At 38.6% G+C, this 576,716-nt stretch overlaps 1 protein-coding gene across 1 annotated transcript; it reads left to right on the top strand.

Annotated features, from left to right (window-relative positions):
• The first annotated feature begins 236,872 nt into the window (after positions 1 to 236,872).
• On the top strand, positions 236,873 to 526,540 carry LOC128663164 (protein ERGIC-53-like). Its single transcript, XM_053717359.1, has 8 exons — positions 236,873 to 236,902; positions 245,010 to 245,065; positions 250,137 to 250,254; positions 288,074 to 288,261; positions 305,483 to 305,550; positions 454,490 to 454,643; positions 455,666 to 455,787; positions 526,275 to 526,540. The coding sequence occupies exons 2-8, from the start codon at positions 245,033 to 245,035 to the stop codon at positions 526,309 to 526,311; spliced, it is 720 nt and encodes a 239-aa protein (XP_053573334.1). The 5' UTR covers positions 236,873 to 236,902; positions 245,010 to 245,032; the 3' UTR covers positions 526,312 to 526,540.
• Positions 526,541 to 576,716: the final 50,176 nt, after the last annotated feature.

Below are 576,716 nucleotides of genomic sequence, written 5' to 3'. Positions count from 1 at the left end.
ATTGTTAGCCATTTCTGTTGTTATGGTTTGAGATTAACTCAAGTTTTAAGGGAGGTGATATTCTTTCAAGTTATTTCTTCCTATAAATGTCTTACACCTTAGGGCAGTGTTCTTGACATGCTAAATATGTTTTGTATCCATCTTATGTTCGTAGTTAATCAGACATAGCATTGTTCACTTCAAGCTTACTAAGAAGCTGCAGTTATCACACAGAAGATTCATCCTTTGGAGTGGTTCTTTTACAGTGACTACTGTTGTTTTTTGTTGTTTGTTTTTAGAAATTCCAGAAATGGTGGTTTCCAGAAACACAATGTTGATTTCTGTTAATATTGTCATTAAGATTAGTTCCTTCAGTCATTTTGTGTGTCAAAAGTTCATTTCAAATAGATCTGTCCTCCTGATAACTTTAATTTTATATCTGATTCTGCAGTAGGACATACTTTTAATGGCTTCTTCCTCCGTTTTCTAAGTTCTTGTTTTGGGGTTCATTCTATTACCTGATAGTGCTTGGTTGGCTATTGATTGCCAAAGGAAAAATGTTAACTTTTTTATTTTTCTGAAACGTCGGGTTTATGCACTTCTAGTTGTATTCCAGTGGGATACACATTCCTACCAGGAGGAGGCAACGTTTCCCAAACCTCAAATGCCTATAAATACACTTCCCACCTCACTCATACTTCAGTTTAATGTATAGACAAGTAGGTGAGGTGAAATGAGTAAAAGCATAAAAAAAGAGGAACAGGATAAAAGATGTGCTTTATACAAAAAAATCAAAACCACACAAAAATGGGTGGGCCTTGTGTACTCTCGCCACCATGAAAGAAATGAATTTATCTGGTAAGTTCTTACATAAATAGTTTTTTCATATAGGTGGCGAGAGTCCACTAACTTGTTACTGATTGGGATGTAATACCCAAGATGTGGAAATCCACGAGTAACAATAAAGGGAAGGATAAAATAAAAACAGCTATTTCTGCTGAGAAATTAAATCCAAAAAATAATTTTCTTTCATGTAATTAGCAAGAGTCCATGAGCTAGTGACGTATGGAGGTGGTGAACTAAGTTTGTGCTAGTTTCTACGTTGATATGCGCTCCGCAGCAGGTTGGAGCCCGGTTTTCCTCTCAGCGTGCAGTGAATGTCAGAGGGATGTGAGGAGAGTATTGCCTATTTGAATTCAATGATCTCCTTCTACGGGGTCTATTTCATAGGTTCTCTGTTATCGGTCGTAGAGATTCATCTCTTACCTCCCTTTTCAGATCGACGATATACTCTTATTTATATACCATTACCTCTGCTGATTTTCGTTTCAGTACTGGTTTGGCTTTCTACAACATGTAGATGAGTGTCCTGGGGTAAGTAAGTCTTATTTTCTGTGACACTCTAAGCTATGGTTGGGCACTTTTTTTATAAAGTTCTAAATATATGTATTCAAACATTTATTTGCCTTGACTCAGGATGTTCAACATTCCTTATTTCAGACAGTCAGTTTCATATTTGGGATAATGCATATGAATAAATCAATTTTTTTCTTACCTTAAAATTTGACTTTTTCCCTGTGGGCTGTTAGGCTCGCGGGGGCTGAAAATGCTTCATTTTATTGCGTCATTCTTGGCGCTGACTTTTTTGGCGCAAAATTTATTTTCTGTTTCCGGCGTCATACGTGTCGCCGGAAGTTGCGTCATTTTTGACGTTCTTTTGCGCCAAAAGTGTCGGCGTTCCGGATGTGGCGTCATTTTTGGCGCCAAAAGCATTTAGGCGCCAAATAATGTGGGCGTCATTTTTGGCGCTAAAAAAATATGGGCGTCACTATTGTCTCCACATTATTTAAGTCTCATTATTTATTGCTTCTGGTTGCTAGAAGCTTGTTCACTGGCATTTTTTTCCCATTCCTGAAACTGTCATTTAAGGAATTTGATCAATTTTGCTTTATATGTTGTTTTTTTCTATTACATATTGCAAGATGTCCCACGTTGAAACTGAGTCAGAAGATACTTCTGGAAAATCGCTGCCTGGTGCTGGAGCTACCAAAGCTAAGTGTATCTGCTGTAAACTTATGGTATCTGTTCCTCCAGCTGTTGTTTGTACTGTTTGTCATGACAAACTTGTTAATGCAGATAATATTTCCTTTAGTACTGTTACATTACCTGTTGCTGTTCCATCAACATCTAATACTCAGAGTGTTCCTGATAACATAAGAGATTTTGTTTCTAAATCCATTAAGAAGGCTATGTCTGTTATTCCTCCTTCTAGTAAACGTAAAAAGTCTTTTAAAACTTCTCATTTTTCAGATGAATTTTTAAATGAACATCATCATTCTGATAATGGTTCTTCTGGTTCAGAGGATTCTGTCTCAGAGGTTGATGCTGATAAATCTTCATATTTATTTGAAATGGAATTTATTCGTTCTTTACTTAAAGAAGTCCTAATTGCATTTGAAATTGAGGATTCTGGTCCTCTTAATACTAAATCTAAACGTTTAGATAAGGTTTTTAAATCTCCTGTAGTTATTCCAGAAGTTTTTCCTGTCCCTGGTGCTATTTCTGAAGTAATTTCCAGGGAATGGAATAATTTGGGTAATTCATTTACTCCTTCTAAATGTTTTAAGCAATTATATCCTGTGCCATCTGACAGATTAGAGTTTTGGGACAAAATCCCTAAGGTTGATGGGGCTGTCTCTACTCTTGCTAAGCGTACTACTATTCCTACGGCAGATGGTACTTCCTTTAAGGATCCTTTAGATAGGAAAATTGAATCCTTTCTAAGAAAAGCTTACTTGTGTTCAGGTAATCTTCTTAGACCTGCTATATCTTTAGCGGATGTTGCTGCAGCTTCAACTTTTTTGGTTAGAAGCTTTAGCACAACAAGTAACAGATCATAATTCTCATAGCATTATTCTTCTTCTTCAACATGCTAATTATTTTATTTGTGATGCCATCTTTGATATCATTAGAGTTGATGTCAGGTATATGTCTCTAGCGATTTTAGCTAGAAGAGCTTTATGGCTTAAAACTTGGAATGCTGATATGTCTTCTAAGTCTACTCTGCTTTCCCTTTCTTTCCAGGGTAATAAATTGTTTGGTTCTCAGTTGGATTCTATTATCTCAACTGTTACTGGAGGGAAAGGAACTTTTTTACCACAGGATAAAAAATCTAAAGGTAAATTTAGGTCTAATAATCGTTTTCGTTGCTTTCGTCACAACAAGGAACAAAAACCTGATCCTTCATCCTCAGGAGCGGTATCAGTTTGGAAACCATCTCCAGTCTGGAATAAATCCAAGCCTTTTAGAAAATCTAAGCCAGCTCCTAAGTCCACATGAAGGTGCGGCCCTCATTCCAGCTCAGCTGGTAGGGGGCAGATTACGTTTTTTCAAAGAAATTTGGATCAATTCCGTTCACAATCTTTGGATTCAGAACATTGTTTCAGAAGGGTACAGAATTGGCTTCAAAATAAGGCCTCCTGCAAAGAGATTTTTTCTTTCCCGTGTCCCAGTAAACCCAGCGAAGGCTCAAGCATTTCTGAAATGTGTTTCAGATCTAGAGTTGGCTGGAGTAATTATGCCAGTTCCAGTTCTGGAACAGGGACTGGGGTTTTATTCAAATCTCTTCATTGTACCAAAGAAGGAGAATTCCTTCAGACCAGTTCTGGATCTAAAAATATTGAATCGTTATGTAAGGATACCAACATTCAAAATGGTAACTGTAAGGACTATCCTGCCTTTTGTTCAGCAAGGGCATTATATGTCTACAATAGATTTACAGGATGCATATCTGCATATTCCGATTCATCCAGATCACTATCAGTTTCTGAGATTCTCTTTCCTAGACAAGCATTACCAGTTTGTGGCTCTGCCGTTTGGCCTAGCTACAGCTCCAAGAATTTTTACAAAGGTTCTCGGTGCCCTTCTGTCTGTAATCAGAGAACAGGGTATTGTGGTATTTCCTTATTTGGACGATATCTTGGTACTTGCTCAGTCTTCACATTTAGCAGAATCTCATACGAATCGACTTGTGTTGTTTCTTCAACATCATGGTTGGAGGATCAATTTACCAAAAAGTTAATTGATTCCTCAGACACAGGTAACCTTTTTAGGTTTCCAGATAGATTCAGTGTCCATGTGTCTATCTTTGACAGACAAGAGACGTCTAAAATTGATTTCAGCTTGTCGAAACCTTCAGTCACAATCATTCCCTTCGGTAGCCTTATGCATGGAAATTATAGGTCTTATGACTGCTGCATCGGACGCGATCCCCTTTGCTCGTTTTCACATGCGGCCTCTTCAGCTCTGTATGCTGAAACAGTGGTGCAGGGATTACACAAAGATATCTCAATTAATATCTTTAAAACCGATTGTACGATACTCTCTGACGTGGTGGACAGATCACCATCGTTTAGTTCAGGGGGCTTCTTTTGTTCTTCCGACCTGGACTGTAATTTCAACAGATTCAAGACTTACAGTTTGGGGAGCTGTGTGGGGATCTCTGACAGCACAAGGGGTTTGGGAATCTCAGGAGGTGAGCTTACCGGTCAATATTTTGGAACTCCGTGCAATTTTCAGAGCTCTTCAGTCTTGGCCTCTTCTAAAGAGAGAATCGTTCATTTGTTTTCAGACAGACAATGTCACAACTGTGGCATACATCAATCATCAAGGAGGGACTCACAGTCCTCTGGCTATGAAAGAAGTATCTCGAATTCCGGTATGGGCGGAATCCAGCTCCTGTCTAGTTTCTGCGGTTCATATCCCAGGTATAGACAATTGGGAAGCGGATTATCTCAGTCGCCAAACGTTACATCCGGGCGAATGGTCTCTTCACCCAGAGGTATTTCTTCAGATTGTTCAAATGTGGGGACTTCCAGAAATAGATTTGATGGCCTCTCATCTAAACAAGAAACTTCCCAGGTATCTGTCCAGATCCAGGGATCCTCAAGCGGTAGCAGTGGATGCATTGTCACTTCCTTGGAAGTATCATCCTGCCTATATCTTTCCGCCTCTAGTTCTTCTTCCAAGAGTAATCTCCAAGATTCTGAAGGAATGCTCGTTTGTTCTGCTGGTAGCTCCAGCATGGCCTCACAGGTTTTGGTATGCGGATCTTGTCCGGGTGGCCTCTTGCCAACCGTGGACTCTTCAGTTAAGGCCAGACCTTCTGCCGCAAGGTCCTTTTTTCCATCAGGATCTCAAATCCTTAAATTTAAAGGTATAGAGATTGAACGCTTGATTCTTAGTCAAAGAGGTTTCTCTGACCCTGTGATTAATACTATGTTACAGGCTCGTAAATCTGTATCTAGGGAGATATATTATAGAGTCTGGAAGACTTATATTTCTTGGTGTCTTTCTCGTCATTTTTCCTGGCATTCTTTTAGAATTCCGAGAATTTTACAGTTTCTTCAGGATGGTTTGGATAAAGGTTTGTCTGCAAGTTCCTTGAAAGGAAAAATCTCTGCTCTTTCTGTTCTTTTTCACAGAAAGATTGCTAATCTTCCTGATATTCATTGTTTTGTACAAGCTTTGGTTCGTATAAAACCTGTCATTAAGTCAATTTCTCCTCCTTGGAGTTTGAATTTTGTTCTAAGGGCTCTTCAAGCTCCTCAGTTTGAACCTATGCATTCATTGGACATTAAATTACTTTCTTGGAAAGTTTTGTTCCTTTTGGCTATCTCTTCTGCCAGAAGAGTTTCTGAATTATCTGCTCTTTCTTGTGAGTCTCCTTTTCTGATTTTTCACCAGGATAAGGCGGTGTTGCGAACTTCTTTTAAATTTTTACCTAAGGTTGTGAATTCCAACAACATTAGTAGAGAAATTGTGGTTCCTTCATTATGTCCTAATCCTAAGAATTCTAAGGAGAAATCATTGCATTCTTTGGATGTAGTTAGAGCTTTGAAATATTATGTTGAAGCTACTAAGAATTTCCAAAAGACTTCTAGTCTATTTGTTATCTTTTCCGGTTCTAGGAAAGGTCAGAAGGCCTCTGCCATTTCTTTGGCATCTTGGTTGAAATCTTTAATTCATCATGCTTATGTCGAGTCGGGTAAAACTCCGCCTCAAAGGATTACAGCTCATTCTACTAGGTCAGTTTCTACTTCCTGGGCATTTAGGAATGAAGCTTCGGTTGATCAGATTTGCAAAGCAGCAACTTGGTCTTCTTTGCATACTTTTACTAAATTCTACCATTTTGATGTGTTTTCTTCTTCCGAAGCAGTTTTTGGTAGAAAAGTACTTCAGGCAGCTGTTTCAGTTTGAATCTTCTGCTTATATTTTCAGTTTTTTTCTTTATAAGATTTAAACTTTATTTTTGGGTGTGGATTTTTTTCAGCGGAATTGGCTGTCTTTATTTTATCCCTCCCTCTCTAGTGACTCGCGTGGAAGATCCACATCTTGGGTAGTCATTATCCCATACGTCACTAGCTCATGGACTCTTGCTAATTACATGAAAGAAAACATAATTTATGTAAGAACTTACCTGATAAATTCATTTCTTTCTTTTTGTGGTGGTTATGATTTTTTTTTGTATAAAGCACAATTATTCCAATTCCTTATATTTATGCTTCGCACTTTTTTCTTATCACCCCACTTCTTGGCTATTCGTTAAACTGATTTGTGGGTGTGGTGAGGGGTGTATTTATAGGCATTTTGAGGTTTGGGAAACTTTGCTCCTCCTGGTAGGAATGTATATCCCATACGTCACTAGCTCATGGACTCTTGCTAATATGAAAGAAATGAATTTATCAGGTAAGTTCTTACATAAATTATGTTGTTTCTTTAAAATTCAAAAAACTTGAATCACAGGCACTAGAATCAAACTGAGACAGCTGCATGAAGAACCTTTCTACCAAAAGCTGCTTCCAAAGAAGCAAAAACATCAAAATGGTAAAATTTAGTAAAGGTATGCAAAGAAGACCAAGTGGCCGCTTTGCAGATTTGATCAACTGAAGCTTCATTCTTAAAAGCCCTAGATGTGGCAACTGATCTTGTAGAGTGAGCTGTAATTTTCTGAGGTGGAGACTGACCCACCTCCAAATACGCTTTGTGAATCAAACGTTTCAACCAAGGTGCTAAAGAAACGGCAGGAGCTGTGTGACCTTTTCGAGAACTGGAGAAAATAACAAATAGACAAGAAGTCTGTCTGAAATCCTTAGTAGTATCTACATGTTATTTCAAAGCTCTAACGACATCCAAAGATTGTAAAGATTTTTCAATAGTAGCCATAGGATTAGGACATAAGGAAGGAACAATAATTTCCCTATTAATGTTGTTAGAATTCACAACTTAAGCAAAAATGTGAAAGAAGTCTGCAAAACAGCTTTATCTTGATGGAAAATCAGATAAGGAGATTCACAAGAGAGCAGACAATTCAGAAACTCTTCTAGCAGAAGAGATGGCAAATAGAAACAATACTTTCCAAGAAAGTAGTTTACTGTGTAAAGAATGCATAGGCTCAAAAGGAGGAGCCTGCAAAATCTTTAATACCAAATTAACATAAAAGATAGCATCGCAAAGAAAATGATTTGCGTGTTGAAGTAAAAGAATGTTAGATAATTCAGGATCTGAAGACAACTGCTGAGCTAAGCTGTCCAACGAAAAGGTAGAAGCAGCAGCAACATCAGCCATGGATATAACAGGTCTAAGACTATAACCAGTATGTAAGTATGCCCTTCTAAGATAAGATTCCTATCTTAAGGGTCTTTAAAAGAAGTGTTGTCTTCAATATGAATGGTAGTACGTGGAAATAGCCCCATCAACTTTAGGGACTGTTTCTCAAAGTTCCAAATTAGCAACAGGCAAAGGATACGATTTTTTATCCTAGAAGAAGGGTTAAAAGAAGTACCAGGGTTAGACCATTCTTTATCAATCACATTAGTGATAGCATCTGGAATAGGAAAAACTTCAGGATTAATAACAGTAGTAGTTAAATACAGAATTTAAACTATTACAAGATTTATCAGTAGACGGTAAATACTTCTTTCAAAAGAGATCGGATATGTTAAATTTTAATTAAAAAAGATTTGTCAATTTCTGTCTCAGATGTGGGATCCTCTGAATCAGAGGAACCCCCATCTGCCTTCAAATAAACGTAAAAGGACTGTACAAAATTCACTAGATTTAGGAACATTTTGTAAAGTCCTTTTACGTTTATTTGAAGGCAGAATAGCAGTCATAGCTTTCTCTGTGGCTGCAGCAATAAAATCTTTCATTTCTGCAGGAATGCCTTTTACAGTAGACTGAGATGGAATAACAATGGATGCATTTGTACTTTTGAGTTTGTTTGTTTTTTAACTTTTTTAAATATATTTATTTTTAACTTTTTATACTTTTTTCCAGATCCCAAAGACTTATACCATTGGGAAGGTTAGGCGATTACCTTTCCAACGGTGGGTCTTGGGGGTCTGTAGCTGCGTAGATGCCTGAGATACAGGCTTCTAAGCTGCATGCCCCAATTTCCCTATATTGTTCATTTTTAAATAAAGTTGCCTCTCACTATTCAGGCCAGATCACCGGGGTGGGAGCCCCCAGATTGCCCTCAAGTTGGGTAAGTGCTAGCGACGTCACATGACTGGGTCAATTTGCAATGGCTTAGAGCCATCGTTGGCACTCAAAGGGTTAATGCATCAGTACTTTTAAGAGGAAATGGGAAACAATGCTATTAAAATAACGTTATAATAAAACAACGATGAAGATGTAAAATCAAAGTTGATATATAGCTCTCTAAAAACTGAGAGAGCACAGAGTGAAGTTGGAGCGGGTCTTTTAAGCTGAAAAAAAGTGCAACAATTTTGGCACGAATTGATGAAGCGTCACAAATGACATAAATAGCGTATGAGTATGCAGTGATAATGAAGGCCTAAGGTAAGCTAAAAAATAAATAAACATTAACTAGCCCCCAAAACACTAAAAAGCAATGTTTCACAAACTCATACTACATTTATGATGCTTAAGGAAAAATAAACAACCAGTCTCGCAAATACATATATTCATACAAATTTACTATGCCTTCCATAGCTGAGAGTGTTTTAAAGAAAAAAAAAACAGATTTTACTTACCATAAGACACCCATCCACATATAGCAGACAGCCAAACAAGTACTGAAATATATCAGCAGAACTTATGGTAGAGGAGTATAATGTCGATCTGTAAAGGGAAGCAGCAGATGAATCCCTGCGACCAAATTTACAGAGAGCCTTATGAATAGATTTCCCATAGGTGAAAACATGGTGTCATCAGGCAATACTCCTTTCACATCCCTTAGATAAACACTGTACTTGGAGAGAAACTGGGCTTTAATATGCTTAGAAGCGCCTTTCGCTGAAAAAAATCAAGCACATCATGCTTCACCCCCTCCTAAGGAGGCAACGTTTTAAAACGGAGGTATGAGTGAGGAGGGAGGTGTATTTATAGGCATTTGAGGTTTGGGAAATTTTGCCGCCTCCTAGTAGGAATGTGTATCCCATCAGTAACAAGCTCATGGACTCTCACCACCTATATAAAAGAAATAGGGCTTTCTTTCATACAGGTGGGGAGAGTCCATGATGCATTACTCTTCGGAAATTACACTTCCCTGCCACTAGGAGGAGGCAAAGATTCCCAAACACCAGAAGCTATATAAAACTACTCCCATCTCACTGGTAAATCAGTCTTGTCTTTTATTCTGCTGGAGGAAGGTAAAGAATGATGATGTGCTTGTTCTTCAGTAAGATCGGTTCTCAGACTGAGTTGGGACCCATTTCTCCTCAGAGTGCAGTGCTTGTCAGAGGGTTGTATAGGGTTGTTTTTGTTTTGTTTTTTTCATTTTATGGGAAATTAGTTGTAAGCCTTCCACAGGTGTTGCAGGAACCTGCCCTTTGCCTCCTATTGCATGGTCTTTAGTATACTCCTATATCCTCTGCTGATATGTTTCAGCACTGGTTTTGCTTTCTACTAGTTTTATCAGTAGATGAGTGTCTTCTGGTAAGTGGTATTTCTTTCTAATGACACGGTGAGTCCACAGATTATCATAATTACTGTTGGGGAATATCACTCCTGAACAGCAGGAGGAGGCAAAGAGCACCACAGCAAAGCTGATAAATACCACTCCCTTACCCACAACACCCAGTCATTCTCTTTGCTTGTATCAGTTGCATGGAGGGGTAAAGTTAGGTGTCTGATTCTTCAATCAAGAGGTTTTTTTTTTAGGCAGAGCAGGTTTGCTCTGGTCTTTTCGGGTTTAGCCGTAGACCATGGCAGTGGTGACTTTTAAGCATTTGTGAACTTGTGGGGTATAATCCACACTGTGCCTTTCAAGTAGTTTGTGCTGCACTTCTTTAAAAGCCTAAATAGGTTTACTTAGTCTTTTTTGTTTTCACAGGTCCATGTGAGGGATGAAGCCTTTCAAACCTTGTGAGCTGCCCTGCTGCCGGGCTGACTGTTATGGAGGTAAGTGCGATTTTTATTTTTCTGTTTTGGAAGCAGAAAAGTTTGACACTTATTGGGTTAATTTTTTTTGGGATAATGTTCCTGCTTGTCTGCAGGTGTTTTCTTTGTGGCAACTTTTGTGGGGCATTGTAAGGTTTTAGTTTTCTGGCTCTGTTTAAGAGTGCTATTTGTCTCTTCTTGTTATGGATCTTTGTGGGTTATTTAAGGTCAGTGTGGTTTTGTGTATACGTTAGCTGCGCAAAATGATTCACACGGTTTCTTTTACTCCCGGTGGCTGTTTGCTGTGACAGTGTAATGCCGGCCGGGAGGTGCTTGTGTACGCCCACGATGGGCGGGGTTTGGTTGGGTTGGTTTGGTTTTCCTTCAGTAGTTTCTGAGTTACGGAAGTAAGAGGTTGTCGGCTTCTGCTCTGGTGTTGTTGAGAGCGGTTGCTGACACTGTGGAGTCCGGATTGTTTGTTTTGGCTACGTTTTATCCTCTGGTCCGTAGGAGGTCAGGTAAGCACCTCAGCAAGACTTGTTGAGGTGTAGAGACGCTTAGTAAGGGCTCAGGGTTCATTTTTATTTTTGGCATTTTATGTTAACGTTATTTTCTTAAAGAGATGACACGATGAGTCCACGGAATCATCAATTATTGTTGGCAAAGAGCACCACAGCAAAGCTGATAAATATCACTTCCTACCCACAATCCCCCAGTCATTCTTTTTGCCTCTAGTGCAAGGAGGAGGTCTAGCGTGGGTCTTCTGTGTCGGTCATTGAGACCATGTTTCGGGCTTGTAAGCCTGTTACGAGAAAGATTTTATCTTTTATATCTTTTTTGGTGTGAGTCTAAAGGAGATTCTTGGAGTAAGGTTAGGATCCCAAGGATCTTATCTTTTCCCCTTGAGATGAGCTCATCTGTCATTTCCTTCACGGTCAGATTTCTGCCTTTTCTTTTTTGTTGCTCAAGTGTCTGGCAGACGTGCCAGATGTCCAATCCTTTTGTCAGGCTCTGGTCAGAATCAGGCCTGTTTTTAAATTAGTTGCTCCACCTTGGAGTTTTATTCTTTTTCTTAGAGTTTTACAACAGGCTCCGTTTGAGCCTATGCATTCCATAGATATTATCTTAGAAGGTTTTGTTTCTGTTTTTTCTTCTGCTAGGAGAGTTTCTGAACCCTCAGCTTTGCAGTGTGATCCCCTTTATCTCATATTTCTTTAGGATAAGGCAGTTCTCCGTGCAAAGTTTGTTTTTCTTCCTAAGGTTGTTTCGGACAGGAAATGATTGTTCCTTCTCTCTGTCCTAATCCTTCTTTTCATAAAGGATGTCTTCTACACAACTTAGACGTTGTGCATGCTCTTAAGTTTTCTTGGCAGGCTCTAAGGACTTTCATCAGTCTTTTGCCTTGTTTGTATGTTTTTCTGGGAAACATAAGGGACAGAAAGCTTCTTCCACTTCTCTTTCTCTCGGGTTGAGAAGTATTATTTGTTGGACATATGAGACTGCTGGACAGCAGCCTCTGAGAGAATTTCAGTTATTTTCACCAGGGTGGTGTCTTCCTCTTGGGCCTTCAAGAATGAGGCCTCTGTTGAACAGATCTGTAAGGCTGTGGCTTGGTCTCTTTGCACACTTTTTCTAAATTTTATAGTTTTTACACTTTTGCCTCAGCTGAGGTTTCTTTTGGGAGAAAGGTTCTTCAAGCAGTGGTGCCTTCTGTTTAGGTTACCTGTCTTGTCCCTCCCTTATCATCTGTGTCCTCTAGCTTGATTCCCAACAGTAATTGATGATTCCGTGGACTCACCGCGTAATTAGGAAGAAAACAAAATGTATGCTTACCTGATAAATTTCTTCCTTTCTTGACACGTGAGTCCACGGCCCGCCCTGTATTATTTGGACAGTTTTTTTGTCGTATAAACCTCAGGCACCTCTGCACCTTGTGTTGCTTCCTTTCTCTCCTTTGGTCGAATGGCTGGGGGATTGTGGGTAGGAAGTGATATTTATCAGCTTTGATGTGGTGCTCTTTGCCTCCTCCTGCTGGCCAGGAGTGATATTTCCAACAGTAATTGATGATTCCGTGGACTAACGTGTCAAGAAAGATATTTATCAGGTAAGCATAAATTTTGTTTTTGCTGCTGCATTTATTTGAATTTTTTTCATTTTTTGTTTGTTAGAGATGGACCAAGAGGACCTGCAAGCTTTTACTTGCTCTTTATGTTTGAATGCAAATGTGGAGCCACCTATCTCTTTTTATTCATCATGTATTGAGAGAACATTGCATTACAGGGATAGGCTTTTTGATTCAGAGCCTTAATTGTCTAAGGCGGATGTAGTTCAGGGGTCTCCTGTTCAAGCTATACCGCAGCTTTCTCCCCAATCATCCCAATTGTTATCCTCTTCTCATGCAGTGCCTTGCGTTTGGTTTCAGGTTGTTTTTTCTTTGCAGGATATGGCTACCCATATATCTTCGGCAGTATGTGAGGCTTTGTCCGCTTTTCCTGTGTTGCAGGGGAAGTGTAAAAGGAAATATAGGGTATCTGACTCTGTTGCAGTTATGTCAAATGTTTCTTCCCATAGGTCTGAGGAGGAAGATACTTCGGTAATGTCTGAGGGTGAGATTTTAGATTCTGATAGTGTAATTCCTTCTTCTGATTCTGAGGTTGTTTCATTCAGGTTTAAGCTTGAGCACCTCCGTTTGTTACTCAGAGGTTTTGGCTACCTTGGATGACTCTGACACGACGGTCATAGTTACTCCTAAGAAGTCTAGTAAGCTTAATAAGTTTTTTGAAGTTCCTTTCATGAGGGTAGTCTTTCCTGTTCCAGATCGTGTTTCAGAGATTATTACATGGAAATGGGAGAAGCCTGGAATTCCTTTTTCCCCTTCTCCAATTTTTAGGAAGATGTTTCCTATTGCTGATTCTAGCAAGGAATCTTGGCAGACGGTTCCCAAGGTGGAGGGAGCAATTTCTACCTTGGCTAAGAGAACCACTATTCCTATTGAGGATAGTTGTTCTTTTAAGGATCCTATGGATAAGAAGTTGGAGGCTTTGCTTAACAGGATGTATGTTCACAAGGGGTTTCAATGGCAGCCTGCTGTGTGTATTGCTACCGTTACTAGTGTGGCAGCATATTGGTTTGATGCGTTATCTGATTCTATTCAGCAGGATACTCCTCTTGAGGAGATTCAGGATAGAATCAAGGCTTTGAAGTTGGCCAATTTCTTTATTGCTGATGCTTCTTTACAGGTCATTAAATTGGGAACATAGATTTCTGGCTTTGCTGTTCTGGCGCGCAGGGCCTTATGGTTGAAGTCCTGGTCTGCGTATGTGTCCTCTAAATCTAAGCTTTTATCTATTCCTTACAAGGTTAAGACCTTGTTTGGGCTGGGTTTGGCTGATATTATTTCTGATATTACAGAGGTAAGGGACATTCTCTCCCTCAGGATAGGAGAAATAAGCAGAAAGGTCGCCAGAGTAATTTTCGTTCCTTTCGTAACTTCTCTGGTAAGTCTTCCTCTTCCTCCTCTAAGCAGGAACAGTGCAAGTCCTCTTGGAAGTCCAATCAGTCCTGAAGCAAGGGGAAGCAATCTAAGAGGCCTGTTGCTGACTCAAAGGAAGCAAGAAGGGTCTGCCCCCGATCCGGGAATGGATCTTGTGGGGGGCAGACTTTCTTTTTTCACTCAAGCTTAGGTTTCGGATGTTCCAGATCCTTGGGCGGTAGATATTGTGTCCCAGGGATACAGACTAGAGTTAGACTTTTCCTCCCAGGGGCAGGTTTCTTCTCTCCAGGTTATCTGTACACCAGATAAAAAGAGAGGCATTCTTTTGTTGTGTTCAGGATATTTCCGACATGGGAGTGATTGTTCCGGTTCAGGAGCAGGGTCTGGAATTCTATTCCAATCTGTTCATCGTTCCCAAAAAGGAATCTTTCAGACCTATTTTAGATCTCAAGAGTGTAAACAAGTTGTTGTCTTTACTGCGCTCCCACGGTTGGAAGGTGAATTTAGGAAAAAGTTAATTGATTCTGGCTACAAGGGTGGTATTCTTGGGAACCATTATAGATTCTCTAGAGATGAAGATTTTTCTGACAGAAGCAAGAAGGTCAAAGATGTTAAATTTGTGTCTTGCTCTTTAGTCCTCTCCTCGGCCATCAGTGGCCTAGTGTATGGAGGTGATTGGTCTGATGGTTTCAGTCATGGACATCATTCTGTTTGCTCGGTTCCATCTCAGACCTTTGCAGTTATGTATGCTCAGTCAATTGAAAGGGGATTATGCGGATCTGTCTCCAAGGATTGTTCAGGCGACAAGAGATTCTTTTCTGTGGTTGTCTCAGGATCTTCTCTCTCGGGGAACCTGTTTTCGCAGACCTTCCTGGGTGATTGTGACCACCGATGCCAGTCTGCTGGGATGGGGAGCTGTCTGGGGTTCTTTAAAGGCTTAGGGTCTATGGACTTGGGAGGAGTTGATTCTTCCTATAAATATCTTAGAGCTGAGAGCAATCTTCAATGCTTTTCTGGCCTGGACTCAGCTTGCTTCAGCCTATCAGGTTTCAGTCGGACAACATAACGTCTGTGGCTTACATCAATCATCAGGGAGGAACTCTGAGTTCCTTGGCCTTGACAGAGGTAGCCAGGATTATTCAGTGGGTGGAGGCTCACAACTGCTGTCTGTCTGCGATCCACATTCCAGGGGTGGACAATTGGGAAGTAGATTTTATGAGCAGACACACTTTTCATCCGGGGGTGTTTTCCAGCTTGATTCTCAGATGGGGGCAGCCGGAGTTGGATCTCATGGCATCTCGTCAGAATGCTAAGCTCCCGAGGAACGGATCAAGGTCAAGGGATCCGTGTCAGGAATCAGACTGAGACGAGAAGTGCAAAAATAATCACACCTTTATTAATAGCAAAAAAATAATAAAAAGTACACAAGTCAAATAACAAGCCAGGAGTCAAAACCAGAGCTGGTAGTCAGACGAGCCGAGTCAGGAGCCAAAGCGAATAAGCAGACGAGCCGGAATCAGGAACAAGGAAAACAGCAGAGTCAGGAACAAGCCAGGGATCAGGAACCATGAAGGACGTCAGGCAGCCAGGTAATACACAGGAACACTCACAAACAGGTCTGAGACAACGCAAAGGCAAAGCATACTGAACAGAGGCCCTTTAAATAATAAGTGATGACATCACAATTCTGAGACTGCATCCTGTCTCACATGGATGATGCACACCAGTCTGGCCATAAAAGGAAGTGTAGGAAATGAGCAGCATCCCCCACAATGCACCATAGTCAGGAAGATAGGTGAGTAAAATGGCTGCCAGCAACAAATGGCAAACAGGGAAAAAAACCTGACAGTACCCTCCCCTCAACGACCTCTCCCCCGTGGAAGGACAAAAGGCTTATTGGGAAAACGGGCATGGAAGGCACGGAGGAGGGCGGGAGCATGAACATCAGAGGAGGGAACCCAAGAACGCTCCTCCGGACCGTAGCCCCTCCTGTGAACCAAATATTGTACACAGCTCCTGGACATACGAGAGTCAATAATGCTGCTGACCTCATACTCCTCATGGTTGTCAACAAAGATAGGACGGGGACGAGGCAACACAGTGGTAAACCGATTACAAACCAATGGTTTCAAGAGGGAGACATGAAAAACATTGGATATGCGCATAGCAGGAGGAAGGTCAAGAGCGTAGGCCACAGGATTAACCCGTCGGAGTATTCGAAAAGGACCAACATAACGGGGAGCCAATTTATTGGAAGGCACATGAAGGTTCAAGTTGCGGGAGGACAGCCAAACTCTCTCACCAACCTGGTAGGAAGGTGCGGGCAGACGCCTACAATCAGCCTGGAACCTTTAGTGCTGCATAGAACGATGAAGGCAATCCTGAATCTGCACCCACATGGAACGGAGTTGCCGGAGATGCTCCTCCAAAGCCGGAATACCCTGAGACATGAATGAATCGGGCAACAAGGATGGTTGAAATGCCTTCTACTAGTAGCAATATGCCTGTGCCTCATGAGGCTATGAAGCTTCTGAGGGTTAGTTTTTTTTCTGATGATCAGGGGCCGGCCTCTTATCCTGAGCCTGCTTCTTACTCTTTTTTTTAATTTAAAATTTATCACATTTGTTCTTTATTAAAGGATGCTTTTGCTTATTTTAGACATTAAGGATGTTTCTGGGGAGGGGTCTACCAGTTGTTTAGAATCTTATTATAAACGTACTAAGGATTCTTCTGTGATTTTTCAAGTGGTTGATGCTGTGGATGGGATTATTTCTAAAGAATGGTCTAATCCTGTTAGTTCATTTAATCCTTCTGCAAGGTTTAAAAATATATATTCTCTTCCAACTTCTAATATCAAGCTTTAGGAAGCTGTCTATAAGGTGGATGGTATAATTTCTACTTTGGCTAAACGTGCTACTATCTCTCTGGAGGGATAGCACTTTTTTAATTACCCCTTGGATAGAAAACTTGAATCCTTTCATATTTGCAGGCAGGTTATCTTTTCAGACCACCTATTGCTGATGTTTCTACTGCTGCTGCTTCCATTTGGTTGAATAGTCTTTCTAATCAGATTTCTTAGGATTCTGACAGTGAACATTTTCTTAGCCTTTTAGGTTTGCTTAAATGTGCTAATTCCTTTATTGGAGATGCTAGTTCTTTCATATAGGTAGTAAGAGTCCACGAGCGGTTATATACATTCCTACCAGGAGGAGACAAAATTTTCCAAAATCTCAAAAGCCTATAAATACCCCTCCCCCCTTAACACATACCTCAGTTTTAAAACTTTGCCTCCTTAGGAGGTGGTTGAAGCATGATGTGCTTGATTCTGCAGTAAAAGGTGCTTCAGACAATACTAAAGCCCAGTTCCTCTCAGAGAACAGTGTTTGGGGGGAGGGATGTGAAGGGAGTACTGCCTCATGTCACCATGTTTTCACCTCACAGAAAATATTTTCATGAGCTCTGTAAATTCGGTTGCAGGGATTCATCTTCTGCCTCCCTTTACAGATCGCTATACTCCTATTCCATTACAGAAGAAAAAAGGCCAAAACAGACCACCTCTTACAGGAAAAAATAAAAGCAAGGCTTTATTGTACAAATAGTAAGAAGTGAATACAGCGCCAACAAGAGGCCAAGGGATAAATATACTCACAGAGAGATAAAAGATTATTATTTAATGAACCATGTTAAAAAGCATCAGTTAAAAAATGTAAAAAACACATATAGATCAAATTACAAAAACAGGAATATCTTGCAGGAGCGGCTAAAGCTGATAATTACAATAAAAACAGAGATAATCACAGGTGATCAGTGTGAGTGGTACACCAGATTAAGAGTGTAAACTAGTGAAACAGAATAAGCCTAAGTACAACTATAACAAGTGCATCAAGCAAGAAATTAATAAACAATAGTATAACCAATAATGTTCAAAAAATAGTGTGTCAAAAAAATAGAAAAATGCACTGCAGTGCAAAAAGAGGGTCAAATAGTGAGTGCAAATGGATATAACAAATGCTAGCTACTAATCCAGTGAGGTAAAGATATAATTAAATAAAATACACAATATGCAATAACATAAAAAATATATTCCAAAAAAGTGTTCCAAAAAGTTGATCAACAAATGTTAGTGAAGAACAAAAATAAGTCCATCAAAACAAAAAAAAAAAAAAAAATGGGTGATGAAAAATAAGGTGAAAGTGAGGAAATTGGTTCCTTCAATATTAGTTACTTTAACAGATCCAAATTCCTGAGTGTGGTAGCTGAAGTAGCTGATTGGATCCTAGCACCTGTCAGCTGCTCCTATGGTATCCTAAAAAGTGTCCCTGAAAAAAAGAAATTCACAACATAGTGTATCCAATATGAGAATGAAGTAAAGATTAAAATAATGCTTACCAATATGTCAACGCGTTTCTGCCCTCAAAAAAGGGCCTTTCTCAAGACTAAAATATTGGTAATGGCAGCTAGCCTTATATAAAGTTTAGAAGTAGCCTATATGTTAGTTTAATTGATTAATTGTATTGTTTGGGCGCCAAATCCCTCCACTACACTCTTAATCTGGTGTACCACTCACACTGATCACCTGTGATTATCTCTGTTTTTATTGTAATTATCAGCTTTAGCCGCTCCTGCAAGATATTCCTGTTTTTTACATTTTTTAACTGATGCTTTTTAACATGGTTCATTAAATAATCTTCTTTTCTTTCATGTAATTAGCAAGAGTCCATGAGCTAGTGATGTATGGGATATACATTCCTACCAGGAGGGGGAAAAAGTTTCCCAAACCTCAAAATGCCTATAAATACACCCCTCACCACACCCACAAATCAGTTTTTACAAACTTTGCCTCCTATGGAGGTGGTGAAGTAAGTTTGTGCTAGATTCTACGTTGATATGCGCTCCGCAGCAGGTTGGAGCCTGGTTTTCCTCTCAGCGTGCAGTGAATGTCAGAGGGATGTGAGGAGAGTATTGCCTATTTGAATTCAATGATCTCCTTCTACGGGGTCTATTTCATAGGTTCTCTGTTATCGGTCGTAGAGATTCATCTCTTACCTCCCTTTTCAGATCGACGATATACTCTTATTTATATACCATTACCTCTGCTGATTTTCGTTTCAGTACTGGTTTGGCTTTCTACAACATGTAGATGAGTGTCCTGGGGTAAGTAAGTCTTATTTTCTGTGACACTCTAAGCTATGGTTGGGCACTTTTTTTATAAAGTTCTAAATATATGTATTCAAACATTTATTTGCCTTGACTCAGGATGTTCAACATTCCTTATTTCAGACAGTCAGTTTCATATTTGGGATAATGCATATGAATAAATCATTTTTTTCTTACCTTAAAATTTGACTTTTTCCCTGTGGGCTGTTAGGCTCGCGGGGGCTGAAAATGCTTCATTTTATTGCGTCATTCTTGGCGCTGACTTTTTTGGCGCAATTTTTTTTTTCTGTTTCCGGCGTCATATGTGTCGCCGGAAGTTGCGTCATTTTTTACGTTCTTTTCCGCCAAAAGTGTCGGCGTTCCGGATGTGGCGTCATTTTTGGTGCCAAAAGCATTTAGGCGCCAAATAATGTGGGCGTCATTTTTGGCGCTAAAAAAATATGGGCGTCACTATTGTCTCCTCATTATTTAAGTCTCATTATTTATTGCTTCTGGTTGCTAGAAGCTTGTCCACTGGCATTTTTTCCCATTCCTGAAACTGTCATTTATGGAATTTGATCAATTTTGCTTTATATGTTGTTTTTTCTATTACATATTGCAAGATGTCCCACGTTGAAACTGAGTCAGAAGATACTTCTGAAAAATCGCTGCCTGGTGCTGGAGCTACCAAAGCTAAGTGTATCTGCTGTAAACTTATAGTATCTGTTCCTCCAGCTGTTGTTTGTACTGTTTGTCATGACAAACTTGTTAATGCAGATAATATTTCTTTTAGTACTGTTACATTACCTGTTGCTGTTCCGTCAACATCTAATACTCAGAGTGTTCCTGATAACATAAGAGATTTTGTTTCTAAATCCATTAAGAAGGCTATGTCTGTTATTCCTCCTTCTAGTAAACGTAAAAAGTCTTTTAAAACTTCTAATTTTTCAGATGAATTTTTAAATGAACATCATCATTCTGATTCTGATAATGGTTCTTCTGGTTCAGAGGATTCTGTCTCAGAGGTTGATGCTGATAAATCTTCATATTTATTTAAAATGGAATTTATTCATTCTTTACTTAAAGAAGTCCTAATTGCATTAGAAATTGAGGATTCTGGTCCTCTTGATACTAAATCTAAACGTTTAGATAAGGTTTTTAAATCTCCTGTAGTTATTCCAGAAGTTTTTCCTGTCCCTAGTGCTATTTCTGAAGTAATTTCCAGGGAATGGAATAATTTGGGTAATTTATTTACTCCTTCTAAACGTTTTAAGCAATTATATCCTGTGACATCTGACAGATTAGAGTTTTGGGACAAAATCCCTAAGGTTGATGGGGCTGTCTCTACTCTTGCTAAGCGTACTACTATTCCTACGGCAGATGGTACTTCCTTTAAGGATCCTTTAGATAGGAAAATTGAATCCTTTCTAAGAAAAGCTTACTTGTGTTCAGGTAATCTTCTTAGACCTGCTATATCTTTAGCGGATGTTGCTGCAGCTTCAACTTTTTGGTTAGAAGCTTTAGCGCAACAAGTAACAGATCATAATTCTCATAGCATTATTATTCTTCTTCAACATGCTAATAATTTTATTTGTGATGCCATCTTTGATATCATTAGAGTTGATGTCAGGTATATGTCTCTAGCTATTTTAGCTAGAAGAGCTTTATGGCTTAAAACTTGGAATGCTGATATGTCTTCTAAGTCTACTCTGCTTTCCCTTTCTTTCCAGGGTAATAAATTGTTTGGTTCTCAGTTGGATTCTATTATCTCAACTGTTACTGGAGGGAAAGGAACTTTTTTACCACAGGATAAAAAATCTAAAGGTAAATTTAAGTCTAATAATCGTTTTCGTTCCTTTTGTCACAACAAGGAACAAAAACCTGATCCTTCATCCTGAGGAGCGGTATCAGTTTGGAAACCATCTCCAGTCTGGAATAAATCCAAGCCTTTTAGAAAATCTAAGCCAGCTCCTAAGTCCACATGAAGGTGCGGCCCTCATTCCAGCTCAGCTGGTAGGGGGCAGATTACGTTTTTTCAAAGAAATTTGGATCAATTCCGTTCACAATCTTTGGATTCAGAACATTATTTCAGAAGGGTACAGAATTGGCTTCAAGATAAGGCCTCCTGCAAAGAGATTTTTTCTTTCCCGTGTCCCAGTAAACCCAGCGAAGGCTCAAGCATTTCTGAAATGTGTTTCAGATCTAGAGTTGGCTGGAGTAATTATGCCAGTTCCAGTTCTGGAACAGGGACTGGGGTTTTATTCAAATCTCTTCATTGTACCAAAGAAGGAGAATTCCTTCAGACCAGTTCTGGATCTAAAAATATTGAATCGTTATGTAAGGATACCAACATTCAAAATGGTAACTGTAAGGACTATCCTGCCTTTTGTTCAGCAAGGGCATTATATGTCTACAATAGATTTACAGGATGCATATCTGCATATTCCGATTCATCCAGATCACTATCAGTTTCTGAGATTCTCTTTCCTAGACAAGCATTACCAGTTTGTGGCTCTGCCGTTTGGCCTAGCTACAGCTCCAAGAATTTTTACGAAGGTTCTCGGTGCCCTTCTGTCTGTAATCAGAGAACAGGGTATTGTGGTATTTCCTTATTTGGACGATATCTTGGTACTTGCTCAGTCTTCACATTTAGCAGAATCTCATACGAATCGACTTGTGTTGTTTCTTCAACATCATGGTTGGAGGATCAATTTACCAAAAAGTTCATTGATTCCTCAGACACAGGCAACCTTTTTAGGTTTCCAGATAGATTCAGTGTCCATGACTCTATCTTTGACAGACAAGAGACGTCTAAAATTGATATCAGCTTGTCGAAACCTTCAGTCACAATCATTCCCTTCGGTAGCCTTATGCATGGAAATTCTAGGTCTTATGACTTTGCTCGTTTTCACATGCGGCCTCTTCAGCTCTGTATGCTGAACCAGTGGTGCAGGGATTACACAAAGATATCTCAATTAATATCTTTAAAACCGATTGTACGACACTCTCTGACGTGGTGGACAGATCACCATCGTTTAGTTCAGGGGGCTTCTTTTGTTCTTCCGACCTGGACTGTAATTTCAACAGATGCAAGTCTTACAGGTTGGGGAGCTGTGTGGGGGTCTCTGACAGCACAAGGGGTTTGGGAATCTCAGGAGGTGAGATTACCGATCAATATTTTGGAACTCCGTGCAATTTTCAGAGCTCTTCAGTCTTGCAGGCCCATTTATCAAAGGGCTTGCGGACCTGATCCGATACTGCGGATCAGGTCTGCAAGACCTCGCTAAATGCGGAGAGCAATACGCTCTCCGCATTTAACATTGCATTAGCAGCTCACAAGAGCTGCTGGTGCAACGCCGCCCCCTGCTGACTCACGGCCAATCGGCCGCCAGCAGGGAGCTGTCAATCAACCCGATCGTATTCGATCGGGTTGATGTCCGGCGATTCCTGTCCGCCTGTTCAGAGCAGGCGGATAGGGTTATGGAGCAGCGGTCTTTAGACCGCTGCTTCATAAGTTGTGTTTCTGGCGAGTCTGAAGACTCGCCAGAAACACGGCCCTTCAAGCTCCGTACGGAGCTTGATAAATGGGCCTGTTGGCCTCTTCTAAAGAGAGAATCGTTCATTTGTTTTCAGAAAGACAATGTCACAACTGTGGCATACATCAATCATCAAGGAGGGACTCACAGTCCTCTGGCTATGAAAGAAGTATCTAAAATTCTGGTATGGGCGGAATCCAGCTCCTGTCTAGTTTCTGCGGTTCATATCCCAGGTATAGACAATTGGGAAGCGGATTATCTCAGTCGCCAAACGTTACATCCGGGCGAATGGTCTCTTCACCCAGAGGTATTTCTTCAGATTGTTCAAATGTGGGGTCTTCCAGAAATAGATCTGATGGCTTCTCATCTAAACAAGAAACTTCCCAGGTATCTGTCCAGATCCAGGGATCCTCAAGCGGAAGCAGTGGATGCGTTGTCACTTCCTTGGAAGTATCATCCTGCCTATATCTTTCCACCTCTAGTTCTTCTTCCAAGAGTAATCTCCAAGATTCTGCAGGAATGCTCGTTTGTTCTGCTGGTGGCTCCAGCATGGCCTCACAGGTTTTGGTATGCGGATCTTGTCCGGATGGCCTCTTGCCAACCGTGGACTCTTCCGTTAAGACCAGACCTTCTGTCACAAGGTCCTTTTTTCCATCAGGATCTCAAATCCTTAAATTTAAAGGTATGGAGATTGAACGCTTGATTCTTAGTCAAAGAGGTTTCTCTGACTCTGTGATTAATACTATGTTACAGGCTTGTAAATCCATATCTAGGGAGATATATTATAGAGTCTGGAAGACTTATATTTCTTGGTGTCTTTCTCATCATTTTTCCTGGCATTCTTTTAGAATTCCGAGAATTTTACAGTTTCTTCAGGATGGTTTGGATAAAGGTTTGTCTGCAAGTTCCTTGAAAGGACAAATCTCTGCTCTTTCTGTTCTTTCTCCAACATTGGTGTGTCCGGTCCACGGCGTCATCCTTACTTGTGGGAATATCTCTTCCCCAACAGGAAATGGCAAAGAGTCCCAGCAAAGCTGGCCATATAGTCCCTCCTAGGCTCCGCCCACCCCAGTCATTCTCTTTGCCGTTGCACAGGCAACATCTCCACGGAGATGGTTAAGAGTTTTTTGGTGTTTAAATGTAGTTTTTTATTCTTCTATCAAGTGTTTGTTATTTTAAAATAGTGCTGGTATGTACTATTTACTCTGAAACAGAAAAGGATGAAGATTTCTGTTTGTGAGAGGAAGATGATTTTAGCAGACAGTAACTAAAATCGATTGCTGTTTCCACATAGGACTGTTGAGATGAAGTAACTTCAGTTGGGGGAAACAGTTAGCAGACATTTCTGCTTAAGGTATGACTAGCCATATTTCTAACAAGACCATGTAATGCTGGAAGGCTGTCATTTCCCCTCATGGGGACCGGTAAGCCATTTTCTTAGTCAAGCAAACAGAATAAAGGGCTTAATATGGGCTATAAAACTGGTAGACACTTTTATGGGCTAAATCGATTGCTTTATTTGGGCATTTTATACATGTTTATGCTGATAATTCTCATTTATAAACTTGGGGAACGTTTTTTAACGGCAGGCACTATGTTAGACACCTTTTCCAGTCAGGGAGGGCCTTCCCAGTTGTAGGCTGAGCCTCATTTTCGCGCCATTACTGCGCAGTTGTTTTTTGAGAGCAAGACATGCAGATGCATGTGTGAGGATCTGAAAGTAGCTGGAAAAGTTTCTAGAAGGCGTCACTTGGTATCGTATTCCCCTCTGGGCTTGGTTAGGTCACAGCAAAGGCTATAGCTGGGACTGTATAGGGGTTAAATTTGTAAACGGCTCCGGTTCCGTTATTTTAAGGGTTAAAGCTCTGAAAATTGGTGTGCAATACTCTTAATGCTTTAAGACACTGTGGTGAAATTTTGGTAATTTTTGAACAATTCCTTCATACTTTTTCACATATTCAGTAATAAAGTGTTTTCTGTTTAAAATTTAAAGAGACAGTAACGGTTTTGTTTTAAAACGTTTTTTGTGCTTTATTGACTAGTTTAAGCCTGTTTAACATGTCTGTGCCTTCGGATAAGCTATGTTCTATATGTATGAAAGCCAATGTGTCTCCCCATTTAAATTTGTGTGATAATTGTGCCATAGCGTCCAAACAAAGTAAGGACAGTACTGCCACAGATAATGAAATTGCCCAAGATGATTCCTCAGATGAGGGGAGTAAACATGATACTACATCATCTCCTACTGTGTCTACACCAGTTTTGCCCACGCAGGAGGCCCCTAGTACATCTAGCGCGCCAATGCTTATTACCATGCAACAATTGACGGCTGTAATGGATAACTCCATAGCAAATATTTTATCCAAAATGCCTACATATCAGAGAAAGCGTGATTGCTCTGTTTTAAACACAGAAGAGCAGGAGGGCGCTGATGATAATTGTTCTGTCATACCCTCACACCAATCTGAAGTGGCCATGAGGGAGGTTTTGTCAGATGGGGAAATTTCAGATTCAGGAAAAATTTCTCAACAAGCTGAACCTGATGTTGTGACATTTAAATTTAAATTAGAACATCTCCGTGCACTGCTTAAGGAGGTGTTATCTACTCTGGATGATTGTGACAACTTGGTCATTCCAGAGAAATTATGCAAGATGGACAAGTTCCTAGAGGTTCCGGTGCACCCGACGCTTTTCCTATACCCAAGCGGGTGGCGGACATAGTGAATAAGGAGTGGGAAAAGCCCGGCATACCTTTTGTTCCCCCTCCTATATTTAAGAAATTATTTCCTATGGTCGACCCCAGAAAGGACTTATGGCAGACAGTCCCTAAGGTCGAGGGGGCAGTTTCTACTCTAAACAAGCGCACTACTATTCCTATAGAGGATAGTTGTGCTTTCAAAGATCCTATGGATAAAAAATTGGAGGGTTTGCTTAAAAAGATTTTTGTACAGCAAGGTTACCTTCTACAACCCATTTCGTGCATTGTTCCTGTCACTACAGCAGCGTGGTTCTGGTTCGAGGAACTAGAAAAGTCGCTCAGTAGAGAGACTCCATATGAGGAGGTTATGGACAGAGTTCACGCACTTAAGTTGGCTAACTCTTTTATTTTAGATGCCGCTTTGCAATTAGCTAGATTAGCGGCGAAAAATTCAGGTTTTGCAATCGTGGCGCGCAGAGCGCTTTGGCTAAAGTCTTGGTCAGCGGATGTGTCATCCAAGACAAAATTGCTTAACATCCCTTTCAAAGGTAAAACTCTATTTGGACCAGAATTGAAAGAGATTATTTCAGACATCACTGGGGGAAAGGGCCACGCCCTTCCACAAGATAGGTCTTTCAAGGCCAAGAATAAGTCTAATTTTCGTTCCTTTCGCAATTTCAGGAACGGACCGGCCTCTAATTCTGCATCCTCTAAGCAAGAGGGTAATGCCTCACAACCCAAACCAGCCTGGAAACCGATGCAAGGCTGGAACAAGGGTAAGCAGGCCAAGAAGCCTGCTGCTACTAACAAAACAGCATGAAGGAGTAGCCCCCGATCCGGGACCGGATCTAGTAGGGGGCAGACTCTCTCTCTTTGCTCAGGCTTGGGCAAGAGATGTTCAGGATCCCTGGGCACTAGAAATAGTTCCTCAGGGTTATCTTCTGGAATTCAGGGAACTACCCCCAAGGGGAAGGTTCCACATGTCTCACTTATCCTTAAACCAAATAAAGAGACAGGCGTTCTTACATTGTGTAGAAGACCTGTTAAAGATGGGAGTGATACACCCAGTTCCACTAAAGGAACAAGGAATGGGATTTTATTCAAATTTGTTCGTAGTTCCCAAAAAAGAGGGAACTTTCAGACCAATTTTGGACTTGAAGATCCTAAACAAATTTCTCAGGGTATCCATCGTTCAAGATGGAAACCATTCGAACGATTCTACCCACTATCCAGGAAGGTCAATTTATGACTACCGTGGATCTAAAGGATGCGTACCTACATATTCCTATCCACAAAGAACATCATCAGTTCCTAAGGTTCGCCTTGCTGGACAAACATTACCAGTTTGTGGCCCTCCCATTCGGGTTAGCCACTGCTCCAAGGATTTTCACAAAGGTACTAGGGTCCCTTCTAGCGGTTCTAAGACCGAGGGGCATTGCAGTAGTACCTTACTTGGACGACATTCTAATTCAAGCGTCGTCCCTGTCAAAAGCAAAGTCTCATACAGACATCGTTCTGGCCTTTCTCAGATCACACGGATGGAAGGTGAACATAGAAAAAAGTTCTCTGTCTCCGTCAACAAGAGTTCCCTTCTTGGGAACAATAATAGATTCCTTAGAAATGAGGATTTTTCTGACAGAGGTCAGAAAGTCAAAACTTCTAAGCGCTTGTCAAGTTCTTCATTCTGTTCCACGTCCTTCCATAGCGCAGTGCATGGAAGTAGTAGGGTTGATGGTTGCAGCAATGGACATAGTTCCTTTTGCACGAACGGGAAGAGTCTCTTCTCCCGATAAACATTCTGGAACTAAGAGCGATCTTCAATGCTCTCAGGGCTTGGCCTCAGCTAGCGAAGGCCAGATTCATAAGATTCCAATCAGACAACATGACGACTGTTGCGTATATCAATCATCAGGGGGGAACAAGGAGTTCCCTGGCGATGAAAGAAGTGACCAAAATAATTCAATGGGCGGAGGATCACTCCTGCCACCTATCTGCGATCCACATACCAGGTGTGGAAAACTGGGAAGCGGATTATCTGAGTCGTCAGACATTCCATCCGGGGGAGTGGGAACTCCACCCGGAGATCTTTGCCCAACTAACTCAATTATGGGGCATTCCAGACATGGATCTGATGGCGTCTCGTCAGAACTTCAAGGTTCCTTGCTACGGGTCCAGATCCAGGGATCCCAAGGCGACTCTAGTAGATGCACTAGTAGCACCTTGGACCTTCAACCTAGCTTATGTATTTCCACCGTTTCCTCTCATTCCCAGGCTGGTAGCCAGGATCAAACAGGAGAGGGCCTCTGTGATCGTGATAGCTCCTGCGTGGCCACGCAGGACTTGGTATGCAGACCTGGTGAATATGTCATCGGTTCCACCATGGAAGCTACCTTTGAGACAGGACCTTCTTGTTCAGGGTCCATTCGAACATCCAAATCTGGTCTCCCTCCAGCTGACGGCTTGGAGATTGAACGCTTGATTCTATCAAAGCGTGGGTTTTCAGATTCTGTGATAGATACTCTGGTTCAGGCCAGAAAACCGGTAACTAGAAAGATTTACCATAAAATATGGAAAAGATATATCTGTTGGTGTGAATCCAAAGGATTCCCATGGAATAAGATAAAAATTCCTAAGATTCTCTCCTTTCTACAAGAAGGTTTGGAGAAAGGATTATCTGCAAGTTCTCTAAAGGGACAGATCTCTGCTTTATCTGTCTTACTACACAAAAGACTGGCAGCTGTGCCAGATGTTCAAGCATTTGTTCAGGCTCTGGTTAGGATCAAGCCTGTTTACAGACCTTTGACTCCTCCCTGGAGTCTAAATCTAGTTCTTTCAGTTCTTCAAGGGGTTCCGTTTGAACCTTTACATTCCATAGATATTAAGTTACTATCTTGGAAAGTTTTGTTTTTGGTTGCTATTTCTTCTGCTAGAAGAGTTTCAGAGTTATCTGCTCTGCAGTGTTCTCCGCCCTATCTGGTGTTCCATGCAGATAAGGTGGTTTTGCGTACTAAGCCTGGTTTTCTTCCAAAGGTTGTTTCTAACAAGAATATTAACCAGGAGATAGTTGTACCTTCTTTATGTCCGAATTCAGTTTCAAAGAAGGAACGTTTGTTACACAATTTGGACGTAGTCCGTGCTCTAAAATTCTATTTAGAGGCTACAAAAGATTTCAGACAAACATCTTCTTTGTTTGTTGTCTATTCTGGTAAAAGGAGAGGTCAAAAAGCGACTTCTACCTCTCTTTCCTTTTGGCTTAAAAGCATCATCCGATTGGCTTATGAGACTGCCGGACGGCAGCCTCCTGAAAGAATCACAGCTCACTCCACTAGGGCTGTGGCTTCCACATGGGCCTTCAAGAACGAGGCTTCTGTTGACCAGATATGTAAGGCAGCGACTTGGTCTTCACTGCACACTTTTGCCAAATTTTACAAATTTGATACTTTTGCTTCTTCGGAGGCTATTTTTGGGAGAAAGGTTTTGCAAGCCGTGGTGCCTTCCGTTTAGGTAACCTGATTTGCTCCCTCCCTTCATCCGTGTCCTAAAGCTTTGGTATTGGTTCCCACAAGTAAGGATGACGCCGTGGACCGGACACACCAATGTTGGAGAAAACAGAATTTATGCTTACCTGATAAATTACTTTCTCCAATGGTGTGTCCGGTCCACGGCCCGCCCTGGTTTTTTAATCAGGTCTGATTAATTATTTTCTCTAACTACAGTCACCACGGTACCATATGGTTTCTCCTATATATTTCCTCCTGTCCGTCGGTCGAATGACTGGGGTGGGCGGAGCCTAGGAGGGACTATATGGCCAGCTTTGCTGGGACTCTTTGCCATTTCCTGTTGGGGAAGAGATATTCCCACAAGTAAGGATGACGCTGTGGACCGGACACACCGTTGGAGAAAGTAATTTATCAGGTAAGCATAAATTCTGTTTTTTCACAGAAAGATTGCTAATGTTCCTGATATTCATTGTTTTGTACAAGCTTTGGTTCGTATAAAACCTGTCATTAAGTCAATTTCTCCTCCTTGGAGTTTGAATTTGGTTCTGGGGGCTCTTCAAGCTCCTCCGTTTGAACCTATGCATTCTTTGGACATTAAATTACTTTCTTGGAAAGTTTTGTTCCTTTTGGCCATCTCTTCTGCCAGAAGAGTTTCTAAATTATCTGCTCTTTCTTGTGAGTCTCCTTTTCTGATTTTTCATCAGGATAAGGCGGTGTTGCGAACTTCTTTTAAATTTTTACCTAAGGTTGTGAATTCTAACAACATTAGTAGAGAAATTGTGGTTCCTTCATTATGTCCTAATCCTAAGAATTCTAAGGAGAAATCATTGCATTCTTTGGATGTAGTTAGAGCTTTGAAATATTATGTTGAAGCTACTAAGAATTTCCGAAAGACTTCTAGTCTATTTGTTATCTTTTCCGGTTCTAGGAAAGGTCAGAAGGCTTCTGCCATTTCTTTGGCATCTTGGTTGAAATCTTTAATTCATCATGCTTATGTCGAGTCGGGTAAAACTCCGCCTCAAAGGATTACAGCTCATTCTACTAGGTCAGTTTCTACTTCCTGGGCGTTTAGGAATGAAGCTTCGGTTGATCAGATTTGCAAAGCAGCAACTTGGTCTTCTTTGCATACTTTTACTAAATTCTACCATTTTGATGTGTTTTCTTCTTCTGAAGCAGTTTTTGGTAGAAAAGTACTTCAGGCAGCTGTTTCAGTTTGATTCTTCTGCTTATAATTTCAGTTTTTTTCATTATAAGTTTTAAACTTTGTTTTGGTTGTGGATTATGTTCAGCGGAATTGGCTGTCTTTATTTTATCCCTCCCTCTCTAGTGACTCTTGCGTGGAAGATCCACATCTTGGGTAGTCATTATCCCATACGTCACTAGCTCATGGACTCTTGCTAATTACATGAAAGAAAACATAATTTATGTAAGAACTTACCTGATAAATTCATTTCTTTCATATTAGCAAGAGTCCATGAGGCCAAGCCCTTTTTTTGTGGTGGTTATGATTTTTTTGTATAAAGCACAATTATTCCAATTCCTTATATTTATGCTTCGCACTTTTTTCTTATCACCCCACTTCTTGGCTATTCGTTAAACTGATTTGTGGGTGTGGTGAGGGGTGTATTTATAGGCATTTTGAGGTTTGGGAAACTTTGCCCCTCCTGGTAGGAATGTATATCCCATACTTCACTAGCTCATGGACTCTTGCTAATATGAAAGAAATGAATTTATCAGGTAAGTTCTTACATAAATTATGTTTTATCTCTCTGTGAGTATATTTATCCCTTGGCCACTTCTTACTATTTGTGCATATTTTTTGGAGGTTGGTTAGGATCTCTGTTTGGATACAGCTTTGGGATTACCTTAGCGCTTGTACACTACCCCCTTTTTCACAAGGCTTTATTGTAGTCAATTTAAAAAACACATGGATTGAGCTGTTTAATAGAACAGCCAATAGAATGCAAGCTCAATCCTATTGGCTGATTGGATCAGCCAATAGAATTTTTTCACCTTTAATTCCGATTGGCTGATAGAATTCTATCAGCCAATCGGAATTCAAGGGACGCCATCTTGGATAACGTCATTTAAAGGAAACTTCATTCTTGAAGAGCCATCGAAAGCAGAGGATGCTCCGCGCCGGATGTCTTGAAGATGGAGCCGCTCCGTGTCGGAAGGATGAAGATAGAAGATGCCGTCTGGATGAAGACTTCTGCCCGCCTGGAGGACAACTTCTTGCCGCTTGGATGAAGACTTTTCTCCCGGCTTCATTGAGGACTTCTGCCCGCTTGGATGAAGACTTCTCCCGGCTTCATTGAGGATGGATGTCCGGTCTTCAAAAACTGTAAGTGGATCTTCGGGGTTAGTGTTAGGTTTTATTAAGGGTTTATTGGGTGAGTTTTATTTTTAGATTAGGGGTTTGGGCAGCGAAAAAGAGCTAAATGCCCTTTTAAGGGCAATGCCCATCCAAATGTCATTTTCAGGGCAATGGGGAGCTTAGGTTTTTTTAGATAGGATTTTATTTGGGGGGTTTGGATGTGTGGGTGGCGGGTTTGGATGTGTGGGTGGCGGGTTTTACTGTTGGGGGGTTGTTTGTATATTTTCTTTACAGATAAAACAGCTGACTTCTTTGGGGCAATGCCCCGCAAATGGCCCTTTTAAGGGCTATTGTCAGTTTAGTGTAGGCTAGGGTTTTTTTATTTTGGGGGGTGCTTTTTTATTTTGATAGGGCTATTAGATTAGATGTAATTAGTTTAAATATTTAAACATTTCTTTTTTATTTTGTATTATTTAGTGTTTATTTTTTTTAGTTAACTGTATTTAATTAATGTAATTTATTTAATGTTAGGTGTTAGTGTAAGACAGGTTAGGTTTTATTTTACAGGTAAATTTGTATTTATTTTAACTAGGTAGCTAGTAAATAGTTAATAACTATTTACTAACTAGTCTACCTAGTTAAAATAAATGCAAGCTTGCCTGTGAAATAAAAAAAAAAACCTAAGATAGCTACAATGTTACTATTCGTTATATTGTAGCTACCTTAGGGTTTATTTTATAGGTAAGTATTTAGTTTTAAATAGGAATTATTTAGTTAATGATTGTATTTTTTATTTAGATTTAGTAAATTATATTAAAGTTAGGGGTGTTAGGGTTAGACTTAGGGTTAGGTTTAGGGGTTAATAACTTTAGTATAGTGGCGGCGGTGACGTTGGGGCAGCAGATTAGGGGTTAATAATATTTAACTAGTGTTTGTGATGCTGGAGTGCCATGGTTTAGGGGTTAATATGTTTATTATAGTGGTGGCGATGTCCGGAGCGGCAGATTTGGGGTTAATATTTTTATTATAGTGTTTGCGATAGTGACAGATACACACATGAGGAGGCCTTGTCTTCTTTCTCCCCCTGCACAGATTGGATATCGAAGTCTGGAACCTCTCTAATTTCCTGCGGATAGCAAGTGGACATAGCCTCCTCAACTTTTGCCAATTCAGAGGGGGAATCTGGGGAGAATCAACAGATAGGAAATTCTTGCAAGATTCGGAAGTGAATCCACTTGAGTATCTGATTGACTTTTGTTTTATTTTTGTATTGTTCTTCATATTTCTGCATTGTTTGGATAATTCTCACTAATGGCATTTTGTTATAAGCATGGTTGTGCAGGGGTTAATGATAAGATCAACAGTTCTAGGTCACCATTAACTTAAAAGTTTGTAGTCAATTTCAAACTAGATAATTAAGGTGTAGAAGCAACAGATAGGAAAATCCTTGCAAGATTCGGAAGTGAATTCACTTGAATATCTGATTGACTCTTGTTTTTATTTTTTCTCGTCTCCCTCTTTGTATTGTTCTTCATATTTCTGCATTGTTTGGATATTTTTCACTAATGGCATTTTGTTACAAGAATTGTTGAGAAGGAGATAATGATAAGATCAATAGTTTTAGGTCACCACTAATGCAAAAGCCTTTAGTCAAATTCAAACTAGTTAATTAAGGTGAGGTCTCTCAACTAGGAGTAAATAGGGGTAAATAGAAAGTTTTAAGTCTCTCATAACCATTCTTTATGGATAAATTCCTTCTTCCTTCAGTTAACAATAAAACAACAAGCATGGCGAGTAGAAGGCAGCAGGAAAAAAAGCTAATAAGACGCAGCACTGAAAACAGTCAGGAGATAGCACAAGAAAATGTGGTCGAAACAGTTAATAACTCTGATTTATTGAAACAAATAAGTGAATTATTTCTTCCTAAATTTGAGGCAATCCAAATAAGCATAGACTCAGTGTCACAGGATATCAAGCAGATGGTTACCAGAATTGGTCTAGCAGAACAGCGAATATCAGATCTGGAAGATAGAGACATAGAGAAAGATAAGGACTTAACATATATTCAGAAACAAGTCAAATATCTTAGTGACAAAGTTGAGGATCTAGAAAATAGATCCAGGAGGAATAATGTAAGAGTGATTGGAGTCTCTGAAACAGTATCTGAACGAGAGTTAATTCACTTTGCCTCAAACCAACTGCCCTCCTTATTAAACATCAATGAGCCAACATGTACTTTCACAGTAGAAAGAGCCCATAGGTTAGGCAGGTTAAGAGATCAAGAGGATGATAAGAGTAGACCTAGACCAATTATTATCAAATACCTGAACTTTCAAGAAAAGGTCAAGATTATGCAAGCTTATAGGGCACAAAAAACAGTCCTCTTCCAAAATAAGAAAATATGAATTTTCCAAGATTTTGCATTTGAAACAGCAAGTAAAAGGAAGCTATGTGCCCCCATCTGCTCACGCCTGATCCAGGAAGGTAGGGTAGTTAGGCTACTATATCCAGCCAGAATCAGTATACAGACTAAAGAAGGTTTTAGGATTTTTGATAATCCTCAGGACCTAGAGGACTTCTTGAGAACAGAGCAAAGGTAAAAGTGATCAGGTGGGGGATACAAGCTCTGTATCATGGGTAGTCATGCTGAGTAAAAAGTGGAATAGGAGAAGGGAAGAGGAAGGAAATATATCTCTAGGTGTAGAAATGCGGTCAAGTAAGAAGCTAAATATTATAAGTAGGGGTCAATATAGGAAGGTCAGGTGTACGTGTGAATGGGACTCTCCTTTTTTTTCTTTTCTTTTTTTTTTTTTTTTATCTTCTTTCTTTCTTCCTTTCCCCCCCACCCCCCCCCCCCCTCTCTTAGTTCTCTTATGTCTCTTCCTAGAAGCAGGAAAGAAGCATAAGATATGACGGAATCATGTAAATTAGGATCGTGGAATGTGGGAGGGTTTACCTCCCCGGTCAAAAGGAAAGCAATACTACAACACTTTAATAAACTTAAAATTGATATTGGCTTCTTACAAGAGACCCATCTAAACGAGTTAGAAAGTCAAAAACTTAAATGGGGATGGGTGGGCGAAGTTATCTATTCGGCAGGAGTGCAGAGAAAAAGAGGGGTAGCTATAATTTTTAGGAAATCATTAAAATATAAAATTCTGAAACAAGAAATTGATCAACAAGGGAGATTTATTATACTAGAGGTAGAACTAGGCTCAAAAAGATTCGTGTTATGCAATGTTTATGGTCCAAATGCAAAAAAAAACCGAGTTCTGGGAACCTCTTCAAAACAAATTATTGGAATATAACCAAAACATAATTCTAGGAGGAGACCTGAACCTGGTAGCATCTAGTATTCTAGATAGAAATCGGAGGGGGAAAGAGGCTATATCAGGCTGTAAGGATACAAAAAAATTTAAAAAATTCTGCTTCAATCTAGGCTTATTAGATATCTGGAGGAATATCTATCCAGACAGTAAAGAATTTACGTGTCTATCTAAAGTGTATAAATCCCTTTCACGAATTGATATGTTCCTAATTAGTGACAAATTGTTTTCTCTGGCAAAAAAAGTCGAAATCTTGCCTATCACAATTTCGGATCACGCCCCTATTACTATTTCTATGTCAATCTTGAATCCTAAACTAGGAAACCACAGATTATATTTTCCAACATATTTTTATAACAATTTAAAATTTCAAGGCTTTTTGCTAGAGAAATGGAACCTTTATTATAATGAGAATAGAGGATCAGTACTGAATATAGAATCTTTATGGCAAGCTTTCAAAGCCGTGATAAGGGGAGAAATTCTGGCTTATATGATAAAAGTCAAAAGGAAAAATGACGCTTACTGGATCCAACTCTCTAAGCAGATTATTAATAAATTTCAAAAATATGTTGCAGATAACAGTCAAGATAACTGGCGAAACTATCTGGAAGCCAAAAAACAAAGAGACAATTGGCATATATCAAAAGAAATTCAGCACGAGCTGAAAAGAAATAGTAATTACATGCAATTCGGTAATAAGATAGGGAAATTCTTAGCCAGATTGGTAAGTACTAGGAAAACTAATAGTATCATATCAATAATAAAAACTAAACACAAAACTTGCACTCTCCCTCATGATATCTTAGAGGAATTTACGCACTACTTTAAACAACTATATCAGGCTCAACCTATAGATAAAATAAAAAAAGATCTCTTTTGGAATAGGATTAAAATACCTCAAATAGCCAAAGATGACCTGGATCTCCTTAACTCTCCAATTAAGGAAGAGGAGATTAAAAACTCTATTGTGAAACTGAAGCTAAACAAAGCGCCAGGTCCGGATGATCTCCCTGGAGAATTATATAAAATTCTTGCAGATTCGATCACTCCTACTCTATGTGAGCTTTTTAATGGTTTCCTACAAGATAATCAAATACCTTTTAAATACTTCACAGAATCTAGAATAATCTTAATCTATAAACAAGGTAAAAATAAAGAATTAATGGAGTCTTATAGACCCATCTCTTTGCTAAATGTGGATTACAAAATCCTAACCCACATTTTAGCAGACAGATTTCAAAAAGTGATTATCATATGCTGACAACTATTAATAATTTTGGTATCCAGGGTAAATTCTCCCAAATTATTGCCTTACTTTACTCTAATCCAGGGGCGATTCTAAGTGTTAACTCCTTAACCTCAGAACAATTCAGGCTTCAGCGAGGAACGAGACAAGGATGTCTGTTATCCCCGCTGCTTTTTAATCTGGCGTTAGAGCCTCTGGCAATATTGTTTAGACAAGAACTGTTAGGGATAAACATCGAAGGACACAGAATAACTCAAGCTATATATGCTGATGATCTTCTTATCTTTGCTCAAAATCTCCAATATAATTTGCCTATAATTGTGGAAGCCTTAGAAACTTTCCAGGCCTTTTCCGGCTTTGCAATTAATAAAGAAAAATCGGAACTTATGTGGCTTATCAAACTAAAAAGTTCTCCAGAAATCCCTTTTAAAGTGACCAAAGATCATATTACATATCTAGGGATAAAATTCGCATCTAACTCCAAGAGATGGTATAATTTAAATTTTGCACCAGCTATTGCATCACTCCAGGCAGATTTAGAAAGATGGAAGAACCTGCCCCTATCTCTTATGGGTCGAATACATTTAATAAAAATGATCTCTCTCCCCAAATTTTTATATATTTTTCAGGCCCTCCCACTCTTATTACTGAGGAAAGACTGTCAGTTAATCAATAAACTAATAACACAATTCATTTGGTGCAAAAAAAAAGCCTAGGATAGCGTTGAAACGTTTGTGTGCCAGGAAAGAGGCTGCAGGCATGGCTCTTCCCGATTTTGAGATGTATAATATAGCCTCCAATTTAAAATTTGTTTGGGACTGGTTTTCTGAGAAAGGACATTTCTCCTTGCTTGAAATTGAAGGAGCCCTAGTAGCACCTTATGCCCTTAAAGCATTAACACACATGCCCTTAAAACGAATTCCTATAGAAACCAGGGGGATGCTAATCATAGACCAACCAATACGGGCCTGGCGTCAATTCTGTGCTAAAATTGGGATCAGCCATAGAGGATCATCTTTTCTATCAATTAAAGGTAACCCTGAATTCGAGGTAGGCTATGACTCAGCTAGATTTAATGCCTGGTCAGATTTAGGGATTAACTACATCGCACAGTTACTCAAAAAAGAAGATAACTCGATTAAAACTTTTAATGAATGTAAATCTGAATTCAATATACCAAATCGCCTTTTCGTTTCTTATTTACAAATACGCCACTATGCTGATCAGTGTAGGAAAATAAAGGCAATAGAATGGGACAATGATATATTAAGGCAGATAACTAGTATGTTTCAAGCAGGAAATTTTTCTATCACGCACTCTTATTATGCCCTACTCACCTCTCAAGAACAAAGCAATAAAAGATATTTGGAACTTAAATGGGATTTAGTAGGTGAAAACTCACAAGATTCAGACTTATTTAAGAACTCTGGAGATAGGGTAGCAAAGGCAATGAGAGGGGAATATTTTAAAGAACAACAGTTAAAGATTTGGTATCAATGTTATTATACACCCAGCTGGCAGGCTCGGTGGGATAAAAAACATGAGAAGATAGTTTGTAGTAAATGCAAGTACTTTGCAGCAGATATGTTCCATCTTTTCTGGTCCTGCCCTGTAATTCAAAGATTCTGGGGGAAAATTTCATTCTGGGTCACTAAAATCTTAAATCAACACTTTCAAGTAAGTAAACATGTAGTCTTTTTCCTAGTAAACCAGGAAGAAGCAGGTCCTAGCCATTTATTAATAAATACAATGATATTGCTTGGTAGGAAACTGGTACTAAAATACTGGCAGTCTAATAAAGAACCCAGATTTTCTGAATTTAAAAATGGGATAACATATCAAATGTTTCTAGAACAAGCCTCAGTACAGGCACAGATAGATAATAATATAAGGTTCTTCTTAAATAAATGGGGGATTTTTATCAAATCTTTAGATCAGGAAACTCAAAAATTGATCCTGCAGCCGTTTAAGAACTCTCTTTTCCTATTGGAAGCTAACCTTAGAGGTGAGTGGCTGCTTGCTTGAAAGATTGTGGTGGAAACTGGTAGGGGAGAGGGTTGTGTGTTTTTTTTTTTTTTTCTTCTTTTCTCTCTCTTCTCTGTGTGTGTGTCGGATAGGATCTAGAGAATATAGCATTAATGGAGATTATAGTTTTGGTAAGGGTTTTTATGTATTAAGAAAAAATGCCATGTCAGAACCGTCTTTTTCTTTTTTTTTTTTTTTTTCGAGTGGTTAGGTGAACATTTCTACCCGCTGAAGGTGTCTATTAATTTCTAAGTGAGATTGTACTCTGTTTTGTATTAACGTTTATTTTTGGAAGCATTTTGTTATCTGCTTTTATGTTGGAAACACCTATTGTTAATTGTTCTTTCTTTTTGGCAAAATAAAAAGATATAATAAAAAAAAATAGTGTTTGCGATGCGGGTGGGCCTCGGTTTAGGGGTTAATGGGTGTTAGTGTACTTTGTAACACTTTAGTTATGAGTTTTATGCTACAGATTTGTAACGTAAAACCCATAACTACTGACGGTATAGGCTGTACTGCTCACTTTTTGGCCTCACCGCAAAACTCGTAATACCGGCACTATGGGAAACCCATGAAAAAACGTAATTTTTAAGAATGCGGTACCGACGTTGCGTTACAGGCTAAAAGGCTTGCGGAACACCTATACCGACAAGACTTGTAATGGCTGTGGTGCTGTTTTAATGCTGAAAATACCATATTTTCAGCGTTAAAAGACGAATGCACAAACTTGTAATATAGGTGTATGTCTTTAGCTATTCATACTAGAAAAACGTTAAGCTTAATCATGGAATGCTGATTTGATATCTAAAACAAGATTACTATCTCTTTCTTTTCAAGGAAAAAATCTATTTGGTTCGCAACTAGATTACATTATTTCCACTATCACTGGAGGTAAAGGAGTATTCCTTCCCCAAGACAAAAAATCTATGGGGAAATGTAAGCTCCCAATTGTTTTCGTTACTTTCGTCAAAACAGAGACCAAAAATCTTCTCCCTCCCCTAAAGACCCTGGCTCTAATTGGAGACCATCTTTAAATTGGAATAAATCCAAGCAATTTAAGAAAGCTAATACAGCCCCTAAGACTGCATGGAGGTGCGGCCCTCATTCCATTTCTTCTGGTAAGGGGCAGGCTGAATTTTTTTCAAGAAATTTGGTCCGATTCTGTCCAAAATACTTGGATTCACAATATAATTTCTTAGGGATATCGAATTGGATTCAGAAAAAGACCACCTATGGGAAGATTTTTTTTCTCACTCATATTCCAAAACATCCGTTAAAGTCTCAGGCCTTTCTAAAATGTGTTTTAAATCCGGAAAATATGGAAGTGACTGTTCCAAATCTTTTCATTGTACCAAAACAGGAAAATTCCTTCAAAGTCTGGATCTGTAAACTCTAAACAAATTTTTTAGAATTCTAACTTTCAAGATGGAAACTATAAGGACTATTTTGCCTTTTGTTCAGCAAGGTCACTTTATGTCCACAATAGACTTACAGGATGCTTACCTTCACATCCCTATCCATCCAGAACATTATACATTTCTGAGATTCTCTTTTCTGGAAAAGCATTACCAGTTTGTGACTCTTCCTTTTGGCCTAGAACATCTCCAATAACATTTACAAAGGTTCTTGGTACTCTTCTATCTGTAGTATTGAATGATATCTTACAGCGCTCAAAATATCCCAATAAGCTTTATAATAATGGGGTGCCTAGCTGCCCCTGAGGTTGATGTATATTGTAGTTGAATATAAAAAAGCGCCTAACTAGAGGCTATGGGAGGTGGGTTAGATGATTGGAATGTGCCTTTCTATCAAGGGTAGATAGTATTGGTACAATTCAAGGTTGTATAGAGTTAAATGTTTAAGCAGTGTAACAATTTAACAAGTTTATTATCTACATACAATCAAATAAAATTAAACATATAATTGAAAGCATTCAGTTAAAAACATGGATCCATGTACATCAATACGTAACATTTGTTAAAACAAAGACTTATTTCAAAAAGACTTATTTCAAAACTTAAAACCAAGACTTATTTTAAAGTTACTTTAAAATAATGGGTTGACATAAAATTGTTGTTCAATTTTTAAAAAAGATCCTTAAAATGTGGTTTGGGTATATTGCACCAGTTGGATGATCAATCTGATTGTCTCTAGTCCCTTAGTGGAAATGTCCTCCTTTGTGAAAAATGTGAAAAATGTGAAAAAAATATTTAAAAATAAAAATACAAAAGTGAAAAAATGAAAAGAACTTAAATTGTGTAGTAAAATTTAGAATTGTTAGTGTAGGTATTAAATTAAATGCTTAAACATTTAACTTTATACAACCTTGAATTGTACCAATACCATCTACCCTTGATAGAAAGGCACATTCCAATCATCTAACCCACCTCCCATAGCCTCTAGTTAGGCGCTTTTTGATATTCAACTACAATATACTCTTCTATCTGTAATCAGAATGCAGGGTATTGTAGTTTCCTTACCTGGATCTTGGTTCTAGCTCCATATTTTCGTGTAGCAGAATCTCACACGACACAACTATTGTCATTTCTTCAAATCATGGTTGGAGGATCAATTTACTAAAGAGTTTCTTGATTCCTCAGACAAAGGTCACTTTCTTAGGTTTTATAGAATAGATTCAGTGTTGATGACTCTTTCTATGACAGGAAAGTGACAAATACAATTGGTTTCAGCTTGTCTAAACCTTCAGTCTCTATCTTTCCCTTCAGTGGCCATGTGTATGGAAGTTCTAGGTTTCATGAATGCAGCATCAAACACAATTCATTTTGCTTGTTTTCATATAAGACCTCTTCAACTTTGCATGCTGCGCCAATGGTGCAGGTGCTATACTCTAATATCACAACTGACATTCTTAGATGCCAAGACACAACTTTCTCTGACTTGGTGGTTGAACTTTCTGCTCTCTCTTGTGACTCTCCTTATCTGATTTTCCATCAAGATAAAACTGTTTTGCGGACGCCATTACATTTTTTACCTAAGGTTGTTAATTCTAACAGCATAATAAGGGAATTATTAAAACTGAAACGGATAGACTGCAAAGGGAAATATACATAGACCTGACTCATGGCAAATATAAGCAAACACATATATTTAAAACTTTACAATATAATATAAAGTGCCAAACATAGCTGAGTGTGTCTTAAAAAATGATATACTTACCAGAAGACACCCATCCACACATAGCAGACAGGCAAACAAGTACTGAATAATATCAGGTAATGGTATAGGAGTATAACGTTGTTCTGAAAAGCGAGGCAGGGGATGAATCCCTTCAACCCATTACAGAGAGCCTCTGAATAGATTTCCCATAGGTGAAATCATGAAATCAACAGGCAACACTCCCTTTACATCCCTCTGACAATCACTGTACTCTGAGAGGAACTGGGCTTCAAAATGCTTAGAAGCACCTATCATATAAGAAATCAAGCACATCTTACTTCACCACCTCCATAGGAGGCAAAGTTTGCAAAGACTAAGGTATGAGTGTGGTGAAAGGTGGATTTATAGGCATTTTGAGGTTTGGGAAACTTTGCCCCCTCCTGTTAGGAATGTATATCCCATACGTCACTAGCTCATGGACTTTTGCCCCTTACATGAAATAAATTATTATTCCCTCCTTGTGTCCTAATCTGAAGAAATATTCTAAAAGAATCCTATATTCTTTGGAATTTGTTAGAGCATTGAAATATTATGTTGAAGCTACTAAAGATTTCAGGCAGACTTATAGTCGGTTTATTCTTTTTCTTTCATGTAATTGGCAAGAGTCCATAAGCTAGTGACGTATGGGATATACATTCCTACCAGGAGGGGCAAAGTTTCCCAAACCTCAAAATGCCTATACATACACCCCCACCACACCCACAATTCAGTTTTTACAAACTTTGCCTCCTATGGAGGTGGTGAAGTAAGTTTGTGCTAGATTTCTACGTTGATATGCACTTTTCAGCATGCTGAAGCCCGGTTCCTTTCAGAGTGCAGTGAATGACAGAGGGATGTGAAGGGAGTATTACCGATTAAATACAATGGTCATCCTAAGGGGATCTATTTCATAGGTTCTCTGTTATCGGTCGTAGAGATTTTTCTCCTACCTCCCTTTTCAGATCGATGATATACTCTTATATACCATTACCTCTACTGATTCTCGTTTCAGTACTGGTTTGGCTATCTACTTTATCTAGATGAGTGTCTTTTGGTAAGTATGTTTTCTTTTATTTATGACACTCTCAGCTATGGTTTGGCACTTTATATTTAAAGTTCTAAATATATGTTTTATACTTATATTTTCCATGATTCAGGTTAATCAGTATATTTCCTTCTTACAGACTGTCAGTTTCATTTTGGGAAATGCATATGAAAAAATTATTTCCTATCTGAAAATTTTTCAAATTGACTTTCTTTTCTAAATTGCAGGCTGTTAGACTCGCAGGAGCGTAAAATGCTATAATTTATTGCGTCATTTTTGGCTCGAGAATTACGTTTGTTGACGTAATATCGTCATTTCCGGTGTCTTAGTTGGCGCCAAGAGTTTTCACGTAGTTGCGTCATCTATGACGCTCGTGTTTGTTGCAGACGTTTTTGGCGCCAAAAAATATTTTGGCAGTTGTGGGTGTCATACTTGGCACCAGATTTTCGACATTGATTAAGTCCTTATTTCATTTTGCTTCTGGTTTACAGAGGCTTATTCTCTTTGCATTTTTTCCCATTCCTGAAACTGTCATATAAGGAAATTGATCATTTTGCTTTATATGTTGTTTTTCTATTACATATTGCAAGATGTCTCAATCTGACCCTGTCTCAGAATCTACTTCTGGAATGCTGCTGCCTGATGTCGGTTCTACCAAAGCTAAGTGCATTTGTTGTAAACTTGTGGTAACTGTTCCTCCGGCTGTAGTTTGTGTTAGTTGTCATGATAAACTTTCAAACGCAGATAATATTTCCATTAGTAGTAATCCATTACCTGTTGTTGTTCCTTCAACATCTAATGTTCAGGATATTCCTGTTAATGTGAGAGAATTTGTTTCTAATTCTATTCAGAAGGCCCTGTCTGTTATACCACCTTCTAATAAACGTAAAAGGTCTTTTAAAACTTCTCATAAATTCAATGAATTTTTAAATGACTGACAGCATTTTGATTTATCTATCTCTGATGAGGATCTATCTGGTTCAGAAGATTCTGCCTCAGATATTGACACTGACAAATCTTCATATTTATTTAAAATGGAGTATATTCATTCTTTATTAAAAGAGGTGTTGATTGCATTAGATATGGAGGAGACTAGTTCTCTTGATATTAAAACCAGTAAACGTTTAAATTCGGTTTTTAAACCTCATGTAGTTATTCCAGAGGTTTTTCCAGTTCCTGATGCTATTTCAGATGTAATTTCTAGGGAATGGAATAGTCTGGGTACTTCATTTACTCCTTCTTCAAGGTTTAAGAAACTGTACCCTTTGCTGACTGATAGATTGGAGTTTTGGGAAAAGATCCCCAAAGTTGATGGGGCTATCTCTACTCTTGCAAAGCGTACTACTATTCCTACGGCAGATAGTACTTCTTTTAAAGATCCTTTAGATAGGAAGCTTGAATCATTTCTAAGGAAGGCTTATTTTATTAGGCCTGCTATTTCTTTGGCTGATGTTGCTGCGGTTTCAACTTTTTGGTTGGAAACTTTAGCGCAACAAGTACCAGATCCTAATGTGTATACAGGGAGTGCAGAATTATTAGGCAAATGAGTATTTTGACCACATCATCCTCTTTATGCATGTTGTCTTACTCCAGGCTGTATAGGCTCGAAAGCCTACTACCAATTAAGCATATTAGGTGATGTGCATCTCTGTAATGAGAAGGGGTGTGGTCTAATGACATCAACACCCTATATCAGGTGTGCATAATTATTAGGCAACTTCCTTTCCTTTGGCAAAATGGGTCAAAAGAAGGACTTGACAGGCTCAGAAAAGTCAAAAATAGTGAGATATCTTGCAGAGGGATGCAGCACTCTTAAAATTGCAAAGCTTCTGAAGCGTGATCATCGAACAATCAAGCGTTTCATTCAAAATAGTCAACAGGGTCGCAAGAAGCGTGTGGAAAAACCAAGGCGCAAAATAACTGCCCATGAACTGAGAAAAGTCAAGCGTGCAGCTGCCAAGATGCCACTTGCCACCAGTTTGGCCATATTTCAGAGCTGCAACATCACTGGAGTGCCCAAAAGCACAAGGTGTGCAATACTCAGAGACATGGCCAAGGTAAGAAAGGCTGAAAGATGACCACCACTGAACAAGACACACAAGCTGAAACGTCAAGACTGGGCCAAGAAATATCTCAAGACTGATTTTTCTAAGGTTTTATGGACTGATGAAATGAGAGTGAGTCTTGATGGGCCCGTGGCTGGATTGGTAAAGGGCAGAGAGCTCCAGTCAGACTCAGACACCAGCGAGGTGGAGTACTGGTTTGGGCTGGTATCATCAAAGATGAGCTTGTGGGGCCTTTTCGGGTTGAGGATGGAGTCAAGCTCAACTCCCAGTCCTACTGCCAGTTTCTGGAAGACACCTTCTTCAAGCAGTGGTACAGGAAGAAGTCTGCATCCTTCAAGAAAAACATGATTTTCATGCAGGACAATGCTCCATCACACGCGTCCAAGTACTCCACAGCGTGGCTGGCAAGAAAGGGTATAAAAGAAAAAAATCTAATGACATGGCCTCCTTGTTCACCTGATCTGAACCCCATTGAGAACCTGTGGTCCATCATCAAATGTGAGATTTACAAGGAGGGAAAACAGTACACCTCTCTGAACAGTGTCTGGGAGGCTGTGGTTGCTGCTGCACGCAATGTTGATGGTGAACAGATCAAAACACTGACAGAATCCATGGATGGCAGGCTTTTGAGTGTCCTTGCAAAGAAAGGTGGCTATATTGGTCACTGATTTGTTTTTGTTTTGTTTTTGAATGTCAGAAATGTATATTTGTGAATGTTGAGATGTTATATTGGTTTCACTGGTAAAAATAAATAATTGAAATGGGTATATATTTGTTTTTTGTTAAGTTGCCTAATAATTATGCACAGTAATAGTCACCTGCACACACAGATATCCCCCTAAAATAGCTATAACTAAAAACAAACTAAAAACTACTTCCAAAACTATTCAGCTTTGATATTAATGAGTTTTTTGGGTTCATTGAGAACATGGTTGTTGTTCAATAATAAAATTAATCCTCAAAAATACAACTTGCCTAATAATTCTGCACTCCCTGTAGCATTGTTAAGCTAATTCAACATGCTAATAATTTCATTTGTGATGCCATTTTTTGATATCATTAGAATTGATGTCAGGTATATGTCTTTAGCTATTTTAGCTAAAAGAGCTTTATGGCTTAAATCTTGGAATGCGGATATGACTTCTAAGTCAACGTTGCTATCTCTTTCTTTCCAAGGTAATAAATTATTTGGTTCTCAGTTGGATTCTATTATTTCAACTGTCACTGGGGGGAAGGGAGCCTTTTTGCCTCAGGATAAAAAATCTAAGGGTAAATTTAGGGCTGCTAACCATTTTCGTTCCTTTCGTCAGAATAAGGAACAGAAACCTGACCCTTCCCCTAATGGAACGGTTTCCAATTGGAAGCCTTCAAAAGTCTGGAATAAATCCAAGCCTTTTAGAAAATCAAAATCAGCCCCCAAGTCCGCATGAAGGTGCGGCCCTCATTCCAGTACAGCTGGTAGGGGACAGACTAAGATTTTACAAAGATGTTTGGATCAATTCAATCCAAAATCATTGAATCCAGAACATTGTCTTTCAAGGGTACAGAATAGGTTTCAAGGTAAGACCGCCTGTGAGAAGTTTCTTTCTCTCACACATTCCAGTGAACCCAGTAAAGGCTCAGGCTTTCCTGAACTGTGTTTCGGACCTGGAGTTATCCGGGGTAATTGTGCCAGTTCCCTTTCCGGAACGGGGTCTGGGGTTTTATTCAAATCTGTTCATTGTTCCAAAGAAAGAGAATTCTTTCAGACCAGTTCTGGATCTAAAAATTTTGAATCATTATGTAAGAAAGAATACCAATATTCAAGATGGTGACTAGATGGACTATTCTGCCTTTTGTTCAACAAGGGCATTATATGTCCACAATAGACTTACAGGATGCATATCTTCATATTCCGATTCATCCAGATCACTATCAGTTTCTGAGATTCTCTTTTCTAGACAAGCATTACCAATTTGTTGCTCTTCCTTTTGGCCTAGCAACAGCTCCAAGGATCTTTTCAAAAGTTCTCGGTGCCCTACTCTCTGTAATCAGAGAGCGAGGTATTGCGGTGTTTCCTTATTTGGACGATATCTTGGTACTTGCTCAGTCTTTACATTCTGCAGAATCTCACACGAATCAACTAGTGTTGTTTCTTCAAAGACAAAGTTGGAGGATAAATTTACCAAAAAGTTCCTTGATTCCTCAGACAAGGATAACCTTTTTAGGATTCCAAATAGATTCAGTATCCATGACTTTGTCTATAACAGACAAAAGACATCTGAAATTGGTTTCAGCTTGTCGGAACCTTCAGTCTCAGTCATTCCCTTCAGTAGCTATGTGCATGGAGGTTTCAGGTCTCCTGACTGCAGCATCGGATGCGATCCCCTTTGCTTGTTTTCACATGAGACCTCTTCAGCTTTGTATGCTGAGCCAATGGTGCAGGGATTATACAAAGATATCACAATTAATATCCTTAAATCCCAATGTTCGACTATCTCTGACTTGGTGGTTAGATCACCATCGTATAGTTCAGGGGGCCTCTTTTGTTTGTCCAACCTGGACTGTGATTACAACAGATGCAAGTCTTAAAGGTTGGGGAGCTGTCTGGGGATCTCTGACAGCGCAGGGGGTTTGGAAATCTCAAGAGGTGAAATTACCAATCAATATTTTGAAACTCTGTGCGATTCTCAGAGCTCTTCAGTGTTGGCCTCTTCTGAAGAGAGAACCGTTTATTTGTTTTACAGACAATGTCACAACCGTGGCGTATGTCAATCATCAAGGTGGGACTCACAGTCCTCAAGCTATGAAAGAAGTATCTCGGATACTTGCATGGGCGGAATCCAGCTCCTGTCTAATCTCTGCAGTCCATATCCCAGGTATAGACAATTGGGAAGCGGATTAGCTCAGTCGCCAGACTTTACATCCGGGAGAATCGTCTCTTCACCCAGATGTGTTTCTTCAGATTGTTCAGATGTGGGGGCTTCCAGAAATAGATCTGATGGCTTCTCATCTAAACAGGAAACTTCCCAGGTAACTGTCCAGGTCCAGGGATCCTCAGGCGGAAGCAGTGGATGCGTTGTCACTTCCTTGGAATTATCAACCTGCTTATGTCTTTCCGCCTCTAGTTCTTCTTCCAAGAGTGATTTCCAAAATCATAATGGAGTGTTCATTTGTACTGCTGGTGGCTCCAGCATGGCCACACAGGTTTTGGTATGCGGATCTTGTTCGGATGTCCAGTTGCCAACCTTGGCCACTTCAGTTAAGGCCAGATCTTCTATCTCAGGATCTCAAATGATTAAATTTGAAGGTATGGAGATTGAATGCCTAGTGCTTAGTCATAGAGGTTTCTCTGACTCAGTGATTAATACTATGTTGCAGGCTCGCAAATCTGTGTCTAGAAAGATTTATTACCGAGTTTGGAAGACTCACATTTCATGGTGTCCTTCTCATAAATTCTCTTGGCATTCTTTTATAATTCCTAGAATTTTACAGTTTCTTCAGGATTGTTTGGATAAGGGGTTGTCTGCAAGTACCTTGAAAGGACACATCTCTTTCTACAACCAGATATACTTAACTTTAAAGGAATGAACTCATTATGAGCTTTTGATTTGTGAAGCTTACTTGAAGGCAGGTCAGGTCCCTCTTAATCAGATTACTGCTCATTCTGCTAGATCAGTAGCTACTTCTTGGGCATTCAAGAATGAAGTTTCTGTTGACTAAATTTGCAAGGCAGCTACTTGGTCTTAATTGCATACTTTCACTAAATTCTACCATTTTGATGTTTTCGCTTCTTCTGAGGCAGCTTTTGGTTGAAATTTCCTTCAGGCTGTTGTTTCTGTGTAATTTGCCTGTTGGATGTTTTTAAGTGCATAATAAAAAAAAATCCCACCATCTTTTTATTACTTGGAGACTCTCCACAGCTTTGTTATTAGTTCCCAGGAGTAATGGATCGTGTACTCTTACCACATTTATGAATGAAAACTTACCTGATAAATTATTTTCTTTCATGGTGATAAGAGTCCACAAGACTCCTTGTTTTTGGTAATGTTTTTTATGTTATATCACATCTTTTTTCCTGGTTCCTATGTTTCTTGCTCTTATTTCTTTTCATACCTTTTTTGCTTGGCTATACATCAGATTAACTACCATAGAGGTGAGAGGGGTTATATATTGCTTTTGGCGTTTGGGAATTTTGCCGCCTCCTAGTGGCAGGGAATGGAATTTCCATGAGTAATGGATTGTGGACTTTTACCACCATGAAATAAATGTATTTATCGAGTAAGCATAAATTAAGTTGCCTGGTTGCATTCAGTCAAGGACCCTTGGATTCAAAATGTCATATCCCAGGGTTATAGGATAGGTTTTCGTGATAACAATTCCATCTTTTTAATGTCACCAAAAATCCTGTAAAAGTGGTTGGCTTCATTCAGTGTGCTCAGGATCTAGAAGATATGGGAGTAGTTGCTCCAGTTCTTGTCTCTCAACAGGGAAAAGGATGTTACTCCAACCTATTAATTGTTCCAAAGAAGGAAGGGACTTTCAGACCCATGTTAGACTTGAAAACTGTAAACAAGATTGTGAGGGTCGCTACTTTCAAGAAGGAAACAATTTGTACAATTTTACCCTAATCCAACAGGGTCAAGTTATGTCTACCATAGACCTCAAGGACGCATACTTTCATATCTCTATTCACAGAGATTTCAATTTCTAAGGTTTGCCTTCTTCAACAAACAATCAGTTTGTTGCCCTTCTTTTTGGTCTGGCTACAGCTCCACGTATCTTTATGAACGTACTGGGATCATTATTGGCTGTAATCAGAGCCCATCTAAATTATCTGGATGACATCCTAGTTCAGGCTCCTTCCTTGTTACTAGTTATTGCTCAAACTCAAGCTTCTATCATTTCTTCAGGATCACGGTTGGAAAATTAATGCTCCAAAGAGCTTCTATTTAAGAATACTGTAAGTACTGACTGAAAGCATGCACTGAAAAGCACATCTGTTTCCCAAATTTGAATATCACTTATTCCCTTGGTGCAAAAGTAAGCCACAGATAAAACATTACTTTTATTAAAAGCAATTAAAAACTACAAAATTGCTCTGTGAAAGTATCCAAAAATCAGTCTTATGGGCCTTTAAATGATTGGTTAAGGTATAACTGGGCCTATAGGCATGGATAGCTAGTAAGTATATCAAATTAAATACACTGTTGATGATTTCATATACTAGAATATACACTTTTAAACTTTCCAATTTACTTCTATTACCAAAATTGCTTCATTATCTTTTTATCCTTTACTGAAGAAACAGCATTGCACTTCTGCCAGCTAGTTGAACACATCTAGTTAGCCAATCCATAAAAGACAAATGTATGCAGGCACCAATTAGCAACTAGCTCCAACTAGTGTAGGATCTGTGTGTATTCTTTTTCAACAAGGGATACCAAGAGAACGAAGCACATTTGAAATTAGAAGTGAATTTAAAAGTGTCTTAAAATGGCTTGCTCTATCAAAATCATGCAAGTTTAATTTTGACTTTCCTATCCCTTTAACGACCAAGGACGTGCCAGGTACGTCCTGCAAAAACTATCAGTTAGTGACAATGGACGTACCTGGCACGTCCTGGGGTTTGAAGTTCTGGAAGCGATCCTGATCGCTTCCAGCTGCTTCGAGGGTATTGCAGTAATGCCTCGATATTCAGGCATCACTGCAATATCCTTTTTACCCCACCGATGCAGAGAGAGATCAATGCTTTGGGTTGTCTACTACACTAAAGCTAAAATTAACCCTACAAGCTCCCTAATTAACCCCTTCACAGCTGGGCATAATACACGTGTGGTGCGCAGTGTCATTTAGCGGCCTTCTAATTACCAAAAAGTAACACCAAAGCTATATATGTCTGCTATTTCTGAACAAAGGGAATCCCAGAGAAGCATTTACAACCATTTGTGCCATAATTGCACAAGCTGTTTGTAAATAATTTCAGTGAGAAACCTAAAGTTTGTGAAAAAATTTGTGAAAAAGTGAACAATTTTTTTTATTTGATCACATTTGGCGGTGAAATGGTGGCATGAAATATACCAAAATGGGCCTAGATCAATACTTTGGGATGTCTTCTAAAAACAAATATATACATGTCAAGGGATATTCAGGGATTCCTGAAAGATATCAATGTTCCAATGTAACTATCCCTAATTTTGAAAAAAAAAAATGGTTTGGAAATATCAAAGTGCTACTTAACAGATTTTGGGGGTCAAAGTTAGAAAAAGTGTGTTTTGCTTCCATTTTTCCTCATATTTTATATATTTTGTATAGTAAATTATAAGATATGATGAAAATAATGGTATCTTTAGAAAGTCCACTTAATGGTGAGAAAAGTGGTATATAATATGTGTGGGTACAGTAAATGAGTAAGAGGAAAATTACAGCTAAACACAAACACTAGTGATGTCGCGAATAGTTCGCCGGCGAATAGTTCCCGGCGAACATAGCTTGTTCGCGTTCGCAACGGCGGGCGAACATATGCGATGTTCGATCCGCCCCCTATTCGTCATCATTGAGTAAACTTTGACCCTGTATCTCAGTCTGCAGACACATTCCAGCCAATCAGCAGCAGACCCTCCCTCCCAGACCCTCCCAGCTCCTGGACAGCAGCCATTTTAGATTCATTCGGAAGCTGCATTCTTAGTGAGAGGAGGGACAGTGTAGCTGCTGGTGATTTAATAGGGAAATTGATAGCTAGGCTAGTGTATTCAGTGTCCACTACAGTCCTGAAGGACTTATCTGATCTCTGCTGTAAGGACAGCAACCCAAAAAGCCCTTTTTAGGGCTAGAACATCAGTCTGTTTTTTTTTTTTCCCCTGTGTAATCTAATTGCAGTTGCCTGCCTGCCAAGCCACTTGCCCAGTGCCACCACTCATATCTGATGTAACAGTAGTGTAAATTAAAAAAAAAAAAAACTTTTTCGACTGTGAAACATCAGTCTGCTTGTGTAATCTAATTGCAGTTGCCTGCCTGCCTGCCAGCGTGTGTGCCAGGCTCACAGCGTATACTGTGCCCACTTGCCCAGTGCCACCACTCATATCTGGTGTAACAGTAGTGTAAATTTAAAAAACTAAAACTTTTTTGACTGTGAAACATCAGTCTGCTTGTGTAATCTAATTGCAGTTGCCTGCCTGCCAGCGTGTGTGCCAGGCCCACTTGCCCAGTGCCACCACTCATATCTGGTGTAACAGTAGTGTAAATTAAAAAAAACAACCTTTTTTAACTGTGAAACATCAGTCTGCTTGTGTAATCTAATTGCAGTTGCCTGCCTGCCAGCGTGTATGCCAGGCCCACTTGCCCAGTGCCACCACTCATATCTGGTGTAACAGTAGTGTAAATTTTAAAAAAAAAACTTTTTCGACTGTGAAACATCAGTCTGCTAGCGTAATCTAATTGCAGTTGCCTGCCTGCCAGCGTGTATGCCAGACCCACTTGTCCAGTGCCACCACTCATATCTGGTGTAACAGTAGTGTAAATTTAAAAAAAAAAAACTTTTTCGACTGTGAAACATTAGTCTGCTAGTGTAATCTAATTCCAGTTGCCTGCCTGCCAGCGTGTGTGCCAGGCTCACAGCGTATACTGGGCCCAGTTGCCCAGTGCCACCACTCATATCTGGTGTAACAGTAGTGTAAATTTAAAAAAAAAAATCAGTCTGCTTTTTTGTGTCAGGCTCACAGCGTATACTGTGCCCACTTGCACCACTCATATGTTTAATAGTAGTGTAAGTGTACATTTAAAAAAAACAAAAAACTTTTTGGACTGTGAAACATCAGTCTGCTTTTTTGTGTCAGGCTCACAGCGTATACTGGGCCCACTTGCCCAGTGCTACCACTCATATCTTGTTTAATGGTAGTGTAAGTGTACATTTAAAAAATAAAAACTTTTTGGACTGTGAAACATCAGTCTGCTTTTTTGTGTCAGGCTCACAGCGTATTCTGTGCCCACTTGCCCAGTGCCACCACTCATATATTGTTTAATAGTAGTGTAAGTGTACATTTAAAAAAATAAAAACTTTTTGGACTGTGAAACATCAGTCTGCTTTTTTGTGTCAGGCTCACAGCGTATACTGTGCCCACTTGCCCAGTGGCACCACTCATATCTTGTTTAATAGTAGTGTAAGTGTACATTTAAAAAAAGTGACAGGCAGAGGCAGGCCACCCCGCAGGTGCCGTCGTGGTGCTGTGATTCCCTTTGGCCCTAGAATAATGCCCAGTGTTCAGAGGCCACGTCCCATGAACTCAAAAAGTTCTGAGGACATAGTTGACTTTTTAACAGGACACCCAATCTTCTATAGCTTCCGCTCCGAACCTTGATGCACCATCCTCCTCCAGCTTATCTTTGGGCACCTCTCAAGTTACCACTCGCCCGCCTACCACCACCACCAACACTAGCACCACAGCCGCTTCACTTGATCTGTCAGAGGAGTTATTTACACATCAGTTGGAAGAAATGAGTGATGCGCAACCATCATTGACAGAGGATGTAGATAACATTGATATGTCTCAGTCAGGCAGCATTACAGACATGGATGTACGGTGTGATGATGATGATGTTGTACCCGCTGCTGCTTCTTTTGTTGATTTGTCAGATACAAGTGAAGCGGTTGATGATGACGATGCATCCGTGGATGTCATGTGGGTGCCCGCTAGAAGAAAAGAAGAACAGGGGGAAAGTTCAGATGGGGAGACAGAGAGGAAGAGGAGGAGACGAGTTGGAAGCAGGGGGAGGTTGTCGCAAGGAGCTAGTGGCACAGTCAGACAGCATGCATCGGCACCCGGGGTCAGCTAGACAGCACGCCAATCAACGCATGCTGTTGCTACAAGCTGGTGGAGTCTGAGGCATCTGAGGCGTTCAAAAAAATTGTAGCTATTGGGACACCGCAGTGGAAGGTACCCGGCCGAAATTTCTTTGCACAAAAGGCAATCCCCAACCTGTACTCGATTGTGCGAAAGGAAGTAATGGCATGTCTGGCACACAGTGTTGGGGCAAGGGTCCATCTGACCACTGATAGCTGGTCTGCAAAGCATGGTCAGGGCAGGTATATCACCTACACTGCGCATTGGGTAAACCTGCTGACGGCTGCCAAGCATGGAATGCGTGGCTCTGCAGAGGAGTTGGTGACACCGCCACGACTTGCAGGCAGGCCTGCTGCCACCTCCTCTACTCCTCCTACTCCATCCTCTTCCATAACCTTCTTGGCTGAGTCCTCTTCTGCTGCTGCGTCTTGCTCCACATCAACGGCACCCTCCCAGCTCCCCATGTACTATTCCACATCCCGGATACAGCAGTATCATGCTGTCTTGGGGTTGACTTGCCTGAAAGCAGAGAGTCACACCGGACCAGCACTCCTGTCCACCCTGAACGCACAGGTGGATCAGTGGCTGACTCCACACCAACTGGAGATCGGCAAAATGGTTTCTGACAATAGAAGTAATTTGGTGGCGGCATTGAAATTGGGCAAGTTGACACATGTGCCGTGCATGGCACATGTGTGTAATCTGATCGTACAACGCTTTGTGCATAAGTACCCAGGCTTACAGGATGTCCTGAAGCAGGCCAGGAAGGTGTGTGGCCATTTGAGGCGTTCCTACACGGCCATGGCCACTTTTCCTATATCCAGCGGCGAAACAACATGCCAGTGAGGTGCTTGATTTGGGACAGCCCGACACGTTGGAATTCAACACTCCTAATGTTCGACCGCCTGCTCCAACAAGAAAAAGCCGTTAACGAGTATTTGTATGACCGGGGTGCTAGGACAGCCTCTGCGGAGCTGGGAATTTTTTTGCCACGTTACTGGACGCTCATGGGCAATGCCTGTAGGCTCATGCGTCCTTTTGAGGAGGTGACAAACCTAGTCAGTCACACCGAAGGCACCATCAGCGACATCATAACATTTGTTTTCTTCCTGGAGTGTGCCCTGCGAAGAGTGCTGGATCAGGCCATAGATGAGCGTGAAGAGGAAGAGTTGTGGTCACCATCAACACCAGAAACAGCCTTATCAGCATTGCTTGCTGGACCAGAGGATTGTGAGGAAGAGGAGTCAGAAGAGGAATGTGGCTTTGAGGAGGAGGAGGAAGACCAACCACAACAGGCATCCCAGGGTGCTCGTTGTCACCTATCTGGTACCCGTGGTGTTGTATGTGGCTGGGGGGGAGAAGATACGTTCAGTGAGATCACTGAGGACGAGGAACGGGACATGAGTAGCTCGGCATCCAACCTTGTGAAATGGGGTCTTTCATGCTGTCGTGCCTGTTGAGGGACCCTTGTATAAAAAAGCTGAAGGAGAACAACCTGTACTGGGTGTCCACGCTACTAGATCCCCGGTATAAGCATAAAGTGCCTGAAATGTTACCGAATTACCGCAAGTCGGAAAGGATGCAGCAGTTCCAAAATAAATTAAAAAGTATGCTTTACACAGCGTATAAGGGTGATGTCACAGCACAACGGGAATCTAACAGGGGAAGAGGTGAAAGTAATCCTCCGACTCCCACGCCGGCAAGGACAGGACGCTTTACAGACGTGTTGTCGATGGAGGACATGCAGAGCTTTTTAAGTCCTATGCATCGCCACAGCCCTTCGGGGTCCACCCTCAGAGAACGACTCGACCGACAGGTAGCAGACTACCTCGCCTTAACTGCAGATCTCGACACTCTGAGGAGCGATGAACCCCTTGACTGCTGGGTGTGCAGGCTTGACCTGTGGCCTGAGCTATCCCAATTTGCGATAGAACTTCTGGCCTGCCCCGCTTCAAGTGTCCTGTCAGAAAGGACCTTCAGTGCAGCAGGAGGTATTGTCACTGAGAAGAGAAGTCGCCTAGGTCAAAAAAGTCTAGATTACCTCACCTTATTAAGATGAATGAGGGATGGATCCCGAAGGGACTGACATTGGGCGATACATTCGAGTAAAAAAGGCCTGATGAGATGAGCTGCCTTGGGCTAAAAATGGTCCACACGCTGCTATATTTTATCTTCAAATGCCGGATGACTTTCGTGACTTATCCGCCACCAACTAGGGTTCAAGCCGCAATGTTTTAGGGCACTTTCTGCCTGGGAAACAAACATCAATTTTTCTGGCCGCTGCTACAGCACCTAATTTTTCAGGCATGTGTACATGACAAATGTTTCTGGCCTCTCGTGCTGCACTGTGGTTTCAAAAACCAAACAAAAAAAAAGGCACGTAACAGGGATTAAACTGATAGGAATAGTACTACTTAACACAACACTCCTATCTGGTGGCACATTAGATTGCATGTGCAGTGCCCCAAATTTGAAGTAGGAGGACCGACCAAGCATCTTTTTCCAACTCCCAGTTCCTAAAATCCATGCCATATACACGTACCCTGGCGCCGCAACTGCCTCTGGGAACCTTACCATGGGTCCCAGACCGCACGTCTTGTAATTCTCTGTCTGGGAAATTATCTATCAAATCTATCTATCTATCGTATCTATCAAATGTATCTATTGCATCTATTGATCTATCTAATCTATGTATCTATCTATCTATCAAATCTATCTATCTTGTGGCCGGACTGTTATCTGACAGCCACTTGTGTTTCGGCCAAATGTCCGTCGGCCAAATGTCCGTCGGCTAAAAGTCCGGCCACGATTGCATGCGCAGTGCCCCAAATTTGAAGTAGGAGGACCGACCAAGCATCTTTTTCCATCTCCCGGTTCCTAAAATCCATGCCATATACACGTCCCCTGATAGGGGACGTAACTGGGATTAAACTGATAAAAATAGTACTACTTAACACACCACTCAAATCTGGTGGCACAGTAGATTGCACGCGCAGTGTCCCAAATTTTAAGTAGGAGGACCGACCAAGCATCTTTTTCCATCTCCCGGTTCCTAAAATCCATGCCATATACACGTCCCCTGGTGCCGCAACTGCCTCTGGGAACCTTACCATGGGTCTCAGACCACACGTCTTGTAATTCTCTGTCTGGGAAATTATCTATCAAATCTATCTATTTATCAATCAAATCTATCTATCAAATGTATCTATTGATCTATCTATCAAATCTATCTATCTCATGGCCGGACTGTTATCTGACAGCCACTTGTGTTTTGGCCAAATGTCCGTCGGCCAAATGTCCATCGGCTAAAAGTCCGGCCACGATTGCACACGCAGTGCCCCAAATTTGAAGGAGGACCGACCAAGCATTTTTTTCCATCTCCCGGTTCCTAAAATCCATGCCATATACACGTCCCCTGATAGGGGACGTAACAGGGATTAAACTGATAGGAATAGTACTACTTAACACACCTTATAATAACGCAGAGAGAGACAATGCAGAGAGAGGAGTCTGAAGAAGAGGAGTCAGAGGAGGAAGGTGGCTTTGTGGAGGTGGAAGACCAAACACAGCAGGCGTCCCAGGGGGCTTGTTGTCACCTTTCGGGCACCCTTGGTGTTATACGTGGCTGGGTGGAGGAAGAGACCTTCAATGACATCAGTGAGGACAAGGAACGGGACATGGCTAGCTTGGTATCCAACCTTGTACAAATGGGGAGTTTGCGGTTGTGCAAATGGACTGTTTGCGGTTGTTTGCGGTGCGGAGAGTTTGGTCTGTCACTGTGAAGCGGGCGTAACCCTTATACTACCTGATTGATACAACATCATACCTGATGTTTTAAAGCACGTTATTCCAAACATTTTAGGAATGTTAGTTGATTTATGCCCTTTATGGATTAAAACCAGACTCTGCATCAACTATGTAATTTTACGTGGGAGTTTTGCCATGGATCCCCCTCCGGCATGCCACAGTCCAGGTGTTAGTACCCTTGAAACAACTTTTCCATCACTATTGTGGCCAGAAAGAGTCCCTGTGGGTTTTAAAATTCACCTGCCTATTGAAGTCAATGGCGGTTCGCCCGGTTCGCCCGTTTTAAGTTCGCGACATCACTAACAAACACTGCAGAAATGCAAAAATAGCCTTGGTCCCAGACAGTCAACAAATGGAAAAGTTCTCTGGTCACTAAGGGGTTAAAGCAGCATGTAAGTTGCTAAACATTTTTCTATAAACTGTGGGTTGTATTTAAAAAAAAAAAGCCAGTTAGGATTTTAATAGTGTGAAAAGTTTAAGAAAAGCAATTTTAAGATATAAAAGTGAGGATCCTATTTAAAAGACAGCGAGATGGTCTTTGCTTACCCTCCAACATTTTTGCTACCCCTATATAGAAAACCAGGGTTGGTTACTCTGTTTTTTCTTTATCTACAGGTCTATGGCCTTGATGATTGAAAGTTCGTAATTGGCGGCGAGAAATGTGTATTTCTGACTCGCAACTCTCGCAAATTTCACGCCTTGCGTAATGATCGTATAAAGTGGGCAGTCCATTGTTAACAATACGTTACGCGATAAGCTGTCCATAGTAAACTATAGACTTCGCCTCCTTATATCATTTCACGAACCTCGAAATGGGTTTCCATATATAATTGCGTCGCTTCGTAATTTTAATGATTCACTTTATTTCAGTTTGTGTTTGCATATTTCAAAATGTAAAACTACAGTTATAGTATATTGTCTAAATACGTTATATCGTATTATTTTTAAAATGAAATAAATATTGTAAATAATGTTATTCATGTTATTTCGCCAAAGGATGGCTGGCGAGATATGTATGTGAGTTGAATGTGTGATTCGTATGGCGTATGTTTTTTATATCATCGTAACATATCTGTGAAACTTGCTATATTTACTCAAGTTACGCCCATCCTACGCCCTCTCTTTCGCAATGAAACTCTCCTTCGCAATGAATTCTGCTTTTACTGTTCTGGTTATATTTTGTTATTCTTTTTATTGAAATCGTACAATAAATATTTTTACGCTCTTTATTTAGATATTTTCACTCATTTGTATTATTACGAAATTGCGTATATGTTTTAAACAATGTTCAATGTGCAATATTTGTTAACCAATCATATTTATTGTTATATTATTTCTGTTACCATAATACCTTGCAATACATTTATGTACGCATATTTATGAGTACTTCCTTAATAGTCTCCAATCACAGCATATTTTACATTTTACTCTGGTTACATGTATATTTATATAGATATCATATTTTATTCTGTGAGGCAGTTGATGAGATATTTGAAAATGGTTGCTGAGAGGTTTACAGTTGTGGAGAATAAAATCCTTGTATCTGCTTTGGAACCAAACTATGACATGCTTTTTGGACCACAGAGGCGTGACACTAGTTTAAAGACAAGGGATGCAATCTGGGAAGATATTGCTGAAATTGTTAATTTAAATGCCACACATATAAAGACACTGGCTCAATGTCGCAAAAGGGTTGCAGACATTAAAAGGAAAGTTCAAAGAAAGAATAAGAGGAGGAGGCGATTTTTAAAATATGAAAGAATATTTATTAAACTTTTAATGTCTGTAAACCCTAATGTGGACATTGAGCAACAGTCGACTTCAGCATCATCTTCCCAGACTTCTCCCTTGTGTGAAGAACATGTAGATGTCTCTGTTGGCCCAGAAAGTGATGTTTCACAGCAAAATAATTCTGAGGATGTGGATGAAGGTAATTTATTTTTTCTTTTAATTTATTTAGTTAACATATCATGTTCCTTATAAAAAATTACATCAAGTTTATTTTAATTTAGTGCAAGAAGTTACTACATCACCAGCATTACTTGCTGAAAGCACTGAGGCAGCGCGTGGAAGTGACCAATTTGAAATTCCAGCAATTCAAAATATTGAATTCATCATTACCGGTATATATGTGGATATTTTTATTTTATAATCATTTAGCATGTAAATTTAAACATCAATTTAAAGTGACAATGAACCCACATTCTTTAATTTGTGAATAAGATACAGCATGCAATTAAAATCAACTTTCTAGTTTACTCCTATTATCAAATGTTATACATTCTCTTGCTATCTTTATTCGAAAAGCTATAATGTAGGTTTAGTTGTTAGCACATTTTTGGCAATCAACCTGGGTTGTTCTTCTTGATTGTTGGATAAGTTCACGCACAATAAACAACTGCTGACCAAAATAATTGCTGGCTCCTTAGCTTACATGCCTTCTTTTTCAAATCAAGATAGCAAGAATATTATTAAAATTTGATAATCGGAGTAAATTAGATATTTTCTTAAAATTGCATGTTCTATGAGTGTGTTCACTGTCCCTTTAAGCGTTGTATTTTTAGAATATATATTAATTTTTTTATATGACAAAGTTCCCTATAGACCAATATGTAAATCCCCTGATCTATAACATGTTAGGATATCTCCTTACATCTGCTAAGTTTAACCCCAAAAACCTGCTTCAGATTTGTAAATAATGTTAAAATCACTTGTAATGGATGTTTATTAATTATGCCTCCATAAAAGGGATTTGTTATACATTAATGGATGCACAATATTTTATTTTCACTACTTGTAATATAGAAATTAATATATAAATATGTTTCTAAATAATTTAATTTTCTTTTTTTTTAAGATGATGAAAATGCAATTAGTACAAATGTGGTTGATGCTGCCAATGGAGAAGATTCTCAACCACATGAACAAGGTATGTATTAATTTACACCTTACCATGTTAATTTGTATGTTAATAAAGAATGTCACTTATATGTGTGTGCATTTTTAATTTAAATGTAAAAATAAAATTACATTGTTGTCACAGTTTTTATTTTTAACACATGAACTATCAATTCCTTTTTTCTTTTTTTCTTTATCATAACAATATTTTAAATATGTGCTTAGTGCAATTAAATTTTAATGTAGTTTAATATGATATTTGTTTTATGTCTAACAGGAAAAATGGAAGAGAATAAATGGGATAAAATGTGTGTTTTGATAGAGAATATAAACAACAATCTCACCATTTTAAAAGACTCTATGCTTCACAATTTAAAAAAAAAAGACTTCACAATCAAAAAGTAAGAAGACTTTTAACCAGAGTGATTGAAAATCAAAAAGAACAGCGTGCTCTAATGTTCCGAGAAAGAAGGTGGGAGGGAAGGGCATTTTATTCTGGGGTTAAAACATGTGGTGGACCATTTTATTATCCACATTAATATCTTATGTTTGTTTTTTCGTTTGTTATTTAGAAAGTTAATAAAAAGAATGTTTACAATTGGTCTTTTTATTTTTTAGATTTATACACCATACAACACATTACATATTTTCACACATGTATTAAAGGGACGTGTACATTTGATTTATGATTTCAGTGTGGGGTGTTCACAAGTATGAATATATAATTAATGAACATGGATGTATATATCATTATCAAATCATGTTCTTACTTATATTAGTTTATAATACACATGTGTCTGCATATTTGTGTGCACTGTCCCTTTAATATTTTACAAAAATAAACCTTACAAATATTTTACAAGTTTTTTATCTTCATTTATTTTAAATTACTATGTTTAACTCAAAGAATTATAATATACACATATTAAATTTATTTTCTTTTTCTATATTTTCTTATTGGTTTTTTACTAGCTTGAAGATTACCATCAGAATTCTGATGTCCTTTTCTTTTTCCATCAGAAATTATAACATCAGAATGTATTCCATCAATATCTGAATTACCTAAATTGGTTGATTTGGTTACAAATGAATTTAAATTTTCAGGATTTTCTGAAGAACTAACATTTAAATTTAAAGGAGTATTAGTACAATCATTTTTTTGGCATAAAAAAATCATTGACTGAGCTATTGATTTTAAGGACTCACTAATGTGTTCCAAATGTGTATTACTTTTTTCAACAGAATCATTTAAATTTTTAATAGCATGATTTTGTTTAACTATTTCTTCCTTAAATTCAAGCATTGTGTTATTCATAATCTCAAGTCTGTCGCGTAATAAATCATTATGTTGTATTAATTTATAACTAAATTCACCAACATCCTTATAAAATTCATTGTCCTCAGGATTGTTCTCATTTTCTGATGGTAATGAATTATTTTCATTTTGTAAAAAAATAATTGTATGTTCAGCTTCATTGCTATTGTTGTTTTCCTCCTCCTGTTCTATGTTACTATTTGAAAATGTGGCTTGTGATAAATCCAACACTACATTAATTGGTATTTTATTTTGAGATGATATATTGTTGGGTGGTAGTTCACTTTCAATACTTATTTCTTTATTAGTTATATCACATTCTAAATTATCCAACATTTCGTTTTCATTAATATTACATTCATTAAGATCCAATGATGGTGTCTCAAGATTTTCTTGTGAGCTTTCATTTTGTTCTTCTGCCACTAAAAAAAAATGTTTTTGGTTTATTTTATATTTATTATTTCACATACATATTTAAAATTACATTATCCTGTTCTTACACCAATATTAGTAAGTCCAGGAACTCCAGAAACCATTGCAGCTGGGATTAATTCTCTAATTATTTTTTCAGAATCAGAGTATGTGATTGGTACATATGTTCCACCACCTGTTTTCATTCTTTCAGTTTTTTCTTTTCCCATTTTTGCTTTAACTTTAATTTTTAAATCAGAGTATCTTTTTTTGCATTTGGTCACTGATCTGGGCCTAACACCTACAGCTGATACAGATTTTGAAATTTTTTCCCATATTGAATTCTTTTCAAAATTAGAAGTTTTTGCAGCCATGGATCCAAACAGTTTATCATAATACATTTGCATTTGCTGTGCTAATACCAGATTTTCCTCTTCTGTGAATGCAGGGTTTCTACCAGACTCACTATTTTGTGATGATACTCCAGTTGGTAGAACCTATGAATACATTTTAAATGTCTTTTTAATAAAATAACATTATCATTAAATGTCATATTTCTTTAAATAAATAAAAGTAAATGTAAAATAACATATACAATAAATATATATAATATGGTGGATTATATGTACTTACCATTGTTAATATTTTCGTAATTTAAATACACTTGTTTTTCTTTTGGAAATGAAAATCGAATTTTAAGTTTACTCCTGAAAGTAGCATAGAGAATTTCGCGCCATAAAAAGTGGACTTTTATAATGTCAAATTACGTAACGATTGCAGTTACGAATATTCACAAACACATTTACGAAGTTTATATTGAAATAGCGAAGGATGATTGCGTATGTTTTCACTACAAAACTTTATTACAAAATGTGCAATGATCAAAAATGACGTGATCAAAGAGCGTCGTAATAAGCAATTATGGAGACTATAAATATTTTGACGTAATTTTCAAAAAAGTGCGTGAAATTCTATTTACGAGGGTAAGTTTACGAAAATTATTTCGAAATATATGATTTTAAATTTAATAAAATATTTAATTTACAATTCTATTTAATATTTATTATTACAGATGGCAGAATATATATATTATACATTATTTCAACATAGAAGATTTCAAAGGAGAAGGAGGTTGATAACACATCATACAAATAGGATAGAAATCTTGAATGAAAATGATGTTGAACAATCTCAAGGATTAATTTCAGAAACAACAACCATGAGGACACACAGGGTATACAGGCCCAGAACATACAGAGAAAGACAATTTTTAAATGACATGCCTGATGATATTGTATTTCAAAGATTTCGATTTAACAAATCAGTTATAATTACCCTTTATGAATTATTTAAAGATGATTTGGATCCTAGAACAAGGAGAAATAGAGCAATACCAGGAATTGTTAAATTATTGACCACACTTCATTTTTTGGGAACGGGTTCTTTCCAACATACCACCAGTTCTATTACAGATGTGTCACAAAGTGCTTTTTCCAGGTTTCTTAACCAGGTAATTAATGTTTTCAAGAAAAATATTGACAGATTTATAAAATTTCCAATGACTGAAAATGAAAAAAATATAATTAAGGAATATTTCTATGAACATTATGGAATACCAAATACTCTAGGATGTATTGACTGCACACACATACAAAATTGTGCACCAATTGATCATCCAGAAACATATTTTAACAGAAAGGGGTGGCACTCTCTAAACACTCAAGTTGTATGTGACCACAAATACAAAATTATTTCTCTGTTGTCAGCTTTTCCAGGGAGTGCACATGACTCGTATATTCTAAAGCAATCACTCCTTTATGAAGATATGAATGCAGGAATTTGTGGAAATGGTTTGATACTTGGTAAGTTATGTACTAAGATGTTTAATTGCCTAATACATAAAATTAATTTTCTTTCATGTAATTAGCAAGAGTCCATGAGCTAGTGACATATGGGATATACATTCCTACCAGGAGGGGCAAAGTTTCCCAAACCTCAAAATGCCTATAAATACACAAATCAGTTTTACAAACTTTGCCACCTATGGAGGTGGTGAAGTAAGTTTGTGCTAGATTCTACGCTGATATGCGCTCTGCAGCAGGTTGGAGCCCGGTTTTCCTCTCAGCGTGCAGTGAATGTCAGAGGGATGTGAGGAGAGTATTGCCTATTTGAATGCAATGATCTCCTTCTACGGGGTCTATTTCATAGGTTCTCTGTTATCGGTCGTAGAGATTAATCTCTTACCTCCCTTTTCAGATCGACGATATACTCTTATATATATATATATATACCATTACCTCTGCTGATTTTCGTTTCAGTACTGGTTTGGCTTTCTACAACATGTAGACGAGTGTCCTGGGGTAAGTAAGTCTTATTTTCTGTGACACTCTAAGCTATGGTTGGGCGCTTTTATATAAAGTTCTAAATATATGTATTCAAACATTTATTTGCCTTGACTCAGGATGTTCAACATTCCTTATTTTCAGACAGTCAGTTTCATATTTGGGATAATGCATTTGAATCAATCATTTTTTCTTACCTTAAAAAATTTGACTTTTTCCCTGTGGGCTGTTAGGCTCGCGGGGGCTGAAAATGCTTAATTTTATTGCGTCATTTTATGGCGCAGACTTTTTTGGCGCAAAAAATCTTTTCTGTTTCCGGCGTCATACGTGTCGCCGGAAGTTGCGTCATTTTTTGACGTTCTTTTGCGCCAAAAATGTCGGCGTTCCGGATGTGGCGTCATTTTTGGCGCCAAAAGCATTTAGGCGCCAAATAATGTGGGCGTCTTATTTGGCGCTAAAAAAATATGGGCGTCTCTTTTGTCTCCACATTATTTAAGTCTCATTTTTCATTGCTTCTGGTTGCTAGAAGCTTGTTCTTTGGCATTTTTTCCCATTCCTGAAACTGTCATTTAAGGAATTTGATCAATTTTGCTTTATATGTTGTTTTTTCTCTTACATATTGCAAGATGTCTCATGTTGCATCTGAGTCAGAAGATACTTCAGGAAAATCGCTGCCTGGTGCTGGAACTACCAAAGCTAAGTGTATCTGCTGTAAACTTTTGGTAGCTGTTCCTCCAGCTGTTGTTTGTATTAAATGTCATGACAAACTTGTTAATGCAGAAAATATTTCCTTTAGTAAAATACCATTACCTGTTGCAGTTCCATCAACATCTAATGTTCAGAGTGTTCCTGATAACATAAGAGATTTTGTTTCTGAATCCATTAAGAAGGCTATGTCTGTTATTCCTCCTTCTAGTAAACATAAAAAGTCTTTTAAAACTTCTCTTTATCCAGATGAATTTTTAAATGAACATCATCATTCTGATTCTAATGATTCTTCTGGTTCAGATGATTCTGTTTCAGAGGTTGATGCTGATAAATCTTCATATTTATTTAAAATGGAATTTATTCGTTCTTTACTTAAAGAAGTCCTAATTGCATTAGAAATTGAGGATTCTGGTCCTCTTGATACTAAATCTAAACGTTTAGACAAGGTCTTTAAATCTCCTGTAGTTATTCCAGAAGTTTTTCCTGTTCCTGCTGCTATTTCTGAAGTAATTTCCAGGGAATGGAATAATTTGGGTAATTCATTTACTCCTTCTAAACGTTTTAAGCAATTATATCCTGTGCCGTCTGACAGATTAGAGTTTTGGGACAAAATCCCTAAAGTTGATGGGGCTATCTCTACCCTTGCTAAACGTACTACTATTCCTACGGCAGATGGTACTTCCTTTAAGGATCCTTTAGATAGGAAAATTGAATCCTTTCTAAGAAAAGCTTATTTGTGTTCAGGTAATCTTCTTAGACCTGCTATATCTTTGGCGGATGTTGCTGCAGCTTCAACTTTTTGGTTGGAAACTTTAGCGCAACAAGTAACAGATCATGATTCTCATAACATTATTATTCTTCTTCAACATGCTAATAATTTTATCTGTGATGCCATTTTTTTTTTAAAATAATTTTTATTGAGGTAAATGCATAGACATTGCTACAATCATGAGAGAGAGTATGCTTCAAGCAAAAATTGCATATTTTCCAGAGTCATACATTTTCAATATACATCAGACAAGAAATCAGAGTGTCAAAGTATCAACATTCCAGTATAGACTCCTTGGAATCTCAAACACAATATACAGCATTCAATACCAGGCTTAAATAAACCTAACAAGTGAGATATGCTATAATATACCAAGTTTCAGCAGAACCCTCTAGAAAACAATGCAGGGCTGGAGCCCTTGAAATATAAGTAGTAATGCCTATCATACACACAGGAAAACATATAAAATATTACCCCAGTTTTTTCTATTTCAACCATTTTAATCTGACGTGCATCCTCCACAAAGTACGAAGTCACTTATGGACTTCCATTCACTTTAATAGTATTCAGTCGGAGGAAGACTCTATAGGCCCTTACATGACCTTCAATGAAATAGGTCGCAAACATATACACTCCACAGGTAGGCAGCGCCAGAGAGAGAGTAATAAGTATGAGCTTCAGGGGGAGGCGCCTTTTAACAGGCTGGAAAGCTCTGTAGGAAATCTTGTGCTCGCCCCCTGTGGAACATTTACAGGTCTATGGTAAAAAACTACATAAGTGGGCCATTTATAAACATAGTAACAATAAGGATGGGCAGAGACTTCCCAGATCTGCCTGAGATTGTGGAGGGTGACAAGTCACCTCCATCCCCTACAAGTAAAATTAGTAGGTGGGGGCGGAATCTAATATAGTATGTGGCCTGCTCCGTCTATATAGATATATTCTCTGTGTATACTATAACACATGTAAAACGTTATACATAAAATCAAATACAAGGAGTATAAATAACCAGGTATAAGTCAACCATAGGGTGCAAAAAGTCTGAATGTCAGAGTTAGGTACATACACAAGTAGAGCGAAATACACTGACACCTCCACACAGGCCCCACTAACCTCACTATTAACAATAGATATTAGCTTACAGGGACCCAAGCATTGCTCACATTTAATGCCTAATATAACTTTATACTTCTTGAAACCCCTACACCCTGGTTAAGGCAAACATAGGAGGCAGTGCCCAAAGTTTAGTAGTCACTTGCTCTAGAGAAGTTTATTATGTAATTCACCTCATTAACCCAGAAGGCAAACATTAAATTACAAGCTACTTATAGATACAGCACATGCCATCTGCAATATATTATCAAAAGGGTTAGACTAGGCATCCTCTGCAACTCCATCATCCCGGCCGCAGATGACAGAGAGGCAATTGTATATACAAGATATTGTAAGAAAATAGCTACTGCTTATTACCTTAGCCCTATGAAGTACATAAGTTAGCAGAGAATATGTATTTAACAGGGTAGACCCCATAATTTATGACAGGCTAATCCTGAAAATATATCTGTCTAAAACCCACCCTGATGCTGCAAAACAATTGGTCAGATAAATGGCAAGTGTAAAAAAAATAAAAATAAAAATATGTAAGTATACACAATGCATTTCTTAAGGGAAAAGCAGGCCACTTTCATAAGTCACAAAACAGATATATCAAGCTTGGAGGCCGTCACTAAGTTAAAACATTTCGTGCTCTCAATGATAAGTCACATCAATGGGGGGATGTTTACCCTATGCAATATCTATAGGTGCAGACCCACTGTAGATTGAGGGCAAGCAGTGCTCATTCGTAATAGTCCCCGTCCTGTGTTTCATGCACACCAATTTATCATATTAGCCCAGTGGACACTACATGTGGGGATAGGGGAAAAACATGAATGAGTCTCTAAGAATAAAAAAATATTGATAGGAGCAGGGCCCATGTTCAGTCCTCACAAAAGTTATCGGTTGTTTAGTACAGCACCATGGGATAGTCCTGAAGAGCCTCCTGCTCCACTAGAGTATGGCCCAGGTTTCAGCCGACACCAACTTTGCATGTCTGCACCGGCCTCAGCGCAACACATCCAGCTGATAAGACCCCCATAGAGGTCCGTGGGGACCCCATCCAGAGAAATGAGTACAGCCAGGGCTTTAAAGGATCAATCACTCTCCTCCAACTCTCGGTCGCATCTCTGCAAGACGTTATATTATCCATGTTCGCCCAGGGAGAGGGCATCCTCCACAGTTCTGACTCAGAGATGATGGGAAAATAACCACACTCCCCTGTTTCCCCCTCGGCTTTCAAAACAAGTAGAGGCCAAATCGGCATCCGCACTGGGGAGCACCCGGGGTAAGCAGTGTCGTCAGTTTGATCCCTTGGCACACCGCCCACCTGTGTGCTGCTCTCGGAAGTTACCGCTTGGCCATGTGGAGAGGGAGTCAGGTCGCCATATTTAATAGCCGGAGAGATGAGGAAGTTATCAATGCGGCGATCTACCCATACATTCAGAGCGGTAAAGTGTTCCTCCAGAAGTGCAAGCACCCTCTCCTCTGAAATATATTCCATATCTGCCGTAGAAGTAGATATTACCGTGAGGGACTTATGTTGTTAGAATTGTGATGCTCCACTTGAGCATAAAGATGGTCGCTTCCCAGCAGCTTTAGGTTGTTGAGTTCCACTTGAAAGGGGGTTAATTCAATTTCAGAGGTGGCCCCTGGATGCAACTTTCAATCCCCAAGGATTTCGCCTCACTTTTGCAATAAAGTTTGGTCAGCCCAGCAGTCACTTAGTTATAAAATCAAAAATATATGCGGAGCTATGATAGTGTGCGACCGCTCGGTTCCAAGGCTTGCTCCGCCCTGTGATGCCATTTTTGATATTATCAGAGTTGATGTCAGGTTTATGTCTCTAGCTATTTTAGCTAGAAGAGCTTTATGGCTTAAAACTTGGAATGCTGATATGTCTTCTAAATCGACTCTACTTTCCCTTTCTTTCCAGGGTAATAAATTATTTGGTTCTCAGTTGGATTCTATTATCTCAACTGTTACTGGTGGGAAAGGAACTTTTTTACCACAGGATAAAAAATCTAAGGGTAAAAACAGGGCTAATAATCATTTACGTTCCTTTCGTTTCAACAAAGAACAAAAGCCTGATCCTTCATCCTCAGGAGCAGTTTCAGTTTGGAAACCATCTCCAGTCTGGAATAAATCCAAGCCTTCTAGAAAAGCAAAGCCAGCTTCTAAGTCCACATGAAGGTGCGGCCCTCATTCCAGCTCAGCTGGTAGGGGGCAGATTACGTTTTTTCAAAGAAATTTGGATCAATTCTGTTCACAATCTTTGGATTCAGAACATTATTTCAGAAGGGTACAGAATTGGTTTCAAGATAAGACCTCCTGCAAAGAAATTTTTTCTTTCCCGTGTCCCAGTAAACCCAGCGAAAGCTCAAGCATTTCTGAAATGTGTTTCAGATCTAGAGTTGGCCGGAGTAATTATGCCAGTTCCAGTTCTGGAACAGGGGCTGGGGTTTTATTCGAATCTCTTCATTGTACCAAAGAAGGAGAATTCCTTCAGACCAGTTCTGGATCTAAAAATATTGAATTGTTATGTAAGGATACCAACATTCAAAATGGTAACTGTAAGGACTATCCTGCCTTTTGTTCAGTAAGGGCATTATATGTCTACAATAGATTTACAGGATGCATATCTGCATATTCCGATTCATCCAGCTAACTATCAGTTTCTGAGATTCTCTTTCCTGGACAAGCATTACCAGTTTGTGGCTCTGCCGTTTGGCCTAGCAACAGCTCCAAGAATTTTTACAAAGGTTCTCGGTGCCCTTCTGTCTGTAATCAGAGAACAGGGTATTGTGGTATTTCCTTATTTGGACGATATCTTGGTACTTGCTCAGTCTTCACATTTAGCAGAATTTCATACGAATCGACTTTTGTTGTTTCTTCAAGATCATGGTTGGAGGATCAATTCACTAAAAAGTTCATTGATTCCTCAGACAAGGGTAACCTTTTTGGGTTTCCAGATAGATTCAGTGTCCATGACTCTGTCTTTGACAGACAAGAGACGTCTAAAATTGATTTCAGCTTGTCGAAACCTTCAGTCACAATCATTCCCTTCGGTAGCCTTATGCATGGAAATTCTAGGTCTTATGACTGCTGCATCGGACGCGATCCCCTTTGCTCGTTTTCACATGCGACCTCTTCAGCTCTGTATGCTGAACCAATGGTGCAGGGATTACACAAAGATATCTCAATTAATATCTTTAAAACCGATTGTATGACACTCTCTGACGTGGTGGACAGATCACCATCGTTTAGTTCAGGGGGCTTCTTTTGTTCTTCCGACCTGGACTGTAATTTCAACAGATGCAAGTCTTACAGGTTGGGGAGCTGTGTGGGGGTCTCTGACGGCACAAGGGGTTTGGGAATCTCAGGAGGTGAGATTACCGATCAATATTTTGGAACTCTGTGCAATTTTCAGAGCTCTTCAGTCTTGGCCTCTTCTGAAGAGAGAATCGTTCATTTGTTTTCAAACAGACAATGTCACAACTGTGGCATACATCAATCATCAAGGAGGGACTCAGTCCTCTGGCTATGAAAGAAGTATCTCGAATTCTGGTTTGGGCGGAATCCAGCTCCTGTCTAATCTCTGCGGTTCATATTCCAGGTATAGACAACTGGGAAGCGGATTATCTCAGTCGCCAAACGTTGCATCCGGGCGAATGGTCTCTTCACCCAGAGGTATTTCTTCAGATTGTTCAAATGTGGGAACTTCCAGAAATAGATCTGATGGCTTCTCATCTAAACAAGAAACTTCCCAGGTATCTGTCCAGATTACGGGATCCTCAGGCGGAGGCAGTGGATGCATTATCACTTCCTTGGAAGTATCATCCTGCCTATATCTTTCCGCCTCTAGTTCTTCTTCCAAGAGTAATCTCCAAGATTCTGAAGGAATGCTCGTTTGTTCTGCTGGTAGCTCCAGCATGGCCTCACAGGTTTTGGTATGCGGATCTTGTCCGGATGGCCTCTTGCCAACCGTGGACTCTTCCGTTAAGACCAGACCTTCTGTCGCAAGGTCCTTTTTTCCATCAGGATCTCAAATCCTTAAATTTAAAGGTATGGAGATTGAACGCTTGATTCTTGGTCAAAGAGGTTTCTCTGACTCTGTGATTAATACTATGTTACAGGCTCGTAAATCTGTATCTAGAGAGATATATTATAGAGTCTGGAAGACATATTTCTTGGTGTCTTTCTCATCATTTTTCCTGGCATTCTTTTAGAATTCCGAGAATTTTACAGTTTCTTCAGGATGGTTTAGATAAAGGTTTGTCCGCAAGTTCCTTGAAAGGTCAAATCTCTGCTCTTTCTGTTCTTTTTCACAGAAAGATTGCTAATCTTCCTGATATTCATTGTTTTGTACAAGCCTTGGTTCGTATAAAACCTGTCATTAAGTCAATTTCTCCTCCTTGGAGTTTGAATTTGGTTCTGGGGGCTCTTCAAGCTCCTCCGTTTGAACCTATGCATTCATTGGACATTAAATTACTTTCTTGGAAAGTTTTGTTCCTTTTGGCCATCTCTTCTGCCAGAAGAGTCTCTGAATTGTCTGCTCTTTCTTGTGAGTCTCCTTTTCTGATTTTTCATCAGGATAAGGCGGTGTTGCGAACTTCTTTTAAATTTTTACCTAAGGTTGTGAATTCCAACAACATTAGTAGAGAAATTGTGGTTCCTTCATTATGCCCTAATCCTAAGAATTCTAAGGAGAAATCATTGCATTCTTTGGATGTTGTTAGAGCTTTGAAATATTATGTTGAAGCTACTAAGACTTTCCGAAAGACTTCTAGTCTATTTGTCATCTTTTCCGGTTCTAGAAAAGGCCAGAAAGCTTCTGCCATTTCTTTGGCATCTTGGTTGAAATCTTTAATTCATCATGCCTATGTTGAGTCGGGTAAAACTCCGCCTCAGAGGATTACAGCTCATTCTACTAGGTCAGTTTCTACTTCCTGGGCGTTTAGGAATGAAGCTTCGGTTGATCAGATTTGCAAAGCTGCAACTTGGTCTTCTTTGCATACTTTTACTAAATTCTACCATTTTGATGTGTTTTCTTCTTCTGAAGCAGTTTTTGGTAGAAAAGTACTTCAGGCAGCTGTTTCAGTTTGAATCTTCTGCTTATATTTTTAATATTAAACTTTATTTTGGGTGTGGATTATTTTCAGCGGAATTGGCTGTCTTTATTTTATCCCTCCCTCTCTAGTGACTCTTGCGTGGAAGATCCACATCTTGGGTAGTCACTATCCCATACGTCACTAGCTCATGGACTCTTGCTAATTACATGAAAGAAAACATAATTTATGTAAGAACTTACCTGATAAATTCATTTCTTTCATATTAGCAAGAGTCCATGAGGCCCGCCCTTTTTTGTGGTGGTTATGATTTTTTTGTATAAAGCACAATTATTCCAATTCCTTATTTTTTATGCTTTCGCACTTTTTCTTATCACCCCACTTCTTGGCTATTCGTTAAACTGATTTGTGGGTGTGGTGAGGGGTGTATTTATAGGCATTTTGAGGTTTGGGAAACTTTGCCCCTCCTGGTAGGAATGTATATCCCATACGTCACTAGCTCATGGACTCTTGCTAATATGAAAGAAATGAATTTATCAGGTAAGTTCTTACATAAATTATGTTATTTGTAATACTAACCATAAATCATACATCCAACAGGAGATGCAGGATACCCATGTTACAAATGGTTAATCACACCTGTCTCCAAACCAGCAAACAGAAAAGAAATGAAGTTCAATGACGCACACTCAAAAGCAAGATCAGCTATTGAACGTACATTTGGACATCTTAAGAGTAGGTTCCGTTGTATTGATAAAACTGGAGGAGCATTAAAATATCAACTGACAAAGGCTGCAGACACAATAACTTTGTGTTGTATGCTTCATAATTTAGCCATTGAAAATAATCTAGATATTGATGTGGATTATGATGATGAACATGGAATAATTCAAAATGAATTTTCTTCACAGGACCCTGCTGTAAACACCAGTGTGAGGGAACACATGATTAATAATTATTTTTGATTTAAAACTGTATAATTACATTGCATTGCATTGCTTTACTTATAAATGCAATTGTATTAATTTTCTTTTTATTTCAAAATAAATAGAAGTCAGAAATAATACATAAGTTTTGGGCATTAAGGCCTAGATTTGGAGTTCGGCGGTAGCCGTCAAAACCAGCGTTAGAGGCTCCTAACGCTGGTTTTGGCCGCCCGCTGGTATTTGGAGTCAGTGATTAAAGGGTCTAACGCTCACTTTTCAGCCGCGACTTTTCCATACCGCAGATCCCCCTACGCCATTTGCGTAGCCTATCTTTTCAATGGGATCTTTCTAACTCCGGTATTTAGAGTCGTTTCTGAAGTGAGCGTCAGACATCTAACGACAAAATTCCAGCCGCCTGAAAATAGCAGGAGTTAAGAGCTTTATGGCTAACGCCGGTTCATAAAGCTCTTAACTACTGTACCCTAAAGTACACTAACACCCATAAACTACCTATGTACCCCTAAACCGAGCTCCCCCCACATCGCCGCCACTCGATTAAAATTTTTAACCCCTAATCTGCCGACCGCCACCTACGTTATACTTATGTACCCCTAATCTGCTGCCCCTAACCCCGCCGACCCCTGTATTACATTTATTAACCCCTAACCTGCCCCCCACAACGTCGCTGCCAGCTACTTAAAATAATTAACCCCTAATCTTCCGACCGCAAAGCGCCGCCACCTACGTTATCCCTATGTACCCCTAATCTGCTACCCCTAACACCGCCGACCCCTATATTATATTTATTAACCCCTAATCTGCCCCCCTCAACGTCGCCGACACCTGCCTACACTTATTAACCCCTAATCTGCCGAGCGGACCTGAGCGCTACTATAATAAAGTTATTAACCCCTAACCCGCCTCACTAACCCTATCATAAATAGTATTAACCCCTAATCTGCCCTCCCTTACATCGCCAACACCTAACTTCAATTATTAACCCCTAATCTGACGACCGGAGCTCACCGCTATTCTAATAAATTGATTAACCCCTAAAGCTAAGTCTAACCCTAACACTAACACCCCCCTAAGTTAAATATAATTTAAATCTAACGAAATTAATTAACTCTTATTAAATAAATGATTCCTATTTAAAGCTAAATACTTACCTGTAAAATAAATCCTAATATAGCTACAATATAAATTATAATTATATTATAGCTATTTTAGGATTAATATTTATTTTACAGGCAACTTGGTATTTATTTTAACCAGGTACAATAGCTATTAAATAGTTAAGAACTATTTAATAGCTACCTAGTTAAAATAATAACAAATTTACCTGTAAAATAAATCCTAACCTAAGATATAATTAAACCTAACACTACCCTATCAATAAAATAATTAAATAAACTACCTACAATTACCTACAATTAACCTAACACTACACTATCAATAAATTAATTAAACACAATTGCTACAAATAAATACAATTAAATAAACTAGCTAAAGTACAAAAAATAAAAAAGAACTAAGTTACAAAAAATAATAAAATATTTACAAACATAAGAAAAATATTACAACAATTTTAAACTAATTACACCTACTCTAAGCCCCCTAATAAAATAACAAAGCCCCCCAAAATAAAAAATTCCCTACCCTATTCTAAATTAAAAAAGTTACAAGCTCTTTTACCTTACCAGCCCTGAACAGGGCCCTTTGCGGGGCATGCCCCAAGGATTTCAGCTCTTTTGCCTGTAAAAAAAAACATACCATACCCCCCCCAACATTACAACCCACCACCCACATACCCCTAATCTAACCCAAACCCCCCTTAAATAAACCTAACACTAAGCCCCTGAAGATCTTCCTACCTTGTCTTCACCATACCAGGTTCACCGATCCGTCCTGGCTCCAACATCTTCATCCAACCCAAGCGGGGGTTGGCGATCCATCATCCGGTGCTGAAGAGGTCCAGAAGAGGCTCCAAAGTCTTCCTCCTATCCGGCAAGAAGAGGACATCCGGACCGGCAAACATCTTCTCCAAGCGGCATCTTCAATCTTCTTCCATCCGGTGCGGAGCGGGTCCATCTTGAAGCAGGCGACGCGGATCCATCCTCTTCTTCCGTTGTCTCCCGACGAATGACGGTTCCTTTAAGGGACGTCATCCAAGATGGCGTCCCTCGAATTCCGATTGGCTGATAGGATTCTATCAGCCAATCGGAATTAAGGTAGGAATTTTCTGATTGGCTGATGGAATCAGCCAATCAGAATCAAGTTCAATCCGATTGGCTGATCCAATCAGCCAATCAGATTGAGCTCGCATTCTATTGGCTGATCGGAACTGATATCAGCCAATCGGAATTCGAGGGACGCCATCTTGGATGACGTCCCTTAAAGGAACCGTCATTCGTCGGGAGACAACGGAAGAAGAGGATGGATCCGCGTCGCCTGCTTCAAGATGGACCCGCTCCGCACCGGATGGAAGAAGATTGAAGATGCCGCTTGGAGAAGATGTTTGCCGGTCCGGATGTCCTCTTCTTGCCGGATAGGAGGAAGACTTTGGAGCCTCTTCTGGACCTCTTCAGCACCGGATGATGGATCGCCAACCCCCGCTTGGGTTGGATGAAGATGTTGGAGCCAGGACGGATCGGTGAACCTGGTATGGTGAAGACAAGGTAGGAAGATCTTCAGGGGCTTAGTGTTAGGTTTATTTAAGGGGGGTTTGGGTTAGATTAGGGGTATGTGGGTGGTGGGTTGTAATGTTGGGGGGGGGTATTGTATTTATTTTTTTACAGGCAAAAGAGCTGAAATCCTTGGGGCATGCCCCGCAAAGGGCCCTGTTCAGGGCTGGTAAGGTAAAAGAGCTTGTAACTTTTTTAATTTAGAATAGGGTAGGGAATTTTTTATTTTGGGGGGCTTTGTTATTTTATTAGGGGGCTTAGAGTAGGTGTAATTAGTTTAAAATTGTTGTAATATTTTTCTTATGTTTGTAAATATTTTATTATTTTTTGTAACTTAGTTCTTTTTTATTTTTTGTACTTTAGCTAGTTTATTTAATTGTATTTATTTGTAGGAATTGTGTTTAATTAATTTATTGATAGTGTAGTGTTAGGTTAATTGTAGGTAATTGTAGGTAGTTTATTTAATTAATTTATTGATAGTGTAGTGTTAGGTTTAATTGTAACTTAGGTTAGGATTTATTTTACAGGTAATTTTGTTATTATTTTAACTAGGTAGCTATTAAATAGTTATTAACTATTTAATAGCTATTGTACCTGGTTAAAATAAACACAAAGTTGCCTGTAAAATAAATATTAAACCTAAAATAGCTATAATATAATTATAATTTATATTGTAGCTATATTAGGATTTATTTTACAGGTAAGTATTTAGCTTTAAATAGGAATAAGTTATTTAATAAGAGTTAATTTATTTTGTTAGATGTAAATTATATTTAACTTAGGGGGGTGTTAGTATTAGGGTTAGACTTAGCTTTAGGGGTTAATACATTTATTATAGTAGCATTGAGGTCCGCTCGGCAGATTAGGGGTTAATAATTGAAGGTAGGTGTCGGCGATGTTAGGGAGGGCAGATTAGGGGTTAATACTATTTATGATAGGGTTAGTGAGGCGGATTAGGGGTTAATAACTTTATTATAGTAGCGCTCAGGTCCGCTCGGCAGATTAGGGGTTAATAAGTGTAGGCAGGTGTCGGCGACGTTGAGGGGGGCAGATTAGGGGTTAATAAATATAATATAGGGGTCGGCGATGTTAGGGCAGCAGATTAGGGGTACATAGGGATAACGTAGGTTGCGGCGGTTTACGGAGCGGCAGATTAGGGGTTAAAAAAATATGCAGGGGTCAGCGATAGCGGGGGCGGAAGATTAGGGGTTAATAAGTGTAAGGCTAGGGGTGTTTAGACTCGGGGTACATGTTAGAGTGTTAGGTGCAGACGTAGGAAGTGTTTCCGCATAGCAAACAATGGGGCTGCGTTAGGAGCTGAACGCTGCTTTTTTGCAGGTGTTAGGTTTTTTTTTCAGCTCAAACAGCCCCATTGTTTCCTATGGGAGAATCGTGCACGAGCACGTTTTTGAGGCCGGCCGCGTCCGTAAGCAACTCTGGTATCGAGAGTTGCATTTGCGGTAAAAATGCTCTACGCTCCTTTTTTGGAGCCTAACGCAGCATTTGTTTAAACTCTCGATACCAGAGTTAAATTTATGGTGCGGCCAGAAAAAAGCCTGCGGAGCGTTAACAGCCCTTTTACCGCCGAACTCCAAATCTAGGCCTTAATATTTATAATATGCAAATCTGAATTTCTAAGTTCAAAGTTGATAATACAATTGATCAATAGACACTTTTTAAAAAAATTACGAATACAGAATTACACATACGAAGTGGGTATTTAACATTACGCAAACCAAAAAAACCATTCGCAGCTTATGTCGAATGATGAAAAAACGCCCATTTCGAATACATACACACAATCAATTTCGAACACTTTCATTCATTCCGATATTATATTCGCACTCCAGTGCGAACATCTTTACATCATATCATTTTAAAAACGAGCTTTCAATCATCGAGGCCTATGTCAGTTAGGATTCTGTCACACCTGTTTGCTGTACCTGCCCAACAGCGGATCCACAGGTAAGTGCTTTTACCTTCTAGGTGAGAAAGATGCAGCACTTAGGGATTTCCTTGTTTGTTTGTTTTTAAAAAAAGGATACTTGGAGAACAAGGTGGATCCTTATGGGACTGAATATCCCTTTTAAAGATTGGGGATTTATTGGGCAGCAGTTCAGGGCATGTTCTGTCATATGAAGGCTTTTTTGATTTTGGCTATGGGGATTTGTTTGCACAAGTTTACATTTTTATTTTGTTTGGGTAATATCTCTTTAAGGAAGTTATTGGCGCTTCTTTTTACCGCATCTCACTCTTTGAATTTGCAATTATGTGACCGCTTAGTTACTTCCTGAGTGCTGAATGGTTTGTTTCTAGCCGGCTGTTTGGAAGCGAGATTTTCATGGGGACAGACCGGATTTTCTGTCATTAGATTGTTTTTTCTGCCTGTCGCTTCTCTCTGATGTTTGCAGCTTTCTAGTAGACATGTGCAATGCTAAAAAATGTGTTTAGTTTTTATTAGTTAAAATAAATAAATCATTTTGTTTCGGCAAATTAGTTTAGTTAAGTTTAAAAAAAAAATTTGTTTCAGAAAATTTGTTATGTTAAGTTAAATGTTTTTATCGGATCCGTTCGTTTTTTCGGATCCATTCTTTATTCATATGCATTATTCTATTCTGAAGTTTAGAATAGAATAATGCATATGAATAAAGAATGGATCCGAAAAAATTATTTAACTAAACATAACTAATATGCCGGCAATTGCCAAAACAAAATTATCTAAAACTGCTGCCGCCGACACTAAATAAAGCTATTAACCCCTAAACCGCTGTCCCCCCACATCACCAACACAACCTAAACCTATTTACCCCTAAACCGCAGTTCCCTGACATTGCCGACACTAACCTAAACCTATTAACCCCAAACATCTCTGACACTAAGTAACCTATTAACCCCTAAACCACAGTTCCCCAACACTAACTAAAACACTAAATAAACCTATTAACCCCTAAACTGCTGTTCCCAAACATCGCTGACACTAACTAAATCTATTAACCCCTAAACCGCCACCACCACATCATCGTAACAACCTAAATTAAACTATATTAACCCCTAAACCCAATACCCCAACTTTAAATAATTAAAATAGACCTAAATTAAAGTTACAATTATTAACTAACTACCAATTTAAAAAAAAACAACTTACCTTTACTAACTACCTAGTTAAAATAAATACAAACTTACCTGTGAAATAAAAATAAAACCTAACATTACTAAAAATAAAAAACCTAAGATTACTAAAAATAAAAAAACCTAAGATTACTAAATGATCAAAACTACAATTACAAAAAATAATAAACACTAAATTTACAAAAAATAAAAAACTACCATTACAAAAAATAACAAACAAAATTATCCAAAAAAATTAAAATTATTCCTATTCTAATACCCCCTCCCTTTTTACCCCCAAAATAAAAAAACCCCTAATCTATAATAAACTACAAAGGGCCCTTAAAATTGCCTTTTGTAGGGCATTGTCCTAAAGTTAACAGCTCTTTTGCAAAAAAATAAAAACAAACACCCCCTGACATTACAAACCCACAAAATAAAAATAAACCTAATCTACCTATTCCCCCGAAAAGGGCATTTGTATGGGCATTGCCCTTAAAAGGGCATTCAGCTCTTTTTTGGCGTATTAAAAATAAAAAATGCCTAATCTAAAAAAAAAAAGAAAACACCCATTACAAAAAATAACAAACAAAATTATCCAAAATAATAAAAATTATTCCTATTCTAATATCCCGTTTTAAAAAAAAAAACACCCCAAAATAAAAAAAAACCTAATCTATAATAAACTACCAATAGCCCTTAAAAGGGCCTTTAGTAGAACATTGCCCTAAAGTTAACAGCTATTTTGCCAATAAATGAAACAAATACCCCCTAACATTACAAACCCCCACCCCCAAACCCACAAAATAAAAAAACACCTAACTAAAAAAACCTAATCTAACCATTGCCCTGAAAAGGGCATTAGTATGGGCATTGCCCTTAAATGGCCATTCAGATCTTTTACTGCCCTTAAAAGGGTAATTAGCTCTTTTTCGGCCCAATAAAATAAAAAAAGCAATAATCTTTAAAAAAAAAAAAAAAAAAAACACTCCAAAAAAACAAAACAAAAAAACTTAACACTAACCCCAAAATTGGTACTCACAGTTGCTGAAGTCTGGCGAATGATTTTCATCCCAGCGGCGAAGCATCTTCATCCAGGCGGCTCCATCTTGATCCATCGTGGGACCAGCATCTTCTTCATCCCTGTGGAGGCAGAGCAGTCGATGCACGGATCGGAGGTCCATTGGTTTGACATGGAGGTCCTCTTTATGCGATTGTCCGCCGCACACTGAGGATTCAATGCAAGATACCCCTTTTATATTGGGGTACCGTTGCATTCTTATTGGCTGAAAAATTAAAATCAGCCAATAGGAATTAGAGCTACTTAAATCCTTTTGGCTGATTTGAACAACCAATATGATTTAAGCAGCTCTCATTCCTATTGGCTTATTCAAATCAGCCAATAGGAATGAGAGCTGATTAAATCCTATTGGCTGTTTAAATCAGCCAATAGAATTTTAACAGCTCTCATTTCTATTGGCTGATTTAAATTTTTCAGCCAATAGAAATGCAACGGTACCCCAATATAAAAGGGGTACCTTGCATTGAATCCTCAGTGTGCGGCGGACGATCACATGAAGAGGACCTCCACGTCGGACCGATGGACCTCAGCCTCCGCCCTCCTTGCATCCGCCAACTGCTCCTCCGCTGGGATGAAGATAAGAAGATGCCGGTCCCACGATGGATAAAGATGGAGCCGCCTGGATGAAGATGCTTGCCGCTGGGATGAAGATCTTTCGCCGGAGTTCAGCAACTGTGATTACTGATTTTGGGGTTAGTGTTATGTATTTTTTTGGGGAGTTTTTTTTTTTAGATTAGGGCTTTTTATTTTAATGGCCGAAAAAGAGCTGAATGCCCTTTTAAGGGCAATGCCCATACATATGCCCTTTCCAGGGCAATGGGTAGATTAGGTTTTTTTAGCTAGGTTTTTTTTATTTTGTGGGTTTGGGGGGTGGGGTTTGTAATGTTAGTTTAAGCTTAGGTTTTATTTCTATTTCACAGGTAAGATTGTATTTATTTTTAAATAGGTAGTTAGTTAATATTTTTAACTTAATTTAGGTCTATTTTAATTGTTAAAGTTAGGGGGTGTTAGGTGTGGGGGCCGGCGGTTTAGGGGTCAATAGGTTTAGTTTGTGTTGGCGATGTTGGGAACGGCAGTTTAGGGGTTAATAGGTTTATTTAGTGTTTCAGTTAGTATTGGGGAACTAAGGTTTAGGGATTAATAGGTTTAGTTAGTGTTGGCGATGTCGGGGAACGGTGGTTTAGGGATTAATAGTTGATTTAGTGATTTAATTAGCGTTGGCAATGTCGGGGAACTGAGGTTAAGATTAGAACAATGAAAATTTAAGAATATGAATAATGAATCTGAAAATTCTGAAAGTTTCTAGAACAGTAGATTCTGAGGAGGTTAATTTTAGATTTAAACTAGAGCATCTCCGTTTACTTTTGAAGGAGGTTTTAGCTACTTTGGATTACTCTTAAACAATTACAGAGGCTCCTAAAAAAGCTAATAAACTGGATAGAGTTTTTGATGTCAAACCTAAATCTGTGGAGGTTTTTCCTGTTCCAGATCGCATGTCACACATTATATCTCAGGAATAGGAGAAGCCAGGTGTTCCTTTTAACCCATCTCCTGTGTTTAAAAAGATGTTTCCTGTGGCTGATTCAGTGCAAGATCTGTGGCACACTGTTCCAAGTGTAGAGTATATCTACCTTAGCCAAGAGAACTACTATTTCTCTTGAGGATAGTTCCTTTTTTTATAGACCCTATGGATAAGAAACTGGAGGGTTATTTAAGAAAGATGTTTCTTCATCAGGGTTTGCAGTGGCAACCAGTTGCTAGTATTGCGACAGTTGCTGGTGCAGCCTCTTATTGGTGTGACTCATTGTCTGATCTAATTTCAGAGGAGAATACTATAGAGGAGATCCAGGATAGGATCAAAGCTCTAAAGCTGTCTAATACTTTTATCTGGGATGCCAGTAAGCAAGTTGTTAGGCTGGGAGCCAAGATTTCTAGTTTTGTGATACTAGCCCGCAGAGCCCTTTGGTTAAAGTCTTGGTCTGTGGATGTGACTTCCAAATCCAAGCTTCTGTCTCTACCTTTTAAAGGTAAGACTTTATTTGGTCCTGGTCTGGCAGAGATAATGTCCACGGTTACTGGTGGAAAATAAGTTTTTTTTACCACAGGATAAGAAGAATAGACCCAAGGGTCATCAGACTTCTATTTTCGTAACTTCAAGGGACAGAAAAGGAAATTTATGCTTAAATGATAAATTTATTTCTTTTACGATATGACGAGTCCGCGGATTTCATCCTTACTTGTGGGATATCGCCTCCTGGTCAGCAGGAAGTGGCAGAGAGCTCCACAGCAGAGCTGCATAAATAGCCCCTCCCTTCCCTCCCCCTCCAGTCATTCAACCGAAGTTTAGAAAGAGAAAGGAAAGGCCAAGGAGCAGAGGTGACTGAAGTTTAAAAATTAAAACCTGTTTCTTTATAAAAATAACAGGGTGGGCTGTGGACTCGTCATTTTGTAAAAGAAATAAATTTATCAGGTAAGCATAAATTTCTTTTTCTTTTACAAGATATGACAAGTTCACAGATTTCATCCTTACTTGTGGGATACAATACCAAAGCTATAGGACACGGATGAAAGGGAGGGACAAGATAGGGACCTAAACGGAAGGCACCACTGCTTGATGAACCTTTCTCCCAAAAACAGCCTCAGAAGAAGCAAAAGTATAAAATTTGGAAAATTTGGAAAAAGTATGAAGAGATGACCAAGTTGCAGCCTTGCAAATCTGTTCAACAGAAGCATAGTTTTTAAATGCCCATGAGGAAGCCACAGCCCTAGTAGAATGAGCCATAATTCTTTCAGGAGGCTGCTGTCCAGCAGTCTCATATGCAAGACGGATGATACTGTTCAGCCAAAAAGAAAGAGAGGTAGCCGTAGCTTTCTGACCTCTACGCTTTCCAGTAAAAAACACAAACAAAGAAGATGTTTGATGAAAATCCTTAGTCGCCTGTAAATAAAATTTTAAGGCACGAACTATATCTAAGTCATGTAGCAGACGCTCCTTCTTAGAAGAAGGGTTAGGACATAATGAAGGAACAACAATTTCCTGATTAATATTCTTGTTAGAAACAACTTTAGGAAGAAAACCAAGTTTGGTACATAACACCACTTTATCAGCATGGAAAATAAGATAAGGTGAATCACATTGTAAAGCTGAAAGTTCATAAACTCTGCGAGCCAAAGAAATAGCAACCAAAAATAATACTTTCCAAGATAATAACTTTATATCTATGGAATGCATAGGTTCAAACGGAACCCCTTGAAGAACATTAAGAAATAAATTCAAACTCCAAGGAGGAGCAATTGGTCTGAATACAGGCCTGATTCTAGTCAGAGCCTGACAAAAAGATTGAACATCTGGAACATCTGCCAGACATTTGTGAAATGGACAAAGCAGAAATCTGTCCCTTTAAGGAACTTGCTGACAACCCTTTCTCCAATCCTTCTTGTAGAGAAGATAAAATCCTGGGAATCCTAACTCTACTCCATGAGTAGCCCTTGGAGTCGCACCAATAGAGATATTTAAGCCATATCTTAGGGTAAATCTTTCTAGTAACAGGCTTACATGCCTGAATTAAAGTATCAATAACCGAATCAGAGAACCCTCGCTTAGATAAAATCAAGCGTTCAATCTCCAAGCAGTCAGCTGCAGAGAAACTAAATTGGGATGATGGAAGGGTCCATGAATGAGAAGGTCCTGCCTCAATGGAAGCTTCCATGGCGGCAGAGATGACATGTCTACCAGATCGGCATAACAAATCCTGCGAGGTCACGCAGGGGCGATGAGAATCACTGATGCCTTCTCCTGTTTGATCCGAGCAATCACCCGAGGAAGGAGGGCAAACAAAGGAAACACATAAGCCAGGTTGAACGACCAAGGTACTGCCAAGGCATCTATCAGTTCGGCCTGAGGATCCCTGGACCTGGACCCGTATCTTGGAAGCTTGGCATTCTGACGAGATGCCATCAGGTCCAATTCCGGTCTGCCCCACCTTAGAATCGGGGAAGCAAAGACCTTCGGATGAAACGTCTGTCTTCTCAAAAAATCCGCTTCCCAGTTGTCCACTCCTGGGATGTAAATTGCTGACAGATAACAAGAGTGAGTCTCCGCCCACTGAAATATCTTGGATACTTCTGTCATTGCTAAGGAACTCCTTGTTCCTCCCTGATGATTGATGTAAGCCACAGTCAGGATGTTGTCCAGCTGAAATCGGATGAATTTGGCCGAAGTCAACTGAGGCCAAGCCTGAAGTGCATGGAATATTGCTCTCAACTCCAGAATATTTATGGGAAGTATAGATTCTGATCGAGTCCACACTCCCTGAGCCTTCAGGGAATTCCAGACTGCCCCCCATCCCAGTAGACTGGCATCCATTGTCACTATCACCCATGAGGGTCTGCGGAAGCACGTCCCCCGGGACAGATGATCCGGCAACAACCACCAAAGAAGAGAGTCTCTTGTCAACTGATCTAAATCTATCTGAGGAGACAACTTTGCATAATCTCCATTCCACTGCCTGAGCATGCTCAGTTGTAGCGGTCTGAGAGGAAAACGTGCAAACGGAATGACGTCCATTGCCTCCACCATCAATCCAATTACCAATCCAATTCTCCATGCACTGAGCCACTGATGGCCGCGGAGTGGACTGAAGGGTTCGGCATGTCTCCAGAATCGTTAACATTCTGACTTCCGTCAAAAAGATTTTCATGGATACAGATTCTATTAGAGTTCCCAGAAAAGGAACATTTGACTGTGGAAATAGGGAACTCTTTTCCAGATTCATCTTCCACACATGAGTTCTTAGAAAGGACAGAACTATGTCGGTATGGGACTTTGTCAGTTGAAAGGAGGACGCCTGGATTAGAATATCGTCTAGATAAGGCGCCATTGCAATGCCCGTAGTCTGAGAACAGCTAACAAAGCTCCTAGGACCTTCGTGAAGATCCTGGGTGCCGTGGCCAACCCGAAGGGAAGGGCCACAAACTGAAAATGTCTGTCCAGGAAGGCAAACCTTAGGAACTGGTGATGATCTCTTTGGATAGGAATGTGAAGATACGCATCCTTTAAGTTCACGGTAGTCATATATTGACCCTCCTGGATTAATGGAAGAATTGTCCGAATTGTCTCCATCTTGAAGGATGGGACTCTGAGAAACTTTTTTAGACTCTTGAGATCTAAAATGGGTCTGAACGTCCCCTCTTTTTTGGGAACCACAAAAAGTTTTGAGTAAAACCCCTGTCCCTGTTCCTGAATTGGAACGGGACAAATTACTCCCATAGAGGAGAGGTCTTCTACACAACTTAAGAACGCCTCTCTTTTTGTCTGGTCTACAGACAATCGTGAAAGCAGAAACCTTCCCCTTGGAAGGGAATTTTTGAACTCCAGTTGATACCCCTGGGACAAAATCTCTAATGCCCAGGGATCCTGAACATCTCTTGTCCAAGCCTGAACGAAGAAAGAAAGTCTGCCCCCTACTAGATACGGTCCTGGATCGGGGGCCGCCCCTTCATGCTGTCTTGGGAGCAGCGGTAGGCTTCTTGGGTTGCTTACCCTTGTTCCAAGCCTGATTGGTTCCCTTCCTTTTTAGTGGAAGAGGAAGAAGGGACTCCTCTGAATTTTCAAAAGGAACGAAAAGTACTCTGTCTTCTCTGCTTAGACGTCTTATCCTGAGGGAGGAGATGACCCTTACCTCCCATAATATCAGAGATGATCTCTTTTAATTCAGGCCCGAATAAAGTCTTTCCTTTAAAAGGGATAGCCAAAAGTTTGGATTTAGAGGATACATCCTCAGACCAGCATTTCAACCATAAGGCTCTGCGTGCCACAATGGCTAAACCTGCATTCTTAGCCGCCAACTTGGCAATTTGAAAAGCGGCGTCTGTAAGAAAGGAATTGGCCAGCTTAAGGGCCTTAATCCTATCCAATATCTCTTCCAAAGGAGTCTCAGTCTTAAGAGACTCTTCTAGAGCATCAAACCAAAAAGCATCTGCAGTTGTAACCGGTACAATGCAGGCCGTTGGTTGCAATAGAAACCCTTGATGAAAAAACAGTTTCTTTAGAAGACCCTCCAATTTTTTATCCATAGGGTCTTTGAAAACACAACTGTCCTCAATAGGAATAGTCGTACGTTTCGCGAGAGTAGAAATGGCTCCCTCCACCTTAGGATTTGTTTGCCAGCCAAACATCCCTAATGGTATCAGGTAAAGGATACATTTCTTTTACAAAGATATGACGAGTCCACGAATTTCATCCTTACTTGTGGGATATTAACCTCCTGCTAACAGGAAGTGGCAAGGAGCACCACAGCAGAGCTGTATATATAGCCCCTCCCCTTCCCCTCCACCCCCAGTCATTCTCTTTGCCTTTGTTATATTAGGAAGAGGTAAAGTGAGGTGTTAGTTTTAGTTTCTTCAATCAAGAAGTTTTTTTATTTTAAATGGTACCGGTGCGTACTATTTTCCTCAGGGGGATATAGAAGAAGATTTCTGCCCTGAGGTTTGATGATCTTAGCATTTGTAACTAAGATCCACGCTGGTTCCCACAAGACTTCTGAAGGTAACCATTAGACATCTTCAGTGTGGAGACCGGTTTAATGCTACAAGCTGCATTAAGGTATGTGCAGCCTTTTTCTCTTGTAAGATGTATCAAGTCCACGGATTTATCCTTACTTGTGGGATATTCTCCTTCCCTACAGGAAGTGGCAGAGAGAGCACCCACAGCAGAGCCGTCTATATAGCTCCTCCCCCCAGTCATTCTCTCTGCCTGCTTAACTGCTAGGAAGGGCAAAGAGCTGTGTGTGGTGACAAATATGTTAGTTTATTTCTCAAGCAAAAGTTTATTTTTTTAAATGGTACCGGTGTGTACTATTTACTCTGTGGCAGAATAGGGATGAAGATTTCTGCAAGGAGGATGATGATCTTAGCACTTTGTAACTAAGATCCACTGCTGTTCTCACAAGGGCTGAAGAGTACTGGAAAACTTCAGTTGGGAGAACGTTTTGCAGGCTAAGCTGCATATGAGGTATGTTCAGTCTATATTTTTCTAGACAGACTGTGTTAATTCTAGAAAAGGCTGGCAATATCCCCATGAGGGAAGGGTAAGCTGTATTCAGACACTTTGATAGGAATTTCAGCTTGCTTGAAGTGCTCATTAGTTACTGTGACACTGTTAGGAAAAAACGTTTTTTTTTTTTATTCAGTGAATGATGCAATTATAACGTTTTTTGAAGGGACTAAAGGGGTCATTGTGGCTTGTTTTTGAGTTTTGTAACTCACATGGTTAATTAAGAGACACTCTGGTGTTTCTCTGATAGGCCTCAAAACATTGAGTGAGATGGAAGGGGCCTATTTTCACGCCTCAGTTGCGCAGTTTCTTTTCCTCTGAGACATCTAACTGCTTCTCCTGAGGTTCCTGCTGTGTTTGAGGGCTGTAAAAGAAGTTTTTTCCCCCATAAATCTTCTGAAGGGCAGGTAGGAGCCACAGCAGAGCTGTGGCAAGGTGCTGAAAGTCTTTTTTCAATCCGGTTTTGCCATTAAGGGGTTAATTGTTTATTTGCATAGCTGTGCAAAGTCACTAAGTCTTTATGATGCTACTGTAAAAAATTCGTTGTTTACTTCTTTTTTACACTGTTTTGCAGAATTTGTGCTATTTACTTTGGTTACAGTGTTTTCCAAGCTTGCTTGTTACATTACTAGCCTGTTTAACATGTCTGACACAAAGGAAAATCCTTGTTCAATATGTTTGGAAGCCATTGTGGAAACCCCTCTTAGAATGTGTCCCAATTGTACTGATATGTCTATAAACTATAAAGAACACATATTAACACTTAAAAATAGAGCAATAGATGATTCTCAATCAGAAGTAAATGAGGGTTCGCCATCTAGCTCTACCCAAGTGTCACAACCAGTAACGCCCACACAAGTGACGCCAAGTACCTCTAGTGCGTCAAATTCTTTTACTTTACAAGACATGGCCACAGTTATGAATACAACCCTCAGAGGTTTTATCTAAACTGCCTGGTTTACAAGGAAAGCGGGACAGCTCTGGGTTAAGAACAAATGCTGAGCCGTCTGACGCTTTAGTAGCCGTATCTGATATACCCTCACAATGCTCTGAAGTAGGGGTGAGGGATTTGTTATCTGAGGGAGAAATTTCTGATTCAGGAAAGATGCTTCCTCAGACAGATTCTGATATGACGGCCTTTAAATTTAAGCTTGAAAACCTCCGCTTATTGCTCAGGGAGGTATTAGCGACTCTAGATGAATGTGACCCTATAGTGGTTCTAGAGAAATTGTGTAAAATGGATAAATACTTAGAGGTTCCTGTTTACACTGATGTTTTTCCAGTCCCTAAGAGGATTGTGAATATTATTACTAAGGATTGGGATAGACCAGGTATTCCGTTCTCTCCCCCTCCTGTTTTTAAGAAAATGTTTGCCATATCTGACACCATGCGGGACTCGTGGCAGACAGTTCCTAAGGTGGAGGGAGCTATTTCTACTCTGTCTAAGCATACAACTATACCTATCGAGGACAGTTGTGCTTTCAAAGATCCTATGGATAAAAAATTAGAGGGTCTCCTGAAGAAAATTTTTGTTCATCAGGGTTTTTCTCTCCAACCTATTGCGTGCATTGTTCCTGTAACTACTGCAGCTGCTTTCTGGTTTGAGGCTCTAGAAGAGGCTCTTCAGATGGAGACTCCATTAGAGGAGATTATGGACAGAATCAAGGCCCTTAAGTTGGCTAATTCTTTTATTACAGATGCCACATTTCAAGTGGCTAAATTAGCGGCAAAGAATTCAGGTTTTGCCATTTTAGCACGCAGGGCGTTATGGCTTAAGTCCTGGTCTGCTGATGTGTCATCTAAATCTAAACTTTTGAACATCCCTTTCAAAGGAAAGACCCTATTCAGGCCTGAACTGAAAGAGATTATTTCAGACATCACTGGAGGGAAAGGTCATGCCCTTCCTCAGGATAGATCAAATAAGATGAGGACCAAACAAAATAATTTTCGTTCCTTTCGGAACTTTAAGAGTGGTTCCATTTCAGCTTCCTCTGCTGCAAAGCAAGAGGGGAATTTTGCCCAATCCAAGTCAGTCTGGAGACCTAACCAGGCTTGGAACAAGGGTAAACAGGCCAAGAAGTCTGCAGCTGCCACTAAGACAGCATGAAGGGGTAGCCCCCAATCCAGGACCGGATCTAGTAGGTGGCAGACTCTCTCTCTTCGCTCAAGCTTGGGCAAGAGATGTTCACGATCCCTGGGCTTTAGAAATTGTGTCCCAGGGATATCTTCTGGAATTCAAAGACTCCCTTCCAAGGGGGAGATTTCATATTTCTCGATTGTCTGTAAACCAGACAAAGAGAGAGGCGTTCTTACGCTGTGTAGAAGATCTACATACCATGGGGGTGATCCGCTCAGTCCCAAAAGAGGAGCAGGGGCTAGGGTTCTACTCAAACCTGTTTGTGGTTCCCAAAAAAGAGGGAACTTTCAGACCAATCTTGGATCTCAAAACTCTAAACAAGTTCCTCAAAGTTCCATCATTCAAGATGGAGACCATTCAGACTATTCTGCCTCTGATCCAGGAGGGTCAATATATGACTACCGTGGACATAAAGGATGCGTATCTACACATCCCTATTCACAGAAATCATCATCAATTTCTCTGATTTGCCTTTCTAAACAGGCATTACCAGTTTGTGGCTCTTCCCTTCTGGTTGGCCACGGCTCCAAGAATTTTCACAAAGGTGCTAGGGTCCCTTCTGGCGGCTCTACAACCTCGGGGCATAGCAGTGGTGCCTTATCTAGACAACATCTTAATTCAGGCGTCGACTTTTCAGCTAGCCAAGTCTCACACGGACATTGTGTTGGCTTTTCTGAGATCTCACGGGTGGAAGGTGAACATAAAAAAGAGTTCTCTCTTCCCTCTTACAAGAGTTTCCTTTCTAGGGACTCTGATAGATTCAGTAGAATTGAAAATATTTCTGACGGAGGTCAGAAAATCAAAACTCTTAACCACTTGCCGAACTCTTCATTCCATTCCTCAGCCATCAGTGGCTCAGTGTATGGAGGTAATCGGACTCATGGTAGCCGCAATGGACATAGTTCCTTTTGCCAGCCTACACCTCAGACCACTGCAACTATGCATGCTCAAACAGTGGAATGGGGATGATGCAGATTTATCTCCTCAACTGCATCTGGACCAGGAGACCAGAGATTCTCTTCTCTGGTGGTTGTCTCAGGACCACCTGTCTCAGGGAATGTACTTCCACAGGCCAGAGTGGCTCATTGTAATGACAGATGCCAGCCTGCTAGGCTGGGGTGCAGTCTGAAACTCCCTGAAAGCACAGGGCTTATGGTCTCGGGAGGAATCTATTCTTCCAATAAACATTCTAGAACTGAGAGCGATATTCAATGCGCTTCAGGCATGGCCTCAGCTTGCTGCAGCCAAATTCATCAGGTTTCAGTCGGACAACATCACGACTGTAGCTTATATCAATCATCAAGGAGGAACAAGGAGTTCCCTAGCGATGATGGAGGTAACCAAAATAATCTGATGGGCAGAGGATCACTCTTGCCATCTCTCAGCAATCCACATCCCAGGAGTAGAGAACTGGGAGGCGGATTTTCTAAGTCGTCAGACTTTTCATCCGGGGGAATGGGAACTCCATCCGGAGGTATTTGCTCAGCTGATACAGCTATGGGGCACACCAGAATTGGATCTGATGGCGTCTTGTCAGAATGCTAAACTTACTTGTTACGGGTCCAGGTCCCGGGATCCCAAGGCGGTACTGATAGATGCTCTAGCAGTGCCTTGGTCCTTCAATCTGGCCTACGTATTTCCATCGTTTCCTCTCCTCCCATGTCTGGTTGCCAGAATCAAGCAAGAGAGAGCTTCAGTGATTCTGATAGCACCTGCGGGGCCACGCAGGACTTGGTATGCAGACCTAGTGGGCATGTCCTCGGTTCCACTGTGGACCCTGCCAATGAGGCGGGACCTTCTAATCCAAGGTCCGTTCACGCATCCAAATCTAGTTTCTCTACGTCTGACTGCTTGGAGATTGAACGCCTGATTCTATCAAAGCGTGGGTTCTCTGAGTCGGTCATTGATACCCTGATTCAGGCTAGAAAACCTGTCACCAGGAAGATTTATCATAAGATTTGGCGCAAATATCTTTATTGGTGTGAATCCAAAGGTTACTCGTGGAGTAAGATTAGGATTCCTAGAATATTGTCTTTTCTCCAAAAAGGTTTGGAGAAGGGATTACCAGCTAGTTCTCTAAAAGGGCAAATATCTGCTTTGTCTATTCTACTACGCAAACGTCTGGCAGATGTCCCAGACGTTCAAGCATTTAGTCAGGCTTTGGTCAGAATTAAGCCTGTATTTACGCCTGTTGCTCTGCCTTGGAGCCTAAACTTAGTCCTTAGAGTTCTTCAAGGGGTTCCGTTTGAACCTATGCATTCCATAGATATTAAGCTTCTATCTTGGAAAGTTTTGTTTTTAGTTGCTATCTCTTCGGCTCGAAGAGTTTCTGAGCTATCTGCTTTACAGTGTGATTCCCCTTATCTTATTTTCCATGCAGATAAGGTGGTTTTGCGTACCAAACATGGGTTTCTTCCTAAGGTTGTTTCTAATAAGAATATCAATCAAGAGATTGTTGTTCCTTCACTGTGTCCTAATCCTTCATCAAAGAAGGAACGTCTGTTGCACAATCTTGATGTGGTTCGTGCTTTAAAGTTCTACTTACAAGCAACCAAAGATTTCCGTCAAACATCTTCATTGTTTGTTGTTTATTCTGGTAAGCGGAGAGGTCAAAAGGCTACGGCTACCTCTCTTTCCTTTTGGCTGAAAAGCATCATCCTTTTGGCCTATGAGACTGCTGGACAGCAGCCTCCTGAAAGAATTTCTGCTCATCTACTAGAGCTGTGGCTTCCACATGGGCTTTTAAAAATTAGGCTTCTGTTGAACAGATTTGTAAAGCGGCGACTTGGTCTTCGCTTCATACTTTTTCCAAATTTTCCAAATTTGATACTTTTTGCTTTTTCGAAGGCTATTTTTGGGAGAAAGGTTCTACAAGCAGTGGTGCCTTCCGTTTAAGGTCCCTGTCTTTTCCCTCCCTTCATCCGTGTCCTAAAGCTTTGGTATTGGTATCCCATAAGTAAGGATGAATCCGTGGACTCAATACATCTCACAAGAGAAAACATAATTTATGCTTACCTGATAAATTTATTTCTCTTGTGATGTATCGAGTCCACGGCCCGCCCTGTTTATTGAGACAGGCATATATATATTTTTATTTTTAAACTTTCAGTCACCACTGCACCCTATAGTTTCTCCTTTTTCTTCCTAGCCTTGGGTCGAATGACGTTTTTTGTGCATTTTTGAAAAATTGTTCACTTTCTTTTCTTAAAGGCACAGTACACGTTTTTTCTGTTTATTTTATGCTATAAATAAGTGTTTAAACGACTTTTGTGGTATTACTAGTCTGTTCAACATGTCTGACATTGAGGTTTCTCATTGTTCTATGTGTTTAGAAGATATTGTGCAACCCCCTCTTACATTGTGTAACTTTTGTACTGAAAGGGCTTTACAATGTAAAAAGCATATTTTAAATAAAGTAAGTGTGCCTAGGGATGATTCTCAGTTTGAAGAGAATCAGGATATGCCATCCAATTCTCCCCAAGTGTCACAACCTTTTATGCCCACACAAGCGACGCCTAGTACTTCTAGTGCGTCTAATTCCTTTACTCTGCAGGAGATAGCTGCAGTTATGTTAACTACCCTTACAGAGGTATTGTCTAAATTACCAGTGTTGCAGGGTGAACGCAGTAGGTCAAGTATTAATGTAAATACTGAATCCTCTGATGCTTTATTAGCTATTTCCGATGTTCCCTCACAGTGCTCTGAGTTGGGGATTAGGGAATTACTGTCTAAGGGTGAAATTTCTGATTCAGGGAATGTTTTGCCTCAGACAGATTCGGATGCTATGTCATTTAAATTTAAGCTTGATCACCTCTGCCTGTTGCTTAGGGAGGTTTTAGCGACTCTGGATGATTGTGATCCTATTGTGATTCCTCCAGAGAAATTGTGTAAAATGGATAAATATTTGGAAGTTCCTACTTATACTGATGTTTTTCCGGTTCCTAAGAGAATTTCGGAAATTATTAGTAAGAAATGGGATAGACCAGGTATACCGTTTTTCTCCCTCTCCTAATTTTAAGAAAATGTTTCCTATATCAGATACCATTCGGGACTCATGGCAAGCGGTCCCTAAGGTAGAGGGAGCTGTATCTTCCCTAGCTAAGCGTACTACTATACCCATTGAGGATAGTTGTGCTTTCAAGGATCCTATGGATAAGAAATTAGAGGGTCTACTAAAGAAATTATTTGTTAATCAGGGATTTCTTTTACAACCTACGGCTTGCATTGTTCCAGTAACTACTGCAGCAGCTTTTTGGTTTGAGGCTCTAGAAGAGTCTCTTAAGGTTGAGACTCCATTAGATGACATTCTAGATAGAATTAAGGCTCTTAAGCTAGCTAATTCTTTTATTACTGATACCGCTTTTCAAATTGCTAAATTAGTGGCAAAAAATGTAGAATTTGCTATTTTAGCACGTAGAGCATTGTGTCTCAAATCTTGGTCTGCTGATCTGTCAACAAAACATAATCTTTTAGCTATTTCCTTTAAAGGTAAGACCCTTTTTGGGCCAGAATTGAAGGAGATCATTTCTGATATTACAGGAGGTAAGGGCCATGCCCTACCTCAGGGATAGGTTGGTTAAAATGAGGGGTAAACAGAATAATTTTTGTTCCTTTCGGGAACTTTAAAGGAGGACCCCCCGCTTCTTCTTCTTCCACAAAGCAGCATGAAGGGGTGGCCCCCGATCCGGGACCAGATCTAGTCGGGGGCAGACTTTCTTTCTTTGCTCAGGCTTGGGCAAGTGATGTTCAGGATTCCTGGGCACTAGAAATAGTGAACCACAGTTATCAATTGGAATTCAAGGATTTCTCCCAAGAGGGAGATTTCATCTTTCAAAATTATCTGCAAACCAGATAAAGAGAGAGGCGTTCTTACGCTGTGTAAAAGACCTTTTTACTATGGGAGTAATCTGTCCTGTTCCAAAATTGGAACAGGGACAGGGGTTTTACTCAAACCTATTTGTGGTCCCCAAAAAAGAGGGAACGTTCAGACCCATTTTTGACCTCAAGTGTCTAAAAAATTTCTAAGAGTTCCATCATTCAAGATGGAGACAATTAGAATGATTTTGCCAATTATTCAGGAGGGTCAATATATGACTACCGTGGATTTGAAGGATGCTTACCTTCATATTCCAATCAACAAAGATCATCATCGGTTTCTAAGGTTTGCCTTCTTGGACAAACATTATCAGTTTGTGGCTCTTCCTTTCGGGTTGGCCATAGCACCCAGAATCTTCAGACAGGTTCTAGGGTCTCTTTGGCGGTTCTCAAACCGCAAGGGATAGCGGTGGCGCCTTATCTGGACGATATTCTGATTCAGGAGTTAACTGACAAAATCTTACACGGACACAGTGTTGTCTTTTCTGAGAACTCACGGCTGGAAGGGGAACATAGAGAAGAGTTCACTTGTTACACAGACAAGGGTTCCTTTTCTGGGAACTCTGATAGACTCGGTAGCCATGAAAGTATTTCTGACGGAGGTCAGAAAATCAAAGATTTTGAATACTTGCCGAGCACTTCTGTCTATTCCTCGGCCATCAGTGGCTCAGTGTATGGAGGTAATCGGATTAATGGTAGCGGCAATGGACATCGTTCCGTTTGCTCGCTTTCATCTCAGACCACTGCAACTGTGCATGCTCGGTCAGTGGAATGGGGATTGTGCAGATTTATCTCCAAAGATAATTCTGGATTAAGAGACCAGAAACTCTTTTCTTTGGTGGTTGTCGCCAGATCATCTGTCCCAGGGGACTTGTTTCCGCAGACCCTTGTGGGTGATAGTGACAACAGATGCCAGCCTTCTGGGCTGGGGTGAAGTTTGGAACTCCCTGAAGGCTCAGGGTGTTTGGACTCAGGTGGAGTCTCTACTTCCAATCAATATTCTGGAACTGAGAGCAATATTCAATGCGGTTCAGGCGTGGCCTCAGTTGGCTTCGGCCAAATTCATCAGATTCCAGTCGGACAACATAACGACTGTGGCATATGTCAATCATCAGGGGGGAACAAGGAGTTCCTTAGCGATGATAGAAGTATCCAAGATAATCAGTTGGGCAGAGGCCCACTCTTGTCATCTGTCAGCGATCTACATCCCAGGGGTAGAGGACTGGGAAGCAGATTTTCTAAGTCGACAGACTTTTCATCCGGGGGAGTGGGAACTTCACCCGGAGGTATTTGCATCATTGATTCTCAGATGGGGCAGACCGGAATTGGTTTTGATGGCATCTCGTCAGAACGCCAAGCTTCTAAGATACGGATCCCGGTCAAGGGATCCTCAGGCCGAACTGATAGATGCCTTGGCAGTGCCTTGGTTGTTCAGCCTAGCTTATGCGTTTCCGCCGTTTCCTCTCCTCCCACCCGTGATTGCTCGAATCAAACAGGAGAGAGCTTCAGTGATCCTGATAGCGCCTGCATGGCCACGCAGGACATGGTATGCGGATCTAGTGGACATGTCCTCTCTGCCACCGTGGAAACTTCCATTGAGACAGGACCTTTTCATGCAAGGTCTTTTCCAACATCTAAATCTAATTTCTCTGCAACTGACTGCATGGAGATTGAATGCTTGATTTTATCGAAGCAAGGATTCTCTGGTTCAGTTATCAATACTTTGATACAGGCTAGAAATCCTGACACTAGAAAAATCTATCATAAGATATGGCATAAATATCTTTTTGGTGTGAATCCAAGGGTTACTCATGGAGTAAAGTTAGGATTCCTAGGATGTTGTCTTTTCTCCAAGAAGGATTGGAGAAAGGGTTATCAGCAAGTTCCTTAAGGGACAAATTTCAGCTATGTCAATTCTGTTTCACAAACGTTTGGCAAATGTATCAGATGTTCAGTCTTTTTGTCAGGCTCTATCTAGAATTAAGCCTGTATTTAGACCTATTACTCCTCCCTGGAGTTTGAATTTAGTTCTTCGAGTTCTGCAAGGGGTTCCGTTTGAACCTATGCATTCCATAGATATTAAACTTTTATCTTGGAAAGTTCTGTTTTCTTTCATGTAATTTGCAAGAGTCCATGAGCTAGTGACGTATGGGATATACATTCCTACCAGGAGGGGCAAAGTTTCCCAAACCTCAAAATGCCTATAAATACACCCCTCACCACACCCACAAATCAGTTTTACAAACTTTGCCTCCTGTGGAGGTGGTGAAGTAAGTTTGTGCTAGATTCTACGTTGATATGCGCTCCGCAGCAGGTTGGAGCCCGGTTTTCCTCTCAGCGTGCAGTGAATGTCAGAGGGATGTGAAGAGAGTATTGCCTGTTTGAATTCAATGATCTCCTTCTACGGGGTCTATTTCATAGGTTCTATGTTATCGGTCGTAGAGATTCATCTCTTACCTCCCTTTTCAGATCGACAATATACTCTTATATATACCATTACCTCTACTGATTCTCGTTTCAGTACTGGTTTGGCTTTCTACTACATGTAGTTGAGTGTCCTGGGGTAAGTAAGTCTTATTTTCTGTGACACTCTAAGCTATGGTTGGGCACTTTTATATAAAGTTCTAAATATATTTGTTTAAACATTTATTTGCCTTGATTCAGGATGTTCAACGTTCCTTATTTTCAGACAGTCAGTTTCATATTTGGGATAATGCATATGAATAATTCAATTTTTTCTTACCTTAAAATTTGACTTTTTTTCCTGTGGGCTGTTAGGCTCGCGGGGGCTGAAAATGCTTCATTTTATTGCGTCATTCTTGGCGCGGACTTTCTAGGCGCAAAAATTTTCTTGTCATTTCCGGCGTCATACGTGTCGCCGGAAGTTGCGTCATTTTTTTTACGTTTTTGCGCCAAAAAATGTCGGCGTTACCGGATGTGGCTCCATTCTTGGCGCCAAAAGCATTTAGGCGCCAAATAATGTGGGTGGCTTTTTTGGCGCTAAAAATTTGAGCGTCATTGTTGTCTCCACAATATTTAAGTCTCATTATTTATTGCTTCTGGTTGCTAGAAGCTTGTTCATTGGCATTTTTTTCCCATTCCTGAAACTGTCATTTAAGGAATTTGATCAATTTTGCTTTATATGTTGTTTTTTCTATTACATATTGCAAGATGTCTCAGATGGACTCTGAATCAGAAGCCACTTCTGGAAAAACGCTTAACTGAGTTTCAGTTCTACCAAAGCTAAGTTCATTTATTTTAAATGTTATAAATGGTTATCTTTAGCTATGGTTTGTAATAAGTTATTATGTTATACTTTTACACGCAAATTCCATTAGTATTTATGCTTTATATATTTTCTTTTCTTACAAGAAATATTTAGAAGACTTATAAGAAATATTTTTCTGATTCTATGTTAAAGGCTTTGTCTGACTTTGTGCCTTCTAATAACATTTTTAGGTCTTTTTCACTTCTTTTTTTAATTATTGAAGTTTCAAATGACCAACAACATACTGATTTATCCTTCTCTGATGATGTTTTTTTCGCTTTCAGAAATTATCTTCATCAGATATTGACACTAACAAATCTACTTTTTTATTATTTTTCTATTATTAAAGTACATTTGTTCTTTGTTGAAAAGGTGTTGATTATTTTGGATATTAAGGTAACTAGTTCTTTAAGACTAGCTGACATTATTTCTGCCTATTTATTTCTTCTGTGTTTTCAGAGGTTTTCTTTCCAATTCCCTATACTAGGGAATGGAATAGGCTGAGAATTTTCTTTTATTCCTTCTTCAAAGGTTTTAAACTATATTCTTTGCCATCAGTTAAACTCAATTTGGAGGGTTCTCCAATTTATTGGGGCTATCTCTAATTCTGCTTATTATGCTATTGTTTCTATAGCAAAATAGTATTTATTTTCCTTTAGATAGTTGTATCTTATTTATGGAAAATTATTTAGTTTCAGGTACTTTCTTGGTCCTGTGATTTATTTGGATATTGCAATTGCTTCATTTTCTCTGTTTACTTTAAGATCAAGTATCAGATTATGATTTATTTTAGCATTGTTAAAGGGACAACATTTACTAGGTGCTGTTGCATTTGTCTTGTTGTTTTGCATTTATTGATTATGCAAGTCCACTGTATTGGCTGGTCCTTTAATCTGGACTATCATGCTAATAATTTCATTTGTGTCTTCATTTTATTGAATATTTTCGCAAATGAGGGTTAATCTATGTCTTTAGCTTTTTTAGCTAGAAGAATGTTGTGATTTTTAAAAAAAAAATAAAAAAAAAAATCCATATTTCTTTTGTTCTAAGATAATCAATTATTTGTTTTATAATTGGATTCAATTCTTAACGGTTACTCTGGGCTTCAAGGTTGAGTTCTAAGACTAAAACTTTAAGCTTATACTGGTTTGGTTGTTCTTATTAAGGAACGAATTCCTGAGTTCTTTCCCAAGTAACATGTCTATATTTGGAGTTCGAAATTAGCTCCCTAATTTTGCGATGTACGTGCCGTATTCCAGCTTGGCTGGTAAGGGGCAGGTTAAGGCTTCTTTGAAATTTCTTTGTCTTTATTCCAGTAAGGCTAACACTTTCTTTAACTGTGTTTCTGTCCTATATATTTTGGGTACTGTTGAAGCATGGCTGGGCACCCATGGGGTTCAAGCGCTGCTCAGACCTGGAATCTTCTAGGGTATTTCTTCCAGTTCCTTTTGAGGAACCGGGTTTTGGAGTTTTATTCAAACTATTTTGCCTTTTTATGGTCGTTGATAGCATTATTTGTTTTCATTAGATACAATAAATGCATATTTTCATTTTTCTGTTTTCATTCAGATTATTTTCTGAGGATGCGGAATCTCATATGATTCACTTACTCTTCAGGACATAGTTAGAGGATCTTCTTTTCAAAAGCTCTTGATTCCTCACACAAGGGTCACCTTTTTTAGGTTTCCAGATAGTTTGTGTCACTGTCCTTGTCTCTATCAGACAAGGGATAATGTTATGGGTTCCGTCTATTGGTACCTTTAGTCTCTATTATTTCCTTCAATTGCTATATATGCATAGAAGTTTTAGGTCTTATGGCCACAGCATTGGATTCAATTCCCTTTGCTCATTTTCACTAGAAAGATCCTTTCCAGTCTTTTATAAGTGTTGTTTCTTCAAGAACATGGTTGGAGGATCAATTTACCAAAAAGTTTGTTTGATTCCTCAGACAAGGGTAACCTTTTTAGGTTTCCTGATAGATTCAGTGTTCTTGATTCTGTCTATGACGGACAAGAGGCGTCTGAAATTGGTTTCAGCTTATCGAAACCTTCAGTCTCAATCTTTCCCTTCGGTAGCCTTATGCATGGAAATTCTAGGTCTTATGACTGCTGCATTGGACGCGATCCCCTTTGCTCGTTTTCACATGCGACCTCTTCAGCTCTGTATGCTGAACCAGTGGTGCAGGGATTATACAAAGATATCTCAATTAATATCTTTAAAACCGATTGTTCGACACTCTCTGACGTGGTGGACAGACCACCATCGTTTAGTTCAGGGGGCTTTTTTTGTTCTTCCAACCTAGACTGTGATCTCAACAGATGCAAGTCTGACAGGATGGGGAGCTGTATGGGGGTTTCTGACAGCACAAGGGGTTTGGGAATCTCAGGAGGTGAGATTACCAATCAACATTTTTGGAACTCCGTGCAATTTTCAGAGCTCTTCAGTCGTGGCCTCTTCTAAAGAGAGAGTCGTTCATTTGTTTCTAGACGGACGATGTCACAACCGTGGCATATGTCAATCATCAAGGAGGAACTCACAGTCCTCTGGCTATGAAAGAAGTCTCTCGAATACTTGTATGGGCGGAATCCAGCTGCTGTCTAATTTCTGCGGTTCATATCCCAGGTTTAGACAAATTGGGAAGCGGATTATCTCAGTCGCCAAACGCTACATCCGGGCGAATGGTTTCTTCACTTAGAGGTATTTCTTCAGATTGTTCAAATATGGGGACTTCCAGAAATAGATCTGATGGCTTCTCATCTAAACAAGAAACTTCCCAGTAGAGCTGTGCATCTTCACCTGTCTCACGATTCGATTCGATTACGATTATCATCGTAACGATTCGATACGATTCGATTCTACGATGCATCGCGATGCATCACGATTACTGCACTATTTCTGCCCAATTTTTTAAATTTTCAGAAAAAAAAATTCAAGCAGTCAAAGTATTGAAATAAACTCTTTTCTTTCATGTAATTAACAAGAGTCCATGAGCTAGTGACGTATGGGATATACATTCCTACCAGGAGGGGCAAAGTTTCCCAAACCTTAAAATGCCTATAAATACACCCCTCACCACACCCACAAATCAGTTTTACAAACTTTGCCTCCAAGGGAGGTGGTGAAGTAAGTTTGTGCTAGATTCTACGTTGATATGCGCTCCGCAGCAAGTTGGAGCCCGGTTTTCCTCTCAGCGTGCAGTGAATGTCAGAGGGATGTGAGGAGAGTATTGCCTATTGAATGCAGTGATCTCCTTCTACGGGGTCTATTTCATAAGGTTCTCTGTTATCGGTCGTAGAGATTCATCTCTTACCTCCCTTTTCAGATCGACGATATACTCTTATATTTACCATTTCCTCTACTGATTCTCGTTTCAGTACTGGTTTGGCTTTCTACAAACATGTAGATGAGTGTCCTGGGGTAAGTAAGTCTTATTTTCTGTGACACTCTAAGCTATGGTTGGGCACTTTATTTATAAAGTTCTAAATATATGTATTCAAACATTTATTTGCCTTGACTCAGAATGTTCAACTTTCCTTATTTCCAGACAGTCAGTTTCATATTTGGGATTATGCTTTAAATTATCATATTTTTTCTTACCTCAAAAATTTGACTTTTTTCCCTGTGGGCTGTTAGGCTCGCGGGGGCTGAAAATGCTTCATTTTATTGCGTCATTCTTGGCGCGGACTTTTTTGGCGCAAAAATTCTTTTCCGTTTCCGGCGTCATACGTGTCGCCGGAAGTTGCGTCATTTTTGACGTTATTTTGCGCCGAAAATGTCGGCGTTCCGGATGTGGAGTCATTTTTGGCGCCAAAAGCATTTAGGCGCCAAATATTGTGGGCGTCTTATTTGGCGCCAAAAAATATGGGCGTCGCTTTTGTCTCCACATTATTTCAGTCTCATTTTTCATTTGCTTCTGGTTGCTAGAAGCTTGATGTTTGGCATTTTTTTCCCATTCCTGAAACTGTCTTATAAGGAATTTGATCTATTTTGCTTTATATGTTGTTTTTTCTCTTACATATTGCAAGATGTCTCACGTTGCATCTGAGCCAGAAGATACTACAGGAAAACCACTGCCTGCTGGATCTACCAAAGCTAAGTGTATCTGCTGTAAACTTTTGGTAGCTATTCCTCCAGCTGTTGTTTGTAATAATTGTCATGACAAACTTGTTAAAGCAGATAATATTTCCTTTAGTGATGTACCATTGCCTGTTGCAGTTCCCTCAACATCTAAGGTGCAGAATGTTCCTGATAACATAAGAGATTTTGTTTCTGAATCCATAAAGAAGGCTTTGTCTGTTATTTCTCCTTCTAGTAAACGTAAAAAGTCTTTTAAATCTTCTCTCTCTACAGATGAATTTTTAAATGAACACCATCATTCTGATTCTTTGGACTCTTCTGGTTCAGAGGATTCTGTCTCAGAGATTGATGCTGATAAATCTTCATATTTATTTAAGATGGAATTTATTCGCTCTTTACTTAAAGAAGTATTAATTGCTTTAGAAATAGAGGATTCTAGTCCTCTTGATACTAATTCTATACGTTTGGATAAGGTTTTTAAAGCTCCTGCGGTTATTCCAGAAGTCTTTCCTGTTCCTAATGCTATTTCTGCAGTAATTGCTAAGGAATGGGATAAATTGGGTAATTCATTTACTCCTTCTAAACGTTTTAAGCAATTATATCCTGTTCCGCCTGACAGGTTAGAATTTTGGGACAAAATCCCTAAAGTTGATGGGGCTATTTCTACCCTTGCTAAACGTACTACCATTCCTACGTCAGATGGTACCTCGTTTAAGGATCCTTTAGATAGAAAAATTGAATCTTTTCTAAGAAAAGCTTATCTATGTTCAGGTAATCTTCTTAGACCTGCTATATCATTGGCTGATGTTGCTGCAGCTTCAACTTTTTGGTTGGAAACTCTAGCGCAACAAGTAACAAATCGTGATTCTCATGATATTATTATTCTTCTCCAGCATGCTAATAATTTCATCTGTGATGCCATTTTTGATATTATTAGAGTTGATGTTAGATTTATGTCTCTGGCTATCTTAGCCAGAAGAGCTTTATGGCTTAAGACTTGGAATGCTGATATGGCTTCTAAATCAACTCTACTTTCCATTTCTTTCCAGGGAAACAAATTATTTGGTTCTCAGTTGGATTCTATTATTTCAACTGTTACTGGTGGGAAAGGAACTTTTTTACCACAGGATAAAAAGTCTAAAGGTAAAAACAGGGCTAACAATCGTTTTCGTTCCTTTCGTTTCAACAAAGAACAAAAGCCTGATCCTTCGTCCTCAGGAGCAGTTTCAGTTTGGAAACCATCTCCAGTCTGGAATAAATCCAAGCCTGCTAGAAAGGCAAAGCCTGCTTCTAAGTTCACATGAAGGTACGGCCCTCATTCCAGTTCAGCTGGTAGGGGGCAGGATACGTTTTTTCAAAGAAATTTGGATCAATTCTGTTCACAATCTTTGGATTCAGAACATTGTTTCAGAAGGGTACAGAATTGGTTTCAAGATGAGACCTCCTGCAAAGAGATTTTTTCTTTCCCATGTCCCAGTAAATCCAGTGAAAGCTCAAGCATTTCTGAATTGTGTTTCAGATCTAGAGTTGGCTGGAGTAATTATGCCAGTTCCAGTTCCGGAACAGGGGATGGGGTTTTATTCAAATCTCTTCATTGTACCAAAGAAGGAGAATTCCTTCAGACCAGTTCTGGATCTAAAATTATTGAATCGTTATGTAAGGATACCAACGTTCAAGATGGTAACTGTAAGGACTATATTGCCTTTTGTTCAGCAAGGGAATTATATGTCCACAATAGATTTACAGGATGCATATCTGCATATTCCGATTCATCCAGATCATTATCAGTTCCTGAGATTCTCTTTTCTAGACAAGCATTACCAATTTGTGGCTCTACCGTTTGGCCTTGCTACAGCTCCAAGAATTTTCACAAAGATTCTCGGTGCCCTTCTGTCTGTAATCAGAGAACAGGGTATTGTGGTATTTCCTTATTTGGACGATATCTTGGTACTTGCTCCGTCTTTACATTTAGCAGAGTCTCATACGAATCGACTTGTGTTGTTTCTTCAAGATCATGGTTGGAGGATCAATTTACCAAAAAGTTCTTTGATTCCTCAAACAAGGGTAAACTTTCTGGGTTTCCAGATAGATTCAGTGTCCATGACTTTGTCTTTAACAGACAAGAGACGTCTAAAATTGATTACAGCCTGTCGAAACCTTCAGTCTCAATCATTCCCTTCGGTAGCCTTATGCATGGAAATTCTAGGTCTTATGACTGCTGCATCGGACGCGATCCCCTTTGCTCGTTTTCACATGCGACCTCTTCAGCTCTGTATGCTGAACCAATGGTGCAGGGATTACACGAAGATATATCAATTAATATCTTTAAAACCGATTGTTCGGCACTCTCTAACGTGGTGGACAGATCACCATCGTTTAATTCAGGGGGCTTCTTTTGTTCTTCCGACCTGGACTGTAATTTCAACAGATGCAAGTCTCACAGGTTGGGGAGCTGTGTGGGGATCTCTGACGGCACAAGGAGTTTGGGAATCTCAGGAGGTGAGATTACCGATCAATATCTTGGAACTCCGTGCAGTTCTCAGAGCTCTTCAGTTTTGGCCTCTTCTGAAGAGAGAATCGTTCATTTGTTTTCAGACAGACAATGTCACAACTGTGGCATACATCAATCATCAAGGAGGGACTCACAGTCCTCTGGCTATGAAAGAAGTATCTCGAATTTTGGTTTGGGCGGAATCCAGCTCCTGTCTAATCTCTGCGGTTCATATCCCAGGTGTAGACAATTGGGAAGCGGATTATCTCAGTCGCCAAACGTTGCATCCGGGCGAATGGTCTCTTCACCCAGAGGTATTTCTTCAGATTGTTCAATTGTGGGGGCTCCCAGAGATAGATCTGATGGCCTCTCATCTAAACAAGAAACTTCCCAGGTATCTGTCCAGATCCCGGGATCCTCAGGCGGAGGCAGTGGATGCATTATCACTTCCTTGGAAGTATCATCCTGCCTATATCTTTCCGCCTCTAGTTCTTCTTCCAAGAGTAATCTCCAAGATTCTGAGGGAATGCTCGTTTGTTCTGCTAATAGCTCCGGCATGGCCTCACAGGTTTTGGTATGCGGATCTTGTCCGGATGGCATCTTGCCAGCCATGGACTCTTCCGTTAAGACCAGACCTTCTGTCACAAGGTCCTTTTTTCCATCCGGATCTGAAATCCTTAAATTTAAAGGTATGGAGATTGAACGCTTGATTCTTGGTCATAGAGGTTTCTCTGACTCCGTGATTAATACTATGTTACAGGCTCGTAAATCTGTATCTCGAGAGATATATTATAGAGTCTGGAAGACTTATATTTCTTGGTGTCTTTCTCATCATTTTTTCTTGGCATTCTTTTAGAATACCGAGAATTTTACAGTTTCTTCAGGATGGTTTAGATAAGGGTTTGTCCGCAAGTTCTTTGAAAGGACAAATCTCCGCTCTTTCTGTTCTTTTTCACAGAAAGATTGCTATTCTTCCTGATATTCATTGTTTTGTACAAGCTTTGGTTCGTATAAAACCTGTCATTAAGTCAATTTCTCCTCCTTGGAGTTTGAATTTGGTTCTGGGAGCTCTTCAAGCTCCTCCGTTTGAACCTATGCATTCATTGGACATTAAATTACTTTCTTGGAAAGTTTTGTTCCTTTTGGCCATCTCTTCTGCTAGAAGAGTTTCTGAATTATCTGCTCTTTCGTGTGAGTCTCCTTTTCTGATTTTTCATCAGGATAAGGCGGTGTTGCGAACTTCTTTTGAATTTTTACCTAAAGTTGTGAATTCCAACAACATTAGTAGAGAAATTGTGGTTCCTTCATTATGTCCTAATCCTAAGAATTCTAAGGAGAAATCATTGCATTCTTTGGATGTTGTTAGAGCTTTGAAATATTATGTTGAAGCTACGAAATCTTTCCGTAAGACTTCTAGTCTATTTGTTATCTTTTCCGGTTCTAGGAAAGGCCAGAAAGCTTCTGCCATTTCTTTGGCATCTTGGTTGAAATCTTTAATTCATCTTGCCTATGTTGAGTCGGGTAAAATTCCGCCTCAAAGAATTACAGCTCATTCTACTAGGTCAGTATCTACTTCCTGGGCGTTTAGGAATGAAGCTTCGGTTGACCAGATCTGCAAAGCAGCAACTTGGTCCTCTTTGCATACTTTTACTAAATTCTACCATTTTGATGTATTTTCTTCTTCTGAAGCAGTTTTTGGTAGAAAAGTTCTTCAGGCAGCGGTTTCAGTTTGAATCTTCTGCTTATGTTTTTTGTTAAACTTTATTTTGGGTGTGGATTATTTTCAGCAGGAATTGGCTGTCTTTATTTTATCCCTCCCTCTCTAGTGACTCTTGTGTGGAAAGATCCACATCTTGGGTAGTCATTATCCCATACGTCACTAGCTCATGGACTCTTGTTAATTACATGAAAGAAAACATAATTTATGTAAGAACTTACCTGATAAATTCATTTCTTTCATATTAACAAGAGTCCATGAGGCCCACCCTTTTTTGTGGTGGTTATGATTTTTTTGTATAAAGCACAATTATTCCAATTCCTTATTTTATATGCTTCGCACTTTTTTCTTATCACCCCACTTCTTGGCTATTCGTTAAACTGATTTGTGGGTGTGGTGAGGGGTGTATTTATAGGCATTTTAAGGTTTGGGAAACTTTGCCCCTCCTGGTAGGAATGTATATCCCATACGTCACTAGCTCATGGACTCTTGTTAATATGAAAGAAATGAATTTATCAGGTAAGTTCTTACATAAATTATGTTTTTTTATTTTATTAGCTCAAAAAAGGACACTCTTCCTGTGGCAAAGTCTGAACACAGCAGACAACAACAGTTTATAGAACAGTAAATACTAAATGGCAATTGTTGTATTGGTTTGGAAACAATATTATGGCATCAAACTGTAGTTACAGAGTACGAACGTAGTGTAAAAAGTGCAGTGCTCACAGTGTACTTCTTCAATAAAAGAAAATATTTAAATGTATATATTATATATAGTAAAGTAAGTACACTATACACTTGTAAAGAAACATGAACAACAAATAAATGTCTAACCTATCTATGTTGGTTTTAATTTAATTTCTTTACTTACTTAGTACTAATAATAATATAATAATAGACATTAAATTAAAACCAAAATAGATAGGTTAAGCTTAAGTTACCACCATAATACTTTATTTGTGTGAAAATTGTCCTCAGAAAACAAAACATAAATCCCTTATAGGTACAAAATTACAGGTGCAGTCCACTGTGCCTTCATGACTGTCAATTTGTGGCAAACAAACATCACGTGAAGAATCTGGAACACAACACACAGCACAGAGTGTGCACACAACACACGTGATTGTGACATATACAATTAGTTTACACAGTTACAGACTTACAATAGTACTAGAGAGAGAGACATTTAAAACAAGTAGCATTGAACTGAACTACTATAACTAACTAGTAGTTTCTTCTTGATGATTATATTATCTTTATGGGATCACAAATATAATTAGTTAGTTATTAGTTACTGTTAAAGCAGTACTACACACAACTGAACAGTGACTGAGTCTGTCACTGAACAGTACACAGCAGTCACACACAAACAAACAATACATAAAAAAGGACACAGACATCAAGGAGTAAATCATGGTGAAGAAAGGGTGGCACGCCACTCACCTGAGGTGTGTGTGCTTTATTTTTGTATTGTGCTGTTGTGTGTGGCACTGTGTGCTGTGTGTGCTGTACTGTCTGTAGTGTACAGTATATTTGTGATCCAATAAAGATTTACTCAAGGTTTACTCAAGGTTTTTCCTTCCCCTATAGTGGTTTGGCTTCAGTCTCACTCTCTGCATAGTGCACTCATAGACACTGACAGTTAGACACTGACAGTCACACTCACTAGACACTCAGACACTAGAGACACAGTGGGACACACACACAAACAAAAACATTCAAAGGCACCACAGCCAGTCAGCCACAGTCACACTCACACTCATAGACACTTAGACACTGGGACAGACACACAATCACATACAAACAAAAACATTCAAAGGCAGTTAATACACTCATCTCACACACACTCATAGATAGATACATACAAACTTTTCAAACTGGCACTCACTCAGTCACAGTCACACTCACACACTCATAAAGACAGTTAGACAGTACACAGTACACATTGTTATTGTTAACTTAACTGGTTGGTTATATTAGGTTAACCCCTACAGATCTGCCTGGGAGTGGGATGGCATTTGGGATTGGGATCATAAACAAAAACATATGATATCTTTCTTAAAGGGTCTATTTAAAATAGACAATTTTTAGTGTGAATAATATTAATAATCCCTTATGCACTATGCACTCACTGCATTGCAAACAATACAGGGGTGTGCTGTAAACAATAGCACAACATCTACAAAACAGAGCACTTCCTGATTGGCAAACATCACAGTAACACTAGAAGTAGTAATAGACATTATACAACAAGTAGCATTGAACTACTAGATTTACTAACTTTGATTATCTTTATGGGATCACAAATATATTGTTACACAACACACACACAGTCACAGTCACACACAGTCAAACAATACCAAAAAAACCACACATCATAAAAAGAGTGAATCATGGTGAAGGGTGACACTGACACGCACACATGAGGTGTGTGCAGTTGTGTGTTGTTTCTTTTGTATTGTTTGTGTGTGTGTGTGACTGTGACAGAGTGACGTGGTCGGTCGTGTCGTGTAGTGTACTAGTATATTTTGTGATCCAACAAAGATTTACTCAAGGTTTTAAGCTTCATTTTTCAAAAAGCTATAAGCTATATAACAGTAACAAATATAAAATAACTTAACAGTAGTCTGCACTGGGCAGTGGGGCACACAGCACATTCTTCTGGATGTGCCAAAAACATTAAATATTAATATTATAAACCTGAATCACTACTCAGAATTATGGAATATGTAGGTTTTTCTGTAAGAACACTAGTTGATCCACATGCTCTGGTTTGAGGGTGCTTCTTTTTGCCGTTACCACATCTCCTGCAGTGGAGAAAACCCGCTCTGCAGACACGCTTGTACCTGGGATACACAAGTATCGCTTTGACAAATGAGAGAGGAGGGGAAATATGACCTCATGTACATGCCACCATTTCAAAGGGTCTTCAGTGAGAGGCAGAGATGGGGCTTTACAATATTTCTCTATTTCCTCTTCAGCCTTGGCATAGGGGGTCTTGGGTTCTATTGTACCTTCAGTGTCAGTGAAAGACTGTCCCAGCAAAGTCATGAGCAGCGATGTGGACTTTCTTTTGGGAGGAGAAGGGTTATCCTCCTCGATGGGTGATTCTTCTTCCAGAGTTTCTTTTCCCTCAGGCAGTGGCACTTCATCCACGTTTGTCCTCCTAGATGTAACTGTACTACTACACTCAATCTGTGTTTGAACAAAAGAATAGAAAAAATAGCATTCATTATTACCTCGAGCAGCCAGCCAGCTAATGCTATGTGTGTGCTCAGAGAGACAGTAATGCATAAATAAATGCATGCAACAGCTCACATCTATTAGGAAGGACTCGGGAGTGGACGGAGGAGGAGGAAAGTTGACTGACTGTGGCGTTTTCAAACTGACTTATATAATAAACCTTGTACTCATTAAACTAGCTACTAATCAAGCTACTGCTAGCTAAGTCTATTTTGTATGGATGGATGGTATGTTTTATGTTTGTTTTCAATTTATACATTTTTCAAGAAACATGATGCAATTAAAATTACCTCCAAGGATGCAGCCTCCTCAGTCACTCCTCTGTATATCTCCAATCTCTCCTCCTCTGTGAGAATAAAAGGCAGTCCCTTAAAACGAGGATCCAGGGCAGAGGCTGTATAAAGTATCTTCTTCTCTGCCTCACTGCTGTACCTCTTCAGGAGATCTGTTTTGATGGCATTCTTGATCTCATGGATCATGGGTGTGTCTCCCATGGTGTCTGTCATGTTCTGGAGCAGTTGTGCATTTAGAGGGGCAATGAGAGAAACAGTTGGATTGCGCTCTTCTGACATCAGTGTGGTTGCATCTTTCATTGGCTTTAATGCACTCACAGCATCCTCTGCATTTGACACATCTGTTTCGTTGAGAGTGCAGAGATCTGACTCACTTTTTCTGACTTCTGGAGACAACAATGTGGCACAGATTGCAGGTTGCTGTTCTAGGAACCTCTCGACCATGTTATATGAGCTGTTCCACCTTTTTGTCACATCAGTTATCAGCTTATGATTCTTCAGGCCAAGACATTTCTGTTTTTCTTTCAGACAGTGGTTTGCTGTAGTGCTGCGGTGAAAAAATGTTGATATTCGTCGCACTCTGCCTAAAAGCCTGGAGAGTGTGGCCACTTTCAGCGCCCGCTGGGATGCGAGATTCAGTGTATGGGCGAAGCATTTTACATGAGGGAATTTTCCAACTTGAGCAGCAACAATCATGTTCGACGCATTGTCGGTCACAAGCACTACAGATTTATCGGACAGCTGCCATTCTTCCATGACACGAGACAGTAGCTCTGCCAGATGAGAACCCGTGTGAGACTCATAAACTGCTCTCGTTTGCAGCACATGCGACAAGATCTTCCAGTCCTTGCTAACGTAATGTGCAGTTACTGTTACATAAGACTCCGTCGTGACTGAAGTCCATGAATCACACGTTATTGCGACTCGACTGGCTTGGCTCATTGATGCAATTACCTGAGCTTTTGTTTCGTGGTAGAGTGCAGGTATAACGTTTTCTGTTAAGTGATTGCGTGACGGGATCTTATAACGTGGCTTTAGTGTCTTCAACAGGTTGCGAAACCCAAGGTTTTCCACAACAGAGTAAGGCCGTAGGTCCTTCGCTATGAAAGTTGCCAAAGCTTTGGTTATTCTCTTCCCTTTTTCAGAGTTGGGTGGCAAAGTTGACAGCATTGCATCAATTCTTGGCTGATGAGCTTCAGCTAGTCTTGTTATTTCCTTGGCAGTGGCACTGGCGGCAGCGGCAGGGGTTAGCATCTCAGAGTGAAAACGTCTAACGTGATTTCTCAAGTTAGTAGTATTCCCTAGGTATTTAATTTTTGTGTGACAGGCTTTACAAACCGCGTGTGTCTTGTCCAATTCGTGCTTTCCAGTATGTTCATAAAATCCAAAATGTGCCCAGATGCTTGCTTTTAAAATGCTAGGTGCATTTTTTATCTCTCTATCTTTTTTGTCTCCCTCTGTCATTTTAGCATGACATGTACATATGTGACGGATGATGTTGTTGTCAACGTCGAACTCTGTCAGTGTTAAAAAAAAAGAAAAAACACTAAGTTCCAGTTGTCAAAATTTCAAGCCGCAAATGTAAAATCAACAAGTACTAGTAACTTCAACTACTTTGCCAATGCCATACATTTTGCGAACATAAATTTTAAAACAAATTGCATTGCAGGGGACATCACTCACTCACTGACACTGTAAGTTACTGTAATATTACACACTTAAAGGTGCAATGAAACCCAAACATTTACTTTCATGATTCAGATAGAGAATACAATTTTAAAAAACATCATTACTAACTTCTATTATTTAATTTGCTTCATACTTCTCAGATATCGTTTGTTGATGACATATTAGCAATGCATTGCACAGCACACACATTACTTACTATATAATACTTAGTGCACAAGGAGGAGGCTAATAGGCTATGCATTTCAACAAAGGATAAGCAAATTATATAATAGGGAAAGTTGTTTAAAATTGCATGCACTTTCTTGAATCACAAAATGGGTTTTATGGCCTTTAGTTTAGTATGTTTAAAAAATGCAGCTTTTAGCCTTGTTAAGTTTTGTTAACTTATAAAATAAAAACAAGGATTGGGTTCTTCGGATTGGCATCTTTTAAGAGAGCACTCAGAGTCAGCACATGCATGCAAATTGCATTGCATATTAAATTGCATATATAAAATGTATTATATTAAAAAAATAAATACTATTATTATATATAAAAAGTGTATATTATTAAAATATTAGAACTTCAGACCAGGCCATCCATCCATGTGAAAAACATGTAGATATAGATAGATACAGATTAGACTAATAGAGACACACATTAGACAATAATAGTATACTATATTTATTTATAATGCAATATTATTCAATAATGCAGCAATTAATTATGCATCAGCCTGAGCCTCAGTCAGCTCAGCAGTAGTAGTAGTACATAGTACGTTAAGTAAACAAGGCAAGTATTTAATTGTACCCCTTATTGTGTAATAAATGTGTACCCCTTATTGATTTGCTCTTTAAGTAAGTTAATAATTAGTTTACCTATGGCAAGTAGGCAGTTGAGGCAATAGGCATGGCAATGGCAATTATGGCATGGCATTGGCAAAATGTACGACGTTTTGGTAACTAAGCAGTTAGTTAGTCTAATTCTCACCATAGGTCTCCTCCTCTGTCTCCCACAAAATAAAAATGAGCCCGCCGTGTAGCTGTATACCGCCGTGTATACTCGGAGTCGGAATCGTCATCACATTCACCATCATCAATCTCAGGCAACACACTCCTGCTTTGCTCCTACTGCGTAACTTCGGCACTTCCAGAGACCGCCCATGGAGCGCCCATGTTGCTTTATTGGGTGACGTGACGTCAGTGACGTCAAAACGATGTACCGCGCACTTTCTGTTACTTGTCCTGGAGGCTGGTCACGTGGGTAACGTTAATCGATTATCGCGTCTCAGCGCATCGATGCAGAATCGTTTCATGCCGCATCGCGATGCATCGTCAAAACGATTATTTTTGACAGGCCTACTTCCCAGGTATCTGTCCAGATCCAGGGATCCTCAGGCGGAAGCAGTGGATGCATTGTCACTTCCTTGGAAGTATCATCCTGCTTATATCTTTCCGACTATAGTTCTTTTTCCAAGATTTTAAAGGAACGTTTGTTTATTCTGCTGGTGGCTCCAGCATGGCCTCACAGGTTTTGGTATGCGGATCTTGTCCGGATGGCCACTTGCCAACTGTGGACGCTTCCGTTAAGACCAGACCTTCTATCGCAAGGTCCTTTTTTCCATCAGGTTCTCAAATCCTTAAATTTGAAGGTATGGAGATTGAACGCTTGATTCTCAGTCATAGAGGTTTCTCTGACTCTGTGATACATACTATGTTACAGGCTCGTAAAACTGTATCTAGGAAGATATATTATCGAGTCTAGAAGATTTACATTTCTTGGTGTTTTTCTCATCATTTTTCTTGGCATTCTTTTAGAATTCCTAGAATTTTACAGTTTCTTCAGGTTGGTTTGGATAAGGTTTGTCTGCAAGTTTCTTGAAAGGTCAAATCTCTGCTCTTTCTGTTCTTTTTCACAGAAAGATCGCTAGTCTTCCTGATATTCATTGTTTTGTACAAGCTTTGGCTCGTATAAAACCTGTTATTAAGTCAATCTCTCCTCCTTGGAGTTTGAATTTGGTTCTGGGGGCTCTTCAAGCTCCTCCGTTTGAACCTATGCATTCACTGGACATTAATTACTTTCTTGGAAAGTTTTGTTTCTTTTGGCCATCTCTTCTGCTAGAAGAGTTTCTGAATTATCTGCTCTTTCTTGTGAGTCTCCTTTTCTGATTTTTCATCAGGATAAGGCGGTGTTGCGAACTTCTTTTCAATTTTTACCTAAGGTTGTGAATTCTAACAACATTAGTAGAGAAATTGTGGTTCCTTCATTGTGTCCTAATCCTAAGAATTCTAAGGAAAAGTCGTTGCATTCTTTAGATGTAGTTAGAGCTTTGAAATATTATGTTGAAGCTACTAAGGATTTCTGAAAGACTTCTAGTCTATTTGTTATCTTTTCCGGTTCTAGGAAAGGTCAGAAGGCTTCTGCCATTTCTTTGGCATCTTGGTTAAAATCTTTGTTTCATCATGCCTATGTCGAGTCGGGTAAAACTTCGCCTCAAAGGATTATAGCTCATTCTACTAGGTCAGTTTCTACTTCCTGGGCCTATAGGAATGAAGCTTCAGTTGATCAGATTTGCAAAGCAGCCACTTGGTCTTCTTTGCATACTTTTACTAAATTCTACCAATTTGATGTGCTTTCTTCTTCTGAAGCATTTTTTGGTAGAAAAGTACTTCAGACAGCTGTTTCAGTTTGATTCTTCTGCTTATAATTTCAGTTTTTTTCATTATAAGATTTAAACTTTATTTTGGGTGTGGATTTTTTTCAGCGGAATTGGCTGTCTTTATTTTATCCCTCCCTCTCTAGAGACTCTTGCGTGGAAGATCCACATCTTGGGTAGTCATTATCCCATACGTCACTAGCTCATGGACTCTTGCTAATTACATGAAAGAAAACATAATTTATGTAAGAACTTACCTGATAAATTCATTTCTTTCATATTAGCAAGAGTCCATGAGGCCCACCCTTTTTTGTGGTGATTATGATTTTTTTGTATAAAGCACAATTATTCCAATTCCTTATTTTTTATGCTTTCGCACTTTTTTCTTATCACCCCACTTCTTGGCTATACGTTAAACTGGTTTGTGGGTGTGGTGAGGGGTGTATTTATAGGCATTTTGAGGTTTGGGAAACTTTGCCCCTCCTGGTAGGAATGTATATCCCATACGTCACTAGCTCATGGACTCTTGCTAATATGAAAGAAATGAATTTATCAGGTAAGTTCTTACATAAATTATGTTTTTGATTGCTATTTCTTCTGCTCGAAGAGTTTCTGAAATTTTCAGCATTACAGTGTGATTCAGCTTATATCATATTTCATTCTGATAAGGTGGTTTTTACGTATCAAACCTGGGTTCCTAATTCCTAAGGTTGTTTCGAATAAGAATATTAATCAGGAAATTGTTGTTCCTTCCTTGTGTCCTAATCCTTCTTCTAAGAAGGAGCGTCTGTTATATAACTTGGATGTGGTCCATGCCTTAAAGTTTTACTTACAGGCAACTAAGGATTTCCATCAATCATCTTTATTATTCATTGTTTATTCTGGAAAGCGTAGGGGTCAGAAAGCTATGGCTAACTCTCTTTCTTTTTGGTTGAGAAGTATCATCCGCCTGGCATATGAGACTGCTGAACAGCAGCCTCCTGAAAGAATTACGGCTCATTCTTCTAGGGCTGTGGCTTCCACATGGGCTTTTAAAAACGATGCATCTGTGGAACAGATTTGTAAGGCTGCGACTTGGTCATCCCTTCACACTTTTTCCAAATTTTCCAAATTTGATTCTTTTGCTTCTTCTGAGGCTATCTTTGGGAGAAAGGTTCTTCAAGCAGTGGTGCCTTCCATTTAGGTTCCTGTCTTGTCCCTCGATTTCATCCGTGTCCTATTGCTTTGGTATTGGTTTCCCACAAGTAAGGATGAAATCCGTGGACTCGTTATATCTTTGTAAAAGAAAACTAAATTTATGCTTACCTGATAAATTACTTTCTTTTACGATATGAGTCCACGGCCCACCCTGTTCTTTTTTTTTTTTTTTTTTTATTTTTTTTTATTTTTAAAACCAGCTTTATTAAACAGGAAAAAGAATCAGAAATACAACAATGGAATAGCATAACATAACATTATCCGTTGTAGGATTATTACTCCACATAACAAGAGATAGCATAAGACCTACACACAATGAAGTACATATGTTCGTCTACAGTGTCTGACTTGCCCGACTCAAAGGAGCGAACAAGATCGTACAGTTGCATTTCTGAGTGATAATGAGAACGGAGGGGGGGGAAAACTAGACACCCCTCCGAAACAGTAAAGCATGGTACCAATAAATTTTTTTAATTTTACAGAGATAAAAGGAGATATAAAGACTCATAGTAAATAGAAGGGAATAGTCAGAGAAGGAATAGAGGGAAGAAGAGAAGGGTACATACATTGGGGAAAGGAGGAGGGGGAGAAAGGAGAAGAAAGGAAAAAAAAAAAAAAAAAAAAAAAAAAAAAAAAAAAAGGGGGGAGGGGAAAGGTGGAATGCCCGAGCATGGGGTAATATGTAGCAATTGAAGCAATAATTGAAGCGGGTATGGGCTCAGATTGGGGTGTCCTTCCATACCGCCAGCATCATCTCATGGGTTGCCAGCTGATTGATTTTAAAGTAATGCAGTCTCTCTAAGTTTAGCAGGTCGTCAACCGAGGCACACCACTCATCCAGGGAGGGGGTTTGTTTGGACTTCCATTTACGAGGGATCAGTCTCTTGGCTCCCGTAATCATTATTAGAAGCAGCGCTCTAGCAAAGTCATTTTTTAATTTAGGAATTTGCAACAGGAGTATGGTCTCAGGGGCATCAGGTATCGGAGTCTGCACCTTGTGTGACATTGTCTGAAGAACTGTCGACCAGAAATCTCTCAACAAAGGGCAGGACCACCAGATATGCATAAGAGAGCCAAGCTCTCCGCATCCCCTCCAGCAGTATGGACTTGCCGAGGGAAAGTACTTATGCAGTCTCACCGGGGTGTGATACCACCTGGTTAATAATTTCAGGTGTATTTCTTGTACTGTCGCCGATACTGACGACTGCCGCGCAAGGGCAAATGACTTTAGCCAAACGTCTTCGTCAATAGTTCTGTCAAGGTCTCTGCACCAAGCTAATGTAAAGGAGGGGAGTTGAACATCTGGGGGAGTGAGTAAGAGTTTATAAACTTTTGATATCAACCGTTTGGGGGGGGTGGTATTTGTGCACAGCTGTTCAAATGAAGTGAGGTCCCTATTAAACCTATCTTTGTGTTTATGATGCATGAGAAAGTGCACTAGCTGATGATATCGCAGCCATGAGGAAAAAAGAGTACCGTAATGTGTCGACATATCAAGTTGTGTACGCAGCCTGCCCTCATGTATGGCAAAGTGTAGAATACCGTCTCGCAAATGGTAAAACGTACTCAATCGAGTACCCAAAACGTGATATGGAATATCAGGGTTTTCAATTATTGGGATCATGGGGGAGTGGACTGAGGAAACGTGGGTGGAGGTAGCCAATAACCTATCCCACTCCTGGAGGGTCGCTTGTGTTAAGTGATATTTCCGCACGAGGGCAGGACGCCTCAGCGGCGGAAGCCACGCAAGGGCTCCAATGTTATGCCGTTTAAAAATGTAGCCATCAAGGCGAACCCATTGCTTTTGTGTGTCATTTCGCGACCACTCAACCACTCTCTGCAAAAGAATTGCTCTTCTATACAGTGATAGATCAGGGAATCCCAGCCCTCCTTTCTCGCGAGGAAGATATAATGTCTTCCGGGGCACTCTTGGTTTAACTCCTGACCAAATAAATTGCTCAAGAGATCGTTGCAGCTGTGATAAATAATCACCAGGCAAGGCAATAGGCACAGTCTGTAGGATGTACAAGATTCGCGGCAGAACATTCATTTTAATCAAGCTTATTTTCCCTAGCCATGTTAACATCTTGTTCCTCCAGGAGGATAAGTCAGTGATAATATCCTGGCGTAGGGGTAAATAGTTGTGTTTGTATAGGTCAGAGGGGTTTGCGGACAGGTATACACCCAGATATTTTAATCTGGAGGCGGCTACAGGTATATGAAATTTTTGGGCTATTTCTTGGACAAGTTCTGGGGGAGAATTAATGTTCAGTAGCACTGACTTGGATAGATTGAGATGAAAATCAGAAAGCTCACCATATTTTTGCAATTCACCAAGCAACTCTGGGATCGATGTATCAATTTTGGTGAGGGTGTAGAGGATATCATCCGCATATAGTGCTTGTTTAAATTCATTGTCACCTACTTGCATCCCACAGATCTTTGGATTTTCCCTAATTTTTTGTGCCAATGCTTCAATAGAGAGAGCAAAGAGGAGCGGAGATAAAGGGCAGCCCTGCCTAGTGCCATTCGTAATATGAAAGGTCTCAGATAAGGTGTTATTTATCCGGATCCTAGCGTTCGGCGCAGAGTATAATGCAAAAGCCATGTTGATAAAGGGGTTGCCAAAATTCATTGCCTTCATGACCCTTCGGAGAAAAAGCCAGTTCACCCGGTCAAAGGCTTTTTCCGCGTCAGTCGAGAGCAGGACCATTGGCCTACCCTCGACCCGCGCGTGGGATATCAACTGTAGCACTTTATTAGTGTTATCCCGTGCCTCTCTGCCAGGGACAAAACCCACCTGATCCGACGATATCAGGGAAGGGAGAAATCTATTTAGCCTCTTTGCAAGCACTTTCGCATAGGCTTTCATGTCCGTATTCAGGAGAGAAATCGGGCGAAAATTGGCTGGGGAAGTAGGGGGTTTGCCCTGTTTAGGGATGACAGTGATATGTGCCTCTAGGGACGTAGTGGGGAGTGTGGGATATTTGATCAGATTGTTAAATAGTAGGAGCATGGAGGGACCCAGAGTGTCAAAGAAAGCACGATAGTATTTGGGAGTGAATCCATCGGGGCCGGGGCACTTCCCACCCGGGAGATCTGTCAGGGCTTGGGCTAGTTCCTCAAGAGTGATGGGAGCGTCAAGAGATTCCCTGTCACTAGTAGAAAGCTGGGGGATAGACAAGGAGGACAGGTATTTGTCTATAGCGTCCTGTTTTTCTAACTCAGTCAAATCTTGGTGTCCGACCTCGCGTGACTGCGAGATGTTATAGAGTTTAGTGTAATATGTATGGAAAGAGTCTGCTATTTGTCTAGTTCCTTTCACTGCTGTACCGTCTTCCTTTTGTATCATATAGATATGGGATTTAATTTGCTGTCTACGGATGTTTCTGGCCAAGAGTTTACCAGGCCTATTGCCCCCTTCATAGTATTGTTGTTTTGTCCTGAACAGCTTATGATGTAGCGTCTCAAATTGGTGTTGGGTAAGGAGTGATCTAGCCTCAGTCAACAACCTGCCTATAGCCCCATTCGAGGGATCTTGTTTATGTGTGGTTTCTAGTTCAGACACTTTTTGTAGGAGTTGTGTATGTTTTATTCTCTGCTGTTTCAACAATTGGGCCTTATGTTTAAGGAATTCGCCTCGAATGACACACTTGTGTGCTTCCCAAAAGCTAGTGATAGAAGTATGTGCAGGGTCGTTATGTGTCATGTAGTCCGTTAGTGATTTTTGGATCGCAGATTTAATGTCCTGTCTCTCTAATAGGTGATCGTCTAATTTCCAAATGTAAGACGTAGGAGGAAGGTCAGGCCATAGGATATTACAAATTATAGGAGCATGGTCTGACCATGTAATAGAGTCTATTTTAGAACTAACGGTCATGTCCAGTCCAGTCGAGTTAAAAAGAAAATAATCAATACGGGAGTATTTATTGTGTGGGGGGGAGTAGTAAGTATAGTCTCTCCCAGATGGGTGAAGTGTTCTCCACACATCATGTAGTTGGAGATTCGAGATGGCTGTCCTAACAGATTTAATTATTTTAGAGGGAATACTCGCTGATCCATTGGATGTGTCTACACACACATCCAAAGGTATGTTAAGGTCCCCTGCCAAAAACAGAGGGCCCCTAGAGTGGTCAAGAATTAACTTTGAGACTTTAGACATGAAACGATGCTGGTCGGCATTTGGGAAATAGACAGTGGCCAGCGTAATCGGGTGATCATACAATGTGCCAGTAATCAGCAAAAACCTACCCTCAGGGTCTCTTTCAACATGCATAATTTGCAAAGGGACTGAGTGGTGAATCATAATGCCAACCCCACATTTCTTGGAAGGGCCTGAGGCGAACAAGGCAACAGGGTACTGTTTATTCTGCCATTTTGGTTCGCGTCCCCTACGAAAATGAGTTTCTTGAAAAAAGATGACATGACTATGGTGTTTTTGCAGATCGCGGAGAGCAATTGACCTCTTTCCTGGGTCATTCAGACCTTTGGCATTAACAGAGACAAAAGTAAGCCCGTGAGAGCCAAACTTACTACTCGAGCAGGCCATGGGAGGGAAAGGAAAAAAAAAAAAAAAAAAAAAAAAAAAAAAAAAAAAAAAAGGGAAAGAGAGAGGAAAATGTATACAGAAGAAGAAAGATAAGGGAAACACTAGAGGGGTGTGATAATCAAGATGGAGAGGGAAAAGTAAGAATGTAACGGTGAAGGAATAAAGCTAACAGCAGAAGGAGAAGAAAACAAAGAAGTATGAGAATCAAGGGAAGTAATCCCTAGGACAGAGCATTTTAAACATATAATATAAAATTTCAGGAGAGTAGCACTGCAGCAGACTCTCCCGAAGCAGTAAAGAAGATGGCTTGGGAAAAGAGAAAGAGGGGGGGGAGAAGTAGTGGGGGGGAGGAGGGAGAAAGAAGGAGGATAGGTGAGGAGGTTAGAGGGGGGAGGGAGGAAGAAAAGGGGAGGGGGGAAGGAGGAAGGGGAAGGGAAGAAAGCATTCAAAGGTTCATTACAGCTGAACACATTTAACTATATTTAAACTAAAGTAATAACATCCCTTATATACTTATACGAAGCTTAATTATAGACATTGAATCAAGAGTGTAGATGCAATTGAGAGAATCAGGTAATTAGTAAAATTTTCAACAACTTCGTGATCGTATCAGTGATAACTCAAGGTGCAATTAAGCTAAGGGGAGGAGGGAAGGAAAAGGGGTAAGGGAGGGGGGGGGGGGAGGGGAGGGTTGAGGAGAGGGGGAGGAGAAAAGGGGATGTAAAGAGGAGTACAATTCAGTATAACAATTCCTCAGTAAGTTGGTATTTGCTAATCTTGCTTTACTAAATTTAAACTAAAACAACATCACTGCTACTGCAAGTGTACAAAACTCATCTATATGCATTAAATTAGGAGAGCAGTTGCAGAAGAAAGGTTCAGGTAAATTTAAAAATTTACGGCAGCAATGTGGTAGATTCAGTGATAACTCAGGGTGCAGTTAAGCTAGATGAGGGGGGGAAGGGGGAAGGGCAATGAGGGGGGGGGGGAAAAGGAGGGGGAAAAGGTAGAGGAGGAAGGGAGGTGGAGAGGCAGGGAAAGAAAAAAGGGGGGGGGGGAGGGGCAAGGGGGAGGGAGGGGGGGGGAGGAAAAGGGAGGGGGAGGGAGAGGAGGGGGGGGGGGGAGGGGGGTATAGGGATGAGAACATATCAATATAACAAAACCCCAGATAAATGGTATTCCTGGCACTAGGCTAGAAGACCCTATGTCAACAGTATAAGGCAAATAAACCAACAGGGTAAATACAAGGTAAATAACAGTTCCATAGAATGCCAATGTAACATATAGGACCCCTGATAAATAAAATTTACATGAAATGATAGGGAAAGGGAGAGGGGGGAGAACAGAATATGAGAAGACTAGTGTCCTCCCAGACTCATGTAAGACAGTTATACCCGGCTTCAGTGCAATAAATGATACCTTATCTGGAGATTAAGAGCCAGAGGATGAAGAGTCACTTAAGGAATACGAATGTCCATGTAAATAAAAGTCAGGAAAGGCCCCTTAAGCATTTGAGCATAAGGAGGATGTTATTTCTTCAAGAGGCAAAAAGCAAAGAGCTGTGGCATTGAAAAGTTAATGTGGGGCATCATCATCAATGGATAGAGTGGCAAAAAAGGCTTGAGCCTCGGATCCTGGGCGGTAGATAGCTGTCTTGTTCTGCCAGGAGGCAATAATGGAGACAGGGAATCCCCACCTATATGGGATCTTGTGAGCCCTCAGTCTCTCTGTGATATGCGATAAATCTCTCCTCTTAGAGAGAGTGGTTGGAGAGAGGTCAGAAAAAACCTGAAGTGTTTCGCCTGCATGTTGTACCGGTTGTTTGCTGCGTGCACAACGGAGAATTTCTTCCTTTTCTTTAAAATTCAAAAAACGGACAATTATATCCCTAGGGGGCGCCTTAGGGGGTGGCTTTGCCCTGAGCGCTCTGTGTGCCCGCTCCAATGCTATCTCAGGAGAGGACGGGGTGTCTTTAAGAGTGCGAAACAGGCTCTGCAGATAGCCTTCAATCGCCGGGGGATGAATGGTTTCGGATACTCCCCTGATTCTTAAATTGTTGCGGCGGCCTCTATTATCAAGATCTTCTATCTTGTCAGACATGAGCTGAATAGTGTCAGATTGACGCTGCATCTCAGTTTGCATTTGTAGTATGGAGCTTGATGTTTCCTTATGTTTTGCCTCAGATTGTGTAACTCTATTGTCAAGAGAGCCAATGTCTTTTTTCAATTCATGAAATAGATTTCTCATTTCTTTGACAGCATTTTTGATGTCCTCTTTGGAGGAAAGAAGCTGTAAGTCCTCTTTTGTGATAGGCTGTGAGGCAGGCAAATCAGGATTCTGCAGGGTGGGAGGAGAAGCATTTTGGCTGTCCTCCATGCTGCTAGACAACTCCATATTAGGATGGTCAAGATGTTTCAGATAGCCACTAAGTGTGCGCACAGGGAGATCTTTTTCTGATTTAGATTGTCTTTTACAAGGCATATCTACCCTATGTGCTTAAGTGCAGGAGAGAGCAAAGTTGAACAAAGCTGTAGTAGAGTTCAAAAATTTCCCACAGAGGAGTTAGACTGAGGCCCAGGTGACAGGCACTAGCAAAGGAAATGTCACAGAAACAGTTAGGCTACAGAGCTGGGTAGTAATAAATTAGGTGTTGCTTGTGAGCTCTGCGAGGTGTCTAAGGAAAGCAATCTCACTGACCGTTATAGATGTATCCCCTTGAACAAGGTTGTTGCAGTGTGTCAAAATAAAAGTTTTAATTAGGCCTCCCAACACACATCAAGCACGCACACAAAAAAGAAAGAGGGGAAGTGGGCCAATTCACCAGGGCCCCTGTTTTGAATCAATTGCCTCCGGTCTCTGCCAACAACTGTCACTAGCAGATAGGGAGCGGGCACCGCTAGAAAACACTGATCGCGGTGTTAGGAAAAGAGTGTATGGTCTGTTAGGGCCGGCGTATTAGTCGGGTGTGTGCGCGGCTAAAATTACCCAATAAGTTGCGGCCCCTTGACTACGATCAGTAAGTTGGCTCCTCTGCACACAGCACACAGTCAATGCCCAAGCGCTCCAGCGTTATACACAGGGCCGCAGGTCTCACCGGGAGCTCCGGTCTGGTGCGTCACTCCTACAGCTCCTGTTCAAAACGTCTGAGAGAGATCCGGTAACCGCGCAAAAAGCCTCTTGCTATTTAGAGTGAGTGTTCCCATCAATGAACAGGGGAGAAAGGGAAGGGAAAAGCCATCATATTATAGATGCACTGCCTTGGGATTTAGGAGCTCACTCAGAAGTCAGCCATCCGCCTGCGTGGCTTAGCTCCGCCCCCACCCTGTTCTTTTTAAGACAGTTTTTCTTTATATTTTTTGTAAACTTCAGTCACCTCTGCACCTTTTTAGCCTTTCCTTTTTCTCTTCCTATACCTTCGGCTGAATGACTGAGGGTGGAGGGGAAGGGGAGGGGCTATATATATACAGCTCTGCTGTGGTGCTCTTTGCCGCTTCCTGTTAGCAGGAGGTTAATATCCCACAAGTAAGGATGAAATCCGTGGACTCGTCATATCGTAAAAGAAAGTAATTTATCAGGTAAGCATAAATTTTTTTCTTAAATATAGGGGAAGGAGAGAACGGTATACCCTGTCTCTCCCATTCCTTGGTAATAATTTCTGAAATTCTTTTAGGAATCAGAAAAACATCAGCATAAGTAGGGACCTCCAAATACCTGTCCATCTTACACAATTTCTCTGGAGGGACTACAATAGAATCACAGTGGTCCAGGGTTGACAAGACCTCCCGCAACAACAAGAGAAGGTGTTCAAGCTTAAATCTGAAGGATAGCACATCCGAATCTGTCTTAGGTAATGCACTACCTGAGTCAGACAGTTCTCCTTCTGATAAAACCTCCCTGCCCCCCCCCCCCCCTTCAGAGTCTTAGGAGGGAAGATCAGAGATCGCCATCAAGGAATCAGAAGTCACATGGACTACCTGGGTCTCTATTCTACATTTACCCTGTAGTACTGGCAACTTAGATAATACCTCTGTAAGGGTTGAGGACATAACAGTAGCCATATCTTGCAGAGTGAATGATGCAGACACCGAAAAACATGGTGTCGCCTGTGTGGGCATTATGGGCTGAGACGCTTGGGTTTGAACTTGACCCTGAACTTCATCATTCTGAGTACAATCATTATTATCATCAGACAAGAAAATTTGTTCTTTACACTGTAATGCCCTAGTTATACATGAGGGACAAAGTGTAACAGGGGGTTCCACAATGGCATTTAAACACATAAGGCATTCACTGTGTTCATCCATGTTAATAAAGTGAATCAAATAACACAAATGACCCACTCACAAAAAACTCTATTGTAAAATAAATTGAATACTGTCTCTTTAAGGACTTAAGACACATAAATCCGCTTCATTTTTTTATTTTTTATTAACAATCACACAAAAACTGAGTACTGTATTGCAAAGGAGAAAAATTTATCACCTTCCCCCTATATTCCATGTGTATAATTTGGCAGCAACCCACAATATACAAAAAACAGTTTGCCTTTAAACTTTTCAAAAAGGCTCGTCACCCTGCCGCAGCTCTGCTGCGGCTCCTACCTGCACCTGAGACCGGAACAAGAAAATATTAAATGCGCAATCCGGGAAGCAAGCTAGTAGCTGAGATCAACCAAGCTAAGACACTGACTGCGCTATGAAAGCGCGCAAAGTCTAGCCCCGCCCCTCGAGGGCGTAATCATCAAGCTCTATTGAAACAGACAATGTCCGCCATTAACCGGAACAAAAAACATCCGGTGCACACAAAACACAGATTTCATATACCCTTGCGTCAGCCAGCCCCATGAAAAAAGTGCCCACACAGTTTCCCAGCATTATAAGTCACACGCCTGAATGTCTAGTAGGGACATATAATACAGCAATCCTCAGCTTTCTTAAATAAACATCGTTAGAAAACTAGGTACATTATGTCATCCTGTACATGTATACCAGTGCTTCTAGGAAAAAACCTGCTAGAGTGTCTGGTTCTGTCACTCCTTTACAAGTATATACATACCAAGCATAGTAAAAATACAGTCTGTTCTTTGCCCCAGAATAAAGAACTGCACTTACCTTCATAATAACTTCACAGTGTCAAGAGGTGTCATCTATCCTCCTGAGGTCCTGTGAAACATAAAAGTCTTAGACTCTTAGTTAAGAATTTCTAAGACTATGGCCCCTATTTATCAAGGTCTGGCGGACCTGATAAGACAGTGTGGATCAGGTCCGCCAGATCTCGCTGAATACGGCGAGCAATACACTCGCCATATTCAGCATTGCACCAGCAGCTCACAAGAGCTGCTGGTGCAACGCCGCCCCCTTCTGACTCGCGGCCATTTGGCCGCCAGCAGGGGGGTGTCAATCAACCCGATCATACTCGATCGGGTTGATTTCTGGCGATGTCTGTCCGTCTGCTCAGAGCAGGCGGACAGGTTATGGAGCAGCAGTCTTTGTGACTCGCCAGAAACACGGGACATCAAGCTCCATTTGGAGCTTGATACATATGCCCCATTGTATATTCATGCAGCACAATCCTGGGAGGCACAGTGGAGACAATAATCCACCAGTTCCTATAGTCTAAAAAGACTACTTGAAGCTGCTCTGAAATAAAAATAGTACACTTTGGCACCATTTAAAAATAAAAAACTCTTGATTGAAGAATCTAAACTAATCACCTCACTTTACCTCTTCCTATCACTAACACAGGCAAAGAGAATGACTGGAGGGGGAGGGAAGGGAGGGGCTATTTATGCAGCTCTGCTGTTGAGCTCTTTGCCACTTCCTGCTGACCAGGAGGCGATATCCCACAAGTAAGGATGAAATCCGTGGACTCGTCATATCTTGTAAAATAAATCTTCCTCGTCTTCTAAATCTGAGCAAGTCAAGACTTCTTGGAGAGCTAGCCAGCCCTGGAATAAGGGTAAGCAATCCAGAAAGCCCTCCGCTGATGCTAAGTCAGCATGAAGGGGCTGTCCCGATCCAGTTCCGGATCAGGTAGGGGGCAGGCTTTCTTTCATGTAATTAGCAAGAGTCCATGAGCTAGTGACGTATGGGATATACATTCCTACCAGGAGGGGCAAAGTTTACAAAACCTTAAAATGCCTATAAATACACCCCTCACCACACCCACAATTCAGTTTTACAAACTTTGCCTCCCATGGAGGTGGTGAAGTAAGTTTGTGCTAGATTCTACGTTGATATGCGCTTCGCAGCAGGCTGGAGCCCGGTTTTCCTCTCAGAGTGCAGTGAATGTCAGAGGGATGTGAAGAGAGTATTGCCTATTTGAATTCAATGGTCTCCTTCTACGGGATCTATTTCATAGGTTCTCTGTTATCGGTCGTAGAGATTCATCTCTTACTTCCCTTTTCAGATCGACGATATACTCTTATATACCATTACCTCTGCTGATTCTCGTTTCAGTACTGGTTTGGCTGTCTACTATATGTAGATGAGTGTCTTAGGGTAAGTAAGTCTTATTTTATTATGACACTCTAAGCTATGGTTGGGCACTTTCTATGTAAAGTTCTAAATATATGTCTTTAAACTTATATTTGCCATGATACAGGATAATCAGTATTCCTTTAAAATTCAGACTGTCAGTTTCATTATTTGGGATAATGCATTTTAATTCAATTTATTTTTCTTTACCTTGAAATTTTCAATTGATCATTTTTCCCTGTGTGCTGTTAGGCTCAAGGGGGCAGAAAATGTTTCTTTTTATTGCGTCATTCTTGGCGCAGACTTTTTTGGCGCAAAAATTTCGTCATTTCCGGCTTTCCTTCTTTCAGCAGGCTTGGATTTGCAACATTCCTTGGGCAGTGGATGTAGTCTCCCAGGGATACAGGATATGATTCAGGTCTTGTCCCCCCAGGGACAGATTTCTATTATCAAGATTATCTGTAAACCAGGTAAAGAGAGAGGCCTTCTTAAACTTCATTAGGGTTCTGTCCTCTCTGGGAGTAGTTGTCCCAGTTCCTCTAGTAGAACAGGGTCAGGGATTTTATTCAAATATTTTTGTGGTTCCCAAAAAGGAGTGAACTTTTCGACCCATTCTAGACCTCGTCCCTCAACAAGTTTCTCAAGGTCCTGTCCTTCAAAATGGAGACTATTCGTTCTATTCTCCCTCTAGTGCAGGAGGGTCAATTTATGACCACCATAAACCTAAAGGATGTGTATCTTCATGTGCCTATCCACAGGGAACATTTCAAGTTCCTGAGGTTCACTTTTTTAGATCAACATTTCCAATTTGTAGCCCTTCCTTTCAGCCTCATCATTGCTGCTCTAATCTTTACAAAGGTTCTATGGGCTCTTTTGGCTGTGGCCAGATCTCTAGGGATTGCGGTGGCTCCTTACCTGGATGATATCTTGGTTCAGGCACCATTTTTTCAGTTAGCAAGATCCCATACAGATTCTCTGTTAGCCATTCTCCTGGCAGGAGCCTTACCTAGAGCAGTGTTTTTCAACCAGTGTGCCGTGGCACACTAGTGTGCCATGAGAGATCCTCAGGTGTGCCAACGGCAGACTGACAACAGTGGGACATATTTTTTAAACTTTGCTTGTTTTTTACTCCCAGCGCAGGGGTAGTTTGTAGGAGGCATGGCATAACGGCACAATACATACAGTATGTGTATATATATATATGCTGTATTAGGCTACAATGTGTGATTTTTTAAAAATTTTGGGATGGTGGTGTGCCACAGGATTTTTTTTTTGTAAATCAAAGTTTTTTATTGAGGTTATTAGCAATACATCATTCATTACATGACAACATATATATTAATTCTGTAGGCATATGACATCATGGATGCTCTCTGTAACATACAATGCACAGAGAACATCATGCCATTTCTAGAAATAGTTAAGTCTACATAAAAAATAAAAACACGAGAGAATATATACATAATAATAAAACCTCTTTTTCTTTAGCTATGTTCCTCATCTGCTTGAAATAATGCTCTTGAACCTGTCAAGGCTAATGATAAAGGAAAGAGGAATGATAGTGATGACCATAGCTGTGAATAAAAATATATTGGACATTCTTGTAACATATACATCCTATAGTATGGTAAACTAAATATAACATACAGATGTAAGAAAAACTTATAACAATATATCAGCAATTGCGGATAAATACAGCTGATTTGTTCACTTGCAATAAGGGTGAACCCTGATGGGGGGGGGGGGGCGGAGCCATGTGGGATACCTGGATAGTGGCATGTTACAGGCAAGACCATTAATATACTAGTTTCTGGTCATAGGTTTTCAGGTTATAGGTGAGAAAAATGGCGTAGCTGGCTGACTAGTTAACAGTTCTCTAATAAGTCCATTAGTTTCATGGAAATGGGATAGCACTAGGTAGTCAGTTCTGTGGCCTCTACTGGGCCAAACAGTAGCATAGAATGCAGATGTGCAATATATAGTAGTTAAGACTGTCTAGTCTTTCTCGGCCGCAGAAAGCCAGACAGTTACTCCACATGCTAACTTAGTTGCACAATTAGTTACACTGAAATAATACTCCTGAACCTAAGCTGTTTTTGTATATGGTTAAAGAAGGAATGAGCATTAGCAGTACCATAATTATGCATGGGGACCACAGTATAATATACCTATTTAGGACAGCAATGATACAGGGCATGTTAGCCTATTGCAGGCAGGAAGACCATACCTTCCTATATCTGAATATAATTGCATTTTAGCCCATTAAGAAGGAAGCTATTTATGATAGGTAACACTCCTTATCTAGACCATGCAGTTAAAGCTCACATTAGTGAGCAAAAATATTGTAATATAAAGCACTCAGGTATTTAGTACATTAAAGAGTATGTGCACTAAAGAAACTGATCATACATCGGTATTGGAGGGGGTATGAGCAATTCCAATCTTTTCTAAAGTCAGTGGGAACTTAAGCCCAGGACCCCAGCAAGTACAGCTACTCATTTGGATGAGTAAAATCTTATGTTAACATGATATGTGGGGGCAACTATATATTAATATTTAAGTACGTCTATAGTATACCTGTTACTCAGCCACAAAGTGTGGCAGTGCTGCATATGAGCTATAGGGTTCCAAATGAGAGAAAATATGCTGATGTTCGGCAGATATTTATAAAACAGTTTATATATCTAATCTAGCAAGCATGTTAAACTTTACACACTAATAATTGTATTAACTTTAATTTAAACTGGAAGTGCGTGAAGTGTAGTTTTAAAGCTCTACCAGAATAGTACACCCAGATAAGGGATGTAAAATAGCAAGTGACATAATATCCAATGTGAAACTGCATATAGCTGCTTTAAGATAGATTTAACCAGTATGTAACAGCTTGTAGATTAAACAGACCATAAGTTAGGAATACATATACGTTTGTTAAGCCACACAGTGTTATGCGTGAGGAATAGTTAGGCCACATATTGTAATATTTAGTCTAGAGTGAGGGGTCTAATTATAGCTTAGTCAGAGAAGAATGGCATGGGGAGACATATTTTCTGTATATCTAAGTGTAACTCTCAAACAGGAATCCACATGTAAAATATATTATGTGAGTAGGTTTACTGCATTTGCTGCAGTATATATAATAACTGATGTCATATAACTTATGAAAGATTAACCCCCAGAACCATATTTTACGTATACATTATGACAGACCACTCAATAACACACAGGGCCAAGGTAGCACTGTTACCCAAACAGATAAATAGCGAACATACAATATAGATAAACTTCAAGTACAGTCCTGAATGATTAAATAGGGAGGCACAAAACATTATTAATCTTAAACATACACATTAACTATATAGTGTAGAGGTATATTATGAGGTATGATACAGTAATAACCTAGGTGAAGTATAGTATAGATGTAGTAGGAACTGTTCTGCAAAGTATTAGAACAAATGAGTAAGTAAACATCATGCTGACTTAAAGTAAATATTAAATGCTAGTAAATGATAAGCAGTTAGCAGTATGTCACTAGGGTTTAGTGTAGTTAGTATTAGACAGCCATATATTGAGATGGATGTGGACACGTTTAACTGAACTTTTGTACCTGATATAAGACTAACACAGCGTCTAAGTAATTATAAACTATGAAACTAGCCTGCACAACTTCTATAAAATGCACCATAGTATAGGAGCCTATAAACGGCATGGTCTCTACAAGTAATGCGAAGCTGAACAGGCTGTGGGCAATCTATCTGAGTCTGTGGATCAAGCACATATAGGGAGACTTTCCCGGATCCCATGTCGACCTTCTTAGAACAAATGGGTAAAAATAAGACCACTCAGCTATCTTTATGTCTGTGTTTGCCAGCATGGTGTAAAAGCGTTCATTGTGTGCCGGGTGAGGCTCTGGAAACAAGAGATTAACGCTGTCAGGCTGACCGCTTATGTGCAGCCGCTCCTCCCAACAGATTACTGCAGACGGGCTATTCAGCATGGGCCCAATTAACCAAAGATAGGTTATGTTAATGCTGCTAACGGGAGAAAATAAATTATCCTCGATGCCCGGCTCCTGATCTCTCAGGATAAAGGTGGGTTTAGGGATGCTGTTACCGCACTTAGGTGATTTTGTATCAGGCATCTGGTCACTTGTCCCTTCCTCCGGGTGAGCAGCTTCCCCCTCTCTGAGCTGTATGGGAATCACCTGGGTCTGTTGCGATGAAGTCGCTGAGTTGCACTGAGGCTCAGGGTCTAGAGCCATAGGTATCTGAGCACGGGACCGGAGCTCCATCTGCTCCACTGTTTCTGTCTCTGATATCCCATTATGGTCGGAGCTGCCTCTAATGACGCCACTCAGACAAGTGAAGTGGTAATCCATGCGAAGTTCCAGTTTCTTTAAGAAAGCTCTTATTTCAAAGTAGCTGTCCTCCATTGTCTATAAGTGAGCCGATGGTCCTTTATATGTTGAGCTGGCTTGTGAATATAAGAGGAGTACAATCACCAAGATGGCGGGGCAACCCACATGGCTGCACTACACTTAGAAGTAAATGGAGTCTCTAAGTCCACAAATATGGTTTGTTTTCAGATTGTCCATACCATGGTGCATCTACCTGAAATCTTCAGAATGTAAATTAAAGAAAGTTTCAGGGATTATATCGATCTAATACGCCATATAGGAGCCCAAAGGCCAGGAGCTACATAAAAACACGTCTGATCCTCATAAAGGTTGGCTCCGCCCCCCGCCACAGGATTTTTTAATGTAAAAAAGTGTGCCACGGCAAAAAAAGGTTAAAAATCACTGACCTAGAGGACCCCTTCTTAGCTTTCCTTGTGGAGTGAGTTCAGTGTGAAACTGTTCCTGCAGCTCCCTAGGCGCGCGTGGCTGCTCCTTCCTAGGATTTAAAAAGACATCCTGTTGATTGCAGGAGCTCCCACCTGGAGGACTCAGGTGTGGGAGTCCCTATAAAGTGCAATTAGCTCTTCACTCCCTGATGAATTATTGCCTATGCAGAACATTCATTGCTGGCTCCTGTTCCTGAGTCTTGGCTGGCTTCCTGTGTTTCCTGTATGCTTATCCTGTTCCTGAGAACAAGCAACTCTGTTGTGAGGCCTGTCTACTTGCCTGAACCACCAAGGCTTGTGTTTTACCTTTGCCTGCCTGAACTGCCTTGGAAGGTGCTTTCCTGGTTCCTGCTCCTCTGTTGAGACCAAAGACCCCTGTTGTATGCTTCTACTACTGCTGAGACCAAAGACCTCTGCTGACATACTTGGGTATGCTATACTACTGCTGAGACCAAAGACCTCTGCTGACATACCTGGGTATGTTATACTACTGCTGAGACCAAACACCCCTGTTGTATGCTTCTACTACTGCTGAGACCAAAGACCTCTGCTGACAAACCTGGGTATGCTATACTACTGCTGAGACCAAATACCTCTGCTGACATACCTGGGTATGCTATACTTCTGCTGAGACCAAACACCCCTGTTGTATGCTTCTACTTTTGCTGAGACCAAAGACCTCTGCTGACATACTTGGGTATGCTTATACTGCCGCTGGGACCAAAGACCCCTATTGTAATACTGATGTATGCTTCTACTACTGCTGAGACCAAAGACCTCTGCTGACATACTTGGGTATGCTTATACTGCCACTTGGAACAAAGACCCTTGTTGTAATACATAAATATGCTTCTATTTCTGCTGGGACCAAAGACCCCTGTTGTAATACTGATGAATGCTTCTACTACTGCTGAGAACAAAGACCTCTGCTGACATACTTAGGTATGCTATATTACTGCTGAAACCAAAGTCCCCTGTTGTATGCTTCTACCTCTGCTGAGACCATAGACCTTTGTTATATGTTTAATCTTCAAATGAAACTTGTACCTACTTGCATATGCTACCTTGTTTCAGGACATTTCACAAAATATCTTGCCAACAGTACCCGCTGAGTTCTGTGCTTGTTGAGAGACTTATGTTTCAAAATTGCATTGTAAGATTTGTTCTGGTACAGTTCTGTTCTCTTATTTGATTCATCTGCTTCTACATATCATTTCTTCATTCTTCAATAAAAGTTTCTCTAGAAAGACTTTCTTGTTTGTGGTTGTTATTCCTGCATACTGAGTTCCAGACACCTCCTCCCACCTTACATCTCTGCTCTCACGGGTGGAAGGTGAATCTAGAGAAAAGTTTCTTGGTGCTAAGTACCAGGGTATGTTTTCTGGGGGCAATCATAGACTCAGTATCTAAAGTTTTATTGACGGAGGTCAGAAAATTCAAGCTTCTGGAGGTCTGTCGTTCTCTTCAGTCATCTGTTCATCCATCAGTGGCAGTATGCATGGAAGTAATTGGCCTCATGGTGGCATCCATGGACATTATTCCATTTTACTCGCTTCCATCTGAGATCTCTACAGTTATGTATGCTCAGTCAATGGAACGGAGACCACTCAGATCTCTCTCAGAGGATTCTGTTGATATTAAGTTATTGTCCTGGAAGGTTTTGTTTCTGCTAGCAATTTTCTCTGCCCGTACAGTTTCAGAGCTTTCAACTCTACAGTGTGATTCTCCTTATCTTATTCTTCTCCGTACTAAATTAGGATTCCTACCTAATTGGTTTCGGAACACAATATTAACCAAGAAATTGCTGTTCCTTTATTTTTTCCTAATCCTTCCTCTAAGAAGGAGCGGTTGTTGCACAATCTGGATGTTGTGCATGCTTTGAAGTTCTATTTACAGGCTACATCAGTCTTCTGCTCTTTTTGTTGTCTTTTCTGTAAATGGAGGGGGTCCTTCTGGTTGAGAAGTGTTATTTGATTGGCTTACGAGACAGCTGGACAGCAGCCTCCAGAGAAAATTATGGCTCACTCCACTAGGGCTGTCGCTTCCTCTTGGGCCTTTAAAAATGATGCTTCTATGGAACAGATTTGCAAGGTGGCCACTTGGTCATCATTGCATACTTTTTCCAAATTTTCCAAATTTGATGTTTTTGTCTCAGCTGAGGCTTCTTTTGGGAGGAAGGTTCTTCGGTGCCTTCTGTTTAGGTTCCCCTGTCTTGAGTGTCCCTCCCTTCTATTCTGTGGACTCTATCTTTGGTATTGGGTCCCACTAGTAATTGGATGGAATCCATGCCATTAGAATGAAGACATAATTTATGCTTACCTGATAAATTCTTTTCTTTCCTGGCATGAAGAGTACACGACCCTCCCTTATTTTAAGACGGCTTTTTGTCATTTTCTAAACCTCAGGCACCTCTATACCCTTTGGGTTTTCTTCTCTTTCCATAATTCCTCAGCTGAATGACTGGGGATTGTGGGTAGTGGGAGGATTCTTGAAGCTTTGCTGGGGTGTTCTTTGCCTCCACCTGGTTGCCAGGAGTTGAATTCCCACTAGTAATTGAATGGATTCATGGACTCTCCATGCCAGGAAAGAAAATAATTTATCAGGTAAGCATAAATTATGTCGTTCTTCACATAGTGCATGCAATTTTAAATAACTTTCTAATTTACTTCTATTATCAATTTTTCTTTGGTTGAAAAGCAGGGATGTAAGCTCAGGAGCCTGCCCATTTCTGGAGCACTATATGGCAGCAACTTTGCAAGAATGTTATTCTTTTGCAATAGCACAAGATGGCAGCACTATTTCCTGCCATGTAGTGCTCCAGACACCTACCTAGGTATCTCTTCAACAAAGAACAACATGAAACAAAAGCAAATTTGATCATAGAAGTAAATGTGAAACTTTTTTGAAATTGTTTGCTCTGGTTGACTCACAAAAGAAATTGTTTGGGTTTCATATCCAGAGTTAGTAAAATGTTGGACAAATTTAAATAAACCTTTATATGTCTCTTCAGCCACCTAAAAGTATTAAGGTAGCTTTAATATAGGTTTATTCTTAGGACTGTAATACTTTCAGATGTTGGCATATGTTCTATAAGTATAGAATAAAGCTAAAGTGCATGTATCCAGTAAGTGTATTCTCAAAAGTGCGTGGGAATAACCAGCTGTTAAGAAGTGACTTATCTACCCCACATCCAATCAGCAGTTGCCTGGTCTGCTTCTTCCGTTGAACCTTGTGGCTTCATTCTGACTGATTTCTCTGGCTCTGTTCTGCATTGCTGTCATAACTATGTATGTCCATGGATATTTGTTTCTGTTCTCCCTCTTCCCTTTTTTCCTTCATGCACAGGATCAGCCTGCACATCGTAGGTTTGAGTACAAGTTTAGTTTCAAAGAGCCCCACATCACCATGCCTGATGGGACAATACCTTTCTGGGAACCCTATGGAGGTAATTTAATCTGACTGTTTCCTATAATGCATAATTGTATGCTTTTGTTTTCTTGTGTAAGACAGGTATGAATGTGTAATTTAAACAGTTTATTTTCTTACTGATCAAGGAGAGTTTCTAACTTTTTTTTAAAAAATAATTTCAAAATAGTCTTCAGCCCCCAGGGACCACTTACTCTTAAATATGTTTACACTATCTCTCAGCAGTGAAAGTCCATAAATACTGTATGATGGTTTTAGTAAATAAATCTGATTAAAATATATAGTGAGCATGTTAATGATAAAAGGCATAGGGCCCAATATTTAAAGGGACAGTCAAGTCCCAAAAAACTTTCATGATTTAAATAGGGAATGTAATTTAAACTACTTTCCAATTTACTTTTATCACCAATTTTGCTTTGTTCTCTTGAGATTCTTAGTTGAAAGCTAATTCTAGGAGGTTCATATGCTAATTTCTTAGACCTTGAAGACTGCCTCTAATTTGAATGCATTTTTACCCCTAGAGGGCATTAGTTCATGAGTTTCATATAGATAACATTGAGCTCATGCACGTAAAGTTACCCTGGAGAGAGCACTGATTGGCTAAAATGCATGTCTGTCAAAAGAACCCAAATAAGGGGGCAGTCTGCAGAGACTTAGATACAAGATAATCACAGATTTTGTCTTTAAAGTGTGTTTACACAAAATACACTGTGCGTTTGCGAAAATAAAAAATGTTTTCGTTGTAGTAACATTTCAAATGAAGCATATGTAAATCAGTTCCACTGTACATTCACTAGATTCAGACTGATATACTTCTGAAAAGTTTTCCTCTGTGAAAATCACAATTGGGATAAAATAAGCTACTCCAAGGTGGTAACAGGGCCATAGAACAAGCCATTGAGCTACTGTTCGTTCCTGGTAGATGGCTTCTCTTGCTGTACATTCACTAGACTTGTCACACTGTGAAATATTGCCGCTGAAAATGTATAGCTAAAATGGAGGACAGTGTTTTGAATATTAGAAAACCACGACAATGGTTCACCATTAAAATACAGGTTACTCCCATGGAACGCCCTTGAAACTCCCATGGAACACCTATATATTCGTCATGTCTGCAATATTTGCTAATAAACACACACACAAAACATTCCTGTTAAAACTATAGAAGCTGGGGTGTGGTATATAAAATATGTATATACATGGTTTAATATATATGTATTGTATTGTATAGTGTTAGAATATGTATGTAAATATGTATGTAGGCGTGATTGTAAAAAACTTGTATTGCGTCCTCATTTTAAAAATGCGCATTTGCAATATTCAACTTTCATAATATTGAGAACTCGATTGAGCATTTGCAATATTCATATTTGATAATATCGCAATTGCGACTGTGCATTTGTGTTTTACTTATAATATTGCGATTGCACTGTAGCAAACATGTTCTATATTAATATATAGCTATCTACAGTTGCGGACCTGGTAGGCAGTGGGCCCTGGTGCAAACTTTTTTGCCCCCCAAAGGTAACTCATTAGTAAGCAATACTAATAATATACATGCAGCTCTGGGTTAAACCTTGAGGATAGATGGGCCTGCAACCTGCAGTAATAAAAGACTCCCCTGCATTAGGATTGTACACATTCTGCATACTATGTATAGACTGGCTGCTATTGCCCCTCCAAGCAATTGGGCCCTGGTGCCGCTGCACCAATGGTAGTTCCGCCTCTGGATATCTATATATTAATATAGAAAACGTTTGCTACAGTGAAAAGTATGGTAAAATGCCTCTTAGTGATGAATCCTCTAAAAAGTACTGTCGGCCCTTTTAAATACTTTGCAAACTTTCTCAGCATTGCAACGGATCCCTTTTGAATTTCTGGAGAATTTTATATTGACATTTTCCAAATAAAATTTGTTAGCCTGTTGGGCAAAAGTGCTGGGAAATATACTCAAATACAAATAACAGTGAAATAACTACTTGCACAGTTATTATTGCAAACTAACAGCTAGATTACAAGTTTGTGCGTTCGTCTTTTAACTCTGAAAATATAGTATTTTCAGCATTAAAACAGCAATGCAGCCATTACGAGTATTGTCAGTATAGGTGTACCACAAGCCTTTTAGCTTGTAACGCTACGTCATGGGATTTCTATAGCGCCGGTATTACGAGTTTTGTGGTACAGCTAAAAAGCAAGCATTACCCTTTAAAACGTCAAGATCCGTAATGCCATCTAAAGTCAGTAGTTATGAGTTTTACGCTACAAAGTAACATAAAACTCATAATTAATGTGTTAAAAAGTACACTAACACCCATAAACTACCTATTAACCCCTAAACCGAGGCCCTCCCACATCGTAAACACTAAATTAAATTTATTATTTGCCGCTCCCGATATCGCCGCCACTAATAAAATGTATTAACCCCTATTCCACCGCTCCCCGACAACGTCACCACTATACTAAAGTTATTAACCCCTAAACTGCTGCCGCCCTCCTGCATCGCAAACACCGCCCATATCGCCCCCACTATACTAAAGTTATTAAGCCCTACACCGCCGCCACTATAATAAACCTATTAACCCCTAAACCGAAAGCCCCCCACAAAGAAATATAAAAAATTAAACTATTAACCCCTAAACCGAAAGCCCCCCACATCGCAATAAACTAATTTAAACTAGTAACCCCTAAACCTAACCCTAACGTAACCTTAACACCCCTAACTTTAAAATAATTAAAGTATAGCTAAATTAAACTTTCAATTATTAACTAAATAAACCTATTAACCCCTACACCGCCAGCCCCCCACATCACAACAACCTAAATTAAACTATTAACCCCTAACCCTAACGTAACCCTAACATAAATAATACATATTTAAAACTAAATACATACTTACCTGTGAAATAAAACCTAAGCTAGCTACAATATAAATAATAGTTATATTGTATCTAGCTTAGGTTTTATTTTTATTTCACAGGTAAGTTTGTATTTAGTTTAACTAGGTAGACTAGCTAGTAAATAATAATTAACTATTTAATAATTACCTAGTTAAAATAAATACAAAATTACCTGTCAAATAAAACCTAAGCTACCTTACACTAAAACCTAAAATTACAAAAAATAAAAAAACTACCATTACAAAAAATAAAAAACCTACGTTTACAAAAAATAAAAAAACGAAATTATCCAAAAAAATAAAAATTATTCCTATTCTAATACCCTTTAAAAAAAAAAAACAACACCCCAAAATAAAAAAGCCTAATCTAAAATAAACTACCAAGGGCCCTTAAAATGGCCTTTTGTAGGTCAATGCCCTAAATTAAACAGCTCTTTTGCTACAAAAAAACAAACACCCCCTAACAGTATACAAAGCCCCACCCCCCAAACTAACAAGGGCCTTTTATAGGGCATTGCTCTGAGACAAACAGCTCTTTTGCTACAAAAGAAAAACAAACACCCCCTAAAATACATTACACAAAAAAACAAACATATTATCAAAAATAATAAAAATTATTCCTATTATGATACCCATTAAAAAGAAAAAAACACTCCAAAATAAAAAACCTAATCTAGAATAAACTACCAATGGCCTTCAAATGGTCTTTTGTAGGGCATTGCCCTAAAGAAATCAGCTCTGTTTATGAAATAAAAATTAAAATACCCACTAACATTACAAACCCCCAACCTACAAAATAATAAAAACTATGCCCTAAAAAGGGCATTTGGATAGCCATTGCCCTTAAAAGGGCATTTAGCTCTTTTACTGCCCAAACCCTAATCTAAAAATAAAACCCACCCGAAAAAACCTTAAAAAAACCTAACACTAACCCCAAGACGATCCACTTACAGTTTTTGAAGTCCCGCTTGAACAATCTTCATCCCAGCCGAGAAGTATTTATCCGGGCGGCCTCTTCAATCTTCATCCCGGCGGCAAAGTCCTATTGGCTGTTTATTTTGTGGTTTTGGGGGGTGGGGGATTGTAATGTTAGCGGGTATTTGTATTTTTATTTCATAAACAGAGCTGATTTCTTTAGCGCAATGCCCTACAAAAGGCTCTTTTAAGGGCCATTGGTAGTTTATTCTAGATTAGTTTTTTCATTTTGAGGTGTTTTTTTTTTAATGGGTATTAGAATAGGAATAATTTGTATTATTTTTTGATAATTTGTTTGTTATTTTGTGTAATGTATTTTTTTAGGGGGTGTTTGTTTTTCTTTTGTAGCAAAACAGCTGTTTAACTTAGGGCAATGCCCTACAAAAGACCCTTATAAGGGCCCACCTAAAAGGCCCTTTTAAGGGCCCTTGTTAGTTTGGGGGGGTGGAAGTTTGTATACTGTTAGGGGGTGTTTGTTTGTTTTTGTAGCTGTTTAACTTAGGGCAATGCCCTACAAAAGGCCCTACAAAGGGCCCTTGGTAGTTTACTTTAGATTAGGCTTTTTTTTTTAATTTTTTTTTTTTTAAAGGGTATTAGAATAGGAATAATTTTTATTTTTTGGATAATTTTTTTTGGGGGGGGAGGGCAGTTGTAATGGTAGGGTTTTTTTATTTTTTGTAATGGTAGATTTTCTTATTTTGTGTAATTTTAGGTTTTAGTGTGAGATAGCTAAGGTTTTATTTGACATGTAATTTTGTATTAATTTTAACTAGGTAGTTAGTAAATAGTTAATAACTATTTACTAACTAGTCTACCTAGTTAAAATAAATACAAACTTACCTGTGAAATAAAAATAAAACCTAAGCTAGCTACAATTTAACTATTAGTTATATTGTAGCTAGCTTGGGTTTTATTTTACAGGTAAGTATGTATTAAGTTTTAACTAGGCATTATTTAGTTAATAATTGTAAGTTTAATTTAGCTCTATTCTAATTATGTCAAAGTTAGGGGGTGTTAGGGTAGGGTTAGGTTTTGGAGTTAATATAGTTTAATTTAGGTTGTTGCAATGTGGGGGACTGGTGGTTTAGGGGTTTCTAGGTTTATTTAGTTAATAATTGTAAGTTTAATTTAGCTCTATTTTAATTATGTTAAAGTTAGGGGGTGTTAGAGTTAGTGTTACATTATGGTTAGGGTTAGAAGTTAATAGTTTAATTTAGGTTGTTACGATGTGGGGGGCTGGCAGTTTAGGGGTTAATATGTTTATTTAGTGGTAGTGATGTGAGAGGTCAGAGGTTTAGGGGTTAATAGCTTTATTTAGTTGCAGCAATGTCGGGGAGCGGCGGAATAGGGGTTAATACATTTATTATAGTGTGGGCGATGTTGGGCTGTGGTGGTATAGGGGTTAATAACTTTAGTATAGTGGCGGCGATATTGGGAGCGGCAGAATAGGGGTTAATAGCTTTATTTAGGTGGCGGCAATATCGGGAGCGGCAGATTAGGGGTTAATAACTGTCAGCAGGCGTCAGCGATGTTGGGGCAGCAGATTAGGGGTGTTTAGACTCTGGGTTTATGTTAGGATTAAACTGTATTTTCTTTTTCCCCATAAACATAAATGGGGCTGCGTTACGGAGCTTTTCTTTCCGCGATTGCAGATGTTAGGTTTTTTTCTGACCTGCTCTCCCTATTGATGTCTATGGGGAAAGCGTGCATGAGCACGTCAAATCAGCACTTGTTTTTGGTGTGGTATGAAGCTTAAAAACCCCATATCGCCTGCAGAAGCCGGGTTTTTTTAAACTTGTAATGGCAGCGCTATAGGGGATTAAATAACGCCACTTTTTTGTGTTCTTTAATTTCCCTATAGCGCTCAAAACTCGTAATCTAGCTGAGAGTCAATTAGCTCATTTATTTTTTACAGTCCAGGGACACAACCCTTGAAAAGTCTTTTGAGTGCTGTTTATCTTCTCTGCTATAGCCCAATATGGGCAGATATAACTGAGCACTTAAACCTATCAAGGAATCATTTGCAGCATGTAGGAGGGTCACAGTTCTAAAGTCCACAGAATACAGAATAAAACATGCAAAAGTGTTTTCACTATGTATAATTAATTGTTTTAAGAAAAATTATATATTGCTTTTAATGTCCCTTTAAGTATCTTTAGTTATAGCAGACTTGGGACTGATTTAATGAACCAGCAACTTTTAAGTCGGAAAATAATTATCCAGATCTGAAATAAATCACATAGTGTAAAGTTACATGTGGCATATATGGATGTGATATTTTTGCAGTGCAAACTCATCTGACTTCAAACGGGAACAGATGACCTAAAGGTATTATTACACGTTTTGCCATTATCCCTCTTTGTCACCAGACGTTAATATACATTGATCCTGAGGATGTAGTCTATGTTCGTCTATGTATATGGTATAGTGTCACTAGGTCCTGTAACAGTATTAGCAATTGTTTAGTGCAGCATTGTCATAGATATCTTGCCTATGGCCCGGTAGATTCCTAATCATCTGGATCACACATTTCATTAAAGGGACAGTCAACACCAGACTTTTTGTTGTTTTAAAAGATAGATAAACCCTTAATTACCCATTCCCCAGTTTTGCATAACCAACACAGTTATAATAATACACATTTTACCTCTGTAATTACCTTGTATCTAAGCCTCTGCAGACTGTCCCCTTATTTCAGTTCTTTTGACAGACTTACATTTAAGCCAATCATTGTTCATTTCTCTGTAAATTATCGTGCGTGAGCTCAATGATATCTATATGAAACACATGAACTAAAGCCCACTAGTGGTGAAAAACTGTCAAAATGCATTCAGATTAGAGGCGGCCTTAAAGGTCTAAGAAATTAGCATATGAACCTCCTAGGTTTAGCTTTGAACTAAGAATACCAAGAAAACAAAGCAAAATTGGTGATAAAAGTAAAATCGAAAGTTGTTAAAAATTACATGCGCTATTTGAATAATTAAAGGTTTTTTTTGGACTTGACTGTCCCTTTAAATGACTTTCTTCTCGGGCACTAGTTTCTGCTTCTGCACAAAAACAATCAAGTATAAGAAATAATAGTAAGAAGAGTGTGGTACACTCCACTGTGTGCCCACACCCTTAGGGAGCGCCTCCTTAGCTAAAACCAATTATAGTAAATACACAACAAAAAGAAGCTAGAAAACACAAATTGGTAAAGCCAACATATAAACCAAAAAATACCAGATAATGTCCAAAAATGAATGATGGAAAAAAGTCCCAAAGCAGATACTTCCAAAAACAACGTGGCAGCTCTAGGTCATAGGATGGTCATCCTGGGGGGTTGGTAACTGGAAAGAGAAGAAACAGAGGCGCCAATCATGGCCTAGTACAGCCACAAACAGAAACTTCAATTAGAACAGGTACAGATGGATACTCACAAATGGAGCGCACCCTCTGGTGCTAATGGTGCAGACTGGAGCCTCCCAGTGGTCCAGCTCACTGATAATCAGGCGATCAATCAGGATCCTTAGAAGAACTGGTAGAAAGATTCCTGAGTGGACACAAAACATACAAACATAGCCCAGTAATGTTTCAACAGGACAGAGAGTTGGTAAGCAATAACACTTACAAGATCCAATGCACCTGCAGGTGCACTCACAGCAGACTGGGACCTATCAGTCGCCCGGTAGACAGAATCCTCCAGGAAAAAACAGGAATTTTTCCCTGATGGCCAGTTTCGACCGAACCAGCAAAAATACACATAAAAATACACCAAAAAGATAGCAAGTGTATGTAGATAAAAACTTTCTTAAAATGCGACGCGTTTCTCAGCTATCTCAGAGCTGTTTCATCAGGCTAAAAAATGTATTCTATCAGCCATTCGGAATTAAGGTAGGAAAAATCCTATTGGCTGATGCAATCAGCCAATCGGATTGACCTTGCATTCTATTGGCTGTTCCAATCAGCCAATAGAATGCAAGCTCAATCCTATTGGCTGATTGGATCAGCCAATAGGATTTTTCCTACCTTAATTCCGACTGGCTGATAGAATCCTATCAGCCAATCGGAATTCAAGGGACGCCATCTTGGATGACGTCATTTAAAGGAACCTTCATTCATCGTTAGTTTGTCGGCCAGGAAGGATGCTCCGAGTCGGATGTCTTCAAGATGGAGCCGCTCCTCGTCGGATGGAAGAAGATAGAAGATGTCGCTTGGATGAAGACTTCTGCCCGGATGGAGGACCTCTTCTGCCCGGATCGGATGAAGACTTCTGCCCGGCTGGAGGACCACTTGTGCCTGGATCGGATGAAGGCTTCTGCCCGGCTGGGTGAAGACGGCTCAAGGTAGGGTGATCTTCAATGGGGTAGTGTTAGGGTTTTTTTAAGGGGGGATTGGGTGGGTTTTAGAGTAAGGTTGGGTGTGGGTGGTGGGTTTTAATGTTGGGGGTTGTATTTCTTTTTTTACAGGTAAAAGAGCTGATTACTTTGGGGCAATGCCCCACAAAAAGCCCTTTTAACGGCTATTTGTAATTTAGTATAGGGAATTTTATTATTTTGGGGGCTTTTTTATTTTATTAGGAGCTTAGATTAGGTGTAATTAGTTTAAACTTCTTGTAATTTTTTTATTTAGTGTTTTTTTTGTACTATAGTTTATTTTATTTTATTGTATTTAATTTTAGGTAATTGTAGTTAATTTATTTAATGATAGTGTAGTGTTAGGTGTAATTGTAACTTAGGTTAGTTTTTATTTTACAGGTAAATTTGTACTTATTTTAACTAGGTAGCTATTAAATAGTTATTAACTATTTAATAGCTATTGTACCTAGTTAAAATAAATACAAAGTTGCCTGTAAAATAAAAATAAATCCTAAAATAGCTATAATGTAATTATTAATTATATTGTAGCTATCTTAGGGTTTATTTTATAGGTAAGTATTTAGTTTTAAACAGGAATAATTTACTTAATAATATTAATTTTATTTAGATTTATTTAAATTATATTTAAGTTAGACTTAGGTTTAGGGGTTAATAACATTATTATAGTGGCAGCGACGTTGGCGTCGGCAGATTAGGGGTTAATACATTTAATAGGCTATGTGGGCTATGGCGGTTTAGGGGTTAATACTAGAATAGGTTTATTGCAGTGTGGGCTATGGCAGTTTAGGGGTTAATAGAGTGTATTAGTTATTGCGGTGGGGGATTGCGGTTGACAGGTAGATAGACATTGCGCATGGGTTATTATCGGTTATTTTATTATCGGTTATTTGTAGAGCGCCAACAGATTCTGCAGCGCTATAAACAAAGGGTGAGTACAACAAAACAATTATAGGGTAGAAGGCCCTGCCAAGAGTTGCACTGTTGTAGTCAGCTCGTAAGAAGATGATCTACAAACAGCTGGACTCTTAGGCTTACATGCTAAGGGGGTTCAGGGGATTGCAGTGGAGGAGAGGAACTGGTATTAGGAAAGGTTAACGTAGGTTGTATGCGTCCCTGAACAGTAGAGTCTTTAGGGAGCACTTGAAGCTTTTAAAACTAGAAGAGAGTCTTGTGGAGCGAGGCAGAGAGTTCCACAAGATGGGAGCCAGTCTGGAGAAGTCCTGTAGACGGGAGTGTGATGAGGTGACAAGAGAGGAGGAGAGTAGGAGGTCATGAGTAGAGTGAAGGGGACGGGAGGGAGAGTATCTGGAGACAAGGTCTGAGATGTAGGGGGAGCAGTGCATTTGAGGGCTTTGTACGTAAGAGTGAGAGTTTTGTGTTTGATCCTAGAGGTAAGAGGAAGCCAGTGAAGGGATTGGCAGAGAGGCGCAGCAGATGAAGAGCGATGTGTAAGGAAGATGAGTCTGGCAGAGGCATTCATTATGGATTGTAAAGGAGCTAGACAGCAGGTGGGGAGACCAGAGAGGACAGAGTTTCAGTAATCAAGGCGGGAAAGAATGAGAGAGTGGATTAAAATCTTAGTTGTGTCTTGTGTAAGGAAGTGTCTAATTTTAGAGATGTTTTTAAGGTGGAAGCAGCAGGCTGTAGCCAAGGACTGAATGTGAGGAGTGAAGGAAAGATCTGAGTCAAATGTGACCCGAGACATCGGGCATGCGGGGTAGGGGTAATGATGGAGTTGTCGACAGTTATAGAGATATTGGGGGTGGAGATTTTGGAAGAAGGGGGGAAAATGAGGAATTCAGTTTTGGAGAGATTTAGCTTGAGGTAGTGAGAGGACATCCAGGAAGAGATGTGAGAAAGACAGTTAGTGACACGGATTAGCAAGGAAGGAGATAGTTCTGGTGCAGAGAAGTAGATTTGGGTGTCATCGGCATACAAATGATATTGGAAACCGTGGGACTTAATTAGGGAACCTAGTGATGACGTATAGATTGAGAAGAGAAGGGGACCGAGGACAGAGCCTCAGAGAAGGCTACACTGAAGGTACGGTTTGACAGGTAGGAAGAGAGCCACGAAAGGGCTTTGTCACAGATGCCGAAGGATTGGAGGGTTTGGAGCAAAAGAGGGTGGTCGACAGTGTCAAAGGCTGCGGACAGATCAAGGAGGATAAGCAGAGAGAAGTGGCCTTTTGATTTAGCTGTAAGTAGGTCGTTGGTGACCTTAACAATAGCTGTCTCTGTGGAGTGATAGGGACGAAATCCAGATTGCAGCGGGTCAAGAAGGGAGTTTAACGTAAGGAAATGGGATAGGCGTGCATATACTAGTTTTTCGAGAAGCTTTGAAGCAAGAGGGAGGAGGGAAATAGGGCGATAGTTGGATGGGGAGGTAGGATCAAGGGAAGGTTTTTTGAGGATAGGTGTGACCAGTGCATGTTTCATCGATGAGGGAAATGTACCAGTGCTGAGGGAGAGGTTGAAAATGTGTGTTAGTATAGGGGTAAGGGTAGCAGAGAGAGAGGGGAGCAGCTGTGAGGGGATAGGGTCAAGGGGACAGGTAATGAGGTGAGATTGCGGTATAAGTGCTGAAACTTCTTCCTCAGTAACAGGGGAGAATGAACTAAGTTTCAGGTTATGAGGGTTGTGGTTGAGTGAGAGTATTTGAGGAGGGGGGGGGAGAATGGAATTATGTTGAGAGCTGATTTCATGTCTGATGGAATCAATTTTGTTAATGAAGTGACTGGCAAAGTCTTGAGCTGACAGAGAAGTTGTATTAGGAAGTGGGGGAGGGCGGAGGAGAGTATTGAAAGTGGCGAACAGACGTTTTGGGTTTGAAGAAAGATTAGAGATAAGAGTAGAGAAGTAGTGTTGCTTGTGGAGATTAAGGGCAGAGTAGTAGGAGTTCAATATTAATTTGTAATGAAGAAAATCAGCTGAACTCCGTGATTTTCTCCAATGTCGTTCAGCAGTACGGGAACATCTGCGTAGGTACCGTGTCAGAGGAGTATGCCAGGGCTGGGGATGAGTGTGTGATTTCCGAGCAGTAGTAAGAGGGGCGAGATTGTCAAGGACGGATATAAGGGTGGAATTATAGTGGCAGATAGATTGTTCAGGGCAGGAAAAGGAGGAGAAGGATGAGAGGAGCGGTTTAAGGGAATTAGCAAGTTGTTGCTGATCTAAAGACCTAATGCTTCTGTGAAGTTTGGTGTGAGGAGCAGAAGGTGGGAGAGTTGTAGGAAGGGATGATATGTTGCAGGTAAGGAGATGGTGGTCAGAAAGAGGAAAAGGGGAGTTTGAGAAGTTTGAGAGAGTGCATCGATAGCTAAAGATCAGGTCAAGAGAGTGACCGTCTTTGTGAGTGGGAGAATTAGTCCATTGTGACAGACCGAAAGAGGAAGTGAGTTGCAGAAGTTGTTTAGCAGATGAGGCAGTGGGATTGTTAAGGGGGATGTTGAAGTCGCCAAGAATGAGGGCAGGGGTGTCTGAGGAAAGGAAATAGGGTAGCCAGGCAGCCAAGTGATCTAAAAATTGAGTTGCAGAGCCAGGTGGTCGGTATATGACTGCAACACGTACAGAGAGAGGGGAGAATAAGTGAATCATGTGGGTTTCGAATGAGGGAAAAGTGAGGGAAGAGATAGGGTGTATTTGTTGAAAGGTGCAACGAGAGGAAAGTAAAATACCTACACCACCTATTTGTCTATTACCAGACCTAGGAGTGTGGCTGAAGTGGAGACCCCTAGGTGTCAGTTTATTTTTTCAGGCATTTTCGGGAGTTACGGTGCTCCCATACTCAGCGCATGGCCTGCTACAGCTGTTTTTTATGGCGAGGTGAAAATGGAGTAAGATTTCTCCATTTTCGCCACGTAAGGCCTTGCGCTGGATATTGGATATCGATTTACGACGCGGTCCCATGTTAGCCTATGGGAGTAAAAATTGCGAGTGACGGGTGAAATATATGGCCATAACTTGTATGCTACGCCGTATATGTAATACCAAAATCGCGCAAAATCTGACTTCGCCGGGTTTTGCGGGCAACGCTCTATATGTAATGGAGGCCCATAGCTGTGGATTAGACCAATTATCAACTGAGTACCTGCTCAAACTGACAATAAAGGAAACGCCAATCATTCACTGGGCTAAGGGCATTCTGAAGACAAGATATGTTATTAATATTCTAGGAAGAGAGAACTGAGAGGCACAGTTTATGAGCTGTCAGACCATTCACTTATATGTTAAACTGAGAATTTCAGTTAAGTACTTCAGAAAGGGATGTAGTGTACAAACTTTTTACTTTGGTGTTATTACCTTACTAGGATGTGCACTCAGCCTATGGATGAACTCTAATTTGTCTAGATCTATGTTAATTTGGCAGTTCTTCCACTATACAAGCAGACAAATACATTTGTTCGTTCGTTCGTTCCTATTGTATGCCAACAAAGAAAAGGTGCATGAATGGTCAGGAAAGTGGGAAAAGAGCTGTATAAATTTGGCTAATCAGCTCCTTAGCTTGTAAAGATGTACAGGAGGTCTGATCTTTCATGTGTCCATGTCCCCTGTTTAATTCTGCCACAATAATTCATAGTAATACTAACGATTGATGTATAGGGCAGCCAGTCAGGCAATAAATGTTTTTAGTCATACAGGCTTGTCCAATCAAGCCTTAACCTGTCATGGGGAGGTGGGAGACTAGGGGACGATCAGCCATTTTTAATCATAGATTCAAATCCCAAAGTCAGGAGGTGTAGAGTGGTCAAGATAGAGTGCAACAAATCAATAAGTTATAGGGTAGATAAAAATCTTTTAGAAAAGCTTATCAAATGATTAAACTACAAAAATATCCATAGATTTTAATGGTGAATGTTGTATAAAAAAAAATTATGTAAAAATTGTGTTAAAATTAGTTTTTGCTCCCACTGGAAATAACTTTAATCTGAAACCATACCTGGAATGTTTTGAAAAAACACTAAATTAGACAAAATAATTTACAGTCTACTGCTTACTACATACCAATGGGTGCACTTTCACACTAAACTTGATTTATTTTAAAAATATAAATATTTTTCCCCACAGATGCAATTCCTGGCCCAGATGACGTTCGTCTAGTCCCATCTCTTAGAAATCATCAGGGATCAGTTTGGAGCAAACATAATGCTTCTTTCCCACACTGGGAGATTGACCTGTCTATAAAGATTTCAGGACATGGCCATCTTGGAGCTGAAGGACTGGTAAGACCTGGGACACTTTAAACAAGGAACTGCAATATTATGATTTGTTTAAATTTCCAACTAGCTTGTTTTCTTTTTCCATTTATTTATAGCATTGTGCATTCAATGAGAGTGACTTAGCCTTTATACAGTTTCTATTTCATCTAGTTGATATCCTAGCACATAGGCTACATATGGACAGATATGATCTTTTAATAAATAATAATAATCTCAGTTAATCTGTTTTATGGCTACAACATATGAGGGCTATTCCATAATATTATAACTTATTTTTAACATCAGCACACCTGTTGAGCACCATTTTTTTTGTATTTTCTTAACCAGCTCCTTTTTCTCAATAAGCATTATGTTTTTTTAAATTGTTTCCTTGGATTCTTCTAACTAGCTGATTCCTATTAGTCTCAGACATCTTCTTCCACATTCTTTTGTAATTTTTTCAAAGTGGGGGAGCAAGGTTACTGGCTTGTGTTTTATGCACAACAGGTAAACAAATATTTAAAGTGGTCCTTTTAACAGTAGACATTAAGAAGGAACTAAAGCAAAAATCATTTACATATTCCATCTGATTTCAATTAATATATGATTTCAGTAACCCTGTTTTATTTATCAATCTTTTATTGAGGTCTTGTGAGGATTACATTGCATTAAGATAGTCCTGCAACAATTATGACAATAATTCAATTGTATTATAAGAACTGATACAAATGGGTAAAACAGAGAATAACAATACATATACCGCTGAAACCTCCATTTTACATTACGACTATCATATGAAAATGACTGGGCCACTTAGTTATGTAAAATAAAGCGTATATGGTAGTCACACCTGTGGCCGCTTTTGGGCCCTATGACACTCAAGGGTTATATAGATAGTATGCAAAATATAAAATATATAAATTGTACTTAGATTATATTGGACACATGAAAATACACTTGCAGCAGCATAAACTCACTCCTTTTATGATAGGAGCCACTCTTGGTCTCAAGAACAGTCGTGTGAAACAATGCAGGTGAATTATTATTGTATAAAGCCACTTATGGGCTGACAATTAGTAGTTGCAAGAATAATAATAACATAGAGGCTTATTTATCAAGCCGTCAACGGTGTATATGCTGGAATTCCGTAGCGTAATTGGGGCGAGGCGGATTCCCCTTAGTTATCAAAGCCTACAGACCGGCAAAAGTTGAAATCTGTGATGTAACATAGGATCTGCCGGTCTCAGTCCGACACAGATCGATGCTTACGTCACTACAGATGTTCCGAATGCAAATTCGGTACTATCTGACTACTTTTGCTAGTTAACAAATATCTACCAGGTACGCTCGCCACTATTCCGGCCCAGCGTACCTGGTTTTCAATCCACCGCCCTGGAGGCGGCGGATGCCATAGAAATCAATGGGAGTCTGAAAGCAGCGAAAACTCATGTTCGCTGCTGCCCGATATCCCATTGATTCCTATGGGAGAATAAAAGTTACATTTACACCTAACACCCTAACATATACCCTGAGTTTAAACACCCCTAATCTGCCGCCCCCTATACCGCCGTCACCTACATTATGTTATTAACCCCTAATCTGCTGCCCCCCCAACACCGCCGCCACCTACATTATACTTATTAACCCCTAATCTTCCGCTCCTACACCGCCACCACCTACAATATACCTATTAACCCCTAATCTGCCACTCCCAACACTGCCGCCACCTACATAAAGTTATTAACCCCTATCCCACCGCTCCCGGCGCCCACCGCAACTAAATAAATGTATTAACCCCTAAACCCCTGGTCTCCCATATCACTACCACTTACTAAACCTATTAACCCCTAAACCGCCAGTCCCCCACATCACCATAAACTAAATTAACCTATTAACCCCTAAACCTAACAACCCTCTAACTTTATATTAAATATTAACTCATCCCTATCTTATAATAAATTTAAACTTACCTTTAGATTTAAATTAAACTATATTAAACTAATAATTAATCTACCCTGTTATACTAAAATTAAATTAAACTATATTAAACTATTAATTAATCTACCCTAACTATTATACTAAAATTACAATAAACTACAAATTAAATTAACTATATTATATAGTTAAAAACCTAACCCTACTCAAATAATTTAATTCTACAATAAAAAATTACAAAGTTCAAAAAAAACTAACAACTAAGTTACAAAAAATAACAAAAACTAAGTTACAAAAAAATAAACACTGTTGCACAAAATAAAAAAGAAATTATCAAAGATTTAAACTAATTACACCTAATCTAAGAGCCCTATGAAAAAAAAAACCAAAATAAAAAAAACCCTAACCTACAATAAACTACAAATAGCCCTTAAAAGGGCCTTTTGCGGGGCATTGCCCCAAAGAAATCAGCTCTTTTACCTGTAAATAAAAAATACAAATACCTCCCCAACAGTAAAACCCACCACCCACATAACCAACCCCCCCAAATAAAAACCTAACTAAAAAACCTAAGCTCCCCATTGCCCTGAAAAGGGCATTTGGATGGGCATTGCCCTTAAAAGGGCATTTAGCTCTATTGCAGCCCAAACCCTAATCTAAAACTAAAACCCACCCAATAAACCCTTAAAAAAATCCTAACACTAACCCCTGAAGATAGACTTACAATTTTGAAGATGCGACATCCATCCTCCAAGAAGCCGGCAGAGGTCTTCATCCAAGCGGCAGAGGTCTTCATCCAAGCGGCAGAAGTCTTCATCCAAGCGGCCGAAGTCTTCATCCAAGCGGCCGAAGTCTACATCCAAGCCTGCAGAAGTCTTCACCCAGACAGCATCTTCTATCTTCATCCATGCGGCGCAGAGCGGCTCCATCTTCCAGACATCTGACGTGGAGCATCCTCTTTATATGACGTCTTCTTCCCGAATGAAGGTTCTTTTAAATGACGTCATCCAAGATGGTGTCCCTTAGATTCTGATTGGCTGATAGAATTCTATCAGCCAATCGGAATTAAGGTTGAAAAAATCCTATTGGCTGTTGCAATCAGCCAATCGGATTGAGCTATCATCCTATTGGCTGATTGGAATAGCCAATAGAATGCGAGCTCAATCCTAAGGGATTGAGAATCTAAGGGACGCCATCTTGGATGACGTAATTTAAAGGAGCCTTCATTCGGGAAGAAGACGTCGTAAGAAGAGGATGCTCTGCGTCGGATGTCTGGAAGATAGAGCCGCTCCGCGCCGGATGGATGAAGATAGAAGATGCCGTCTGGGTGAAGACTTCTGCGGACTTGGATGAAGACTTCGGCTGATTGGATGAAGACTTCTGCCGTCTTCTTGGAGGATGGATGTCGCATCTTCAAAACTGTAAGTGGATCTTCAGGGGTTAGTGTTAGGATTTTTTAAGGGTTTATTGGGTGGGTTTTAGTTTTAGATTAGGGTTTGGGCTGCAATAGAGCTAAATGCCCTTTTAAGGGCAATGCCCATCCAAATACCCTTTACAGAGCAATGGGGAGCTTAGGTTTTTTTAGTTAGGTTTTTATTTGGGGGGTTGATTGTGTTGGTGGTGGGTTTTACTGTTGGGGGGGGTATTTGTATTTTTTTATTTACACGTGAAAGAGCTGATTTATTTTGGGCAATGCTCCGCAAAAGGCCATTTTAAGGGCTAGTTGTAGTTTATTGTAGGTTAGGGTTTTTTTTTATTTATGGGGGGCTTTTTTTTCATAGGGCTCTTAGATTAGGTGTAATTAATTTAAATCCTTGATAATTTATTTTTTATTTTGTGTAACTTAGTGTTTATTTTTTTTGTAACTTAGTGTTTATTTTTTTTGTAACTTAGTGTTTGTTATTTTTTGTAACTTAGTTTTTAGTTTTTTGAAACTTTGTCATTTTTAATTGTAGAATTAAATTATTTGAGTAGGGTTAGGTTTTTAACTATATAATATAGTTAATTTAATTTGTAGTTTATTGTAATTTTAGTATAATAGTTTGGGTAGATTACTTAATAGTTTAATATAGTTTAATTTAATTTTAGTATAACAGTTAGGGTAGATTAATTATTAAATGTTGCAAAGCTGCTCTCCCCTTAAACCCACTGCGTGTTATGTCAGTTGAAAATGCAGGAATCAATGTCCAAGCACTGTATTATAACAGACTCAATCTATAACAATCTATAGTATGTCAGGTTGTGTAGTAATTGGCAAAACTCGAATATCAAATGTCAAATGTTGGACTAATAGTAAATAGAGCCCATATCAAATACCGGACAAAGTGACAAAGCCATTAGCGTGGCGAAATGCGCATCAGGCGCTCTCTATGAATGCTTAATTATTTGCCTTTTGTGGGTTATTTTGTGAATTGGTACCTTATAGGGAATGGTGTACGTAGCTATTACTGAATCAAGTGTATACTAGTCCGATATTTGATATGGGCTCTATTTACTATTAGTCCAACATTTGACATTTGATATTCGAGTTTTGCCAATTACTACACAACCTGACATACTATAGATTGGGACTCTGACAGGCTTAGGCACTGCTCCAGCATTGCACTAGATAGATATATTATTGTGTGAGGTCAATCCTCTTTATAGCTTAGCTTATTGTGCAATCCGTGAGCATTTTGTGGTGCCTCCCTGCCAGACTCTCTCATTTAACTCACATTATAGGTGGTTACCTGGGCATCTCAGCATTCAGTTTTCAATTTTAATTGTTTTTAACCTTGCACTGTACATGTGTGAATGTTTTTCACCAACTTTATTTTAATATGTAATATTAAAAGTTATATTTTATTACACTTGGCTCGCAACCAGCCAACTCACTTACACATCACTTTAATTTGTGGCTACTGTGTGCTCTGATATATCCATTTTCTCTTCATATTTATCTATGTTTATGCTAGGATATAGAGCACCCCCCTGCCTATTAATTAGTTAAGAGACTGACTCTCTTTACACAGGGTTGATATACTTTGCTTCCCTGTATAATATACAATATAATTAAGTTGGGGACTTTAATTAAACTATAATGTGCATTCTCTCCTTACGTCTATATAACTAAATGCAGTGTTGTGCTAGAACTATGGCATATATGACTCCTCTCATTCCAGAGCAATTATAAAGCAGGTTTAAGATGATAAAACTGCTTAGTATGTCTACAAGGGCATACACCATTGGAAAATGTCAGTTTCCTAGAGTGTACTATTATATGAACCTGCTAGTTTATATGTGCAACAACCCATATGAGTGATGAGTTAATAACAGTATCTTAATCTGATAAAATTCTATATACTTTTTCCTCTGCACTGTATAACAAATTGCTATGGGGATGGACCCTAAACAATATAATATAACATAAAGACCTGGTTACCTATAATATATATAAAAAAAGAATTAAAAAATGAATGCCCTGTCATAGGCTGAGAGCAAATAATAATGAAGTTAAAGTGATAGTTCTCTAATGTAGTGGGTTTAAACATTTAGCGTCCTTGAGCCATAATGCTTGGAAGCTCTCTCCGGTCTAGATTAGTGAGATAGGGTAGTAATAAGTAGACCTTAAAGGGACATAATACTCATATGCCAATTCACTTGAAACTGATGCAGTATAACTATAAAAAGCTGACAGGAAAATATCACCTGAGCATCTCTATGTAAAAAAGGAAGATATTTTACCTCACAATTTCCTCAGCTCAGCAGAGTAAGTTCTGTGTAAAAAGTTATACTCAGCTGCTGTCCAGCTGCAGGTAAAAAAAAAAATGAAGAAATGAACAGCAGCCAATCAGCATCAGCAGTGCTGAGTTCATGAACTCTTTTACTTTGATCTCATGAGATTTCACTTAACTCTCATGAGATTTCATAGTAAACTTCCTTAAACTGAATAGGGAGATATCACAAGTGTGCATGAAGCTCATATGTCTGTCCTTTTTTACATTTAAATAGTAAGTCAAATGTCCCCCTTGACATTTCTTCATTCTCCAGTGTTTCTATATAAGAGAAGTTAAAAGGACATTAAAACCTAAATGCATTTAATAAACCTCTCTCTAATTATGGATGCAGCCATTTTGGAACATAGGTTACACTGCGGGTATCGTATGGAAAGTTACTGCACATGTGCAAACGGGAATGCAGTGAAAGATTTCAACATGGCTGCACCCTTGACTAGAAGAAGGCAGGAATAACCTCAATACTATGCTAATAAAATGTATTTAGTTTTTAAGTCCCCTTTAACATTCAACTATCAAATGTAATATTTAAATATGGAAAGAAAAAGGTATAAACTATGGGTGGATAGAGGGAAAAAAATAAACCCTCCTTTCTAATGTTGGTATATTTGTCCAAAGGAAAGGAAAAAAGGTGTGCTAGAAAAAAAAGGCAACAACATACATGTGTTCCAGTTGGCTATTAATAATGGTGTGTGCAAAAAAAAACACTGCTTAGGATGATATCAAAGTCATATTTTTGTGGCCAAACCTTTTAAGTTATGTTTAAGGATCCTAAGTCCTTTATAATTTAATTTTATAATTGTAGAGGCTTTCTTCCTAACTGTGTGTGGGGTTTGCATTCTAGTTATTAAGTCTCTTTAGTCTTGAATCAGTAATATTTAAGTATTGTGGACTTGTTACAAGAACTTATATACATATAAGGGATACTTGCTGAAGGGATTGAGAAACGCTCAACTAAGCAATAAGTAGCTCTAACGTGTACTGTTTGATATACAAAATTTGGTTAAACCAGCAAGTGGCAGGAAACGGTTATACTGTAGTCCTTTCCAACAGACACAATTTACTAAGAGTTGCATGGCCATACACAGGCATTCAGGCAGTAAGAGGTAAAATTGCAGCAATTTCCAATAGGCATAAAGCAGTGAGACAAGCAGGGTCATACACAGATAATCAGACAGTAAGTTAGGGTAAAGCAGTTATTACTAATCAGGCTGGAGCAAGCATGGTTTTACATGGGTATTCAGACAGTTATAATTCATAACAGTTCAAGAGGCGGTAGAAGGTCATACACATAAGTCAACAAACAATTTATTCACACACAGACTGACCTAATACATGGGGCCATAGCAGGGAGTGAAGGAATTTTAAACACTAAGGGCCAGATTACAAGTGGAGCGCCAAATTATTGTGCACCCCACAAACGGGCAAATAAGCCCTTTTGCAGGCTGGTGATAATTAACCAGCCATTATAAGTGGCTGGCTATTGCTACCTCGAGCTCCGAAAATTCGATCTTTGGTTAATTTTCTAAAAGTGAAAAACAACTGCACTAGGCAGTTTTCTGAGGTCTAAAGTTGTTGGGAGTGGGGTTTTAAAAAACATACGGCACTGAAAAGTGCCTTTACATTGTGGTCTATGGGAACTGTGTGTTCCCAGGAAATATACAAAGTAGGAGCGCCGTCTTCATAAGAAGAGAGGCTTAAGTGCGGTGTAGAAATGTATTATATATGCAAGTGTAACTTTATATAGAACATGCATACAGTACCTGGCAATATGTCTGACTATGTGCAGTTACAGGATGCGCAAACTTTATCAGTTATATTCAATTATAAGCAAGAGCAGGTGCTTGAGAAACTTATTAAACAAAAAGTTCTACACAAATCAACAGAAGGTGCAAAATCAAAAACATTTAAAAATTAAACAATAGAGAAATAAATCATAAAGGCTCCACTGTGTGCAATCGTACACAGTGTGCTAGAAATAATAAGTGGTTTGTGAAATAAAAGTGACTAATCTAGAAGTCAAAACATTATAGCTACTTGTATATAAAAAAAGGAACATATATAAAAGGGAAAGAAAAAAGAGTGCCTTAGGGCTACTTTGTAGCAATGTGAAAAATGCAACACTGTCTTTTGTAGATCACTACATGTGCTAACAAACATATAATGTTATAAGAAATATAATGTTATAAGAAACAGTGGCTAATAAGAGCTAAGATGAGAATAGAAAGTCGAAAAATAATAAGGTGTGATGTCTAAAAGAGTGTAATGTCTCTTGATCTAATATTGAATAATTGAGAATTTCAGTCTTGGCAGATATCTGATAAACATACAACTAGTGATACAATAGTTTACTCTTAACCCTTTATTGGATAAAATGCAGAATGAGTATGATATATCTCATATGTCTTATATAAACATATTGATATGAGACATATGAGATATATCATACTCATTCTGCATTTTATCCAATAAAGGGTTAAGAGTAAACTATTGTATTACTAGTTGTGGAGCCTTTACAATTTATTTCTCTATTGTTTAATTTTTTTAATTTTTTGATTTGGCACCTTCTGTTGATTTGTGTAGAACTTTTTGTTTAATAAGTTTCTCAAGCACGTGCTTTTGCTTATAATTGAATATAACTGATATAATTTGTGCATCCTGTAACTGCACATGGTCAGACATATTGCCAGATACTGTATGCATGTTCTATATAAAGTTACACTTGCATATATAATACATTTCTACACCGCACTTAAGCCACTCTTCTTATGAAGACGGCGCTCCTACTTTGCACTTTGTATATTTATATTAGGAACGATTGTGTTAGGCTATCGTTCACCTCCAGTGAGCCTGTGCGGTCTTGTCACGAGGCGCAGAACACTATAATTCTTTGTCTAGATTTGCTCCCAGGAAATATATATGTATATGAATATATACATATATATATATTAATGTTTTAATATGTGTATCTACACATATTAACACATAAATATATATGTATATAATTATATACATATATATTTTATAATATGCCATCACTGTGCTTACTTACCTTACTAGATTTAAACTTTGCGGCACTCATGACAACAGAGAGGCAGAGGATAACCTCAATACTATGATTATAAAGTGTATTTAGTGTTTAATGTCCATTTAAAAGCCGTGGTCAGTTGTTAAATCACCGCACAAGGTAAAATCCTTGCACAAACTGCACATTCAGAGACAATGCTAGAAATCGGGAAAATACAGTCTGTGTGTTTATATTAAATTTTACTTTTTGATAAAGGTGAAAAAGAAATATGTGTAAAACCATTTGCATAATGTTGTTTTTCCTGTATGTTACAGGCTGTGTGGTATACAAAGGAAGCAGGAAAATCTGGTTTAGTTTATGGTTCTGCAGATCTCTGGGACGGCGTGGGAATTATATTTGATACATACGATAATGACGTAAAGGTGAGGTTGCACAAAGCCTAAACTATTCACTACAGTAATACATGTGCATCACAAGAGCTGCTGGTGCAATGCTGAATACGGAGAGCATAATGCTCTCCGCATTCAGCTGGGTCTGGCGGACCTGATCCGCACTGTCGAATCAGGTCCACCAGACCTTTGATAAATATCCCCCACAGAGTCTGTCTGTAATTAAAACACCAAAGATACCAGCTCACTGGCAATGTACAAATTAAAATACAAAACCCTTATAACTAGGTTTAAAGCCTATTGTGGTCTCAGTTAAAGGGACATGAAACCCATAAAATTATTCCGATAGAAAATACAATTTTTAAAAAGTTTCCAATTTACTTTTGGAAATTTGTGAAAAATTGTATGTTCTTTTTGAATCATGAAAGAAAAAATGTGGGTTTTATGCTTCTTTAAATAAGCTATAAAATAACCAACCCTTTCTGACTTGTGAAGTGCAATGTGTTTCCTTATCATGATTGCTATAGATATGGCTGTTCCCCTATTTTCCCTTGTTACGTTATCTTTCTAGCATATTAACTTGTATGTGTAGAGGTCAGAAATGTTTTAATAACAAGAACTACTTTATGGAACATAAAAGTAAAAAAAAAATCTTCTGAATCACAAGAACAGTCATTTGGGATTTCTGTTAGGATTATGAAATAATAAAATAGAAGCTAAAATTATCCCACACAGGGAATATATTACAATAATTATCCAACCAGCTGCTGCATACAGGGCCTACTGTTCTCATGCTATTGAACAGGACATATAGATACTAGTTTATATAATAAACTGTAAAGGGCTGGATTATGAGTGGAGCGCAATATTGCGCATATGCAAGTGCAATATTTGCGCTCTACTCAGTAATACCAGTTGCCTGGAAGCCAAGCGCTCACATAGGCTCCGATGTATATACAGCATAATTCCATTGCGGCACACATAAATAGCTTGTACACCCAGTAACATATACACAGCATAATACCATTGTAGCACACACATATAGCTTGTACACCCAGTAACATATACACAGCATAATACCATTGTAGCACACACATATAGCTTGTACACCCAGTAACATATACACAGCATAATACCATTGTAGCACACACATAAATAGCTTGTACACCCAGTAACATATACACAGCATAATACCATTGTAGCACACACATATAGCTTGCACACCCAGTAACTTATACACAGCATAATACCATTGTAGCACACACATATAGCTTGCACACCCAGTAACTTATACACAGCATAATACCATTGTAGCACACACATATAGCTTGCACACCCAGTAACATATACACAGCATAATACCATTGTAGCACACACATATAGCTTGTACACCCAGTAACATATACACAGCATAATACCATTGTAGCACACACATATAGCTTGTACACCCAGTAACATATACACAGCATAATACCATTGTAGCACACACATATAGCTTGTACACCCAGTAACTTATACACAGCATGATACCATTGTAGCACACACACATATAGCTTGTACACCTGGTAACATATACACAGCATAATACCATTGTAACACACATATATAGCTTGCACACCCAGTAACATATACACAGCATAATACCATTGTAGCACACACATATAGCTTGTACACCCAGTAACTATACACAGCATAATACCATTGTAGCACACACATATAGCTTGTACACCCAGTAACTATACACAGCATAATACCATTGTAACACACATATATAGCTTGCACACCCAGTAACATATACACAGCAAAATACCATTGTAGCACACACATATAGCTTGCACACCCAGTAACATATACACAGCATAATACCATTGTAGTACACACATATAGCTTGCACACCCAGTAACATATACACAGCATAATACTATTGTAGTACACACATATAGCTTGCACACCCAGTAACATATACACAGCATAATACCATTGTAGCACACACATATAGCTTGCACACTCAGTAACTTATACACAGCATAATACCATTGTAGCACACACATATAGCTTGCACACCCAGTAACTTATACACAGCATAATACCATTGTAGCACACACATATAGCTTGCACACCCAGTAACATATACACAGCATAATACCATTGTAGCACACATATAGCTTGCACACCCAGCAACATATACACAGCATAATTCCATTGTAGCACACACATATAGCTTGCACACCCAGTAACATATACACAGCATAATACCATTGTAGCACACACATATAGCTTGTACACCCAGTAACATATACACAGCATAATACCATTGTAGCACACACATATAGCTTGCACACCCAGTAACATATACACAGCATAATTCCATTGTAGCACACATAATACCAGCACTTGCTGTTTTTTTATTGGATGCCTTACATGGTTCTATCATTCTGTAAACAGATGTGTTATACATCTCTCTCTATCTTTTCAGGAAAATAACCCAGCAATATTAATTGTGGGAAACAATGGTAAACTTCAGTATGATTTTCTACGGTAGGTAGATTTTACTTATTTATTTTTTATAATAATTCATCTTCATCACATGTTTTGTGTGCATCATCCCATAAAATGGATTTCTTTCATGTAATTGGCAAGAGTCCATGAGCTAGTGACATATGGGATATACAATCCTATCAGGAGGGGCAAAGTTTCCCAAACCTCAAAATGCCTATAAATACACCCCTCGCCACACCCCCAATTCAGTTTTTCAAACTTTGCCTCCTATGGAGGTGGTGAAGTAAGTTTGTGCTAAGATTTCTATGTTGACATGCGCTTCTCAGCTTTTTTTGAAGCCCGATTCCTCTCAGAGTACAGCGAATGTCAGAGGGACGTGAAGAGAGTATCACCTATTGAATGCAATGATTTCCCTAACGGGGGTCTATTTCATAGGTTCTCTGTTATCGGTCGTAGAGATTCATCTCCTACCTTCCTTTTCACATCGACGATATACTCTCATATACCATTACCTCTACTGATAACTGTTTCAGTACTGGTTTGGGTATCTGCTATATGTGGATGGGTGTCTTTTTTGGTAAGTATGTTTTTTATTACTTAAGACACCACAGCTATGGTCTGGCACTTTATGCATTTATATAAAGTTCTAAATATATGTATTGTACTTATATTTGCCATGAGTCAGGTTCATGTATTTACTTGTGCAGACTGTTTCATGTTTGGGAAATAAACATATTAAGAAATATTTTTTTTTCTTACCTGGGGTTTAGTCTTTTTTTCAAATTGACTACTTTTTTCTTACAAATTGCGGGCAGCATTAGGCCCGCGGGTGCGCCAAATGCTAGACTTTATTGCGTCAATCTTGGCGCGATAATTTTTTGGCGCGAGAAGTACATCCGTTGACGCAAGTACATCATTTCAGGCTCATAGTTGACGCAGAAGCCTTACACGCGGTTGTGTCATTTCCGGATATTGTTGGCGCCAAAAAATTTCTCTTACGTTGTGCGTCATACTTGGCGCCGAATTTTTCATTAATTTTATACCCCATTGCTGTTTACCTCTTGCCTTTCTCTATGTCAGAGGGCTATGTTGTTTGCATTTCTTTCATGTAATTAGCAAGAGTCCATGAGCTAGTGACGTATGGGATATACATTCCTACCAGGAGGGGCAAAGTTTCCCAAACCTCAAAATGCCTATAAATACACCCCTCACCACACCCACAATTCAGTTTTTACAAACTTTGCCTCCGATGGAGGTGGTGAAGTAAGTTTGTGCTAGATTCTACGTTGATATGCGCTCCGCAGCAAGTTGGAGCCCGGTTTTCCTCTCAGCGTGCAGTGAATGTCAGAGGGATGTGAGGAGAGTATTGCCTATTTGAATGCAGTGATCTCCTTCTACGGGGTCTATTTCATAGGTTCTCTGTTATCGGTCGTAGAGATTCATCTCTTACCTCCCTTTTCAGATCGACGATATACTCTTATATATACCATTACCTCTACTGATTCTCGTTTCAGTACTGGTTTGGCTATCTGCTATATGTAGATGAGTGTCCTGGGGTAAGTAAGTCTTATTTTCTGTGACACTCCAAGCTATGGTTGGGCACTTTGTTTATAAAGTTCTAAATATATGTATTCAAACATTTATTTGCCTTGACTCAGAATGTTCAACTTTCCTTATTTTCAGACAGTCAGTTTCATATTTGGGATAATGCATTTGATTTAATAAATTTTTTCTTACCTTCAAAAAATTTGACTCTTCCCTGTGGGCTGTTAGGCTCGCGGGGGCTGAAAATGCTTCATTTTATTGCGTCATTCTTGGCGCGGATTTTTTTGGCGCAAAAATTCTATTTCCGTTTCCGGCGTCATACGTGTCGCCGGAAGTTGCGTCATTTTTTTGACGTTATTTTGCGCCAAAAATGTCGGCGTTCCGGATGTGGCGTCATTTTTGGCGCCAAAAGCATTTAGGCGCCAAATAATGTGGGCGTCTTATTTGGCGCGAAAAAATATGGGCGTCACTTTTGTCTCCACATTATTTTAGTCTCATTTTTTATTGCTTCTGGTTGCTAGAAGCTTGTTCTTTGGCATTTTTTCCCATTCCTGAAACTGTCTTTTAAGGAATTTGATCAATTTTGCTTTATATATGTTGTTTTTTCTCTTACATATTGCAAGATGTCCCACGTTGCATCTGAGTCAGAAGATACTACAGGAAAATCGCTGTCAAGTGCTGAATCTACCAAAGCTAAGTGCATCTGCTGTAAACTTTTGGTAGCTATTCCTCCAGCTGTTGTTTGTATTGATTGTCATGACAAACTTGTTAAAGCAGATAATATTTCCTTTAGTAAAGTACCATTGCCTGTTGCAGTTCCTTCAACATCTAAGGTGCAGAATGTTCCTGATAATATAAGAGATTTTGTTTCAGAATCCATTAAGAAGGCTATGTCTGTTATTTCTCCTTCTAGTAAACGTAAAAAATCTTTTAAAACTTCTCTCCCTACAGATGAATTTTTAAATGAAGATCATCATTCTGATTCTGATGATTCCTCTGGTTCAGAGGATTCTGTCTCAGAGGTTGATGCTGATAAATCTTCATATTTATTTAAAATGGAATTTATTCGTTCTTTACTTAAAGAAGTACTAATTGCTTTAGAAATAGAGGATTCTGGTCCTCTTGATGTTAATTCTAAACGTTTGGATAAGGTTTTTAAAGCTCCTGTGGTTTTTCCAGAAGTTTTTCCTGTTCCTAATGCTATTTCTGCAGTAATTTCCAAGGAATGGGATAAATTGGGTAATTAATTTACTCCTTCTAAACGTTTTAAGCATTTATATCCTGTGCCGTCTGACAGATTAGAATTTTGGGACAAGATCCCTAAAGTTGATGGGGCTATTTCTACCCTTGCTAAACGTACTACTATTCCTACGTCAGATGGTACTTCGTTTAAAGATCTTCTAGATAGGAAAATTGAATCCTTTCTAAGAAAAGCTTATCTGTGTTCAGGTAATCTTCTTAGACCTGCTATATCTTTGGCTGATGTTGCTGCAGCTTCAACTTTTTGGTTGGAAACTTTAGCGCAACAAGTAACACATCGTGATTCTCATGATATTATTATTCTTCTTCAGCATGCTAATAATTTTATATGTGATGCTATTTTTGATATTATCAGAGTTGATGTCAGGTTTATGTCTCTAGCTATCTTAGCTAGAAGAGCTTTATGGCTTAAAACTTGGAATGCTGATATGGCTTCTAAATCAACTTTGCTTTCCATTTCTTTCCAGGGTAACAAATTATTTGGTTCTCAGTTGGATTCCATTATTTCAACTGTTACTGGTGGGAAAGGAACTTTTTTACCACAGGATAAAAAATCTAAAGGTAAAAACAGGGCTAATAATCGTTTTCGTTCCTTTCGTTTCAACAAAGAACAAAAACCTGATCCTTCATCCTCAGGAGCAGTTTCGGTTTGGAAACCATCTCCAGTCTGGAATAAATCCAAGCCAGCTAGAAAGGCAAAGCCTGCTTCTAAGTCCACATGAAGGTGCGGCCCTCGTTCCAGCTCAGCTGGTAGGGGGCAGGTTACGTTTTTTCAAGGAAATTTGGATCAATTCTGTTCACAATCTTTGGATTCAGAGCATTGTTTTAGAAGGGTACAGAATTGGTTTCAAGATGAGACCTCCTGCAAAGAGATTTTTTCTTTCCCGTGTCCCAGTAAATCCAGTAAAAGCTCAAGCATTTCTGAAATGTGTTTCAGATCTAGAGTTGTCTGGAGTAATTATGCCAGTTCCAGTTCCGGAACAGGGGATGGGGTTTTATTCAAATCTCTTCATTGTACCAAAGAAGGAGAATTCCTTCAGACCAGTTCTGGATCTAAAAATATTGAATCGTTATGTAAGGATACCAACGTTCAAGATGGTAACTGTAAGGACTATATTGCCTTTTGTTCAGCAAGGGAATTATATGTCCACAATAGATTTACAGGATGCATATCTGCATATTCCGATTCATCCAGATCATTATCAGTTCCTGAGATTCTCTTTTCTGGACAAGCATTACCAGTTTGTGGCTCTGCCGTTTGGCCTAGCTACAGCTCCAAGAATTTTTACAAAGGTTCTCGGTGCCCTTCTGTCTGTAATCAGAGAACAGGGTATTGTGGTATTTCCTTATTTGGACGATATCTTGGTACTTGCTCAGTCTTTACATTTAGCAGAATCTCATACGAATCGACTTGTGTTGTTTCTTCAAGATCATGGTTGGAGGATCAATTTACCAAAAAGTTCTTTGATTCCTCAGACAAGAGTAACTTTTCTGGGTTTCCAGATGGATTCAGTGTCCATGACTCTGTCTTTAACAGACAAGAGACGTCTAAAATTGATTGCAGCTTGTCGAAACCTTCAGTCACAATCATTCCCTTCGGTAGCCTTATGCATGGAAATTCTAGGTCTTATGACTGCTGCATCGGACGCGATCCCCTTTGCTCGTTTTCACATGCGACCTCTTCAGCTCTGTATGCTGAAGCAATGGTGCAAGGATTACACGAAGATTTCTCAAATAATATCTTTAAAACCGATTGTTCGACACTCTCTAACATGGTGGACAGACCACCATCGTTTAATTCAGGGGGCTTCTTTTGTGCTTCCGACCTGGACTGTAATTTCAACAGATGCAAGTCTTTCAGGTTGGGGAGCTGTGTGGGGATCTCTGACAGCACAAGGAGTTTGGGAATCTCAGGAGGTGAGATTACCGATCAATATTTTGGAACTCCGTGCAATTTTCAGAGCTCTTCAGTCTTGGCCTCTTCTGAAGAGAGAATCGTTCATTTGTTTTCAGACAGACAATGTCACTACTGTGGCATACATCAATCATCAAGGAGGGACTCACAGTCCTCTGGCTATGAAAGAAGTATCTCGAATTTTGGTTTGGGCGGAATCCAGCTCCTGTCTAATCTCTGCGGTTCATATCCCAGGTATAGACAATTGGGAAGCGGATTATCTCAGTCGCCAAACGTTACATCCGGGCGAATGGTCTCTTCACCCAGAGGTATTTCTTCAGATTGTTCAAATGTGGGAACTTCCAGAAATAGATCTGATGGCGTCCCATCTAAACAAGAAACTTCCCAGGTATCTGTCCAGATCCCGGGATCCTCAGGCGGAGGCAGTGGATGCATTATCACTTCCTTGGAAGTATCATCCTGCCTATATCTTTCCGCCTCTAGTTCTTCTTCCAAGAGTAATATCCAAGATTCTGAAGGAATGCTCGTTTGTTCTGCTGGTAGCTCCGGCATGGCCTCACAGATTTTGGTATGCGGATCTTGTCCGGATGGCCTCTTGCCAACCGTGGACTCTTCCGTTAAGACCAGACCTTCTGTCACAAGGTCCTTTTTTCCATCAGGATCTGAAATCTTTAAATTTAAAGGTATGGAGATTGAACGCTTGATTCTTGGTCAAAGAGGTTTCTCTGACTCTGTCATTAATACTATGTTACAGGCTCGTAAGTCTGTATCTCGAGAGATATATTATAGAGTCTGGAAGACTTATATTTCTTGGTGTCTTTCTCATCATTTTTCTTGGCATTCTTTTAGAATACCGAGAATTTTACAGTTTCTTCAGGATGGTTTAGATAAGGGTTTGTCCGCAAGTTCTTTGAAAGGACAAATCTCTGCTCTTTCTGTTCTTTTTCACAGAAAGATTGCTATTCTTCCTGATATTCATTGTTTTGTACAAGCTTTGGTTCGTATAAAACCTGTCATTAAGTCAATCTCTCCTCCTTGGAGTTTGAATCTGGTTCTGGGAGCTCTTCAAGCTCCTCCGTTTGAACCTATGCATTCATTGGACATTAAATTGCTTTCTTGGAAAGTTTTGTTCCTTTTGGCCATCTCTTCTGCTAGAAGAGTTTCTGAATTATCTGCTCTTTCTTGTGAGTCTCCTTTTCTGATTTTTCACCAGGATAAGGCGGTGTTGCGAACTTCTTTTGAATTTTTACCTAAAGTTGTGAATTCCAACAACATTAGTAGAGAAATTGTGGTTCCTTCATTATGTCCTAATCCTAAGAATTCTAAGGAGAAATCGTTGCATTCTTTGGATGTTGTTAGAGCTTTGAAATATTATGTTGAAGCTACGAAATCTTTCCGTAAGACTTCTAGTCTATTTGTTATCTTTTCCGGTTCTAGAAAAGGCCAGAAAGCTTCTGCCATTTCTTTGGCATCTTGGTTGAAATCTTTAATTCATCTTGCTTATGTTGAGTCGGGTAAAACTCCGCCTCAGAGAATTACAGCTCATTCTACTAGGTCAGTTTCTACTTCCTGGGCGTTTAGGAATGAAGCTTCGGTTGACCAGATTTGCAAAGCAGCAACTTGGTCCTCTTTGCATACTTTTACTAAATTCTACCATTTTGATGTATTTTCTTCTTCTGAAGCAGTTTTTGGTAGAAAAGTACTTCAGGCAGCGGTTTCAGTTTGAATCTTCTGCTTATGTTTTTCGTTAAACTTTTATTTTGGGTGTGGATTATTTTCAGCAGGAATTGGCTGTCTTTATTTTATCCCTCCCTCTCTAGTGACTCTTGCGTGGAAAGATCCACATCTTGGGTAGTCATTATCCCATACGTCACTAGCTCATGGACTCTTGCTAATTACATGAAAGAAAACATAATTTATGTAAGAACTTACCTGATAAATTCATTTCTTTCATATTAGCAAGAGTCCATGAGGCCCACCCTTTTTTGTGGTGGTTATGATTTTGTATAAAGCACAATTTATTCCAATTCCTTATTTTATATGCTTTCGCACTTTTTTATCACCCCACTTCTTGGCTATTCGTTAAACTGAATTGTGGGTGTGGTGAGGGGTGTATTTATAGGCATTTTGAGGTTTGGGAAACTTTGCCCCTCCTGGTAGGAATGTATATCCCATACGTCACTAGCTCATGGACTCTTGCTAATATGAAAGAAATGAATTTATCAGGTAAGTTCTTACATAAATTATGTTTTTTTCCCATTCCTCAAACTGTCATATAAGGAAATTGTTAATTTTACTTTATACGTTGTTTTTTCTTTTACATTTTGCAAGATGTCTTAATCTGATCCTGCCTCAGAAGTATCTGTTGGAACTTTGCTGCCTGACATCGGTTCTACCAAAGCTAAGTGCATTTGTTGTAAGATTGTGGAAATTATATCTCCGAATGTCATTTGTAATAGTTGTCATGATAAACTTTTACATGCAGAGAATGTATCCATCAGTAATAGTACATTGCCAGTTGCAGTTCCTTCAACTTCTAATGTACACGATATACCTATGAATTTAAAGAATTTGTTACTGATTCTATTCAGAAGGCTTTGTCTGCATTTCCGCCTTCTAATAAACGTAAAAGGTCTTTTAAAACTTCTCATAAAGTTGATGAAATTTCAAATGACCTACAACATAATGATTTATCCTCCTCTGATGAGGATCTATCTGATTCAGAAGATCCCTCCTCATATATTGACACCGACAAATCTACTTATTTTATTTGTTTAAAATAGAGTAGAAAAAATAACTCATTGTGTAGTTCATTAACAAATCTAGACAGACCCAGAGGCTTGTTTTCCCACAGAAAACCTCTGAATTACATTGTTTCCAATGCAGCAAAGGATTCTGGGTAATATATGCAAATTAAGTACACAATGACACACCTTTTTACTTCAGTCTGCTTTTCAGCAGGTTCCCTTTACGCCAAAGTATCGCTGTTCACACAGCTTATAAACTTAGCTAGGCTTAGTGCAGTGATTCATAACCATCCCAGTATATTCGTTCTTGGTTAAAAGAAGTGTTAATTACTTTGGATATTGAGGAAGCTAGTCCTCTTGACATTAAGACTAGTAAACATTTAAATGCTGTTTTTAATCCTCCTGTGGTTACTCCAGAGGTTTTTCCTATTCCTGATGCTATTTCTGATATGATTTCTAAGGAATGGAATAAGCCAGGTACTCCTTTTATTCCTTTTTCAAGGTTTAAAAAATTGTATCCTTTACCAGCAATTTCTATAGAGTTTTGGGAAAAGATCCCCAAAGTTGATGGGGCTATTTCTACTCTTGCTAAACGTACCACTATTCCTATGGAAGATAGTACTTCTTTTAAAGATCCTTTAGATAGGAAACTTGAATCCTATCTAAGGAAAGCCTATTTATATTCACATCATCTTCTCAAGCCTGCAATTTCTTTGGCTGATGTTGCGGCTGCATCAACTTTTTGGTTAGAGAATTTAGTGCAACAAGAATTGGATTCTGACATATCTAGCATTGTTCGCTTACTGCAACATGCTAATCATTTTATTTGTGATGCCATTTTTGATATTATCAAAATTAATGTTTGATCCATGTCTTTAGCTATTTTAACTAGAAGAGCTTTATGGCTTAAATCTTGGAATGCTGATATGACATCTAAGTCTAGATTATTATCTCTTTCTTTCCAAGGTAATAATTTATTTGGTTCTCAGTTGGATTCTATTATTTCAACTGTTACTGGAGGAAAGGGGTTTTTTCTGCCTCAGGATAAAAAGCCTAAGGGTAAATCTTAGGCTTCTAACCGTTTTCGTTCCTTTCATCAAAATAAGGAACAAAAATCTAATCCTTCCCCCAAGGAATCTGTTTCAAATTGGAAGCCTTCTTCAAATTGGAATAAATCCAAGCCTTTTAAAAAACCAAAGTCAGCATGAAGGTGCAGCCCTCATTCCAGCTCAGCTGGTAGGGGGCAGATTAAGGTTTTTTAAGGATTTTTGGATAAATTGTGTCCAAAATCAATGGATTCAGAGCATTGTCTCTCAAGGGTATCGAATAGGATTCAGAGTAAGATCTCCTGTGAGAAGATTGTTTCTCTCACGTATCCCAGCAAATCCAGTAAAAGCTCAGGCTTTCCTGAAGTGTGTTTCAGATCTGGAGTCTTCAGGGGTAATCATGCCGGTTCCTTTTCAGGAACAAGGTCTGGGGTTTTATTCAAATCTATTCATTGTCCCAAAAAAGGAAAATTCATTCAGACCAGTTCTGGATCTGAAAATTTTGAATCGTTATGTAAGAGTACCAACTTTCAAGATGGTGACTATAAGGACTATTCTGCCTTTTGTTCAGCAAGGACATTATATGTCTACAATAGACTTGCAGGATGCATACCTTCATATTCCGATTCATCCAGAACATTATCAGTTCTTGAGATTCTCTTTTCTAGACAAGCATTAACAATTTGTTGCTCTTCCATTTGGCCTAGCAACAGCTCCAAGAATCTTTTCAAAGGTTCTAGGTGCCCTACTCTCTGTAATCAGAGAGCAGGGTATTGCAGTGTTTCCTTATTTGGACGATATCTTGGTACTAGCTCAGCCTTACGTTCTGCAGAATCTCACACAAATCAACTAGTGTTGTTTCTTCAAAAACATGGTTTGAGGATCAATTTACCAAAAAGTTTCTTGATTCCTCAGACAAGGGTCACCTTTTTAGGTTTCCAGATAGATTCAGTGTCCATGACTCTGTCTCTAACAGACAAGAGACGTTTGAAATTGGTTGCAGCCTGTCTGCACCTTCAGTCTCAGTCATTCCCTTCAGTGGCTATGTTCATGGAAGTTTTAGGCCTTATGACTGCAGCATCGGATGCGATTCCTTTTGCTCGTTTTCACATGAGACCTCTCCAGCTTTGTATGCTGAATCAATGGTGCAGGGATTATACAAAGATATCACAGTTAATATCCTTAAATCCCAATGTTCGACACTCTCTGACGTGGTGGTTAAATCACCAGCGTTTAGTTCAAGGGGCTTCCTTTGTTCGGCCAACCTGGACTGTGATCACTACAGACGCAAGTCTTTCAGGTTGGGGAGATTTTTGGGGATCTCTGACAGCACAAGGGGTTTGGAAATCTCAAGAGGCGAGATTACCAATCAATATTTTAGAACTCCGTGCAATTCTCAGAGCTCTTCAGTTTTGGCCTCTGTTGAAGAGAGAACCGTTCTTGCTTGGGCGGAATCCAGCTCCTGTCTAATCTCTGCGGTGCATATCCAGGTGTAGACAATTGGGAGGCGGATTATCTCAGCCGTCAGACTTTACATCCAGGGAAGTGGTCTCTCCATCCAGATGTGTTTTCTCAGATTGTTCAGATGTGGGGTCTTCTAGAGATAGATCTCATGGTTTCTCATCTAAACAAGAAACTTCCCAGATACCTGTCCAGGTCCAGGGATGTTCAGGCGGAAGCAGTGGATGTGCTGACACTTCCTTGGTGTTATCATCCTGCTTACATTTTCCCGCCTCTAGTTCTTCTTCCAAGAGTGATATCCAAAATCATCATGGAACAATCATTTGTGTTGCTGGTGGCTCCAGCATGGCCACACAGGTTTTGGTATGCAGATCTTGTTTGGATGTCCAGTTGCCACCCTTGGCCACTTCCGTTAAGACTGGACCTACTGTCTCAAGGTCCGTTTTTCCATCAGGATCTCAAATCATTAAATTTGAAGGTATGGAAATTGAACACTTAGTACTAAGTCATAGAGGTTTCTCTGACTCAGTGATTACTACTATGTTACAAGCTCGTGTCTATAGAAAGATTTATTATCGAGTTTGGAAGACCTACATTTCCTGGTGTTCTTCTTGTAAATTCTCTTGGCATTCTTTTAGAATTCATAGAATTCTACAGTTTCTTCAGGATGGTTTGGATAAGGGTTTGTCTGCAAGTTCCTTGATGGGACAAATCTCTGCTCTTTCAGTTTTATTTCACAGAAAGATTGCTAAACTTCCTGATATTCACTGTTTTGTACAGGCTTTAGTTCGTATTAAGCCCATCATTAAATCAATTTCTCCTCCTTGGGGTCTTAATTTGGTTTTGAAGGCGTTACAGGCCCCACCGTTTGAGCCTATGCATTCTTTGGACATTAAACTACTTTCTTGGAAAGTGTTGTTCCTTTTGGCCATCTCTTCTGCTAGAAGAGTTTCTGAGCAATCTGCTCTTTCTTGGGAATCTCCTTTTCTGATTTTTCATCAGGATAATGGGGTTTTGTGGACTTCATTTAAATTTTTGCCTAAAGTTGTGAATTCTAACAACATTAGTAGAGAAATTGTTGTCCCTTCCTTGTGTCCTAATCCTAAGAATTCTTTGGAAAAATCCTTACATTCTTTGGATGTTGTGAGAGCTTTGAAATATTATGTTGAAGCTACTAAAGATTTCAGGAAGAATTCTAGTCTTTTTATTATATTTTCTGGTCCTAGGAAAGGTCAGAAGGCCTCTGCTATTTCCTTGGCTTCTTGGTTAAAGTTTTTGATTCATCAAGCTTATTTGAAGTCGGGTCAGGCCCCGCCTCAGAGAATTACAGCTCATTCTACTAGATCAGTCTCCACTTTGTGGGCTTTTAAGAATGAAGCTTCAGTTGATCAGATTTGCAAAGCAGCAACTTGGTCTTCTTTGCATACATTTACTAAATTCTACCATTTTGATGTATTTGCTTCTTCAGAAGCAGTTTTTGGTAGAAAAGTTCTTCAGGCAGCTGTTTCAGTTTGATTCTTCTGCTGATGTTTTAAGTTTTTCTTTTCATTATGAGAATAATTTATATTTTGGGTTGTGGATTATTTTTTCAACGAGAAATGGCTGTTGTTTATTTTTATCACTCCCTCTCTAGTGACTCTTGAGTGGAGTTCCACATCTTGGGTATTGATATCCCATACGTCACTAGCTCATGGACTCTTGCCAATTACATGAAAGAAAACATAATTTATGTAAGAATTTACCTGATAAATTCATTTCTTTCATATTGGCAAGAGTCCATGAGGCCCATCCCCTTTTTTATGGTGGTTATGATTTGTTTTGTATAAAGCACAATTATTTCCAAATTCCTTTTTTGATGCTTTTTTACTCCTTTCTTTATCACCCCACTTCTTGGCTATTTGTTAAACTGAATTATGGGTGTGGTGAGGGGTGTATTTATAGGCATTTTGAGGTTTGGGAAACTTTGCCCCTCCTGGTAGGATTGTATATCCCATACGTCACTAGGTCATGGACTCTTGCCAATATGAAATAAATTAATTTATCAGGTAAATTCTTACATAAATTATGTTTTTCATGTTTAATGTTTCATTTTTAATTATTGTTTATGTTTTATGTGGTTAAGAAACAAATGTACCCAATCTATTTGTTATATGACTTTCTATTTTATTTCATGTTGCTTCATAATTTGGTAGAATTATTCCATCCCTTTAAACACTTTTTGCACTTTAAACCCCTTTTTGGCCTGTTATGAATGGAATTTCTGTTTATTTTCTTCCTCATTCTTAGTTTACATATTAATAAACATCATAGTGTCCTGGTTTAGTAAAACACTAAAACTATAATAACACTTTTTAAACCAGGAAGCTTGTGCACAGCTAACACATGATCCTCAGAATGTGCATTTATAATTGCAATTACATGTTTTAAAGTTTTAGAAATTTTAAGGGGACATAAAATTGCTCTTATTCATTTAACCCATGCCAAGTGGTTAAGCACATATTCAGTTAGCTCCAGTGCAGCAATGCATACTGGGAAATAGCTGAACCCATCTGGTGAGTAGGGTTCCCATCTGTCCTCCACAAAAATATGAGACGACCTATAGTTGACTGATCACAGGCTGGTCACTTAATGGCAATATATATTGTTCACAGTTCAGCATAGTTTCTATCCCCTGTGGCTGCCAACAACAAAACAAATAAATTATTTTACTCTCTGGCAGTCAGGATCACCCACAGCAGTGATCTGCCCCCTTTTGGCTGCCAGTTACACAGATAACTGAGTTTTTAGACCCTCACGGTTCCCCATAAAAAATTGAATGATTTTAAACCTGAGGCCACGTGTATTTTAATTACCCACAGACTGTCAAAAACACACTAGACAAGGGTTTGTTTTCATCATCATTGCCTGCCAGTAACACACAGAACAGTACATGTACAATGTCTCTTCTTCCTGGACCATATCTGTAATGCATAAAGCCAAATCAGTCCAACAGAATGTAGCTGCCACTCAGGGAATATTTAAGTGTCCAGTGTTTTTGTATATATTTTACAGGACAACTTGCCGAAATACTGGACTGTCCAGCTAAATACTGGGCACCTATTAACTGTACTGGTGAGCCAATGATGTTTTATATATATATATGTAGTCACCAATCACCAGCTAGCTCCCAGTAGTGCATTTCTGCTTCAGAGCCTATCTAGGCATACTCTTCAACAAAGAATACCAAAAAGAACAAAGAAAATATAATAATATACGTAATGCGAAAAGTCTCTTAAAAGAACCTGATGTATCTGATACATGAATGTGTAATTATGACTTTCATGTCTCCTCAAATGTAATTGACATGAAATTGTTAATTGCATATATGAATATATATAATTTGTTATTTGTGAGAACCTTCATTAAAATATTTCAGCCAGTCATCTTCATCATCAATACTAAATCAATTACCCACAATGTTTCACTTTGGCTTTGAAGACATACAGTATATTTTGCAACCCTGAAAGTGAGCGATATCTTCTGAAAAAAATCCAAAAAAAGCTGGCATGTGCACAAAAGCAGTACATGCGCAGCACACCTGCAATCACACACAGGTTATAATGGCTAGCATAATGCAAATGCTCACCACTGACTGACATAAAAGATTTAGGGGTCCATTTATCATTGTGCGGACGGACATGATCAGTGTTCCCTATAAAGGCCAGTTTTGTGAGCGGTCCAGCAGTGAAACTGTTAAAAAGAGAATCATACTTTGCAGTCTGTATTGCGCAGTGTTTGCTAATTAAAACAACAGGGTAGGTATAAGATACAACGCTCAAATCTAAATATGTAAAAAAACAGCATATGACAGGTAAAGAACTATATAAGGAATGTGGATTACACAAGAGTATAATAAAAAAGTTTATAATTGTATTACAATAAGCGATTCCGGCACCTGATACAAAGTAAAATAGTACAATTAAAATAGGATAAGAATCAACATAAATTGTAAAACATCAGTGTGTAGTGCTGTAAGTAACTGAAAATCAAAATCTTGATAAAGGCCTGACTAGGCTGAAACGCGTAGAAATTTGCTCAGAACTTGTGAAATTAAGTAGTAGGTAAGGTTGAGACCAACTCTAATGCACAGAGTTGTTTTTTCTTGGAAATACCATCATACCCATGATCTACTTTCTTCTGTCCAGCACTGGAATCTGAATAATATGGACGCTGTTACAAACTTTACTTGCAATACAACTGCTTGACTTACATATGCGGTAGGTGCGGTGCATTGAGCCTCTTTAATATATGAATTGACTCTATATGCGTAATTCCCACCCATGACCCACATTTGTTAAAAGCAGTCTGATTCATTTTAACTTCAAAGAAACGAAGTCTGTCGTTGCTTATCATTACTCCTGCACTTTGACCTCCTGACCGGAACCGGCCCACAGCACGGGACATCCCGCAAATACGGCTGTGAATGTGTCTTTGAAATTTAACTCACAGTCATTGGATACAAGCCAAAAGATTCTGCAAGCTTTTCGCTGTTTTATAAACAACCCAGAGGGAATCACCCAAGTTATACCTGCATTCATATAAACAGCTGGATCAGACACTCTAATCACTGGCCTGATTGTGAAAGGACGGTAACATTGACTCTGTTTCAATTTTAACATTGTGGTATTTTGCAACATATTATCATTATTTCTTTCATGTAATTAGCAAGAGTCCATGAGCTAGTGACGTATGGGATATACATTCCTACCAGGAGGGGCAAAGTTTCCCAAACCTCAAAATGCCTATAAATACACCCCTCACCACACCCACAATTCAGTTTTACAAACTTTGCCTCCGATGGAGGTGGTGAAGTAAGTTTGTGCTAGATTCTACGTTGATATGCGCTCCGCAGCAAGTTGGAGCCCGGTTTTCCTCTCAGCGTGCAGTGAATGTCAGAGGGATGTGAAGAGAGTATTGCCTATTTGAATGCAGTGATCTCCTTCTACGGGGTCTATTTCATAGGTTCTCTGTTATCGGTCGTAGAGATTCATCTCTTACCTCCCTTTTCAGATCGACGATATACTCTTATATATACCATTACCTCTGCTGATTCTCGTTTCAGTACTGGTTTGGCTTTCTACAAACATGTAGATGAGTGTCCTGGGGTAAGTAAATCTTATTTTCTGTGACACTCTAAGCTATGGTTGGGCACTTTGTTTATAAAGTTCTAAATATATGTATTCAAACATTTATTTGCCTTGACTCAGAATGTTCAACTTTCCTTATTTTTCAGACAGTCAGTTTCATATTTGGGATAATGCATTTGAATTAATCATTTTTTTCTTACCTTCAAAAAATTTGACTCTTTTTTCCCTGTGGGCTGTTAGGCTCGCGGGGGCTGAAAATGCTTCATTTTATTGCGTCATTCTTGGCGCGGACTATTTTGGTGCAAAAATTCTTTTCCGTTTCCGGCGTCATACGTGTCGCCGGAAGTTGCGTCATTTTTTTGACGTTATTTTGCGCCAAAGATGTCGGCGTTCCGGATGTGGAGTCATTTTGGCGCCAAAAGCATTTAGGCGCCAAATAATGTGGGCGTCTGATTTGGCGCTAAAAAATATGGGCGTCGCTTTTATCTCCACATTATTTAAGTCTCCTTTTTTATTGTTTCTGGTTGCTAGAAGCTTGTTCTTTGGCATTCTTTCCCATTCCTGAAACTGTCATTTAAGGAATTCGATCAATTTTGCTTTATATGTTGTTTTTTCTCTTACATATTGCAAGATGTCTCACGTTGCATCTGAGTCAGAAGATACTACAGGAAAATCGCTGTCTAGTGCTGGATCTACCAAAGCTAAGTGTATCTGCTGTAAACTTTTGGTAGCTATTCCTCCGGCTGTTGTTTGTATTGATTGTCATGACAATCTTGTTAAAGCAGATAATATTTCCTTTAGTAATGTACCATTGCCTGTTGCAGTTCCCTCAACATCTAAGGTGCAGAATGTTCCTGATAACATAAGAGATTTTGTTTCTGAATCCATCAAGAAGGCTATGTCTGTTATTTCTCCTTCTAGTAAACATAAAAAATCTTTTAAAACTTCTCTCCCTACAGATGAATTTTTAAATGAACATCATCATTCTGATTCTGATGACTCTTCTGGTTCAGAGGATTCTGTCTCAGAGGTTGATGCTGATAAATCTTCATATTTATTTAAAATGGAATTTATTCGTTCTTTACTTAAAGAAGTACTAATTGCTTTAGAAATAGAGGATTCTGGTCCTCTTGATACTAATTCTAAACCTTTGGATAAGGTATTTAAAGCTCCTGTGGTTATTCCAGAAGTTTTTCCTGTTCCTAATGCTATTTCTGCAGTAATTTCCAAAGAATGGGATAAATTGGGTAATTCATTTACTCCTTCTAAACGTTTCAAGCAATTATATCCTGTGCCGTCTGACAGATTAGAATTTTGGGACAAAATCCCTAAGGTTGATGGGGCTATTTCTACCCTTGCTAAACGTACTACTATTCCTACGTCAGATGGTACTTCGTTTAAGGATCCTTTAGATAGGAAAATTGAATCCTTTCTAAGAAAAGCTTATCTGTGTTCAGGTAATCTTCTTAGACCTGCTATATCTTTGGCTGATGTTGCTGCAGCTTCAACTTTTTGGTTGGAAACTTTAGCGCAACAAGTAACACATCATGATTCTCATGATATTATTATTCTTCTTCAGCATGCTAATAATTTTATCTGTGATGCCATTTTTGATATTATCAGAGTTGATGTCAGGTTTATGTCTCTAGCGATTTTAGCTAGAAGAGCTTTATGGCTTAAAACTTGGAATGCTGATATGGCTTCTAAATCAACTCTACTTTCTATTTCTTTCCAGGGTAACAAATTATTTGGTTCTCAGTTGGATTCTATTATTTAAACTGTTACTGGTGGGAAAGGAACTTTTTTACCACAGGATAAAAAATCTAAAGGTAAAAACAGGGCTAATAATCGTTTTCGTTCCTTTCGTTTCAACAAAGAACAAAAGCCTGATCCTTCATCCTCAGGAGCAGTTTCAGTTTGGAAACCATCTCCAGTCTGGAATAAATCCAAGCCAGCTAGAAAGGCAAAGCCTGCTTCTAAGTCCACATGAAGGTGCGGCCCTCATTCCAGCTCAGCTGGTAGGGGGCAGGTTACGTTTTTTCAAGGAAATTTGGATAAATTCTGTTCACAATCTTTGGATTCAGAACATTGTTTCAGAAGGGTACAGAATTGGTTTCAAGATGAGACCTCCTGCAAAGAGATTTTTTTCTTTCCCGTGTCCCAGTAAATCCAGTGAAAGCTCAAGCATTTCTGAATTGTGTTTCAGATCTAGAGTTGACTGGAGTAATTATGCCAGTTCCAGTTCCGGAACAGGGGATGGGGTTTTATTCAAATCTCTTCATTGTACCAAAGAAGGAGAATTCCTTCAGACCAGTTCTGGATCTAAAAATATTGAATCGTTATGTAAGGATACCAACGTTCAAGATGGTAACTGTAAGGACTATCTTGCCTTTTGTTCAGCAAGGGAATTATATGTCCACAATAGATTTACAGGATGCATAGCTGCATATTCCGATTCATCCAGATCATTATCAGTTCCTGAGATTCTCTTTTCTGGACAAGCATTACCAGTTTGTGGCTCTGCCGTTTGGCCTAGCTACAGCTCCAAGAATTTTTACAAAGGTTCTCGGTGCCCTTCTGTCTGTAATCAGAGAACAGGGTATTGTGGTATTTCCTTATTTGGACGATATCTTGGTACTTGCTCAGTCTTTACATTTAGCAGAATCTCATACGAATCGACTTGTGTTGTTTCTTCAAGATCATGGTTGGAGGATCAATTTACCAAAAAGTTCATTGATTCCTCAGACAAGGGTAACCTTTCTGGGTTTCCAGATGGATTCAGTGTCCATGACTCTGTCTTTAACAGACAAGAGACGTCTAAAATTAATTACAGCTTGTCGAAACCTTCAGTCACAATCATTCCCTTCGGTAGCCTTATGCATGGAAATTCTAGGTCTTATGACTGCTGCATCGGACGCGATCCCCTTTGCTCGTTTTCACATGCGACCTCTTCAGCTCTGTATGCTGAATCAATGGTGCAAGGATTACACAAAGATATCTCAATTAATATCTTTAAAACCGATTGTTCGACACTCTCTAACGTGGTGGACAGATCACCATCGTTTAATTCAGGGGGCTTCTTTTGTGCTTCCGACCTGGACTGTAATTTCAACAGATGCAAGTCTCACAGGTTGGGGAGCTGTGTGGGGATCTCTGACGGCACAAGGAGTTTGGGAATCTCAGGAGGTGAGATTACCGATCAATATTTTAGAACTCCGTGCAATTTTCAGAGCTCTTCAGTTTTGGCCTCTTCTGAAGAGAGAATCGTTCATTTGTTTTCAGACAGACAATGTCATAACTGTGGCATACATCAATCATCAAGGAGGGACTTACAGTCCTCTGGCTATGAAAGAAGTATCTCGAATTTTGGTTTGGGCGGAATCCAGCTCCTGTCTAATCTCTGCGGTTCATATCCCAGGTATAGACAATTGGGAAGCGGATTATCTCAGTCGCCAAACGTTGCATCCGGGCGAATGGTCTCTTCACCCAGAGGTATTTCTTCAGATTGTTCAAATGTGGGAACTTCCAGAAATAGATCTGATGGCGTCTCATCTAAACAAGAAACTTCCCAGGTATCTGTCCAGATCCCGGGATCCTCAGGCGGAGGCAGTGGATGCATTATCACTTCCTTGGAAGTATCATCCTGCCTATATCTTTCCGCCTCTAGTTCTTCTTCCAAGAGTAATCTCCAAGATTCTGAAGGAATGCTCGTTTGTTCTGCTGGTAGCTCCGGCATGGTCTCACAGGTTTTGGTATGCGGATCTTGTCCGGATGGCCTCTTGCCAACCGTGGACTCTTCCGTTAAGACCAGACCTTCTGTCTCAAGGTCCTTTTTTCCATCAGGATCTGAAATCCTTAAATTTAAAGGTATGGAGATTGAACGCTTGATTCTTGGTCACAGAGGTTTCTCTGACTCTGTGATTAATACTATGTTACAGGCTCATAAATCTGTATCTAGAGAGATATATTATAGAGTCTGGAAGACTTATATTTCTTGGTGTCTTTCTCATCATTTTTCCTGGCATTCTTTTAGAATACCGAGAATATTACAGTTTCTTCAGGATGGTTTAGATAAGGGTTTGTCTGCAAGTTCCTTGAAAGGACAAATCTCTGCTCTTTCTGTTATTTTTCACAGAAAGATTGCTATTCTTCCTGATATTCATTGTTTTGTACAAGCTTTGGTTCGTATAAAGCCTGTCATTAAGTCAATTTCTCCTCCTTGGAGTTTGAATTTGGTTCTGGGGGCTCTTCAAGCTCCTCCATTTGAACCTATGCATTCATTGGACATTAAATTACTTTCTTGGAAAGTTTTGTTCCTTTTGGCCATCTCTTCTGCCAGAAGAGTTTCTGAATTATCTGCTCTTTCTTGTGAGTCTCCTTTTCTGATTTTTCATCAGGATAAGGCGGTGTTGCGAACTTCTTTTGAATTTTTACCTAAAGTTGTGAATTCCAACAACATTAGTAGAGAAATTGTGGTTCCTTCATTATGTCCTAATCCTAAGAATTCTAAGGAGAAATCGTTGCATTCTTTGGATGTTGTTAGAGCTTTGAAATATTATGTTGAAGCTACTAAATCTTTCCGAAAGACTTCTAGTCTATTTGTTATCTTTTCCGGTTCTAGAAAAGGCCAGAAAGCTTCTGCCATTTCTTTGGCATCTTGGTTGAAATCTTTAATTCATCTTGCCTATGTTGAGTCGGGTAAAACTCCGCCTCAGAAAATTACAGCTCATTCTACTAGGTCAGTTTCTACTTCCTGGGCGTTTAGGAATGAAGCTTCGGTTGATCAGATTTGCAAAGCAGCAACTTGGTCCTCTTTGCATACTTTTACTAAGTTCTACCATTTTTATGTATTTTCTTCTTCTGAAGCAGTTTTTGGTAGAAAAGTACTTCAGGCAGCGGTTTCAGTTTGAATCTTCTGCTTATGTTTTTTCATTAAACTTTATTTTGGGTGTGGATTATTTTCAGCAGGAATTGGCTGTCTTTATTTTTGTCCCTCCCTCTCTAGTGACTCTTGTGTGGAAAGATCCACATCTTGGGTAGTCATTATCCCATACGTCACTAGCTCATGGACTCTTGCTAATTACATGAAAGAAAACATAATTTATGTAAGAACTTACCTGATAAATTCATTTCTTTCATATTAGCAAGAGTCCATGAGGCCCGCCCTTTTTTGTGGTGGTTATGTTTTTGTATAAAGCACAATTATTCCAATTCCTTATTTTATATGCTTTCGCACTTTTTTATCACCCCACTTCTTGGCTATTCGTTAAACTGAATTGTGGGTGTGGTGAGGGGTGTATTTATAGGCATTTTGAGGTTTGGGAAACTTTGCCCCTCCTGGTAGGAATGTATATCCCATACGTCACTAGCTCATGGACTCTTGCTAATATGAAAGAAATGAATTTATCAGGTAAGTTCTTACATAAATTATGTTTTTTTTTTCAGTTACTTACAGCACTACACACTGATGTTTTACAATTTATGTTGATTCTTATCCTATTTTAATTGTACTATTTTACTTTGTATCAGATGCCGGCATCGCTTATTGTAATACAATTATAAACTTTTTTATTATACTCTTGTGTAATCCACATTCCTTATATAGTCAGTGTTTGCTAATTGCAGGGTGCGGTTCCTTAATTAACTGTTTCACTGCTGGGCTGCTTACAAAACTGACCTTAGAGGGAATACTGGACATGATCCGCTATAGCGAACCATGTCTGCCGCACATCGATAAATTCTGACAGCATATGCTTTCTGCATTTCTCATTGTCAGCATTTATCATTGCACCAGCAGTTCTTGTGAACTGCTGGTGCAATACCGCCCCCTGCAGATTCAGGGGGTGTCAGGGGGTGTCAATCAGCCCGATCGTAAGAGGAGGCGTATGAGTTAAGGAGCAGCAATCTTAAGACCGCTGCTTCTTAACTCCTGTTTCCGGCGAGCCGGAAGGCTCGCGCGGGAACAAGGGGAACAGGGGCCATTCAGCCCTTGTTAAATAGACCCCTTACTGTCTATCTGAGCAGACACAGAATTTGTATGCGGGTGCACAGGGCAGTTAGAATGGCATAGACAAATATCACCTGCACTGCATGCAAAGGTTATGCATGAAAAAAAAGTATTGGAGAGATTGGTGGGCAATACTGGGTAAATACATCAATAATATGAGAAAATAAGCAATGTAGAGACAATGGGAAAACAAAAAGAAATGCTCATTTAGTAATGGTTCATTCTCATTTTCCTGCATTCCTATATGATTTCCTTTCATTTGTCTCTAGAGAAAGTAACATACACCATATGGCAGTTCCCACTGCACACCCACCCATTCTGTCCCCACGCGCATATGTACAGAGCACTCTCTGCTTCCCTCTTGCCTGTATTTAGTGCTGAGATATAAGCGCCTTTCCTTAACCCTTGCAGAACTCTCATCAGTCAAGCAGACAATATAAGTCATCAGAGCTGTAGTTCTCTGTAGAATGTGATCCAGTTTAACAAATTCTTGGTACAAAGAGAGAAAGGTTTATTAAACAAATGAATTCCCATAAAACGCTGACCCATTAAAAAGCTTTATTATGCTGTACAACTGTGAAGTAAAGACAGCTTTTTTTAAATAAAGCAGTTGCTATTGTTAGTCTGATTGCTATTCTGGTAGATGTTTTGTTCTCTGATTCAGGTTTAAAAACCTTTTTAATTTAACTTTAGATATTTAATTTGAAATTGTTGAGACCATATTCTTCATTTTATTAAGAACATGCAATGGGTCAGAATCTCTCTACCTTCTTTTATGGTAAAGAGTTTTCTTTGAACAACAACTCAGAAAACCAAAACCCAGAATTTGGACAAAGTAAACCCGTACGTCAGCTACATAACCACACATCAGATTTTTCAGTAACACCTAGATGCTATGTATATAGAAATTAAACTAAATGTAAGACCTCAGACCAGCTACACATCCCAAGGAACACCTGTGTGTCACCTGTGAGTCCAAATAGTAACCCTCATTTCTGTTGTGTCCCCCCAGTAACCCCATATGCCAGCTGAAAAATCCCACCTCAGACAAGATTAATTGAATCAGCCGCCTCTATTTTTTAGTTACATGTTTAATCAGACTTCAGAGCAGACGCATATGCCCACAAGATAAATCCAAATATCACTCTTTATACTAGGTGAAGGGTGCATGAACCCAGCAGTCCATATATGCCAGATGCTGACCAAAATATCAGCTGTAGATCCATATATCACGTGTTTCCCTAGCAACCTCTGTATGCCAGCTCTATGTTCAAAACTTGAAAAGTAGATGCCCCAGTAACTCCTATATGCCAGGTCTGTGCCCAGATATCAGACACAAGACCATTAGCATGTTCCTAGCTACTCCTATATATTAGCATTTGCTTTTCCCAATTACCAGGCTTTATTCCTTATATTTGCCCCCCCCCCTCAGCATATATATGTCAGCTGTGAGAAAAAACATAAAACCAGTTGCATGTTTCCAGGAAACCCAATGTATCAATTTAAAAATGTTTGCATGCCCAAAGATTGCATTACCTAGTAGATGTTTTTTTTTTCTAGTAAACAAACAGCAGCAGTTGGTGAGTTGTATAGAATTAAATGTTTTTATTTTGATATATTTTGGGTATACTGTACCTAGTAAACGGTAAAAAATCCCAGAGAAGCTCATTTTCTGAGGTAAATAAATTGTCAGATTATCACAATCAACAAGAGATCTTATTGAGAAAGTTTAGTCTTAAGAGAAAGGACAGTCAGGGCTCTGTATAAAGCCTTTAAATGAGTCAGCGTTATATGGGAATTCATTTTGGTTTTACCTTTCTGATTGTTTAATAAACCTTTCTCTCTTTTGTATATTTTACTTTACCTTTCTCTTCAGTGATGGGTCCAGTCAGGCCCTAGGATCCTGTGTGAAGAATTTCCGAAACACTCGGCGCCCATTTAGAGTAAGGATCTCATACTTCAAGAAGACCTTACGGGTGAGTGTCCAGTGAACGCAATGTATAGGATGCAATAATAGCATCATAATTCATGGTTAAAATGTATGTTTTTTTACATTATACTTTTAAAAGCAGTTTGGCGGTTTTTTTAAAATTTGTTTTGAAAATAGACACAGGCATTTTACATTTTGATATTGTAAATATTTCCTCTCTGTAGTTGAAGCTTGTCTACACCTCTGTATATTGTCTTTCTTCTGTCTTTCTCACATTATGTGTGTTCTGAGTGTTAGTCATGAGCATTTGGATGAATTTCTCCATGTTTCTAATGAAACCATTATGTTGTTATGCATCAGCTAGATTACAAGTGATGCAGTATGGCTTTTAACGCTGAAAAAATGGCAATTCCAGCGTAATGGCCAGGAACGCATATTACGAGTCCTGTCGGTATAGCTTTAAGGCAAGCATTTTAGCCTGTAATGCAACGTCCATTCTGTACTCAAAAAAAATCATGTTTTTGTGTGGGATCTTCTTAGCTCCGGTATTTCAGGTTGTGCAGTCTGGCTAAAATGCTTGCATTACAGCCTATACTGACACGATCCATACCGCCATCTGAGAGCAGAAGTTATGGATTTTGCGAAACAAAAATGTTTCACAAAACTCATAACTAAAATGTTACAAAGTACACTTACACCTATAAACTACCTATTAACCCCTAAACTGCTGCCCTCCTGCATCGCAAACACTATAATAAAGCTAATAACCCCTAATCCGCCGCTCCCCGACATCGCCAACACTATAATAAAGCTATTAACCCCTAAACCTCCGGCCTCCCACATCGCCACCACTAAATAAACCTATTAACCCCTAACCCTCCGACCCCCACATCACCGCTACTAAATAAACCTATTAACCCCTAAACCTCCAGCCCCCCACATTGCCGATACTAAATAAACCTATTAACCCCTAAACCGCCTGCCCCCCACCGCAAAACACTAAATTAAACTATTAACCCCTAAACCTAACACCCCCTAACTTAAAATTAAAATTTCAATATACCTATCTTAAAATAAATAAAAACTTACCTGTGAAATAAAAATAAACCTAACATTAAACTATAAATCAACCTAACATTACTATTCTAATAAAATAAAAAAATACTACCAATTAAAAAAACCTAAATTAGAAATTTAAAAAAACCTAACACTACAAAAAAATTAAAAATTTAAAATTACAAAAAAATAATAAACACTAAATTACGAAAAATAAAAAACACTAACGGCTAGATTTAGAGTTTTGTCGGTAATGACCCGCGTAGCTAACGCTGGCTTTTTTCTGGCCGCACCTTTAAAATAACTCTGGTATTGAGAGTCCACAGAATGGCTGCGTTAGGCTCCAAAAAAGGAGCGTATAGCATATTTAACGCAACTTCAACTCTCGATACCAGAGTTGCTTACGGACGCGGCCAGCCTCAAAAACGTGCTCGTGCACGATTCCCCCATAGAAAACAATGGGGCTGTTTGAGCTGAAAAAAAACCTAACACCTGCAAAAAAGCTGCGTTCTGCTCCTAACGCAGCCCCATTGTTGTCTATGGGGAAACACTTCCTACGTCTGCACCTAACACCCTAACATGTACCCCGAGTCTAAACACCCCTAACCTTACACTTATTAACCCCTATTCTGCCGCCCCCCGCTATCGCTGACCCCTGCATATTATTATTAACCCCTAATCTGCCGCTCCGTAAACCGCCGCTACTTACATTATCCCTATGTACCCCTAATCTGCTGCCCCTAACACCGCCGACCCCTATATTATATTTATTAACCCCTAATCTGCCCCCCACAACGTCGCCTCCACCTGCCTACACTTATTAGCCCCTAATCTGCCGACCGGACCGCACCGCTATTATAATAAAGTTATTAACCCCTAATCCGCCTCACTAACCCTATAATAAATAGTATTAACCCCTAATCTGCCCTCCCTAACATCGCCGACACCTAACTTCAAACATTAACCCCTAATCTGCCGACTGGAGCTCACCGCTATTCTAATAAATTTATTAACCCCTAAAGCTAAGTCTAACCCTAACACTAACACCCCCCTAACTTAAATATAATTTAAATCTAACGAAATTAATTAACTCTTATTAAATAAATTATTCCTATTTAAAGCTAAATACTTACCTGTAAAATAAATCCTAATATAGCTACAATATAAATTATAATTATATTATAGCTATTTTAGGATTTATATTTATATTACAGGCAACTTTGTATTTATTTTAACCAGGTACAATAGCTATTAAATAGTTAAGAACTATTTAATAGCTAAAATAGTTAAAATAATTACAAAATTACCTGTGAAATAAATCCTAACCTAAGTTGCAATTAAACCTAACACTACACTATCAATAAATTAATTAAATAAAATACCTACAATTACCTACAATTAAACCTAACACTACACTATCAATAAATTAATTAAATAAAATACCTACAATTACCTACAATTAAACCTAACACTACACTATCAATACATTAATTAAATACAATATCTACAAATAAATACAATTAAATAAACTAACTAAAGTACAAAAAATAAAAAAGAACTAAGTTACAAAAAATAAAAAAATATTTACAAACATCAGAAAAATATTACAACAATTTTAAACTAATTACACCTACTCTAAGCCCCCTAATAAAATAACAAAGACCCCAAAATAAAAAAATACCCTACCCTATTCTAAATTGCTAAAGTTCAAAGCTCTTTTACCTTACCAGTCCTGAACAGGGCCCTTTGCGGGGCATGCCCCAAAGAATTCAGCTCTTTTGCCTGTAAAAAAAACACATACAATACCCCCCCAACATTACAACCCACCACCCACATACCCCTAATCTAACCCAAACCCCCCTTAAATAAACCTAACACTAAGCCCCTGAAGATCTTCCTACCTTATCTTCACCATACCAGGTTCACCGATCGATCCAGAAGAGCTCCTCCGATGTCCTGATCCAAGCCCAAGCGGGGGGCTGAAGAGGTCCATGATCCGGCTGAAGTCATCATCCAAGCGGGAGCTGAAGAGGTCCATGATCCGGCTGAAGTCTTCATCCAAGCGGGAGCTGAAGAGGTCCATGATCCGGCTGAAGTCTTCTATCAACGGCATCGTCAATCTTCTTTCTTCGGGAGCCATCATCTTCCATCCGACGCGGAACATCCTCTTCTCCCGATGCCTACTCGCCGAATGACGGTTCCTTTAAATGACGTCATCCAAGATAGCGTCCCTCGAATTCCGATTGGCTGATAGGATTCTATCAGCCAATCGGAATTAAGGTAGGAAAAATCTGATTGGCTTATTGAATCAGCCAATCAGATTGAGCTCGCATTCTATTGGCTGATCGGAACAGCCAATAGAATGTGAGCTCAATCTGATTGGCTGATTGGATCAGCCAATCGGATTGAACTTGATTCTGATTGGCTGATTCCATCAGCCAATCAGAATATTCCTACCTTAATTCCGATTGGCTGATAGAATCCTATCAGCCAATCGGAATTCGAGGAACGCCATCTTGGATGACGTCATTTAAAGGAACCGTCATTCGGCGAGTAGGCGTCGGGAGAAGAGGATGTTTCGCGTCGGATGGAAGATGATGGCTCCCGAAGAAAGAAGATTGAAGATGCCGTTGATAGAAGACTTCAGCCGGATCATGGACCTCTTCAGCTCTCGCTTGGATGAAGACTTCAGCCAGATCATGGACCTCTTTAGCTCCCGCTTAGATGATGACTTCAGCCGGATCATGGACCTCTTCAGCCCCCCGCTTGGGCTTGGATCAAGACATCGGAGGAGCTCTTCTGGATCGATCGGTGAACCTGGTATGGTGAAGATAAGGTAGGAAGATCTTCAGGGGCTTAGTGTTAGGTTTATTTAAGGGGGTTTGGGTTAGATTAGGGGTATGTGGGTGGTGGGTTGTAATGTTGGGGGGGGTATTGTATGTGTTTTTTTTACAGGCAAAAGAGCTGAATTCTTTGGGGCATGCCCCGCAAAGGGCCCTGTTCAGGGCTGGTAAGGTAAAAGAGCTTTGAACTTTAGTAATTTAGAATAGGGTAGGGCATTTTTTTATTTTGGGGGTCTTTGTTATTTTATTAGGGGGCTTAGAGTAGGTGTAATTAGTTTAAAATTGTTGTAATATTTTTCTGATGTTTGTAAATATTTTTTTATTTTTTGTAACTTAGTTCTTTTTTATTTTTTGTACTTTAGTTAGTTTATTTAATTGTATTTATTTGTAGATATTGTATTTAATTAATGTATTGATAGTGTAGTGTTAGGTTTAATTGTAGGTAATTGTAGGTATTTTATTTAATTAATTTATTGATAGTGTAGTGTTAGGTTTAATTGTAACTTAGGTTAGGATTTATTTTACAGGTAATTTTGTAATTATTTTAACTATTTTAGCTATTGTACCTGGTTAAAATAAATACAAAGTTACCTGTAAAATAAATATAAATCCTAAAATAGCTATAATATAATTATAATTTATATTGTAGCTATATTAGGGTTTATTTTACAGGTAAGTATTTAGCTTTAAATAGGAATAATTTATTTAATAAGAGTTAATTAATTTCGTTAGATTTAAATTATATTTAATTTAGGGGGGTGTTAGTGTTAGGGTTAGACTTAGCTTTAGGGGTTAATAAATTTATTAGAATTGCGGTGAGCTCCAGTCGGCAGATTAGGGGTTAATATTTGAAGTTAGGTGTCGGCGATGTTAGTGAGGGCAGATTAGGGTTTAATACTATTTATTATAGGGTTAGTGAGGCGGATTAGGGGTTAATAACTTTATTATAATAGCGGTGCGGTCCGCTCGGCAGATTAGGGGTTAATAAGTGTAGTTAGGTGGAGGCGACGTTGAGGGGGGCAGATTAGGGGTTAATATATATAATATAGGGGTCGGCGGTGTTAGGGGCAGCAGATTAGGGGTACATAGCTATAATGTAGCTGGCGGCGGCGTGTGGACGGCAGATTAGGGGTTAATAAGTGTAGGTAGCTGGCGGCGACGTTGTGGGGGGCAGATTAGGGGTTAATAAATATAATATAGGGGTCGGCGGTGTTAGGGGCAGCAGATTAGGGGTACATAAGGATAACGTAGGTGGCGGTCGGCAGATTAGGGGTTAAAAAAATTTAATCGAGTGTCGGCGATGTGGGGGGGGGGGGCTCGGTTTAGGGGTACATAGGTAGTTTATGGGTGTTAGTGTACTTTAGAGCACAGTAGTTAAGAGCTTTATGAACCGGCGTTAGCCCAGAAAGCTCTTAACTACTGACTTTTTTCTGCGGCTGGAGTTTTGTCGTTAGAATTCTAATGCTCACTTCAGACACGCACTAAATACCGGAGTTAGGAAGATCCCATTGAAAAGATAGGATACGCAATTGACGTAAGGGGATCTGCGGTATGGAAAAGTCGCGGCTGAAAAGTGAGCGTTAGACCCTTTCCTGACTGACTCCAAATACCGGCGGTAGCCTAAAACCAGCGTTAGGAGCCTCTAACGCTGGTTTTCACGGCTACCGCCAAACTCCAAATCTAGGCCTAAGATTGCAAAAAATAATAAACGAAATTATAGAAATATTTGATATATTTTGGGTATACTGTACGTAGTAAAAGGTAAAAAATCCCAGAGAAGTTCATTTTTTGAGGTAAATAAATTGTCAGATTATCACAAATAACAAGAGATCTTTTGGAGAAAGAGAAAGGACAGTCAGGGCTCTGTATAAAGCCTTTTAATGAGACAGCGTTATATGGGAATTAATTTTGGTTTTACCTAAACCTAACAACCCCCTAACTTAAAATTAAAATTTCAATATACCTATCTTAAAATAAATAAAAACTTACCTTTTTTATTTTTATAGGGCTATTATATTAGGTTTAATTGTTTTTATTTTTGATAATTTTGTTTACTATTTCTTGTAAGCTTAGTATTTTTCATAATTTAGTGTTTATTATTTTTTGCATTTTTAGATTTTTTTTATTTTTTTGTAGTTTTAGGTTTTTGAATTTGTAATTTATATATTTTTATTGGTAGTATTTTTTTTATTTTATTAGAATAGATAGGTTAGTTTATAGTTTTATGTTAGGTTTATTTTTATTTCACAGGTAAGTTTTTATTTTTTTAAGATAGTTATATTGTAATTTTAATTTTTAAGTTAGGGGGATGTTAGGTTTAGGGGTTAATAGTTTAATTTAGTGTTTTGCGATGTGGGGGGGGGGCTTGCAGTTTAGGGGTTAATAGGTTTATTTAATAGTGCCGATGTGGGAGGCCGGAGGTTTAGGGGTTAGTAGGTTTATTTAGTGACGGCGCTGTCGGGGAGAGGCGGAATAGGGGTTAATAACTTTATTTAGGTGTCGGGGAACGGAGGAATAGAGATTAATAACTTTTATTAGTGTCGGCAATGTCGGGGGCAGCAGATTAGGGGTGTTTAGACTTGGGGTTTATGTTAGGGTGTTAGGTTTAAACGTAGCTTTTTTTCCCCATAGACATCAATGGGGTTGCGTTACAGAGATTTTTCATTCCACACTTTAGGTGTTAGGTTTTTTTCTAACACTCTCTCCCCATTGATGTCTATGGGGGAAAGCGTGTAAGAGCACGTCAAAGCAGCCCTTGGCTTTTGTGCGGTATGGAGCTTTACGCCACCATATCGCTCGCACAAGGAGGCTTTTCAGTAAATTGTAATGATAGCGCTATGGGGAGTGAAATGACGCAACTTTTTTGGCGTTAGTTTTGCACCCTGTTTAGCGCAAAACTCGTAATCTAGGTGCATGTGAGTTATGAATAACACACACAAATACAGTTTAAAAGCACTAACTGCATTTTAGTAATAGGTTCACTGCTTTCGTATACTGTACATATTTATTTTAATGGGTTTGTGCTTATGAGGTGTTTTTGGAGCTAGCATAAGCACCGCCAATACATATTTAGTTTGATACTTAGAAGAGTATAGAGTGTGGAACTTCCTGCGCGTCATTCTTTTCCTGATCAGTTTCTCTTTATCACAAAAACTCTTAATTGGATTTACCCCTTGATTCTACATTTATCTTTTACATATGATGTTAAAGGGACAGTCTACATTTGTATTTTTTATTGTGTTAAAATATAGATAATCCCTTTATTATCCATTCCCCAGTTTTGCATAACCAACACTGTTATATTATACTTTTTACCTCTGTGATTACCTTGTATCTAAGCATCTTCTGTCAGCCCCCTGATCACATGACTTTTATTTATTATCTATTGACTTGCATTTAGTACTGTGTTGTGCTAAATCTTAAATAATTCCTCATGCGTGAACACAATGTTATCTATATGGCCCACATGAACTAGCAGTCTCCTGTTATGAAAAGGAAATACAAAAGCATGTGATAAGAGGCTGTCTATAAGTGGCTTAGAAACAGGCAGTTTCTAAGGTTTAGTGTAGACTGTCCCTTTAACCTGCTTAATCACTGTGATAATCAGGGAATATTGTTTTCTATTTCAATATTCTTCACTATTGTATATTCTGTCGGTATTGTGCGGGACAGAAATTTTACATATGTATTTAATATGTGATCTCGTACAGCTTAAAAGTTCTGTAGGAAACACAAGAAAGTGGAAAATACGCTGTAACACCTACAAATGGCGTCTAGCGATCTCTTTCTTAACTTTTTTTAATTCATATTCACATTTTTGTGATTGCAATTTACAATACTCTTGTCTCTTTAAATGGGATTTCTATCTGCAATCATGTAATTGTGATTTAACTGTTTATTTGTTCTTGTTTGTTGACATCCAAAATATTTTGCATGGGTTTTTAAAAAAAAAAAAAGAGAAGTCTCAAAAATCATTTGAAATGATAACGATTTACAATATCTAATACATTGTGTCACCTTCTTTTTACAGTAATAGAAATATTATGAGGGTCTTAACAAATGTTTTTAAAATTGTTGTTACTTTTTATTCATTGTAAGATTACTCTTCATGTTGATGTTTTCACATGTTTTAGGTTCTTGAAAAAAACGTTTAGTATTGTCAGAACTCAGTCCCCATGAAACCTGAATGTTGTATTTCAAGTTATGCACCATCACTCTTTTGACCTTTACATGAATTGCCTTTAACCGTTATTATTATGATGGTTTTAATGAAACTTCTAAAAGTGGTGTATTACCAGACTATTAATTTTGAGATTATAGCTTTGTTATCCTGTACTAATTCTTGAATTGACAAAGAATGCTTTGTTTCATAGTCTTAATGTAGTGAGAACTCTAAAATATTATTTGGAAGCTACTAAGGCTATAAGGACATATATTGTTCATAATTATGGTTCAAAAGGTAGATTCCAAAAAATGCAATGCTGATGTCCTGTGAGCTCTGGAATAATGATCCAATTTTTATGGTGAAAGCTCAGTGCACTAAGGCTCCAGACTTGCTCTCCAGACGTGCTCTCCTCGAATGCCAGCCTTTGGATCCTCAGCGACAGGGGGATCTTGGACCCCTCAGGTGGATTCATTACACATCAACTGCTTGGAGCTTCTTGTGGGCTCGTTTGCCATCCACTCCTTTTCCGAGCACTTTACCTATTGCTGTAACCTTACTCCTTACTGCTGCTGGCAGCCATTTTACTCACCTCTCTTCCTGACTATGGTGCATTGTGGGGGATGCTGCTCATTTCCTGCACTTCCTTTTATGGCCAGACTGGTGTGCATCATCCATGTGAGATAGGATGCAGTCTCAGAATTGTGATGTCATCACTTATTATTTAAAGGGCCTCTGTTCAGTATGCTTTGCCTTTGAATTGTCTCAGACCTGTTTGTGAGAGTTCCTGTGTATTACCTGGCTGCCTGACATCCTTCCTGGTTCCTGATCCCTGGCTTGTTCCTGACTCTGCTGTTTTCCTTGTTCCTGATTCCGGCTTGTCTGACTATTCGCTTTGGCTCCTGACTCAGCTCGTCTGACTACCAGCTCTGGTTTTGACTCCTGGTTTGTTATTTGACTTGTGGACTTTTTATTATTTTTTGCTATTAATAAAGGTGTGATTATTTTTGCAGTTCTCGCACTTCTCGTCTCAGTCTGATTCCTGGCACCCTGACACCGCGGTTCAATACATCAACCGGCTGGGAGGTATGAAATCCAAGATGTTATCAGATATTGCCTCAGAGCTTTCCAGGTTCTGTTCCCCCCCACAACATCTCTCCAAGCCCAGTATATTCCTGGAATTTCCAATACTGTCGCAGATTGGTTCTCTCAGTTTTGGAATTCAGAAGTTCTTCAGTCCTTTCTCAGTAGACCCTTTTTGCCTCCCTCACCAACTACCAGTTGCCTTGCTCTTTCAGCTGGCTTCTGGACCCCGGGAGTGAAGCAACAGATGCTTTCTGCCCTTCGCGCTCATCACAAGGACTCTCTGGATGGTCAGAAGGTTCAAATGGTCCCTGACAGCGATTACCCGCTTTTGGCCAATGCAACCTTGGTTTCCTCTCCTTCTAGAGATGGTAGTGTCCCAGCCTCTCCTTCTCCCTCAATGGCCCGATCTCCTCTAAGACTCAAGGGGCGACACTCATTCTCCAGAACCACCTTCCCCTGCTTGATTGGCAAATTTCAGGGGATCCTGGTCCTCCGCTGGCCTTTCTAGAGATGCTCAATTACTCCTTTGAGACTCTTGGGCCCCTGGCACCAGGAATTGTTACGCTGCAGCCTGAAAAACTTTGGGCCGGAGCTTTGCCTTTATGAAGGGCTGGGCAGAATTGGGCCTTCCAATGGTTTACGTGAAGCAGAAGGTTCAGAATCTGAGGAGGATGATTCACATAAATGGTAAGGGCGTGATTGAGTGAGTTCAGAAACCACCTCAGTAGAGGGGGAGGGCTGATTCTGTTTTAGCACCATGGGTATGGTGGAATTAATGTATGCAAAAATCTCATCTTTAGATTGGGAATTGGACGGGGAAGGGTCATTGAAAGGGACGGCAGATTCCATAATAAACAGTAGTTTAATAAAAGAAGACACTCAGTCTGAAAAAGAAGAAAAGACAAAAGCAAAATAAATGAAAAAATAAATGAAATTTTTTTTAATAAAAAGTGAAAATATAAATAAAAAATAGACCCAACTATATAAAAATTAAAACATTAAAATGATACCTGTGAGCCATCTTGGCTTATAAAATACAAGGAACAAAAGTATATATATATAAATATGAAAACCCTATGATATCATAAAGCCCTGAAGCCCAAATGAGGGCTTATAATACGTTCTATGAAAAGAAGAACCCAAACAAATATATGAATAAAATAAAGGGGAATAAACAAAATGGCCAGAGATGTAATAGCTATGCGAAGCCAACCTGCAGAGAGGCCTAACCGAAGGCCGTAAGCGGCAAATTTTTTTCTTAGGCCGCAATCGCCAAAATCTTTTCCTAGGCCGCAAGAGCCAAAATAAATACTACTGCTGCACTACGAATCTGGTATCATTCTGAGCAGCGGCTCACACATCTGACCGGATGGAAATTGCTGGTCAGATGCGTGTCCACGGGCGTTCAGAACGGCACCGGATTAGGGACAAAGGCCTAGATGAGGTCACCTGATGTCCGTGATGCGGTCACGTGGCGACTGTTATGCGGTCAGGAGAATGGCCGCAATCTGCTTCACTGGAGAATTTAGGAGATCGGAGCAGCAGTCATAAGCAAAAAATTACAAGCCTACAACCTACGATATAAAAGGCAATCCTAATACTGATTACCAATGAAATAAACCAAAGATAAATCAAAAGGAAAAAAGCAGTATTAAGATAAAAATAAAACAGAAATAATGCTAGTAAAATATATATATATAAATACATAAGGATGAACAAAATAAAAGGCTAAAGAGTAGAATAAACAAAAATATCTCATACAATAGAATAATTGAAATAAAATATATAGAGATAAACAATACATGACCTGCTGTCTGGAAGCAGCAAAGAGGAAGTGTTAATATTGTGTTAATATTGTTCTGTACAGTTTATTGAGCAGCTGTATTCTGATTGGTTCTACATTGTTACTATGTTATTTTTCTTTTCTGTTCAGTTTTTCTTTGCTGCTGTTTGGAATCTGTACAGATTTGATGCAAAATATGAAGCCTCCTGTCTTGCTATAAAATCTTCTTTCTCCTTTCAAACAAGGCATTGGTAGGTTATACATGAATTGAATGGGACAAAAACAGGGGGCTTATGTATTGCCAGGTGGTGTACCTTAAAGATGTATTTAAGCTTATAGATACACCATGGGGTCTATTTATATATGTGCGGACAGACATAATCCGCTATAGCGAACATTGTATTGTATTGTATTGGGTACTTGTAAAGCACGACTAATCACCCGTAAGGGTCTCAAGGCGCTGCTCATTTTATCGACCTTAGAAGGATGAAAGGCTGAGTGGACCTCGCTGGGGATCAAACCTGCAACCCTTGGGCTGCTACAGAGCTCAGCCACAGTGCCTGAGCCACAGTGCCTTAGCATGTCTGGCAAACGCTGTCAGCATTTATCATTGCACCATCAGTTCTTGTGAACTGCTGGTGCAATACCGCCCCCTGCAGATTTGCGCCCAATCGGCCACTAGGGGTGTCAATCAGCCCGATCAGGCTCACCGGAAACAGGAGTTAAGAAGCAGTGGTCTTAAGACCTCTCCTCCTAAACTCATACGCCACCTCTGAGATGGAGTAGAGCAATCCGCTCAATCATGTACTATCGGGCGGATTGCTACATTCCGCCTCAGAGGCGGCATATGAGTTTAGGAGCAGCAGTCTTAAGACCGCTGCTTCTTAACTCCTGTTTCGGCGAGCCTGAAGGATCGCTCGGAAACAAGGGAAACAGGGGCCATTCGGCCCTTGTTAAATAGACCCCCAAGACTGCACTAGGGATATACTTAACAAATACCTAAATATGACATTTTTTAAAGCATAAAGAAATGTATGTATTATTACATTGCACTGCTATGTCTCTGTCGCAACATAGGAGCAATATATAAGTATACACACAATATGGATTACAATTATTTATAATTTAAAAAGGCTAGATCCTAATGAAACCCATGCTACCATTTTTAGTTATAGATAACAATATTGGGATCACTTAATAGCAACTCCTGGTAGTATTGGCCAGCAAGGAGATTTTGATTCCAGCCAAGATATAAAATACCTAGGTAAATACATAGGTACCAGGACATTAACTATAACCGCTGCTGACTTGAAACCCCTCTAATACAAATAACCCTAAGTTTTGCTTATTTAATTCCTGTGGTGTTGACCCTACCAATTGCTGGCCCTATCCCCTGGCTACTTTTAACCCTATCTGTAACCTCTTATAACTGCAAATAACATACCAACTGACTTGCGTCCCTGAAGCTACTATAATAAACATGATCTCCCTTTGCTAACCCCACATAACTTTAAACAACCTACATAACCGTCTCTCCTCTTGATATCCATTACACAATCCTAAAAATCCCCCCAGAACTAAATATATTCATTTTTGCTTTTTGATTCTCATATATAAAAATGATTCTTTACACATAACTCCTACCAACACTTAAGTCTCAAATTGCAAATAATTTAAAGTTAAAAATAATAAATAATTGATCCGACGGGGAAGAACCTTCCCGCCACAAGTCCCCAACAAAAAGGGCCTCAATACCCAATGACTATACCTGCCACGTTGCAGACATCATCACAAGATATAATACAACCGGAGAAATGGTGCAACTCTTGTGTAAAAGATCTGAAGGAAAACATATATCTGGATATCCAGCTGCAGATGGATAATACTGCCAGACCCAATGATCGAGTTACTACGGATGAGAAGAAACAATTCACAAAGCAGGTCCAAAAGGAGGTCGAAGGGGAACTTCCATGCGGATATAGTTAGCTTTTAAAAAATCGCCCACCCGTAGTGACAACCGGATCAGATAATATCAAACTGCGGATATTGGCCAGAAGCTACAAGCGAAAAGGTAATACTCCAATTACGAACAATCTCATATGGGTAGTGAGGAACATTGATCCGGGACCTCCATTAAAAATGACTCCTGCTATTGACCAACTAAAAAGGGGTCCCACGCACCGCAAAGGCTAATTATCTTTATATAAGGATAACAGATCCAAGTTTAGCATTCAGGATTTTTCCAGTTTGTATATCGTAGTTAAATCTGTTTCTCATTATGTTTTATTTCTCACTGTTATACAGAAGCACTAGTTCTCATATTAAATACATGATGGCACAGTATGCACAGAGATGTTATTGATAATACACTTTTTACAGTGGTGTTGAATGGGATTCCCTAATCCTGTTTGGGGGGGCCCCAGAGGGATATTTATCAAAAGTGCTGCGGAAAAGGTGCCATCACTATAAACCTATGGTCACTGTCACAGAATACAAAGGCAACCCTTGTGGCTGAAGCCGCGAGAGTTATAAATACAAAAGATGACCATAACTGGTGAATGCCATAATACACTGCGTTGCAGGACTTCCACACAATTTTGTTATACAGCCTTTTGTGCAAATATAATACTTGCACACAACTCGTCTATATACTGAATGAGATACCGCATATCTATCACTTAAATGTTACTGTTTGTATTAACAAGGCTTCCATTGTTTGTGAGATATTTTTTTTAACCCCTTAATATGACATAGAGGCCTATTTATCAAGCCGTCAACCGCAAATACGCTGGAATTCCGCAGTGTAATTGTGGCAAGCCTGATTTGCCTCATTTATCAAAGCCTACAGACCAGTAAAAGTTTAAATTTGTGACGTAACATACGATCCGCCGGTCTCAATCTGACACAGATCGATGTTTACGTCATTACAGATGTTCCGAATACAAATTCGGCACTATCTGACAACTTTTGCTAGTTATCAAACTCCTAACAGGTATGCTCGCCACTATTCCGGCCCAGCGTACCTGATTTTCAATCCGCCACCCTGGAGGCCGTGGATACCATAGGAATCAATGGGAGTCTGAAAGCAGCGAAAGCTTATGTTCGATGCTGCCAGATATCCCATTGATTTCTATGGTATAATAAAAGTTATGTTTACACCTAACACCCTAACATGTACCCCGAGTCTAAACTCCCCTAATCTGCCGCCCCTGACACCGCCACCACCTACATAATGTTATTAACCCCTATTCTGCCGCTCCCGGACCCCACCGCAACTAAATAAATATATTAACCCCTATCCCGCCGCTCCCCGACACCGCCGCAAAGAAATAAATGAATTAACCCCTATCCCGCCGCTCCCGGACCCCGCCGCCACCTACATAATGTTAATAACCCCTATCCCGCCACTTCCGGACCCCCACCGCAACTAAATAAATGTATTAACCCCTAAACCCATGGCCTCCCACATCACTACCATCTACTAAAACTATTAACCCCTAAACAACCAGCCCTCCACATCGCCATAAACTAAATTAAGCTATTAACCCCTAAAGCTAACCCGCTAACTTTACATTAAATATTAACTCATCCCTATCTTATAATAAATTTAAACTTACCTTTAGAATTAAAATAAACTATATTAAACTATTAATCTACCCTAACTATTATACTAAAATTACATTAAACTATATTAAACTATTAATTAATCTACCCTAACTATTATACTAAAATTACATTAAACTATATTAAACTATTCATTATTCTACCCTAACTATTATACTAAAATTACATTAAACTATATTAAACTATTCATTAACCTACCCTATTATACTAAAATTACATTAAACTAACAATTAAATTAACTATATTACATATTTAAAAACCTAACCCTACTCAAGTTATTTAAATCTACTCTAAAAAACTACTAAGTTACAAAGAAATAACAACTAAGTTACAAAAAATAAAAAAGACTGTTACACAAAATAAAAAATAAATTATTAAATATTTAAACTAATTACACCTAATCTAATAGCCCTATCAAAATAAAAAAGCCCCCCCCCAAAATAAAAAAAAAACCTAGCCTACACTAAACTGCCAATGGCCCTTAAAAGGGCCTTTCTCTTGTAAAGGTGTATCCAGTCCACGGGTTCATCCATTACTTGTGGGATATTCTCCTTCCCAACAGGAAGCTGCAAGAGGACACCCACAGCAGAGCTGTCTATATAGCTCCTCCCTTAACTGCCACCCCCAGTCATTCTTTTGCAGCTCTCGACAAGAAAGGAAGTATCAAGAGAGATGTGGTGACTTAGTGTAGTTTTTACCTTCAATCAAAAGTTTGTTATTTTTAAACGGTACTGTTTTTACTCTCAGGCAGAAATTGGAAGAAGAATTCTGCCTGGAGGTTTTGATGATCTTAGCGGTTTGTAACTAAGGTCCATTGCTGTTCTCACACATAACTGAAGAGTATGGAAAGAAAACTTCTGCCTGATACAGTGATTTAACAACAACGGGGATCATGCTTGCAAATAAGGGTAATATTCATGTTAATACTTATATTACTTAGTGTAAAAACGTTTGCATGATTTATAAAAATAAAAATGTTTTTTCTCTGAGGGTGATAAATCTTTATTTGGGGCCTAGTTTTCCACATGGCTTGTTAGATTACTCCTAGGAGTACTTTTTTAAGACCCTCTGACTTTGAGTGCATGGTAGGGAGGGGCCTATTTTCAAGCTCTAAATGTGCAGTTGATTTTCAGTCTGAGACATCCAGCTTCCCTGAAGGAGTCCTCTGGCTTATAGGACCTCTATAGAGGTCAAAAATCGTTTTAAGGGCAGGTAGGAGCCACAGCACAGCTGTGGCAGTGTGTTTGACTGTTTGTTAGCAGTTTTAATGTTTTTCTAATTCATTTTTGGGCCTGAGGGGTTATCCATTTGCAGGTGGGTGCAATGCTGCTTTAGTCCCTTATACACACTGTAAAAATTTCGTAGAGTTTACTACTTTTTATCACTGTTTTGCAGTTTATGTGGTAGTTTTTTTCTCTTAAAGGCACAATACCGTTTTTATATTATTGCTTTTTTCACATTTATTAAAGTGTTTTCCAAGCTTGCTGGTCTAATTACTAGTCTGTTAAACATGTCTGACATAGAGGAAACTCCTTGTTCTTTATGTTTAGAAGCCATTGTGGAACCCCCTCTTAGAATGTGTACCAAATGCACTGACCTTTCTATAAGTTATAAAGATCATATTATGGCTTTTAAAGATTTATCACCTGAGGTTTCTGAGACTGACAAAAGGGAGGTTATGCCATCTAGCTCTCCCCACATGTCAGAACCTATAACTCCCGCTCAAGGGACGGCAAGTACATCTAGCGCGTCCAATGCGTTTACCTTATAAGACAGGGCGGCAGTTATGAATCATACCCTCACAGAGGTATTGTCCAAACTGCCAGGGTTACAAGGAAAGCAAGACAGCTCTGGGGCTAGAACAAATACAGAGCTCTCTGACGCTTTAGTAGCTATGTCTGATATACCCTCACAATGTGCAGAAGTTGAAGCAGGAGAGCTTCTATCTGTGGGTGACTTCTCTGATTCAGGGAAGGCGTTACTTCAGTCTGACTCTGAAATGACAGCATTTAAATTTAAGCTTGAACACCTCCACGTGTTGCTCAGGGAGGTTTTAGCGACTCTGGATGACTGTGACACCATTGTAGTCCCAGAGAAATTGTGTAAAATTGACAAATACTTTGCAGTGCCTGTTTACACTAACGTTTTTCCAATCCCTAAGAAGTTTCAGAAATTATTACTAAGGAATGGGATAGACCAGGTGTACCGTTTTCGTTCCTTTCGAAATTTCAAGAGTGGCGCAGCTTCATCTTCCTCTTCTACAAAACAAGAGGGAAATTTTGCCCTGTCCAAGCCAGTCTGGAGACCTAACGAGGCTTGGAACAAGGGGAAACAGGCCAAAAAGCCTGCTGCTGCCTCTAAGACAGCATGAAGGAGTAGCCCCCGATCCGGGACCGGATCTAGTGGGGAGGCAGACTTTCTCTCTTCGCCCAGGCTTGGGCAAGAGATGTCTAGGATCCCTGGGCTCTGGAGATTGTTTCCCAGGGATATCTTCTGGATTTCAAAGCTTCATCTCTCACAATTATCTGCAAACCAGATAAAGAGAGAGGCATTCTTACATTACGTTCAAGACCTACTAGTTATGGGAGTGATCCACCCAGTTCCAAAGGAGGAACAGGGGCAGGGCTTCTATTCAAATCTGTTTATAGTTCCCAAGAAAGAGGGAACTTTCAGACCCATCTTGGATCTCAAGATCCTAAACAAATTTCTCAGGGTCCCATCCTTCAAGATGGAGACTATTCAAACCATCCTACCTATGGAGGAGGGTCAATATATGACTACCATGGATTTAAAGGATGCTTGTCTACACATTCCGATACACAGGGATCATCATCAATTTCTCAGGTTCGCCTTCCTAGACAGGCATTACCAGTTTGTGGCTCTTCCCTTCGGGTTAGCCACGGCACCAAGAATCTTTACGAAGATTCTAGGGTCCCTTCTGGCGGTTCTAAGGCCGCAGGGTATAGCAGTGGCCCCTTACCTAGACAACATCCTAATACAGGCGTCGACTTTTCAAATCTCCAGGTCCCATACGGACATTGTTCTGGCATTCCTGAGGTCTCACGCATGGAAGGTGAACAAAGGAAAGAGTTCTCTCTCCCCTCTCACAAGAGTTTCCTTCCTAGGAACTCTGATAGACTCAATAGAAATGAAGATTTATCTGACAGAGGTCAGGTTTTCAAAACTTCTAACTTCCTGCTTATTCCACTTCCCATCCATCAGTTGCTCAGTGTATGGAGGTAATCGGATTAATGGTAGCGGCAATGGACATAGTTCTGTTTGCCCGCCTACATCTCAGACCACTGCAAGTTTGCATGCTCAATCAGTGGAATGGGGATTACACATATTTGTCCCCTCTACTAAATCTCGATCAAGAGACCAGGGATTCTCTTCTCTGGTGGCTATCTTGGTTCCATCTGTCCAAGGGAATGAGTTTCCGCAGGCCAGAATGGACTATAGTAACGACAGATGCCAGCCTTCTGGGCTGGGGTGCAGTCTGGAACTCCCTGAAGGCTCAGGGCTCGTGGAATCAGGAGGAGGCCCTCCTTCCGATAAACATTCTGGAACTAAGAGCGATATTCAATGCTCTTTAGGCTTGGCCTCAGCTAGCTGCGGTCAGGTTCATCAGATTTCAGTCGGACAACATCACGACTATAGCCTATATCAACCATCAGGGGGGAACAAGGAGCCCCCTGGCAATGTTGGAGGTTTCAAAGATAATTCTATGGGCAGAGGTTCACTCTTGCCATCTCTCAGCTATCCATATCCCAGGAGTAGAGAACTGGGAGGCGGATTTTCTAAGTCGGCAGACTTTTCATCTGGGGGAGTGGGAGCTCCATCTGGAGGTATTTGCCCAGTTGATTCAACTATGGGGCAAACCAGAACTGGATCTCATGGCATCTCGTCAGAACGCCAAGCTTCCTTGTTACGGGTCCAGGTCCAGGGGTCCTTCAGCCTGGCTTATGTGTTTCCACCGTTTCCTCTGCTCCCTCATCTGATTGCCAAAATCAAGCAGGAGAGAGCTTCGGTGATCTTGATAGCCCCTGCGTGGCCATGCAGGACTTGGTATGCAGATCTGGTGGACATGTCATCTTTCCCACCATGGACTCTGCCGTTAAGGCAGGACCTTCTACTTCAAGGTCCCTTCAAACATCCAAATCTAATTTCTCTACATCTGACTGCTTGGAGATTGAACGCTTGATTCTATCAAAGCATGGTTTTTCTGAATTGGTTATTGATGCCTTAATTCAGGCTCGAAAGCCTGTCACCAGGAAGATCTATCATAAGATATGGTGTAAATATCTTCACTGGTGTGAATCCAAGGGTTACTCATGGAGTAAGGTCAGGATTCCTAGGATATTATCTTTTCTCCAAGAAGGATTGGAGAAGGGATTGTCAGCTAGTTCCTTAAAGCTCTGTCTATTCTTTTGCACAAATGTCTGGCTGAGGTTCCAGACGTTCAGGCGTTTTGTCAGGCTTTAGTTAGAATCAAGCCTGTGTTTAAACCTGTTGCTCCGCCATGGAGTTTAAATTTAGTTCTTAAAGTTCTTCAAGGGGTTTCGTTTGAACCTTTGCATTCCATAGATATTAAGCTTTTATCTTGGAAAGCTCTGTTTTTAGTAGCTATCTCCTCGGCTTGAAGAGTTTCGGAGTTATCTGTTTTACAATGTAATTCCCCTTATCTGATTTTCCATGCAGATAAGATAGTGTTACGTACCAAACCTGGGTTTCTTCCTAAGGTGGTATCTAATAAGAATATCAATCAGGAGATTGTTGTTCCTTCACTATGTCCTAATCCTTCTTCAAAGAAGGAACGTCTATTATACAATCTTGATGTGGTTTGTGCTTTAAAGTTTTATTTACAAGCTACGAAGGATTTGCGTCAAACATCTGCTTTGTTTGATGTCTACTCTGGACAGAGGAGAGGCCAAAAGGCTTTGGCAACTTCTCTTTCTTTTTGGCTAAGAAGTATAATACGCTTAGCTTATGAGACTGCTGGCCAGCAGCCTCCTGAAAGAATTACAGCTCATTCTACTAGAGCAGTAGCTTCCTCATGGGCTTTTAAACATGAGGCCTCTGTTGAACAGATTTGTAAGGCGGCGACTTGGTCTTCGCTTCATACCTTTTCGAAATTCTATAAATTTGATACTTTTGCTTCTTCGGAGGCTATTTTTGGGAGAAAGGTCTTACAGGCAGTGGTGCCTTCCGTTTAAGTTCCTGCCTTGTCCCTCCCTTCATCTGTGTCCTAAAGCTTTGGTATTGGTATCCCACAAGTAATGGATGAACCCGTGGACTGGATACATCTTTACAAGAGAAAACAAAATTTATGCTTACCTGATAAATTTATTTCTCATGTGGTATATCCAGTCCACGGCCCGCCCTGTCATTTTAAGGCAGGTGTTTTTTATTTTTAAACTACAGTCACCACTGCACCCTATAGTTTCTCCTTTTTTTCTTGCTTGTCTTCGGTCGAATGACTGGGGGTGGCAGTTAGGGGAGGAGCTATATAGACAGCTCTGCTGTGGGTGTCCTCTTGCAGCTTCCTGTTGGGAAGGAGAATATCCCACAAGTAATGGATGAACCCGTGGACTGGATACACCACAAGAGAAATAAATTTATCAGGTAAGCATAAATTTTGTTTTTGCAGGGCATTGCCCCAAAGAAATCAACTCTTTTACCTGTAAATAAAAAACAACCCCCCAACAGTAAAACCCACCACCCACACAACCAAACCCCCCAAATAAAAACCTATCTAAAAAAACCTAAGCTCCCCATTGCCCTGAAAAGGGCATTTGGATCGGCATTGCCCTTAAAAGGGCATTTAGTTCTTTTTCCGCGTAATCCCTAACCTAAAAATAAAACCCACCCAATAAACCCTTAAAAAAACCTAACACTAACCCCCGAAGATCCACTTACAGTTTTTGAAGACCGGACATCCATCCTTAAAGCAGCAGAAGTCCTCAGCGAAGCCGGCAGAAGTCTTCATCCTGACGGCATCTTCTATCTTCATTCATCCTGCGCGGAGCAGCTCCATCTTCAAGACATCCGGCGCGGAGCATCCTCTTCTTACGACGTCTTCTGAAGAATGAAGTTTCCCTTTAAATGACGTCATCCAAGATGGCGTCCCTTACATTCCGATTGGCTGATAGAATTCTATCAGCCAATCAGAAGTAAGGTGAAAAAAATCTTATTGGCTGATCCATTATATAAAACATAAATAAGGATCCAAGAGTGGTCCATATTACTTGTATTAGAAAAATGAGCACAATTAACAACATGCTCAACAATGAATCTTGTATAATATATATAATCTCACGGTTATAACACAAGTATTTTGTTTGTAACTACTTCAAACGTATAACCTTGTGTATGCTTGTCTTTTGTAATTTGCAGTTCCTCATTAAAAAAAATAAAAAAAATAATAATAAATAATAAAAAATGTAAAACTAAATATGCTTAATTATAATTATATATAATAATAATAATAATAATAATAATAATAAAGGCACAATAAAATCTCCATTACCAGAACTTTAATAAGCTGACCTTAACCATCAAGTCCCTCACAATGGTCTGGACCTCCTCGTGGGTTTCATCATCTTTAAAATCTCTTTAGGTATAATTGTAATTTGCTAATTTTATTAACTATTATTATTTTATTGGTGAAACTAATCTTCCCCATTCTTGTAACTGGTTAATTTTATCTTTTATGAGCAATAAGAAGAGGGTTTAGGAAGGTTAAGATGAGGGATCATCTGCCTGGGTGTACTTGCAATGAAGCATCATGGTTAAAGGGACATGAAACCCAATTTTTGTCTTTCATGATTCAGATAGAGAATACAATTTTAAACAACTTTCTAATTTACTTCTATTATCTAATTTGTTTAATTCTCTTGGTATCATTTGTTAAAGGTGCAGCAATGCACTAATGGTTTCTAACTGAACACATGGGTGAGCCAATAACAATTGATATATATTATATATATACATATATATAATATATGCAACCACCAATCAACAGCTAGAACCTAGGTTCTCTGCTGCTCCTGAGCTTGCCTAGATAAACCTTTCAGCAAAGGATGACAAGAGAAGGAAGCAAATTAAATAATAGATGTAAATTGGAAAGTTGTTTAAAATTGTATCCTCTACCCGAATCATGAAAGAAAAAAATTGGGTTTCATGTCCCTTTAAGATGGCAGTCATTTTGTATATGTTAGACATTAGGTTTATGTGCTATTTTGTGAGGCTACAGTTACGATAAATGCAGTGGTGGAATCTGTTCAGTGACCAAATTAGGAGGATTGGTTCTTTGTCAGTAGTTAAGTCAGCTGCAGATAGGATTAGGATAGGTGTTTGATTGAGTCAGTAGTAGTTACTGTTAAATTCAGGTGGAAGACCAAGTAGTTTTTGAGGATTAAACTCAGAGATCTGGCGGTGATGTGTAATGTGGCTGAGAATGTTATTTGCCTCAGAATGCTGACTTTCTGAGAAGGTGCAGAATTTGAATATGCACGTTCCCTCACAGCCTATGCTGTATGCTGCTGAAAAAACAGTTAATTAATTGTTAATGGAAGTATATGGCACAAATGCCTCTATTTAAAATTTAAATATTTCTATGCATATGTCACTTTTTGAATATTCAAAATGCAAGAAGAAGAAAAGATACCTTAAAACAGCACTCATAGTCAAAAAACATTCGGCTAGATTTAGAGTTTTGTCGGTAAAAAGCCGCGTAGCTAACGCTGCTTTTATTCCCAACGCACCCTTCCAACAACGCTGGTATTTAGAGTTGTCTGAGGGGCATGTGTTAGGCTCAAAAAAAGGTGCGTTGAGCCTAATTTAGCTCCACTTCAACCCTTAATACCAGCGTTGCTTACGGTAGCGGTAAGCTGGGAAAACGTGCTCGTGTACGATATCCCCATAGGAAACAATGGGGCAGTTTGGGCTGAAAAAAAAACCTAACACCTGCAAAAAAGCAGCGTTCAGCTCCTAACGCAGCCCCATTGTTTCCTATGGGGAAACACTCTCTAAGTCTGCACCTAACACCCTAACATGAACCCTGAGTCTAAACACCCCTAACCTTACACTTATTAACCCCTAATCTGCCACCCCCGCTATCGCTGACACATGCATTATACTATTAACCCCTAATCTGCCGCTCCGGACACCGCTGCCACCTACATTATACCTATAAACCCCTAATCTGCTGCCCCTAACATCGCTGACCCCTATATTATATTTATTAACCCCTAATCTGCCCCCCCCAACGTCGCCGCTTCCTAACCACACTTATTAACCCCTAATCTGTCGACCGGACCTTGCCGCCACTATAATAAATGTATTAACCCCTAAACCGCCGCACTCCCGCCTCGCAAACACTAGAATAAATTGTATTAACCCGTAAACTGCCCTCCCTAACAGCGCCGCCACCTACCTACAATTATTAACCCCTAATCTCCCGCCCGCACCGTCGCCGCTACTATAATAAAGTTATTAACCCCTAAACCTAACTCTAACCGTAACCCTAACCCTAACACCCCCCTAACATAAATATAATTTAAATTAAACAAAATAATATTCCTAAAATTATCTAAATTAATCCTATTTAAAACTTAATACTTACCTATCAAATAAACCCTAATATAGCTACAATATAAACTAATAATTACATTGTAGCTATTTTAGGATTTATATTTATTTTACAAGCAACTTTGTATTTATTTTAACTAGGTACAATAGCTATTAAATAGTTAATAACTATTTAATAGCTACCTAGTTAAAATAAATACAAAATTACCTGTAAAATAAATCCTAACCTAAGTTACAAATACATCTAACACTACACTATCATTAAATTAATTAAATAAATTACCTACAATTACCTAAAATAAAATACAATAAAATAAACTATTATATAATACAAAAAAACAAACACTAAATTACAAAAAATAAAAAAGAATTACAAGCAGTTTAAACTAATTACACCTAATCTAAGCCCCCTAATAAAATAAAAAAGCCCCCCAAAATAAAAAAATCCCTATTCTAAAATACAAAAGTAATCAGCTCTTTTTCCAGCCCTTAAAAGGGCTTTTTGCGGGGCATTGCCCCAAAGTAATCAGCTCTTTTACCTGAAAATAAAAATACAATACCCCCCCAACATTACAACCCACCACCCACATACCCCTACTCTAACCCACCCAAACCCCCCTTAAAACCCTAACCCCCTGAAAATCATCCTACCTTGAGTCGTCTTCACTCAGCCGAGCCAAATTCTTCATCCAAGGTGCGTAGAGGAGGTCCTTGATCCGGTAGAAGTCTTCATCCAAGCGGGGCAAGAAGAGGTCATCCATCCGGTAGAAGTGTTCATCCAGACGGCGTCTTCAATCTTCGGACTAACGACGAATGAACCGACGGACTAACGACGAATGAAGGTTCCTTTAAGGGACGTTATCCAAGATGGCGTCCCTTCAATTCCGATTGGCTGATAGAATTCTATCAGCCAATCGGAATTAAGGTAGAAAAAATCTGATTAGCTGATGCAATCAGCCAATCAGATTGAAGTTCAATCCAATTGGCTGATCCAATCAGCCAATCAGATTTTTTCTACCTTAATTACGATTGGCTGATAGAATTCTATCAGCCAATCGGAATTGAAGGGACGCCATCTTGGATGACGTCCCTTAAAGGAACCTTCATTCGTCGTTAGTCCGTTGGTTAAAGAGGATGGCTCCGCGTCGGCTCCTTTGAAGATGGCTCCGCTCCGGATGGATGAAGATTGAAGACGCCGCCTGGATGAACACTTCTACCGGATGGATGACCTCTTCTTGCCCCAGTTGGATGAAGACTTCTACCGGATGAAGGACCTCCTCTGCGCACCTTGGATGAAGAATTCGGCTCGGCTGAATGAAGACGACTCAAGGTAGGATGATCTTCAGGGGGTTAGCAATAGGTTTTTTTAAGGGGGGTTTGGGTGGGTTAGAGTAGGGGTATGTGGGTGGTGGGTTGTAAATGTTGGGGGGGTATTGTATTTTTATTTTCAGGTAAAAGAGCTGATTACTTTGGGGTAATGCCCGCAAAAAGACCTTTTAAGGGCTGGTAAAAGAGCTGATTACTTTTGTATTTTAAAATAGGGTAGGGATTTTTTTATTTTGGGAGGCTTTTTTATTTTATTAGGGGGCTTAGATTAGGTGTAATTAGTTTAAACTGCTTGTAATTCTTTTTTATTTTTTGTAATTTAGTGTTTGTTCTTTTTGTATTATAGAATAGTTTATTTTATTTTAGATAATTGTAGGTAATTTATTTAATTAATTGAATGATAGTGTAGGGTTAGGTGTATTTGTAACTTAGGTTAGGATTTATTTTACAGGTAATTTTGTATTTATTTTAACTAGGTAGCTATTAAATAGTTATGAACTATTTAATAGCTATTGTACCTAGTTAAAATAAATACAAAGTTGCCTGTAAAATAAATATAAATCCTAAAATAGCTACAATGTAATTATTAGTTATATTGTAGCTATATTAGGGTTTATTTGATAGGTAAGTATTTAGGTTTAAATAGGATTAATTTAGTTAATTTTAGGAATATTATTTCGTTTAATTTAAATTATATTTATGTTAGGGGGGTGTTAGGGTTAGGTTTAGGGGTTAATAACTTTATTATAGTAGCGGCAACGGTGTGGGCGGGAGATTAGGGGTTAATAATTGTAGGTAGGTGGCGGCAATGTTAGGGAGGGCAGATTAGGGGTTAATACTATTTATTATAGTGTTTTCGAGGCGGGAGTGCGGCAGTTTGGGGTTAATACATTTATTATCGTGGCGGTGAGGTCCGGTCGGCAGATTAGGGGTTAATAAGTGTAGTTAGGTAGCGGCGACGTTGGGGGGGCAGATTAGGGAATAATAAATATAATATAGGGGTCGGCGATGTTAGGGGCAGCAGATTAGGGGTTACATTTTTTTTATAGTGTGCGCTATGTGGGGGGGCCTCGGTTTAGGGGTACATGGGTAGTTTATGGGTGTTAGTGTACTTTAGAGCACAGTAGTTAAGAGCTTTATATTCACGCGTTAGCCCATAAAGCTCTTAACTACTGACTTTTTTTGTCGGTAGGAGTCTTGTCGGTAGAGGGTCTACCGCTCACTTGGTCCAAGACTCCAAATACCGGCGTTAGGCAGATCCCATTGAAAAGATAGGATACGCAATTGACGTAAGGGGATCTGCGGTAGCCTGGAATCGTAGTAGGGAAGTGAGCGGTAGACCCTTTCCTGCCTGACTCTAAATACCAGCGGGCGGTAAAAAGCAGCGTTAGGACCCCTTAACACTGCTTTTGACGGCTAACGCAGAACTCTAAATCTAGGTGATTGTATTTTAATGATACAGTACTATAATCTATACCATTACTACTGTACACAGTTTACACTGAACTAGTATATCACCATTAGTACATTGATAATATAGACGCAACTACATATAAACAAATGAGGAGAGCTAACAACAAAAAATAAATGCACAATAACATCCAAAATTGGCAGCTGGCCAGTCCTCTATTGTAAGCTAAAAGTACTTATCGTAAGGTGTCCGTGGTGGCAGTGTCCAAAGGCCTCCAGACTGTGAAATCCACAATAGACAAGTGGAATCCCGTTAAGAGTCACATATCAGATGTTACCAGGTCAAAGAAAAACCTCTGGGTAGCTGTATCTACTTGACATTTGGCAGGACAGTCAAAGCAATCTGTAGTAGCCTCCGCTATTATAATGCGCGTAGTGTAAAGTGATTATGGAAGGAGCGCTGCAGTCTCCCACACGACCGGAAGTAAGGTGAGTCTATGGTCGTGGAGAATAGGTGTATTTCTTTCATGTAATTAGCAAGAGTCCATGAGCTAGTGACGTATGGGATATACATTCCTACCAGGAGGAGCAAAGTTTCCCAAACCTTAAAATGCCTATAAATACACCCCTCACCACACCCACAATTCAGTTTTACAAACTTTGCCTCCGATGGAGGTGGTGAAGTAAGTTTGTGCTAGATTCTACGTTGATATGCGCTCCGCAGCAAGTTGGAGCCCGGTTTTCCTCTCAGCATGCAGTGAATGTCAGAGGGATGTGAGGAGAGTATTGCCTATTTGAATGCAGTGATCTCCTTCTAAGGAGTCTATTTCATAGGTTCTCTGTTATCGGTCGTAGAGATTCATCTCTTACCTCCCTTTTCAGATCGACGATATACTCTTATATATACCATTACCTCTGCTGATTCTCGTTTCAGTACTGGTTTGGCTTTCTACAAACATGTAGATGAGTGTCCTGGGGTAAGTAAATCTTATTTTCTGTGACACTCTAAGCTATGGTTGGGCACTTTGTTTATAAAGTTCTAAATATATGTATTCAAACATTTATTTGCCTTGACTCAGAATGTTCAACATTCCTTATTTTTCAGACAGTCAGTTTCATATTTGGGATAAATGCATTTGTTTCAATCATTTTTTCTTACCTTAAAAAATTTGACTTTTTCCCTGTGGGCTGTTAGGCTCGCGGGGGCAGAAAATGCTTCATTTTATTGCGTCATTCTTGGCGCGGACTTTTTTGGCGCAAATTTTTTTTTCTGTTTCCGGCGTCATACGTGTCGCCGGAAGTTGCGTCATTTTTTGACGTTTTTTTTTGCGTCAAAGATGTCGGCGTTCCGGATGTGGCGTCATTTTTGGCGCCATAAGCATTTAGGCGCCAAATAATGTGGGCGTCTTTTTTGGCGCTAAAAAATATGGGCGTCATTTTTGTCTCCACATTATTTAAGTCTCATTATTTATTGCTTCTGGTTGCTAGAAGCTTGGTCACTGGCATTTTTTTCCCATTCCTGAAACTGTCATTTAAGGAATTTGATCAATTTTGCTTTATATGTTGTTTTTTTCTTTTACATATTGCAAGATGTTCCACGTTGCAACTGAGTCAGAAGATACTTCAGGAAAATCACTGCCCAGTGCTGGAGCTACCAAGCTAAGTGTATCTGCTATAAACTTTTGGTATCTGTTTCTCCAGCTGTTGTTTGTATTGCATGTCATGTCAAACTTATTAATGCAGATAAAATTTCCTTTAGTACTGTTACATTACCTGTTGCTGTTCCGTCAACATCTAATTTTCAGAGTGTTCCTGATAACATAAGAGATTTTTTTTTTTTTTTTTTTTTAAATCCATTAAGAAGGCTATGTCTGTTATTTCTCCTTCTAATATACATAAAAGTCTTTTAAAACTTCTCTTTTTTCAGATGAATTTTTAAATGAACATCATCATTCTGATACTGAAAATGGTTCTTCTGGTTCAGAGGTTTCTGTCTCAGAGGTTGATGCTGATAAATCTTTGTATTTGTTCAAGATGGAATTTATTCGTTCTTTACTTAAAGAAGTATTATTTGCATTAGAAATAGAGGATTCTGGTCCTCTTGATACTAAATGTAAACGTTTAAATAAGGTTTTAAATCTCCTGTAGTTATTCCAGAAGTGTTTAATCTCCCTGATGCTATTTCTGAAGTAATTTCCAGGGAATGGAATAATTTGGGTAATTTATTTACTCCTTCTAGACGTTTAAGCAATTATATCCTGTGCCATCTGACAGATTAGAGTTTTTGGGGACAAAAATCCCTAAGGTTATGGGGCTGTCTCTATTCCTGCTAATGTACTACTATTCCTACGGCAGATAGTACTTCATTTAAGGATCCTTTAGATAGGAAATTGAATCTTTTCTAAGAAAAGCTTACTTATGTTCAGGTAATCTTCTTAGACCTGCTATATTTTTAGCGGATGTTGCTGCAGCTTCAACTTTTTGGTTAGAAGCTTTAGCGCAACAAGTAACAGATCATAATTTTATAGCATTATTTTTATTCTATAACATGCTAATAATTTTATTGGTAATACCATCTTTTGATATCATTAGAGTTGATATCAGGTATATGTCTCTAGCTATTTTAGCTAGAAAAGCTTTATGGATTAAACTTGGAATGCTGATATGTCTTCTAAGTTAACTTTGCTTTCCCTTTCTTTCCAGGGTAAATAATCATTTTCGTTCCTTTCCTCGCAACAAGGAACAAAAGCCTGATCCTTCATCCTCAGGAGCGGTATCAGTTTGGAAACTTTTTCCAGTTTGGAATATATCCAAGCCTTATAGAAACCTATAGCCAGCTCCTAAGTACCTATGAAGGTGCGGCCTTTATTCCAGCTCAGCTGGTATGGGGCAGATTACGTTTTCTTCAAAGAAATTTGGATCAATTCCGTTCTCAATCTCTGGTTTCAGAACATTGTTTCAGAAAGGTACAGAATTGGCTTCAAGTTAAGGCCTCCTGCTAAGAGATTTTTTTCTTTCCCGTGTCCCAGGTAACACAGCAAAGGCTCAGCATTTCTGAAATGTGTTTCAGATCTAGAGTTGGCTGGAGTGATTATGCCAGTTCCAGTTCTGGAACAGGGGCTGGGGTTTTATTTTATCTCTTCATTGTACCAAAGAAGGTCAATTCCTTCAGACCAGTTCCTGATCTATCATTTTTGAATCGTTATGTTAGGATACCAACATTCAAGATGGTTACTGTAGGACTATCCTGCCTTTTGTTTAGCAAGGGCATTATATGTCTACAATAGATTTACAGGATGTGTATCTGCATATTCCGATTCATCCAGATCATTTTTAGTGTCTGAGATTCTCTTTTTAGACAAGCATTACCAGTTTTGTGGCTCTACTGTTTGGCCTAGCCTCAGTTCCAAGAATTTTTTTCAAAGGTTCTCGGTGCCCTTCTTTCTGTAATCAGAGAACAGGGTTTTGGTATTTCCTTATTTGGACGATATCTTGGTACTTGCTCAGTCTTCTCATTTTCGAAGAATCTCATACGAATCGACTTGTGTTGTTTCTTCAAGTTCATGGTTGGAGGATCAATTTACCATTCAGTTCATTGATTCCTCAGACAAGGGTAACCTTTTTAGGTTTCTAGATAGATTCAGTGTCTATGACTCTGTCCTTGTCAGACAAGGGAAGTTTTAACATTGATATCAGCTTGTCAAAACCTTCAGTCACAATCATTCCCTTTGGTAGCCTTATGCATGGAAATGTTAGGTCTTAGGACTGCCGCATCAGATGCGATCTCCTTTGCTCGTTTTCACATGCGACCTCTTCAGCTCTGTATGCTGAACCAATGGTGCAGGGATTACTCAAAGATATCTCAATTAATATCTTTAAACCGATTTTACGACACTCTCTGACATGGTGGACAGATCACCATCGTTTAGTTCAGGGGGCTTCTTTGTTCTTCCGACCTGGACTATAATCTCAACAGATGCAAGTCTTACAGGTTGGGGAGCTGTGTGGGGGTATCTGACGGCACAAGGGGTTTGGGAATCTCAGGAGGTGAGATTTCCGATCAATATTTTGGAACTCCGTGCAATTTTCAGAGCTCTTCAGTCTTGGCCTCTTCTGAAGAGAGAGTTGTTCATTTGTTTTCAGATAGACAATGTCACAACTGTGGCATACATCAATCATCAAGGAGGGACTCACAGTCCTCTGGCTATGAAAGAAGTATCTCGAATTTTGGTTTGGGCAGAATCCAGCTCCTGTCTAATCTCTGCGGTTCATATCCCAGGTATGGACAATTGGAAAGCGGATTATCTCAGTCGCCAAACGTTGCACCTGGGCGAATGGTCTTTTCACCCAGAGGTATTTCCTCAGATTGTTCAAATGTGGGAACTCCCAGAAATAGATCTGATGGCTTCTCATCTAAACAAGAAACTTCCCAGGTATCTGTCCGGATCCCGGGATCCTCGGGCGGAGGCAGTGGATGCATTATCACTTCCTTGGAAGTATCATCCTGCCTATATCTTTCCGCCTCTAGTTTTTCTTCCAAGAGTAATCTCCAAGATTCTGAAGGAATGCTCGTTTGTTCTGCTGGTAGCTCCGGCATGGCCTCACAGGTTTTGGTATGCAGATCTGGTCCGGATGGCCTCTTGCCAACCGTGGACTCTTCCGTTAAGACCAGACCTTCTGTCGCAAGGTCCTTTTTTCCATTAGGATCTGAAATCCTTAAATTTAAAGGTATGGAGATTGAACGCTTGATTCTTGGTCAAAGAGGTTTCTCTGACTCTGTGATTAATACTATGTTACAGGCGCGTAAATCTGTATCTAGAGAGATATATTATAGAGTCTGGAAGACTTATATTTCTTGGTGTCTTTCTCATCATTTTTTGGCATTCTTTTAGAATACCGAGAATTTTACAGTTTCTTCAGGATGGTTTAGATAAGGGTTTGTCCGCAAGTTCCTTGAAAGGTCAAATCTCTGCTCTTTCTGTTCTTTTTCATAGAAAGATTGCTATTCTTCCTGATATTCATTGTTTTGTACAAGCTTTGGTTCGTATAAAACCTGTCATTAAGTCAATTTCTCCTCTTTGGAGTTTGAATTTGGTTCTGGGGGCTCTTCAAGCTCCTCCGTTTGAACCTATGCATTCATTGGACATTAAATTACTTTCTTGGAAAGTTTTGTTCCTTTTGGCAATCTCTTCTTCCAGAAGAGTTTCTGAATTATCTGCTCTTTCTTGTGAGTCTCCTTTTCTGATTTTTCATCAGGATAAGGCGGTGTTGCGAACTTCTTTTGATTTTTTACCTAAAGTTGTGAATTCCAACAACATTAGTAGAGAAATTGTGGTTCCTTCATTATGTCCTAATCCCAAGAATTCTAAGGAGAAATCGTTGCATTCTTTGGATGTTGTTAGAGCTTTGAAATATTATGTTGAAGCTACTAAGTCTTTCCGTAAGACTTCTAGTTTATTTGTTATCTTTTCCGGTTCTAGAAAAGGCCAGAAAGCTTCTGCCATTTCTTTGGCATCTTGGTTGAAATCTTTATTTCATCATGCTTATGTCGAGTCGGGTAAAACTCCGCCTCTAAGGATTACAGTTCATTCTACTAGTTCAGTTTCTACTTCCTGGGTGTTTAGGAATGAAGCTTCGATTGATCAGATTTGCAAAGCAGCAACTTGGTCCTCTTTGCATACTTTTACTAAATTCTACCATTTTGATGTATTTTCTTCTTCTGAAGCAGTTTTTGGTAGAAAAGTACTTCTGGCAGTGGTTTCAGTTTGAATCTTCTGCTTATGTTTTTCATTAAACTTTATTTTGGGTGTGGATAATTTTCAGCAGGAATTGGCTGTCTTTATTTTATCCCTCCCTCTCTAGTGACTCTTGTGTGGAAAGATCCACATCTTGGGTAGTCATTATCCCATACGTCACTAGCTCATGGACTCTTGCTAATTACATGAAAGAAAACATAATTTATGTAAGAACTTACCTGATAAATTCATTTCTTTCATATTAGCAAGAGTCCATGAGGCCCGCCCTTTTTTGTGGTGGTTATGATTTTTTTGTATAAAGCACAATTATTCCAATTCCTTATTTTTATATGCTTTCGCACTTTTTCCTTATCACCCCACTTCTTGGCTATTCGTTAAACTGAATTGTGGGTGTGGTGAGGGGTGTATTTATAGGCATTTTAAGGTTTGGGAAACTTTGCCCCTCCTGGTAGGAATGTATATCCCATACGTCACTAGCTCATGGACTCTTGCTAATATGAAAGAAATGAATTTATCAGGTAAGTTCTTACATAAATTATGTTTTTGTAAGTGTCAAAAACTCCCGACACTGTCTCCTTCTACACTTAAGGTTAGCTCTTCATCGAGATGTCACAGACGATATGGGACAATGCTCAATGCTGCTCTTTAGACAAAGAGTTACATCCTCAAAGAACTCAGACTAAAGCTGAGTGCATTGCCAACGTACGTTTCACCAAAAGTTTGGCTTCATCCGGGCTGTATGTCACTTTTGACCTTTCTAGCCCTTTAAATAGCTATATATATATAGCTGGTTATAATAAATAATGATCATTTATTACATATGTTTTTATCATACTTAAAGGGATATTAGGCACCAAAAATGCTGTTTAAAAAGGTAGATAATCCCTTTATTTACCATTCCCCAGTTTTGCATAACCAACACTGTTATAGAAATATACTTGTTACCTCTGTAATTAGTTTATATAGGTATAAGGAGAGAGTTAACAGTGTAATGTCAATTAAATTCCCAATAAATTTGTACCATATCTTGCAGGGAAGAAGAGTGTATCAACCCTGTGTAGAGAGAATCAATCTCTTATATATTATAAAGGCAGGGGGGTGCTCAATATCCTGATATAAATATAGGAAAAAATTGAGAGAAAAATGGATATATCAGAGCACACAATGTAGCCACAAATTAAAGTGATGTGTAGTGTATAAGTGAGCTGGCTGGGAGCGAGCCAGGTATGATAAAATATAACTTTTAATAATATATGTTAAAATAAAGATGGTGGAAAGTTCCACATATAAAGTGCAGGGTTAAAACCAATTAAAATGAAGGTTGAATGCTGAAATGCCCAGGTAACCACCTATAATGTGAGTTAACTGATAGAGTCTGGCAAGGAGGCACTACAAAATGCTCGCGGATTGTAATTACCCTGTATTTAAGCTTCTGCAGACTGCCTCCTTATTTCAGATCTTTTGGCAGACTTGCATTTCAGGCATATAGCTGTGAAAACTGTCAAATGCTTTCAGATAAGAGGCGGCCTTCAAGGGTTTAGAAATTAGCATATGAGCCTAAGTAGGTTTAGCTTTTAACTAAGAATACAAAGAGAACAAAGCAAAATTGATGATAAAAGTAAATTAGAAAGTTGTTTAAAATTACAAGCCCTATCTGAATCATGAACGTTTAATTTGGACTTTACTATCCCTTTAATAAATAAAAGGAAAATTATGGTTGTTTTATTTTTTTTAATCCCATGCTATGATACATTGCAAATGTGTGGTGAGTAAGGTACCTTATCAAAGAGCAAGGGTTTTCAAATATTATACAATGTTAAGTGGCATCTTAGAGTCTCTCTTTCTCTGGCCAGATATGAGATATGATGTCTGCAGGGCTTTTCTTATGAATGATCTGACCAGAAGTCATACAAGTCTATTATGTGAGGGATTGCAGATATTATAAAATACAATAAAAAATACTTCTTCACTTCAAAATATTATTGACCCAAAACAAGAAGGTAACGTATTAGATACCAGAGCCAGCACCCAGGAGGAAACTGATAAAATGATATTGGCTATCTCTATAATCCAATTTCAGGCTTTGTTTCCTCTCCAAGTTCTGCCAATAACGTGAACCTCAGGACATGCTTCTTTTTATAGCGGTTTGCTTGCTCTGAATGAGAAGAGCAGTCACTTTATGTATTAGAGTGTTTTAATAACCTCCCCAATCTTCGTATCTATTCAATGAGGCCCATTTATCAAGCTCCGAATGGAGCTTGAGGGCCCGTGTTTCTGGCGAGTCTTCAGACTCGCCAGAAACAGCAGTTATGAAGCATTCCGCCTGCTCTGAGCAGGTGGACAGGAATCTCCACCATTCAACCTGATCGAGTACAATCGGGTTGATTGACACCTCCCTGTTGGCGGCCCATTGGACGCGAGTCTGCAGGGGGCGGCATTGCACCAGCAGCTCTTGTGAGCTGCTGGTGCAATGCTGAATACGGAGAGCGTATTGCTCTCCGCATTCAGCAATGTCTGGTCCGACAGACATTTGATAATTCAGCCTCAATGTCTGAACATGTTCTGAATTCAGATTTCAGTGCTAGGAAACATGGGAAATGCCCCCTCTTTTATTGCATTTTGATTATTACAATGTGCTTCTCCCACCCTTTTAGGTCTCTATTTTCACTGGCATGATCCCAAGCAATGAGGTGTATGAAGTATGTGCAGAAGTAAAGAATATGGTTATCCCATCCTCTGGATACTTTGGAATTTCAGCCTCCACAGGTTTTCTAGCTGGTAAGCTCTCTGCAGAACCTAGTTTTTCAACCTAGTATCCTTGTATGCTGGGGGAGGTGGTACTCATCCCATATACCAGACAATTAGATGGTTGGATAATGAAATACAATCTATAGTTGTTTTAGTGATAAGTAAGCAGATTACATAACAGTAGATCAGCACTTACTGAAGGCAAGCAGACTCCTATATCTGGCCTTGAAACTCAAAAATGCTGACATTTCCCAAACAAGTACCCTTGTGCATAAAGATCACCTTGAATAAATATTTAGAAGTTTTATGTGTCAAAAATTAACAAGCATGCACAATACACACATTTTTTGATAACAAATAATTTTAGAACAATTACTTGTGGAAGGTGCATGTTTATGAATGTTGCTATATCAGCTTTACATGTACTCTAATATCAACAGCCTCTTAAATGTTAAAGGGCCATTCTACTTTAAAGGTTGCATGTGCTAATTCATTCATACGTGCATTTGCATTTAGAGAGATGCACCAAAATCACCACTTTTCCCATTTTCTTTGCATTTATTTTGAAATGTAAAATTAGTTGTCTCAAACAAATAAACAAATGACTGATTGTGCAGCAAAAAAATTCATTCATTCGTTTACTCGTTATCCAGATTTCCTATTTCCTGCCAACAGAAAAAGCACACTATCCAACCAAGTATGTTTTGGTTGATTGACCCCTCTGTCAGCCAACTAGCAGGTAACTCACTCTTGCTATTATAAATTCACTCTAGCACAAAATTTTACCAGGGGTCAAAATCTTCCTGGAAGAATCAACCCAAGGTGAAATTTACATTGGCAGTCGGGGAAGGCATTTTTTCCACTCTTGTGTGGACTACTACAGAATAGCAGCAGGTGCTGTTTACAAACTTTTTAAATCTGCTTGGCAATTTGCCAGCTATAATGGGAGAGTGGTTTCGCTTGTTGGGGTGTGGGCTGGATTTTACCCAGCTTCTCCACTGCTTAGATTGGCAGAGGTTTGCTTTCACTTGGTCAGCTTGATAACCCGGCTGCTTCCACTGAAATTGCCTGCACAGTGCATTACCTGGAAGTGCTAAAAGGGGAAAAGTGAAGGAAGAAAAAAAAAATATTTGGATCCTTATTTTATTCTGCTGCATATTTAGAGATCTAAAATTTTTTATTTTTTTTTATAATTTTTATTGAGGTTCTTAAGTTAGGCATACAAACAGTATAAACACAAATGAAATTGCCATTCAGTACAGAAGGTAACATGTACAGTCCAGCTTAGTTCCATATCGGTATAGTTAACATTCTGCACAGCTCACCAATGACATAAAAAAAAACAGTTATAGATTGCAAAATTAGATACATAACGCCTATTCGTAAGGTAACCTTCCATAACAATGCTAATAGGCCGCTATTGGGCCTTAACTAAGGAAACATATCTAGTAGTAAGGGAAGGCATAATGGAATGGAGAGACCACTCTTGGATCTCACTATACTAACCTCATGTTTTATTTTTCTAAATGATAGCACGGGATACACCCTTAGTTATAGCCATCTTATTTTGCAAAACTATAATCCCCAAAAAAGAAAAACAATGGCCTCTCTTGGACCTTAACCTATAGTATTTGTTGATAGGGGAGCTTGATAAGGGGTATGAAATAATAATGAAACACATAGGGTTACTTTTGAACCCTTAAAACAATAGTATATGTTAGACAACCTTGCAGAACTAATAGGAGAGATGAGCTAGGTGTATTGATATACTGCAAGATTTTGCTAGAGATAAAGGTAAATAAGGTGCGGTATATGCAAGATAAACCACGTATTTAGGCCTTCTACTAAGGAAGGATTATTATGAGGGGTGGGGGGGGGTAGGAGGTGGTAATTTGCGTATGGTAAATAGATAAAACATCTGATTATCTTACAAGTGTGCCGAATAATTGTACCTGTAGGGAATTGCAGTTGAGATAACGTGTGTAACATCAGAATTCTCCTGTAGCTGTCCAACATGCCCATCTGTGCTCATTTTACAAAGTGAATTAAACTACGTGAGACATGCTAGTCATCCAACTATATAAATACTAATTTTTAAAAGTATCATGCTGATAGTATAGTGCTCTATTTGTTAAACCTGGATGTATAATAACCATAGTGCTCCTCCAGAAGGCAAGTAGGGTGAGTAAAATACCGATAACAGTACCCAATGTAGTTAACCACTATTTGTTGCTAAAGGGTAGGGCATTGACCAGGCCATATGAGTTTAGAACAAAAGAGAAATAGGTGGGTATAAAAGTAGTTAAACCATTGAATAACTCCTCCCTAAGGACATTACTACACTAACTCCCGGATGTGGGCCCACCATCCAGGACCAGAGTATCAGATATGATTAACACCTAGGGAAAGGGAATTATAACAGCCTGTGTTGTGCTGTAGCTTAATTTTAATGCTAAAAAATGACACCCTGCCTGGCATGTCTAAAATTGTAGTTTAGGGACTTCCTCACATTATAATTCAACCATCAGGGCTATACAAGAAAACCAACAGTGTATTACAGAAATTATCTCAGAGTACATGCCCTGAAAACTAACAGTTATAAAGATTAGGCACTGTGTGAACTCTATAAGTAACTACATATGTCAATTACCTTATTAAGCGAGATATTAAGATGTTCACTTAAACAGCTACATTGGGGGTCAAAATTAAGTCTAGACTAATATATGAGCACCAGGGGATCCCATGTCTAAAGGGAGAAAAAAGGAAAATGAGTGGTTGCAAACATAGGGAATTGTGTAACGTCCAGTTAGCTTATGTCTAATAATAAAAAATAGAAGAAAAAAAAAACAAAACAAAAAAACCCAACTAGGTACCCTAAAACACAAAACTCTAATTAACGGGCATAACACAAACAATGACCTTAATATGAGATATAGAGATAAAAGAGCTGACTATATCAAGAACAATGTCTATTATCTCCTGAGGCGGCATCTGCGGTCAGCTCAGCCCACTTCATGGTAAGACAGATACACCTTTAACATCATGGCTTCTTCCCCACACAGACACGGTCTCATGGAATGTGGAGGATCATGCATAGTCCATGGGGTCTCTTTAGTGACAGTAAGTTCTGGGAGTTTAAGCACTGACAGTCCTGTAGCCTGGGCAGGGGTCTCTGTTCGACCAAGTCCATGCAAGGAGGCCTGCCGGCAAATGATGAACACACATGGTGCTAATTCTCTCTGCAGCAGAGATCTTCTCAACTTTGACAACCAGTCATCCCTTTGGACCGTCGCCGGGCCCCCTCCAGAAGAACTCACCTCAGCAGTATTTTTCACTGAACCAGAGCTTAGGGATTTTGTTAGCGAGCAGCCTATATCAGGTTCGAGTTTCTCCCGGGGTGAGCATGTAATTGTAGTTGAAGCGCTAGCCACATCGCGCTCTCGAGAATGCGAGGTGCCTGTAGCCAGACCCGGTCGTATCATCACGGTTGTGATCAGGTAGGTGAGGTCCGTCTCTAGGTTCTGGAAATGCACATCTATCAATTGTAGCATAGCCTGCTCCCAGGCCTCCATGTTAGAACCGTGCTCTGGGCTTAGCAGACAGATTGCCCGCAAACCGCCTGCCGTTGTCCCTAGAGAAGATGATGGTAAGTGGCTACTTAGGCTCAGTCGCTTAGGAGGTGGAAGTTTATGGAACTCTGGTTCCTCAGTCGATTTCAGAGTCCACTAAGAAAGGGCCCAGCAACTAAGATGGCAGAGTTCATTGGGTGACGGAGCAGAAAGTCTAAAAGTTGGTGTGCACTTTCAGCATGGATTTCTGTCAGCTCTGCGTTTCTGCATGGGTGTCAGAGGGCATTTTGATGATAAATCAGGGAAAGTGAGGCAAATAATATTGCAATATATTGCGTATTTTAAATTAGAAATCAGGAGCTCTGTCTAGACACGTCTAGCCTCTTCGGCCGTTGGCTCCTCCCCCCAGAGATCTAAAATTTTAATTATCTATCCAGTTAACTACAATACTATACTACACAGCTATCCATTGGGTGTCTGCCCAATGTCACTGCCTAAAGCTTCTCAGTAACTTCTGCAGGAACTAGTTAGTGTCAACTAAAAAGGAACAGGCTCGATTAAAAATATATATATTTGGGGAGCGGAGCCTACAGCTGTTGTGGTGGGAGGCATTTGAGAAGAGCTCCAGATAATATTTGTTTTTTAAGGAGTTAAATCCTAATATCACTTCATTTCCAAGTATCTCTAACCCTGAGAGGTGAATCTGGAGCATCGACTTAATCCGTGGATCTACCTATGCTCTTCAGCTAGATGCACAGCATTTAATTCCAACTTCCCTGTGGATTTGAGTGTATAAGTGTCGGGCCAGAATAATAATCCCCACCCCCCAGGATTCTGGGTTAGTGCGCAGTGTAAAGTGCTGCATCCATTCTAGTTAAATACTAGATACATACTTATAAGATGGAACCCTCTAAAGATAACCTAATGGCAGAGATCAGAGACATTCTGATGGTACATGTGACAAGGCTTGAGCGTCATTTACTTGCAGCGTGGTGTAATGACGATTAACGTAAGCAGCAGAGGAATACGATCACAGTTGAAAGTGGTAAAGACAGTACAGAGGAAGCAGATTTTATGGGAAACGTCTGTGCCTCTTTGGTGATATCAAATGATCAGAGGTCTGAGGAGCCAGAGACTAAAGGGATTTGCTATGAGCAACCAGTAAAATCTAAATTCAAACCAGCAACCTGTCTGTGGCATACCGGAGCTGGTTGCACCACGGGACTGTAGGCCTGATCCAAGAAAGGAACCGGTGGCTACAGAGAATTTGGAAATTAATTTTGAGTTGACGGGGAAGACAGAGTTGCAGGCTAAGTTCAATATCTGCCCTTTCAGTTAAACCCCTTTGTTTCTAATTCAATATACTGTATGCATACCCTAATGAGAACTACTCAGTTTGGTGTTGGGACTTTTTGCATTGTTCAAAGCACATGCCTACATTTTGCTCACTGCCTAATACCACTTACTGTTATTACAGAGGTGAGGAAATATTTGGTTGCTAATATGGGACATCATGCCATTAAAATGTATATGTAGACAATACTATGTTAGCCAAAAAATCATGCATCATTTACTAATATACTCCAACATATGCCCTACAGTTGCAGATGTTTGGATGGAAGTTAGATTGAAGCTACATACATTGCTATTTATATATTCTACATATGTGATATTTAATTTTTGCTAGCCTCTATATTTCTATTAGGGGTAGCATCTGTTTCCACTATCTATGACATAAGAGGACGAGCCAGAAGTTCAGGGATGTGTCTCACTTTCACCCATTTTACATTTAATATCCCTAATACCAAGACCCATATCAGCCACAACTCTGTTTACAATTCATGACTAGGAGGGACATCTACTTTTAAGTACTATTATTTGATGTCCCCTGCAGGAAAACCTCTAGATTTTAACATGTTGAGCCTCACCCTTCTGGATGCTTGAGAGGTGTTGGGGGTTTTTCTGTTTTTTTATTTTTTATTTATTTTTCCTTTGTATGCCTACTGCCTCTATATGAGGTATAGATCTCCTTTCTTTAACATATTAAGTTCATATTTACCTTATGATAATAGCTTATTGCATAATAAATATAACTGCAAACTAAGCCTCAGTTTCCTACCTCTGGAATGGGTCAAATAGTGTTTATTAACATAGACAAATCTCAGCAGATTATATATTGGTCTGTGCCTAATATTTAAAATGAGACCAAAGTTATACTTGTTACTCTCTCCCCTAACCCTGACAACTTATCATATCGGCTGGGACATATAGTTTTAGTTTTCATGTGCTTATTCATCATTGTATTTCCAAAAAACAATTGGTGGTAAGGGGTCCACCAATTGAAACAGAATACACTAATAGCACTCTTAATTCCTTTTGCTTGAGAGTAACTTTGTGTTGGGGTAGTGTTTGTTGTGATTTATTTCACAGACATAAATTAAAACATAATGACATTTATTAGTAAATTTAAATCTTGGGTGAAAAATTATAAACATCAATCTAAGACTGTGTCACCTATAATATTCCAATAATTGGCCGCTATTGGGGAATATAAAGTTGGCTGTCTTATTGCCTAAGCTATTGCATTATTACTATGATCCAATATCCCTAAAGGCACTATGGTATATTAAATCAACTCTTAATCGGCTAGATTATGAGTTTTGCGTTATGAGGGGTGCGGTGCTAACTTGCACGTTATTGTCACTACTCACTTTCCTACAGCGCTGGTATTACAGGTTTTCATAAACCCAGCGTTAACAGGCAAGAAGTGAGCGTAGAGCAAAATTGAGCTCCATCCCGCACTCCAATACCAGCGCTGCTGAAAGCCGCAGTGAGCTGGTTTTACGTGCTCGTGCACAATTTCCCCATGGACATCAATTGGGAGAGCCGACTGAAAAAAAGCCTAACACCTGCAAAAAAGCAGCGTAAAGCTCCGTAACGCAGCCCCATTGATTCCTATGGGGAAACAAATTTTATGTTTACACTTAACACCCTAACATGAACCCCGAGTCTAAACACTACTAATCTTACACTTATTAGCCCCTAATCTGCCGCCCCCGACATCGCCGACACCTACTTTATACATATTTAACCCTAATCTGCCGCTCCGGACATCGCCGCCACTAACCCATGAACCGCGGCACTCCCGCCTCGCAAACACTAGTTAAATATTATTAACCCCTAATCTGACATCCTTAACATCACCACCACCTACCTACATTTATTAACCCCTAATCTGCTGCCCCCAACGTCGCCACCACTATAATAAAATTTATTAACCCCTAAACCTAAGTCTAACCCTGACCCTAACACCCCCTAACTTAAATATAATTAAAATAAATCTAAATAAAACCTACTATTATCTAAATAATTCCTATTTAAAACTAAATACTTACCTGTAAAATAAACCCTAAGATAGCTACAATATAACTAATAGTTACTATCGGCTAGATTATGAGTTTTGCGGTATGAGGGGTGCGGTGATAACTTGCACGTTATTGTCACTGCTCACTTACCTACAGCGCTGGTATTACATGTTTTCAGAAACCCGGCGTTAACAGGCAAAAAGTGAGCGTAGAGCAAAATTGAGCTCCATACCGCACTCCAATACCAGTGCTGCTTAAGTCAGCGGTGAGCTGGTTGTAGTGCTCGTGCACGATTTCCCCATAGACATCAATGGGGAGAGCCGGCTGAAAAAAAGCCTAACACCTGCAAAAAAGCAGCGTAAAGCTCCGTAACGCAGCTCCATTGATTCCTATGGGCAAACAAAAGTTATGTTTACACCTAACACCCTAACATGAACCCCGAGTCTAAACACCCCTAATCTTACACTTATTAACCCCTAATCTGCTGCCCCTGACATTGCCGACACCTACATTATATTTATTAACCCCTAATCTGCCGCCACTATAATAGACATATTAACCCCTAAACAGCCGCACTCCCGCCTTGCAAACACTAGTTAAATATTATTAACCCCTAATCTGCTGCCCCTAACATCGCCACCACCTACCTACATTTATTAACCCCTAAATCTAAGTCTAACCCTAACACCCCCTAACTGAAATATAATTAAAATAAATCTAAATTAAACCTACTATTAATAACTAAATAATTCCTATTTAAAACCAAATACCTGTAAAATAAACCCTAAGCTAGCTACAATATAACTAATAGTTACATTGTAGCTAGTTTAGGTTTTATTTTTATTTTACAGGCAAGTTTGTATTTATTTTAACTAAGTAGAATAGTTACTAAATAGTTATTAACTATTTTATAACTACCTAGTTAAAATAAATACAAATTTACCTGTAAAATAAAACCTAACCTGTATTACACTAACACTTAAACTTACACTACAATTAAATAAATTACCTAAATTAAATACAATTAACTAAATTAAATACAAATACCTAAATTACAAAAAACAAACACTAAATTACACAAAATAAAAAAACAAATTACAAGATATTAAAACTAATTACACCTAATCTAATAGCCCTATCAAAATAAAAAAGACCCCCCAAAATAGAAAAAAACACCTAGCCTAAACTAAACTACCAATAGCCCTTAAAAGGGCCTTTTGCTGGGCATTGCCCCAAATAAATCAGCTCTTTTACCTGTAAAAAAAATACAAACAACCCCCCCCAACAGTAAAACCCACCACCCACACAACCAACTCCCCAAATAAAACCCTAAATAAAAAAAACCTAAGCTCCCCATTGCCCTGAAAAGGGCATTTGGATGGGCATTGCCCTTAAAAGGGCATTTAGCTCTATTGCTGCCCAAACCCTAATCTAAAACTAAAACCCACCCAATAAACCCTTAAAAAAACCTAACACTAACCCCTGAAGATCCACTTACGTTTTTGAAGAGCCGACATTCATCCTCAATGAAGCGGCAAGAAGTCCTCAACCAAGCCGGGAGAAGTGGTCCTCCAGACGGGCAGAAGTCTTCATCCAGACGGCATCTTCTATCTTCATCCATCCAGCGTGGGGCGGGTCCATCTTCAAGACATCCGGTGGGGAGCATCCTCTTCTTCTGACGACTCCCGACGAAGGAAGGTTCCTTTAAGGGACGTCATCCAAGATGGCGTCCCTTGAATTTCCTATTGGCTGATAGAATTTTATCAGCCAATCGGAATTAAAGGTAAAAAAATCCTATTGGCTGATGCAATCAGCCAATAGGATTGAGCTTGCATTCTATTGGCTGTTCCAACAAGCCAATAAATATATAAGTGCTCATGCCCCATGTACCCTGACTGCTATCCCAAAGGGAGAATTTACTACAGGGAGTGCAGAATTATTAGGCAAATGAGTATTTTGACCACATCATCCTCTTTATGCATGTTGTCTTACTCCAAGCTGTATAGGCTCGAAAGCCTACTACCAATTAAGCATATTAGGTGATGTGCATCTCTGTAATGAGAAGGGATGTGGTCTAATGACATCAACACCCTATATCAGGTGTGCATAATTATTAGGCAACTTCCTTTCCTTTGGCAAAATGGGTCAAAAGAAGGACTTGACAGGCTCAGAAAAGTCAAAAATAGTGAGATATCTTGCAGAGGGATGCAGCACTCTTAAAATTGCAAAGCTTCTGAAGCGTGATCATCAAACAATCAAGCGTTTCCTTCAAAATAGTCAACAGGGTCGCAAGAAGGGTGTGGAAAAACCAAGGCGCAAAATAACTGCCCATGAACTGAGAAAAGTCAAGCGTGCAGCTGCCAAGATGCCACTTGCCACCAGTTTGGCCATATTTCAGAGCTGCAACATCACTGGAGTGCCCAAAAGCACAAGGTGTGCAATACTCAGAGACATGGCCAAGGTAAGAAAGGCTGAAAGACGACCACCACTGAACAAGACACACAAGCTGAAACGTCAAGACTGGGCCAAGAAATATCTCAAGACTTATTTTTCTAAGGTTTTATGGACTGATGAAATGAGAGTGAGTCTTGATGGGCCAGATGGATGGGCCCGTGGCTGCATTGGTAAAGGGCAGAGAGCTCCAGTCCGACTCAGACGCCAGCAAGGTGGAGGTGGAGTACTGGTTTGGGCTGGTATCATCAAAGATGAGCTTGTGGGGCCTTTTCGGGTTGAGGATGGAGTCAAGCTCAACTCCCAGTCCTACTGCCAGTTTCTGGAAGACGCCTTCTTCAAGCAGTGGTACAGGAAGAAGTCTGCATCCTTCAAGAAAAACATGATTTTCATGCAGGACAATGCTCCATCACACGTGTCCAAGTACTCCACAGCGTGGCTGGCAAGAAAGGGTATAAAAGAAGAAAATCTAATGACATGGCCTCCTTGTTCACCTAATCTGAACCCCATTGAGAACCTGTGGTCCATCATCAAATGTGAGATTTACAAGGAGGGAAAACAGTACACCTCTCTGAACAGTGTCTGGGAGGCTGTGGTTGCTGCTGCACGCAATGTTGATGGTGAACAGATCAAAACACTGACAGAATCCATGGATGGCAGGCTTTTGAATGTCCTTGCAAAGAAAGGTGGCTATATTGGTCACTGATTTGTTTTTGTTTTGTTTTTGAATGTCAGAAATGTATATTTGTGAAAGTTGAGATGTTATATTGGTTTCACTGGTAAAAATAAATAATTGAAATGGGTATATATTTGTTTTTTGTTAAGTTGCCTAATAATTATGCACAGTAATAGTCACCTGCACACACAGATATCCCCCTAAAATAGCTAAAACTAAAAACAAACTAAAAACTACTTCCAAAAATATTCAGCTTTGATATTAATGAGTTTTTTGGGTTCATTGAGAACATGGTTGTTGTTCAATAATAAAATGAATCCTCAAAAATACAACTTGCCTAATAATTCTGCACTCCCTGTAGACTGAGAAGAAATTGCTCCAATCTAAGTATAAACAAACAAGAAGCGATAAAATTATCCAGTAGACTCCAAGCAAACGTTCAATCAAAAAAGCAAATATACATGTTATCAAAAGGGATCGCCAAACCTTATTACAACCACGTTCAAAAATTATGGACAATAAACCAAGACTAATTACATCACACAATCCACAAATAAAACAAATTACCAATATACTGAATGAAAACTGGCACATTTTACTAAATGATCCCCTACTAGCAAGTCAGATTGGGGACAGGGTATCCATAGGATATAAAAGACCAAGAAATTTGAAAGATACTTTGGTCAAAAGTCATATCAATAAGCCTAAAAAAGAGAGTCAATCAAAAGGTATGTTCCCATGTGGAACATGCAGTACATGTCCCAGAGTATGGAAAATTAAAGACATTTGTGATAAATATGAAAGAAAACATTTACTATCAGCTCACTTCTCCTGTACTACAGTAGGAGTTGTCTATGCACTACAGTGTCCATGTAAACTGTTCTATGTCGGAATGACGACACGTCAAGTAAGAACAAGAATCATGGAACACAGTAGAAACATCAAAAATGCCAAGAAGGACTTGGAAAAAAACAGAGTTATAACCAGTGTGGCAATTTTTTTTTTACCACAAACATAATAGCAATGAATCTCTGCTAAAATTCACAGTCTTACAACAGGCAACCCTAGGTATAAGAGGGGGAGACGTTGAGCAAACATTGTTAAGAATGGAGTGCAGATGGATACACTTACTGAACAGTGTAAAACCACAGGGATTAAATGATTATAACAATTACAATGTATATTTATAAATCTATTTCTTAATACACATAATAATAACAGTAATTAATATTCAATAAATAAGCCAATATGGCTAAAATCGGTGAAGGATGTAACGTATAGTCACCTCTGCACACTTATTCACCAAGATTAGCATTTTTCCTTTTCCCTCACTTCTTTAAGATACATAATAATAGTCTTGTATATTAACAAGACATGAATACACTCACACATTCATACTTAGCCACACTTATATTGACTATTACACTATCACTCAGTAATTTTGAAATAGCACCTGTACATTCCCTACATTTATTTTTATACTTTATTCTATATAATTATCACATTTTATATGAATATATGTTGCCCTTTTAGGATAAACAGAGGAATGATCCAGCACATAAGCACTTTTTATTTTATTTTTATTTTCACAAGCACTTTGGTCACCGTTCAACAAACTTTTTTTAAAACACCAATAACACTATTTGAACAGATTAACCAACACTAAAAAATATTATTTATAAGATGGATATTAATATCCGATAATTTATTTATTGCTAACGACATTGTACAATTCAATAATCGGTTATAAGGTATATCATCATCTTTGACACAAAGTAATTCTTATAATAATTTTCTTCCAATAAAATAGCAACATTACTCTTATGAAACACTATTAGTAAAGTGTCCCATATAAGTTAGTTCCATATAATATGTAATGAATTCAAACAAATACTAACACATCATATCAAGCAAGTTTCAATAGTAACAGTGTTTCAATGCCAGTGTCCATGTCGAGCGTAATACAAAACAACACGTAATTTGATTGACACTCTGTTATCCAACCAACACAATACCCTAGAACCAATCCTATAAGGGAGGTGTGTACATACAAGCCAATAAAAGATTGTACATTTGCCGGCCCGCGTAACCCCTCTGAGGAAGCGTTAGTGAAACGCCGCGTCAGGGGTATTTTGTTTTAATTTAGCCTCTCCTGAATCATGTATTGTTGTAGTTTAAATATGGTATCCGGTATTCTAACAATAGCTTAATTCAAAAACAGCTAGCAGTTTATGCTCCGGTGGTTTGCTTATCACTAACGGCTATTTCTCTATAAGACATAGAAGTAACAATCTAGTATTTGGGATGGTAGCATAATATAACTGTATTTAAGTATACATTATGATTTTCAGCAAAGTAATATGCTAACCTAGTAATAACATGTCCTACATGCTTTAAAGTATGCTTCACTTTATGAGTATAAGAATCGCTAGTACGTCAAGATAATTACCACAAACACTATTTGAGACGTGACACTCAGCAGCGTTACCAATGGACACACGCTGCCTACTTGACACAGCTAATAGTTTTGTCTCTTATGCCCCCCCCCCCCAGCTGTTTAACTATAAAGCAGTTTAAGTAATAATGGTTTATGGCAATAAAAACAAATCAAATTATACTAACTATCCGATTGCCTTAAGAAAAAGGAGCAAATCTTTTTATAAGATACCTGAATGAACGCAATCAACTTATAATATAAGAAATAAACCATCTATTTACTTTTTGCTGTAATTTCTTTTCAGCTTATAAGATTAGACATCACACATTAGCTGTCTCTAAATATTTTGAGCATCACTATTGTTGCAGTATAGAACTTACAGAGTTATATCATATTAAACTCAATAAATATAAATAAAAACTTTAGCATAAGGCTGACAAATTCTAATCAGAAATTTAAAGGCATATTACCCTTCAAATATGATACTACCAATTTTTAAGGTGCACATTAATAGTAATACACTCTAAGTATGAACAAATCTTTGCAGATATCTTGATGATAACTTCATATATCTGGCAACTTAGAGAACAAATCTCTGGAGAGTATTGATAAATAACATTACAAGGATATATAAAATCTTCAAATATATCTGAGGGTGTTTGTCACGTTGGTATTAACCTATCAAATACTAGATCTAGTGCTACCTTCCTCACCAACAGTTAATATACTGTGTACATCAATAATATCACTACTAAGATACTAAATATATAGCTACCACATTGCTAAGTAATTTTTACAATGATATTATTAGCAAACGCTAGAATTCAGCCATATAACAATTTATAATCCAGCATATTATTAAAAGTGGCAGAGTATTATCTCTGTAAACTTTAGTACATAATCTCAGAGTTGTACTTATAATACAAGCCAATAAATAAGGCCAAATATACTTATAAAGTACAACATAATTATAAACTGAACTGGAATATTACCTGTCTTTTCAGGATACCCTAATTCCAAACATACAGGGAGTGCAGAATTATTAGGCAAATTAGTATTTTGACCACATCATCCTCTTTATGCATGTTGTCTTACTCCAAGCTGTATAGGCTCGAAAGCCTACTTCCAATTAAGCATATTAGGTGATGTGCATCTCTGTAATGAGAAGTGGTGTGGTCTAATGACATCAACACCCTATATCAGGTATGCATAATTATTAGGCAACTTCCTTTCCTTTGGCAAAATGGGTCAAAAGAAGGACTTGACAGGCTCAGAAAAGTCAAAAATAGTGAGATATCTTGCAGAGGGATGCAGCACTCTTAAAATTGCAAAGCTTCTGAAGCGTGATCAATCGAACAATCAAGCGTTTCATTCAAAATAGTCAACAGGGTCGCAAGAAGCGTGTGGAAAAACCAAGGCGCAAAATAACTGCCCATGAACTGAGAAAAGTCAAGCGTGCAGCTGCCAAGATGCCACTTTCACCAGTTTGGCCATATTTCAGAGCTGCAACATCACTGGAGTGCCCAAAAGCACAAGGTGTGCAATACTCAGAGACATGGCCAAGGTAAGAAAGGCTGAAAGACGACCACCACTGAACAAGACACACAAGCTGAAACGTCAAGACTGGGCCAAGAAATATCTCAAGACTGATTTTTCTAAGGTTTTATGGACTGATGAAATGAGAGTGAGTCTTGATGGGCCAGATGGATGGGCCCGTGGCTGGATTGGTAAAGGGCAGAGAGCTCCAGTCCGACTCAGACGCCAGCAAGGTGGAGGTGGAGTACTGGTTTGGGGCTGGTATCATCAAAGATGAGCTTGTGGGGCCTTTTCGGGTTGGAGGATGGAGTCAAGCTCAACTCCCAGTCCTACTGCCAGTTTCTGGAAGACACCTTCTTCAAGCAGTGGTACAGGAAGAAGTCTGCATCCTTCAAGAAAAACATGATTTTCATGCAGGACAATGCTCCATCACACGCGTCCAAGTACTCCACAGCGTGGCTGGCAAGAAAGGGTATAAAAGAAGAAAATCTAATGACATGGCCTCCTTGTTCACATGATCTGAACCCCATTGAGAACCTGTGGTCCATCATCAAATGTGAGATTTAAAAGGAGGGAAAACAGTACACCTCTCTGAACAGTGTCTGGGAGGCTGTGGTTGCTGCTGCACGCAATGTTGATGGTGAACAGATCAAAACACTGACAGAATCCATGGATGGCAGGCTTTTGAGTGTCCTTGCAAAGAAAGGTGGCTATATTGGTCACTGATTTGTTTTTGTTTTGTTTTTGAATGTCAGAAATGTATATTTGTGAATGTTGAGATGTTATATTGGTTTCACTGGTAAAAATAAATAATTGAAAATGGGTATATATTTGTTTTTTGTTAAGTTGCCTAATAATTATGCACAGTAATAGTCACCTGCACACACAGATATCCCCCTAAAATAGCTAAAACTAAAAACAAACTAAAAACTACTTCCAAAAATATTCAGCTTTGATATTAATGAGTTTTTTGGGTTCATTGAGAACATGGTTGTTGTTCAATAATAAAATGAATCCTCAAAAATACAACTTGCCTAATAATTCTGCACTCCCTGTAGACTGAGAAGAAATTGCTCCAATCTAAGTATAAACAAACAAGAAGCGATAAAAATTATCCAGTAGACTCCAAGCAAACGTTCAATCAAAAAAAGCAAATATACATGTTATCAAAAGGGATCGCCAAACCTTATTACAACCACGTTCAAAAATTATGGACAATAAACCAAGACTAATTACATCACACAATCCACAAATAAAACAAATTACCAATATACTGAATGAAAACTGGCACATTTTACTAAATGATCCCCTACTAGCAAGTCAGATTGGGGACAGGGTATCCATAGGATATAAAAGACCAAGAAATTTGAAAGATACTTTGGTCAAAAGTCATATCAATAAGCCTAAAAAAGAGAGTCAATCAAAAGGTATGTTCCCATGTGGAACATGCAGTACATGTCCCAGAGTATGGAAAATTAAAGACATTTGTGATAAATATGAAAGAAAACATTTACTATCAGCTCACTTCTCCTGTACTACAGTAGGAGTTGTCTATGCACTACAGTGTCCATGTAAACTGTTCTATGTCGGAATGACGACACGTCAAGTAAGAACAAGAATCATGGAACACAGTAGAAACATCAAAAATGCCAAGAAGGACTTGGAAAAAAAACAGAGTTATAACCAGTGTGGCAAATTTTTTTTTACCACAAACATAATAGCAATGAATCTCTGCTAAAATTCACAGTCTTACAACAGGCAACCCTAGGTATAAGAGGGGGAGACGTTGAGCAAACATTGTTAAGAATGGAGTGCAGATGGATACACTTACTGAACAGTGTAAAACCACAGGGATTAAATGATTATAACAATTACAATGTATATTTATAAATCTATTTCTTAATACACATAATAATAACAGTAATTAATATTCAATAAATAAGCCAATATGGCTAAAATCGGTGAAGGATGTAACGTATAGTCACCTCTGCACACTTATTCACCAAGATTAGCATTTTTCCTTTTCCCTCACTTCTTTAAGATACATAATAATAGTCTTGTATATTAACAAGACATGAATACACTCACACATTCATACTTAGCCACACTTATATTGACTATTACACTATCACTCAGTAATTTTGAAATAGCACCTGTACATTCCCTACATTTATTTTTATACTTTATTCTATATAATTATCACATTTTATATGAATATATGTTGCCCTTTTAGGATAAACAGAGGAATGATCCAGCACATAAGCACTTTTTATTTTATTTTTATTTTCACAAGCACTTTGGTCACCGTTCAACAAACTTTTTTTAAAACACCAATAACACTATTTGAACAGATTAACCAACACTAAAAAATATTATTTATAAGATGGATATTAATATCCGATAATTTATTTATTGCTAACGACATTGTACAATTCAATAATCGGTTATAAGGTATATCATCATCTTTGACACAAAGTAATTCTTATAATAATTTCTTCCAATAAAATAGCAACATTACTCTTATGAAACACTATTAGTAAAGTGTCCATATAAGTTAGTTCCATATAATATGTAATGAATTCAAACAAATACTAACACATCATATCAAGCAAGTTTCAATAGTAACAGTGTTTCAATGCCAGTGTCATGTCGAGCGTAATACAAAACAACACGTAATTTGATTGACACTCTGTTATCCAACCAACACAATACCCTAGAACCAATCCTATAAGGGAGGTGTGTACATACAAGCCAATAAAAGATTGTACATTTGCCGGCCCGCGTAACCCCTCTGAGGAAGCGTTAGTGAAACGCCACGTCAGGGGTATTTTGTTTTAATTTAGCCTCTCCTGAATCATGTATTGTTGTAGTTTAAATATGGTATCCGGTATTCTAACAATAGCTTAATTCAAAAACAGCTAGCAGTTTATGCTCCGGTGGTTGCTTATCACTAACGGCTATTTCTCTATAAGACATAGAAGTAACAATCTAGTATTTGGGATGGTAGCATAATATAACTGTATTTAAGTATACATTATGATTTTCAGCAAAGTAATATGCTAACCTAGTAATAACATGTCCTACATGCTTTAAAGTATGCTTCACTTTATGAGTATAAGAATCGCTAGTACGTCAAGATAATTACCACAAACACTATTTGAGACGTGACACTCAGCAGCGTTACCAATGGACCACGCTGCTACTTGACACAGCTAATAGTTTTGTCTCTTATGCCCCCCCCCCCAGCTGTTTAACTATAAAGCAGTTTAAGTAATAATGGTTTATGGCAATAAAAACAAATCAAATTATACTAACTATCCGATTGCCTTAAGAAAAAGGAGCAAATCTTTTTATAAGATACCTGAATGAAACGCAATCAACTTATAATATAAAGAAATAAACCATCTATTTACTTTTTGCTGTAATTTCTTTTCAGCTTATAAGATTAGACATCACACATTAGCTGTCTCTAAATATTTGAGCATCACTATTGTTGCAGTATAGAACTTACAGAGTTATATCATAATTAAACTCAATAAATATAAATAAAAACTTTAGCATAAGGCTGACAAATTCTAATCAGAAATTTAAAGGCATATTACCCTTCAAATATGATACTACCAATTTTTAAGGTGCACATTAATAGTAATACACTCTAAGTATGAACAAATCTTTGCAGATATCTTGATGATAACTTCATATATCTGGCAACTTAGAGAACAAATCTCTGGAGAGTATTGATAAATAACATTACAAGGATATATAAAATCTTCAAATATATCTGAGGGTGTTTGTCACGTTGGTATTAACCTATCAAATACTAGATCTAGTGCTACCTTCCTCACCAACAGTTAATATACTGTGTACATCAATAATATCACTACTAAGATACTAAATATATAGCTACCACATTGCTAAGTAATTTTTACAATGATATTATTAGCAAACGCTAGAATTCAGGCCATATAACAATTATAATCCAGCATATTATTAAAAGTGGCAGAGTATTATCTCTGTAAAACTTTAGTACATAATCTCAGAGTTGTACTTATAATACAAGCCAATAAATAAGGCCAAATATACTTATAAAGTACAACATAATTATAAACTGAACTGGAATATTACCTGTCTTTTCAGGATACCCTAATTCCAAACATACAGGGAGTGCAGAATTATTAGGCAAATTAGTATTTTGACCACATCATCCTCTTTATGCATGTTGTCTTACTCCAAGCTGTATAGGCTCGAAAGCCTACTTCCAATTAAGCATATTAGGTGATGTGCATCTCTGTAATGAGAAGTGGTGTGGTCTAATGACATCAACACCCTATATCAGGTATGCATAATTATTAGGCAACTTCCTTTCCTTTGGCAAAATGGGTCAAAAGAAGGACTTGACAGGCTCAGAAAAGTCAAAAATAGTGAGATATCTTGCAGAGGGATGCAGCACTCTTAAAATTGCAAAGCTTCTGAAGCGTGATCATCGAACAATCAAGCGTTTCATTCAAAATAGTCAACAGGGGTCGCAAGAAGCGGTGTGGAAAAACCAAGGCGCAAAATAACTGCCCATGAACTGAGAAAAGTCAAGCGTGCAGCTGCCAAGATGCCACTTTCCACCAGTTTGGCCATATTTCAGAGCTGCAACATCACTGGAGTGCCCAAAAGCACAAGGTGTGCAATACTCAGAGACATGGCCAAGGTAAGAAAGGCTGAAAGACGACCACCACTGAACAAGACACCACAAGCTGAAACGTCAAGACTGGGCCAAGAAATATCTCAAGACTGATTTTCTAAGGTTTTATGGACTGATGAAATGAGAGTGAGTCTTGATGGGCCAGATGGATGGGCCCGTGGCTGGATTGGTAAAGGGCAGAGAGCTCCAGTCCGACTCAGACGCCAGCAAGGTGGAGGTGGAGTACTGGTTTGGGCTGGTATCATCAAAGATGAGCTTGTGGGGCCTTTTCGGGTTGAGGATGGAGTCAAGCTCAACTCCCAGTCCTACTGCCAGTTTCTGGAAGACACCTTCTTCAAGCAGTGGTACAGGAAGAAGTCTGCATCCTTCAAGAAAAACATGATTTTCATGCAGGACAATGCTCCATCACACGCGTCCAAGTACTCCACAGCGTGGCTGGCAAGAAAGGGTATAAAAGAAGAAAATCTAATGACATGGCCTCCTTGTTCACATGATCTGAACCCCATTGAGAACCTGTGGTCCATCATCAAATGTGAGATTTAAAAGGAGGGAAAACAGTACACCTCTCTGAACAGTGTCTGGGAGGCTGTGGTTGCTGCTGCACGCAATGTTGATGGTGAACAGATCAAAACACTGACAGAATCCATGGATGGCAGGCTTTTGAGTGTCCTTGCAAAGAAAGGTGGCTATATTGGTCACTGATTTGTTTTTTGTTTTGTTTTTTGAATGTCAGAAATGTATATTTGTGAATGTTGAGATGTTATATTGGTTTCACTGGTAAAAATAAATAATTGAAATGGGTATATATTTGTTTTTTGTTAAGTTGCCTAATAATTATGCACAGTAATAGTCACCTGCACACACAGATATCCCCCTAAAATAGCTAAAACTAAAAACAAACTAAAAACTACTTCCAAAAATATTCAGCTTTGATATTAATGAGTTTTTTGGGTTCATTGAGAACATGGTTGTTGTTCAATAATAAAATGAATCCTCAAAAATACAACTTGCCTAATAATTCTGCACTCCCTGTAGACTGAGAAGAAATTGCTCCAATCTAAGTATAAACAACAAGAAGCGATAAAATTATCCAGTAGACTCCAAGCAAACGTTCAATCAAAAAAGCAAATATACTGTTATCAAAAGGGATCGCCAAACCTTATTACAACCACGTTCAAAAATTATGGACAATAAACCAAGACTAATTACATCACACAATCCACAAATAAAACAAATTAACAATATACTGAATGAAAACTGGCACATTTTACTAAATGATCCCCTACTAGCAAGTCAGATTGGGGACAGGGTATCCATAGGATATAAAAGACCAAGAAATTTGAAAGATACTTTGGTCAAAAGTCATATCAATAAGCCTAAAAAAGAGAGTCAATCAAAAGGTATGTTCCCATGTGGAACATGCAGTACATGTCCCAGAGTATGGAAAATTAAAGACATTTGTGATAAATATGAAAGAAAACATTTACTATCAGCTCACTTCTCCTGTACTACAGTAGGAGTTGTCTATGCACTACAGTGTCCATGTAAACTGTTCTATGTCGGAATGACGACACGTCAAGTAAGAACAAGAATCATGGAACACAGTAGAAACATCAAAAATGCCAAGAAGGACTTGGAAAAAAACAGAGTTATAACCAGTGTGGCAAATTTTTTTTTACCACAAACATAATAGCAATGAATCTCTGCTAAAATTCACAGTCTTACAACAGGCAACCCTAGGTATAAGAGGGGGAGACGTTGAGCAAACATTGTTAAGAATGGAGTGCAGATGGATACACTTACTGAACAGTGTAAAACCACAGGATTAAATGATTATAACAATTACAATGTATATTTATAAATCTATTTCTTAATACACATAATAATAACAGTAATTAATATTCAATAAATAAGCCAATATGGCTAAAATCGGTGAAGGATGTAACGTATAGTCACCTCTGCACACTTATTCACCAAGATTAGCATTTTTCCTTTTCCCACTCACTTCTTTAAGATACATAATAATAGTCTTGTATATTAACAAGACATGAATACACTCACACATTCATACTTAGCCACACTTATATTGACTATTACACTATCACTCAGTAATTTTGAAATAGCACCTGTACATTCCCTACATTTATTTTTATACTTTATTCTATATAATTATCACATTTTATATGAATATATGTTGCCCTTTTTAGGATAAACAGAGGAATGATCCAGCACATAAGCACTTTTTATTTTATTTTTATTTTCACAAGCACTTTGGTCACCGTTCAACAAACTTTTTTTAAAACACCAATAACACTATTTGAACAGATTAAACCAACACTAAAAAATATTATTTATAAGATGGATATTAATATCGATAATTTATTTATTGCTAACGACATTGTACAATTCAATAATCGGTTATAAGGTATATCATCATCCTTTGACACAAAGTAATTCTTATAATAATTTCTTCAATAAAATAGCAACATTACTCTTATGAAACACTATTAGTAAAGTGTCCATATAAGTTAGTTCCATATAATTATGTAATGAATTCAAACAAATACTAACACATCATATCAAGCAAGTTTCAATAGTAACAGTGTTTCAATGCAGTGTCATGTCGAGCGTAATACAAAACAACACGTAATTTGATTGACACTCTGTTATCCAACCAACACAATACCCTAGAACCAATCCTATAAGGGAGGTGTGTACATACAAGCCAATAAAAGATTGTACATTTGCCGGCCCGCGTAACCCCTCTGAGGAAGCGTTAGTGAAACGCCACGTCAGGGGTATTTTGTTTTAATTTAGCCTCTCCTGAATCATGTATTGTTGTAGTTTAAATATGGTATCCGGTATTCTAACAATAGCTTAATTCAAAAACAGCTAGCAGTTTATGCTCCGGTGGTTGCTTATCACTAACGGCTATTTCTCTATAAGACATAGAAGTAACAATCTAGTATTTGGGATGGGTAGCATAATATAACTGTATTTAAGTATACATTATGATTTTCAGCAAAGTAATATGCTAACCTAGTAATAACATGTCCTACATGCTTTAAAGTATGCTTCACTTTATGAGTATAAGAATCGCTAGTACGTCAAGATAATTACCACAAACACTATTTGAGACGTGACACTCAGCAGCGTTACCAATGGACCACGCTGCTACTTGACACAGCTAATAGTTTTGTCTCTTATTGCCCCCCCCCCCAGCTGTTTACACTATAAAGCAGTTTAAGTAATAATGGTTTATGGCAATAAAAACAAATCAAATTATACTAACTATCCGATTTGCCTTAAGAAAAAGGAGCAAATCTTTTTATAAGATACCTGAATGAACGCAATCAACTTATAATATAAGAAATAAACCATCTATTTACTTTTTGCTGTAATTTCTTTTCAGCTTATAAGATTAGACATCACACATTAGCTGTCTCTAAATATTTGAGCATCACTATTGTTGCAGTATAGAACTTACAGAGTTATATCATATTAAACTCAATAAATATAAATAAAAACTTTAGCATAAGGCTGACAAATTCTAATCAGAAATTTAAAGGCATATTACCCTTCAAATATGATACTACCAATTTTTAAGGTGCACATTAATAGTAATACACTCTAAGTATGAACAAATCTTTGCAGATATCTTGATGATAACTTCATATATCTGGCAACTTAGAGAACAAATCTCTGGAGAGTATTGATAAATAACATTACAAGGATATATAAAATCTTCAAATATATCTGAGGGTGTTTGTCACGTTGGTATTAACCTATCAAATACTAGATCTAGTGCTACCTTCCTCACCAACAGTTAATATACTGTGTACATCAATAATATCACTACTAAGATACTAAATATATAGCTACCACATTGCTAAGTAATTTTTACAATGATATTATTAGCAAAACGCTAGAAATTCAGCCATATAACAAGTTATAATCCAGCATATTATTAAAAGTGGCAGAGTATTATCTCTGTAAACTTTAGTACATAATCTCAGAGTTGTACTTATAATACAAGCCAATAAATAAGGCCAAATATACTTATAAAGTACAACATAATTATAAACTGAACTGGAATATTTACCTGTCTTTTCAGGATACCCTAATTCCAAACATACAGGGAGTGCAGAATTATTAGGCAAATTAGTATTTTGACCACATCATCCTCTTTATGCATGTTGTCTTACTCCAAGCTGTATAGGCTCGAAAGCCTACTTCCAATTAAGCATATTAGGTGATGTGCATCTCTGTAATGAGAAGTGGTGTGGTCTAATGACATCAACACCCTATATCAGGTATGCATAATTATTAGGCAACTTCCTTTCCTTTGGCAAAATGGGTCAAAAGAAGGACTTGACAGGCTCAGAAAAGTCAAAAATAGTGAGATATCTTGCAGAGGGATGCAGCACTCTTAAAATTGCAAAGCTTCTGAAGCGTGATCATCGAACAATCAAGCGTTTCATTCAAAAATAGTCAACAGGGTCGCAAGAAGCGTGTGGAAAAACCAAGGCGCAAAATAACTGCCCATGAACTGAGGAAAAGTCAAGCGTGCAGCTGCCAAGATGCCACTTTCCACCAGTTTGGCCATATTTCAGAGCTGCAACATCACTGGAGTGCCCAAAAGCACAAGGTGTGCAATACTCAGAGACATGGCCAAGGTAAGAAAGGCTGAAAGACGACCACCACTGAACAAGACACACAAGCTGAAACGTCAAGACTGGGCCAAGAAATATCTCAAGACTGATTTTTCTAAGGTTTTATGGACTGATGAAATGAGAGTGAGTCTTGATGGGCCAGATGGATGGGCCCGTGGCTGGATTGGTAAAGGGCAGAGAGCTCCAGTCCGACTCAGACGCCAGCAAGGTGGAGGTGGAGTACTGGTTTGGGCTGGTATCATCAAAGATGAGCTTGTGGGGCCTTTTCGGGTTGAGGATGGAGTCAAGCTCAACTCCCAGTCCTACTGCCAGTTTCTGGAAGACACCTTCTTCAAGCAGTGGTACAGGAAGAAGTCCTGCATGAAAAACATGATTTTCATGCAGGACAATGCTCCATCACACGCGTCCAAGTACTCCACAGCGTGGCTGGCAAGAAAGGGTATAAAAGAAGAAAATCTAATGACATGGCCTCCTTGTTCACATGATCTGAACCCCATTGAGAACCTGTGGTCCATCATCAAATGTGAGATTTAAAAGGAGGGAAAACAGTACACCTCTCTGAACAGTGTCTGGGAGGCTGTGGTTGCTGCTGCACGCAATGTTGATGGTGAACAGATCAAAACACTGACAGAATCCATGGATGGCAGGCTTTTGAGTGTCCTTGCAAAGAAAGGTGGCTATATTGGTCACTGATTTGTTTTTGTTTTGTTTTTGAATGTCAGAAATGTATATTTGTGAATGTTGAGATGTTATATTGGTTTCACTGGTAAAAATAAATAATTGAAATGGGTATATATTTGTTTTTTGTTAAGTTGCCTAATAATTATGCACAGTAATGGTCACCTGCACACACGGATATCCCCCTAAAATAGCTAAAACTAAAAACAAACTAAAAACTACTTCCAAAAATATTCAGCTTTGATATTAATGAGTTTTTTGGGTTCATTGAGAACATGGTTGTTGTTCAATAATAAAATTAATCCTCAAAAATACAACTTGCCTAATAATTCTGCACTCCCTGTATACATGTAGTAATACAAGTCAACAAACAGGAGAAGTGTTTTTAATTATTGTGGGCAGCCAAACTACACCAATTAGTTGCTGTCTTTTTAAGTTACTTTAAATAAAAGCAATTTTTTATACGCATTGTTTCACAAATATATTTCTGAAATTATCTTCCCATTAACAGTGTATAGAAGCATACTTTTTCGACACACTCACCCAGTAGTGAGTAATGTCCTTCCAGTAAATATTGCATTTTTATGCTTATGCACTGCTCTTTAAGTGAACTATTACACATACATACATATTAATTGATACTTATGATGACAAGACACTTAAAGAGAGATTACATATTTATAATAAATATAAGGTTCCACATTTTTTGCTAAACAAAGTGTGTGTGTGTGTCTTTGTGCATTGTCTGTGGATGTCTCTGTGTAAGGGTATGTGTGTGTGTGTGTATGTCTTTGTGTATTTTCTGTGGATGCCTCTGTGAGGGTGGGTGTGTATGTCTTTGTGTGTTTTCTGTGGATGTCACTGTGAGCTTGTACGTGTGTATATGTATGTCTGTGGGTGTCTCTTTGAGGGTGTGTGTATGTCTTTGTGTGTTTTCTGTGAATGTCTCAGTGAGGGTGTGTGTGTATATATGTCTTTGTGTGTTTTCTGTGGGTGTCTCTCTGTGTGTGTATGTCTTTGTGTGTTTTCTGTGGCTGTCTCTGTGAGCTTGTACGTGTGTGTATATGTATGTCTGTGTGTGTCTCTTTGAGGGTGTGTGTATGTCTTTGTGTGTTTTCTGTGGATGTCTCAGTGAGGGTGTGTGTGTATATATGTCTTTGTGTGTTTTCTGTGGGTGTCTCTCTGTGTGTGTGTCTTTGTGTGCTTTCTGTGGGTGTCTCTCTGTGTGCTTTCTGTGGGTGTCTCTCTGTGTATGTGTGTATGTCTTTGTGTGTTTTCTGTGGGTGTTTCTCTGTGTGTATGTGTGTGTGTGTCTCTTTTTTTGTTTTCTGAGGCTGTCTCTGTGGGTGTTTCCTTGGGTTTATGTGCAAGTTTGTGTTTGTGTGTGTGTGTACATTGTCTGTTCCTTTTTAGGACATTTTGACCTTACTACTGATTATTCACATCTTTCTACAGATTTTGAGACTAATGAGACATTTCCGGGAAGTCACCAATCCACCATTTAACCTTGAAATTATTGTTTATGCAGTTCAGGGCCCTTCCTTTCAGCCACTTCATGCTGTTGTCATCATTTAGTTGGCATTTTCCTTGACAAGAAGATAATCAGAACTCCATGTTTTGTTTTGTAAATCTCCTTTTTTGACAAGACTGTAGTCTACCTCATTACTTGTCCGGTCAATGTAAACAAGTGCTGAGTGTCTGTGTGGGTATCTGTGTCTGAGTGTGTTTGTGTGTTACTACCTTTACAACATTTCCAAGTTTGACTACACTTAAGAATAAAGTGCATATATGTTTTAGTCACTTGGTCAAAAATTGCACGTGTCAAAGGGGGCGGGGAAGGGTCTGTTCTTTTTTTCTTCTTATTTATAATTTTTATATAGGTTTCATATTGATACAGATTTATTTCAAATATAAATCAATTGTGTATGCTATTATAAATAACATTTGATTATTTTTAACAATAAAAAAAAGAAAGTAAGCAAACAGTGCGAACCTATTATAACCTTAGATATTACTCCAATTATCACTATAGGTGTTCTTATCACATCTATATATTGAATTCAATAGGTAACTCTCTGAGCAAACAGTGACCTGTATAAACAATTTTGTATTCCTGTAATGCCTCTAACCTAGACCAGTCTTTAAGACAAAACTTACAAGGGGAGGGAGGGTACAAAAAAAAATAATATATAAATTAATTAATAAAGATTTTGTCTCCAATGTGCAGGATATTTATCTGTTAATATCAATTGCAAGAAGATTGGTGACTTACAAAAATAACCTAAAAGCTGTAATTGGACTTCTCTTGGCTGGTCAAGAATTACTTTGTCCCATTTTGCCATGAACATTTTTAACTTATTTTCTTCAGAGATCAGGGGATCATGTTGATCCAATATCATTTGATATCTTATATTATGCACAAAAGAGGCGATACTAGGAGCCTGCTTATCTCTTTCTAGTGGCGGCCCTGACACCAAGCAAACGCATTGGCCAACAATTCCTATTAACTTAAACTGCTGCCCTGAAATTTGATCATTTCACATAGACTCGAGCTATATTTAAGGCTTAAGCTAAACACTTCTTAAATTCTGCCAAGCAAATATCCGCATTGGCCAACAATAATCAATAGCTATAGCGGGTGACCTTAGTCACAAATAAGGTTAGATTATTTTTAAAACAAATTGAGACCCCCACAACTCTCCCTTGTTGGCCAATGCGGATATTTGCTTGGCAGAATTTAAGAAGTGTTTAGCTTAAGCCTTAAATATAGCTTGAGTCTATGTGGAATGATCATATTTCAGGGCAGCAGTTTAAGTTAATAGTTGACCAATGCGTGGCGTACCATATACACACTGCTTAACCCTGTGTTATGCTATATATTGCAATCGCTTGGTTCTACTATAGTTATATTGCAGAATAGAAGCAATACAGCTTCCTGACACACATTAGAACTATATTCCTGCGGTGAGCACACAGCAGCTGCAGTATAACTTATTGAAATCACAGTCATAGAGGCCCATTTATCAAGCTCCGAATGAAGCTTGAGGGCCCGTGTTTCTGGCAAGTCTTCAGACTCGCCAGAAACGCAAGTTTTGGAGCAGAGGTCTAAAGGCCGCTGCTCCATAACCTGTCTGTCTGCTCTGATGAGGCGGACAGAGATCGCCACAATTCATCCCGATCGAGTATGATTGGGTTGATTGACACTCCCCTGCTGGCGGCCGATTGGCCGCGAGTCTGCAGGGGGCGGCGTTGCACCAGCAGCTCTTGTGAGCTGCTGGTGCAATGCTGAATATGGAGAGCGTATCAGGTCCTCAGGACCTTTGATACATAGGCCTCAAATAATTATATATCGCTTTATACAAATGTTGCTACTTGATTTTTAAGTGTTTAGATATCGTTGCTTAGTTCAACACGTTTTCAAGCAATCGCTTACAATTAAACAGTTTATTTTCTGACTGTTGACAATGTTACAATTCTTGAGCTGAGCCAACCTTATATAGACATACAGATTGCCGAGACTTTTACATGACATAGCAGCTATATACTTCAATTATTATACCGTACCAAATCATGTCAGCACAGGTGTACAAACATTAAGAGTTGATTTAATATACCATAGTGCCTTTAGGGATATTGGGTCATAGTAATAATGAAATATCTTAGGCAATAAGATAGCCAACTTTATATTCCCCAATAGCGGCCAATTATTGGAATATTATAGGTGACACAGTCTTGGATTGATGTTTTTAATTTTTCACCCAAGATTTTAATGTAACTAATAAATGTCATTATGTTTAATTTATGCCTGTGAAATAAATCACAACAAACACTACACCAACACAAAGTTACTCTCAAGCAAAAATAATTAAGAGTGCTATTAGTGTATTCTGTTGCAACTGGTGGACCCCTTACCACCAATTGTTTTTTGTAAATACTTCATATAATACACAGCACCTATCAGCGATACAAAAATACATATTTAATTGGATTTGATCATCTGAATAAGATTTATTTCAGCTGACTAATATTCCTATGGTGGTGCCATTGGTTTATTTTTTCTTATTCATCATTGTGTCTTTATTAAATTTGACACAGATACATATTTTTGTATTCTCCATATAGGACTTATGTATTATGGAAAACAACGATTTACCGGCCTAAACCAAGATATGGGAAAATGAACTCATGTTAAAGGGACATGAAACCCAAAACTTTTCTTTCATGATTTAGGTAGAACATACAATTTTAAACAACATTCCATTACTTCTATTATCAAATTTGCTTCATTCTCTTGGTATCATTTGTTAAAGGAGCAGCAATGCACTACTGGATTCTAACTGAACACATGAGTGAGCCAATGACAATCGGTGTATATATATATATATATATATATATATATATATATGCAGCCACCAATCAGCCTAAAAACCTAGGTTTTTTGCTGTTCTTGAGCTTACCTAGATAAACATTTAGCAAAGTATAACAAGAGAAGGAAACAAATTAAATAATAGAAGTTAATTGAAAAGTTGTTTAAAATTGCATGCTCTTTCTAAATCATGAAATACAATATTTGGGTTTCATGTCCCTTTAAAGATAACAAATAAGGAGTGGCAAGTAATATTCAAACATATGGGCAAATCTTTATCCTCAATTAGTATTACTAAGACAAACATGAAAATATAATGCAGATGGTACCTAACCCCGAATAGATTATCTAAAATATTCCCCCAAACAAATAATATCTGTTCTAGAGGATGTGGAGAGATTGGCACGTTATCCCATATCTGGTGGTATTGTCCAGAAATAGTCTCATATTAGCAGAGTCGCACAAGTTCCAGTTAGATCTGTTTGTAATATAGACCTAACCATATTGCCTGCATATGTAATAGCGATATTTGAGATTAATATATATATTATCAAAGTGTACCTGATGTATGTTTTGGGTTTTTCTTTTTTGTTTGTTTGATGGAAAGCTTTATAAAAATAAAAAATAAAAATATTTGATAATCTACAAATAATTCATATTTAGGGGTTAATCCCAATCTATTGTTTGTTTTATGCAAATATTGATATTGACATTGTATTTTTCCAACAGTCACGAAATGCCTCTGCCGCATATACCCCTTAAGAACGAAATACCAAGAGTAGCAAATTAGATAATAGAAGTAAAATTGGAAAGTTGTTTAAAATTGTATGTTCTATATGAGTTATGAACAAAAAATTATGATTGCAAATGTTTTTTAAAGATGTTAATTATAAAATGATATTAAATTGTTATTTACACACTTCATGGAATTATAAGTTATGTGAAAAAAGCGCAATTAAATCATCAACATTTAGCTTTGACTACAAGTCTGTTCCTTATAGTTCTCTAATCCAGTTATAAGAAAACAAATGTTCTTGTTATTGTATTTGTAATTCAGGCAGCATAACCCAGCCACCCTAACATACATGAAAGGGAAAGTCAGAGCAAACAATAATTTAATAAAGAAATTCATGAAGCAGGTGAACCATCTAACCCTCATTTTTCTTGCAGATGACCATGACGTGCTGTCCTTCATGACTTATAGCCTGAGTGAGACCTGGGAAGAGGTGAATAGTCTTTGTGTATTACTGGGTTTATGGTTGTTTTATTGTTTGGCTATTTTACATGTATTCTATGTCCTGTATATTGTCTATCTATATATCCTCTATATCTTTCTGTCTATCTTCATATGATGAGAGAATCTAAATCATCCTTATAAACACTTGCACATAGGCTTTTAAAAGATGGTTAACATGTTAGTGCATTATGAATATTGCAGTATTTAATAACTATTAATATTGCCCTATGTGTGCTATAATAACATGTCCAAAAGTATATTTTGCACCCCTGTGGGTGTCTGTCTCCATCTCCCTGCGCCTCTCACAGTAAGCAGTTTTTATTGTACATAATGACAGATGGTACAGAGAGTCATCAGTTATACTGTCTGTCTGTCTGTCCCATTCACTGTTAGCAAAACATGTTCTTGAAGTTCTGCTGTAGAATATAAAGCAACTCCATGGTGGGCCACATATGTGCTGTCGTGCTGTTAGACCTATCATTTTGCACACATATTTCCAAGGACAAGGGCATTTTTTGTTCTTCTAAAGCCAATGAACATACCTGAAAACCATGTTAACAACACATATTAATAATCATTCCTCCACAGTTGTAAACACTGATACCTATAAAATTCTTATATACTCTGGGCACCCTATCATTCCCATAGACACTTCTGGATGCTAGAGTAAATATATATGGGTTAAATTAAAACACCATATCCACTAAAAAAATAATTTTCAGTGGTTTAATAATGTGCGTGAGTTTCTTTTGTGGAATCAGATGAAATTGTCCAAAAATCTATGCATGAGGAAAAAGTATAAAATAAAATAAATAAATAAAATAGCTATTTTATCCAATCAGAATGAAGCTCCCTGTCCCTTTTTATGCCTGTATGGGAATTTGTTTTAATTCTGATCCAATCACAATTGTTCCTTTCAATGTATGATTAAAAAATTTAAAACATGGAAACTCACATACATTCACAATATTATTCCTATTATTTTCAAAGATATATTAAGTTAAGTCTATAATTCATATATGACATCAACATTATTAGAAAAATGTAGGAAGAAGAAATGGATATACCTGAGCACTCAAAATGAGCTAATACGAATTAATTAACAATATGAGTAGATGTGCATGACTGGGGTATTTATAAATAAAACATAACTTTTAATAATATCAGGGTAAAAGAATAGTAAATAATAGTGATAAACATTCACTCCGTGTAGTGTATATTAAAATCAATTAAAAAGATGAATGCTGCAGTGCCAAACATTTGGCCATACTAAGTATGTCAAGTGGGTGATTTACAATCTCCAGCACTATAGAGTGCTTAACAATAGCAAAAATACTAATTCAATAAGAAAAGGAAGTTACACTTCCACAAAATCTGATGCTGAGTACAGTGCTCAGCCGATGTTAGCTTCAATTAAAGTCACACACTCTGTATACAATTACCAAGTAGGGTTGATCTATCCATGTATAAACCTGTGTTATGAGTCAAAAAGAAACCCAATTCGCAGGAGAGAGGTGTAAGTGCAAAGGCTAAACCGCTAACATGTATATGTCGCTATGAGCAATTATACCCACAAGAAGTGTGTGCGTGGTGGGTAAGTCTGGCAAGGGTGTACCACAATATGCTCACGGATTGCACAATAAACTAATCTAAAAAGAGGATTGACCTCGCACAAATTATCTAGCTAGTGCAATACTGGAGCGGTACTACGCCTTGTCAGAATCCCATACTATATATTGTATATTGATACGAGGTATTGGTGACCTGAGTAAAGTCAGATACATAAGCCAAGGAAATGGCTAATAGGTTTGGAAGGGATACTTCGTAGTAAGCATATGACAACGCGACCTAGTGTTCCACAGATAAACACACACACTATATCACTGTCAGCATTCATAAAGAGCGCCTTTATTATTATCCTTAAAGGGACACAATACCCAAATTGTTTCATTCATGATTCAAATAGAGCCTGCAATTTTAAGCAGCTTTCTAATTTACTCCTATTATACATTTTCTTTGTTCTCTTGCTATCTTTATTTAAAAAAAAAGTAATGTAAGCATAGGGGCGTTCCATTTTTGGTTTAATGTAGCCACTAATCAGCAAGTGCTACCCAGGTGCGGAACCAAAAATGGGCTGGCTCCTATGCTTACATTCCTGCTTTTTCAAATAAAGATAGCAATAGAAAGAATTTATTTTTTATAATAGGAGTAAATTAGAAAGTTGCTTAAAATTGCATGCTCTATCTGAATCACAAAATAAAATGTTATGATTCGTAAAGAGCATGTAGTTTTAAGACACTTTCCAATTTACTTCCATTATCAAATTTTGCACAGTCTTTTTATACAAGATTACATTTGTCTAAGGAAATAAGGAACTCCTGAAAGAGGCTTAATCTACCCCTACCAGAACTTCTGGATCGGGGCCACAAGGTAACTTTCTTAGGTTTCCAAATAGATTCAGTATCCATGAGTCTTTGTCTAACAGAGGGGAGAAGGTTAAAATTGGTGTCAGCTTTACTTTACCTTCAGTCTCTCTCAATTCCTTCAGTGGCTCTGTGTATGGAAGTGCTAGGTCTCATGATTGCAGCCTCAGATGCAATTCCATTAGCTCAATTTCACATGATGAGGCCTCTTCTGATTTGTTTGCTGTGTCAATGGTGCAGGGTTTATACTCAGCTGTCTCAAAGGATATTTTTGGATTCCAGTAAAAGTCAGTCTCTAACCTGGTGGCAGGATAATCAGTTTACTATTCAGGGGGCTTCTTTTGCTCATCCTATCTGGACTGTGATCCCTACATATGCAAGTCTTTCAGGTTAGGGAGATGTTTAGGGTTCCCTGACAGCACAGGGAGTTTTGGAGGTGAGGTTACCAATCAATGTTCTAGAACTTTGTGCAAATTTTCAGGGCCATTCAAGTCTGGCCTCTGTTGAAAAGGAAGTCTCATCTCCATTTCCAGACAGACAATGTCACAGCAGTAGCTTAAATCAACCATCAGTGGGGAACTCGCAGTTCCCTGGTGATGATGGAGGTGTCTCGGATTCTCTCCTGGGCAGAAGTCAATGCTTGCCTGGTCTCTGCAATTCATATTTCAGGAGTGAACAACTGGGAGGCAGACGTTCCCAGTTGTCAATCTCTACATCCAGTGGAGTGATCTCTTCACCAGGATGTGTTTAATTAGATTGCTTATCTTTGGGGTCTCCCAGAAATAGATCTGATGGCCTCTTGTTTGAAAAACAACTTCCCAGGTTCTTTGTGAGGTCCAGGGATCCTCAGGCAGAGTTAGTGGATGCTCTACTAGTTTCTTGGTCTTTTCGGCCTGCTTATATCTTTCCACCTCTGGTTCTTCTTTCCAGAGTGATTTCCATGATAAGGCAAGAGAAGTAATCTGTCATCCTGATTGCCCCAGCTTGGTCTCACAGGATTTGGTATGAGGATCTGGTTCAGATGTCCAGTTGCCTCCTTGGCCTCTTGCTCTGTGGTCAGACCTTCTGTCCCAAGGTCTTTTCTTCCATCCGGATCTCAAGCCTCTGAAATTGATTTCATGGAAAATGAATGCTTAGTCCTTAGACATAGGGGTTTCTCTGATTCTGTGACTGAAACCCTGATTCAAGCTTGTAAGCCTGTAACTATGAAAATCTTTCACAAGCCCTTCCTGATGCTCATAGTTTTTTGTTCAGGCTCTGCTTCATATTAAACCTGTAATTAAGCCCTTTTCTCCTCCATGGAATCTTAAAGTGATGGAAAAGTTAGCTTCAAATCGATGAAGTATAGCATTATGTGTGACAAATAAATATAAGGTTCATTCATCATTTTCTATATATTGTAATAATAATAAAGTTATTACCTTTATCAAGTTATTTCATAAAGTTACTAAATTCAACCCTTATATATATTTTTTTTTCTCCCTTGATCTTGTTTTTTTTTTAAGCCAATTGATTTTCTGGCCATTAGGCGGCCGTCACTCAACATCATCTGCCCCTATATTTATCTGCGCATGCGCTAGTTACTTATTCTAAACCTAGCTAACCAGGCTCGCTCTCGTTTCGCGCATGAGTATTAATTCTAGCTTGGAAACCATTTAGATGTCGTCTGCATAATATACGGATCAGCGATTATCGCATGCGCAGTGAAAAAAGCTTCGGTGAATAGCGCATGCGCATTGGAAGTTTGATTTGTGAAGCACATTTTACAGGGGTGGAGAGTGGGTGGGACCGCTAAAGACATCAATACTTGAAGAAGACGGAAGTATGGTTTGGGTGGAGTCGGGAGACAAAAGGTAGGAAATTTCAAATAAAGTTTTTTGGCAGAAAAAAATCGATAATAGCAAAAAAAAACTTAGCGACTATATTAAGGAAAGATTGATAAATGCTAGATTGTCTTCATAACAGCATAACCTTACCTTCACTTTAACCTGGTGTTAAGGGTTTTTGCAGGCTTCTTCTATTGAGCCTATGCATAAATTGGACATTAAAATACTTTCTTGGAAATTATTTATTTTGGCTATTTCTTCTTCTAGAATAATTTCTGAGTTATCTTCTCTTTCTTGTGAACCTCCTTATCTGATTTTTCTTGAGGATAAGGCTATTTTATAGACGTCATTTAATTTTGTACCTAAGGTTGTTTCTTCAGATAACAGGGGGTTTTATAGAATGCTTTGGGTTTGGGTATCTATGCCTCCTCCTAGTGGTAGAGAAGAGTAGTTCCCAAGAGTAAAGTATCGTGGGCTCTCACCACCATGAAAGAAATGGATTTATCACTAAAGCATAAATTATGTTTCTATGGTGAATTTATGTAGATAAGTTGTGCATAAAGTTTTTATCTGGAGTAGAATGGCATGCTAAGTGTGTTGTACACTTTTCTTTTAAACTGCATTATACTGTGCCTACATCATACTTTACATTATTATTGAATGTTGTTTTAATTAACATTTGGTTGTTTTCAATGGCTCCAAGAAATACATTTAAATTTTAATACATAAAAACTCAGAAATTAGTATTTATGTTGTTTTATTCTATCAATCAATTTCTCTATTTTTCTTCAATTGTTTGTCTCCAAAACAGTCTCCAGCAATGCAGGTCCCAAATGATGAGAAGAAAAAGTTTGATAAAGATTTTGACAAGTTCCAAAAAGAATTAGAGAAACAGATTAAAGACTTCCAGAAAACACACCCAAAACCAAGTCAGTATAAAAAATTGGTTGTTTCATTACTGTTACCTGTAGCTTAAAGGGACAGTACACTGTAAAATTGTTTTTATATGAATATATTTTAAATGACTTGTTATACCAGCTACAGAGTATACAATTTCTTTCATGTAATTAGCAAGAGTCCATGAGCTAGTGACGTATGGGATATACATTCCTACCAGGAGGGGCAAAGTTTCCCAAACCTCAAAATGCCTATAAATACACCCCTCACCACACCCACAAATCAGTTTTACAAACTTTGCCTCCCATGGAGGTGGTGAAGTAAGTTTGTGCTAGATTCTACGTTGATATGCGCTTCACAGCAGGCTGAAGCCCGGTTTTCCTCTCAGAGTGCAGTGAATGTCAGAGGGATGAGAAGAGAGTTTTGCCTATTTGAATACAATGGTCTTCCTCTAGGGGATCTATTTCATAGGTTCTCTGTTATCGGTCGTAGAGATTTCTTCTCCTACCTCCCTTTTCAGATCGACGATATACTCTTATATACCATTACCTCTACTGATTCTCGTTTCAGTACTGGTTTGGCTATCTACTATATGTAGATGAGTGTCCTGGGGTAAGTAAGTCTTATTTTTTGTGACACTCTAAGCTATGGTTGGGCACTTTATATGTAAAGTTCTAAATATATGTGTTTAAACTTATATTTGCCATGATTCAGGATAATCAGTATTCCTTCATTCAGACTGTCAGTTTCATTATTTGGGATAATGCATATGAATACATTTTTTTTTCTTACCTTGAAATTTTCAATTGACTTTTTTCCCTGCGGGCTGTTAGGCTCGCGGGGGCAGAAAATGCTTAAATTTATTGCGTCATTTTTGGCGCAAACTTTTTTTGGCGCAAAATTTTGTCATTTCCGGCACCGTTGTTGACGCCGGAAGTTTGTTCGTAGTTACGTCATTTTTTGACGCATTTGTGTTCAGACTTTTTTTGCGCTAAAAAATGTGGGCGTCGTTTTCAGCGTCAGAGGATGTGGCGTCATACTTGGCGCCAAAAAATATGGGCGTTGTACTTGGCGCCAATAATGTGGGCGTCATACTTGTTCCACTTTTTTTTTCACATTATTTAAGTCTCACTTTTTTGTTGCTTCTGGTTGCTAGAGGCTTGTTTATTTTACTTTTTTTCCCATTCCTGAAACTGTCATTTAAGGAATTTGATAATTTTGCTTAATATGTTGTTTTTTCCTATTACATATTGCAAGATATTCAAACACTGTTCCTGAATCAAGAAATGCTGAGGGATTCCTGTTGACTGATATCAGTCCTACCAAAGCTAAGTTCATTTATTTTAATGTTATGAATGTTTATCTTTAGCTATGGTTTGTAATAAGTTATGATAAACTTTTACATGCAGAATCCATTAGTATTTATGCTTTATATATTGCTATTCTTTTTATATCTTATGTGCAAGATATACTTAGAAATTTATAAGAATATTTTTCTGATTCTATTTTAAAGGCTTTGTCTGACATCCTGCCTTCTAATAAAAATTTTAGGTCTTTTTCAAACTTCTTTTTAGTTGATGAAGTTTCAAATGACCAACAACATAATGAATTATCCTTCTCTGATGGTGTTTTTTCTCATTCAGAATTTTTATTCATCAGATATTGACACTAACAAATCTACTTTTTTATTTTTTAATAGAGTACATTTGTTCTTTGTTCAAAAGGTGTTGATTATTTTGGATATTGAAGTAACTAGTTCTTTTGATTTTAAAAACTAGCTAACATTTCAATTCTGCTTATTTATCTTCTGTGGTTTCTTCAGAGGTTTTTTTTCCAGTTCCTGATACTAGGGAATGGAATAGGCTGAGAATTTTCTTTTAGTCCTTCTTTAAGGTTTTTAAATTGTATTCTTTGCCGGCAGTTAGTTTTCAGTTTTGAGGAAAGATTCCCCAAGCTAATGGGGCTATCTCTACTCCTGCTAAATATACTATTATTCTTATAGCAAATAGTATTTATTTTTTTCCTTCAGATGGTCGTATCTTATTTAAGGAAAATTATTTTCAGGTACTTTTCTTAGACCTGTAATTTATTTTCTTTCATGTAATTAGCAAGAGTCCATGAGCTAGTGACGTATGGGATATACATTCCTACCAGGAGGGGCAAAGTTTCCCAAACCTCAAAATGCCTATAAATACACCCCTCACCACACCCACAATTCAGTTTTACAAACTTTGCCTCCGATGGAGGTGGTGAAGTAAGTTTGTGCTAGATTCTACGTTGATATGCGCTCCGCAGCAAGTTGGAGCCCGGTTTTCCTCTCAGCGTGCAGTGAATGTCAGAGGGATGTGAGGAGAGTATTGCCTATTTGAATGCAGTGATCTCCTTCTACGGGGTCTATTTCATAGGTTCTCTGTTATCGGTCGTAGAGATTCATCTCTTACCTCCCTTTTCAGATCGACGATATACTCTTATATATACCATTACCTCTACTGATTCTCGTTTCAGTACTGGTTTGGCTATCTACTATATGTAGATGAGTGTCCTGGGGTAAGTAAGTCTTATTTTCTGTGACACTCCTAGCTATGGTTGGGCACTTTGTTTATAAAGTTCTAAATATATGTATTCAAACATTTATTTGCCTTGACTCAGAATGTTCAACTTTCCTTATTTTCAGACAGTCAGTTTCATATTTGGGATAATGCATTTTAATTTAATATTTTTTTCTTACCTTAAAATTTGACTTTTTCCCTGTGGGCTGTTAGGCTCGCGGGGGCTGAAAATGCTTCATTTTATTGCGTCATTTTTGGCGCGGACTTTTTTGGCGCAAAAATTCTATTTCCGTTTCCGGCGTCATACGTGTCGCCGGCAGTTGCGTCATTTTTTGACGTTATTTTGCGCCAAAAATGTCGGCGTTCCGGATGTGGCGTCATTTTTGGCGCCAAAAAGCATTTAGGCGCCAAATAATGTGGGCGTCTTATTTGGCGCAAAAAAATATGGGCGTCACTTTTGTCTCCACATTATTTAAGTCTCATTTTTTATTGCTTCTGGTTGCTAGAAGCTTGTTCTTTGGCATTTTTTCCCATTCCTGAAACTGTCATTTAAGGAATTTGATCAATTTTGCTTTATATATATGTTGTTTTTTCTCTTACATATTGCAAGATGTCTCACGTTGCATCTGAGTCAGAAGATACTACAGGAAAATCGCTGTCAAGTGCTGAATCTACCAAAGCTAAGTGTATCTGCTGTAAACTTTTGGTAGCTATTCCTCCAGCTGTTGTTTGTATTGATTGTCATGACAAACTTGTTAAAGCAGATAATATTTCCTTTAGTAAAGTACCACTGCCTGTTGCAGTTCCTTCAACATCTAAGGTGCAGAATGTTCCTGATAATATAAGAGATTTTGTTTCTGAATCCATAAAGAAGGCTATGTCTGTTATTTCTCCTTCTAGTAAACATAAAAAATCTTTTAAAACTTCTCTCCCTACAGATGAATTTTTAACTGAACATCATCATTCTGATTCTGATGATTCCTCTGGTTCAGAGGATTCTGTCTCAGAGGTTGATGCTGATAAATCTTCATATTTATTTAAAATGGAATTTATTCGTTCTTTACTTAAAGAAGTCCCAATTGCTTTAGAAATAGAGGATTCTGGTCCTCTTGATACTAAATCTAAACGTTTAAATAAGGTTTTTAAAACTCCTGTAGTTATTCCAGAAGTTTTTCCTGTCCCTGATGCTATTTCTGCAGTAATTTCCAAAGAATGGGATAATTTGGGTAATTCATTTACTCCTTCTAAACGTTTTAAGCATTTATATCCTGTGCCGTCTGACAGATTAGAATTTTGGGACAAGATCCCTAAAGTTGATGGGGCTATTTCTACCCTTGCTAAACGTACTACTATTCCTACGTCAGATGGTACTTCGTTTAAGGATCCTCTAGATAGGAAAATTGAGTCCTTTCTAAGAAAAGCTTATCTGTGTTCAGGTAATCTTCTTAGACCTGCTATATCTTTGGCTGATGTTGCTGCAGCTTCAACTTTTTGGTTGGAAACTTTAGCGCAACAAGTAACACATCGTGATTCTCATGATATTATTATTCTTCTTCAACATGCTAATAATTTTATCTGTGATGCCATTTTTGATATTATCAGAGTTGATGTCAGGTTTATGTCTCTAGCTATTTTAGCTAGAAGAGCTTTATGGCTTAAAACTTGGAATGCTGATATGGCTTCTAAATCAACTTTACTTTCCATTTCTTTCCAGGGTAACAAATTATTTGGTTCTCAGTTGGATTCCATTATTTCAACTGTTACTGGTGGGAAAGGAACTTTTTTTCCACAGGATAAAAAATCTAAAGGTAAAAACAGGGCTAATAATCGTTTTCGTTCCTTTCGTTTCAACAAAGAACAAAAGCCTGATCCTTCATCCTCAGGAGCAGTTTCAGTTTGGAGACCATCTCCAGTCTGGAATAAATCCCAAGCCAGCTAGAAAGGCAAAGCCTGCTTCTAAGTCCACATGAAGGTGCGGCCCTCATTCCAGCTCAGCTGGTAGGGGGCAGGTTACGTTTTTTCAAGGAAATTTGGGTCAATTCTGTTCACAATCTTTGGATTCAGAGCATTGTTTCAGAAGGGTACAGAATTTGTTTCAAGTTGAGACCTCCTGCAAAGAGATTTTTTCTTTCCCGTGTCCCAGTAAATCCAGTAAAAGCTCAAGCATTTCTGAAATGTGTTTCAGATCTAGAGTTGACTGGAGTAATTATGCCAGTTCCAGTTCCGGAACAGGGGATGGGGTTTTATTCAAATCTCTTCATTGTACCAAAGAAGGAGAATTCTTTCAGACCAGTTCTGGATATAAAAATATTGAATCGTTATGTAAGGATACCAACGTTCAAGATGGTAACTGTAAGGACTATCTTACCTTTTGTTCAGCAAGGGAATTATATGTCCACAATAGATTTACAGGATGCATATCTGCATATTCCGATTCATCCAGATCATTATCAGTTCCGGAGATTCTCGTTTCTGGACAAGCATTACCAGTTTGTGGCTCTGCCGTTTGGCCTAGCTACAGCTCCAAGAATTTTTACAAAGGTTCTCGGTGCCCTGCTGTCTGTAATCAGAGAACAGGGTATTGTGGTATTTCCTTATTTGGACGATATCTTGGTACTTGCTCAGTCTTTACATTTAGCAGAATCTCATACGAATCGACTTGTGTTGTTTCTTCAAGATCATGGTTGGAGGATCAATTTACCAAAAAGTTCTTTGATTCCTCAGACAAGGGTAACCTTTCTGGGTTTCCAGATGGATTCAGTGTCCATGACTCTGTCTTTAACAGACAAGAGACGTCTAAAGTTGATTACAGCTTGTCGAAACCTTCAGTCACAATCATTCCCTTCGGTAGCCTTATGCATGGAAATTCTAGGTCTTATGACTGCTGCATCGGACGCGATCCCCTTTGCTCGTTTTCACATGCGACCTCTTCAGCTCTGTATGCTGAAGCAATGATGCAAGGATTACACGAAGATATCTCAATTAATATCTTTAAAACCGATTGTTCGACACTCTCTAACATGGTGGACAGATCACCATCGTTTAATTCAGGGGGCTTCTTTTGTGCTTCCGACCTGGACTGTAATTTCAACAGATGCAAGTCTCACAGGTTGGGGAGCTGTGTGGGGATCTCTGACGGCACAAGGAGTTTGGGAATCTCAGGAGGTGAGATTACCGATCAATATTTTGGAACTCCGTGCAATTTTCAGAGCTCTTCAGTTTTGGCCTCTTCTGAAGAGAGAATCGTTCATTTGTTTTCAGACAGACAATGTCACAACTGTGGCATACATCAATCATCAAGGAGGGACTCACAGTCCTCTGGCTATGAAAGAAGTATCTCGAATTTTGGTTTGGGCGGAATCCAGCTCCTGTCTAATCTCTGCGGTTCATATCCCAGGTATAGACAATTGGGAAGCGGATTATCTCAGTCGCCAAACGTTGCATCCGGGCGAATGGTCTCTTCACCCAGATGTATTTCTTCAGATTGTTCAAATGTGGGAACTTCCAGAAATAGATCTGATGGCGTCCCATCTAAACAAGAAACTTCCCAGGTATCTGTCCAGATCCCGGGATCCTCAGGCGGAGGCAGTGGATGCATTATCACTTCCTTGGAAGTATCATCCTGCCTATATCTTTCCGCCTCTAGTTCTTCTTCCAAGAGTAATCTCCAAGATTCTGAAGGAATGCTCGTTTGCTCTGCTGGTAGCTCCGGCATGGCCTCACAGGTTTTGGTATGCGGATCTTGTCCGGATGGCCTCTTGCCAACCGTGGACTCTTCCGTTAAGACCAGACCTTCTGTCACAAGGTCCTTTTTTCCATCAGGATCTGAAATCCTTAAATTTAAAGGTATGGAGATTGAACGCTTGATTCTTGGTCAAAGAGGTTTCTCTGACTCTGTGATTAATACTATGTTACAGGCTCGTAAATCTGTATCTCGAGAGATATATTATAGAGTCTGGAAGACTTATATTTCTTGGTGTCTTTCTCATCATTTTTCCTGGCATTCTTTTAGAATACCGAGAATTTTACAGTTCCTTCAGGATGGTTTAGATAAGGGTTTGTCCGCAAGTTCTTTGAAAGGACAAATCTCTGCTCTTTCTGTTCTTTTTCACAGAAAGATTGCTATTCTTCCTGATATTCATTGTTTTGTACAAGCTTTGGTTCGTATAAAACCTGTCATTAAGTCAATTTCTCCTCCTTGGAGTTTGAATTTGGTTCTGGGAGCTCTTCAAGCTCATCCGTTTGAACCTATGCATTCACTGGACATTAAATTACTTTCTTGGAAAGTTTTGTTCCTTTTGGCCATCTCTTCTGCCAGAAGAGTTTCTGAATTATCTGCTCTTTCTTGTGAGTCTCCTTTTCTGATTTTTCATCAGGATAAGGCTGTGTTGCGAACTTCTTTTGAATTTTTACCTAAAGTTGTGAATTCCAACAACATTAGTAGAGAAATTGTGGTTCCTTCATTATGTCCTAATCCTAAGAATTCTAAGGAGAAATCGTTGCATTCTTTGGATGTTGTTAGAGCTTTGAAATATTATGTTGAAGCTACGAAATCTTTTCGTAAGACTTCTAGTCTATTTGTTATCTTTTCCGGTTCTAGAAAAGGCCAGAAAGCTTCTGCCATTTCTTTGGCATCTTGGTTGAAATCTTTAATTCATCTTGCCTATGTTGAGTCGAGTAAAACTCCGCCTCAGAGAATTACAGCTCATTCTACTAGGTCAGTTTCTACTTCCTGGGCGTTTAGGAATGAAGCTTCGGTTGACCAGATCTGCAAAGCAGCAACTTGGTCCTCTTTGCATACTTTTACTAAATTCTACCATTTTGATGTATTTTCTTCTTCTGAAGCAGTTTTTGGTAGAAAAGTACTTCAGGCAGCGGTTTCAGTTTGAATCTTCTGCTTATGTTTTTCGTTAAACTTTATTTTGGGTGTGGATTATTTTCAGCAGGAATTGGCTGTCTTTATTTTATCCCTCCCTCTCTAGTGACTCTTGTGTGGAAAGATCCACTTCTTGGGTAGTCATTATCCCATACGTCACTAGCTCATGGACTCTTGCTAATTACATGAAAGAAAACATAATTTATGTAAGAACTTACCTGATAAATTCATTTCTTTCATATTAGCAAGAGTCCATGAGGCCCGCCCTTTTTTTGTGGTGGTTATGATTTTGTATAAAGCACAATTATTCCAATTCCTTATTTTATATGCTTTCGCACTTTTTTATCACCCCACTTCTTGGCTATTCGTTAAACTGAATTGTGGGTGTGGTGAGGGGTGTATTTATAGGCATTTTGAGGTTTGGGAAACTTTGCCCCTCCTGGTAGGAATGTATATCCCATACGTCACTAGCTCATGGACTCTTGCTAATATGAAAGAAATGAATTTATCAGGTAAGTTCTTACATAAATTATGTTTTTCTGATGTTGCAATTGCTTCATCTTTCTGGTTGGATACTTTAAGATCAAGTATCGGTTTATGATTTGTTTAGCATTGTTAAAAGGACAAAATCTACTACTTATTTGAAGTTCAGACTAAGTGCTATTGCATTGTCTTGTTATCTTGCATTTGTTGATTGTGCAAGTCCAGTGTGTTGACTGGTCCTTTAACTTGTTTAACCTGCTAATAATTTCATTTGTGTTGTCATTTTATTAAATATTTTCGCAAATGAGGTTTAATCCATATTTCTTTTTTTCCAAGATAATCAATTATTTGGTTCATAATTGGATTCAATTCTTTAACTGTTACTCTGGGCTTCAAGATTGAGTTCTAAGACTAAAACTTTAAGCTTATATTAGTTTTCTGTTCTTACTAAGGAACGGAATCCTGAATTCTTCCCCAAGTAACATGTTTATAATTGGAAGTTTTTTTCCTCATTCAATTAAGTCTTTTAAAAGTTCAAAGTCAGCTCCCCAAATTTGCATTTAGGTGCAGTTCTTATTCCAGCTTGGCTGGTAAGGGGCAGGTTAAGACTTTTTTGAAATTTATTTGGTTCTATTCGGTCCAAACTTCTTAGACTTTGGGTACAGAATAGGTTTCAGAGTAAAACCGTCTGTGAGAAGTCTTTTTCTCTATCATATTCCAGCTATTCCAGTCAAACTAACACTTTCCTGAAGTGTGTTTCAGACCTATATGTTTTGGGTACTGGTGAAGTGCGGCTGGTCACCTGTTGGGGCTCAAGCGCTGCTCAGACCTGGAGTTTTCTGGGGTATTTATTCCAGTTTCATTTTAGGAACTGGGTCTTTTTGAACTGTCATATAAGTGTACCATCTTTTAGAATGGTGTTTATATGGTCTATTCTGCCTTTTTGGTCAGTGATGGCATTATTTGTTTACAATAGATACAATAGATGCATATCTTCATTTTCTGTTTTCATTCAGATTATTTTTTATTTTTTGAGATTCTCTTTTTTTGACAAGCATTACCAATTTGTTGCTTTTCCTTCTGGTCTAGCGACAGCTCTAAGAATCTTTTCAAGGTTCTCAGTGTTTCTTATTTGGACTGTATCGTGGTATTGGCTCAGTCTTTTCATTCTGCAGAATCTCATACGATTCAACTTTGTTGTTTCTTCAAGACATGGTTAGAGGATCTTTTTATCAAAAGCTCCTTGATTCCTCACACAAGGGTCACCTTTTTTAGGTTTCCAGATAGATTGTGTCAATGTTTTTGTCTCTAACAGACAAGTAACAAGTTTATTGGGTTCCGTTTGTCGGAACCTTCAGTCTCTATTATTTCCTTCAAGTTGCTATATATGCATGGAAGTTTTAGGTTTCATGGCTGCAGTATTGGATTCGATTCCCTTTGCTCATTTCATAGGAAACCTTTCCAGTTTTTTATGCTGAATAATGGTGCAGGGATTCTAGGATATCACTTTTTATATCTTTGAATCCTAATGTTTAACTATCTTTGATTCGGTGGTTAAGATCACCATCATTTAGTTCTACAGGTCTCTTCGGTTCTTTCAACCTGGACCATGATCTCTACAGATGCGAGTCTTTTAGGTTGGGAGGCTGTCTGAGGATCTCTGTCAGCACAAGGAGTTTGGAAATCTCAGGAGGCGAGATTACCATTTGATATTTTGGAACTCTGTGCATTCTCAGAGTTCTTCAGTTTGGTTTCTTTTTGAAGAAGAGACGTTTTTTCAGACAGACAATGTCACAACTGTGGCATATGTCAATCATCAGGGTGGGACTATCAGTCTTTAGGCTGTGACAGAAGTATCTCGGATATTTGCTTGGGCTAAATCCAGCTCCTATCTAATTTCTCTGGTCTTTTTCCCAGGTATAGACAATTGGGAAGCGGATTATCTCTGTTAATCAAGCTTTACATCCGGGAGAATGGTCTCTTTACCCAGTTATGTTTTTCAATTTTTCAGATGTGAGGGCTTCCAGAAATAGATCTGATGGCATCTCATCTAAATAAGGAACTTCCCAGGGGCCTATTCAGGTCCTGGGATCCTCAGGCCGAAGTAGTGTATGCATTAACACTTCCTTGGAATTATCAATCTGCCTATATATTTTCATCTCTGGTTCTTCTTTTTAGAGTGATTTTCTAAATCCTCAGAGAGCAATCTTTGGTGTGGCTGGTGGCTCCAGCATGGCCCCACAGGTTTTGGTATATGGTTCTTGTTCGGATGTCCAGTTGCCAATCTTGGTTACTTCCATTAAGGCCAGACCTTATATCTTAACATTCGTTTTTTTCATCAGGAATTCAAATTATTAAATTGATGGTATGAAAATTTAACGCTTAGTACTTAGTCATAGAAGTTTCTCTGACTCAGTGATTAATGCTATGTTGCAGGCTCGTAAATCTGTGTCTAGTAGGATTTATTATTGAGTTTGGAAGATTTACATCTCATGATGCTCTTCTTATGAATTCTCTTGGCATTCTTTTAGAATTCCTAGGATTTTATACTTTCTTCATAAGATTTTTGTCTGCATGTTCCTTGAAAGGACAAATCTCTGCTTTTTGCTGTGCTGTTTCACAGTAAGAATTGCTAAATCTTTCTGATAATCATTGTTTTGTTCAGGCTTTGGTTCGTATCAAGCCTGTCATTAAGCCAATTTCTCCTCCTTGGAGTCTTATTTTGGTTCTGAAGGCTTTACAGGCTCTTCTGTTTGAGCATATGCTTTCTTTGGACATTAATTACTTTCATGGAAAGTATTGTTCTTTTTAGACATCTCTTCAGCTAGAAAAGTTTTTGAATTATCTGTTTTTTCTTGTGAATCTCCTTTTTCTGATTTTTCATCAGGATAAGGTGGTTTTTGTGGTCCTCATTTCAATTTTTACCTAAAGTTGTGAATTCTAACAACATTAGTGGAGGAATTATTGTCCCTTCCTTGTGTCGTAATCCTAAGAATACTTTGGTAAGATTCTTACATTTTTTGGATGTGGTAAGAGTTTTGAAATATTATGTTGAAGCTACTCAGATTTCAGACAGACTTCTAGTCTATTTGTTATCTTTTCTGGTTTTAGGAAAGGTCAGAAGGCTTCTGCCTTTTCTTTGGCATCTTGGTTAAAGCTTTTGATTCATCATGCTTATTTGGAGTCGGGTTAATCCCCGCCTCTGAGGATTACGGCTCATTCTACTAGGTCAATTTCTACTTCCTGGACTTTTAAGAATGAAGCTTCTGTTGATCAGATTTGCAAAGCAATGACTTGGTCTTCTTTGCATACTTTTACTAAATTCTACCATTTTGATGTTTTCTCTTCTTCAGAACCAGTTTTTGGTAGAATAGTACTTCAGGCAGCTGTTTCAGTTTGATTCTTCTGCTTAGATTTCAGTTTTTTTCATTATAAAAATTGAAACTTTTGATTTGGGTAGTGGATTAATTTTTTCAGCGGAATTGGCTGTCTTTATTTTATCCCTCCCTCTCTAGTGACTCTTGCGTGGAAGTTCCACATCTTGGGTATCTGCTATCCCATACGTCACTAGCTCATGGACTCATGGACTTGCTAATTACATGAAAGAAAACATAATTTATGTAAGAACTTACCTGATAAATTCATTTCTTTCATATTAGCAAGAGTCCATGAGGCCCACCCTTTTTGTGGTGGTTATGATTTTTTGTATAAAGCACAATTATTCCAATTCCTTATTTTTGATGCTTTCGCTCCTTTCTTATCACTCCACTTCTTGGCTATTCATTAAACTGAATTGTGGGTGTGGTGAGGGGTGTATTTATAGGCATTTTAAGGTTTGGGAAACTTTGCCCCTCCTGGTAGGAATGTATATCCCATACGTCAATAGCTCATGGACTCTTGAAATGAATTTATCAGGTAAGTTCTTACATAAATTATGTTTTATGAGAAATAGCATTTTCAGGTTTATTTTTTGACTGTGAAACATCAGTCTGCTAGTGTAATCTAATTGCAGTTGCCTGCCTGCTAGCGTGTGTGCCAGGCCCACCTGCCCAGTGCCACCACTCATATCTGGTGTAACAGTAGTGTAAATAATTAAAAAAAAAAAAAAAACTTTTTTGACTGTGAAACATCAGTCTGCTAGTGTAATCTAATTGCAGTTGCCTGCCGGCCAGCGTGTTAACCAGGCCCACTTACCCAGTGCCACCACTCATATCTGGTGTAACAGTAGTGTAAATAATTTAAAAAAAACAAAAACTTTTTTGACTGTGAAACATCAGTCTGCTAGTGTAATCTAATTGCAGTTGCCTGCCTGCTAGCGTGTGTGCCAGGCCCACTTGCCCAGTGCCACCACTCATATCTGGTGTAACAGTAGTGTAAATAATTTAAAAAAAAAAACTTTTTTGACTGTGAAACATTAGTCTGCTAGTGTAATCTAATTGCAGTTGCCTGCCTGCCAGCGTGTGTGCCAGGCCCACTTGCTCATTGCCACCACTCATATCTGGTGTAACAGTAGTGTAAATAATTTAAAAAAAACAAAAACTTTTTTGACTGTGAAACATCAGTCTGCTAGTGTAATCTAATTGCAGTTGCCTGCCTGCCTGCCTGCCTGCCAGCGTGTGTGCCAGGCCCACTTGCTCATTGCCACCACTCATATCTGGTGTAACAGTAGTGTAAATAATTTAAAAAAAAACAAAAACTTTTTTGACTGTGAAACATCAGTCTGCTAGTGTAATCTAATTGCAGTTGCCTGCCTGCTAGCGTGTGTGCCAGGCACACTTGCCCAGTGCCACCACTCATATCTGGTGTAACAGTAGTGTAAATAATTTAAATAAAAAAACTTTTTTGACTGTGAAACATCAGTCTGCTAGTGTAATCTAATTGCAGTTGCCTGCCTGCCTGACAGCCTGTGTGCCAGGCCCACTTGTCCAGTGCCACCACTCATTTCTGGTGTAACAGTAGTGTAAATAATTAAAAAAAACAAAAAACTTTTTGGACTGTGAAACATCAGTCTGCTAGTTTAATCTAATTGCAGTTGCCTGCCTGCTAGCGTGTGTGCCAGGCCCACTTGCCCAGTGCCACCACTCATATCTGGTGTAACAGTAGTGTAAATAATTTTTTTTAAAAAAAAAACTTTTTTGACTGTGAAACATCAGTCTGCTAGTGTAATCTAATTGCAGTTCCCTGCCTGCCAGCGTGTGTGCCAGGCCCACTTGCCCAGTGCCACCACTCATATCTGGTGTATTAGTAGTGTAAATAATTGAAAAAAAAACTTTTTTGACTGTGAAACATCAGTCTGCTAGTGTAATCTAATTGCAGTTGCCTGCCTGCCAGCGTGTGTGCCAGGCCCACTTGCCCAGTGCCACCACTCATATCTGGTGTAACAGTAGTGTAAATAATTTTTAAAAAAAACTTTTTTGACTGTGAAACATCAGTCTGCTAGTGTAATCTAATTGCAGTTGCCTGCCAGAGTGTGTGCCAGGCCCATTTGCCCAGTGCCACCACTCATATCTGGTGTAACAGTAGTGTAAATAATTTAAAACAAAAAAACTTTTTTGACTGTGAAACATCAGTCTGCTAGTGTAATCTAATTGCAGTTGCCTGCCAGCGTGTGTGCCAGGCCCACTTGCCCAGTGCCACCACTCATATCTGGTGTAACAGTAGTGTAAATAATTTAAAACAAAAAAACTTTTTTGACTGTGAAACATCAGTCTGCTAGTGTAATCTAATTGCAGTTGCCTGCCTGCCAGCGTGTGTGCCAGGCCCACTTGCCCAGTGCCACCACTCATATCTGGTGTAACAGTAGTGTAAATAATTTTAAAAAAAAAACTTTTTTGACTGTGAAACATCAGTCTGCTAGTGTAATCTAATTGCAGTTGCCTGCCTGCTAGCGTGTGTGCCAGGCCCACTTGCCCAGTGCCACCACTCATATCTGGTGTAACAGTAGTGTAAATAATTAAAAAAAAATATATTTTTTAACTGTGAAACATCAGTCTGCTTGTGTAATCTAATTGCAGTTGCCTGCCAGCGTGTGTGCCAGGCTCACAGCGTATGCTGTGCCCACTTGCCCAGTGCCACCACTCATCATATCTTGTTTAATAGTAGTGTAAGTGTACATTTAAAAACTAAAAAACACTTTTTGGACTGTGAAACATCAGTCTGCTTTTTTTGTGTCAGGCTCACAGCTTATACTGGGCCCACGTGCCCAGTGCCACCACTCATATCTTGTTTAATAGTAGTGTAAGTGTATATTTAAAAAAATAAAAACTTTTTGGACTGTGAAACATCAGTCTGCCTTTTTGTGTCAGGCTCACAGCATATACTGTGCCCACTTGCCCAGTGCCACCACTCATATCTTGTTTAATAGTAGTGTAAGTGTACATTTAAAAAAAAAAAACTTTTTGGACTGTGAAACATCAGTCTGCTTTTTTGTTTCAGGCTCACAGCTTATTCTGGGCCCACTTGCCCAGTGCCACCACTCATATCTTGTTTAATAGTAGTGTAAGTGTACATTTAAAAAAATAAAAACTTTTTGGACTGCGAAACATCAGTCTGCTTTTTTGTGTCAGGCTCACAGCGTATGCTGTGCCCACTTGCCCAGTGCCACCACTCATATCTTGTTTAATAGTAGTGTAAGTGTACATTTAAATAAATAAAAACTTTTCGGACTGTGAAACATCAGTCTGCTTTTTTGTGTCAGGCTCACAGCGTATACTGTGCCCACTTGCCCAGTGCCACCACTCATATCTTGTTTAATAGTAGTGTAAGTGTACATTTTAAAAAAAATGACAGGCAGAGGCAGGCCACCCCGCAGGTGCCGTCGTGGTCATGGTGCTGTGATTCCCTTTGGCCCTAGAATAATGCCCAGTGTTCAGAGGCCACGTCCCATGAACTCGAAAAATCCTGAGGAAATAGTTGACTTTTTAACACAGGACACCCAATCTTCTATAGCTTCCGCTCCGAACCTTGACGCACCATCCTCCTCCAGCTTATCTTCGGGCACCTCTCAAGTTACCACTCGCCCGCCTGCCGCCACCACCAACACTAGCACCACAGCCGCTTCACTTGATCTGTCAGAGGAGTTATTTACACAGCAATTGGAAGAAATGAGTGATGCGCAACCATCATTGACAGAGGATGTAGATAACAGTGATATGTCTCAGTCAGGCAGCATTACATGGACGTACGGTGTGATGATGATGATGTTGTACCCGCTGCTGCTTCCTTTGTTGATTTGTCAGATACAAGTGAAGCGGTTTATGATGATGATGCGTCCGTGGATGTCACGTGGGTGCCCGCTAGAAGAGAAGAAGAACAGGGGGAAATTTCAGATGGGGAGACAGAGAGGAGGAGGAGGACGAGTTGGAAGCAGGGGGAGGTCATCGCAAGGAGCTAGTGGCACAGTCAGACAGCATGCATCGGCACCCGGGGTCAGTCAGACAGCACGCCAATCTACGCATGCTGTTGCCACCACCAGAATGCCGTCATCGCAGAGCTCAGCAGTGTGGCATTTTTTTTGTGTGTCTGCCTCTGACAACAGCAATGCCATTTGCAACCTATGCCAAAAGAAACTGAGTCGTGGGAAGTCCAACACCCACCTAGGTACAACTGCTTTGCGAAGGCACATGATGGCACATCACAAACGCCTATGGGATCAACACATGAGTAGAAGCAGCACACAAACTCAAAGCCGCCATCCTCCTCCTGGTCCAGCATCTTCAGCAACATCAACCACTGCTGTCCTCCTTGCCCCCTCTCAACCATCTGCCACTCTGTCTCTCTTCCGGAGCAGTTCCTGCTCATCTGCCCACAGTCAGGTGTCTGTCAAGGACATGTTTGAGCGTAAGAAGCCAATGTCACAAAGTCACCCCCTTGTCCGGCGTCTGACAGCTGGCTTGTCTGAACTCTTAGCCTACCAGCTTTTACCATACAAGCTGGTGGAGTCTGAGGCATTCAAAAAATTTGTAGCTATTGGGACACCGCAGTGGAAGGTACCCGGCCGAAATTTCTTTGCACAAAAGGCAATCCCCAACCTGTACTCGATTGTGCGAAAGGAAGTAATGGCATGTCTGGCACACAGTGTTGGGGCAAGGGTCCATATGACCACTGATAGCTGGTCTAAAAAGCATGGTCAGGGCAGGTATATTACCTATACTGCGCATTGGGTAAACCTGCTGACAGCTGACAACGATGGAATGCGTGGCTCTGCAGAGGAGGAGTAGGTGACACCGCCACGACTTGCAGGCAGGCCTGCTGCCACCTCCTCTACTCCTCCTACTCCATCCTCTTCCATAACCTCCTCGGCTGAGTCCTCTTCTGCTGCTGCATCTTGTTCCACATCAACGGCACCCCCCCAGCTCCGCAGGTACTATTCCACATCCCGGATACGGCAGTGTCACGCCGTCTTGGGGTTGACTTGCCTGAAAGCAGAGAGTCACACCGGACCAGCACTCCTGAACGCACAGGTTGATCAGTGGCTGACTCCGCACCAACCGGAGATCGGCGAAGTGGTCTCTGACAACGGAAGTAATTTGGTGGTGGCATTGAAATTGCGCAAGTTGACACATGTGCCGTGCATGGCACATGTGTGTAATCTGATCGTACAACGCTTTGTGCATAAGTACCCAGGCTCACAGGACGTCCTGAAGCAGGCCAGGAAGGTGTGTGGCCATTTCAGGCGTTCCTACACGGCCATGGCGCACTTTTCCGATATCCAGCGGCGAAACAACATGCCAGTGAGGCGCTTGATTTGCGACAGCCCGACACATTGGAATTCAACACTCCTAATGTTCGACCGCCTGCTCCAACAAGAAAAAGCCGTTAACGAGTATTTGTATGACTGGGGTGCTATGACAGCCTCTGCGGAGCTGGGAATTTTTTTGCCACGTTACTGGACGCTCATGCGCAATGCCTGTAGGCTCATGCGTCCTTTTGAGGAGGTGACAAACCTAGTCAGTTGCACCGAAGGCACCATCAGCGACATCATACCATTTGTTTTCTTCCTGGAGCGTGCCCTGAGAAGAGTGCTGGATCAGGCCGTAGATGAGCGTGAAGAGGAAGAGTTGTGGTCACCATCACCACCAGAAACAGCCTTATCAGCATCGCTTGCTGGACCAGCGGCAACGCTGGAAGAGGATTGTGAGGAAGAGGAGTCAGAGGAGGAATGTGGCTTTGAGGAGGAGGAGGAGGAAGACCACAACAGGCATCCCAGGGTGCTCGTTGTTACCTATCTGGTACCCGTGGTGTTGTACGTGGCTGGGGGGGAAGAAGATACCTTCAGTGACATCACTGAGGATGAGGAACGGGACATGAGTAGCTCTGCATCCAACCTTGTGCAAATGGGGTCTTTCATGCTGTCGTTCCTGTTGAGGGACACTTGTATAAAAAAGCTGAAGGAGAACGACCTGTACTGGGTGTCCACGCTACTAGACCCCCGGCATAAGCATAAAGTGCCAGAAATGTTACCGAATTGCCACAAGTCGGAAAGGATGCAGCATTTCCAAAATAAATTAAAAAGTATGCTTTACACAGCGTATAAGGGTGATGTCACAGCACAACGTGAATCTAACAGGGGAAGAGCTGAAAGTAATCCTCCGTCTCCCACAACCACGCCGGCAAGGACAGGACGCTTTCCAGACGTGTTGCTGATGGAGGACATGCAGAGCTTTTTAACTCCTATGCATCGCCACAGCCCTTCGGGGTCCACCTTCAGAGAACGACTCGACCGACAGGTAGCAGACTACCTCGCCTTAACTGCGGATCTCGATACTCTGAGGAGCGATGAACCCCTTGACTACTGGGTGTGCAGTCTTGACCTGTGGCCTGAGCTATCCCAATTTGCAATAGAACTTCTGGCCTGCCCCGCTTCAAGTGTCCTGTCAGAAAGGACCTTCAGTGCAGCAGGAGGTTTTTTCACTGAGAAGAGAAGTCGCCTAGGTAAAAAAAGTCTAGATTACCTCACCTTTATTAAGATGAATAAGGGATGGATCCCGAAGGGACTGACATTGGGCGATACATTCGAGTAAAAAAGGCCTGATGAGATGAGCTGCCTTGGGCTAAAAATGGTCCACACGCTGCTGTATTTTATCTTCGAATGCCGGATGACTTGCGTGACTTATCCGCCACCAACTAGGGTTCAAGCTGCAATGTTTTAGGGCACTTTCTGTCTGGGAAACAAACATTAATTTTTCTGGCTGCTGCTACAGCAGCGGCTGCAACAATACCTAATTTTTCAGGCATGTGTACATGCCAAATTTTTCTGGCCCCTGGTGCTGCACTGTAGCTTCAAAAACAAAAACAAAACCAAAAAAAGACACTTAACAGGTATTAAACTGATAGGAATAGTACTACTTAACACACCACTCCTATCTGGTGGCACATTAGATTGCATGTGCCCCAAATTTGAAGTAGGAGGACCGACCAAGCATCTTTTTCCATCTCCCGGTTCCTAAAATCCATGCCATATACACATCCCCTGATAGGGGACACCGCAGTGGAAGGTACCCGGCCGAAATTTCTTTGCACAAAAGGCAATCCCCAACCTGTACTCGATTGTGCAAAAGGAAGTAACCTTACCATGGGTCCCAGAATGCACGTCTTGTAATTCTCTGTCTGGGAAATTATCTATCAAATCTATTTATCTATCAAATCTATCTATCGTATCTATCAAATGTATATTGCATCTATTGATCTATCTATCTAATCTATGTATCTATGTATCCATCTATCTATCTATCTATCAAATCTATCTATCTCGTGGCCGGACTGACCAAGCATCTTTTTCCATCTCCCGGTTCCTAAAATCCATGCCATATACACGTACCCTGATAGGCGACGTAACAGGTATTAAACTGATAATAATAGTACTACTGAACACACCACTTATATCTGGTGGCACAGTAGATTGCACGCGCAGTGCCCCAAATTTGAAGTAGGAGGACCGACCAAGCATCTTTTTCCATCTCCCGGTTCCTAAAATCCATGCCATATACACGTCCCCTGGTGCCGCAACTGCCTCTGGGAACCTTACCATGGATCCCAGACCGCACGTCTTGTAATTCTCTGTCTGGGAAATTATCTATCTATCAAATCTATCTATTTATCTATCAAATCTATCTATCTATCTATCTATCTATCTATCTATCGTATCTATCAAATGTATATAGCATCTATTGATCTATCTATCTAATCTATGTATCTATCTATCTATCAAATCTATCTATCTCGTGGACGGACTGTTTTGTGACAGCCACTTGTGTTTCGGCCAAATGTCCGTCGGCCAAATGTCCGTCGGCTAAAAGTCCGGCCACGTTTGCACGCGCAGTGCCCCAAATTTGAAGTAGGAGAACCGACCAAGCATCTTTTTCCATCTCCCGGTTCCTAAAATCCATGCCATATACACGTCCCCTGATAGGGGGCGTAACAGGGATTAAACTGATCAGAATAGTACTACTTAACACACCACTCATATCTGGTGGCACAGTAGATTGCACGCGCAGTGCCCCAAATTTGAAGTAGGAGGACCAACCAAGCATCTTTTTCCATCTCCCGGTTCCTAAAATCCATGCCATATACACCTCCCCTGGCGCCGCAACTGCCTCTGGGAACCTTACCATGGGTCTCAGATTGCACGTCTTGTAATTCTCTGTCTGGGAAATTATATATCTATCAAATCTATCTATTTATCTATCAAATCTATCTATCGTATCTATCAAATGTATAATGCATCTATTGATCTATATATCCAATCTATGTATCTATCTATCAAATCTATCTCGTGGTTGTGCAAATGGACTGTTTGCAGTTGTTTGCGGTGCGTTAAACGGGGAGTTTGGTCTGTCACTGTGAAGCGTGCGTAACCCTTACACTACCTGATCGATACAACATCATACCTGATGTTTTAAAGCTCGTTATTCCAAACAATTTAGGAATGTTGGGTGATTTATGCCCTTTATGGATTAAAACCAGACTCATCAACTATGCAATTTTACGTGGGAGTTTTGCCATGGATCCCCCTCCGGCATGCCACAGTCCAGGTGTTAGTACCCTTGAAACAACTTTTCCATCACTATTGTGGCCAGAAAGAGTCCCTGTGGGTTTTAAAATTTGCCTGCCTATTAAAGTCAATGGCGGTTCGCCCGGTTCGCCCGTTCGCGAACAGTTGTGGATGTTCACATTCGCCGTTCGCGAACGGAAAATTTTCAGTTTGCGACATCACTAGAGCTTATTACAATAATGTAAAGCAGTAATAGCACAGTGATGATCAAACTACAAACGTTACTTATCTTTGGATGTCGAATAAGGCATATGTTAGACCTCTCTTCCAGATGTTACCAGAAACTTCTCCTTTGATCACTGGCTCCAAGCTAAATAGTCCCCCTTTAGGAAGTCTAATAATTAAAACTGTTAGTGTAGCAGGCGTGTCTAATATTATATCAATCATATTTCGTAGCAAAATATTCAAATCAGCCAATAGGAATGCAAGGTACCCCAAATATAAAAGGGGTAGCTTGCATTCAATCTTCAGTGTGCAGCGGAGATCGCATGATGTGGATCCTCCACGCTGAATGTCGTCATCGCGGCCAGTCCTGCTCAGCTCTTCGCCGCCACAGCTCTGTGCCACTGTGATGAAGATAGAAGATGCCCCTGCGATGGATGAAAATGTCGCCACCTGGATGAAGACTTGTTGCAGCCTGGATGAAGATGGATGTCCGGACTTCAGGAACTGTGAGTACATTTCTTTGGGGTTTTGTTTTTTTGGGGTGTTTCTTTTGTTTTTAGATTAGGGCTTTTTTAAATGTTTTATGTGCAGCAAAAGAGCTAATTTTTTTTTTTTAGACTTTTTTTTATTTTGGGAGGTTGGTTGGGTGGGAGGGTTTTACTGTTGGGGGTACTTTGTAATTTTTTTATGTAAAAGATTGCTTCAGGGCAATGCCCTACAAAAGGCACTTTTATGGGCTATTGGTAGTTTATTGTTACATTAGGGGGTGTTTTTCTTTTGGGGTGGCTTTTTGTTTTAATAGGGGTATTAGATTAGGTTTAATTTTTATTATTTTGGATCATTTAGTTTATTATTTTTTGTAATTTTAGATTTTTTTTTTTTTTTTTTTTTAAATATTTATAGTCTAAGTTTAGGTGGGGGGTTTTCACAGGTAAATTTTTATTTATTTTAAGATAGTTGTATTGTGACTTTAATTTAAAGTTAGGGGGTGTTAGGTTTAAATGTTAATAGTTTAATTTGCTGTGTCGTGATGTGGGGGGGGTGGCGGTTTAGGGGTTTACAGGTTTAGTTTAGAAGTTGCGATATGGGGGGCCGGCGGTTTAGGGGTTAATAGTTTTATTTAGGTGTTACTAATGCGAGGGCTGGCAGGTTTAGGGGTTAATCACTTTATTTTGTTTTAGGCGATGTTGGGGGGTGGCGGATTAGGGGTTAATATTTTTATTTAGTATTGGCGATGTCGGGGGGCAGCAGATTAGAGGTATTTAGACTAGGGGTTTTTGTTAGGGTGTTAGGTTTTTATATAACCTTCTTGTCCCCATATACAGTACATCACTGGGGATTGCGTTATAGAGATCGCCATTTCTCAAACGCAGGTGTTCGTTTTTTTCTTATACTTTCTCTCCATTGATGTCTATGGGGAAAAAATGCACAAGCATGTCAAATCAGGCCTTGACTTTTGTGCAGTATGGAGCGTTACTCACCATAATGCGCAATAAAAGAAGGTTGCTTTGTAACTTATAATACAGCTCTTTGGAAAGTGCGATACCACTAAATATTTAGCGTTATTTATGCACCGGTTTAGGGCATAACTTGTAATTTAGGTGAGAGAGTTTCTCACACCAGTACCCCTCATTCATTGGAATATGACTCCCCCTCTTCTTCAAGATAAGCTCTGTCTTTGAACAGTAAAATACATGTGAAACTTTCATTAAAGGCATTTCTCTTATAGGCAAATATGTGCAAAATATGAATATATACTAAATATATGTATGCATACTGTATATATATATATGTCTTCTCTAATAAGCAAAGGTGTAATATAAACTGCTAATGCATTGACTGATTATTTGTGTATGGGGTCATGAAAACGTTCCCATCCCTTAGACTACATTATCACACACAGCACTATCAGCTACTGCCAAGCAAGTGTTTATTTTGTCATCTGAATGGTGGAATTAGTTTTCCCTTTGGTATTTGTTCTACTCCCCTCTCAACCAATATAGATAAGAAAATGTTTATTTTGACAACTGAATGGTGGAATTAGTGTTCCTTTTGACATTTGCTCAACTCTCCTCTCAACCAATAAAGATATTTTTACATTTGAAAAGTAGAATTAATGACGCCTTGATATTTCTCTCAGCTATTTTGATGTTTTTAGAATGAATGTTAGAAAAAGACATGAAATTCAAAAATGTTTCCTTCATGACTCAGACTAAACATTTTTAAAATAATTTTCCAATTTACTTCTATTATCAAATGTACTTTGTTCTATTAGTATGCTTTGTTAGAAAGCAGGTAGGTATGCTCAGGAACATGCACATATCTGGAGAACTATATGATTGCAGTTTTGCAAGAAAACTTTCAGCGATATTATACTTTTGCTAGAGCACTAAATAGCAGCAGTGTTTGCTACCATGTAGTGCTCCAGATACGTGCACACTCTATTTATCTAGATGTACTCTTCAACAAAGAACACTATAAGAACAAAGCAAATTTGTATAGTAAATTGGAAACTATTTAAAAACTGTATGCTTTGTTTAACTCATGAAATACATTTTTTTGGCTTCATGCTGCTTTAACTTATGAATATTGAATGTTAACATTCATATATGTAAATGTAACATTAAAATATTAAATTGATTCTCATAAAAATGTTAAGTCTATGAGATAAATATTTTGACGTTACAGGTTCTATGAACATTCAACAGTATAACATTAGTTTTAAAACAATATCACCTAGATTACGAGTCTTGCGTTAGCCTTAAAAAGCAGCGTTGAGGGGTCCCAACGCTGCTTTTTAACGCCCACTGGTATTACGAGTCAGACAGGAAAGGGTCTACCGCTCACTTTTTTCTGCGATTTTAGCTTACCGCAAATCCCCTTACGTCAATTGCGTATCCTATATTTTTAATGGGATTTGCCTAACGCCGGTATTACGATCGCCTGAAAAAGTGAGCGGTAGACCCTCTCCTGTCCAGACTCCTACCGTATATAAAAGTCAGTAGTTAAGAGTTTTATGGGCTAACGCCGTAACATAAAGCTCTTAACTAAAGTGCTACAAAGTACACTAACACCCATAAACTACCTATTAACCCCTAAACCGAGGCCCCCCCCACATCACAAACACTATACTAAAATGATTTAACCCCTAATCTGCCGACCGGACATCGCCGCCACTTTAATAAATGTATTAACCCCTAAACCGCTGCACTCCCGCCTTGCAAACACTGGTTACATTTTATTAACCCATAATCTGCCGTCCCTAACATCGCCGACACCTACCTACATTTATTAACCCCTAATCTGCCCCCCCAACGTTGCCGCTACTATATTAAATTTATTAACCCCTAAATCTAAATCTAACCCCCCCTAACTTAAATATAATTTAAATAAAATTAAATTAAATTACTACTATTAAATAAATTAATCCTATTTAAAACTAAATACTTACCTATAAAATAAACTCTAAGATAGCTACAATATAAATAATAATTACATTGTAGCCATCTTAGGGTTTATTTTTATTTTACAGGCAACTTTGTATTTATTTTAACTAGGTACAATAGTTTTTAAATAGTTATTAACTATTTAATAACTACCTAGCTAAAATAAGTACAAAAATACCTGTAAAATAAACCCTAACCTAAGTTACAATTACACCTAACACTACACTATAATTAAACTAATTACCTAAACTACCTACAATTAATTACAATTAAATTAAATAAACTAAATTACGAAAAAAAGAATTTTAAACTAATTACACCTAATCTAATCCCCTAACTAATAAAATAAAAAAAGCCCCCCAAAATAATAAAATTCCCTACCCTATACTAAATTACAAATAGCCCTTAAAAGGGCCTTTCTTTCATGTAATTAGCAAGAGTCCATGAGCTAGTGACGTATGGGATATACATTCCTACCAGGAGGGGCAAAGTTTCCCAAACCTCAAAATGCCTATAAATACACCCCTCACCACACCCACAATTCAGTTTTACAAACTTTGCCTCCTATGGAGGTGGTGCAGTAAGTTTGTGCTAGATTCTACGTTGATATGCGCTCCGCAGCAAGTTGGAGCCCGGTTTTCCTCTCAGCGTGCAGTGAATGTCAGAGGGATGTGAGGAGAGTATTGCCTATTTGAATGCAGTGATCTCCTTCTACGGGGTCTATTTCATAGGTTCTCTGTTATCGGTCGTAGAGATTCATCTCTTACCTCCCTTTTCAGATCGACGATATACTCTTATTTATATACCATTACCTCTGCTGATTTTCGTTTCAGTACTGGTTTGGCTTTCTACAAACGTGTAGATGAGTGTCCTGGGGTAAGTAAATCTTATTTTCTGTGACACTCTAAGCTATGGTTGGGCACTTTATTTATAAAGTTCTAAATATATGTATTCAAACATTTATTTGCCTTGACTCAGAATGTTCAACATTCCTTATTTTCAGACAGTCAGTTTCATATTTGGGATAATGCGTTTGAATCAATCATTTTTTCTTACCTTGAAAATTTGACTTTTTTTCCCTGTGGGCTGTTAGGCTCGCGGGGGCTGAAAATGCTTCATTTTATTGCGTCATTCTTGGCGCAGACTTTTTTGGCGCAAAAAATCTTTTCTGTTTCCGGCGTCATACGTGTCGCCGGAAGTTGCGTCATTTTTTGACGTCCTTTTGCGCCAAAAATGTCGGCGTTCCGGATGTGGCGTCATTTTTGGCGCCAAAAAGCATTTAGGCGCCAAACAATGTGGGCGTATTATTTGGCGCCAAAAAATATGGGCGTCGCTTTTGTCTCCACATTATTTCAGTCTGATTTTTTCTTTGCTTCTGGTTACTAGAAGCTTGTTTATTGGCATTTTTTCCCATTCCTGAAACTGTCATTTAAGGAATTTGATCAATTTTGCTTTATATGTTGTTTTTTCTCTTACATATTGCAAGATGTCTCACGTTGCATCTGAGTCAGAAGATAGTTCAGGAAAATCGCTGTCTAGTGCTGGAACTACCAAAGCTAAGTGTATCTGCTGTAAACTTTTGGTAGCTATTCCTCCGGCTGTTGTTTGTATTAATTGTCATGACAAACTTGTTAAAGCAGATAATATTTCCTTTAGTAATGTACCATTGCCTGTTGCAGTTCCCTCATCATCTAAGGTGCAGAATGTTCCTGATAACATAAGAGATTTTGTTTCTGAATCCATCAAGAAGGCTATGTCTGTTATTTCTCCTTCTAGTAAACATAAAAAATCTTTTAAAACTTCTCTCTCTACAGATGAATTTTTAAATGAACATCATCATTCTGATTCTGATGACTCTTCTGGTTCAGAGGATTCTGTCTCAGAGATTGATGCTGATAAATCTTCATATTTATTTAAAATGGAATTTATTCGTTCTTTACTTAAAGAAGTACTAATTGCTTTAGAAATAGAGGATTCTGGTCCTCTTGATACTAATTCTAAACGTTTAGATAAGGTGTTTAAATCTCCTGTGGTTATTCCAGAAGTTTTTCCTGTTCCTAATGCTATTTCTGAAGTAATTTCCAGAGAATGGGATACATTGGGTAATTCATTTACTCCTTCTAAACGTTTTAAGCGATTATATCCTGTGCCGTCTGACAGATTAGAATTTTGGGACAAAATCCCTAAAGTTGATGGGGCTATTTCTACCCTTGCTAAACGTACTACTATTCCTACGTCAGATGGTACTTCGTTTAAAGATCCTTTAGATAGGAAAATTGAATCCTTTCTAAGAAAAGCTTATCTGTGTTCAGGTAATCTTCTTAGACCTGCTTTATCTTTGGCTGATGTTGCTGCAGCTTCAACTTTTTGGTTGGAGACTTTAGCGCAACAAGTAACAGATCATGATTCTCATAATATTATTATTCTTCTTCAGCATGCTAATAATTTTATCTGTGATGCCATTTTTGATATTATCAGAGTTGATGTCAGGTTTATGTCTCTAGCTATTTTAGCTAGAAGAGCTTTATGGCTTAAAACTTGGAATGCTGATATGGCTTCTAAATCAACTCTACTTTCCATTTCTTTCCAGGGTAACAAATTATTTGGTTCTCAGTTGGATTCCATTATCTCAACTGTTACTGGTGGGAAAGGAACTTTTTTACCACAGGATAAAAAATCTAAGGGTAAAAACAGGGCTAATAATCGTTTTCGTTCCTTTCGTTTCAACAAAGAACAAAAGCCTGATCCTTCATCCTCAGGAGCAGTTTCAGTTTGGAAACCATCTCCAGTCTGGAATAAATCCAAGCCTTCTAGAAAGGCAAAGCCTGCTTCTAAGTCCACATGAAGGTGCGGCCCTCATTCCAGCTCAGCTGGTAGGGGGCAGGTTACGTTTTTTCAAAGAAATTTGGATCAATTCTGTTCACAATCTTTGGATTCAGAACATTGTTTCAGAAGGGTACAGAATTGGTTTCAAGATGAGACCTCCTGCAAAGAGATTTTTTCTTTCCTGTGTCCCAGTAAATCCAGTGAAAGCTCAAGCATTTCTGAATTGTGTTTCAGATCTAGAGTTGGCTGGAGTAATTATGCCAGTTCCAGTTCTGGAACAGGGGATGGGGTTTTATTCAAATCTCTTCATTGTACCAAAGAAGGAGAATTCCTTCAGACCAGTTCTGGATCTAAAAATATTGAATCGTTATGTAAGGATACCAACGTTCAAAATGGTAACTGTAAGGACTATCTTGCCTTTTGTTCAGCAAGGGCATTATATGTCCACAATAGATTTACAGGATGCTTATCTGCATATTCCGATTCATCCAGATCATTATCAGTTCCTGAGATTCTCTTTTCTGGACAAGCATTACCAGTTTGTGGCTCTGCCGTTTGGCCTAGCTACAGCTCCAAGAATTTTTACAAAAGTTCTCGGTGCCCTTCTGTCTGTAATCAGAGAACAGGGTATTGTGGTATTTCCTTATTTGGACGATATCTTGGTACTTGCTCAGTCTTTACATTTAGCAGAATCTCATACGAATCGACTTGTGTTGTTTCTTCAAGATCATGGTTGGAGGATCAATTTACCAAAAAGTTCATTGATTCCTCAGACAAGGGTAACTTTTCTGGGTTTCCAGATAGATTCAGTGTCCATGACTCTGTCTTTAACAGACAAGAGACGTCTAAAATTGATTTCAGCTTGTCGAAACCTTCAGTCACAATCATTCCCTTCGGTAGCCTTATGCATGGAAATTCTAGGTCTTATGACTGCTGCATCGGACGCGATCCCCTTTGCTCGTTTTCACATGCGACCTCTTCAGCTCTGTATGCTGAATCAATGGTGCAGGGATTACACAAAGATATCTCAATTAATATCTTTAAAACCGATTGTACGACACTCTCTAACGTGGTGGACAGATCACCATCGTTTAATTCAGGGGGCTTCTTTTGTGCTTCCGACCTGGACTGTAATTTCAACAGATGCAAGTCTCACAGGTTGGGGAGCTGTGTGGGGATCTCTGACGGCACAAGGAGTTTGGGAATCTCAGGAGGTGAGATTACCGATCAATATTTTGGAACTCCGTGCAATTTTCAGAGCTCTTCAGTCTTGGCCTCTTCTGAAGAGAGAATCGTTCATTTGTTTTCAGACAGACAATGTCACAACTGTGGCATACATCAATCATCAAGGAGGGACTCACAGTCCTCTGGCTATGAAAGAAGTATCTCGAATTCTGGTTTGGGCAGAATCCAGCTCCTGTCTAATCTCTGCAGTTCATATCCCAGGTATAGACAATTGGGAAGCGGATTATCTCAGTCGCCAAACGTTACATCCGGGCGAATGGTCTCTTCACCCAGAGGTATTTCTTCAGATTGTTCAAATGTGGGGACTTCCAGAAATAGATCTGATGGCCTCTCATCTAAACAAGAAACTTCCCAGGTATCTGTCCAGATCCAGGGATCCTCAAGCGGAAGCAGTGGATGCATTGTCACTTCCTTGGAAGTATCATCCTGCCTATATCTTTCCGCCTCTAGTTCTTCTTCCAAGAGTAATCTCCAAGATTCTGAAGGAATGCTCGTTTGTTCTGCTGGTAGCTCCGGCATGGCCTCATAGGTTTTGGTATGCGGATCTTGTCCGGATGGCCTCTTGCCATCCGTGGACTCTTCCGCTACGATCAGACCTTCTGTCGCAAGGTCCTTTTTTCCATCAGGATCTCAAATCCTTAAATTTAAAGGTATGGAGATTGAACGCTTGATTCTTAGTCAGAGGTTTCTCTGACTCTGTGATTAATACTATGTTACAGGCTCGTAAATCTGTATCCAGAGAGATATATTATAGAGTCTGGAAGACTTATATTTCTTGGTGTCTTTCTCATCATTTTTCTTGGCATTCTTTTAGAATTCCAAGAATTTTACAGTTTCTTCAGGATGGTTTAGTTAAAGGTTTGTCCGCAAGTTCCTTGAAAGGACAAATCTCTGCTCTTTCTGTTCTTTTTCACAGAAAGATTGCTAATCTTCCTGATATTCATTGTTTTGTACAAGCTTTGGTTCGTATAAAACCTGTCATTAAGTCAATTTCTCCTCCTTGGAGTTTGAATTTGGTTCTAGGGGCTCTTCAAGCTCCTCCGTTTGAACCTATGCATTCATTGGACATTAAATTACTTTCTTGGAAAGTTTTGTTCCTTTTGGCAATCTCTTCTGCCAGAAGAGTTTCTGAATTATCTGCTCTTTCTTGTGAGTCTCCTTTTCTGATTTTTCATCAGGATAAGGCAGTGTTGCGAACTTCTTTTGAATTTTTACCTAAAGTTGTGAATTCCAACAACATTAGTAGAGAAATTGTGGTTCCTTCATTATGTCCTGATCCTAAGAATTCTAAGGAGAAATCGTTACATTCTTTGGATGTTGTTAGAGCTTTGAAATATTATGTTGAAGCTACTAAGTCTTTCCGAAAGACTTCTAGTTTATTTGTTATCTTTTCCGGTTCTAGAAAAGGCCAGAAAGCTTCTGCCATTTCTTTGGCATCTTGGTTGAAATCTTTAATTCATCTTGCCTATGTTGAGTCGGGTAAAACTCCGCCTCAAAGGATTACAGCTCATTCTACTAGGTCAGTTTCTACTTCCTGGGCGTTTAGGAATGAAGCTTCGATTGATCAGATTTGCAAAGCAGCAACTTGGTCCTCTTTGCATACTTTTACTAAATTCTACCATTTTGATGTATTTTCTTCTTCTGAAGCAGTTTTTGGTAGAAAAGTACTTCAGGCAGCGGTTTCAGTTTGAATCTTCTGCTTATGTTTTTCATTAAACTTTATTTTGGGTGTGGATTATTTTCAGCAGGAATTAGCTGTCTTTATTTTATCCCTCCCTCTCTAGTGACTCTTGCGTGGAAAGATCCACATCTTGGGTAATCATTATCCCATACGTCACTAGCTCATGGACTCTTGCTAATTACATGAAAGAAAACATAATTTATGTAAGAACTTACCTGATAAATTCATTTCTTTCATATTAGCAAGAGTCCATGAGGCCCACCCTTTTTTGTGGTGGTTATGATTTTTGTATAAAGCACAATTATTCCAATTCCTTATTTTATATGCTTTCGCACTTTTTTATCACCCCACTTCTTGGCTATTCGTTAAACTGAATTGTGGGTGTGGTGAGGGGTGTATTTATAGGCATTTTGAGGTTTGGGAAACTTTGCCCCTCCTGGTAGGAATGTATATCCCATACGTCACTAGCTCATGGACTCTTGCTAATATGAAAGAAATGAATTTATCAGGTAAGTTCTTACATAAATTATGTTTTTGCGGGGCATTGCCCCAAAGTAATCAGCTCTTTCACCTGTAAAAAAAAATACAATACCCCCCAACATTAAAACCCACCACCCACACACCCAACCCTACTCTAAAACCCACCCAATCCCCCCTTAAAAAAACTAACACTACCCCCTTGAAGATCACCCTACCTTGAGCCGTCTTCACCCAGCCGGGCACAAGTGGTCCTCCAGAGGGTCCGAAGTCTTCATCCTATCCGGCCAGAAGAGGACATCCAGCCCGGCAGAAGGCTTTATCCAGGCGGTATCTTCTATCTTCATACTTCCGGAGCGGAGCGGGTCCATCTTCAAGACATCCAACGCGGAGCATCCTCTTCATCCGACGGCCGACGACTGAATGACTGTACCTTTAAGTGACGTTATCCAAGATGGCGTCCCTTGAATTTCGATTGGCTGATACAATCCTATCAGCCAATCGGAATTAAGGTAGGGAAAATCCTATTGGCTGATTCAATCAGCCAATAGGATTGAAGTTCAATCCGATTGGCTGATCCAATCAGCCAATAGGATTGAACTCGCATTCTATTGGCTGTTCCAATCAGCCAATAGAATGCGAGGTTAATCCTATTGGCTGATTGCATCAGCCAATAGGATTTTTCCTACCTTAATTCTGATTGGCTGATAGGATTCTATCAGCCAATCAGAATTCAAGGGACGCCATCTTGGATGACGTCACTTAAAGGACCAGTCATTCAGTCGTCGGATGAAGAGGATGCTCCGCTTTGGATGTCTTGAAGATGGACCCGCTCCGCTCCGGAAGGATGAAGATAGAAGATGCCGCCTGGATGAAGCCTTCTGCCGGTCTGGATGTCCTCTTCTGGCCGGATAGGATGAAGACTTCGGACCCTCTGGGTGAAGACGGCTCAAGGTAGGGTGACCTTCAAGGGGGTAGTGTTGGTTTTTTTTAAGGGGGGATTGGTTGGGTTTTAGAGTAGGGTTGGGTGGGTGGGTGTTAGGTTTTAATGTTGGTGGGGTATTGTATTTTTTTTTTTTACAGGTGAAAGAGCTAATTACTTTGGGGCAATGCCCCGCAAAAGGCCCTATTAAGGGCTATTTGTAATTTAGTATAGGGTAGAGAATTTTATTATTTTGGGGGGCTTTTTATTTTATTAGGGGGATTAAATTAGGTGTAATTAGTTTAAAATTCTTGTAATTCTTTTTTTTCCGTAATTTAGTTTATTTAATTGTAATTAATTGTATGTAGTTTAGGTAATTAGTGTAGGGTTTATTTTACAGGTACTTTTGTACTTATTTTAGCTAGGTAGTTATTAAATAGTTAATAACTATTTAATAACTATTGTACCTAGTTAAAATAAATACAAAGTTGCCTGTAAAATAAAAATAAACCCTAAGATGGCTACAATGTAATTATTATTTATATTGTAGCTATCTTAGGGTTTATTTTATAGGTAAGTATTTAGTTTTAAGTAGCATTCATTTATTTAATAATAGTAAATTTATTTAGATGTATTTAAATTATTTAAATAAATTATATTTAAGTTAGGGGGGTGTTAGGGTTAGACTTAGGTTTAGGGGTTAATACATTTAATATAGTTGCGGTGACGTTGGGGGCAGATTAGGGGTTAATAACTATAATGTAGGTGTCAGCGATGTTGGGGGCAGTAGATTAGGGGTTCATAAGTATAATGTAGGTGGCGGCGGTGTCCGGAGCGGCAGATTAGGGGTTAATAATTATAATGTAGGTGTCAGTGATAGCAGGGGCGGCAGATTAGGGTTTAATAAGTGTAAGATTAGGGGTGTTTAGACTCGGGGTTCATGTTAGGGTGTTAGGTGCAGACATAAATTTCATTTTCCCATAGGAAACAATGGGGCTGCTTTAGGAGCTGAACGCTGCTTTTTTGCAGGTGTTAGGTTTTTTTTCAGCCAACTCAGCCCCATTGTAAATATATATTTATATATATATATATATATATATATATATATATATATATATATATATATAAAAGTCAATGAGAAAGGCACTCCATATACAATGTAGCAACTTCCAGGGTGCACTTCAAAAGATCATCAAATATATATGTAGGAAAAAAGGCACTCACTGGTTCAGAGTAAAAAATAACATTTAATAGTTTAAGTTAAGAATGCATGACGTTTCGGAGGCATTCCACCCCCTTTATCAAATGCATAATACAAACAGTTTGAATGTACAAAAAAAACGACTAACACATACATTACCCCTTCACCTTAAATAACCCTGTGGCATCTGATGGCGCCAAGCCGCAATCGCGGCTTGCATGGTGCTAAACCGGAAGTCATGTGACCGGAAATCGCGTCATCCACGTGAACCACGTGGTGACGCCGGTTGTCATGGTGACAACTGTTTGTTGTCTGACGATATTCTCAGACAATAAGGAAATGTCTATCCAATAGGGTACAAGTATTCAATTTAAACATTAACAAGGGAATCTAATTGTCAGCATTAAAGGGAGCTAAAGAATACCACGGTTTAGCCATAGGTCAGAATGCCAGTGTATTAAAAACAACAAAGGTAGTCGATCATAGATGATCGAATGTAACAACATAAAGGCATGAATATGGTGAACATGCAGCAACCTAAGCCAACAGCAGACATATATGCAATACCACATTACCATCTATAAACAATTATATGAGAAAAATTATGGAAAATGGGTAAAAACTCATCACTTACCATCTCAAATCTTGGATAATGACTGGTATATACATATATGTCTGCAGTTAGTCAAATCGTGTGTTCTTGGTGTCTCCTGGAGTATGGCAGAAAATACCTGAGGACTTATAAATTGAGAGTGATAAAAAGTCATATTTAAAAGTCATTGATAGTGGATATGTTTAATGGTAGAATAAACAGTTATAGTCCATATAGAGAAGTTAAATCAACTCGCAGTATAGAATGGCGAGAAATCCAGCATAGTATTCAATCCCCTAGGTGCTATGGTATCCAAAGTGTAGATCCATCTTGTCTCTATTTGTAGGAGTCGATTGCCCCTGTCACCTCCCCTTGTCAGCGGTGGTACTTGATCGATCAACATGGTTTTTAAACTCGATACACCATGCTTATGTTTGGCGAAATGGCGTGCTACTGGCTGATCAGAGTCGCCATTTTTGATGGCTTCCCTGATCGCACAGCGATGATTGGCCATACGCTCCCGAAATGTAGTGACCGTTTTCCCTATATAGACAAGGGAACAGGGGCAAATCAACATATAAATCACATAGGTACTCATGCATGAGAGTCTGTGTTTGATTTTGTAGCGCTTGTTCGTATGTGGATGCTGGAAAGTGTCACCTTTAAGCATGCTGTCACACGTGACACAGTCGCCACATTTAAAGCAGCCTTTTTTGTTGGATTTTAGCCATGTAGTATTCTCATAGCACCTAGTTGGATCCGTTTTTACTAGCAGGTCCCGCAAGTTTCTCGCTCTTCGATAAACCATTCTAGGGTGTTGTTGTTTCACGAATGGTAAAGACTTGTCCGAGTGTACCAAGTCCCAATGTTTAGAGATTGCTCCAGCAACTTTTTGGTGCATTGGATCAAATGTAGTTATGAAGTTGATTTTCTCCTCTGAGTTATTAGTTTCCTTTGTTCTAGTTGCATTGCCCTCAAAACGTTTTGTGGCTTCTTCTTTAATGTCCATAACCATCAATCCCACTGCCACATTTAAAAAACAAATTGATCAGTCCCTGAGATCTGCAAGGGAGGCATGTGTCTTAAGTGATAAAGAATATGATTTTTTAACTGTAGCCTTTCCTATAGTCCCAGTACTTTACTTGTTACCCAAAGTGCACAAGACACTTGATCAACCCCCCGGCAGACCGATTGTGTCTGCCAGGGGTTCATTGTTCTCCAATATAGCCAAATTTATTGATCATCACCTTCAACCAGTTGTTAAGGACACATTCGCTTATCTACAGGATTCCCCTAGTCTGATCAGAGTTTTGAGAGCTTTTGATTCCCTGCAGGCTGGTGACATCCTGGTCACCATGGACGTTGACAGCCTGTACACTTCCATCCCTCATGTGGGAGGTGTGCAGGCTGTCAGGTCCATGGTGGTGGGATCTCATCTGTATAAGGGACCTCCCATTGAGTTTCTGTTGGACCTTCTGCAGATTTGTCTAGAAAAGAATTATTTCAAGTTTGAGAGGGACTTCTACTTGCAGATCTCAGGGACTGCCATGGGGTCAAATATGGCCCCCACGTATGCCAACCTCTACATGTCCTGGTATGAGCATGTTTTAATGCGTCCTCAGGACATAGTAGAGGTGGTATATTACACGAGATATATTGATGACATCCTTTTGATTTGGCGTGGGACCCCGGAAACTCTGATATCCTGGGTAAATGGCCTAAATAGTTTATCTAGCCCTATCAAATTTAAACTTGAATATGACATTAATAAAGTACATTTTTTGGACCTTAATATTTTTAAGGTAATTGACAAAGAGGTATGTAGGTTTGGTACATCCCTTTACACCAAGCCCACTGACCGTAATTCTCTATTAGATGCACGGAGCTATCATCCCACACACCAGAAAAAAGGGATAGTAGCCTCACAACTCACTCGGGTTCTGCGCAACAACACTGAGGCACACAATAGAACAACACAACTTAATGAGATGTCAGAAAAATTGATCACACGTGGATATGATAGAAAGATGGTTATGGACATTAAAGAAGAAGCCACAAAACGTTTTGAGGGCAATGCAACTAGAACAAAGGAAACTAATAACTCAGAGGAGAAAATCAACTTCATAACTACATTTGATCCAATGCACCAAAAAGTTGCTGGAGCAATCTCTAAACATTGGGACTTGGTACACTCGGACAAGTCTTTACCATTCGTGAAACAACAACACCCTAGAATGGTTTATCGAAGAGCGAGAAACTTGCGGGACCTGCTAGTAAAAACGGATCCAACTAGGTGCTATGAGAATACTACATGGCTAAAATCCAACAAAAAAGGCTGCTTTAAATGTGGCGACTGTGTCACGTGTGACAGCATGCTTAAAGGTGACACTTTCCAGCATCCACATACGAACAAGCGCTACAAAATCAAACACAGACTCTCATGCATGAGTACCTATGTGATTTATATGTTGATTTGCCCCTGTTCCCTTGGCTATATAGGGAAAAACGGTCACTACATTTCGGGAGCGTATGGCCAATCATCGCTGTGCGATCAGGGAAGCCATCAAAAATGGCGACTCTGATCAGCCAGTAGCACGCCATTTCGCCAAACATAAACATGGTGTATCGAGTTTAAAAACCATGTTGATTGATCAAGTACCACCGCTGACAAAGGGAGGTGACAGGGGCAATCGACTCCTACAAATAGAGACAAGATGGATCTACACTTTGGATACCATAGCACCTAGGGGATTGAATACTATGCTGGATTTCTCGCCATTCTATACTGCGAGTTGATTTAACTTCTCTATATGGACTATAACTGTTTATTCTACCATTAAACATATCCACTATCAATGACTTTTAAATATGACTTTTTATCACTCTCAATTTATAAGTCCTCAGGTATTTTCTGCCATACTCCAGGAGACACCAAGAACACACGATTTGACTAACTGCAGACATATATGTATATACCAGTAACATTATCCAAGATTTTAGATGGTTAGTGATGAGTTTTTACCCATTTTCCATAATTTTTCTCATATAATTGTTTATAGATGGTAATGTGGTATTGCATATATGTCTGCTGTTGGCTTAGGTTGCTGCATGTTCACCATATTCATGCCTTTATGTTGTTACATTCGATCATCTATGATCGACTACCTTTGTTGTTTTTAATACACTGGCATTCTGACCTATGGCTAAACCGTGGTATTCTTTAGCTCCCTTTAATGCTGACAATTAGATTCCCTTGTTAATGTTTAAATTGAATACTTGTACCCTATTGGATAGACATTTCCTTATTGTCTGAGAATATCGTCAGACAACAAACAGTTGTCACCATGACAACCGGCGTCACCACGTGGTTCACGTGGATGACGCGATTTCCGGTCACATGACTTCCGGTTTAGCACCATGCAAGCCGCGATTGCGGCTTGGCGCCATCAGATGCCACAGGGTTATTTAAGGTGAAGGGGTAATGTATGTGTTAGTCGTTTTTTTTGTACATTCAAACTGTTTGTATTATGCATTTGATAAAGGGGGTGGAATGCCTCCGAAACGTCATGCATTCTTAACTTAAACTATTAAATGTTATTTTTTACTCTGAACCAGTGAGTGCCTTTTTTCCTACATATATATATATATATATATATATATATATATATATATATATATATATATATATAAAATGGTATTTTGGTATATATCTATACCTATATATTTCCACCATTAGGGCAATAATTTAGACGTTCCAGTCAACTGGAAATGTTATGAATCAACCTGGAAGAGGGAGTGTGTCTATATTGTCTTAACGCACTGTAAAGAGGATGGTTTGAGTTGTCAAAATATCTCCAAGGATCACAGCTGGAGTACTGCAGATGTTAGTTGCGTCTTGGGGTCAGAAAGTCTCCAAAACTACAATCTGACATCACCTATATCACCACAAGTTGTTTGGAAGTGTTTCAAGAAAAAAGCCTCTACTCTCATCCAAAAACAAACTCAAGCGTCTTCAATTTGCCAGATACTACTGGAACTTTTAATGGGATTGGGTTCTATGGTCACTTGAAACCAAAACAGAGCTTTTTGGCAATAAACACCAGAGATGGGTTTGGCGCCCACAGAGAGGTAGCCATATGGAAAAGTACCTCATACCCACGGTTAAATATGGTGGTGGCTCTTTAATGTTTTGGGGCTGTTTTTCTGTCAGAGGACCTGGTAATTTGATAGGATACATGGACATCATGGACTCTATCAAATATCAACAGATATTAAATGAACACCTGACTGCCTCTGCCAGAAAGCTTAAAATAGGCTGTCGTTTGATCTTCCAGCAGAACAATGATCCAAAACATACATCAAAATCAACACAAAAATGGTTTACTGACCACAAAATCAAGGTGCTGCCATGACCATCCCAGTCCCGTGACTTGTACCTCATAGAAAACCTATGAAGTGAACTGAAGAGGGGAGTCCACCAGCATCAACCTCAAAGTTTGAAGGATCTGGAGAGATTCTGTATGGAGGAATGGTCTCAAATCCCTTGCCATGTTTTCTCCAACCTCATAAGGCATTATGGGAGAAGACTCACAGCTGTTATCTTGGCAAAGGGAGGTAGCACAAAGTATTGACTAAAAGGGTGCCAATAATTGTGCCACACATACAGTATATTTAACAAAGATTTTTTTTTTTAACTTGTGTTGTGTTTGAAATTGTTTGATATCCATGAGAGCAGAGTATTTTTGTGTATTTATTGAACAAAAGTTCAGAAGTTTAAACAATTAAGACAATTTTTCACAGCCGTCTTTGCTCGTATTTACTAAAGGTGCCAATATTAGTGGAGGGCACTGTATAAGCAAAAAAATGTAAGTCAGGAGGAGGAACAAAAGCAAAGGAACTGTCTGGAAATGGAAGGACATCAAATTTGTACTGCAGAAGATGTTCTATTTGATGTCCAGGAAACAGCTACTTGGGGTTTCAGGCCTTTGTCTTTAGTATGTTATTTCCATAAATGTAATAGTCACTTTCATAATGTTTTTACTGTTTGGGGTGATGGTGGTTACAAAGGAGATCCTATACCCTAAAGGCAGCATGCAATACACACAATGCCCTGTTTCCTTTATTGACTTATTCATTCAAATAGTAGCATTTACCATAGAATGTTTTATTTATTATGTGTTTAATATTTCTATATAAGTATTTGTGGCTTCATATAATGAAGGATAAAAATAATTTTCTGGTTAATGCTATGGTTGGTTAATACTCGTAGGTTAATAAACTAAAAAGATTGTCAAGTAAGATAAACTTTCCCTATTTTTCTTCTCTGCCCTATTCAGATGAGGATGTATTTGAATCAGAAAATCAGCGGGAGCTGGAGATGGTTCTTGGTGGGCAGGCTCGAGTATTGGAGGACCTGAGTGTTTTAAAAGAGAGACTAGAGATGGCACTAGAAGAGCAGAAGAGATACAGAGGCTTCCTCATCAACTCTAAAACCAATGAAACAACAACTGTGAAGGAGGAGCATGTGAGTTTGCAACATGTAGAGAGAGTGATCGCATTGTCTACTATTAAACATTCTGGGGCCTATTTATGAAAGGCCTGCCGGACATGATCCGACATTGCGAATCATGTCTGACAGACCTCGCTGAATGCGGAGAGCAATGACCTCTCCACATTCAGCATTGCAGCAGCAGCTGCTGGTGCAACGCCGCCCCCTGTAGATTGCCCACTAGCAGGGGGGTGTCAATCAAACCGATCGTATTCTATCCGGTTGAATTGCGGCGATATCTGTCCGCCTCCTTAGAGAAGGTGGACAGGTTTGCGAGCAGCAGTCTTTGGGAGCAGCAGTGTTTCTGGCGAGCCTGAACAGCCAATAGAATGCAAGCTCAATCCTATTGGCTGATTGGATCAGCCAATAGGATTGAACTTCAATCCTATTGGCTGATCCAATCAGTCAATAGGATTTTTTCTACCTTAATTCCGATTGGCTGATCGGAATCTAAGGGACGCCATCTTGGATGACGTCACTTAAAGGTACCTTCATTCAGCTTTAGTCGTCGGATGAAGAGGATGCTCCGCGTCGGATGTCTTGCAGATGGACCCGCTACGCGGCAGATGGATGAAGATAGAAGATGCCGTCTGGATGAAGACTTCTGCCCGTCTGGAGGACCACTTCGCCCGGCTTGGATGAAGACTTCTCCCGGCTTCGTTGAGGACTTTGGCCCGGCTTGGATGAAGACTTCTCCTGGTAAGTCGATTTTCAGGGGGTTAGTGTTAGGTTTTTTTAAGGGTGTATTGGGTGGGTTTTATTTTTAGGTTAAGGACTTTGGGCTGCAATAGAGCTAACTGCCCTTTTCAGGGCAATGGGGAGCTTAGTTTTTTTAGATAGTATTTTATTTGGGGGGTTGGTTGTGTGGATGGTGGGTTTTGCTGTTGGGGGGGTTGTTTGTATTTTTTCTTTCATGTAATTAGCAAGAGTCCATGAGCTAGTGACGTATGGGATATACATTCCTACCAGGAGGGGCAAAGTTTCCCAAACCTTAAAATGCCTATAAATACACCCCTCACCACACCCACAATTCAGTTTTACAAACTTTGCCTCCGATGGAGGTGGTGAAGTAAGTTTGTGCTAGATTCTACGTTGATATACGCTCCGCAGCAAGTTGGAGCCCGGTTTTCCTCTCAGCGTGCAGTGAATGTCAGAGGGATGTGAGGAGAGTATTGCCTATTTGAATGCAGTGATCTCCTTCTACGGGGTCTATTTCATAGGTTCTCTGTTATCGGTCGTAGAGATTCATCTCTTACCTCCCTTTTCAGATCGACGATATACTCTTATATATACCATTACCTCTGCTGATTCTCGTTTCAGTACTGGTTTGGCTTTCTACAAACATGTAGATGAGTGTCCTGGGGTAAGTAAATCTTATTTTCTGTGACACTCTATGCTATGGTTGGGCACTTTGTTTATAAAGTTCTAAATATATGTATTCAAACATTTATTTGCCTTGACTCAGAATGCTCAACATTCCTTATTTTTCAGACAGTCAGTTTCATATTTGGGATAAATGCATTTGTTTCAATTCATTTTTTCTTACCTTTAAAAATTTAGATTTTTTCCCTGTGGGCTGTTAGGCTCGCGGGGGCAGAAAATGCTTCATTTTATTGCGTCATTCTTGGCGCGGACTTTTTTGGCGCAAAATTTTTTTTCTGTTTCCGGCGTCATACGTGTCGCCGGAAGTTGTGTCATTTTTTGACGTTTTTTTGCGTCAAAAATGTCGGCGTTCCGGATGTGGCGTCATTTTTGGCGCCAAAAGCATTTAGGCGCCAAATAATGTGGGCGTCTTTTTTTGGCGCTAAAAAATATGGGCGTCATTTTTGTCTCCACATTATTTAAGTCTCATTATTTATTGCTTCTGGTTGCTAGAAGCTTGTTCACTGGCATTTTTTTCCCATTCCTGAAACTGTCATTTAAGGAATTTGATCAATTTTGCTTTATATGTTGTTTTTTTCTTTTACATATTGCAAGATGTTCCACGTTGCAACTGAGTCAGAAGATACTTCAGGAAAATCACTGCCCAGTGCTGGAGCTACCAAGCTAAGTGTATCTGCTATAAACTTTTGGTATCTGTTTCTCCAGCTGTTGTTTGTATTGCATGTCATGTCAAACTTATTAATGCAGATAAAATTTCCTTTAGTACTGTTACATTACCTGTTGCTGTTCCGTCAACATCTAATTTTCAGAGTGATCCTGATAACATAAGAGATTTTATTTTTTAAATCCATTAAGAAGGCTATGTCTGTTATTTCTCCTTCTAGTATACATAAAAGTCTTTTAAAACTTTCAGATGAATTTTTAAATGAACATCATCATTCTGATACTGATAATGGTTCTTCTGGTTCAGAGGTTTCTGTCTCAGAGGTTGATGCTGATAAATCTTTGTATTTGTTCAAGATGGAATTTATTCGTTCTTTACTTTAAGACGTATTATTTGCATTAGAAATAGAGGATTCTGGTCCTCTTGATACTAAATGTAAACGTTTAAATAAGGTTTTTAAATCTCCTGTAGTTATTCCAGAAGTGTTTAATCTCCCTGATGCTATTTCTGAAGTAATTTCCAGGGAATGGAATAATTTGGGTAATTTATTTACTCCTTCTAGACGTTTAAGCAATTATATCCTGTGCCATCTGACAGATTAGAGTTTTTTGGGACAAAAATCCCTAAGGTTATGGGGCTGTCTCTACTCCTGCTAATGTACTACTATTCCTACGGCAGATAGTACTTCATTTAAGGATCCTTTAGATAGGAAAATTGAATCCTTTCTAAGAAAAGCTTACTTATGTTCAGGTAATCTTCTTAGACCTGCTATATTTTTAGCGGATGTTGCTGCAGCTTCAACTTTTTGGTTAGAAGCTTTAGCGCAACAAGTAACAGATCATAATTTTATAGCATTATTATTATTCTATAACATGCTAATAATTTTATTGGTGATACCATCTTTTGATATCATTAGAGTTGATGTCAGGTATATGTCTCTAGCTATTTTAGCTAGAAAAGCTTTATAGATTAAACTTGGAATGCTGATATGTCTTCTAAGTCAACTTTGCTTTCCCTTTCTTTCCAGGGTAAATAATCATTTTCGTTCCTTTCCTCACAACAAGGAACAAAAGCTTGATCCTTCATCCTCAGGAGCGGTATCAGTTTTGAAACTATTTCCAGTTTGGAATATATCCAAGCCTTATAGAAACCTATAGCCAGCTCCTAAGTACCTATGAAGGTGCGGCCCTTATTCCAGCTCAGCTGGTATGGGGCAGATTACATTTTCTTCAAAGAAATTTGGATCAATTCCGTTCTCAATCTCTGGTTTCAGAACATTGTTTCAGAAAGGTACAGAATTGGCTTCAAGTTAAGGCCTCCTGCTAAGAGATTTTTTTCTTTCCCGTGTCCCAGTTAACACAGCAAGGCTCAGCATTTCTGAAATGTGTTTCAGATCTAGAGTTGGCTGGAGTAATTATGCCAGTTCCAGTTCTGGAACAGGGGCTGGGGTTTTATTTTATCTCTTCATTGTACCAAAGAAGGTCAATTCCTTCAGACCAGTTCCGGATCTATCATTATTGAATCGTTATGTTAGGATACCAACATTCAAGATGGTTTCTGTAGGACTATCCTGCCTTTTGTTTAGCAAGGGCATTATATGTCTACAATAGATTTACAGGATGTGCATCTGCATATTCCGATTCATCCAGATCACTTTTAATGTCTGAGATTCTCTTTTTAGACAAGCATTACCAGTTTTGTGGCTCTACCGTTTGGCCTAGCCTCAGTTCCAAGAATTTTTTTCAAAGGTTCTCGGTGCCCTTCTTTCTGTAATCAGAGAACAGGGTTTTGGTATTTCCTTATTTGGACGATATCTTGGTACTTGCTCAGTCTTCTCATTTTCGAAGAATCTCATACGAATCGACTTGTGTTGTTTCTTCAAGTTCATGGTTGGAGGATCAATTTACCAATTCAGTTAATTGATTCCTCAGACAAGGGTAACCTTTTTAGGTTTCTAGATAGATTCAGTGTCTATGACTCTGTCCTTGTTAGACAAGAGAAGTTTAACATTGATATCAGCTTGTCAAAACCTTCAGTCACAATCATTCCCTTTGGTAGCCTTATGCATGGAAATGTTAGGTCTTAGGACTGCCGCATCAGATGCGATCTCCTTTGCTCATTTTCACATGCGACCTCTTCAGCTCTGTATGCTGAACCAATGGTGCAGGGATTACTCAAAGATATCTCAATTAATATCTTTAAACCGATTTTACGACACTCTCTGACATGGTGGACAGATCACCATCGTTTTGTTCAGGGGGCTTCTTTGTTCTTCCGACCTGGACTATAATCTCAACAGATACAAGTCTTACAGGTTGGGGAGCTGTGTGGGGGTATCTGACGGCACAAGGGGTTTGGGAATCTCAGGAGGTGAGATTTCCGATCAATATTTTGGAACTCCGTGCAATTTTCAGAGCTCTTCAGTCTTGGCCTCTTCTGAAGAGAGAGTTGTTCATTTGTTTTCAGATAGACAATGTCACAACTGTGGCATACATCAATCATCAAGGAGGGACTCACAGTCCTCTGGCTATGAAAGAAGTATCTCGAATTTTGGTTTGGGCGGAATCCAGCTCCTGTCTAATCTCTGCGGTTCATATCCCAGGTATGGACAATTGGAAAGCGGATTATCTCAGTCGCCAAACGTTGCACTTGGGCGAATGGTCTCTTCACCCAGAGGTATTTCCTCAGATTGTTCAAATGTGGGAACTCCCAGAAATAGATCTGATGGCTTCTCATCTAAACAAGAAACTTCCCTGGTATCTGTCCGGATCCCGGGATCCTCGGGCGGAGGCAGTGGATGCATTTTTTACTTCCTTGGAAGTATCATCCTGCCTATATATTTCCGCCTCTAGTTTTACTTCCAAGAGTAATCTCCAAGATTCTGAAGGAATGCTCGTTTGTTCTGCTGGTAGCTCCGGCATGGCCTCACAGGTTTTGGTATGCGGATCTGGTCCGGATGGCCTCTTGCCAACCGTGGACTCTTCCGTTAAGACCAGACCTTCTGTCGCAAGGTCCTTTTTTCCATCAGGATCTGAAATCCTTAAATTTAAATGTATGGAGATTGAACGCTTGATTCTGGGTCAAAGAGGTTTCTCTGACTCTGTGATTAATACTATGTTACAGGCGCGTAAATTTGTATCTAGAGAGATATATTATAGAGTCTGGAAGACTTATATTTCTTGGTGTCTTTCTCATCATTTTTTGGCATTCTTTTAGAATACTGAGAATTTTACAGTTTCTTCAGGATGGTTTAGATAAGGGTTTGTCCGCAAGTTCCTTGAAAGGTCAAATCTCTGCTCTTTCTGTTTTTTTTTCATAGAAAGATTGCTATTCTTCCTGATATTCATTGTTTTGTACAAGCTTTGGTTCGTATAAAACCTGTCATTAAGTCAATTTCTCCTCTTTGGAGTTTGAATTTGGTTCTGGGGGCTCTTCAAGTTCCTCCGTTTGAACCTATGCATTCATTGGACATTAAATTACTTTCTTGGAAAGTTTTGTTCCTTTTGGCAATCTCTTCTGCCAGAAGAGTTTCTGAATTATCTGCTCTTTCTTGTGAGTCTCCTTTTCTGATTTTTCATCAGGATAAGGCGGTGTTGCGAACTTCTTTTGATTTTTTACCTAAAGTTGTGAATTCCAACAACATTAGTAGAGAATTTGTGGTTCCTTCATTATGTCCTAATCCTAAGAATTCTAGGGAGAAATCGTTGCATTCTTTGGATGTTGTTAGAGCTTTGAAATATTATGTTGAAGCTACTAAGTCTTTCCGTAAGACTTCTAGTTTATTTGTTATCTTTTCCGGTTCTAGAAAAGGCCAGGAAGCTTCTGCCATTTCTTTGGCATCTTGGTTGAAATCTTTATTTCATCATGCTTATGTCGAGTCGGGTAAAACTCCGCCTCTAAGCATTACAGTTCATTCTACTAGTTCAGTTTCTACTTCCTGTGCGTTTAGGAATGAAGCTTCGATTGATCAGATTTGCAAAGCAGCAACTTGGTCCTCTTTGCATACTTTTTCTAAATTCTACCATTTTGATGTGTTTTCTTCTTCTGAAGCAGTTTTTGGTAGAAAAGTACTTCTGGCAGTGGTTTCAGTTTGAATCTTCTGCTTATGTTTTTCATTAAACTTTATTTTGGGTGTGGATTATTTTCAGCAGGAATTGGCTGTCTTTATTTTATCCCTCCCTCTCTAGTGACTCTTGTGTGGAAAGATCCACATCTTGGGTAGTCATTATCCCATACGTCACTAGCTCATGGACTCTTGCTAATTACATGAAAGAAAACATAATTTATGTAAGAACTTACCTGATAAATTCATTTCTTTCATATTAGCAAGAGTCCATGAGGCCCGCCCTTTTTTGTGGTGGTTATGATTTTTTTTGTATAAAGCACAATTATTCCAATTCCTTATTTTATATGCTTTCGCACTTTTTTCTTATCACCCCACTTCTTGGCTATTCGTTAAACTGAATTGTGGGTGTGGTGAGGGGTGTATTTATAGGCATTTTAAGGTTTGGGAAACTTTGCCCCTCCTGGTAGGAATGTATATCCCATACGTCACTAGCTCATGGACTCTTGCTAATATGAAAGAAATGAATTTATCAGGTAAGTTCTTACATAAATTATGTTTTTTTTTACAGGTAAAAGAGCTGATTACTTTGGGGCAATGCCCCGCAAAAGGCCCTTTTAAGGGCTATTGGTAGTTTAGTTTAGGCTAGGGTTTTTTTTTATTTTGGGGGGCTTTTTATTTTAATAGGGCTATTAGATTAGGTGTAATTAGTTTAAATATCTGTCATTTGTTTATTTTCAGTAATTTAGTGTTTGTTTGTTTTGTACTTTAGCTAATTTAATTTAATTTAGGTACAGTAATTGTATTTAATTTAGTTAATTTATTTAATTATAGTTTAGTGTTAGGTGTTATTGTAACTTAGGTTAGGTTTTATTTTACAGGTACTTTTGTATTTATTTTAGCTAGGTAGTTATTAAATAGTTAATAACTATTTAATAACTATTCTACCTAGTTAAAATAAATACAAACTTGCCTATTGTAGCTATCTTAGGGTTTATTTTACAGGTAAGTATTTAGTTTTAAATAGGAATAATTTAGTTAATGATAGTAATTTTTATTTAGATTTATTGTAATTATATTTAAGTTAGGGGGTGTTAGGGTCAGGGTTAGACTTAGGTTTAGGGGTTAATAACGTTAATATAGTGGCAGCGACATCGGGGCGGCAGATTAGGGGTTAATAAATAGTATGTAGGTGTCGGCGATGTTGGGGGCAGCAGATTAGAAGTTAATACATATAATGTAGGTGGCGACGGTGTCTGGAGCGGCAGATTAGGGGTTAATAATTATAATGTAGGTGTAGGAGATGTTGGGGTGGCAGATTAGGGTTAATAAGTGTAAGATTAGGGGTGTTTAGACTCAGGGTTCATGTTAAGGTGTTAGGTGTAGACATAACTTTTATTTCCCCATAGGAATCAATGGGGCTGCGTTAAGGAGTTTTACGCTGCTTTATTGCAGGTGTTAGACTTTTTCTCAGCCGGCTCTCCCCGTTGATTCCTATGGGGAAATCATGCACGAGCATGTACGACCAGCTCACCACTGACTTAAGCAGCGCTGGTATTGGAGTGCGGTAATGAGCAAAATTTTGCTTAACGCTCACTTCTTGTCTTTTAACAACGGGTTTCTGAAAACTCATAATACCAGCGCTGCATTTAAGTGAGCGGTGAGACAAAACTGCTCATTAGCACCGCACAGCCTCTAACGCAAAACTCGTAATCTAGGCCATTGACTTTAGATCAACTGATTTTTCTTACATTGGCAGATACCTAGATGAATCCCTAAAAGGGATGGCACAGATTACAGGAGTACAAGAACAGTTGGAATATTTTTGTTTGCTTGTTTGTAAAAGTAAAAGAAAATGAAAACCAATATGGTTTTCAAGAGAAGTAGCACATGCAGTTAAGACAAAAAAGACAGTCTATACAAAGAGGAGAGGATAAAGAAAAATGGAGAACCCATCAAAAGATGACAAAGCGGTTAATCAGAAAGTCTAAAGCTGATGCAGAAGAGAAAATAGCACAATCTGTAAAAAACTGTGACAAAACCTTCTTTAGATATATCAGTGAAAAGAGAAAAACTAACGGCTAGATTTAGAGTTTTGTCGGTAAGGACCCACGTAGCTAACGCCGGCTTTTTTCTGGCTGCACCATAAAAATAACTGGTATTGAGAGTCCACATAAAGGCTGCGTTAGGCTCCAAAAAAGGAGCGTAGAGCATATTTAACGCAGCTTCAACTCTCGATACCAGAGTTGCTTACGGACGCGGCCAGCCTAAAAAACGTGCTCGTGCACGATTCCCCCATAGGAAACAATGGGGCTGTTTGAGCTGAAAAAAAACCTAACACCTGCAAAAAAGCCGCGTTCAGCTCCTAACGCAGCCCCATTGTTTGCTATGGGGAAACACTTCCTACGTCTGCACCTAACACTCTAACATGTACCCCGAGTCTAAACACCCCTAACCTTACACTTATTAACCCCTAATCTGCCGCCCCCGCTATCGCTGACCCCTACATATTATTTTTAACCCCTAATCTGCCGCTCCGTAAACCGCCGCTACTTACATTATCCCTATGTACCCCTAATCTGCTGCCCCTAACACCGCCGACCCCTATATTATATTTATTAACCCCTAATCTGCCTCCCACAACGTCGCCTCCACCTGCCTACACTTATTAACCCCTAATCTGCCGAGCGGACCGCACCGCTACTATAATAAAGTTATTAACCCCTAATCCGCCTCACTAACCCTATAATAAATAGTATTAACCCCTAATCTGCCCTCCCTAACATCGCTGACACCTAACTTCAAACATTAACCCCTAATCTGCCGACCGGAGCTCACCGCTATTCTAATAAATGTATTAACCCCTAAAGCTAAGTCTAACCCTAACACTAACACCCCCCTAAGTTAAATATCATTTTAATCTAATGAAATAAATTAACTCTTATTAAATAAATTATTCCTATTTAAAGCTAAATACTTACCTGTAAAATAAACCCTTATATAGCTACAATATAAATTATAATTACATTGTAGCTATTTTAGGATTAATATTTATTTTACAGGCAACTTTGTAATTATTTTAACCAGGTACAATAGCTATTAAATAGTTAAGAACTATTTAATAGTTACCTAGTTAAAATAATTACAAAATTACCTGTAAAATAAATCCTAACCTAAGTTACAATTAAACCTAACACTATACTATCATTAAATTAATTAAATAAAATACCTACAATTACCTACAATTAAACCTAACACTACACTATCAATACATTAATTAAATACAATATCTACAAATAACTACAATGAAATAAACTAACTAAAGTACAAAAAATAAAAAAGAACTAAGTTACAAAAAATAAAAAAATATTTACAAACATAAGAAAAATATTACAACAATTTTAAACTAATTACACCTACTCTAAGCCCCCTAATAAAATAACAAAGCCCCCCAAAATAAAAAATGCCCTACCCTATTCTAAATTACTAAAGCTAAAAGCTCTTTTACCTTACCAGCCCTGAACAGGGCCCTTTGCGGGGCATGCCCCAAGAAGTTCAGCTCTTTTGCCTGTAAAAAAAAACATACAATACCCCCCCCAACATTACAACCCACCACCCACATACCCCTAATCTAACCCAAACCCCCCTTAAATAAACCTAACACTATGCCCCTGAAGATCTTCCTACCTTGTCTTCACCATACCAGGTTCACCGATCGGTCCAGAAGAGCTCCTCCGATGTCCTGATCCAAGCCCAAGCGGGGGGCTGAAGATGTCCATGATCCGGTAGAAGTCTTCATCCAAGCGGGGCAGAAGAGGTCTTCCATCCGATTGAAGTCTTCATCCAAGCGGGGCAGAAGAGGTCTTCCATCCGATTGAAGTCTTCATCCAGGCGGCATCTTCTATCGACATCCATCTGGAGCAGAGCGGCAGCATCCTGAAGACCTCCGACGCGGAACATCCATCCTGGCCGACGACTGAACGACGAATGACGGTTCCTTTAAATGACGTCATCCAAGATGGCATCCCTCGAATTCCGATTGGCTGATAGGATTCTATCAGCCAATCGGAATTAAGGTAGGAATATTCTGATTGGCTGATCGGAACAGCCAATAGAATGCGAGCTCAATCTGATTGGCTGATTGGATCAGCCAATCGGATTGAACTTGACACGACTCTAAATACCGGAGTTAGAAAAATCCCATTGAAAAGATAGGATACGCAATTTACGTAAGGGGATCTGCGGTATGGAAAAGTTGCGGCTGAAAAGTGAGCGTTAGACCCTTTTTTGAGTGACTCCAAATACCGGAGTTAGCCTAAAACCAGCGTTAGGAGCCTCTAACGCTGATTTTCACGGCTAACGCCAAACTCCAAATCTAGGCCTAACAGAGGGATAGTTAGACTCAAGAATGATGATAGAGTAGTGGAAGAAGATAAACAAATACCAAACTGTTTAAATTATTACTTTTGTTCAGTCTTTACAACATACAGTAAAGATAGTGAGATTCTATTAAGGGATGTTACTGTAAATAATAATGTGAGTGGTACTTATCTTTTTTACAGAGGAAGAGGTTTCAAGGGCTTTATAAAAAATAAGAGTAAATAAGTCTGTGGGTCCAGATAATATTCATAGATCACAGGTGAATTAATCCACTGATGGATGAGAGCAGGTTGGTGACTGATCAGCTGATTACTTCACCTGCGCACTGGTTCAGCTATAATGAAAACCAGGCCTGTTGGGGGTATTCGAGGACCGCGGTTGGGAAACACTGGTCTATATTCTTAGCCCATTGATCAATGCTATAATTACATCACATGAAGTCCATTACTTGTTATTCCAAGGGCTGCATGCAAACGCAGTTAGTAAAATTACTGCATTAAGTTACCCAGCAGTGTGTTGAAGCCAAAATGGTTAAGGTTGCTTCAGAATTTTTTTTATATATACTTTATTTATTAAAGTAGTTACCATAAATGGCTCTCAGTATGTTTTGGTAATTTCTCCTCTAATACATGACTAGTAAAAAAAAAGTTATATTTCTTCTGAGCAATCTGGATACTTGGTATGTCTATTAATAAGTTAACATTTTATAAGGACACACAGAAGTAAACTTTCAATCAATCATAGACACAGGTTAAATGTGTTTCCAAGCAAACGGTGCAAATCATCTTCACTGTAAATTTTATCTTAAGTCATACACTAAAAGGTGCTGTGATTTTTTTTGCATAGTTGGTATATTAGTCCGTGCTCTGACGCATGACTATTTCAATTAAACAAATGACCTTAAGTGGAACTTGAACTAACGGAGTTCAGCGCATCAGCAAGACTCTCGATCCCTATTGGATACATGGCAATATCTTTTACAGTTTTCTACTTTCTTGACAACATAAAAAATAATTTCAATAGAAATCTGCACTTCAACCATGTGCATAAAATTTATTTTCACTCTTTATTTAGGTTTTCTGATTTTTCACATTTTTACATTCTCTTTTTAAAAAAAGAGTTACTGCTGACTCTCTGAGAAGGTGTAATGTTTAAATACTGGTGCACGGCCCTCACAGCATATGTGCGTATGCCGCAGCCAGACAGTAATAACTTTTACTAGAAGCATTTTTACTATAGGAAGTATATTGCAAAAATCTGTTTCAAAATGAAATTCACCCATGCACATGCCAGTTATATCCCTTTAATAATACCTCTTTCTAGGGGACCAGGGCTGGAACTGCCATTGGTGCACAAAGTACTGGGGGGCATAGCAGCCAATCTATTCTCAAAATCATTCTACAGAGCACCATGTATATTATTACTATTGCTTACTACTAAGCTTTAGGGGCCCGAAAAACATTTTTGCACCAGGACCCTGTTGAATAGGTTTGCTACTGTAGGGGATAATTTTTTTTTTTCAGAAAAAAAAACAAGAATATTTACATTTTAGGATACAATGAGAAGCATTATTGGCTTCTCTGATATACTTTGGAATTCTGAAGTTGCTGTGCATTATGTGTGGTTTCAGAAATGTGAGCTCTCAACTTGGGCAAGGCTAAAAATCAAACAATGGATTCAAAGTGGTTACAATTTTATTTTTGTCTCCTAACGTTTCTTCTTGTTATCCTGCAGAGATCCCCTTTCTTCACTAGTAAAAATAACGCCTGACTCGTCTCTCTTTCTGCTAAATATGATTTATTTTGCAAAGCAAACACTTAACTTGCTTCCTCACTGTACTGCCAGTTCTATAATAGTGGTAAACTAAGGTAGCAAAAATATCTGTGTCAATTATATATATGCCCATATTTGTCAATACTAGGCTATTAGTGATTAAAGAAGTTATTAAAAATGTATACAAAATAAAAATGTATGTGTCCTATGATATAAAATTTAGTTTGTGGGTTGGAGTACTGCTGTGTTTAAAGGGACATTATACAGGGAGTGCAGAATTATTAGGCAAGTTGTATTTTTGAGGATTAATTTTATTATTGAACAACAACCATGTTCTCAATGAACCCAAAAAACTCATTAATATCAAAGCTGAATAGTTTTGGAAGTAGTTTTTAGTTTGTTTTTAGTTATAGATATTTTAGGGGGATATCTGTGTGTGCAGGTGACTATTACTGTGCATAATTATTAGGCAACTTAACAAAAAAACAAATATATACCCATTTCAATTATTTATTTTTACCAGTGAAACCAATATAACATCTCAACATTCACAAATATACATTTCTGACATTCAAAAACAAAACAAAAACAAATCAGTGACCAATATAGCCACCTTTCTTTGCAAGGACACTCAAAAGCCTGCCATCCATGGATTCTGTCAGTGTTTTGATCTGTTCACCATCAACATTGCGTGCAGCAGCAACCACTGCCTCCCAGACACTGTTCAGAGAGGTGTACTGTTTTCCCTCCTTGTAAATCTCACATTTGATGATGTACCACAGGTTCTCAATGGGGTTCAGATCAGGTGAACAAGGAGGCCATGCATTAGATTTTCTTCTTTTATACCCTTTCTTGCCAGCCACGCTGTCGAGTACTTGGACGCGTGTGATGGAGCATTGTCCTGCATGAATATCATGTTTTTCTTGAAGGATGCAGACTTCTTCCTTTACCACTGCTTGAAGAAGGTGTCTTCCAGAAACTGGCAGTAGGACTGGGAGTTGAGCTTGACTCCATCCTCAACCCGAAAAGGCCCCACAAGGTCATCTTTGATGATACCAGCCCAAACCAGTACTCCACCTCCACCTTGCTGGCGTCTGAGTTGGACTGGAGCTCTCTGCCCTTTACCAATCCAGCCACGGGCCCATCCATCTGGCCCATCAAGACTCACTCTCATTTCATCAGTCCATAAAACCTTCGAAAAATCAGTCTTGAGATATTTCTTGGCCCAGTCTTGACGTTTCAGCTTGTGTGTCTTGTTCAGTGGTGGTCGTCTTTCAGCCTTTCTTACCTTGGCCATGTCTCTGAGTATTGCACACCTTGTGCTTTTGGGCACTCCAGTGATGTTGCAGCTCTGAAATATGGCCAAACTGGTGGCAAGTGGCATCTTGGCAGCTGCACGCTTGACTTTTCTCAGTTCATGGGCAGTTATTTTGCACCTTGGTTTTTCCACACGCTTCTTGCGACCCTGTTGACTATTTTGAATGAAACGCTTGATTGTTCGATGATCACGCTTCAGAAGCTTTGCAATTTTAAGAGTGCTGCATCCCTCTGCAAGATATCTCACTATTTTTGACTTTTCTGAGCCTGTCAAGTCCTTCTTTTGACCCATTTTGCCAAAGGAAAGGAAGTTGCCTAATAATTATGCACACCTGATATAGGGTGTTGATGTCATTAGACCACACCCCTTCTCATTACAGAGATGCACATCACCTAATATGCTTAATTGGTAGTAGGCTTTCGAGCCTATACAGCTTGGAGTAAGACAACATGCATAAAGAGGATGATGTGGTCAAAATACTCATTTGCCTAATTATTCTGCACTCCCTGTAGGAGCAAACTTGTATATGCTCTAATTCATTACAACATGTAATTGTATCACTAGCAACCTTGCATTCCTATGTGTTTAACATCTGCAAAGCAAAGGGGTTAAACACATAAATATAGTACCACTTGAGTTCCAAGCAGAAACTAATGCTGATCTAATCAGCTGTGTTAGTTACACAGCTGGGTTGTGTGATGAACGCTGCTGATTGGATCAGCGCCAGTTTCCCCTTGGAACCAGCAATGCTCTGTAGCTCAGGAGGTGTATTTTAACTTTATGTTTAACCCCTTTTTGTGGATTAAAATCATTGCATTGCAGCTTTACTAGTGATAAAATAACACATTGGGGCATGTTATTAAGAAGCTTTTAAAGAGGTACCCAACATATACAGTAACTATATGCGGATCAGAACACAGAATATATATATGCACATGCGGCATTATACATGCAAGTTACTATATATACAAGTGTTGATTCCCCCCCTAACATCAATGAAAAATCATCCAAATAGCTCTTATGATAAGAATATATCCTATTACTGTTTAAATAAATACAATAAATAGTAGTGATGCAGAAAAAGGTAAAAACATTTTACTGGAACATATTGAAAACTTAGCTAATGCCAAAGCTATTAACTACCAGAAAGGCTTAGAATCGTACAGGGCACAAGTGAAAGGTCAACCTAAGATGGCAAAATGACTTTTTCTTACATTTCATATCATATTCATATGTTGCATGTGTAGGGTCAGACTATGACAGTTTGCATTTTACACGTCTTAAATGTTTGTTTATACAAAATATGGCCCATATATTGTACAAATGATGTTTATTGCAACTGTTTCCAGCCTAGCTTGATCTCATGCATTTCCTCCTATCATTACTTCATTCATTACTTAGTCTGCTGTGGTCGTAAACCGCTTACGATTTGAAGGATTAAGAGATTAAAGGGTTTTATTGTTTTCCTGTTTTTATATTCTAGTACGAACTAAAATATTTCATAAAATGCAATCCTTTTGATTGTTTGAAAAACAATAGGTTTCAAGTGAAATTGACCTAAATTCATGATGGTCCCTAGTTTAAATTTTTTTTTATATTTTCCAATTTAAGGTAATTTTACAGTTAACCGTACAGGGATGTGCGTCTTCTGACGATTTGTAGAATCAAATGTGCCTTGTTGATGATGTCACAGAATGGCAAGTTTCAAGAATAGCAATTATTACAAGGACCCCATTCAGGGGCGGAACAATTAGCGGTTCAGCAGGAGCAGAGGCACCAGAGCCCAAGTGTTGGGGGCTCATAGCAGCTTTACATAGGCATGGGCAGAATATGTACAATCCTAGTGCAGGAGAGTCTCTTATTAGTGCAGGATGCTAGTGATGTATTCAAGTATTTGTCTCCCAAGTCAAGTCTCAAGTCAAGTCTCACCCAGGTTGCTTTATGAGGAATACATGTTGTATATGAAATCTGAACTCCTGTATAATAATTTCTAATCCTGAAATAACAAGTTACTCAAGTACTTACATGAGCTATTTTAGACAACAAACATGTCTAGCTTTGTGCAGTTTGTGAAGAGATGTGGCAACAAATAATAAATCACAGATAATGTAACTTGAATGCACCAGTTAACCAACCGGTTGACTCCGCTGAGTGAATGTTTCCCCAGAATTCTGTTTGCATTGCCCCATGATCTAACTAAAGTTTTTGCTTAGTCCTTAAAGAACCATTAAATACAGTAGAATTGCCCAATCAACACATTTATAATAAATAAACAATGCAATAAAACTTACTTTCAAACGAGCAGTGTATTTTTGTTTGGACAAATTTATAATTTTCAATTAATTTCCCTGTATCACGTGATAGCCATCTGCCAATCACATTCTCATATAGATATATAGGATGAACTCTTGCACATGCCCCGGAGGAACTTGTGCCTCAGAAAGTGTGCACATAGAAAGACTGTACAATTTGATAATGGAAGTAATATGGATTTTTTTAATTGCATGCTCTAACTGAATCATGAAAGTTTAATTTTGACTATAATGTCGCTTTAAGGTGTTGGCAACCTATGCATTATCACTATTTGTCTCTACAAAGTACCATATTTTAATTTTCAAATACCCAATCTTCATCTTCTACAGAGGAAAATTGCAAGAACTTTAATTGTATGCACATTATTCAAAATAAAACCAGGTTTAACCAGGAGAAGTGAATTTATTCTGAACTCAGTTTAATAGCTCAGGAATTACTCTGCATAGTGAACCTTATAATTAAAGGGACAGTCGAGCCAAAAATAAAATGTTATTAATGTTTAGGGTTTAGGATGTTTTGTAGCTTAAGAAAAAGTTAAAAACAAAAATAGCATAAACTAAATACAATTTTAAGTAATGGACATTAAACCATATTAATTATAAGAATATGCAAAATGATATTAAATTGTTAATTAAACGCAATATGAATTGATATGAATAGTTAAAGGGGAATTGTACTAAAATGTTGAGTTATCAGTATGAAAGAACTGTTAAAATGTTTTATTTTTCTTACGAAATTAATTAAAAATGTTTAATTTAAATTAAAACTAATACTGCAGTATTGGTTGGGTTCTTCTTACTAATGCTCTTTGGCTATATTAGGTACTTCCTACTAATGCCTCATTGGCTGAAAGCTATTGTCCACTAATGTTCATTGGCTGAAAACATTTGTCCACTAATGCTCATTGGCTGAAAGCTATTCTCCGCTAATGCTCATTGGCTGATAGACACTTTCTGCTAACAATAATGTTTGCATTAGTAGAAGGTACAAAAGAGACACTGAGCATTAGTAGTAAATGTACTTGTAAACGTAAATGTAAACGTAAATGTAAACAGCTTGAACATCACATTATCATGCAAAAATAAAATGTCAATCTTTATAAACAATGATATTTCATATGTACGGTAAAATAATTTTCACTACAGTGTGTCTATTATGGGGTATGAAACTGCAAAAAGAAAATGCTCTGATGTGTAACAGTCCATTAGTATGGCCCTGTTGCTTGCATATAACTTTGAGTGGTAAAGCCTGATGGATTGTAATTGGGGGCTTGGTGTTCATCATTTTCTGTTGTGTTGTGTAGGTTCATGATGCCCTAGAGACTGTGATGAATGGGATGCCAGATCTTCTCTCCATGCTGAAGGAGCTAAAGTAAGTGAGGCATAGACATGAGGTAATATTCACTAAGTTTCAGCAGACACAGTAAGCAGATTAACCAAGAGAAATGAATAGGGCTCCATTTATTAGGCTGCAGACCTTGTTCTTTATGAATCATGAACATTTCATTTTGACTTTACTTTCCCTATAATTTGGCCAGAACTTATCCGACGAGGATGAGCTTCTGGCTCACCATTGGTTGTATAAAATAGAGGGCAGTGCAGCACAAGGAAAATGTCTCCCTCGCACGGATAGACAAGGTCCCCAGTAGCTAGTTATTAAATGGGGCTCTTTGTTCATTTTCTCACAATGACATGCCAAGAATTAATTAAATATCCATGATGTTTAAGATGGTGCAACACAATGCCTTTATCCTACTGCAAACCTCCCAACAACAAGGGGATCCTCATTCCATCTTGCTCTTTGGAGAAAATAGAAAATAATTTTTTTGAAGAAAAAAATGGTACATAAAATATTCACATATGGATTTATATATAAAGCTAAACCTCTTATAAGAAAAAATGGGAGATAAAAAAATGCAATTTGAGTATAGCTGGTGATTCATAATTGTACTGGCACTTGTAGTATGCCCAGGCGAGAAATGTATCTTCATGGGACCTGTCGCCATTTTAAAGAGACACGAAAGCCAAGATGTTTTTTTTTTTCATAATTCAAATAGAGCATGCAATTTTAAACAACTTTACATTTTACTTTTTTTTTCATCTTTCTTTCATATAGGTGGTGAGAGTCCACAAGCTAGTTACTGATGGGATATACATTCCTACCAGGAGGGGGCAAAGTGTCACAAACCTCAAATGCCTATAAATCCCAACTCACTCATACCTCAGTTTTAAAAACTTTGCCTGTTTAGGAGGTGGTGAAGCATGATGTGCTTGATTTCTTCAGTGAAAGGCGCTTCTTAGCATATTGAAGCCCAGTTCCTCTCTAAGTGCAGTGTTTGTCTGAGGGATGTGAAGGGAGTATTGCCTGATGATACCATGTTTTTGCCTATGGGAAAGCTTTTCATAAGGCTCTCTGTAAATTGGTCGCAGGGATACTTCTGCTGCCTCCTTTTATAGACCAACAATATACTCTTGTACCATTACCTCTGCTGATATGTTTCATTACTGGTTTGGCTGTCTGCTATATGTGGATGGGTGGCGTACACAGTAAGTATTTACTTTTATTATATAAGACACTCTCTGCTATGGAATGGGCACTTTTTAACTAAAGTTGTTATATATTGTTTGTATTCATGCCTTGAGTCAGTAATTCAGTGCTCTTTTTTAGCGACTTTATTTGTCGCTAAATATTTGTCAAGGTTGGTGGAGTTTGTGAAACGTACAGGTTTTTTTTGAGCTAGTAATTTATTTATAAATTAGGATGCAATTTATTATGTTAGTCTCATGGAATGTTGATAATCACATTTTATGCAGCTATATTAGAAGTATCCATTAGGCTTTATTTCGGTACATTTTGTTTTTTTGTTCTTACCTGTTTTTTAAAATGAGATGTGTATTAGAAATTCACTACAGCTTTGCATGTCGCGCATGTTATGATGCTATTTATGTTAGAGCGTGACGTGTCATCATTTTGTGCCATTTTTTTGCGCCAAACATTTCCCGCCAAAAAAATTACATTTCCCACCAAAATGTTCCCGACAAAATTGTTGTTATAAGATCCACCCCCAGCTCATTCAGTGTTCTCAGAAAACACTTACGGCTAGATTTAGAGTTTTGTCGGTAACGACCCGCGTATCTAACGCTGGCTTTTTTCTGGCCGCACCTTTAAAATAACTCTGGTATTGAGAGTCCACAGAATGGCTGCGTTAGGCTCCAAAAAAGGAGCGTAGAGCATATTTAACGCAACTTCAACTCTCGATACCAGAGTTGCTTACGGACGCGGCCAGCCTCAAAAACGTGCTCGTGCACGATTCCCCCATAGGAAACAATGGGGCTGTTTGAGCTGAAAAAAAACCTAACACCTGCAAAAAAGCCGCGTTCAGCTCCTAACGCAGCCCCATTGTTTCCTATGGGGAAACACTTCCTACGTCTGCACCTAACACTCTAACATGTACCCCGAGTCTAAACACCCCTAACCTTACACTTATTAACCCCTATTCTGCCGCCCCCGCTATTGCTGACCCCTGTATATTATTTTTAACCCCTAATCTGCTGCTCAGTAAACCGCCGCTACTTACATTATCCCTATGTACCCCTAATCTGCTGCCCCTAACACTGCTGACCCCTATATTATATTTATTAACCCCTAATCTGCCCCCCACAACGTCGCCTCCACCTGCCTACACTTATTAACCACTAATCTGCCGAGCGGACCGCACCGCTATTATAATAAAGTTATTAACCCCTAATCCGCCTCACTAACCCTATAATAAATAGTATTAACCCCTAATCTGACCTCCCTAACATCGCCGACACCTAACTTCAAACATTAACCCCTAATCTGCCGACTGGAGCTCACCGCTATTCTAATAAATGTATTAACCCCTAAAGCTAAGTCTAACCCTAACACTAACACCCCCCTAAGTTAAATATAATTTTAATCTAACGAAATTAATTAACTCTTATTAAATAAATTATTCCTATTTAAAGCTAAATACTTACCTGTAAAATAAATCCTAATATAGCTACAATATAAATTATAATTATATTATAGCTATTTTAGGATTTATATTTATTTTACAGGTAACTTTGTATTTATTTTAACCAGGTACAATAGCTATTAAATAGTTAAGAACTATTTAATAGCTAAAATAGTTAAAATAATTACAAATTTACCTGTAAAATAAATCCTAACCTAAGTTATAATTAAACCTAACACTACACTATCAATAAATAAATTAAATAAAATACTTACAATTACCTACAATTAAACCTAACACTACACTATCAATAAATGAATTAAATACAATATCTACAAATAAATACCATTAAATAAACTAACTAAAGTACAAAAAATAAAAAAGAACTAAATTACAAAAAATAAAAAAATATCTACAAACATTAGAAAAATATTACAACAATTTTAAACTAATTACACCTACTCTAAGCCCCCTAATAAAATAACAAAGCCCCCCAACATAAAAAAATGCCCTACCCTATTCTAAATTACAAAAGTTCAAAGCTCTTTTACCTTACCAGCCCTGAACAGGGCCCTTTGCGGGGCATGCCCCAAGAAATTCAGCTCTTTTGTCTGTAAAAAAACACATACAATACCCCCCCCAACATTACAACCCACCACCCACATACCCCTAATCTTACCCAAACCCCCCTTAAATAAACCTAACACTAAGCCCCTGAAGATCTTCCTACCTTATCTTCACCTCACCAGGTATCACCGATCCGTCCTGGCTCCAAAATCTTCATCCAAGCCCAAGCGGGGGCTAGACATCCATCATCCGATGCCTGAAGAAGTCCAGAAGAGGGTCCAAAGTCTTCATCCTATCTGGGAAGAAGAGTAGATCCGGACCGGCAACCATCATCTTCCAAGCGGCATCTTCTATCTTCATCCGATGAGGACCGGCTCCATCTTGAAGACCTCCATCGCGGATCCATCCTTCTTCTCCGACGGCTAGACGACGAATGACGGTTCCTTTAAATGACGTCATCCAAGATGGCGTCCCTCGAATTCCGATTAGCTGATAGGATTCTATCAGCCAATCGGAATTAAAGTAGGAATATTCTGATTGGCTGATGGAATCAGCCAATCAGAATCAAGTTCAATCCGATTGGCTGATCCGATCAGCCAATCAGATTGAGCTCGCATTCTATTGGCTGATCGGAACAGCCAATAGAATGCGAGCTCAATCTGATTGGCTGATCGGATCAGCCAATCGGATTGAACTTGATTCTAATTGGCTGATTCCATCAGCCAATCAGAATATTCCTACCTTAATTCCGATTGGCTGATAGAATCCTATCAGCCAATCGGAATTCGAGGGACGCCATCTTGGATGACGTCATTTAAAGGAACCGTCATTCGTCGTCTAGTCGTCGGAGAAGAAGGATGGATCCGCGATGGAGGTCTTCAAGATGGAGCCGGTCCTCATCGGATGAAGATAGAAGATGCCGCTTGGAAGATGATGGTTGCCGGTCCGGATCTACTCTTCTTCCCGGATAGGATGAAGACTTTGGACCCTCTTCTGGACTTCTTCAGCCGTCGGATGATGGATGTCTAGCCCCAGCTTGGGCTTGGATGAAGATTTTGGAGCCAGGACGGATCGGTGATACCTGGTGAGGTGAAGATAAGGTAGGAAGATCTTCAGGGGCTTAGTGTTAGGTTTATTTAAGGGGGGTATGTGGGTGGTGGGTTGTAATGTTGGGGGGGTATTGTATGTGTTTTTTTACAGGCAAAAGAGCTGAATTTCTTGGGGCATGCCCCGCATAGGGCCCTGTTCAGGGCTGGTAAGGTAAAAGAGCTTTGAACTTTTGTAATTTAGAATAGGGTAGGGCATTTTTTTATTTTGGGGGGCTTTGTTATTTTATTAGGGGGCTTAGAGTAGGTGTAATTAGTTTAAAATTGTTGTAATATTTTTCTAATGTTTGTAGATATTTTTTTATTTTTTGTAACTTAGTTCTTTTTTATTTTTTGTACTTTAGTTAGTTTATTTAATTGTATTTATTTGTAGATATTGTATTTAATTCATTTATTGATAGTGTAGTGTTAGGTTTAATTGTAGGTAATTGTAGGTATTGTATTTAATTCATTTATTGATAGTGTAGTGTTAGGTTTAATTGTAACTTAGGTTAGGATTTATTTTACAGGTAATTTTGAAATTATTTTAACTATTTTAGCTATTAAATAGTTCTTAACTATTTAATAGCTATTGTACCTGGTTAAAATAAATACAAAGTTACCTGTAAAATAAATATAAATCCTAAAATAGCTATAATATAATTATGATTTATATTGTAGCTATATTAGGGTTTATTTTACAGGTATTTAGTTTTAAATAGGAATAATTTATTTAATAAGAGTTAATTCATTTCGTTAGATTTAAATTATATTTAAATTAGGGGGGTGTTAGTGTTAGGGTTAGACTTAGCTTTAGGGGTTAATACATTTATTAGAATAGCGGCGAGATTCGGTCGGCAGATTAGGGGTTAATAATTGAAGTTAGGTGTCGGCGATGTTAGGGAGGGCAGATTAGGGGTTAATAAATATAATATAGGGGTCGGCGGTGTTAGGGGCAGCAGATTAGGGGTACATAGCTATAATGTAGATGGCGGCTCTTTGCGGTCGGCAGATTAGGGGTTAATTATTGTAGGTAGGTGGCGGCGACGTTGTGGGGGGCAGGTTAGGGATTAATAAATATAATATAGGGGTCGGCGATGTTAGGGCAGCAGATTAGGGGTACATAGCTATAATGTAGCTGGCGGCGGCGTGCGGACGGCAGATTAGGGGTTAATAAGTGTAGGTAGCTGGCGGCGACGTTGTGGGGGGCAGATTAGGGGTTAATAAATATAATATAGGGGTCAGCGGTGTGAGGGGCAGCAGATTAGGGGTACATAAGGATAACGTAGGTGGCGGTCGGCAGATTAGGGGTTAAAAAAAATTAATCGAGTGTCGGCGATGTGGGGGGGCCTCGGTTTAGGGGTACATAGGTAGTTTATGGGTGTTAGTGTACAGTAGTTAAGAGCTTTATGAACCAGCGTTAGCCCAGAAAGCTCTTAACTACTGACTTTTTTCTGCGGCTGGAGTTTTGTCGTTAGATTTCTAACGCTCACTTCAGCCACGACTCTAAATAACGGAGTTAGAAAGATCCCATTGAAAAGATAGGATACGCAATTGACGTAAGGGGATCTGCGGTATGGAAAAGTCGCGGCTGAAAAGTGAGCGTTAGACCCTTTTTTGAATGACTCCAAATACCGGCGGTAGCCTAAAACCAGCGTTAGGAGCCTCTAACGCTGGTTTTCACGGCTACCGCCAAACTCCAAATCTAGGCTTTAGAGAGCTTTCATGCAGCATTTTATTAATCAGTTTTCTTTCTTTTTTTTTTTTTAATAAATTTTCGCTCTGTTTCCCATTCTCTCAAGCCTGTTATACAGTATATCTCATATACAGTATAGGAGCATGGATATAAATTTGCAGAATTAATTTTTTTAAATTTTTTTTTTGCAATTATGTCTCAAACTTAAACTGCCTCTGATGTTACCATAGGATTTGAGCTGCCTGAACACATATCTACCAAAGCTAAGTGTGTTTGTTGTAATAAAGCTGATCTAAATTCTTCATCTCAATTATGTAGCTCTTGTTTTCACAAATTGTTAAATGCCGATAATATATCTATGAGTACAAATACACCCACTGTTATTCTATCTCAATTTAATGTACATAGCATTACTGCAGAAATGAAAGATTTAATGCTGCAGCTATAAAGAAGGCAAGGACTGCTATTCCACCATCAAATAAACATAAAAGGGTTCTGCAACATTTTGCTAAACCTGGTAAATTAAGTTCTGACCTTAAGCATACTGATGTATCCTCTACTGATGGGTTTTCCTCTGATTCAGAGGATGCCACGTCAGAGACAGAAATAGACAAATCTTCTTTTTAATTTAAGATAGAATATATTTGTTCTCTCCTAAAGAAAGTTTTGTTTACTTTGGGTATTGAGGAGTCTAAACCTCCTGATGATAAAGCTAATAATAGTCTAAATTATGTATTTAAGACTACTGTTATTACTCCTGAAGTATTTCCTCTTCCTGACACTATCGCTAATTTGATTGCTAAAGAATGGTCTAAGCCTGGTACCTCTTTTAACCCTTCTTATAGGTTTAAGAAATTGTATCCTTTGCCTGTAGCCAATTTAGAACTTTGGGAAACAGTTCCTAAAGCTGATGGGGCAATTTCCACTCTTGCCAAACGTACTACTATTCCTATGGAAGACAGTACTTCTTTTAAGAATCCTTTAGATAGGAAGCTGCTTGAAACTTATCAAAGAAGTGCATATTTACATACTGGCTATATTCTTAGACATGTTATATCTATAGTTGATGTTGCTGCTGCTTCTACTTTTTGGTTGGACAGTTTAGCAGTTGTCTTCAGATTCTGAATTATCTAACATTATTGTTTTACTTCAACATACAAATTATTTTATTTGTGATGCTATATTTGATGTTATGAAGATCAATGTAAAATCCATGTCTTTAGCCATTCTTACTAGAAGAACTTTATGGCCTAAATCTTGGAATGCTGACATGGTGTCTAAAACTAGACTATTATCTCTCTCTTTTCAAGGTAAAAATCTTTTTGGTTCAGAATTGGATTCTATTATCTCATACTGTTACTGGGAGTAAGGGAGTTTTTTTGCCCCAAGACAAGAAATCTAAGGGTAAATTTAAAGCTCCCAATAAATTTAAAGTTCCCAATCATTATCGTTCCTTTCGTCAGAATAGAGAACAGAAAACCACTCCATCCCCTAAGGCCTCTGGCTCTAATTGGAGACCATCTCCGATTTGGAATAAATCAAAGCCTTATTATAAGAAACCAAATCCTGCCCCTAAACCTACATGAAGGTGCGACCCACAAGCCAGTTCTTCTGGTAGGAGGCAGAAGTAAAAGCTCAAGTTTTTCTGAAATCTAAAATCAGATCTAGAACTTTCAGGGCTAATTATCCCAGTTCTACAGCAGGAACAAGGATTGGGGTTTTTATTCAAATCTATGCCTTTTGTTCATCAAGGTCACGTCATGTCCACAATAGACTTACAGGGCACTTACCTTCACAATCAGATTCATCCAGATCACTATCGATTTCTAAAATTCTCTTTTCTAAACAAGCATTACCAATTTCTTGCTCTTCCATTTGGCCTTGCAACAGCACCAAGAATATTCTCAATAGTTCTTGGTGCTCCTCTATCTGTAATCAGAGAGCAGGGTATTGCGGTGTTTCCTTATTTGGACGATATCTTGGTACTAGCTTGTTAGGTTAGTTTAATAATTTATGAATATCAATAAATAAATAAATTAATATGCAACCGAATTACAACATTAATATTTTTTAGTTCTTGGTTTTATGGTCGAATATGTGGAAGAAAAACACACAAAACAGTATAATATCAATTGACAATTTACTTGGCAATCCATATTAAAAGTTAATACAATAAAACAATACTAGTACAAAAGACAGAAACAATACTCAACACAGTGATAACATATTACAATACAATAAAAACAAACAAGAATCAAAACAATACTCACAACAGTACAAATTCTAACCTACAGGGCCCAGCCTGCCAGCTGGGCCCAGCATCAACTCCAGTCTTTACTCCTTGCTGGCTCATGGTGGAAAGAGACAAACATTTTCAAAGTTCCCCAATTTATGCTAAACATGGGAGGTACTATATCAGGTAGGCTGGTATATGATGTCACTGCCTGGAAATGAATTCTACACACTGCCCCCAGTGGACCCTCTAGCAAATTGCATAATTATGCTTAATTTATGACATAAATCATTAGTGAATAATCAATGCAAACCACCCTTTGACTTATGTCATAAACAAGCATTTATAAAACATTTACCTCTCAACTCTCCCCAGCTTTCACCATTACCTGCCCCACAACAAAACCCATTATTCCATAGAACAATAGATATTTACCCTTAATAGCTGTTTCTTTTACATACGCTTATTGAGATACACCAGAAAGTTATTACATATTATCTGCCCTTTCAAACTTACACAATTGTGCACATGCCTCACCAGTTGGAAACCTTAACGCCTAAAATAGGCACGTGCCCACCCTTACAATCATGAACAACTGAAACCCATTTTTTTTTTTTTTTTTAATTGTTATAAGCCAAATGATATTGTATTCATGTGAGGATGTGAGGTGGAGCTTAATATAATAGACACAACAACCCAATAGCACCTCTAAATCATGACACTGTTGGACAATCACTAGAACTGGACTCCTGTAGCCTATGGTTGGTCTGTGTGCCTGATATTTCCTAAACTTTAAATCCCGGGAAACTGGATCTGGAACAGTTTTTAAAGTCTCCAAGAACTTGACAAACGGAGACAGATGATAGAAATCATTTGTACCAACAAAGAAGAAGGATGTTGGATAACAGTTCGTGTGTGCAGGGACTATTCTGTGTTTTGTGGTCATAGATTTTTGTTTATTTCCTTTACCACCTTCACGTAACACAGGCTCCTGCTCCTTTTTTTTGTTACCTACTCCCATTACTCTCAGCTGCAGTTCTTCTCACAATAAAAGATGAGCTTGGTGTCCAGAGGCGTGGCCTCTTCTTATGGCTCCCGAGTGGCAATAAAATTCCCATTGCTGAAAAGTTCTTAAATGAAATAACACAGGCATTGACGTGCACAGATAGAAACAGCAGATAAAACGTGCACAGACAGAAACAGCAGATAAAATCCTCTTGCTGGAAAGTTCTTGAACACAGGCAATGATGGTCGACTGATCACTTTGTGCCAATTATCACGTTACTATTTGATTGTGGTGTCTTAAGTATATTTTACCCTATGGAGATAGATAAAATACCTACACATATCTCCTGAAAATTGTCTCTATACATCCACGCCACTCCCAATTCACCGATAAACACAATATCAGCAGAGTCGTCACAGATTAAACTGGAAATCAAACTTATCTTGTTGGGACTGTTAACTAAACCCCAAATAATACAAAAAAATGAATCACCCTTACTATTAACACATATGTTATTTAACCAAAATGCCTACTCTCTCTTATTCCTCTTAACTCCAAGTTGCTGTCTCCATGCTGACATTCTAATACCTTGCAATGATAGTGGTATGCATTGCAATCCTTCCTACTTAGTTCTAAATGCAAACCCAAAAGGGATAAATGCAACCAATTAATAGCCCAACCAGAATAAAAAGGTAACAAAGCCTCACCCATTCACCTACTAAATAACTTTGTATAAGTCACCTTAATTAAAGAAGCATTGTGCAACTGTCATTAACTTATAAGAGGTATGCATGAGATCATAGTATACACATGTTAAATGCAATGCAATAATATAAAACACATTAGATCAAAATTTAAACAATAGTCTTCTTCTTGGATTGGATCGTAACCATGTTCCCGTTTTCACCTCTGTTATATCTAAAAGGAAAGAGCACAGGTCATAATTACCTTCCCGGTCATTTATAGCATACAAGATCCAACACTAGCAAGTATGTATATATAATTATATAATTATTCTGGCAACTTAAACTACCAGCTTGTAGCTACTTTCTCCTCCCTATTTAACATACAGAGTTATAAATATCTCTCCACCCCTCAGGATTTGGGCATTATCCACTATTCTTACACAGGGACTTATGGTTTCCTCTACTTCTGCCCTCCCGCTAGGCCACAAATGTGTTTATCCTGAGGTGACCGCCCCATAAACTAAACCACAAATTTTCCTACATCATCGGGTTGAAGGCTGTAGGCACTACCCTTGCACAGGGACTAATGGGGTCATTTCCTACCTTTTGCCTTCCCCACATTAATTTTTATAGAGGAGCAAACATGCAGCTTACCTCTTCCAGCTCGTTTAAGGGCTATGGACCAATATGTCTTCAATTCCAAAAAGAAATCACATAACAGCTATTGGCATGCTTTCCATCTCCACCCTTACCTGGACACGTCAAATTTTTATAGAGGAGCAAACATGCAGCTTACCTCTTCCAGCTCGTTTAAGGGCTATGGACCAATATGTCTTCAATTCCAAAAAGAAATCACATAACAGCTATGGGCATGCTTTCCATCTCCACCCTTACCTGGACACGTCAAATTTAGAAATGCAGAACATACAGCATTTCTTTCCGGATCAGTAAAGGATTATGGGCCAATATGTCTCAATGACAGCTATGGGTATGCTTCCCATCTTTTAATCCTACCGGACATATAAAGTTAGTGAAGTAAACTACAAATCCTCTTCCAACTCTGTTAAAGGTTATAGGCCATTATGCCTGCAATTCAAACAACCCCACCACAACCATTGGATAAGTTCCTCATCTTTCAGACTTTCTCCTGGACATGTATCCGCAACTCTTAGAGCGCTTCATACTAAACCTCACGGCAAAGGGCCTGCACAGCTGCACATTGTAGTGACAGTGGCATTCTGCTACTTAAAATGGACAGTCTAGTCAAAATAAAATTTTCATGATTTCAATAGGGCATGCAATTTTAAACAACTTTCCAACTGACTTTTATCATTATATTTGCTTTGTTCACTTGGTGGTATTTTTCAAAAGCTAAACCTAGGTAGGCTCAAACTGGTTTCTAAACCGTTGAAAACCGCCTCTTAGCTCAGAGCATTTTGAAAGTTTTTCACAGTTGGAACATTGTGCTTGCTCCCGCTGAGTTATTTAGGAGTCTGCACTGATTGGCTAAACTGCATGTCTGTCCAAAGCACTGAGATAAGGGGGCAGTATTGCAGAGATTTAGATACAAAGTAATCACAGAGGTAAAACATATATTTATATAACTGTGTTGGTTATATAATACAGAGGAATGGGTAATAAAGGGATTATCTAACTTTTTAAACAATAAAAATTCTGGTGTAGACTGTCCCTTTAACTTATGTTACCATTTCCACTGTAACTCCTTGGTCCTGGATGTTAAAACTGAAAGACATACTCCATACAATAGTTACCTTAGGCATATACAGATAAGACCACTCACACAATGTAACAAAAGAAAAGCTCCTCCCCCTGGCTGCAGCTGCTAGGTGAGGTGTACACTATATCTTAACACAATGGCTTTGCACATATCCTCTGTTAAAAGGATGGTCTTTATCTCACTAGTCATCATTATATATTTTATATAAACATACTACACTGCATATTATTAAATGTTAACTCTACTAAACTTTCCTTTTTTCTTCCTGTAAAAAACAGAGAAAAGAATTAATAAGAACACAAACCAAAAAAAAAAAAAAATGGTGATTCTAGCTAAATAACACAGATTTAAACCAAATCTGTGTTTTTCATTATGGAGGCAGGAAAAACAAAAACAAAAACTAGTGTAACCAGTTTCAATGTGAACTGTTAAAGGTCTTTTCATATGTAAATTACACTAGGCCTCAACACACACTATGTGACTACCAAATGGTCAGTCAGTGGCACAAAATAAAAGGCTTCTAAAAAACATCAACAATTTAAATAGAAAATCACAATAATTAATTTCTATCTTCTACACAAATAAACATAATAATATTAAACTTTCTGTATACAGGTTTTGCACATTGATTCACACATTTGATATATCTTTGCACAGGCAGAAATAATAAAAACTGGGTACAATGCATCATCTATTCTTTCATTCATTCATCTACAAAGACAAACAAGTTACTGTAACTTTTAAAGCCAGACATTTGTATTTTCTCCAATATTCAAGCATAATCCCATCCTCGTCCCAAATGTTAGGTTAGGCATCAATAATTTATGAATATCAATAAATAAATTAATATGCAACCGAATTACAACATTAATATTTTTTAGTTCTTGGTTTTATGGTCGAATATGTGGAAGAAAAACACACAAAACAGTATAATATCAATTGACAATTTACTTGGCAATCCATATTAAAAGTTAATACAATAAAACAATACTAGTACAAAAGACAGAAACAATACTCAACACAGTGATAACATATTACAATACAATAAAAACAAACAAGAATCAAAACAATACTCACAACAGTACAAATTCTAACCTACAGGGCCCAGCCTGCCAGCTGGGCCCAGCATCAACTCCAGTCTTTACTCCTTGCTGGCTCATGGTGGAAAGAGACAAACCTTTTCAAAGTTCCCCAATTTACGCTAAACATGGGAGGTACTATATCAGGTAGGCTGGTATATGATGTCACTGCCTGGAAATGAATTCTACACACTGCCCCCAGTGGACCCTCTAGCAAATTGCATAACTATGCTTAATTTATGACATAAATCATAAGTGAATAATCAATACATAGCTCAATCTTTTCATTTAGCAGAATCTCACACAAAACAATTTCTGTTGTTTCTACAAAGACATGTTTGGAGGATAAATTTACCAAAGAGTTTCTTGATTCCTCAGACAAAGGTCACCTTTTTAGGTTTCCAGATAGATTCAGTGTCCATGACTCTATCCCTAACAGAAAAGAGACGTTTGAGATTGCTTTCAGCTTGTCTAAACCTTGAGTCTCTTATTATTTCCTTCAATGGCTATGTGCATGGAAGTTTTAAGTCTCATGTTTGCAGCTTTGGACGCGATCCCTTTTGCTTGTTTTTATATGAGACCTCTACAGCTTTGCATGTTGCACCAAGGGTGCAGGGATTATACTCAGATATCACAACTGGTATACTTAAATCCCCAAAATTACCTTATTGTTCAAGGGGCCTCCTTTGTTCATCCTACCTGGACTTTTGATCACAATAGATGCTAGTCTCACAGGTTGGGGAGCTGTCTGGGGGTCTCTGACAGCACAAGGAGTTTGGAATCCTTGAGAGGTGAGGTTATCAATCAATATTAGAGCTCTGAGCTTTTTTCAGAGCTCTTCAGAAATCGTATATTCAGTTTCAAACAGACAATGTCACAACAGTGGCATATGTCAATCATCAAGGGGGGACTCAAAGTCCCCTAGCAATGAAAGAAGTATCTCTAATACTTTCTTGGGCGGAATCCAACTCTTGTCTAATCACTGCGATTCATATATCAGGTGTAGACAATTGGGAAGTGTATTATCTCAGCCAGCAATCTCTGCATCCGGGTGGAGTGGTCTCTCCATCCAGATGTGTTCTATCAGATTGTGCAGATGTGGGGTCTTCCAGACATAGATCTGATCGCCTCTCGACTAAACAAGAAACTTCCCAGATACCTCTCCAGGTCCAGGGATCCTCAGGCGGAATTGATGGATGCTCTAGCAGTTCCATGGTTTTACCAACCTGCTTACATTTTTCCACCTCTGGTTCTTCTTCCAAGAGTGATCTCAAAGATCATAATGGAACAATCTTATGTGTTTCTGATAGCACCAGCATGGCCTCACAGTTTCCAACGTTGGTCACTTTCTCTAAGACTAGACCTTCTGTCTCAAAGGCCTGTTTTTCCATCCGGATCTCAAATCTCTAAATTTGAAGGCATGGAAATTGAAAGCTTAGTCCTTAGTCATAGAGATTTCTCTGACTCTGTGATTCACACTGTGATACAGGCTCCTAAGCCTGTTTCAAGGAAAATATATCAAAAGGTTTGGAAAACCTATATTTCATGGTGTCCCACTCATAATTATTCTTGGCATTCTTTTAGAATTCCTAGGATTCATCAGGATGGTTTGGATAAAGTTTTGTCTGCCAATACTTTGAAAGGACAAATCTCTGCTCTTTCTGTTTCATTTCTCAGAAAGATTGCTAATCTTCCTGATCAATGTTTCATACAGGTTTTGACTCGTATAAAACCTGTTATCAATCTATCTCTCCTGCTTGGAGTCTAAATTTAGTATTAAAGACTTTGCAGGCTCCTCCTTTTGAGCCTATGAATTTTTTTGGTCATTAAACTACTTTCTTGGAAAGTGTTATTAATCTTGGCTATCTCTTCTGCTAGAAGAGTTTCTGAATTGTCTGCTCTCTCTTGCGAGTCCCCTTATCTTCCATCAAGATAAAGCTGTTTTGTGTACTTCATTTACATTTTTGCCTGCTAAAGTTGTTAATTCTAACAACATTAATAGGGAAATTATTGTTCCTTTCTTGTGTCATAATCCTAAGAATATCACAAGAAATAGCAATGGCACTACTTGAGATCACAAATGTTCCCCTTTATGTATTTATTTGTAATAATGGTTTACTAGGGAATGGTGCTTGTACTGATCATAAATTTAACAACAAATCAGTAAAGAACTGATGAAAGAGTACAAATGTAGCACTCATGAACATTATGAAAAATATTTTTAATATTTAAGGGAAGAAGAAATATAAAACATAACTTTTACTATTATAGTTAAAAACTAAGGGTATGCAAATAACTTTAAAATATGCACATGGCCACTAAAATAGGGCTCTATCAATATATAGACCCTATCACAATGGAAAACCCTGTTGGGGTCTCAAAATTATCTCATAGGTAGACAACTGAAAATAATAATGACCACTGTTGTAATATCCACCAGATCAGAATTAGATGAATTATATGCAAATGGCACCTATGTGAATGCTACATATATTTGGAATCCAGTATCATTCACACATGTAATTCACCTAATTCTGATCTGGTGGATATTACAACAGTGGTCATTATTATTTTCAGTTGTCTACCTATGAGATAATTTTGAGACCCCAACAGGGTTTTTCATTGTGATAGGGTCTATATATTGATACATTCTTTGGATGTGGTAAGAGCTTTGAGATATTATGTTGATGCTACTAAAGATTTCAGAAAGACTTCTAGTCTATGAGTTATTTTTTCTGGTTCCAGAAAAGGTCAGAAAGTCTCTGCCATTTCTTTGGCATCTTGGTTAAAACTTCTGATTCACAAAGCTTATTTGGAGACAGGGCAGCTCTGCCTAAGAGAATAACAGCTCATCAAGATAAGTTGCCACATCTTGGGCTTTCAAGAATGAAGCTTCAGTTGATCAAATCTGCAAAGCAGCCATTTGGTCTTCTTTGCATACCTTTACTAAATTTGACCATGTTGACGTTTTTGCTTCTTCGTAAGCAGCTTTTGGTAGAAAGGTTCTTCAGGCAGCTATTTCAGTTTGATTGTAGTGCCTATGATTCAAGTTTTTTGAATTTTTAAGATAACTTTAATTATTTTTTGGGATCAGGTAAGTTATTATTAGTAAATTATGTTATTTCGATTTGTTCTCTTGGTATTATATCTAGGTAGACTCAAAAACAGTAATGCACTATTTGGAGCCAGCTGCGGATTGGTGGTTACATATATATGCCTCTTTTCTTTGGCTCACTCGAGTTATGTTCCATTACTTTCCATGGAAAGTGTCTAACATCTCATCTGCTCTTACTGGAATGAGGACATATCTCAGAAGTCAGAGAGAGATTGGTAGAATTCAAGGCTAGGAAATGCATATTGTTGCACCTCCAGTCTAATAGGCTTCTCTTGAATACCTGGCAAACAATGGCGATTTTGAAAGATCATCATCTTATTAGTCAAAACTTTTTATTTTATTTTATAAAAAATAAATATATGTTTTTAGTCACATTGTATTACCATAGCAATGCAGCATATTAAAATGATATGAAACAGTGCTCCTTAAGTAAAGAAAACAATATTACATCAACTAAACAAAAAAACAAACAGATTGTGTTAAAAAAAAAAACAGAAAACAACCTACATGCTTTTCTCCAAAATGAGTGGTGTATCTGACTGTAGCCACTGCCCTCAATGAGATGAGGGAAATGACATGTCGACAACTTAAGTTTTCAAGTTGAATTCTGTCCTCTACTGAGTGTGGGCAATACACTGACTTCCTGTTATTGTTCAGTGAAAGCCAGCACAAGATGCTCTAGTAGATTTATGACATCAAGCTATAATTGCCTCCCTGGAGAGAGCACAGTACACTTGTGGGGCTGTAACAGGATGTAATGGACAAATTAATTAAAAAAATAAAATAAAATAATTTTAAATTGATGAATAATACATATTGCAATGATGTATTTTAAGTATAACTCCCTGCTTAGTGCTTTTTTATTACATCAATGAAACACTGTTTATATCCCTTTCAAGAGTTTTATCACAGGATAGCATTATTTCATACAGATTCTCATCTACGTTATACATTTCAGAGGTACAAATACTGTAATAGTGATATATTTAACTATTAATGGAAATTAAACTTATAAGGGAAATTAAACTTATAAGTTTACAATCAATCAACACTCATTTTTTAGCATAAATTGCAAAATTTTGCAAATTAATAGTAGTTCAGGAAAACACTTCTTGAATAGCCTAGAAGAATCATTGCCCCTGGTCCTTTGCTTTGGCCAGTTAGGAACAGATGTAAATGAATTTGTGGTCTGATCTATCCATCAAACATACAGAATATTGCCGGACTAGTTAAAGTAAACCATATTTAAATCTGGGGCGCGATCCGATATAGATCGTAGTTTGCGGCGCAAGCGAGGGAACCCGCGTCGCCCGCAGTTTCAGCTCGCAACTCGAGCTATCCCATCTATGTCGCCGTCAGATGCTAACGTGCCGTAAGTCTGACAAACCAGCGATGTCCAGAAATCTGCGCAAGTACAAATTTCTGGCGTCGCCAGTGACTTGTGGCACGTTAGAAACTGCCGGCGCCTACAAATCCTGACTAAAGTCTAAATCACCCGCACTGTCTAACACGCCTCCCTAACATAGCCCGACACGTCTAACACGCCTCCCTAACATAGCCCGACACGTCTAACACGCCTCCCTAACATAGCCCGACACGTCTAACACGCCTCCCTAACATAGCCCGACACGTCTAACACGCCTCCCTAACATAGCCCGACACGTCTAACCCTCTATCCGCTATACCCCCTCACTATCCTAACAATAAAATATGTATTAACCCCTAAACCGCCGCTCCCGGAGCCTGCCGCTACCTAATAAAGTTATTAACCCCTGAACCGCCGCCAGCTATATTAAATCTATAACCCCCTAAAGTGAGCCCCTAACACCGCCGCCATCTACCTTACCTACCCCCTAAAGTGAGCCCCTACCCCGCCACTATTTTAAAATTATTAACCCCTAATCTAATCCCCCTACCCCGCCGCCATCTATATTAAATTATTTAACCCCTAAAATACTAAACTATCCCTACCACTAAACCTAAGTCTAACCCTACAAATAGCCCTGAAAAGGGCTTTTTGCGTGGCATTGCCCCAAAGTAACAGCTCTTTCTTTCATGTAATTAGCAAGAGTCCATGAGCTAGTGACGTATGGGATATACATTCCTACCAGGAGGGGCAAAGTTTCCCAAACCTCAAAATGCCTATAAATACACCCCTCACCACACCCACAATTCAGTTTTACAAACTTTGCCTCCGATGGAGGTGGTGAAGTAAGTTTGTGCTAGATTCTACGTTGATATGCGCTCCGCAGCAAGTTGGAGCCCGGTTTTCCTCTCAGCGTGCAGTGAATGTCAGAGGGATGTGAGGAGAGTATTGCCTATTTGAATGCAGTGATCTCCTTCTACGGGGTCTATTTCATAGGTTCTCTGTTATCAGTCGTAGAGATTCATCTCTTACCTCCCTTTTCAGATCGACGATATACTCTTATATATACCATTACCTCTGCTGATTCTCGTTTCAGTACTGGTTTGGCTTTCTACAAACATGTAGATGAGTGTCCTGGGGTAAGTAAATCTTATTTTCTGTGACACTCTAAGCTATGGTTGGGCACTTTGTTTATAAAGTTCTAAATATATGTATTCAAACATTTATTTGCCTTGACTCAGAATGTTCAACTTTCCTTATTTTTCAGACAGTCAGTTTCATATTTGGGATTATGCATTTGAATTATTCATTTTTTCTTACCTTCAAAAATTTGACTCTTTTTTCCCTGTGGGCTGTTAGGCTCGCGGGGGCTGAAAATGCTTCATTTTATTGCGTCATTCTTGGCGCGGACTTTTTTGGCGTAAAAAATTATTTTCCGTTTCCGGCGTCATACGTGTCGCCGGAAGTTGCGTCATTTTTTGACGTTATTTTGCGCCAAAAATGTCGGCGTTCCGGATGTGGCGTCATTTTTGGCGCCAAAAGCATTTAGGCGCCAAATAATGTGGGCGTCTTATTTGGCGCTAAAAAATATGGGCGTCGCTTTTGTCTCCACATTATTTAAGTCTCATTTTTCATTGCTTCTGGTTGCTAGAAGCTTGTTCTTTGGCATTTTTTCCCATTCCTGAAACTGTCATTTAAGGAATTTGATCAATTTTGCTTTATATGTTGTTTTTTCTCTTACATATTGCAAGATGTCTCACGTTGCATCTGAGTCAGAAGATACTACAGGAAAATCGCTGTCTAGTGCTGGATCTACCAAAGCTAAGTGTATCTGCTGTAAACTTTTGGTAGCTATTCCTCCGGCTGTTTGTATTAATTGTCATGACAAACTTGTTAATCCAGATAATATTTCCTTTAGTAAAGTACCATTGTCTGTTGCAGTTCCTTCAACATCTAAGGTGCAGAATGTTCCTGATAACATAAGAGATTTTGTTTCTGAATCCATCAAGAAGGCTATGTCTGTTATTTCTCCTTCTAGTAAACGTAAAAAATCTTTTAAAACTTCTCTCCTTACAGATGAATTTTTAAATGAACATCATCATTCTGATTCTGATGACTCTTCTGGTTCAGAGGATTCTGTTTCAGAGATTGATGCTGATAAATCTTCATATTTATTTAAAATGGAATTTATTCGTTCTTTACTTAAAGAAGTATTAATTGCTTTAGAAATAGAGGATTCTGGTCCTCTTGATACTAATTCTAAACGTTTAGATAAGGTATTTAAATCTCCTGTGGTTATTCCAGAAGTTTTTCCTGTTCCTAATGCTATTTCTGCAGTAATTTCCAAAGAATGGGATAAATTGGGTAATTCATTTACTCCTTCTAAACGTTTTAAGCAATTATATCCTGTACCGTCTGACAGGTTAGAATTTTGGGACAAAATCCCTAAAGTTGATGGGGCTATTTCTACCCTTGCTAAACGTACTACCATTCCTACGTCAGATGGTACTTCGTTTAAAGATCCTTTAGATAGGAAAATTGAATCCTTTCTAAGAAAAGCTTATCTGTGTTCAGGTAATCTTCTTTGACCTGCTATATCATTGGCTGATGTTGCTGCAGCTTCAACTTTTTGGTTGGAAACTTTAGCGCAACAAGTAACAAATCATGATTCTCATGATATTATTATTCTTCTTCAGCATGCTAATAATTTTATCTGTGATGCCATTTTTGATATTATCAGAGTTGATGTCAGGTTTATGTCTCTAGCTATTTTAGCTAGAAGAGCTTTATGGCTTAAGACTTGGAATGCTGATATGGCTTCTAAATCAACTCTACTTTCTATTTCTTTCCAGGGTAACAAATTATTTGGTTCTCAGTTGGATTCTATTATCTCAACTGTTACTGGTGGGAAAGGAACTTTTTTACCACAGGATAAAAAATCTAAAGGTAAAAACAGGGCTAATAATCGTTTTCGTTCCTTTCGTTTCAACAAAGAACAAAAGCCTGATCCTTCATCCTCAGGAGCAGTTTCAGTTTGGAAACCATCTCCAGTCTGGAATAAATCCAAGCCTGCTAGAAAGGCAAAGCCTGCTTCTAAGTCCACATGAAGGTGCGGCCCTCATTCCAGCTCAGCTGGTAGGGGGCAGGTTACGTTTTTTCAAAGGAATTTGGATCAATTCTGTTCACAATCTTTGGATTCAGAACATTGTTTCAGAAGGGTAAAGAATTGGTTTCAAGATGAGACCTCCTGCAAAGAGATTTTTTCTTCCCGTGTCCCAGTAAATCCAGTGAAAGCTCAAGCATTTCTCAATTGTGTTTCAGATCTAGAGTTGGCTGGAGTAATTATGCCAGTTCCAGTTCCGGAACAGGGGATGGGGTTTTATTCAAATCTCTTCATTGTACCAAAGAAGGAGAATTCCTTCAGACCAGTTCTGGATCTAAAAATATTGAATCGTTATGTAAGGATACCAACGTTCAAGATGGTAACTGTAAGGACAATCTTGCCTTTTGTTCAGCAAGGGAATTATATGTCCACAATAGATTTACAGGATGCATATCTGCATATTCCGATTCATCCAGATCATTATCAGTTCCTGAGATTCTCTTTTCTGGACAAGCATTACCAGTTTGTGGCTCTGCCGTTTGGCCTAGCTACAGCTCCAAGAATTTTTTCAAAGGTTCTCGGTGCCCTTCTGTCTGTAATCAGAGAACAGGGTATTGTGGTATTTCCTTATTTGGACGATATCTTGGTACTTGCTCAGTCTTTACATTTAGCAGAATCTCATACGAATCGACTTGTGTTGTTTCTTCAAGATCATGGTTGGAGGATCAATTTACCAAAAGTCCTCTGGCTATGAAAGAAGTATCTCGAATTTTGGTTTGGGCGGAATCCAGCAAACTTTGCATCCGGGCGAATGGTCTCTTCACCCAGAGGTATTTCTTCAGATTGTTCAAATGTGGGAACTTCCAGAAATAGATCTGATGGCGTCTCATCTAAACAAGAAACTTCCCAGGTATCTGTCCAGATCCCGGGATCCTCAGGCGGAGGCAGTGGATGCATTATCACTTCCTTGGAAGTATCATCCTGCCTATATCTTTCCGCCTCTAGTTCTTCTTCCAAGAGTAATCTCCAAGATTCTGAAGGAATGCTCGTTTGTTCTGCTGGTAGCTCCGGCATGGCCTCACAGGTTTTGGTATGCAGATCTTGTCCGGATGGCCTCTTGCCAACCGTGGACTCTTCCGTTAAGACCAGACCTTCTGTCTCAAGGTCCTTTTTTCCATCAGGATCTGAAATCCTTAAATTTAAAGGTATGGAGATTGAATGCTTGATTCTTGGTCAAAGAGGTTTCTCTGACTCTGTGATTAATACTATGTTACAGGCTCGTAAATCTGTATCTAGAGAGATATATTATAGAGTCTGGAAGACTTATATTTCTTGGTGTCTTTCTCATCATTTTTCTTGGCATTCTTTTAGAATACCGAGAATTTTACAGTTTCTTCAGGATGGTTTAGATAAGGGTTTGTCCGCAAGTTCCTTGAAAGGACAAATCTCTGCTCTTTCTGTTCTTTTTCACAGAAAGATTGCTATTCTTCCTGATATTCATTGTTTTGTACAAGCTTTGGTTCGTATAAAGCCTGTCATTAAGTCAATTTCTCCTCCTTGGAGTTTGAATTTGGTTCTGGGGGCTCTTCAAGCTCCTCCATTTGAACCTATGCATTCATTGGACATTAAATTACTTTCTTGGAAAGTTTTGTTCCTTTTGGCCATCTCTTCTGCCAGAAGAGTTTCTGAATTATCTGCTCTTTCTTGTGAGTCTCCTTTTCTGATTTTTCATCAGGATAAGGCGGTGTTGCGGACTTCTTTTGAATTTTTACCTAAAGTTGTGAATTCCAACAACATTAGTAGAGAAATTGTGGTTCCTTCATTATGTCCTAATCCTAAGAATTCTAAGGAGAAATCGTTGCATTCTTTGGATGTTGTTAGAGCTTTGAAATATTATGTTGAAGCTACTAAATCTTTCCGAAAGACTTCTAGTCTATTTGTTATCTTTTCCGGTTCTAGAAAAGGCCAGAAAGCTTCTGCCATTTCTTTGGCATCTTGGTTGAAATCTTTAATTCATCTTGCCTATGTTGAGTCGGGTAAAACTCCGCCTCAGAGGATTACAGCTCATTCTACTAGGTCAGTTTCTACTTCCTGGGCGTTTAGGAATGAAGCTTCGGTTGATCAGATTTGCAAAGCAGCAACTTGGTCCTCTTTGCATACTTTTACTAAATTCTACCATTTTGATGTATTTTCTTCTTCTGAAGCAGTTTTTGGTAGAAAAGTACTTCAGGCAGTGGTTTCAGTCTGAATCTTCTGCTTATGTTTTTCATTAAACTTTATTTTGGGTGTGGATTATTTTCAGCAGGAATTGGCTGTCTTTATTTTATCCCTCCCTCTCTAGTGACTCTTGTGTGGAAAGATCCACATCTTGGGTAATCATTATCCCATACGTCACTAGCTCATGGACTCTTGCTAATTACATGAAAGAAAACATAATTTATGTAAGAACTTACCTGATAAATTCATTTCTTTCATATTAGCAAGAGTCCATGAGGCCCGCCCTTTTTTTGTGGTGGTTATGATTTTGTATAAAGCACAATTATTCCAATTCCTTATTTTATATGCTTTCGCACTTTTTTATCACCCCACTTCTTGGCTATTCGTTAAACTGAATTGTGGGTGTGGTTAGGGGTGTATTTATAGGCATTTTGAGGTTTGGGAAACTTTGCCCCTCCTGGTAGGAATGTATATCCCATACGTCACTAGCTCATGGACTCTTGCTAATATGAAAGAAATGAATTTATCAGGTAAGTTCTTACATAAATTATGTTTTTGCCAGCCCTTAAAAGGGCTTTTTGCGGGGCATGCCCCAAAGTAACAGCTCTTTTGCCAGCCCTTAAAAGGGCTTTTGGCGGGGCTTTGTCACAAAGGAAACTGCTCTTTTGCCTACAATCTACATCCCCCTACACTGCGGCCACCTATAATAAATGTATTAAACCCTAATCTAATCCCCCTACACCGCCGCCAGCTATATTAACTATATTAACCCTAATTATATTAGGGTTAATATAGTTAATATAGTTATTATATTATATATATTAACTATATTAACCCTAATTATATTAGGGTTAATATCGTTATTATATTATATATATATATTAAGTATAATAACCCTATCTAACTCTAACATCCTAACTAAACTCTTATTAAAATAAATCTAATATTAATATTATTAATTAAAATATTCCTATTTAAATCTAAATACTTACCTATAAAATAAACCCTAAGATAGCTACAATGTAATTAATAATTACATTATAGCTATGTTAGGGTTTATATTTATTTTACAGGTAAATTGTTAATTATTTTAACTAGGTATAATAGCTATTAAATAGTTATTAACTATTTAATAGCTACCTAGTTAAAATAATTACCCAATTACCTGTAAAATAAATCCTAACCTAAGTTACAAATACACCTACACTATCAATAAATTAAATAAACTACAAATATCTATCTAAAAATACAATTAAATAAACTAAACTAAATTACAAAAAAAAAAAACACTAAATTACAAAAAATAAAAAAAAGATTACAAGATTTTTAAGCTAATTACACCTATTCTAAGCCCCCTAATAAAATAATAAAGCCCCCCAAAATAAAAAAATTCCCTACCCTATTCTAAATTAAAACAAGTTCAAAGCTCTTTTACCTTACCAGCCCTTAAAAGGGCCTTTTGTGGGGGCATGCCCCAAAGAAAACTGCTCTTTTGCCTGCAAAAAAAAACACAATACCACCCCCCAACATTACAACCCACCACCCACATACCCCTAATCTAACCCAAACCCCCCTTAAATAAACCTAACACTACCCCCCCTGAAGATCTCCCTACCTTGTATTCACCCCGCCGGGCAGAACTCCTCATCCGATCCGGGCGATGTGTTCCAGCAAGCGGCAGTGAAGTCTTCTTCCATCCGGGCGATGTCTTGAAGCAAGCGGCAGAGAGTCTTCTTCCATCGGCGACGTCTTCAAGCAAATCGGCATCTTCAATCTTCTTACTTCGCTCCTCGGCCGCGGAGCATCCTTCCGGCACGACGACTTCCCGACGAGTGAGGTTCCTTTAAATGACGTCATCTAAGATGGCGTCCATCGAATTCCGATTGGCTGATAGGATTCTATCAGCCAATCGGAATTAAGGTAGAAAAATCTGATTGGCTGATTGAATCAGCCAATCAGATTCAAGTTCAATCTGATTGGCTGATTGGTAATTATTTTAACTAGGTAGCTATTAAATAGTTAATAACTATTTAATAGCTATTATACCTAGTTAAAATAATTAACAATTTACCTGTAAAATAAATATAAACCCTAACATAGCTATAATGTAATTATTAATTACATTGTAGCTATCTTAGGGTTTATTTTATAGGTAAGTATTTAGATTTAAAAAGGAATATTTTAGTTTATAATATGTATTAGATTTATTTAATAAGAATTAGGGGTGTTAGTTAGGGGTGTTAGGGTTAGATAGAGTTAATATAGTTTATATAAATACTATAGTAACTGTATTAACTATATTAACCCTAATATAATTAGGGTTAATATATATAATGTAATAACTATATTAACTATAATATACTTAGGGTTAATATAGATAATATAGCTGGCGGCGGGGTAGGTAGATTAAATTAGGGGTTAATAATTTTAATATAGATGGCGGCAGTGTAAGGGGTTCACATTAGGGGATAGATCAGTTAGATGGTGGCGGTTTTAGGGGTTCACATTAGGGGATAGATCAGTTAGATGGTGGCAGTTTTAGGGGCTCATAGTAGGGGGTTAGTTTATGTAGATGGCGGCGGTTTAGGGGTTAAATACTTTATTAGGGATTGCGGCGGGGGATAGCGGTTGACAGGGAGATAGACATTGCGCATGCGTTAGGTGTTAGGTTTATTTTAGCAGATCGCGGTTGACAGGGAGATAGACATTGCGCATGCGTTAGGTGTTAGGTTTATTTTAGCAGCCAGTTTAGGGAGTTACGGGGCTCCAATAGTCAGCGTAAGGCTTCTTACGGCTGCTTTTTGTGGCGAGGTGAAAATGGAGTAAGATTTCTCCATTTTCGCCACGTAAGTCCTTACGCTGTATATTGGATACCAAATTGTGCGGGTTTGGTATACCTGCCTATGGCCCAAAAAACTACGGGCGACGGCAGAAATATACGTGCATAACTTCTAGGTTACGCCATATATAGGATACCAAACCCGCGCAAATATTGGCATCGCCGACTTTTGCAGGCGACGATTTTTATCGGATCGACCCCCTGATTGAGTGTGTAGAACAAGCAAACATCAACAGCAAAAGCATACAAATAATTAATGATTGCCTATTGTAATCTCTTCATTTTCCTTAAATAAACATTTTCCTGGGAGTAAAATAAAACCCATCATTTTTCATGATTCAGACAGAGCATACAATTTTACCATTGATAAACACATATATGTGCAACCGTCAATCAGCAGTGTGTATAATGATACATACGGGCTGCGGACTAACAGGAGTGTGCGCACAACTTGTCAAGTTGAGTATCTTGGCCGCACGCCACTTAATACACGGAGGCTTAAATGTTTAATGCCTCTTTAACAACCATTTGTTACTGACCAGAAGGGTATTTTAGCACGTGTGGGCCAGTCCTGCCCATTCGCATATTTGGACAGTTTAATCGCCGCAATAACCATTCTATTCTAAAATTTTGTAGATAAGGAACAATCCTTTCCTATAGTATTATGAAAATTAACCTCCTTGTAGTGTTTAACCAGCAATACATTAACAGTTTGCTACTATTTTATGTGTTTATCCAAACAAAACTATATCAAATCTTTATCAAACTTAAAACAAAGATTGAAAATAAGTAATTGCTCAGGTCATGTTTGTGCCCCAGAACTAGTAACTGTTTTATTTTAATTTACTGACTCTCATTTTTTTTAAATGTTCTATAGCATCACCACATGTTTGTTTGCATCATTTGAACTAACCAGGCATGAGTTGAAGAGATTATTTTTCTTTAATGTTTTTAGGTTTCACTGACCTTTTAGTCACGTATTTATTTATTTTTTTATTTCTGTTTTGGTATTTGTCAATAACTGAGGCTTCTACATCATGATACCATCAGCATCTGCTGCTTTCCCTACTAGAAACCTCATGACATCTGCTGGTTGAGTGCCCACCTAGTTAGTAGAAATACAAAAATAAAACCTCTGGTCAGCTTTGCCAAGTGCTGTTTTCTTTAAGTGCTAGGGGCTTGATAAGAATCTAGAATTGATAGATGCTGGAGGCTTATGAGATTATTTTGAGCAATATAAGATGAAAGCACTTTGGAAACAAGTTAGAAGATTTGTTTGAGAGGTTTTAAAGGGACACTAAAGTAAAAATTAAACTTTCATGATTCAGATAGAGCATGCAGTTTTAAGAGACATAAAAGTTGCACATTCTCTTTATATACACTTGTTGAGGCAGTAGTTCCTACTGAGCATGTGCACAAGTTCATACGGTATACATATACTAGTCTGTGATTGGCTGATGGCTGTCACATGATACAGGGGGGCAGCAAATGGGGGAAAGATACATTTGTCAGGAAAAAAAATCTAATGCTTATTTGAAATTCAGAGTAAGTGTTCTTGCATTGTCTTTATATTATGCACTTGTTAATTATCACCTAGATTACGAGTTTTGCGTTATGAGTCAAATAGCAGCCTTGTGGCCTATAACGCATCATTTTCCCTAACGCAGCCATTACAAGTTTTGTTGGGATAGGTGTACTGCAAGCCTTTTAGCCGGTAACGCAACGTCAGTACCGCACTCCTAAAAATGATGTTTTTTTAATGGGATTCCCATAGCGCCGGTATTACGAGTTTTGCATTCTGGCTAAAAAGCGAGTGTTACAGATTAAAAATGACAAGATCTGTAACGCCATCTAAAGTCAGTAGTCATGAGTTTTACGCTACAAAGCTGTAACATAAAACTTATAACTAAAGTGTTAAAAAGTACACTAACACCCATAAACTACATATTAACCCCTAAACCAAGGCCCTTCCGCATCGCAAATACTATATTAAACTTATTAACCCCTAATCTGCTGCTCCCGATATAGCCGCCACTTTAAAAAATATTAACCCCTATTCCGCTGCTCCCCGACATCGTCACCACTATACTAAAGTTATTAACCCCTAAACCGCCACCCTCACACATCGCAAACACTATTTTAACATTATTAACCCCTAATCTGCCATCTGCCCACATCGCCCCCACTATACTAAAGTTATTAAGCCCTACACCACCGCCACTATACTAAACCTATTAACCCCTAAACCGAAAGCCCCCACATCGAAATAAACTAAATTAAACTATTTATCCCTAAACCTAACAACCCCCTAACTTTATATTAAAATTACAATTCCCCTATCTTAAATTAAATTAATACTTACCTGTCAAATTAAAAAAACTAAGTTTAAACTACCAATTAAACTAATATAATAATTAAACTAAAATTAAACTATGCCAATTAAATTAAACTAAACTACACATTAAAAACATCCTAACACTACTCTAAAAATTACAAAGTATCTAAATACAAAAACAAAAAAATACTAAGTTACAAAAAATAACAAGCACTAAATTACGGAAAATAACAAACCGAATTATCCAAAATAAAAAAGAATTACAACTAATCTAATAGCCCTATCAAAATAAAAAAGCCCACCCAAAAAAAAACCCATAGCCTACAAAAGGGCCTTTTGTGGGGCATTGCCCCAAAGATATTAGCTCTTTTACCTGTAAAAAAAAATACAAAGAACCCCCACCAGTAAAACCCACCACCCAACCAACCCCCCAAAATAAAAAACCTAATTCTAAAAAAACCTAAGCTACCCATTGCCTTGAAAAGGGCAATTGTATGGGCATTGCCCTTAAAAGGGCATTTAGCTCTTTTACTGCCCAGACCCTAAACTAAAAAAAAACCACCCCAAAAACCCTTAAAAAAGCTTAACACTAACCCCTGACGATCCGCTTATAGTTTTTGAAGTCCCGCTTGAACGATCTTCATCCCGGAAGTTGAAGTCCTGATCCAGACGGCCTCTTCAATCTTCATCACGGCGGCGAAGTCCTGATCCATGCGGAGAGAAGTCATCATCCAGGCGGCCTCTTCAATCTTCATCCAGGCGGCATCTTCTATTTTGATCTCAGAGGCGCGGAGCGGGTCCATCCTGAAGACATCTGGCACGGAGCATCCTCTTCATACGGTCGCCGCCGTACACTGAATCTTCAGTGCAAGGGATGCGATCCAAGATGGCATCCCTTGCATTCCTATTGGCTGAAAAATTTGAATCAGCCAATAGGAATTAGAGCTGCTAAAATCCTATTGGCTGTTCAAATCAGCCAATAGGATTTAAGCAGCTCTAATTCTATTGGATGATTCCAAAGGACAATGGGTAGCTTAGGTTTTTTAGATAGTTTTTTTATTTTGTGGGTTTGGGGGGTTTGTAATGTTTGTGGGTATTTGTATTTTTATTTCATATATAGAGCTGATTTATTTAGGGAAATGCCCTACAAAAGGCCCTTTTAAGGGCCATTGGTAGTTTATTCTAGATAAGGTTTTTTCTTTTGGGTATTAGAATAGGAATGATTTTTTTATTTTTGCTAATTTGTTTGTTATTTTGTGTAATGTATATTTTTAGGGGGTGTTTTTTTGGTAGCAAAAGAGTTGTTTAACTTAGGGCAATGCCCTACAAAATGCCCTTTTAAGGGCCCCCCAAAAGGCTTATTGTAGATTAGGTTTTATTTATTATTTTTTTTAAAGGGTATTAGAATAGGAATAATGTTTATTTTTTTGGATAATTTTGTTTGTTTGTTTCTGTATTGGTAGTTTTTTTTTGTAATGGTAGGTTTTTTTTTTTGTAATGGTAGGTTTTTTTTATTAATTATTTACTAACTAGTCTACCTAGTTAAAATAAATACAAATTTACCTGTTAAATAAAAATAAAACCTAAGCTAGCTACAATATAACTATTAGTTATATTGTAGCTACCTTAGGTTTTATTTCACAGGTATTTAGTTTTAAATAGGAGTAATTTAATTAATAATTGTAAATTTAATTTAGATCTAATTTCATTATGTTAAAGTTAGGGGGGTTAGGGTTAGGAGTTAATAGTTTAATTTAGGTTGTTGCGATGTGGGGGGCTTGCGGTTTAGGGGTTAATAGGTTTATTTAGTGGTAGTGATGTTGGAGGCCAGAGGTTTAGGGGTTAATAGCTTTTTTCAGTTGCAGCGATGTTGGGGAGCAGCGGAATAGCGGTTAATAAATTTAATAAAGTTGCAGCGATGGGGTGCCGCGGAATAGGGGTTAATAACTTTAGTATAGTGGCTGCGATATCGGGAGTGGTACATTAGGGGTTAATAATTTTATTTAGGTGGTGGCAATATTGGGAGCGGCAGATTAGGGGTTAATAACTGTAGGCAGGTGTCGGCAATATCAGGGGCAGCAGATTAGGGGTGTTTAGACTCTGGTTTATGTTAGGGTGTTAGGTTTAAACTGTATTTTCTTTTTCCCCATAGACATCAATGGGGCTGCGTTACGGAGCTTTTGTTTCAGCGATTGCAGTTGTTAGACTTTTTTTTTGCCGGCTTTCTCCATTGATGTCTATGGGGAAAGCGTGCACGAGCACGTCAAAACACTTCTTGTTTTTGGTGCGTTATGGAGCTTAAAATCTCCATATCGGCCGCACAAGCCGTGTTTTTTTAAACTTGCAATGGCAGCGCTATAGGGGGTTAAATAACGCAACTTTTGTTGCGTTCTTTACTTTCCCTTTAGCGCTCAAAATTCGTAATCTAGGTGTATGTAATTCTATTGTATTTAGTGGTCATTTAACTAACCTGGATGAACATTAATCCATAGTAGGACATTTTTCATTTTTAGAGTGGTTTTATTCTTATCCATTATTTTTGATGGAAACACTTTTTTGTATGAACACAGTCTCTTATAAACTTTTGATGGATTATTTTTCATGTTTAATTTATTATTTTATGTGATATGGTCTATTTGGGTAAATACACAGATTTTTTGTTTTGTGCAGCACGTGTTATAATTATAATTTAAAAGGTTCCTTCTAGCGCATATTAAGATGGTATTAAAGGGACAGTCTAGTCCAAAATAAACTTTTATGATTTAGATAGGGCATGTCATTTTAAACAACTTTCCAATGTACTGTATTTTTATCACCAATTTTGCTTTGTTCGCTTGGTATTCTTAGTTGAAAGCTAAACCAAGGAGGCTCATATGTTAATTTCTTAGGCCTTGAAGGCCACCTCTTATCTGAATGCATTTTGACAGTTTTTCACCACTAAGGGCAATAGTTCATGTGTGTCATATAGATAACATTGTGCTCAGGCACGCGGAGTTACCTGGGAGTCAGCACTGATTGGCTAAAATCAAATCTGTCAAAAGAACTGAAAAAAGGGGGAAGTCTGCAGAGGCTTAGATACAAGGTAATCACAGAGGTAAAAAGTATATTAATATAACTGTTTTGGTAATGCAAAACATGTGAATGGGTGATAAAGTATTATCTATCTTTTAAAACAATAAAAATTCTGGTTTAGACTGTTCCTTTAAATAAAGATTTTAAATCCCATACCTAGGCACATAAGACATTTGTACATGACAAAAACACCATGCTGTTGTAGTTGTACCCAGCAGTTTAATGACCCTTTAAGAGAAGTTCAGAATGTAATTTTAGAGACCCTTTTATTAGCATTCAGTAGAAGTGCCTGACCAATCAGGCTTTCTGAATTTTTAAGATCCAATCCACAGGAACTTGTAGCAGGCTTTTCCCAGGGAATTTATTATGTTTAAACATTCTTTCTCCTGTGTATCACAGATTATTATGGTCTTCAGTGTCTTTTTAAATAAAATATAATAACAATAGTAAGTTTAGAAAAGCAAACACAACCTTCACTACAGCGTTTATTGGTGTATTGTAGAAATAATAAACATGTTTAAAAAAAGGGACACTGAACCCAATTTCTTTCTTTTGTTATTCAGATAGAGCATGCAATTTTAAGCAACTTTTTAATTTACTCCTTTTATCAATTTTTCTTCGTTCTCTTGATATCTTTATTTGAAAAAAAAGGCATCTAAGCTAAGGAGCCAGCCAATTTTTGGTTAAGAATGCTGGACAGCACTTTTTAATTGGTGGGTAAATTTATCCACCAATCAGCAAGAACAACCCAGGTTGTTCACCAAAAATGGGCCAGCATCTAAACTTACATTCTTGCTTTTCAAATAAAGATACCAAGAGAATGAAGAAAATTTGATAATAGGAGTAAATTAGAAAGTTGCTTAAATTGCATGCTCTATCTTAATCATGAAAGAAAAAAATTGGGTTCAGTGCCCCTTTAAGGGACCATTAAATTAAGTAGAATTGCCTAATAAACAAAATATATCAAGACAATGTAATAGCACTTTGAATTTCAAATGAGAAATAGTTTTTTTTTCTGGCAGATTTCAGAATTTGTTTACATTTCCTACCCCTGTATCATGTGACAGCCATCAGCTATCAAGAAATTCATACGCGTATATACTGTGAATTCTACACCATTAAATATAGTAAAAAATAAGTATTTATTAATAAATTCCCATATATTATTATATGTATTACTGATCTTAGATTTTTTGCTACTCTCTCTATACTGTATCTATCTCTATGTATCTCTCTATATATCCCTTTATATATCCCTCTATATATCTATCTATCTATCTATCTATCTATCATTCTCTCTCTCTCTCTCTCTATATATATATATATATATATATATATATATTTTTTTTTTTTTTTTTTGAATATTTGAATGTATATGTATCTCTGTCTTTGTATGTATGGCTTTGTGTATCTCTCTCTCTCTCTCTCTCTCTCTCTCTCTCTCTCTCTATATATATATATATATATATATATATATATATATATATATATATATATAAGCTGAGCAATACTTAGTTCTAAGGCACACAGATGAAAAAAAAGAGTCTAATGGTCACCAGGGGCTGCTTCGGCCCCAGAAAACTGCTCAGCCAGACGCTGGCAGTCAATACTTCAGACAACACAAGTTTTCCCCTTAGGTGCGGTGAACCATATGTGAGGTAAAGGTGCGGCAATGAAGGGCACAAAACTGCTTAGATAATAGAAGTAAAATTCATACCTTTAATAAACATCGGTTTAAAACAATCACGGCTTGTGAAAATATGGCAGTGACCTAGGAGCATAGGTGTTGTCGGAGAGCGACATCAGCTGACGCGTTTCACGCCTTACTGGCGCTAAAGATGACGTCACTCTCCGACAACAACCTACGTTCCTAGGTCACTGCCATATTTTTACAAACCTTGATTGTTTTAAACCGATGTTTATTATACTCAGAGAATTATACTGATTTCCACATGCATCTTTTGAGATGGTCATATATATATATATATAAAATATATATAAATATATATATATATATATATATATATATATATATATATATATATATATATATATATAGAACACATGATTTATATGCATATACATGTTTTCTATTAAGGTCATATTTACATAAAAATATCTACTTCAAGTAAAGTTGTTCATTTACATGTTTTTGCATTTTTCCGCAAGTTGGCATGTATTTGCTTAATATTTTCATCTGCATATATTGCACATTGAAAGGAAAAAAATCGGAAATCAATATTGGTTACCCTTTTTTAAAATCAACTAGCAGTGACATTTCAGCTAAATAAACACCAAGAAAAGGCATCTGACATTTGCAATAATTTTATGTGTAAATAAATTCAATTTAGGTTGAGTTGAATGGAGTTTTTTTTTTTCTTTCAAGAATTTAAAGCGACATTCCAGCCAAAATTGGAAAACACATAATGCATTTCTATTTTTAATAGAAGCATTTTTGTAATATAAATGCATTAGCAAAAATGCTTCTAATAAAAGCTATAGCTGTTTCAAAAGTGTATTTACATATGCACCATGCACCAGCATTTTAAATACAGCACTTGCTCAGAGAGTCTAAGTTGCTTGCACCATCTGATAATGACTCAATGTATTCATTGCTGACATGATACAAGCCCCACTGGCGCTCTGAGCAGCTACAGTATGTAAAATGCTGGCGCACTGAGAATATCTAGCTATGCTTCACATGCATGTACAGAGAGAAATGTTAACACTAAAACAGTGATAACTTTTACTAGAAGCATTTTTGCCTATACATGAATATTGCAAATATGTTTCTATTTAAAGGGACAGTCAACACCAGAATTTTTGTTGTTTAAAAAGATAGATAATCTCTTTATTATCCATTCCCCAGTTTTGCATAACCAACACTGTTATAATAATACACATTTACCTCTGTAATTACCTTGTATCTAAGCCTCTGCAAACTGCCCCCTTATTTCAGTTCTTTTGACAGACTTGCATTTTAGCTAATTATTGCTGAGTCGTAGGTAACTTCACGTGAGTGTTATCTATATGACACACCTGAACTGACGCCCTCTAGTGGTGACAAACTGTCAAAATGCATTCAGATTTGAGGTAGCCTTCAAAGTCTAAGGCCTAGATTTGGAGTTTGGCGGTAGCCGTGAAAACCAGCGTTAGAGGCTCCTAACGCTGGTTTTAGGCTACCGCCGGTATTTGGAGTCAGTCAAAAAAGGGTCTAACGCTCACTTTTCAGCCGCGACTTTTCCATACCGCAGATCCCCTTACGTCAATTGTGTATCCTATCTTTTCAATGGGATCTTCCTAGCTCCGGTATTTAGAGTCGTGGCTGAAGTGAGCATTAGAATTCTAACGACAAAACTCCAGCCGCAGAAAAAAGTCAGTAGTTAAGAGCTTTCTGGGCTAACGCCGGTTTATAAAGCTCTTAACTACTGTGCTCTAAAGTACACTAACACCCATAAACTACCAATGTACCCCTAAACCAAGGTCCCCCCACATCGCCGCCACTCGATTAAATTTTTTTAACCCCTAATCTGCCGACCGCCACCTACGTTATCCTTATGTACCCCTAATCTGCTGCCCCTAACACCGCCGACCCCTATATTATATTTATTAACCCCTAATCTGCCCCCCACAACATCCCTGCCAGCTACCTACACTTATTAACCCCTAATCTGCCGTCCGCACGCCGCCACCAGCTACATTATAGCTATGTACCCCTAATCTGCTGCCCTAACATCGCTGACCCCTATATTATATTTATTAACCCCTAATCTGCCCCCCTCAACGTCGCCTCCACCTGCCTACACTTATTAACACCTAATCTGCCGACCGCAAAAGCCGCCACCTACATTATAGCTATGTACCCCTAATCTGCTGCCCCTAACACCGCCGACCCCTATATTATATTTATTAACCCCTAATCTGCCCTCCCTAACATCGCCGACACCTAACTTCAATTATTAACCCCTAATCTGCCGACCGAATCTCGCCGCTATTCTAAAAAATGTATTAACCCCTAAAGCTAAGTCTAACCCTAACACTAACACCCCCCTAAATTAAATATAATTTAAATCTAACGAAATTAATTAAATCTTATTAATTTATATTGTAGCTATATTAGGGTTTATTTTACAGGTAAGTATTTAGTTTTAAATAGGAATAGTTTATTTAATAAGAGTTAATTAATTTCGTTAGATTTAAATTATATTTAACTTAGGGGGGTGTTAGTGTTAGGGTTAGATTTAGCTTTAGGGGTTAATACATTTATTAGAATAGTGGCGAGATTCGGTTGGCAGATTAGGGGTTAATAATTGAAGTTAGGTGTCGGCGATGTTAGGGAGGGCAGATTAGGGATTAATAAATATAATATAGGGGTCGGCGGTGTTAGGGGCAGCAGATTAGGGGTACATAGCTATAATGTAGGTGGCGGCTCTTTGCGGTCGGCAGATTAGGGGTTAATAAGTGTAAGCAGGTGGAGGCGACGTTGAGGGGGGCAGATTAGGGGTTAATAAATATAATATAGGGGTCGGCGATGTTAGGGCAGCAGATTAGGGGTACATAGCTATAATGTAGCTGGCGGCGGCGTGCGGACAGCAGATTAGGGGTTAATAAGTGTAGGTAGCTGGCGGCGACGTTGTGGGGGCAGATTAGGGGTTAATAAATATAATATAGGGGTCGGCAGTGTTAGGGGCAGCAGATTAGGGGTACATAAGGATAACGTAGGTGGCGGTCGGCAGATTAGGGGTTAAAAAAATTTAATTGAATGGCGGCGATGTGGGGGGACCTCGGTTTAGGGGTACATAGGTAGTTTATGGGTGTTAGTGTACTTAAGAGCACAGTCGTTAAGAGCTTTATAAACCGGCGTTAGCCCAGAAAGCTCTTAACTACTGACTTTTTTCTGCGGCTGGAGTTTTGTCGTTAGAATTCTAACGCTCACTTCAGCCACGACTCTAAATACCGGAGTTAGAAAGATCCCATTGAAAAGATAGGATACACAATTGACGTAAAGGGGATCTGCGGTATGGAAAAGTCGCGGCTGAAAAGTGAGCGTTAGACCCTTTTTTGACTGACTCCAAATACCGGCGGTAGCCTAAAACCAGCGTTAGGAGCCTCTAACGCTGGTTTTCACGGCTACCGCCAAACTCCAAATCTAGGACTAGGTTTAGCTTTCAATTAAGAATACAAAGAGAACAAAGCAAAATTGGTGATAAAAGTAAATTGGAAAGTTGTTTAAAATGACGTGCCCTATTTGAAACATGAAACTTTATTTTGGACTTGACTGTCCCTTTGCAGATGTAAATTATCTATCTGCATTTCAATTTTGACCGGAATGTCCCTTTGTGTAGCAATAAAGAATAGGAGTTAATGAATTATACATATTCTCATCATTGCCTGTATATATTTAAAGGTGTTTTCTTCTGTAAATCAATTCTCTGTCAGATAATCAGATCAGACTACACATCTTAGACTAGTTTTAAATATCATTTCAAATATTGTTAAGTTTTAGAAACTGAGTATCATTTCAGAATTTCCTATCTAGTGAGCACATAAGCAGCAATTTAACTTATTTCATATTCCCCATTGTGTAAGCAAATCCATAATGCATAGCCAAGTACAATTTGCTTGTGAATCATGGTGTGTGGCTCTGATTTTTCAATAAAAAAAATAAGATAATTGAAGTAATGATTTTTTTAACAGATTTATATTGGTTTTCTCCTACTCGGTAGCTAACGCAAACACAAAAATCATACTTTTATGTCCACTTAAAGAAACGTTAAACACTAAATAAATCATTGCTTGAATTATGTATTTAGAGCAAAGATTAGCCTTAGAATAATTTTTACATATATTTTTTTAAAATATATTAGTTGTTTATTAAAAAATAAGGGTAAAGTCCATAAAACAGTGGGCATTGCCATATTGTAACTTAGGTTTCCTTTTCTTCTTAGGCCAATTAGGAATGGTTATAAATGGTTACTAGAGTGTGCAACCAATGACTGTGTGCAACATAGATGTGTCTACAGTTCCATGTTTTATATTAATTGGAAAGTCCACAATATACAGAATTAAATTACAGGAAAAGAGAACAAAATAAATAATTAAACTATAATGCAAAGTTGTTTTACTACATGAAATTAAAGGGACACTGAACCCATTTTTTCTTTTGTGATTCAGCTACAACATGCAATTTTAAACAACTTTCTAATTTACTCCTATCAAATTTTCTTCATTCTCTTGGTATCTTTATTTGAAAAGCAAGAATGTAAGTTTAGATGCCGGCCCATTTTTGGTTAACAACCTAGGTTGTTTTGCTGATTGGTGGATAAATTCATCCACCAATAAACAAGTTTTGTCAAGGGTCTAAACCAAAAATTGACTGGCTCCTTAGCTTAGATGCCTTCTTTTTCAAATAAGGATAGCAAGAGAACGAAGAAAATTTGATCATGGGAGTAAATTAGAAAGTTGGTTAAAATTGCATGCTCTATCTGAATCACAAAAGAAAAAATTTGGGTTCAGTGCCCCTTTAAATGATTTATATTAATATCTTGAAGTGTTTAATGTCCCTTTAAGTACCACCACATTAGTCATTAAGAGATGGAACTTTTATATGACCATATACGTGAACTTTTGGATTAGTTTAAGAAACAAATGTATTAGATATTGTCTCACATTATTAACACATTAGCTGACTAAGGCCTAGATTTGGAGTTCGGCGGTAAAAGGGCTGTTAACGCTCCGCGGGCTTTTTTCTGGCTGCACCATAAATTTAACTCTGGTATCGAGAGTTCAAACAAATGCTGCGTTAGGCTCCAAAAAAGGAGCGTAGAGCATTTTTACCGCAAATGCAACTCTCGATACCAGAGTTGCTTACGGACGCGGCCAGCCTCAAAAACGTGCTCGTGCACGATTCCCCCATAGGAAACAATGGGACTGTTTGAGCTGAAAAAAAACCTAACACCTGCAAAAAAGCAGCGTTCAGCTCCTAACGCAGCCCCATTGTTTCCTATGGGGAAACACTTCCTACGTCTCTAACATGTACCCCGAGTCTAAACACCCCTAACCTTACACTTATTAACCCCTAATCTGCCGCCCCCGCTATCGCTGACCCCTGCATATTTTTTTTAACCCCTAATCTGCCGCTCCGTAAACCGCCGCAACCTACGTTATCCCTATGTACCCCTAATCTGCTGCCCTAACATCGCCGAGCCCTATATTATATTTATTAACCCCTAATCTGCCCCCCTCAACGTCGCCGACACCTGCCTACACTTATTAACCCCTAATCTGCCGAGCGGACCTGAGCGCTACTATAATAAAGTTATTAACCCCTAATCCGCCTCACTAACCCTATCATAAATAGTATTAACCCCTAATCTGCCCTCCCTAACATCGCCGACACCTACCTTCAATTATTAACCCCTAATCTGCCGACCGGAGCTCACCGCTATTCTAATAAATGTATTAACCCCTAAAGCTAAGTCTAACCCTAACACTAACACCCCCCTAACTTAAATATAATTTACATCTAACGAAATAAATTAACTCTTATTAAATAAATGATTCCTATTTAAAGCTAAATACTTACCTGTAAAATAAATCCTAATATAGCTACAATATAAATTATAATTATATTATAGCTATTTTAGGATTAATATTTATTTTACAGGCAACTTTGTAATTATTTTAACCAGGTACAATAGCTATTAAATAGTTAAGAACTATTTAATAGTTACCTAGTTAAAATAATAACTAATTTACCTGTAAAATAAATCCTAACCTAAGATATAATTAAACCTAACACTACCCTATCAATAAAATAATTAAATAAACTACCTACAATTACCTACAATTAACCTAACACTACACTATCAATAAATTAATTAAACACAATTCCTACAAATAAATACAATTAAATAAACTAGCTAAAGTACAAAAAATAAAAAAGAACTAAGTTACAAAAAATAAAAAAATATTTACAAACATAAGAAAAGTATTACAACAATTTTAATCTAATTACACCTACTCTAAGCCCCCTAATAAAATAACAAAGACCCCCAAAATAAAAAATTCCCTACCCTATTCTAAATTAAAAAAGTTACAAGCTCTTTTACCTTACCAGCCCTGAACAGGGCCCTTTGCGGGGCATGCCCCAAGAATTTCAGCTCTTTTGCCTGTAAAAGAATAAATACAATACCCCCCCCCCCAACATTACAACCCACCACCCACATACCCCTAATCTAACCCAAACCCCCCTTAAATAAACCTAACACTAAGCCCCTGAAGATCTTCCTACCTTGTCTTCACCATCCAGGTTCACCGATCCGTCCTGAAGAGCTCCTCCGATGTCCTGATCCAAGCCCAAGCGGGGGGCTGAAGAGGTCCATGATCCGGTCAAAGTCTTCATCCAAGCGGGGCAGAAGAGGATCTTCCATCCGATTGAAGTCATCATCCAGGCGGCATCTTCTATGGTCTTCCATCCGGAGCGAAGCGGCAAGATCCTGAAGACCTCCAGCGCGGAACATCCATCCGGACCGACGACTGAACGACGAATGACTGTTCCTTTAAGGGACGTCATCCAAGATGGCGTCCCTCGAATTCCGATTGGCTGATAGGATTCTATCAGCCAATCGGAATTAAGGTAGGAATTTTCTGATTGGCTGATGGAATCAGCCAATCAGAATCTAGTTCAATCCGATTGGCTGATCCAATCAGCCAATCAGATTGAGCTCGCATTCTATTGGCTGATCGGAACAAGTCCTTAAAGGAACAGTCATTCGTCGTTCAGTCGTCGGTCCGGATGGATGTTCCGCGCTGGAGGTCTTCAGGATCCTGCCGCTTCGCTCCGGATGGAAGACCATAGAAGATGCCGCCTGGATGATGACTTCAATCGGATGGAAGATCCTCTTCTGCCCCGCTTGGATGAAGACTTTGACCGGATCATGGACCTCTTCAGCCCCCCGCTTGGGCTTGGATCAGGACATCGGAGGAGCTCTTCAGGACGGATCGGTGAACCTGGATGGTGAAGACAAGGTAGGAAGATCTTCAGGGGCTAAGTGTTAGGTTTATTTAAGGGGGGTTTGGGTTAGATTAGGGGTATGTGGGTGGTGGGTTGTAATGTTGGGGGGGGGGGTATTGTATTTATTCTTTTACAGGCAAAAGAGCTGAAATTCTTGGGGCATGCCCCGCAAAGGGCCCTGTTCAGGGCTGGTAAGGTAAAAGAGCTTGTAACTTTTTTAATTTAGAATAGGGTAGGGAATTTTTTATTTTGGGGGTCTTTGTTATTTTATTAGGGGGCTTAGAGTAGGTGTAATTAGTTTAAAATTGTTGTAATATTTTTCTTATGTTTGTAAATATTTTTTTATTTTTTGTAACTTAGTTCTTTTTTATTTTTTGTACTTTAGCTAGTTTATTTAATTGTATTTATTTGTAGGAATTGTGTTTAATTAATTTATTGATAGTGTAGTGTTAGGTTAATTGTAGGTAATTGTAGGTAGTTTATTTAATTATTTTATTGATAGTCTAGTGTTAGGTTTAATTATATCTTAGGTTAGGATTTATTTTATAGGTAAATTTGTTATTATTTTAACTAGGTAACTATTAAATAGTTCTTAACTATTTAATAGCTATTGTACCTGGTTAAAATAATTACAAAGTTGCCTGTAAAATAAATATTAATCCTAAAATAGCTATAATATAATTATAATTTATATTGTAGCTATATTAGGATTTATTTTACAGGTAAGTATTTAGCTTTAAATAGGAATAAGTTATTTAATAAGAGTTAATTTATTTCGTTAGATGTAAATTATATTTAAGTTAGGGGGGTGTTAGTGTTAGGGTTAGACTTAGCTTTAGGGGTTAATACATTTATTAGAATAGCGGTGAGCTGCGGTCGTCAGATTAGGGGTTAATAATTGAAGGTAGGTGTCGGCGATGTTAGGGAGGGCAGATTAGGGGTTAATACTATTTATGATAGGGTTAGTGAGGCGGGTTAGGGGTTAATAACTTTATTATAGTAGCGCTCAGGTCCGCTCGGCAGATTAGGGGTTAATAAGTGTAGGCAGGTGTCGGCGACGTTGAGGGGGGCAGATTAGGGGTTAATAAATATAATATAGGGGTCGGCGGTGTTAGGGGCAGCAGATTAGGGGTACATAGGGATAACGTAGGTGGCGGCGCTTTGCGGTCGGAAGATTAGGGGTTAATTATTTTAAGTAGCTGGCGGCGACGTTGTGGGGGGCAGGTTAGGGGTTAATAAATGTAATACAGGGGTCGGCGGGGTTAGGGGCAGCAGATTAGGGGTACATAAGTATAACGTAGGTGGCGGTCGGCAGATTAGGGGTTAAAAATTTTAATCGAGTGGCGGCGATGTGGGGGGAGCTCGGTTTAGGGGTACATAGGTAGTTGATGGGTGTTAGTGTACTTTAGGGTACAGTAGTTAAGAGCTTTATGAACCGGCGTTAGCCAGAAAGCTCTTAACTCCTGCTATTTTCAGGCGGCTGGAGTTTTGTCGTTAGAGCTCTAACGCTCACTTCAGAAACGACTCTAAATACCGGCGTTAGAAAGATCCCATTGAAAAGATAGGATACGCAAATGGCGTAGGGGGATCTGCGGTATGGAAAAGTCGCGGCTGAAAAGTGAGCGTTAGACCCTTTAATCACTGACTCCAAATACCAGCGGGCGGCCAAAACCAGCGTTAGGAGCCTCTAACGCTGGTTTTGACGGCTACCGCCGAACTCCAAATCTAGGCCTAAGCATTTACTGCAAACCTACCTTTGTGAATCTGCAATACTAATGCCCAGATAATCAGATTAAACGACCTACTGAATGGCCTTGAGCAACTTATAATAACAAATTTTTTATTCTAGGATCAAATTTTAAAGGGATGTGAAACTTTCATGATCTGAACAGAGCAGGGGCATAACTACAAGACTAGCAGAGGGGGCCAAAGCTACCAGGCTCATCCTTTTAGGGGGCCCTCTAAATTGTGCAGGTCAAGGGTCACATTATTGTTATTATTATTATTGGTTATTTGTAGAGCGCCAACAGATTCCGCAGCGCACATTCCAGCTATTGTATGCTGTTATCTCTCCACACAGAGGTGAGTGAGGCCAGACAGTGAATGCATGCAATGTTTTTAACCCTTTCTTCTCTGCCTCCTCGAGTTGGAATTAAGGCATGTAAGAATTTTTTTGACAGTAGGGGCCCAACATTCTCTGATCATACTGACTTTTTTATCAAGCTTTTTCACTTTGTCCTTGTGAAAAAAAAATTATGTTTGATGATAATATCTTTATACAAGTGAGAGGAACAGCGATGTGTGCTAATTGTGCTCTCACTTATGGCTGCCTGGGGGCTCGGGAGATGGACATGGTATAGTAAAATAATTCTATTGCTTACTAAATGATCACGTTTCAATGGGATGTTCTTAATCAGCTATTTTACTATGAATATATGTTTGTGTATGTGTGTGCGTGTGTATGTAGATATATATGCATCTGTTTGTGTTTGTATGTGTGCGTATATGTGTGTGTATATATATATATATATGTGCGTGTATGTGTGCGTGTGTTTGTAGATATATATGCATCTGTTTGTGTTTGTATGTGTGCGTATATGTGTGTGTATATATATATGTGCGTGTATGTGTGCATGTGTATGTAGATATATATGCATCTGTTTGTGTTTGTATGTGTGCGTATATGTGTGTGTATATATATATATATATATATATATATATATATATGTGCGTGTATGTGTGCGTGTGTATGTAGATATATATGCATCTGTTTGTGTTTATATGTGTGCGTATATGTGTGTGTATATATATATATATGTGCGTGACGGTGTATGTAGATATATATGCATCTGTTTGTGTTTGTATGTGTGCGTATATGTGTGTGTATATATATATATATATGTGCGTGTATGTGTGCGTGTGTATGTAGATATATATGCATCTGTTTGTGTTTGTATGTGTGCGTATATATGTGTGTATATATATATATATATATATATATATGTGCGTGTGTATGTAGATATATATGCATCTGTTTGTGTTTGTATGTGTGCGTATATGTGTGTGTGTATATATATATATATATATATATATATATATATATATGTGCGTGTGTATGTAGATATCTATGCATCTGTTTGTGTTTGTATGTGTGCGTATATGTGTGTATATATATATATATATGTGCGTGTGTATGTAGATATATATGCATCTGTTTGTGTTTGTATGTGTGCGTATATGTGTGTATATATATATATATATCTGTGCGTGTATGTGTGCATGTGTATGTAGATATATATGCATCTGTTTGTGTTTGTATGTGTGCATATATGTGTGTGTATATATATATATATATATATATATGTGCGTGTGTATGTAGATATATTTGCATCTGTTTGTGTTTATGTGTGTGCGTATATGTGTGTATATATATATATATATATATGTGCGTGTGTGTGTGCTTGTGTATGTAGATATATATGCATCTGTTTTTGTTAGTATGTGTGCGTATATGTGTGTGTATATATATATATATATATATATATATATATATATATGTGTGTGTGTGTGTGTGTGTGTGTGTGCGCGTGTGTGCGTGTGTATGTAGATATATACAGGGAGTGCAGAATTATTAGGCAAGTTGTATTTTTGAGGATTAATTTTATTATTGAACAACAACCATGTTCTCAATGAACCCAAAAAACTCATTAATATCAAAGCTGAATATTTTTGGAAGTAGTTTTTAGTTATAGCTATTTTAGGGGGATATCTGTGTGTGCAGGTGACTATTACTGTGCATAATTATTAGGCAACTTAACAAAAAACAAATATATACCCATTTCAATTATTTATTTTTACCAGTGAAACCAATATAACATCTCAACATTCACAAATATACATTTCTGACATTCAAAAACAAAACAAAAACAAATCAGTGACCAATATAGCCACCTTTCTTTGCAAGGACACTCAAAAGCCTGCCATCCATGGATTCTGTCAGTGTTTTGATCTGTTCACCATCAACATTGCGTGCAGCAGCAACCACAGCCTCCCAGACACTGTTCAGAGAGGTGTACTGTTTTCCCTCCTTGTATATCTCACATTTGATGATGGACCACAGGTTCTCAATGGGGTTCAGATCAGGTGAACAAGGAGGCCATGTCATTAGATTTTCTTCTTTTATACCCTTTCTTGCCAGCCACGCTGTGGAGTACTTGGACGCGTGTGATGGAGCATTGTTCTGCATGAAAATCATGTTTTTCTTGAAGGATGCAGACTTCTTCCTGTACCACTGCTTGAAGAAGGTGTCTTCCAGAAACTGGCAGTAGGACTGGGAGTTGAGCTTGACTCCATCCTCAACCCGAAAAGGCCCCACAAGCTCATCTTTGATGATACCAGCCCAAACCAGTACTCCACCTTCACCTTGCTGGCGTCTGAGTCGGACTGGAGCTCTCTGCCCTTTACCAATCCAGCCACGGGCCCATCCATCTGGCCCATCAAGACTCACTCTCATTTCATCAGTCCATAAAACCTTAGAAAAATCAGTCTTGAGATATTTCTTGGCCCAGTCTTGACGTTTCAGCTTGTGTGTCTTGTTCAGTGGTGGTCGTCTTTCAGCCTTTCTTACCTTGGCCATGTCTCTGAGTATTGCACACCTTGTGCTTTTGGGCACTCCAGTGATGTTGCAGCTCTGAAATATGGCCAAACTGGTGGCAAGTGGCATCTTGGCAGCTGCACGCTTGACTTTTCTCAGTTCATGGGCAGTTATTTTGCGCCTTGGTTTTTCCACACGCTTCTTGCGACCCTGTTGACTATTTTGAATGAAACGCTTGATTGTTCGATAATCACGCTTCAGAAGCTTTGCAATTTTAAGAGTGCTGCATCCCTCTGCAAGATATCTCACTATTTTTGATTTTCTGAGCCTGTCAAGTCCTTCTTTTGACCCATTTTGCCAAAGGAAAGGAAGTTGCCTAATAATTATGCACACCTGATATAGGGTGTTGATGTCATTAGACCACACCCCTTCTCATTACAGAGATGCACATCACCTAATATGCTTAATTGGTAGTAGGCTTTCGAGCCTATACAGCTTGGAGTAAGACAACATGCATAAAGAGGATGATGTGGTCAAAATACTCATTTGCCTAATAATTCTGTACACAGTGTATGCATCTGTTTGTGTTTGTATGTGTGCGTATATGTGTGTGTGTATATATATATATATATATATATATATATATGTGTGTGTGTGTGTGTATGTAGATATATATGCATCTGTTTGTGTTTGTATGTGTGTGTGTATATATATATATATATATATATATGTGTGTGTGTGTGCGTGTGTATGTAGATATATATGCATCTGTTTGTGTTTGTATGTGTGCGTATAAGTGTGTATATATATATATATATATGTGTGTGTGTATATATATATATATATATATATATATATATATATATATACAGTATATATATATATATATATATATATATTGATGGATGTGTAGGGATTCAAGTGGAGACCTAAAGGTGACTCACTTGTAATATATAATAAGGTTCGATAATATTTGATAGCCAGGACAAAAGGCTATGTGAAAAAAAGGAGACTTAAGCCGTGGAAATGTTAAAAACAAACAAACTTTAATGCAACGCTTTTCTCGACCTAATTACTGGTTGTTTCTTCAGGCATACTGGTATCAACATACAATACAACTGATAAAACCTAACATCAAATCCTATTGGTAAGCTGAAATTTCAAAGCGTCCAATCCTTGATGAGAACCTGCATCAATTAATTGGTATCTCCGTCTAATTTTATATTAAAAAACAATTTAAAAGACAAGTTAAGAAACAAATAAATACAATAACAAAGATGATAAGTTATTTGTTAAAAATTGCAATCATGTTGTTAAGAACAGCCATATTTATATAGTTTAATATGTTAAAAAACTACATAAAAAATTTATATTTGATGTTCAACTTAAAATGATGAAAAAATTAATTACAATTCCCATTTTATTGAATATAAAATGCTCGTGGCAGTGTCCCATTTTTATATTTAATAAAATAAGAATTGTAATCAATTTTTTCATCATTTTAAGTTGAACATTAAATATCAAAATGTTTACATAGTTTTTTTACATATTCAATTATATAAATATGACTGTTCTTTCAAAAAGAAACAACATGTTATGTTTGCTATGATGTTTCTTGTTTAATATGTCTTACAGACTATCCCGTGGTCCAAAAATTATTGTTGAAACATTTTACATGATTGCAATTTTTAACAAATAACTATCATCTTTGTTATTGTATTTTTCTTTCGTGTAATTAGCAAGAGTCCATGAGCTAGTGACGTATGGGATATACATTCCTACCAGGATGGGCAAAGTTTCCCAAACCTCAAAATGCCTATAAATACACCCCTCACCACACCCACAAATCAGTTTTACAAACTTTGCCTCCCGTGGAGGTGGTGAAGTAAGTTTGTGCTATATTCTACGTTGATATGCGCTTCGTAGCAGGCTGGAGCCCGGTTTTCCTCTCAGTGTGCAGTGAATGTCAGAGGGATGTGAAGAGAGTATTGCCTATTTGAATTCAATGGTCTCCTTCTACGGGATCTATTTCATAGGTTCTCTGTTATCGGTCGTAGAGATTCATCTCTTACCTCCCTTTTCAGATCGAAGATATACTCTTATATACCATTACCTCTAATGATTCTCGTTTCAGTACTGGTTTGGCTTTCTACTACATGTAGATGAGTGTCCTGGGGTAAGTAAGCCTTATTTCTTTCATGTAATTAGCAAGAGTCCATGAGCTAGTGACGTATGGGACATACATTCCTACCAGGAGGGGCAAAGTTTCCCAAACCTCAAAATGCCTATAAATACACCCCTCACCACACCCACAAATCAGTTTTACAAACTTTGCCTCCTATGGAGGTGGTGAAGTAAGTTTGTGCTAGATTCTACGTTGATATGCGCTCCGCAGCAGGTTGGAGCCCGGTTTTCCTCTCAGCGTGCAGTGAATGTCAGAGGGATGTGAGGAGAGTATTGCCTATTTGAATTCAATGATCTCCTTCTACGGGGTCTATTTCATAGGTTCTCTGTTATCGGTCGTAGAGATTCATCTCTTACCTCCCTTTTCAGATCGACGATATACTCTTATATATACCATTACCTCTATTGATTCTCGTTTCAGTACTGGTTTGGCTTTCTACTACATGTAGATGAGTGTCCTGGGGTAAGTAAGTCTTATTTTCTGTGACACTCTAAGCTATGGTTGGGCACTTTTATATAAAGTTCTAAATATATGTATTCAAACATTTATTTGCCTTGACAGTCAGTTTCATATTTGGGATAATGCATATGAATAAATTTTTTTCTTACCTTAAAATTTGACTTTTTTCCCTGTGGGCTGTTAGGCTCGCGGGGGCTGAAAATGCTTAATTTTATTGCATCATTCTTTTTTTTCTGTTTCCGGCGTCATACGTGTCGCCGGAAGTTGCGTCATTTTTGACGTTTTTTTGCACCAAAAGTGTCGGTGTTCCGGATGTGGCGTCATTCTTGGCGCCAAAAGCATCTAGGCGCCAAATAATGTGGGCGTCTTTTTTGGCGCTAAAAAATATGGGCGTCACTATTGTCTCCACATTATTTAAGTCTCATTATTTATTGCTTCTGGTTGCTAGAAGCTTGTTCACTGGCATTTTTTCCCATTCCTGAAACTGTCATTTAAGGAATTTGATCAATTTTGCTTTATATGTTGTTTTTTCTATTACATATTGCAAGATGTCCCAGATTGACACTGAGTCAGAAGATACTTCTGGAAAAACGCTGCCTGGTGCTGGATCGGCCAAAGTTAAGTGTATCTGCTGTAAACTTGTGGTATCTGTTCCTCCAGCTGTTGTTTGTAATGAATGTCATGACAAACTTGTTAATGCAGATAATATTTCCTTTAGTAATGTTACATTACCTGTTGCTGTTCTGTCAACATCTAATACTCAGAGGGCGCCATGTACTAAGGCGTCAATTTTTTCGCACAGACGGTATCGAAATAACCCGCCGGCATTCGCACCATGCGGATGGCACTTCGTTACATGAATGTACTAAAAACCAAGCCGTAAAATTTCGCGTCTATTGTGTGTCGAAGACAATCGGATTATTGATAACTTTGAAGCTTCGTTCGGCGCGAAAGAGCAAAGTTAAGAAGCAGTCTGCGACCTGATTGGTTTAGTTCTTTACCCACGTGACGATCTAGGTGTCATAATCGCCAGACAAGCGGCAACGTCTGGCTGCTGACATGTATAAGAATGTGCATTTTCCCAAAAATCTTAGAATATTGTTTATTTACTTTTCGGTATTCACTTTGACAAGATGGCTTGCTCCGGAGATTCTGCTACTTCTAAGAAGACTCGCAACCCTAACTTCTCGCATCAACAGAATGTTGTACTTGTTGATCTAGTACTCGAATATTATGACAATATTTATGGTAGTCGAGTCAAGCAAACCCCAGGCGCTCGTAAGAAGATTATTTGGGAGAAAATTAGTGACGCAGTGAGTGCTCAAGGACCCACTAAAAAAGATATCGAGTCCTGCAAAAAAAGGTTCAACGATATCAAGCGTCAAACTAAATCCAAAATTGCCAAAGAAAAGCAATATGCCCGAGGTACTGGAGGCGGACAACCTTATGTCGCAGATTTGACAGACTTTGAAAGAAAAGTTTTACAGAGGCTTGGCACGGAGGTCATTGAGGGCATAACCGATGACTGTGATAGCGATATTCGTGGTAATTATAATTTATAAATTAATATTTATATTGTTTACTTGTCTGCTCCAAAATTGTTTCTCTTACGTTCATGTTTTACAAAATTGGATTCTGTTAACGGAATCTTGATTGTACAATTTCTGCTTTACTGTTCCTTTAAAATAGATTTATGATTTACATAACTTCTCTCTGTATCTATTTTTTTAAAGTTCCAGTGACCGAAAAAGGAAAGCATTCATGATGGAGCATGAAAAACATTTTCAATTATCTAATATGCTCAATTTTTTTTCATATTGCTTAATGTATTTTAAAAAATAAGGCCTACATGGCACAGTAAAATGAAACCCAAATGTTTGATTTTGAAAGGGCATGCAATTTTAACCCACCTTTAATTTTGTTTTTTTCATTATCTAAATTGCTTTATTTTCTATATATTCTTTGTTGAATAACATATATTGATATTAGAAATAATCGGAAAAGAAACATGTGTAAAAGTGTCTCCATCTTCATTCACTGATCCAAAAACCAATAATGCTACAATAGTAGTCTAGTCCTTTCACTTAAGTACTTCTACCTGGCGTCAGGTTGATACCCCCTATAGTTTTCTATTGTATTCGCTACCTAAATGGTCGTGAAGCAAATCACGCGAAGTTACAGTGAAAGTTGGAGCGGGCGGATTAGTTGTAACATTCATAATTTCCGATTACAGCGAATTTACGTGCGATCGAACATGTAGTAAGTGGAAAAAGGCTTCGGATCGATGAGTTGAGTAAAATTACGATCGCTGATGAAAATAGTGGTTTTTCGAGCAGATCGCAGATTGGTACATACGAGAAGCAGATCGTGAGCGAATTTTGACGCGGAAATACAGACGGACGGTCACTTCGAAGCTTAGTACATGGCGCCCAGAGTGTTCCTGTTAACATAAGAGATTTTGTTTCTAAATCCATTAAGAAGGCCATGTCTGTTATTCCTCCTTCTAGTAAACGTAAAAGGTCTTTTAAAACTTCTCATTTTTCAGATGAATTTTTAAATGAACATCATCATTCTGATTCTGATAATGGTTCTTCTGGTTCAGAGGATTCTGTCTCAGAGGTTGATGCTGATAAATCTTCATATTTATTTAAAATGGAATTTATTCGTTCTTTACTTAAAGAAGTCTTAATTGCGTAAGAAATAGAGGATTCTGGTCCTCTTGATACTAAATCTAAACGTTTAAATAAGGTTTTTAAATCTCCTGTAGTTATTCCAGAAGTTTTTCCTGTCCCTGATGCTATTTCTGAAGTAATCTCCAGGGAATGGAATAATTTGGGTAATTCATTTACTCCTTCTAAACGTTTTAAGCAATTATATCCTGTGCCATCTGACAGATTAGAGTTTTGGGACAAAATCCCTAAAGTTGATGGGGCTATCTCTACTCTTGCTAAACGTACTACTATTCCTACGGCAGATAGTACTTCCTTTAAGAATCCTTTAGATAGGAAGATTGAATCCTTTCTAAGAAAAGCTTACTTATGTTCAGGTAATCTTCTTAGACCTGCTATATCTTTAGCGGATGTTGCTGCAGCTTCAACTTTTTGGTTAGAAGCTTTAGCACAACAAGTAACAGATCATAATTCTCATAGCATTGTTAATCTTCTTCAACATGCTAATAACTTTATTTGTGATACCATCTTTGATATCATTAGAGTTGATGTCAGGTATATGTCTCTAGCTATTTTAGCTAGAAGAGCTTTATGGCTTAAAACTTGGAATGCTGATATGTCTTCTAAGTCAACTTTACTTTCCCTTTCTTTCCAGGGTAATAAATTGTTTGGTTCTCAGTTGGATTCTATTATCTCAACTGTTACTGGATGGAAAGGAATTTTTTTACCACAGGATAAAAAATCTAAAGGTAAATTTAGGTCTAATAATCGTTTTCGTTCCTTTCGTCACAATAAGGAACAAAAACCTGATCCTTCACCCCCAGGAGCGGTATCAGTTTGGAAACCATCTCCAGTCTGGAATAAATCCAAGCCTGACAGCACAAGGAGGGACTCACAGTCCTCTGGCTATGAAAGAAGTATCTCGGATACTGGTATGGGCGGAATCCAGCTCCTGTCTAGTTTCTGCGGTTCATATCCCAGGTATAGACAATTGGGAAGCGGATTATCTCAGTCGCCAAACGTTACATCCGGGCGAATGGTCTCTTCATCCAGAGGTATTTCTTCAGATTGTTCAAATGTGGGGACTTCCAGAAATAGATCTGATGGCTTCTCATCTAAACAAGAAACTTACCAGGTATCTGTCCAGATCCAGGGATCCTCAAGCGGAAGCAGTGGATGCATTGTCACTTCCTTGGAAGTATCATCCTGCCTATATCTTTCCGCCTCTAGTTCTTCTTCCAAGAGTAATCTCCAAGATTCTGAAGGAATGCTCATTTGTTCTGCTGGTGGCTCCAGCATGGCCTCACAGGTTTTGGTATGCGGATCTTGTCCGGATGGCCTCTTGCCAACCGTGGACTCTTCCGTTAAGACCAGACCTTCTGTCGCAAGGTCCTTTTTTCCATCAGGATCTCAAATCCTTAAATTTAAAGGTATGGAGATTGAACGCTTGATTCTTAGTCAAAGAGGTTTCTCTGACTCTGTAATTAATACTATGTTACAGGCTCGTAAATCTGTATCTAGGAAGATATATTATAGAGACTGGAAGACTTACATTTCTTGGTGTCTTTCTCATCATTTTTCCTGGCATTCTTTTAGAATTCCGAGAATTTTACAGTTTCTTCAGGATGGTTTGGATAAAGGTTTGTCTGCAAGTTCCTTGAAAGGACAAATCTCTGCTCTTTCTGTTCTTTTTCACAGAAAGATTGCTAATCTTCCTGATATTCATTGTTTTGTACAAGCTTTGGTTCGTATAAAACCTGTCATTAAGTCAATTTCTCCTCCTTGGAGTTTGAATTTGGTTCTGGGGGCTCTTCAAGCACCTCCGTTTGAACCTATGCATTCATTGGACATTAAATTACTTTCTTGGAAAGTTTTGTTTCTTTTGGCCATCTCTTCTGCTAGAAGAGTTTCTGAATTATCTGCTCTTTCTTGTGAGTCTCCTTTTCTGATTTTTTATCAGGATAAGGCGGTGTTGCGAACTTCTTTTAAATTTTTACCTAAGGTTGTGAATTCTATCAACATTAGTAGAGAAATTGTGGTTCCTTCATTATGTCCTAATCCTAAGAATTCTAAGGAGAAATCATTGCATTCTTTGGATGTAGTTAGAGCTTTGAAATATTATGTTGAAGCTACTAAGAATTTCCTAAAGACTTCTAGTCTATTTGTTATCTTTTCCGGTTCTAGGAAAGGTCAGAAGGCCTCTGCCATTTCTTTGGCATCTTGGTTAAAATCTTTAATTCATCATGCCTATGTCGAGTCGGGTAAAACTCTGCCTCAAAGGATTACAGCTCATTCTACTAGGTCAGTTTCTACTTCCTGGGCGTTTAGGAATGAAGCTTCGGTCGATCAGATTTGCAAAGCAGCAACTTGGTCTTCTTTGCATACTTTTACTAAATTCTACCATTTTGATGTGTTTTCTTCTTCTGAAGCAGTTTTTGGTAGAAAAGTACTTCAGGCAGCTGTTTCAGTTTGATTCTTCTGCTTATAATTTCATTTTTTTTCATTATAAGATTTAAACTTTATTTTGATTGTGGATTATTTTCAGCGGAATTGGCTGTCTTTATTTTATCCCTCCCTCTCTAGTGACTCTTGCGTGGAAGATCCACATCTTGGGTAGTCATTATCCCATACGTCACTAGCTCATGGACTCTTGCTAATTACATGAAAGAAAACATAATTTATGTAAGAACTTACCTGATAAATTCATTTCTTTCATATCAGCAAGAGTCCATGAGGCCCACCCTTTTTGTGGTGGTTATGATTTTTTTGTATAAAGCACAATTATTCCAATTCCTTATTTTTTATGCTTTCGCACTTTTTTTTTTTTCACTTCACTTCTTGGCTATGCGTTAAACTGATTTGTGGGTGTGGTGAGGGGTGTATTTATAGGCATTTTGAGGTTTGGGAAACTTTGCCCCTCCTGGTAGGAATGTATATCCCATACGTCACTAGCTCATGGACTCTTGCTAATATGAAAGAAATGAATTTATCAGGTAAGTTCTTACATAAATTATGTTTTTTTGTGACACTCTAAGCTATGGTTGGGCACTTTTATATAAAGTTCTAAATATATGTGTTTAAACATTTATTTGCCTTGATTCAGGATGATCAATATTCCTTATTTCAGACAGTCATTTTCGTTATTTGGGATAATGCATATGAATAAAACATTTTTTCTTACCTTAAAAATTGACTTTTTTCCCTGTGGGCTGTTAGGCTCGCGGGGGCTGAAAATGCTTCATTTTATTGCGTCATTCTTGGCGCTGACTTTTTTGGCGCAAAAAATTTCTCTGTCATTTCCGACGTCATACTTGTCGCCGGAAGTTGTTCGTGTTTGCGTCATTTTTTGACGTTTTGCGCCAAAAATGACGGCGTCACCGGATGTGGCATCATTCTTGGCGCCAAAAGCATTTGGGCGCCAATAATGTGGGCGGCTTTTTTGGCGCTAAAAAATGTGGGCGTCATTATTGTCTCCACCTTTTTTCTCACATTATTTAAGTCTAATTTTTCATTTGCTTCTGGTTGCTAGAGGCTTGTTCATTGGCATTTTTTCCCATTCCTGAAACTGCCTTTTAAGGAATTTGATAGATTTTGCTTTATATGTTGTTTTTTCTCTTACATATTGCAAGATGTCTCAGATTGACCCTGGATCAGAAGCTACTTCTGGAAAAACGCTGCCTGATGCTGGTTCCACCAAAGTTAAGTGTATCTGCTGTAAACTTGTGGTAACTGTCCCTCCGGCTGTAGTTTGTGATGAATGTCATGATAAGCTTGCTAATGCAGATAGTATTTCCATTAGTAATATTCCATTACCTGTTGCTGTTCCATCAACATCTAATACTCAGGATGTTCCTGTTAATATAAGAGATTTTGTTTCTAAATCTATTAGGAAGGCTATGTCTGTTATTCCTCCTTCCAGTAAACGTAAAAGGTCTTTTAAAACTTCACATTTTTCAGATGAATTTTTAAATGAACATCATCATTCTGATTTGTCTGTTTCTGATGATGATTTTTCTGGTTCAGAGGATTCTGTCTCAGATATTGACACTGATAAATATTCATATTGATTTAAAATGAAATGTATTCGTTCTTTACTTAAAGAAGTTTTAATCGCATTAGAGATGGAGGAATCTAGTCCTCTTGATACTAAATCTACTAAGCGTTTAAATTTGTTTTTTAAACCTCCTACAGTTATTCCGGAAGTTTTTCCTGTCCCTGATGCTATTTCTGAAGTAATTTCTAGGGAATGGAATAATCTGGGTAATTCATTTACTCCTTATAAAAGGTTTAAGAAATTGTATACTGTGCCATCTGTCAGATTAGAGTTTTGGGACAAAATCCCTAAAGTTGATGGGGCTATCTCTACTCTCGCTAAACATACTACTATTCCTACGGCAGATAGTACTTCCTTTAAGGATCCTTTAGATAGGAAAATTGATTCCTTTCTAAGGAAAGCTTATTTATGTTCAGGTAATCTTCTTAGGCCTGCTATTTCTTTGGCTGATGTTGCGGCAGCTTCCACTTTTTGGTTGGAGGCTTTGGCACAACATAATACTCATAGCATTGTTAAACTTCTTCAACATGCTAATAACTTTATTTGTGATGCCATCTTTGATATCATTAGAGTTGATGTCAGGTATATGTCTTTAGCTATTTTAGCTAGAAGAGCTTTATGGCTTAAAACTTGGAATGCAGATATGTCTTCTAAGTCAACTTTGCTTTCCCTTTCTTTCCAAGGTAATAAATTGTTTGGTTCCCAGTTGGATTCTATTATTTCAACTGTTAACTGGGGGGGAAAGGAACTTTTTTACCTCAGGATAAAAAATCTAAAGGTAAATATAGGGCTGCTAATCGTTTTCGTTCCTTTCGTCAGAATAAGGAACAGAAGCCTGATCCTTCCCCTAAAGGAACAGTTTCTGTTTGGAAACCATCTCCAGTCTGGAATAAATCCAAGCCTTTCAGAAAGCAAAAGCCAGCTCCCAAGTCCACATGAAGGTGCGGCCCTCATTCCAGGCACAGCTGGTAGGGGGCAGATTACGATTTTTCAAAGAAATTTGGATCAATTCGATTCACAGTCTTTGGATTCAGAACATTGTTTCAGAAGGGTACAGAATAGGTTTCAAGGTAAGGCCTCCTGCAAGAAGATTTTTTCTTTCTCGCATTCCAATAAACCCAGTGAAGGCTCAAGCATTTCTGAAATGTGTTTCAGATCTAGAGTTGGCTGGAGTAATTGTGCCAGTTCCAGTTCTGGAACAGGGTCTGGGGTTTTACTCCAATCTATTTATTGTACCAAAGAAGGAGAATTCCTCCAGACCAGTTCTGGATTTAAAAATATTGAATCGTTATGTAAGGATACCAACTTTTGTTCAGCAAGGGCATTATATGTCCACAATAGATTTACAGGATGCATATCTGCATATTCCGATTCATCCAGATCACTATCAGTTTCTGAGATTCTCTTTCCTAGACAAGCATTACCAGTTTGTGGCTCTGCCGTTCGACCTAGCAACAGCTCCAAGGATTTTTTCAAAGGTTCTCGGTGCCCTTCTATCTGTAATCAGAGAACAGGGTATTGTGGTATTTCCTTATTTGGACGATATCTTGGTACTTGCTCAGTCTTCACATTTAGCAGAATTTCATACAAATCGACTTGTGTCATTTCTTCAAGAATATGGTTGGAGGATCAATTTACCAAAGAGTTCATTGATTCCTCAGACAAGGGTAACCTTTTTAGGTTTCCAAATAGATTCAGTGTCCATGACTTTGTCTCTGACGGACAAGAGACGTCTGAAATTCGTTTCAGCTTGTCGAAACCTTCAGTCTCAATCATTCCCTTCGGTAGCCTTATGCATGGAAATTCTAGGTCTTATGACTGCTGCATCGGACGCGATCCCCTTGCTCGTTTTCACATGCGACCTCTTCAGCTTTGTATGCTGAACCAGTGGTGCAGGGATTATACAAAGATATCACAGTTAATATCTTTAAATCCGATTGTACGACACTCTCTGACGTGGTGGACAGATCACCATTGTTTAGTTCAAGGGGCTTCTTTTGTTCTTCCAACCTAGACTGTGATCTCAACAGATGCGAGTCTGACAGGTTGGGGAGCTGTATGGGGGTCTCTGACAGCGCAGGGGGTTTGGGAATCTCAGGAGGCGAGATTACCAATCAACATTTTGGAACTCCGTGCAATTTTCAGAGCTCTTCAACCGTGGCCTCTTCTGAAGAGAGAATCGTTCATTTGTTTTCAGACGGACAATGTCACAACCGTGGCATATGTCAATCATCAAGGGGGGGGACTCACAGTCCTCTGGCTATGAAAGAAGTATCTCGGATACTTGCTTGGGCGGAATCCAGCTCCTGTCTAATTTCTGCAGTTCACATCCCAGGTATAGACAATTGGGAAGCGGATTATCTCAGTTGCCAGACGTTACATCCAGGCAAATGGTCTCTTCACCCAGAGGTATTTCTTCAGATTGTTCAAATCTGGGGTCTTCCAGAAATAGATCTGATGGCCTCTCATCTAAACAAGAAACTTCCCAGGTATCTGTCCAGATCCAGGGATCCTCAGGCGGAGGCAGTGGATGCATTGTCACTTCCTTGGAAGTATCATCCTGCCTATATCTTTCCGCCTCTGGTTCTTCTTCCAAGAGTGATCTCCAAGATTCTAAAAGAGCGTTCGTTTGTTCTGCTGGTGGCTCCAGCATGGCCTCACAGGTTTTGGTATGTGGATCTTGTTCGAATGGCTACTTGCCAACCTTGGACTCTTCCGTTAAGACCAGACCTTCTATCTCAAGGTCCTTTTTTCCATCAGGATCTCAAATCATTAAATTTGAAGGTATGGAGATTGAACGCTTGATTCTCAGTCATAGAGTTTTCTCTGACTCCGTAATTAACTATCAGTTTGGGCGTCATTTGCCAGAACTTGTGGGTGCCACATAGTATTGTGGTTGTCCTTCCAATCAGCCCAAGCCATTTCGAACAGGTCAGATTTGTTAAGATCAAAGTATATAGCCTTTTCCATAGTGTACAGATAGGTCATTGTGTGGATAATATCCTTCCAGCTAGGAGGGGTATCCCTTTTCCAAGCCCGGGCTATATTAGTTTTAATCGAGGCCAGAAGATAGACGCCAAAGAGACCTTGGTGCTTGGGAAGGATGTGAAGACCTAAATGGAGAAGGGCAAGCGCTGGACCAGCTCTAAAAGCCGTAATCAGAAAGGGTACGTATTCCCCTTTCCCACAAGGGTCTAATAATGGGGCACTCCCTGTAATGAGATTTATTATGTTGGATCTCAACTGCCGTAATAGTATGAATGTTTCACTCTGAAATACAGACTATTAATTCAGCATAGGCTGTGATGATTCAGAGTGAGTTTTATTTTATGATGAATTGGAGAATAGGAATATATGTTTTAATAAGGCTACTATTAATATGTAGCAATATTCTGCTCAGTAAATGCAAAGGAAGTTCAATAACATTGAATTGGTATTCAGGAATGGCAATCAGTGATTTTCAGTATGGCTACTTAAGATTAGATAGACAGCATGTGCAATTTGGACTAGACACTGTAAAGGCTGATAGCAATAGTATCCGTCTAGTAAGTAGTGAGAGAGAACGCAGAACCAAGCAGCGGCTGACAGGGGCGTGTCAGATACACAGGAGTTCCCCAGCTGGTGACGTCAGAGCTGTTCCGTAGCGTTATACTGAAACCGGCTTGTTACAAATGTTATATGAAACAAAAAGTAGCGATATGCTAGTAATGCAGAAAATAGACCTTTTATCAGTGTGGAAGTAACTTAAGATTTTGTTTTACTTGCGGTTGCTCCTCGGTTGTTCCGGTTGGTCTTGGTTTGTAGGTGTCTGATAAAACAGATCCAATCCTCAGGGTAAGAGCTTGTACTGCCTGCAGAGCCACAAATATGTAACTTAGTTGATTTAAGATAGTTACACTGTGAGAGTTGTTTGAAGGACCAGCTCCTGCTGGTATTTGTAAATCCAATAACTTGGAGTAATGTATAAATTCAATTCTTGATATAATACACAGGATCAGAGTTGGAAGCGTAGAGCTTAGCTGATATGAACTTAATAACTAAGCACTTGTTTGGGGCAGAGACATGACTTAAATACAGGTGGAAGGTAAGCTGTAGTAAAAAAAAGGAAAACCAGGAGCGGATTCCTTACACTCCCACCAAATGTGTAGCAAACTACCATGAAGGCCACAGCCTCTCCAACATAGGGGAGACGTTCCTGGGAACATTTTAGACAGTCGGGTAGGAACAAAGTACCAATGTGAGAGAACTTTGTAATACGTCTCGAACATTGTTACACAATGTAAAGTCTTCTTAGTTAGCTGGATGGCTCTCTTTCTGAGTCGATAGGGGTTTCCATACATAGGAGAGTATCCCATCTTAACAGATGCGGAGCCAAAGTAGACGGGGAGGTGCTTTCCAGAAGGGCATAGTGTATCGAAAGTGCCTAACAAGTCTGCATCCTCCTTGCCAGACAGATTCCCAGGGAGTAGGGGGGCGGGAGGCAGGAGGTGGATGGAAGGAAGCACCAGCTTCTTAAAAAGTTCTGGATCCTAATAATTTCAAAAGTGAGGAACTTAGGAGTGGCTACTTGCTGATTTAGCTGCGTTAAGGTTATAAATTCCTCTGGCTGTGTGGCAGACCAAAAGTCTGAAACTTTAGCAACCCTTAACCGAGCCCACGCGTTCGGGTGAGTGTCAGGTAAGCTCGTAAGTAGTCCGGCTACCAAAGTTATAGGAGAGGGATGGGGGGCAATGAGCTGACGATGCCTAAGCCTATCCCAGATTGATAAGCACTCCAAAATGACTAGGTTGCTTATGCCCATCGTTCTGCGGCTATGCGGTGGGATCCAAATGACTTCTCGAAGGAGAACATTGGGTGGCAATGATGCCTGCTCAAGTTTTCTCCACCTGTCACAAGACTGGAGTACTCCCCATTGAGAGATATGCGTTATCATGGCTCCTTCGTAGTATTTCACTACCGACGGAGATGCAAGTCCGCCTGAGAGGATGGGGAATTGCAAGGTCCTATGAGCAATTCGGGGGGTCTTGCCTTGCCAAATGAACTTTGTGATCTCACTCTGGAATTGGATGAGGAGATGCATAGGGACTCTAATTGGTAAACAGCGAAATAGGTAGGTTAACTTGGGGAGGAAAGACATTTTAAGTGACGCTATTCTTCCCATCCATGAAATGGACTTATGGTCCCACTTGTTTTTTAACCCCTTAATGACCACAATGTACCCTGTATGTCACTGGTCATTAAGGTTTTTTTCAGGACATATTAGCACAAGTCTAGCAAGAACACACTATTAATGGCCTCCCTCCAGCAGGCTTTGTGGAATAGAGCAGTCTCAACGCTGGTGGCAAGACCACGTTTTAAAACAATCAAGTCCCAAAAAAATGCCAGTGACATACAGGGTACGTCGCTGGTCCTTAAGGGGTTAAGTTACGTAATTCTGTTAGTAAGGGGGAGTAATTATCTTTTATCATTTGTTGGACATTAGTTGACAGCTTTACTCCTAAATGGTTAATCCGCTCAGTCAACCACTTGAAATGGTATTTGTCTTTCAACTCACGTATGTAGGGTTGCGGGTATCCCCACCAAAAGATTTCAGTTTTGTGCGTGTTGAGTCTATAGAAGGAGAGATCTCCAAATATCCTCAAAGTCTCTAACAATCTAGGGATAGCTTTGGCGGGGACTGCAGTAAATATGGTGACGTCATCTGCAAAGAGTGCGATTTTATGCAGTGTGCCCGAAAGTCTAATCCCTGGTAGGGATGCGTCAGATCGGATTGTCGTGGCCAGAGGTTCAATCGCTAATGCGAACAACAGGGGTGAAAGTGGACACCCCTGTCTAGTACCGTTTGATATGCTAAATGGTGAGGTCTGAAATCCTAAACCTCTAACAAATGCCGTTGGGGCCGAGTACAAGGCTTTAATGGCCGCACAGGCTGAGGGTGGGAAATTAAAAGCTTGGAGTGTTTCCCACAATATTCCCACCAAACTCGGTCAAAAGCCTTCTCAGCGTCTAAAGAGATGACTGAGAAGGGCTTATTCATCCTGGTTGACTCACTTATGATGTTAATGAGGCATCTGGTGTTATCTGGACCCTCTCGGTTGTAGATAAAACCCTACCTGATCAGAGTTAATTAGGTCCGGTAGCAGTTTACCGATGCGGGTGGCTAAAATCTTGGAATAGATCTTAATATCTATGTTGATCAGGGAAATCGGTCTGTAATTTAAACAGAGAGAAGGGTCCTTGTCCGGTTTGGGTATCGTAACAATGGCAGCCTGTAGAAACTCTTCTTTGAAAGACCCATCTCTACCTGCTAAGTCAAAAAACCTAAGTAGGTATGGGGCCAGTTCCTGAATATACTGTTTGTAAAACTTTGCAGGGAACCTATCAGGGCCAGGAGCCTTAAAAGGCTTCAGGCGCTTGATGGTTTGCTTAATTTCAAGCAGCGAGATTGGCATGGTGAGCACGGTTTGCTGCTCTGCCATGAGCTTGGGCAGATTCAGGGTAGATAAGTACTTTTTCATTTTGGGTATGGAGGACGGCTTTGAGTTTTCCGCCGTGCCGATGTTATATAGTTTGGAATAGAAATCTGCAAAGCTTTCACCTATCAGGGATGGTTTCTTGTGTAACCTATTATTATGGAGGATTTGTGAAATGCAGGTAGCACTATGCTTGTTCCATAATTTATTAGCTAGAAGAGTATCAGCCTTGTTTCCCTTGTGATAAAAGAGTTGTTTTATTTTAGAAAGGGTGCACTGGGTTCGCTTTAACTCCAGTTGGTTGATATGGTCCCTAACTACTCTAATTTGCTCTGTCAGGTCTGCTGAAATAGAGACCCGATTGCATATTTCCAGGTTTCTGAGTTTGGTAAGTGCCTGTGCAAGCGTTAAGCTGGCCAGCTTTCTCAAATGGCTCTGTTTGCGAATTATAAGTCCTCGAGCCATTGCTTTGATGGCACCCCATAGGGTATCATCTGGAGTCTGCCCATTATCATTTTGTCTAAGCAATTCAGATAAGTCGCGTCTCAGTTCCTCTCTAAAGGCGATGTCTGTTAGGATGTGGCGTGGAAGTCTCCAACCTGCCTGAGGAAATGGCTTGTCTGGGGGGTGTAAGTCAGTTAAAAGTAAATCATGGTCCGACTAGGAGCTTAAAGCAATCTCTGACCGTATAACAGAGTCCAAGGTCTCTGCTTGACAAAACATATGGTCTAGTCGAGAATAAGTTTTATGGGGGTGTGAATAATGAGTGTAATCTCTTTCTCTAGTGTGCAATGATCTCCACACGTCAAAATAGCCATAATGAGACATTACACTCCGGAACTTAGCAGAGATACTGTTTGCCTGGGGGTTTGTACTGTCGGGAGTCTTGGTTTTGCGATCTAAGGAAGGATCCCAATTCATGTTAAAGTCACCCACCAAGATAACTCGTCCTTGTCTGTATTGGTCAACTTATTGAAGAATTTTGCTGAGGCATGTGGGTTGGTTAGAATTAGGGAGATAAATGGATACTAGGGTATGTAGTACGTGGTTTAACTTACAGATTAAGATAGTATACCTGGCCTGCGGATCTCTAAGAACCTGAATGGGTTCGTAAGCCACTCTGTGATGTAAAAGTATGGCCGTGCCTCTAGCTTTTTTAGTAAAAGGAGAGTGGTCCGGTATCCAATAGGAACGGGAGTGAAAGCGTAGAGGGGAATCTAACTTCCAATGAGTCTCTTGTATAAAGACAACATCAGGATTGTGATGGTGGAGCTCCCGGGCCAAAAGACTTCATTTGTGGGGAGAATTAAGGCCTCTCACATTGTGGGTAAGAAGCCTAAGTCGGTTTGCCATTGTTGTGGAGAGGGAGGGGGAGGGGGAAGGAACAATGGAGATATAGTTATGTAAGAAATTCAAATTAAATTATAAATCATTAAGTGCTGTACTGGGTTTTGAGGTGGAAGTAGTCCACCTAGTTGGAACCCTGGCATGGGCTACCTATATGGGGGGGGGGGAACTATATGAGAAAGGGCCGGGTTATCCGGCCCCACTCCATTTATAAACGAGATAGGTCTCGTGTGTATCTGTGATATGGAGGTATTTAATTAGTAGTGCCATAGTGAAGTGGTATATAGCTCATGTGTCTCTATGATATGGAGGCATCTAATTAGTAGTGCCATAGGGAAGTAATATATGGACATAAACAGTAACAATAAAACATTAGCCAACAAGAACTGTAACATCAGCAACTTTATCATTATCATTATCTCCCCAGCGGGACAAAAAACGCTCAACCTGTGCTAGGGTGACCCCTCATGACATTCTAGTGCAACATAAACCTGTAACAAAGAAGGTATCAACAAGAAATAAAGTATCTGTAGACATCAACAGCAGCCTATTTTTAGCTAGATTATAACAGGAGATAGAGACCTGGTTTTATTTAGGTCTAATTAGGCACTCCTTATGTCAGGGGCCTCCTTTTAGCTATGCTGGGGAGAAAGAGCAAAAAAAAACAGATATTCAAGTAAAGAGCAACGTTACCAGCTGGCGCTTTCCGATGGTCAAGGTAGAGCCACAGAAGGTCCCTGAGAGTCCTGTGTTGTTTGGGTTTTCATTCTCTTGGCCCGCTGATCCTTAGGAGGCCAATCGGGCGCTGTGGCTCTCAGTCTTGCCTTAACAGGAGCAGGTTCTGTTGTACTACCTTTTATGAGGCCCCATTGTGCGAGTAGGGTGGAACCTTGAGCCAGTGATGATACAATATGAGTTTGGTTTTCCTTAGTGATAATCAGTTTGGCTGGATAGCCCCATCGGTATTTAAGGCCCGCCTTTCTAAGCTCAGAGGTGACTGGTTGGTATAGTCTGCAACTTTGCAAAGTGTGAGCCGTTAGGTCTGGTAACAGTTGAAGATTTTGGAATTTCTCTGCCAACGGTGGTTTACGGAAGGCGGCCTGCATGAGCTTGTCTTTAAAGAGAAAGCTGTGGAAGCAAACAATAATGTCTCTAGGCTTGTCTTGCGAGACAGATCTTGGACATAAAGCTCTGTGAGCCCTCTCCATTGTGGTGGTCATACCTTCGGTAGAATCCAACAAATTATTGAAGAGCTCTGACAGGTAGTTCTGCAGGTCCGCGGATAAAACATCTTCCGGAATGCCCCGGAATCTAATGTTATTCCGTCGGGCACGATCTTCGACATCTGCCAGTTTGAATTCAAGTTGGCTCAACTGATCAGCCAGCGACTCAGAGTACGCGAGTAGATTTGTCTGGTCCGTAGTAATATCGTCCAGCTTTCTCTCTAGAGAGTCCACCATATCTCCAATTTCTCCAATGTCCTTCTTGAGCTCAGCATGGCTCCTTTGGATTTCCTTTGTAATGGAATGCGTTTGCTGCGCAAACATTTTTTTAAGAGTTTCCTCTGTGATATAGTGTTGAGATCTGGAGAGTGAAGCAGCATCAGGTTGGGACCTCTCTTCAACTGATTCTGGTTTACTAAGGTCATCATGCGAATCATCTTCAGGTCTCCTAACTGACTGTGTAAAGTGGTCTAAGACAGTTTTCTTAGTTGTACCAGGGGCTTTAGACTGTCGCCTAGCGGTGTGGGGCATTTTTGTTGTGACTGAACGACCTTCCGGCCACCCAAGGAGCAATCTTAGAAGCAAAATAATAAGTAGACCAGGCAACGTATGGCTAAGTTAGATTGTCAAGTTTAGTTACGTTACATTAAAGCACATTGATTACACTTACAAACGAGAATAAGCATGTACCTAAGGAGTGAGGCCTAGAAGTTCCACCCGGCTCCTACCCCTCCATTTTAACGGTCAAGACCAGACCAAAACTCTACCTGCAAAAAAGGAGGCAGAGAAAATCACCACGCAGAGGCAGGGGCCAGCCGGAACCCCCCGGCACAGGTTGAGCGAGGAAATTTCTAGAACCCACTCACCCCTAGCTGGCCCAGGAGCAGTGGATACGACCCGGAGGAAGGGAAAAAGGAAAGGGGAAGTGACCAACTCAGACAAGCTGAGTCGGAAAGGGAGAGCCAGCTAGGGGTCCCGCAACAGCAAAACCCAAAAAAGTGCGGCCACAGACTGCAAGGTTTACTTAAGCAAATTTATGGGGACCAATAGCACACAAAACTCCGGTTACAGCACCTTTATAATAGAAAAGTGAAGATTAGGTAACAGATTAATACTACAACTTGGGTAAGTGAACTAAGTGTAAGAGATTGGCTCAGTAACTATGAATTTAAAAGGTCTATGAGGTGTAATAGAAAGAGTGGCAGGGAGTGGGAGCCTTTTCTTGCGTGCCAGAGGGGCGTCTGTATAGGTCATGTGAAAGGGTAAATCTTAGCCAGCAAGGGACGCTGGAGGAGAAAGTTGGGTTGGGGCTTAAGCTGGGGTTACAATGGCTATTCTCGCTGGGATGGTACAAATATGGTAGTGGCGGGTACAAGCGAGAACAAACGTGCAGCAGATATTAAATCAGGTGACTGAGGGGCTATAAGTAAGCTGGGGGAAGAACTGAGCGACCTCCTCTCGACTCAGGAAAGGGGGATACGACCCGAAGGAAGTGGAAAGGGGAGGTGGAAGTGACCAGCCTAGACTAGCTAGACCGGAAAGGAGGAGTCTTGAGGGGTTAACACTTAAGTGTACACTGAACTATTTAAAAACTATAACCTGCAAGGAATAAAAATGGTTAGACAGACAGTAAAGCGATATAACACTCCACTCTGAGCTGAGAGCTCAAAGGTACATAAGCTGACGCAGCAGCTAAATTTTGCAAACTTATAATGATGAAATATGAAAAAATGCCCAAAATACAGCAAAGTCTCTGTGGGTATGACAAGCTGAGACACCAACGCACTGCAAGTAATTACTGCGTGTAATATATTGTATACTCCTCAGAGCAGGCCAATATATTTAGAACTTCAAATTAACCCGTCTATTCAAGGGTTTCCTTAATAGGAAGGTTGATCTAGAATGCTAGTGTCTCTCATTGGTTTGCAGCACAGAGAGCTGTTTTATGACCAATATGTTTGAGATGTGGTCCGTTTGTAGTGGTAGCTTAGGTATTTTATCTGAAGGCTTAAACTGTGATCTCAGATGTGTCTGTATATAGAAGGCAGTGTCCTGAGTCTTTATTATACTGCCCAATTTGTAATATTAAGGAGCCACTGGACAGTGGTGGCTGGTAAGGTAGTTTGATCTATTTGTTACCCTCAGAGTTGAAAGAACTAGAAGTTGCTGTTGTTCAGCACACCCCTTCCTCTGGCCTCAGTAGGAATCAGGAATAGGAATGTATCGGACACAGTAAGTTTTCAATGGTCTAGTGTGAAGCTGTGGAAGGGGCCAGGGCTAGCAAGGGTACTAGCTTTAAATATTATCAAACAGTTCTTGGAAGCAGAAAACTCTGGACACCCAGATCCCCACTACACTGCAATCGATTTTTTTTCCTTCTTCTTTCTTTCTTCCTTCTTTTCTCTATTGTAAACCCGCTGATTTACTATGGCTGCCAGGAGCAAACAGACAGAAATGAAAATGGCGTCTTTTCGCGCCTTTTACAGGCTTAACGTTATGGTGCAGGAACAGTTATGTGTGTAAGAAGCCCCTGACCGTTTACTTATGAAAGGTCCAGTGGGGAGGTGGGAAGCCCTAAACAACTTGTTTCCCTGCAAGTTCCAGCTAGCCGTAAGTACAACTTCACACTGTATGCCGAAGCAGTGTCTCAACAATTAGATGTTAGGCTGCCTGGTGGTATAACAATAACAGCACTTATTGACCGGGAGTTGTGTTTGAGTCCGTTCGGAGCGGAGCCCCGACCCTCCGGACTATATCCCTGCACTGCTGAACTTACTTGCTTCCCGGCTGACAGGCGGATCAGCGGTCTGATAATAGATTACCTCTGCAGCGTCGTTAATCCTGTAGGTGCTTTTCCACACTGCTTCTAAAGTGCACCGATGCTTGGACTTTGGGTATTTTCTTCCTAGGTGCTTGTTTTGGAAAGTGCAGTCGTTAGGGCTGAACTCCCATTCACCGGTGTCTGCCACCCAGCTCTGAGGTCACTGCTTTTTCAACTGAGATTCTCTATGCCTTTGTAATGCCTCGTCAGTTCCTGGGCCCAAATATGACTAGCTGGGAATTTGAGCAGTGTGACCACACAGAGTCAGGGACCGGAATAAAAGGGGAACTCCCACTTCAGAGCACGGGCGGTAAGAGAGCCAGAAGAGTGGCCGCTACTGCAGGGTATGTTCCTGTCCCTGGTAGGAAAACTGTTGCATGTATATGTGCTGAGGCTGTGCAATACAGGAGTGGTGAGGCGTGGGGAAGTCGTGTGGCAGGGTAAGGCAAGTCTCTGGTATTGAGAGCGGTCAAATAAGTGGGTCTTACTAGCTTCCCAGAAATGATACTGTGCGGCACTCTTGTCCCCCGCTGCCAGAAGGCCCTGATGCTGTCGGGAGGCTGGGCCGCAAGATGGTGGATGTGCGCGCCAGAAAGCTTAGAGGCGCACTTTGGCTTGGAGGTATCGTTGCAGGGTTTCTATGGGCTCCAGACGGCAGCGGGTTGTGACTCCAGCAGAGCAGCACTTCGGGTGTTAGGACTGAAGATAATACCGGCATCCGATATTTAGGTAGACTCCTGTCTCCTCTCTTCTTTCTATGTCAGTCGGCAATCTGCTGTTCCGGAGCGGAGCCCCGACCCTCCGGACAGCAGCGGCAGCGACAGGAGGTGTTTTTATTTTTTAGCCCAAAGACAGGATCGGTAGAGCCAGGGTCCTAATTCGCAGTAAAAAGCTGTACCCCAGTCTCCACACTGCACGGCCGGTCCGCAGTAGCTAACTGTCGCGGACTATATTTGGAGGCTTTACACTTCTATATTTACCCCTCTCCCATAATCTGAGGGGGTCTCACTTACACTAGGTAGTGTTAATAAGCTTCAAAAGATAGTCTTTTTTCCCAATAACTAGGGTTTTTTTGTAGATAAAAGAGAGAGCTCTCCACAAACACGTCTCTCCAGCTTGATGGCTAGCTCCGCCCCCCCCAGATACCAATTAATTGATGCAGGTTCTCATCAAGGATTGGACGCTTTGAAATTTCAGCTGACCAATAGGATTTGATGTTAGGTTTTATAAGTTGTATTGTATGTTGGTACCAGTATACCTGAAGAAACGACCAGTAATTAGGTAGAGAAATGTGTTGCATTAAAGTTTGTTTTTAACATTTCCACGGCTTAAGTCTCCATAATTTGCTGACACATTCAGTGAGACAAGCAGCCGAGTGTTCCAGTCCATTCTGCACATCGTCCGATGCTGCTTGCAGCTGGTTATCAAGCTTCTAAATACTGCTTCCAGTAACAGACCCGGGACTCCCTGAGAAGTTGCTACGGAGCCTTTCATCATCACAGGGGTGACCAGTGAGCTGACCACTGCCAGTGCCAGCCACAATTGTAGCACACAAGTGCCACTACCATTGTGAGTAGTTTTCTTACCTTTTTGTGTGTGATTTGGTTTTAACAGAATTCACTATGAGACGCCCCTTGTTCTCTCTAATATATATATATATATATATATATATATATATATATAGTATATAAAATATATATATGTATGTGAGCATCTGTTTGTGTTTCTGTGTGTGTGTGTATATATATATGAGCATCTTTTTGTATGTGTGAGTGTATGTGTTTATATATGTGCATATGTTTGGGTGTATATGTGTGTGTATGTGTACATGTGTGTATATATATGTGTGTGTCTGTATCTGTGGATATGCGGATATGTGGTTGTGTGTGTATGTGTTTGAGTGTGTGTGTGTATAATATATATATATGCTGTATATATACTTTTTGTTGTTGTTGGGGTTTTTTTAAATTGAATGCTCCATTTCAATCATGAAAATGTAATTTTGATTTTCATGTCCCTTTAAATAAACAGCTTGCAATATAAATAAAATATCATCAACCTAAATAGTACAGTAATCCGCTGACCACTAAAAAGATAGTAACACGCACATCCTAATTAAGATTTTTACACATAACAATTTACAGACATTGCTTATAACTCAGAGTCTGCTATGTGCCCATTGCTCCCTAGATTATGCCTGAACTGATTAGTGTCAGAGATATTCTCTCAGAACTTATGTCGTAGACGATCAGAGCTTCCCTATCAAATAGGGAAGAATTGGAGAGTGAGTAGAGTGAGCTGGTTGTTTTGTGTTGCTGTATGCAGGAGAATCATTTCAGCTTATATAGAAGAAACATGATGACAATTTAAAGGGAGTTCTTAGATACATGTAAAGGGGATAGTAAGGGCGCAGGAAGCTAAAGATATCCAAAGTGAGTATACTATTGTAATGTATAAGCAGAGCTAATTTATAAATTTGACACTTTATTTCCAAAGGGTCTTAATTCTGAATTAGACCTATCACCTTTTCTTTTTGAATAAACATTTGGCTAGATTAGGAGTCTTGCGCTATGAGTAAAAAAAGCAGCGTTAAGCCTCATAACGCTGCTTTTTTACTACCGCTGGTATTACGAGTCTTGCAGATTTAGGGGCACCGTACACTTTTTTGGCCTTACCGCAAATCTACTTACGCAAATTGCGTATAGTCTTTATTCTATGGGACCTCCTATCGCGCCGGTATTACAAGCTTGTCCTGGGAGGCCAAAAAGTGAGCGGTACAGCCTATCCCGCAACATTCATACCGCATTTTAAAGTCAGTAGTTATGAGTTTTACACTACAACGCTGTAGCATAAAACTCATAACTAAAGTGCTAAAAAGTACACTAACACCCATAAACTACCTATTAACCCCTAAACCGAGGCCCTCCCACATCGCAAACACTATAATAAACATATTAACCCCTAATCTGCCGCTAGGGACATCGCCGCCACTATAATAAACATATTAACCCCTAAACCGCCGCACTCCTGCCTTCCAAAAATTAGTTAAATATTAGTAACCCCTAATCTGCTGTCCCTAACATTGCCGCCACCTACCTACATTTATTAACCTCTAATCTGCTGCCCCTATACTAAATGTATTAACCCCTAAATCTAAGTCTAACCCTAACACCCCCTAACTTAAATATAATTAATATAAATCTAAATAAAACTTACTGTTAATAACTAAATAATTCCTATTTAAAACTAAATACTTACCTGTAAAATAAACCCTAAGCTAGCTACAATATAACTAATAGTTACATTGTAGCTAGCTTAGGGTTTATTTTTATTTCACAGGCAAGTTTGTATTTATTTTAACTAGGTAGAATAGTTACTAAATAGTTATTAACTATTTAATAACTACCTATATAAAATAAATACAAATTGAGCTGTAAAATAAAACCTAACCTGTCTTACACTAACACCTAACCTAACCCTACAATTAAATAAATTCCCTAAATTAAATACAATTAACTAAATTCAAAACAATTAGCTAAATTACAAAAAAAAACCCCACTAAATTACAGAAAATAAAAAACAAATTACAAGATCTTTATACTAATTACACCTAATCTAATAGCCCTATCAAAATAAAAAAGCCCACCTAAAATAAAAAAAACCTTAGCCTAAACTAAACTACCAATAGCCCTTAAAAGGGCCTTTTGCGGGGAATTGCCCCAAAGAAATCAGCCCTTTTACCTCTAAAAAAAATACAAACAACCCCCCAACAGTAAAACCCACCACCCACACAACCAACCCCCCAAATAAAATCCTAACTAAAAAAACCTAAGCTCCCCATTGCCCTGAAAAGGGCATTTGGATGGGTTGCCCTTAAAAGGGCATTAAGCTCTATTGCGGCCCAAAGCCCTAACCTAAAACTAAAACCCACCCAATACACCCTTAAAAAATCCTAACACTAACTCCCGAAGATCCACTTACCGAGAGCAGTCTTCATCCAAGTGGCAAGATGTCCTCTATGAAGCCGACAGAAGTTTGCATCAGCCAATAGGATTTTTTCAACCTTAATTCCGATTGGCTGATAGAATTCTATCAGCCAATCGGAATTTAAGGGATGCCATCTTGGATGACGTCATTTAAAGGAACCTTAATTCAGCAAGAAGACGTCGATTGAAGAGAATGCTCCGCAACGGATATCTTGAAGATGGAGCCGCTCCGCGTTGGAAGGATGAAGATAGAAGATGCCGTCTGGGTGAAGACTTCTGCCCGTCTGGAGGACCACTTCTACCCGTCTGGAGGACCACTTCTGCCGGCTTGTTGAGGACATCTTGCCGCTTGGATGAAGACTTCTCCCGGTAAGTGGATCTTCGGGGGTTAGTGTTAGGATTTTTTAAGGGTGTATTGGGTGGGTTTTATTTTAAGGTTAGGGCTTTGGGCCGCAATAGAGCTAAATGCCCTTTTAAGTGCAATGGCCATCCAAATGCCCTTTTCAGGGCAATGGGGAGCTTAGGTTTTTTTATTTGGGGGGTTGGTTGTGTGTGTGGTGGGTTTTACTGTTGGGGGGGTTGTTTGTATATTTTTTTTACAGGTAAAAGAGCTGATTTCTTTTGGGCAATGCCCTGCAAAAGGCCCTTTTAAGGGCTATTGGTAGTTTAGTTTAGGCTAGGGTTTTTTTTATTTTGGGTGGGCTTTGTTTTATTTTGATAGGGCTATAAGATTAGGTGTAATTAGTTTAAAGATCTTGTAATTTGTTTTTTATTTTCTGTAATTTAGTGTTTGTTTGTTTTTGTAATTTAGCTAATTGTTTTGAATTTAGTTAATTGTATTTAATTTAGGGAATTTATTTTAGGGTTAGGTTAGGTGTTAGTGTAAGATAGGTTAGGTTTTATTTTACAGCTCAATTTGTATTTATTTTATCTAGGTAGTTATTAAATAGTTAATAACTATTTAGTAACTATTCTACCTAGTTAAAATAAATACAAACTTGCCTGTAAAATAAAAATAAACCCTAAGCTAGCTACAATGTAACTATTAGTTATATTGTAGCTAGCTTAGGGTTTATTTTACAGGTAAGTATTTAGTTTTAAATAGGAATTATTTAGTTATTAACAGTAAGTTTTATTTAGATTTATTTAAATTAATTTAAGTTAGGGGGTGTTAGGGTTAGGGGTTAAAAAATTTAGTATAGTGGCGGCGACATTGGGGGTGGCAGATTAGGGGTTAATAAATGGAGGTAGGTGGCGGCAATGTTAGGGACAGCAGATTAGGGGTTCATAAGTATAATGTAGGTGGCGGCGATGTCCGGAGCGGCAGATTAGGGGTTAATAAGTATAATGTAGGTGTCGGCGATGTCGGGGGCGGCAGATTAGGGATTAATAAGTGTAAGATTAGGGGTGTTTAGACTCAGGTTCATGTTAGGGTGTTAGGTGTAAACATAAAATGTGTTTCCCCATAGGAATCAATGGGGCTGTGTTACTGAGCTAAACGCTGCTTTTTTGCAGGTGTTAGACTTTTTCTCAGCCGGCTCTCCCCATTGATGTCTATTGGGAAAATCGTGCATGAGCACATACAACCAGCTCACCGCTGACTTAAGCAGCGCTGGTATTGGAGTGCTGTATGGAGAAAAATTTTGCTCTACACTCATTTCTTGCCTTTAAACCTGTAATACCAGTGCTGTAGGTAAGAGAACGGTGACAATAACATGCAAGTTAGTACCGCACAGCTCATAACACAAAACTTGTAATCTGGTCGATTGTTAGGAAAGTTTAAGTTAATTTTTGCTTTTTAGTATAAAGCAGAAATAATATGATTTTATTTTTATTTATTTTTTCCATGTTACTACAAATATTTTTATTTCGAAAAATGTATTTAAATATATTTTTTTAACATAAGGTAAAATTGATTACCCACTCTAGTCTCACATTCGTAAAACAATTGCTAAATGTATCCCTAACAATGTTGAATGCTTAGAGAGTCATTTGTATATGAATAGTTATTGCTGCTTAAACATTTTGACTTACTGCTATAACTAAAATACTAGAATTGTTTCTGTGTACTCTTTGAAGTATCACTAAATGTCTGAGTAGTAAAGCTTGCAAAGTAATGCGATGAACTAAGAATACCATCTTATAATACATCTGAATTAAACCACCTTAACTCTAGAAGCACCCATTTACCTGAGTAGCAAAGCTTGCAAGAATAATATGATAAACTGAGAATACCACCTTATAGCATATCTGAACTAAACCACCTTTACTCAGAATTAAATTAAAGATGGACCAATAAGGATTAAGTTATATCTTTAAAAGGAAGATGGAGAAATGGTCACACTTATCTTGATAAAGCTCTCTGATAGAGTGAAACGCGTTGAATGCTGTGATTTTTTTACTTCTTTTAATACACTGGCCTTACAGCATAAGACTTTCATAACCCGGGTTATTCACTACTTTTTAATCCTGCTAAATTTACTGCCTGCGTGCATAGCACTAAGTGCAGGCGAAGACATAGGATTACACTCACTGGGAGGCTGACATCATCTTCCATTGGACGAGAGGACCCATCTTGCCAGGGATCCGTAGAATGGTTGGTTTGTTGGGCCGAGACGAGCACCCCCAAGTGTCACCAGTGACGTCAGATGCCGTAGTCAAGTGGGGTGAACTCGTGGTCGAGTAACAAATCTACAGCCGATACGAAGTTCCAACTTTTGAGAGGTATAGAAGTTAAGGTAATAATTTCTAAGTTGCAAGCTGTATAATCTGATCGTAGGATTAAAGGTAACCCTGCTGCAAAATTGTGACACAACTCATTTGTTTCCTCCAAAGTGGGACATTGTCTAATTTGCTTTAAAAAAACTTTGCTACTCACAATGAACTTTTATGTTTTAAGACGTTCTTGTGGAGATCTCAAGTTGCAATTATTTGCTTCTTAGTAACCTAGTCTCCAACGTTTTCATGATGCTATTTTTGTTAGTTTAAATTCGTAACGAGATTGCATATTATGGATATGTTGTACTGATGTTATTTTAGATTGTACATATACATTTGTTTTTAGGGAGACGTCCCTATTTTTATTAACCTCTCTGGAGATCTTATCATCTTATTGTCTCATTATATAGAGACTTTGCGACAAATAAATGATTTTTATTAAATTAACTGTATATGCTTTTTTAGGATATTCATTCATATTATATGCCTATTAGATAATCTCTTTGGCCTAGATTTGGAGTTCGGCGGTAGATGGGCTGTTAACGCCACGCGTGTTTATGTCTAACGCACGGCATTGTTTGACTCCGGTATTTAGAGTTAAGATAAGACCATCTAACGATGCTCCTAACGCGTGTATGTCACACGCGTAATCCTGCCCGCGTTAGACAGTCTCCCATAGAGATCAATGGGAAAGCAAATAAATTGCCTTTTTTCACCTAACACTCGATCTCGCGAGAATACGCACAGCTCGGTCATATGACGCATACCACATCATGCACAACAATAACACGCCGCAAATGTCACAACAACAATCAATCAACAAAGCACACAAGCATTACACATTCACGAGCGGTGGAAGTTGTAATACTATTTATACGGGGAATACGCATATACTTTAAGATGCGGAAAATCGCACAATAACAACAAGGATTAAAAAATATATACATACACTAGAAACAAAATCGCATTCAATATCATTATATATTATGAAAAACATACATATACAACACTTCACGAAGAACACACCATCGCAAATTCACATTTAAAAAGAATACTTTGGGACAATGAAAGCTAAAACGAACACTATGACATCATCGCATTCTACACATTCCACAAATACCAACTCGAAATGAGCATGCGCAAATTCACACACCTAATACACATTGCAATAATATTAATTGCTAATAAAGCACACCTGAACACTAATTACAATGGAAATTGGGACATCATTAAACATTTACACAGGGTATATAAGCACCACACAAGCATGGCTTCTTTGACTGTGTTGCTGGTGGGTCTTTGGAGATTTAAGAATAGAGAGTTTGAGAATTTTTGAGAGTGAGTTAGTGTTAGCGTGAGAGAGTCAGTTGGTAGTGTTAGCGTGAGAGAGTCAGTTGGTAGTGTTAGCGTGAGAGAGTGAGTGAGTTAGTGGGAGTTAGTGGGAGTGGGAGAGAGTCTGTTAGTGGGAGCGTGAGTGAGTTAGTGGGAGTTATTAGTGAGAGTTGTTAGTGGGAGCGTCAGTTAGTGGTAGTTAGTGAGCGTTAGTGGGAGTGTTTGTTAGTGAGAATTAGAAGTAGTGTGAGTTAGCGAGCGAGTGATTTATCTGTACACTTAACACATTTACACGCAAACACATTCAATACATACATACACTTATCAATAACACTACATACACTCCATACCCCCTACCCCCTCATACTACACTCCATACCCCATTCCTTGTAGTCCCATTCCCTTTCATCCCATTTACTCTTATCCCATACCCCATACCCATCCCATACCCATCCCCTAGTTACATTTAGTTTACATATCCTCCTTTTAGTCTTATTCTTTTCGTTTATTTAAATACTCCTTACCCTCTTTGTTTTTTTTCCCTCACACTTTAAGCACCTTTTTTGTCTTTTTAGTTCTTTATTTTGACCCCCTTTCATTTCATCACACTCACTTTTTGTTTGATTATTTGGGGTTTAGTTTAGGGAGGAGATGGAGGACAGGCAGGGGACAGGTAGAGGGGGGAGTAGAGGGAGGGGGAGAGGAACAGGGCAGGAAGGGGGGCAGGAAGCGGGGGTGGAAGCGGTGGGTGGACCCAGCCACTTGGTTCAAGATGACCAAGTGGCTGGGCCCAGTGGCGGTCAGAGTAGGGCTTCACAGTCCGGGAAACAGAGGGCATCGTCACAGGGGAAGGCCAAGGCGACTAGGGAGGCGAGGTTTACGATGGAGGAGAATGAGGCCCTCGTAGAGGCCTATATGGCCAGGCATAGGATGCTGCAGCACCAAAAGACCACCCCGACTGACAAGAGGAGGCTCTGGAACGAGATTAGGAATGCAGTCAATGCAGTGGGTGGCCGGAACCGGGATATGGATTCTATCAAACATCGGTACCGGGACTGTAAACTTGAACTGAAAAAAAAGTTAAGCCTGGAGGCCCGACATGCCGCAGGGACCGGTGGCGGCCCTGCCCTTGAAATGGAGTACTGCAGATGGGAGGAAATGTTGCGGCCCAGCATCTCCGAGGTGGAAGTAGTCGGTATCGGAGGAATCGATACCGGGAACCTGCCACTCTCATCTGACGGTAAGCTCATTCAACAATAATTTCACATACGAATGTATTTCAATGGACACTATACGCAAACATTTACTTTCATGATTGAGGTAGCGAATACAAATTGACCAAACATTCAAATGTACTTATATTACCTAATTTGATTCATTCTTGAGATATATTTTAATGAAGAAATAGCCATGCACACGGTGAAACAATCACAGGAGGCAGCTATATTCAGCTAACAATCAGCATCTTAGAAGCATATTTAGATATGCTTTTCAGCAAAGAATATCCAGAGAATGAAGCTAATTAGATAAGAAAAGTACATTCGAAAGTTGATACTAAATGTATGCTTCTAAATCATGAAAGATAAAACATTGGGTTTCATGTGTTAAGGATCAGATTAATGCTATTACGCTGTTTACACGCATTGTATTACTTTGCGGTTACATCAGTATCTAGGCTATAGGTTAGGTGTGCATTTAAACAGACTGAAAACAAACGCAAAAACATTCACATTGACCACAGATATCACAAACACGGTTTAGAAAAAGCGGAAATCGTATTGATTGTTTGTTAGATTTCAAAGTGGATTAATGATTCTGCATTTGTAATTGTATCGTAAGCTAAGTCATTTAAACCTTGATTTGCAAATATGCTAATATATATATATTTTTTTTTTTTATTTATTTATATACAGAGTCTGGGGACGAGGCAGCACAGCCTCCTGCATCTCCCCGGGATGAGAGTGGTGGTGAGGAATTCCCACTTCGGAGGGAAGAGGCCCCCCGTGACGAACAGCGCACGGGAGATGACGAAGAGGCCCCGGAAGCACAGGAGGATCCCGCTGAACCCGCGGAACCCGCGGAACCCGAGGTCCCTCAAAGACCCGCACTCCGCCGTGCACGGGCACCCCGCCGTGCACGGGTTCAACAGGCACAACAAGAAGAAATAGCGGAGGTGCGGGTTCTACTGGAGTACATAGACCAGATGCGTACCTCCCGGATAGAAAATATAGAAGGACGACGAAGAATACTTGATGGGCAGAATCAAATAATTCAAGGCCAAAATGAAATAATCAGCATCCTGAATAGAATACAAGAAGGACAAACAAGAATGTTTAATCTTCATCAGGATATGTTCACATTTTTCCGGGAGGCGCATGCTGGTCAACCTCCTGTTGCTGGGCCTCTTGTTGCTGGGCCTCTTGCTGCTGGGCCATCTCCTCCTGCCGGCCCATCTCATCCTCCTCCTCAGCCATCTACTCCTCCTCCTCCTCAGCCATCTACTCCTCCTCCTCCTCAGCCATCTACTCCTCCTCCTCCTCAGCCATCTACTCCTCCTCCTCAGCCATCTTCTCCTCATCCATCTTCTCCTCCTCAGCCATCTACTCCTCACCTTGGTCGTCCCAGTACTCTTCCTTCCACTCCTCCCACAACAGCTCCAAGGAGGACTCTTCGGAGTCGGCAGTTGCCTCTCCCAGAGCCTCAGCCCCGTGGGAAGAGGGGAAGGAAGAGGAAGTAAGTATTTTTTTCCAGCTTCAAATTATTTTTTTTATGTAATGTGTAATGGATAGGTATGTGATGATGTGGTTTTCATACACTTGTGGACCACACTCTGTATATAATCGACTTCTATGGGACCGGGTCCATGGAGGAAGATTGTTTGCAGAGTGTGGGTTATAAGTGTGTGAAAACCACATCATCACATACCTATCCTTGTTCATGATATTGATTGGTTTCTGTGATGTGATGTCCAAACTGTTTCCCGAATCGCTAACTAAATTACCATAACAATTATCCATGATGGCATATTACTGTTTGAATGCCAATAACACAGCTTAAAGGGACAGTCAGAAAATTATTGATTACAAAGAAAACACTGTATTACGCATTATAAAGTTTGAAACAACAAAACATGGAGAAATACATGTGTGACTTATGTGCTTACCCTTGTATCTATGACTATGAAAAATGACCACTTATTTGTTGTTCTGACATAACAACATTTTAGATATCAATGATCAATACATGGTCAATAATATGCTGTATGAGCACAAGGTTTTACATATACAAATGCTATCCAAATGCCCTCTAGTGCTCAAATTGTATAATGATTACAAGCACTCTTCAAGATTGAAGAAATGAGCACACCAACCTCATAGGTTTAGATAGCAAATTTAAATAAACCCAGACAAATGTTCAATTGTTGAGAAACATTTGATATCCTTGATATTACAGAATTGACTTTTCGAATAATTTTAAAAAATAACTTTTTTCTAAACTGTCCCTTTAACAACATTACATATGCTAACACATATTTTAAGCTTGTTGGTATATCTACATGTACTTTGTCAAAAAATAAATTTTTAAATAACATTTATATTGACGTGTTAAATAAAGTCTATTTTCTTTAAGAGACATTATTGTGTTAATATTTTATTTTAAATTTTCTTTTTTTAACAATGAATATGGTTTAAAGTCCTTTTAGGAGTGGGGGGGGGGGGAAATATGCTAACAAAAATATATTTGAAGATTAAACTATGTGGATCTCATACATGATACAAAAAAAGAAATTTGCATTCAAGGGACAGTATCCTATATTTTTTACATAACTGTATGTAATAGACACTACTACAAACAACAAGATTAACATATACTGATATCAATATTAAAAAGCTTCAAACACTTGCAAATAAAATAGGGTTAGCTATATTGAAAATATAGATGAACCACCATTACAACCGTAAAACAACACAATACACCATCATTAACATATGAAAAGACCCTTTACACAAACTGGACAAAGCTGGAGATGGTACTCACATGAAACTCAGAGGCTTTGCGAGGAGTAAGAAAATTACTTACATTTTCTTAGAACACAAGACAAAATAAACCTATTGGTTAAACAATGGACTATCTAACTATAGACAAAATCAAATATTTTTATTTATAATGTGAGTGTCTAATGAACCTTTAATAAAATATACAACGAAATTACATTTAGAAGAAGTCGGCATCATATATTTAGCATATGATAAATGCATATTGATTACTTTATTCAAACACAATAGCGCATATTTATTAATTAGATATGTTCAACATTAAACACAACAGTAATTTTTCAGAAAAAGGAACATTGTTGACAAACATATTAAACATGGACTGTAGAGATTTGCACTTGCCTATAAATATCCTATGCATGAAAACATTTTGCTTTCGTTCGTTGATTCAACCAGACATCCAGCAAAAGAGAATGTGGTGGTCTTTATCAGCTACGGGTCAACAATGTAACATGATGCAAATAATACATATTCGCAAGCTTTTTAAAATTGGATGCAGTCACAAACGTTTTTAACGTGCACAAATATTGCGGGACTACGCAATCCAATCAGACTTTTTTTTCCTTTACATGTGCCGTCTTAACATGGCGCTTCCTTGATCACGTAAGAACGCCATCCAATGAAAGGCACATTATTGATCACGTAAGAACGCCCAATAAAAAAAGGCGCATCCTTGATCGCGTCAAAACGCAATCCAATAAAAGGCATATTCCTGATCACGTAAGAACGTCAGTCAATACAAGGAATCATTGGACAGCCTGGCAGGTGACGTCTTAAGCAACATGGCGCATCCGAGATCGCTGAAAAACCGCAGACAATACAAGGACTCAGTGACATCTTGGCATATCACTAAGAAACGTATTTATATTTTAGGAACTAGTATGTGTGTAGATTGCTATCTAGGAATGTCACCAAATCATGAATCATCTTTTCGGACTTGACTGTCCCTTGAACTATAGCTATGGTGTATATCTTTAACATTTAAAAGATACACATGAGAAATACATATGCCATTGATGTTTTAAGATATGTTTGGATTGTTGTTGAATAACAATAGTTATACATGTATTGATTAAACGTGTCATTTATTCAAGTTTAATTATTGTCAGCCTACCTATAGCCATATATGGGAGGAGATGTATTTTGTTAACATATTAGTTAACTAATATTCATCATCTACATTATTTGCATTACACACAGAGATTTATTTGGTTACACTTTGACAATAATATAGATTTGAAAATGAAATACAGGTGCTGTCAACATTACAATAAGATTGTTTATTAATAAAACTATATGTCCTTGTTCTTGTAAAAAGGACAAAAACGCTTTACAAATGGAAATACATTCATTTACAATATTGATCAACATCACTTAAAGGGACATTATTTTGATTTTAAAAGGAGCATACACATAGTCAATACTATTTAAATAAAATGAACACTTTACAGGGATTATATCATTGTATCAATACTCAGATCATTTGGTAAAGGTGCATCAATTCATGCAGAGTTTATAAATACACACATGGATCTGAACATTTAAATATACATATATACACAAATACAAATATATATATACATATATAAAGAAATTACTCTGCTAATCATAATCAGGCAATGATAGAGCTAAGAGAAAATAATATAAACACAAATAATAAGATTACATTGGAGATGTTAATCTTAAAGTCATTTACTATTGTCTTACATATATGATTTCATTATAACAAATATATTTGTTAGGTCCCTTTAAGGATAAACAACATAAACTAGAGCTTTCTAAAAATAACAGGAAGAATGAGGACAAAGATTTGTGAAATAAAAAGTATTTTATTAGTATGTAAGAAAACATACACAACGTTTATAAATAATCTTGTAAAAATAAGGAATATATGAGCCATATGACAAGGTAACACAGTGCCTCACAGTCCATGAAGAGAGTTGCCAAGGGCCAGCATAGCCCCATTGGAGACACATGACAAGGTAACACAGTGCCTCACAGTCCATGAAGAGAGTTGCCAAGGGCCAGCATAGCCTCATTGGAGACACATGACAAGGTAACACAGTGCATCACAGTCCATGAAGAGAGTTGCCAAGGGCCAGCATAGCCCCATTGGAGACACATGACAAGGTAACACAGTGCCTCACAGTCCATGAAGAGAGTTGCCAAGGGCCAGCATAGCCCCATTGGAGACACATGACAAGGTAACACAGTGCCTCACAGTCCATGAAGAGAGTTGCCAAGGGCCAGCATAGCCCCATTGGAGACACATGACAAGGTAACACAGTGCCTCACAGTCCATGAAGAGAGTTGCCAAGGGCCAGCATAGCCTCATTGGAGACACATGACAAGGTAACACAGTGCATCACAGTCCATGAAGAGAGTTGCCAAGGGCCAGCATAGCCCCATTGGAGACACATGACAAGGTAACACAGTGCCTCACAGTCCATGAAGAGAGTTGCCAAGGGCCAGCATAGCCCCATTGGAGACACATGACAAGGTAACACAGTGCCTCACAGTCCATGAAGAGAGTTGCCAAGGGCCAGCATAGCCTCATTGGAGACACATGACAAGGTAACACAGTGCATCACAGTCCATGAAGAGAGTTGCCAAGGGCCAGCATAGCCCCATTGGAGACACATGACAAGGTAACACAGTGCCTCACAGTCCATGAAGAGAGTTGCCAAGGGCCAGCATAGCCTCATTGGAGACACATGACAAGGTAAAAGAGTGCAACAGGCACAACAATAAACTGATAAAAAGGCCAAATGGCAACAATATAAATACAAATTCAACATGTGGACGGAGGATTATTATCTGCCACCATGGAGCATATCCAGATCCTCCACTTACTGGTCATCCTCTTCATTGTCCTGTGCATGTCCAGCTCCAGATTCAGGCCTTGAACGTAATAGCATAATTTCACGCAGAGTCAAGTCCTGAACCCGGAGCTGGGCCTGCATGGTGTCGTTCATCCCTCTCAGGACAGCTGCGTTCCTCAACACGGCCTGCTCTACTCTTGCTATCCCTTCTAGCATGAGCCATGCTGAGTCACAGCCTAAAATAAAATAAAATTAAATATTAAGGATAATTACACAACAGAATAAAAGTTTTTAATACATACATTGTCATCATAAAGACAAATAATTATTTACATAAATTATTTCTAATATATTCTTTACACATGAATTAGGTTATTCAGACAGACAGAAATCATTAAAGGCTCATGTTACTCAAACATGTTGTCCCCTTTAATTGGTTTTAGATGATCCACTTATACAGCTTGAGTGTATCAAATCTTGTTAAAGGATTTACATTGTACTTACATCATCAATTTAAAAATTCAATTTAGACTGTGGTAGGCACACCTATCCTTAAACATTTTGGCATTGAGGCCAAGCTGTGTAAACATAGCAACCAGAAGAAATTACATTCCCACTGGGTTAGACAAGAGATAATGTATCCACATTTGGACATAAAATTTTGGATCCAAGTAGTGGTGTTTGGTATATGTAGTGATATCCAATTAAAGGGACACTGAACCTAAAAATTTAATGGACTGATTCAGATAGAGCATGACATGACAAATCTTTAGATATTACACATATTCATTTTATGTTTTAATTGTCAAGCTATATTTTGAATGCAAGAATGTTTGTTTTTATGGAAGCCAATATTTGTTGATGAACTTTGTTTGTGCATGCTGGTTGATGGATACATTCATCCAACAATAAAGAAATGATGGCCACATTTATTTTATTGTTTAAACTAATTATAGGAATAAGTTGTTTTCCATAAATATATCAAGAGAATGACGAATAATTCATAAGAGTATTCTATTATACATTGGCTTAACATTGCATGCTGGATTTGAATCACAATTTAACCAATTTAACTTCACTGTACCTTTAAGTATCTTATAAAGTGTATTTAGAATGATACTTACAGCTGTGCCTGGGAAGGACAATCTGACACCCAGGACAATGAAGGTTGAAACAGGGGGGAGGGGTGGGATTGGCTTGGGGAGGGATGGGAATGGCTTGGGGAGTGGTGAGCTGCCGCTCCAGGGTAGGCCGTACAGCTGGGGAGTGGGGAGTTTGGGTCTGGGCAGCTGTACGGGCCACAATACGGGGAGAGCGGCGAAGGGGGGTGTATGTGCGTTTTTTGGGAGGGACAGGATATGAAATATGGGAAGGGCTGGCAGTGGTCGGGGCATGGTCAGGAGTTTGGTGATGGGAAGGGCTCTGGGTGTGTGCAGGGGTGTGGCCATGGTCAGGGGTGTGTGCATGGGGAGGGGTCTGTGACTGGGCAGGGGCGGAATCCAGATGACCAGAAGTGGTGGATCCATCTGAAAATGTAAAAGAAATATATTAACATCTCATACATCCTGACATCAAATCAACGCATTTCAAATTGATTATGTTTTCAATATACTTCGAAGTGTGTTTGAATCTGTAAACTATTCTGAAATGAGGATATGGTATCTATATAGGCACTCAGATGAATCTCAATGACTGTCTGTACAATTTGAAACTTATTATTGTGTTTTGGCATGGAATATGCATGTGACATAATGATGGCATGAATTATATATTCTTCAAAACATATATACAAGCAGATTTTCATGCTGCCTGATATAGAAAGGGGGCAGTAGTGTATTTGAACAGACAAATAATATTCCTTTTTAAAGGGAAAAAGCTGTAGACTTTGAATGTCTTCAATAAAAAGATTTCAAACAAATAAACATGTTGGAAACATGATAGATATATATCACATACCATCAGACTCCAAGGCAGCCTCTTCCTCCTCCATCCCACATGTGACATCAATCTCTGTAAAACATAACATGTTGTGTACACCTTAAGATCAGATATTATAACATATGTTACTGTTGCTCAAATACGCACATCAATGTTGCATTAAAGATATACACACACAAAGTTATGATTTACATCATTTTGATGGAGCATACAAATGACAATAGATTAGTTATTGTCAATAAATCAGAATATTAATGTATTGTTTGTCTTAATGTTAAATTCATAAAAGCATAGTACATAGAACATTTAAGATTTCTCATGTGTGTATCACTTGATGACTGTTGTCAAAAAATAAAATTGAAAAAAACATATGTTAGACATCTTATGAATAACAAATGTGTAGACTAATAAAGTAGAAATTATTAATTGCTCAATATAAAAAATAAAATATAATCAGAAGATATATTCTATGATTTTTTATAATGTTATGCTTCATCTGAATCATGATCATAATATTGATTAGCAATACACCTTCAATTACATATAAATGAGTCAATGGACTTACCAGGAGACCGCAAAGGCGGCTCTATGTCACTGCTGGATTCCTGTGGGCTTCCCACACCAACTCTCTCTATGAATGATATAGATATATATTATTAAACACATTTTGGATATCACTAAATCACATCTGTCTAGAATTTTAACATTAATCAACTTTAAAATGTGAAGAATAGAGCAGTCATTACACCAGAAAATGCTTGATTGAATCAAGGGGATTCTGTAAACATATCTGTATTGAACATATGTTAAATGTCAGACTACATTAGACATCAAATTCATCTCAGATGCTGCTATTGCATATCTAAATATACCCAATGATCAATGTTCTTAACCCTTTAAGGACACAGCTTTCACTTAGCTCTATTGTTTTATGACGGAATAATTCCGTCATATGTCCTTAAGAAGTTACAAGAATACACACAAACCACATATTGAGGAGCATCTGTTGACAAATCTAAACAAACATGTGTCACATCGACCAATTTATCAATGTACAGTAATCTTGTTTAGGACACAACACATATTTATCACAATACATAACAAACTTGATTATTACAAATATGTAATCATGGTGCTGTTAGAGTATGCAGATATCTATAAAGTAACTCCAACAGATAATTAGATTTATATATCAATAGTTTTTAATAAAAAGAATGTAAAGATGAATGAATCTATTTTGTCTTAAAGGGACACTGACATGATTAATTTAAATAATTGATTTCTATGTTCAAACTGTAGAAAATGATTTAACATTGACTCCTATTATAATTAGAATGTTGCTCGATATTAATCTTAAAGGCAGATAAGGAATATTGGATTCAATAAATATTGTTTGTTGAAGGTATCCACCAATCATCAATATAAACCCAGGTTGGTCAACAAATATTTAGATGCACATAAACGTACTTTCTTTAGTTTAAACTACATTTAGCAATAGAATATGTCACATATGCTGATAGTATTATATTTTTATGTTTATTAATATTGCATACTGTATCTGAATGACAATATTAATAATTGTAGCTCAGTATCCCTTTAATCTAAAATTAAATAGATTCCACAATGTTGTTGTTTGTTAATGAATTATCTACTCCATATGTTGATGTAATGAATGGTATTGAGCATGCAATTAAAATCAAATATGTTATTTAAGGATATCCGAATAATTATATAATTTTCATCTATTAAATAGACATTACATATAAATATTGAACAATGTGTATTTAGTATGTAATGTTCAGTCCATGTTTCTAAGACAAATGTCAATTAAAATGAGACATACCATACTGTGACAAGCCCTGGCTTGAGGATCCAGCAGCCACATCCATATCTGTAATATATTAAATGAGGATTGCATATCATTAATACTAATCATGCCATGTTTAAAATATTTACATTAATAACAAATCAATAGAAAAATATTAATCCTTTGGTAGTCCCATGAGTTAATAGTTTCCGCAATTAAATTAATGATAAATATATCCTGGACTCTTATTTTCAATCAGTTGTGTTGTTTACTGTATCTTTAAGAATATCTGCTTGTTATTACATAATCATCAATTGATGGCAATATGTTATAATTTATTTGTATTATTCTTTTTTGATTAGCTATAATATTTAAAATAAGAATACTGTATTCTTCACTAATCTAACAATTTCCATTTAATTTTTAACAACATGTATAAAGCAATGCCACTTTCCGCAAACCCATGTTAACGTGGATGAGAAATGCCATTTTCGCGATCATTGCGCAATGATTCCAAGCGGAATTACGCATCCGTCATTTGAACAACATGTATAAAGCAATGCCACTTTCCGCAAACCCATGTTAACGTGGATGAGAAATGCCATTTTCGCGATCATTGCGCAATGATTCCAAGCGGAATTACGCATCCGTCATTTGAACAACATGTATAAAGCAATGCCACTTTCCGCAAACCCATGTTAACGTGGATGCGAAATTACATTTTCACGATCATTGCGCAATGATTCCAAGCGGAATTACGCATCCGTCATTTGAACAACATGTATAAAGCAATGCCACTTTCCGCAAACCCATGTTAACGTGGATGAGAAATGCCATTTTCGCGATCATTGCGCAATGATTCCAAGCGGAATTACGCATCCGTCATTTGAACAACATGTATAAAGCAATGCCACTTTCCGCAAACCCATGTTAACGTGGATGCGAAATTACATTTCCGCTCTGTGACGCATACTCTGTAGAGCGCAAGAAACATCATTCCTATTTCATGTGTCAATAATCTAAAATCAGATATCTAAACATCATATGTAGTGTATGTTGTGAGATCTGTATAGGTTTAGTATCTGACTAAATACACATTTTTGATTTTTAAAATGAAAGATATTATATGAAGTTGGATAATTACCTGGTTCAGATTCTCTATCGGCTCCTCCCAGGCCACCGGACGGAGAAGCATCTGCCCTGTCCCCCGCGTCAGGACTTTCAGATCCCGCAGCTGGGAGGGAAGAAGAGGAGGCCGAGGATGGCGAGGATCGAAATCTTTTGGGGACCCGGAGATTGAGGAGCTCGCATAAAGTCACCTCATAAGGGAGTAGGTACAGTTTCCGCGGGGCCTTTCTTTGGCCCCCTCTTTTACGGGCTTGTACCCAGTCCCTTATGAGGTTGACTTTTTTTGATAACCGCAACCTCATATCTCCGAATCTCCTCATGATCTGATCCTGGGTCCTCTGGACGTCACACACCAATCTAACCGCATTGGTGATAGACTCCCAGAGGGCCTTCTTAACAGGCGCATCTGTCGAGCTCCTCTTGTTCCCAAACAGCTGGGGATAAAAGTCCTTGACGGCGTGGACCAGTGCAGCGCTCTCCTCCTTGGTGAACCTGGGAACTGACATGCCTGCTCGGTTGGCTACTAAATATATTATAATAATATTAATATATAACACTGCCTGCAGGCATTAGAGAACTGACAAAGATGGCAACGTGTAATGGACTTTTATATGGTGAAGTAAACATGAGATGCACCATGGGACAATTTATCTGTACATCTGATTGGATAAAAGTTTGAAATATTGTTATAATGTCTGTGAGACCATCCTGACTCAAGTTGTGTTTGTGTGATGAACTCTGATTGGCCGTTCCTTAATGTTTCATATCTTAGTAACTTCCTTACACATACCGCTTGGTGGTGCTGTAACTTCATTTTTCATGTAGACTTATTTGTAACTCATGGGCCTGTCATGCGGATATGTGTGACGCAGATTTAATATCCGTGATCCGTGAAATATTAATGATTAAATACTCTTTAAAATCTAATACTGTCACATTATTAATGTTGTAGACATTTCTCGGTTTAATAACGGTCTGTTTCTTTAATACAAATACACATTTAATATTGTATGTCTTTATTGTTCTTTAAATACATTTATTGTGAAGTATTGACATTGCTCTATTAAATGTATTTATAATGCACATTGATTGTGTGCTATTGCGTGACATTACACTAATGTTTAAATATGCTAATCTGGTGTTTGAAGATGCGTTTCCCACGCAATATTTATTAATGTTAAAATTCAGGTTAGAATGTCAGTAACTTGGATAATCTGTTTATAAATGTTAAACTACAGCTTTGTTATTCGCAAATAAACCTCGAGCTTGTATTTCTCTGAAGTGCTCATATATGTTATTGTGCAATGGCGTCTTTAGTTTTAAAGAGACATTACAAACAAACAATTGTATCAAATGATCTGTAGAGATAGAAGATTGTTTAGACTTTAAACTGTAAATCATTTTCTCTTAGTATTTATATATCCTCAACAGAAGATATTTAAATGCACATGGTTGAGACAATCACATAAGGCATCTCTGTGCATCCACCAATCTTCATCTACTGAGCCTATCTCGATATGCTTTTCAAGCAAAGTATGTCAAGATAGGAAGAGAAGTAAATACACTCTTTAAATCTCTTAAAGGGACACTGTCCAAACAAATTTACCATTGGTGATTGAGCATGAAATGTTAATCAACTTTATTATTTAATACGATTATCAAATGTTAAGTTATCTTGTTATGTTTCTTTGAAAATCAATAATGATATTTTAGATTACGGACAATTGTTTAATAAAAACCAGGGTTGTCCTTGACGATTGTTGCATCAATTATTCCAAACAATCAAGTTCTGTCCAGAGTACTGAAGCAAATAAATTAGCTATTTACTGCCTTATTTCTAAAGTAATGATAGCAACATCACAATGAGCATTCATAATATGAGACAAGTTTTAAAGTTGATTAAAATAGAATACTCATTCAGAATGTATAAATCATTGTTTTTTTAACTGGCTACCTTTAAGTATATTTTGAGTTCATGTCCCTTTAAATAAACATTTCACAATAATGCTTAATATATCATAAACCTAGGCACCTTCCTTTTGCTAAATGAGTCTAACATATAAGTAAAGCAAATTTAGATTAACTTCTAGATTGTTTTACACACTGACTGAAATATATTTATTAAATTAGGTCTTTTTTAGCCTTCAGAGTAGAGGGACATTAAGCTATATGTTATGTATGCATTTTGTATAATAATCTTATATTTGACCAACTTAATATGTTTTGTTATTCAATCATTATATTGTAATTATATATATTCGTGGATTAAATACATCTCTACATAGGCTATTTTGATGCTGATTGTTGTTTGCATATAGATGCCTTATATCATTGACTAAGATATGTGCATTTATTTTTATTTTAACAAGTATATTTAAAGACTGAATGTAATTCTATAGTACATTCTAAATATGTTTATATTCTTGTATGATATTTGTAACAATCTATACAAAATATACATTTTGAATGACCCCTTTAAGGACCCAAACATATTGTATTTTGATTTAACATTGACAAAATAAACTAAAGGGGAAATTACATTCTATATAGATATTTGATGTCTAACCCAAGAGGTAAGATTTTAATAAATACATCATATTACTAAGTATAGTTAAATGACTCCACTAGAAAATTACATAGATTAACCTGGCATCCAATAACTAATTTTTTTAAAATATAAAGTTAAATGACCTACCATTTATAAATGTAATAATTGTAAAATATTTTCTAATAATGTTTTGAGATACCTAAGGAAGATACATGATCTTATACAATTCTTTTTACATTCAACAACACTGTCACTTTCATGTAATTTAACCACTTCACCTTATTAAATGTTAAAACAATCATAATATGACTACATATCCAAAATATTTATAATATATACTTTTTCAATATAAAAGCATTGAAGAATCTGACTCCCCAATTAATGTTAAAAGATATATTTTAATATTCTCTGAAGATTTTTATTTTCTACTATTAATGCATTATTTTCTCTTATGCATGTGCTTGTCAAATAGCCAACTACCAGTCATGGGAGTCCAAGTTTTATTTATTTACAGATTATTTTGATATATATTAGAATCTGTTAAAAAGAAACATATATTTAATAGAAAATAATTAAATATTCCAGGAAGTCATCAGATGCCAATCTGAAATGACAAATAAAAATGGAACAAAGTTAATACACACGTTGTAAAATATTCATAAAATACATTTAAAATCATATGGTGTCTATGCTCTAACTTTGATCAACATTTTTAAAAGATAATCATTACATTGATTTTAAATTAATGAAATACATACACCATGATATTGTTGATTAAAAATTATATTTAAATATCAAAAATTAAAATTATACATAATAATGTATATCACATGTAAACAATATATGTATGCTGAACATAAATGTAATATTTCATGTCCATTCAAATACCTCTATATCAACTATAATATGTATTCCTTTTTCTGATTGTGATCCCTAAATATCTCATTAAGAACTAAATATGACTAATGTATGTAAGCTACTAATATTCTACAGTCTTCACTAGCATGCATTGGTACACCAACCTGGACAATGCATGGTCTTTGAAAGTCAATTGAGGGGTAAACAGTTGATCTTCAATAGGTGTCTTATTCATCAGTTCATTAAATAGAGGACTGGGAAATACCATCTAAAAAAGTAAAATCATCTAAGTGTCTGATTGTGATCCCTAAATATCTCATTAAGAACTAAATATGACTAATGTATGTAAGCTACTAATATTCTACAGTCTTCACTAGCATGCATTGGTACACCAACCTGGACAATGCATGGTCTTTGAAAGTCAATTCAGGGGTAAACAGTTGATCTTCAATAGGTGTCTTATTCATCAGTTCATTAAATAGAGGACTGGGAAATACCATCTAAAAAAGTAAAATCATCTAAGTGTCTGATTGTGATCCCTAAATATCTCATTAAGAACTAAATATGACTAATGTATGTAAGCTACTAATATTCTACAGTCTTCACTAGCATGCATTGGTACACCAACCTGGACAATGCATGGTCTTTGAAAGTCAATTCAGGGGTAAACAGTTGATCTTCAATAGGTGTCTTATTCATCAGTTCATTAAATAGAGGACTGGGAAATACCATCTACAAATTAGAAAATCATCTAAGTGTCTCCAATAGGATGTCTCCACAGCCTTATTCTATCAAATAGTTTGCACTTACCATGTGAACATGTATTTGTATGGTTTTCAAGGTCAGCAGAATTGAAATATAATGCCAGACATGATCCCATTGGTATACTTCAATTTCAATCTTGGCTTTTTCCCCACTGTCAGTCTTGGAAATCTTCACTGTCAGGCTTCAAATTGTTCCCTTTCAGTCTTTAGATTAAGTCATCTCCCTAATGTAAGAAATTATATATAAAGATTTCATACAAGTGTGTGAATCAGTTCTGTACCCCTCTCCCACCCCCCATTTCATAATAAATATCTATCACTAGCTTACTAAGCCTGTGTATGAACCTGTGTTATTTTCTATCAAGTGTGAAGATGAGTCATATTGAGCAGAACAAACCTCTGTGTGACATTGAACCATAGTCATTCTAGAGTATCCCTTTCTGATTATGTACATTTTAAGTAATGTGTAAACAAAGTTATAATTTATAAAATGTATGCCATATGATGTATTTGTGTACAAATCATGCCAGCAACAGTCCATACATTTCTACTTACCATCTGATGTCCTCTTTAAAAACCAGGTGGCAAAGACTCGCTATAGGACCCAATGCCCAGAGCATCACCTATATTATGAGAAATAAAGATTATTCTAACATTTGATCAATACTAACATGTTTGCACAATTCTCTACTTGTCATTTCCCTAGAGTTCACATCTATTGAAAATACTCCAGTGTAACTTCTATTATTTACCGTCTAAAGTGGCGGTTGATGACGTCTGCTCTGACATCAAGTCCCTCGTCCTGGAATTCCCCCTCTAGAACAGGATCATCCTCCTCATCTCTGAGGAGGTCTCTGTCCACCGGGACGGCCTGCAGCATCCCAGCCCGCTGTGCAATATTATGCAGGACGCTACAGGCTACAACGATCTTAGCCACCTTCTTTGGGTTGTACTGGAGTGCTCCTCCAGAACGGTCCAGGCACCTGAATCTCATCTTCAGGAGCCCGAACATCCTTTCAACCACCGCCCTGGTTCTCTTATGAGCCCTATTGTAGCGCTCCTCAGACACATCAGTTGGGCTACGCAAGGGGGTAATGAGCCAAGGCCGGCTCATGTACCCAGAATCACCTATAAATTTAGAACAGAACATAATTCAAACAGAATACTTAAACTAGTATATTGTTGTATAAATATATTTATTTAAAACCATAATCCATATTAAAAGTTGTCAGAAACATAAAAAAAAAAAAAATTTTAGATATAATTCTGTATCTTGCCATTTCATCTAAGACATGCTACATATGCGTATTTCTCCTAAACCAAACCTTCTGTAAAATGCTAACTACATGGTTACATTGCATTCTCTATCTGAACACTTAAGGTAAGACATGCTACATATGTGCATTTCAATAAAACTAGACATTAGCAGAAAAAGACAATGACAGGGTTAAATTGCATGAGATAATATCTTGCCATTTCATCAAAGACATGCTACATATGCGTATTTCTCTTAAACCAAACCTTGTGTAAAATGCTAACTACATGGTTACATTGCATTCTCTATCTGAACACTTAAGGTAAGACATGCTACATATGTGCATTTCAATAAAACTAGACATTAGCAGAAAAAGACAATGACAGGGTTAAATTGCATGAGATAATATCTTGCCATTTCATCTAAGACATGCTACATATGCGTATTTCTCTTAAACCAAACCTTGTGTAAAATGCTAACTACATGGTTACATTGCATTCTCTATCTGAACACTTAAGGTAAGACATGCTACATATGTGCATTTCAATAAAACTAGACATTAGCAGAAAAAGACAATGACAGGGTTAAATTGCATGAGATAATATCTTGCCATTTCATCTAAGACATGCTACATATGCGTATTTCTCTTAAACCAAACCTTGTGTAAAATGCTAACTACATGGTTACATTGCATTCTCTATCTGAACACTTAAGGTAAGACATGCTACATATGTGCATTTCAATAAAACTAGACATTAGCAGAAAAAGACAATGACAGGGTTAAATTGCATGAGATAATATCTTGCCATTTCATCTAAGACATGCTACATATGCGTATTTCTCTTAAACCAAACCTTGTGTAAAATGCTAACTACATGGTTACATTGCATTCTCTATCTGAACACTTAAGGTAAGACATGCTACATATGTGCATTTCAATAAAACTAGACATTAGCAGAAAAAGACAATGACAGGGTTAAATTGCATGAGATAATATCTTGCCATTTCATCTAAGACATGCTACATATGCGTATTTCTCTTAAACCAAACCTTGTGTAAAATGCTAACTACATGGTTACATTGCATTCTCTATCTGAACACTTAAGGTAAGACATGCTACATATGTGCATTTCAATAAAACTAGACATTAGCAGAAAAAGACAATGACAGGGTTAAATTGCATGAGATAATATCTTGCCATTTCATCTAAGACATGCTACATATGCGTATTTCTCCTAAACCAAACCTTGTGTAAAATGCTAACTACATGGTTACATTGCATTCTCTATCTGAACACTTAAGGTAAGACATGCTACATATCTGCTTTTCAATAAAACTAGACATTAGCGTCGGTAAATAACAAATGGTTAAATTTAATCCTATAGCTGAACATGACGCTAACAGATAAAAAATACAGGGTCAATTGTCAAAATAATTAACCATGTTGAGCACAAATACTCACCAACGAGATAACCAGGGGGCATTTGTCTTTCCTCAAACTGGCTCCACAGGGACGACAGAGAGAGGATGCGGGCATCATGACAAGCCCCTCCAAAATTCGCATACACATGCATAATCCTCATCCGTGCGTCACAAACATACTGCACGTTGAGGCTATGAAAATGTTTGCGATTTCTGAAGGGCAAGTCATCAATTGGAGCACGCAGCGCAATGTGGGTACAATCAATGGCTCCCAAGACATTGGGCAATTGAGCAATATCAAAGAATTCCCGCTTCAGGCGCCTCCAATCACCATCATTCTGTGGGAATCCTATGTATTGCTTACTGATACGTACCATGGCGTCCAGAAAGTTATTAAACACCACAGAGAATGTACCTTGAGCCAGGCCATGCATGTACAGTTCTCCGGATTGAAAACTCCCGGAGGCCAGGACGTATAGACAGCTTAGCATCTTACTCATGGGGGGAACAGCAGTCCTTATTTGTATACGTGGCTCCAAATGAGGTTTAAGAAGCTCGTAAAGGCCAATGATCTGTTCGCGATCGAGCCGATACTTATCAAAAACCTCAAAGTCGCTCATGTTTTCCAAGGTGGGTCTCACCCTGTAGACACGAGGACCTCGAACCAGACGACCCCTTCGTCTCGGTCTGAGCCGCCGAGGCTGCCTGATTCGACCAACAGCTAGTTCGCCAATAGCACCACCAGCAGCGTCTACCATGTCATCGTCATCCATCTTTCAAAACAGCGTAACAAGGTAAGCACTTTATCTGATGTGGATCACAAGTGATGCTTTGGCCATGTTGTTTGGGGGATTTATAGTACAATTAGTCCAATGGTAGTGAGTTTGTAATGATTGCTGATTGTATTCACCTGTTTGTATGTGAGCGGCGCGAATGCTTTCACAGTGGGCGTTTTTTTGTTGTTTGCTGAAATGTTTTTTTCCCCCAATGAATCTCAATGTGAAAGTGTAAAATATCACACATACAGTGCATGTTTGTAATGTTTGTTCATATGCGTAATCAATATTTATTAAACGCGATCTTATAGTAAAAAGCACACGTCCAGGCTAACATGAATGAAAGTGCATAGTTGTGTATAATGTGCATCGAATGTGATCGATCAATGTTGCTGCAATATTGTTTGTAAAGGATAAAGTAGCATCTGCCATCTGTAGTATTGTATATATAAGTGATTGGCGAGCAGTCAATATTGTATGCGTCCCTTTAAAATCGCAATAAGAATTCAGAACTTCCCGTCTGTCATCTGTAGTATTGTATATATAAGTGATTGCCGAGCTGTCAATATTGTACGCGTCCCTTTAAAATCGCAATAAGAATTCAGAACTTCCCGTCTGTCATCTGTAGTATTGTATATATAAGTGATTGCCGAGCAGTCAATATTGTATGCGTCCCTTTAAAATCGCAATAAGAATTCAGAACTTCCCGTCTGTCATCTGTAGTATTGTATATATAAGTGATTGCCGAGCAGTCAATATTGTATGCGTCCCTTTAAAATCGCAATAAGAATTCAGAACTTCCCGTCTGTCATCTGTAGTATTGTATATATAAGTGATTGCCGAGCTGTCAATATTGTATGCGTCCCTTTAAAATCGCAATAAGAATTCAGAACTTCCCGTCTGTCATCTGTAGTATTGTATATATAAGTGATTGCCGAGCTGTCAATATTGTATGCGTCCCTTTCAAATGACACTAATACTGAAGCACTTCCGGCTGTCATCTGTAGTATTGTATATATAAGTGATTTTATATCTGACAATATTGTATGCGTCCCATAAAAATTGCACGAATACTGAATAACTTCCGTCTGTCATCTGTAGTATTGTATATATAAGTGATTGCCGAGCTGTCAATATTGTATGCGTCCCTTTCAAATGACACTAATACTGAAGCACTTCCGGCTGTCATCTGTAGTATTGTGTATATAAGTGATTTTATATCTGACAATATTGTATGCGTCCCATAAAAATGGCACTAATACTGAATAACTTCCGGCTGTCATCTGTAGTATTGTATATATAATTGATTTGCGATCTGACAATATTTCTTAATTGTCCCATTGAAATCTCCATAATAATGTTGTTCAAAAGTGTGGTTTACGTATATGTTGTATTGTAGTATTGAGTGTTAAAGTTCCTAAAGGGGCGGTACAGTGGTGAATCTGTGATGTGTATGGTTGAATCTTGTAATGACGTCATGATATTATTAACCTGCCTATGTAGTTGTGAAATCCTCATTGTGTTGTTGTATTGTGCTACATTGTTATTGTGTGCTGAATAAAATCTAAATGTGTGCTTTGTGGTTGCGTGATGGGTGATGCGTGTTATGTACATGTACGTATATATTGTGATTGTGTCCCACATATGCTGACTTCTATATAGTGGTGTGGCATTGTTGTTCCTTCCCATAAAGTGACATCTGTAATCTGGTGTAATGATGTTCGTGTTGTACGTAATTCCTAATGGTTTCTGGTGATGGAATCATGATGTTACAAGTACCGTCAAATCCATATGTTGTGTTTTGTGATTCCTGTAGAGAATGTAATGTGTTTGTCCCCCATCATTTGAATGCACATGTATGAGTGAATGTTAAAAGTAATATATGTGCATCCATGAGTGATTATGTGTTAAGCCTATGTAGATATGCAGTTGCTGCAAGCATATGAGTTGAATAACTGAAATGCAATAATAAAGGTAAATGAGAGATGTTTCCCATTGTGTAGTGTTTGTGAATCCAGAAATGTGTATTGAATTTTATTTTAATTGTAAATGTAATTTTATTGTAATAATAATGTGTTACTAGTGATGTGGATTTGTAGTTGATGTAATCTAAAAGTGTGAAAAATATTTATGGTGTGGTGAATATTTAATATTAAAAACCATAAGTCCACCATAGGGAAATAGTCATTTCTTGATCTATTTATCCTAGCTGTGTCTAACGCATGAAATCATGTATTTTCTAGCGCTGGTATTTGGAGTTTTTCAGTCTACGCTATTTGCGTGCGTTAGGGAAATGAGGGTTTCGCGTGCACGAGCACGTCTTCCCAATAGAAGTCAATGGAGGCTCCAAAGATTTCTATTTTTTTTTTCTAAGACTGGTTTTCCTCGTAAAGTGAGTGACGTCATGATCTTGTGTGAAAAAGTAAATAAATCGTGTTCTTTTTGTAATAAATAAATATTTTGTGTATGTCATGTGTTGTATATTGTTTGTATGCATCGATGAGTGTATGTTTGTGATAATGTTATTAGTTAGATGTAGGTATATGAGGGTCTTTTCCCGTGTGTCAATGTAAGTCAATGGGAAAATGGATTTGTGTGGATTTTTTTCAAACACCCGAGATCTCGCAACTTTAATACTTTGTATTTTAATGAAAAAAAAAAAAATAAGAAAAATAAAGATAGTGTTGTGTTTGTATGAGTGTAAGTGTACTTTGTGTAATATTTGTTTTGTGATTCGTGGATGTTTTTTTTGGCGGTATATGTTTACTACTGGGTCTGAGGTGGCGGTAGAAAGGTGAGCGTTAGGTGTATTTTGAGTGGCGGTAAATAAACTCTAAATACCGGAGTGCATAAGAAACCCGCGTTAGGAGCCTCTAACGCTGGTTTTTACGGCTAACGCCGAACTCCAAATCTAGGCCTTTGTGTTTTACCATATAAGTTAGGATATTGTGATACCACCCTCTGTTATACATTACAATAGTATACTCACTATGGATATCTTTAGCTTCCAGCGCCCTTACTATCCCCTTTACTTGTATACTTTTTTTTTTAATAGAACGAAGGATCTATTCGCTTGTAAGGTGTATGATATCTATGACCTTTGCCCTCTACTAGATCCCCTCCTTTTGTATCGAGTTCTTAGATACAACCATCAGTTATCATATGTATCTTAAATAAATGCTATTCTAATGTTAAAACAAGTTTCTTTCTAATGATACATTTCCTTGTTTCATACATAGTTTACACGTTAGTATCTGTTAGGGAGGGTTGATGCATTCATAGGTGGCTATGAAAAAGTAGCAACACTGATTTTTCATAGCTACATTTTAGTGACTGGATCATACACAACGGTCACACTAGACTCAGAACTCACATTCAACCCACATATACAAACGCTTACCAAATCCTGCCGGTCACACCTACGCAACATTTCCAGAATTCGTCCCTTCCTTACTCAAAATACTACAAAAATACTTATTCATTCCCTCATCCTGTCACGCATTGATTATTGCAATCTACTCTTAAATGGCCTTCCAAAACACTGCCTCTCCTCCCTCCAATCTATTATGAATGCTTCTGCTAGACTCATCCACCTAAGCCGACGATCTACATCAGCTGCTCCGCTCTGCCAGTCTCTACACTGGCTCCCCATACACTCCAGAATACAATTTAAAGTATTAGCCCTAACCTACAAAGCACTCAACAGTCTAACTCCCAACTATATTTCCTCTCTCATCGTGAAATATTCCCCATTCCGTCCTCTTCGATCAACCTCTGACCTACGTCTCTACACTCCTGTTATCTCTACGTCCCACTCCCGCCTCCAAGACTTCGCACGTGCTGCTCCTGTCCTCTGGAACTCTCTACCCCGCTCCATTAGACTGTCTCCAACCTTGTATAGCTTCAGACGATCCTTGAAAACCCACCTATTCAGAGAGGCTTACCATCTCTCCTCCATCCTGCATCCGAACCAAGCTAATACATGTACATGAACTGCCTGACTCACTGCTGCAAATACAACCGATGTAACAAGCTACCCCAACCTTATGTCTCTGCACCCTAAACCTATAGACTGTGAGCTCTCCGGAGCAGGACCCTCTTCCTCCTGTGCTAGATTTGTTTAGTTTTGTTATGTTTTGTATTGTATCACAAATCTTTGTCATTGTATACCCCTATCATTGTACCCAGCGCTACAGAATTTGGCGGCGCTATACAAATAAATGATAATAATAATAATAATAACACAACCCTTTCTTATTTAGGGACAGTGCTCTAATTTAGGGTGACCAGATTCTGAAGGTTAAAAGAAAAGAACATTCAAAACGTAAACTGGTAGTTTTAAGCTGCACTGGTTTCTTTTTCTGTTTTGGGGTCAAATTCTGCCCTAAGACTTTGGAAAATGCATATATTAAAGGGCCAGTAAACCCACCAAATAATGTTATATAATTCTGCGCACAGTGCAGAATTATTTAACATTAGGTTAGCGCCATGTTTCTAAATCAAAGTATGTCACAGATATTTTCCTACAAAAATGCATTTTACAGACCGCCGCTCCTGGCTCTACTGAGCAGGTCTAGTCTCCTGTCTAGTCACAGCTGGCCCGATTGCGCCATTAAAATAAATGAAGCTCGCTCTCTGGTCTTGTAGCGGGAGCGAGCTACATTCATTTTAATGGCAGGATCGGGCGCGAACCTATGTGCAGAATTATATAATATTATTTGGTGGGTTTACTGGTGATTTAAAGATGCAGAACGTTTAAAACTGTTTAAAGCTCTGCTCATGACCTAATTCTCTCCTCATGTCTCATTAACTCCTCACACACTCGTCTGCACCTATCATATGGAACTCCTTGCCAGTCAGACTTTCCTCTGGTCTCAAAAGCTTCAAGTGTTCCTTAAAAACATATCTGTTCAAGGATGCGTACAATTTACATTAAGATCTACTTCCTTTAGACTGTAAGCTCACTAGTACACCTGTCCTGTTATGTAAATATGGTTTACAGCTTACAGCGACTCAAGGGCAGGGCCCACTACTCTTATGATTTATGTAAATCTCTTCTGATTATTGTACTCCATAACTGTACACTTAATGTTATTGCTCTGCATAATATATTTGGGCTTTATAAATAAACAATCATAATAGTAAAAATAAATAATAATTTTAAAGTCAAAGTAATTTGGGTTTAAACAATTAATTCCTAAACTAATAAAGTAAACGAGCATTGATTTGTTACAGATGTCATGTGGGAAACTACTTTACAAATGAATGGGCAATAGCTTGCTAATAATATTAACAAGTAATCTTCTGGTTGAAGGATAAGGTGCAGAGAGTTTCAGTAAATGGATTATTCTCTAATCAGGATAGTGCACTTGAGCCCAAGAGATTGCGCACATTAGTTTTTTTGCATGCTCAGGGGCTTTTCATTTTTCCCCTGCTTCATCTTTTCAGGTCAGTGAGTGTCATGTTAGCAATTGTATGCCTCTTGTATGTGCAAGTCTGGTTTTGGCGTTCAAATCTCTCTTTTAATAGCTTAGTTTTTGCACACGTCCTTCTATCCAGCTGTGCGCTTTCCAGGCTTCATGTGTGGCGTCTACTTGTCTCCTGCTTTATTTTTCTTTTGGATTAGCGCACCTTTGACCTGTAAGTTTTATTATGCTTTTTAAGGAGGGGGTACGTTTTCCATTCCTCAAGAGCTTTTATGAGTATTGCTGCTCTTTCTGTGTGTTCCTTACAGGGGAGCTCTGTGGATTTTGCTCCAGGTGTAAAAGATCTGATCAAATCTACAGTCTCTGAAATGTTGGCAGCTCTCCCATCTTCAATTAAAAGCGTAAAAGGTCAGTTCAGAATTTAACTTCTATGAGTGCTATGCCTTCTGAGGCTAGGGTTAATCATTTTTTGTATTCAGAAGGAGAAGTTTCCTCTGATGATGAGTAATCTTCTTTTAAAGTTGAACCTGATTCATTCTCTTTTTTATTTAAAATTGAACATGTGCGTTCAATTTTAAAAGAGGTTTTGTTTACTTTAGGGGTTAAGGACTCTAAGGGTTATGAGGATAAGACTTTTAACCATTTAGATTCAGTCTTTAAAACTGTTGCTTAAACTCCTGAGTTTTTTCCTATTCCAGATGCAGTTTCTGAAATAGTGTCTAGAGAATAGTCTAAGCCAGGAAATTATTTGAATCCTTCTGCAAGGTTAAGAAGTTTTATCTTTTACCTGTCTCAAATATTGAACCGTGGGAGACTGTCCCTAAAGTAGATGGGGCCATTTCTACTTTGGCTAAGCATACTACTATCATTTGGAATACAGTACTTTTAAGGACCGTTTAGATAGGAAGTTAGAAACCCTTCATAAAAGGCCCTTTCTACAAGTAGGTTATTTGTTAGGCCAGCTATCTCTATTGCTGATGTAGCTACTGCTTCTTCTTACTGTTTAACAAGTTTTTCAGAACCGTTTTCTAATGATTCTGCTTGTGAAGATTTTTTGAACCTCTTGGGATTGTTCAAAACTGTTAATTCTTTTATTTGTAATGCTGTATTTGACATAATTAAGATTAATGTTAAAAACAGGTCCTTGGCAGTTCCTTCTAGAATAGCTTTGTGGTTTAAATCTTTCTCTACTAATATGGTGTGTAAATCCAGACTTTTATCTCCTGTCTCTTTCTTTTCAGGGAAAGGAAATGTTTGGTTCTGATTTGGATTCTATCATTTCTACTGTTAATGGAAGTAAAGGGACTTTTCTTCCTCAGGACAAAAAGTCCAAGGGGAAATCTAAAGCCTACAATTGTTTTCGTCCCTTTCATCAGAACAAGGAACAGAAAGTTGATTACTCCTTTGAGAAGCAAAGTACCCCTGGCCCAGTCTGGCCCCCTAGTGCTAATTGGAGCAGACCTAAGCAAGCCAAAAAATCCACCCCTACTTCCAAGTCTGCATGAAGTGGCAGCCCCCGACCCTGAGGCTCTGGTAAGGGACAAATTATGCCTTTTCCAGGAAGCTTGGTTTCAGTTTGTTTCAGATCCCTGGGTTTTAATATAGTTTCTCAGGGTTATTAGATAGGTTTCAAAATAAGGCCTCCCAGAGGAAGGTTTTTCTGTCCAATGTTCCAAGGAATCCTTTAAAAGCCCAAGCCTTTTTTCATTCAATTTCATATCTGGAAACTATGAAAGTGATTGTTTCAGTTCCTTTGCAGGAATAGGGTATGGGATTTAATTCAAATCTCTACATTGTTCCAAAAAAGCAAGGTCTTTTCAGACCATTTCTGGATCTGAAAGCTATATACAAGTTTGTCAGAATTCCAACTTTCAAAATGTAAATTATTCGGACTATTCTGCCTTTTGTTCATCAAAGTCAGTTCATGTCCACAATAGATTTAAAGGATGTTTATGTTCATGTTCCAACTCACAAGGAACATTTCCAGTTTCTGAGGTTTGCCTTCCTAGACAAGCATTTTCAGTTTGTTGCTCTACCATTTGGTCTGGCTACAGCTCCAATAATTTTCACAGAGGTTCTGGGTGCCCTACTCTCTGTAATCAGATCTCAGGGCATTGCAGTGTTTCCTTACTTGGACGATACCTTGGTTCAAGCTCCATCCTTTTTTTTTTTAGCAGAATCTCACACCAACAGACTTTTGTTTCTTCAACAGCATGATTGGAAGATCAATTTTCCAAAAATGTCTTTGGTGCCTCAGACAAGGGTTACATTTTTGGGGTGTCAAATAGATTCAGTCTCCATGAGTCTTTCTCTAACAGATCGGAGAAGGCTAAAATTGGCGTCAGCCTGTCTGAACATTCAGTTTTTTCTCTTTTCCTTCTGTTGCTCTTTGTATGAAAGTATTAGGTCTTATAATTGCATCTTCAGATTCAGTTCATTATTCGGAGGGCTTCTTTTGCTTATCCTACCTGGACAGTGATCACTACAGATGCAAGTCTTTCAGATTGGGGAGCTGTTTGGGGCTCTCTGAAAGCACAAGGGGGTTGGGCTCTTTAGGAGGCAAAGTTACCAATAAATGTTCTAGTACTCTTTGCTAATTTTCAGGGCTCTTCAGTCTTGGCCTCTATTGAAAAGGGAGTCTCATCTCTGCTTTCAATCATTGGGGGGGCTGCAGTTCCCTGGCCATGAGGAAAGTGTCTCAAATTCTCTCAGGGTCAGAAACCAATTTCTGTCTAGTCTCAGATTGTGGATCTTTGTGGTCTCCCAGAGACAGATCTGATGACTTCTCATTTAAACAACAAACGTCCCAGGTACTTTGCGAGGTCCAGGGACCCTCAGACAGAGTTTGTGGATGCTCCAGTAGCTCATTGGTCATTTTAGCTTGTTTATCTGTGTATTACTCTGGTACTTCTTCCCAGAGTGATTTCCAAGATAAGGCTAGAGAAATCATTATTAATCCTGATTGCCCCAGTTTTGCCTCGCACAATTTGGTATGCAGATTTGGTTCTGATGTCCAGTCACTCTGCATGACCAGGCTTTCTGTCTAAAGGTCTCTTTTTACATCCAGAACAGATCTCAAATCTCTAAGCTTGATGGCATGGAGATTTATGGGTTAGTTCTTAAGCATAGAGGTTTCTCAGATTATGTGATTGCAACTTTAATCCAGGCTCATAAACCTGTGACTAGGAACATTTATCATAAGACCTGGAAGGCTTTTATTTCTTGGTGTATAGATCATGGCTTTTCTTGGCATTCTTTTATAATTCCTAGAATTTTGCAGTTCTTACAGGATGGTTTGGACAAGGACCTATCTGCCAATTCTTCTTTTATAGGAAGGTTGCTAATCTTCCTGACATTCATAGTTTTGTGCAGGCTTTTGCACAAATTAAGCCTGTGATCAAGCCAATTTCTCTTCCCTGGAGCCTTAACTTGGTGTTAAAGATTTTGCAGGTTCCTCCTTTTGAGCCTATGCATAAAGGAGATATTAAGCTTCTTTCTTGGAAGGTTTTGTTTCTCTTGGCTATCATTTCTGCATGTCTGAATCAGTGTTAATTTTGACGGCAAATTTCAATTTAGTCTTAGTTTTAGTCTTTTGACTAAAATGCCATTTTAGTTTTAGTCGTCTTTTAGTCATCTGAATTGTTTTAGTTTTAGTCTAGTTTTAGTCGACTGAATCTCCAGTAGATTTTAGTCAACTAAATCTCCAGTAGATTTTAGTCGACTAAAATCTAAGGGGTTTAGTTAAAGTGTAATGCATTATTTAAGCATTTCTCTATAATTTGCAAACTGATTACATACTCCAGGAGTAAACATAACACCTGTTAATATTTATGGTGTTAAGGTTTAAACATGCAATACGGACACAAATTTAGCCGTTGTGATATGTAACATCTTTATTAAACTTAAAATTAAATAAAACCAAGTTTCATAAACAAACAGACGTGCAACTTTAAAATATTAAAAAACAAAACTGTAAACTGTATTGGCTGTATTGAACATATTACCCAGTATAAAAACTTTAACAGTTCTCTGTTAATAATTAAAACAAGAATCAAGTAACTCAACACAGCAAAAAGTTTCTGCAGCTAGCACAGGCACAGCATAACTTAAATCATTATTCGTGGGTTATGCTTATTTCTATAGGAAGAATCAATTGATTGTTCACAGATTTGAAAAATTTTCGGCAACGATATTAGCACTGCTCTAGAACTTCCAAACTCATTATATACTCCTGGAGTAAAGGTTTATTAACCTGTTTTTATTTATGGTATTAAGGTTTGAACATGCAATACAAATTTAACAGATTTAACTGTTGTGGTATATAACATGTCTTTATATATCTTAAAATTTAATAAAATTAAGTTTCGTAAATTTTACAAAAGAGCAGTAATTGGATATGGATTGATTATAACACCTTGCATAAAATGTTTTTGTCAGCAAATTTTGATTTAGTTTTAGTCATAGTCTTTTGACTAAAATGTCATTTTGATTTAGTTTTAGTCATAGTCTTTTGACTAAAATGTCATTTTAGTTTTAGTCGTATTTTAGTCATCAGAATTTCTTTAGTTTTATAGTCATTTTAGTCTAGTTTTAGTCGACGAAATTAACACTGGTCTGAATTGTCTGTTCTTCCTTGTGACCCTCCTTTTCTTTCATCAGGATAAGGCAGTCTTAAAGGGACATAAAACAGGTTGAGATCTGTGCATATCCTAAAAGGGCTAATTAATTAAAAATAGTTTGCATCAAAAAATTGTTTTTAAGTTGCTGGCAAGTATTTTAAAACAATTTTCAAAAATAATCAAAATTAATTACATAGCTAAGCTCCCTGTAGAAGCCAATTCCACCCCCTTATTAGTGTTTAGACACAGGCATTGTATTTCAACTGAGTTCACAGCTTCTAGGCATGCTCCAGAAGATAATCCCTATGCATTTTTGCATTCTACCAAAACAACAATAGCTATAGATACAGCCATAGAAGGAAATGTGTGGGGGGAGTAAGAGCTTTACAATTCAGAAACTAAAAAGAAAGGGTTAATGACAAGGCACTGCAGTATAAATTTGCAGGTAAAGTAATTAAAGTATATATTATATTGTTTTGTCTCTATCCCAACTTGTTTTATGTCCCTTTAAGGACTAAATTTGATTTTTATTAAATAATTAAGGAGTATATATCATTCAATAAGTAACCTGAATGGGACAGCTAGGGAAAGCCCTCTATACAGGTGGTGCTAGATGCAGACATAGATAATTAAGTACAGAAAGAAAAGAAAAATAGAATATTTTAGGCACTCTGGGAAACACTAAATTAGATTGGTCCAAAAGAGAGGACACAATGAAACGGATGGGTTCTCAATCCTCACCACAATATGAGGGGGGAAAAGAATAAAACAACATTTATTATTATCAAAGGCAATGAAAAAGCAGGATGCGAAACGTGCGTCAGGTGCTTTGTGATGTGATTAGGTCCTGACCAGGGGGCCTTTGGTATTGTATTGCAGCTATATTTGATATGTTCTATTTGCTTTATTGATTTAACCCTATACTAGATGCTTTTGTAGTACTAGATTAGGACAGGAATACCCAGTGTTTTTAAATAATTGTGTAGGAGCAACACGTGAGACTAGCAGTTCGCCAATCCCTTTTTTGTGGTTCTCTTTAGAGAGATATTATAGTCACTGGTAGACTCTATATTAGGGCTCCTTTTATTTCGTGTTGCACTATATAATGGGGATAATTACCTCCTTTTAATGTTTCTGCTATTAGGCCTTATATTAGATTGTATAGGTGTTTGCTGTGTGATTTATACAATACTGTGATTTGGACCTTTCATGTCCCTGTATGTTATTTCTTGTTTTTAGTGTTTTTAAAGTGATTTTATATTTCTATTTTTTATTTTCTTGATAAAATAAATGTTATTTTTTCTTTTTCCCCCCTCATATTGTGGTGAAGATTGAGAACACCTCCGTTTCATTGTGTGTCCTCTCTTTTGGACCAATCTAATTTAGTGTTTCCCCAGAGTGCTTAAAAGATGCTACTTTTTCTTTACTTTCTGTACTTAATTTGATTTTTGCCTAAAGTTGTGTCTTCAGACAATATCAGTAGGAAAATTGTTGTCCCTTCTTTGTGTCCTAATCCCAAGAATGCTTCAGAGAGATATTTGCATAATTTAGATGTTGTTAGAGCATTCAAGTATTATATTGATGCTACCAAGGATTTGATACAAATGTCTAGTTTGTTTGGTTATAGGAAAGGACAGAAAGTTTCTGCTGTTTCTTTGTCCTCTTGGTTGAAACTTTTGATTCATAAGGCTTACTTGGGGGCAAGTCAGCCTCCACCTAAACAGATTACTGCTCATTCAACAAGATCAATTACCATTTCTTGGGCTTTCAAGAATGAGGAATAATTTTTGCAAGGCAGCTACTTGGTCTTCTTTGCATATTTTCACTGAATGATATCATTTTTATGTTTTGCTTGTTTTCAGGTAGCCTTTGGTAGGAAAGTCCTTCAGGCAGTTGTCTTATCTTGATTTTTGCCTGTTGATTAAAGTTTTGAGTGCTTTTGGGGTTGTGGATTTAGTTTTTCAGTGAAAAAAGATTTTTATTAAATCTCACCCTGTGGGCCCCATGTACGAAGAAGCGAGCGGACAAGTTTCTCAACTCATCCACTTCGCTACATATGGGCAGTGGAGGAACAGAAAATAACCTAAAATTTTAAATTAGGTTAAATTACACAAAAGGGCATACAATAAAGTATATTGCAAAATTGTTCTACTGTGCATAATTTAACATGTTTTATATTACAATCTCAAAATGTTTGCTGTTCCTTTAAAGTGTCTGTTTCTGGCGCTTCATCTTTTAAAACCATTGTGCAAAGTGTTTTTAATGTGGTTAACTGTCAAGACCATTTTTTATCCTTTTGACCTTGTTCATAGCAAAATATGGTTCCAGATATATAGCTTTCTTGCTTGTTTTTCTCTCTATATGATTTTACATCAGGATGAGGCTATTTTAGGTCTTGTCCTTTGTTTCTTCTGTGCATAGTTTTGTGAATGTACTGCAGTTTGCCACTTAACCAGCTGTTCCATATAACATATCTACAGGGAGTGCAGAATTATTAGGCAAATGAGTATTTTGACCACATCATCCTCTTTATGCATGTTGTCTTACTCCAAGCTGTATAGGCTCGAAAGCCTACTACCAATTAAGCATATTAGGTGATGTGCATCTCTGTAATGAGAAGGGGTGTGGTCTAATGACATCAACACCCTATATCTGGTGTGCATAATTATTAGGCAACTTCCTTTCCTTTGGCAAAATGGGTCAAAAGAAGGACTTGACAGGCTCAGAAAAGTCAAAAATAGTGAGATATCTTGCAGAGGGATGCAGCACTCTTAAAATTGCAAAGCTTCTGAAGCGTGATCATCGAACAATCAAGCGTTTCATTCAAAATAGTCAACAGGGTCGCAAGAAGCGTGTGGAAAAACCAAGGCGCAAAATAACTGCCCATGAACTGAGAAAAGTCAAGCGTGCAGCTGCCAAGATGCCACTTGCCACCAGTTTGGCCATATTTCAGAGCTGCAACATCACTGGAGTGCCCAAAAGCACAAGGTGTGCAATACTCAGAGACATGGCCAAGGTAAGAAAGGCTGAAAGACGACCACCACTGAAGACACACAAGCTGAAACGTCAAGACTGGGCCAAGAAATATCTCAAGACTGATTTTTCTAAGGTTTTATGGACTGATGAAATGAGAGTGAATCTTGATAGGCCAGATGGATGGGCCCGTGGCTGGATTGGTAAAGGGCAGAGAGCTCCAGTCCGACTCAGACGCCAGCAAGGTGGAGGTGGAGTACTGGTTTGGGCTGGTATCATCAAAGATGAGCTTGTGGGGCCTTTTCGGGTTGAGGATGGAGTCAAGCTCAACTCCCAGTCCTACTGCCAGTTTCTGGAAGACACCTTCTTCAAGCAGTGGTACAGGAAGAAGTCTGCATCCTTCAAGAAAAACATGATTTTCATGCAGGACAATGCTCCATCACACGCGTCCAAGTACTCCACAGCGTGGCTGGCAAGAAAGGGTATAAAAGAAGAAAATCTAATGACATGGCCTCCTTGTTCACCTGATCTGAACCCCATTGAGAACCTGTGGTCCATCATCAAATGTGAGATTTACAAGGAGGGAAAACAGTACACCTCTCTGAACAGTGTCTGGGAGGCTGTGGTTGCTGCTGCACGCAATGTTGATGGTGAACAGATCAAAACACTGACAGAATCCATGGATGGCAGGCTTTTGAGTGTCCTTACAAAGAAAGGTGGCTATATTGGTCACTGATTTGTTTTTGTTTTGTTTTTGAATGTCAGAAATGTATATTTGTGAATGTTGAGATGTTATATTGGTTTCACTGGTAAAAATAAATAATTGAAATGGGTATATATTTGTTTTTTGTTAAGTTGCCTAATAATTATGCACAGTAATAGTCACTTGCACACACAGATATCCCCCTAAAATAGCTATAACTAAAAACAAACTAAAAACTACTTCCAAAACTATTCAGCTTTGATATTAATGAGTTTTTTGGGTTCATTGAGAACATGGTTGTTGTTCAATAATAAAATTAATCCTCAAAAATACAACTTGCCTAATAATTCTGCACTCCCTGTATGAGTATTCCATACCTATGACATTCCCAATATGGGTTAGAACATCCTTAGTCAGTTGGATTAATTCTAAAATCTTAATCAATCCCAATCCAACTTTTCAGCATATATTATCAGTTTCTTCATGTGTCTGCTTTCCGGAAAATTCTGGGGAAACAGTACTGCAAGTTAATAACTTGCTCTTCCTTGAATAGATTCACAATATCAATTCAATGTGTTTTTTCAGCACAGTTTTGGTTTAAAAGTCTGTACTTATTCAAAACTAGGGCAATCTATTTTGACCCTTTATTTGCTTCCATGTCGGTAGCTTTTTGTTATGACACACCAGTCCTCACTATTGGTCTTCTAGGTTGTGATAAAGCCAAATTAACGCTTACCCATAAATCTAATTTTCACACTTGTAAAACCATTTGAAGGCTCACAGTAGCAGACCAACTCAACAGAGGGCACTAGTGCAAAATTTGTTTGGTCCCCCATAGGTAACTCAACAGTAAGAAATAGTAATAATATACATGCTGCTCTGTATAATGATTTTGATGATAGATAGTTGTACCTGCAACCTGCATTAATAAAAGGCTCACCTGCATTAGGATTGTACAAATCTGCACATGCCTATGCTATGTATAGCTTGGCTGCTATGGGTCACCCAGCAGTTGGGTGCTGATTCTACCACACCTGCTGTACAAATGGTAGTTCTGCCCCTTAAGGCTCATCCTGTGCATGAAATAGGCCCAGATTTAACAAAGACTGGACGGACAGTGGCATATATGTCCACCCCTGTCTGCCCGGCACACTAGCAGGGGCTGTAAATTTCCCCAGTCGGAAAAGTCCGGGGGGGTTGAGATACCCCACATTACTGTTGATGTAATTGGTAAATGGCTTGTGCAAGCCTGCAGCCGAAGACACTCCAAAGTTGTCATTGCAGTTTCATAAATGGAGCCCAATGCCTAGTGTGTCCTCCAGAAGACAAATGAGTTGACCCTAAAAATGATTTTCTCTTTTTCTAAACAGATCCTTGGTTATTATAGATTACTGTATATTGTAAGAATTCGGGGAAGGGTTTCTACTCACTTTAAGATGCGATTCTATAACCACCAGTCTTAAACGGTCATAAAAGTAAAAATAAAACGTTCACGATTCAGCGTGCAATTAAAAAAAAAAAACAATTTACTTCTGTTTTCAAATTTACTTTGCCTGCGAAAGACCTTTGTTTGGCAAACAATAATAAAATGACAGCTGCTCATTTTAGGAGGAGTGTACACTATCTTATGTGCACATCTTCTGAGGCAGCATTTCCTACTGAGCATGTGCAAAAGCTCACAATTTTTATATGCATAGGGGTCTGTGCTGGTGGCTGTCACGTAATACAGGGGACAGGTAAAGGAAAAGATGATTTATTGCATTGTTTTTAATTATTATAAATTTTTTGCTTATACAATTCAACTATATTTCTTAGTCCTTTATATATAGTTCAGCTGTAAGCATCAATACATTGATTTATTTGTAAGGAATGATAAAGGCTAGGAATATGGTATTATATAGGGGTTAACAATGCATTTTTTGTTTGTACTGCTGGTCTCCTATTACATCCTATTAAGTCCTTCCAAATTTTAAAGCAAATGGAAAAAATATAATTATGGGTCCTTCAATGGCCTTTATTGAGATGAGGTAAGAAAGTGAGACATTATTATTAATGTAGTGGTTAAAGGGACAGTCAAGTCCAAAAAAACCTTTCATGTTTCAAATAGGGCATGTCATTTTAAACAATTTTCCAATTTACTTTTATCACCAATTTTGCTTTGTTCTCTTGGTATTCTTAGTTGAAAGCTAAACCTAGGAGGTTCATATGCTAATTTCTTAGACCTTGAAGGCCGCCTCTAATCTAAATGCATTTTGATAGTTTTTCACCACTAGAGGGCATTAGCTCACGTGTTTCATATAGATAACATTGAGCTCATGCACGTGAATTTACCATGGAGACAGCACTGATTGGCTAAAATGCAAGTCTGTCAAAAGAACTGAAATAAGAGGGCAGTCTGCTGAGGCTTAGATACAAGGTAATTACAGAGGTAAAACGTGTATAATTATAACTGTGTTGGTTATGCAAAACTGGGGACTTGGTAATTAAGGGATTATCTATCTTTTAAAACACAAAAATTCAATGTTGAATTTTCCTAAACTGGTAAAATAGATCGCGGCTTGGGAAGACAAAATGATATGGCTAACTCTGAATATTTAGGTAATGGCTTATATTGAAACTACTCAATAAATTAGTATATTATTAGTGTTATTAGTGTATACTTCTTAGGTTATACTCATGTATTAAACTATTTGGCTCTCCTGTCTAGTTCTTCTACACTGTTTAAAGACTTGTGACCCTGCACTACTGTGTGTTAAATGCAGAGCACTGCTGGCCCTGAGAAGAAAGCACCGCTTATCCAGTCAGAAGCTTTGGTCACACAACTCGGCTTTGTAACCTGCGTTGCTTACTGGATAAGCAGCAGTTTCCACTCGGGACAAGCAGTGGTCTTTGACTCCTGAGCTTTACTTCTACTCTGTGTTTAACCATTTTGCAAGGTTAAACACATAGTACTGCAGGGTCGATAGTCTTATAATGACATGCTCTGACGAGTATGTAATTTTTTTGACTATTATGCCCATTAATGATAACTTTATTTCTCTGCACTGCAGATGTATGTATGTGCAATGGAGAAATGTGTGTGCAAGCTATATACATATGTATGCTTATTTCTAATGCATTGAGACATAGAAGGCAATTAACACTTAACTCTCTGAGACTTAAAAAAAACTAGACATTTAATTGTCCAATATTTTTGTGAAGTTTTTACCTACTAAAATACTGGACTGTCCGATTGAGTACTGGATACCTGGCATCTGGCAACCCTGGCCTCATTTCCATTAAAAGATGTCACTAAAGCAGTGATAATGCTTGTTAGAGACATTTCTTTTACAAGATATGACGAGTCCACGGATTTCCTTACATATGGGAATATCGCCTCCTTGTCAGCAGGAGGAGGCAACAAGCTCCACAGCAGAGCTGCATAAATAGCTCCTCCCTTCCCCCCCAACCCAGTCATTCTCTTTTCCTGTGTTAGTGATAGGAAGAGGTAAAGTGAGGTGTTAGTTTAGATTCTTCAATCAAGAGGTTTTTTTTAATAATTTTTATTGAGGTAAAGAATATAACAGTACAAAATAAACACTTACATAAGCCCTCAACCCGTGAGGGTAGATAATAAAGATATACAGTACTGTTCATAGACCAAACATCACCACAAAGTTAGAAAACATAAATGAAATCTTACATTTCAATATGTAAAGAAAACAGAAACTAAGAACCAGAACAAATGTTAGTATTGAAGTTCTACCTATGTGGTTGGTAAAATCAAAAGAACTAACCTCAGGTTTTCAAATTAACATATAGGGCAATTTTGGAGCCCTTGTGACTATAATTTCCCATATTTATGAAGGGATTACAAATATGTATCATATAGGGCCATATTTAAGCCCATATATATAACAATCTCCCCAGACTAGAAAGGCCACTCTCGGGCCTCTAACCACTAGGAGATATGCTTAAAGAAAAAAGGAGGAGAGCAAAACTATCTTTATATAGTAAAGGGGTGGGAATATTACAGGCCGCTATATTGTGACAGACAGATGATAAAAAGCAGGAAAATTCCATGGAATCTGTGTTCCTAAGTTCACTCAGTAAACAGGGACTAAGGGAAGACCCCTGGGGGGGGGGGGGGCGGAGCCAACCAACTTATAAAATAAAACTAATCTAATGGGACTGTGAGGGAAGGAGTTATTCTAACTTTTAAATCCTAGCAGATATTGGTATATGAGAGGCATTATATAACCATAAAACATTGCATACAACAACAGCATCTAGGAAGGCATAGTCTACCCAGAAACAAAAACTACAAAAGGGTGGAGCTAAAATTATTTCTGTTTGTCAGAGAATATTGCAAAAGATGGGACTTACTCACTTATCTTGGTAATAAGCTAACATTGAAGTATATCTGATCTGAGGATTGCTGTGCACAACTAACTGCTCTTGAGTAAAATGAGAATACATTGAGGTGTGTCTGCAACAGAAATGTCACTAGAATAATTAAACCCTGGAATTAAACATATCATCATCTAACAATGGACACATTAACCCCATAAGGAAATTGGATTATGTTTGAGCACCTGTGTGAGATTTCTAGGCCTATATAGAACTATATGGATGTGATATAGAGTAACCTATAATGAAAGTCGTCTTATAGCTCAAAACTCTGCCATAAGGATATGGGCCCTATACCCCCCAGCAGAGGACACACGGTTTAACATTAGTTTACATATAGACAGTTAAAATTTATAGCCTTCCCTATCTAAAAACTGATTTATTCTAAGTATGCATAGTATATAGGAATATTTTGTAAATAATGTGTACATGTTTCTTCTCCTAATGTCAAGTTCAATATAAATATCTTACACCCATTAGCTAGTAGCAATGAATCGAAGTTAGGGAATATGTCTAGTCCTCCAGTCATTAGTAATATATAAAGTACCCTGTCCATTCAGAACACACAAATTACCCTATATGTTAAAAGCAAATACAAATACATACATGTCTGAAATGGTAAAGTAGAGCAATATACAACAATAATTGTTAAAACTAGCCACAGAAGCAGGTACAGTATCAGAAACAGATCATATAGTAAGTTAACAACTTGGGTTGCACCGATACCATTTTTTTATGACTGAGTACAAGTACCGATACTTGTTTTCAAATACTCGCCGATACCAATTACCGATACTTTTTTTTTAATGTCATGTGACAGTTTACCAACCACAATACAGACTAATTATTTACGATTCCTTCTTTATAATTATAGAGGGCTGTAATTCAAAAGACATTATGAAATAATAAAAAAGTTCACTGAACATGTTTATAAATAAAAAATATTACAATAAAATATTAAATTTAAAGGGGTGATGCAATTGGGTTGTAGGGCTGTTATATAACATCAATCTGACATTTGTATGGAGGTTCGACTCTAAGCTGAACAGTCTTTCACTTTCCACACTACTGCATGGGGCAGAAAGATATTTTTGGGCCATTTTAGCCTGAGCAGGAAATCTGTTTATTAACTGCCCAGTACTTCAGGGGTTTGTCTGAACGAGGTACAGTGATCTCTCCTACAATAATACAAATAACAGCAATTTGTATTGTCAGAACAGTAGTAAACAATTTTTAGTTTAGTACCACTCCAGTTTAAAATGAAATGGGAACATGCAGTTTGAAAAAACGCCACAAGATAGCATATGGGTAGGAAGTAGAGGTATCGGTTTAAGTATCGGTGCATTTGCATGAGTACAAGTACTCATGCAAATACTTGGTATTGGTACCGATACCGATACTAGTATGCGCATCCCAATTAACAACTGTAAAGGGAAAGTCTAGTATATGATATATGATATATGGCTGCAGCCAATATATGGACTATTTAAGGGACAAGCTACAATCAGGCAGCTACTTCGTATAGAGTCACAGGTCCATGTTTTCTGACATCTCTGTCTTCATGAAGGGTACTCATTATCAAAAGACTGTTGCTATTGAATGTGGAGCAGCCCCATACATGAGACATATATTAATGTGGTGTAGATAATAAAAATAAATACAGCAACAAGGCAGAAACAAAATGAAAATTGACATACTATAAACCATTTCAGCATTATGAACCAAACACAACTTAGTCTATTGCATTGTAGGAATAAGACTATACATCCTAGGATTTCAAACATTACCCTATACCTAACTATAGAGTCACAGGTCCAAATTTTCTTTCATCTCTGTCATTATGAAGGGTACTCATTATTAAAAGACTGTTGCTAATAAATGTTGAGCAGCCCCATACATGTGAAGCAATGTCTCTTATGCCACACCGGTAATCCAGATGTTCTGTCCATTAGTCTCCAGGCTCTCCGACCTTATGAACCAGTTATTTGCACCACCTCTCAAGACATAAGTCTCCAAGTATTCATCAGAATCTGGACCGCTTTTCCGTCTGCCACAGTAGTAATGGATAGCATATGCCTTTCTCCCTTACATACATCTTCATTAGGCATTAAAATACTTAAACGGATTAGTCACTAAATACTTGTACATTTACTGTTTGTCTAGCTGTCATACATGCAAAGAATAAGTATTGCTGAATCTATACAACCATGTGACTTAAAACACAACTGAAAATATGTTGTATGCATTTAATACATTCAGAAACAATACAAGTATATACTTTATTATGATTGTATCATGTGACTTTATCCCCTACAAACTATCATACAATGAAGGATATTTTTTTCTGATATAAACACTTTAATCATCTGACTTGCAAAATAATGTCTATATATATATATATATATATATATATATATATATATATATATATATATATATATATATATATATATATATATATGTGTGTGTGTGTGTGTGTGTGTGTGACCAGAGTGAATGCAAGCCCTGGTGAACATCTACTTAAAAAGACATTATTTTTTTAATTTTTTTACACCCTGCCCCAAAAATATTATGGGCTCCATGTACTAAGCCGTCAATTCATCCGTCATTGTAGACGCGGATAAACTCGCCGTTACTCGCCGCGGGCGAAATGGTGTCTGCTGTCGCTATGTACTAATATTCCCCCAATAAATAGACAAGTCTAGCCCGCCGCGAGCAGTTGCGGATTGTTGATAAATTTGACGCCTCGCTCGCCGCGACAAAGCTGATGTACTTAACTTTCAGTTGAATTGTCTGGCCAATTATTAACACGTGACATGCAAGTTGTCACGAACATCATAGTAGTCACGGGAATAGAATTTTGCTCCTATAAAAGTTCAACTTATCTAAACAACTTTATTATTGTTCAAAATTTTTTGAAGAGTGATAACAGAGCGTTATTTTTGTAATATTTATTTACAATTTGGATATGGCTTCATCTGGATCTGATAATATATAAATATTAATATAAAAATAATTATAAAGATTGACAACTATACAATACAAATTTAAAATATAGATTACTCTTTAATTACAGTCGACAAATTGGGCGCAATTTATGTACATGGAAATGAGAGACAAATTAGACGCCAGTTATGCTGTAAGTACAATGCTGATATTACTGCCTTTTATATATGTCTAGACTGGCGTCTAGATTGACTTTCCTATTGTTTTGTACCTTGCCCGCCACCTAAAAGGTGGCGAGGCAAAAATAACGAGGTGGGAGCGGAAATTGTAGCGAGCGGACAAATAGATTTTTTAGTACATTCGTTTTTGGCGAGTTGGTGGTCAAATGTGTCTAATTACAGTGAAAAATGGAGCGGTAGCGAGGTTTGGCGGATAAGTACGCTCGCAATTTTAAAGATGCGAGTTTTAACATAATTGACGGCTTTGTACATATCAGTTTGCGAATTTTGACGCGAGATTTGTTGCGGGTAGCTCGCTGACTGCTTAGTACATGGAGCCCTATGTCTAAAAAAAGGCCTTAAACCTGGGTGGGGTGGTGGGGGGGGGGGCAGCAGAATTTTGAGTGCCTAGGGCAGCACAAAACCTAAATACACCCCTAACCACATGGCACTCCGATATAAAAATGTGTTATAGATTAGGGGGTACTCCCCATTCTCAGTAACTGGATCGTTGCTAGAGGAGACAGCTGACTGTCTGTGAGATCGCAAAACACAGTCCCCTACAGGTGCAGCAACAGGATTCAACTGTATGTAAGCGGTTTCTCTTTCAACTTCCACTTTCCCCGTGGCAAATGCGGAGTGGATGGCCTCCACCAAGTCAGCCTGGCATGTATCCAAGATATTGCTGGGTCTTGCTACCAAAGACATAGCTGGGTTCACACGTGAACTAATATATAGAGACCGATGGTAATTGTCCTGTCGGTGCGTTCCTCTTGCAACCACGTGGGCTTACTGAAAGGCTGATATTAAAAAATTATCCTGAATAAGTACTCCAAGGGTCTTTGAGTCATTGATAAAAATTCTTTCATATAGGGAGATCAGTTGTAGGTCAGAAGTTCTATATAAATATAGATAAACATCCCAAAAACTCTATGAAGACCAGGAGCTTCTATAATGTACGTCCACTCACCGTAACAACCTAAATTTTAATATGGAGTTTTTTATTTTTAAATGGTGCCAAAGTGTACTATTTTGTTACAGGGCAGCTTCTGGATAGTCGTTTTTAGACTATGGGAACTGGTGGATTTTTGTCTCCACTGCGCCTCCCAAGACTGTGCTGCTTTCTCTGTATATGGTCTTAGAGCTTGTAACCAAGACCCTTCTGCTTTCACAGGACCTCAGGAGGAAGAGTGGACCTCTTGATACTGTGAACTTGTCATGCTGTTCCTCAGCATGGAGGTAGGTGCAGTTTATTATTCTGGAGCGCTGCAGCATATTTCAGAAAAACTGTGCTTATACTGTTATACAGGGGCTAGCTTGAAAGGGCTACCTTTTAACATTTTCTTTAATACCCAGACACTCTGACATTATCATAGCCTAGAAGCGCTGGGGTTTGTAAAGAAAACTGACATTTATTGTTTATCCAGACACTCAGGTATGTTATAGCCTTGAAGCGCTGGGACCTAGTGTATGTGTATTCACGATAACGGTCATGGAATAGAAGGTTCCAGTTTGTTTATTAAAGGTGGCTGATGCTGGGGACAGTTCCGGAGGGGATATGTTTTCACTATATAGCTCCGGAATATGACGGTATCCTGTTGTGAGGACTGTTTGGTGTTTACGCCCACGAAGGGGGGGCCTATGTTTTCGCGCGCTTAGGATAGCGCATACTTCAGTTGTCTGGTGCAGCATTTCCTCACGGCTCCTAAGTCCGCTTGTAGCGATATTTTACAAGCGACTTTAGATGCACCGTGTTTAAGGAGTCTAGTGTGGTCACGTGGAGGAAGGTAGCAGCTGCGGCGAGGTGACTAAGTTATATTTCAAAAGTTTACCAGTGTATTATTCTGAGGCCTTCGTGCAGGCTATGTGAAATTTGCGCCCTGCCTTAGGGACCAAGATTGATTTATTTTGTTTTTGTATTTAAAGATACAGTGCTCCGCAGTGTTTTTTATTATTAGACTGATATTTGCTATACTTATTATCAGTGATTCTGACCAAGATTGCATTTTGTTCAGGTTATAAAAGATGGATGACCTTGAACAAAGTACATGTCCTATGTGTTTAGATGCCATTGTGGAACCCCCTGTTACACTTTGTCCCCCATGTATTGAGAGGGCTTTACAGTGTAAAGAACAAATTTTCTTTAATAAAGATATATCTAATGAATGTCCACAGACTTAAATTCAGGGTATGCCGCATCTTTCTCCCCAAGCGTCACAGCCTTTAACGCCCGCTCAGGTGACGCCATGTTCTTCAACAGCATCTGCTTCATTTACTCTGTAGGATATGCAGTTAAGTCATCCACTCTTACAGAAGTTTTATCTAAGTTGCCAGTGTTACAAGGCAAACGCAGCAGCACAGAAACCCACATGGTCCCTGCAACTTCTGATGCTTTAATGGCTATCTTCGATATACCTTCCCAGGGTTCTGAATTGGGGGGTAGGGAGGCCCTGTCTGAGAGGGAACTGTCTGACTCAGGAAGTGCATTACCCCAGACAGATTCGGACGTCATGTCCTTCAGGTTTAAGCTTGAACACCTCCGCCTTTTGCTACGAGAGGTTTTGGCGACTCTGGACGACTGTGACTCTATTTTGGTTCCGCCAGAGAAAATGAGTAAGATGGACAAATACTTAGAGCTCCCTTCTTATTCCGATGTGTTTCCAGTTCCTAAGAGAATTTTGGAAATTATTACAAGGGAATGGGAGAGACCGGGTATCCCGTTCTCCCCTTCCCCTATTTTTAAGAAAATGTACCCTATAACTGACACCGTTCGGGACTCTTGGCAGACGGTCCCTAAGGTGGAGGGAGCTATCTCTACCCTGGCTAAGCGTACAACTATCCCTATTGAGGAGAGTTGTGCTTTCAAAGACCCTATGGATAAAAAGTTGGAGGGTCTTCTAAAAAAGCTATATATTCATCAAGGGTTTCTATTACAACCGACGGCCTGCATTGTAACAGTCACAACTGTTGCTGCCTTTTGGTTTGACGCTCTAGAAGAGTCCCTTAAGACTGAGACTTCTTTAGAAGAAATAATGGATAGAATTAAGGCCCTTAAGCTGGCTAATTCTTTTATTACGGATGCCGCCTTTCAGATCGCCAAATTGGCGGCTAAGAATTCAGGATTTTCCATTTAGCGCGCAGAGCCTTATGGTTAAAATCTTGGTCTGCAGATGTGTCCTCTAAATCAAAGCTTTTGGTTATTCCCTTCAAGGGAAAGACCATATTCGGGCCTGATTTGAAAGAAATCATTTCTGATATTACGGGAGGGAAGGGTAATCTTCTCCCTCAAGACAAAACATCTAAGCAAAGGGGACGACAGAGTCATTTTCATTCCTTTCGTAATTTCAAAGTAGTCCCTTCCTTCCTCTGCCGCTAAACAGGAAGGAAGCTTTTCTCAAGCCAAAGCCATCTGGAGACCCAACCAGGCTTGGAACAAGGGTAAACAACCCAAGAAGCCCGCTGCTGCTCCCAAGACAGCATGAAGGGGCGGCCCCCGATTCGGGACCGGATCTAGTAGGGGGCAGACTTTCTCTCTTTGTCCAGGCTTGGATAAGAGACGTTCAGGATCCCTGGACACTAGAAATCGTGTCTCAAGGGTATCAGTTGGAGTTCAAAAATTCCTTCCCAAGGGGAAGGTTTCTTCTTTCACGATTGTCTGTAGACCAGATAAAAAGAGAGGTGTTCTTACGTTGTGTAAAAGACCTCTCCACTATGGGAGTAATTTGTCCCGTTCCAATACAGGAACAGGGGCAGGGGTTTTACTCAAATCTTTTTGTGGTTCCCAAAAAAGAGGGAACATTCCGACCCATTTTAGATCTCAAGAGTCTAAACAAGTTTATCAGAGTTCCATCCTTCAAGATGGAGACTTTTCGGACAATTCTCCCATTGATCCAGGAGGGTCAATATATGACTACCGTGGACTTAAAGGATGCATATCTTCATATTCCTATCCACAAAGATCATCACCAGTTCCTAAGGTTTGACTAGCTGGACAAACATTTTCAGTTCGTGGCTCTTCCCTTCGGGCTGGCCACGGCACCCAGGATCTTCACGAAGATTCTTGGGTCTTTGCTAGCGGTTCTCAGACCACGGGGCATTGCAGTGGCGCCTTATCTGGATGATATTCTAATCCAGGCGTCGTCTTACCAACTGACAAAGTCTCATACCAACATGGTTCTGTCCTTTCTAAGGACTCATGGGTGGAAGGTGAATCTAGAAAAGAGTTCACTAATTCCACAGACAAGATTTCCTTTCCTGGGAACTCTAATAGATTCTATATCCATGAAAATCTTCTTGACGGAAGTCAGAAAGATAAATATTCTGAATACATGCCGAGCCCTTCAGTCCAATCCTCGGCCATCAGTGGCTCAGTGCATGGAGGTAATTGGATTGATGGTGGTGGCAATGGACATCATTCTGTTTGCTCGTTTTCATCTCAGACCTCTACAACTGAGCATGCTCAGACAGTGGAATGGAGATTATGCAAATTTGTCTCCTCAGATAGATCTGGATCAGGAGACAAGAGACTCTCTCTTCTTTGGTGGTTGTTACTGGATCATCTGTCCCAAGGGACGTGCTTCCGCAGACCTTCATGGGTGATAGTGACAATGGACGCCAGTCTACTAGGATGGGGTGCAGTCTGGAATTCCCTGAAGGCTCAGGGTGTGTGGACTCGGTCGGAGTCCCTACTTCCAATCAATATTCTGGAGTTGAGAGCAATATTCAATGCGCTTCAAGCTTGGCCTCAGTTGGCTTCGGCCAACTTCATCCAGTTTCAGTCGGACAACATCACGACTGTGGCTTACATCAATCATCAGGGAGGAACAAGGAGTTCCTTAGCGATGACAGAAGTATCCAAGAGGCTCACTCTTGTTATCTGTCAGCAATCTACATCCCAGGAGTGGACAACTGGGAGGCGGATTTTTTGAGCAGACAGACGTTTCATCCGGGGAATGGGAACTCCATCCAGAGGTCTTTGCCACCCTGATTCTCAGGTGGGGCAGACCAGAATTGGATCTGATGGCATCTTGTCAGAATGCCAAGCTCCCGAGATACGGATCAAGGTCCAGGGATCCTCAGGCCGAACTGATAGATGCCTTGGCAGTGCCTTGGTCGTTCAACCTAGCTTATGTGTTTCCACTGTTTGCTCTCCTTCCCCGGGTGATTGCACGGATCCAACAGGAGAGGGCTTCGGTGATTCTAATCGCTCCTGCGTGGCCTCGCAGGACTTGGTATGCCGATCTGACTGGTGGACATGTCCTCTCTGCCGCCGTGGAAGCTTCCATTGAGGCAGGACCTTCTAATTCAGGGACCATTCCATCATCCAAATCTAATTTCTCTGCAGCTGACTGCTTGGAGATTGAATGCTTGATTTTATCTAAGCGGGGGTTCCTCTGATGTGGTCATTGATACCTTGATTCAGGCACGTAAGCCTGTTACAAGAAAAATTTACTATAAGATATGGCATAAATATCTTTATTGGTGCGAATCCAAGGGCTACTCATGGACTAGGGTTAGGATTGCCAGGATTTTATCTTTTCTCCAAGAAGGATTGGAGAAAGGGTTGTCAGCAAGTTCCTTAAAGGGACAGATTTCTGCTTTGTCTATTTTGTTACACAAGCGTCTGGCAGATGTTCCAGATGTTCAATCCTTTTGTCAGGCCCTGACTAGAATCCTGCCTGTGTTTAGACCAATTGCTCCTCCTTGGAGTTTGAATTTAGTTCTTAATGTTCCTCAAGGGGTTCCGTTTGAACCCATGCATTCCATAGATATTAAGTTATTATCTTGGAAAGTTTTATTTTTGGTTGCTATTTCTTCTGCTCGCAGAGTTTCTGAGCTTTTGACTTTACAATGTGATTCTCCTTATCTTATTTTCCATTCTGATAAGGTGGTGTTACGTACCTAAACCTGGTTTTCTTCCTAAGGTTGTTTCTAACAAGAATATTAATCAGGAAATTGTTGTTCCTTCCTTGTGTCCTAACCCTTCTTCTAAGAAGGAGCGTCTATTACATAATCTGGATGTAGTACGTGCCTTGAAGTTCTACTTGCAGGCGACTAAGTATTTTCGTCAAACATCTTCATTATTTGTTGTTTTTGCTGGAAAACGTAGGGGTCAGAAAGCTACGGTTACCTCTCTTTCTTTTTGGCTGAAGAGTATCATCCGTGTTGCATATGAGACTGCTGGACAGCAGCCTCCAGATCGAATTACGGCTCATTCTACTAGGGCTGTGGCTTCCTCATGGGCATTTAAAAATGATGCTTCTGTTGAACAGATTTGCAAGGCAGCAACTTGGTCATCACACTTTTTCCAAATTTTCCAAATTTGATACTTTTGCTTCATCTGAGGCTGTTTTTGGGAGAAAGATTCTTCAAGCGGTGGTGCCTTCCATTTAGGTTCCTATCTTGTCCCTCCCTTTCATCCGTGTCCTATAGCTTTGGTATTGTATCCCATATGTAAGGGTGAAATCCGTGGACTCGTCATATCTTGTAAAAGAAAAGGAAATTTATGCTTACCTTATAAATGTATTTCTTTTATGATATGACGAGTCCACGGCCCACCCTGTCGTTTTTCTAGAGACAGGTTTTTAATTTTGTTAAACTTCAGTCACCTCTGCTCCTTGGCTTTTCCTTTCTCTTTCTAACTTCGGTCGAATGACTGGGTTGGGAGGAAGGGAGGAGTAATTTATGCATCTCTGCTGTGGAGCTCTTTACCTCCTCCTGCTGACCAGGAGGCGATATTCCCATATGTAAGGATGAAATCCGTGGACTCGTCATATCGTAAAAGAAATAAATCTATCAGGTAAGCATAAATTTCCTTTTTTGGAATCACAAAAAAATGCTCCTAATCAAATTTGAATTGCACTACTGCGTGTTCTTTTAACCTTGTTAAACTAAGTGCATCCAGGTATTACATTTATGCAATATATTTATTTGTAGCTGTTTGTATTGCTTGTTTAGCACCTTGTATGATACCTCTTTATATCTGCTGTAATTAAATATTTTATATTATGATAAGATTATGAACTATAATATTCTTCTTATCAATACATAAATAGCTGTTTTATATGAAAGGAATTATGGAAGTATTGCTTCCCTATAGGCTTTAAATATGTTTTATATCTTAAAAAAGGTTTATTTAGTTATTAATGATTCAATTTATATTACAGCAGCATGTAAAGCATAGGGAGCTGTGTTTGATCTGTATCTAATGATAGTGCTCAAACACAAAGGGACAGATTACAAGTGGAGCGCTAACAGTTACTCGCGGGTGCTATTGGGTTTATCGCGGCTCTTTGGACTCGTCGGATGTACTGCTCAGATTACAAGTTGAAAGTAAATGTGATCGCATGAGCAACATTTAATTTAGCACACATCAGGGTAGCACAACCTCAGAGCTCGGGTTAATGCACTTGAGAAAATGCAATCAGTTTTGGACTCGAGTAGGGTGTTTTTCCATTTTTTTTGCTCCAGTGATTTCTATGAGGGAACATGTTAATGCGGTGGCGATATTCTAACTTTGGCTTTTTGCTCTCATCAGATTAGCGTGCAAGTGAAAACTTTTTGCTTTCAACTTGTAATGGGAGCGAGTAAAAACCTCACTTCAGTGGAGTTAGAGCGGGAGCAATAAATACTGCTCCCCTTGTAATCTGGCCCAGAATAAGCACGTTAAGATATTTGTTTACCCGATCTACTGATTCTTATTTTATTTATTGTGTTTAATTATTTAGTAAACATTTAATAGTACAGTCTCATTAACTCTTCTGTCTTTGAGTGGTGCTTTTTATTTCTTAATGTACTAATGTATTGCATGCATACATTTATGTTGTGCTATCTTAATATTTGTGCTTTATGCAGAAGTAAATGTATACTGCTTTATAGTGTAAATAGTTTTTCACATCTTAAAGGGACATAAAATAAGTTGGGATAGAGACAAAATATAATTATATGTACTTTAATTACTTTACCTGCAAATTTATACTGCAGTACCTCGTCATTAACACTTTATTTTAAGTGTCTGAATTGTAAAGCTCTAACTCCCCCCACACAATTCCTTTTTTGGCTGCCTATATATCCACCATTGATATGGTAGAATGCAAGACTTTAACAGACATTATATGCTGGAGCATGCCTAGAAGCAAATAATCTGCTGTGAACTCAGTTAAAAATACAATTGCTCTTTTTCTGATGTTAAACACTGATGGGGGGGGGTCAGTCTATTCCTGAAAGCACAGCTATGTAAGTCCTTTTGCTTTTTTTTTTTTTTATTATTTTAAAATATTTGGAAAAAAAATTTAAACAATGTTTCTATACAAACTATTTTTACTTAATTAGCCCTTTTAGAATATGCACAGATCACAACATGTTTTATGGCACTTAAAGGAACAGTAAACACCTTGTAATTACAAGACATTTATGTTGCCTTGCTATGGAATAACATGTCAGCCTAGTCTAAACATTTTTAAAACAAATTAACTTCTTGTTGGCTGCAATTGTTTTTAATAGACAAACTCCAACCACAACTTGCATCATTTGGAAGAGCCAATCATGGCTTGAGTCAAGCAATGAATGTATATTGTAAAGTTGCTTTACTATTCATAACAAATATTTTATATTGAAATATGGTGTTTACTGTCCCTTTTATCTCTGTCCCTTTTACTGCTTTCTGCATCTACTTGGCACTACACTGATATACTCTACCTTCTTTGTCAGCTTAAACCTTAATGTGATTAATGAAAGTAGTTTACTGCAATGCATTGGTGTTCAGTGTAAAGGGGGACCAGGTGTGGATTCCAGTCCTATGGGAATGGTTAGTGTTATATTGCTGACAGACCGTGAAATGGTTGGTTTCAGCTACTGTCTGATTGTGAAATGGTTAAAGGGACATAAAATAAAAAAATATATTTTTTTTTATTCAGATAGGGAATACAATTTTAAACAACTTTCTAATTTACTTCTATTATATTATTTGTTTCATTCTCTTGGTATCAATTGTTGAAGGAGCAGCAATGCACTAATGGTTTCTAAATGAACACATGGGGGAGCCAATGAAAATCGGCATATATATGCAGCCGCCAATCAGTAGCTAGAACCTAGGTTCTCTGCTGCTCCTGAACTTGCCTATAGAAACCTTTCAGCAAAGGATAACAAGAGAAGGAAGCAAATTAAATAATATAAGTAAATTGGAAAATTGTATTCTCTATCTGAATGATGAAAGAAAAATTTTGGGTTTCACGTCCCTTTTACTGAGTGTGTTTCTGTTTACACTGTCTTGGTATAAATACAGGTGGCCCTCGTTTTACAACGGTTCAATTTACACCGTTTCAGAATAACAACCTTTTTTTCCAGTCATGTGACTGCTATTGAAATGCATTGAGAAGCAGTGCATTTATTAAAAAAGCCAGTAGGTGGAGCTGTCCGTTTGTGTTGCAGCAAAGCCAAGCAAGCTGAAATTAATCAGTTTAACCAGACCTGAGCTATCGAGCAGATCTCAAAGGAACAAGATCTTCCTGTCTATAAATCAGTCCAAATTGGAATGCATAGAAAGAACTGTTTGCAGAAAAATGCAAGTGAAGTCTGTGTTGTGTGATTATTTTATTAGGTTTATAATGCTGTTTAGCATTTAAAGTCTTCATTTCAAAGCTTTAAAAATAATGTATTAGGTGTTACTTATGACAATTTTGAGAGGGGCCTGGAACCTAACTCCCTCACTTCCCATTGACTTACATTATAAACTGGGTTTCAATTTACAACGGTTTCGATTTACAACCATTCCTTCTGGAACCTAACCCTGGCGTAAACTGAGGGCTACCTGTACAAACTTAGAGATTGTTTGACTCATTAAGAATAGAATGATTACTCTAGGGCCCTGGACACTAAGAAATCAGCTGCCCTCAAAATCCCCACCTTTATCAATTTTAGCTCATATATGCTTCTCACAAATTTTCATAGCAGCAAATTATTCACTCATTTCAGCTAGACACCCAGAAAAGCATAAAAAAGTGATTGTCCCCTTAACCTTTAGACCATTTAGACAGCGTATGTTCCCATGGAGCACATAGGGGTGACAAGGCTTCATGAAACCAAACTATTCTTTAAAATGTGCTGCTCCTCTAAGAATCCTGCTGCCTTAGCCCAGACCTAGTTGGGCTTGGACAAAATAAGTTCACAACATTTACATCTGGTTGAACAAGTAAAGGTATTATTTAATTTCCTGTTCAGTTATACTTTTTAATATGTTTTGGCACAAACATCTGCTTCTTGAAAATACATAATGTGTCAAATGTGTCCTCTCCCATTAACCACTGTAGTTTTCATGACTCGACATCAGGTGGAACTTTGATAAAAAAAAAAATACTTTTAATTGGTCACTGATTTATACCTTTGGCGCGTTGACTTGGACTGGGCATCTCTCCCTCCTTATTTTTGTTGGGGATGATTATACTTAAAGGCATCTGTGCTGTTTATTATCAAGAAGACACAGTGCCTCTATCCCTCATTAGTGATGCTTCTTTTTAAAGCTCAAGGGAGAATGTAAGAAATAATCATCTTCCAGAGTCCTTGGTTGTTGACCTTGGAGTAGATCACATGTTTAAAGCGTATTCCTCAATCCTTCCTAAGGCCACCAGCAACCTTAGGAAAATGGTCAGTTCCTCAGCATAAATACTTCATGTTTATTAATTAGTTTTTCCTATTCCTTTTTTCTCCATGCTATTTTTTCTCTTCAAATTTTTTGTTATTTGTACATAATCTCCCATATACCTGTCCTGTAATTGGGTATTAGCTGGACACTCTCAACAATCTAACCATTAGGAAAGTTTTATACACAGGAAGTAATTTGGAAACTAATTTCCACATAACATGGTTTATAATAAGAGGGATTTGCAAGATCTGCTAGTTTTCCTTGCACTGTAATCTTGTGTATGTTTTGTTTTTTTTTTGTTTTGTTTTGTTTTTTTTAAAGTAATTTTTATTGAGGTAAAAGATGGCATACAGAGATATCATAAAAACACACCATAAATGTCATCACCAGAAACAAAGTGCAAAACTGGATATACATGAAATGCAATAGAAATGCTAGTATTATTAATAACATCAACTAGCGAGATAACAAACATAGGGAACGCTTAGAATACTATGCAGAATCATAATTCAGTTACGCCAATACAGATTGAAGCCTTCTCTTTTAATCAAGGGCCACGCTTGGACCCCCTAACCGATTGGACTTTTTGCAATAATAGAAGGCTACCTGAAATAAGGAAGACCACTCATGGGTCTAATGCTGTTTACCTCAAATTTTGAGTGTTTTGAATTCTAGCCTCACAACTACTAGAGTAAAGAATAAAATATGCATATGAGAGATAGAGGCTCTTTTTTATCAGTCTTGCATATGGAATATATAGGTATGTTGCAATGTGTAATGAAGAACATAGCTAGGGTGCGGTATTGACGAGAAAAAACGCCTAGTTAACCCTCCTGTTATAGGAGGTATGTTATGTGGGGGGGGGGAGGATGTGGTGATTTAGTAAGTTAAGGACCAAATATATAACCCAAAAAGTGTACGTATAGCAAGAGGAAGCAAGCTAGATATATTCTGACCTAATGTAGATTCTTATATGCGAGGATACCCAATCTGGAGTCCTCAAAATTGCTCTATTGCGGACAGTTTAATTCCTATACAGCTCACACTATGGCCTCGTTTTTCATAATGAGCGCAGGACCAGCCTGACTTAAAAATATGTATTAGCCTGGATACACGGTAGGATGACTATAGACTAGTGAGTACGAGGCGCAGTAAATATGGGGATGATCTCTCTAGATGATCTAGGAGTCTGTAGTGGCTAGAGTAGCACCTAACATAGTAGGTATATAGCAATGTATAACTAAAATATAGTGAAACTAGAACTATGATGAGAAGTAACTAGTTTTACACACTCCCTTGTAGCCTGTCCCCGCCACCCGGGCACGGGCCCTATGACCAGGCGACGGGCAAAACAATTAAATTAGTCTAGTAGTAAATCATGAATTTTTCCAAGGAGCTACTCACACCAAGGAGAAAACAAATATAACTAAACCATATGGATAGAACAAAGTTACAGTCACTAGTAAAATTATAGGATTGCTTGTAAGAGTAAAATACAGTTATTCATTGGCAACCAGAGATTAAACAGTAGATTCATTTCCATGCGTATTGCTGCAGTAGAACACAATATGTATATGAATATATATGCAGTACATTAGGATTCAAGCCTCGTGTCCTAATTAACAGGAGCATAATAAATGAGCCAAATTGAACTGTAAATAGGGCAAAAAACTGGTTAAACTAAACATTATAAGCTGTGTATGCTGAATGCATACATCCCTATTGTGCAAAAGCAATTTAAAAGAGAAGAAGCACATTTAGTCAGCAGCATGCTGTAGTTAGCTATTGTGCAGAGGGATAGCGTGGTTATAGCTATGATAATGCAGTTTAGGTACACTTGCTATAGCGAAGCTCATTTAACAGTAACGTTACACACACAATATCTGCTCAAATAATGTCACGCAAGACCTAAAGTACATCATTTACACATGTGCTCACAGCAACCTCTGCATTACTATATGACATTTAGTTAGGTTGGAACATATTTATATTATAAACATTTCATAAACGCGGTGTAGGGCTAAGATCAATAATCAAACATATGGGCTATATTGAACTCCCAAAACAGGCATACTGCGTATTACAAATTGAAGAGACCATGTTGCAACAAAAGTATGGGCAAACAGCAATATGGGAAAAATATAATGGAGAGTCTAGGTATAGCATTTAGCCCAATAGAGCAGTCAACAGAGTTACTGTTATACATTTAGGCAAACATTAACTTTTGAAGAACAATTATCGTAGGAGAACTGCCATGTAAACCTGTTGTGCCAAACATAACCAATCAATGTTAAAGAAAATAGCGTGTCCATGTCCTGGAGCAGACTTCAATACAAATCCAAGCTTAGTAGGCGGCCAAAAAGAAAATGTCCCTAGTGGGACTACCAAGCTTATTGGAGGTTCAGCAGGGGTTCTGTATTTAACCCATCTCGTAGGAAACACAAAGCTCAGTGTGAGGGAGACAGAAAAAACAAAAAGGTTCTCTTGAAGTAAACTTTACCGCCAGCCATAAGTCCCAGTGGGAAGCACAACCTTTTTCTATCCGATGCCTGTCTTCCAGGGTGGCATCATGAGCATAGGGTATAGATTCACAGCTAATACTTGGAAGGTCTTGCACCGGATTGCAGGAAACAAATGGAGCGGCATGCGCTGAGAGGAGATTTGCGCCGCTACTGTCTTCCATCCAAGATCAGCAGAACAAATACTAGGGCGCTCAAACTGAACCTTAGCACTCTCAGAATTTTCCCTTCTCTCTGCTAACTGCTTGGGTCCCAGCAAAGCCCGCCCCAGGTCGCCAGACCACTGATCACCAATCTGTCCGCAAGAGTCAGACCGCAAGCAGAGGGCTCCAGCCTCCTGTGTGTAGAGCGAGATCTCACTCAGTGGCGTGCTGCTGTGTTGCAACAGATCGCTAGAAAGCATATCCTCCGATACACCGCTAGGCTGGGTCGGAGCTTCTGGAATAGGTAGGTCCATGATAGAATTTAAAGTCTCTGTGAAGCGGAGCTGATACTGCTTCCAAAGGGCCCCAATACCCTCCAGGAGGTGACAAGCGTATGCCATGATGAACTTAGAAGTGATTTTTGTAAATAGCCCTCCTCACGTAGGTTAAAGATGGCTGCTCCTAGAAGGCCTCATCTAGTTCCATCGGCAAAACTGACAGGACAGCATAACTTCTCATGGTCTTTTGGTCTCCATATTTCTTAGAGGAGCTCAGTAAGCAATTAGGCACCTTATTGGTATGAAGTATGCTGAGCAGAAAGGTCAAATATGCATTTTTTAATAATATTTAGGTAGAGCTGTGGGAACATGCGACCTTCCAGGCTCAGAGCTGGCTCCGCCCCCCGTATGTTTTGTTTTTACACACTATGACCTTTGCCTTACTCCTCTGTATTAGCTGGTTTTGGAATTATAATCTGTTGGCCAATTTTTGTCATTACTATATAAAAGCAAATACACAGTTTTAGCCTTTATGACCTTGGCTCATGAGATACAACTTGTGCATGTGTGTGTGTTTGCGTTACTTGTTGACTTGTCCATATCTGATTCTATGATGGTGAGTCTGTCTACTCAGTGTCTATCAGTCTGCTCTAGGTTTACAGCAGTATATGTATCTGAGTAAATATGATTGACTGATATTTTGAGTAAAAGAGAGATATATTGTATGTTCAAACTGCAAACAAGGACATCTAAGGGTTTAAACTCTATGTATGATTTAATCAATCACCGTGGTTAAAGCCAAATAATAATCCCTCATATTATTATAGTGAGAATTATACACATATAAATATAATAAATATAAGAATATACAATATTCTATACATACAGCATAAAAAGGACATGTGCACAGTAAAAAAAAAATTGTTTAGTTTCGTTTTCATTAGTTAAATAAATAATTTAGTTTCCGCAAATTAGGTAAGTTAAATTAGATAAATAATATCTTCTTCGACCACGTCTGAGCTCCGGCACATGGTAATGTGTTATACACCTTAACTAACGCTGTATTCTTGATACAGGTGCACAGGATTAGACAAAAGAGGCCTAGAGCGGAAGCTCATAGTAGGCAACGTTATCCCCCTCGGTTAACCCGAGGTTGTCTGTCATCACCAAACACCTAGGTGCAGAACCTAGATATACTGCTCTGTTGCAAGACAGGAAGAGGGAATTAAAAGATCGCAGTCATAAAAAAGGGAATTGACGCAATAGGCCTGTTTTACTCAGTAGCCAATATAGCCACAGCCCAGAAAGCAGATCAACAAAACAGCATGAGTGACTACATGGCTAAATTTGAGGAACGGTGTCAACATCTCCTAGACCACGCTCCATATGATTACCTGCTGAGCCGCTTGACCGCCATAAGTACAGTAGCTATAACTTATTAAGATGTGATTAAAGCAAAGCCACCAGATTGAAATACATGACAGGGGATATTATAAGCAACCGGAGACTCCCTATGTATTATCATCTACACCACTACACATAAGGGGAGAACCGGGAGCTCCACACAACCTTCCTGAGGAAACTTCAGACCTAAGATTCTTACGACAGATACGATCAACACCTAAGGATCTACTCGGCACCCGATGAGCCTTTTTGCAAAAGGGAGGATACTTACCATCAAGCGTGGCCAATTGGGAGTTTGTGGGGAGCTCTCAGGACGCCATAGTAATAACTCAGACACTCCCTAACCTGCATCTTCGATCCAGAGGACAATCATAAAATAGCTGACCCACAGCTAAAGAACTTCTACAAACATCTTGAATACTCAAGACCCCTAAGCTCTAAGCTTCCCCAGAGGGACACCAAAAAAGGTTGATTGGAGCTTTAGAACACTCCTGTGTCACTGACATAACCCCTTTTACATTACTAATGGGACACAACCTCTCTCTCGGCATATATACCATTTGGACATTCATAAGCGTTTTACTGTTTTAAGCTTGTCATGTTTAATTCAATTCATTTAAATTTATTTCACCGCTGTCGCATGTTTTTGTTATCCTAGCAAATATTATTGTTATTAACACTTCAGTGTGGAAACAAACTGGATGAAACCTCTTAGATAGTTTGTACTGAAAATGAGGTCTATATGTATACATTGCCCTAATTATCCCTCTATGTTATCTAGACTCTAACAGGGAAACAAACGGGAAGAAGCTCCCTTAAATTAATTCACTTCTCAATGTGTTGCTGTCCCCCTTCTATAACTGCTCAGCATTATGCTGTCTTTTTCCACGTGGCTAGCGGCTTGAGCCAAGGGAGTAGACGAAATCCGCCCAAACAGAGGAAGGGGGATAGATTAAATACAGTAGGAGGCTTTGGAATCTATACAACTGGAAGCTTCCTGTATATGTACAAACTCCCTGGGGAATTAGAAATGTATCTTACATGTCATCACTTAACTTTAGGGTTCATAATACCCAATATTGCACCCTGATCATGAATCCGTAGCGGTTACCTCTATAATCCATTAATATAGCAAATATCCTACTTCTTCATATACTTAACATGTCCCCTATTCTCAACCTACATCTCTACACCCCTTTAAGAAGTATACATGAACAAGGTACTGCATGTATTAGTTACACGTTAATGATAAAAGGTAATTCATTTACTATTCAACTTACATGGGGTTTTTTATATGTTCGTTTTATAACATCTCTACATCCCAAAAAAATTAGGATTGAAGCTTTAAATGTTTTATGAGCACTGTTTGTATTCTATGCTTTTTTCTATGACAGTATGTTAACTGTATTGTACAATTCCTCAATAAAAAATAAATAAATAAATAATTTTGTATCGGCATATTAGTTATGTTAAGTTAAATCGTTTTTTCCGATCCATTCATTATTTCGGATCCATTCTGTATTCATATTCATTATTCTTTTCTTAAGTTTAGAATACAATAATGAATATGAATAAAGAATGGATCTGAAATAACAAATAAATCTGAAAAACAATTTAACTTAACATAAGGAATATGCAGAAACAAATTTATCTAAACTGCCGTCACCCCACATCGCCAACAATAAATAAAATCCTATTAACCTCTAAACCGCAGTTCCCCCACATCGCCAACACTAAATAAAATCCTATTAACCTCTAAACCGCCATAACCCCACATCGCCAACACTAAATAAAATCCTATTAACCTCTAAACCGCCATCCCCCCACATCGCCAACAATAAATAAACCTATTAATCCCTAAACCGCCATCCCCCCACATCACCAACACTAAATAAAGCTATTAACCTCTAAACCGCCGTGCCCCAACATCGCCAACACTAAATAAAAACCTTTTAACCTCTAAACTGCCGTCCCCCCACATTGCCAACACTAAATAAACTTATTAACCTCTAACCACCTTCTGCCCTAAAGTTAACAGCACATTTGCCAATAAATTACAAACCCCCCCCAACCCCAAAATAAAAAAAAAAACGAATCTACCCATTGCCCCAAAAAGGGCATTTGTATGGACATTGCCCTTAAAAAGGACATTCAGCCCATTAAAAAAACCTAACACTTACCCCAAAATCGATTGATGAAGTCCGGACATCCATCTTATTCCCAGCGGTGAAACATCTTCATCCAGACGGCTCCATCTTCATCCATCGCGGGTCTGGCATCTTCTATTTTCATGGCGAAGGCGGAACAGAGGTGGAGGTCCATCGGTCTGACGTGGAGGTCCTCTTCATGCAATCATCTGCCGCACTCTGAAGATTGAATGCAAGGTACCCCTTTTATATTGGGGTACCCTTGCATTCCTATGCGCTGAACAATTCAAATCAGCCAATAGGATGAGAGCTGCTCAAATACTATTGGCTGATTTGAACAGCCATTTTATATGTAATTATGGTAATAAGAAGCAACATAATTCTACTTGGTTAATAAAATTTAAAGGGACAGTCTACACAAAAATTGTTGTAGTTTAAGAAAGATAGATGATGTCTTTACTACCCATTTCTCAGCTTTGCACAACCACCATTGTTAGATTAATATACTTTATAACATTTAAACCTCTACATTTCTGCCTGTTTCAAAGGCTCTATTGACGGCCTCTTATCACATGCTTTTTTATTTGCTTTTCTCAACAGGAGACTGATAGTTATTGTGGGCCATATAGATAACAATGTGTTCACGCCTGGGAAGTTATTTAAGATTTAGCACAAAATAATGCTAAATGCAACTCAATAGATTTTAAATAGTCACAGTCATGTGATCAGGAGGCTGTCAGAAGATGCTTAGATACAAGATAATCACAGAGGTAAAAAGTATATTAATATAACTGTGTTGGTTTTGCAAAACTGGGGAATGGGTAATAAAGGGATTATCGCTCTTTTAAAACAATACAAATTCTATTGTAGACTGTCCCTTTAATGATTATTATAAATAGGCTTGTATGACTTTATCTTTTTAATGAAAGATCTGGTATTCACATACTGGGTTAAATTTGGAGATAATAATAGATTTAATTTGGAATGGAAAGCCATTGAGTTTGATTAGCAAGGTGGAAAGAAATGTATGGTAATATTTTCCCTATGAGTTTATGAAGAAGAAAATCCAGCTTCATTATCAATCTTGAGAAGTGATATGATTGGGTATATTTAAGGTCTGTACCATACAACTTTTAACATGATTGTGAGATGTATTACTGCCCACCAATAAAGTAGCTGTTATCAACTAATGAGAAATCTGACCTTAGGGTCCAATTGTACACAGATATGCACTTTCTATTAGTCAGAAAATTAACAAAGTTATGGTAATTAAATTTTGTACATTAAGCAATATTAAAGGGTCAGTAAACCTATAAACTAATGTTATATAATGCTGCACATAGCCAAGCTTATTAATCTAACAACCAGTCCGATTGCGCCTTTAAACTGAATGTAGCTCGCTCCTGCTACCAGACCAGGGCGGGAGCGAGCTACATTAATTTTAATGGCCCGAATGGGTCGGCTGTGACTAGACAGCGTGCTCGCGATGTGCTTATACAAATTAAGACCTGTTCAGTAGAGCCAGGACTGGCGGTCAGGAAAATTGCATTTTGGAAAATAATATCTCTGCAATCATTAGATTTATAAGCTTGACGCTAAGCTAATATTATATAATTCTGCACTATATGCAGAATTATATAACATTAGTAAGTAGGTTTACTGTCCCTTTTAGCACAAAAAAATCCACTTAAGTTTTTTTGCAAAATTGCTCTCTAAACACTTTAAATTATATACTTCTTCCATACAGGTAGTGAGAGTCCATGATCCATTACTTCTGGGAATTACTCTTTCCTCCCAATAGGAGAAGGCAAAGATTCCCTAACCACAAGAGCTCTATAAAACTTCTCCCACCTCACAGGTACCTCAGTCTTGTTTTTGCCTCCGCTGGAGGAAGGTGAAGAATGAAGATGTGCATGTGCAGTCTATGCTGAGGACCATTTTCCCCTCAGAGTACAGTGTTTGTCAGAGAAATGTATATGGAGTAAGGTTAGTGCCTCTCTTTTTCACCTCATGGGAAATTTTGTCACTAACTTTCCATAGTGGTCGCAGGGACTTGTCTTTTGCCTCCTCCTATGAATCTACAATATACTCCTTTTTTTTTTTTTTTTTTTTTTTTTTTTTTTTAATAGTTTTTTATTATTCAACATAAAAATAAATGACAATCCACATAAACATTGTGACTCGTATCAGTACGAGATATTCATACTGTAGTATAACATAATTAGCAGCATAAGGAACAAAGGGACAGGAAAGTAAGGGGTTACTGTAGCACTCACTCTCACTTTAATTGAAGATATAAAATAAGAACATTCATACTTTATTATTATTAAGTAAAACCAGGATAAACATCCCTAGTGGTTAAATTATGCTACCCACAACCACCTATTATACTAAAATAAAAGCAAAGTTGGCCCTCCTAACACTCCTCTGTTTCCTGGCCGATAACTGGAAGCGTCGGCATCAGGTGGCTGGAGTGATAGGGTGAGCCGGTAGAGAACGTGCTGTACAAACGCGTTTCGGCTATTAAAAAGCCTTTGTCAATGTTTCACATTCCAAGTCTAAAAATAGTAAGCCGAGGCTCCGATGTTCGGAGCTTAATATCTCCCCAGAACACCGGTCAGTAGCCAATCCGGGATCTTTCCCAGGTTCCACCTTCATGTCCTCCAATCGGTTACGGGCTTAGTTCACGCCCATACAAAAGTATTCATCCGATTGGAGTAGAGCAATTCACCTTGACAGTGGTGGATTAACATGCATGATTCACGTCCGTAAGAAAGTCTCCATCTGATTGGAGCAATACCACACGCTTTGTCATTGGTGTAATATCGGACTCTGTGAAATCTGCATCCTATGGCTACTTAACCTTAGATACTTTAAACCCCAATGCATCCATGAAAAAATCCATCATCCAAGTCGATCGTAATAATGATGACTTTAAAACTGCAGATTTCACAGAGTCCGATATTACACCAATGACAAAGCGTGTGGTATTGCTCCAATCAGATGGAGACTTTCTTACGGACGTGAATCATGCATGTTAATCCACCACTGTCAAGGTGAATTGCTCTACTCCAATCGGATGAATACTTTTGTATGGGCGTGAACTAAGCCCGTAACCGATTGGAGGACATGAAGGTGGAACCTGGGAAAGATCCCGGATTGGCTACTGACCGGTGTTCTGGGGAGATATTAAGCTCCGAACATCGGAGCCTCGGCTTACTATTTTTAGACTTGGAATGTGAAACATTGACAAAGGCTTTTTAATAGCCGCAACGCGTTTGTACAGCACGTTCTCTACCGGCTCACCCTATCACTCCAGCCACCTGATGCCGACGCTTCCAGTTATCGGCCAGGAAACAGAGGAGTGTTAGGAGGGCCAACTTTGCTTTTATTTTAGTATAATAGGTGGTTGTGGGTAGCATAATTTAACCACTAGGGATGTTTATCCTGGTTTTACTTAATAATAATAAAGTATGAATGTTCTTATTTTATATCTTCAATTAAAGTGAGAGTGAGTGCTACAGTAACCCCTTACTTTCCTGTCCCTTTGTTCCTTATATAGATTTGAGGGGTAGCACCGGAATTTGATAATTCCTATCTCATCTATCATTACAGTGTAGTGCCAGTTTGTCTTTCTTTTTGTTCCTAGTATTATATACCCATGTGAGAATCGCACTCACATTTTCTATAAACTAGAGCACACACTTTTGTAACTAATGGCTTCTTTTGATTTAGGGGCAGAAATGCTCCAATGGACTAAAGATATTACTAATTTAACGTCAGAGTTAAAAAATAAAACCCCTACAGAAATGAATGACACTTTAGAATGGTTTGAATCTTTGAAACAACTTAAAAAGATTAGAAGGAAACAAATTAAAAAGCAATGGAATATTGGCATGTATAATTTTTATAAAGAGAACAATGTCATCCCACGAGGATTACGCTTAAAATTGTTTCCTTCTTTTCAAGATTTCAAACCTGAATTTAAACTAAAGTGGGAAACTGCACTTACAGAGTGCTCTCTCAAACTCATGGGGTATTTAACGGAACATGAATTAGATAAACTTAAAGAAATTAATGAGGGTATTTCTTCCATTTGTGATGATTTGAAACAATATGAGGTTAATGAGGATTTTCAGAAATCTTACAAAAAAATTAAGGCTGAGGTGGAAAAGTTTGCACGTTTTATATCGGAAAGAAAAGAGCGCAAAATAGATAGAGACCTCAAAGATTATTCCTCTGAAAACATTTACTCATGGGGTAAAAATACTAATGTGAATTCTGATACAGATATATCTGAAAGAGAAGGTGATAGTACAGATGTAGAAGCATCCGACGGAGAATCTGTACCAAGACCTATTCTTAAAAATAGAATCAAGCCTCACAAAGTAAAGGACGCTAGTATCCCTTTAGGCGTAGAACTAGAAGGGGGCGTAAAAGCAAAACCCAGAACCAGGAGGCAAGTGAAATTCACACAAAAACCATCGTATCACAAGAAACAAACACCACTGAATTAAATATCATTAATCTCTCCAATTTAACTCTGACTCCAGAACAAATATCAGTCCTTAAAAAAGGCCTATCTTTCATACCCACACCACCATTTAATAAATTTGAGGCAATAAAAGATCTACACCTTTTCACTAGAAAGGTTTTGTTGAAAAAATATTTTAGTAACTCTGAGTATGACCAACTAAATGATGCTGACCGATTAGCCATCAGTGATTTAATATCACTGTTAGAGGAATCTATCAGTGATGTGGAAATTGAAAAGAACAACAGTTGGCGTTCTATTTTGAAGGCTAAATCAAAATTTGTACCTCCAAATAACACATCACATAGTGCACTAACTTTTCTTAATTTAGTGTGCCAAGACATTCTTCAGATTCAGGAACACGTAATAAATTCTAATTACAACCTAAGTAGAGAAGAAAGTCAGGCACTAAAACAATTAACTGAAATGAAAAATGTGCAGATTAAGGGTAGTGATAAGGGAGGCAATATTGTTATTTGGCCTGACACTATGTACCGAGAGGAAGCATTACGCCAACTAAACAATCCTATGAATTACAAGACTCTGTTGTGTAATCCTATGGACATGTTCTTAAACAGCTATAATAAACTGATAAATTCAGCTCTAACTGAAGGCCTAATTGATCAGAAAGAATTTAATTTCCTTGAGACCAAAAAACCCATAATTGCCACACTGTATTTATTACCGAAAATACACAAAGATGTTTCCAAGCCACCCGGAAGACCAATAGTCTCCGGGATAGGCTCCTTAACAGAGAAAGCAAGTAGATATATTGATGCTAGACTCAGATACATTGTGGAATCCCTTCCATCATATACAAGGGACACAATGCATCTTTTAAATAAAATAAATGATCTAAAATTAGATATGAATTCTTCATTGTTGGTAACATGTGATGTGGAGTCGCTCTACACGAGTATTAAAACTGAATGGGGATGTAGAGCGGTCTCTTACTATCTTGAGAAAAATACCAAAATGAGTCAGGAGGTCAAGGAGTTTATCCTAACATTATTGGAATTTGTTTTAACACACAATTTTTTCGTCTTTGACGACAAATTCTATTTACAAACCTGTGGTACGGCCATGGGCACTTGTTGTGCCCCAACATACGCCAACATATATCTGGGCTGGTGGGAGGAAACGGTGGTATTCCATGAGAACCACCAACATCTTACCCGTTACATATCCCACTGGTCCAGATATATAGATGACATATTTTTTGTATGGAATGGCCCGGAAGACCTCCTGACAGAATTCATAAGGATTCTCAATATTAATCCGTTTGGATTGTATCTGACCTCAACTGTAGAAAATTCTAAAGTGGAATTTTTAGATCTGTACATCCAAAAGTCTGATAATGCAATTATAACAAACGCATATAGAAAACCCACATCAACAAACAACATCCTACATGCTAGTAGTTACCATCACCCGAATACTATTAGGGGATTACCTATGGGGGAGTATATACGTTTGAGACGCAATTGTAGTACTATTGAGAATTTCAAAGAGTCAGCAAGAGACCTGAGACAGAGACTACTTGAACGTGGGTATTCGAGGAAATTATTGGCCAAGGCATATAATAATGCTTTACGCAAAGACCGTAAGGAGTTATTAACTCCCAAAGTTAAGACAAATGACACCCCCCTGAGGTTTATTACCACCTACTCACCAGTAAGTAATGAGATCACAAACATTTTGCAAACACATTGGCATGTCCTTACTCAGGACACCCTATTAAAACCATTGTTACCCAATAGGCCCTTGATAACATATAGGAGAGCTAATAATCTTCGTGACAAGTTGGTGAACAGTCACTATGATAGAAATGCCAAAAGAAATCCTAGTAACAAAGGGTCCTATGCGTGCGGGCACTGCAAAGTGTGCCAACATATGGTAAAAAAACAATCAATAGTGGATAGATTTGGTAAAACGTGGCCTATTAAAGAATACATCAATTGTCAGAGTACCAACGTGATTTACTGCTTATCATGCAGTTGTAATTTATTTTACGTTGGTATGACTACACGCTGCTTGGGCACACGTATGACCGAACATCTAAGCAATATAAGGACAGCCCAGAGAGATGTAGAAAAGAAAAAACAAATCACTAGTGTGGCTAAACACTTCCTACAGTCTCATAATGGGAATACCAATGTAATGAAATGTTGGGGTCTTGAAAAACTAAAACCAGGAATAAGAGGGGGTGAGACTGAACAAAGACTCCTTAAAATGGAAACTAAATGGGTCTTTAATCTGAACACGGTCATACCAAATGGTATGAATGAATTCAACAATTACTGGGTGTATATCTGAAATAACCAATAGCATCTATAGGTCATCTTTAATATTTATAATCATCAGATTGATAATCTCTGTTCTAGGATAGAGATGTGATATCACACATGACTATCGGTTCAGTTTTTTGTAAATCATAACTGATGATGTTTGTGATACTATTCTATAAAATTAGCCACATTTTGTATGGCATGATAGAAGGAGTAATACGATAAGCTTTAAACTACTAAGAGCTATTACCTTTGGTATTCTGCCAGTTATATACAGTCTTCTAGAATCTATGGCTATTTCATATACAGTGGTTATGTATAGTATCGTAGAGGAGGGATGGAACATATCTCCAGGATGATATGTAGTTATAAAATAGAACAGATATAATGAACCTGATCAACTGTCCTATTTTGGGAGCTAATTTTGAGCTTCCATAGGGTCGAGGTTGGGGGTCTAGGATTTTTATAATTTCTTTTACTTTACATCCTGATATTTGTGTTTTTCCCTCGTCAATAAATTTAATTTTGACCTAAACAATTTCCACCATCTAGTATACATTGATGATTGTTTCACGGAATGGTCGTTTGTGGAGTGAACTTTGTAACAATTAATGCCCCCATATACGAAGGGGTAATGTTTTTACTCCTTCCTATGCCTATAAGAGACTGAAAAAGAATTTATGCTATATAGGTATAGTCCAGTATATGAAGGTGAAACACACAGAGATGTGCATAGGATTATATGTTTAAGTGTAATATTATGGTCTGCTGGTACTTATCGGATACGAATACATATCTTTGTATGGATTTTACGTATCTAAACACAGAGTATTTCAAGCCCACAAAATACATAACTAACTACTTCGGGGAGATAATATTGGTAACATTCCTATGTCTCCACAAATCTGTACACAGTTTAAAGTCATCATTATTACGATCGACTTGGATGATGGATTTTTTCATGGATGCATTGGGGTTTAAAGTATCTAAGGTTAAGTAGCCATAGGATGCAGATTTCACAGAGTCCGATATTACACCAATGACAAAGCGTGTGGTATTGCTCCAATCAGATGGAGACTTTCTTACGGACGTGAATCATGCATGTTAATCCACCACTGTCAAGGTGAATTGCTCTACTCCAATCGGATGAATACTTTTGTATGGGCGTGAACTAAGCCCGTAACCGATTGGAGGACATGAAGGTGGAACCTGGGAAAGATCCCGGATTGGCTACTGACCGGTGTTCTGGGGAGATATTAAGCTCCGAACATCGGAGCCTCGGCTTACTATTTTTAGACTTGGAATGTGAAACATTGACAAAGGCTTTTTAATAGCCGAAACGCGTTTGTACAGCACGTTCTCTACCGGCTCACCCTATCACTCCAGCCACCTGATGCCGACGCTTCCAGTTATCGGCCAGGAAACAGAGGAGTGTTAGGAGGGCCAACTTTGCTTTTATTTTAGTATAATAGGTGGTTGTGGGTAGCATAATTTAACCACTAGGGATGTTTATCCTGGTTTTACTTAATAATAATAAAGTATGAATGTTCTTATTTTATATCTTCAATTAAAGTGAGAGTGAGTGCTACAGTAACCCCTTACTTTCCTGTCCCTTTGTTCCTTATATAGATTTGAGGGGTAGCACCGGAATTTGATAATTCCTATCTCATCTATCATTACAGTGTAGTGCCAGTTTGTCTTTCTTTTTGTTCCTAGTATAATTAGCAGCATAACATAAAATCATACTCAATTTTCAATAAAGCAAAATCATGCCAAAATGTCACATAAATTATAATTTCGTTAGTCAATATGCTTAAAATCATCTATAGAAATTATGAGATAATATGGACTAGCACCCCTCAAAGAAAAAACATCCAAAAAAGAAAAAAAAAGCATCTCCAACAACTTATATATTACTTCATATATGGATATCGATATTTAATCAACATAATTTCTGATACCATGTTTCATCACAGATACTTATTGATTCTTATTCCCGGCGAGCCGGTGTCTCTCCTATCTAATCATATGGTCTAGTTGCGAAAAAAGGAACTCTCTAAATTATTTTCAAACCAATTTGGATTGCCATTTCTAAATCACAAAGTCAGACATTCTAACCCTAAAAAGGAGAAAAAGGAGGGGAGAAAACCAAAAAAAGGGAGGGTGGGAAAAAGAAAGAAAAGAAGGGTCAGCAAGAAAGAAAGAGAGAAGAATAATAAAAAAAAAAAAAAAAAAAAAAAAAAAAATTTCGTGGGGGCCCTCCGGATCCGAGGAGCTCTACCTTAGGAGCGGTAGTTCATACCTTTATGGAATATCTCTATAATTTCTTATCCAGGAGTCGGGAAATACTTGTAGCAAGACTAGCTCAGCAAAGCTGATAGAAGAAACAAATGGAGACAGGATCCGTCGCTGGAGTTGTAATGAATAAGTCTTAATAATGGGTGCCCATTCTAGCAAGAAAATCTTGATTTTTTTCTCTGAAGCCTGTGATAGATGAAATGATTCGTATATAATTTGGGATTGTATCCCTTTAAGAATTACCCCCAGGCTGGGAGGCGTCTTAGCAATCCAGGATTTGAAAATATTGTATCTAACAATTAATATAATGGTATTCAAAATCCGGATTTTTAAATCTGACATGGGATTAAGTATCAAGCATATTATATCTTCCAGCGAGAGCGAGTAAGCCCCATTATATTGCCTATTAAACCAGAACTGAACTTTCTGCCAAAGTTGTTTTATTTTAGGACAGTACCATAACATGTGCATGAGATCTGCTTTGCCATATGAACACCGCGGGCAATCGGCCTTTTTAAGCGGATAAAATTTCGCTAACCTGGATGGAGATAAATAAAATTTATTCATTAATTTAAGATGAGATTCTTTCCAGCTTACCGAGATAGGGTAGTTGGCTATTAACTCAAGGCTACGAGAAATCTTCTCTTGATCTATTGTAGAGATACAATTTATCCAAGAATTCACCAGATTTTCGCTCAATAATATGCCCTGTTTGGTGAGCATTATATCGTAAATTAGAGAAATCGATATGTCTCCAGCTATGAATTTTTCAATACAGATTTTGACCTCGGACCACTCAGATCTACTTAAAGAATACCAATTTTGGGAGCTAACATAATGACGGACCTGGAAATAGGCGAATTGATTCCCCGTGCCTAGCGAATATTTTGAGACAATAGTTTCCCAAGAAAAAATCTGAGATTGATCATTCAATAACTGATAAATATCCTTAAGACCTCTGTCCTGCCACTCTAAAAATACTTTTTGATCTATTCCAGGCATGAAAAGCGGGTTACCCCTAATGGGTAGAAAGTCTGAAAAAAACGGATTCAATTCTAATATAGGACAGAACTTCTGCCAAGCATAAATCGGGTTTTTGAAGGATTGTAATATAGAAACTTTTTGTGGAAGTTCTTGTATCGGGCAGTGTAAAAGAGCCTTCAGTGACCATGGGTTAGTCAATCGAGATTCAAAATCAAAAGAGGTAACCCTATTCGATTGAGCTAGCCAGTCTATAGCTATTTTAAGTAGTGTTGCGATATTGTAAAGTCTGATATTAGGAAGAGCTAGACCAGCATTAGAGAATTTTTGTGACAATTTTTCCAATGATATACGTGGTTTTTTAGCTTTCCAGATGAACTTGGAAAACCAGGAATTCAATCTGCGTACATCTTTGTTTGTTAAAATTAATGGCAGGTTTTGTATAGGATATAGAATCCGTGGGAAGATTATAGTTTTGATCAAATTGACGGAAGCAGATATGGATAAAGGGAAAGCCTTCCATAAGTCAAGATCTTCTTTGATCTTCTGGAAGAGCGCATCAATATTAGCTGAATACCAGTGTTTAGGATTTTTATGAATCTCCAGCCCCAGATATTTTATGGCTGAAACCGTACGAAACATTAAATTAGTTTGTCAATGAGTATCTTTGCCTAGCCACATAAATTCACTTTTATCTAAGTTGGACTTATATCCCGCAAAGGAGCTGAATTCCTCCAATGTATTTATGACCTTGGGGATTGAGTCTCTAGTATTTTGTAAACAAATTAGAATATCGTCCGCGTAAAGTAAGACATTTAAGTTTGGGTCTAAATCTGGTATCCCCGGCAAGATTTCTCTCAATCTGGTTGCTAGCGGTTCAAGAGCAATGTTAAACAAGAGAGGTGAGAGGGGGCAACCCTGTCTTGTTCCTCTCTCTAAAGTTATCTTAGGAGAAAACGTCCGATTAACCAGGAGAAAGGATTCTGGCTTCCAATGAATTTTCTGAACAAAGTGTAAAAAAATTTCTGCAAAGCCGAATTTGTCTAAGGTTTTAAATAAATGAGTCCAAGCAATGCTGTCAAAAGCTTTGGCTGCATCCAAAGTGAGAACTGCGTGGTCATTAAAATTAGTTCTATCTTTGAACTGATCACTATTCCAAATATAGTCTACCAAGGTAGTTAATCTCCTAATGTTTTTAGCGGAATTTCGCGTGGTCATAAATCCGACCTGATCGGGATGTATAAGTTTATCCAAGCACCCTGCAAGTCTACAAGAAATGATAGAAGTTAGGATCTTGTAATCCGCGTTAAGGACTGAAATTGGTCTATATGAGGCTGGATCTTCAGGGTTCTTTCCTTTTTTCAGTATTAGTGATATGTTTGCTGCAGCGAAAAGACTTGAAATTGGTTTGTCGGTAGTATAGTAGCTGTTAAACAATTTCTCTAAGATTGGAGTTATTTCTACTGATAGACTTTTGTAAAACTCCGCAGGAAACCCATCAGGGCCCGCGGTTTTGTTCAATTTGGAAGCATTAATGGCTCTTAATATTTCTTCCGGAGTGATCGGGGCATTCAGGGCATCTAATTCTTCCTTCTGTATCTTAGGTAGAGTGACTTTCTCCCAAAAATTTTCTTGGTTAGTAAAATTGCATTCCTGTTTGGAATATAATTGCTTGTAATAATTAAAGAAGACTCCGCGTATCTCTTCTGTATTGGTATATCGCGAATTTCCTTCTTTAACACTAGAGATAAAGTTCTTCCTTTTCCTGGCTTTAACCAATCTAGCTAAATTTTTAGCTGAGCTACCGTGAAAGCTCCTGAAATATAGATTGGTTTTAGCCTCTTCTTCTAGATGTTTTTGAGTCAGGAATATGTCCCTCTCTTTTCTATGGGCTATATACCTATTCCAGTTACTACTGGAGCGATCTCCGTAGTATTTTTTATAGGCTTTTTTAACCTGGTTAGTAAGTTGCAGGTCTCGGGCATGTTGTTTCTTATTTTTAATATCTAGAAATGCCATGATTTCACCACGTAAGACCGCTTTTGAAGCCTCCCAAAAGGTTTCAATCTTATGAAAATAAGAAATGTTACGTGTACTGTAATCCTTCCAAGACTGTTTTAACCATTGACAAAATCTAGGATTATTATAAAGATAACATGGATAATAAAAGGTCCTAGGCCTTTTAAATTTACTGCTGTCGTGGCATCTCAAAGTTAAAGATATGATTGAGTGGTCCGAGGTCACAATCTCCCCAATTCCAGCCTCTATTTTAGTAATCGAGAGTGACTCGGCAATTAAAAATAAATCTATCCTGGCAAATGTCCTGTGTGCTTTGGATTCACATGTGAAGCTCAATAGATCCGGATTAAGGCATCGCCATATATCAGTGAGATGTAATTTACGACAAAATCTAGTAAGATATTTGGAGCTTCTCCTAGTCTCTGGAAGGTTCTTCTGTGAGAATCTATCTACTTCTGGGCACATGGCCATATTAAAATCTCCACCTAATATGAGATTCTCTTTTATATAAGGAAAAAGTTTAACTTTAACATTCTCCCAGAAATCCCTACAGAATTTGTTAGGGCCGTACACATTACAAAGAACATATTTAGTATTATTAATAATAATTTGTAATAAAATAAACCTTTCAGTCGTATCCGTCTCCACTTGTATGATCTTATAATCCAGCGATTTGCTGATCAATATTGCCACACCACATTTTCTCCTGCTTGAAGAAGAGGCAATTACCTCTCCCACCCATTTTATCTTGAGTTTTGCGACTTCCTGTTCTGTAAGATGGGTCTCTTGAATAAAAACAATATCTGGTTTTTGTTTCGCCAATAGCTTGATAATCAACTTACGTTTCATAGGCGAGACAATCCCGCCTACATTCCAAGATAAAAATTTAATGTCCACTACCGACTCTTAGCGGATCAATCAGAAAAAGGTTTCCTCTTACGGACCCGGAGGGGGGAAAATCGATAAAGAGCAGAGAAATAAGAGGAGGAGGATAAGCAGGAAAAAAAAAAAAAAGAAAACCTTTGAAAAATATCAAAACAGCAATCCCTAACACTTCTAAACATACATCCCTCAGAAAAGAGATAAAGAACTTTAGGATCTAACTCACCCTTCATTTTATAGGGGACAAAAGTAAATCTTACATAGCTGAGCAGTCAACTATTTATCATTTATAAAAAATTTTACCTCCCCGGCTTCTCGATAGATTTTTCTGGCACCGTCCTGCTCAACAATTATGCTAGCAGGATATACCATCCATGCATTGAAGCCTTTATTAATAAGTTGCGAGCAGAGCGGTGCCATTATCTTTCTTTTTGAGGAGGTTTCTACCGAATAATCTTGGAATAATAAAATTCTATTGTTTCCAAACAGGAGTGGTTCACTTCTTTTTTTGAATAATCTCAAATATTCTACCTTGTCTTGGTAATTCAGAATTCTAAAAATGCACATTCTATTTAGGCGAGATCCCTCTGACTGAATATTTTTAGGGCCCGTTCTGTGGGCTCTCTCTATAACAATGGGAAGCCTCTGCTGAGGGAAACCTAGGGCCTGGGGCAATGTGTAAGATGTAAAATGATATAAATCCTGGAATTCCTGGGTCTCGGGGAATTCGAATATTATTGCGTCTGGAACGATCTTCCAGGTCGTCCAGACGCAATTGCAGATTGGCAATTTTGGAGTTCTGTTTAGTTATAATGTCATCTTGAACATTGGCTTGATCTTCTAACTCAGAAACTCTATTCTCCATTTCTAGCATTCTATTGGAGAATTGTTTGACCTCTACAGAAAGGCTAGAAATTACCGATGAAATCGTGCCCAATTCAGCCTTTATTATCTCAAACTGTGGGGTAAATAAATCAGTTAGATGAGTGATTAGCATCTGGGTGTCATTTATGTTAGGTAATGTCTCACTAGAGTTGTTCAAACTGGGATCACCCAGCTTAGCTTTTTTGTCTTTGCCTTTAACAGGCATTCTGGGCGAAGAGGATTTAGCTTGAGTGACAAATCTTTCCATAAAAAAGAAAAAACTAGAAAATGTGTAGTGAAGAGAGGGGAGCTATAAGGGGGGACACCAAGTCTTCTAGTTACTATCTTCGATCTAACTTTCTACCCTCCTGGTTCTCCTGGGTGTGTTTAATAAACAAACAAAATTAAGTGAGGTGAAAGAAGAAAGAGAAAAAAAAAGAAGAAAAAAAAAAAAAAAGGGAACTCCGACCGAAAAAGAGTGGAAAAGACCTGGATTTGGGTCTAGTGAAAGATAGGCGTGCTCGAATGTGCTTCTCTCCTTGCTATGGAGAGCAATGTAAATATGAAAGTGGGAGTTGTACTACTTCCTGTAGTGGAATGTGCAAATATGTGACTATACACAGAAGAGGGGAAAAAAAAAAAAAAAAAAAGGACCTAGATTGGTCTAGTGAAGAAAAAAAAGAAATAAGAGTGCTTGAATGCGCTGCTCTCCTATGTACAGAGAGGCGTGTGAGATGTGAAAGTGGCTATTATACTACTCCCTTGAGTGAAATGTGAAAATATGTGTCTACACACAAGAAGAGAAAAAAAAAAAAAAAAAGATGGGTTGGTGCTCTAGTGTCCTATTTATTAAGATAAATCTGATTAGAATAAACCAGATGAGCTCTATAACACCTGGCAGGCAAAAGATAACATCTCTGCTTTAGTGAGAATCTAATAACCCTATATAGAGTAGAAAAACCACAGTTATCAAAATGCTTTGTGACCACTATAATGACCAGTTCCTGTATAGGATACTAATATCTGGTATATGTCCAAAATCAAGCAATAGGAGAAAAAACAGCTAATTTCAATGCTAATTTTCAAACTTTTCACACTCCCCGCTTTACTTTACCTAGATAATCATTTTTTTTTTTTTCCTTTGATTCCCTATTCCCCCCCCCCCCGTTCCTTTAGCCGCGTTAAGCTACTTATCCAAGCACCCAGGAATAATTATTTACCACTGTGCCAAATAACGTTTTGTTCTGAATAGCAGTCCCGTCTACCTCCCCAGGATCCAAGAGTATGTATGTTTAAATGAGACAAAACATTCCACATGCTAGTTCACACCCTAACAGAGCCTAAACCAAAAAAAATTTCCCAGCAAAAACAGATTCCTATAATGCAGCTCTTATCCAAAGCAGGTAGAATTATTGCAAAAGGTAACAATAAACCATTTCTCCTGACCTAATACAAAGCATAATACACTCTCTCTTTCATTAATTAGGTACATATATAGCTTGAATTATAATACATGGACTTATTGTTCTGTCCGTCTAGGGGATTAGACTGCCAGTATTCTTAAGAGGCTCTGCAGCAAGCTTTCTTTATCTGTTAGTCCCCCGTTATATTAGTATGACATGTCAAGCAAGCAATTTTTCTCTTTTTTTTTTTTTCTGTTGTCTTCCTTTCCTTGCTGTCCTGGAGAAGAGACAAGGACACCTTTAACTCCTATCAATGGGAATCCTAGTGTCTGTAAATTCAGCAGCTCAGGGAGAGGCTGACAACATGTAAAACACTGCAGTAACACACAAAGCGATGGCAGAATAAATCAGCTTAAAGGGAGTACTTATCAATGTCAGGTTTTAAGCCTGGGTCTTACCACTGCCGCCTCAGGATTTATCAGGAAAAAAAAAATGTCCCAATTGCAGTTCCCCCTTATCCTGGCTGTATGTCAGAATATTCTCCTCTCATCGAAGATCTCCAACCACATATGGCCAGCCCTGCAAACAGCGGGAAATCTGAAGCTGCTGAAGATTCGGGGCTGTTTAGAAAAGGTAAGTCTCGGAATGTAGGGACCAGCCTTTACCTTAAAGATCTTCTTTGTGCCTTGATATGAATCGGCCTCCTTACTTGTTACACCTTAGCCGGGCACTGCTGATTTTAGGGCAGCTCCTGTATCACGCCCCGGGCAACACCTGCATTGGTTGAATCTCCACTGGCTGAGTCTTGCCGTCAGATACTGCCGCCCACCTGAGCGGCCACTTTGCAGGCTTTTGACCGGTTCCAACTGCTACAGATCACAGGGCCGCCTCCAGTAGATCCGATGCCTCAGTTCTAGGCTACTCCGCTTCTCTTTCACAGTGCAGCCATACAGCTGACCAGAAGCCCTGCCACGCGTTTGTCTGCGCCTGGTCCCAGAAAGCTTCCACACCACAACTGCCTCGCTCACCGACCACAGTCTGCAATCCCCGGGGAGCGACTGGTAGGATATCCCCTACTTATCCTCTGCCTTCAGCCCCAGCGGGGCATGGAAAATTTCAAAAAGGTGAGCATTTCTTTTTCCCTTTTCCTCCCAATCAACTTAAGGGTAGTTGTCCTTTTTTCAGCGTTAAAATTTCCAGCGAACAGATCGCTTAGCTGAATCAGCTATTGGAGACTCCAAACTCAGGCGGGCCGTAGCCTCGCAGAGCGCCACACAGCAATCCCGGGTAACTCTCCCGGGCAAGTGGCTAGGAGCGGGGAGACGATAGACTAGTGTTCTCTCACAACACCTGTGTGCAGCAGGTAATCTGCACAGCTCCTCCCCCAACGGAAGTCTCCCTACAATATACTCCTATTCCATAACCTTTGCTGATATGTTTCAGTACTGATTTGTTTACTGGTAGATGAGTGTATATTGTTTTTTTTATTAAGCACATCTTATTCCCTGCTCCTTTTATTTTTGCTCTTATATATTTTCTCACCTCATTTTGCTTGGCTATATGTTAGACTGATGTACCTGTGAGGTGGGAGGGGTTTTATAGAGCTCTTGGGGTTTGGTAATCTTTGCCTCCTCCTAGTGTAATGAAGAGTAATTCCCAAAAGTAATGGATCATGGACTCTCACCACCATGAAAGAAATGAATTTATCAGGTAAGCATAAATTATGTTTTTTTATGTTCTTCTTAGTATCCTCCTTGTTTCTCTTTCTGGTCTATATCTTTATGACTTAGAGAGTGGTCCCACCCATTCTCTTTGTCTGCAGCAATGCAAGAATATCGCAAGGATAGAAAAATGCATGTGCGTATTGGAAAGCTTTTTTTCGATGAGTGCAGTATGGCTAGACACAGGTAGAAAAAAAGTATTTTTCACAGAGACAGCCGGAGTGGGGTATAAGAACACCATGATTAAAGTAAGAAACGATATACGGTGTCTTACCAATCAGATGATTAATTCAATTACATATACATTTTATCAGAGATTTCAAATCTATTTGCACTTCAGGTTGAATTTACTATGACATTGTTTTGCACAAATTAAATATTTTTATAATTTAACGGTGCTATTTCATATGCATGATAGTGTTTCTTGTCCTTTTAAATACTTGCTTTAAGTAGTGATCCACTCGTCACCTCACCTGTGTTCTCTTTAATGGTGAAGAGTAGACAAGGTCCTGAGAGGGTTTTCACTATGAACATTTATTTCTTCTCACAGAGGGGACATTTCAAAGATGACAGCCAAAGCCAAAGAACTATATCCCTCAGCGGATAAAGAAAGCAGCACAAGTAATTCAAAAAACATTGCTTTGGATGTCAATGAGGATTTTAACAAAATCAAAAAAAGCCTACAAGGCTTAGTGAAAAATACGGTGAGCGTTTTGGAAAAGCCACTATGTGCAAAATTAAATTCTTTCATACGTGTTCTTAATATATAATAAACAAATATTCCAAACAAAAGTAGAGGTGCAGTAAAAAAAAATCTGAATATTAATACGCTGTAGAACTAAAGGTGAGTAAATAAACAAACCTGTTGTTGTTTATATAACAGCTGAGGATTTTACTAGCTGTACAAGAAATATTTGTATATCTTCGTTGTAACTTTTGAAAATTCCTGACCTGCATAACAATATGCAAATGTACGGAATCTTAGTGCTTGTGATTCTTCCAAGAAATTTTCAGTAATCAAAAAAATCTGTCGTTTCACCAATAATTTTAAAATGCTGTTTTTAGAACATAATGAAGTAGTTAGGTAATTGCTGTTGCAGGCAACTTGTTACAGTAGCTTTTATAAAGTAAATTGGTTCCATCTACAAAGAACCAGTTATTGCTTTAACATTGTGGCCAATGGATTTTGGAAGGGAGCAGGTTAACTTAAAGGGACACTAAACCCAAAAATTTTCTTTTGTGATTCAGATAGAGCATGCAATTTTAAGCAACTTTCTAATTTACTCCTATTATCAATTTTTCTTCATTCTCTTGCTATCTTTATTTGAAAAAGAAGGCATCTAAGCTATTGCTTTGGTTAAAAACACTGGACAGCACTTGTTGTTTGGTGGATGAATTTATCCACCAATCAGCAAGAACAACCCAGGTTGTTCACCACAAATGGGTCGGCATCTAAACTTACATTCTTGCTTTTCAAATAAAGATACCAAGAGAATGAACAAAACTTGATAATAGGAGTAAATTAGAAAGTTGCTTAAAATTGCATGCTCTATCTGAATCACGAAAGAAAACATTTGGGTTCAGTGTCCCTTTAATATGCATTCAATTAAAAGAAAAAGTAATTTTAAACACTTTAATATTTTGAGATGAAACAGGTTGAAAGAAGTTTATCATTTTGTTTAAAATACATTCCCTATATTTGATAATATGTTACATTCCCTTTCAGGCGAGTGGGCACCAATCTCCCTGTCCCTTGAACCCTTCTGTGACATCTTGTGTTTCTGGTGGCATGTTTGTCACGTTCCTTCTTTTCCAGACTCTATGCACCGTGATATACATGTTGTACAGGTGAGAACTGGTTATACTGTATATAGATTTTGTTGGGAAAATAAATGCAGCTACCAATCAGCAAGCGCTATTCAGGGTTCTGAACAAAAAATGGGCTGACTCCTAAGCTTTCATTCCTGCTTTTTCAAATAAAGATACAAAGAGAATGTAGAAAAATTAGTAATAGGAATAAATTAGAAAGTTGCCTAAAATTGCATGCTCTATCCGAGTCATAAAAGAAAAAAAATTGGATTTATTATCCCTTTAAGGGCTCTGGGTCCAAAACATAAACTTCATTCCCTCCTAAAATTAAATAAATAAATAAATGTTGGACTTCATGCAGTGCAGCTTATCTTTTCTATATATTTTTAAGGTTTGCTTTGAAATAATCACACATATTATATCTGCTGTATTTTTTCTTTTGCAGTCATTTATTAAGTATGATTTTCTTTTCAATATACTCATCATTATGTTACATTACATTATGATTTTTGATAAGCAATATGGATGCAGTTATCTAGTTATGATAAAGACCTTTCTCTGATAAACTGTTATGTTACCTGCTCGAAATTGTTATTGTCTAGAATGTGTTTCTGTGTTTCTAGGTTTATCATTTATCACTGAAGTATTTGAATGAACCAAGCTCCTTAAGCTGCTAAATATCAATCACCACAAATAGTTTAAGAGGTGTGAACAGACGGCATCAAATATTTTAACATGTATTTTAATTTAAAAAGCCATACAAAAAAAATAATCAACATCTTGCAAAAACATTAGCAATCTGGTGATCTTCCACAAATAAATGGGATTGTGATGAAGACCCAGATGCTTTAGCAGGCAATAAAAGGGACACTACAGTGAGAAACTGTATGTTATTATAAAGCAAAGTATAGGGCTTAGTATTGATTAAAACAAATGTGTTTGAATTTGTATTCTTTCTGTTTCAGCAGATTGTGGCAGGCGCAAAGTACATCCCCATCCCCTTCCCATACATCTTCACCAGGGAGTGAACTGTTACTTTCATATATCCTATCCTTATGTCCTTATTCTCATCCTCTTATTTCTTCTATTACTTTTATATCATCTCTCTCATTCTCTGTTCTGGCCTCATACTTTTTGCTATTTAATTTTCCCATAGATCTTTCTCAATCCAGCACTTCATTATTAGTTGTCTCCTCCCTCCTCAGTTGTTCCTTCTCTTCTTCAGCTTTCTACAGTGGTGGAACTAATGAATAGAGGGCATTGATACAGAAAACATTTCTCTGTACTACTAATAGTAACCAGGGCTGCCATCAGGGTGTGACAGGGGTGACTCCTGTCAGGGGCCCAATGGGCCGGGGGGGGGGGGGGGCATGAGGCAAGAACTAAAAAAAAAATTTTTTATTTTTTTTTAAATTTTGGCAGCCACCAGTGGGTACTACAGCAGAATACTGCCCCTTTATGCAAGGACTTTCCAGATGCAAGAAGCCATTTTATCTAAGATTTTTACATCTGCATAAAATGTTATACTCTCAGACTAAGATTGCTCAGTGTTTGAAATGAGACAGGTTAATTTAAAACTGTTCAGTTTATACTACAGCTGACTTAATTTTGAAATACATGCCATCAAGCCTAAATCCTGCATTTAACCAGATCTAATGGTATGAGTAAAACAGCTTATGGTTCCACCAAGACCATAAAGAATACAGCATTTTCAAAATCTATCCAAGTACAGCTGACAGATGGGAACATTTGTTCACTATATTTGAAGTGGTGCTCTTGGTTGGGGAAAATGGGGAAAAAACAAACAAACATATGTCAACCTTTTAAAAGTACTTTTCTTCATCTAGCCATCTACCCAGATCATTAATGTACAATTTTGAATTCACAGAATTATTTTTGTTTGCACATTTACAAATATGATTCTTTAAAAAGTGATCTCTTCATTTCTGCATTTTTTTTTTTATCATGCATGTCACACACTGTTGATTTAGGGGATGCAAGGTGCATAAATGTTTCTTCCTGTGAGTGTTTCTGTGGGTGTTTGTGTTTATGTCTTTGTGCTTTGGTTTGTGTCTCTATGAGTGTGTATGTATTTTTTTCTGTGGGTTTGTATGTCTTTTTGCATTTTCTGTGGATGTCTGTGAGGGTGTGTGCATATGTCGTTTAGCTTTTTCTATGGGTGTCTCTGTGAGGGTGTGTGTATGTTTGTCTTTGTGTATTTTCCCTGGATGCCTCTGTGAGGGTGGGTGTGTATGTCTGTGTTTTCTGTGGATGTCTCTGTGATGGTGTGTGTGTGTGTGTATGTATGTATGTCTGTGTTTTCTGTGGACGTCTCTGTGAGGGTGTGTGTTTTCTGTGGGTGTCTCTGTGAGGGTGTGTGTATGTCTTTGTGTGTATTCTGTGGATGTCTCAGTGAGGGTGTGTGTGTGTATGCCTTTCTGTGTTTTATGTGGTAGTCTCTCTGTGTGTGTATGTATTTGTGTGTTTTCTGTGGGTGTCTCTCTGTATGTGTGTATGTCTTTGTGTGTTTTCTGAGGCTGTCTCTGTCTGTGTTTCCTTTGGTGTATGTGCAAGTTTGAGTTTGTGTGTGTGTGTCCATTGTCTGTCCCTTTTTAGGACATTTTAACCTTACTACTGATTATTCACATCTTTCTACAGACTTTGAGACTAATGAGACCTTTCCGGAAGTCACCTAATCCACCATTTAACCTTTAAATTATTGTTTAGGCAGTTCAGGGCCCTTCCTTTCAGCCACTGCATGCTGTTGTCATCATTTATTTGACATCTTCCTTTACAAAAAGATAATCAGAACTCCATATTTTGTTTTCTAAATCTCTTTTTTTTTTTACAAAACTGTAGTCTACCGCATACTTGTCAGGTCAATGTAAAAAAGCGCTGAGTGTCTGTTTGGGTGTCTGTGTCTGAGTGTGTTTCTTTGCGTGTCTGCTAGAGTGTATATGTGAATCCTTATGTGTGCGCGTGTGTGTTTCAGTGTATGAGTGTATCTGTGTGTTTGTATGTTACTACCTTTACAACATTTCCAAGTTTAAATAGACACTTAAGAATAAAGTGCATATACGTTTTAGTCACTTGGTCAAAAATTGCACATGTCAAAGGAGGGGAGGCCTGATCAATGGTTAAGTCAGGGCCCCCAAAATTTCTAGTGGCGGCCCTGAAAGTAACTAATGATAATAATTAATATATTATATACAGAAATAAATGTACTTATTATCACAGTGAGGCAATCGGCCAGCTGATGAGAAAGGAAAGGATTTGGGTTTTGCTTGAGAATAGTAGCAGGGAACATGGCCTGAAGTGCTGTCCTGTGGCCATTAGGTTAGACACCCCTGTTTTATATCCATTACTCTATTCTTTTTTCTCCCATTTTCTCTCACCGTCCCTTCCTGTATTTCTCTCCTGATGCTACTTATCATGCTTCATACCCATATGCTTTTCACGCATACTCTCCCATCTTTTTTCCTCACTCCTTTCTCATGTTTTTTACTATAACCCATAATGCTCTCTGTTTCTCACACATTCACACATATTTCCATTTTAATCTTTTCTCACCTCTTGTTGCAGTCAATGTACTCATTTTTCATCTCTATTTTACATTCCCATATTTGTGTAAAGGGACAGTATACACAAAAACAAAAGTGTACTAGCCAGAACAGGTTACTTAAAGGGACATTCCAGCCAAAATTAGAATCCACATGAATTTGTTTCAGCTGTAAATAGAAACATTTTTGTAATCTACATGTATTAGCAAAAATGCTTCTACTAAAAGCTATAGCTGTTTCAAAAGTGTATTTAAGTATGCACTGTGCACCAGCATTTCAAACACAGCACATGCTCAGAGAGCCTAAGGTGCTTCTACCATATGGTAATGACTCAATTTGTTAATTGCTGATATGATACAAGCCCCACTGGTGCTCTGAGCAGCTGCAATATTTAAAATGCTGGTGCACTGAGAATATCTAGCTATGCTTCACATGCACATGCAGAGAAAATCTTAACACTAAAGCAGTGATAACTTTTACTAGAAGCATTTTTGACAATACATGTATATTGTAAATATGTTGCTATTCAAAGATGTAATTCATCTATGTGCATTTAAATTTTGACCGAAATATTTCCCTTTAATCATATATTTATAATATGATATTTTTTCCTTTACCTCTGCCATTATAATGTTAGAATTTGAAAAAACATCCTGTTGCAAATATGTGAAATATGTTACAAATTTGTTTAATGTATAATAAAAATTGTAAATATTTTAGGAATACCCAGTTAAAAAATAAGTGTAAAAAATGTTACATGGCAGATACAATTTTAATATGTATGCCATGATGCTTTACTTCGAGAAAAAGCACCCTGTTGTAATGATGTGAAATAGCAACAAGAATATAGCCTAATAAGGCGTTGATATAGCACAATATAGGATACCAGTAAAAAAGCCTTATGAAACATTGACAGATGTATTTTATGTAAAAAAATTACCATTTATTGTGAATACATCTTTAGCAAAAATTACACCACTGTTCTCAGAGCTAAAACGAACCCCTTACATGCATTTTTGAAAGGTATACGAAGTATATAAGTATGTTGCATGAATCTTTTTGTGAGTTCCAACTGATGAAGCAAAAAAATGAGTAACAAAAAAAAAAGGAGGAGCCTCAAGATATGCAATAAAGGCTGGGGAATCCCAACACCTGAAAGCCCTGATGAAGCCCAAACTCATGAAAAGCATTATGGGTGAAACGCGCATCGGCAAATGTAACCAGCAATAGTTCCCGTTTGGTAGTCGAGTTTGCAGGTTCACTACAAAGAAAACTATCGACCAGGTGAGCAGTGAACTCTGTGGCCAAGAGGTCTGCTAAAGGCATCCCGGAGTTAAGCAAATAGCCAAGCTCAAGCCGCTGCAAGTATTCACCACATACGAGAGGATCGTCAATACAGGCTTAAATGGCAGGAGCTATGACACATCAGCTGCAAAGGTAACTGACCTTAAGTGCAGCAAAAACCACGGTCAAAGCCGAGCTGATTTGGAGGTACATGAGAGGAAAGTTTCCTATATACCGTTGCTAGAGGCGCAGCATCTCCTTCCTACTCGTTGTCAGGGGCAGTGTTGGCTCAAGCGTCTCCTTCCTGCTCATTGCCAGGGGCAGTGTCGGCTCAGGATGTGTGCGGCGCTGACATCATCGCTGCACACTCCTGATGCCGGTAGGAGCTCACTGGCGCGAATCCTGCGCCTATTTAAATCCTGCACTAACGATCTGTCACTTCCCAAGTATAGGTGTTACTGTGTGTGCTCCTGGGTGTGACAGATCCTTATATGTACCTAAATACCATTGTTGCTGAACCTGCCTGTTTACTGACTACTCTACCTGCCTTAACCCTTTAACTGCTGGACTGATCACTGTTGCTGAACCTGTCTGTTTGCTGACTACTCTACCTGCCTTAACCCTTAAACTGCTGAACTGATCACTGTTGCTGAACCTGCCTGTCTGCTGACTACTCTACCTGTCTTAACCCTTAATCTGCTGGATTATTTACTGTTGCCAATCCCTGCCTGCCTTACCATTCTAGTGTTTTATCCCTGGACTGCTCTGCTGTTGCTGTTGGGAACTGTCCTGCCTGTGGTGAGTGCCATCTTCCTCATCTCATTGACTTTCTCTGCTCTGGGATATTCCCTATCATTCCTGCTCGACGCCAGGATAACAAGACTACTGGCCGAGTTCGGTCTTATAGAGGAGTATCCCACGAGCATTACAGTAAGCCCCACAACTGTATTCCTGTTGATTTGTCTGTCTATTTGGACGATGTGAGATACAACATTCTGGCTTGCTCAAAATCCTGTTTTGCCTCCATACATGCTTTTACATAGCTATTCTGTCTCTATCAGTTGCAACTGCATTTACTGTGGAACTTTGACTGCTTTTCCTAAATCTCCAAACACTGAAGTGTAATTAATAAGCATGCCGGCATCCTTGCTAGTGGCTTGTTTCAGCTGGGAGAATGAAGTGCAATGTTAGTAATTTTCACGCTTCATTATCATACTGCTGCCGTATTCCCGCCTCCTCCTTCTCTGAGAAGGAGATGCGGCGCCATTTTAGTTTTTCGCCGGGTCTGGTCATGTGACCCCTCCTGATTCAGTTTTCTCAGGCTGAGAACGGAACTCCGATAGAAGGAAAGTCTACCGGCTTATTGACTCCGCTTGTCTCTGTGAGAAGAATAGTAACTGCTAGGCTTGTATCACCAAACCTAAAGGGACAGTCTTTTCCCAAACATAGGTTTAAGGAAGGTGTTTTTGTAAACTGAAAAGTTTTTTATTCCAAATCTCTGCTTTTAGTTTTCACTAGCAGACTTGGATGTTTTAAGTTCTAGAATATCTTAAGATAACTGTTGAAATGACAGTTTTGTTTGTACTATTTTAATAATAAAATATTAAAATCTCTGCTTTTAGTTTTCACTATATTGTGTATGCTATAGCCACTGTAGTATAGTGGTAACCATCCAAGATGGGGGATTCAGACTAGGATGTTTTAAGTTCTAGAATCACTTTAGATAACTGTTTAATTTTAAAGTGACAATTTTGTTTGTACTATTTTAATAACATATTAAAATTGTGTATATATTATTTCTTATCAGTTTTTCTTTTGCAAAGAATTCTGTTTAGTTCTTGGATTCTACATTATTGTTTTAAATATGCAATTATGTGTGTTCTTGCTTCGCTGAATCTCTTGAGATAGAGATAAAGTGTTGCCTCTGAGCCCAATGTCTCTTAGGATGATGCTGTTAGGTAATGCCACAGTTTTCTCCTTAAATGTCCCTAGCCTTATGGCGTCACATACCGTGCCCTGTGTTTTCCTCTCAGTCTCCTGGAAGAGCTTATTTGCTTGCAGATTTTTTTTCTGCGATCTCTGCGGCATTATCTGCCTTCCCTATTCTTATGGAAAATAGCAAGAGAAATATTAGAGATTCAGATAGTAAGGTTTCTGTTCTACCTACTGCTACGCAGGTTGCCCTTCCTCATAGGTCTGATGAGGAAAATATGTTGGTAGCCTCTGGGGGTGAAATCTCAGATTCGAACAGTATAATTCCTTCATCTGATGCTGAAGTGGTATCCTTCAGATTTAAGCTTGGACACCTTTGTGTATGGTTAAAGGAGGTTTTGCCTACTTTGGAGCGACTCCGATACGTCTGTCATTGTCAACTCTAAAGAATCTAGTAAACTTTATATATACTAGGATTCCTCTGTGGAAGTTTTTCCTGTTCCAGACCGTGCTAGGAGACTTTTTCACAGGAATGGGTGAAGTCAGGGATTTCTTTTTCCCCGTCTCCTGATGTTTCCTGACGCTGTCTCCACTTAATATCATGGTGCACGGTGCCTAAAGTATTAGGACATTTCTACTCTGGCTAAAAGAACTACGTTTCCTTCCTAGAGAGTGTAGCTGTTCTTTTCAGGATCAACGGATGCTTACATGGAAGTTTGTATTGCCACTGTGTCAAGTGCGGCATCCTATTGGTGCGATGCTTTGTTTGATTCCAATTTGGTAGGGACTTCTTTGGAGGAGATCCAGAACAGAATTATAGCTCTTAAGCTAGCAAGCGGGGCGTTGTGGCTATATTCATGGTCAGTGGATTTTCCTCTGAGTTCAAGCTTCTGGTGCTACTCTAAAATGGTAAGACCTTGTTTGCTCCTGATTTGACAGAAATATTTCGGATAATGGATAGATAGGCTGCGGACACAGTATTTCAGGGTTTCTACATAGAATTCATACCTTTCCTCTCAGAGACAGGCTCCACCTCTCAATTTATCTGCAGTCCAGATAACAGTGAAGTGTATTTGGGACCTCTCTTTCCTGTGAGTGTTATTTCCAGTTCCTGTAAGGGAAAAGGATCTAGAATTCTATTCATTCCTGTTCGTGGAGGAAGAGGGAATTTTTTGTGCTGTGGCTTAGTGGTTAGCACACTGGGCTTGCAAGCAGAAGGTTCATGATTCATTTCCACCTCCTGGGACTGGTTGTTAACTTTACATCTAAAGTGTCTAAACAAGTTGACTCGGACTACTGTCCTTTCAAGATGTAAACCAGTGGTTTCTTTCTTCCTTTGGTCCAAAAGGGTCAGTTCATGGAGACCTGAAGGATGCATATTTTTAAGTTCCTGAGTTTTGCTTTTCTGTCAAACACTTTCAGCTTGTGACTCTTCCCTTTGGCCTTGCCACGGCTCCCAGAGGGAGCTATCTTGGCACTAATCAGGTTTCTGGAATTGCTGTGATGCCCTTCCTGGATGACATAATGGGTCAGGCGCCATCTTTTCAACAAGCAAACTCTCATGCAGAGATATTGTTGTCTTTCTTCATTCCTATAGATGGAAGTAAATCTGAAAATGAGTTCCCTTGTCCAGCTACAGGGGTATTTTCATAGGGACTATATTAGTTTCCCTATCTCTGTGTCAGGGTGCCAGGAATCAGACTGAGACGAGAAGTGCAAAAATAATCACACCTTTATTAATAGCAAAAAATAATAAAAAGTCCACAAGTCAAATAACAAGCCAGGAATCGAAACTAGAGCTGGTAGTCAGACGAGCCGAGTCAGGAGCCAAAGCGAATAGTCAGACGAGCCGGAATCAGGAACAAGGAAAACAGCAGAATCAGGAACAAGCCAGGGATCAGGAACCAGGAAGGACGTTGGGCAGCCAGGTAATACACAGGAACTCTCACAAACAGGTCTGAGACAACTCAAAGGCAAAGCATACTGAACAGAGGCCCTTTAAATAATAGGTGATGACATCACAATTCTGAGACTGCATCCTGTCTCACATGGATGATGCACACCAGTCTGGCCATAAAAGGAAGTGCAGGAATTGAGCAGCATCCCCCCACAATGCACCATAGTCAGGAAGAGAGGTGAGTAAAATGGCTGCCAGCAGCACATGGCAAACACAACAGGGAAAAAACCCTGACAGTACCCTCCCCTCAACGACCCCTCCCCCGTGGGAGGACAAAAGGCTTATTGGGGAAACGGGCATGGAAGGCATGGAGAAGGGCGGGAGCATGAACATCAGAGGAGGGAACCCAAGAACGCTCCTCCGGACCGTAGCCTCTCCAGTGAACTAAATACTGTACACGGCCCCTGGACATACGAGAGTCGATAATGCTGCTGACCTCATACTCCTCATGGTTGCAACAAAGATAGAACGGGAATGAGGCAACACAGTGGTAAACCAATTACAAACCAATGGTTTCAAGAGGGAGACATGAAAAACATTGGAGATGCGCATAGCAGGAGGAAGGTCAAGAGCGTAGGCCACAGGATTAACCCGTCGGAGTATTTGAAAAGGACCAACATAACGGGGAGCCAATTTATTGGAAGGCACACGAAGGTTCAAGTTGCGGGAGGACAGCCAAACTCTCTCACCAACCTGGTAGGAAGGTGCGGGCAGACGCTTACGATCAGCCTGGAACCTTTGACGCTGCATAGAACGATGAAGGCAATCCTGAATCTGCACCCACATGGAATGGAGTTGCCGGAGATGCTCCTCCAAAGCCGGAATACCCTGAGACATGAATGAATCGGGCAACAAGGATGGTTGAAAGCCATAATTCGCCATGAATGGGGATATCTTGGAGGAAGCATTAATAGCACTATTACGAGCAAACTCTGCCCAAGGTAACAGCTCAGACCAATTATTGTGGTGATCTGAGACATAGCAATGGAGGAACTATTCCAGAGCTTGATAAGACCGTTCAGCAGCACCATTGGATTGAGGGTGATATGCCGAGGAGAAGGAAAGCTGGATCCCCATTTGAGCACAAAAGGAATGCCAAAATCTGGAGACAAACTGGCTACCCCAGTCCGACACTATCTCCTTGGGTAACCCATGTAAACGGAAGACCTCCCGGGCAAAAATTGAAGCAAGCACCTGAGCGGTAGGCAACTTCTTCAAGGGAATGCAATGTGACATTTTAGAAAAACGGTCACCCACCATAAGGATAACAGTATTGCCATTGGAAACAGGGAGCTCAACAATGAAGTCCATGGAAAGATGTGTCCAAGGGCACTCACCATTAGTAATAGGTTGAAGAAGACCCACAGGAAGACGACGAGGAGTCTCATTCTGTGCACAAACTGAGCAGGAGGCAACATACACAGCAACATCAGAACGAAGACCTGGCCACCAGAATTGTCGAGTGACAGACCAAATCATTTGGTTCTTGCCTGGGTGACCTGCGGCTTTAGGATAGTGGTAAGTGTGCAAAAGTTTAGTTCGAAGATTCTCAGGAACAAAACACTTACCACTAGGTTTCTCAGGAGGTGCATTGGTTTGTGCAGCCAGGATCTCCTCCCCCAAGGGAGAAGTCAAATTAGTACGTATGGTAGCCAAAATATGGTCAGGAGGTATAACAGGAGTAGGTACAGACTCCTCCTTGGACAGAGGCGAAAATTGTTGAGAGAGGGCATTAGCCCTAACATTCTTACTACCAAGCAGGTAGGAGACCACATAATTAAACCAAGACAAAAATAGCGCCCATCTGGCCTGTCGGGGCGACAAACGTTTTGCTTCAGATAGATAAGTTAAATTCTTGTGGTCAATAAGAATGAGCACTGGCATGCTAGTACCCTCGAGAAGATGCCTCCACACGTAGTCTCTGAAGAACCCGTGTAACATCAGAACTATGAGCCTCAAGTGTGGGTGAGTGTATGAGGATGTCGTCTAAGTACACCACAACACACTGTTGCAACATATCTCGTAGGACATCATTAATAAATTCCTGAAAAACAGCAGGAGCATTACATAGGCCAAAGGGCATTACAAGATACTCATAATGCCCGCTCCTGGTGTTAAATGCTGTTTTCCGTTCGTGGCCCTCCTTAATCCTAACGAGATTGTACACTCCTCTCAAATCAAGTTTAGTAAAGACCGTAGCTCCCTTGAGGCGGTCAAAGAGTTCTGTAATAAGCGGAATAGGGTAAGCATTCTTAATGGTAAGACAATTAAGACCCCTATAATCGATACATGGTCTTAACTCGCCACCCTTTTTCTTCACAAAGAAGAAGCCAGCCCCTGCAGGAGAGCAGGATTTGTGGATGATCCCCTGCGACAGAGCATCGGCATCCTCCATAGCACAATTCTCTGCAACAGACAGAGGGTACAGCCGGCCCCGAGGAGGAATGGCTCCAGGTTGCAGGTCTATGACACAATCGTAAGACCGGTGAGAAGGCAACGTACCGGCACGCACCTGTACTGTGAAGTCAGGATCAGACTGATATGCTTCAGGAAAGTTTTTCTCTGTGAAAGGCACATATTGAGCAAAAAGAGGCTGCTTCTTGGGTGGTAACTAGCCATAGAACAAGCTATTATGCTATTGTTCGTTTCCAGGTTGAGCACTTCTCTCTTTTTATTTATGCAAATTATGACATTTTGGGAAGTCTCCCTAAGTGTGATGCGGGAATCCAGACGTGGACCCGTTGCTCAGTGTGCCTAGAGGGATATGGCTGCACCTCACTGACGAGGCCCACAATAGGCCGAAACGTACGTCTGGGGTTTTGCTGTTTCTCTCATTCAGAGAAGGATTGCCTGGTATTTCGGGGCTGGACTGTACTGTGAAGTCAGGATCAGACTGATATGCTTCAGGAAAGTTTTTCTCTGTGAAAGGCACATATTGAGCAAAAAGAGGCTGCTTCTTGGGTGGTAACTAGCCATAGAACAAGCTATTATGCTATTGTTCGTTTCCAGGTTGAGCGCTTCTCTCTTTTTATTTATGCAAATGATGACATTTTGGGAAGTCTCCCTAAGTGTGATGCGGGAATCCAGACGTGGACCCGTTGCTCAGTGTGCCTAGAGGGATATGGCTGCACCTCACTGACGAGGCCCACAATAGGCCGAAACGTACGTCTGGGGTTTTGCTGTTTCTCTCATTCAGAGAAGGATTGCCTGGTATTTCGGGGCTGGACTGTACTGTGAAGTCAGGATCAGACTGATATGCTTCAGGAAAGTTTTTCTCTGTGAAAGGCACATATTGAGCAAAAAGAGGCTGCTTCTTGGGTGGTAACTAGCCATAGAACAAGCTATTATGCTATTGTTCGTTTCCAGGTTGAGCGCTTCTCTCTTTTTATTTATGCAAATTATGACATTTTGGGAAGTCTCCCTAAGTGTGATGCGGGAATCCAGACGTGGACCCGTTGCTCAGTGTGCCTAGAGGGATATGGCTGCACCTCACTGACGAGGCCCACAATAGGCTGAAATGTACGTCTGGGGTTTTGCTGTTTCTCTCGTTCAGAGAAGGATTGCCTGGTATTTCAGGGCTGGACTGTACTGTGAAGTCAGGATCAGACTGATATGCTTCAGGAAAGTTTTTCTCTGTGAAAGGCACATATTGAGCAAAAAGAGGCTGCTTCTTGGGTGGTAACTAGCCATAGAACAAGCTATTATGCTATTGTTCGTTTCCAGGTTGAGCGCTTCTCTCTTTTTATTTACCTTGTCAAACACGTCTAGGAACTCTCGGTACTCCTCTGGCAATTGAGAAACCGAAGAAGTGCACAAAACTTTAACTGGTTTCCGAAGACAAGTGGAAATACATTGCGGAGACCACAACAAAATTTCGGACCTGCGCCAGTCGAGACTGGGATTGTGCTTTTGGAGCCAGGGATAACCCAGAACAACCAGAAAATGCAGAGAGTTTATCACCTGGAACTGGAGGGTTTCAAAATGGAGAGCCCCAACAGCCATGGACAATGGAGCAGTTTCGTGAGTAACGAGTGCGGGCTGAAGGGGCCTGCCATCAATGGCCTCAATAGCAAGCAGAACGGACCGAGGCAAAACAGGAATGGAGTGCTTTGATAAAAATGCACTGTCAATGAAATAGCCCACAGCACCAGAGTCAACAAGAGCCTGGGTGACTATGGAGGAGTCCACCCAGGAAAGGACAACCGTGACCAAAGGTTTCTCCTTAAGCGGTTCCGGGGACAAGTATAAACCACCCAAGGTCTGCCCCTGACAGGACCTTAGGTGTGAGCGTTTCCTGGCCGTGTAGGACAAGACTTCAAAAGGTGGCCCTGTAACCCACAATAGAGGTAGAGCCCCTCCCTCCTCCTAAAGGCCCTCTCCACCGTGGAGAGATGCGTGAATCCCAACTGCATCGGCTCAGCAGTACCTGGTGACTCAGGACCAGGGGGCATGGGAGGAGAGGGAGGCATGGGTGGGAACGAACACGTAGGAGACAACGGAACAGGAGGCTTCCGCAAGCACTCCTTGAAAGAGGGCCTCTCTCTGAGTCTGATGTCAATTAGGATAAAAAAAGACTCCAATGCCTCGAGATCCTCTAGTAAATCTCTGGCAGCAACTTCGTCTTTAATCGCATCAGAGAGCTCATGAAAGAAGGTGGCAACAAGGGCTTCATTGTTCCAACCTACCTCTGCGGAAGCGTACGGAACTCAATAGCATACTGAGCAACAGATCTTGTACCTTGCTGAATGGACATGAGTCATTTAGCAGCAGAGAAGGAGCGAGTCGGAACATCAAATACCCTTCGAAAGGAGGCCACAAATTCAGGGTAATTTGAAATCACAGGTTTATTAGTCTCCCACAAGGGATTAGCCCAGGCAAGAGCTGTGTCAGAGAGTAACGAGATGAGAAATCACACCTTAGCTCTGTCAGAGGGAAACGCCTGAGGTAACATCTCAAAGTAAATGCCCACCTGGTTCAAAAACCCTCTGCACTGAATAGGATCACCTCCATATCTCTGAGGTAGAGGTGCAGAACCGGACATGCTCCTGGTAGGCATAGGTGCAGCAGCGGAAACAGGAGCAGCCATAATTTGCGGGACACTTTGCTCCAAATGTGCAGTGCAAGTCAGCAGGGTTTGCAGGGCTAGTGCAATTTGATCCAAGCGGTGATCTCGTTCATCCATCCTGGAAATGATGGCAGGTAAAGGTGGATTATTAGCACCATCAGGATTCAGGGCCTTTGCGTAATGTCAGGGTGCCAGGAATCAGACTGAGACGAGAAGTGCAAAAATAATCACACCTTTATTAATAGCAAAAAATAATAAAAAGTCCACAAGTCAAATAACAAGCCAGGAATCAAAACCAGAGCTGGTAGTCAGACGAGCCGAGTCAGGAGCCAAAGCGAATAGTCAGACGAGCCGGAATCAGGAACAAGGAAAACAGCAGAGTCAGGAACAAGCAAGGGATCAGGAACAGGAAGGACGTCGGGCAGCCAGGTAATACACAGGAACTTTCACAAACAGGTCTGAGACAACGCAAAGGCAAAGCATACTGATCAGAGGCGCTTTAAATAATAAGTGATGACATCACAATTCTGAGACTGCATCCTGTTTCACATGGATGATGCACACCAGTCTGGCCATAAAAGAAAGTGCAGGAATTGAGCAGCATCTCCCACAATGCACCATAGTCAGGAAGAAAGGTGAGTAAAATGGCTGCCAGCAGCACATGGCAAACACAACAGGGAAAAAAGACAGCATAAATTGTGTGTGTATGCTACCCTGGAGAGAGTTAAAAACACACTCTCTGTTGATTATATGATACTTAGCTTATATAATATCACTGATATACAGTACTTGGTAACCCAGTTGTAAGACCAAGATTGTATTCTAGGTGTATCTGTGTATTTATCTATCTAAGGACTATGTGGCCTAATATCTGGCCGGTCCTTCAGATATTTCCTGAATGGGTATTAATATATGGTATAAGTATTATACTTAAACTTAATGGTCTTGGTAGTTTTTAAGGCATTATGGACATCAGTGTCCAGCTATATAACCAGTATACAGTAAGCCAATACTAATGTATCACTTGCAATAAAATATCAGTGGTAACTATAGGTCTGGAGGATTACCTATATGTCAGTCTCTATATTGTATGACTTATACTAGATTATTGAGTTAGTTTAGCTACTCTGACTGATATTGATTAAGTTCAGTATGATTGTGCACATACAGCTGCATAAAGGGGTAAGCTCAGATTTAAGCTAGTGGTAATTTAAGGCAGTCTGAGCCCTGTGGTGCTTCACCTTATGGTGTCAAAATAATTATCGTTATAGCATCTTAATAGATACTGGGAATTCCCAACCGGTCTGGAGCTATATTTAAAGTGAATATTCAGACTAAAACTTCATTATTGTGCTTAAATCACATACAGACTTATTTTTTCTGTCATACTGTTTTTACTCCAGTAGTTTTACAGCGTTACTAAGTTACAATTTGTGATAGTTTGACACTATGTGTCCAATGTTTAATTATCTTAGTAATGCCACCTGTGAGCTTTGCTGCTTATATGATAATGTACAATGTTGTTGAGACAGTGTTGTCTTGAGACCTTATCCCCAAGATTTATATTACCCACACGTTGTCGTGTTATATTATGCAAGTGCAGCGGTTAACCATTTTTTTACGCTAGGATAAATAGTAATAGCTTCTGCTTAAGCCTGTGAAAAGCCACAGGTTACCAAGTACAAATTAGCTAAGAAAAGTTTTTTTAAGCTAAGATATTTCTACTTATTATTACAACAAGAGAGGCAGTTAAAAAATAGCGAGGACCCCTGACGCAGCGTTTCACTAACGCATCCTCAGGGGTCCTCGCTATTTTTTAACTGCCTCTCTTGTTGTAATAATAAGTAGAAATATCTTAGCTTAAAAAAACTTTTCTTAGCTAATTTGTACTTGGTAACCTGTGGCTTTTCACAGGCTTAAGCAGAAGCTATTACTATTTATCCTAGCGTAAAAAAATGGTTAACCGCTGCACTTGCATAATATAACACGACAACGTGTGGGTAATATAAATCTTGGGGACAAAGTTTTAAGACAATATTGTCTCAACAATATTGCACATTACCATAGAAGTAGTAAAGCTTACAGGTGGCATTACTAAGATAATAAAACATTAGACACATAGTGTCAAACTATTACAAGCAGCAACTTAGTAACGCTGTTATACTACTGAAGTAAAAACAGAGTGGCAGAAAAAATAAGTTTGCTTTTCACACTATTACTATTTATCCTAGCGTAAAAAAATGGTTAACCGCTGCACTTGCAAAATATAACACGGTAACGTGTGGGTAATATAAATCTTGGGGATAAGGTCTCAAGACAACACTGTCTCAACAACATCGTACATTATCATATAAGCAGCAAAGCTCACAGGTGGCATTACTAAGATAATTAAACATTGGACACATAGTGTCAAACTATCACAAATTGTAACTTAGTAACGCTGTAAAACTACTGGAGTAAAAACAGTATGACAGAAAAAATAAGTCTGTATGTGATTTAAGCACAATAATGAAGTTTTAGTCTGAATATTCACTTTAAATATAGCTCCAGACCGGTTGGGAATTCCCAGTATCTATTAAGATGCTATAACGATAATTATTTTGACACCATAAGGTGAAGCACCACAGGGCTCAGACTGCCTTAAATTACCACTAGCTTAAATCTGAGTTTACCCCTTTATGCAGCTGTATGTGCACAATCATACTGAACTTAATCAATATCAGTCAGAGTAGCTAAACTAACTCAATAATCTAGTATAAGTCATACAATATAGAGACTGACATATAGGTAATCCTCCAGACCTATAGTTACCACTGATATTTTATTGCAAGTGTATACATTAGTATTGGCTTACTGTATACTGGTTATATAGCTGGACACTGATGTCCATAATGCCTTAAAAACTTATTTATCTACCAAGACCATTAAGTTTAAGTATAATAGGTATACCATATATTAATACCCATTCAGGAAATATCTGAAGGACCGGCCAGATATTAGGCCACATAGTCCTTAGATAGATAAATACACAGATACACCTAGAATACAATCTTGGTCTTACAACTGGGTTACCAAGTACTGTATATCAGTGATATTATATAAGCTAAGTATCATATAATCAACAGAGAGTGTGTTTTTAACTCTCTCCAGGGTAGCATACACACACAATTTATGCTGTCTTTTTTATAAATAAAATTAATAAAGGTTATATTTTAAGTTTGGAGACACAAATTCTTTTTCAATTGCAAGTTCCAGTAATCCACCGAATTAATTTCTATAATCCATCTTTACAGTGCAATAAAAGCATCTCTTTAGGACTAACAGGTTCACTGACCCTGTATAGTCCACTCCTGCCAATCAAGTACTTCATATGCTTATGCACTGCTCCTTAAGTGTTCAGGTATAACCCTTACAATTGCATTACTTTAAGCAAAAATTAAAGATAAGACAACAAAACACTTAGGCAGATAATTTAAGCTTATAAAATAAAGGTTCAAAATCTCTTCCTTAATACAACAGGGAAAAACCCTGACACTCTGGAAATAATTTTGACAAAGGTCAGAAAATAGAGGATTCTTTCCTCTTGCCTCTTTCAGCACTCTACTGTTTGGTTTCAGTAGATCAATGTATGGAGGTAATTGGTCTGTTGGTTGCTTCATTGGATATCATCCCTTTGCTTGATTCCATCTGAGAGGCTGCTGTTACGTATGTTAAGATAATGGACCAGGGATCTTGTGGCTCTGTCTCGATGGATAGATCTAGATCTATTAACTTGAGATTATTCCCTGTGGATTAGAGAGGGGAATTAGTGGTAGAGCGCTCGCTTTTCTTGCCAGAGATAGAGGGATTGTTACCAGCATTCTCCAGAATCTTTGGTTTTCTCAGGAGTATCTGTCTCGGGGCACATGCTTCCAGAGACCTTAGAGTAATAGTGACCATGGTCACTAGCCTGTTGTACTTGGGGAGCAATCTACAATGCTCTTATGGTTTGGTCTCAGGTGTCTTATCCGTTTTATTCAGGTTCCAGTTGAACTTCATCTCAGGGGTTTACATTAACCACCTGGGAGGAACCTGGAGTTCCTTAGCCATGATTGGCATGGTTTTTCGGTGGGCGGACGCTCACATTAGTTGTTTATCCACTATTCCCATTTCAGAGTAAATATCGAGAGCTGACTTCTTGAGCATTCAGATTTTTTGCCTGGGGAGTGGGCGCATCTCCCGGAGGTGTTTTCCAGGTTAACCCTCAAATGGAGGGTGCTGGAGATGGAGATGGCAGTACGTCAGGCTTCCAAGTTATGTTTAAGGTCAAGAGATCACCAGGCTGCTCTGCTAAATACCCTGACGATCCCTTGGGATTTCAGTATGATTGCTCTCTTTCCACAAGTCATTGCTCGTATCAAATGGGAGTGAGCATCGGTATTTTCATAGTTCCTTCATAGTCTCACAGGATCTGGTATTTAGTCCTAGCGCTGATGTATTTCTTCCACCTGTGTGGTTGTTTCTGAGAAAGGACCTTCTGATTCAGGTTCCGTTCTTTCATCTAACGTTCATTTTCTCTGAAGCTTTCTGCTTGGATATTGAATGCTTAGTTTTGTCTAACCGTGGTTTTTCTGAATCGGTCATTGAGACCATGATTCAAGCTTGCAAGCCTGTTACTAGTAATTTTTACCATAAGGTTTGGTGTAAATTCTCTGATTGGTGTGAATCCATGGACTATTATTCCAAGGAATCATCTTGGAAGTAGGGTCATGATTCCTAGGGGTTTTGTCCTTCTCCAGGACGGTCTGGAGGACGTTTTGTCAAATTTTCTGAGTTTTTCCTTTTTTACACAAGTGTCTGGCAGATCTGCCAGATGTGTAACCTTTTTGTCAGACCCTGGTTAATATCCGGCCTGTGTTTAAGTCTGTTGTTCCTCTTGGAACTTTAATCTTGTTTTGAGGTTTTTGCAGCAGGTTCAGTTTGAGCCTTAGCATTCCATAGATTTTAAGATTTTTATCTTGGAAGTTTTCTTTTTTTGCTATATCTTCTGCTCGGAGAGTTTAGGTACTCTCGGCTTTGCAGGGTGATTCGCCTTATCTTTTTTTCGGATACAGCGATTATTTTTTATTAGTGGAAATATTGCTTGGGAATTTGTTATTCCTTTTCTGTGTCCTCATTTTTTCTTGAGGAATGTGGGTGCACATCTTGGATGTTGTGTGTGCTTTAATATTTTTTCTACTGGCAACTAGGGTTTTTGGCAGTCTTTTGGTTTTGTTTGTTTTCTCTGTAACAGAAAACTACTGCTACTTCTCTTTCTCTGGTAGTGAAGTTTAATTTGCTGTTTTCAGACTGCGGGGCTGCAGTCTCTTGAGAGAGTTATGGCTCATTCCATGAGGGCTGTCTCTTTTTTTTTTGGTTTTTAGGTGAAGCTTCTGTGGATCAGTTTTGCAAGGCTGCAACTTGGTCTTCTCTGCATACTTTTTCCAAATTTTCCAAATTTGATATTTTTTCCTCAACTGAGGCCTCTTTTGGGAGAAAGGTTCTTCAAGTTGTGGTGTCTTCTGTTTCGGTTACCTGTCTTGTCCCTCCCTAATCATCTGTGTCCTCTAGCTTGGGTATTGGTTCCCACTAGTAATTGATAATGCCGTGGACTCACCATATCTTAGGAAAGAAAACATAATTTATGTTTACCTGATAAATTTCTTTATTTCTGTATATGGTGAGTCCATGGTCCCCCCCTTTATTTTAAGACAGTTATTTTTTTCTAACACCCCAGGCACCTCTACACCTTTGTGTTATCTTCTTTTTCCATTTCCCTTCGGCTGAATGACTGGGGGTTATGGGAAAGTGACATATAACAGCTTTGCTGAGGTGCTCTTTGCCTCCTCCTGTTGGCCAGGAGTGATATTCCCACTAGTAATTGATGATGCCGTGGAGTCACCATATCCGGAAATAAATAAATTTATCAGGTAACGATAAATTTCACTCTCTAACGGCTAGATTTAGAGTTTTGTCGGTAAGGACCCGCGTAGCTAACGCCGGCTTTTTTCTGGCCGCACCATAAAAATAACTCTGGTATTGAGAATCCACATAAAGGCTGCGTTAGGCTCCAAAAAAGGAGTGTAGAGCATATTTAACGCAGCTTCAACTCTCGATACCAGAGTTGCTTACGGACGCGGCCAGCCTCAAAAACGTGCTCATGCACGATTCCCCCATAGGAAACAATGGGGCTGTTTGAGCTGAAAAACACCTGCAAAAAAGCCGCGTTCAGCTCCTAACGCAGCCCCATTGTTTGCTATGGGGAAACACTTCCTACGTCTGCACCTAACACACTAACATGTACCCCGAGTCTAAACACCCCTAACCTTACACTTATTAACCCCTATTCTGCCGCCCCCGCTATCGCTGACCCCTGCATATTATTATTAACCCCTAATCTGCCGCTCCGTAAACCGCCGCTACTTACATTATCCCTATGTACCCCTAATCTGCTGCCCCTAACACCGCTGACCCCTATATTATATTTATTAACCCCTAATCTGCCCCCCACAACGTCGCCTCCACCTGCTTACACTTATTAATCCCTAATCTGCCGACCGGACCGAATCGCTATCATAATAAAGTTATTAACCCCTAATCCGCCTCACTAACCCTATAATAAATAGTATTAACCCCTAATCTGCCCTCCCTAACATCGCCGACACCTAACTTCAATTATTAACCCCTAATCTGCCGAATGGAGCTCACCGCTATTCTAATAAATGTATTAACCCCTAAAGCTAAGTCTAACCCTAACACTAACACCCCCCTAAGTTAAATATAATTTTAATCTAACGAAATTAATTAACTCTTATTAAATAAATTATTCCTATTTAAAGATAAATACTTACCTGTAAAATAAATCAGAATATAGCTACAATATAAATTATAATTATATTATAGCTATTTTAGGATTAATATTTATTTTACAGGTAACTTTGTATTTATTTTAACCAGGTACAATAGCTATTAAATAGTTAAGAACTATTTAATAGCTAAAATAGTTAAAATAATTACAAAATTACCTGTAAAATAAATCCTAAACTAAGTTACAATTAAACCTAACACTACACTATCAATAAATTAATTAAATACAATACCTACAAATAACTACAATGAAATAAACTATCTAAAGTACCAAAAATAAAAAAGAACTAAGTTACAAAAAATAAAAAAATATTTACAGACATAAGAAAAATATTATAAGCAAGAAACTCTTCCCAGTGTTGCTCAAGGTGTTTGGTGTATGGGGAGGGAAATAAATGAATCTTGTCAAGACGCTGTTGATGCGTGCAAATCATGCAGTATGTGGAAATATGAAAAGAGCTCTGTCTGCGGTGTGGCAGGTTTAAATAAGGCTAAACACCGGAGTGGTGTATAACTCACCAAACTTGCTGCTTTAGCCTTACTCCGCGAGCCTTTATAATATCCTGCCCCGCTGGCTTTCACTTGCTCCTCACTCCTGGAGATCTTGTAGCCTGTGCTCCAATATCCGTCCAAAAGGGCATACCGCTTCACAGCATCCGTAGTGTTTTGTTGTAAGCACGCTATGGCTGAGCGTGATCCGGCATTTCCTGGTTCATGACGTAATAGTCTGCATACGCCAATGGGATTCCCTGCTACACGATCGTAGCCCCATACACCAACTATCCACCTGAGTGCCGAGATTCGAGCCTGGTAACAGTGTATATCCAAACAAAAAATGCAAAAAACCAGGCGAGTCTCCAGGCACTATAGAATAAAAGTTCAATGTTTATTGGAAACCAGATTAAAAAGTTTAAGACATAATAAACATAAAATAAGAAAGCTGAGCTGTCTTACGCGTTTCGGCTACAATTAGCCTTACTCATAGACACACTTTGTGAGCACAGACACCAGGCTTAAATAGCCTAGTGGCCGGGAAAACAAAGCCCCAGCTGAACGTAATTAGCATAAGGTGCATTCATATGTTACACTAAGAAACTATTACAAAAGTGACAGGTATGGAAAGGGAAATAAACTGGATTGAAACAATACAATGTCAAAAAAAGGGGGCACCAATGCAAGCATATAGATAGTGGAGTTTAACCAAAGGTAATCGCTTACTAAAATCAGTATTATGAATGTAAATATATATAGAAATAGAGCAGGCAAGGTGATCTACAATTTAAAGGAACATACCCATATATTAAAGTGTGGAAAACAATGGCTAAAGTTAAAAAAGACAAAACCAGGGAATCTCACATAAGTATAAATAAATATATACACTCATATAGGCTAGCCAGTCCCTCATTACAAAGAAGATATTAAACCAAAATATTTTGTTTGTTTTTTGAACTTTTGAAATATTTAAAGGGACATACGCTTAAGTAGAGGTGCTTGAATCCATACCAAGCATGAATTATGCCCAAATGTAAAAGTAGTTTAACAGGACATATAGTAACGTTTGGAAAGTGGCTGTAGGTTTGGGAGTGTACTCCTCATTATTTGACAAATCGATGTAAGATTCATATTCTAATGATAAAACCCTTAATTGCTGGGACTTAAATGTTTGGTATAATAGAAAGGAGACTGTGATTATAAGATGACAGATATCAGGCACATGATTAGAATGTTAAATTCTCTATACGCTTATTGTTATAAATACAAAGGTGGCATGTACTCATTGAATTTATAAATGCTTGACCATTAGAATCAAGTGAGTTCCAATAATCAGCTTCGTTTCCAGAGGTTAATAACATCTCCTTCTATATTGAAACCTTCCGGTCTCCTAGTTCTAAGTTGGAATATCCAGTATGCCTCTTGGTATAGTAATCTAGTATTCATGTCACCTCCTCTATCTGGTGTCCTGATTTGCTCTATGACCTGCCATTGAAAGCTTTTAACATTTTTACCGTGTTTGTGGATAAAGTGTCGTGCTAGATCTGAACACTCAATACCATTATCAATATTGTTGAGATGTTCACGGATTCTAGTGCGTGCTTCTCTAGTCGAGCAACCTACATACTGTTTTCTGCAAGATGTGCAATCTACCAAATAAATGACATTGTGTGTCCTGCAATTGGTGCAATTCTTGAGGGAATAGACACTTTGGGTAGCCATAGATTGAAAATTTTTTGTAATACGTGTGTAGCTACAGGCTATACATTTGTTAAAATGGCATTTATAATGCCCCTTAACATGTAACCAACTGCTAGTACCAGATTTTTTCTTTAACATACTCGGTGAAAGCATGTTCCCTATGGTGCAGCCTCTTTTGGCTACAAAGTTGCACCCAGATTGAACATAGTCTTTTAGACTATCTTCTGCCGTGAGTATAGGGAGATGTTTGGTGATGATTGCACAGATGTCCCTATATTGGGAGCTATAAGTGGTTGTGAAAAGGGGTTTAGACTTATCAAACTTATCACCCCTAGAAGAATTGTAATTGGTTGACAACATGGTTGACCTGTCAATGCGTTTTACCTCCAATAAAGCCCTATTGACAACCTTCTTTGAATACCCTCTTTCTAAGAGTTGAGTGGCTAGTATCTCACTATTTGTTTCAAAGTCAGTATCTGTTGTACAGTTGCGCTTCAAGCGTGTAAATTGTCCCTTTGCTATCCCAAAACCCGTGTGTCTGGGATGATTGCTTTTTGCATGCAGAATATTATTGCATGAAATGGGTTTGCGGTACAAGTTCGTGATCACCTGGCCCTTTTCAACATCACCTGTTAGGGTGAGATCTAGATATGTTGTCGTATGGGTATCAGATTGGTAGGTGAATTCTAATCCTGCTTCGTTCTGGTTAATAAAGGACACAAAATCAGATTTCTGATCTTCTGTGCCAGTCCAGATGATCAAAAGATCATCAATATATCTTTTATAGGTGTTGATGCAGTCTCGATATGGGTTTCCCTCACCATAGACGTGGGACCGCTCCCACCATGCCATGTAAATGTTCGCGTAAGATGGTGCAAATTTAGCACCCATGGCGGTCCCACGTCTCTGGAGGAAATACTCATTCTCAAACTTAAAGTAGTTATGGTGCAGGAGAAAGTCTAAAGATTTGACTATAAATTCCTTAAACAGGATTAGAATTCACCTACCAATCTGATACCCATACGACAACATATCTAGATCTCACCCTAACAGGTGATGTTGAAAAGGGCCAGGTGATCACGAACTTGTACCGCAAACCCATTTCATGCAATAATATTCTGCATGCAAAAAGCAATCATCCCAGACACACGGGTTTTGGGATAGCAAAGGGACAATTTACACGCTTGAAGCGCAACTGTACAACAGATACTGACTTTGAAACAAATAGTGAGATACTAGCCACTCAACTCTTAGAAAGAGGGTATTCAAAGAAGGTTGTCAATAGGGCTTTATTGGAGGTAAAACGCATTGACAGGTCAACCATGTTGTCAACCAATTACAATTCTTCTAGGGGTGATAAGTTTGATAAGTCTAAACCCCTTTTCACAACCACTTATAGCTCCCAATATAGGGACATCTGTGCAATCATCACCAAACATCTCCCTATACTCACGGCAGAAGATAGTCTAAAAGACTATGTTCAATCTGGGTGCAACTTTGTAGCCAAAAGAGGCTGCACCATAGGGAACATGCTTTCACCGAGTATGTTAAAGAAAAAATCTGGTACTAGCAGTTGGTTACATGTTAAGGGGCATTATAAATGCCATTTTAACAAATGTATAGCCTGTAGCTACACACGTATTACAAAAAATTTTCAATCTATGGCTACCCAAAGGGTCTATTCCCTCAAGAATTGCACCAATTGCAGGACACACAATGTCATTTATTTGGTAGATTGCACATCTTGCAGAAAACAGTATGTAGGTTGCTCGACTAGAGAAGCACGCACTAGAATCCGTGAACATCTCAACAATATTGATAATGGTATTGAGTGTTCAGATCTAGCACGACACTTTATCCACAAACACGGTAAAAATGTTAAAAGCTTTCAATGGCAGGTCATAGAGCAAATCAGGACACCAGATAGAGGAGGTGACATGAATACTAGATTACTATACCAAGAGGCATACTGGATATTCCAACTTAGAACTAGGAGACCGGAAGGTTTCAATATAGAAGGAGATGTTATTAACCTCTGGAAACGAAGCTGATTATTGGAACTCACTTGATTCTAATGGTCAAGCATTTATAAATTCAATGAGTACATGCCACCTTTGTATTTATAACAATAAGCGTATAGAGAATTTAACATTCTAATCATGTGCCTGATATCTGTCATCTTATAATCACAGTCTCCTTTCTATTATACCAAACATTTAAGTCCCAGCAATTAAGGGTTTTATCATTAGAATATGAATCTTACATCGATTTGTCAAATAATGAGGAGTACACTCCCAAACCTACAGCCACTTTCCAAACGTTACTATATGTCCTGTTAAACTACTTTTACATTTGGGCATAATTCATGCTTGGTATGGATTCAAGCACCTCTACTTAAGCGTATGTCCCTTTAAATATTTCAAAAGTTCAAAAAACAAACAAAATATTTTGGTTTAATATCTTCTTTGTAATGAGGGACTGGCTAGCCTATATGAGTGTATATATTTATTTATACTTATGTGAGATTCCCTGGTTTTGTCTTTTTTAACTTTAGCCATTGTTTTCCACACTTTAATATATGGGTATGTTCCTTTAAATTGTAGATCACCTTGCCTGCTCTATTTCTATATATATTTACATTCATAATACTGATTTTAGTAAGCGATTACCTTTGGTTAAACTCCACTATCTATATGCTTGCATTGGTGCCCCCTTTTTTTGACATTGTATTGTTTCAATCCAGTTTATTTCCCTTTCCATACCTGTCACTTTTGTAATAGTTTCTTAGTGTAACATATGAATGCACCTTATGCTAATTACGTTCAGCTGGGGCTTTGTTTTCCCGGCCACTAGGCTATTTAAGCCTGGTGTCTGTGCTCACAAAGTGTGTCTATGAGTAAGGCTAATTGTAGCCGAAACGCGTAAGACAGCTCAGCTTTCTTATTTTATGTTTATTATGTCTTAAACTTTTTAATCTGGTTTCCAATAAACATTGAACTTTTATTCTATAGTGCCTGGAGACTCGCCTGGTTTTTTGCATTTTTTGTTTGGATAAGAAAAATATTACAACAATTTTAAACTAATTACACCTACTCTAAGCCCCCTAATAAAATAACAAAGCCCCCCAAAATAAAAAAATGCCCTACCCTATTCTAAATTACTAAAGTTCAAAGCTCTTTTACCTTACCAGCCCTGAACAAGGCCCTTTGCGGGGCATGCCCCAAGAAGTTCAGCTCTTTTGCCTGTAAAAAAAAACATACAATACCCCCCCCCCAACATTACAACCCACCACCCACATACCCCTAATCTAACCCAAACCCCCCTTAAATAAACCTAACACTAAGCCCCTGAAGATCTTCTTACCTTATCTTCACCATACCAGGTTCACCGATCGATCCAGAAGAGCTCCTCCGATGTCCTGATCCAAGCCCAAGCGGGGGGCTGAAGAGGTCCATGATCCGGCTGAAGTCATCATCCAATCAGCCAATCGGATTGAACTTGATTCTGATTGGCTGATTCCATCAGCCAATCAGAATATTCCTACCTTAATTCCGATTGGCTGATAGAATCCTATCAGCCAATCGGAATTCGAGGGACGCCATCTTGGATGACGTCATTTAAAGGAACCGTCATTCGTCGTTCAGTCGTCGGCCAGGATGGATGTTCCGCGTCGGAGGTCTTCAGGATCCTGCCGCTCCGCTCCGGATGGATGACGATAGAAGATCCCGCTTGGATGAAGACTTCAATCAGATGGAAGACCTCTTCTGCCCCGCTTGGATGAAGACTTCTACCGGATGGAGGACCTCTTCTTGCTCCGCTTGGATGAAGAATTTGGCTCAGCTGGGTGAAGACGACTCAAGGTAGGGAGATCTTCAGGGGCTTAGTGTTAGGTTTATTTAAGGGGGGGTTGGGTTAGATTAGGGGTATGTGGGTGGTGGGTTGTAATGTTGGGGGGGGGTATTGTATGTTTTTTTTTACAGGCAAAAGAGCTGAACTTCTTGGGGCATGCCCCGCAAAGGGCCCTGTTCAGGGCTGGTAAGGTAAAAGAGCTTTGAACTTTAGTAATCTAGAATAGGGTAGGGCATTTTTTTTATTTTGGGGGGCTTTGTTCTTTTGTTAGGGGGCTTAGAGTAGGTGTAATTAGTTTAAAATTGTTGTAATATTTTTCTTATGTTTGTAAATATTTTTTTATTTTTTGTAACTTAGTTCTTTTTTATTTTTTGTACTTTAGTTAGTTTATTTCATTGTAGTTATTTGTAGGTATTGTATTTAATTAATTTATTGATAGTGTAGTGTTAGGTTTAATTGTAGGTAATTGTAGGTATTTTATTTAATTAATTTATTGATAGTGTAGAGTTAGGTTTAATTGTAACTTAGGTTAGGATTTATTTTACAGGTAAATTTGTAATTATTTTAACTATTTTAGCTATTAAATAGTTCTTAACTATTTAATAGCTATTGTACCTGGTTAAAATAAATACAAAGTTACCTGTAAAATAAAGATTAATCCTAAAATAGCTATAATATAATTATAATTTATATTGTAGCTATATAAGGATTTATTTTACAGGTAAGTATTTAGCTTTAAATAGGAATAATTTATTTAATAAGAGTTAATTAATTTCATTAGATTAAAATTATATTTAACTTATGGGGTGTTAGTGTTAGGGTTAGACTTAGCTTTAGGTGTTAATACATTTATTAGAATAGCGGTGAGCTCCAGTCGGCAGATTAGGGGTTAATGTTTGAAGTTAGGTGTCGGCGATGTTAGGGAGGGCAGATTAGGGGTTAATACTATTTATTATAGGGTTAGTGAGGCGGATTAGGGGTTAATAACTTTATAATAATAGCGGTGCGGTCCGCTCGGCAGATTAGGGGTTAATAAGTGTAGGCAAGTGGAGGCGACGTTGAGGGGGGCAGATTAGGGGTTAATAAATATAATATAGGGGTCGGCGGTGTTAGGGGCAGCAGATTAGGGCTACATAAGTATAACGTAGGTGGCGGCGCTTTGCGGTCGGCAGATTAGGGGTTAATTATTGTAGGTAGCTGGCTGCAACGTTGTGGGGGGCAGGTTAGGGGTTAATAAATATAATATAGGGGTCGGCGGTGTTAGGGGCAGCAGATTAGGGGTACATAAGTATAACGTAGGTGGCGGTCGGCAGATTAGGGGTTAAAAAAATTTAATCGAGTGGCGGCCATGTGGGGGGACCTCGGTTTAGGGGTACATAGGTAGTTTATGGGTGTTAGTGTACTTTAGAGTACAGTAGTTAAGAGCTTTATGAACCGGCGTTAGCCCAGAAAGCTCTTAACTACTGACTTTTTTCTGCGGCTGGAGTTTTGTCACTTCAGACACGACTCTAAATACCGGAGTTAGAAAAATCCCATTGAAAAGATAGGATACGCAATTTACGTAAGGGGATCTGCGGTATGGAAAAGTCGCGGCTGAAAAGTGAGCGTTAGACCCTTTTTTTAATGTCTCCAAATACCGGAGGGAGCCTCTAACGCTGGTTTTGACGGCTACCGCCCAACTCTAAATCTAAGTTTTTCATTAAATATAATGGATCATGGATTCTCACCATCATAAAATAAATAAATTTATCAGGTAAGCATAAATTATGTTTTTTAAACAACTTTCCAATTTACATTTATTATCAAATTTGAATAGAATAGAACCATTTATTCACCAAATATAAAAAATAAGAAAATTATACAAGGAATTTTTCATGGTGCAAAGGAATCATATGGCAATGAACAAACAAATACAATCAGCAGTGCAAAAATCTAAGCATTAAAAATATTCACAAAGAGTGACTAAAGTGCAATTTATTATAACAATAGTGAAATAAGAGAAGTATTCCAATAGCTTATGGCAAAAAATATTCAGAAAACGGTTTACTGAGTTTGTAAAACTCTTAGCATGCGATAAAAAAATTAAGGCCTCTATTTATCAAGCCTTTCGACTTTTGACTTTATTGCATTCGACGGCACCAATACGCTCACCTAAGATCGCCTAACATCGCTGCCGTGGACCTGAATACGTTCTCCAAAATTATAAAAAAAGCTGTCAAAAAGCTGCGCACCAAGTACGGGGCGATGAACAGCGGACTGTTGTTAACTAACAGTCATCGATCTCGCTGCTCTTTGGCTTTTTTACAGCTTTCTTGGTACCCTGTCACTAAACACCCACACTATACTATACTGTTTTACTCCTATACCGCCGCTCCCAGACCCCGCCGCAACTAAATGCAATTATTAACCCCTAAACCGCAGCTCCCGGACCCCGCCACAACTCTAATAAATGTATTTACCCCTAAACCGCCACTCCTGGAGCCCACCGCCACCTACATTATACATATTAACCCCTAATCTTCTGCCCCCTATACCGCCGCCACCTACATAAAGTTCTCATAAACAAATGATTTATTGTCTGCCAGACAGGATAAACAAATCAAATCTCAATATTATGCCGCGTAGGGCATATTCCATCTTAAACAATCACATCAATATGTCATTATAATAATTGAGTAGGTCATTTATAGCTAAATTATGTATCTTAAGCATTCTGGCAATTTTTAATTATAAAAAGAAAACATAATAACACACACAAAAAAAGGGGGCAGTTTCGGTTTCACCTGCATAAAGTTATTAACCCCTATCCTGCCACTCCCGGACCCCGCCGCAACTAAATAAAGTGTTTAACCCCTAAACCGCCGCTCCCGGAGCCCACCGCCACCTACATTATATTTATTAACCCCTAATCTGCCCCCTTTACACCGACGCCACTATATTAAATGTATTAACCCATTAACCTAAGTCTAACACTAACCCTAACACCCCCTAACTTAAATATAATTTAACTAAATCTAAATAAATTATTCCAATTTAAAACTAAATACTTACCTATAAAATAAAACCTAAGCTAGCTGCAATATAACTAATAGTTACATTGTAGCTAGTTTAGGGTTTATTTTTATTTTACAGGCAACTTTGTATTTATTTTAACTAGCTACAATAGTTATTAAATAGTTATTAACTATTTAATAACTACCTAGCTAAAATAAATACAAAAGTACCTGTAAAATAAAACCTAACCTAAATTACAATTACACCTAACACTATATTATCATTAAATTAATTACCTACATTAACTACAATTAAATAAAATTAAATTAAATTATCTAAAGTACAAAAAACCCCACTAAATTACAGAAAATAATAAATTAATTACAAGTTTTTTTAAACTAATTACACCTAATCTAAACTAATAAAATAAAAAAGCCCACCAAAATAATAAAAAGCCCACCAAAATAATAAAAAGCCCTACCCTATACTAAATTACGAATAGCCCTTAAAAGGGCCTTTTGCGGGGCATTGCCCCAAAGTAATCGGCTCTCTTACCTGTAAAAAAAAGTACAATACCCCCCCACCAACATTAAAACCCACCACCCACACACCCAAGCCTACTCTAAAACCCACCCAATCCCCCCTTAAAAAAAACTAACACTAACCCCTTGAAGATCACCCTACCTTGAGACATCTTCACACAACCAGGCCGAAGTCCTCCACGAAGCCGGCAGAAGTGGTCCTTTAGGCTAAATAATGTAGGAGACAGAATAACCAACAACGTTTAATCCCACCGTTACCCTGTTCCTGGCTGCCTCCGTATTAAAGCAATTTTTGACTGGCATATGGTACAGCTAATAGGGGATGCACTATACGCCCTATGTATTTTCTCATCACCGTGCTCCCGTGGGCCGTGCCTTGGCGTTGAGGGTTCTCAGTTAGGATTCCAAACTGCGCAGGTGCAGTTCTCAGGCTGCTGTCAGATTGTTTGAGAACTGCACCTGTGCAGTTTGGAATCCTAACTGTGAACCCTCAATGCCACAGCGGTGATGAGAAAATACATAGGGTGTATGGTGCATCCCCTATTGGCTGTACCATATTCCAGTCAAAATAGGAATGGCTTTAATGGCGGCCAGGAACAAGTTAGCGGTGGGATTAAAAGTTTTTAGTTATTCAGTCTCCTACATTATTTAGCCTAAAAATAAGAGCCTCAGTTTATTATTTTAACTTAGAGCTTTAATATATTGCAGACTTCATGTAGTGAGTTTACCATCACTTTAAGAACTGGTTAAAAGATCAGTAAAAATAGGTGCAAGTTGGTCAGCACAATGTTTCAATGTAGCAGGAGAAATATTGCCAGGGCCTGGTGCTTTCTTAGGCTTCTGTCTTTTAAAAATAACGTTTACTTGTTGTTCAGTGACAGGAAAATATTGACTCTCTTCAGATTTTAAATGAGAGATAATTACAGAAGGCCTCTGCTGGTCAAATCTGGAGTAGAAGTTCTTTAATTGGTTAGGTAATAAAGCATCCATAATAGCTGAAGACTTTGGTTTATAGTTTGTAATAGACTAGAGACCTTTCCAGACCTTAGTACTGTCATTTGCAGCAAAAAGTTGTTCACGTTTACCTTTATATTGTTTTTAGCAGCCTTAACTGCTTTTTTGAACAAATATTTAGCTTTTGTAAATGCTTCTTCATCTCCATTCCTATAAGTTTCCTAATCCTATTGAACAGACCGTAGCTTCCTTAGCTCTAGAGAGAACCATGGTTTATTATTATGGAATTTACGTACAGACTTTGTTGGAAAACATAATCCTTCACACAAGCTGATATATGAGGTGACTGTATCAGCATAATTATATAAATTGTAATTGCTACTACAAAAAATACTCTAATCTGTGGATTCAAATCAATCCATTCATTTCAAATTTAATTATCAAATCCCCTTCATTTTCTTAGTAGTGCATTGCTGCCCCTGAGCCTAGATTTGATTCTAGTTCCTTGGTGATCCATAACTAAGATGCAGAATACCAGGCTACAATGACATGAAATGTTAAAACCAACATAACTGAATAGTCATGTAATGCCAGAGAGCACCTACTAAATGTAGTTGTGCACATAACTGTTAAGCGCAACCATTACAACAATTTTGTGGGTGAAAGAGAACAGAGCAAATTAGATAATATAAATACATTGGAAAGTTGTTTAAAATCGAATCATGAAACTTTCATTTTGATTAACTGTCCCTTTTGACATTGACTTCTCCTCCTTCTTTTCCCTTTATCATTTTGCATCCTGAATCTTCACTGAGTTGTAATATGATGGCTGCTCTCAACAATTATGCGTAGAACTGAATTTCTTAGGTGCACTCTAACATTAGCTGACTATTCAGTTATGTTGGTTTTAACATTTCATGACCATTGTAGACTGGTATTCTGCATCTTGGTTATGGATCACAAAGGAACTAAACGCAAATCTAGAGAACTCTTGTTTAGAATGGATTAGCAAAGTCACATTTAATTAATTACAACAGAAACCCTTACACCTCCCTTGCACATGCTGCTAATGTAAACCTGGCTGTGTTTGGTGTGTTGCTGAGTGCAAGTGTAGAGTTCCAGCAACAGTGTATATCTCAAGTTCCTGCACACATTTTACCATGTGATAACAGAGCTACTGTTCAGTAGAAAAACCTGCCAGATCTGACATTAATATATTCTGTTGCAGATGGAGTTTTATTTAAGAGTTCCATCTGGAGAGAAAGAAATCTCCCGCTCCTTTCCCTGTTCATCATTAACCTCTTCACATGCAGAGCATGTTACCATTGTAGTACAAACAGCAAATTACTTTAATGTAGTTACAGTTTCATATAATTATGAGTATATAGAATTAGAAGATTATCCAACTGAAAAAGCATTAGTTAAATAATATGTTGCTGTCAAGGAATATTCTAATACACACACATATGAAGTTTTTCTATTTGGAGAAGCATTAGCTGAAATTATAGCTTTCTGAGGGTTTTTTTTTTGCTACTCACAGCTTGGTGCAATAATAAGACAAATGTGTTTATATTATTATGCATCCAACAGCCTGGGCCCAAAACAAATGTTTTTTTGTTTTTTTAAATATATGAAATATTGCTTGGCCAATTAAGTGCAACATTGATATTTTTTGGGTGCATAATAATTATTATAATTGGTTTTGCATTGATTCTGCAATCTGCTGTTTTAAAATTCCCTTTTGCGTCTGTGTAATTCATGAGACCGGCATGAACATATGAAATAATGTTCCCTTAAATCATAATTATAGTGCAAATTTTCTTTTAAAATAGCAGGTGCTTATACATTTAGGTGTGAGAAGTGTGTTAATTGTTGTCCAAAGGTATGATATATTCTTAACAGTATCTGAATGAATCCACAGTTTATAGAAAAAACTATACCAGATGTATAGAAATAGTGTGCGCCAATAATGAGAAAAAGTATAAAAATTGTAAAAAAAACTGTGAATTCCCCTAAATAATAATAATGAGAGGAAACCAAGTGATATTGGATATAACCAGTATTTGTAGTATGAGTGAGAGTAGTGTAGAAAAATGTGAATAATGCAAAACAGATATGAACAGTGCTGTTCCTTTAAATAGACAAACGACCAATAAGTTGCAATTGGCCTAGGAATATACATGAGTGAATACAAGTGTGTTTAGTGACACATAAACAATTTAAGTAAAAATAAAGTCAAATATATGCATTCAAAATGTGATAGACAATATTAAATTTGGCACTGGGATTACCATAAATCCGTTTGGAGAACAATAAATATGCAAGATAATGCAAAAAAATCAGTAAAAATAATAATAAAAAGTAGAATAAAAACCGTGGAACAAGCAAAAAGTCTGTTTTAAAGAGAGTGAATGTGGGCTGCTTTTCTTGGAACCGATGGTGGGTCAGTAGATCTAGATGATAGAAAAAGAAAGAAAGCGCCTCATGGTGTGGATAACTCTGAACAGTTGTATGGCACAATGACGGTTAACATGTGAAATAATACACACAAGGAAATTGGCACTCTTGTTAAAAGAAGTGCGAATGGGCAGGCTGACGTTTACAGCAGTCAGTACGCTGAAGTTGAGGTGATTTGATCTGTCTCAGATCCAGCTGTCAGCTCTCCACAGTCGACGATCAGGGGTCCCTCTGTCTGCAAATGGTGAGTGCAGATTGCTTCTGGTAGATACGGTAAACACTGTTAAGGCTGCAAGCAGTTAAAGGAGGAAGCTACTGCTGGAATATCGGCAACATTGGAGAAAAGCTGAAAACAGATTGCTGCAATAGTATCCAGATAAAATCAAATAGTATTTATTTGAGCTTAAAACGCGTTTCTCGGCCGCAAGCTCCTGGCTGTTTCATCAAGTTAATTACAAAACAATGCCTGCTGTCCTGCATGAGACCTGCATGAACATATGAAATAATGTTCCCTTAAATCATAATTATAGTGCAAATGTTCTTTTAAACTAGCAGGTGCTTATACATTTAGGTGTGAGAAGTATGTTAATTGTTGTCAAAAGGTATGATATATTCTTAACAGTATCTGAATGAATCCACAGTTTATAATTGCCTTTATCGTTTCACATTCAAAATAATATTGTTCAACCTATTGCAAAGGGCCACAATATGACACATCAGTGCTTTTGCCTGACCTTCCTCTTCAGCAAATACTATTTTCTATTTTGGTTTGGTTTGGTTATATAGACATATGTATTTTTGTTATGATTACTAAAATGTGTTTACCGATCCTGAGAGTGAAAAAAAAATGTGTTCTCTAACTGATAAAGTTGGATATCCATGTTTCAAAACATTTGCTACATTAAACGCAAAATGATTTTATAAGCAGTGTATTAATGTTTTCTCCCACCCCCCTCTAGTCATGGGTGCAGTCATGTTGAAATCTGGTTTGCACTTCAATCTAATGCTGAAGTGTTAGCAGCAAATCTACCTCAGATGCTTGCAAAAGGTTCCAAAATGGTGGCATTATAGTTTAATGTATCTAATGTATTAAGTGTTTAATGTCCCCTTTAAATCAAACACCAGGAAAGTAGGTTAGAGTGTGATTCTTGTTTTTTTATATTTCATGCCCCATCCAATATTATTTTGAAATAATAATCATGAAAGATAGATGAGGCAAAATTCAGATTGGCTCAAAGAGTAAGAGAACAAAATGAAATTCACAGTTTTTATCTTTGAAAGATTCTTAATTTTATTCTTTGTTCTTTGTAACTCACACAGTTAGAGAAGGAGATAGAGAGGGCGCCACATAGTGTGATATTGTTTTATGCAGAATGGTACAAATCTGTAGAGGTGGTGTGCTTACCAGAAAATGTTGTACTGTGCTGTGACCAGTACTATCTCGCCTGCTAGCACTTAAATCAGTGGCTAGTACACTGCCAAACAGAGTCTTTCCTGGGGCTCTTCCTTTAGGCTGTGGGCTCCAAAGGTATCTTCAGTATTGGCTGTGAGCAAGTCTTCGTTTTGTAACTTTGGATTTTGGCTCAGTATTATTGTATAAAAGAATGTATACAACTTCCAGAATTAAAAGAATTTAAAAGGCTTTATTATAACGCGTTTCTCAACCTCCAAGGGTCGTTTCATCAGATATCAAAGCGACAAAGGATACAGTAACTATTCATATGCAGTTAAACTTGTTGGATTATTATATTGTTATTTTACATCTTTAAATTTTTTCATTTTATTATTTCATATTTCTTGTGATTATTTATATATAATCATTTATACATTTCTTCTCTGCCCATAACAGCGCGCCTTTTGTATTCCTCAGTGGGATACTACACAACTCACACAACCTGCCTATATTATGTAGAATTATAGGAGAAATTAAACTAATTTTCAGCTAGGATTCAACATATATTGAAACTATTGGTATACTTTAAGAGTTGCTTAAAGTGTCATTCCGGTCAAAATTTAAATACACATAGATGAATTACATCTTTAAGTAGAAACATATTTGCAATATACACTTATAAGCAAAAATGCTTTTAATAAAAGTTATCACTGTTTTAGTGTTAGTATTTCTTTCATACAGGTGAGAGTCCATGACCCATTACTCCTGGGAATTACTTTTCCCTACTACTAGGTGGAGGCAAAGATTCCCAAACCCCAAGAGCTCTATAAAACCCCTCCCATCTCACAGGTACCTCAGTCTTGTATTTGCCTCTACTGGAGGTGGTCAAACAATGAAGATGTGCATTTAATTATTCAGAGTAAGGGGCTTTCAGTTTATGTTGAGACCCGTTTTCCCCTTAGAGTACAGTGTTTGTCAGAGGGATGTATTTTGGGCATGGTTTGTGACTCTTTTCACCTCATGGGAAATGTTGTCACAAAACTTCCATAGTGGCCACTGGGACTTGTCTTTTGCCTCCTCTTATGGAACTAAAATATACTACTATTCCATAACCTCCGCTGATATTTTTCTCTTCTGGTTTTGCAATCTACTTTAATAGTAGATGAGTGTCTGTTGGTAAGTATTATATTTTTTAAGTATATGACACTCTGTAGCCTAGTTGGACATTTATTGATATACTGTATATTTATTTGCTATATATAGCATTGGGACTTAATCATTATATTTTGGGTCAGTGTGTGTCAGGTTAGCACACGTCTAGTTTATGGCGCACTAATCTCCCTTTTTAACAACTTATATTGTGCGTGCATCCTTCTTTTCTGCTGAGCAATATCCAGGCTTCGGGTGTAGAGTCTTCTTGTCTCCTGCTTTATTTTTGTTTCGGCTTAGAGCGGCTTAGTCCTGTAAGTGTTATTAAGCTTCTTTTGGAAGAAAAAAGTTTGCTGCAAGAGATTTTTTTTAAGAGGATATAATTATTTATGCTGTTACTTATGCTATAATGGAGCCTTCTGATTTTGTCCCTAAATCTACTTTAGAATCTGGGTCCTCTGAACACTTTTCTACCAATGTTAAGTGTGAATATTGTAAAAGAGCTAAAGTATCTCCTCCAGCTTATTTATGTGACTCCTGTTTAAAAATGATAATGCATTCTGGCCAACCTAATGCTGCTTCTATGGGTATTACTGCTCGTTCTGTTTGTTCCTTACAGGGAAGCTCTACGGATTTTTCTCTAGGTGTGAAAGATCTTATCAAATGTTTCCCTTTTAAAAGAGGTTTTGTTTACTTTATTGGTTAAAGACTCTCTAAGGGTTCTGAGGATAAGCCTTTTAACTGTTTAGATTCAGTCTATAAGACTTTTGCTAAAACCCTGGGGGGTTTTCTATTTCAGATGCTGTTTCTGGAATAGTGTCTCTGAAATGGTCTAAGCCGGGTAATTCTTTTAATCCTTCTGCACGGTTTAAGAAGCTATACCCCTTATCTACCTCTAATATCGAACTGTGGGAGATAGGGCCATTTCTATTTTGGCTAATACTACTATTCCTTTGGAATACAGTACTTCTTTAAGGACCCTTTAGATAGGAAGTTAGAATCCTTTTAAAGAGGGGCCTTTATGCAAGCAGGTTATTTGTTTAGGCCAGCTATCTCTATTGCTTAAAAGTGCTAATTCCTTTATTTGTGATGCTGTGTTTGACAATATTAAAATTAATGTTAAAAACATGTCCTTGGCAGTTCTTTATAGAAGAGCTTTATGGCTTAATCCTGGTCTGCTGATATGGTGTCTAAATCCAGACTTTTATCTTTCTTTTCAGGGAAATAAATAGTTTGTTTCTGATTTGGATTCTATCCTTTCTACTGTTAATAGAGGTAAAAGGGTTTTTCTTCTTCAGGACAAAAAGTCCAAGGGGAAATTTAAAGCCTCTAATCATTTTCGTCCTTTTATCAGAATAAGGAATAGCAAGTTGATCCCTCCTCTCAGAAGTAAAGCACCTCTGGCCCAGTCTAGATTCCTAGTGCAAATTGGAACAGATTTAAGCAACCCAAAATGTCCACCCCCTACTTAAAAGGACATAAAACAAGTTGGGATAATATGTACTTTAATTACTTTACCTGCAAATTTATACTGCAGTGCCTTGCCATTAACTCTTTTTTTTAGTCTCTGAATTGTAAAGCTCTAACACCCCCCACACATTTCCTTCTATGGCTGTATCTAAATCTATCTATAATCTATAGAAGCTGTGAACTCAGATGAAATACAATGCCTGTGTGTAAACACTGATAAGGGGGGTGGAGTTGGATGTTCAAGGCAGCTTAGCTATGTAATTCATTTTGCTTATTTTTGAAAATTATTTTAAAATACTTGCCAGCAAATTTTAAACATTTTTTTTATGCAAACTATTTTTTAATTAATTAGCCCTTTTAGGACATGCACAGATCTCAACCTGTTTTATGTCCTTTTAAGTCTGCATGAAGGTGCAAACCATAATCTAGAGGCTCTGGTAGGGGGCAGCTAAGGCCTTTTTCAGCAAGTTAGGCTTTAGTCTGTTCCAGATCCTTGGGTTCTGAATATAGTTTTCAGTGGATATCGGATAAGATTCAGAACAAGGCCTCCCAGAAGAAGGGTTTTTTTGTTCTATGTTCCAATAATCCCTTAAAGGCCCAAGCCTTTTTTCATTTTGTTTCATATCTGGAAATTATCGGCTATATTACAAGTGTTGTGGTATGGCTTTTAACGCTGAAAAAATGGCAATTCCAGCGTAATGGGCAGGAACGCAAATTATAAGCCGTGCCGGTATAGCTATACCGCAAGCATTTTAGCCTCTAACACAACGTCCATTCCGCACTCAAAAAAAATGACCTTTTTGTGTGGGATTTCCATAGCGCCGGTATTACAGGTTGTGCAGTCTGGCTACAATGCTTGCATTACAGCCTATAACGACACAATCCATACCGCCATCTGAGACCAGTAGTTATGGATTTTGCTAAACAAAAATGATTAAAAAAACCTCATAACTAAACTGTTACAAAGTACACTAACACCCATAAACTACATATTAACCCTTAAACCGCCACCTTCCCACATTGCAAACACTATATTAAACCTATTAACCCCTAATCTGCTGCTTACCCACATCGCGACTATTAAATAAACCTATTAACCCCTAATCTGCTGCCCACCCACATCGCCAACACTATTTAAATATATTAACCCCTAAACTGCCACTCCCCGACATCGCCAACACTATAATAAAGTTATTAACCCCTAAGCCTCTGGCCTCCCACATTGCTGCCACTAAATAAACCTATTAACCCCTAAACCGCTGCCCCCTCCCCCACATTGCCAACGCTATACTAAAGTATTAACCCCTAAACCTCCAGCCCCCCACATAGTAACTACTAAACTAAACCTATTAACCCCTAGACCGCCGCCCCCCCCCCACCGTAAAACACTAAATTAAACTATTAACCCCTAAACCTGACACCCCCCTAACCTTAAATTAAAATTATACACGTTTTACCTCTGTAATTACCTTGTATCTAAGCCTCAGCAGACTGCCCCTTATTTTAGTTCTTTTGACAGACTTGCATTTTAGCCAATCAGAGCTGTCTCCATGGTAAATTCACGAGCATGAGCTCAATGTTATCTATATGAAACACATGAACTAATGCCCTCTAGTGGTGAAAAACTTTTAAAATGCATTTAGATTAGAGGCGGCCTTTAAGGTCTAAGAAATTAGCACATGAACCTCCTAGGTTTAGCTTTCAACTAAGAATACCAAGAGAACAAAGCAAAATTGGTGATAAAAGTACATTGGAAAGTTGTTTAAAATTACATGCCCTATCTGAATCATGAATTTTTTTTGGACTTGACTGTCCCTTTAAAAAAAACAAACACTAAGAAAAAAATCTAAAATTTCAAAAAATAATAAACACTAAATTATGAAAAATAAACACTAAGCTTGCAAAAAATAATAAACAAAATTATCAAAAATAAAAACAATTAATCTAATAGCCCTATAAAAATAAAAAAGCGGGGCGTGTCCAAGTAGTGACCCTGAACGGTCGCACATTTCTAAAGCTCCGGGTGAGGAGCTATTAATTTGCCGATTATAGCTTGATATTCACAGCAACGTGGGCTCACACGACTGGTTTCGTGTACACACAAGACTAAGCACACCACTTTTCGTTTGCTGTATTAATGAACCCAGGGCTGGAAAAGGACTCTTGAGGCCTGTAGTGGCGGCAATTCTGCAGGCAGCGCCTCCCCCCGGATTCTTCTGAGGTGTACGGCCAGAGCTGTTTATGCTTTTGAAAAGTGTCGACACATCAGACTGTCTGCAATATCCTACAACACTGACGCTGACAGCGGATTTCTAAGCAGTTAGATACAACCTTGATGCCAAATCCTACAGCTACAATGAGAGGCGAACCTCCTATTGATAGATGGGATAAGATCCTTGCCAAGATGGAGGATCTCTTTCGGCCCTTGATAGAGAAGGCGCTGTCTGAGAGCGAATTGCAACTCCTTATAGCAAGGCAACCTGACGCTATGGACTCAGCGCAATCTAAACAGCAACTCAAGGATAAGAGACCTGAATTACATATGGAGCCCACGAGGGTTGATGTTCCCAACACACAGAGAAAAGGAGAGCCCCTGCAACAGGATAACATCCCGCTGTGCCTACTCGCTCTGGCGGTTCAGACCGGAATAACAGAAGGAGTCTTTCAGAACAGCTCAAGAACAGAATATACACACCCAGTGAGAGATGAGACACAACAGCGCAACTATCAAGCAAAGATGGCGCCTGGAAAAACTGAAATAATAACCCGCAGCAGCAAAGGCCTCAAAGGAGACGCAAAGAAACTTCCTAGCCATAACCCGGAGATATCAGGCCTGTTTTGCCGGAGCGGATTCGAGCCGGAGTTGGTGGAACTGCCCTGGAGTCCTGGGGGGAGCTCTGGGGGGTCCGCGATTCCTGAAGCAGCAAATTTTCTGAACTCTAGCGACCCTCCGGTAATTTCTTTAGGCAAATATGGACCTCAAAATATAGCGCAGAAGAAGATTCAGCTTATTTCTGACTGCGCCAGGATCAAAACTAAGAAGGGACTCCCAACACGGGTGTTTGCTGTGGACTAACAGATGTCGCGCAGTGTACATAAAATGGTGATCTCTGGGACTTTAGCTAAGTATTTCAGCTCTGGTAGAGTTCACACATAAAAGTTTTGTTCTGTGTTTCGAATGTTATAAAATATTCACATGGGAATTAGGAGTTGTTTAGAGGGCAATGTTTTTACTATATACTGGTTATTTTGAATCTTCTATACACAAACCCCCTATAGTTTTTAATACATAATAGAAGGGTGGAGAAAAGCTTACTACTCAGGTAATAATTTTGGCAGACGTTATCACCTTGCATGTCTATAAAGCTACATAGCAATATGCCCTTGTTCTTTTTTACACTTGACAGATAGCTGTGGGTTCTGGGGATTGGAGGGGTCCTCCGGGCAACACATAACTTTTTCTATATAGAAGGTGGGCCTTCAGAATCTAGGATATGCCAAATAAGATGGTGGTGAAGATACAATAAAATAGTCTTGCCTAGTGGTCTACGGCCGGGACCACGGGATAGACATAATAATCACAGTACACCGCACCTAGGTCATCTCTGTCATTCTTAGACATATACATGAATTAGTAGCATAGCTATTCATCTAAAGTCATCACCCTTGTAGCTTCTCTTGTGTATATGGAGACTCAACCTATGCCTCCGGTCTGAGTCTATAGATCATCTACCATGATTATGAATATGCTTTACTCACCTAGAAAGGATGGGGGGGGGGGGAAACTACATACATAGCTGTTTATTTAATGTTATTTCTTTACAATAGAGAGTTGAATTACTATACTTTATAATTGTTCTATGGTTAATGGTCTGTGTCGATACACTTTGTGAATGTATTGTGTTTAGCTCCAGCCCCAGCATCTGGATTATAATCTGTTTCTAACACATCTGTAATGCTCTCATTTTAGCAGGATGCTGACTTTCCTTTTTTTTTTTCTTTCTGTTCTGGTACTATAACACCCCCTGGACTTTATCATTATCACTTGGAAAGGTCCAAAAGTGACCTATTATATCAAATTGGGGGAAGAAAATCAAGGACTATAACTTTACATACTTACTTTTGCTAAGATTTAAGGATGCTATTCTATGTTATGTCTATATATATATTGTATGCTTACTGTCCTCAATAAAAATATTTTAAATTAAAAAAAATTTTTTAAAAAAAGCCCCCCAAAATAAAAACACCCTCTAGCCTACAATAAACTACCAATAGCCGTAAAAAGGGCCTTTTGTTGGGCATTGCCCTAAGTTAAACAGCTCTTTTACCTGTAGCAAAATACAATGTCCCCCCAAAAGTAAAACCCACCACTCAAACAACCCCCCAAAATAAAAAAAACCTAACTCTAAAAAATCCTAAAATACCCATAAGCAGGGTATGAAATTTACCCCAGTTTCCAAGTTTGCATGAAGATGCTACCCCCATTCCAGATGTTCTGGTAAGGGGCAGATTAAAACTTTTTCAAGAAGCTTGGTTTCGGTCTGTCCCAGATCCTTGGGTTCAGAATATTGTTTCTCAGAGTTACCTGATAGGATTCAGATCAAGGCCTCCCAGAGGAAGGTTTCTTCTGCCCAATTTCCCAAGGAATCCTATAAAAGCTCAGGCTTTTCTTCAATCTGTCTCAGATTTTGAAATAATTGGAGTTATTGTGCCAGTGCCTTTATTGGAACAGGGTATGGGATTTTATTCAAATCTCTTCGTTGTTTCAAAGAAGGAAGGTACCTTAAGATCAGTTTTAGATCTAAAGACTCTAAACAAATGTAAGGATTCCATCTTTCAGAATGGAAACTATCAGGACTTTTCTACTTTTTGTGTGTACAATTGATGTCCACAATAGATTTAAATGATGCTTAACTTCACCCAGAACATCATCAGTTTCTGAGGTTTGCTTTTCTGGGAAGACACTATCAGTTTATTGCTCTTCCATTTGGTCTAGCTACAGCTCCAAGGATATTTACCAAGATTCTAGGTGCCTTTTTGTTCGTAATCAGAACTCAGGGTTTTTTTGCATTTCCTTACCTGGACGATATCTTGGTTCAAGCTTTGTCTTTTCTTATAGCAGAATCCCATACCAAACAACTGTTGTTGTTTCTTTAAAATCATGGTTGGAGGATTAATTTGCCAAATAGTTCATTGATTCCTCAAATAATGATTTATTTTCTTGGTTTTCAGATAGATTCAGTGCCTATGAGTCTTTCTCTTACGAAGAGTAAAATTGGTGTCAGCTTGTCTGAACCTTCAGTCGTCTCTCTCTTTCCCTACAGAGGCTTAGTGTATGGAAGTTTTGGGTTTAATGATTGTAGCCTCAGATGGAATACCCTTTGTATGGTCTTACATGAGGCCTCTTCAGCTTTATATGTTGTGTCAATGGTGCAGGGATTATACTCAGATATCTCAAAGGAAATTAGATTCCAGTACAAATCAGTCTATGACTTGGTGGTTGAATCATCAGTATATTATTCAGGGGGCTTCCTTTGCTCATCCTACTTGGTCTGTAATCACCACAGATGCAAGTATTTCAGGTTGGGGAGCAGTTTGGGAGTCTCTGACAGCACAAGCAGTCTAGAGTCCTCAGGAGGCATTATTTCCTATCAATATTTTAGAACTATGTGCTATTTTCAGGGCACTTCAAGCTTGGCCCCGGTTGAAAAGAGAGTCTTTTCTCCTCTTCCAATCAGACAATGTTACAGAGGTAGCTTATGTCAATCACCAGAGGGGAGCTCACAATTTCCTGGCTATGAAATAAGTATCTCAAATTCTTTCCTGGACAGAGACCAACTCTTGTTTAGTTTCTGCTGTTCATATTCCAGGAGTGATCAATTGGGAATCAGACATTCTCAGTCGACAGTCTCTTCATCCAGGGGAGTGGTAAAATGTTCACCTGTAAAGTTCGACTGAAAAGTCTTAGTACCATTCTTAACACATTTGTACATGCTACATCTAGGTTTATGGCATTTAAAGATACCACATTGGGGTATGAAATTTCCTAAAAATATTTTTTTATATTTGTTATTTGTGGTGGATGGATTAAGATGTATTTTGTCTCTAACAATTTTACTCAGAGCTAATTTATTTTTTATCGTGGGGGCTCTTCTAAAGACAACGCTAGGTTTAGTGGAAATCTGATTTTTCAAAAAAGGGTCATCACATAGAGTGGACCAATGTTTAGAGATAACTTTCTTGATCTCACGATATTGGCTACTATAACCAGTCACAAATAGAGGTGTGTTAAAAACATAATTTATGTAAGAACTTACCTGATAAATTCATTTCTTTCATATTAGCAAGAGTCCATGAGCTAGTGACGTATGGGATATACATTCCTACCAGGAGGGGCAAAGTTTCCCAAACCTTAAAATGCCTATAAATACACCCCTCACCACACCCACAATTCAGTTTAACGAATAGCCAAGAAGTGGGGTGATAAGAAAAAAGTGCGAAAGCATATAAAATAAGGAATTGGAATAATTGTGCTTTATACAAAAAAATCAAAACCACCACAAAAAAGGGCGGGCCTCATGGACTCTTGCTAATATGAAAGAAATGAATTTATCAGGTAAGTTCTTACATAAATTATGTTTTCTTTCATGTAATTAGCAAGAGTCCATGAGCTAGTGACGTATGGGATAATGATTACCCAAGATGTGGATCTTTCCACACAAGAGTCACTAGAGAGGGAGGGATAAAATAAAGACAGCCAATTCCTGCTGAAAATAATCCACACCCAGAATAAAATTTAATAAAAAAACATAAGCAGAAGATTCAAACTGAAACCACTGCCTGAAGTACGTTTCTACCAAAAACTGCTTCAGAAGAAGAAAACACATCAAAATGGTAGAATTTAGTAAAAGTATGCAAAGAGGACCAAGTTGCTGTTTTGCAAATCTGATCAACCGAAACTTCATTCTTAAACGCCCAGGAAGTAGAAACTGACCTAGTAGAATGAGCTGTAATCCTTGGAGGCGGAGTGTTACCCGACTCAACATAGGCAAGATGAAATAAAGATTTCAACCAAGATGCCAAAGAAATGGCAGAAGCTTTCTGGTCTTTTCTAGAACCGGAAAAGATGACAAATAGACTAGAAGTCTTTCGGAAAGACTTAGTAGCTTCAACATAATATTACAAAGCTCTAACAGCATCCAAAGAATGCAATGATTTCTCCTTAGAATTCATAGGATTAGGACATAATGAAGGAACCACAATTTCTTTACTAATGTTGTTAGAATTCACAACCTTAGGTAAAAAATTCAAAAGAAGTTCGCAGCACCGCCTTATCCTGATGCAAAATCAGAAAAGGAGACTCACAAAAAAGAGTAGATAATTCAGAGACTCTTCTGGCAGAAGAGATGGCCAAAGAAACAAAACTTTCCAAGAAAGTAATATAACGACCAAAGAATGCATGGGTTCAAAAGGAGGAGCTTGAAGAGCCCCCAGAACCAAATTCAAACTCCAAGGAGGAGAAATTGACTTAATGACAAGTTTTATACGAACCAAAGGTTGTACAAAACAATGAATATCAGGAAGATTAGCAATCCTTCTGTGAAAAAGAACAGAAAGAGCAGAGATTTGTCTTTCAAGAAACTTGCGGACAAACCTTTATCTAAACCATCCTGAAGAAATATAAGTCTTCCAGACTCTATAATATATCTCTCTAGATACAGATTTACGAGCCTGTCACATAGTATCAATCACAGAGTCAGAGAAACCTCTTTGACCAAGAATCAAGCGTTCAAACTCCACACCTTAAAATTAAGGTTTTGAGATCCTGATGGAAAAAAGAACCTTGAGACAGAAAGACTGGTCTTAACGGAAGAGTCCACAGCTGGCAAGAGGCCATCCGGATAAGATCCGCATACCAAAACCTGTGAGGCCATGCTGGAGCTACCAGCAGGACAAACGAGCATTCCTTTAGAATATTAGAGAATACCCTTGAAAGAAGAACTAGAGGCGGAAAGATATAGGCAGGATGACACTTGTAAGGAAGAGAAAATGCATCCACTGCCTCCGCCCGAGGATCCCGGGATCCGGACAGATACCAGGGAAGTTTCTTGTTTAGATGAGAAACCATCAGATCTATTTCTGGGAGTTCCCACATTTGAACAATCTGAGGAAATACCTCTGGGTGAAGACCATTCGCCCAGGTTCAACGTTTGGCGACTGAGATAATCCGCTTTCCAATTGTCCATACCTGGGATATGAACCGCAGAGATTAGACAGGAGCTGGATTCCGCCAAAACCAAAATTCGAGATACTTCTTTCATAGCCAGAGGACTGTGAGTCCCTCCTTGATGATTGATGTATGCCACAGTTGTGACATTGTCTATCTGAAAACAAATGAACAACTCTCTCTTCAGAAGAGGCCAAGACTGAAGAGCTCTGAAAATTGCACGGAGTTCCAAAATATTGATCGGAAATCTCACCTCCTGAGATTCCCAAACCCCTTGTGCCGTCAGATACCCCCACACAGCTCCCCAACCTGTAAGACTTGCATCTGTTGAGATTATAGTCCAGGTCGGAAGAACAAAGAAGCCCCCTGAACTAAACGATGGTGATCTGTCCACCATGTCAGAGAGTGTCGTATAATCGGTTTAAAGATATTAATTGAGATATCTTTGAGTAATCCCTGCACCATTGGTTCAGCATACAGAGCTGAAGAGGTCGCATGTGAAAATGAGCAAAGGAGATCGGATATGATGCGGCAATCCTAAGACCTAAAATTTCCATGCATAAGGCTACCAAAGGGAATGATTGTGACTGAAGGTTTTGACAAGCTGATATCAATGTTAAACTTCTCTTGTCTGACAAGGACAGAGTCATAGACACTGAATCTATCTAGAAACCTAAAAAGGTTACCCTTGTCTGAGGAATCAATGAACTGATTGGTAAATTGATCCTCCAACCATGAACTTGAAGAAACAACACAAGTCGATTCGTATGAGATTCTTCGAAAATGAGAAGACTGAGCAAGTACCCAGATATCGTCCAATAAGGAAATACCAAAACCCTGTTCTCTGATTACAGAAAGAAGGGCACCGAGAACCTTTGAAAAAATTCTTGGAACTGAGGCTAGGCCAAACGGTAGAGCCACAAAACTGGTAATGCTTGTCTAAAAAGAGAATCTCAGACACTAAAAGTGATCTGGATGAATCGGAATATGCAGATACACATCCTGTAAATCTATTGTAGACATATAATGCCCTTGCTAAACAAAAGGCAGGATAGTCCTACAGTAACCATCTTGAATGTTGGTATCCTTACATAACGATTCAATATTGATAGATCCGGAACTGGTCTGAAGTAATTGACCTTCTTTGGTACAATGAAGAGATAAAATAAAACCCCAGCCCCTGTTCCAGAACTGGAACTGGCATAATTACTCCAGCCAACTCTAGATCTGAAACACATTTCAGAAATGCTGAGCCTTTGCTGTGTTAACTGGGACACGGGAAAGAAAAATCTCTTAGCAGGAGGCCTTAACTGAAGCCAATTCTGTACCTTTCTGAAACAATGTTCTGAAACCAGAAATTGAGAACGGAATTGATCCAAATTTCTTTGAAGAAAACGTAATCTGCCCCATACCAGCTGAGCTGGAATAAGGTCCGCACCTTCATGGGTACTTAGGAGCTGGCTATAGGTTTTCTATAAGGCTTGGATATATTCCAAACTGGAAATAGTTTCCAAACTGATACCGCTCCTGAGGATGAAGGATCAGGCTTTTGTTCCTTATTGTGAGGAAAGGAACGAAAATGATTATTAGACCTAAATTTACCTTAGATTTTTTATCCTTTGGTAAAAAAGTTCCCTTCCTTCCAGAAACAGTTGAGATAATAATTTATTACCCTGGAAAGAAAGGGAAAGCAAAGTTGACTTAGAAGACATATCAGTATTCCAAGTTTAATCCATAAAGCTTTTCTAGCTAAAATAGCTAGAGACATATACCTGACATCAACTCTAATGATATCAAAAGATGGTATCACCAATAAAATTATTAGCATGTTATAGAATAATAATAATGCTATAAAATTATGATCTGTTACTTGTTGCGCTAAAGCTTCTAACCAAAAAGTTGAAGCTGCAGCAACATCCGCTAAAAATATAGCAGGTCTAAGAAGATTACCTGAACATAAGTAAGCTTTTCTTAGAAAGGATTCAATTTTCCTATCTAAAGGATCCTTAAATGAAGTACTATCTGCCGTAGGAATAGTAGCATATTTAGCAGGAGTAGAGACAGCCCCATAACCTTAGGAATTTTGTCCCAAAAAACTCTAATCTGTCAGATGGCACAGGATATAATTGCTTAAACGTTTAGAAGGAGTAAAAGAATTACCCAAATGATTCCATTCCCTGGAAATTACTTCAGAAATAGCATCAGGGAGATTAAACACTTCTGGAATAACTATAGGAGATTTAAAAACCTTATTTAAACGTTTAGATTTAGAATCAAGAGGACCAGAATCCTCAATTTCTAATGCAATTAATACTTCTTTAAATAAAGAACAAATAAATTCCATCTTGAACAAATACAAATATTTATCAGCATCAACCTCTGAGACAGAAACCTCTGAACCATAAGAACTATTATCAGTATCAGAATGATGATGTTCATTTAAAAATTCATCTGAAAAAAGAGAAGTTTTAAAAGACTTTTATGTAAACTAGGAGAAATAACAGACATAGCCTTCTTAATGGATTTTAAAAAATAAAATCTCTTATGTTTATCAGGAACACTCTGAAAATTAAATGTTGACGGAACAGCAACAGGTAATGTAACAGTACTAAAGGAAATTTTATCTGCATTAATAAGTTTGACATGACATGCAATACAAACAACAGCTGGAGAAACAGATACCAAAAATTATAGCAGATACACTTAGCTTGGTAGCTCCAGCACTAGACAGCGATTTTCCTGTAGTATCTTCTGACTCAGATGCAACGTGAGACATCTTGCAATATGTAAGAGAAAAAACAACATATAAAGCAAAATTGATCAAATTCCTTAAATGACAGTTTCAGGAATGGGAAAAATGCCAAAGAACAAGCTTCTAGCAACCAGAAGCAATGAAAAAATAAGACTTAAATAATGTGGAGACAAAAGCGACGCCCTTATTTTTTAGCGCCAAATAAGACGCCCACATTATTTGGCGCCTAAATGCTTTTGGCGCCAAAAATGACGCCACATCCGGAACGCCGACATATTTGGCGCAAAATAACGTCAAAAAATGACGCAACTTCCGGCGACACGTATGACGCCGGAAACGGAAAAGAATTTTTGCGCCAAAAAAGTCCGCGCCAAGAATGACGCAATAAAATGAAGCATTTTCAGCCCCCGCGAGCCTAACAGCCCACAGGGAAAAAAAGAGTCAAATTTTTGAAGGTAAGAAAAATGATTAATTCAAATGCATTTGTTACAGAAGCATTAGTTATTTTGTTGTGAAGAAACTTATTTCCCAGCAGCAATGCCTGAACCAGCCAAGCCAGCGCCTAAGAAGGGCTCCAAGAAAACTGTAACAAGTATCATTTCATAAAGGGTTAACTCTGTTCAGTTTTGAGAAAACTATTTTCTGAGGCAGGTTTCCTAGCATATTGTGTACTGTAATTAAGTTTGTGATAAGCATTCACTGCTAGGTGATAAGAAGGACTCAATTGTTTTCTTGTGTGTACTTGTTATCTGCGGTGGCCTGTCCAAGGGCTTTGTCTAAATGTGTGATGGGGGATTTTATGCTTCCCCCCCTGGGAGTTCCCTGTGTGCATGTAACCTAAATAAAAAGCAGGCTGGGCATCCCAGTCCTCAGTTCTTGGTTGTCCCTCAATCGCAGCGTTGACTCGTTTTTGTGGGCAGAAGGGTATCCTAGCTGTACTACAGCTAAGGGGGATTATTCTACATTTGCGAGACTCATATAGAATACTATGGAAAGCAGTTTCTCCCCTCTTCAGCAATAGGAATCCAGGCTACTAAGCGGTCCATCTCTCAGCGAGACTAAGGGTAACCGTAACATTTGGTGGCAGCGGTGGGATTTTTCCTGGATTTCCTAGGAGAGGTACAGAACGGATGGAGAGCGCTTACGAAAAATTGAAGCGTACAACCCTAAAGGATTTACTTGAAAGCAGAGGGGGGTACGCCAGCAACTGGCCGAGGAGAGAGCTGGTCGCAGAATTTACCGAACTGGATCAGAGCTTCACAATGGCGGAAACACCGACCACGATTAGTGACGAAAAAACCAGGATTGTTCGGGAGAGGCTCTCACTGTACGGGCCGAACCCCTCCATGGAATTGGTACAGCAGTTGATGGCGGAAGCGGACAAGGATATACGAGAGACTCGAGCCCACGAACTCAACCTAGCGAACGCACACCGCAATGCTGAAGCCCCGCAGGTAATCATCCCTGTCGAAAATGCTGGGAGGCCCAAGATACCCTATGCGGCATTTCGACCCTTCCTAGAGAGCGAGACAGGGATTGATGAATATTTGGCGGACTTCGAAAGGCAATGTGCCCTGCACCAGATTCCCAACAGGGAGTGGCCCACGATATTGTCTGGGATGGTAGCCAGAGGCTGTCGCCCTATCCAACATACAAGCGGATACGGTAGCGAATGCACTAGTACAGGTGTTCTCCCGGGTAGGATTTCCAAAAGAAATCCTATCCGACCGAGGCACCCAATTTACGGCTGAATTGACCCAACAACTCTGGCAGGTTTGCAAAATTAAGTCCCTCCTGAGCTCCCCATACCACCCCCAGACGAACGGGCTGTGTGAGAGGTTCAATGGGACCCTCAAGCAAATGCTCAAGACGTTCACTCAGGAATACCGAGACTGGGAACGCTTCCTGCCGCACCTCCTTTTTGCTTATCGGGAGGTGCCCCAGGAAACGACAGGGTTCTCTCCCTTCGAGTTGCTCTACGGAAGAAAGGTACGGGGACCCCTAAACCTGATCCGGGAGCACTGGGAGGGAGAGATGGAGACTGACGGTGTCCCCATTGTGCCATACGTGCTGGAACTTAGGGACCGAATGGAGCAATTAGCCAAATCCGTGCGGGCTAATCTCCAGTCGGCCCAGAGAAGACAGAAAGTATGGTACGATCGGGGGGCCCGAAAGAGAATCTTTACCATAGGACAAAAGGTGTTAGTACTTAAGCCGGTGAAGACAGACAAATTGCAGGCGTCCTGGCAGGGCCCCTACCAGATCGTAGAGAAAAGGGGAGACACCACTTATGTGATAGCTAGCTGCCACGACAACAATCTTAGAAAGACATTCCATGTAAACATGCTCAAGGAATATTTTGAGCGACCAGAGAACGTGATGGCCGTATGTTGTTCCCCTCAGGAAGGCCCCGACAGTCTACCCATTCCAGACCTATTAGAAAAGAGTCTCCCCACAGGTATAGTGGCTCAGGTTCAGATAGGAGACCGACTTAGCCCCACTGAAAGGGAGCAGCTCAACCAACTCCTACAGTCCAAACACCTCACCTTCTCCCCGAAGCCAGGGTACACTACTTTAACCACCCACCAGGTAGATACTCCGGGACAAGCTCCCTTGCGCCAGGCTCCGTACCGAATCCCCGAAGCAGTTAGGATAGGAATGAAGAAGGAGATCGATGAGATGCTCCAACTCAGGGTAATTGAGCCCTCCGATAGTCCCTGGGCCTCCCCAGTTGTCTTGGTGCCCAAGAAAGATGGGACCACCCGGTTCTGCGTAGACTATCGGAGGCTCAATGAAAAGACCATGACGGACGCTTACCCTATGCCCAGGGTAGACGAGCTACTCGATCGTATAGCCAGGGGAAATTACCTGACCACTATTGACCTCTGCAAAGGTTACTGGCAGATTCCCCTGGCCCCGGAGGCTATCCCCAAGTCGGCATTCGTCACCCCATTCGGCTTATATCAGTTTAGGGTAATGCCGTTTGGGATGAAGAATGCCCCAGCTACATTCCAGCGCTTGGTGGATAGGCTCCTGGATGGCTTCCAGAGTTTTGCTTGCGCCTACCTGGACGACATAGCGATCCACAGTGAGTCATGGGAGGACCACTTAGCTCACATAGGAATGGTTCTGGATCAGATCCGGGCTGCTGGCCTGACTCTGAAGCCAGAAAAATGCCACTTTGGGATGGCCGAGGTACAGTACCTGGGTCACCGGGTGGGGTGTGGAAAGCAGCGACCAGAGCCGGCCAAGATAGAAGCTGTCGCCAATTGGCCCACCCCCATCACTAAGACTCAGGTCCTAGCCTTCCTGGGCACGGCAGGGTACTATAGACGGTTCGTACCAGACTACAGCACACTTGCCAAACCCCTGACTGACTTGACCAAGAAGAACTTACCTCGACAGGTCCTGTGGTCTCCCCACTGTGAAACGGCTTTCCAGGCTCTCAAAAATGCTCTAATTAACGCTCCTGTCTTGGCGGCTCCAGCCCTTAACAAACGTTTTATCGTCCATACAGATGCTTCCATGTTCGGGCTGGGAGCCGTCCTCAGCCAAGTAGGCGAAGATGGAGGGGAGCATCCAGTTGCCTACATCAGCCGGAAGCTCCTGCCCCGCGAAGTCAGCTATGCAGCGGTCGAAAAGGAGTGTTTGGCTTTGGTGTGGGCATTAAAGAAATTGACTCCCTATTTATATGGGCAGGAGTTCACTCTGGTCACCGACCATAACCCGTTGGTGTGGCTGAACCGGGTCTCTGGAGATAATGGCAGGCTATTACGTTGGAGTTTATCGTTGCAACCCTTCAATTTCACCATTACTTACAGACCTGGGAAACAGAATGGCAACGCCGACGGGTTGTCCAGACAAACCGACCTCAGCCCCGCATAACCAGCGGTCTGGACAGCCTTAGTCTGCCCCGAAAAGGGGTCAGACCGTGTCTGCCAGAGTGTTCCACAGAAAGGGAGCACTGTTACAGAAGCATTAGTTATTTTGTTGTGAAGAAACTTATTTCCCAGCAGCAATGCCTGAACCAGCCAAGCCAGCGCCTAAGAAGGGCTCCAAGAAAACTGTAACAAGTATCATTTCATAAAGGGTTAACTCTGTTCAGTTTTGAGAAAACTATTTTCTGAGGCAGGTTTCCTAGCATATTGTGTACTGTAATTAAGTTTGTGATAAGCATTCACTGCTAGGTGATAAGAAGGACTCAATTGTTTTCTTGTGTGTACTTGTTATCTGCGGTGGCCTGTCCAAGGGCTTTGTCTAAATGTGTGATGGGGGATTTTATGCTTCCCCCCCTGGGAGTTCCCTGTGTGCATGTAACCTAAATAAAAAGCAGGCTGGGCATCCCAGTCCTCAGTTCTTGGTTGTCCCTCAATCGCAGCGTTGACTCGTTTTTGTGGGCAGAAGGGTATCCTAGCTGTACTACAGCTAAGGGGGATTATTCTACATTTGCGAGACTCATATAGAATACTATGGAAAGCAGTTTCTCCCCTCTTCAGCAATAGGAATCCAGGCTACTAAGCGGTCCATCTCTCAGCGAGACTAAGGGTAACCGTAACAGCATTATCCCAAATATGAAACTGACTGTCTGAAAAATAAGGAAAGTTGAACATTCTGAGTCAAGGCAAATAAATGTTTGAATACATATATTTAGAACTTTATAAACAAAGTGCCCCACCATAGCTTAGAGTGTCACAGAAAATAAGATTTACTTACCCCAGGACACTCATCTACATGTTTGTAGAAAGCCAAACCAGTACTGAAACGAGAATCAGCAGAGGTAATGGTATATATAAGAGTATATCGTCGATCTGAAAAGGGAGGTAAGAGATGAATCTCTACAACCGATAACAGAGAACCTATGAAATAGACCCCGTAGAAGGAGATCACTGCATTCAAATAGGCAATACTCTCCTCACATCCCTCTGACATTCACTGCACGCTGAGAGGAAAACCGGGCTCCAACTTGCTGCGGAGCGCATATCAACGTAGAATCTAGCACAAACTTACTTCACCACCTCCATCGGAGGCAAAGTTTGTAAAACTGAATTGTGGGTGTGGTGAGGGGTGTATTTATAGGCATTTTAAGGTTTGGGAAACTTTGCCCCTCCTGGTAGGAATGTATATCCCATACGTCACTAGCTCATGGACTCTTGCTAATTACATGAAAGAAACTATCATTATCGGATGCCCTCTTGGTCATTTTATCTTTTTTACTAGATGGGTGTATATCTTTAGTAAAATATTTATTCCTATCATCATTGAGAGCTCTAAGAAAACCTTGTTGAATAAGATCTAAAGGATAACCTTTTTCGAGGAATCTATCCCTTAGTATTTTAGATTGTAATTTGTATTTTTCTTTTGTACTGCAATTCCTCCTTATATGTCTAAACTGTCCATAAGGGACATTTTTCTTCCAACTTAAATAGTGATTGATGTTAACATTCAGAAAGCTATTACAATCAACTTTCTTGAAAAAGGTTTCAGAAATAATGTCACCTGATGAGGAAAATGAGAGAGTTAAATCTAGAAAATCTATCGTTAAGGGTTGAATATTGTTAGTGAACTCTAATTCAAAGTTGTTGTTGTTAATAGAGTTTGTGAATAATGAAGCTTCAGTCAATGAACCTCTAAAAAGAAAATTCAATGTAACGGCCATAGAACACCAGACTTGCCCCCATGGGAGAATTATAAATATAATTATCCTCGAAATGTCCCATGTAAAGGTTTACAAAACTGGGGGCAAATCTGGTGCCCATGGCCGTACCTTTAATCTGTAAATAAAACTTTCCCAAATATTTAAAAAAAATTGTGATATAGGATGAAATTAATTAATTCACTAATGAAATCTTGTTGTTTCTCAGGCATATATATATATATATATATATATATATATATATATATATATTTATATTCAAAAGGTGGATACAGCGCCTATATGTCCAGTATACTGTAGGGGTATGTGAGGAGTATATGTTATAACAAAAAGAAGAAAAGTAAAAAGTACAATAATGTAAGAAGTACAATATTAAAAGAAAGTAAATAAAAAATAAAAAAATATTATAATAAAAAATATATTGACATAAAACAATAAATAATGAATGAAAGTCCAGCTAAAGATGGCATATAAAATATATGAACTTAGAAATAGTGTTCATAGAAGTCCTGGAGATGATATAATTCGTAATAAGTCTCCAGATGTAGTAGTTATATAGATTATAGTTGGTATATACTACCCTTACCAGATATTACCTCAATCGAATGAGGTAAGTATGCCGCACTGGGGGTATATATAGATGATTGGATTTCCTCCTTGTATTCTGCTGTGGTGCCTCTTGTGATGTTCGTTAACCTCTTGGAGTATGCAGGGATATGTTTCTGAAGGTGAGTTGATCCCTTGCACTTCCTATGGGTTAGTGGTTGGCCTCTTGGAGTGCTCTTTCTGTTCTGGTATTGACTTTCTCCAGCATAGAGATACCCAGGGAGACACAAAGAAAATATATAGTGTAATACTGTTTATTTTTTAAAAGAGCATACAAATACACTTTATATTGCACTCACATTTGACATCCTCAAACAATATGAGGTATGTATATAGCACATATATTTAAAAAGAATCCTTCCACAGGTTAAAGCGGGATGCGTAATCCCCAGTCTTAAATGCAAGCTTCTTAAAGAAGTTGCATGCAGCTGTGGTGTATTCCAAGGTAAATAGTACAGAATAAAATGCACACAAAGCGGCGCTAGTGAAACTAGCTGCAGGAGGAACAAAATAGGATATTATAAAAGACAACTAATAGAACGTAGATTAAAATGTGTTTACACAGAAGTTAATTCCCTGACGCGTTTCAAAGGTTTGAATCCTTCTTCAGAGGGTAGAATAAAGTGCTGGGCCATTATCGTTTGTTTTGAACGCTTCGGGCGGCGGCACGCCCTCAGCGTATAATTGGTCATGTGGGCCCGCGTTACGTGACGTTAGTTTCACGTTCGTTTCAGTATATTACATTGTATAGTGATTGGTTACATATCGGTACACGTGATAGGGCAGAAATGTATACTGATAGGTTGAGTACAACAAGGATCTATGGGATATGTAGTCTTTAACTTACTCAGCATTTTCCCTTGTCATTTTCGATCGCATTATTTACAATATATTCATATTATGTGGTATCCTTTCTACAGCAATAGGATCATATTGTGGTGTATGGTATGAGGTGAATATTCACACAAACATTTATTCACATTTTGTAGTACATGGGTTATTGATGTTGTATACATCCCTTCAGTATTTTTGTATGATTATTATTTTATGGTACATATATGTATTGCTTGTTTGTTTGGAAACCCATGTATTATTCAGTATCTGCTTATTTTGAGGTGTATATTATATGCTCCGTATTTTTGGAATAAATGACATTTCAATATATCGAATTTTCTAAAGTTCTAGAATTATATGTAGCCCCTTTGGAAGGCTATTATTTGTTCTATACTAGGAATATATCTTTCGTGTGTATTTGAGTCATATTCCTATGTATAGGGTATATACTATATATTGTATCGAGATATCTATAACTTCATACATCAAGATTCTAGGGTCAAATGTTGGACTAATCTCATTGGCTAGTTAGTATCTATATATGTATAGTTCTTATTTTTTATATCACTCAGGTCATTTGGTCTCAGGGTGGTTAGTATATCATGATATATACGTATCTATGTAACATATTATGTTATTATTAATATTCGTTATGAAATAAGTAGTACTATAGTGTATGTTATATAGTTCTTAGTCTTGTAGGGAATAGATAGATATAGATAACACATACATGTCGTTACAAAAAGTTATTGCATACTCAGGAATTTTAGAGTTATGTGTCTTACTGAATAAGGAAAGCTGCTATATCAATGTCTTTGTTGAGGCCTTTGGGAGTCATGGAATCTAGTTTGTGTATCCATTGTGTTTCCCTCCGTCTTAGATGGAGTTCCCTGCTTATACCTTCTGGGGGATCCCTGATGTGTTCAAGTATGGTGCCTCTTAGACATGCTGGATTAGAATTGTGTATTAAGCGAAAATGGTTTGACACGCTATGTTTTTTGAAACTGTTTTCTATGTTCCTAATGTGTTCCAGTAGTCTGGTCTTGTAAGGTCTAATAGTGCGCCCTACGTATTGAAGCCCACAATTGCATTCGATGAGATACACTACATAATCTGTTTTGCAGTTAGTAATAGAATCCAATTCCCAGCTTTTGTGGTTTGAGGATGAAGTGATTTTTTTGGTGGGTTTATTGTTATTGTAGTGGTGTTTACATGCCTCACAATTAAGACGGTTGCATTTAAAGAAACCTTTTGTCTTGTTTTGCAGCCAGTTAGAAGTTTTTATAGTTTTGGTTGTTGATTTTAATTTGCTTGGGGCTATGGTTGCTCTGATATTTTTACCCTTCCTAAAGACTAGTTTGGGGTTATTTGTAGTTATGTCATTTAGCAGGGTATCCTTTTTCAATATATGCCAGTGTTTGTTTAAGATGGTTTTAATGGCATTAGCACCTTCATTGTATGTTGTAATCATTAGTGGTATGTCATTTTGTTTTTTGCTGTTTTTATTAGGATTTTTTAGTAGTCTATTTCTATCCATTTTATTTACTTTATTAAATGCCTTGTGTATATTATCAGCTTTATATCCTTTGCTTAATAATTTATTGGTTAAAATGTTTGATTCATGTAAGAAGTCTGTTTGTCTGGAACAATTTCTTTTTATACGTTGAAATTGTCCGTATGGTATGCTTTGTATCCAGGCCGGATGATGGCAACTGGTAGCTGTTAGATAACTGTTACTGTCTGTGGCTTTACTGTATAATTTTGTTTGAATAGTGTTTCCTTCATGATAGAATATAAGGTCAAGGAATTCAATCTCTTTTGAATTAGTTTTTTCTGTAAATGTTAGGTTAAAGTCATTAGTATTGATATGGTTTACAAAATCTTGAATTGTATTGTTAGTGTCCTTTTGTTCCCATATTACTATGATATCATCAATAAACCGGAAATATGTTTTGATATTATCTTTAAAGGGATTATTGTCCCAAATATATTTGTCCTCCCACATACCCATATATAGGTTGGCATAGCTGGGGGCGAATTTCGTCCCCATAGCTGTGCCACCTATTTGGAGGAAATGTTCGTTATTGAAGGTAAAGTAGTTTTTTTGTAGGATGAACTTTGCGGAATCTTTTATGAATTCAATTTTATTTATTTCTAGATTGGATAGTTTGTTAAGCCAATAGTCTAATGCTTCTATACCTTTATTGTGGGGGATGTTAGTATATAAGGAGCTGACATCTAGTGTGAGCCAGCAGAAATTATCTTCCCATTTGATATTAGATAGTTTGCTTATGGTGTCGGGTGTATCTCTAATGTGTGATTGGAGTTTAGGTACCAATGGTTGGAGAAATGAGTCTATGTATTCTGACAATTTGGTCGTGAGTGACCCTATTCCAGAAATAATGGGTCTTCCAGGGGGATTAGTATTTGATTTATGTATTTTGGGTGTATGGTAAAAGGTGGCTACTTTCGGATTAGTAATAGATAGAAAGAGGAATTCATAATTGTTAATTATGTTTTCATGTTTAGCCGTATCTAGGAGATTCCTATATTCTCGTAAATAACATTCTGTTGGGTCAGTTTTAAGGGGTCTGTATGTTTCATTATCACCAAGTAGTGATAATGAAACATACAGACCCCTTAAAACTGACCCAACAGAATGTTATTTACGAGAATATAGGAATCTCCTAGATACGGCTAAACATGAAAACATAATTAACAATTATGAATTCCTCTTTCTATCTATTACTAATCCGAAAGTAGCCACCTTTTACCATACACCCAAAATACATAAATCAAATACTAATCCCCCTGGAAGACCCATTATTTCTGGAATAGGGTCACTCACGACCAAATTGTCAGAATACATAGACTCATTTCTCCAACCATTGGTACCTAAACTCCAATCACACATTAGAGATACACCCGACACCATAAGCAAACTATCTAATATCAAATGGGAAGATAATTTCTGCTGGCTCACACTAGATGTCAGCTCCTTATATACTAACATCCCCCACAATAAAGGTATAGAAGCATTAGACTATTGGCTTAACAAACTATCCAATCTAGAAATAAATAAAATTGAATTCATAAAAGATTCCGCAAAGTTCATCCTACAAAAAAACTACTTTACCTTCAATAACGAACATTTCCTCCAAATAGGTGGCACAGCTATGGGGACGAAATTCGCCCCCAGCTATGCCAACCTATATATGGGTATGTGGGAGGACAAATATATTTGGGACAATAATCCCTTTAAAGATAATATCAAAACATATTTCCGGTTTATTGATGATATCATAGTAATATGGGAACAAAAGGACACTAACAATACAATTCAAGATTTTGTAAACCATATCAATACTAATGACTTTAACCTAACATTTACAGAAAAAACTAATTCAAAAGAGATTGAATTCCTTGACCTTATATTCTATCATGAAGGAAACACTATTCAAACAAAATTATACAGTAAAGCCACAGACAGTAACAGTTATCTAACAGCTACCAGTTGCCATCATCCGGCCTGGATACAAAGCATACCATACGGACAATTTCAACGTATAAAAAGAAATTGTTCCAGACAAACAGACTTCTTACATGAATCAAACATTTTAACCAATAAATTATTAAGCAAAGGATATAAAGCTGATAATATACACAAGGCATTTAATAAAGTAAATAAAATGGATAGAAATAGACTACTAAAAAATCCTAATAAAAACAGCAAAAAACAAAATGACATACCACTAATGATTACAACATACAATGAAGGTGCTAATGCCATTAAAACCATCTTAAACAAACACTGGCATATATTGAAAAAGGATACCCTGCTAAATGACATAACTACAAATAACCCCAAACTAGTCTTTAGGAAGGGTAAAAATATCAGAGCAACCATAGCCCCAAGCAAATTAAAATCAACAACCAAAACTATAAAAACTTCTAACTGGCTGCAAAACAAGACAAAAGGTTTCTTTAAATGCAACCGTCTTAATTGTGAGGCATGTAAACACCACTACAATAACAATAAACCCACCAAAAAAATCACTTCATCCTCAAACCACAAAAGCTGGGAATTGGATTCTATTACTAACTGCAAAACAGATTATGTAGTGTATCTCATCGAATGCAATTGTGGGCTTCAATACGTAGGGCGCACTATTAGACCTTACAAGACCAGACTACTGGAACACATTAGGAACATAGAAAACAGTTTCAAAAAACATAGCGTGTCAAACCATTTTCGCTTAATACACAATTCTAATCCAGCATGTCTAAGAGGCACCATACTTGAACACATCAGGGATCCCCCAGAAGGTATAAGCAGGGAACTCCATCTAAGACGGAGGGAAACACAATGGATACACAAACTAGATTCCATGACTCCCAAAGGCCTCAACAAAGACATTGATATAGCAGCTTTCCTTATTCAGTAAGACACATAACTCTAAAATTCCTGAGTATGCAATAACTTTTTGTAACGACATGTATGTGTTATCTATATCTATCTATTCCCTACAAGACTAAGAACTATATAACATACACTATAGTACTACTTATTTCATAACGAATATTAATAATAACATAATATGTTACATAGATACGTATATATCATGATATACTAACCACCCTGAGACCAAATGACCTGAGTGATATAAAAAATAAGAACTATACATATATAGATACTAACTAGCCAATGAGATTAGTCCAACATTTGACCCTAGAATCTTGATGTATGAAGTTATAGATATCTCGATACAATATATAGTATATACCCTATACATAGGAATATGACTCAAATACACACGAAAGATATATTCCTAGTATAGAACAAATAATAGCCTTCCAAAGGGGCTACATATAATTCTAGAACTTTAGAAAATTCGATATATTGAAATGTCATTTATTCCAAAAATACGGAGCATATAATATACACCTCAAAATAAGCAGATACTGAATAATACATGGGTTTCCAAACAAACAAGCAATACATTATGTACCATAAAATAATAATCATACAAAAATACTGAAGGGATGTATACAACATCAATAACCCATGTACTACAAAATGTGAATAAATGTTTGTGTGAATATTCACCTCATACCATACACCACAATATGATCCTATTGCTGTAGAAAGGATACCACATAATATGAATATATTGTAAATAATGCGATCGAAAATGACAAGGGAAAATGCTGAGTAAGTTAAAGACTACATATCCCATAGATCCTTGTTGTACTCAACCTATCAGTATACATTTCTGCCCTATCACGTGTACCGATATGTAACCAATCACTATACAATGTAATATACTGAAACGAACGTGAAACTAACGTCACGTAACGCGGGCCCACATGACCAATTATACGCTGAGGGCGTGCCGCCGCCCGAAGCGTTCAAAACAAATGATAATGGCCCAGCACTTTATTCTACCCTCTGAAGAAGAAGGATTCAAACCTTTGAAACGCGTCAGGGAATTAACTTCTGTGTAAACACATTTTAATCTACGTTCTATTAGTTGTCTTTTATAATATCCTATTTTGTTCCTCCTGCAGCTAGTTTCACTAGCGCCGCTTTGTGTGCATTTTATTCTGTACTATTTACCTTGGAATACACCACAGCTGCATGCAACTTCTTTAAGAAGCTTGCATTTAAGACTGGGGATTACGCATCCCGCTTTAACCTGTGGAAGGATTCTTTTTAAATATATGTGCTATATACATACCTCATATTGTTTGAGGATGTCAAATGTGAGTGCAATATAAAGTGTATTTTTATGCTCTTTTAAAAAATAAACAGTATTACACTATATATTTTCTTTGTGTCTCCCTGGGTATCTCTATGCTGGAGAAAGTCAATACCAGAACAGAAAGAGCACTCCAAGAGGCCAACCACTAACCCATAGGAAGTGCAAGGGATCAACTCACCTTCAGAAACATATCCCTGCATACTCCAAGAGGTTAACGAACATCACAAGAGGCACCACAGCAGAATACAAGGAGGAAATCCAATCATCTATATATACCCCCAGTGCGGCATACTTACCTCATTCGATTGAGGTAATATCTGGTAAGGGTAGTATATACCAACTATAATCTATATAACTACTACATCTGGAGACTTATTACGAATTATATCATCTCCAGGACTTCTATGAACACTATTTCTAAGTTCATATATTTTATATGCCATCTTTAGCTGGACTTTCATTCATTATTTATTGTTTTATGTCAATATATTTTTTATTATAATATTTTTTTATTTACTTTCTTTTAATATTGTACTTCTTACATTATTGTACTTTTTACTTTTCTTCTTTTTGTTATAACATATACTCCTCACATACCCCTACAGTATACTGGACATATAGGCGCTGTATCCACCTTTTGAATATATATTTACTCTTACTGTCTAGGGCTTTACAACCCTCCCAGTATTTGTCTTATATAGCAGCCATTATCTCCTATAACCTTTCTGACCAGCGCCCACTTCAGAGTAACACTTGTGTCAACTCAGGTCTCTGAGGAGACACATTTTACTTAATCCTACATATATATATATATTTATTTATTTATTTTTAAAATAAGATTTGATTGCTAACAAACCTTTATCGTAAGGAATATTAGAATAGAGTGAACTCACATCACTTGTAATCCACAATAGTTGGTCATCAGTTTTTTTTTATTCCCAATTTGGTTAGTTTAATTAAGAGATCTGAGGAGTCCTTGATGAATGAAGGCAATGTTATTACATGTTTTTGTAAAAAAAGAGTCAATATAAGCTGAAAGATTATCTGTGAGACTACCAATGCTAGCTATTATCGAATCCAGAGGATTTTGGGCATTATTATGCACTTTTGGTAACTGATAATACAAAGCTGTATTAGGATCCTTAGGGTATAGGTAATCTTTTTTCTTTTTTGGTCAGAATACCTTCTTCTAAACCCTTTTGTAATAAAGATTGTAATTTCTTTAAAAAAATAGTCGTGGGGTCATTATTTAAAATTTGATAATAGCTGGCATCATTGAGGATACGATCAGCTTCTATGATATAGTTAGTAATATTCTGAAGGACTTTTACTCCCCCTTTATCCGTCTGGCGGATCACTAAATTTGTATTATTCATTAAAGTGTTAAGGGCACGTTGTTCTCCCGAACTTAAATTGTGTATATATTTCTGTCTTTTCAAGAGTTTCTCAAAATCCTTCAGAACCATTGATTGGAAAATGTTTATATGTGATTTTTTCATTCTAGGTGGATTGAAATTGGACTTAGGTTTGAAATGGGTGTGTTGGTAATTATTAATTAACTGATCCAATAAAGTATCAGGCTCGTAAACCACACAACCGTCTTTCAGACGTTTGTCCATTGTGTCCAAAATAATAGGTGTATTGGCAGTGTTTTTGGCGCATTTCTCTGCAAAATATTTTTGTAACAATAATTTCCTAGTAAAATTATTGACGTCCACAAAGAGCTGGAACATGTTAGGTGTATTTGATGGACTAAAAGACAGGCCTTTCCCTAATATTCTTATTTCATTCGTGTTAAGTACACGATCAGATAGATTGTGTATTCCTTTCTGATATTTTAAAAGTTTCTCTTTTTTGGCGATTGTTGATTTCCCTCTGCTGCCACGTTTGCGTAAGCTCTTTCTTGTTGTGGCAGCCGAGGAGACATTGATCATTGTTCTAACTGATGGTCCTGGACCAACTCTAAAAAAAAAAAAAGAGTGGAATATTGTTCTTCCTCATATGGACTAGTAGGATCAGAGTTGGGTTTAGGAACCTCAGGGCTCTCAGATCTCAGAGGACGAAATCTATTTTGGGTCTCAAAAGGTTTAGAATATACTGGGTTTAGTGTCTGTCTGTGAGGATTTATTATATGATTAATGAGAACCCAGTTGTATCTACTCCACTCAGTCTCACACCAAACCTAGGTACCTTGATAAACTAGAAACGTTATTTTGCTCATTGACTGAGGGTGACCTATTCAGGTCAAAAGTAAATTACAACAAACTTTAGTTGCAGGAGATATGCACAACAATGTGTAAAAAGTTTAATACTATGTATGTGCTAATACTCTCCAAATTAATATAATAGCTAATTGCTAAATAATAGATAATCTCTTTGGAGAATGTGAAATAATATCAACTTTATGTAATTGAAGCTCTGTTAGTATCTCTTCATAAGGAATGTAGCATATCACTCAGATACAAAACTTAAATGTTTAAAGTAGTATAGTTCATATGCAAACTTATTTATAGATACAGCAGGATTGTTATAGCATTATATTGTATGCAGAAATAACCAGGTTTTAAGCATGCAAACTTTCCAGTAGTAACGTAAATGTAGAGGATTGATTTGTTAGTATATGCAGTCTTTGGAAATATGATATTAGCGTCACTACAGCAATAATTTTATGTAAAGTACGATACCCATGACTTCATGACCAGCGTGTACTTGTGGAGTCTTTGCTAGCTGGCGAATATGTTGTCCTGAGAAGCAGAGTTGAATCCGACAAAAGAGAGGAGCTGCGACACAGACTCCCGGAGTGCTGATAACGTCAGACGCCGAACTACTGCAGACACGCTGTATGTCAGTTAGCGTTGCTGAACAAAGAATGTTGTCCTGTAATTGAAAAGAACTTTGCAGATTGAAGGTTAGCAAACACTTGATGAAATAGAGAGAGCTTCTTGAAAGTTATGTTCACTCCTCATGCGAATCAAATTACCAAGCACAGTTGAATTAGAGAGGAGGGCTTATAAAGGCATAACGGTCATGTGATATTATGTTTAAAGGGACAGTCAAATGTGGAAATCATGAAGTATAGAGAGAGAATTACTGTGATATGACAGGACACCCCCCTTAACGATCTGCTCCGCAGATCAGGGTTTGGGACAGTCTGGATGTCTGCGATGAAATAAAGATATCAATCTAGGGGCTGATAAGTTAGTGGATGGTTCCCAAGAATCCTCTTCAGATGTATAATTTTTCCACCGGACTAAATACTGTAGAGAATTCTTATAGAATCTAGAATCTAGAATGGATTCAACTTCGTATGAAACTTCATCCTCAATGAGTGTCGGAACTTGAGTTGTCAAGACTTGATCTCTGACTGGAACATAAGGTTTCAAAAGGGATACATGAAATGTTGGATGTATCTTAAAAGAATTCGGTAGTTGTAAAGTGACAGCATTAGCATTAACAATCCTAATAATTTTGTAAGGACCAATAAACAGAGAACCAAGCTTTTTACTGGGAATATGAAGCTTCAAGTGTTTAGAAGACAGCCAAACTAGATCTCCCACCTTATAATCAGGAGGTTTCGTTCTCCTTAAGTCATAATAACGTTTTTGCTTTTCTTGAGATTGTAATAAAATCTGTTTTAGTTGAATGAAACCTTCAGCAATCGTATTCACTGTGTCATTTACCAAAGGACAAGAACTTTCTGATCTTTGAAGAAGATGATAAGAGGGATGAAACCCATAGTTAATGAAAAATGGAGTTGTATTGGTAGATGAATTAATGGTGTTATTGTAGGAGAATTCAGCAGTAGGTAGAAGAGAAGACCAGTTGTCTTGTTGAAATGTACAGTAGCATCTTAGATATTGCTCTAAACTCTGATTAGTCCTTTCGGTCTGACCGTTTGTTTGAGGATGGTAAGCTGAACTCAAACGGCGATCAATATGCAAACTAGAACAGAGTTGTGTCCAAAATCGAGAGGTAAATTGTGTACCCCTGTCAGTCGTAATAGAATTAGGTAATCCATGCAATCTGACAATATGTTTGATGAACAATTCAGCTGTTTCTGAAGCTGTTGGTAAAGTGTGAATAGGTATAAAATGTGCCATTTTTTAAAAGAGATCCACAACAACCAGGATGACTGTGTTGTTAGAAGAGGGAGGTAGATCGACAATGAAGTCTAGGGCAATATCTTGCCAAGGTCTGTCAGCGATTGGAAGAGATAAAAGTAAACCATAAGGGTGAATTCTTTGAGATTTACATTTGGTACATACAGCACACCCTTGTATGTATTGTTTAACAGACTGAATCATATGTGGCCACCAGAAATCCCTTTGGATTAAATGAAGAGTTTTCTTGAAACCAGGGTGTCCTGAAAGTGGTATATCATGTGCCATAGTTAAAATGTCATTCCTAAGAGATTCTGGAACATACAGTGCATGACCATGGTAAAAAAATCCATCATTACCTTTATGAATGCTGGAATCATTAATCAATGGATCATTCTGTTGTTGTTCTTTGAGAATAGATGTTTTCCCCACTAAGAGGCCGATGAATTTTTCTGGTGGTATTATTGAGTTTAGTTCAGAACTCTCAGTTAATGGAGTTGAATATCTAGATAGAGCATCTGCCTTTGTATTTTTTACTCCTGGACGATAAGTGATTAGAAAATCAAATCTAGTAAAGAATAAACTCCATCTGACTTGTCTGGAAGAAAGACTTTTATTAGTTTTTAGATATTGTAGATTACGATGATCTGTAAATATGATGATTGGAAATCTTGCCCCTTCTAGTAGATGTCTCCAAAATTCAAATGCTGCCTTGATGGCTAGAAGTTCTTTTTCCCCAATTGGGTAATTAATTTCGGCAGAATTCATAACCCGAGAATAATATGCGACAGGATGAAGCATGTTGGTAGAAGAATCTCTTTGAGACAGAATGGCTCCTATTGCAAATTCGGATGCATCTACTTCTAATGTATATTGTTTCGATGGATCTGGGAATTGTAGGATTGGAGCGGTAATGAAACTATGTTTGAGAGCATTGAAAGAGTCATCTGCCTGTTGATTCCAGTGGTATTTGTGGTTCTTTCGGGTGAGTAGAGTGAGAGGTTTTGCGATAGTAGAGAAACCTTTAATAAATTTTCTATAAAAATTTGAGAATCCTAAGAACCTCTGGAGCTCTTTCTTATTTTTTAGAATAGGCCAGTTAGTGATAGCTTGTACTTTGTTGTCCTCCATGGATATTCCTTTTGGTGAAATATGATACCCCAGGAAAGAAATAGTATCAGAATTGAATATGCATTTTTCTGCCTTAGCATATAAGTTGTTGTGTCTTAATCTTGAAAGAACTGTTCTGACATGTTGTATGTGATCCTCTTTGGAATTTGAATAGATGAAAATATCGTCCAAATAAATGACAATGTATGTGTCGAGTAAATCTTTGAAAACATCATTAATAAAAAACTGAAAAGTTGCAGGTGCATTGCACAAACCAAAAGGCATAACACAATACTCGTAGAGACCATACCTTGTACGAAAGGCAGTTAACCATTCATCACCTTTGCGAATTCTAATTAAATTATATGCACCTCTTAAATCCAGTTTGGTGAAAATGGTAGCACCCTGTAACCTCTCTATGAGTTCTGGAATAAGAGGTAAGGGATATCTATTTTTTATTGTACAGTTATTCAATTGTCTATAGTCAATTATAGGCCTGAGATTGTCATATCGACCTGTAATAGAGTTTGTGTTTGTGTACAGTGTGTTTTACAATATGGTGAGTCAAAGGAAATAGAACCACTATTCCATGAGATGGTTGGTTGATGTTTCTTTAGCCATGAGAGTCCTAGAATTATGGGGTATAAAGGAGAATGAATAACCTCGAAGGTACACAATTCAGAGTGACCTGATGAAAATGCTAATGATAATGGAACTGTATGATGGGTAACAGGACCTGAATTGATAAAAGAACCATCAACGACTCGAATAGGTAATGCAATTAATTTTTTAATTATAGGAATCTTGTGATTTTCAACAAAAGAAGAATGAATGAAATTATTAGTTGCTCCTGAATCGATTACCACCTGGGCTTTAAGTTGATGTTGATCCCACTGTAGACAAACAGAAAGAGTAAAGTGAGATGAGTTTTTTATAACAGTCTCATTTAAATGAGCTATCTCTTGCTTACCCTTTTTTGATTTTAACAGAATTGGACACTCCTTTACTCCGTGATCTTTAGCAGCACAATATAAACAAAGATTATGTTGTCTTCGTCTGGCCTTTTCTTCCGGTTTAAGAGGACCTTTGACAAAGCCTATCTCCATAGGCTCATCAGTTAATCGGACAGTGGAAACTGAATGAGAGCTATAGGATTTCTTGGTAGATAATTCTGATGACCCTCTTTCAATCTTCCTTTCCCTCAAACGACGATCAATAGATATAGACAAGGTCATAAGATTTTCTAAGTCCTTAGGAATAACTACACGTGCCAATTCATCTTTTAGAGAATCTGCTAATCCAATACGAAATTGATTTGTCAAAGCTGGGTTATTCCACTGTGTGTCAGGTGCCCACCTTTTGAAGTCAGTTATATATTCTTCTACAGGGCGTCTACCTTGTCGCAAATTTCTGATCGAATTTTCTGCTGAAGCTTGTTTGTCATGATCTTCATATAGTAAGGACATGGCATTAAAAAATTATTCTAATGAGTTTAAGATGGGATCTTCTTTCTCATAGTATGCATTTGCCCATGCCTTGGCTTCACCAGTGAGATAGGAAATTACCGTTAGAACTTTAACCCTTTTGGTAGGATAGGTTCTTGGTTTCAGTGAAAATAATAAAGTACATGAATTTTTAAAGTCTCTAAATTGAGTCCTGTCTCCAGAGAATCTTTCAGGTGGACATATTTGTGGCTCAGGGGAAACAAGAGGTGGTGGTAATGTTTGAGCAGGTACATGATCCCTAATGTATTTTCGTAATTCCTGATTTTCAACTTGGAGGTCCCTAAGACCCTGGATCATTATATCCATATTTTGAGAAAGGGTTCCAACACGGTTGGATAATTCAGTAACATCCATTATAGATACAAGTGGGTTAAGGGGCTTGGTAATATGTGAGGATTTATTATATGATTAATGAGAACCCAGTTGTATCTACTCCACTCAGTCTCACACCAAACCTAGGTACCTTGATAAACTAGGAACGTTATTTTGCTCATTGACTGAGGGTGACCTATTCAGGTCAAAAGTAAATTACAACAAACTTTAGTTGCAGGAGATATGCACAACAATGTGTAAAAAGTTTAATACTATGTATGTGCTAATACTCTCCAAATTAATATAATAGCTAATTGCTAAATAATAGATAATCTCTTTTTCCAGAATGTGAAATAATATCAACTTTATGTAATTGAAGCTCTGTTAGTATCTCTTCATAAGGAATGTAGCATATCACTCAGATACAAAACTTAAATGTTTAAAGTAGTATAGTTCATATGCAAACTTATTTATAGATACAGCAGGATTGTTATAGCATTATATTGTATGCAGAAATAACCAGGTTTTAAGCATGCAAACTTTCCAGTAGTAACGTAAATGTAGAGGATTGATTTGTTAGTATATGCAGTCTTTGGAAATATGATATTAGCGTTACTACGGCAATAATTTTATGTAAAGTACGATACCCATGACTTCATGACCAGCGTGTACTTGTGGAGTCTTTGCTAGCTGGCGAATATGTTGTCCTGAGAAGCAGAGTTGAATCCGACAAAAGAGAGGAGCTGCGACACAGACTCCCGGAGTGCTGATGACGTCAGACGCCGAACTACTGCAGACACGCTGTATGTCAGTTAGCGTTGCTGAACAAAGAATGTTGTCCTGTAATTGAAAAGAACTTTGCAGATTGAAGGTTAGCAAACACTTGATGAAATAGAGAGAGCTTCTTGAAAGTTATGTTCACTCCTCATGCGAATCAAATTACCAAGCACAGTTGAATTAGAGAGGAGGGCTTATAAAGGCATAACGGTCATGTGATATTATGTTTAAAGGGACAGTCAAATGTGGAAATCATGAAGTATAGAGAGAGAATTACTGTGATATGACACTGTCTTTCATTCTGAGACTGAGGAGTTTGTCTGTTATAGGAAGACCTTGTGTGATTATTAGATTGTTGTTGGCCATAATGTTCAGTATTGTCAAGTCTACCCCAATTGTTATGTGCGTGATTTTGGTGATGGTGCTTGTGTTGATAATTGTTGTTGTTGAAATGTCGATTGGTGAGAGGCTTATTGCTATAGTGTTTGTTAATGGAGGAGTGGACCCTTGGTAAGGATTCAGCAGGGGAGTTAGTAAGCATATTGGATCCCCTTTCAATTGGGGGTTGTGGTTTGGTATTTACATTACTTTCACTAATTGCTACCATTTTGACATGTATGCCTTTTCTGAGGCTACCTTTGTCAGAAAAGTACTAGGGGCCTCTGTGTCTGATCAGTAACAACCCTGCCTTTCCTGTATTGACCCCCCTGTATTTCATAATGGTCTCATGGATTTCACTGCTAGGGCATAAGATCGCACATATGGTAATCTTATGGATTGTCACCATTCTAATTAAAAAAAAATAACATTTAAGCTTACCTGATAAATTCCCTTGCTATTCTGTACAGTTAGTAGCGTGATTTGTATTTGCAATTCATTTGCCCCACTTTATCCTTTTCTGCTTTTCTAACTTTCCTCCTCTACTTGGCCTTGTATATAACTGAGGGATTCTGTGACAGTGGAAAGGATTAAAGCTCTGGTATGCTGGGGTGTTTTTGCCTTTTCCTAGTAGACTGGAGTGTAATGTTACATTTGATAAACTCTCACCATAGTTTTTTTTAGTCAATATATAAATCTTTTTACCACATTTGTTAGTTGATTTTGTATGTGCTGCCTTAATATTGTTAACGAAATAGAAATATGAACTGAAAAAATTTGCTTTGTAAATCATCTTCACATCTTTTTTTCTTCTGCCTATTTGTAGTAGCAGAAAGAATTCCGGCTCAAAGAAATTCTACTGATGGACGGACGTTTATAGGAATGAAAACAAAGGATTCTGAATATGCTAAAAGCATCCTAAGAAATTGGACTCTCTATTCACTATTGATTGTTTTATATATTTAGGAATGTGTAATTATTTGGATATTCAAACTAATGTAGTTTTTTTTTACTTTGTATAGAAACATCCATTTTACAAAAAAAATACAAAAGTACCTTTAAAATCAAAGCACAACTCTAATATTTTAGCATTGGTTTAAATACAAAAAAAGTCTGTACTTACTTACTAATAAACTTTTGGCTTTTTTATTGTCAATGTAGTTTACTTAGTGTTACTATAAACATATATATGTAAAAATAATATATACATATATACTCATGTTAAAATATAATTGTTTGAATTGTTTGGAAAAAATTTGATAGTTGGTTAATTTTAGTAAGGCAATCTTCAGGCTATTTTTTGGGTGTTGATTGAATTTAAATGTATCTCTGTTAAAAGATTACTTTCTGTTATAATTTTTAAGCTAAACAACTAACATATTAAAGTTAATAAACATTAATTAAAACCTACTGACCTATATTTTCTCCAAAACGAAGTTTCATAACGTTCTAAAAGTTATATCTTTTATTCGCCGATGATGTCACGTTATCCTGCCCACTATTTTCAGCACTGAGTGTTCAAAATACTTAAACCAATTACTTTGTGTTTAAAGCGCCATTTTGAAACCTAGGTATTGTAAACGGATTGGTACAGAGCAAAGGATACCCACGGAGTGGGTTTGGAAAACAATTAAATTTGCAGACAAGATTTCTGATATACGGTAGAGATATGTTAATGAAATGCTATTGATAAAAAGCGTATTTGGGGTAGTTAGTTAGTAACAGGCATAGAAAATATTTACTTACAGTGGCCCTTTAATTTATCAAATGTTAATGGCCTTTGCAGGCTTAAAATATTTGCAATAGAAAGTAGCCTGTCTCTTCTAACAAAGGCACTACAAAAAAACTATGTACATAAATTAAATAGAAATGTATGTAATTTGCAAAATAGTTTTTAGCATACTTATTAATCAAATAATAATAGCATTTGCAACTAAAGGCACAAATATCTAAAAAAAAACTGGTTCCTTTTTTTTTTTATTTAATTTTTTTATGAAGTTTTAAATTCACATTAATAAATGTATTCATGTTGTTTGTGTCTTATGTGTTAAATGTATACTCATTCCAGCCTCAAAGAAAATAAATTTAGATTTTTTTTCCAATTATGACTGTATTTGCCTTATTTTATTTGTCCTAACAGTGAAAAGGTCAGTTCATCAATGAGATTCTGCTTCATAAATTTATAAATGTGCACATTTTATAGTGGAATCTTTTACATTTAGAGAACAACAGACATACAGGCATATAAATAAGATAGATAACAGATAGATAGATAGATAGATAGATAGATAGATAGATAGATAGATAGATAGTCCTATGTGCTTACTGCTAAGGTATGCTTACAGTAGTAGATATTGAAGATCCTTAATGATTTGTGTCAAGTTTAATGGATGTGTTTGCATTCTGGGGTACTTTTCCCATCAGTTTGCAGATTTCTTACCTGTAGTTTATATGTGCTCAGCTACACTTTATGTGTGTGAGATAAGTTTGTGGAAAAGAAATTTAAATAGCTCCTGCAACTTACTTCCCACTGTACATATTGTGATCACCCTGTTTTCCCCTGTAGGCTTTATTGAGTGTCCCTACCCTTTAGTAGCTAGTAAACATTGAAATGGAATCAGTAGCAAAACCTGCAGTCTGTAAAATCTGGAACTGGTGGAAAATTCATTGTCCAGAATTTACCCAAACACTGGACAGGTATTCTTCTGAGTGAATTGCTATTTCACTCTTTTTGTTTTTTTGCATATTAATTAATTAATACACAGCACCTCTCCCTCCCTTAATTAGCACCTGGCAACCATACACACACACACACACACACACACACATATATATATATATATATATATATATATATATATAGTGCCATTGATCCTATCTACCTTCAAAAGCTTTCCTCTGTGATGTCTTCATGTCATCATTTGGGGTTTAAATGGTTCAAGCTGGAGTTTGCCTATTAGATACTTCAGTTTTTGTCCTACCCAATAAACCCTTAAAAACACCTAACACTAACCCCAAAAGATCCACTTACAGTTTTTGAAGACCCGACATCCATCCTCAACGAAGCCAGCAGAAGTCCTCAACGAAGCGGCAGAAGTCTTCATCCAACCAGGCAGAAGTCTTCATCCAACCGGGCAGAAGTCTTCATCCAGACGGCATCTTCTATCTTCATCCATCCGGCGCGGAGCAGGTCCATCTTCAAGACATCCGGCGCAGAACATCCTCTTCTTACAACGATTCTTCCAGAATGAAGGTTCCTTTAAATGACATCATTCAAGATGGCGTCCCTTGAATTCCGATTGGCTGATAGAATTCTATCATCCAATCGGAATTAAAGGTGAAAAAATCCTATTGGCTGATACAATCAGACAATAGGATTGAACTTCAATCCTATTGGCTGATCCACTCAGCCAATAGGATTGAGCTTGCATTCTATTGGCTGTTCCAATCAGCCAATAGGATTGAGCTTGCATTCTATTGGCTGTTCCAATCAGCCAATAGGATTGAGCTTGCATTCTATTGGCTGTTCCAATCAGCCAATAGAATGCGAGCTCAATCCTATTGTCTGATTGTATCAGCCAATAGGATTTTTTCACCTTTAATTCGATTGGCTGATAGAATTCTATCAGCCAATCGGAATTCAAGGGACGCCATCTTGGATGACGTCATTTAAAGGAACCGTCATTCTGGAAGAGTCGTCGTAAGAAGAGGATGCCGTCTGGATGAAGACTTCTGCCCGGTTGGATGAAGACTTCTGCCGCTTTGTTGAGGACTTCTGCCGGCTTCGTTGAGGATGGATATCGGGTCTTCAAAAACTGTGGATCTTCGGGGGTTAGTGTTAGGTTTTTTAAGGGTTTATTGGGTGGGTTTTATTTTTAGGTTAGGGTTTGGGCACTGAAAAAGAGCTAAATGCCCTTTTAAGGGCAATGCCCATACAAATGCCCTTTTCAGGGCAATGGGGAGCTTAGGTGTTTTTAGTTAGGATTTTATTTGGGGGGTTGGTTGTGTGGGTGGTGGGTTTTACTGTTGGGGGGTTGTTTGTATTTTTTTTCCAGGCAAAAGAGCTGATTTCTTTGGGGCAATGCCCCGCAAAAGGCCCTTTTAAGGGCTATTGGCAGTTTAGTTTAGGCTAGGGCATTTTTTTATTTTGGGGGGGCTTTTTTTATTTTATTTTAGGGCTAATAGATTAGGTGTAATTAGTTTAAATATCTGATAATTTCTTTTTTTATTTTGTGTAATTTAGTGAGGTTTTTTTTAATTGAGTTAATTGTATTTAATTTAGGTAATTGATTTAATTGTAGTGTAAGGTTAGGTGTTAGTGTAAGACAGGTTAGGTTTTATTTTACAGGTAAATTTGTATTTATTTTAGCTAGGTAGTTAGTAAATAGTTAATAACTATTTAGTAACTATTTTACCTAGTTAAAATAAATACAAACTTGCTATTTTTATTTATTTATTTTACAGTATTTAGTTTTAAATAGGAATTATTTAGTTATTAATATTAGATTTTATTTAGATTTATTTTAATTACATTAAAGTTAATGGGTGTTAGGGTTAGGGTTAGACTTAGGGCTAGGTTTAGGGGTTAATCAATTTAGTATAGTGACGGTGACGTTGGGGGCGGCAGATTAGGGGTTAATAAGTGTAGGTAGGTTGCGGCGACATTGGGGGAGGGAGATTAGGGGTTAATAGCATTATGTAGGTGTCAGCGATGTTGGGGCAGCAGATTAGGGGTTAATAAGTATAATGTAGGCTTCGACGATGTCCAGGGTAGTAGATTAGGGGTTAATAAGTATAATGTAGGTGTCGGCGATGTCAGGGATGGCAGATTAGGGGTTAATAAGTGTAATATTAGAGGTGTTTAGACAGGGTTCATGTTAGGGTGTTAGGTGTAAACATAAATTTTGTTTCCCCATAGGAATCAACGGGGCTGCGTTTCGGAGCTTTACGCCGGCTCTTGCCATTGATGTCTATGGGGAAATCGTGCACGAGCACGTAAAACCAGCTCACCGCAGTTTTCAACAGTGCTGGTATTGGAGTGCGGTATGGAGCACAAATTTGCTTTACGCTCACTTCTTGCCTGTTAATGCCGGGTTTATAAAAACCTGTAATACCAGCGCTGTAGGGAAGTGAGCGGTGACAATAACGTGGAAGTTAGCACCGCACCCCTCATAACGCAAAACTCGTAATCTAGCCGTTAATTTCTTTCATGATGTTGATGTTCACAACTTTCTTTATGTTCAGGTGGTGGCAGTACTGTTTTTTGCACTTCTTTGTCCCATTGTTTCTTTCCTGCATTTCTTTATTCCTCATCTACTTGGCTATATGTATGACTGAGGATCATGGGAAGTGGGAGGCATTTAAAGCTCTGGTGTGCTGCTTTTCTCCTCCTAGTGGTCAGTAAGAGAATGTTCCCACATATGATAACTCGTGGACTCTCACATCATAAAATAAATTAATGTATTAATAAATTAATTTATCAGGTATCCATAAAAAAATAAAATAAAAACTGTAATTCAGTTGGGTAATTTGCAATGTCATGCAGGAGATCATAGAGTTAAAGAAGTTTGCAATGAAAGTGTCTTTAAGTCAGTCATTAGTGACACTTGTGTCGGGGGGGAGGTTGCAGTTAGGGTAAATACACAGGGGATTGGGTTAGCAATTAGGGTTACTTGTGGTGAGTAAAAGTTCAGTTAGGGTTAATAGTGTTGAGGATTGGGCCAGCCATTAGGGTTACCTGAGGCTGGGAAGATTCTGGTTCTATTTATTTATTATTATTTATTTGTATAGTGCTGCAACATTCCATAGCACTGATTAAAGGGATATGAAACACAATTTTTTTCTTTCATGATTTAGATAGAGCATTTTTTTAAACAACTTTCTAATTTACTTATATTATCATTTTTTCTTCGTTCTCTTGGTATGCTTTGTTGAAGGAGCAGCAATGCACTACTGGTTGCTGACTGAACACATGGGTGAGCTAATGACAATCAGTATATATATGCAGCCATCAATCAGCCGCTAGAACCTAGGTTCCTTGATGCTCCTGAGCTTTCCTAGATAAACCTTTCAGCAAAGGATAACAAGAGAAGGAAGTAAATTAAAAAATAGAAGTAAATTGGAAAGTTGTTTAAAATTGTACACTGTCTAAATCATGAAAGAAAAATGCTGGGTTTCATGTCCCTTTAAGCTTAAGTATGTTGGTGGGATCAGGTCAGCAGGGTTAGGTTTATTTACAGCAGTAACACTTACTGTTAGGGAGTAAATTGCAGTTATGGTTACACTTAGAGAGGGCATCAGAAAAGAAGTGGTTACTATAAAAATGACTATAACTATACTGTTAATGTCATATAGTTAATACTGGTTAGAACAGTTTGTGTCCCAGTGATCAGCTTTTAGGAGCCACTATTATTTAATGAGCTTCATGTCATTACTAAATAATAGCATTGCAAGTATGACCAGATCACTAAAATCTAGTTGCTAGGAAACATCCAGTGACACTTTAATTTATCATAGGAGCTTGCATATGATAAATCCCATAATGAGTCCACTTTACTATTTGTGGCTGTTTAATATGGATATGCACAGTGTGGGATGCAGGAAAAAATCTTATGAATGAAAGGCTGTGTTTTGTCGAGCTATTTGGTTTACCACTTTTAAAACATAATAATGAGATCATAGTCAGTTGTCTTACATTTCACATTTCAAGCGTGTGAGAAATGTGTGAAAAATTATTCACACGTTGCTAACATTCATAGATGAAGAAAAACTTGCAGAAATATATAAACACCAAACAGTTACTTATTCTGCATAGAAATATTAATACTTTACATTCTTTTAATTAAGGCTCCCAGTCATTTAGAGGGAAAAAAATGATAATCAGTTTCCGACAATTATGCCCCCCAACATATAAATAGGCCACTGTTTACCTCCTCTGATTATTATGTTTCAAATCCTCCCTAATATAGAAATATATACACATGCAGGTTTTAAAATCAAAACTACAGTTATGTGAGCTTACAATTTATGAAACGCTTAAATGAAACAGTAAATGTCAACTAAAACATTTTTTAATGCTAAATAATATGAGATTATAGGAAATCTGATAATTTAGGGTTAGATTACGAGAGGCGCGCTATAGTTTGCGCGCAAGCGATATTGGGCTTTCGCTCCTGTTTGCGTGCAAGTTAAATTCTCCTCGTATTACAAGTTAAAAGTAATTGTGAACGCGTGAGGACAACCGGAATTTACATTTGTTGGGTTAGCACGACGTCAGAGCTCTGGTTAATTGTTACTCGAGACAAAAAAGTTGCATAAAACACATAAAAAAAACATATAACAGTATAGTTATATTTATAAAACAAATTGTATTAAGAAGTTGTAAGGGATCAAAGTTAGAAGGTGCAACGTGTAAGAAAAGAATTAGCTGCAAAGGGCTTTCCTACAGAGATACATGCATACACATGTCACTGGGGATTTGTACTCTCACTTCAAAGAAAAATTGCCAGGGTGTCAGGAACGTTAAGGATATAAACAATGATGAAGATACGCACTCGCTCGACACTCCAAAGTGATTATTTTATTATGACCAGTGACGTTTCGGGGATCAAACTCTCCTCTTCATCAGACCATGTATGTATATGTATAATTATGTGTTTATATGTTTTTACAGACATACATAAACATATACACACAAAAATACATATGTACTATGTTTATATATAGGTATAAATATATATTTTTTGCATAAATCCATCAGATATACTGTATGTATTTAAATATCTCTTTATAATAAATAGAACATATTCTATGTGCAGAATATGAGATTATGAAATAAGCAATATTATCTTCTTATGTTGCACATTTAAATAACTGCAATCGTGTTTGCATGACTTGTGGGTGTTAGGTTTTTTTCCAATGTTTTTCAGCTCCATTGAAGTCTATGGGGAATGCGATTTTATGTTCACGAGTTCTCAAAGTTAATTTGTAACCGCGAATTTGTGTAAACTTTTTACTTTCAACTCATAATACGAGTGCGAATTTCAGAGCGTAAAAACTGTTCCACTCATACATTTTTTGTTAGTTTGTTTTTTTTCAGAGTGGTGGCCCACAAATAGCTTAAAAGACCTAATTAAAGGGACATGAAACTTTTTTGCCGTCATGAGTCAGGCAGAACATACAATTTTTAAAATGCTTTCAAATGACTTCTATTATTAAATGCACTTTGTTCTCGTGGTATTCTTTGTTGAAAACATATCTATATGGGTAGCGTGCACATTTGTGGAGCAGAACATGACAACCATTAAAGGGACATTCCAGACAAATTTGGAATCTACATGGATGCAATACAGTTTTGAACAGAAGCATTTTTGTAATATACATGTATTAGCAAAAATGATTCTAATAAAAGTTATAGAGGTTTTAAAAGTGTATTTAAGTATGCAACGTGCACCAGCATTTTAAGCAAATCACTTGCTCAGAGAGCCTACAGTGCATGTACCATCTGGTATTGACTCAAGTTGTTAATTGCTCAAATGATACAAGCCCCCCTGACTATCTGAGTGGCTGCAGTACTTAAAAGGCTGGTGCACTGAGAATATCTTGTCATGCTTCACATGCATGTGCAAGGAAAAATGTTAGCACTAAAACAGTGATAACTATTTCTAGAAGCATTTTTGCTAATACATGTATATTGGAAATCTGTTTCTTTTAAAATATGTAATTTATCTATGTGCACTTAAATTTTGACCGGGATGTCCCTTTAAGTGGAAATGTCTTGCAAACCATGCTTCCTATACAGAGGATCTCTTCGATAACTATCCTTCATATGCCTTACCTGTGGTACTGACCCACTAACACTACTGTAATTCTACAAGGATGTGAGTACAAAACAAATTTATACTATTAAAATTCCTCACACTCAAAGAAGAACTATATGAAGGTCCACCCAGCTTTTAACAAATTTTGTATTGAGCTAAGACTTCTAAAAGGAGTTTTTACTCACCATATGGGCTATAGGCTCACTAGTACTGAAATGGTTTTCTACTGAAGGAAATGATTTATCAGTAAGTATAAATTATCTTCAAAATAACAATATTCTAAACTTACCATTACCATATCAAAACTTTCATAGTAAAAAAGTAAATGTTCTATTATGTTAAGAGGTATAATTCCAATGTTGTAGTAATTTCTATTTACATTTTATATATATATATATATATATATATATATATATATACCACCTTGGCAGCAATAGTTTCTTGTTTTCACAAAGTAGGCCGTCAGTTTTCTCTGGATAAAAATATTCTTATAAATGTACATGTGGTGCCAACACTAGGGTTATAAAGTCTGGTTGTACAGAAAAAAAGTTTTTGTATCAGATTAAGGAATTACAGAATTATATTTTTTTAATATTTACAATGATTGATTTGATACTTTTTATATGGCTGTGAAACGTAAATATCCTGACACAATTATTATCGCCAATTTGCATACCACCACTAGATTTTGTAGCAGGAAAATGTAAATTCCAGGAGAGAACTGCCTCGAGGCTCTTATAAGTTAGAGGTTAGATTGTAAGATATTCTATTACAATTTTATTTTAAAGGGATGTCGCTATTAGAGTAGAGTTTTGTTTTTTAATATGTCAGCAGTAGGGATGGGCGAATGTGTTGAAAGTGTAATTCGTTTGGTAGAACAAATATTCCTGTGGACATTCGTTTTGGACAATCAAATGAAAATACGTTAAAATTTGGTAATCAAATGTTATTTCCGGTTTTCGAATGCTACTTTAGTTTTTTAATATTCATAATTAGTTCAAATATCCACATTCGAAATTTCTAATGTAACATTTGATTAACAAATACTATTCAGAAGTTCAATAGTTCATGTGGTAGGGAATTATGTAAATTGATACATTGATACATACAAATATATCAATTAGAATGTTTCTATTTCAAATATTGCATAATGTGAATATTACATTTAAAGAAAACATTAGAAATACAATATCAAATATATCCATTTAAATTTTTTGAATTTGAATACTGATGCTAATCCAATATTACATATAAAGAAAGCATTAGAAATACTGCTACATTAAACAAATCTTAGAATGTTGTACAAACATTCGAAATTCGAAATGAATGATGAATGTGTTAAATTATTTTAATTTTTCGAATGTTGCAAAACATTTGCCCATCTCTGGTCAGCAGCATTTTATACTGATATATAAGGATATCTTCAGAAGATCCCACCAATAAATAATAATACAGAGCTGAAACAAGGTAGATTCAGCCTACGTTGTCATTACTATTTTTATTGTAGTAAAATACATTAGCTAACATTAGCTTTGCTCACTACTGATCATACATTATGCTATGATTTTTTTCAACCTTTTAATTAGTCTGTAATAATTATAGCTTCACTGCAAAAAAACAGATTGGTTTACTAGTGGGTTTTTTTTTTGTTTTTTTTAAAGGAAGCAAATTATTTTTATATTCAGTGTCTATCTCCTGACAAATGTTGCCCAATAGATTTTGTCAGACAGTATTTATTCATTGTATTAGATAAAAGAAAGCATGTTTCTTTCATGTAAGTAGCAAGAGTCCATGAGCTAGTGACGTATGGGATATACATTCCTACCAGGAGGGGGCAAAGTTTCCCAAACCTCAAATGCCTATAAATATACCCTCACCTCACTCATACCTCAGTTTTACAAATTTTGCCTTCGTTGGAGGATGGTGAAGCAAGTTGTGCTTGATTTTCTTCTGTGATAGGCGCTTCTAAGCATTTTGAAGCCCAAATTCCTCTCAAAGTACAGTGTTTGTCTGAGGGATGTGAAGGGAGTATTTGCCTGATGACACTATGTTTTCACCTATGGGAAATCTATTCTAGGGCGCAGTGATTTATCTGCTGCCTCCCTTTACAGATCGACATTATACTCCTCTACCATTACCTTTGCTGATATGTTTCAGTACTGGTTTGGCTGTCTGCTATATGTGGATGGGTGTCTTCTGGTAAGTATATATAATTTTTTAAGACACTCTCAGCTATGTTTGGCACTTTATATTATAAAGTTTTTAATGTATATTGCATATATTAGCCATGAGTCAGGTCTGTGTATTTCCCTTTGCAGTCTAACAGTTTCAGCATGGAAATTATGTTTATGGGAGATTTTAGGTATTTTTTTCTTGCCTGGGGTTCCAGTTAGTTATAACTTGGAGTCTGTTTTTCAAAATTTCCGTTGGTTAATTAGGCTCACGATGATGCAAAATGCTACTTTTTATTGCATAATTTTTGGCACTAAATTTTTTGGCGCAAAGTCGCATCTGTCATGGCATGAGTCACATCATTTCTTGTGTCTTTATTGACGCAACTTTTTTTGCCGCAAAGTCGTGCCTGTTATGATGCGAGTTGCGTCATTTCATTTTGTTAGCTTTAGCACCAAAAGTTTTTTCCTCTGCATTTGCGTCATCTTTGCTTGCGTCTTTCTTGGCGCCAAAATTTGTTATATAAAGTCTCTCCCTATTTTGCTCACTGCTCTCATTTGTTTATAGAGGGCTATGATGTTTGCTTTTGATTTTACTTTTGTATAAGAATTTTATCATAAGCATTTTTTCACATTCCTGAAACTGCTATTTTGAGGAAATTGGATATTTTGTTTTAATGTTATTTTTTCTTTTTTGTTATATTTTGCAAGATGTCTCAAACAGATCCTACCTCTGATGTTACTATAGGAACTAATCTGCCTGAACACATTTCTACCAAAGCTAAGTGTGTTATTGTAAATAAGCTGATTTTACTTTTTCAACTCAATTACAGTTGCAAGAAAAAGTATGTGAACCCTTTGGAATGATATGGATTTCCGCACAAATTGGTCATAAAATGTGATCTGATCATCATCTAAGTCACAACAATAGACAATCACAGTCTGCTTAAACTAATAACACACAAAGAATGAAATGTTGCCATGTTTTTATTGAACACACCATGTAAACATTCACAGTGCAGGTGGAAAAAGTATGTGAACCCTTGGATTTAATAACTGGTTGAACCTCCTTTGGCAGCAATAACTTCAACCAAACATTTCCTGTAGTTGCAGATCAGACGTGCACAACGGTCAGGAGTAATTCTTGCCCATTCCTCTTTACAGAACGGTTTCAGTTCAGCAATATTCTTGGGATGTCTGGTGTGAATCGCTTTCTTGAGGTCATGCCACAGCATCTCAATCGGGTTGAGGTCAGGACTCTGACTGGGCCACTTCAGAAGGCGTATTTTCTTCTGTTTAAGCCATTCTGTTGTTGATTTACTTCTATGCTTTGGGTCATTGTCCTGTTGCAACACCCATCTTCTGTTGAGCTTCAGCTGGTAGACAGATGGCCTTTAGTTCTCCTTGAAAATGTCTTGATAAACTTGGGAATTCATTTTTCCTTTGATGATAGCAATCCGTCCAGGCCCTGACGCAGCAAAGTAGCCCCAAACCATGATGCCCCCACCACCATACTTCACAGTTGGGATAAGGTTTTGATGTTGGTGTGCTGTGCCTCTTTTTCGCCACACATAGTGTTGTGTGTTTCTTCCAAACAACTCAACTTTGGTTTCATCTGTCCACAGTATATTTTGCCAGTACTGCTGTGAAACATCCAGGTGCAAACTGTAAACGTGCAGCAATGTTTTGTTTGGACAGCAGTGGCTTCCTCTGTGGTATCCTCCCATGAAATCCATTCTTGTTTAGTGTTTTACGTATTGTAGATTCGCTAACAGGGATGTTAGCATTTGCCAGTGACTTTTGTAAGTCTTTAGCTGACACTCTAGGATTCTTCTTCAACTCATTGAGCAGTCTGCGCTGTGCTCTTGCAGTTATCTTTACAGGACGGCCACTTCTAGGGAGAGTAGCAGCAGTGCTGAACTTTCTCCATTTATAGACAATTTGTCTTACCGTGGACTGATGAACAGCAAGGCTTTTGGATATACTTTTATAACCCTTTCCAGCTTTATGCAAGCCAACAATTCTTAATCGTAGGTCTTCTCAGAGCTCTTTTGTGCAAGGCATCATTCACATCAGGCAATGCTTCTTGTGAAAAGCAAACCCAGAACTGGTATGTGTTTTTTATAGGGCCAGGCAGCTGTAACCAACACACCTCCAATCTTATCTCATTGATTGGACTCCAGTTGACTGACATCTCACTCCAATTAGCTCTTGCATATGTCATTAGTCTAGGGGTTCACATACTTTTTCCACCTGCACTGTGAATGTTTACATGGTGTGTTCAATAAAAACATGGCAACATTTCATTCTTTGTGTGTTATTAGTTTAAGCAGACTGTGATTGTCTATTGTTGTGACTTAGATGATGATCAGATCACATTTTATGACCAATTTGTGCAGAAATCCATATCATTCCAAAGGGTTCACATACTTTTTCTTGCAACTGTATGTGGCACTTGTTTATTACATGTTAATAATATTTCTATGAGTACAAATACATCTACTGTTATTTTTTCCTCAGTTTAATGTACTTGATATTCCTGCAGATATGAAAAATGTTATTTCTGCAGCCATAAGATGGCTATGACTGCTATTTTGTCTTCAATTAAATGTAGATTTAATGAATTTTGTACTGACGGAAAGTATAATAAAGTATTCTCTAATGATGAGGGTTCCTCTGACTCCTCCTGCATTAGAGACAGAAATTGACAAATCTTCTTTTTTATTTTACAATTGAACATATTTGCTCTCTATTAAGGAAGTATTGTTTACTTTAGGTATTAAGGAGTCTAGTCCTCCTAATAGCTAAGTTAATAATCATTTAAATTCTGTGTTTAAGACTTCTGAGGTTGCTCCTGAAGTTTTTTTTCTATTCCAGATGATATCGGTAATATGATTGCTTAAGAATGGTCTTAATCTGGTACCTTTTTTTTCATTCTTCTATGTTTAAGAAGTAGCATCTTTTACTTATGGCTAGTTTAGAGCTTTGGGAACCTACTATTATTTCAATGGAAGATAGTACTTATTTTCAGGATCCTTTAAGGAAGCCTGAATCTTTCCTTAAAAGAGCATATTTGTATACTGGTTATATTCTTAGACCAGCTATTTCTATGGCTGAGGTTGCTGCTGCTTCAACTTTCTAGTTTGACAGTTTAGCGCAGCAGTTTTTTAGATCCTGAAGTATACAGTGGCATCACTAGGTTTGGTGTCACCCGGTGCGGTAACCTGTGGTGTGCCCCCCCATAATGTCTCCCTTTCTACACTTTTCTCGGCTGGTTCTACATAGGAAATCAGTGGAAGCATGTACTAATAATCTGTATATGTTGCAGGGCTGTATGTACCCAGTGGGGGGGGGGGTGTATATGTACATATAGTAATACATTTGAAATGATTAAATTACCCCCTAACTATTCATACCTAGGTGTCCCGGACTGGGCAGAAATCATCTGGAATATTGGGATGCAGGTGGAGGCAGAATTGTAAGGGTTAATTTGAAAAAGATTGTCTGTGGTGGATAGTGTCACGTGGCCGCAGAATTACACACTGTGACAGAACCCAAGGCATAGTAATGGAAGGTGTCTATATTCCCTCAAAAGTGCTGCAGTGCGGGGTATGGTCTGACAACCCCAGGGAGAATTGTTATGTTTGTTTGCCACATAGAGAAAATATGTGATTTATTTCTGGGTCCCTGGGGTGGAGTATTTGGAGAGTAGGGTGGGCCAGTGCTCCACCCCGCAGTTTGCAGGTAGCACATTATGTCAAAAAGTCCAGTCCAGGAATTCTGTCTGACTCAGCTAGCTACTCACCTGCATATGGTAATTGACAGCAGGTGCTAATAAAATCCCCAGTCAGGGTTTGAGAGGTAGATTTTTGCCAGCAGTAAAGGAAAACTGCAAACACTCTCCTGAGAGACTGAGAGGAATTATATCTAAAGGACAAAGTTTGAAAGGTCTGTGCAATATTACTTTTGTGAAAAGCTACTTAGTGCAGACAGTTGTACTTGTTAGTAAGTGCTCAGTGGAGCAAGCCTCTTTTGTTTTGTTTATGTTTATTTTGCCTGTTTTTGCCAGACCTGATAATAAACAGACTGTATTTTATAAAGCTACAACCTTGTGTGGTGTTTCCAGCTTTGAGGACTGTGTGTTTCCAAGATCCCAGGTCACAACACATACAGAAATATACACACACACACATAGTTATACACATACACAAACATATGCTCACACACAGAGTTATACACATATACAAACACACAGAGTTATACAAATACACAGAGTTACACACATATACAAATATACACACACACACAGAGTTATACACATACACCGGCACACAAATACACACACAGAGTCAAACACATATACACACACACAGAGAGAGTAACACACATATAGAGTTGGCTCACAGTGGATGTGGTGTCGCTGTATTCAACCATACTACACGAACATGGCATCACCGCCATTGATAGTTTTTTGAAAAACATGGAATTAAACCCAGATCAAAGAGAATATGTGTTAATAGTTATACATTATTTGTTAGGACACAACATCTTTCTTTGAGGGGAACTTCTACTTCCAAAGATGTGGCATGGCAATGGGGGCAAAATTTGCCCCAACATACGCCAAACTTTTTTTAGGTTGGTGGGAAGCCGAGCATATCTTTGGGGGTGGAAAACCCTTCAGGTCATCTATTAAGATCTACAAGAGATTTATAGATGACCTGTTTTTTGTATGGACAGGCAGTGAAGAAGAGGCATCGCAATTTGTAGATTATTTGAATCAAAATTCTATGAATTTAAAGTTCACAATGAATTTAACCACAATAGAATAAACTCTTTAGACGTATCCCTTATAGGGATAAATGATACTAAAATTGAAAGTCAGCTATACAGGAAACCAATCTCTAAGAACACATTGTTGCATGCTACAAGTAATCATCCGGTGCATGTTCCTTTTGCAATAGCAAAGGGACAAATCTTAAGAATAAAGAGAAATTGTAGCAAACAGGAAAAATATAAAAGCGAGTGTGAATTACTTACAAAACAACTAAAAGAGAGAGGTTACTCTTAATAGAGTGATTAAAAGGGCGAGAATACAAGCAGATCTATGTACACGGAAGGATTTGCTAATGGATAAATCCAAAATTACTAATCTTGATGAGGATAAGACAACATTCGTAACAAATTATAGTAATCAATATTCAACTGTCTGCAAATTAGTTAGAAAACACCTACCTATACTTTTAGTAGACAATAAACTAAAACCCTATGTAAATCAGGGATGTAGATTTTCATATAGGTGAGGAGTCACCTTGGAGAATATTTTGTCACCTACTCAATTACCCCAAATCCCCACAGGTTCAGGAAGTTCATGGTTAAGACACAATGGAACATTTAGATGTGGGGAAAAAAACAGATGTAAAGCTTGTGATTACATCCAAGTAACAGACAAATTTGTATCTTATGTTACAGGCAAAGAGTATACAACTCTACAGTGTATTAACTGTTCAATGACTTATGTAGTTTACCTTGCCGCATGTATATGTTGTAAAAAACAATATGTAGGCCTCACTACCAGAGATGTGAGGTCAAGGATCAGGGAACATCTCAACAATATTGAGAATGGAAGAGAGTGCTCAGCATTGGCATCCCATTTTATAAATGATCATGATAAAGTTGTAGACTCACTGAACAGGATAAGGGGGAAACTGGACAAGAATGGGTTAATTAGCACTCATTCCTATAATTGAAAGTAAATATGTTGATAAAGATTTAACTATAAAAAAGTCTAATAATAATCTAGAGACGGAAACCTTTAGAAAGCCAACGGCTACAAATAATATCCTCAATGCAAATAGTTTCCATCACCCTAATACAATTAGGAGTTTACCAATTGGGGAGTATTTGAGGATCCGCAGAAATTCTTCATCATTAGAATCTTTCAAAAAGGCAGCTAATTAATTAAGGGATAGATTGCTTTTGAGGGGTTATTCTAGAAAGTCTCTAAAGAGAGCCTATCAGAAAGCTCTATATAAAAATAGAGAGGAACTTCTAAGACCCAAAAAGATAGAGGAAAATTCGAATCCCTTAAGATTCATCTCTACATATTGTAGTCAAAGCCAACAGGTGTCTAATATACTATCAAGACACTGGCACATCCTACAACTGGATGAACAATTAAATTCCATTATCCCACAAAAAACAATGTGTACCTATAGACGTGCTAGCAATCTAAGTGATCAACTAACTTCCAGCCACTTTGATAGAAATGCCAAAAAAGCCCCGATCTATAAAGGATCCATAGCATGTGGCAACTGTAAAAACTGCACATACATGGTTAAAAAGAAATATATGATGGGCAGATTCAATAGAAAATGGACCATTCAGAATCATATTACTTGTAAAACATCCAATGTGATCTATTGTCTATCTTGCGGCTGCAACTGTTTTTATGTAGGCATGACTACTAGACAAATGGGGTTAGAATCACTGAACACCTCAGCAACATAAGGAATGCAGCAAAGGATGTAGAAAAGGGAAAACAAATCACCAGTGTTGCCAGGCATTTACTACATCACCACAAAGGAAAAACCAATACTTTTCAATGCTGGGGATTGGAAACAATACGCCCAGGCATACGTGGTAGGGATATGGAACAAACATTGTTAAAAAAAGAAGCGAGATGGATATTTAATTTAAATACTGTCATGCCCAATGGCATGAATGAGAATAATAATTTTTGGGCATTCCTCTGATGCTTTACTTTACTGTACAACTCAATTTTATTCCTTGCAATATGATGACACACTTTGGTGATCATTAGTACACTGATTTCTAATGTGCACCCAGAAAATTTCCTTAGAAGGTATTATGATATGCACAACGGACTATTCCACAATTAGATTACATAAGTATAAGAATGTGACTGTAATGATATTTTAAACATAATGATTTATGCAGGACTATTGAACTTCAGTGTTTACAATTGTTTGAATTTCAATCTTGTCTTGCAATATGTAGCATGAAATATCTAGGTATTTTTATGCCCTATATTACATCATACATAAGATATCCTAAACATAAGGGTTTATGTGCCCATTATCATCCAAAACATTATGCATAATATTTATATTGGTTTTTTAGCAATTTCTTATACCAGTATGTAGTTTAAATCACACAAGCATAGCTCTGTTCATCAGCCAGTGTGGTGGTATATATATTAATGTACTTCTCTGTATAAGCTATAATTGGCATGATGTAGAACAACCTATGTCATAGAGATAAGTAAGGGCCTAATACATTCACTTTATAATATGTAAACAAAAATGTAATGCTTTATGCATTGAACCATTTGAGCAATCATTGTGAATAATTCTAATATTGTGCCAATGTTACTCTTTATAATCAGTAATTAATAGGCACACTGTGTATATAAAATTTGTATACCGTAATGCTGAAAAATGTTTTTAAGATATAACCGGCTCATGGAACAATATATTGGGTGCACATAGAATCGGATGATCAATGAGTGATCTCAGCTAAAGTTATCCAAATACCTAGTCCACACAACGACCGTAGTAACATCTGCTAGACACAACCAGTTATCAGTGATTGGATATGCAGTGAGTTACTAGTAACCAATCGGAAACCGAGTCTTATCCATCAGCATGCTTATACTAAATCGCATGTGATTCGTTGAGAGGTGGGCCTGCATCAAACGCACGCTGTGATTGGGCAAACTACACATGAGATAGGTATTTAAGGCACTGCCAGCAAGACACTCGTCTTGTCAATTTCAATCTGCACATTGAGAAAGGCCGCTACTCGGCCAAAACGCGTTTGTGCACAGCACAACAGTATGCTATTCAAAATATAGTTGTTTTTAATTATTTCGAACCTTTGTTACCCACGTAACAGTGAATCCTCTGCAAGGGACGTGCACACAGTATAGAAACCATCCCTGTCACCTGAAGCCAGCGTATCCTGTTACTGGCCAGGTGGTTGAATCTGTGTTTATTGTCTGGGTATATTGCAGCGGGGTATTCACAAGTGTGTGTGTGGAGCACTTTGGTTATGTTTTAGGGTGTTATCCCTACTGTAATTTCTTAAAAAAATTTCTTTCATGTAATTAGCAAGAGTCCATGAGCTAGTGACGTATGGAATATACATTCCTACCAAGTTTCCCAAACCTCAAAATGCCTATAAATACACCCCTCACCACACCCACAAATCAGTTTTACAAACTTTGCCTCCTGGAGGTGGTGAAGTAAGTTTGTGCTAGATTCTACGTTGATATGCGCTCCGCAACAGGTTGGAGCCCGGTTTTCCTCTCAGCGTGCAGTGAATGTCAGAGGGATGTGAGGAGAGTATTGCCTATTTGAATGCAATGATCTCCTTCTACGGGGTCTATTTCATAGGTTCTCTGTTATCGGTCGTAGAGATTCATCTCTTACCTCCCTTTTCAGATCGACGATATACTCTTATATATATATACCATTACCTCTGCTGATTTTCGTTTCAGTACTGGTTTGGCTTTCTACAACATGTAGACGAGTGTCCTGGGGTAAGTAAGTCTTATTTTCTGTGACACTCTAAGCTATGGTTGGGCGCTTTTTTATAAAGTTCTAAATATATGTATTCAAACATTTATTTGCCTTGACTCAGGATGTTCAACATTCCTTATTTTCAGACAGTCAGTTTCATATTTGGGATAATGCATTTGAATCAATCATTTTTTCTTACCTTAAAAAATGTGACTTTTTCCCTGTGGGCTGTTAGGCTCGCGGGGGCTGAAAATGCTTCATTATATTGCGTCATTCTTGGCGCAGACTTTTTTGGCGCAAAAAATCTTTTCTGTTTCCGGCGTCATACGTGTCGCCGGAAGTTGCGTCATTTTTTGACGTTCTTTTGCACCAAAAATGTCGGCGTTCCGGATGTGGCGTCATTTTTGGCGCCAAAAGCATTTAGGCGCCAAATAATGTGGGCGTCTTATTTGGCGCTAAAAAAATATGGGCGTCGCTTTTGTCTCCACATTATTTAAGTCTCATTTTTCATTGCTTCTGGTTGCTTTGGCATTTTTTCCCATTCCTGAAACTGTAATTTAAGGAATTTGATCAATTTTGCTTTATATGTTGTTTTTTCTCTTACATATTGCAAGATGTCTCATTTTGCATCTGAGTCAGAAGATACTTCAGGAAAATCGCTGCCTGGTGCTGGAACTACCAAAGCTAAGTGTATCTGCTGTAAACTTTTGGTAGCTGTTCCTCCAGCTGTTGTTTGTATTAAATGTCATGACAAACTTGTTAATGCAGAAAATATTTCCTTTAGTAAAATACCATTACCTGTTGCAGTTCCATCAACATCTAATGTTCAGAGTGTTCCTGATAACATAAGAGATTTTGTTTCTGAATCTATTAAGAAGGCTATGTCTGTTATTCCTCCTTCTAGTAAACATAAAAAGTCTTTTAAATCTTCTCTTTATCCAGATGAATTTTTAAATGAACATCATCATTCTGATTCTAATGATTCTTCTGGTTCAGAGGATTCTGTTTCAGAGGCTGATGCTGATAAATCTTCATATTTATTTAAAATGGAATTTATTCGTTCTTTACTTAAAGAAGTCCTAATTGCATTAGAAATTGAGGATTCTGGTCCTCTTGATACTAAATCTAAACGTTTAGACAAGGTCTTTAAATCTCCTGTAGTTATTCCAGAAGTTTTTCCTGTTCCTGGTTCCATTTCTGAAGTAATTTCCAGGGAATGGAATAATTTGGGTAATTTATTTACTCCTTCTAAACGTTTTAAGCAATTATATCCTGTGCCGTCTGACAGATTAGAGTTTTGGGACAAAATCCCTAAAGTTGATGGGGCTATCTCTACCCTTGCTAAAGGTACTACTATTCCTACGGCAGATGGTACTTCCTTTAAGGATCCTTTAGATAGGAAAATTGAATCCTTTCTAAGAAAAGCTTATTTGTGTTCAGGTAATCTTCTTAGACCTGCTATATCTTTGGCGGATGTTGCTGCAGCTTCAACTTTTTGGTTGGAAACTTTAGCGCAACAAGTAACAGATCATGATTCTCATAACATTATTATTCTTCTTCAACATGCTAATAATTTTATCTGTGATGCCATTTTTGATATTATCAGAGTTGATGTCAGGTTTATGTCTCTAGCTATTTTAGCTAGAAGAGCTTTATGGCTTAAAACTTGGAATGCTGATATGTCTTCTAAATCGACTCTACTTTCCCTTTCTTTCCAGGGTAATAAATTATTTGGTTCTCAGTTGGATTCTATTATCTCAACTGTTACTGGTGGGAAAGGAACTTTTTTACCACAGGATAAAAAATCTAAGGGTAAAAACAGGGCTAATAATCGTTTTCGTTCCTTTCGTTTCAACAAAGAACAAAAGCCTGATCCTTCATCCTCAGGAGCAGTTTCAGTTTGGAAACCATCTCCAGTCTGGAATAAATCCAAGCCTTCTAGAAAAGCAAAGCAAGCTTCTAAGTCCACATGAAGGTGCGGCCCTCATTCCAGCTCAGCTGGTAGGGGGCAGATTACATTTTTTCAAAGAAATTTGGATCAATTCTGTTCACAATCTTTGGATTCAGAACATTATTTCAGAAGGGTACAGAATTGGTTTCAAGATAAGACCTCCTGCAAAGAGATTTTTTTCTTTCCCGTGTCCCAGTAAACCCAGCGAAAGCTCAAGCATTTCTGAAATGTGTTTCAGATCTAGAGTTGGCTGGAGTAATTATGCCAGTTCCAGTTCTGGAACAGGGGCTGGGGTTTTATTCGAATCTCTTCATTGCACCAAAGAAGGAGAATTCCTTCAGACCAGTTATGGATCTAAAAATATTGAATCTTTATGTAAGGATACCAACATTCAAAATGGTAACTGTAAGGACTATCCTGCCTTTTGTTCAGCAAGGGCATTATATGTCTACAATAGATTTACAGGATGCATATCTGCATATTCCGATTCATCCAGCTCACTATCAGTTTCTGAGATTCTCTTTCCTAGACAAGCATTACCAGTTTGTGGCTCTGCCGTTTGGCCTAGCAACAGCTCCAAGAATTTTTACAAAGGTTCTCGGTGCCCTTCTATCTGTAATCAGAGAACAGGGTATTGTGGTATTTCCTTATTTGGACGATATCTTGGTACTTGCTCAGTCTTCACATTTAGCAGAATTTCATGCGAATCGACTTTTGTTGTTTCTTCAAAATCATGGTTGGAGGATCAATTCACTAAAAAGTTCATTGATTCCTCAGACAAGGGTAACCTTTTTGGGTTTCCAGATAGATTCAGTGTCCATGACTCTGTCTTTGACAGACAAGAGACGTCTAAAATTGATTTCAGCTTGTCGAAACCTTCAGTCACAATCATTCCCTTCGGTAGCCTTATGCAAGGAAATTCTAGGTCTTATTACTGCTGCATCGGACGCGATCCCCTTTGCTCGTTTTCACATGCGACCTCTTCAGCTCTGTATGCTGAACCAATGGTGCAGGGATTACACAAAGATATCTCAATTAATATCTTTAAAACCGATTGTACGACACTCTCTGACGTGGTGGACAGATCACCATTGTTTATGTCATGAACGCTTCCGTTCATCGCCGTGTCGCCGCGGCTCCCGGAACTTCTCTGTGTCTCTGACGTCATGTTGCTTAGCAACATGACGCTTCCTCTCACACCCTCTGATGACGGTTACGCTCCTGCCCTTTAAATCTCGGCGGGAGATCTGAATCTGGGCCCGTTTGTTTGTTTCCCTGGATTGTGAGTACCATATCAGTTTTGTTCTTCTGTGTACCGACTTCTGCCTGCCTGACCAAGCCTCTTGCCTTATCCCTACTTGCTGATATTTGGACATTGACTTCTGCCTGCCTGACCTTGCCTGTAGCTGTTACCCTTTTGCTGATACTTGGATGCCGACTTCTGCTTGCCTGACCTTGTCTTTTGCCTCTACCTTTTGCTGATATTTTGATGCCGACTTCTGCCAGCCTGACCTTGCTTTTGCCTTTACCTTTAAACCTATTCTTTGATAAACAAGACCTGCTTAAAGGGACATTTTACTTTTACAAGCTGCAAAAGAGAACTTTGCCTTTCTGTTTGTTATACACCTGCTTAAAGGGACATTTTACTTTTACAAGCTGCAAAAGAGAACTTTGCCTTTCTGTTTGTTATACACCTGCTTAAAAGGGACATTTACTTTTACAAGCTGCAAAAGAGAACTTTGCCTTTCTGTTTGTTATAAACCTGCTTAAAGGGACATTATACTTTTACAAGCTGCAACAGAGAACTTTTCCTTTGTTTTACAAGCCTGCTAAAGAGGACCTTTTTCAGAAGCTTCAAGTAAGAGCATTTCCTTTTTGTTCTTTGTACTACTTAAAGGGACGTTTTATCCTTTGTGGCTTTCCTGCATTCTGGAACAATATTCATTTTTGTTATCTTCTAATCTGCTTCCTGAGTGGGTCACGTCCTGGATATTTCTCAGTGTGCTAGCGTGTGCTTTCAATTCACGCTAGCAGTTGGGTTACATCCCGGATTGATTCCAGAGCGGCTGACATTACAAACGGGCCACAAAAATGGACCCCACTGAATTATCTATGGCCGTGGCTCACCAGGGACAGCTCTTGGGTTCTCATGCCACTCACTTGCAGTCTCTGGACACTAAACTTGATCAAATTACTGCTCTATTACAAAATTTGGTTGCTACCGCACCTCCCAATCCTAATCCCAATCCAAATCCGATTGAGGCATTACCTCCTCCGATTCCTAACAATCAGTCTCAGGTACAACTAAGTCCCAGGATTCCTCTTCCGGATAAATATGATGGGAATCCTGAAGAATGTAGAGGCTTTTTGAATCAATGCCGTCTTCATTTCCGAAATAGCCCTACTCTCTTTGCTACTGCCTCTTCTAGAATCACGTTTCTTATTTCCTTAATGAAAGGAAAAGCCTTGGCTTGGGTGTCACCTTTGCTAGAAAAGAATGATCCTATACTGTTGGATGTTGATACATTTCTATCTACATTCTCAAACGTATTCGATAAACCTGGAAGGTCATCCGCTGCTGAAGCTACTCTCCTGGATTTACGTCAAGGAAATCAACCAGTCTCTCAATATGCAATTGAGTTCCGCACCCTTGCCTCTGAAACCACTTGGAATCAGGGAGCACTCAGAGCCGCTTTCCGTAAAGGACTTTCTGAGCGTCTCAAGGATGAATTGGTGTATCGTGAACTTCCAGAGTCCTTAGAAGCCTTAATAAATCTCTGTATCAGTCTCGACGCCAGGTTTCGTGAACGCCAACAAGAAAAGGATAGAACACAGAGGACTTCCACTCGAACTCCTTTTCGTTTAGCTCCTCGTTTTTCTAATCCAGTCACTCCAGCCTCTCCTACTACTGATCAGGCTGAACCCATGGAAGTAGGAAGTATAAAATTAACTGAGACTGAACGCTTGAGAAGACGGACTCTTGGCTTATGTCTGTACTGTGGCCTTAAAGGACATTTATTAAGGGATTGTCCTACTAGGCCAGTAAAAGCCAGGGCTTAACTCTAGTCCAGGGAACTGAGTTAAGCCAAAATAGTGGTCATTCCCTATACAAGAAACTCTTTGTTCCAGTAACTCTTCTAATTGGACATAAGAAGATCTATACCCAAGCTCTAATTGATTCTGGTGCTGGAGGTGTGTTCATTGACTCTACATTTGTTTCTACTCATTCTATACCCTTACTAAAGAAGGAGTATTCCATTTCAGTCTCTACGGTCAGTGGAGATCCTTTGGGTTCTGGATACATTCAGTTTTCTACTCAACCCTTAATCCTCACCGTAGGAATACTTCATTCTGAGACAATTTGTTTCGATGTCATTTCCACTCCGCAATTTCCCATTATCTTGGGATTACCCTGGCTCCAGATTCACAATCCCATTTTTTCTTGGACTTTCGGTGAACTCACTTCCTGGGGATCTACATGCCAGACTAAATGTCTTCAAAAGATTACTAAGTTACCACTCACTATTGCTCTCACAGTTGAAACTCCGGAATCCTTACCTATGCATTACCATGACTTTGTGGATGTCTTCTCCAAAAAAGAAGCTGAACGTCTTCCTCCTCATCGCCCTTTTGATTGTCCCATTGACCTCCTTCCTGGGGCTGCTTATCCTCGAGGCAAGACATATCCACTTTCTAAACCAGAAAACATGGCTCTGGAAGAATATATAAAAGACAATCTGGCTAGAGGATTTATTCGACCCTCCTCTTCCCCTGTAGGGGCCGGTTTCTTTTTTGTGGGAAAAAAGGATGGCGGATTAAGACCCTGTATTGATTATCGTGGATTGAATCAGATTACCATCAAGAACAGTTATCCTCTGCCCCTTATTCCTGAACTTTTTACTTATCTTCAGGGAGCCACCATTTTCACCAAACTCGACCTACGCGGTGCATACAACTTGATCCGTATACGCAAAGGAGATGAGTGGAAGACTGCCTTTAACACTCGATTTGGGCATTATGAATATTTGGTCATGCCCTTCGGGCTATGCAATGCTCCGGCGGTTTTCCAGCATTTTGTAAATGAGATCTTTCGTGATTTTTTGAATATTTTTGTTATCATATACCTGGACGACATCTTAATTTTTTCTCAGAACCACCAAGATCATGTGCACCACGTCCAAGAAAGTACTTCAACGTCTAAGAGAATTCCATCTGTTTGCTAAACTGGAGAAATGTTCTTTCCATCAAAAATCCATACCCTTTCTGGGTTATGTAATATCGGCATCTGGATTCGAAATGGACCCTACTAAACTTTCTGCCATTTTGGATTGGCCTAGACCTGATTCTTTGAAGGCTTTACAACGTTTCCTAGGCTTCGCCAATTATTACAGAAAGTTCATCAAGAATTTTGCTACTATTACTTCTCCTCTTACTTCTCTCACAAGAAAAGGACAAAACTGTAAAGTATGGCCGTCTGAGGCTATAGAAGCTTTTGAATCTCTCAAAGAAGCTTTTTCCTCAGCTCCTATCCTTCGTCATCCAAATCCTGAGTTTCAATTTATTCTGGAGGTGGATGCTTCCTCTGTTGCTGCTGGAGCTGTTCTGTCTCAACGAATACCAGAGACTGGAAGGATTCATCCTGTTGCTTTTTTCTCTAAAAAATTCACTCCTTCCGAATTTAACTATGACGTAGGGAATAAAGAGTTGCTTGCCATCAAGATGGCATTGGATGAATGGAGACATTGGCTGGAAGGTACTTCTTTGCCATTTACTATACTTACTGATCATAAGAACCTTCTGTATCTCCAAACAGCCAAACGACTAAATTCCAGGCAAGCACGCTGGTCATTATTCTTCTCTCGGTTTCACTATAATTTGTCTTACATACCTGGTTCAAAAAATATTAAAGCAGACGCACTTTCCAGACAATTTCAAGATACCCCAGTTCCTGAGTCTGGTACCATTCTCCAACCTCATAAAGTCATTGCCCAGTTAACAACTTCTTGGTTACAAGAATTACAGTCCGCTCAAGAGCATCTTCCTTTGTCCTGTAAACCTCCCGATGGTTTACTCTTTGTTCCTGAACGCCTTCGTTCCAAGATTTTATTTTGGGCTCATGATAGTCCCCTTTCTGGACATCCTGGCATCAGTATTACCACTCGAAACCTCAAACAACATGTCTGGTGGCCTACACTCTCTCAAGATGTGAAGGATTACGTCTCAGTATGCACACAATGTGCCATGAACAAAACTCCACGCCAACTTCCTTCAGGATTACTCCAACCATTGCCTATACCCCACCAGCCTTGGACTCATGTATCCATGGACTTTATTACCGATCTTCCCTTGTCCACTGGGAACAATACTATCTGGGTGGTGGTCGACAGGTTCACTAAGACGGCTCATTTTGTACCCTTGCCAGGATTACCATCTGCCAAAAGACTCTCTGAACTTTTTATTCTACATATTGTAAGAATCCATGGATTTCCTCTAGATATTGTTTCAGATAGAGGGGTACAATTCGTTTCTCGATTTTGGAGGTCACTTTGTAAACATTTTGGTACTACTATATCTCTCTCTACTTCTCACCACCCACAATCGAATGGTCAGACTGAAAGAGTAAACCAGTGTCTTGAAACATATCTTAGACATTATGTGGATCATTATCACTCTAACTGGACTTCTTACCTTCCTTTGGCTGAATTGGCCCATAATGCCCGGTACAATTCCTCCCTTCAGACTTCTCCTTTTCATGCAGCTTACGGATATCAGCCTAGGACATTCCCTTTGCATACTTCCTCCACAGTGAATCCTGCTTCTGATCTTACAGCCCGAAGATTAACTCGACATTGGCAGAAGATACATCGTATTCTTTCTGTAACTTCTAGACGTTACAAGTTCTTTTCGGATCTTCGACGGAAGAAGGCTCCCAAATATCGCCCTGGTGATAAAGTTTGGATTTCCTCTCGATTTCTTCGCCTGAAACAACCTTCTAACAAATTGGGACCACGATATGTGGGTCCTTTCCGAATACTGGGTCAGGTATGTTCCACTGCTTATCGGGTAGCTTTACCCAAGTCTCTCAAAGTCCATCCGGTATTCCATGTTTCTCTTTTAAAACCTGTGATGATTAACAGGTATTCTAAGCCTTTTTCTAAACCTCCACCGTTATTGGTGCATGGACATCCTGAGTTTGAGATCAGCCATATTCTAGATTCCAAATTGCGGGGCAAGAAATTGTATTATCTCATTCATTGGAAGGGTTATCCAGTCACGGAACGTTCTTGGGAACCTGCTCATCAAGTAAATGCTCCTATATTGGTCAAGACCTTCCACAAGACTCATCCTGATAGACCTGGTCCTGTCCCCCGGAGGGGTCCTTGAGGAGGGGGTGCTGTCATGAACGCTTCCGTTCATCGCCGTGTCGCCGCGGCTCCCGGAACTTCTCTGTGTCTCTGACGTCATGTTGCTTAGCAACATGACGCTTCCTCTCACACCCTCTGATGACGGTTACGCTCCTGCCCTTTAAATCTCGGCGGGAGATCTGAATCTGGGCCCGTTTGTTTGTTTCCCTGGATTGTGAGTACCATATCAGTTTTGTTCTTCTGTGTACCGACTTCTGCCTACCTGACCAAGCCTCTTGCCTTATCCCTACTTGCTGATATTTGGACATTGACTTCTGCCTGCCTGACCTTGCCTGTAGCTGTTACCCTTTTGCTGATACTTGGATGCCGACTTCTGCTTGCCTGACCTTGTCTTTTGCCTCTACCTTTTGCTGATATTTTGATGCCGACTTCTGCCAGCCTGACCTTGCTTTTGCCTTTACCTTTAAACCTATTCTTTGATAAACAAGACCTGCTTAAAGGGACATTTTACTTTTACAAGCTGCAAAAGAGAACTTTGCCTTTCTGTTTGTTATACACCTGCTTAAAGGGACATTTTACTTTTACAAGCTGCAAAAGAGAACTTTGCCTTTCTGTTTGTTATACACCTGCTTAAAAGGGACATTTACTTTTACAAGCTGCAAAAGAGAACTTTGCCTTTCTGTTTGTTATAAACCTGCTTAAAGGGACATTATACTTTTACAAGCTGCAACAGAGAACTTTTCCTTTGTTTTACAAGCCTGCTAAAGAGGACCTTTTTCAGAAGCTTCAAGTAAGAGCATTTCCTTTTTGTTCTTTGTACTACTTAAAGGGACGTTTTATCCTTTGTGGCTTTCCTGCATTCTGGAACAATATTCATTTTTGTTATCTTCTAATCTGCTTCCTGAGTGGGTCACGTCCTGGATATTTCTCAGTGTGCTAGCGTGTGCTTTCAATTCACGCTAGCAGTTGGGTTACATCCCGGATTGATTCCAGAGCGGCTGACAGTTTAGTTCAGGAGGCTTCATTTGTTCTTCCGACCTGGACTGTAATTTCAACAGATGCAAGTCTTACAGGTTGGGGAGCTGTGTGGGGGTCTCTGACAGCACAAGGGGTTTGGGAATCTCAGGAGGTGAGATTACCGATCAATATTTTGGAATTTTCAGAGCTCTTCAGTCTTGGCCTCTTCTGAAGAGAGAATCGTTCATTTGTTTTCAGACAGACAATGTCACAACTGTGGCATACATCAATCATCAAGGAGGGACTCACAGTCCTCTGGCTATGAAAGAAGTATCTCGAATTCTGGTTTGGGCGGAATCCAGCTCCTGTCTAATCTCTGCGGTTCATATTCCAGGAATAGACAATTGGGAAGCGGATTATCTCAGTCGCCAAACGTTGCATCCGGGCGAATGGTATCTTCACCCAGAGGTATTTCTTCAGATTGTTCAAATGTGGGAACTTCCAGAAATAGATCTGATGGCTTCTCATCTAAACAAGAAACTTCCCAGGTATCTGTCCAGATCCCGGGATCCTCAGGCGGAGGCAGTGGATGCATTATCACTTCCTTGGAAGTATCATCCTGCCTATATCTTTCCGCCTCTAGTTCTTCTTCCAAGAGTAATCTCCAAGATTCTGAAGGAATGCTCGTTTGTTCTGCTGGTAGCTCCAGCATGGCCTCACAGGTTTTGGTTTGCGGATCTTGTCCGGATGGCCTCTTGCCAACCATGGACTCTTCCGTTAAGACCAGACCTTCTGTCGCAAGGTCCTTTTTTCCATCAGGATCTCAAATCCTTAAATTTAAAGGTATGGAGATTGAACGCTTGATTCTTGGTCAAAGAGGTTTCTCTGACTCTGTGATTAATACTATGTTACAGGCTCGTAAATCTGTATCTAGAGAGATATATTATAGAGTCTGGAAGACTTATATTTCTTGGTGTCTTTCTCATCATTTTTCCTGGCATTCTTTTAGAATTCCGAGAATTTTACAGTTTCTTCAGGATGGTTTAGATAAAGGTTTGTCCGCAAGTTCCTTGAAAGGTCAAATCTCTGCTCTTTCTGTTCTTTTTCACACAAAGATTGCTAATCTTCCTGATATTCATTGTTTTGTACAAGCCTTGGTTCGTATAAAACCTGTCATTAAGTCAATTTCTCCTCCTTGGAGTTTGAATTTGGTTCTGGGGGCTCTTCAAGCTCCTCCGTTTGAACCTATGCATTCATTGGACATTACTTTCTTGGAAAGTTTTGTTCCTTTTGGCCATCTCTTCTGCCAGAAGAGTCTCTGAATTGTCTGCTCTTTCTTGTGAGTCTCCTTTTCTGATTTTTCATCAGGATAAGGCGGTGTTGCGAACTTCTTTTAAATTTTTACCTAAGGTTGTGAATTCCAACAACATTAGTAGAGAAATTGTAGTTCCTTCATTATGCCCTAATCCTAAGAATTCTAAGGAGAGATCATTGCATTCTTTGGATGTTGTTAGAGCTTTGAAATATTATGTTGAAGCTACTAAGACTTTCCGAAAGACTTCTAGTCTATTTGTCATCTTTTCCGGTTCTAGAAAAGGCCAGAAAGCTTCTGCCATTTCTTTGGCATCTTGGTTGAAATCTTTAATTCATCATGCCTATGTTGAGTCGGGTAAAACTCCGCCTCAGAGGATTACAGCTCATTCTACTAGGTCAGTTTCTACTTCCTGGGCGTTTAGGAATGAAACTTCGGTTGATCAGATTTGCAAAGCAGCAACTTGGTCTTCTTTGCATACTTTTACTAAATTCTACCATTTTGATGTGTTTTCTTCTTCTGAAGCAGTTTTTGGTAGAAAAGTACTTCAGGCAGCTGTTTCAGTTTGAATCTTCTGCTTATGTTTTCATTTAAACTTTATTTTGGGTGTGGATTATTTTCAGCAGGAATTGGCTGTCTTTATTTTATCCCTCCCTCTCTAGTGACTCTTGCGTGGAAAGATCCACATCTTGGGTAGTCATTATCCCATACGTCACTAGCTCATGGACTCTTGCTAATTACATGAAAGAAAACATAATTTATGTAAGAACTTACCTGATAAATTCATTTCTTTCATATTAGCAAGAGTCCATGAGGCCCACCCTTTTTTGTGGTGGTTATGATTTTTTTGTATAAAGCACAATTATTCCAATTCCTTATTTTTTATGCTTTCGCACTTTTTTCTTATCACCCCACTTCTTGGCTATTCATTAAACTGATTTGTGGGTGTGGTGAGGGGTGTATTTATAGGCATTTTGAGGTTTGGGAAACTTTGCCCCTCCTGGTAGGAATGTATATCCCATACGTCACTAGCTCATGGACTCTTGCTAATATGAAAGAAATGAATTTATCAGGTAAGTTCTTACATAAATTATGTTTTTTAATAGTGGTTTAATAAATAATAAGTTTTAACTTAATCATTGCTTCAGCTATTAGTTGAATTGTATCAACATATTTACTTTCAATTATAGGAATGAGTGCTAATTAACCCCTTCTTGTCCAGTTTCCCCCTTATCCTGTTCAGAGTATCTATAATAAGGGTTAGCACCAGGGAATATTATATCCCTTTTTCCTATATTATCACTTTCACAGTGCCAGACTACTCCTTTTTCTTGTAAAAGTTGTAGACTCATTCAGATGGCAGACCATTGAGAGAGTGCTGCCCCCAAAGAGAGGAGGGGACAGAACCAAGATACTCTACCGAAGGGAGGCCTTTTGGATTTTCTCTCTACAGATGAGAATCCCAAAAGGATTTAACTCCATGTTTGATCTGATCAATCATTGGGAGTAGTTTTTGTATTATTGAGAAAGGTTAAATTACTGTTAGTACCAAAAATACTTGTCCTTCTAGAAATATTCAATATTTCATAGTGATCGAGGTGAGACACATATTATCTTTTTGATATATATGAATAAGAACAGTAATCCCTCCTCTAGAAGGTGGTTTTATAGCCACCTTTATTATTATTACTATCATTATTTAACAATCTATTTATTTAATAATTTATTCAGACAATTTTTCTTCTTAGGTTATTATTGCGTGAATGGATGTAAATACATTGGCGATTGTTTATCGCTAGCACACAATATTTGGTGTTAATTATTATCAAGCTAATATATATTTGAAATTCTAAGATTTAATAATATAAAGCATTTGAAGTCTAAAATATCTTCAAGAATGCACTACCAAAGATTAGAGCTTTAAGATATGAAATTTGAATGGAGATTAGGCGAGATAATATAAAGATAAAATTAGCCAATACATACTTATAACAAATGGGCTAAATATTAAGCACCTTATATTTAGATTGTTACTGTTATGAAGTTAACTAGTTTGTGATCAATCACTTTGTAAAACTGTAAAAAAATATCGTTAGAGTTATTTCCTAGTTTATTTATAGTTGAATCACATACGGCTAGATTTAGAGTTTTGTCGGTAAGGACCCGCGTAGCTAACGCCGGCTTTTTTCTGGCCGCACCATAAAAATAACTCTGGTATTGAGAGTCCACATAAAGGCTGCGTTAGGCTCCAAAAAAGGAGCGTAGAGCATATTTAACGCAGCTTCAACTCTCGATACCAGAGTTGCTTACGGACGCGGCCAGCCTCAAAAACGTGTTCGTGCACGATTCCCCCATAAAAAACAATGGGGCTGTTTGAGCTGAAAAAAAACCTGCAAAAAAGCAGCGTTCAGCTCCTAACGCAGCCCCATTGTTTGCTATGGGGAAACACTTCCTACGTCTGCACCTAACACCCTAACATGTACCCCGAGTCTAAACACCCCTAGCCTTACACTTATTAACCCCTAATCTGCCGCCCCCGCTATCGCTGACCCCTGCATATTATTTTTAACCCCTAATCTGCCGCTCCGTAAACCGCCGCTACTTACATTATCCTTATGTACCCCTAATCTGCTGCCCCTAACACCGCTGACCCCTATATTATATTTATTAACCCCTAATCTGCCCCCCACAACGTCGCCTCCACCTGCCTACACTTATTAACCCCTAATCTGTCGACCGGACCGCACCGCTATCATAATAAAGTTATTAACCCCTAATCCGCCTCACTAACCCTATCATAAATAGTATTAACCCCTAATCTACCCTCCCTAACCTCGCCGACACCTAACTTCAATTACTAACCCCTAATCTGCCGACTGGAGCTCACCGCTATTCTAATAAATGTATTAACCCCTAAAGCTAAGTCTAACCCTAACACTAACACCCCCCTAAATTAAATATAATTTTAATCTAACAAAATTAATTAACTCTTATTAAATAAATTATTCCTATTTAAAGATAAATACTTACCTGTAAAATAAATCCTAATATAGCTACAATATAAATTATAATTATATTATAGCTATTTTAGGATTAATATTTATTTTACAGGTAACTTTGCATTTATTTTAACCAGGTACAATAGCTATTGAATAGTTAAGAACTATTTAATAGCTAAAATAGTTAAAATAATTACAAAATTACCTGTAAAATAAATCCTAACCTAAGTTACAATTAAACCTAACACTACACTATCAATACATTAATTAAATAAAATACCTATAATTATCTACAATTAAACCTAACACTACACTATCAATAAATAAATTAAATACAATACCTACAAATAACTACAATGAAATAAACTATCTAAAGTACAAAAAATAAAAATGAACTAAGTTACAAAAAATAAAAAAATATTTACAAACATAAGAAAAATATTACAACAATTTTAAACTAATTACACCTACTCTAAGCCCCCTAATAAAATAACAAAGCCCCCCAAAATAAAAAAATGCCCTACCCTATTCTAAATTACTAAAGTTCAAAGCTCTTTTACCTTACCAGCCCTGAACAGGCCCTTTTGCCTGTAAAAAAAAACATACAATACCCCCCCCAACATTACAACCCACCACCCACATACCCCTAATCTAACCCAAACCTCCCTTAAATAAACCTAACACTAAGCCCCTGAAGATCTTCCTACCTTATCTTCACCATACCAGGTTTACCGATCGATCCAGAAGAGCTCCTCCAATGTCCTGATCCAAGCCCAAGCGGGGGGCTGAAGAGGTCCATGATCCGGCTGAAGTCATCATCCAAGCTGGAGCTGAAGAGGTCCATGATCCGGATGAAGTCTTCTATCAACGGCATCTTCAATCTTCTTTCTTCGGGAGCCATCATCTTCCATCCGACGCGGAACATCCTCTTCTCCCGACGCCTACTAGCCGAATGACGGTTCCTTTAAATGACGTCATCCAAGATGGCGTCCCTCGAATTCCGATTGGCTGATAGGATTCTATCAGCCAATCGGAATTAAGGTAGGAATATTCTGATTGGCTGATGGAATCAGCCAATCAGAATCAAGTTCAATCCGATTGGTTAGATTAGGGGTATGTGGGTGGTGGGTTGTAATGTTGGGGGGGGGTATTGTATGTTTTTTTTTACAGGCAAAAGAGCTGAACTTCTTGGGGCATGCCCCGCAAAGGGCCCTGTTCAGGGCTGGTAAGGTAAAAGAGCTTTGAACTTTAGTAATCTAGAATAGGATAGGGCATTTTTTTATTTTGGGGGGCTTTGTTATTTTATTAGGGGGCTTAGAGAAGGTGTAATTAGTTTAAAATTGTTGTAATATTTTTCTTATGTTTGTAAATATTTTTTTATGTTTTGTAACTTAGTTCTTTTTTATTTTTTGTACTTTAGTTAGTTTATTTCATTGTAATTATTTGTAGGTATTGTATTTAATTAATTTATTGATAGTGTAGTGTTAGGTTTAATTGTAGGTAATTGTAGGTATTTTATTTAATTAATTTATTGAAAGTGTAGAGTTAGGTTTAATAGTAACTTAGGTTAGGATTTATTTTACAGGTAAATTTGTAATTATTTTAACTATTTTAACTATTTAATAGCGATTGTACCTGGTTAAAATAAATACAAAGTTACCTGTAAAATAAATATTAATTCTAAAATAGCTATAATATAATTATAATTTATATTGTAGCTATATTAGGATTTATTTTACAGGTAAGTATTTGGCTTTAAATAGGAATAATTTATTTAATAAGAGTTAATTAATTTCGTTAGATTAAAATTATATTTAATTTAGGGGGTGTTAGTGTTAGGGTTAGACTTAGCTTTAGGGGTTAATACATTTATTAGAATAGCGGTGAGCTCCAGTCGGCAGATTAGGGGTTAATGTTTGAAGTTAGGTGTCGGCGATGTTAGGGAGGGCAGATTAGGGGTTAATACTATTTATTATAGGAAAGTCAGAAATTGCCCAAGCACCAAGGGTGTAGCAAAACTTGTTTGCAGGTGTGCCAACTATTGGACCTGCACCAAGGTCCCAAGAAAACAGTCCAAAAATAATAGTATAGCTGCACCACCAATTGTATTAAAACATCATGTTTTTATTTAGCCACTTTAAAACAGACAACGTTTCGGACCCATGTCCTTATTCATGTCTAACATTCAACTCTAAAAACAAACCTTATAAAGGCTGTAGCACCACCCACCACACCTATTTTCACCTGTGTTCACTTAATACAAAATACTTTTTACTTTTGTGTTACTTAATGCCATCTAGTGGCCATCATTAACATCTCTTGTTGCATTATCATACTTTTTTCAACAAAGGACATAAAGAGAACAAAAACTTTTTCCATCATTGTTAATTATACATCGGGTTAATATACTCAGTATAGTACATGGAGAGTCCTAGTATTGCCCCCAGCTCCAGTACTTTGGCATTTCTCACGGTGAAGTGCTGGTTAATTTCCTGCTTTCCCAGGTTGTAGGCAAGGGCCACCATCTTGGCTCCTCCATGACAGCAGCATGGTGTGCTATGGAGCTGTCGGGCGCTGAGGGGGGCGGGAGAGCACTGCGGCTGTGAGAGTGGAGAAGGGGAGGAGGGATGCGGCGAAGGCTACTACTGCACTAAGCAAATCAGCTGTCAGCACATTTCCATAAACAAGAGTTGCACCATGGAACTGCACTCGGTGTCATAATTATTGCAGCCAATGCACCCAATATGTTACCCAATAAAAAAAAAACATGCTCACAGAACTAACTTGGCACTGAGTACGTCCCTGCCTATCTAGTGGTGTCACCCCCCAAGGGTGTCACCCGGGTGCAGACCGCACCCCCCGTAACCCCCTAATGACACCACTGGAAGTATATAACATTGTTCTTTTATTTCAACATAAATTATTTTTATTTATGTTGCAATATTTGATTTCATTTAAATTTAATGTCAAATCTATATTTTTAGCTATTCTGAATAACTTTATGTCTTAAATCTGCTAATATTGACATAGTGTTTGGTTCCTCTATGACTGGGGGTAAGGGAGTTTTTTTGGCCCTAGACAAGAAATTTATGTGTAAATTTAAAGCTCTCTATTGTTTTCATTCCTTTCGTTTGTATAGAGAACTGAAAACCTTTCATTCCCCTAAGGCCTCGGGCTCTATTTGGAGACCATCTCCGAATTGGAATAAATCCAAGCCTTATAAGGAACCAAATCTGGCTCCTAAGTCTGCATGAAGGTGTGGCCCTCAATCCATTTCTTCTGGTGAAGGGCAGATTAAGTTATTTCAAGACATTTGGACAGATTCAGTCCAAAATCAATAGAATATTGTTTCTCAAGGGTATTGAATAGTTTTTTTAGAATAAGACCTTCCATGGGAAGATTCTTTTTTACTCATGTTTCAACAAGCCCTGTGAAGACTCAGGCTTTTCTGAAGTGTGTTTTAGACATAGAGTTTTCAGGGGTGTTTGTACCAGTTCCTCAGCAGGAACATAGACTGGGTTTCTATTCAAATGTATTCATTGTCCCAGAGAAGGATGATTTTCTCAAACCAATACTGGATCTGAAATTTTTTATTGTTTTGTAAGAGTCCCCAATGTTTAAGTTGGTGACTATAAGGACAATTCTGCTTTTTGTTCAGTAAGGTCATTTTATGTCCACAAAATACTTACAGGACGTTTATCTTCACATTTTGATTCATCCAGACCCCTATCGTTTTCTGAGATTCTCTTTTTTAGACAAACCTTATCATTTTGTCGCTCTTCCTTTTGGTCTGGTAACTGCACCAAGAATTGTCTCAAAGGTTCTCGGTGCTCTTCTTTCTGTAATCAGAAAGCAAGGTATTGTGGTATTTTAGACAATAACTTGGTACTAGCTCAATCTTTTCATTTAGCAGAATCTCACACGAAACAATTAAATGTTGTTTCTTCTAAACATGGTTGGAGGATCAATTTACCAAACAGTTTCTTTATTCTTTAGACATAGGTTACCTTCTTAGGTTTCCAGATAGATTCAGTGTACATGATTTTTTTTCTCTTACAGACAAGAGACAAATGAATTTGGTCTAAGCTTGTCTAAACCTTCAGTCTCTATCATTCTCTTCAGTGGCTATGTGCATGGAAGTTTTAGGTCTCATGGTTGCAGCATCGGACACAATCTCCTTTGCTCATTTTCATATGAGACCTTTACAACTTTGCATGTTGCACCTGTGGTGCAGGGATTATATTCAGATATCACAGTTGATATACTTAAATACCAACACTTAACTCTCTCTGTTTTTGGTGTTTAAACCATCACCTTATTGTTCAAGGGGCCTCCTTTGTTCAGAGGTAATTGCGGCTGCACAGCTCACAGAGCTCACTACCGAAATCCGTCCGGGGTATATGATGTCACCCGCTGTAGCGGATGCATGTATCTCCGTTGTAGATCCTCAATCTAGGTAAGGTGCAAGGCTCAAGTGTGCGGGAACCAACCGCACAAATACGTGCAAAAGAAATGAGAGAGCCGCACTAAGTTCAATTTTCCAAATTTGCAAATTTATTGCATAATAACAGAAAAAACAGACATAGCAATAAAAGGTGTCTGATGCGTTTCCCGCCCTCTAGTGGCGCTTCATCAGAGCCTCCTTTGTTCACCCTTCCTAGACTGTGATCTCAACACATGCAAGTCTTACAAGTTGGGGAGCTGTCTGGGGATCTCTGATAGCACAAAGGGTTTGGAATCCTCAAGAGGCGAGGTTACCAATCATTATTTTAGAACTCTGTGCTAATTTTAGAGCTCTTCAGGCTTGGCTTCTATTGAAGAGAGAACTTTACATTAATTTTCAATCAGACAATATCCCAACAGTGGCATATGTCAGTCATATGGGGGACTCACAGTCCTTTAGTAATTAAATAAGTCTCTCTGATATTTTCTTGGGCGGAATCTAACTCTTGTCAAGACTCTGCGATTCATATCTCAGGTGTAGACATTTGGGAAGCGGATTATCTCAGCCATCATTCTGTACAGATGTGTTCTTTCAATTTGTATAGATGTGAGGTCTTCTAGAAATAGATCTATTGACCTCTCGTCTAAACAAGAGACTTCAGATACCTTTCATTCATTTTCAATCAGACAGGGCCTCTAGTTATCAAGCCGTCAACCTCAAATAGGCTGGAATTCCGCAGCGTATTTGTGGCGAGGCTGATTCGCCTAAGTTATCAAGCCCTACACACCGGCAAAAGTAGAATATAGTGACGTAAGCTTCGATCTGCCGGACTCAGTCCGACACAGATCGATTCTTACGTCACTCCAGATGTTCCGAAAGCAAGTTCAGCACAATCTGACTACTTTTGGAAGTAATCAAATGACTACCAGGTACGCTCCCCACTTTTCCGGCCCAGCGTACCTGATTTTCAATCCGCCGCCCTGGAGGCGGCAGATCCCATAGGAATCAATGGGAGTCTGATCATAGCGAAAGTTCATGTTCGCTGCTGCCCGACATCCCCTAATCTGCCCCCCTACACCGCCGCCACCTATATTAAACATGTTAACCCCTAAACCGCTGCTCCCAGACCCCACCGCAACTATAATAATTATATTAACCCCTAAACCACCACTCCCGGACCCCGCCACCACCTACATAATACCTATTAACCCCTATCCTGCCCCCCCTATACCGCCGCCACCAATAATAAATTTATTAACCCCTATCCTGCGGATCCGAGACCCCGCCGCAACTAAATAAATTGTTTAACCCCTAAACCGCCGCTCCCGGACCCCGCCGCCACCTATATTAAACTTATTAACCCCTAATCTGCCCCCCCTAAACCGTCTCCGCCTATAATACATTTATCAACCCCTATCCTGCCCCCCCTACACCGCCGCAACTTATCAACCCCTAAACCTAAGTCTAACACTAACCCTAACAGCCCCCTATCTTAAATATTAATTAAATAAATCTAAATAAATATTACTCTTATTAGATTAATTATTCCTATTTAAAACTAAATACTTACCTATAAAATAAACCCTAATATAGCTACAATATTACTAATAATTATATTGTAGCTATTTTAGGATTTATTTTTATTTTACAGGCAAATTTAAATTTATTTTAACTAGGTACAATAGCTATTAAATAGTTATTAACTATTTAATAGCTACCTAGATAAAATAAAGTCAAATTTACCTGTAAAATAAAAACTAACCTAAGTTTCAATTACACCTAACACTACACTGTCATTAAATAAATTATTCCTATTTAAAACTAAATACTTACCTGTAAAATAAACCCTAAGCTAGCTACAATGTAATTAATAATTACATTGTAGCTATTTTAGGATTTATATTTATTTACAGGCAACTTTGTATTTATTTTAACTAGGTACAATAGTTATTAAATAGTTATTAACTATTTAATAACTACCTAGCTAAAAGAAATACAAAATTACATGTAAAATAAATCCTAACCTAAGTTACAATTAAACCTAACACTACACTATCATTAAATAAATTAAATTAATTAACTACAAATACCTACAATTAAATACAATTAAATAAACTAACTAAAGTACAAAAAATAAAAAAAAACAAGTTACAAAAAATAAAAAAAACTAAGTTACAACAAATAAAAAAATATCACAAGATTTTTAGGCTAATTACACCTAATCTAAGCCCGCTAATAAAATAACAAAGCCCCCCAAAATAAAAAAATGCCCTACCCTATTCTAAATTACAAACGTTAACAGCTCTATTACCAGCCCTTAAAAGGGCCTTTTGCGGGGCATGCCCCAAAGTAATCAGCTCTTTTGCCTGTTAAAAAAAAATACAACCCCCCCAACATTAAAACCCACCACCCACATACCCCTACTCTAACCCAAACCCCCCTTAAATAAACCTAACACTACCCCCCTGAAGATCTCCCTACCTTGAGTCGTGTTCACCCAGCCGGGCCGAAGTCATCATCCAAGGGGCGCTGAAGATGTGTTCCATCCGATAGAAGTCTTCATCCAAGGAGCGCTGAAGAGGTGTTCCATCCGATAGAAGTCTTCATCCATGCGGCGTATTCAATCTTCATCCATCCAGAGCGGAGCGGAGCCTTCTTCAAACGAGCCGACGCGGAGCCATCCTCTTCCAACGACGCCTACCCGACGAATGGATATTCCTTTAAGTGACGTCATCCAAGATGGCGTCCCTCGAATTCCGATTGGCTGATAGGATTCTATCAGCCAATCGGAATTAAGGTAGGAAAAATCTGATTGGCTGATGCAATCAGCCAATCAGATTGAGCTCGCATTCTATTGGCTGATCGTAACGGTTTTAATGTTGGGGGGGTTGTATTTTTTTTTACAGGCAAAAGAGCTGATTACTTTGGGGCATGCCCCGCAAAAGGCACTTTTAAGGGCTGGTAATAGAGCTGTTAACTTTTGTAATTTAGAATAGGGTAGGGCATTTTTTATTTTGGGGGGCTTTGTTATTTTATTAGGGGGCTTAGATTAGGTGTAATTAGCTTAAAAATCTTGTAATATTTTTTTATTTTTTGTAACTTAGTTTTTTTTATTTTTTGTAACTTAGATTTTTTATTTTTTGTACTTTAGTTAGTTTATTTAATTGTAGGTATTTGTAGTTAATTAATTTAATTTATTTAATGATAGTGTAGTGTTAGGTTTAATTGTAACTTAGGTTAGGATTTATTTTACAGGTAAATGTGTCTTTATTTTAGCTAGGTAGTTATTAAATAGTTAATAACTATTTAATAACTATTCTACCTAGTTAAAATAAATACAATGTTACCTGTAAAATAAATATAAATCCTAAAATAGCTACAATGTAATTATTAATTACATTGTAGCTATCTTAGGGTTTATTTTACAGGTAAGTATTTAGCTTTAACTAGGAATAATTTAGTTAATAATAGTAATTTTATTTAGATTTATTTAATTAATATTTAAGTTAGGGGGCGTTAGGGTTAGGGTTAGACTTAGGTTTAAGGGTTAATAATTTTATTATAGGTTGGGGGGGCAGGATAGGGTTTGATAAATTTATTATAGGTGGCGACGGTGTAGGGGGGGCAGATTAGGGGTTAATAAGTTTAATATAGGTGGCGGCGGGGTCCGGGAACGGCGGTTTAGGGGTTAAACAATTTATTTAGTTGCGGCAAGGTCCGGGATCCGCAGGATAGGGGTTAATACATTTATTATGGGTGGCGGCGGTATAGGGGGGCAGGATAGGGGTTAATAGGTATAATGTAGGTGGCGGTGGGGTCTGGCAGCGGCGGTTTAGGGGTTAATACATTTATTATAGTTGCAGCGGGGTCTAGGAGCGGCGGTTTAGGGGTTAATAACTTTATTTAGTTGCGGGGGGCTCCGGGGGTGTCGGTATAGGGGGTAGAAAAGTATAGTATAGTATAGTGTGAGTGCTTAGTGACAGGGGTATTAATAAAGCTGTAGAAAAGCCGAAGAGCAGCGAGATCGATGTGTGATAACTATCACAGTCCGCTGCTCATCGCCCCATACTTGGTGCACGGCTTTTGGACAGCTTTTTTAATAACTTTGGCGAGCGTATTCAGGTCCACGGCGGTGATGTGAGGCGAGCTTAGGCGGGCGTATTGGGGCCGGCGATGGCAGGTACGTACGGAGCTTGATAACTAGAGGCCAATATCCCAACAGTGGCATATGTCAGTCATCAATGGGGGACCAGCAGTCCTTTAGTAATTAAATAAGTATCACTGATATTTTCTTGGGTGGAATCCAACTCTTGTCAAGACTCTGCGATTCATATCTCAGGTGTAGACATTTGGGAAGTGGATTATCTCAGCCGTCATTCTGTACAGATGTGTTCTTTCAACTTGTATAGATGTGAGGTCTTCTAGAAATAGATATGTTGGCTGCTCGTCTAAACAAGAGACTTCAGATACTTTTCCTTGGTTTTACCAATCTGCTTACATTTTTCCGCCTCTGGTTCTTCTTCCAAGGGTGATCTCCAAGATCATATTGGAACAATTTTATGTGTTTCTGATAGCACCAGCATGGCCTCTCAGGTTTAGGTATGCGGACCTTGTCCGAATTACCAGTTGCCAGCCTTCGTCATTTTATAGAAGACTAGAGCTTCTGTCTCAAGGCCCATTTTTCCATCAGGATTTCAAATCTCTGAATTTGAAGCCATGGAAATGAAACGATTAGTTCTTAAGTCATAGAGGTTTCTCTGATTCTGTAATTAATTCTATGATACAGGCTCGTAAGTCTGTTTCAAGGAAGATTTATCATAGGGTTTGGTAAACCTATATTTCATGGTGTTCTACTCTTGATTATTCTTGGCATTCTTTTGAGTTCCTAAGATTTTACAGTTTCTGCAAATAGTTTTGTCTGCAAATACTTTAAAGGACAACTCGCTGCTCTTTCTGTCTTATTTCATAGAAAGATTGCTAAGCTTCCTGATATTGACTGTTTTGTTCAGGTTTTCATTCATCTCAAGTCTCTTATTAAATCAATTTCTCCTTCTTGGAGTCTCAATATGGTTTTTAACATTTTGCAGGCTCTTCCTTTGAGCCTATGCATTCTTTGTTTTTTTAATCTATTTTCTTAGGAAGTGTTATTTCTTTTGACTATCTCTTTTGCTAGAAGAGTTTTCTGAATTGTCTGCTCTCTATTGCGAGTCTCCTTATCTGATTTTCCATCAATATAAGCTGTTTTGCAGACTTTGTTTTTAATTATTTGCTTTAAGATACAAATTCTAACATCTATACGGAGATTATTGTTTCTTCCTTGTATCCTAATCCTAAAAATACTTCTAAAAGATCTTTTCCTTCTTTGGATAAGAGCTTTGAAATATTATGTTGAGACTACTATAGATTTTAGAAAGACTCCTAGTCTATTTATTATTTTTTCTGGTTCCAGAAAAGGTCAGAAAGCCTTTGCCATTTTTTTGTTATCTTGGTTGAAGTTTTAGATTCAAAAGGCTTATTTGAAGGTGCGTCAGTCACCGCTTCAGCGTATTGCAGCTCATTCTACTAGATCAGTCACCATATCTTGGGTTTTCAAGAATAAAGCTTCAGTTGATTAAATTTGCAAAGCAGTAACTTGGTCTTCTTTGCACTCATTTACTTAATTTTACCATTTTGATGTGTTTGCTTCTTTGGAAGCAACCTTTGGTAGAAAGGTTTTTCAGGCAATTGTCTCAGTTTGATTCTAGTGCCTATGATTTGAGATTTTTTGGAATTTTTTAAGAAAACTAAATTATTTTTGGGGATTTAATTTCTCAGCAGAAATAGCTGCTTTTATTTTATCCCTCCCTCTCTAGTGACTCGTGGACTTATATCCCATATGTCACTAGCTCATGGACTTGCCACTTACATGAAAAAAAAATGTAATTTATGTTAGAACTTACCTGATAAATTCATTTTTTGTGGTTATGATTTTTTTGTATAAAGCACATTATTTTTCCAGTTCCTCTTTTTAATGCTTTTTACTCCTTGTTTTTTTACATCTCACTACTTGGTTATATGTTAAACCAAGGTATGAGTGAGGTGGGAGGTGTATTTATAGGCATTTAAGGTTTGGGAAACTTTGCCCCCTCCTGGTAGGATTGTATATCCCATACATCACTAGCTCATGGACTCTTGCCACTATGAAATAAATTAATTTATCATGTAAGTTCTTACATAAATTATGTTTTTTCTAATGTGTTGTGGTTAAAAATGACAACACCATTTTTCTTCAAATTAATATAGATTAAAATATCACAGGTAAGTTTTTGCCACTTTTATATTTCTCTGTATATTTTGAATGGGCATTTGAATGTAAAAATAAAATGTTTAAACGCATTATAAAAAAAAAAATTGCATTAGTGTCACTTGCTAACTGACTCCCTTTTCAATTAATCAAGTACATTGGATAGATCTCTATAGGGTATCATATTCAAACCCATTGCAAATCATTCAAAGACCTTGCAATAATCAATTTATAACTTATGCGTTTTCAAGTGTACTCTACTTTTTGCATAAGAGAATTTGGTATAGCTTTTCTGATCTGAAAATTGCCAAATACAAATTAAGCCCACCATCTTCGGCAAAAAAAATAAAAATATTATACTCCAACATGTGGATGTCTCGTAAGTTTTCTAATAGTGACCAAAGATTGCTACACAAGTTACATTATAGGGTAAATCAAGTCTTTTAAAATCACTCATTCTAGGGGGTAGATTTATCATAGTGAAAGCGGACATGATGCAATGTAGCGTTTTATGTCTGTTGCACAATGATAAATGCTGACAGCATACGCTGTCGGCATATATCATTGCACCAGCAGTTCTTGTGAACTGCTTGTGCAATGCCACCCCCTGCAGATTGAGGTGTCAATCAACATGATCGTATTCGATCAGGTTGATTTCTGTCCGCGGCCTCAGAGCAGGCGGACCAGTTATGGAGCAGTGGAATTGTATATTCAAAGTACGTAGCATGCACTGGCCTGTCTACGCACTTGGAATATACCTCCTTTGCTTTTGTGTAGTGTTCATTACTTGAATTAGTGTACTCCATCTTATCCATTGCTTTTAGTGCAGCTTTTAAACCAATTTGTAAGTGCAGTGGTTACATTTTTCCCACTGTGCTAATGTCCGCTTCTCTGCAGTTACTCCTGAGGTAACGGACAGACATTACTGGCCATTTATTTGTGTTTCTGCTGTTGCTGTGTGGAGGGGGTGAGATTGCAACACTCCAATGAGCCAGGAATATTATTTTTATTCTTTTGGATTTACGTCACTTTATTAAACACCCGTTTTATATGGACTCCACACTGGACACCGTAAAAAAATGGTGTTTTTTAAAGTGGTATTTTGGAGCACAATACCTCTTTCCTCAGAATATATATATATATATACAGTTGTACTCATAAGTTTACATACCCTGGCAGAATTTATGATTTCTTGGCCATTTTTCAGAGAATATGAATGATAACACAAAAACGTTTCTTTCACTCATGTTTAGTGTTTGGCTGAAGCCATTTATTATCAATCAACTGTGTTTACTCTTTTTAAATCATAATGACAACAGAAACTACCCAAATGACCCTGATCAAAAGTTTACATACCCTGGTGATTTTGGCCTGATAACATGCACACAAGTTGACACAAAGGGGTTTGAATGGCTATTAAAGCTAACCATCCTCACCTGTGATCTGTTTTCTTGTAATTAGTGTGTGTGTATAAAAGGTCAATGACTTTCTGGACTCCTGACAGCCCTTGCATCTTTTATCCAGTTCTGCACTGACGATTCTGGATTCTGAGTCATGGGGAAAGCAAAAGAATTGTCAAAGTATCTGCGGGAAAAGGTAGTTGAAAACAGGAAAGCGATATAAAAAGATATCCAAGGAATTGAGAATGCAAATCAGCAGTGTTCAAATAATAAAGAAGTGGAAAATGAGGGGTTCTGTTGAAACCAAACCACTGTCAGGTAGACCAACTAAAATTTCAGCCACAACTGCCAGAAAAATTGTTCGGGATGCAAAGACAAACCCACAAATAACTTCAGGTGAAATACAGGACATGTGGAGTGGCTGTTTCAAGATGCACAACAAGGAGGCACTTGAAGAAAGATAGGCTGCATGGTCGAGTCGCCAGAAGAAAGCCATTACTACGCAAATGCCACAAAGTATCCCGCTTACAATACGCCAAACAGCACAGAGACAAGCCTCAAACCTTCTGGTACTAAGTCATTTGGAGTGATGAGACCAAAATTGAGCTTTTTGGCCACAACCATAAACGCTACATTTGGAGAGGAGTCAACAAGGCCTATGATGAAAGGTACACCATTCCTACTGTGAAACACGGAGGTGGATCGCTGATGTTTTGGGGATGTGTGAGCTACAAAGGCACAGGAAATTTGGTCAGAATTGATGGCAAGGTGAATGCAGTATGTTATCAAACAGAACACCTCATTTTCCACTTTTTATATCCCTTTCCTGTTTTATACAGTTCAACTACCTTTTCCTGCAGATCCTTTGACAATTCTTTTGCTTTCCCCATGACTCAGAATCCAGAATCGTCAGTGCAGAACTGGATAAAAGATGCAAGGGTCTGTCAGGAGTCCAGAAACTCATTGACCTTTTATACACACACACTAATTACAAGAAAACAGATCACAGGTGAGGATGGTTACCTTTAATAGCCCTTCAAACCCCTTTGTGTCAACTTGTGTGCATGTTATCAGGCCAAAATCGCCAGTGTATGTAAACTTTTGATCAGGGTCATTTGGGTAGTTTCTGTTGTCATTATGATTTAAAAAGAGTAAACACAGTTGATTGATAATAAATGGCTTCAGCCAAACACTAACCATGAGTGAAAGAAAAGTTTTTGTGTTATCATTCATATTCTCTGAAAAATGGCCAAGAAATCATAAATTCTGCCAGGGTATGTAAACTTATGAGCACAACTGTATATATATATACAGGGAGTGCAGAATTATTAGACAAGTTGTATTTTTGAGGATTAATTTTATTATTGAACAACAACCATGTTCTCAATGAACCCAAAAAACTCATTAATATCAAAGCTGAATAGTTTTGGAAGTAGTTTTTAGTTTGTTTTTAGTTATAGCTATTTTAGGGGGATATCTGTGTGTGCAGGTGACTATTACTGTGCATAATTATTAGGCAACTTAACAAAAAACAAATATATACCCATTTCAATTATTTATTTTTACCAGTGAAACCAATATAACATCTCAACATTCACAAATATACATTTCTGACATTCAAAAACAAAACAAAAACAAATCAGTGACCAATATAGCCACCTTTCTTTGCAAGGACACTCAAAAGCCTGCCATCCATGGATTCTGTCGGTGTTTTGATCTGTTCACCATCAACATTGCGTGCAGCAGTAACCACAGCCTCCCAGACACTGTTCAGAGAGGTGTACTGTTTTCCGTCCTTGTAAATCTCACATTTGATGATGGACCACAGGTTCTCAATAGGGTTCAGATCAGGTGAACAAGGAGGCCATGTCATTAGATTTTCTTCTTTTATACCCTTTCTTGCCAGCCACGCTGTGGAGTACTTGGACGCGTGTGATGGAGCATTGTCCTGCATGAAAATCATGTTTTTCTTGAAGGATGCAGACTTCTTCCTGTACCACTGCTTGAAGAAGGTGTCTTCCAGAAACTGGCAGTAGGACTGGGAGTTGAGGTTGACTCCATCCTCAACCCGAAAAGGCCCCACAAGCTCATCTTTGATGATACCAGCCCAAACCAGTACTCCACCTCCACCTTGCTGGCGTCTGAGTCGGACTGGAGCTCTCTGCCCTTTACCAATCCAGCCACGGGCCCATCCATCTGGCCCATCAAGACTCACTCTCATTTCATCAGTCTATAAAACCTTAGAAAAATCAATCTTGAGATATTTCTTGGCCCAGTCTTGACGTTTCAGCTTGTGTGTCTTGTTCAGTGGTGGTCGTCTTTCAGCCTTTCTTACCTTGGCCATGTCTCTGAGTATTGCACACCTTGTGCTTTTGGGCACTCCAGTGATGTTGCAGCTCTGAAATATGTCCAAACTGGTGGCAAGTGGCATCTTGGCAGCTGCACGCTTGACTTTTCTCAGTTCACGGGCAGTTATTTTGCGCCTTGGTTTTTCCACACGCTTCTTGCGACCCTGTTGACTATTTTGAATGAAACGCTTGATTGTTTGATGATCACGCTTCAGAAGCTTTGCAATTTTAAGAGTGCTGAATCCCTCTGCAAGATATCTCACTATTTTTGACTTTTCTGAGCCTGTCAAGTCCTTCTTTTGACCCATTTTGCCAAAGGAAAGGAAGTTGCCTAATAATTATGCACACCTGATATAGGGTGTTGATGTCATTAGACCACACCCCTTCTCATTACAGAGATGCACATCACCTAATATGCTTAATTGGTAGTAGGCTTTCGAGCCTATACAGCTTGGAGTAAGACAACATGCATAAAGAGGATGATGTGGTCAAAATACTCATTTGCCTAATAATTCTGCACTCCCTGTATATATATATATATATATATATATATATATATATATATATATATATATATATATATATATATATATATATATGTTATTTTATGCAAATATTTTTTTTCTGCATTGTCATTTTCACTAAGAGGGTTCTGACTTACCCTTTTCACTGTATTTACATTTTTTGTTCCCTACAGTTACAGGACCTTGATTATTTCCTACTTTTCTGTCTCCAATATTCTAATTATTTGTGTATTTATAAATATTTTGTGGTATTTACTGTTTTTATTTGTCTGTATTGTTTATTAACATTATGGAGCATACTGGAACTGTCCCTACTTCTTTATCTCAAGACCCTTTTGAAGGTTGGTCCACTGATCACTTACCCAGTTTAAGTGTGAATTTTGCAAATATGGAGCTGTGACTTCTCCAGCTCAGCTTTGCAATACCTGTATGGACAATTTTATGCATGCTAACCAACCTACTGCTGCTTTTGCCTCTAATGGTATCTATCCTCCCTCTGTCTGTTCAGTACAAGGGAGTTCTTCAGATTTGGGGCTAGATTACAAGTGGAGCGCTAATTTATTGCACAGCTGCAAATGGGCAAATGTTCCCTTTGCGGGGACAATGAATAACCAGCCATTACAAGTGGCTGGTTATTGCTACCACAAGCTCTCAGTAGCAATTAGCGCTTAGAAAATCAACCAGTGCCCCAAATGCCCTCAAAATAGAGGGCATTATAGTTTTTATTTAAAAATGCTACATAAAAAACAACTGCACTAGGCGGTTTTAAGGGGTTAAAAGCAGCGGTATGGGGTGTTAGAGAAAAAACGGCACTTAAAGGGACAGTCTAGGCCAAAATAAACTTTCATGATTCAGATAGAGCATGTAATTTTAAACAATTTTCCAATTTACTTTTATCACCAATTTTGCTTTGTTCTCTTGGTATTCTTAGTTGAAAGCTTAACCTAGGAGGTTCATATGCTAATTTCTTAGACCTTGAAGCCCACCTCTTTCAGATTGCATTTTAACAGTTTTTCACCACTAGAGGGTGTTAGTTCACGTATTTCATATAGATAACACTGTGCTCGTGCACAAGAAGTTATCAGTGAGCAGGCACTGATTGGCTAGACTGCAAGTGTGTCAAAAGAACTGAAAAAAGGGGCAGTTTGCAGAGGCTTAGATACAAGATAATCACAGAGGTTAAAAGTATATTATTATAACTGTGTTGGTTATGCAAAACTGGGAAATGGGTAATAAAGGAATTATCTATCTTTTAAAACAATAAAAATTCTGGTGTAGACTGTCCCTTTAAAAGTGCCTTTACATTGAGGTCTATGGGAACTGTGTGTTCCTTGTAAATATATACATTTAAATGTATGTATTAATATGTGTTGAAACAAAAAGAGCAAGCGATCCCAATATCCATGTATAAATAAAAACAGCCTTTATTTCTTCAGTTTAAAAATAAACATGGTTCACACGATAAGAGTATCAGGTTTTACACGTTTTGGCTGGGTGCCGTACTCATAAACCTGATTAGACACAGGTAAGTGCCTACTTAAAAAGGTTACAAAACTGATGGCTATTGGTTGGTGTCAAACACACCCCTATTAACCATTTGGGTACAGAAAATACACAATCGAATACCTGCTCACACATAAGAAACATGAATGTGATCAGTTTAAACACAGAAAAACAGCAAACATGTCATTGTTATTTGCTATGTTTTACCTCAAGTGGGGATAATGAAAAACAAAGAAAAACAAAGAAAAACGATTATTGAAATTACCTTTTTAGATTAAGAGAATAAACTCATTTCAAAAATTATTACCATAACATAATATTTAAAAAAAGACATAATCTTAAACTTTATACACATAAATTGATAGGTAGAGGAATCCCCTTACTAAGTTTATGTTATCTTACAAAAAGACTTTTAATATTATATGAGTATAAGTACTAGATAAGATTTAAATAGAGGCAAACCGGAACCGGCTAAACGAAGAGCCGCACAGCTGAAGTCTCTGCAGGAGCAGGACATGACAAACGGCGGCTGAAAGCTTTTAGCAGTCTTGGGAGAAGCCGACGAGTATTTAGAGCATCTGGTTAGCTCTATCTCCGCGCACAGTGGATACTCGTCAGACGCAACTTCATGGTCAGTGTGGGTGAGTCGTTAACATAGATGGTACTTCTCTATCGATCATATCATCATTATACACAGAGTGGAACTTTTGCCTAACAGTGTCCTTGCTTGTTGAGTTGTGCCATTATATGCTTGCAAATATTATATACGGAACTGTGGACTGCCTTAACAAAATTTGGCTTATCAAGGGTAAACCACAGAAAAACCTTTCTTTATTATTAATATGTGTATATACACATATTAACACATAAATATATATAATCATATACTATAAATATTTAACATTTGCTGCCATCGCTGCGCTACTTACTCCATTCGCTGCGTGAGGTTCTCATGCCGCGTCTCACCAGCGTGCGCTGGTATTACTCAGTGGAGTGCTAATATCGCTTTCGCACTTTGTGTGCTCAACATTGGCTGCTATGCCTCCTCCAAGTAAGGATAAAATATCTGAATCTGATATTCATCTAACAGTCAGTTTATCTAGTGATTCAGAATCTCACTAGCTCGGATAAACTAGTCAGCTCCTCAATGATATAGACTCTGATACCTCAGATCTGTTTTCTAAAGGGGAAATAATTTTGAATGATCAAGATTCAGAATCCTTGTCTTTTATGTTGAAGATTGAACATCTGGCACTTTTCTGAAGGAGATATTATATACTTTAGCTGTCCAGGACCCTATAACACCTGAGGAAATATCAATCAAACAACTAGATTTAAATTTCAAGCCTACTACTAAGACTCTGCAGATTTTTCCAGTTCCAGAGGCTATTACTGAATTATTTACCAAGTAATGGTCGAAGCCTTTTAATCCAGCCTCTAAATTTAAAGGATGTTTCCCTTACTTGCTTTTAGGTTAGAGCTTTAGGAAATTATTACTAAGGTGCATGGTGAAATTTCCACTATAGGAAAATGCACTATTATTCCCTTACAGGATAGTACATCTTTAAAAAATCATATGGATAGTAAATTGGAGTCCTTTGACAGAAAGGCTTTCATGCAAGCGGGTTTCTTATTCAGGACAACTATTAGCA

This window comes from Bombina bombina, chromosome 6 (genome assembly GCF_027579735.1).
Source record: "Bombina bombina isolate aBomBom1 chromosome 6, aBomBom1.pri, whole genome shotgun sequence".
Lineage (NCBI taxonomy): Eukaryota > Metazoa > Chordata > Amphibia > Anura > Bombinatoridae > Bombina > Bombina bombina.
This window is presented reverse-complemented; position numbering and strand designations above follow the sequence as displayed.

What these genes read in the sequence shown, in the direction of transcription:
- LOC128663164 (XM_053717359.1), top strand. Translation starts at nt 245,033, where the DNA reads ATGACTTATAGCCTGAGTGAGACCTGGGAAGAG. An exon ending in TGAGTGAGACCTGGGAAGAG is followed by an intron (nt 245,066 to 250,136) that starts GTGAATAGTCTT and finishes TCTCCAAAACAG; the next exon opens with TCTCCAGCAATGCAGGTCCC. An exon ending in GTGATATACATGTTGTACAG is followed by an intron (nt 455,788 to 526,274) that starts GTGAGAACTGGT and finishes GCCTATTTGTAG; the next exon opens with TAGCAGAAAGAATTCCGGCT.